Below are 576,716 nucleotides of genomic sequence, written 5' to 3'. Positions count from 1 at the left end.
GGAGGCCTAAATCCCGTAACCAGTGAGCATGTAATGCTTCCCAGTCTGCAGGAGCAGCTAAACATTGCAGATCTTTATACAATCCTGAAATTGTAAACCCATCAGCTAAGTAAGGCGCAATAAGGCCCCCGATCCTAGCATCAATATCAAAAACAAGGCCCGCAGGATCTAGAGTGCGTATGTAATGCTGCAATTGGTAAAATGCCAGAAAATCACCCATACCCAGCTGACCATCATGCTGAAGATCCACCCATGACCGCATGGAGCCATCATCACGCAAGACATGAGTAAGCAAAGTCAGCCCCCTAGATTGCATACGCTGAAAACTAGCACTATCGGACCCTGGCGGAAAGTGCAAATTACCAGAAAAAGGCAGAAATCTAGTAACCCTAGGGTTCCCATGCCAAGCAGTTATCAAAAACAACCAAATCCATCTCAAGCAGTCCAAAAGTAAACTATGTTTTAGAAAGGCTGGAAGATGCAGCCGAGACACCTAAATTAGTGAAAGAATATGCCATGGAGTGAACAAGGCCAATTCCAGTCGTTAGGGGTAAAGTCCTGTCTGTCAGAGAACCAATCTCCCAAGTAATGCATTAAGCAGGCCAAATTATAACAACAAAAGTCCGGCAACCCAAGGCCGTCCCATCCCCAGGGCCCCACCATATACAGCAAGGCCATCCGTGGCTTCTTCCCTTTCCAACAAAACCAAGAGAGTAAAGAATTGAGACGGTGAATATATTTTTTCAGAAGCCAGAGTTGCAAAAGCTGTTGCAACTCTGGCTTCTGAAAAAATATATAAAACCATTTGGGGAACAAAGTCATAACGATCAGTTGAACTCTCACATATAAAGATAAAGGAAGGGAAGACCACTGCATTAGACAATCCTCCGTTAGCCGAAACAGCTGGTCCACATTTGTACGATATAAAGTAGAGGTGGAGTCGGTAAAAAAAACACCAAGATAGCGAAAGGATGAGGAGGACCACTGCAGGGAAAAAGGACCCAGCCAGATCTTCTGCAGCTGCGGGGATGTAGGGAGTGATAAAGCCAGAGTAGTCCCCGTATTCCCAAAAAGTCTCCATCAAATTGGACCAAGACATAACTGGGTTGGAAAAATGGACCAGAAGATCATCCATGTAGGCCGAAATTTTAAACTTCTGCTCTCCCACTCTGAATAGCCGAATTATCAAGGATGTCTCTAAGCAAAGGGACTAAAGTCAACACAGATAGCAGCAGCGAAAGGGGACAGCCTTGGTGAGTGCCCCAAAAAATATCAAAAGAAGAATAATAATGCCTGTTAGCCCACACCATAGCTTTGGGTGAAGTATACAAAGTCTGAACGGCAGCTCGAAAAAAGCCACTCAAGCCATAGCGATCGAGCACCACAAAGAGAAATGACCAGAATGCCCGGTCAAATGCCTTTTCAGCGTGAAAGCTGATCAGCAGAGATGGAATATGAAGTCGTTCCACAAATTCCAAGGTAACAAGAATAGACCTGAGATTGCGAGCACTAGTGCAACCTCGCACAAAGCCCACCTGTGGAGAGGTTAACAGGGAAGGCAAGCACCGTGCCAGTCTGTTGGCAAAGACCTTAGCAAAGAGCTTTGCCTCCACATTTAAAAGGGAAATAGGGCGATAAGAAGAAGAATGGGTAGGATCTTTATTGGGCTTAAACAAGACCACAATGTGCACAGTAGTGAGGGAGTCTGGCAGATGCCCCCTGGTGTACAAAGTCATTAAAAGTAGCTGCCAAGATCGGGGACACAGACTCCCACAATAACTTATAAAATTCCATGTGGAACTCATCAATGCCGGGCACTTTCAACAAGGGGCCCACTTGTATGGCGACCATGATCTCATCGGCAGTTATGGGTGCATGAAGTGGACCAACTAAATGATCAAGCAGAATAGGCAAGTCAAGACTATCAAAGTATACAGAACTGTCCAACAAATCCTCTGGAGAGGCATAAAGGGTTTTGTAGTAATCAGTAAAAACTGCATTAATATCTTCATCTGTCCGGACCAGCCTACCATCCCGAGCACGCATTTGCAATATCTTAGACTGCCCCTTAGAAGAGTGCACCGCTTGAGCCAAAAATCTGCCCCTCTGGTTCCCAAAACGATGAAATTGGTACTTATAAAAGGCCAAAGATTTCTTAGTCCGGTCATGAAGCAATTCTTGTAAGGCATATTGGGCTGCTATCAACTGAGAGCGAGAATCGGGAGTGGGATGTTGTCCATATTGTTGGTGGCACCTACGGAACTGAGCTTCTCGGCGCAAGATTTCACGATCACGAGTTTTTTGCAAGTGACAATTATATGACATAATCTCCCCTCGAAGAACCGCCTTGGCTGCCTCCCAATACAAATAGGGGTAGACTGATGATCTGCATTATTAGCCTGATAGGCTTCCCATTTAGAGCTCAAATGCTCATAGAATTTGGGATCTTTATAAAGATAAAGTGGGAACTGCCAATGGAAGGAACGAGATGGCGACAAGGCAACCTGGAACATTAGCAAAATCATAACATGATCAGAGACATCAAAAGAGCCAATCTCCGCAGATTCCACCAGAGAGAAAAGAGAGTGAGACACCAACCAATAATCTATCCTAGACAATGAGGCATGCGCCCACGATAAATGCGTATAGTCCTGGTCGCCAGGATGTAAAATTCTCCAAACATCTAACACATCAAGGGTCTAGCAGAACAGTGGAACGCCTCTGGTAGACTGAACTCAAACATTAGGGGGAGGATGAGATTTATCAATCTGAGGATCATGAACATCATTAAAGTCCCCTCCAATCAACAGAGGGATATCCAAATGATGACTCAACTGCGCAAGAAGAGAGGAAACAAAGGGTTTGTCATAGGTGTTAGGAGTATATACATTACAAAAAATCAGGTCCCGTCCATCTACAGTCACATGGGCTACAATATAACTCCCCTTTGGGTCCACCCATTGATGCTGCACCGAAAACAGCAGCCCTTTACATATCAAAATTAAAATGCCCGCCTTGTGGTGATGGGCAGGGGCTCCCAACAGATGTCCTACCCACCATCTATGGAACTTGGCAGGCTCAGCATCGGAAAGGTGAGTCTCCTGCAAAAAGGCAACATCTGCCTTCTGACGGTTCAAAGCTCACAAAATTTTTGGGCGCTTCACAGGGGAAGTAACGCCATTCCATGAGATAAAATGCAAAGACATTAAAAGTGCAAGAATATTAAAATATGCTCATATTACATCTATCTCCAACAATTACACTGGCTGCCAGTTGCTTTCAGAGTTCAGTACAAAACAGTGATGATTTGTTACCAATTCCTGTATGGTACTATCCCTGAACTATATAAGAGTAAGATGACTATCTACTGAATAGATCATTGTGCTCTGAGAACTCAGTCCTATTAAAGGCAAATGTCAATCCAAAATATGTTGAGACCAGCGCAATGACCTTCTGTTGTGCAGGGGTTAAACTGTGGAACTCACATGTGGGTCAAATACGGAAATGTGGTCAAAAAGGCACATTTAGGAAATTACTTCAATATCTACATGGCATCATTGGGAAATATGTTATCTGATTTAAAACTAAAATCGAAAGTATATGCGGATGATATAACAATTATTATTCCCATAACCTCATTGACCCAAGAGACAGAATAACTCATCTCATCTGTCCTTTCCAAGGTTCAACATTGGACTATGCACTCCAAACTAAAACTAAATCTAAAAAAAACAAGATTTTATTCGCAAGTCCCAATAACAAGATTGTGAACACCTCCTTGAGACTAAACAGATCAGACTACCCAATTTATCCTACAACCAAAATCCTTTGCGTCACCCTGGACTGAAGCTTGACATCTGAAGATCACACTAATGCTCAAGTCACAAAATGCTTTCTCACTCTATGGAAACTTCATACCATTAAACAATACTTCGATTTCTTTTCTTTTTGACTGCTGGTTCAATCCCTGATCTTAAGCACCTTAGACTACTGCAATATTATAAGAACATAAGAACATAAGAAGTTGCCTCCGCTGAGGCAGACCATAGGTCCATCCTGCTCAGCGGTCCGCACCCGCGGCGGCCCATCAGGCCCATTGCCTGAGCAATGGTCTATACCTATCTATACCCCCCAATCCCTTTTTCTTCTAGGAATCTATCCAAACCTTCTTTGAAACCATTTAATGTTTTCTTGTCTACAACAGCCTCTGGAAGCGCGTTCCATGTATCCACCACCCTCTGAGTGAAAAAGAACTTCCTAGCGTTTGTTCTAAACCTGTCCCCTTTCAATTTCTCCGAGTGCCCCCTTGTACTTGTGGCGCCCCTTAATTTGAAAAATCTGCCCCTGTCTATTTTTTCTATGCCCTTCAGGATCTTGAAGGTTTCTATCATGTCTCCTCTAAGTCTTCGCTTTTCCAGGGAGAAAAGTCCCAACTGCTTCAATCTGTCGGTATATGGGAGATTTTCCATTCCCTTTATCAGTTTGGTTGCTCTTCTTTGTACTCCCTCAAGTACCGCCATGTCTTTCTTGAGGTACGGCGACCAGTACTGGACACAGTACTCCAGATGCGGCCGTACCATTGCACGATACAGCGGCATGATGACTTCCTTCGTCCTGGTCGTAATACCCTTCTTAATGATACCCAGCATTCTGTTTGCTTTCCTAGAGGTGTGGCGCATTGCGCCGATGCCTTCAGTGTTGCGTCTACCATCACTCCCAGGTCTCTCTCCAGGTTACTAACCCCTAGTGGTGTTCCCCCCATTTTGTATGTGAACATCGGGTTCTTTTTCCCCACGTGCATGACCTTGCATTTCCCCACGTTGAAGCTCATCTGCCACTTTTCGGCCCACTTTTCCAGCTGCGTTAGATCCTTTTGGAGATCCTCGCAGTCTTCCTTGGTTTGAGCCCTGCTGTATAGTTTGGTGTCATCTGCAAATTTAATGACTTCACACTTAGTTCCCGCCTCTAGATCATTTATGTAGATATTGAACAAGAGCGGTCCCAGCACCGACCCTTGCGGAACTCCGCTCGTGACCCCTTTCCAGTCTGAGTAGTGTCCCTTCATGCCAACCCTCTGCTTCCTGTTTGCCAGCCAGTTTTTGATCCATCGGTGGACCTCCCCTTGTACCCCGTGGTTCCATATCTTTTTAAGCAGTCTCTCGTGTGGCACCTTGTCGAAGGCTTTTTGGAAGTCAAGGTAAATGATGTCTATAGATTCCCCTTTATCCACCTGGCTGTTCACTCCCTCAAAGAAGTACAATAAGTTTGTGAGGCATGACCTACCCTTACAGAAGCCATGTTGACTCGGTTTTAGCTGCCCATTTTTTTCGATGTGTTCACAGATGCTGTCTTTAATCAGTGCCTCCATCATCTTTCCCGGGACTGAGGTCAGGCTCACCGGCCTGTAGTTTCCCGGGTCCCCCCTTGCGCCCTTCTTGAAGATGGGCGTGACATTTGCTATTTTCCAATCCTCCGGGATCTCTCCGGTTTTTAAGGATAGGTTGCATATCTGTCGAAGTGGCTCCGCTATTACGTCTTTTAGTTCCTTGAGTACCCTTGGGTGAATGCCATCCGGACCCGGCGATTTATCGCTCTTTAGTCTGTCAATCTGCTTGAGTACATCCTCTTGGCTTACCTCTAAATCGACCAGCTTATCGTCTTGGTCTCCTATTACGATCTCCTCGGGTTCTGGAATGGTGGTTATATTCTCCATCGTGAAGACTGACGTGAAGAACTCATTTAACCTGTCAGCTATCTCTTTCTCTTCTTTTACAACTCCCTTTCTGTCTCCATCGTCCAATGGTCCCACTTCTTCTCTCGCCGGTTGCTTCCCCTTGACGTATCTGAAGAACGACTTGAAGTTTGTTGCTTCCTTTGCCAGTCTCTCTTCGTATTCTCTTTTTGCTTTTCTAATCACTTGGTGACACTCTTTCTGGTGTTCTTTGTGCCCTTTTTGGTTCTCCTCTGTTTGGTCTTTTTTCCATTTTCTGAACGATGCTTTCTTGTCGCTTATCGCCTTCCTCACTGCACTTGTTATCCACACTGGGTTTTTTTGTTCTATTTTTTTTTGCACCCTTTTCTGAACTTGGGGATGCATATGCTTTGTGCTTCGTGCACAGTCTCCTTGAATAAGGTCCAGGCTTTTTCTACGGATTCCGTCTTCCCTATGTTGCCTTTGAGCTTCTTTCCCACCATTTTTCTCATGGCATCATAATTTCCTTTTTTGAAGTTGAGTGCCGTCGTTGTGGTTCTTTTCCCCTTTGATGATCCAATTTCAAGCCTGCACTGGATCATGTTGTGATCGCTGTTACCTAGTGGAGGTAATACCGCCACCTCCTTTGCTGTCCCCCCTAGTCCGTTGAAGATTAGGTCAAGAGTGGCATCGCCCCTTGTTGGTTCCGTGACCAGCTGCTCCATGAAACAGTCCCTCGTGACTTCTATGAATTTTGTCTCTCTTGCGCAGTTTGAGTGCCCAATACTCCAGTCTATCCCAGGATGGTTGAAGTCCCCCATCACCACCACATTTCCCCTTCTGCATACCTGCTTCAGTTCAGCCTCCATCTCCTGGTCGATTTCTTCCGGTTGTCCAGGTGGGCGGTAGTACAGACCCAGTTTAATGTCTGCTCCTGCTCCTCCCTGTAGCTTAACCCATAGTGATTCCAGGCCATCCGCCCGTACTGTTGTTTCAGTCCTGGCTGATGGTATGGAGTCTTTTATGTACAGCGCTATTCCTCCACCCTTTTTATGTGTCCTGTCTCTCCTGTATAGTTTGTACCCTGGTATGGCCACATCCCATTGATTGTCCTCGGTCCACCACGTTTCTGTGACTCCAATTATGTCTAGGTCCTTATTGCTGGCTGTGATTTCCAGTTCTCCCATTTTGGCCCTCAGGTTCCTAGCTCTCAAAAAAACATCAAACGACTGAGAGTCATCCAAAATGCTGCAGTCCATCTCATTTATGGCCTCAAGAAATCAGACCATGTAAGCCCATATTACAGAAAACTACACTGGCTGCCTGTGGAAGCAAGGGACTTTTTAAAGTTTGCTTGCATTTGCTTCAAAACCATGACAGGTTCATCCCCAACCTATCTGTCTCACCAATTTGAATTCCCAGGCACAACTAATACACGCAGTACCTACTTGTTCGCTTTTCCATCCCTAAAGGGCTGCACCTACAAGAGATACCTCAACAGAACACTATCATTCCAAGCAGGCAAATGGAACAAATGTTTAACCAACTTCATCTCAAACGCACTCTTGTTCTAAACCTATCTATTTGACAAATTTCTCTGACTTCAACCTGATGTACTCCAAACCTGATGACAAATTTCTCTGACCTCAACCTGATGCATTCCCAATACACTTCCAGATAAACCTGACTAAACTTAACAAGCCAATATAAATTTGAAAGTTCGCTGTAATGTCACTGTCTGAATAGTCTCTTCCCTTGTAAACCGCTTACAACTGTTTGTGGTATGGCAGTATATAAAAATAAAGTTATTATTATTATTACTTAAAACACAATTGTTTGTAAATGCCTTTTTTAAGATATTGTTTCCTCATGACTGCTGACTTCTGAGAACCTGTTCATAATTGTTTTATAGGCCTTTTTGGCATTGACTTTTCCTATTGCCGATTCTCCGAGGACTTGTTTACTTATGTTTATGTGGTCTTATTTTGTTTTACAAACCTATATATATAATACCATGTAAACCGTTTAGGTTTTAGACGGTATAGAAATTTTTTAAATAAAATAAATAAATAAATAGTAAAAGTATGACATCTTACAGCGCTTATAACACTCATTTTTTATGTGTGTTTGTGTTATTGGCTGCTGGTTCATGGATATCTTGCTTTTGTACATTTTATTAGAACTCAGCATTGACCAGAGCTGGTCATATTGTTCTGGTAAAGATAAGGGCCATGGATTTGATATACCACCTTTCTTTGGATACAGCCAAAATGGTTTATGTATGCAGGTACTTTTTCTGTCCCTAGTGGGTTCACATTCTAAGTTTTGTATCTTGGCTAGTGGAGGGTTAAGTGACTTGCCCATGGTCACAAGAAGCTGCAGTAGGAATTGAACCCAATTCACCAGGTTCTCAGCCTGCTGCACTAATCATGAAGCTACTCCTCTGTCTCTTTATTAATGGTAGGTGCTTTGAGCCAAAAGATGTACAAAAAGAGACTGGAAGACCTGAATATGTATGCTCTAGCGCAGTGTTTCTCATAGGTACGCGATCCACTTGTAGGGGGTACATGGTGCTGGCACTGTATGTCTCCCAACTTTCTTCTTCTGTTGCGTCTATGCAGCGCTGGCACCGTATGTCTCCCTTCCTCCTGCTATCGCGTATCTCCCGCCTTCCTCGTCTTCTCTCCCCAGCCTCTCTCCCTCCCTGAACAGCAGCAGCAGCTCACTGTGTGACCTTTGCTAGGCCAGCCCGTTCTGACATAAGAGGAAGTTGCATCATCAGAGGCCAGCCGGCCTAGCAAAGGCCAAGGCTACCTGATAGAACCATGGCTAAACTAACATTAGTGGCAGCTGCATGGGGAAATTAAAAGCATGCAGTGAGCTGCAGCTAGGGAAGGGAGAGGTACTGATGGACAGGGAGAAGAGGTACTGCTGGATATGGGGAAGGGAAAAGGGGTACTGCTGGACATGAGAAGGAGAGGTGCTGCTGGACAAGGGGGAGGGAAAGGGAAGGAAGAAGAGGTGCTGCTGGACCTGGCAGAAGGGGAGGGGAAGGGAAAGGTGCTGCTAGACTTGAAGGAGAAGGGGTGGGAAAGGAAGGGTGCTGCACGCTGGAGGGGAGTGTGAGATGGTGCATGGGAGAAAGCATATTAGTTGTGAGTGGGAATGGGAGGGAGGAAGGAAGGAAGGAAAATTGTTGCAGGATGAGTGAGAGTGATGAGGTATGGAGAAATGGTCATGGTGTAGAGGAGAGGGAGAAATGGGGCATGGGGAGAGAACATGTGAGTGGGATTGGGGAGAGATGGACTGGGGGGTGGGAAGGAAGGATGTCACACTTGGAAGGGGCAAGGAGAAAGAGAGGAAACATGCAGGAGGCAGAAAGTGTTGGACTCATGGAGAAAGGGAAAGATGGACAGGGAGGGCAGAAGGGAAGGAGAAATATCACACTCAGGGAAAGGGGAAGAGGGCAGAGAGTAAAAAGTTGGACTCATGGATGGGAGAAATGAAGACTGGAGGAGAAGAAGAGTGCAGGAGGCAGAGCGAAAGAAATGTTGGATGCACAGTCAGAAGGAAGTGCAACCAGAGACTCATGAAATCACTAGATAACAAATGTAGGAAAAATGATTTTATTTTCAATTTAGTGATCAAAATGTGTCCATTTTGAGAATTTATATCAGCTGTCTACATTTTGCACTATATTTGTCTATTTTTCTATAGTTTTTACTGAGGTGACATTGCATATTTTAAAGTCATCTGACTTGACCTCTTTGAACCCCCTGAATATAAATAATAAAGATTTTCTCTGCGTACAGTGTGCTTTGTGTTTTTAAAAATTTAGTGGTTACCATTTTGTATTAATAAGACTATATTGTGTGTATATGAAAAATGGATAGAAGAAACTGCATTACAATTAGTACTATTATTAGGGGGAGTCAGGGGTAGAGCTTGGGCGGATCTGGGGTGGAGCTTGAGTGGGTCTGGGATGGAGCCTGGGCAGGACTGGGGCGGAGCTTGGGTGGAGGTACTTGGTTGATATTTGTTAGACTTAGAGGGTACTTGGCTTGAAGAAGTTGAGACACACTGCTCTAGAGGAAAGATGTTTAAATACTTTTTGGGCTGTAAAAACCTGAAGGAACGGTACAGTTTAGGAGGTGAAGAACTTATGTGCACAATGGAAGAGCGTGATTTGGGTGTGATTGTATGTGATGATCTTAAGGTGGCCAAACAGGTTGAAAAGGTGACAGCGAAAGCTAGGATGCTAGATTCTATAGGGAAAGGTATGGCCAGTAGGAAAAAAGAGGTATTGATGCCCCTGTATAAGACTTTGGTGAGACCTCATTTAGGATATTGTGTACAATCCTGGAGGTCGCACCTTCAAAAAGATATAAAAAGGATGGAGTCAGTCCAGAGGAAGGCTACTAAAATGGTGCGTGGTCTTTGTCATAAGGTGTATGGGGGACAAGCTTAAAGATCTCAATCTGCATACTTTGGAGGAAAGGTGGGAGAGGGGAGATATGATAGAGACATTTAAATACCTATGCAATGTAAATTCGCAAGAGTCGAGTGTCTTTAATTTGAAAGGAAACTCTGCAATGAGAGGGTATAGGTTGAAGTTAAGAGGTGATAGGCTCTGGAGTAATCTGAGGAAATAATTTTTTACAGAAAGGGTGGTAGATTCATGGAACAGTCTCCCAGAAGAGATAGTGGAGACAGAGACTGTGTCTGAATTCAAAAGGGCCTGGGATAGGCACGTGGGATTTTTCGGGGAGAAAAAGACATAATGGTTACTGCGGATGGGCAGACTAGATGGGCCATTCAGCTTTTATCTGCCATCACGTTTCTATGTTTCTAGAATGAGAGGGATTAGTGGCTGCTGTTAAATGTGTAAGTCTACTATTCTTGGATTTTGAGTAGGATAGTGTAAAGTTAGGGCAGTATGAGAGCACTCAGCTCATTCATATGTATAGCAACACTATTCAGACATGAGGGCCATTTTCAATAGTACATCTAAGTACAATTTGAACGTCCTAAGTGCATCCAAAATTCGGATGCTGAAAACATCCATTTTTGAAAATACTAGATGTCTATCTTTTCTTTAAATTATTTTTATTACCTATTTAGACATCTTGACCATCAGGATGCTTAAATTTATGTCCATTTTTGAACACAAAAGTCTCCAAGTTTTAAAAGTCCAAATCCAAGCCATTTGAACATAGGCAAGTTACCATTTGGCCACATTGACATGCCACCAGAGCACCTTAAAGGGCACTGCTGTGAACTTCACATAAAGGGTGCCAAGTGTACATCTCACCATAAGTTTCAAGTTTATTAAAAGATTTTTTTTAAACTGCTTAATCAGGTTTCTAAGCAGTGTACAATATAAAATTTACAAAAAACATATTAAAACTGCGGATACTAGATAAAATCTATCGTGTCTTAGTAAGACGCTGATAAGACATATAGACCAACTTCAGACAATAGGAAAAAGAGGAAGAACTACAATCGTAAAAGAAAAGTGAAACAAAGAAGGGAAAACACAAAAGGTTAGGGTAAAAAGTAATAATTTTAATTTTAATTTAATTTTTGTCCTTAAGAGGACAGTTGTCCAAAGGGAACAATAATTTTGCTTTAAATTGTTTTATTTCGGATTCACTGCGCAAATGGTTAGGCAGCGAATTCCAGAGAGTAGGGGCAGTGACAGCAAAATTATTGGAGCGCAACGTATTGATTAATTTTAAAGAAGGTATGACGAGAAGATTTTGAGACATTGAAGGGAGAGATTTTAAAGTATTATAAGGAATTAAAAGTCTGTTAATGAACTCTGGTTGATTGTTTAATTTTGTTGTAAATGATAAACGTAAGATTTTATAACTAATTCTATGTTCGACCAGTAACTAATGTGCATTGATTAGAAGAGGAGAAACATGATCATATTTCTTTGCACCACAAATGATCTTAATGGCTGTATTTTGTACAATCTGAAGCCGTCTAATTTCCTTTTTTGTAATGCCTTTATACAGGGCATTACAGTAGTCTATGCAAGAAATTACTAGAGTGGATCAGTGTGTTCAAAGAGGCCTGTTCTAGTAACTTTGCAATGGAACATATCATCCTGAGTCAATAGAAGCATTTCTGAACGACCGTGCTAATGTGAAAATGATAAGAAAATTTACTGTCAAAAGTAACTCCTAACAATTTTAGAGTAGGGACAATTTTGATGGGGAGTGATTCAAGCTTCAGGGGGACCTGAAACGTTGTTCCTTCTTTAAAAGGAAAAATCATAAGTTTCAATTTGTTGATGTTAAGAGACAGTTTTTTAAAGTCTAACAATGATTTAATTTTTTTTAGTTTATGATTAATGGATGCCACCTCCTCTATATTGTTGAGAACGATGGGATGGATTAATTGCACATCGTCGGCGTACGTAAACATGGTAAAAGCCAATAGATTGGTCAGAAGGGGCGACATTAAGATATTGAAGAGCAATGGTGACAAAATGGAACCCTGTGGTTTTCCGTGTTTGGTGGTGAAAGGTTTGGAAGATGTGCCATTAAAAATGACCCTCTTATAATGTATGATGAGCCCTCCAAAACTCCCCAAATCCTACTATAACCATCTGTCTACCACCCCAATAGCCCTTATGGCTCCAGGTGACACTTATCTAGCATTATAGTAGGGTTTTAGCGAGCTCACACTTTCAACCATAAATGTAGTAGTTAAAGTGGGATATGGACTTAGGGCTCCCTCGTTATGGTTCACTACATTTCCATCAGTTTACTCCAGACACCTGCTTGCTGCTCTATTAGGCTTTCCCATACTAGGTGCTGTTCTAGATACAGATATGTACTCTTCCATTCAGATCTTTGGGGGGGGGGGGTAAGTGACCACTGGAAGAGTGTAGGGCGTCATTACTTAATCCATCTGGTCAGTTTGGGTACCTTGTTGGCATTTAGATGTTTTTAAAAGAAGTCGAGCTCCAGACATCTAAGTTGCGTCCTCGAAGTCTTGGGAAAGGTTCGATTATCACCGCAAGACATCCAAGTACTAAGCCTGTCCAAAACATGCCTCCAACATGTCCCCATGAACTTAGGACTCTCACTGGACATGCTTAGTAAGATGTTCAGAAAATCGGAACTTGGACATTTTGGTGAGAAAAATGTCCAAGTGCTGATTTATGCTGTATTTTGGTACAATTCTTTAAGTGGATGTTCCCTTTTAGATGCCTTGCTGCTGCATACTGAGAACCTATTCTATAACAGCATCTGGATGCCCAGGCATAACCTGGCATTGATGCCCCTAAAAATATGAACATCTGCAGTTCTATCAGCCATAGACCTCCCATAACGGCAGGTGCCTAATGCAACAGGGTGCATACAATTTACAATATTCTGTAAATTGTGTGTGTAAGTGGCAGCAGTGGCATCGTGAGAGTGAGCAGCATCATTGACAGTGGTGCCCCTCCCCTGCCCCCCTGCAGAATGCATGTGCCCCTTCCCCGTATCTTTTTAACTTCGATGCCAACAGCCACCAACTTACTGCCTGCGTAGGCTTCAGCACTATCTGTGATGTCACTTCCTGGGCGCGGGTCCCGGAAGTGAGATCAGAGAGAATGCCAAAGCTGATGTGGGCAATATGTTGATGGCTGCTGGCGCCAAAGTAAACAGGAACAGGGGAAGAAGGGGTGCGTGTGCGGCAGGTATGGGGGAAGAAGCGGCACACACATGGCAGGGGAAGGAGGGGGAGAGGAGGAGGGGTTGCCGGCGTCTCGAGAAAGATGATGCCTTGGGTGGACCGCCCCCTTTGCCCCCCCTTATTAAGCCACTGAGTGGCAGCCTCATCCACTCCCCTGCCATGCTCCTCTCGTGAATATCCTCTTGCAGTTACTCGCTATGTCACATACAGAATAGTGCTTAGTTGATTTGCTGCGCATTACTTTACACTTACCTGATGATATTCTATATATTTACTTGTGAAGAGGCACACAAATGCAAGTGACCAGTTATAGAATTTCCCTTTATCCATATACTTAAGTTGGTTGTGAGATGCTATTAAAATTCTGAATTAATGAACTATAGTGAGGCTCCTTAATTTGGAATCAAAGAAAAACTATTACTACTACTATTATTTATTATTTCTATAGTGCTGAAAGGCGTACGTAGCGCTATACAGAGTCACATACAGTAAGAAAATAGTCCCTGCTCGAAAGAGCATACAATCTAAACAGGCAAGACAGACAAACAAGATGTCTTGGATAAAGTTAAGGGGAACGGTTAATCAGCGGGATGGGTTGGAGGGTAGAGGGTTAAGGATTGAAGGCTATATCAAAAAGGTGGGGTTTCAGTCTGCTTTTAAACAAGGGAATGGAAGGGGCTTGATGGACAAATGGGTAATTTATTCCAGGCATAGGGGGCAACTAGATGAAAGGAACGAAGTCTGGAATTGGCAGTGGAGGAGAAGGGTAACACTAAGAGTGACTTATCTGAGGAACGGAGTTCTCTGGGAGGTGTATAAGGAGAGAGAAGCGAGGAGAGATACACACTTGTAGGTCAGCAATAAGATATTGAACTGTATGCGATGGCAAATAGGGAGCTAGTGAAGTGACTTAAGGATAGGGGTGACATGAGCGTAGATGGTTGGTAGAAGATGAGTCGCGCAGCAGAGTTTTACACAGATTGCAAGGGGGAGAGGCGACACTGAGGGATACCAGTTAGGAGTAGATTGCAGTAATCTAAGCGTGAGGTTACGAGAGCTTGGACAAGGATCCGGGTAGTGTGCTCAGAGAGGACGGGGCAAATTTTGGTGATATTGAAGAGATAGAAGCAACAGGTCTTAGCAACCTGTTGGATATACGTAGAAAATGAGAGGTCAGAATCGAAAACAACTCCAAGGCTGCAAGCAGAGGAGACTGGAACAATGACAGTATTATTTACAGAGATGGAGAAAGGAGGAAAGAGGAGCAGCTCAGTCTTGGACATATTTAGTTTCAGATGACGGCAGGACATCTAGGCAGCAATGTCAGCCAAACAAGCAGAGACTTTTTCTTGGACTTTAGGTGAAATTTCAGGTGTAGAGAGGCAGAGCTGGGAGTCATCAGCATAAAGGTGATACTGGAAGCCATGTGGACTTCTCAGATGACACTACAAGCTCATTATGAACTGGACTCATACTCTGCTCAATCCCAGGACCTATGGAAAACTTACTGTGGCTTGTGGGACAGTTTTTTGCATACTTCTGTTTAAGAATTTGCTGTTGCATACATGTATACTTGATTTGTTGATTGTTACTGTATTTGGTTTCTGTGTACTGCTATCTTGGCGTAAGCTATCCCATCCCTGCCCTCTCTTGTGTTCTCTTGTTGTGTGGAAGGGGGTGTAGATTTTAACTGGCCACCCTACACTCACAGTCATAATCATTGTCTATCTGGAGCTCTTAGGGCCTTGGTGCAGGTAACAGGTAGGCGTGGTGTGAATGTTGGTATGGGTGTGGGTCTGTATGGTTTGTGTGAATGGGATGCATGGGAGACAGCTTGTGTTGAATTGTTTGGTGATTCACTATGGTCTTTTATAGTTAAATGGGACAGAGGTGACTGGTTTTGTGATTTTCGGTTTCATTCCTGCTCAATACCTCTGATATTCACTATTTGCATTGTACCATATGGCCATTTGAATTACTTTCAAGTTATATTGTGTCTTTGTTTCGGTGCACTGTGATATTTTGCTTTGTATTTTGAATCTGGTTGCACTCTGTCTTAATAAACATGATTATTAAAAAAAAAAAGATCTATTATAAGCACTATAAGCAACATATTAGATTAAAGTGTTTTTAACAGGAAATATAACTATGACTATCTTAGCCAGTAGATGTCGCTATACACTAACTTTTCCAAGGATGCTGCCAATTGCATCCCTGCAGAGCTTGAATCCATGCACAAGAAAACTGCAGAATCCACAAAAGTTGCATCTTTAAGTAATCTCATATATAGCAGTAATGCTTGCTTTTACTGTCTGAAAAAGGCAATAGCTGAACTATCTGTAATGCAGTATATTAACTAAAATGCACATATGAAGTAAATTTTCAGAGGTTAGTTTGAAATACATGAGGGCTAAAACTAGAGTTACATGGATAGAATCCATGAATCCATGTAAGTGAATTTTCAGTAGAAACATGATGGCAGATAAAGGCCAAATGGCCCATCCACAGTAACCATTATCTCTTCCTCTCAAGAGATCCCATGTGACTATCTCAGGCTTTTTTGAAATCAGACACAGTCTCTGTTTCCACCACCTCTACCGGGAGACTGTTCCGTGCATCTACTATCCTTTCTGGCTAAAATTACACATATACAAGGTAATTCTATAAAATATACGCTCATGGGTATGTGTCAATTATGTATTAATGCTTATGTATTAGAAATCTACTTCCAATTACAATATATACCGGTAGTAGTACAATCTTTCACAGTCATGTAATCGTTAATTTCAACTCAATTTTATTTCAATACATTTCTATTTTTTACTTGGGATCTTCAGAATTGAGTAGGCGAAGGCGTGCGGTAAAGGCGCTCGCCTTAGCGAGAGCGCCTTTGCGAAGGGCCTTGCAAGGGACGAGCGCTACTCTCAAGAACACCAGAGGAGAACAGACCGGTAAGGAACCGACAAGCACAGAAGATAAGGAAGAGACAGACACAAAAGAAACCAACCCGCACATACAATCAAGGTGAGGTAGAGCAGAGACAGCACACACGAGAGAGACAACAAGGCAAGAAACACAAGGAAGCAGCAGGTAAGGAACACAAGCACACAAAGGCACAGGCACTGTAACACAAACAGACTCACTCAAATAGGAAGACTGCAGTCAGGAAGTCAGAAGGTAAGGGGGAGATAGGATCAGTAGGAAAAAGAGCAGCAGTAGGTCACAACAAATCACTCAGATAACCCACGAGTGAAGCACAAAATGGAAGCCCAAGGAAGTCAGAAGATGAGCTTTCCTGTCTTCTGTATCGACTGCAATATGTATGACTACCTCCCTTCGGGGATCCAGGCATACATTTGCGATCGATGCATGGAGATGGATAGCTTGAAATGTCAGGTAAGACTATTGGAGGGAACAGTGATGGAACTTGAAGACAGAATCCGAGCACAGGAGAAGATTCTAGTGGAGCACAGCCCAAACGACGAGGTCAAGGATCTAGAAATGTTCATAGAGGAAGCCCATCAGCACCACGTAGAGATCCCAGGGCTGGAAAACTGTACTCAGGAAACCCAAGTGAGGAGAGAAGACACCCATGCAAACACAGAAGAAAATGAAGACGAGGTAGGAGACAACCGCACACCAGGAGGAATAGTGAGAGCACAGGAAGATGTTCCCCCACCCAAAGAACAGGAAACAATTTCAAGAGTATCATTGGAGGAAGAAGACAGGCCCTACTCCAAGGACGTGGACCTACGCCCCCCAAGGAACTCCCGAATAAAGAAGATGGGGATCATCGTAGGCGACTCCATTATACGACACATGGACAGCCACACCGCAGGAGGAAGAGAGGACAGAGTAGTCACCTGTCTGCCTGGAGCAAGAGTAAAGGATGTGACCAACAGGATCTCCAGGATCATAGATGGCGCACGGGGAGTGGACACCGCTGTGCTTATCCACGTAGGAACAAATGATGTGAGCGGGCGGAAGTATGACAGGGAAGAGCTGAAGGGCCAGCTCCGCTCACTCGGAAGACAACTGAAGATCAGGGAGGTGAAGGTGGCCTTCTCTGAAATCCTCCCTGTACCAAGAGCAGATGGAAAGAGACAAGGGGAATTGCAAGTGATCAACGCCTGGATGAGACGATGGTGCGAAGACGAAGGCTTCGACTTCGTGCGCAACTGGACGGCGTTCTGGGGAAAAAGTAAATACTACAGAAGGGATGGACTACACCTCAACAAGGAAGGAGCAAGAGTTTTGGCAGGCAACATGAAGAAAGCAATAGAGAAGGCTTTAAACTGAAGGACAGGGGAAAGCCGACAGTCGACCACCGGTCGATGGCACGGACAACAGGATGCCCCGACGTAGGAACAAAGGACTACTACTCATACACAAGAGAGGTCGACCTCACAGCCAACAAAGGAGAACAAGCAGGAAGGGACAACTCAGACACAGGAGGGGATGACCACACAGCAAACATGGGAGATAACACAGGAGCAGTAAAGGATACCGTAAATGAAACTGTAAGGACAGCCAAGAGTAGAAGGTCCAAAAAGGTAACACGAAGGGAACTTAGATGTATGTATACAAATGCTGAATGGGAGAACTAGAGACGATAGCAAGACATGAGAACATGGATATCATTGGCATAACAGAAACATGGTGGAATGAAGAAAACAAATGGGACACAGTACTACAGGGATACAAACTATATAGAAGGGATCGAGAAGGGCAGAAAGGTGGAGGTATTGCCCTATATGTTAAGGAAGGAATAGATTCTGTTGGAATGATTACAACAGACAGGAAAGAGAAGCTGGAGTCCCTCTGGATCAAAATTCCTGGTCACAATGGCGCAGATACAAAAATTGGCCTTTACTATCGTCCCCCAGGACAGGCGGAGGTCACTGACTCAGAAATGATGGAGGAAATCAAACAAGTATGCAAGACAGGCAATGTAGTTATATTGGGAGACTTCAATTTCCCAGGAATAGACTGGAAACTAGGAGCCTCCAACTGCGGCAAGGAGGCCAAGTTCCTGGAGGTGCTAGGGGATTGCTTCCTGGAGCAAATGGTAAAAGAGCCGACAAGAGGCGACGCCACCTTGGACTTGGTCCTAAATGGTCTCACCGGACCAATAACAGAAGTAGAAGTCATGGTTCCACTGGGAACGAGTGATCACAATGTAATCAACTTTAAACTTGACATCGGGAAAGGGAAACATGCCAAAACCTTAACCACCACCTTAAACTTTAAAAAGGGTAAATACGATTGCATGAGAGCCATGGTAACAAAACGACTCGAGAAGATGGTGGACAAACTTGAAACAGTAGACCAGGCATGGTGCCTATTGAAAAATACTATTGCAGAAGCACAAGATCTCTACATTCCGAGGATTTCCAAAGATCGGAGAACTAAAGGCAAAGGAGAACCAGCATGGCTTACCATACAGGTGAAGGAAGCCATAAAAGAAAAGAAGGACTCTTTCAAAAAATGGAAATGCACGAAGACAACCGAAGCCTGGAACAAACATAAAGATGAACAGAAGAAATGTCACAAGGCGGTGAGGGATGCAAAACAGGACTATGAGGAAAAAATAGCCCGGGAGGCCAAAAACTTCAAGCCCTTCTTTAGACACGTGAAAGGGAAAAAACCTGCAAAAGAGGCAGTGGGACCCCTGGACGACATGGGAAGAAAAGGGTACATCAAGGAAGATAAACAAATCGCAGACAAACTAAATTCCTTCTTTGCGTCTGTCTTTACGAAGGAGGACACCTCAACAATACCTGAAGTGGAGAAACTGTTTACAGGAGAAATAAAGGACAGCCTCACCACAGTTGAAGTGAACTTAGATCAGATATACTACCAGACCGACAAACTTAAAAGTGACAAATCCCCTGGACCGGATGAAATTCACCCGAGAGTCTTGAAGGAATTGAAGGTCGAAATCGGAGAGTTACTGCAAAAACTTGCAAACCTGTCAATCAGAACTGGTCAGATACCAGACGACTGGAGGAAAGCGAACGTCACGCCAATTTTCAAAAAAGGATCGAGAGGAGAACCGGGCAACTATAGACCTGTGAGTCTTACATCTGTCCCCGGCAAGATGATTGAATCACTGATCAAGGATAGCATAGTTCAGCACTTGGACACACATGACTTGATGAAACCCAGTCAACATGGATTCAGGAAAGGGAAATCATGTTTGACGAATTTACTCCAATTCTTTGAGACCGTGAACGAGCAAATTGATAGTGGAAAGCCGGTGGACATAATATACTTGGACTTCCAGAAAGCATTTGACAAAGTTCCACACAAAAGACTTCTTAGGAAACTACAAAGCCATGGCATAGAGGGAGATATACAAAGATGGATAGGCAAATGGCTGGAAAACAGGAAGCAGAGAGTGGGCATAAATGGGAAGTTCTCCGACTGGGAGAAAGTGACTAGTGGTGTACCCCAAGGCTCGGTACTTGGGCCGATCCTTTTTAATATTTATATCAATGACCTGGAAAACGGAACATCCAGTGAGATCATCAAGTTTGCAGACGACACAAAACTCTGCCGGGCAATCAGATCGCAGGAGGACAGTGAGGAACTCCAGAGCGATTTGTGTCGGTTAGAAAAATGGGCGGAGAAATGGCAGATGAAGTTCAACGTGGAGAAATGCAAGGTAATGCATTTAGGCAGTAAAAATAAGGAATACGAGTACAGAATGTCAGGTGCAACTCTGGGAAAAAGTGAACAAGAAAGGGATCTGGGTGTACTGATAGATAGGACCCTGAAGCCGTCGGCACAATGCGCGGCAGCGGCAAATAAGGCAAATAGAATGTTGGGCATGATAAAGAAAGGAATCTCGAGTAGATCGGAGAAAGTTATAATGCCGCTTTATAGGGCAATGGTCAGACCCCACTTGGAATACTGCGTCCAACATTGGTCTCCCTACTTAAAGAAGGATATAAAACTGCTGGAGAGGGTGCAGAGACGAGCAACTAAACTAGTGAAGGGTATGGAGAAACTGGAATATGAGGATCGACTTAAAACACTGGGATTGTTCTCCCTTGAGAAAAGGAGACTGCGTGGGGATATGATCGAAACCTTCAAAATACTGAAAGGAATCGACAAAATAGAGCAGAAAAAACTATTTACATTGTCCAATTTGACACGGACAAGAGGACATGAAAGGAAGCTAAGGGGGGGGCAAGTTCAGGACTAATATCAGGAAGTTCTGCTTCACACAGAGAGTGGTTGACATCTGGAATACTCTCCCAGGGGAGATTATTGCGGAATCGACAGTCCTAGGCTTCAAAAGCAAACTAGATGCATATCTCCTTGAGAGAGGCATATAAAGATATGGTTGGCTATAAAATAAGCCAGGTGTATACCTAGCAGGGCCTCCGCGTGTGCGGATCGCCGGACTTGATGGACCGAAGGTCTGATCCGGAGATGGCGCTTCTTATGTTCTTATTAATTCTTAAGATACTGCTCAGATTGATCCTCTTTTTGTATTTTTATATTCCTTCTACAAACTGTATTTTTATATTTCTTCTACCAACTGTTTTCTTCCCTTGTATGTGTGTGCTTGATTCAGTGGGGTTTGAGGTCTCCAGCCGGTTTGTTGGGCTTGAGAGGCAGTCAGAAGACACAAGCAGTCTAGATTCCAGGCTTGTTGAGGCAGATGTTCTCCATGTTTGCAGCTTCCATTCTTGCAGCTCCCAGCACACAGCATGGCACAGTAACAGGCTGACAGCTTGACAAACCAAATGGGGGGTCCTTAAAATAGATTTTTGGAACTATTTTCTTATTGTATGTGACTCTGTATAGCGCTGTGTACGCCTTTCAGCACTATAGAAATAATAGTAGTAGTAGTAGTTTTTCTTTGATTCCCTCACTATAGTTCATTAATTCAGAATTTTAATAGCATCTCACAACCAACTTAAGTATATGGATAAAGGGAAATTCTATAACTGGTCACTTGCATTTGTGTGCCTCTTCACAAGTAAATATATAGAATATCATCAGGTAAGTGTAAAGTAATGCGCAGCAAATCAACTAAGCACTATTCTGTATGTGACATAGCGAGTAACTGCAAGAGGATATTCATGAGAGGAGCATGGCAGGGGAGTGGATGAGGCTGCCACTCAGTGGCTTAGTAAGAGGGGGGGGGAAGAGGGCGGTCCACCCAAGGCATCATCTTCCTCGAGACGCCGGCAACCCCTCCTCCTCTCCCCCCTTCCCCTGCCATGTGTGTGCTGCTTCTTCCCCCATACCTGCCGCACACGCACCCCTTCTTCCCCTGTACCTTTTTACTTTGGCGCCAGCAGCCATCAACTTACTGCCCACGTCAGCTTTGGCATTCTCTCTGATCTCACTTCCGGGACCCGCACCTGGGAAGTGACATCACAGATAGCGCTGAAGCCTACGCAGGCAGTAAGTTGGTGGCTGTTGGCATTGAAGTTAAAAAGATACGGGGAAGGGGCACGTGCATTCTGCAGGGGGGCAGGGGAGGGGCACTACTGTCCATGATGCTGCTTACTCTCGCGATGCCACTGCTGCCACTTACACACACAATTTACAGAATATTGTAAATTGTATGCACCCTGTTGCATTAGGCACCTGCAGTTATGGGAGGTCTATGGCTGATAGAACTGATGATGTTCATATTTTTTAGGGGCATCAATGCCAGGTTATGCCTGGGCATCCAGATGCTGTTATAGAATAGGTTCTCAGTATGCAGCAGCAAGGCATCTAAAAGGGAACATCCACTTAAAGGCATCTAAAAGGGAACATCCACCAAAATACAGCATAAATCAGCACTTGGATATTTTTCTCACCAAAATGTCCAAGTTCCGATTTTCTGAACATCTTACTAAGCTTGTCCAGTGAGAGTCCTAAGTTCATGGGGACATGTTGGAGGCATGTTATGGACAGGCTTAGTACTTGGATGTCTTGCGGTGATAATCGAACCTTTCCCAAGACTTCGAGGACGCAACTTAGATGTCTGGAGCTCGACTTCTTTTAAAAACATCTAAATGCCAACAAGGTACTCAAACTGCCCAGATGGATTAAGTAAAGACGCCCTACACTCTTCCAGTGGTCACTGACCCCCCCCCCCAAAGATCTGAATGGAAGAGCACATATCTGTATCTAGAACAGCACCTAGTATGGGAAAGCCTAATAGAGCAGCAAGCAGGTGTCTGGAGTAACCTGGTGGCAATGTAGTGAACCATAACGAGGGAGCCCTAAGTCCATATCCCACTTTAACCACTACATTTATGGTTGAAAGTGTGAGCTCGCTAAAATCCTACTATAATGCTAGATAAGTGTCACCTGGACCATAAGGGCTATTGGGGTGGTAGACAGGTGGGTATAGTAGGATTTGGGGAGTTTTGGAGGGCTCATCATACATTATATGATTCTAGAATGAGCAGATCTAAGATGGCAGTTTGAAGTCAGAGCTCTGCTGAAGAAATCTTTGAAAATACAAGTTTCTCTGTCTATAACGGAATGAGTTGGTAATTTTTTTCTGGTAATATATCTGGGATACCGGGTATAAAAAATATTTGGATAATGAATCGCCTAACAAGCAAAGGTTTCCTTTAAACCTGCCCACAGCACACTGCCCTGCCTGCTTAGATTGCCAGAAGGAAGGCAGGAGAGAGGCCCGATACTACAGGGGAGCTCGAGGCGGCCCGCCCCTCACCCGAAACCAGCGGGGTTTTCTGTTGAATTTAACCCTTCAATTGCATACAGCCTTGCCTGCTCCTCGATCTAGTAGGAAAGCAGAAAAAATAAAAAAAGAGGAGAGAGGAACCCGATCCTGCAGAAGAGCGTAAGGCGGTCCACCCCTCCCCCGAAACCAGCGGGGTCTCCTTTAAACCTGCCCCACGACACACTGCCTTGACTACTTAGAGAGCCAGCAGGAAACCAGGAGAGGAGCCTGATCCAACGGGGAAGCACGAAGCGGACCGCCCCTCCCTCTAAACCATCGCGGTTTTCTTTTGAATTTAATCCTGCAACTGCATGCAGCCTTGCCTACTCCTCGAGCTAGCAGGAAGGTGGGAAAAAAGAGGAGAGAGGAGCCCGGTCCAGCGGCGGAGCGAGAAGCGGTCCGCCCATCCCCCGAATCCAGCGGGGTTTTCTTTTGAATTTAACCCTACAACTGCATACAGCCTTGCCTGCTCCTCGATCTAGCAGGAAGGCAGAAAAAAAAAAAAAAGAAAAAGAAACCTGATCCTGCAGGGGAGCGCGAGGTGATCCGCCCCTTCCCCGAAAACAGCGGGGTCTCCATTGAACCTGCCCCACAACACATTGCCTTGCCTGCTTAAAGAACCAGCAGGAAGGCAGGAAAGGAGCCCGATTCTACGGGGAAACGCGAAGCGATCCTCCCCTACCCCGAAACCACCGGGTTTTCTTTTGAATTTAATCCGACAACTGCATACATCCTTGCCTGCTCCTCAAGTGAGCAGGAAAGAAGAAAAAAGAGGAGAGAGGAGCCCGATCCTGCGAGGGAGCGCATGGCATTCAACCACTACACCGAAACCAGATGGATCTCCTTAATTTTGAGCATTCCAACAGCGCACAGCCTTCTAACACCATAAACCAGCAGGAAGACTAAAACAACTTGTTATACATTGTTATATTTAACTGCTGGTTTACCATGTTTTATTATTACTGTTGACTTATAATTAATGGTTGATAATCAACATACTGATAGACTTCTTGCCCTTAACCTGTTTAAACACATACTAGCACAAAGATCAAATCTCATATCTAACTGCTAGTTTTTTACTTAACAGTAGGTTTACTTTGTTTTATTTAACTATAGAATCATACTTAATGGTTGATAGACAACTTGCTGATAGATAGCTTGCCCTAACTTATTTAAACACATATTAGTACCAAGAACAATTCTCAACACCCACTCACACATCTTCTCAAAACTCACTCATAAATCCTACTTACAGACATAGGCACTCCAAAAAGACAGGTAACACCAATAGAACAAAAAACACCAGAACTAACACCCCTATCCACACACAAAAAAAAAAAAAAAAAAATTGGCAACACTCACAACCAAACTCTACATAGTCATACTACTGCTCTCCATTCTCTTAGACAAATGGAAAACTGTCGGATATCACACTCACTCCATACCCATCCTCACAACAACACACAGAATGCTTCAATCCACTAGGAAACTGCAAACCCCCAGAACACTGATAACATGTTCATCATCCAATCTTGAAAACATTCACGCAACCTGGAGAAAAAGACCACCATCAAAAACCAAGGCCAACTCTCAAAAACCTCAATCTACATCCAGAACTATTACCAATACTCACACCACACAATCTCCCACTAAATTCAAATCAATTGCTTGCGCATATCTGAATATACGATCAATCAGCCCAAAGACAGAACTAATTAAAGACTGGCTGATGAAAGATAATTTAGGTTGCCTCTTCCTAACCGAAACCTGGCTCACTTCAGACTCAGATCCTCGCATTACTGAATTTTGCCCAAACGGTTACAAACTAGAGCTAGTTTGCAGAGTAAACAGAAGAGGTGGAGGTCTAGCAATCATTGTAAAAAATAACCTCAATATTAAAGTCCTTACCAAGCACTCCACCCCTCACCTAGACCTTCTTGCTTGCCAACTCTCGGACAAGTCTCTCACAGGAACTCTGAACTGCCTTCTATGCTATGTCACTCCAGGAAAATGGAACACTTCTAAACAAGAACTAGAAGAATTTATCTTCCAGAATTCCTTATCTTCCACACACAACCTGATCCTAGGAGACATCAACCTCCACTTAGAAAACCACACCTCCAATCAAGTAGCAGACATTCTTTCATTCCTCAACACCCTATCTTACCAATTACTCAATCCTGAACCCACACATGAAAAGGGTCATCAACTTGACATTGCCGCTTACACATCTCCCAACCTCAACACACAAAACATCCACATCACCAACGGCTATTGGAATCCAACCTTATGGTCCGACCACTACAAGTACACCTTCACCATCAATTGGATGTATAATAAAATCAAACCTATTCCAATCACAACCAGCTTCAAATCCAGACAGAAAATCGAACCCATTACTTTCTGAGACACAGTAGACCCATTACTAGACTTAAACAACCACAAGGAGTTCATAAACACATGGCGTTACATTAGTGAAACCACTTTGAACAAACTAGCACCACTAAAAACAAAAAACAAAATAAGCAGACCTTCAGACAAATGGTATGATACTGAACTCATACAACTAAAGAGGCAATGCAGACAACTAGAAAGATCATGGAAAAAACAGAAACAAGACCACATTAAAACAGAATGGAGATCCCAAATCAAACAATATAAAATCAAACTGAAGGTAAAACGTAAAGACTATTACTCCAAACTCATTGGCACTGAAAAACTAGACACCAAAAAATTTTCAGCATTGTAAAAAACCTCACAGATACCAAACCCTTCCTCACCACCCAAGGAATCCAGACTCCAACAGCTTCACAATTATCGGACTACTTCAAAAATAAAATCACCACAATCAGATCTACATTCAACAATTCCCAAAATATCATTGAAGAGATACCAATAAAACCCACAAATGATGAAGCCATCTCAGCAGATAGGACCTGGACCAACTTCCCAACGACACAATGGTCAGACCTGGACCTGCTGTACAAAAAATACAGCAAATCCTCCTGTGATTTGAACAACTGTCCTCCTTACCTATTAGCAACAGCATCTACCAAATTCATTACTTGTCTCACGCTATGGTTGCAAACCACTCTCAAGGAAGGCCAATTCCCTCCGGAACTTGGAGAAATAATAATCACCCCCATACTAAAAGATCCCAAAGGCCCAATAGACAACCCAACAAATTATAGACCAATTGCTTCTATCCCACTATACATCAAAATCATCGAGGGTCTAGTTGCACAATATCTATCCAATTACCTTGAAGACCACAACATTCTACATCCATCTCAATCTGGTTTCAGAGCCAATCACAGCACAGAAACATTACTGGTATCTTTACTTGATATAGCCCGACAGCACCTCAGCAAAGGAAACAAGTTACTAATCATCCAACTCGACCTTTCAGCAGCATTTGACTTAGTAGATCATCTAATACTTCTTCAGACACTAGATGCCATAGGAATAACTGGTAAAGTTCACAACTGGTTCCAAGGCTTCCTTCAAACAAGATCATATAGAGTTAAGTCAAAAGATATTTTATCTGACTCCTGGACAAACCCCTGCGGAGTACCACAAGGATCCCCACTATCGCCCATACTATTCAACCTCTTCATAGCTTCCTTAGGCACTGCCCTAGACGCCCTAAATATAACTTCTTTCAGTTACGCAGATGACATAACCATCATTCTCCCATTTGACATACAAGACCCCAGCTCCAATGAACGCCTGATAACAACACTGGAAACTGTAGAAAAATGGATGAAGAACCATAAACTGAAACTGAATGCAGAGAAAACCAAATTCCTACTACTAGAGAAGGAACAAAAGCAATCTTTAACAGAACTGGAAGTAAATACAATCAAATATCCCATACAGAGCACTCTAAAAATTCTAGGAATACAATTAGATAGACGCTGCACTATGCAGACACAGATACACAAAGTCATACAGAAGGCATTCTTCACCATGCGAAACCTAAGAAAAATAAGAAATTTCTTTACCAAAGAACACTACACTCACACTCAGTAACTTGGATTACTGCAACAGCCTCTACCTAACATGTCCTAACAATATGATAAAACAACTACAGACAGTTCAGAACACTGCCATCAGACTCATCTACTGTCTCAGTAAATTTGACCACATCACTCCCGCCTATATAGACTCTCACTGGCTTCCGATAAAAGCAAGAACTCAATTCAAGTTCTATTGTCTGCTGTTTAAGATAACCCATGGAACTGCCCCCTGTTACCTAAACAACCGCCTAAACCGCTACCTCTCATCCAGATCAAGAAGAACTCAAAACCTATTCACCTTCCCACCTAATAATGGAACCCGTCTTAAGAAACTATACGACAGCCTTCTAGCGACACAGGCAGCAAAAATTGACCCCACAATCACCAAACTAATAATCAATACAACAGACATCAAAGTATTTCGAAAAGAAATCAAAACATTTCTATTCAGAAAACACGTCATTACCAACTAATATCCTCCCTTTATGCACAAGCTCTCCCTCTATAGAATAACACATTAATCAATTCTTAGAACCTTTCCTATCATACATACTCTGATTCCTATATAAACATTTTCCACACTATCCAATAAACTTCTTATGTCATTATTAGGTAACTTCCAATCTGTAAACCGTATATACTGATATTCTCCACTATATTCTCTTATCACTTGATTCCCTGATATGTAATTTTCATAATTGAATCCTCTACCACACCATGTAATGTACATGAATCACTGTTATGTAATTTATCTAGATAATCTTTATTACAGAATTCTTTTGGTAATGTCCAAATCTCCTATAATTTGTATTCCGCCTTGAATAATATATAATGTATAATGTATTCAAAATTAATTTTCCTATGAACTGTTTTCCTACCTTCTTCTACTCTATGTTTATAACCTAACTAATTTATTTTTCTCAAGTACTTTAGCAAGAATGTGAGCCTTTGGGACAGTCAGGGAACTCTAAGTACTCTCTCTTCATCTTAATTAATCTTACTTATTGCATTTCTTCTGTTTCTACTGTAAACTGCTTAGAACTTCACGGTACAGCGGTATATAAGAAATAAAATTATTATTATTATTATAAGAGGGTCATTTTTAATGGCACATCTTAAAAACCTTTCACCACCAAACACGGAAAACCACAGGGTTTCATTTTGGCACCATTGCTCTTCAATATCTTAATGTCGCTCCTTCTGACAGTGGGCCAATCTATTGGCTTTACCACGTTTGCTTACGCCAACGATGTGCAATTAATCCATCCCATCGTTCTCAACAATATAGAGGAGGTGGCATCCATTAATCATAAACTAGGAAAAATTAAATCATGGTTAGACTTTAAAAAACTGTCTCTTAACATCAACAAATTGAAACTTATGATTTTTCCTTTTAACTTTCCGGATTTTTATCATTATTATATTGCTTCACTAGCTAAATATGGAGCTTACTGGCTCACTGACTCCTCTACACAAGATCCTCCTGTCTGAGTTGCAGACGTCAGAGGGTGGTGGCCAACGGCACCCTCTCTGAGACTTCGGAGGTGACCAGCGGAGTGCCGCAGGGCTTGGTCCTGGGTCCACTCCTTTTTAACATATTCATAGGGGACTTGACTCGAGGGCTTCAAGGTAAAGTAACATTATTCGCCGACGACGCCAAACTATGCAATATAGTAAGTGAAAGCAACTTGCAAGACAGTATGGCGCAGGACCTGCTTACATTGGAATGCTGGTCCTCGACCTGGCAGCTGGGCTTCAACGCTAAGAAATGTAAGGTCATGCACCTTGGTAGCGGTAATCCATGCAGAACTTACACCTTGAATGGAGAAACATTGGCTAGGACTTCAGTAGAACGAGATTTAGGAGTAATCATCAGTGCAGATATGAAGGCTGCCAAACAAGTGGAGAAGGCCTCATCCAAGGCAAGGCAGATGATGGGTTGTATCAAAAGAAGTTTCGTCAGCCGGAAACCTGAAGTCATAATGCCACTATACAGAGCCATGGTGAGACCTCATCTGGAATACTGTGTGCAATTCTGGAGGCCACATTACCATAAAGACGTGCTCAGAGTCGAGTCGGTTCAGCGGATGGCCACTAGGACGATCTCGGGGCTCAAGGGTCTCTCGTACGAAGAGAGACTGCACAAACTGCAGCTCTACACTCTTGAGGAACGTAGGGAGAGGGGGGACATGATTGAGACATTTAAGTACATCACAGGACGTGTCGAGGTGGAAGATGACATTTTCTTTCCCAAAGGACCCTCGGCCACAAGAGGACATCTGCTCAAACTCAGAGGAGGGAAATTTAATGGCGACACCAGGAAGTACTTCTTCACGGAAAGAGTGATAGATCGCTGGAACAAGCTTCCGGTGCAGGTGGTTGAGGCCACCAGCGTACCTGACTTTAAGAATAAATGGGACACCTACGTAGGATCACTACGAAGATCAAGTTAAAGAATTGGGTCAGTAGCACACAGACTAAATTGGGTGGGTCAGTAGAGTGGGCAGACTTGATGGGCTGTAGCCCTTTTCTGCCGTCATCTTTCTATGTTTCTATGGTTTGAAATGGAGTGCTTTTTATGCGCGCCTTTACACATCTCTTGTCTACTAACGGTGTCAGTACCCAGACACTTGAGAAGATACTCTTTGTTGGGTTCAACGCAGCATGCTCTTCATCTTCTAGATACATTGGCTGAAATCTGAGTTTATGATAGTCCAATCATGTCCCTTTGGAATAATTCCAAAATCCAAAACCATGGCAAATCCCTCTCATGGAAACGGTGGCAGCGGGCGGGTCTATGGTTTGCTCATCAAATGTCTACTCCCACTTCGTCTGTTCCTTTTGATGTACTTTGCTCTACATACTCGCTGCCTCCTTCTGTTTATTCACAGTGGCTCTCACTCACTGGAGTGCTATGTTCAGTGCATATACGTTTTGATTTTATGACTTCCATTCATACTATTCGCCATTGGTCTGTACTATCTCTGCTAAAAGGCAAGGCGATATCTCTTTTCTATAATATTTTAAGAGATCACTCCTTCACTTTTTCACCCCATTCTATGAAACACTGGGATACTATACTCACCACTCCGCTTTCTGACATTGATTGGGAACTTTTCTGGTCTTCAACAAACCGCCCGCTGTTATCCTCTAGAGTCTCACAATCAATGTTCTTTATTATGTGGCATGCAGTATGGACCCCATTTCGCATGTGGAAAGCCAACTTAAAACAAGACTGTTTGCTGGAACTGTTTGAAAGAGGTGGGAACTCTTGATCATATGCTTTTTCACTGTACTCTGGTCCGCTCCTTTTGGACTCGCATTTGGAACACCATACAATCTATTACTAACTGCTCGGAAGAGATCTCTATGGACATTGTAATCCTTCGCTCTCAACATCCTTGCTTCGCACAATCAAACTGTCCTCCTAAACTCATCGATACCATGTTTGTGACTGCCCTCATGCATATTCTGAAAAATTGGAAATCATCTTCGCTACTAGACTATACTTTTTGGTGGAACTCTCTGAGTATGTATCATAGATTTGAATCCTATGCATATGAGAAGAAAATTGCATCCCGAACCTCCATGAACTTGAAGCGCAACAAATCACCTTGGTCATTCCTGGATACCTATGTACGCTCTGCTTCATAGACACTCCTGTCTTCCTTTCCTTTTCTTTTTTCTCTCCTTCCTTTTTTCTTTCTTTTCTTGTTCTCTCTCATCTTTTTCTCATATATTCCTCACATGCAGTTCCAATACTTGGAACCTTTCTTACTGTTTTGATACTCTACAGTTGGAATATAGATCTACAGGTTCTTTATACAGAAAACTTTATTTTGATCTTATGTACTTGAACTGCTCCCTGTATTTTTCAAAATACTCAATAAAAATTATTGAACTAAAAAAAAAAAGAAGGAACAACGCTTCAGGCCCCCCCTGAAGCTTGAATCACTCCCCATCAAAATTGTCCTTTATTCACAAAATTCAACTGTAACCAGTCTGTGAGTGAATGCAGTACTTTCTCATGTAAAGACTTATGGACTCCACCCTCTGAAGGGACACCACCTTGTAAGTAGTGGAAGGGCTTGTGTATGTTAACGACTTGGATGGCTATGGTGTACATCCACCCATATCAGAAGTGCTGAGAGTCAGCTCCTGTGTTGACATCTGTTTTAAGCCATTTTCTCTCCATTTGTGCTGGTTAAAATGGGGAAGAAAGGACAGATTTGAACCTATCTATGAGTGCAAGATGCATTTTAGGACAGATCATCAATCACATATAGCAGTAATTTAAAAGTTTATACTAAAAAGTGATTGTGCTGCTTTATCTACCTGTGAATTTTTATATTTTGGTTTTGTCTAAGATATTATAATTATTATGAACAGACAAGGTTGTGTTAACCATCCTGATAATTTATGTTATGTCTGTGGACAATTTACTGCAGAAGATCAGCAAAAGAATCTGTCCATCAGACTTCAAACTGCATACAAGCATTATTTTGGCTGTAAAGTTGGCAACCAAGATAAAGCATGGGCACCTCATGTGTGCTACACTGTCTGCTATTCCGGATTAACACAGTGGCTGAATGGGAAACTGAAGAAGATGCCTTTTGCTGTACCCATGGTGTGACATGAACCAACAAATCATCACTCACTGTTATTTTTGCATGACAAAAAATTGCTGGATTCACAAAGAGGAATAAATCAAAAATTGTGTATCCTGATTGCTCATCAGCAATTAAACCTGTTCCTCACGACTCAGATAATCCAGTTCCAATACCTCCTTCCACATCTGCAGCACAATGTGCCATACATTCAGATGAAGAATGTGCCTCTGCTGCTGTGGAGGAGTTGAACCTGAAGTGGATGAAAAACAACTTCACCTGCTAACTTAAGAAGATCTTCATGATCTGGTTAAAGACTTGTCACTGTCAAAGGAGAAAGCAGAATTGTTAGGTTCAAGGCTGAAGCAATGGCATCTTTTAAGGCAGGACACCAAAATCTTTTTTTATGATCGTCACCATCCTGACTTCCTTTTACCAAATGGAAGAAAACATTTGTTTCTGTACTGATATGAATGGTCTCATGTGTGAACTGGGATATAAATATGTTTCTGACAAATGGAGACTCTTCATTGATTCAAGCAAAGAAAGCCTTAAAGTGGTACTTTTACACAATGGAAACCAGAAGCTATCTGTTCCTGTTGCTCATGCAGTTGGGTTGAAAGAAACGTACAAGTCAATGGAAACGCTTTTAAAACTCACATGCTATGCAGATCACCAGTGGAACCTCTGTTGTGATCTCAAAGTTGTGTGTCACTCCTTCTGGGTCTGCAACTGGGGTACACCAGATTAATGTGCTATTTGTGTCTTTGGAACAGTCATGATGATGCCAACCACTACAGGCAGAAACAATGGCCAAACTAAGATGAATCCATACCTGGCAGATACAATGTGAAGCACCTGCCGTTAGTACATTGTGAGAAATTCTATCTTCCAGCACTTCACATAAAACTGGGTCTGTTGAAAAATTTTGTCAAAGCGATGGATAGAAATAGTGATGCGTTTCAGCACCTAAGAAGTATGTTTGGTTTCGAGAAAAGTGAAGCCAAAATCAAAGGAGGTGTTTTTATTGGACCCGAAATCCGTGAACTGATCCTTGATGATGCATTCAAACAGAAGCTGAATCCAGCTGAATCAGCAGCATGGGAAGCATTTGTGCTGGCTGTTCAGAATTTTCTTGGTAATAACAGATCAGAGAATTATGCTGAGCTTGTGAACATGCTGACAGCATATCAGCTAATGGGTGCCAGAATGTCACTTAAAATGCACTTCTTACATTCTCACCCTAACTTCTTACCACCTAATCTTGGTGATGTCAGCGATAAGCATGGGGAAAGATTTCATCAAGATATCAAGGTAATGGAAAGCAGATATCAGGGAAAGTTCAATCCCAGTATGATGAGAGACAAATGTACAGTATAAACATAAAAGCAAGTGTCTCAATATTTCTAAACATGCTGACATCACTTTTGTGTGAGTTAAAAGAAGCATAAATATATGCTGTAACATGTCTCCTTATTGTCTTCATGTTTCTTTTCAGAGAAACTTCTTAATACAAGTTTGGTGGGACACAGTTCATACTCGCAATATTGTGCCGATATGGAAAACTCTAAAAAAATCAGTAACGTGTATCTCAGAATTTCTACCTGACATACTAGCTGAATTTCAATTACAGATCTGATGCCAGCATCATTAAATTAACTAAGAACACTTAAGTTCTCAGTAGCAAAGAAAAACTTTTTTTTTTTGTTGACCAGTGTATCAGAAGGCCATGGAGGCTCCACTGCTGTCAGAAGAACTTGGAGATGCTCTGTGAAGACCAAGTGAATTTTTTTTCATCGTTTGGTGACTGGAGATGAGACTTGGATCTATTACAGGTATCCTGAGTCCAAAATGGAGTCAATGCGGTGGAAGCACAAGTCATCCCCCACCTCCAAAAAGTTCAAGACAAAAAAAAAATCTGCATGCAAAGTCATGGCAATTGTCTTCTGGGATGATGAAGGACTTTTGCTTCTGGAGTTCATGCCACACAAAGATATCCATAACCAAGGAGAGTTATGCCAACACAATGATTGCTTTGTGGGAGTTGAGCACGATTACTGTATTGTGGTTCAGCATAGGGTACTTTTTGATGCCAATTAACTCACACACACACATATATTTTCATTAAAATAATATTTTATTCAATTTATATCAAAATTAAACTTAAGGTTAAAATTAGAATTAAAATGGCAATTAATTATATGCATTATATGCATTTCCATAAACCATAACCCCTATAATTATTCTGTATGTGAAGGGGGATTCTTTCCCAGGAACTAAGTGGTTCCTATGGAGAAAGGTTCTCCCTTGAACCAATTCTGGGGACTTGCTTATATACTATTACAATGACTGGTGACATGTCACTTCAGCCTCCAATACTTAGCTAACACATTCTCTTAGAAGGCGGGAATATCTCAGACAACAAAATTCTTTAGGTTTTGAATAGGTTTAAAGAAAAAATTTACAAGATATAGAAGTTAGGTACATTTCTGTTACAACAATTTGTAAAATATTCTAAATATGTATTTATTATTTATGTATTTTAAAAATTTCTACACCATTTAAGCCTTAGGATTACATAAAATCATATCATAATATGTACTCTTGGAAGACTCCTTAGCACCACTTATCTTACAATTTACCAAAGGAATGTACAATTTGCTTTTAGAAAGAAAGTATATATCTTATCTTTAACCAAAACCTTTTTTATAAGCTCCGCATGTCTTTCTAGTCTTAAAGAATGAAAAAAGCTCTTTCTGACTAAGCTAATTTTCTCTGGAAAACTGACAGTTTTTCACAGACACAAAACCAACTAATTTCTTCTTAAAAGTCAGGCGGGCTACACAAATTTTTCCTATACTAATAAGAGACAAGACCAGTTTGTGAACAAAAAATATTATTAAATTAGGAAATCTTAAATTTTAAATTTAGTTTTAAGTTATTTCACCTAAACCAGGCAGGGTCAAATAGTTGACCTATCTTCCATCTTGGGCCTCTTGGAATGTTCAGTGTCTGCAATAAAGCCTCAAGGGCCAAGAATCTCCATGGCAACAATCCAGATCAGATAGGTCAAACTACACATCTACTTTCTCTGGATTCCCAAAGTTTGAACCTCAAAGTATTTATAAGTGTTTTGGAACATTTTTCTGTTTGAATAGTCATGCAATTGGTCAACTTTCATTCTTTCTTGGATCCAAGACATACATACATACATTCATATTTCACATATTCAATAATTATTAAAGCACAGAAGAGATTTTAACATACAGGCTTCCCTTGCTTAGGAATGTGAAATCATTTATCTTCGTTATAACCAGACCAGAAGTCTAGAGGTCTCTTCTACCAGTCTCCAGTGTATACCATTTTAAACTAAGAACACATAAAACATGGGAATCTAAAGGTTTGTTCTAATCTAAACAAAGAGGAGAAAGAACTCCTATAATTTTAAGACTTTACCTCTACAGATGTCTATGCTATGTCTATCTTTCTTAAATTCTGCTTAACCAGCAAGTTACACAATTATATATATATATATATATATATATATTCCTATGATTTTCTTACTAATTCCCTTTTTTCCTCTCTCTATAATTTCCTAATCTTTTAATTATCCTTTTAAGGTTTTTATGTTTGCATATATAAATATACACACACACTGTCCAAGGAAAGGTCTCTGCCACACCCTGCTATTTGTGCTGTTCATGTCAGTGGCGCCACCTCAGAGTCAATCAAGGAGAAAAGAGGAAAAATCATATCAGGTGTGCTGCTTCTTCATGACAATGCGCCGGTGCACATGTTACGACAATCACAGGCTGCCATCTGAGAATGTGGGTTTCAGCAGCTGAACCATCCACCTGACCTGGCTACCTTGGATTATTTTCTGTTCTGAGTTTTCAAGAAAGCTCTCTATAGACAGTGGTTTTCAAGTGATAAAGACATCAAGGAAACTGCGACGTCCTGGTTTAAAGGTCAAATAGAAGAATTCTTTTCAAAGGGGTTAAAGTCATTGCAGGAAAAGTGGATGAAGTGTATGGAACTATCAGGGGACTATACTGAAAAATTTAAAAATTTTTTTTTGAAAACTCTTCTTTTCTACTAAGGTAGATAAATTATTGAACACCCCACAAATGTCCAATTGATATCAGATGTTGTTTAAAGGTAAATTAAATTTAAATATAAATGAATAGCAAAGCTAATTTACCCTTCATGTGTTGTCAAGTTTCGTGATAATATTAAAATCTCAAGCAACATGTCATGCCTTGCAACCTAATACCAACTACAGAAACCCTCAACCCAGCAGCTACCAACCATTCCTCACCAATAACTTGTGCTGCCTTAAGCTCTCTGCTTTCCTATAGCTCACAGCAATAGTTCTGGGGCTCTTAATGATAGAGCTGCTATTATGCGGTATCTCTTAGAGAGAGGAAGAGATAATGGTTACTGCGGATGGGCAGACTGGATGGGTCATATGGCCTTTATCTGTCATCATGTTTCTATGTTTCCCCCTAAGCTTTCTGCTGCAGTCTATCTCTCATCTCCCTGCAGCTCACAGGCTCTGTGCATGGGCCCATCCCCTGAGCAGTCCTCAGATTTCCTCATCAGTTTCTCTCCTTTAAATTTTATTATTTTTCCTGTTACATATTAATCAATACAGTTGGTGCTCCACCCTAACTCTGCCCCTAGCCCACCTTTGTGCTGGTTATTAGAAATATTCAGCAACACTGTTTGGTTTAAGTGTCACTGAATATCTCTGCTTATCAAAAGCTAGAAACCTTCGAAAATAGGCCCTACAGTAAACAAAGAACTCATTTTGCATTCAGGAATGTGCAGCATGTTTATTATGGGTTGTGCTTCACTACTCCTAGTACAGTTAAAATAAAGATGTTAAGATTGCACTATGTGGAACCAGGTTCTAGCAAACTGTACATTCTATTGTACGTTTAAACAGAAAGAACAGGAACCAAACAACTGAGCTAAGAAAAATAATTTTAATTGATTTTGGTTCAGTTTAAAGGATTCTTCATAATGAATGCACAACATTTACAAAATATGATTTATAAACTTACTTTGCTGGTGAATAAATCATTTCTTCTGCTGACGCAAACAAAAGGTTCTTTGAATTCCTGGGTTATATTGCTCATCAGGGAAGGCAGTAGGTTGTATAGTTATCACCTGACTGGGGCAAAATCACTACCCTGAAACCACACAACCTACTACCTCACTCTGCTAAAGCATTGTTGAATGAGAAGAGCGTACCCTGCAGTCTCAATGGAAAAAGCTGGTGAACTGGCACTGTGTGCTTTGACTTCTAGAATTTCTTATGCAGGGTTTCCCCTGAATAATGTTTTGACAGAACTCAAGCAAATATTTACACTTTAAAATCCACCAGTGCATTCTCTTCACCCACAACTCCACCATCAAAAATATTCCCTAAGCTTTTCCCCAATAATTTCTGAAACAGAACACAGTTTAATCTGGATGGCTAAAAGCCCCACAGCTTTATGTTAATTGCAAGGTTGCACAGCTTGCACAGAAGCTTACAGTATGTCCTGACTGTTTGAGAATGACACAATGACAGAATTCATCTGTGTTCCCTTCTCTGCAGGAAACCATCTTGTGTCATTCTTTAGGGCCAAATTATATAAACGGTGTCATGATTGTAGACAGCCAACTGCTGCCTAACCAGCCAATTGGGACAGCCGCCTACATTGTAGGTGCCTCTGGGAGCCTAGAGAGGCGTGTAGGCCTGCGTAAGCTCGCCTAAGGCTAGGCGTGGTCATGCCCTGGCCCAGAAGTAGCATACAGGAGGGGCCTTAAGCGCCTGGGCCAATCAGAACCTAAGACCCCTCCCCGGTGCATCCCATGATGCACCGGAAAAGGGCAGGCCCGCCATTCGTAAGAAGGTGAGCCAGCCGGCTGGAGGCAGGAAGGATTGCTCCGATGCCAACATTTTAAGGTGGGGGTTCCGGGAGGGGGCTGGGGGTATCCAGGTGGGGGGCTGATGGGTCTGGGGAGTATCCGGCGGGATGATGCCCATGGTGTTTGGGGGGTGAGGGTGGGTCCAGCAGAAGGGACTGGGCATCCCTCCTGCTGGAGATGTTCAGCGATTGGGGGGTTCCAGCAGGAGGGACTAGGCATCCTTCCTACTGGTAGTCTTCATGGGGGGGGGGTTTGACAGGTTGCTGCTATCGTGGCAAGGATAAGCTCAGCAGCAACCTGATTCTGTGAAATGGACACCAGTTAGAGAATCAGGTTATTAGGTGGGCTTAGGTGTCTGTCCATGAGGACATACGCAATTCTCTATAGGTTGCCCATGTGCGATTCTCAAAAGCCACTTAGATGGCTTCTGAGACTGGGCGTCCTATACAGAATCCGGCCCTTAGCGTCTATTTCAACCTCAGTCTTTCTACATCAGCTTTCTTTAATGCAAGGCTTGATGGTCAGTGGTTGTGCTCACTCATACGCTGATTCTTCCCTCTCTCCTTACAGAATGACATGGGGATGGTTCCCGCAGTTATCCATGAGGATGGGAACGGTGATGAATTCTGTCACTGTGCCACTGCATCAATGGCATTTAGGATATTAGTACATGCTCATTATCTGGACTACTGTAATTCATTACTCAAGGGAATTCGATTAATAAATATCTGGTGTAGGCAATTGATCCAAAATGTTGCTGTCAAACTCCTTTTTGGTGCTAAGAAATGGGATCATTTAACACCCATCTTGAAAAGAGAACATGGCAGTTCTCCAGAGTAATGGATCTTCTTCAGAAGGGTCAATATCTTTTAAGTTTATACTGTTAGTGAGTGGGAGCCAGTTTTTTCTTGATTGTGTTTTTGTTCACATTTGATATACTGCCCTATCTTTGAGAAGTTCAGGGAAGTGTACAATTTTTTTCTATCAGATACTGTATGTCCCAGTAGGCTCACAACCTAACTATGGTAGTTGGGGCAATGGAGGGTTAAATGACTTGCCCAGGGTCCCAGGGAGCAGTGCTAGGATCAAACTCACAACCTCAGGGTGCTAAGGCAGCAGCTCTAACCACTAAGTCACTCTTCCATTCCCTTTTCATCAACTAGGACACTATGATCTACTTATTTGAACCAATTAACAGTCCCTTCCTTTTCATATATTTTCTTGGACATCATTCATAATTCAATATTTAGTTTAGTAGGCCCTTCCTTTTGAAACTATTTGCCTTCCTATTTAAGATCCGAAACTATGTTTCAGACTTTCAAAAGTGGCCTAAAAACCTTTTTCTGTTCTAAGAGGCCTTGGAAGAGAAATTTAATATATTAAGGGCTGAATAGAGATGGCTAGCAATATTGGCTTGGAGCAGGAAATGTCTCCATCCCAAAGAATATAAACCTGGAGTTTTTTCTTCAGATTTTCTCCATTTTTACTTTGTAAGCCATTGCGAAGGCTATGTTGTGTTGCAATATATCAAATAAAAGATGAAACTTGAAACTTTAAGCATCTAATTCATTTGCAGTATGCTATCCTCAGTATAGTCACAGAGGGAATCGCAGGTTACAATTCAGCCACATTATTTTTATTATAGCAAGTTAATATAATTCACCTAATCCCATTGAAAAATAGAAAGGGGAAAGAGACTTATATACTACCTTTTTGTAGTTTTACAACCACATTCAAAGCGGTTGACATACAGACACTTCAAGCATTTTCCCTTTCTGTCCCAGTGGGCTCACAATCTGTCTAATGCAGTGATTCCCAACCCTGTCCTAGAGGAACACCAGGCCAATCGGGTTTTCAGGCTAGCCCTAATGAATATGCATGAGAGAGATTTGCATATGATGGAAGTGATAGGCATGCAAATTTGCTTCATGCATATTCATTAGGGCTAGCCTGAAAACCCAATTGGCCTGGTGTTCCTCCAGGACAGGGTTGGGAACCACTGGTCTAAAGTACCTGGGGCAGTGGAGGATTAAGTGACTTGCCCAGGGTCGCAAGAAACAGTATGGGATTTGAACCCACAACCTCAGGGTACTAAGGCTGTAGCTCTAACCACTACACCACACCCTCCTACAAACAGTGAACAATGGGAGCAAGTGGTCTTGGCTACAAAGTCCCTGTACTGAGGTATTATATTCTGTCTTTATTTCTAGTTATCAAGCAAACAATACTTTCCTCATCCTGGATCTGACTAAACTATTCGTGGGGCAATTTTAATTATAGGCTCACATAATTGAGAAATCTACAGATATCTTTACCTGCTACCTTTGTACCAGTAAAGGTCTTAATCTTAAAAGGGTACAATTCCTAAGTCACCTGATCCTATTACAAGTGATATAGATTTTAGTGGCAAATTTGATTTTAAAGTCCAATTTAAATGAGGTTCTTTATAAATTCATTCCTTAGTGTAAATATCCTCATTTATTTGTATATGAAGGAAATTAAGAAAACGTCTTCTAATATACCTCGATATTTCATAGTAGGTATTTTATCTTCATTTTAACAAACATTCGTCGTCTCATTCATTTCATTTCATTTATATATTATGGGATGAGACCTCAGCGGCTACTTCTGTACTTCTGTAATGGTACAGAATTTCCAGCATAGCTAGCCTCCTCATTGGTCTTATCCCCTACTCTTTCATCTAGGTAAACCTTTTAGATATTAGATATTTTCATGAGATAAATTAGTGAATAACTTAGTTTTCTTTGCTTGAGCGCTTAAACGGGACTCTGACGTGGAACCACGTTTCTCTAGGCTGTTTGAAGGAGATGCCCCTAAGCAAAAAGTATATCAAAAGATAAATATTTTAATAATAAAACATTCATCAATGCCATTACTTCTCTATCTTTTCTTACCGATAATCAGACCTGCTGTCAGTCTTAAATCTTTTACAACATGGCGGAAGTGTCTGTGTGACTATTTAAATATCTACTTGACATGTGACTTTATAAGCCAATCAGAACAGCGCATTCTACAGAACCCCGGGAAATTTAAAATCAGATCAGAGACGTCCATTCTACCTCACTATTCAGTCCCAAAGGGGTAACTGCATTTAAATCAAAGATCCATTTTTGCTCACGATAGTTCAAAAGACTGTCAATGTTACCTCCCTCCCACCCAACTTTTATAATATCTAGAACCCTCCATTTAATATTATCTGCAGTATGACCTGCCTCTAGCCAGTGAGCAACTAACGGGGCGTGGAGATTTTTAGTGTTAATACGGGATTTATGCTCTGTTAAACGTGTCTTTGATGACTACTCCTGCCTATATAGATCTTCCTAGCTTTGCTCAATTACAATCTCCCTTTACCCACACAAACACATGAAAAAGGCCATCAGTTAGATGTGGTAGCTATGTCCACAAAGGAGATCCTAGATCCTTCCATCTTTCTATCTGACGGTACCTGGTGTCATGATATCTGGTCCGATCATTTCATTTACTACTTTAACTTAATCTGGAATCATCTAAAATCTAAAACACACCCAAAGATTAAAAAAAAAAACATCTCACAAGGGGTCATATCAATCCAGAGGAATACTGGGCACATTACAAGTTATGAGAGGAAATAGGAGAAGGGGATGATTGTTGGGATCATTGGACGAAAACAAGCACATCCATTTTAGATAAAATTGCCCCTAAACAAAACAGTAAAAACTGCTCAAATAAATATAATAAATGGTTTGACTCTGAACTATTAAAAATGAAACAATTAGTAAGACGACTAGAAAGGATCTGGAAAAAAACGGGAGAAATATCAGACCAGAACAACTGGAGATCCAATATAAAGAGCTACAAACAATTGATAAAAGAAAAACGAAAAGCATTCTATTCATCTAAAATTAACACATCTAATACCAGGTGTAGCATCTTTCTAATCATTGTAAACTGCATAGAACTTCATGGTCCTGCGGTATATAAACTGTTATTATTATTATTAATACCAGACACCAAGAGGGACAGAAGAGAGAGAAGGAAGGATGGAAGAGTCGGCATGCTAGACTATGAATTCTTGGTTTATATTTGAGTTAACATTTTTCCCTAAAAAGGGGAGGATGTTCTCAGTTGGATGGGTCTATAGTCTTTATGTATGATGATTACCTGTTTTTGACTTTGAGTTCTCTGAATTTTATTTCAAATACTTCTCTATTGATTATGCACATATGAGCTGGTTGTTTATTACTTCAATGCTATTTTAGTCTTTAAACATTTGTAACATTAAAACTTTTAAAGAATTTATAACATAAAACAAAATCTCCTATATAATAATTGAATGGTAGATCCATCTAAGCACCAGTTGGGTTTGCTTTGTGTTTTGAATTTGTATATCCATCGTAGATTTCACAGTCACTTCAGGAAAGACAGTAGATTGTATAGTTATCTGAAGCCAGGGGGGAACCCCTAAAACTATACAACCTACTACCTCACCCCAAAGGACAGTCAAACTCTGCTTAGGTAAGTGCATCTAAATCTCACCCCGGTATCTGGAAAAAAAAATGCAGAAAGAAATGAAAAGTTAAATTTCACACTATATTCACTGTTAAAAAATAATGAATTAACTGTCAAGATCTGCTTACATAAATTCAAGATACACAGAAAGAGGCAGCAATGACAAGCACAGGGCCTTTATGGGGAGAGAGCAGTGGCCTCATCTTATAACACAATCAGAATTAAACAACCTGGTCAGGAATTTGGTTTGTCAAAAGCAAAAGCAGAATTGCAGGGAAGACTGCAGGGATGGTGTTTGCTCTCACCAGGTATGAAAATTTCTGTCTTTCAAAGCTGCCAAGACAATTTAACAAATTTCATTGCACAGGCTGAAAACCTCTGTATCTGCACTGAGATTGAAGGGTTTTTCATGCTAGATAATGACACGGGGACAAATTTGTCCTCGTCCCTGGAAGAACTCAATTTCCCAGTCCCATCCCCGCAAGTTTTGTTGCTGTCCCTGTCTCATTCTTGTAAGCTCTGCCTTAAACACACAAGCCTCGAACACTTATGATTTTAAAATGTCTGAGGCTTGTGCAGATGACAGAGCTTGCAGGAATGGGGCAGGGACAGCAACAAAACTTGTGGGGATGGGACTGGGAAATTGAGTTCCTGTGGGGACGGGGAAAAATTGTCCCCGTGCCATTCTCTATTCACATTCTCTATTCAGTTTTGGGTTGTACCTATGACTCACAGGAGTGGTGTACTTTTATTGATTCATCAGTATTAAGCATCGAGGCTGTTTTGTTCGACAACGGCAATATCTACCCATTGATACCTATTGGCTATACTGCACACATGAAAGACGATTTGAGGGATAAAGCCACCCACTATGAGTGAATACTGAGTGGGAGGATCGGGGATAAGACAGCCTATAAAACTTTTGTAGGAATAATGTATGCAATTTATATTCTACATACATAAGGTGTGACACACATGAAAGAAACATACAAAAACATGGAACTGCTGTTAAAGCATATCCAGTACACAAAAAGTACATCTGTGGTGATCTTAAAGTAGTAGCTCTGCTACTTGGAATGCAGCTTGGATATACCAAGTACTATTGTTTTATTTGTGAATGGAACAGCCATGCTAAGGAGTTGTATTACATTCAAAAGAACTGGCCACTCCGTAAGAATTTGGTTCCAGGACAGAAAAATATGGTACATGAACCGCTTGATGACCCGAGAAAGATATTTTGGCTCCATATAAAACTTGGACTGATAAAAAATTTTGTAAAAATGATGAACGATGAAGACAAAGATTTCCAAGACAGATGTTTCCAAGAATAGCTGATGTCAAATTAAGGAAGGCATTTTTGTCGGTCCACAGATCATATACGTCATAGTACAAAGTACATAGGTATTCAATCTACCTGATTTCTTTCACAAAGACAGATAGACCAACCCTCATCAATGAAGATCTACTGTAATTTTTGGACCATAAGATGCACTGGACCATAAGACGCACCCAGAATTTTTTTCTTCTTGGTTTTTCTTCCTCTACATATAGGTGCGTTTGGTAGTTTGGTGCCTACTTCTCCTGTTTTATTGAAAGCCCCAAATGCTTGTTGAAAAACGTGGGTCTTTAATAACTGCAGAGATTCTTCCATATGAATTTCACCAGGGAGTTGATTCCATAGTAATGTAATGTAATGTAATTTATTTCTTATATACCGCTACATCCGTTAGGTTCTAAGCGGTTTGAAGAAAATATACATTAAGATTATAAATGAGAAGTAAGAAGGTACTTAAAAAATTCCCTTACTGTCCCGAAGGCTCACAATCTAACTAAAGTACCTGGAAATTAATAAAGAAGAGAAAATAAAGATGGTTGAAAAAAGAAAAATTCTATGTGAATTTATAGGATGGAAATTAAACTGACTGTGAAGAACTGTATGAAAAATACATATGGAATGCAGTTAGAGAGGGTAGGTTACATAGTGTGGTATTCAGCCTATGCCTGCTAGGCTTGTCCCCAGAGCAGTGCAGAAACCTGGAGCAAAGACACTAGAAACAGCTCATTTTAAACCCCAAACTAACCATTTGGGGGATTTTTCTTCTTTGGCCTCTAGAGGGAGCAGGAGAGCAGATTTGCCTGTTCCACAACCCCCACACAGCTCTAGTTTAGATCCCAGCAGTCATGTGCAGGCTGGAAGCAGAACCAGCTGGAAAACCTTTTCACCTGAGATTTTGGGGCGTGGCTATAGGCTATTACATCAGAGAGCAGAACTGCTAGAGAGGCAGAAGGAAAAGCAGGAGCAACAAAGAAGGCAGGGAGGCTTAGGGTTGAGAGCAGTGAACAGCCTATGTGTATGGAGCTGGAGCCATCACCAAACTGCTGAATGGAGCCCTGCCAATGGAAGTTTGCTGGATTGAAGGCAAGTGAATTAAAATGCCTAAATGTTTGACCTGGATACCGTTTGGCTAAGCTTACTAAATGCCTTTTGTTGAATAACCCTGAAGAAGGTGTGATGCTTGGGGGCACCGGTAAGAACTTTAAAGCAGTGATTCCCAACCCTGTCCTGGAGGAACACCAGGCCAATCGGGTTTTCAGGCTAGCCCTAATGAATATGCATGAGAGAGATTTGCATACGATGGAAGTGATAGGCATGCAAATTTGCTTCATGCATATTCATTAGGGCTAGCCTGAAAACCCAATTGGCCTGGTGTTCCTCCAGGACAGGGTTGGGAACCACTGCTTTAAAGAACTGTTTTTGTATTTTGTGGTGTTGTTTTCTTTCCCTCTGGGTGGGGGAAGGGCTGTTACAAGTCCCAGGAAGTGGGGACTGCTCTGTGTCTTCTGTGGTGGGTTTAAGGGTATATCATTTGCAAATTGTGACCACACAGAGTACACTCCCTGACCAGCAAGTCAGATGCTGGGGCCTAGTGCCGTAGCACTAGCGCAGCTGAGGTAATGATATCAGTTTTTGAAATATTTGAATCATTAATCTGCAGGAGAACCAGCGGCAGCTTTGAAAAGCTTGAATTGTGAATTTTTGAATTTGATTATGTTCCCAATACTGAGGGTCCCAAGGAAAAGGGTTTCCAATAACTTTATTGGCTGGCACTAATCCAGGGACTGTTTGGAATTACAGTTTGTTTGCTTTGGACTATACTTCATATTTTTGAACATCCTGACAAGATTGATTTTCTTTCTTCCAATGTGGAACTGATGAACTCTAGGCAAGCTGGTTTTTTTTTTTTTTTTTTGTGAATAAACCCAACCCTTCCTTGAGGCTATACACTTACCTGGTGTTGTGGTGTTCTCTTTTGGTGACCTATTTCTTTCCTTCTGCAGCCCGTAGTGGCTCACAAGAGTTTTCTTTTGCTACTGGTGCCCTAGGACCCATTGCCCTGAGGCTGCCAGTGACAATAGGAAGGGCTTAAACAAAAAAAGGCACTCTTTACATGTACATTCCAGATCAGCTGAAGCTGGAGAGGGACAAATCAACCTATGATGCAATCTGCAATGTCTGAAGATAGGACAGGGCTGTATGAACAGCAAGGCCACAGTTAACGGAAATGAAAGATTGGTTGCTGACTACAGACTCCAGAGCTGATTTTCAGTGGTGCTTCAGGCATGCAGTGGCCATGTACCTCAGCAGTATTTGCTAAAATTATAGATCATGTGGCTGTTTCCTTCCTGCCTTAATGTCTCAGTGCTTCTGAAAAGAACTGATGGTAAAAAGCCTCTTGAGGTTCTACAGAATGAGGATACATAACATGACTTTATTCCCTATCTTATCATTGTCTTTTAGTCTTTTTAGTATATGCAGGTGAAATTGTCCTAAAAAGAGAGAGGACTGATCATTGCTAAAGCTTCGAGTTCTATTTTGAAGGAGTTGGTACAGGCTGGTAGTACCATGAATGGACCGAAAACACCATACGCCCCCCCAGGTACCTTTTTTAAGTGGCGGTAGTCCAGCGTGGTCTCCTGCTGGATGGCTGCCTTTCTCTGCAGAGCGATGCACAATGCAGTAACTGACAGCTGATCACAGAACAGTGCGATACCAGGCAGGAAGCGCATAGGTTGCACTCCTGAATGGCAGCCAATCACAGAGCGGCGCGAGACCAGGCAGGAAGCACAAAGGTCGCGCTCCTGTGTTGTGCGTTGCTCAGCAAAGAAGCAGCCATCCAGCAGGAGACTGTGCTGGACCACCGCCACTTAAAAAAGGTACGGGGGGAGGGGCACAGTGTATTCGGTCCATAAGATGCACCCCCCTTTTTGGGGGTGGAAAAAGTGCATCTTATGGTCCAAAAAAATATGGTATTAATCAGAGCAGAGAAAATCACCTGGAAAACATTTGTGGAGAATTTTCTTGGCAGTTACAAAGCACCAAACTATAGTCAACTGGTTGACAAACTTCTTAGAGCATACAAAACCATGAAGTGGAGCATGTAATTGAAGATGCACTTTCTACATTCACACTTGGACTTCTTCCCCGCAAATCTTGGTGCAGTCAGCGATGAACATAGCAAAAGGTTTCACCAGGACATTGCCACTATGGAAAAAAAATATATCAGGGCAACTGGAATTCATCAATGCTGGCTGACTAATTTTGGACACTGCAACGAGATGTACAAATGAAAATCAGCAGGAAAACACTTTTAGCCATGGCAAACTATCACAGCATATCAGAAACTGGGCTTTAACTAAACTAAACTAAACTAAACTAAACCTTGGGTTTATATACCGCACCATCTCAGTAAATGCAGAGCTCGGCACGGTTTACAGGAATTAGGATGAGAGAGGAACTCCAGTGGAGAGTTTAAGAGTTAGATGTAAAAGGGTGGGGAAGGTGGAGAGGCCTGAGAGGGGGGGAAATGTTACAGTTTTGAGAATAGCCAGGTTTTTAGGTGTTCACAGAAAAGTTGGAGGGAGCTTGAGGATCGGAGCGGGGAGGTAAGGTTATTCCAGATCTCAGTGATTTTAAAGGGGAGGGATGACCCAAGTTTGCCTGCATGAGAAATACCTTTTGTGGAAGGGAAGGAAAGTTTAAGAGTTTGGGAGGATCTGGAGGCGGTAGGGGTTGGGGAGTTCCAGGATAGAGGGATAACGGCAGGAAGGATGCCATGTAGGATCTTGTAGGCTAGGCATGCACATTTGAAGTGGATCCTGGAGATTACTGGGAGCCAATGGAGCTTAGACAGGAGTGGCGAGACATGATCAAATTAGCTTTTCGCTAAAATGAGCTTAGCCACGGCGTTCTGAATCCGCTGCAGTCTGTGGAGGCTTTTCTTGGTTAGGCTGAGGTAGATAGAATTGCAATAGTCCAATCTGGAGAGGATGATGGATTGTACTAGGACTGCAAAGTGTTTTTGGTGAAAATAGGGTCTGACTTTCCTTAGCATGTGAAGGCTGAAGAAGCATTTTTTTACCAAGGATTGGAGATGGTCGTTGGAGAAGAGTCTAAGGTGACACCCAGGACTTTGCTTGAGAGCTCGAGCTGTAATGAGGAGCCAGAGGACAATGGGATGGAGGAGGGTAGATGGTCTAATTTTGGGCCGAGCCAAAGGAGTTTTGTTTTGGACTCGTTCAGATTCATTTGTACTGTGAATGCCCAGGATTGGAGGTTCGTTATGCATGAGGATATGTTCGTAGAGAGGTTAATGAGGTTCGAGTCGGTCTCAAGGAGGACGAGGATGTCATCGGCGTAAGTGTAAAGAGTTTCAAGGGGGGATAATTGGAGTAGTTTCAGGGAGGACATGTAAATGTTAAAAAGGATTGGGGAGAGGGGTGAGCCTTGCGGGACACCACAAGTCGGGATCCAGGGGGAGGATGAGGTGCCGCTCATGTTAACCGTGTAAGAGCGGGAGCGCAAGAATTTGGAGAACCAGTCAAGAACTGTGGAGCGAATTGTAGAAGAACAGCAAACTTGTTACGAGAGTGCAGTTGCTGAACCTTAGAGATTAGAGAGGCCAATAGGGATTCGGTGCAGAAGATGGGTCTGAAGCCATATTGGTAAGGTAGGAGGACACCAACTACCACCAGATCTGCCCACAGACATAAACTATCCTTCCCCTCTCTACACGGCATCCTCCACGCAGGTAAACTGGGTAGATCCCTCCTCTCCAAAATCACCGGCCTCTGGAACGACCTCATTGTCCCGCTGCGGAACCTGGGCTCCCTCCAACTATTCCGAAAACAACTGAAAACCTGGCTTTTCTCTAGCATATAATAATCTCTTCTCCTGATTACATCCCCTCTTTTTATGCTTTGTAAACTCTTTCTCTTCTCTCTTCCCACCCATATTTTTTAAACTTTGTAAACCATGTCGAGCTCCACTTCAGTGGAGAAGATGCGGTATATAAACCTAAGGCTTAGTTTAGTTTAGTATAGTTTAGGAGGATAGAGAATCTTTCTAAGTAGGAAGAGAGCTGGGTAGATATGATAGACTCAAGCAGCTTGGTGAGGAGAGGGATATTAATTATTGGACGATAGCTGGATGGTATGGAGGGGTCCAGGTCAGCTTTTTTCAGTAGAGGGGAAAGTGCGATGTGTCCCATTTCAGTGGAGAATAGGCCGGATAATAGGGCAGAATTTATGAGTTCGGTGAGAGATGTGATGGCCTGGGTGGGGATTTTCTCAAATAGGTAGGAGGGGAATGGGTCCAGGATGCAGTTGCAAGATTTTAAATTGAGGCAGAGTTTAAGGATCTGAGAATCAGATATGAGCTCGAAGGCAGTCCAGGATCTGTCAGCAGGGATGGGGTTGAAAGGAGCTAAGGTAGGATTGGGTTCGGGGGGCAGCAGAGAGTTGTAGGAGACTGCGGGTGGGAAGGAGCGTCTTAAGGTAGTGATCTTATCATTGAAAAATTTTGCCAGGGCCTCGGCTGAAGGAGATGAGGGGAGAAGGGTGGGGTCGTTTTTTGTGGTTAGGGAGCGCCAGATATTGAACAGTGTGCTATTCTGTTTTTTGGATCTGGACATCTTGTCTCCATAGAAGTTCTTCCTTGCTTTTTTTTAGTATTGAGTTGTAGAGCTTGATATTGACTCTCCAGACCTGTCTGTCAGATGGGGATTTGGATTTTTTCCATTTTCGCTCTAAAGCTCGACATTTTTGTTTCAGGTCTCTGTGGAGTGGAAGGTACCAAGGGGCTTTTTGGGGGTAGGTAATGGATTTAGTGGTTTGAGGGGCGAGGGAGTGGTAGGTAGACTCGGAGAGGGCGATCCAGTTGTGCCAATTGTTTTCAGAGTCTGCAAGCTTGGGAATGGAGGGGAACTGATTGAGGAATTTGGTCCAGAACAGATCGCTCGAGATTTTTTTCCGGAAGGTAATGGAGTTAGGGGAGCGGGGTGGGGATCCAAGATGAGACATGAAGATGGGGAGGCAGAAGGCCCCTAGGAAATGGTCTGACCAGGGGACGTGTTCCCAACTGGTGTCTTCGGTAGAAGTTTAATAAGCGGTGAGGTTGAGGAACTGGATGAAGTCTAGGGCGTGCCCCTTTTCATGGGTAGGAGCGGATGTGGGGGGGAGAGACCTAGGGAGGTGAGGAAGTCAATGAGTTCAATTGTGTCCTTGCTGGTGGTGTCGTCAAGGTGGAGATTAAAACATGTTATAGTCAATTAAAGGTTGTTTCTCAAAATTCCTACGTGATACAGTCAGTGGGAAATTATATTTGTGTTTATTTTGAAGGGGTCTATCATAATCACCAGTTTGTTTTATGGAAGCAAAACTTTTGGAAAAATTTGTTGTCCAGTATTAGTGGTGAGTTGATTGTGAAGAAGCCATTTCAATTCCCAAGGAGTACATATAATCGTAGTGCTGCTTTGTAAAATGAGCTCTAAATTTGAAAATGATTAACAATAGTTCATTTGTATACATAAAATAGTCCCACTAAGCAACCATACTTTGTAAGGAGGGCGTTGGAAAAATATTCTACAAAAACAGAATGCAGCACTGAAAAAAGAAAAGAATACAGTAATATAATGTAGCTGATACTTTAAACATACCTTAAAATATCTTAACGATGAAGCACACACAAGGAGCTTTACCTTAAACACATCTCACATCCTCTCACCTACTCCCACCCCTACAGTGGGGTTCTTTTGAACACAGAAAGACCCTTTCATTCCATGACTGTACCAGTTGCCTCCTCCCAGTATCTCAGTTACTGAGGCATTATGTACATTATAAAGGCATATTTTGTGCAAAAATAAATCAAAACAACATATATGCAGTATTCTTGAAATACATACAGGTCCAACATCTTCCTGTTGGCCATGTGAACAGTGGTGGCATTGTTAACAGAAAGCTATTAGTTACTAGCAGACCATAAAATGATTTGTCTATTAAGCCTAATTTTGGAGGGTTTTCTGTAAGTTGCCAAATGGTCAATAGGCTTCAAAATTTTCTGGGCTTTAGTTTATTGTTGAGTTGCCAACCATGTTTGGAATATGCATCATTGGTACCAATGCTTATAAATGTAAACCATCTCCAATGCCAGGCATATTGTGAAATAATCCAAAACCCTAGAAAAGTCACTCAGGACTTACAGAGCAAAACTATCATAACAGTACTACCTTCCAGGAATCACAAAACAAGGGTCTCCCTAAGAAAAGGTAGCACTGTGTTGTATTGAGTACCAAAATATCAATACACTTATTTGAAACAAGTTGGATTACTACAGATTGATAGTACATAGGTATTCAATCTACCTGATTTCTTTCACAAAGACAGACAGACCAACCCTCACCAAGTATATAACAAGTAACCACAAAATACAAATAAAAACATGTAGAAAAAACTTAAAGTCTGAGAAGCCAGACTCTACATGTAGAATAACACCAGATAAATAGGAACAATGATACACTAAGAAACACCAGAAAAACAGAAACAGTGGGCTTTATATCCAAGGATTTATTCTCCTAACTTTTAGAGTTATGTTTATAAATTGGCTTCTGAAAATTTGCTAGAGCTAGGTACATAAAGTTTTACTCAAATTCACCCAATTCTTAAATTTAATCTAATCTTCCATTTGTGTGTCGCACAAACCTGTGCAGGCTCTAGGTGAAAGGAGAGAGAGGGGAAAAGGCAGGGGGGGACTGAAGAAAAGGCTTGAGAGAAGAGGGGGGATAGAGGGGCATAAAGATTTAATTGTCGAAGAGAAGAGTTTTCAGCTTCTTCCGAAATAAGGTATAGCTAGTTTCCAATTTGATTGCATCTGGGAGGTCATTCCAAGTCTTATTCCCAGAAAGTAAACATGGACTGGAAGATTCTCCTGTAGTGGAAATTTTTTGTGAATGGCATGTTTAGTTGCATTCTATTGAGGATTCTCCTAGAGTTTACCAAGCTGTTGAGAATAGTTGGATGAGGGGGGGGTGGCTGAGTTGCCGTGAAGTATGTTGTGTAGGATACTTTGAAGTTTATCCGCGATAGTATGGGTAGCCAGTGTAATTGCTTGATGTGGGCTAGAGAATGACACGGTGGCTGATACCCACAGCTAGCCATAGGGAGCCATGGGTATCCCATGAAACAGGGAGCGAGAAAATAGTAGTCGCCGCGGGGACAGGGACAAGGCCATTCACAGTTGGAGCAGTGAATGGTCTTGTCTCCACAATGAAGGGAACACGATGTGCAGTCACGGATCGTGCAGTCCAGGAGCCCCCCTCCTGCCCGATTGCTGCATCCTGCCATTTCCCTCTCTTCCCCTCACCTTATGTGGCGAATTTAATTGTTGTTCTCCCAGCTGCTTCAGCTGAATCCTCTTCTGATGCAACCGGAAACAGGAAGTTGCGTCAGAATAGACGATTCAAACGAAGCAGCCGTGTGCGTGCCACTGGGAGAAGAACAATTAAATTTGCCACATAAGGTGAGGGTGAAGGAGGGAGGGAAATGGCAGGACGCGGCGATCGGGTGGGAGGGGGCTGCTGGACCGTGCGATCTGCGACTGCGTGTCTTCCCTCACAGCAGGAAGGAGGGAGTGAAAGCAAAAGAGATGCTGGGCCAAGTGGATGAAGAGGGAGACAATATTGAGAAAGGGGAGGACAGGCAGGTGAGCCAGATGCTGGAAGCGGGAGGAGAAAGAGGGAAAGAAGCTAGATGGGATTGGAGAGAAGAGAGACACATTTATGAGGAAGAGAGGGGAAATCTGGACACAGGAAAGTAACAGAAACAGAGGGGAAATTATGTGCATGGGGGCATAGGGACAGAGACATAAAGGGGAGATACATAGGGATGGTATATGGGCAAGAGGGGGGGGCAATGCCAGACACAGGAGGAAGTATACAGATACAGTGGGAGATATTAGAAATGGGGAAAATAGGAACACAGAAGGGAGATGGTTTGTGCGGATGGGATCAGATGGTTTGTGGGGATGGTGACTGAGCTCGCGGGGACGGGGATGAGCTTGCAGAGATGGGGACAAATTTTTTCTCCGTGTCATTCTCTAATGTGGGCTGTGATCGACTCATATGTTTTTTAGGTTGAATATGAGAAAATGGGTGGCAACAGGAACAGATTTAGGGGGGGAGGGGTGTTAGGAGCTTAGCACTAATTTTCAGCACTAACATACGACATAGAAATCCATTTATATACTGCTATACCTTTCAGTTCTAAGTGGTTTACAAAAAAATTAAGAACTGTACAGACACAGTGAATTATAAGTACATTTGTAAAATTTATCAAAAGTGTTTAGTATCTTTCTAAAAACCTGATAGGACCTGGAACCTGGCCTGAACTCTTGGATGTGTTCTCTAATTGCCCAATCCTAATCTTACTATGAGTTCAGAAAATCGATGAAATCCTATTTGTTTGGTAAATTTATGCGATGATTTTTACATTGTATTGTACTGTATTATATTTCACTGAATTCTACTGTATTTTGTGTCTTCACTGATATGTCTCAGTTCTCTTGCTGTGAACCGCCAGGAATTTCTGGTTGGGCGGTATATAAAAAAATAAATTATTATTATTATTAAAAGACACCTATAGAGAATAGTAGACCTGTTTGGAGATTCAATAATACATTGCTTGCAGATTCAAACAAGTTTCAAGTTTCAAGTTTTATTGGATATTTGATGAATCGCCTATTACAAAATTTCTAGGCGATGTACATTAACAAAATAAAAGTATTCAAGAGGCTAAAATATAACAAATAATGACAAATTACACATTACACTTTATATAAAACCTACATGAGGGGTAAGGAGTAGCATAAAGTTACACTGTGGGTTCGGAAAAAAAGGGAAAAAACAAGAGGATAGGTTTAACTATATCAGAACACAAGCTAATCTGTCTTTAAAGGAAGTGAACGCTATGAAATTCAAAAGACTCTTTAAGTAAGTAATTTAAAAAAGATAAAACAATAAGTTTCAAGCCTATATTAAAAAGCATTTTTAGGTCAGTCAGAAGTAAAAGCGTCTTTAAATAAATAAGTTTTTAACAAATTTTTTAAAAGTTGTAATATCCTGTTCCATTCTGATATACTGGGGAATTGCATTCCACCATTGTGGCCCCATTACTGTAAACGTGTCAGCTCTTCGTGTACCTATGATTTTCAGTGACGGTACTGTTAACAGATTTTGTTCCGATGATCGTAATGGGCGTTGGGTTGTGTAAGGGATTAATGATTTTGAAATAAATTGTGGTTCATTGTATAATAAAGTCTTAAAGATGAGAAGCATTGTTTTGAATAGAGTTCTGTGACTTATAGGTAACCAGTGAGCGTCTTTAAGTAGTGGGGAGACATGATCATATTTTTTTGCATTATATATTATTTTTATAGCAGTATTTTGGATGGTCTGTAATCTCCTTTTTTCTTTTTGTGTAATATTAAGAAATAAGGCATTACAGTAATCAATTTTCGATATAACAAAAAACTTTCTTGAAGAATTTCAAATAAAAATGAATGAATATTTTCAACTCAATACCACAAAGGAAATCTCTCCAGAAACATTGTGGGATGTTTTTAAAGCTACAATGAGGGGGCAAATCATATCATATTCGGCACACGTTAGGAAACAACTTAAAATGGAGTTTTCTAATTTGGAACAAAATATTAAGGATTTGGAGTCACAATTGGTCTTGAAATGGGAACAAATTACTTTAGAGGTCCTCTTAAAAGCTAAATATAAATACATTGAGCTTTCCTCTCAATTGGCTAGGAAAGATTTGTTTTCTCAACAGGCTCTGTATTATGGAAACTCGAATAAAGTGGGAAGACTATTAGCTAATTACCTAAAAGCTAAAAAAAGAAAAGTAAAAATTGTGGCTATCACAGATGAGAAGGGTGGAACTCCATTCTCAAATTGGAAATATCTTAAAACAATTTTTGAACTATAACAAAGCTTTATATTCTTCTGGGCTTTATTCAAATAAAGAACTTGAGGGTTTAGAGTTTTTGAAGTTAATCAAGGGGCCTAAAATTTCTGAGTATATGAAAGGAACTCTTGATGCGCCTATATCAATGAAAGAACTTCAAGCAGCGTTGAAGTTCCTTAGAGTTGGATCCGCTCCAGGTGGTGATGGTTTCATTGTAGAGTTTTATAAATCATTCCAAATTACCCTATTACCTCATCTTTTAAATTTATATCAGGCTCAACTAAGTAAAGGTTGTATTACAGGTACTATGGCAAAATCTTTAACTATTGTTTTGCCGAAGCCAAATAAAGATCCTACGTTGGTTTCAAATTACAGGCCTATTTCTTTGATTAATGTAGATGGAAAACTTCTGGCTAAGTTATTGGCTTTACACTTGGACAAGGCTCTCCCTTATGTTATCGGTATGCACCAAATGGGGTTCGTTGCTCAAATACATTCTTCAAACAACACCAGACTGGCTTTTCGTATATTAAATTTAACAAGATCCGGCCTTCTCTGTATCCTTGGATGCAGAGAAGGCCTTTGATCGGGTAGAATGGACTTTCATGTATCAAGCAATGGATTGGTTTGGTATTGGTTCTGAATTCATACAAATGATTCAGACCTTGTATAGTTCCCCTTCTGCCAGATAATATATTAATAATACTTTTTCAGAACGTTTCTGTATGGAGAGGGGAGTTAGACAGGGGTCCATTATCTCCTTTACCTTTTGATATTGTTCTGGAACCCTTGCTATTGGCTATTCAACAGCAAAAGAGATTCAGGGTATTCCTTACGCAGGTCGGGAATATAAGGTCTCTGCTTATGCAGATGATATTTTGCTTCATTTGAGGAATCCTGAAATTACCATTCCACAGTTACTGGATTTGATTGACAGATTTGGGAAATTTTCTGGATATAAAATAAATTGGAGTAAATCAGAGGAGGTTCTTCGCTAAATATACACTGTCCAAAAGGACTATTTGACACATTCCCTTTTCTTTGGAAAGAAGGTATAAAATATTTAGGTATTTGGATTCAAAAAAAATGCTGGAAGAGATGATGAAAGTAAATGAAAATTCTTTTTTGCTGAAGGTTCACAGAAATGTGTGAGCAATTGAACCTTTTACATCTTTCTTGGTGGGGGAGAGTCTAAACTGTTAAGATGATGATTCTGCCTGTGGTTTGCTACCAAATGGGTATGTTGCCAGTTTATTTTCAGGGGTCCTTTTATAAGAAATTAAATAGTATTCTTACTAAATTTGTTTGGCTGGGTAAAACTGCGAGAATTGCTTTAGTATCTTTACATAAAACAATTGCAGAGGGTGGGGTAAATTTCCCAAACTTTTATAGGTATCATCAGGCCTATGTACTGCGTCAGGGTATGTACTGAATCCATCCTGAGCTCATGGAACATCTCCCTGATTGGCTTTACTTAGAATGGCAACTCATGTCTCCAATGCGTTTGTGTCATGTTTTAAGTATCAAGTTACCCAGATATGCTAAGGACAATAGAGAAGTCTATGTGTCAATCCTTGTGGCTAACTCCAAGATTCAAATTGGCGAGTCTAGGATCTTCTGGAAGCATTGGATGCAGGCAGGTATACGTACACTAGATGATGTTTTATCAAATGGGAAAATGCTTGATTTTTCAAGACTGCAACAATCATTCGGTATTTCAAAGTCTCAAAATTATAAGTGGTTGCAGTTGAAGCAAGCCATTCAGAAGGGGTTCCCTGATTGGCGAAATCTAAAAAATCAATATAGCTTGCCGGTCCTATGCTTCCAGACAGATTTCTTAGGACATCAGGCCACCCAGTGATATAAATTAATATCTGGTTATATGAATAAGAAACCAAAAACTAGTCTTAGAGACAACTGGAGCATTGAGCTAAAGCAGCAGATTTCTACGTCTCAATGGCCACGAACTTGGACTTGGAGGATGAGATGTACAGCGTCAGCATCTATGAGACAAACTTGTTTTTTTTGTTACATAGAAGTTTTTGTACCCCTGTTAGATTACAAAAAGTATATAGTTCTAAGTCAAATAGATGCTGGCACTGTCATCTCCATATAGGGACACTGGATCATCTGCTCTTCTTTTGTCCCTTGATACTTAAATTTTGGCAATCCATTTGGAGTCAAATCAATAGAATACTAGAAGCTCCAGTGGCATTGACATTTGATACAGTGCTGTTTGGCACGTTAATGAGGGCCAAGAGTCCAATAATTTCCCATAATAACAAATTACTTTTCATCATGACGGGAGTTGCCATACAACTTATTCTGAAAAATTGGAAAAAAAAAATGGTACAGTTTAAACTATAGTTTTGGGTGGGAATCCTTATGCCAAACTTAGAAATTTGAACGTATGAGAGCAATACAATTGGGACATTATAAGAAATGTAAGGATGTTTGGGACCCATTTACGAAATTTTGTAAAGATTGATTATTGGTTTTAGCCCTTTGATTATACACATCCAGGCTGGGTGGGGGGTGGTGGTATGTAATTAATTTATTATTTGATTGCAAGGTTGTTTATCTTGATCATTTGCATTATATTAAGTGTTTTTACACTTTTAGGAAGGGTGGGGATGGGGAGAGGGTTATGAATTTATTGTATCATTTAAAGGAATTGAGTGCTGTCTATTGTGTTAATTGATTGATAATATGTTGCACTTTGTGCTAGTTTTAAAATGAATAAAGATTTTTTTAAAAGACACCTACAGTTAGGTGCATAGATCAGTGCTTTGCTTAATTTTTTAATTAGCTTAATCAGCGATGATTAAGCATTACAAACCAATTAAAAAAACATTTAAAAAATTAATTAGTTGGTATCACTTTGAGGTGCCTACCGTCAAGAAGGCATAGTTAGGGGGAGATTCAGGGTGGAGTTTGAGCCTAGGTGCCCTCATTTAGGCCAAGAAAACCCTAAATGGCAATGCGCCTAAGGATTCAACACCTACTGTTGCCTCAGAATACTTAGGCGCTGTTAGGTGTAATTCTATAAATGGCGCCTAGCAGATAATTGACAACTGTGCCGAACCATGTCGTTTATAGAATCAGAGCGTAAACTTATAAATCTAAACAAATGAATGGCAAGTTTACATTTTTTGCGAGAGTATCTTTTAAGCTTCTAAATTAAGACAAATATACTATGCTCCTATTTTAAGCTGGAAATAGGACAAAAATTTAGAAGGTTAACTTGAGAGCACAAATTTAGAAGCTCAGCATATTCTGAATGTTAAATCCAATGATGAATTTCTCCCTATACTGTGCAAAACAAAGACAGAGGCCATCTGGACACCCAGTCTTCCAATTTCCTAAGGTCTGCTTGCAATTTTTCACTCATCATTCCAATTTCAAGATCATTTATGAATAAGTTAACTAGCACCGGTCCCAGGCACTCCCATATTTACCCTGCTCCTTAAATAACCTTGTCTTAAGTGAATGCTTAAAATCTTTTAAATTTGATAATAATCGCATCTCCTTTGGAAGATCATTTCATAATTGAGTGTATTGCAAACTGTGTACTTGATTGTAAAAACCGCTTAGATAACCTTGATAGGCGGTATATAAAATCCTAATAAACTTGAACTTGAAACTTGCGGCACATTAGTGTGCCTCCTGAGATTTCAAATGTGTCGCGGCACAAAGTTTGCGATACACTGCCTTAGGGCTTCAATTTCCTATTTATTGCTGTTCTGTATCAAGAGCGGATTCAGACTAAGGTGCGAACTCAGATTTGTTGCGGCACACTGGGCAGAAAGAGAGGCGCCGGCATCGGCTGACTTGCAACTTCCTGTCTTCTGCTGCCGATACGCTACCGGGACTCCTGCTTTCCTCTTCTTCTCTCCCCACCCTTGGACCAGCAGCGGCAGCTCACTTTGTGCTTTTAACTCAATCAGGTAGCCTCGGGGCCTTTGCTAGGCTGGTCCACTTCGATGATCCGAGGCAGGCCGACCTAACAAAAGCCCAGAAGCTGCCTGATGAAACCGCGGCTAAACTAATGCTAGCGGCAGCTGTGTGGCTAAGTTAAAAGCACACAGTGAGCTGCTACTAGGCTATAGAAAGGAGAGGTACTGCTGGTCAGGGGGAGCAGGGAAGGGAGAAGGGGTACTGCTGGACAAGGGGAGCAGGGAAGGAAGAAGGGGTACTGCTGGGCAGGGGGAGGAGATAAAATGAAGGGAGATGAGGTGCTATTGTACCCCCTTTGGAACGTATTACAATGTTTTTTTGGGATCACAGTTTTACTATCCCATTTGTATCTGGTTTTATTTTTGTATCATTGGGCTGCTCTTTCATTTACATTTCTGATTTTAGATGACAGAGCGCTTTTAATTTTTATTCTTTATCTCATTTACATTTGGTTTTATTGCTTTTAATTTTTGTATTGCTGAACTGCTTTTCCTTTAAATCTCAGATTTTAGATAGCACAGTGCTTCTAAGTTTTATCTTCCATTTTTTAAGAATAATTTTAAATGAATAATATATGTTGTGACCTGCTTAGGTTCTATATGTTTTTTTTGAGACACACTTGTACTGTCTTCCCTTAAAAAATAACATTTGACACTCAGAGGTTGGTCAGGTCTGATTGAGTAGCTTGTTTGCAACATTTATTCAAAGTAGGGAATGACACGAAGACAAATTTGTCCCCATTCCCGCAGGAACTCAATTTCCTCGTCCCCGTGAGTTTTGTCACTGTCCCTTTTTTGTAAGCTCTGACTTAACCGCACAAGCCTTGAACACTTAGGGCTCCTTTTACTAAGGTGCGGTAGCAGTTTTAACACACGCACAAAATTACTGTGCGCTGTAGCGCGCGTTAGCAAAATCATTACCGCCTGCTTTAAAGGAGGCAGTAGCGGCTAGCGCACAGGGCAATTTAGCACGCGCTATTCTGCGCGTTAAGGCCCTAGCACACCTTTGTAAAAGGAGCCCTTAAAATTTTAAAGTGTTTTGAATACAGAGCTTGTGGAAATGGGGAAGGGACAGGAAAATAACTCACAGGGATGGGACAGGAAAATGAATTCCTTTGGGGACGGGGAAAATTTGTCCCCGTGTCATTCTCTAATTCAAAGGCAGTTAACTCTGTATTGTGGAACATGCTGACTTGTTTGTTCCACCTGTTAAATAATTGCGCTTGAAAGTGTCTAGGGCAAGCATGTTCTCCTGCAAAGGCCCACAGGCACGGAATGAGATCTCTAAATATATATGTGAACAGGGAAATTTGTATAATTTTAAGAAATTGAGGAAGCCCCTCTTTTGTAAGATGAAATATGGGAATTAAGTTTTTATGACAACTGTAAGCGCTGATTGCTAATAGGTTCTGATTGTCTGATTTGTTTGTATTGTATGTGAAGTTGTTTTAATTATGTATGTACTAGTTGTAACCCGCTTTGTATAAAGCGGGATATAAGTCAATAAACCATAAACTCTAACTACTGAATTTTATGCTGCTTGCGAATACTTCAGATATTTCTTAGGAACACCAAAATGTAGCCTATTATAGAAATCAAAAAGAGGGATTACTGTACCATTCAAAATTTTGTAGTTATTCTTTTGGATGTCTAACTATTTTAAGTTCACATAAGAGTGCCCCAATCATTCTTTAATCTGTTTTTTTCATAGTCAAGGTCTAGTCTAATAACACCCAATTCATTTTTATTAATTGCAGAAGGATGAAATTAACATTCTTCAGCTCTGCTTTCTTCTCCAGTGCTAGAACCCCTTTCAGTCTGTACAAAAGCAATCGAACAGCACTAAAGCAGAGAAATAAGAAGGAGGGAGAATGCGGAATCTCTCTGCTAAAACATTTCTGTTCTACTCTGTAAGAAATAATTAACAAGGTTAAAACTAAAACATTTCTGTTCTACTCTGTAAGAAATAATTAACAAGGTTAAAACACTGTAAACAGCATAAATGGAATGGACAGCAACCACCCATCAAAATGCAACCAGCATTAATCTTATGGAGCTTGTACAGTCTCACTTATCACTTTATGCTCTTCCTCCCACCCACCCTCCCTCACTTTTTTTTTTACATATATCTGACTGACAGGAGATAATCTCCAACTCTGGACACACGTGTTTGTCTGAACAGTAGGAAGATGAACTCCAGACTGACAGGGCAGGGTGTCAGGACTCATATGTCCTTTTTCCAGAAAGAAGATTATCGAGGTAATCTTCTCTTCTGATACGAATGACATATGAATCCCGACAGTAGGTGACATACAAAACCAGTCTCCTGAGAATAGGGCGGGATAGATGAGCCTGCCCTTAACACCGAGGACCCAAAGATGGTATCCTCTTGCTGCCACATCCATCCTATAAAACTTTGTAAATGTATGGACAGTAGACCATGTAGCTGTTCTACAAATCTCTTCAGGAGGAAATGCCCTCATTTCCACCTACGAAGATGTCACACTTCTAGTAGTGTGCTCTCAAGGCAAATGGTGGCTGTTTTTCACAGCCAATGTACAACAATATGGCCATACGAATCCAACTGGAGATGGCTATCTTAGATGCAGGCCTGCCTAGTCTCGCTGCATTGGTTAAAAACAAAAAGATGATCTGAAAGAGAAAGTCTTTAGTACTTCCAAGTATCAAAGACTTCTCCATACATCCAGCAAGTTCAACACTTTGTCCTTCCTCTTGGAACCTGTGGTTTGAAAGGCGGGTAACCTGACTTCTTGATTGACATGGGAAGATGACACCACCTTTGGCAAAAATGAAGGGACCATATGGAAACTCCCACTTCTGTAAACTTGAAGAACTGTTCCCTGCATGAAAGTGCCTGTATCTCTGAGATTCTGCTTGATGAGGCTATGACTACCAGGAAAACTGTCTTCACTGTTAGATTCAGCAAGGACGCCTCTTGCAAAGGCTCAAAAGGTGTCTTGCTGAGGTCAGTAAGGGCAATGCTAAGGTTTCATGTGGGAAACAACTGCCTTACTGGAGGTCTCAACCTGGGCACCCCCTTCAAAAATCTGACTATATCTGGATGTGAAGCCAAGGAATCCTTTCCCACTTGGGCTCTGAAGTATGAGAGTACTGCAACTAGTACTTTGAGGGATCCTACTGCCAGCCCCTTTTCTAGACCGACTTGCAGAAAAAAACCCAAAACCACTGACACTGGAGCTCTCCAAGGATCTACCTAATCATTCATGCACCACTGTTGAAACAACCTCCACGCCTTAGTATAAGCTGTAACTGTTCCTGGTCTCTTTGCTCTAAGGAGGGTAGCAATAGCCTTTCTGCACTAGGGCTGTATGCTCAAGAGCCATGTTATAAGACCAAAGAGTTCTATATTCTCTAATGGAACTGGACCCCGAGACAAGAGAACCATTTTCATCGGTAGACTGAGACCTCTGTTTCTTTTCAGGTACAACAAATTCCCATATCACGGCGAATGTGGTCAATCTGGAGCCACTAGGATCACCCATCCAGGATGGTTTGCATGCTATTTGTGCTGAGTACTGTGCCTAGCGCCTGCGCTTAGCTCTTCTGCATAGGTCCAGTACAGCTCGGGAGGGGGGAGGGGGGTTGTTTAAACACCTGATATGGACACAGCTTTTGTGTATCCGTTATGTGAGCCTGAACGGCACCCCCTCCGAAATGACGGAGGTGATTAGTGGAGTACCACAGGGCTCAGTCTTGGGCCCAATCCTATTCAACATCTTTATAAGAGACTTGGCAGAAGGGCTTCGAGGTAAAATAACATTATTCGCCGATGATGCCAAACTGAGTAATGTAGTGGGTAAATGCACAACAGACGAAGATTCAGTGCCCGACAACATGATGCACGACCTACTCCTACTGGAGCGATGGTCTAGGACATGGCAACTCAACTTCAATGCCAAAAAATGCAAAGTTATGCACCTGGGCAGCCAGAATCCATGCAAGTCTTATACCCTTAATGGCGAGATCCTAGCAAAAACGGTAGCAGAACGAGACTTGGGGGTAATCGTCAGTGAGGACATGAAGTCTGCCAATCAAGTGGAGCAGGCTTCGTCCAAGGCAAGACAAATCATGGGCTGCATACAAAGGGGTTTCGTCAGTCGTAAGGCGGAAGTCATTATGCCATTGTATAGATCCATGGTGAGGCCCCACCTGGAATACTGTGTGCAATTCTGGAGGCCGCATTATCGCAAGGATGTGCTGAGACTGGAGTCGGTGCAAAGAATGGCCACCCGGATGGTCTCGGGACTCAAGGATCTACCATACGAAAAACGGCTTGACAAATTACAGCTATACTCGCTCGAGGAGCGCAGAGAGAGGGGGGACATGATCGAGACGTTCAAGTATCTTACGGGCCGCATCGAGGTGGAGGAAGATATCTTCTATTTCAAGGGTCCCACGACAACAAGAGGGCATCCGTTGAAAATCAGGGGCGGGAAACTACGAGGTGACACCAGGAAATTCTTTTTCACTGAAAGAGTGGTTGATCGCTGGAATAGTCTTCCACTACAGGTGATTGAGGCCAGCAGCGTGCCTGATTTTAAGGCCAAATGGGATCGGCACATGGGATCTATTCACAGGGCAAAGGTAGGGGAGGGACATTAAGGTGGGCAGACTAGATGGGCCGTGGGCCCTTATCTGCCGTCTATTTCTATGTTTCTATGTTTCTATGTGTCCCATACCTAACAGCTGCATTCTGATCTGCTGGAAAATTTGACCCAGTAAGAGGTGGGCATTCCCTTCTGAGCCTTACAAGGAATACTCATTTTAATACTAATGAGCTCCTTGTAATGCATTTACATAGGGTTCTCGGTGGTTGCTACCGTGAATGGTAAAAGCCTCCAAAAATCCTTTGGAGCATTGGAGGCTAAGCCACCTTGCAAGTAAGACTGGCTACAACCAGTCTTACCTGCATGGCAAAGTTTTGAGAATCTCCTACTCAGACTACTTATAGTTACTCCTATCACCAAAAACTTGCATTTTCTGTGGAAACTGATCTTGAAGAAATACATTTTCTTGTACTAGGTTTTATTATTCAAATTTCAAAGCTCCTTCAAAGCCACATTTGCATTTATTATACTTGGCTGCATTCCAGATTTAACATGGACACTTTTGCATTTTTCAAGTCAATACCATTCCCAATGGCGTAGCAAACACAAAGCAAACACATTCCAGACTTATACAGAAAACTTGTCATAGTAACAGGAATAGAAACTGAAATTCAAGATATCAAATTTTCTAAAGCTAACATATTACAATTAATAAATTCAGAAATTTTTTTTCTCTACCTTTGTTGTTTCTCTTTTCCACTTTTCTCTATTTTTTCTTAACTCTTTTTCCAGGGTCTCCTGTTGTATTCAGAATTACAAAAGGAAAATCAAAGAGAAAAGACACAGTTACCATTCTTCTAAAATTGGTACCAGTGTACTTAATACTAAAGAATTATTTAAGCTTGTTAATACAATATTTGATGTGAGCAATTTAAAACAGGCACCACAAGTTTCTGAACCTAAGTCAGATGAATTAGCTCAATATTTTTGCTCAAAATTGCAAAAACTGAGAAACTTTTGTTGGTACTGACATTTCAGATCCCAAGATAATGTTTTCTTTAGCAGCTGTTTGTCAGGCAGACAATGTGGAAAAAGTTTTAAAACTCCAGATTGGGAAGAATTTGACAAGTTATATAATAAATATGTAAAATCTAATTGTCCTTTAGACAATTGCCCCTCAGTTATTTTAAAATTAGCTCCTTTGAAATTCAGAAGAGATGTGTTTGATTGGATTAAAATATTACTGCAGAATGGTGAATTTCTGGCAAATTTATTAAAAAATTTTCTATACCGTTTAAAACTAAACGGTTTACATAATTTACATGCATAATTTTAAAACAAAAACATGATAAAATAAACATACAAACAATCCTCAGAAATCATGTCTAAAAAATAATACCATAACTTGCATAGTAAAGATCATGAATAATTCATCAACTTTGCCAGAGAGGAAAATTATTGGCTAGAGAAAGGCATCCACAAATAACTGCGTTTTAAGTAGTTTCTAAACATGCCCTTTTCACAACAGTTTTGTATCTGACCCACCAAGGAGTTCCATATCTTAACTCCTGCACAACAAAAAGTCATTTTACAAGTCTCAACAAGCCTTGGATTCACAGGCCATATTGTAATTACACCCATAACCAAGAATTCAAGTCTTTAGCCCTTGTTAGCAATTATCATCCAATTGCATCTATTCATTTCTTTATAAAAATAATCGGACTAGTGAGTATTGAATTGAGAAATTATCTAGATAGATTTTCATCTTACATTCATCCCAATCAGGATTTTGCTCTTTCCATAGCAAAGAGACTGTACTAATGTAACTGTTAGACCATCTTCACCAACTGTTCAGCATAGGTAAAAGTGCCTTAGTTCTTCAGTTTGATCTTAGCAGTTTGACCTTACTGAGATGTCTGGATGCCTTAGGAATATCAGGACATGTTTTCTTGTGGTCAAAGGTTTCCTAGAGAATCATACCTATCAGATTCATAAAGATGAAAACTATTTATTTAAATGGAAAAATACATGTGGAATGCCACGGGGATCACCTTTTCTCCAACACTGTTTAATCTTTATCTAGCTTCTTTAGGAACATGATTAGCTTCTTTTAAAATCATAAACTATAACTATGCGGACGATATAACAATTGTAGTTCTGATCCTATCTTTATCTGTACTCTACAATTTATCTCTTCTGTAATTCAGACAGTGGACTCCTGGATGAAGGACTTTAAACTCAAATTCAACCCAGACAAAACTAAGGGCTCCTTTTACTAAGCTGTGCTAGCGGTTTTAGCACGTGCTAGATGCTAACGCCAGCATTGAGCTGGTGTTAGTTCTTGGCGCGTAGCGCAGGGTTAGCGCGCATGGCAATGCAGCACACGCTAAAAATGCTAGCGCACCTTAGTAGAAGGAGCCCTAAAACCTTCCTGGCCTCATCATACAATAAGATCACAGAGAACACTATAAAGTTGAAAGGCATTACATACTCTATTATGCCAGTTATTAAAATTGTAGGGGTTTATTTAGACCAAAATCTATCACTCGATGCTCAAATTAATGCACTAGTTAGGAAAACTTATTTTATGCTATGGAAATTGTGATTGATTAGGAATATTTTGATCCTTCCTAATTTAGACTACTGGTACAATCATTGATTTTGAGTTCCCTGGAGTATTGTAACATCATTTATCTAACCTCCAGTAAAAAGAATATCAAAAGGCTGTAGATCATTCAGAACACGGCTGTTCGGTTGATTTTCTTTTTTCCCCAAAATATTTTATTGAATTTAAATAAATCATTACAATTGAATACTAATGCAATTTAACTGATTAAAAATACAAAACAAAACAAAATTATTACATAAATAAAATAAAATATAACTAAGCTAAATATCGGAATTGTCATAACATAACACAGAATATAATGGACGCATTGAGGGGAGTGTGTGGCGCAGTGGTTAACGCTACAGCCTCAGCACCCTGGGGTTGTGGGTTCAAACCCATGCTGCTCCTTGTGACCCTGGGCAAGTCACTTAATCCCCCCATTGCCCCAGGTACATTAGGTAGATTGTGAGCCCGCCGGGACAAACAGGGAAAAATGCTTGAGTACCTGAATAAATTTATGTAAAATCGTTCTGAACTCCCCTGGGAGAACGGTATAGAAAAATTGAAACAATAAAAATAAATAAATAAATAAAACGGCTAGCGCGCCTTAGTAAAAGGACCCCATAATGAAAACAGAAACATTTTACCAATCTCACTCCTTCATATTCAATAAGCAGTTCCAAATCTTTTTAAATTTCTTCATATTGTCACTTAGGGCTCCTTTTACAAAGGTGCGCTAGCGTTTTTAGCGCACGCATTGGATTAGCGCACACTATAGCATGCGCTACCCGAAAACTACCGCCTGCTTAAGAGGAGGTGGTAGTGGTGAGCGCGCGGGGCATTTTAGCGCACGCTATTCCGCACGTTAAGGCCCTAACGCACCTTTGTAAAAGGAGCCCTTAATTGCATATACTTTCTCATATTTGCTATATAAACAGACCATGTTCCACCATATGTTATATTCCAGTTTAGAGGAGTCTTTCCAATTAATTAAAATTGTTTTGATTGCAATCACTATTAAATTTGTAAGTAACTGTTTTTTTTTATAAGTGTTTTTAACGTAGATTTAAAACCATATTCTCCCAGAACTAGGCAAACTCATTAGTCAAAAGAGCCAAAGATCAGCAATACAATGATTAAGATTTCTTTTGAGAGCCATACCCTGCACCCACTTGCACTATGACGGCTACGTCAACCCAACTGACACCCCGCTCACCCGCATTTAGTCAAAATCGATTTGTGGCAGAGCCTAGAGAAAGACATGGGGAAAAATTTTGTCTCCGTCCCCATCCCCACAAACCATCTGATCCCATCCACACGAGCCTCAAATAGTTTTATACTGAACTTATTATATTAAAGTATAAAAATAAACAATATTCTGTACAATTGTCAATTTATAAATCAGCGTCTTCTCCCCACTCTCTGTTTCCCATGTCCCTTCAGCGTCCTCGACCCACTCTCTCTCCACTTCCCTTCAGAGCTCGCACATAAAAACAAGCAAGCAATTTTATATCATTTTCATTCTATTCATTCATAGAAATTAAAATCTAAATAATGCCAGTCACATAATAAAACATGATTTTACAAAAATAATTCCCTGCACAGTCAAGCCTGCAAGGATTATCCAGGCAGCGATTGGTTGGCCCAGAACTTTCTCTCCGACGTCAGAAAGAAGCCTCAAAACAGGCTGCTTGTGGCCAGCCCTGCCAGGGCCTTTCCTCTGATGCGTTGGAAGTGATGTGTCAGAGGAAAGGCCCTGCTGGGGCTGACCGTAAGCAGCCTGTTTTAAGGCTGCCTCCTGCTGACCAGCTGCATTTCAGATAAGGGAGGGAGGGAGTGAGGTGGTTTTGCAGCTCAGGACCGCAACCTTCTTCTGTCACTAAAGGGCTTGAGGGATGAGGGCTTTAAGGCTCAGGACTGCTGCTGCATTGGTGCTTCAAGATGGGAGGGAGGGGAGAGGGTCATCTCTCAGTTGCTTGGGAGCTTGAGGGAGGAAGGGGGGATTTGTGGCTCAGGATGCTGTCATGCTGGTGCTTCGGGTCCTTGGCTCAGGATTGCTGCCACTTGTAGTTCTTTGGGGCTTGATGGAGGAAGAGAGGGGGCTTTGCAGCTCAGGATTGCTGTCTCTGGTGCTTCAGGGGACATTCTTTTTTCCACTGGCAATTTTCTACTGAGATTCTACTGTAGCCTGACATTTGTTACTATCCTACCCCGAGTCCACTCAGCAACTGGTAATGCATTAGTTTTTACAGAATTCTGATAAGGGGAAGTATATCAGCATGCACTTTCTCAGCTGATGCAGGTTTCAAAATCAGTTCTCAGAAATTAAAGCTAGAAACAAGACAGACTTCACTTGATTAATTTATTCACTTGTTCTGTTAACCATATAAAACCAAAATTACTGCAATACAAATTACATGGGCAACCACTAGGTGTCGCAATATAGCCACAAAATACGTAGCAAGAAAGAATGTTTTCTTTTGTCTAACAATACAAAAAGCTGTTATTGTCTTTGAAAAGTGCAATATCTTATAAAGCCTGACTGCATGAGTTAATGCTACAGTGCACTGTATATAGCTGTGAAGGGTAAATTACACTGTGGTCAAGATGTTTATGATGTTATACAGAGCCACAAATAGATAGTTCAATCATGTTCCTGATTCCGAATCAGCCAGTAAACTGACAATAAATGAGGGTTCTGGATTATAACACCCACCGTTGCAAGGTTCAGAATCATCTTTGTTGGCATTGCCCACTGCACAGCTACTTTTCATGATATCCAGAAAGTTGTTCAACTCTTTTCCCTCCTTTATTAGCTCACCCACCTTTGCTCTTAACCATTATCACTATTCCTCCAGAATGCACTCCAGTATATGTTTTCTTAGTGACTCACAGTTATTTTGAAAACATGTATCAGCAGTTTCTGCAGAAGAGAAGCAGACTCAAAATGTGCCTGGATAACTGGTGAAAATATCACAACTTGATAAGCATTTCCAAAATTAATTATTTGCTGTAGCTTTTGAAAAAGCAAGCACATTGCACTGACTAAAATCAGTTTGTTTTATATTTCCTAAACAAAAGACGGGCTGAAAGTGTATGCAAGGAAGAGGTAGAATTTGATTATATTCTCCTGGACTAGGTTCAAAATAGTTACCAGGTTCTATAGACTTGCTTTCTAAAAAGTTGTTAAAAATGCATGTATTTTTCTAGCTCCATGTTTTGAATCCGCTAGGCAAGATTTTGGCACCCAAAGGCGAGATCAGAAAGTGGGTGATAGCAGAGCATAAGAGATTCCCTAGAGTGGAGATCAGAAAAGGAAGGCATAGTGCTACAGTAGCACCACTCAAACATCACACGAAAATGGTACCCCTCTGTCCAAAGCCGCGGCGGCAGCCTCCCTCAAGACACATTTCAAATCTGACATATTGTAATCACAAAACAGAAAATAAAATTATTTTTCTTACCTTTTGTTGTCTGGTCATTATTCATACCATGTAGGGGTCCCAGGCTATGGTTGGCTTTTGATAACTCGCTTGCCAGGGCCCCTTCTTTCTTCTTCCCTCCCTCCATCCCTGCAGCTGAAGATAGGCACCTCCCCCCAGTGGTCTGAGACAGGAGGGAGCAGTTAGGAGAGGGTCTGAGGGCAAAGAAGGGCTCAACAGCGCACAACCACCTTTCCTTCCCTCCCTCCATCAGGTGCAGTGCAGCTCCACCAATGTTAAAAGGAGCCGCGTCGAAATCGGAGCCCTGCCACTGCCGTAGCACTTTCCCCTCTGCCTTGGTCCCGCCCCTTCTCTGACATATGGGAACGTGTTACGGTGGCGGCAGGGCTCCAATTTCAAAGCAGCTGCTTTTAACATAGGCGGAGCTGAACTGACCTGATGGAGGAAGGGAAGGAACGGTGGGGCAAATTTCGGCAACGGCAGGAATTGTTTGGCGGGCCAAGCACGTGAAACTTTGTTTCTTTAGGCAGCCCCGGTTGTTTACTTGGATTCAATGTCAGCATTAGGGTTCGCCAGCCGTGAGAGTCGGGTGAGGAAGGCCCCCACAGCCTCGCGGCTAGGTAGGGGGACAAAAATGGCGCTTATGCTCAAGTCCCCGCTGCAGCTCCTCTCTCGATCCTGGTGCGGTTCGAGAGAGGAGTCGTGGCAGCGGCTTGAGCATAAGCACGATTGTTGTCCCCCTACCTAGCCGCGAGGCTGCGGCGGCCTTCCTCACCCGGCTCTCACGGCTGGCGAACCCTAATGCTGACATTGAATCCAAGTAAACAACTGGGGCTGCCTAAAGAAACATGGTAATCATATTCCGTCCTGAAAGCCCCCGCCACAGCTCCTCTCTCGATCCTGCTGCAGTTTGAGAGAGGAGCCGTGGCGGCAGCTTGAGCATAGTGCACAGGGGCCAGGGGCGCGCATGCGCAGTCGTGTTTTCGCGATGGGATCAGGGAACACGTTTTTTTAGTGCGCATGCGCGGCCTAGCATTTTATTATATTAGATATTCAGGCTCCAATTATGAAATTTAGGTCAGACACATTTGAAACAATAAACAATGATGTGATGAAAATATTATTCTACGAGTAGGTGAAATAGGAAAAGCCACTCTTTGGCCTTTGGACCTTTAGTATTGTCCTGCCTGTAAGTGCCTAAAGTCAACAGGAGAAGACTTCCCTTTTGCATAGATATTTGGTACCTTCAAAATTTGGTGTCCTAGGTAGTTAGTTATGCTTAAGTCTGGGCCTGGTGAAAGACATTGCTTTACAGATCTATTTTTTTAAAATAAATCTCTTTGATCTTCCTATGTAACAGCTCTGATCTTTAGTTCTACACCATTCCGTTTGGGAATCTCTCTTGTTTCCTGGGATCCAATAGGTTACAAGATCCAAGGCAATTTGGCTTTAACAAAGAAAAATCATGTGAAATGAATCTGATCAATTTCTTTGATTGAGTGATCAAAGGAATAAGATAGTGGACACGTGCTGGATGTAGGCTACTTGGATTTCAGTAAGGCTTTTGACTAAGTCCCTCATTGGTGACTTGTAAATAAACTTAGTAGGCTAAAGTTAGGACATAAAGTGTTAAACTGGATTGAGAATTGGTTGACAGATGGCAGAGGGTGGTAGTTAATGGATTTTTCTTGAAGGATAGCAATGTAAGTAGTGGAGTGCCTCAGGGACCAGTACTGGGGCTGATAAGAACATAACATAAGAACATAAGCAGTGCCTCCGCCGGGTCAGACCATAGGTCCATCCTGCCCAGCAGTCCGCTCCCGCGGCGGCCCAAACAGGTCTGAATCACCAGAAGGGGCTCCCTTGCCACCTTGGTTTCTCATTTGAAGTCCTATCTTCCCATCGGAGTCCTAACCCTCCGGTCTTACACATGCACGACCTGATTTGGTTTCTATACTTATTACCTGGTTAGCTTTCTATACTTGTATTACATCCCAGCACCTCTCTCAGTATCCCACGATCCCTTTATCCCTCATAAATCCGTCCATTCTCTGTTTGAATCCCTGTACCGTACTCTGCCTGATCACTTCCTCCGGTAGCGCATTCCAAGTGTCCACAACCCTTTGTGTGAAAAAAAACTTCCTTGCATTTGTTTTGAACCTATCTCCCTTCAGTTTCTCTGAATGCCCCCTCGTACCTGTTGTCCCCTTCAGCCTGAAGAATCTGTCCCTATCCACCCTCTCTATGCCCCTCATGATCTTGAAGGTCTCTATCATATCTCCCCTGAGCCTCCTTTTTTCCAGAGAGAAGAGTCCCAGCCTATCCAACCTCTCAGCGTATGGGCAGTGTTCCAGTCCTCTTACCAGTTTCGTTGCTCTCCTTTGGACTCTCTCAAGTACCGCCATGTCCTTCTTGAGGTACGGCGACCAATATTGAACGCAGTATTCCAGATGTGGACGCACCATCGCTCGATACAATGGCATGATGACTTCCCGCGTCCTGGTTGTTATGCTCCTCTTTATGATGCCCAGCATCCTGTTGGCTTTTTTCGAGGCTGCTGCGCACTGTGCAGATGGCTTCAGTGATGCATCCACCAGCACACCCAAGTCTCTCTCAAGACTGCTGTCTCCCAACAATGCCCCCCCCCAATTTGTAGTTGAACAACGGGTTATTTTTCCCTATATGCATGACCTTGCATTTTTCCACGTTAAAGCGCATTTGCCATTTGTTTGCCCAGTCTTCCAGTTTGTCCAGGTCCCTTTGTAGGTCCTCACACTCCTCCCTGGACCTAACTCTGCCGCACAGTTTGGTATCGTCTGCAAATTTTATAACCTCGCACTTTGCCTCCTTTTCCAGGTCATTGATAAATATGTTGAAGAGTAACGGCCCCAGCACCGATCACTGTGGCACACCGCTCGTGACTCCCCGCCAGTCAGAGTATTGTCCCTTTACTCCGACCCTCTGCAGTCTACCCGACAACCAGTGCTCGATCCATCTGTGCACATCCCCTCCCACCCCGTGGTTCCACAGCTTCCTAAGCAGCCTTTCATGTGGCACCTTGTCGAAAGCCTTTTGAAAATCGAGGTAAATGATGTCTATAGGTTCCCCATGGTCCACCCGACTGCTTATTCCCTCAAAGAAGTACAGAAGGTTCGTTAAGCATGACCTTCCCTTACAGAATCCATGCTGGCTTGTTCTCAGTAGGCCATTTCCCTCGATGTGCTCGCAAATACTGTCCTTGATCATAGCTTCCACCATCTTCCCTATAATTGAAGTCAGGCTCACCGGCCTGTAGTTCCCGGGGTCCCCCCTCGATCCCTTCTTGAAGATAGGTGTGACATTCGCCAATTTCCAGTCCTCTGGTACCTCTCCAGTTTTCAAGGATAGGTTGCAAACATGCTGGATTGTGCCCGCTATTTCTTGTCTTAGTTCCTTTAGAACCCTTGGGTGGATCCCGTCCGGGCCCGGCGATTTGCCGCATTTTAACCTGTCTATCTGTTTGAGGACATCCTCCTTACTTACCTCTATGTGTTCCAATTTTTCAGCCTGTTCCCCACTTATGAGCTCCTCTGAGTCCGGTATATTAGATGTGTCTTCTCTCGTGAAAACCGACGAGAAGAACGTGTTCAACCTCTCAGCTACCTCTTTATCCTCCTTAATCACTCCCTTCCTATCTCCATCGTCCAACGGCCCCACCTCCTCTCTCGCTGGTCGCTTCCCCTTTACTGAAGAATGCCTTGAAGTTTTTCGCCTCCCTGGCCAGCCCCTCTTCGTATTTCCCTTTTGCTTTTCTAACTTCTCGGTGGCATTCCTTTTGGCATTTCCTGTGCACCTGGTGATTTTCCTCCGTTGGGTCCTTTTTCCATCTCCGGAAGGATACTTTTTTGTCATTTATTGCCCTCTTTACTTCTGCTGAGATCCAAATCGGGTCCTTTGACCGCTTGTTCTTGCCGCCTTTCCTGAAACTGGGGACATACATTCTTTGTGCTTCCTGCAGGGTGTCCCTGAATAGGGTCCAGGCGCTTCCTACAGTCTCCATCCTAAGGATATTTCTGAGCTTCCTCTCCACCATTTCCCTCATAGCAACATAGTTCCCTTTCCTGAAGTTGAGCGCAGTTGTTGCGGTCCTCCTTACCATGGGTGTCCCCCTTTCAACATTTTTGTGAGTGACATTGCTGAAGGGCTGGAAGGAAAAATTTGCCTCTTTGCAGATGACACTAATATTTGTAACAGAGTGGACTCCCTGGTGGGTGTGGACAATATGAGAAGGGATCTACAAAAATTAGAAGATTTAATGTGAAGAAGTGCAAAGTGATGTACTTGGAATGCAGAAATCCAAGAGAACCTTGGGGTGATGGTGTCTGAAGGTCTCAATGCGATGAAACAATGTGACATGGCAGTGGCTATTGCCTGAAGAGTGCTAGGCTGCATAGAGAGAGGCATAACCAGCAGAAGAAAAGAGGTGTTGATGCCCCTGTACAAGTTGTTAGTGAGGCCCCACTTCGAGTACTGTGCCCAATTTTAGAGGCCATATCTCTATAAGGATATAAAGTCTTGAGGCGGTTCAAAGGAAAACGATGAAAATGGTACAGGGTTTGTGCTATAAGACGTATGAGAAGAGCCTGGAGGACCTGAATATGTATACACTGGAAAAAAGAAGGGAAAGAGGTGATATGATACAGACATTAAGTACTTGAAAGGTATTAATATTCAAACAAACCTCTTTCAGAGACAGGGGTGGTAGAACTAGAGGACATGAATGGAAGTTGCAGAGAGGCAGACTTAGAAGTAATGTCATGAAATACTTTTTTTACAGAGAAGGTGGTGGATGCATAGAACATTCTTCTGAGAGAGATGGTAGAGTCTAAAATTAAACAAATTAGAAAATGCATGGGATAGACACAGGAGATGGTTAAAAAGAAAGAGATGGAAATGCAACATGGTTGATGAGGTGTTATTTTGGGGAAGAATAGTAGGATCTGGGACTGATGCTGGACAGACTTGTATGGTCTGTGTCCCACATGTGGCCAAATCCAGCATAAGGGAATGGAGGCCGATTGCTGGACAGACTTGTACGGTCTGTGTCCTACCCATTGCGAGAGACAGGTGAAGGTTAGACAACTCTAGTGTGTTGATCACATACTGTGAATGGGGGGCTGTGCAGCCTAGGAGGGAGGGGAAGGCATCTTGACTGATATGTGGTATACTGCTGACAGTATTCAACTTATCATCTTCATAATTTGGCTGCCTAAATGGTTAACATGGTGGTGACTTCACAACCAGTATTTAAAAGTGCTGCACCAATTCAGGGAAAACTTTTTCAATTTGATTTGGCCTATTGAATCGATTTTTTCACTTCAATTTGATTCACTTTTCCTGCCTAAACAGGTGTTTTTCCCCAAATGTCCTGACGGGTTTATTTTGTAGCCTTTTCAAACATCACACCCCCCTTTGCCCTCTCCAATCCCACGCCGGCACTGTGGTGTAAACAAAATAAAAAAAGACTTTTTCTCTCTATTTTAGGTCCTAGCTTATGCTCGCTATCTAACACCAGCTCTAGCAGGATACACATTTCAAATATGACATTGTAATTACAAAATAGAAATAAAATTATTTTTTCTAACTTCCACTGCCATATCCAACATTTACCATACCATACCATATCAACTCTTGTATCCCGCAAATATCAGCTAGGAATCAATGTGGCTTACACAATATTAGAACTGCTATAGAGACATAGATATTACAAAGAAATTGCAAGGAAGATATCATGCAGAGGACTGCTTGGGAAAGGGTCAAGGTAGAAGAGGAGGACCTCTTGGGCCACCGTCCTGAAGTTTGTCAGGCTCAAGGCTGATTTAATGGTTCTGAGCTGTCTTAGATGGAAGAAGAACTTCTTGACCAGTGAACTGACCTGGTCTTTCATAGTTAGGTCTGAGTCAAGGATGACTCCAAGGACTTTAGACGATCTGCTTATGGCTATCTTATCTCCAGAAGCAAGGGTGAACTCTTGGTGTGGCATTGCCAAACCATAGTACCTTTGTCTTCTGTCTATTTAGTTTGAGGAAGCGCTAGTGAGACCATGTGCTCAGGTCCTCTATTAGTGTGGAGATGTACTGAATCATGTCTGAGAAGGTATCTTTTGCAACATATAGGAAGTAGATGTCATCTGCATAAGAGCAGGTGTGAACATGGGGAACAAGGTTTATCCTGCCAAGGGCACTCATGTATATGTTGAATAGTGATGGTGAGAGGGGAGAGCCTTGAGAGACACCATATGTCGTTTTCCATGGTTGAGATTTCCCTTGGCCTTTCCTAACTTCGTAAGTTCTCTTGGTCAGGAATTCGTTGAACCATTTTTTCACTTGCCCATCTACCCCAAGCTCATCCAAGCATAGGAGCAGTAGAGAGTGTTCAACAACATCAAAGGCAGCGGACACGACAAATTGCAGTAGAACTGTATGCTGGCCCTTGCTCAAATAGAGTTTCGCCTTGGAGGCGAGTTCAAAAAGGAACGATTCAGTGCATTTGTTTCTTTCCCTCTGTCTACCATCTCTCTCTCTTTCCATCTGCCTTGTGCCCTGGGTCAAACCTCTCTATTCCCCTCCATGTAGCATCTCTCCCTTCCTCCCCTTCATTTTCATGTGCAACATTTCTTTCTCTCTCCCCATGTACCATCTCTCCCTGCCCTCCACTATATATCCAACATTTCTCCCTCTCTCTTCTCCATGTATGTCTCCCTCCCCTCCACCATATGTAGGATTTCTCTCTCATCCCTTTTTACCTCTTTGTTTCATCTCTCCCTTCCTCTTCTCCAACCCAACAATTCTTTTCTTCCCCATATGAAGAATCTTTCCTCCCCTCCCACCTACTCTCCTGTGCAGCAGCTTTCCATCTCTCCCTCCCTCCCTGTGCAGTAGTTTTCCATTCCTCCTCCCTCCCACATCCCAGACCCTCTCACCGTGAGACCTGACATACCTCTGGATCTCCCAAAGCAACAGCAGCAGTGGCGATGGCTGGTCTTGAAGAGGCAGTCCTGTGAACAGGCTGTGACCTGCCCCACCAGAGCTTCCCTCTGCTGCATCATCAACTACCTTCTCACTTCTGCACCCGAAGCAATCATCACATAGATCACAAAATTCCTAAATACCATTCTAGATCAGGGTTAATTTCCAGAAGAAATGGGAAAAATAGCACTCACTCCAATATCTAAATCACAGAATGCAGATTTCTCCATTTCCTCAAATTACAGACTTAACACTGGCATATCCATACTCACCAAACTTCTGGAAACTCATGCAAGCAAACAACTTGCAATGTATATTGAACAACACTCCTGTTTACATCCCTCTCAGTTCAGATTCCAACTGCAGAACAGCACTGAACTACTACTCCTCCTGACTCTGAACACAAAAATCAAACAGATATTAAGCATAGGCCAGCAAGCAGCTCTTCTCTAATTTGACATCTCTGTAGCTTTTGACTCCATAGATCACCACCTCCTTGTAATGAAGCTTTCAGAAATAGGAGTCACAGGTACCACACTAAACTTGTTCAAAGACTTCCTCATGAAAAGGGAATGCCTTGTCAAGAAAGAGAAAGTCTTCTCCAACAACCGGCAGGCCTTTTGTGGAGTGCCTCAAGGTTCTCCACTCCCCCCAATTGTATTCAAACTCTTCATGAGCTCACTTGACAATATTAAATTCAACCAAAGCGAAAGCATACTCACGTATGCAGATGACATCCTTCTCCTCATCCCAATAACTAGCAACCGATCTGATACAACCCAAAAAATCTCGGACAACATCAACAAAATACAAACACAGGCAACAACCAACAAACTCAAATTAAACGCATCAAAAACCAAAATTTTCTGACAATCATTATCCTCCTCCCATCAGGGACCACCATAGTGGTAGAAAAATCCTCCAAAATGCTAGGTGTCATTTTGGAATCCATACTATCTTTTGAATCATAAATCTCCAACTTCTGGAAGAAAAGCTTCTTCACTATTAGGCATCTGAGACTCATCAGACAATACTTCCATCAACAACACTTTACCCTACTTGTGTAGATGCTAATTCTATCACAGCTGGACTACTGCAACTCCATCTATGTGGGTATCACCACCACCCTTATTGCAAACTGCAGCTCTTACAAAACACAGAAATATGACTCAATCTCTACCTCAAACAACTATACTGGCTACCCATCTATCACAAATAAATCTCAGAAATATCCTACATTATGTTCCACATACTCAATGGAAGCTCTGCTGCACCACTTATTCACTTATTCTCATCGGCTTGGTCTTCTTTGCCCAGAAATCTTGACAGGATACAGCTAAACCTCCCCGCAACAAAAAACATTAAGTATAAATACATATTCAACACAATGTTCACAAACGTCGTAGTGTGGTTTTAAGATGGGTGTCCTAACTGAGATTGAGGAAGGGAAGAGAGGATCATTGGAAGGGTAAGGGAAGGGAGGGTTTGGGGAGGGAAGGTAGAAGGTATTAAATATATTCAAACATGTAGTCCTATTGAGGTTTGATGGGGGATGAAGGAGAGTACCTTTGAATGGGGAAGGAAAGGAAGGGTTTGGGGAGGGAAAGTAGAGGGTATTAAATGATTTAAAACATGTAGTCATACATAGATTGAGTGGGGTTTGATGGGGGATGAAGGTATTTTCTAGGTTTATATGGGATGTATTTTACTCGATGTCTCATTATTATACTAAGTACCATGGTATTGCATGTAATATTGATCACATCAATATGTTCATCATATTATTATATTTGATGCATCATCATTGTTATACAAGTTTTAATGTTGTATTTGTTGTTGTTTGCATCAATAAAAATTGTTTGAACTTAATTGAAAGCATGGAACGATCTCCCAACAACCATCAGAACTGAACCAAACTACCTCATGTTTCACAAGAAACTGAAGACCTACCTCTTCGGCTCCATTTACTCTACCGACATCTAAATCCCACTATCAGAGCTGAACAAGATTTCGGCACAAAATACACCCAAGGAAACTGACCCACATATCGCCTTAACACTATGGCACGATGTATACAACTAGCCACCAGATGACTACTATAACAGACTCTATTTACTTCATAATATCATTCATCAAACTATATTAGCTAATTTTGCTATATTACACCTTCCCCAAATATTTATGTAATCTACTTTCTGTAGCACCCCTAAACCGTACCAAATTATTTCTCTAAGTTGAACTGTAATATAATCTCTACCTCATAGAATCTCCAACAGTTCTAAAATGTATCTCTATTACATCCTTCCATTGTACTAAAATGTATGTCCTAAACTGCACTGTAAGTCGCCTTGAACCTTCATAGGCATTCTTATAAATCTCAGATTAGATTAAAGCCTTCTGGGAAAGAATTTAACTCAATTTCAGGTATAACTATATGAGAACCTCACTGCAAGGAAACACTGAAAATATAATTATACTGAAAATATTATTGCATGATACACTAAATAAGCTGGCATCAAATGTGAAATCTCATCTTTGATTTAAACTGATTTATTCTGATGCATGTATGAATAACTGCTTAACACTAACCATATTTAAATAGCCAGATTCTGCAAGGAACTGGAAAGCCATTCTTTTATCATGCTATGGTGATAGGAAATGCAGTATATAGGCTGTGGTGAAACCCACAATTCACCTCAGGTTTCCATAAAGAAAGAGAACTCTGTTTTCAACTACATGTTTTAAATGAGAACGGTGACCCTTTGTGGTTAACCTTTCTCTTTTCTTCCTCCTTGCCCATTCTCTCAAAATGTATCTTCTAGACAATGATATGTATGTGGTACACCACAGAACTTGGCATTCCTGATGGAGGGATAACTATACCACCGAGGTGACGGGTTAGTGGTCTGTGACTCATGGAGAACAGACCACTTAAACCACAAGATCAGATGCTAAATTCAGAGATCTTTACAAGAAACTCACATTCCTAGATGACTGTTCTGTTTCCAATTCGAAGGAGACTTTTTAATCAATAGAAATATGTTAGTTAAATAAGCAACTGAAAACATGCAAGTGTAATAAGTCATGGAATCAAAGGAAATGTATAACAAGCAGTACTACTTTTGGAGAAGTCTCCAAAGGGAAACCGGAAACATTCAAAAGTTTTAAGACATTGCCAAGCTGGTCATGCACCGATAGGAAATAAACATAAAATTAAAAAAGAAGGAAAAAAATCCTACAGGCTGAAAATGATTGAGGGCCAATATTCAGCAGTTGGGAAGCATTTAAAAGAAAAAGTACATTCAGAACTGCTATATACACAGGTGACAGCACTGAAGATATTTAGACAGTAGCCATAACTAGTAGCTATCTGATGGGATGGGCGGGTTGAAAAGTTCTCAGCCCAACCAACTTCCTAAATTCTAAGTGTTATTTTGCCACTTTAGCTGAAAATAGTGTTATTTTGTTAAGTGCCAATTTGCAGAAACAAAATTCTATGTTTTGACATTGTTTCAGATCATTGATTAAACCATATCTGTGTCATTCTCATTTTGGTTGGGCTGAGAACTTTTCAGCACCCCTCATACACAGTTGTAATAGCCAGGAGCAATACAGTATATACAGTTGTGCAATTTAATTTAGGATAGCTTATTTATTTTTATTTTTTTTTACCTGCAAGGTAAGTCACTTAAGCTGAGCAAAATAGCCTCACTCTGCCCTGGCAGCGAGAACCACAAGTCCCGTGAGAACTTACGGCAGTGTTTCAGTCAGGGCGGGGCAGGAGTTCTAAAAGCTCGCTCCTGCGCGTGCCGGCCCGGGTGCGCTGCTGGCTTCCAACATCGGCAGGAGGGGCTCAGGCAGGATACACCGCTGGACCACCAGGGAAAAGGTACGCGGGGAGGGGTAAAAAATAGTTAGTACAGTACTGTATACAGTACTGTATTAACATAGGTCAACTTCCGACCTATCAGTCGGAACCGATTGCTGTCGTAAGTCGATGACTACCTGTAGTTGGAACAGGTACAGCCACTTCGGGAAAAGGACCATACCAAACAAATGAATCCGACTCTGCAAAGAGGTAGGCAGCATAGACCATCTGTCCAGACAGCCTCTAGTATGATCCATTAAGCGGGCGATATTGCTTTCATAAAGATCCGAGGTGTGCAGGGTAAGGATAATGCCCAGATACCGAAAGGATACCAACTCCCACTGTAACAGAAAGGGTCCCTCCCACTGTTCAGGAATCTTTGGGGAAGTGGGCATTGCTAAAGATTTCTCAAAGTTAAGTTTGAAGCCGGAGAAATCACCATACTCCCTGAAACTGGCCTTAAAGGCAAGCACAGAGATCCGGGGGTCCATAACATGGACCAATAGATCATCGACAGATGCCAAAAGTTTAAACTCAGGCCCATTCTGACCCCCACCCCGGATCTCCTGGTTTGCTAATAGCTCCCGTAATAAAGGATCAAGACTCAAAATAAATAACAAAGGGGACAAGGAGCAGCCCTGTGGGGTACCCCACCCTATCAAAAAAGGCGCAGAACAAACATTGTTCACCCAAAGGATCACCTGAGGGCTGGTATATAACGTGCATATGGCATCTTGAAAAAAAACCACACTATCCTATATCGTGTACGTACATCAAACAAAGTCCCAGGAGACCCAGTCAAAGGCCTTTTCGGCATCAAAACTAAAGTTGCACGGTGTCAGAAATCCCACCCGTCCCCACCAGTACCCCTCCGTCCCCGCAAAGAATCCCCTCCGTCCCCGTCCGACCCCGCAAGGAATCTCCTCTGTCCCTGCCCATTCCCCCATAAAAGTTACCTGTCCCCATAAAAAGCAGCAATTACTTCTGACAGTTTTGATTTTTTTTTTTTAAATCTTAGTTTACTTAAACCAACAATAAAATACAATATAAACAAATAACATTGAACAGAAATAAGAGATGCATACATCACCGGAAAGAATTAGAATAGACATTAGGTCATGTGACTGTGGGGTCGACCATTTCTTGTTAAAAGAAATAAAAGAGTTGGATTTTTTTGGAAATATAAAGCTCATATCTGTAGAGCAAACAAATCTGGTTCCACCATCTGGCATAGGTAACTTGTGAGAGTTCCTTCCAAGATCCACAAATGGTTTTTAATACAGCAATGAGTAAAGAATTAAACAACAGAGCGTCAAAATAATTTAAAGCAGAATTGAGAGAGGCAATTTTCAGGACAATGGTTGCATAAGAAAAATGTGTCAAATCTTAACTGGAAACCCCAAAACAAACTCAGCAAGTACTTCATTTTGTACTAAACACATTTGGTGACATAACCATGAGAGGAGGCTGGGCCTCCCAATTTGAGCTTAGCCCCCCTCTAAATGAACATTTCCCTTGCTGTAGGTAGGTGGTGGGATATTTTGTTTTTCCATCATCTTAGTCCCAGTTTCTGCTTTTGTCTTTCTTTCATTAATTCTCTTTCCAGGCCTCGGGAATCCTGGTTCCATCCCCCGTGGGAGTTCCATAGACCTGGGGGGGATCCCCACGGGAATCCCATAGACCTGAGGGGGATCCCTGCGGGAGTCCAATGGGACCCGCAGAATTCCTGCAATCCCTGTTCCCGTGCAGACCTCTAGTCAAAACTGATCAAAAGGGAGGGGAGCCTCTTGCATTCCAATTATGACATCATTTTTAGTTGCTGTATGGTCTCACACGAACTCCACCTGTGGCTCCACTATTAAGATGGGCAGAAGGTGAGCCAAGCGATTGGCCATTACTTTAGCAAGAAGTTTCGAATCTACATTAATTAGTGAGATAAGCCTATAAGATGATGGAGACTCCGGGTCCTTCCTTGGTTTCAAAAGCACTATAATGTGTGCCAGTTTAAGTGACTCCGGCAATTGACCTGTCTGAATGACCTGATTGAAAACCGTAGCCAAAAGGGGGACCACCTCAACCTTCAACAATTTGTAAAATTCCATCTGAAAACCATCCATGCTAGGTGCCTTGAACAATTCACCATTCTGAATTGTCAACAAAACCTATGTCTCTGGGGCATTGAGTTTGGCACAAGAAGCCTCTGAGAGAGAAGGCAGAGAAAGACAATCAAGATACACCTCCCCCATCAATAGGTCCCTCTGCTTGGTGTACAATTTCTTATAAAAGTCATGAAATAATTCACTAATCTTACCATCACCTCGTATTCTGTCTCCCAACCCTGACCACATAAGTAGAATTTTCGTGGGACCCCAAGATCTCTTCACCACCTGCGCCAACAGCTTCCCCTGCTTATTACCATGAAGAAATAATTGATATTTACATTAGGCAAGCGACTTCTGAGTTCGTTCATGAAGTAATTCATTGAGAGGCCATAAGGCGAGCTCGAAGGGGAGCTGTAGGATGTCTAGCATATTGCAACTGGAGGGGTCAAGTCTGTTTTTCTAAACAAATAAGTTCCCTATCTCTGGCTCTTTGTCCGGCTGCCGTATAAGAACATAAGAAAAGCCTTCACCGGATCAAATCTAGGTCCATCTAGTCCGTTGACCCGCACACGCGGAGGCCCAGTTAGGTGCTCCCTTATGGAGACCAGGGTATAAGGAATGATTTCCCCTCTAAGCACCGCCTTGGCCACCTCCCAAAACAACAATGGAGTATCCAGGTGAGAAACATTGTGAACCTTGTATTCCGCCCACCGAGCCTGCAGATGAGCATGAAATTTAGGATCCTTATACAAGAACAACGGGAAGTGCCAGGAATAGGGATGCTGCCAGGAGGCCGCATACTGCAAACTGATGGAGATCATAGTGTGGTCAAACACCCCAAAGTTCCCAATGTCCGCCCAAGTGACATAAGAAAAAAGTGAACTTCAAACCAGCCAGTAGTCAATCCGAGACTGGAATGCATGCGTTCTGGAAAGGTAGGTATAGTCACATTCCCCAGGGTGAAGCACCCTCCAAACGTCCAGTAAGTCCAGAACCGAACACAACATAGAAAGACCCTTCCCAGATTTCAACTGTTTCCCTGGTCTGGGGTGAGATTTGTCTACACTAGGGTCATAGACACTGTTGAAATCTCCTCCTATAAGGATTGGTGTGTCTTGATCAGCCACTTTGGCTATCAGCATACAGAAGAATTGTTTATTGTATACATTGGGGCCATAGATGTTACATAAAAACAAAAGGGCGCCCGTTTAGCTCCACGCGAGCAATAACATATCTGCTCCTGGGATCAAGCCACTGCTGCCTTACCTCCATCTGCAGTCCCCTATGGATCAAAATCAGAACTCCTGCCTTATGCTGCACTGCCGGAGCCCCCAAGATGTGACCCACCTACCATTTCTGAAATTTCTCATGTTCCTTCTGTGAAAGGTGCATCTCTTGAAGAAACGCTATATCGGCCCCTTGGCGGTTCAGCACTTGCAATATCTTTTGTTGTTTTATGGGGGGAAATAATCCCATAAACGTTCCAGGAGATACACCGTAATGTCATCCCAGAACCTTAAACCAAGGCTTTATAAACCAAAGGCTAGACAATATCAGGTTAAAGAAGCCTCATCCCAGCCTCCAGCCCCTCTCCAAGAATCTACCAAAATACTCCCTTCCAAGAAAAAGTGAGCTGCAGAATCCCACCACCAGCAGTGTACCAAGCAACAGAGTTCTCCCACCCAGCAACCAACTACCCCCACAACCCATAAAAAACCCATCACTCCCCCCACCCAACTCCCATCTCCCCCCACCAACCCTCCTTCCCCAGCTTACTATAACAAATTATATGGTCCAAGGGTCCTGTGAGGGCTCCCATACCCCCAAATAGAAGTTACATAGAAGCAAATAATATCTCCCCATCTAACACCAGAAACAAACCCCCACAATGGTCCAACTCTACAGAAGCAACCCAGGCATTTATACATTGCACCCCTTAAAATGCTTTAATGAAACAGAAACCAAAATATAAAAAACAAAAAACAACCACACAGCAAAGAATCTCAAGTAACCACCTTACACACCACATTCTCAAGTTCCATGCATTTCCGCAACTGTCACCAGCCCGTCTCTCACCACCCAAATTACCACAAAACAATTAAAAAAAAACAACAAACGAAAATCCCAGAGTTGCCATCTGAAACTCAAGCAAAGAGAAACAAAACAAATACTTCATGCAAACTTTATAGAGGCCACAGTTATCCAGGATTTCTAGTCCAGAGCAAAACTTAGTATTGTAGAGGCAGACCGGAGTTAGAAATCCCTTGGACCTGCCTACAGCTCAGAAAGCCACTAGACCAATCACAGCAGCAGCAGAGCAGGCTCAACAAACCAGGCCATCCGCAAAGAGAAAGGTCCCATCAGCTTCCACAATGTTATGGAGCTGCTTCCGCAAGCTGCTGGGCGAACCGATGGGCCTCATGGGCTTGTTGGAAAAAAGTCACCTTCCCCTCGTGGCGAACCCTCAGGCGTGCAGGATATAGGAAGGCAAACGGAATCTTCTTCTGATGGAGTAACAAGCAGGCCTGCGTATATTCCTTACACTTAGTGACCACTGCGGAGGAATAGTCCTGGAAGCACAAGACTGGATGATCTTCATATGTCACCTGCCCACCATGTTTGCAGAATCTCTTGTTTATGCACATAGTTCAGAATTTTAAGTATCACCATTCATGGTCTGCCTTTCACAGTCTGGACCCGAGGGGCCCAGCAGCTCCCATCCTATGTGCCCTTTCTATGCGCAATGGCCCCACCGAGGAGGATATCTGCATCACCGTTGGGATCCACGTCTCCAGGAATCCCCAAAGATCCACCTCTTTGATAGACTCTGGTACTCCAATTAGCCACTGGTTACACCGACGAGAGCTATTTTCAAGGTCATCAAATTTTTCTTCTAACAATGCAACTTTTGCTCACAGTTGTTGATTCAACTCCTCATGGTGCTGCATGCGGTCTTCCACAGTGGACAGTCTCTGCTGGTAAGTGTTAAGATCCGCATGTAGAGTTTCTAACCCGCTATCCATTGTATCCAAATATCTAGAATGCAATAGTTCCTCTGTCTCTCGCTTCCTTCTTTCTCCTGTATCATTCAGCATGGCCAATGTCTCTCTCTTCCCCAGGCCAGCACAGACCTGTGTCTCTTACCCCCATGCAATATTGCTCCTATCTTTCTCTCTCTTCTCCATCTAGGATTGTCCCATCTTTTTCTATCCCCTTGTGGTATTGCCCCATCCCTCTCTCTGTATTCTCCCATTTAGTATTGCCTTGTCTTTCTCCTCATGCCATCCCATCATCTGTCTATCTACTCCTTAACATTGTCCCATTTGTTTGTCTCTACACCTCACTTAGCATTTACCCTGCCATATTCACACTCCCCTTCACCAATATCGCTTCCCTCTCTCTTCCTGTCCTTCACCCCGTATTGCTTCTGTTCCTCTCCCTGCCCCTTGAGCACTACTCCTGTCCTCTGGCAATGCTCCACATTTTACAGCACTGCTATTTCTAGCCCCCTCCCCCAGGCTGCCCTGCTGGCATGCAACAGTTTTTGCTCTCTCCTTCTAGATACCATCTCTGTCGAGCCTGTGGTATTAATTATACAGCTAAGCCTTGCAGGACCATGGCTTTCTGCACACTGAATCTACATTCTACAGGCTGATCCTGCTTCCTCCAATATAATTTCCTCTTTGGGAAGAGACAGGGCCATCCTGAAGAAGCAGATGCAGGGTGCAGAGAACTGCGGTCCTGCCTGGCTTTGCTGTAGAATTAACACTGTGGGCCAGGCAGAGATGGTAACTTGAGCAAAAACTGCTGTATGCCAGCTGGGCGACTTAAGATGGAGAGATGGGGCAACACCAGAAAGGCAGTAGTTGGGGAACGTCACATTTTGGGCTGGGGGGGGGCCTTGCCAAGCTTCTTATACCAGGTGCCTATGCTTACATTAATTCTAAGGACAATAATGGAAGCCGTTGTAAGAAAGGATATTGGTGTATACATGGAGGGGTGAATTAACAAAAAGCAGCATGGGTTTAGGAGTAATGGGTTCAACCAGATCAACCTTATGATATTTTTCCTGAGAACATTAGCTGCAAGCTTCAATGAAACATCTGCTTCCACTGAAAGGAGCTTACAGATGAGGTAATTGGATCAGAATCAACTCTTTCATTCTAGCACTTCAGAGTCTTTCTTACCGTTTGCGACAGGCACATAAAAAGAAACTGCCAAGCAGACTAGATATACGTGCCATAATGTGCAGTGAGGTAGAATACAAGTTGGTATGTTTTGACAACAGAACATTAATGCTACAGAAAAGGGGAATAAAGAAGTCAGAAAAGAGAGTGAATATACTTTACGGACATTTAAAAAAAAAGCCTCTGCTTGGCTCCTTGATGACTTGTCATTACTTCCTTTTTCACGTTCTTAAAATATGTTATTTTATTTTTGGCCTGGCAATTTTGTTCTGGTCCTTTCTTTTGCAATTCTCTGGGCTCTGCCCCTAACCCCTACAATTACATTCTTCTCCCATTTCAGTTAACTTGCTGCATGGACAATCCTTGGCCAGATGCCACTGCTCTCTCTCGAGTCCAGCTGACATGACTCCCAAATTTGGCAACTAGAGGTCAATGCTGAGTGATCGGTTGCATTCTCTGTTCTAACTTGCCAGCTGGGAAAGGTCCCAGCACCAAAATTAAACCCAGATCTTCCATAAGGCAGTGTGAAATACCTGCCACTGAGCCACTGTGGTCAGAGCCAAGCAGCCATTTCTACTTCCAGCCCTTCAAAGGGCTTTGATTTGGCATGAGACCAGCTTCTTCCTGCACAGTGAGGGCAAGGGAGGACAGTTGTCCCCCTCACTGCTCCAAGAACAGCTTCTCTTCATTTTCTTTGGAGCCTGCCTTGCTTCATTTCAGCCCTTTAAAGGGCTCGGGACTCTAGCGGATCAAGTTCTCTCTTCAGCACAGTGAGACTCCATCTCTCGGCTTGATCTTCTTTGGTGGGATGCCCCACCCCTTCTTCCCCGGAGCTCACAGTGCTTTCCTCTTCAGCCATTAGAGGCACCTGTTCCAGCGTGCAGTCACTTTCTTCAGTACAGTGAGGGGAAGGGAGGCCACTGCACTGCACTGACAATCCATCTCTCTGACATCCATCTCTCTGTTCAATCTCTCTGCTTCTTCCTCAGAGTTCACATTGATACCTCTTCAGCCCTATAAAGGGCTGCCAAGCAAGTGAATCTCTCCCAAGGGCCATTTGTGCAGTCTTCTTGTGGCCCAAGGAGGACCAGCCCAAAACCATGCCCAGACTCGACCGTGACACTCACAATCAAGCCAACACACCATGCCCCCTTCTAGCCATTACACTCATACTTCCCGTGATGGCTTACAATATACCCATCATCACTGACTAGGGCCGATATTGAGACCTAAGAAGCTGCTACCACGCAAAGCCTAAGACAATCAATACCCACAACCTCATAAAGATCAAGACCAACACATACACCCCTATTTTACACAGCGTTGCAGCAGCCTTAGTTGCCAGATCCGTAAATGACAAAGACCCTGTCCTCACAGACACCATCACAAAGTACAACTGGGATGGAAATATGGCTCAAAGACAACAATGGAGCCACCTTGGGTGCGTTATGCCCTCAAGGCTACCAAGCACTGGCATGCTCCCGCCCCAACAAGAGAGGGGGGAGGTGTGGCAGTAATCGCCAAGTCCAAATTAAACCCATACCAAATACACTCCACAGCACTACCAGTCCTAGAATGCCTTGTTTTCTCAATAGGCCACTACAAAAACAATCATGATCATACTAGTCTACAGAGCATCCTCCTCCCCTATGTTTGCTCTCGATGACCTACTAACCATTAAAAGCAACCTGTCCGTAAACCATAAACAAATCATAGTCCTAGGAGACCTCAACTTTGCAGACTACCCAGAAGTCATGGGTGCCCCACGAGATTTCATCAAAACACTGTCAGATCTGGGACTCACTCAACAAGTCACCTCTCCCACTTACTCCTCTGGAAACACATTGGACCTAATCTTTCTCAAAGATGGTCCATAAATTGACCGAAAATCATCCTCGCCGACAAACATCATGGTCCCATGGACCCACCACCATATAATCATGTTCATCCTGCACACTAAAATCAAAGAGGCAGCAGACCGAACAAACTCCCGGGAAGCAATTACGTTCGATCCAAAGTCAGTAAACCCAACCACATTCTCCCACGGCATCTCCAAAACTACAACTAAGCACAAATTCTACATCATACTCCCTAGAAGAGAAGGCGCTGACCTTGCATTTAGGCATCAAAACACTTTACGAGAAACCTAGCAAAAGTCAAGGTGGCCAAACCTAACTCACGACCATTCTCTTCACCCTCGTTTACAGAAGACCTGAGAATACAAAAAAGGATAGTCAGAAAAGCAGAAAAAACTTGGCGCAAAACTCTCAGTGACAAAGACAAATCCTCCTGGAAAAACCTTCTGCAAAACTACAAATTAGCTAAACATGAAGCAAAGAAAGTACATTTCACCACTCTATTATCCAAGATCTCAAGCAGATCAAAGGCCATATTCTCAGTAACGAAAAACCTATTCTCCTCTTCCCAAGGTCCAATGCATTCCCAGCAAATGAACCTAGACAGTGAATCCCTCTTCACCTTCTTCCATAACAAAATATCAAAGATATGCACAAATCTGGACTCAGAGGCCAAAGCACTCCCAAATATCCCAGAGATCACCCAAGACGGCAATCTACTCAAGACGGAAACCCTGAACAATTTCAAACCGATCTCCCACAACGATCTCAAAACCATAATCAACTCTGGATGCCCCGCAACCTCGATCCTGTACCCATGTCTCTCCACTACACTCCTGGATGCAAACGAGGTATTCCTGGAATCCATCCTACCCCTAATAAACGAGTCCCTTACGACCGGTGTAGTTCCACAGAGCTGGAAAAAGCCATGGACCCAGACAATCCAAGCAGCTTCAGACCTGTCTCACACGTCCCATTCATCTCAAAAATATTGGAAGAGACAGTACTCACGCAACTTCATGGAGACAAATGTCACCCTCTCCAACTTCCAATCGGGCTTCAGGAAACACCACAGCACAGAAACAGTGCTTTTGGACATCTTAGATGACTGCTGGAAAATCCTAGACAAAGGAAATGATGCATTGCTGGTACTATTAGACCTCAGTGCCACCTTTGACTCCATCAACCACTCTCTCCTCTTGTCCAGGTGGCCAAACAGGTTGAAAAGATGATGGCAAAAGCTAGAAGGATGCTAAGTTCCATAGGGAGAGGTATAGCTAGTAGGAAAAGGAGGTATTGATGCCCCTGAATAAGACTTTGGTGAGACCTCATTTAGAAAATTGTATACAATTCTGGAGGCCACACCTTCAAAAGGATATAAAAAGGATGGAGTCAGTCCAGAGGAAGGCTACTAAAATGATATGTGGTCTTCATCATAAGGTGTATGGGGACAGACTTAAAGATCTCAATCTGTATACTTTGGAGGAAAGGCAGGAGCAGGGAGATATGATAGAGATGTTTAAATACCTATGTAATGTAAATGCGAATGAGTCGAATCTCTTTAATTTGAAAGGAAATTCTGCAATGAGAGGGCACAGGATAAAGTCAAGAAGTGATAGGCTCTGTAGTAATCTAAGGAAATACTTTTTTACAGAAAAAGTGGTAGTTGCATAGAACAGTCTCCCAGAAGAAGTGGTGGAGACTGAGACTGTGTCTGAATTCAAAAGGGCCTGGGATAGGCACGTGGGATCTCTTAGAGCAGTGGTCTCAAACTCAAACCCTTGCAGGGCCACATTTTGGATTTGTAGGTACTTGGAGGGCCTCAGAAAAAATAGATAATGTCTTATTAAAGAAATGACAATTTTGCATGAGGTAAAACTCTTCATAGTTTATAATGTCCAACGCTACTCGCGAGCTCTATAATGATCAACGCTACTCATGGGACCTAAACTGCCAACCACAAATCATGTACTCGCTTACAACATTAAAACTTTAGTACAATTATGTTCTGTTCTGTTAGAACAGTGACTGCTGTCCTAAATCTATACTATGCCATGTAATATCTTCTACGAATGCCACAAATTCTTCTAAGCTATGTCTGCCAAAAATGTCTTTCTTTTTTTTTTAATATATTTTTATTGAATGAACCAATCACGAGAGGTACAATCAGCAACCAAGCCAAAAAAGAATAACATCATAGAGACAATAATCAGGTATACAATACAGCTAGGCCAGAAATCAAGCACTCAAACAGAGCCTACTCATGAAAGTTCACAATTTTCATGTTTGAAACAGAACAACAGGAAAACAAACCTCCCTCCCTCCCCCCGCCCCAAATCCACCCGCCCCCCTCCCCTTGCATCCTGAGGAACCGACCCAACTTAGAACGAGTCCCAGCACTCCACATAAGCCACTGATTGCCAGCTAGTGGCATCTTTCTTGCGTTGCCTCTCCCAGACCGCCATCTGGGACATACTAGCTCTCCATTGTTGGAACGTAGGGCACACACTTCCCACCCAGTGCTGCAGAATCAGCTTCTTAACGAGCCCTAGGGCCACCAGCACAAAGCGTTGCAAAGGCGCAGAAATACCAGCCTCAGTCAGGGGATCCGTGACACCAAGCAGCAGAGTCTTGTACGACCATTCCAGGGAGCGCCCCAAAACATCCTCCACCTCTTGAAGTGCACGTACCCACAACGGTCCCACCAAAGAGCATTCCAAAAAATGATGCACCAGCGTCCCCTTGAGAGCAGGACACCGGGTGCAAAAGGCATCAGGCCACAGGCCCATAGTGTGTCCAACGCAGCGGGTTACATACGCCCTATGCACGATCTTAAGATGAATTTCATGTAAAGCAACGTTAGGAGTCGCCCCCGCACCATCCGCAAAGCATTGTGACAACTCATCAACCGTAACCTCTTCACCCAACTCAGAGCTCCAGCCATCTGCCATTCGGGACAGAAAAACCTCAGCAGGCCTCCAGTCTCTCCCCAGTTTGTACCAAGCCGATAGCGAGTTAAATTCAAGTGAGAGGGAAAGGAAAGCCCTGTCCAACGGGGAAAAGGTAGGCAACTTCCCGGACGGCAGCCGAAGCGAAGAGCAATAACTACGTAGTTGTAGATAGAACAGTACGGACCCTGCATTCCACGCCCAGTGCTCCTGACATGCAAAAAAATCCGGCAGTCGCCCCGAACCCAGCTCCACAAGCTGGCCAACAAATCGGCACCCGGATCGCCTAGCCCGCACAAAGAAAACATGTGTACCCGCAGGGAAAGCAGGGTTAGCCACGAACTCCAAGAAAGGGGAGGGGCCCGACGAGCCCCCCAATTCTCTACGCCACCAACCCCAAGCGGTCCGCAAAGGTCGTAACAAGGAAGCACAAGCGCCAGCCCCGGGTCTCAAGATATTGAACACTGATACCGGGTCCGTCAACATGGACCAAAATCCCCGCGGGGCAAACTTAGTCTCACCCGTGTAGATTTCGTGCACCCAACGAAGCAGAGCCGCCACATTATAGAGATGAAGATCCGGGAGATTTACCCCTCCCTGTGACCGCTCTCTAATAAGCTTTTGGTAACCAATTCGCGCCCTTCTAGAGCGCCATATGAAAGATGAAACAATACCTTTATATTTCCTAATATCTCTACATGTGACCCATAGAGGCACCATTTGCAGAGGGTAGAGCAACTTTGGCAAGAGGACCATCTTAAAAAGAGCAACGCGACCGAGAAAAGAAATCGGAAAGTCCATCCACCGCTTACAAAGCGCTCCAACCGCATCTAGTTTGTCTAGCACATTTTTCCTATATACCACCCGAGGGTCCGCATGCAAAAACACTCCCAGGTATTTAAGCGTGCCCCCAGACCATTTTAATGGGAAAGAAGGATCATGATGAGCCGCACATTGCGAGTGGACCGCCAAAGCTTCCGACTTCTCAAAATTAATACTCAGACCGGAAAACATGCCAAATTGTTGGATAATCTGAATTAGTGCAGGCACTCCCGTAATTACATCCCCCAGAAATATAAGCATATCATCAGCAAATAGATTGATTTTAAATTCTTGTGTCCCCAAATGTATACCCCGCAGTTTTGTAGTGTGCCTGATCTTAATCGCTAGAGGTTCAAGGGCCAATACGAACAGCATAGTAGAGAGCGGACATCCCTGATGTGTGCCTCGAGCTAGGGAAAAGGAGGAGGTGAGCGCCCCATTTACCAAGATCTGTGCAGTCGGCTGCTCATATAGTGAATGAACCCCGGCCAGAAAGCTCCCCATGATACCCATCTGTGGTAAAATCCAGAATAGATAATCCCAGAGAACTTTATCAAATGCCTTTTCCGCATCTAGGCTGACAATAAGGGCATTCTCCTGACCCGGGTGACTCCGTAGCAGTGCCGGGTTCTGTAGCACAGATAGGGCTCGCAAAACATTAGCAGAAGAATACCGCCCTGGGACAAACCCGGCCTGGTCCGGGTGAACCAGACCGGGCAAGACCTTGCCAAGACGTGCAGCCATAATGGCCGCGAAGAGCTTAATATCTTGATTCAACAGAGATATAGGCCGATATGACCCCAGCTGGTCTTCCGCCCTTCCAGGTTTCGGCAAAACAACAATATGAGCATGAGTAAGCCGATGTGAAGACAAACCCCCCTCACACATGGCCTGACATAAAGCCTGAAAGGGACCAATAATCTTCTCCCCCAGCAATTTGTAGTATTCGGGGCCCAGTCCATCCGGGCCAGGAGCTTTCGCAAGCTTTAAAGCCCGTATAGCTCTCTGGATCTCAATGCCCTGCACTGGAGCGTTAAGGGCATCTCTCTGGGCCGAGGATACCTCAGGAAGGGGAAGGCCACGAAAAAACTCTGCTCTCTGCTCAGTGTCACAGCTCCCCCGATCATATAGAGCCTGATAGAACTGTACAAAGCTCTGTTGAATAGCCTCGGGCGAAGTTGCCTCAGAGCCATCAGGAGCCCAGATTTTGGGAATATGTCGCCTGCGGGCCCTGTGGTTAACCAAGGAGGCCAACAATTTCCCCGCCTTGTTGCCCCACCTATGCAAACGGTATTTATACATCTGAATATCCCGTAGGGCTCTCTGCGCCAGTAAATCATTAATTTGACGACGCAGCTCCACGTATTGACTCTTGAGGGCTGTGGAACTCTTTCTATGCAGCTCCCCCCGCACCTGGCCCAACTGACGGGACAGATCCAACAGTGCCTTATCCTGTACCTTTCGCTTATGGGAGGTGTAAGCTATAATTTTACCCCTTAGAACAGCTTTACTAGCCTCCCAGTATACCACCTCGGAAACATCAGAAGAGGAGTTATCGGCTAGATAAGAATCCCATTGGTTTACCAGGAAAGTGCGGAAATCTTTATCCTCATACAAAGTGGGATTCATTCTCCAGCCCGACAAGGTCTTCTGGGGCGCCTGGTGATCAAGAAGCTCCATCCAGACCATGTGATGATCGGAGAGTACTCCGTCCTCAATCATCACTCTCCGGACTCCGGACAAAAGGGATGGGGCAACTAGCAAATAATCCAATCTACTGTGTGCTTTATGCACTAGTGAATAAAAAGTAAAATCAGATTCGTCTGGATGGAGCGTGCGCCAAAGGTCCACAAGGCCCAACTGCGAAGTAACAAAGTTGATCCCCTTGTGTTCCCCGTGATGTAAACGAGGCCTGGGAGGCTTACAGTCAATTAGGGGGTCAGCAGTAATATTGAAATCCCCACCAAGCACCAGTTGGTACTCGGAAAAGGGAGCAAGGGCAGCAACTAAAACAGAGAAAAAACGATGAGAATACACATTAGGGGCATATATAGAGCAAAAAACATATTTCGTTCCCTGAAACACCCCTACCCAAATTACATACCGGCCCTCAGAGTCCGAAATCATTTTGTGCATAGTACAAGTATGTTTCTTATGGAAAAGCACAGCTACACCCCTCTGTCTGTTATTAAAGGAAGCAAAGACAAGCTCACCCACCCAATCCCTGCGGAGCTTAGCATGCTCAGACGCGTTGAGATGTGTCTCTTGGAGAAGCAAGACATCCACCTGTAGTTTCCTACAGTACTGAAGTACCTTACTACGCTTAACAGGAGAGTGCAACCCATCTACAGCTAGCAATCTTAACCCCAGGCATAATAACCAGATATAACCAAAATACACAAAAAAGACCAAAGATCATACGGGACGGCCGCACCAGCCTCCCAGCCGAGCTGGCGCTCCGTCCACTCAAACAAAAACTCATGCTGAGCCAGAGTTCTAGGATGCAACCCATACCCCAAACTACCCACCAACTCAACTGTCAACTTCTTCAAACAAACCCCCCCCTACAGTCAAAATAAACCACCCCCCTCCCCTCCAGCAACCCCACCGCCTCTTCCCCCATCCACACTGGCGACCCCACCCCCATGCCACCAACACTCACCACAATCAAACACAGATGCTCACACTCCCCCCACACCCTCCCCCAACCCTCCCCCCCCCCACGCAGCCCCAGCCACAAGTACCGGTCGCAGCCATGACCAAACTAAAATAAAATAAAACAATGGAGAACAGAGGACAGGAAAACATCCCAGCCCCTGGACACAAAGGCCAAACACAGAGGGTCACAAAATAGTAAAAGAGATCCAAGACAGCCAGCCCCGCACAACAAAACAAGGCAGCTAGCTCTCCTGGTCAGGTCAAAGAGGGAGTCAGAAAATAGTTATCAAAAGTCCAATCCTGCTCAAAAGCCGGCTGAAAGGGGTAGGAGCATCCCCTCCCCAAGTATCTTGCCAGCAAACCGCCAAAGGCCCCCCAGCACGTATCCGGTGGCAGCGCAACTATGTCCAAACAAATAGGCTCCATCCAAAGGGCAGCAAAGTAGTCCAAACAGGCAAGAATAGTCCTCGTCCTAGATGAGTCCATGAGAGGGCATGGTAGGCCCGAAGGCTCATCCCCAAAGCAAAATTCTCCTAATCCTCTGGCAGGGATGCCCCCTGAAGAACAAGCTCATTACTGAGCAGGGAGACTCTCAATGAAGCGCTTCAGCTCCTCTGCCTTAGATACCGTAAAGGTGCGGTTCTCATAGGTCAAGCGCACCTTAGCCGGGTAGAGAAAGGCAAATCGAATTCCTCTGGAAACCAGTTGAGAGCAGTAAGGCGTGAAGGTTCTTCTCAGCTCCGCCACTTTAGTAGAGAAATCTTGAAATATCAATAGCTTAGCGCCCTCGTATAGCAGATGTCGCGCCTTCTTAAACAGATCAAGTAAGCGGGCCTTAACAGCATAGTTGTGAAAGCGGGCCAGCACAGCTCGAGGTCTGTTATTACCATCCGAGTCACGCCGGTGCCCCACACGGTGAACACGCTCCACCACCACAGGTCCCTCAGCGTCCGGGAAGCCGAGCTCCTTGGGCAGCCAATGTTCAATCAAGTGCTTAAGCTCGGAATCTTGTACAGTCTCTGGTATTTCAATAAATCTAAGATTCTTTCTGCGAGCCCGGTTCTCCTGATCTTCCACTTTCTCCTCCAGCTGGGAAACCCGGGCCTCCAGAGAAGCAAGCCTGCCATCAGCTATTCCAGCCCTGTCTTCTTGAGCCGATAGTCGCTCCTCTACTTGTTGCAGTTGTGCAGCCTGCCCCACCAGGGTATCTTTAAGGTCATCCATAGAGGCATGCAGCTTGGCCAGTTTTTCATCAAGCAGCTGCGAAAGGTGCCTCATGGAGACCTGCATCACCTCGTCTGGGGAGTGGGCCGTCACGGCGTCTGTTTGGGTCTCCGCCATCTTACTCGCCGGGCTCCCAGAGGTCTTCGTCGGCCGCGAAACCTTTGGCGGCATACTCCGCCGCTGAAGAATGCAAGTCGTGGTGGTGCTCAGCCCTCGGTCGGTCCCGGCGCCTAGCAACAACTGCGCCGTTAAGGGTCTATCAAGGGTCTATCAAGGGCCGATCAGAAGCACACCGGGAAAAGAGGAAGTTGGTGAAAGTCAAGGGAGGCAGAGCGGATCTCAGTTTTCAAGCTCACCAGCCAGCACATGGTCCCCCGCCATTTTGTGCGCCGGGCTCCCCAAGGACTATTTCGGCCGCGAAATCGCTGGCGGCTCACTTCGCCGCTGGGGCGTGCAAGCCGCGTGTTCAGCCCTCCGCCGGTTCCCTGTGCCTAGCAACGGCTGCGCCGCATATTTTAAAGCTTGTGCCGGTCTGGAGTGCGCCGGGAGGGGAGGAAGTCGGGGGAAGCAGAGCGGAGCTCAGTGTGCAGACGTCCGCTCAGGAACCAGCCATCACGTGACCCCCCAAAAATGTCTTTCAATAATTTTGTCCTTCTATACCGTGAATGTACCTTCATAACCTGTTCTGGGCTCCTTTGGGAGGACGGGCTAAATAAATAAATAAATGAATAAATAAAACTTTCCTTTTGGCTAAGTCTTAATAATAATATTATAATTTATAACTAAAGAGACATATGATCAAGAAAATGTTTTATTTTACTTTTGTGATTATGATAAACATATCGAGGGCCTCAAAATAGTACCTGGCGGGCCGCATGTGGCCCCTTGGCCGTGAGTTTGAGACCACTGTCTTAGAGAGAGAAAGAGCTAATGGTTACTGTGGATGGGCAGACTAGATGGGCCATTTGGCCTTTATCTGCTATTATGTTTCTATGTAATCCGTGACAACACACTTCAGTGGTGCTCTTCATTCCTGAACAACAGAGCACAGAGAGTTCTACTAGGAAAATGCTTATCTGAACCCAAACCACTCCACTATGGAGTGCCTCAGGGAGCCTTACTGTCACCTCTCTTCTTCAACCTCTATGTCAAACAAGTATTGGACATAGTGGAAAAACACCAAATCAGAATCCACTCTTTCGCAGATGATCTACAACTCTACCTCTCCCTAGGCCGACACTGAGACACACAAATCTATAACCTCCAGTCTTGTTTAACTGAAATAAAGACTTGGATGACTGGGAACAAGTTACAGTTAAATGAATCCAAGACAGAACTTCTCTGGATCCACAAAGATCATTGCGTATATCCCCATCCGTCCTTTTCCTGGGGCACAAATACCCTTGCACCCAAGGATTACGTCCGCAGCCTAGGAGTAACTCTCACCTCAAACTTATCAATGACAAATCACGTATCCAAACTAGTATCATCCTCCTTCTACTACCTCCGCCAGCTAAAAATCATACGTGCATACTTCTCAGAACCCGAATTTGCCCAACTACTGTATGCTTTTCTTACTATCCTGCATAGACTATTGCAACACACTACTAGTGGGCCTGCTTACCAAAACTCTCTCCCATCTCCAAGGGTGCAAAATGCTGCAATCCGCCTCCTGAAAAACCTTGCCATCTGCAACCACTTTACCCCTGCATTAGTTTCCATGTACTGCTCATTCAAAAGTGCTGCACCTTCAAGGCACTGGTCCTCGCTTTCAAAACCTTCCATTAAACTATTCCACAATACATGAAAACTAAACTACAAATCTACTTCCCAAAGCAACCACTGAGGTCCCAAGGAGAAAAACGACTAACCATACCTCCCGGTGCTCCCTCATAACTGAAACAGCCCGCAAATGCTCCTACTCACATTTCATACCCAGACTATGGCACACCATCCCCCCATCTATTAGGACACTAGATAGATTTTGGAGCTTCAGGAAGGCCGTGAAAACCTTCCTCTTTACAAACCCTGCACCTTAAGGACATGCACCCAGGAATGCCATTCAGAGTCAATGCACCTATGCCACCTAATCTCATCAGATGTTACTTAGTGTATATGTTTTATTGTCATATCTATATTGTAAATTATGTCATCTCTGTCCTGTCTCGATTATATTGTGGATGTACTTTGTAACCCATTCTGGGCTCCTTTGGGAGGACGGGCTAAATACATCAGCACTTAACTTTAATAAAGGAGACTATGATATCATGAGGAGAATGGTAAAAAAAGAAACTTAGAGGAGCAACAACAAAGGTCAGAAATATACCTCAGTAATGGATGTTATTTAAAAATACCATTCTAGAAGAAGAGCAAGATTTGAACCCACAATCTCAGGGTGCTAAGGCTGTAGCTCTAACCACTACACCACTCCTTCCAGGCACTCAGTATGCACTGCTTATGGAATCTGGGCCATTGTGTTTTTTCCTTGCATCTACAAACAGCTTAGATGTTGACAGGAATAATTTTCATCCTTTACTCTGCTCTCCCCTTAAAAGAATTCTGGTTTTCTTTCACTATTACTGAGATCTCTCTATTGGAAGTCTCTAAATATCCTGTTTCAACATTATCTTTCAAGGATACTCTATGTCTAACCATGCGCTCCTGGACAGCTGTTGGCTTTCCTTACCCCCTAATTTAGTTTAAAAACTGCTCTCTCTTTTTTTCATATGTTAATTCCAGCTGCCTGGTTTCATCCTTTTGGAAAAGGCTTCCCATTTTCTGGAATGTTGCCCAGTTCCTAACAAATCTAAATCCTCATCACTGCACTAACCTCTCAACCACTGCTAGCACAATGCACTTCCAAGGTGCTCCTTGCTCTCTTTTATCCTAAACTCCCAATTTAATAATAAGGGCAGCTAACAGCAAGCACATTGAACAGCAATTGAAAATGAAATCTTCAATCTATAGAATATTGTATGTTGCATTATCTTGCTAAAATTTTAGAGATGTGAAATTTTTTGTATCAAGACTGAAAAGCATAAACTCTGGAATGTTCAGATGGTACAAATTATTAATTAACTACACCCCTTCATTCCAAGTTCTGTTATTAACTCATCAAAACAGATTATAAATGACCAACTGATCTCAAAATACATTTCATTTTTCATTATATTCTACAGCTAAGTTTTTGCACAAACACCAAATAATATTGACATTATCTGAAAAATATGAAATACTTTCTTTTCTATCCTTACTAGTATACATCAAAATATGTACATCTGATCCATTCAGTGAACATAACATAAGATAGGGTGACCTAAAATGTGAAAAGCCATTATGACTACAGACTGTACATAAGGCTATGATTGTTCTTTAATACTCTTATTCTACTAGTTCCACACATTTATTCAGTGCTTTGCTCTAGATATACATTTAGATTTTAAAAAATGTATACCACTTTTTCTGCATTCAAATGTTAATTCGCCTTATTGTTTGACAATTTACATTTATGAATGTCATCTCAAAATAGTTTCTAAGATCTGAAATTACCATCAAATTGTGTCAATTATGAAAACCAATTGATTTTAATAGTTCAGTGCTGGGACAGATTTGAGAAACTATTGGGCATATTAACATAAATTGTGTTATTTTTTAAAAAATGGAGCTGCTTTAAATCAACTACAATACTTCTTACATTTTAAAAATTCTACTGTCTTCAGGTTCAGGCAATTTGGTAATCATTAACATAAAAGAACCATAAAGCATAGCTAATCTTCTTTAAGGATCCTGAATAAGTAGCAACAAAAAAACATGTGTGAAACTAGGGGAATACCTGATAAAACCCCTGATTAATGACAAGCCCCCTTATTACAGGCCACCATAGGAAAGTTCCCTTATAGGTAGAAATTCCATGTGTATGGAGAAAAAGGGTAGTGATAGGAGTGTACTACTCTCTGCCTGACCAGGATGAACAGACAGATGCTGAAATATTATCAAAAATTAGAGAAGCTAACAATCTGGGTAACAAATAATAATGAGTGATTTCAACTACCCCAATATTGACTGGGTAAATTTATCATCAGGGCATGCTAGAGAGATAAAATCAAGGACTGCTTTATGGAGTAGCTGGGTCAGGAACAGACAAGAGGTGAAGCAATTCTAATAATAATGGGTGATTTGAACTACCACTTAAACACATATAACTTTATCTCCTTCTGCAGAGGAGGGAGATTAACAACATACAGAAAAATATGATGGAGAAAAAGACCTCACTCGACACAAGAAATTTATCAAGCAGCAAAAGCTATAAGTTCATCATCAGTCAAAAAAACTCCACCAAACTGCATGTCAATTGTCAAATCTCCCATCCAACAGCAGCAACAGCCAAAGTAGAAAAAAAATTAAAATTAAATCAAATTGAGATGCAAAAATACTTCTTCGGGGAAGTAGTCAAGTAGATAGAAGTAAAACTCAAAAGGATGGGTGGGGAGAAAAAAAGGTTGATTATGAGCATGTTAAAATGTGCTTTTATTGTATCATTGTAAGTTGCATTTGTTGTATTGCATTGCATTGTTGAAGCTATGAAAATCAATAAAGATTTATATAAAAAAAGTAGATAGAAGTAACATTCAAACAAACTGCAACTGTTATAATAAAGCTTTTTACGAAGCATTGGTGATGAGTGGTGTTATATTTAAGGAGTGAGTCAATCGAGTTTGAAAGAAAACATCTTCTAGCCCTCTGAAAGGAGAGAGATGTTGGACTACTGGGGGGGAAGGAGAGATATGTCAGACCAGGGAAACGGGGACAGAAGGAGAGATAGGAAGGGAAGGGAAGACATGGAAAAGTAGATTTTGAGAAGAAAGCAGAACAATGGAAAAATTGAATGTTAAATTAATGCCAAAGATGGATGCAAGGCAGAAAATGAAGAAGGAGAGAAAAACAGTCAATGGATAAGAAGGCACTGGCAACATAGTTAAAAGCACAGAAAAATAAAGTCACTAGACAACAAAGGTATGGCAATGATTTTATTTTCAATATAGTGATTGAAATGTGTTAGTTTTGAGAATTTACATCTGCTGTGTATATTGTGGGTATATGAAAAATTAAATGAAAAATTTGCATTACAATTAGTAAGGGGTGAGATCTGGGGCAGAGCTTGGGTGGGCCTAGGGCGGAGCTTGGGAGGTCTGTGGTTGGGATACTCAGTTGATATTTGTTAGACTTAGGGGGTACTTAGCTTGTAGTAGCTGAGAAACACTGCTGTAGGCAATCAGCCGGGGCCAGCGCTTCTCCTTCTCTCCAGCCCTCTTCCTTGCTAGCACTCCCTACTAGTGTCTCAGGGCTCGTCTGGAGGGCCTCTGCGCATGCGCAAATGTTAATGTGATGATGTCACACATACACATGATGTCATCACAGCGACGTCCGTACACAGGGCAGGATTAATTCGTTGAGGGCCCCTAGACACACAAGTCCACTGGGCCCCCTGCCCCAAACCACCTGCCACGCCCCATCATGATCTGGAAGCCTTCTCTCTGACGTCATGATGTCAGAGGGAACGCTTCCGGGTCAGCTGCAGGAGGCACATAGGAGCCGCTGCCCGCGGCTTTGAGCGAACACTGCAGCAAGACTGAGGAGGGAGCTGGCAAGAAGCTTACCACCCGGGCGGCAGAGGAAAACGTTGCATCGCCCTCAAGCAAGGCCGTGGGTTGGATACTCCTGTATAGAGAGGAAATTGTGGCAGCAGTGATCAGGTAGCTAGCAACCTGCCAGTTGCGCCGATGTCGGGAGAGGGGCCCGGGGGAGCGACGATGCCAGGGGGGGCCCCTGCGTTGCTGCTGATGCCGTGGGGTAGGGCCCATTGCTGTTGCCCTCCCCCCCAAAATTGGAAAGCTGAGTTAGTGTGCCCTCCTTCAGCGGGCCTCCCTGACAGTTTTGGACCCTAGGCACGTGCCTACTGGGCCTATCCATTAATCTGATCCTGTCTGCACACTTCTGGGTGCCTCAAGCCATGGCCACTACCTTTACTGTGCCCCAGCTCGATAAAGTTTGAGAAACACTGCCCTAAAGGAAAGGAGGGACAGGGGAAATATGATTCAGACATTCAAATTCTTGAAAGGTATTAACGTAGAACAAAATCTATTCCAGAGAAAGGAAAATGGTAAAACCAGAAGGCATAATTTGAGGTTGAGGGGTGGTAAAATCAAGAGTAATGTTAGGAAATTCTTCTTTACGGAGAGAATGGTTGATGCGTGGAATGCGCTCCCGAGGGAGGTGGTGGAGAAGAAAATGGTGACAGAGTTCAAACAAGCATGGGATAAACACAGAGGATCTCTAATCAGAAAATAATGGGTATACGTTGAAGGAACTAAGGCCAGTACTGGGCAGGCTTGCACGGTCCTATATATGGACATTCAATTGAGGACGGTCTGGGGAGGGCTTCGATGGTTGGGATGGTTAAGATGGGCTGGAGTGAGCTTTGATGGAGACTCCAGTAGATAGAACCTAAGCACACTACTGGACAGGGCTCTGTTTTTTTGGCCCAGAAATATCTAAGAAAAAGGACCATTTAAACTAAATAAATTTATGGAGCATGTATGGTTGGGCAGAATGGATGGACCATTCAGGTCTTTATCTGCCATCATTTAGTATGTTACTATGTATAGGAAAATAGACAAATATAGAGCAGATATAAACTCTCAAAACTGACATTTTGATCACTAAAATAAAAATAAAATCATTTTCCCCATCTTTTTTGTCTGGTGATTTTATTTTCCTAATCATTCTTTCCAAGTCTTTGGTTGCACTTCCTTCTAATTATACAACGGATTGTTTTACTCTCCTTCTTCACTTTCTGCCCTGCATCCATCTTTGGCATTAACTTTTAATATTCAACTTTTTTTCATTTTTCTACTTTCTTTTCAAAATCTACTTTACCATGCCTTACCTTCCCTTCCTGTCTCTTTCTTCCGCGTTTCCATAGTCTGACATCTTTCCCCCTTCCCAGAGTCTGGCATCTCTCCTCTCCTTCCTGCAGTCTGGTATCGTTCTCTCCCCTCCTTCCCTTCCATTCCTTGATCTGACATTTCTCTCCTTCCTTCCCTCCTCCTAGTGGTCTGACATTTCTCTCCTTCCTTCCCTCCTCCTAGTAGTCCTCCCCCCCCTTCTCAGTCTGGAATCTCTCTCTCCTTCCCTCCCCCTTTCCCTGGTCTGACATATCCCTTTCCCTCCCTCGCCACTCCCCCCAACCCATGGCCAAGGTTCTTTCCCCTCTCCAGGCCCCAACCTTTTAGTTTCCCTCTCAACCCCACTATAACCCCTTGGGCCTACCAAAGTACCTGGTAGTCCAGCAGGAGTCTCTGTGGCAGGAGTGTGGTCCTTTTACTCTTGCCTCCTAACAGCTGCCTCAGCTCATGGTGCTACAGGAAATGCCATGAGACACTGCGAGGTCGTGGCAGCTATTTTAGAAGGCAGCCATGAGGAGGCAGGAGCGAGAGGGCTGCACACTTGCCACAAAGAACCCCTCTGGACCACCAAGTACCTCGGTAGGTCGAGGGGGGTGGGTCGTGGGGTTCGGAGATTTAAGAATTGGGTCCTGAAGAGTGATTCCATCAGGCAGCCTCGGGGCTTGCTGTCCGCCTCCAAGAAAAGAGAAAGTTGATTCATCGGAGGTGGGCCACTAGCAAAGGCTGCCTGATGGAATCTCTAAATCAACGCTAGCGGCCGCTGTGTGGGAAAGTTAAAAGTGCAGTGAACTGCTGCTGCTAGTCCAGGAAGGCTGAGGACAGAAGATGATGGTGATAAACTGTGCGATGGCAGAAGGGTGGGAGATTTACAGTGAAGCGCTGCGTATCCCCTGATAATGATGCACGTATATATCGTGTGTTGAGAATCTCTGTCCTATACAATTGTTCTAAATTTGAACATGTCACTCCTTTTTTAAAAACTACATATTCTTCCAGTCACCTATAAAATACTATTTAAATTCAATACACTTTCTTTTCAAATATCAGGACTCTCCTCATTCTTGGCAGCTCTATTAACCCTAAAGGTCACTTCAACTCTACACAACAGAATTTGTTGACTGTCCCATCAGTCAGACAGGTATTTCTGGATATACACAGAAATTCAGGTTTTTCCGTTATCATCCCAACAATATGAACTCTTTTCTGCTATATCTAAGGGCAGAACAATCTTACAAAACCTTTAGTTCTTAATTAAAAGTCTATTTTACATTGGCCTTCAACACTTCCCTAACAGATTTTTAATCTCTAATTTAAATAGATTTTAGAGCAGAACATTCCCCTTTCATCCCTACGCGTCTTCTTTCCCAAAGTACAATGCAACTCTCCCCTTTACCTTTTCCCTTATGTACCTGTAAGTCAAGTTCATCAATTTAACCAATAATCTTTGATTTTAATTGACTCCACCCATTTTTATTTGTAAACCACATAGATTTTACTTTTGTATATATTTGCAGTCTATCAAATAAACTAAACTAACCAACTAGGATGCGGTACTTAGACGTCATGGAGCAAGCCTAGAGGCAGATACACACCCATGGGTGCCCCACAAGAGGTACTTCCAACTCTGTGAGATCCCCATGACCTTCATGGTATCTCCACAGATTCCACCCATGAAACAGGTTCTGAATCTGAATCATCCAAGAGATCTGAATCTCATGTCGTTCAGGGTCGAGGAACTGGTACCAAAGGTTGAAGGTTTTTTTTAACTTCTGCAATACTTTTCCTGACCTCACCGGCGTCGAGTCAGGTGATGTCTGAGTTGAAAAAGACCGGTGTCGGTTCCTGGTCAAGCAAAGGTGGAACCGATGGAGATTCCATGGCCGGCTCAACCGGTGTTGATGGCACCGGTGGAGTCGATGTCGACATGGGAAAAACTTTAGTCGGGAGCAGAATCTGTAAATGGTTCCGCAACTCATCATCTGTTGCTTCAAAGTATGCACCGGTACCGCTGGTTTCTTTGCCAGTATCTCCGGTGTGGTTCTACGCTCCGGTGATAAGGAGGACAATGTCGAGGCACTCACCGAAATCAGAATGGAACGTGTTTTGGATTTCATCGAGGTCGGCAGGACTTGGCTCACTGCTGCTTTGACCTGAGGCCCAAAGGGGGTAGGGGAAGGCTTTCTAGCTGGCTTACCCACTGTGAGTTGAGGCACCGGAGTTAACGTTGGTGGATCCACCCTCGGTGTCATTTTGGTCGGTGCGGTCTTGAATGGCACGGACGGTGTCGGAGATGAACTGGGCTCCGTGTCCATTGCGGCACTGAACAGTAGCCTGTGCTGAAATAACCGTTTTTTTAAGGTGCGTTTCTGAAGGGATGAGCAGCAGGAGCAAGAGTTGGCATGGTGCTCGGGACCCAGACACTGCAAACACCAGCAGTGAGGGTCTGTTAAAGAAATGGCCTGAGCACAGCGACCACACTTTTTGAAATCTGTTGATGGGCGGGACATGAACGGGCAGAGTCCATAAGGCCCTAGTGGGCCAAAACCCGTGGCGGGAAAATAAAATAAAATAGACTGTCCTTGTTTTAAAAAAGAAAGAATGATATAAAAGGAAACAAATTATGACAAAAAAATCACAATCCGTGAGAGCGGGAAGGCAAGCAATGAAAAAGAAACTTCAACAGAAGCTGAAGCGCGTCTTACTAGCTCCGCGGAAACTAGAAAACTGAGGGTCCGTGCATCTTACATCGGGCGGGAAGGCACTCGCGAATGTGTGGTTCAGCTATCGCAAACTTTCTAAAGTCTTAAAGTGGCGATGCACTTTTAAAGTGGTCCGTATTAGGGCTCAATCGGTGACGTCACCCCTACATGAGAATATGCTGCCTGCTTGTCCTGGGATTAAACATATATTTAGTTCTGCAAGGTTACATCCAAATCAGCAACAAAGTGCAGCACATTAAACTGTACCTTTTTCCAACACAAAGTTCTCGCAAGTTTTATACTAAAACTTTCTTCAGTAAGCATTGTATTTGAGAATGTACCACACAAAGACTTATCTATCTGTCTATCAGATGCAGAAATTAAATTTAGAGGGAGTCAAATTGTTACAGGAATGAAAACTTAATAAGGTTAAGTCAGGGCCAGTCAATGAAACTTTCAAACTAGTCTACTTGAGAATTAGTGTTTGGCAAAGCATCCTGACATCTGCTTACTTTGGCTTTATTTAGCCCCTCTGCATTCTGTGGATCACGTTGAGTTGCCATGCACTACGGCAAATGCAGACATAAAGGAATGTAGACGGACACGCAAAGTGTTTAAAATAGGAAACAGAAGCTCTGTGCTAGGGGCTGATGTAACAGGTGTAAGAGTACGTTGGGAATTTATATTAACAAGTCTCTTAGACATGTAAATCTACAGTCTGTCTTGTCAGAGGGAATGGGTATTTTGGCGAAAGTCAGACAGAGTAACCTCACGGTAACCTCCAAACGGGCTCCCAGTCATAGAGAAGATTCTGAAAGATTGTCCTTTATTATTGCGCCGATTGCATTTCTTTCCGTATTGCAACCTGTGTCTTTTGCTCAGTAAGCAATGAAGATAGATAACTGAATAACCTATAAAAATGTGAAATCATAAGAGATACTCATATTTGAGGGAAAACTCATCATACAGAGTCTTTGCCACCGTGTAAGGTACTGTTAGCTATATAAAGTATAGCCACCAACAGATATTCTAAAATTATAGTGGTGGTTTTCAAGATCATGAAAGGCATAGAGAAGGTAGAAAGGGACGGATTCTTCAGACTATTGGGTACCACAAGTACAAGGGGGCACTCGGAGAAACTGAAAGGGGACAATTTTAGAACTAATGCTAGGAAGTTCTTTTTCACCCAGAGGGTGGTGGACACCTGGAATGTGCTTCTGGAGGTTGTGATAGGACAGAGTACACTACGGGGGTTCAAAGAAGGATTGGATAAATTCCTGAAGGATAGGGGGATTGAGATATGTTATAGAAAGAGTATAGACAGAAGATAGGAGGGATTAAAGGGCTTAGGAAAGGATCACAGTACAGGTCATGGGCCTGATGGGCTGTCGCGGGTGTTGACTGCTGGGCGCGATGGACCTCTGGTCTGACCCAGCGGAGGCAATTTCTTATGTTCTTATAGCCCCTTCCCAGAGACTCAGTTAGAGCAGGTAACAGAAATTACGGAGAAAAGACCTCAGTGTTTCCAGAGAACAAACTCCGGAAACTACTATGGCAAATGCAAACATCCCGCAAGATTCTGCTCTAGAAATTTTAGAAGAATGCCTGAAACAACGGATGCGTCCTCTCCAAGTACCCTCAGATTTTTTGATTAAATTATTATCTGTATCTTTGAAGAAAAATAACTTTATGTTTCAAGGGATTTTTTACAAACAGTTATCGGGTACGGCCATGGGAGCTACGTGTGCTCCATCTTTAGCCAATCTTTTTATGGCTAATTTTGAAGAACATTTTGTATATAATTCTATGTGGTTCCAGTGTACATCGTTCTGGTGTAGGTACATCGATGACATTTTTTTACTATGGGAAGACTCGATGTCTAATCTACAATTATTTGTGTCCTTTCTGAACAATTGTTTACCCACTATACATTTTGAAATGTTATCTAGTGCCCATCAAACTTCATTCTTAGATGTGTTAATTACTATCTAAGGAGAAAATTTTTTGACCTCTGTCTTTCGGAAAGATACAGATAGGAACACATTTCTAGATTTTTCAAGTTCCCATCCTCAGCATTTAAAAGACAGTTTACCTAACTCTCAATTTATTCGGTACCGCCGACTTTGTTCCACAAAGAATGATTTTAAAATTCAAGCAAACATCTTAGCTGGCAAGCTATTTGAAAGAGGGTATCCAGAGACGTGCATTAAGAAATCATATACAAGAGCACTATATAACCAAAGGGATCTATTATTACAGTATAGAGCAGTGTTCTTCAACCTTTTTACACCCGTGGACCGGCAGAAAAAAAAGAATTATTTTGTGGACCGGCAAAGTACTAGGACTAAAATTTAAAAACCCCGTTTCCGCCCCATCTCCGCAAGCTCAGTCCCCACAAATCATCTGATCTCATCCACAAAAGCCTCAGTTATGATTTTATATTGAATGTATTTTATTAAAGTATAAAAAGAAACAATATTCTGTACAATTGTCATTTTATAAATACAAATAATTCAGAGCAAGGATCAACAAAACCCCTGTCTCCCCTCCCCTTCACATATATCCCCTCTACTATCAAGAAAACTGAACAAGCCAAATTATTACAGAATGCTACACAGAAATATCATGCTAACAGAATACTGCAGTCACACATAATAGGAATAGATTTAGGGGAGTGCAACTAGGGCAACTGCCCCCTGGTCAGAGAGCGCCCTAAGCCAGCTGGAAGCTAAAGAAGCACTGCCTGGGTTTTGCAGTCCCCAGTTATGTCTAACACCAGCTCTAGCAGGATATATATTTCAAATCTGATATATTCTAATCACAAAATAGAAATAAAATTATTTTTTCTACCTTTTGTCGTCTCTGGTTTCTGCTTTCAATCTTCTTTTCACTCTCTTCCTTCCAGCATCTGCCCTCTCTGTCTTTTCTTTTTTTTTTAAGTTCAATCTGTTTATTAAGTATTTCAAATATGAAAAAAAAATACAACTATCAGAAAATGTCAAAACCACAATCAGTGTAACTCACACAGATCCTAAAAGTAAAGAACATCATGTTGTCAATGAGAAAGTTACAATTTTTGTGTAGCTATAAAATCATCAATGGGAGTCCACAACAGAAGCTGTGAATGATTGAGTAGAGGAAAACGTTTCTCCAGAGCAAATTGCTCAAAGCGTTTGAACAGACAAACCGAATTCCACCAGAAGGGATAGTTGAGTCTGGAGGCCGATTTCCAGTGTTGTAGCACTTGCTGAAGTCCAACGGAGATTAGCAAGTCAATCAATTTGGGTTTACACGGAGAGTTCTTAAAGCATGGATGTAGGGAGCGTAAAATTATAATGTCATAGGAGACATCAACAGTACACTTCGTGAGGACTTTAAACGTGGACCATATAGCTTCCCAGAAAGAGTGAACAGCTTCACATTGAAAAAGCATATGTTGTAAATCCCCTGTTGCTGAATGACAGTGCCAGCAGCAATCATTATCTGTGAGTGAAGCTTTTTTCATACGTGAAGGAGTCCAAGTGATAGTCCACATGAGGAAGTAAAGGGATTGGGATAAGCTAGCTGATAGGAGAGGTCTGTTCGTTTTAGTCCAGAATGTATTCCATTCAGAATGTGTTAAGGAAACATTAAGATTCTTAGACCAAATAGCTTCTGCCCCTATGAAATAGGAGTCTCGTAGGAGTTGATAGTATAATGAGATAGCTTTTCCTTTCTTTTTGACCAAAGTACACCAGTTAATCATACATGTAGTTATTGACAATTGCAATTGAGATAATATATTCGTTAACAATGTCCATTGTTGATGCTTGTTATGCAATATGGGAAAACATTCTATAAATTTAGAGAATGGCATAATATTATCACCATCATATAATTGGTTCACCGTCCACACTCCTTGTTTTTGCCACAATTTCCAGGAGAGAGATTTTTTTGCATGTTTAATAGCTATATTATTCCAGAGTGACATGTTTCGGTGACCATATATAGAGTTTGTGGCAAGTTTATCAAGAACACGAAGGGCAACTTGAGTAGCTTTCATAATAGGAAAATGTTTGAGAGTGGATGGATAGGACATTGTGGGTAAAGTTTGGATAGGTATGGGAGAACATATGTGGTGTTCTAATTCCAGCCAGGTTGGAGGTGGAGATGAAGTATATATAGCAGCTTGAAGCCATTGGGTGCCATATTGAAGTAATGAGGCTAGGTGATATCTATAGAAATCAGGAAGGTTAACACCTCCATTCAGCTTGGCAGCTTTTAGTTTTTTCAGAGACAATCTAGGTTTTTTGTTTTGCCATAAAAAGGAACTTATTTTTTGGTCTATCCACCTATATAAAGAGGATCTACATAATGATGGTAGCATAGCAAGTTGATAGTTTATTTTAGGGGCCAGAGTCATTTTAATGGAAGAAATCCTGCCCCACCAAGTGAGATAAAGTGGAGACCACTTGGCAAGTTGTGATGTGATCAAGGATTTGAGCTTAACTACATTAAATTCCATGCTACGATTATAGTCTTTATGTACATAAGTGCCCAGATATTTTATTTCTTTTGAGGTCCACGCAAAGTTGAAGTGACTGACATCACTCGCCGAGATATGATCGTTAAGCGGGAATATAACAGATTTATCCCAATTAACTTTATAACCCGATAATTGAGAATAAGTATAAACCAGTTGCTGGAAGGCCGGAATGGATGATTGAGGATTTCGCATAAATAGGAGAATATCATCAGCATAAGCCGCTAATTTAATTTCTCTAGACTGGGATAAAATGCCTTGAATTTGGGAGGATTGGCGTATACCTGACAGTAAGGGCTCTAGTGAAAGATCAAATAAGAGAGGAGAAAGAGGACAACCTTGCCTGGTGCCCCTATGCAAGTCAATTGGTTTAGTTAAGGAGTTGTTGATAAGAACTTTGGAGATAAGTTTCCAATACAAGGATTGTATCCAAGAGATAAAGGATTCACCAAAATTAAACCATCTTAAAACCTGCAGTAGGAAAGGCCATTCCACTCTATCAAAAGCTTTTTCCGCATCAATGGCCAATCCCACTGCAGGTTCCACGAGGTGTTTTGCACATCCATTTATATTATGGAATAGTCTAAGGTTATCCCCAATCACTCTATGTTTGATAAATCCCACTTGATCAGGTGAAATCAACAATTCAATAACTTTATTGAGACGATTAGCAAGAAGTTTTGTCAGAATTTTGTAATCTACATTAAGCAAGGACCTCGATCTGGTTTTGGAAATATTATTATCGTAGCTTCAGTAAAATGTCTTTGCTGATTAGGAAAGGTATGTATATGGTTAAAGTAAGTGAGTAAGTGAGGAGAAAGTTGTATAGCAAATTTCTGGTAAAACTCACAGGTTAATCCATCAGGGCCTGGGGACTTATGTGCAGCAAGAGAAAAAATAGCATCTTGAATTTCTTGAGTAGTTATTGGAAGATCCAGCTCTTGTTTAAGGTGTTGTGGTAGGGTTGGATGTTGAATAGTATCTAACATATGCATAATATCCTGCTGGGATGGGGAGACTTCCGATGTATAGAGTGTAGAGTAGAAAGACTCAAACTCACTTTTAATTTTCATGTTATCCGTTATTATACTATTATTTGAGTCTGTAATAGAGGATATACTGAATTTATCTTTCTTGCCTTTGAGAAATTGCGCTAAAGATTGTCCTATTTTATTATCTCCAATGTAATGTCCCGTTTTTTGTATAAATATATCTTGGTGAGCAAGACCGGAATATATAGAATTAAGTTCATATTTGAGTTTATGTAATTGTGTAAAAGTATTCTGATTTCTCATGGGATCATTACTATATCTGATTTCTGTATCTTTAATGGTATTTTCCAAAAATTTAATACGTGCGGTGGTCTGTTTCTTTTTCCAAGCTGCCATGCTAATAATCTCTCCTCTCAGTGTGGCTTTATATGCTTCCCAATTGGTATCAGAATTGGGAGTATTGTTATGAAAAAATTCAGCATTAAATTGAGTCAATCTTTCTACCAATTGCTCATCAGTGAGAATGCTGTTATTAAATCTCCATGTGCTGTGGGTTGGAGAGGTCGGAAGTATTTTTAAAAATAATGAAACAGGAGCATGATCTGATAATGAAATGGTATGAATGAGACTATTACTGAGGCAAGAGGCAAGGATGGAGGAAGTGAGAAAATAGTCAAGTCTGGCATAGGAATCATGTGGAGCAGAGTAATGAGTATAGTCTTTTTGAGTGGGATTCAATATCCGCCAAGGGTCTATAAGAGCAAAATTAGAAATCATAGATTGCAGTTCAGTTAAAGTTTTGGATTTGAATGAACGACAGCTGGAAGTTCTATCTAATATTAAATCCAAAGGTTGATTATAATCACCCCCTATAATTAAGGGAGAAGCAGAGTATGGAATTAATGCTGTTTGTATTGATCTAAAAAATTCTGGAGAATCTGAGACTGGTGCACATAAATTAAGTAGAGTGAAAGGTTTATCTTGAATCAAAACATGTAATAAACACCATCTACCCTCACTATCAGCTAGTTGATTTTGAATCTGGATTGGTAAGGATGTTTTAATGTATATGGAAACTCCGTTTTTTTTCCTGATGGCAGGAGAAAAAAAAGGCGGAGAATAACCCTTAAATACAGTTTTGGCATTGTCAGAGGCTGAAAGGTGGGTTTCTTGAAGCATTAAAATATCTGGAGCTAGAGGCTGAATGTAATGTGCAATTTTCTTACGTTTTATACAATTATTCATTCCATTGATATTAAATGATAAGAGATGTAAGTCTAGCATGTAAATCCTAAAAATAAAATATAATGCAGAGATACCTTTAAAAGACGCTGTGAAGAAAAAGATGAGGTTAGTTCACATGTAAATTGAACAACATAGGTAAATAAAGTGGTATGACATCCTGATATGAAAAGATAACAACAATGACACACATAAAGAAAACCCCTCCTAAAAGGGTAGCAATGTGCCATCAATATAACAATAAGAAAGATATGGGTGGGATTGAAAACCACAGTGGTCAGCCGGAGCAAAATGCGGCCTACTCCAGAACTGTGGGCATGTTAAAGAATTCAAGCTGCTTCATCTGTAACAGTGTCACGTGGGAAATAATGAAGTTTCCTCACTGCATTTTGATAGAATCTATGAATTTTTGCAGTTCCGCTGGATCCGAGTAAGTAGAAGTTTTGTTGTTATACGTGATTTTCATCCTGGCCGGATAAAGAAGGCCAAATCTTGCGCCGATATCTTTTAGCTCTTGTCGTTGTTGAAGAAATATTTTTCTTTTGGCAGCAGTCGTTTTCGCCAGATCTGGAACAAAAAGAATTTTCCTGCCTTGAAACAGAAGTTGTTTCTTAGATTTCATCTCATTGAGGATCGCCAGCGCATGTTGGTATCACAGAATCTTTGCGACAATGGGCCTCTACTTTCTCATGCCTGTGTCTTCCCTTCCCCTCCTCTAATCTCTCTGCCAGCTGTTTCCTTCCTTTTTTCATTCTCCCTCCCCTCCTCCTCCTGTCCAGCAGTAACTCTCTTCCCTTCCTCCCCTCCCAGCAGCATCTCTCCTTCTCCCTCTCCAGTAGCAGCTGTCCCTTTTTTTTCCCTTGCCCACAAGCTTCCTTCCAGGTCCAGTAGCAGCTGTCCCTTTTTTTCCTTTGCCCAGCAGCTTCCCAGACTCCTTTCCCTCCTCCCCTCCCAGCAGCATCTCTCCTTCTCCTTCCCTCCAGGTCCAGTAGCAGCTGTCCCTTTTTTTCCCTTGCCCAGCAGCTTCCCAGACTCCTTTCCCTCCTCCCCTCCCAGCAGCATCTCTCCTTCTCCCTCTCCATTAGCAGCTGTCCCTTTTTTTCCCTTGCCCAGCAGCTTCCCAGACTCCTTTCCCTCCTCCCCTCCCAGCAGCATCTCTCCTTCTCCCTCTCCAGTAGCAGCTGTCCCTTTTTTTTCCCTTGCCCACAAGCTTCCCTCCAGGTCCAGTAGCAGCTGTCCCTTTTTTTCCTTTGCCCAGCTGCTTTCCAGACTCATTTCCCTCCTCCCCTCCCAGCAGCATCTCTCCTTCTCCCTCTCCAGTAGCAGCTGTCCCTTTTTTTCCCTTGCCCAGCAGCTTCCCAGACTCTTTCCCTCCTCCCCTCCCAGCAGCATCTCTCCTTCTCCCTCTCCAGTAGCAGCTGTCCCTTTTTTCCCTTGCCCAGCAGCTTCCCAGACTCCTTTCCATCCTTCCCTCCCAGCAGCATCTCTCCTTCTCCTTCCCTCCAGGTCCAGTAGCAGCTGTCCCTTTTTTTCCCTTGTCCAGAAGCTTCCCAGACTCCTTTCCCTCCTGCCCTCCCAGCAGCATCTCTCCTTCTCCCTCTCCAGTAGCAGCTGTCCCTTTTTTTCCCTTGCCCACAAGCTTCCTTCCAGGTCCAGCAGCAGCTGTCCCTTTTTTTCCTTTGCCCAGCAGCTTCCCAGACTCCTTTCCCTCCTCCCCTCCCAGCAGCATCTCTCCTTCTCCTTCCCTCCAGGTCCAGTAGCAGCTGTCCCTTTTTTTTCCCTTGCCCAGCAGCTTCCCAGACGCCTTTTCCTCCTCCCCTCCCAGCAGCATCTCTCCTTCTCCCTCTCCATTAGCAGCTGTCCCTTTTTTTCCCTTGCCCAGCAGCTTCCCAGATTCCTTTCCCTCCTCCCCTCCCAGCAGCATCTCTCCTTCTCCCTCTCCAGTAGCAGCTGTCCCTTTTTTTTCCCTTGCCCACAAGCTTCCCTCCAGGTCCAGTAGCAGCTGTCCCTTTTTTTCCTTTGCCCAGCTGCTTTCCAGACTCATTTCCCTCCTCCCCTCCCAGCAGCATCTCTCCTTCTCCCTCTCCAGTAGCAGCTGTCCCTTTTTTTCCCTTGCCCAGCAGCTTCCCAGACTCTTTCCCTCCTCCCCTCCCAGCAGCATCTCTCCTTCTCCTTTCCTCCAGGTCCAGTAGCAGCTGTCCCTTTTTTTCCCTTGTCCAGAAGCTTCCAAAACTCCTTTCCCTCCTGCCCTCCCAGCAGCATCTCTCCTTCTCCCTCTCCAGTAGCAGCTGTCCCTGTTTCCCCTTGCCCAGCAGCTTCCCAGACTCTAATAGTGGCTTTCTCCCCTCCCAGCAGCTCTCCTTACTTCTCAGCACAGCGATTCAGGAAGGCAGCCTCGGGTCCTTTGTTGGATCGCGCCGCCTCTGAGGAAAGAGGAAGTTGCATCATCAGTGGCAGCCGCGACTCAGCAAAAGCCCCGAGGCTGCCTTCGTGAATCGCTGCACTGGGAAGTAAAGGAGAGCTGCAGAGAGGGGAGAAAGCCACTGTCGGAGGCTCCCCAAGATCTCTCCGGCACAGCGCAGACTTCAGCTGTTGATCTTGCCGGCCCTGCACGGACTGGCAGGAAATTGAAGGGAGTCAATCTTGCTGGCCCTGCACAGACCGGCAAAAATTTCCTGCGGACCGACACCGGTCCGCGGACTGGCGGTTGAAGAACTGTGGTATAACTCGAACCAGCGTCTGAGAAAATAGTGTGTGTATTGAGGTATTCACAGCGAGCACGCTTCTTTGAGAAAATTCTGAAAAAGTACTGGAACTGTTTGTCAATACATCCTTGTTTTAGAGATGTGCAGATGACTATAGCATACTTGAGGAACAAGAATTTACAAGAAATTATCTGCCCTACAAGTAGAGGTGCTGTGACAGCGGAAGTCGGGTAGAACACACAGAATGAGATGGTGGGACACTTTAAGTGTGGACACTGCTCAATTTGTTCTGTTACTAGAGAATGTATTTCATTTATAAATCCAGTGGATGACAAAGAATATATGTTAAGATCTTTTTCCTCCTGTAAGACCAGTGGAGTGATCTATGCAGTGCAATGTCCCTGCAATTTATTATATGTAGGACAGACGTCACGATCGTTTAAAACTAGATTGATAGAACATCGATCATGCTTGACATGTAATAGAGTAGAGGCACCTATGGTACAACATTGTGTAGATTTTCACCATTCATTTGAAGAATTGCGATGTTAGATTATCGAGAGATTTTTTCCATCCAGCAAAGGAGGGGACTTCAAGCTAGTGTTAAGACAAAGTGAACAAAAATGGATTTTTAAATTGCACTCTTGTACCCTGACTGGCTTGAATGCCAGAGTAAAATGGAGAGCTTTTTTCTAGTATTGGAATAGTTTAGTCCCTCCTAAGCATTGTCTTGGTTGAGTATTAAGGCCATATTTTTGAATTTGGAAATATGGTTGCTGATTGGCTTAGCCCTGTCCATGTGCTATGATTGGCTTGTCTATACGTCAAGCCATACCTCCTTTAAAGCCGAGTCAGATGCTGAGTCACCATTTTCTTGATGAAGATCTTTGAAGCAGGAGCTCGTTGTGTAAATGTAAATGCTTTTGAATCAGTTTTTTTAAGTTTGAATAACTTTGATGTTTTAAACAATTGATTATGAATGTTTTTTGTTCTTAGAAATTCCCCTGATGCAGCTTGACTGCGAAACAGGGCCTGTCAGGAATACTATGATTACTCCCAGTGCAAAGCTATATTGAAAGAAAGTAGCACTAGGAGCTCTTTCACTGCTCTGTGGTGATCTTGCCTTGCCTACACCAGAGGATCCCTAAGATAAGTGCAGGTTTTTGACTCTATTTAAACTATTTTGAAGACTTTGAAAATTTTGAAGTTTATGAATTACATTTACTAAATTTAAACGGAGTTTTTCTCTGACCGAGGATGTGTTACTAAGACAAATTTGCATTTGCCATAGTAGTTTCCGGAGTTTGTTATCTGGAAACACTGAGGTCTTTTCTCCGTAATTTCTGTTACCTGCTCTATCTAAATTTCTGGGAAGGGGCTATAATTTTAGAATATCTGTTGGTGGCTATACTTTATTTTTTGATATTCTGCTTGTATTTGAGTGGTTACTGTAGCTATATGCCAGAAAAGTAAAACCCTAGCTTGTGGTCCTTTTCAAATATCTGGGTTATGGGCAGACAGAAACAGTAAATTATTTCCAGCTGGTTTTGCTAGAGAAGGATCAATGGTCCAAGTCAAATCATTTTACATTGTGTCAATCATTTTTAAGGGTGCAAATATTTAAATTATCCAGGTGAACCTTATGTAGACATGAAGAGAAGACATTACATCTGAAAGAGTTCTCCTGACTACTGCAAATACCATTTTTAAAAGATCTATGGTTACCATGCACAATGGATACTGGTGTAATCATTCAAATAAAAAGTTTATATGTACCATATTTTTCACTCCATAAGACGCATACTTTTTCCGCCCCCCAAAAAGGGGGTGGAAAAGTGGGTGCATCTTATGGAGCGAATACACCTTCCCCTCCCCAGGTACCTTTTTAAAGTTGTGGTGGTTCAGCGCCGCTCAGGCAGGAAGCATAAAGGTCATGTTCCTGTGTCATGCCACTGGACCGGGGGGGATGTGGGCGGCTACAGGCTGTGGGCGGCTTTGGGAAATGGGTGGGCTGCTTCAGGCTGTGGGCTCCTTCAGCTGCGGGTGGGCAACTTCAGGCTGTGGGTGGACTGCTTTGGGCTTCCCAGCACCAGATGCACCCCCCCATTAGGAGGAGGAAATTTTTTTTCCTTGTTTTTCCTCCTCTACAGGGGGGGGGGGGTGTCTTATAGAACGAAAAATACAGTAGATATGATTAAAGGATCAAAGAAGCAGGAGTGGCCATGTGAGTCTGTATGTTCTTTCAGGCAGAGATCCCAACAAATGGGAACCAAAAACTAAGAGAAAAAAACACAAAAATAACAAAACTGCAGAACAGAGGAGAAACGCTTCTGAGCAACTTCCGTGCAGAAAAAACTGAGGAGGCAGGAGAAGCTCCTTGGGAAGGAGGCAGAGTTGAAAGATGATTGATAGCATTCTGAAAACAACTTGTAGGTTCAGATGCATAACTCTAGCGTTTAGGACTACTAGACAATATCAAGGCAGCACTGCACAATTAAAAAGTGTACAAAGGAATTAACTTGCTTCATCTAGCTGGTATTCAACATAGGATACCAAGACATTCAAATATCTGAAAGATGTTAATCTACAAACAAACCTTTTCCAGAGACAGGAAGGTGGTAGAACTAGAAGACATGAATTGAGGTTGCAGGGGGGCCAACTCAGGAATAATGTCGAGAAGTACTTTTTCACATAGAGGATGGTAAATACCTGGAAAACCCTCCCGCGAGAGGCGGTGGCGATAAAAACAGTAATTGAATTTAAAAATATGCAGGATAAATACAAAGGAATCATATATGGAAGGTATGGAACCAAATAAACTTAGTGGTGATTAGATGGCAACACCAGTTTTTGAGAAGCAAAGCCAGTGCTGGACAGACTTCTATAATCTGTGCCCTGATTGTGGCTAGACATATTTGGATGGAATGGAGTGGGGCTTTGATAACTTCAGTAGTGGTCCAGCGCGCTCTTCTGCTGGACGACTAGCTTTGGTTCTCTCTGCTACGGTCACACCCATCCTCTGATGTCAGGGTCAGGATCGCGACAGAGGAAACGTGCCACTGAGGATGACGGCAGCTACAGGGATCGTTATAGCACCAGCAATCCTGTAGGCTGCCATATTAGCTTAAGGTAAAAGCAGGGAAACTGGGGGAACATGCAGGCTTGTGGGGGGAGCAAGCCTTCGCGGCAGGGGAGCAGACCTTCGCGGGAAGAGCAGGCCTTCACGATGGAGAGGCAGACCTGTGCAGAGGGAGGAGGAGGAAGAGTTCCTTCATGGCAGGGAGGCAGGCCTGTGCAGAGGGAGGAGAAGGAAGGAGTAAGAGAGGGGAGGGGAGATGCCAGACCTGGGGTGAAGTGAAGGGAAGAGAGAGACCAAACCAAAAAGAGAGGGAGGAAAGCAGAGGAGAGGTGCTGGACTAATAGAGAGAGGGAGAAAGAAATGCAAGACCACAAGGGGAAGGGTACAAGAGGGACAGATACTGCTCCAAAGTAGGTGGGCAGGGTACAGGATGGCAGGAGAGATAGTAGGAGAAAGCCTGTACCTGGGGAAGGGGATACAGGAGGTGAGAAAGAAGAAGCTGGATATGGGGAGAGACATGAAACAGAGATAAGATGCTGGGCATGGAGGGAGCATAGGAACAGGGACACAAGGGGGACACTACTGGAGAGGAGAATAGGGAGAGAGATGCTGGATGAAAGGATAGTAGAGAAAAGGAGAGATGGTGGATCTGTGGATGATGGAGTCCATTGCTGCACTGCGGGGGGATGGAGATGAAAAAAAGGAAAGATGCCAGACCTCCGGGAGAGGAAAGGGAAACAGAAGGGGAGGACAGAGATGGAAGATGGATGGTTAGCACAAAGAAAGAAGAAAGAAGGAGAGCCTAATCAGAAGACAACCAGAGCCTGGGACCAACATGATCTGAAAAATGACCAGACAACAAAAGGTATGAAAAATAATTTTATTTTCTGTTTTGTGATTACAATATGTCAGATTTGAAATGTGTATCCTTCCAGAGCTGGTATCAGACCGCAAATGTAAGCTAGGATTTAACAGAGAGGAAAAGTATTTTTGGTTTATTTTGTTTATACCACAGGACCAGTGTGGGTAGGAGAGGGCAAAGGGGGTAAAGAGGCTATAAAAGGGGTGAAGACGCTATAAAACAAACCCACCAGGACGTTTGAACACCCCCCACACACAAAACCCACCCAGTTGAGCAGGAAAATCAAATCGAAAAATTGATTCAGTAGGCTGAATCGAATCAAAATATTTTTTCATGAATCAGGCAGCACTAGTCCTCATCCCTCTGTTCACTCATCTGATCCAACCCTACTCCCATTCCAACACCTTCTACCCAAGCCTTTTTAGTCCCAAGTCTGACAGAATTCACCAAGGGGGAATTCATCATTGTGTGCTACTGTTAAAACTGGTTATTTTACCACAAATAGTGCTATTTTAGAACAGGGACCTATTTTATCCTTTGAGAATGTATGCTAAAATAGTTTATCAAATCTATCACTTACCACCTGTTCTCTAGACATTTCTCTCTGGGGTGATGCTGACATGGCCTGATGGACTAATAAATAATAATAATAATAACTTTATTTTTGTATACTGCAATACTACAAACAGTTCAGAGTGGTTTACAATGTAAGAGACTGTATATATACAGCGAAGATACAATGCATGAGAAAGAACAGTGCAGTTGAGAGCAGTTTACAATGCAAGAGACTGTACATATACAGCGAGGATACAATGTCAGAGAATGTACCATGCAGTTGAGAGCAGGCACTAAAGAAATTTATCAAAGAGGTAAGATTTAAGAGATTTCCTGAAGGATGAGTAGGATGGAGCAGATGAGATGAGGGTAGTCAGGCAGTCAGTCCATCTGCCAGCTTGGAATGAGAGAGTTTTGTTAAGGAATCTTTTGTAGGTGCATCTCTTTGGGGATGGGTAGGTAAAATAGATAGGCATTGCGTGTGCGATTGGTACCTGGGAACGCAAAGTGCTGTGACAGGTATATTGGGGACGAGCCGGTTAAGGTTTTGAAGCAGAGGCAGGCGAATTTGAAAATGACTCTCGCTTCTATTGGTAACCAGTGAAGTTTTCTGTAGTAAGGGCTAATATGGTCTGACTTTTTGAGGCCATAGATGAGGCGGACGGCGGTGTTTTGAATGAGTCTCAGACGTTTAATGGTTTTCTTGTAGGAGCCCAAATATATGATGTTGCAGTAATCAAGGGTGCTTAAGACTAGGGATTGGATCAGCAGTCTGAAGGAGGGGAAGTCGAAGTAATGTTTGATGGTAAGGAGTTTCCAGAGGGTGTAAAAACATTTTTTGACCTGGGCATTGGTGTGGTCTTCAAAGGTCAAGCAGCGGTCCAGGATGACTCCAAAATTTTTGATGTTGGAATTGATAGGGTAAGTTAGACCGTTAAATTGCAGGGTGGTGGTTGTTAATTTGTGGTTGGGGCTTGCAAGGAAGAATTTGGTTTTTTCTGGATTTAGTTTTAGTTTGAACCGAGTGGTCCAATGTTCGACCATGGCGAGTACTGATGAGATGTGTTGTTCTGTTTCTTGTGACAATGAGGAGATGGGGATGACGATTGTAATGTCATCTGCATAAATATAGGATTTCAGCTTTCGGTCTGATAACATGTGTCCCAGCGATGCCATGTAGATATTGAATAGGGAGGGGGATAGGGGGGAGCCTTGAGGAACTCCACAGGGGTTGCACCAAGTATGGGAGAAGGTTCCCTCATAGTGGACTTGGTAGGTGCGGTTTTTTAGGAAGCCTGTGAGCCAAGTTAGTACCTGTCCCGAAATGCCTATAGAGTCTAGGCAACTAAGCAGGATGTCATGGTCTACAAGGTCGAAGGCACTGCTGAGGTCAAACTAGAGTAGCAGTGCGCTGTTTCCCTGGGAGAATAGTTGGAGGAGGTAGTCAGTTAGTGATGCTAGAATGGTTTCCGTGCTCTCTCACAATCAGTTTCTGGCATTTTCCATGTTTCAGAGCTGTGTACAGTTCTTACAGTATTATTACCAAAGCGGCTGTCTTTATAGATTTCGGGCATTAGACGAAAGAAATACTTTAGACCCGACAGTAGAGGGATTCCAGTCCTGGATGTGGCAACTCTATAACCCCATTATGCTGTTTGAGCTGTCCAGGCATGAGGCGTATAAGGAATGGCAGGTGTTTGTGTTGGCGCTAACTTTTCTGCTGCTTTTCCTTGGGAATTTTCTCTCGACTTTAAAAGTGGTACTTGCCAAGTTTCAGAAGAAGCATTGAAGTTGGATAGAGCAGCCTTGGACAGTGACATTTTAAGGAAGGTTTTTTTCAATACCTCTACTGCTGGACTCTGTGAACATACTCCAGAGGGACCATTTCCGAAACCTACCTTGGAACACCTGTGGTCCCCATATGAACCTATACAGTATTGTGAAATGCAGGCATCCTGGTGGCTGTTAACTTTCTGTGTCTATTTAAGATCTCAAACTGCTACCTTCATTTTAACGGATGCATGCAGCTGCATCTGGGTATATTTATTAGATGGATGATATCAGGGGGTGATAGAGAAGGAACATTGGACTGTAATGGCCCACAGGTTATATTACTCTTGGGGGGAATTCTGCACAACTGTGCAATGTAGAATTTGTTCAGAATTCTGCACTTACATAGTAACATAGTAACATAGTAGATGACGGCAGATAAAGACCCGAATGGTCCATCCAGTCTGCCCAACCTGATTCAATTTAAATTTTTTTTTTTTTTTCTTCTTAGCTATTTCTGGGCGAGAATCCAAAGCTTTACCCGGTACTGTGCTAATTCTATTTGGTTAGTTACAGTGGCTCAACCTTGCTGCCTGTCTCTCTCCCGCCCTCCATTCCATCATCATGAGTTTCCATCCCTCAACACTGCCTTACGCCTTTCCTCCTACAAATGGTTTCCAAAAGCCTCGCTACAGGAGAATTTCCAACTATTTGGAAACATGAAGTTATAAAACCAATTAAAAAAAAAAAAAGCTTAAACAGTGAATTGACTTCTAGCTATTTCCTCATTTCAAATCTAAAATCATCGAACACATTCCAACCAATATTCAAAATGATTAAAGTGTGCAGGAGAGGCTCCTGCTTGCTTAAATCGCTTGTTTGTGGCTAGCTGCCAATATTCAGTGGCCCTTAACCAGTTAGTGCCAGTGAATATTTGTGGCTAACACCTGCACCAAAACAGACTAACGTGAGCATTCCAAGGGCAGAGTTGGAACATATACAGTTAAATGCCAATATTTAGCCCTTGACTGCATAAGATAGCTGCATAAATTGTCTATATAAATAACAGCCCAATCTTTAAGTGGTTCAGTTTATACAGTCAAGGGCTGAATATAGAACTTAACTGCATAAGCTTTAGAGGCCAACCTAAAACTGGATATTCAATGCTGGTGCCCTGACATGGCCTGGCACTGAATATCCGGGACATAGCTGGCAGTGGACATAAAAACGATGACCACCACTCTCAAACAGCGTCTTAATCACATTGATGCTAGCTATATTTTACATTCACGACAATCTGGCTTTCACCCTGGTCTTAGCTATAAGATCATTCTCACATTATTAACTAACATCTATTAACCTGACATTCTGTCCAAGTATAACCTTCTATTACACTAACAATATCCTATTGCATCACAAGACAAACCCAATAAATCCAAACTTGAAAAATCTCAACACAGCATTAGGTTCTATTAAAGTATGACTTACCAAAACTTTCTTTGTATAACAGACATCCTGGATCACAGGTAGTCCCACTTCGCTATTGCTTTCTCCTAGATTCTCAGATTACATTATTTTCTAGTAACCTACTTCAGGTACCTCGGGATTATCTTGGACCAAGAACTCTCTTTTACCCAACTTCTCTCTGCCATGGCTCTGGCTTGATTAGAATGCCGAGTGCTGAAGTAAGAAGAATTACAAAAATCTTCAATTAGGTGTCTGCAAAAGAACAGTGAACAAAAAACAAGCAAGGGAAGCATGCAGAACATGGCTCATGGAATTCTTAATTAATCCTTTGTGTGTGTAGCTGTGCTGTCTAATATGTGTGCTACTGACTTAGAGGAGAGAGGGGAAGAGCAGTTTGTTCGTGGTAATAATGCAAGTCATATTTTAGGGAGCAAGGCTAGCTGGAGGTGGTGGGGGTAAGTAGGATATGGTGAGGCAGATAGGATATGGTGAGGCAGATAGGGGTCAATAGGTAGTTGTGGAGATAGTTTTGAGGTTGATGCAGTTTTGGGAGTTGAGATAGTTGGGATGGACAGGTATTTGAGGAAGTAGTTTTAAGGGGGGTTGTTGAAAGGGTATAGTTATATAGTTGAGTAGCAGAGGACGTAGTTGTGAAAGTAATTTGGGAATGGATGTAGTTGGGGGGTGGGTAGAGGTAGTTAGTGAATTGTGGAATAGTTGGGATAGTTTTGGGAAGGGTTAGTGGGAGATAAAATATCTGAACCAAAACTTGAAAATGTTCTTCATTGAAAAAGTGACAATTTGAATATAATTATTGCATTTGAAAAAATACTTTTAATGACAAGAGAAAAATGCTTGAGTTTCTGAATAAATTCATGTAAACCATTCTGAGCTTCCCTGGGAGGATGGTATAGAAAATTAAATAAATAAATAAATAGAATAAAATCATGTTGACCTGCAAGTCCATGCTTAGAGTAGTGTCAATTAAAACACCCAATACTTGAATAGATTTTTCAATAAGAAGAGAAATACTAGACAGTAATTGAAAAGAGTTGATAATTGTCAGGAAGCAAACTATTTATTATCAAACACCATGATATTTTCGTCAAGTTGTGATTCCCTATCAGCCAAATAGATCTTTGCAATCTGAAAACCAAAGATTACTGGACCCTATAGTGCAGGGTAGATATGCAGATACTAGGGCAAAGGCTTTCTATATTGCTGTTGTTAAGTTGTGGAATGCTTTAGCAGGACAGTTATGATTATGGTCCAACCGATTATAATTTAAGAAACAGCTAAAAACCCAGTTGTTTGTTAAAGCATTTCTGTGATGTGTTTGGTTGATTTTAGTATAGAACTTAATTATGAGTGAAGATTTTAATTTTTAATTTCTGATTTCTGTATGTTTGAATTTTGTAAACCGCCTTGAATTTAGGCAGTATATAAATTTATAAATAAATAAATTTCCTAATTCATTCAGGCCTTTCACAAGTCCAATTACCCAATATTTATGTAACTCATTCACTTAATTATTATGTGTGGTACCTTATAATGCATTCTGAACTCTCTGGGGAGGATGGGATATAAAACAAATAAAATACATAAATAACCCCCTCCTTTACAAAGCCGTGTCAGCATTTTAAAGAATTCTATGAGCGTTGGATCTGTTACCATGGCGGCCAGTGCTAAAAACACTAGCATGGCTTTGTAAAGGAGGGGATAAATAAATAAATTTACATAATTTCAGTAGATACTCCTAAATAGTAGGGATGTACATTTGTTAGTGCATATTTGTCAGTGGGCCCGAATTTTGTGCATATACATTAACTTATGAATTAACACTCATTATGTTAATTAACATGTTAAAAAGTTTTAATGTGAAGTTTTAATGTGCAATAAAATTAAAACTAATGTATGAAACAAGCCAAAACACAGTCTAAAAAATAGGGAATGAACTGAAAATGCATGAGTAAAAAGCAGAGGGAGAAAGCATACGTCATACAAGCAGAGAAACAGAAAAAGAACAGAAGGCCTTCAAGTACCGGGGAATATAACTTGGATTTATTGATGGACTTGACACGGGCCATGTTTCAGCATATCTGCTTGTGTCAGGGGTTAGTTTCTCTCAAAGGAAAGCAGCAGCACAGCATTCTAGCACAGATCATTCTGGCAACATGAAAATCCATGAAGAACTTTTTTTTCTCCTTGTTCACATCTCTACTACTGTATATAGTAGTAGCGAACAGGCAAGTGACAGACTTATTAAGGTCTAAATTTGAAGGACCGCAGATAACATTTTCAGAGACCACAATTAGACACACAGCAGCCAGGGCAGTAGGTGGCATAGGAAGGGGGAAGATGCTATAAAATTATAAATATATTCTAGTATCTTAGGGGTCCTTTTACTAAACTGTAGTAAAAATAGCCCTGGGTGTCCCCAGTACCCCAAAAGGTATAACTTTGGGTTCCACAGCACTCTATCACTGAAGATTCACCTGACTTTCTCCAATATCTGCCTCCACATCCTTTCATTCTCTTCCCTACATACCAACGAGTAAATTTTGTGTAGATGATTCAGTAACACCTTAATAAACTTTCCAACTATTTTCTTTTATCAGAACCAATGTATAGCTTTTATTGGCACTCTGAATGTTTTGGCCCCATACCTTCTGTGTCAAAGATTTACACAGATATGCTTCTCAATCTTCCATATATTTTGTTAAAATTTTTCTGACTACCCTCACCATATATGATTGAGATTAGCACTCTCTCTCACTTCCTTCTTCTCGACCCAGTTTCTCTAGACTGGACAAATAATTCTTACTCATCTTTCAATTTCCCTTCTGTTGCAAGTAATGCCTTTCTGCATGAATTGTATTGTAATGTAATGATGAATGTTGCTTTATTGCAAACTTCCTTGAATGCATTCCTCTCATTACTAAGAGACTAAGGGGCCTGTGGTACCTGGGTAAACAGCAGGCTTGAATTTCTCAGGAATGCAAGCAGACAAGGGGTAGGAGTAGCCAAAATAATTTATTTATTATTAACATAGCTTGCATTAAAACTAGCATCAATATTCCTTGTAAACCAATAGAAGGTAGTCCCTCTAGAGCTGGTCCCTGGCTACACCCCACAGAATTATAGTTCCACACAGAGTCCTGCACAGATTTGCCTTTAGTTAGTGCCTTAATATCTGGCTCTTCAAAATGATAAAGAGACTTTCTACCTTTATAGTCTCTCCCCACACAAAGGTACCTGAGCCACCTTAAAATAGCTAAGAAGAAAAAATTAAAATTGAATCAGGTTGGGTAGACTGGATGGACCATTCGGGTCTTTATCTGCCGTCATTTATGTTACTATGTTACTCCCTTGGTCCTCTCTTCAGGCACTATGACTTGTCCATTTGCATGGGTCCTCCTGAAAGCATCTACATTTGGAGCCTCTCTGCTTCTACAGTATATCCTGCTTTTAATTTTAAACCTCCTTTCCTCTGAGCCCCACCCCTCTGACTTGGGGCCTGTTCTAGCAGTTTAACACCATCGGCTGTCAGATAGCTAACCTGCATCCTCAGTGAGGAAGTGCTCCTTGTCATCTCATCCACTTCCTTACAAGGTCCTTTTACTAAAGCTTAGCATGCACTAACAGAATTAGTGTGTGCTAAATGCAAAGAGGCCCATTTTATACCTTTGAACTTCTTAGAATTTAGCACATGCTAATTCTGTTAGTGCATTAAGCTTTAGTAAAAAGGCCCCTAAAGCTACTTCTGTCATGACAATCAAGGAAAAGCAAAATCTTTTCTAAAACACTGCGACATAGATGGCTATACTTAGCCATTCAGTATGACATATTTTCAAACACAGTGATCTGGGCTACCTAAATACAGGCAGCTAATCTGTTTTGAAAACTGCCCTTCTCCCTTAAGTTATTTAAGAACATAAGAATTGTCGCTGCTGGGTCAGACCAGTGGTCCATCATGCCCAGCAGTCCACTCACGCGGTGGCCCTCTGGTCAAAGACCAGCACCCTAACCAAGACTAGTCCTACCAGCGCACATTCTTGTTCAGCAGGAACTTGTCTTAACTTTGTCTTGAATCCCTGGAGGGTGTTTTACCCTATAACAGCCTCCGGAAGAGTGTTCCAGCTTTCTACCACTCTCTGGGTGAAGAAGAATTTCCTTACGTTTGTACAGAATCTATCCCCTTTCAACTTTAGAGAGTGCCCTCTCATTCTCCCTACCTTGGAGAGGGTGAACAACCTGTCTTTATATACTAAGTCTATCCCCTTCAGTACCTTGAATGTTTCGATCATGTCCCCTCTCAATCTCCTATGTTCAAGGGAGAAGAGGCCCAGTTTCTCTAATCTTTCACTGTACGAAAGCTCCTCCAACCCCTTAACCATCTTAGTCGCTCTTCTCTGGACCCTTTCGAGTAGTACCGTGTCCTTCTTCATGTACAGCGACCAGTGCTGAACGCAGTAATTCAGGTGAGGGCATATCATGGCCCAGTACAGCGGAATGATAACCTTCTCTGATCTGTTCGTGATCCCCTTCTTTATCATTCCTAGCATTTTGTTTGCCCTTTTTGCCGCTGCCGCACATTGCGTGGATGGCTTCATCAACTTCAGAACTCCCAAGTCCCTTTCCTGGGAGGTCTCTGCTTGTACTGTTCCGGACTTCCTGTATTCATGCATGAGATTTTTGTTACCGACATGCATCACTTTACACTTATCCACGTTGAACCTCATCTGACATGTCGATGGACACCTGGAATGAGCTTCCAGAGGGCATGATAGGACAGAGTACGGTAATATGGTTCAAGAAGGGATTGGACAATTTTCTGAAGGAAAAGGGGATAGAGGAGTATAGATAGAGGACTACTACACAGGTCCTGGACCTGTTGGGCAGCCACGCAAGCGGACTGCTGGGTACGATGGACCTCTGGGCTGACCCAGCATAGGCACTTCTTATGTTCTTATATTATTTATTGAATTGTTCTGTGATGTAAAGCCCCCATAAGGGCTAATAGTATAGCATGAAGTGGCTGCTCAGACAGCAAAAAAGTCATAAATATATAAAAATCATATACATACATATATATATATACATATACATACACCTTTTAGGTAAAGAGAAAGGCACCTGTGGAAACAGTATGGCAACTTTTAGCCCTCCATTTTACCTAGGTGATTTTTTTGAAGATTATACTCACCCCCCCCCCATCCCATCAATAAAATGCATTAGCATTATTGGCATCACTGCAGGATAATTTTTATTCAAACCAAAACAAACACATGAATTACATAATAAAACGACATAAAGCTAGCCATTACAGAATATGGGTATTACAGAAAGTATTTCTATACATTTGGTGAAATCTGTTCATTTGGCAATTAAATGACACAAGCAATGAAAACAAGCCATGCCTAAGAATTTTAACAGTAGCACATAAAGCTCAAGGTAGCCATCTTCCAATCTCAGCTTGACCACAATCTGAATAGCAATCTTTTCCCAGTTTTCTTCCTTTTGTTATATTCCCACTCCATGATAACCCTATTTATTACCATGATATAAATACACTCATGGACTCTGGCAGATGGTGGTTCTTATAACTCCCAGACACACCACTTTTATACCCACTTCCCTTCCTCTTTCCCCTTGGTAATCCAATTCATTTCTCATCACTACATATTTAATATTTGATAGGGTGCACTGTAGCAGAGAATTCCACTACAACTCCCATACCACCTGACAGGAATTTTCACTTCACTTCCAATCAGGGAGGATTTGATTTAAATCACTAGTCAGAAAAAAACTTTATTTAAATCATGGTTTTCTATAGAAAGACTCATTCTTGCTGGAATAATCTTTATATTTACAAGCAGATGAAGGTTTTATTTTTTGAAAAATAATTTTTCAGAATTGTTTTACAGTTATATCAAAGACTTACTGATTTGCTTATAGAATTAGAAATATATAGGGCTCCTTTTACTAAGATGCGTTAAGGTCTAGCTCTCACGTTAATGCCCTAATGCACCTTAGTAAAAGGAGCATTAGGGCATTATGAAATAATTACAAGTGAACTATTATGAAATAATTACAAGTGAACTATTTCCAGTTTAATAGGTTAAAAAAATCCCATAATACTGTGGAAAAATGATTGTCATTTAAACTTGATCTTACAATAAACAACAGGTAGTAACATCCATGAGAGCAAAAAACACCCAATTGTTGGTAACGGGTAATAGGTTAATCATTCATATTTGGACAACTTTCTGCTGTACTTTATTGAAAGGAGAAAAATAATCATTACCTTAATGACAATTTAAATAGTTTTATTTCAACAAAACAATAACATAGCATATGTATTCTTGTATTTGCTTAAACATCAATGTTAATTGATGTGGTTAAACAAAATATCTTTAAAAACCTTAGGGCTCCTTTTATCAAAGCCACTGTAGAACGTTATAGCATGGACCAGCAAGGTAAATGCTCTGGCACTTATTCAAGACCTATGAGCGCTGGCACATTTACCTCACAAGCTCACACTAAAATGTTCTACTTAGCTTCATAAAAGGGGACCTTAGACTATCAGCCAGGTCCACTCATGAAAAACTTAAAGTACTGTCTTCTGTAGCTTAATCATCTTCATCTTGTTTGTTCATAAACTGGAAAAGAAAAACAAGCTTACCTGCTTTATCAGGTCCCAAATGATTTCTCAATTTGGAATGAATGAACCCAAAAGAAGATATTCTTTCTATGCCAGCAGAAGCAGCTACTGCTGTTAAAAATGAAATAATTACTTCAACAGTCTCTAAATCCAAGTGACCTCCACCAGTTCACTCACTGGTGTGACTTTTGTTTTTGAAAATATCATCATCAAACATATATTTCTTGGATGGTTCCCCCCTTTGCTCTGAAGTTTATTATAGTTGGCAGCTCTGAAGTTTATTATAATTGGCATTACAGATAGATGATTCCTGGATACACAGGTCATAGCTAATGCTTCTTCTTCAGCAATTTAAGGTTTGACCCTAGTACCAGATATTGACGATATTTATAAGAAAATGATCTGGACACAGTAATTCTTCCATTTGTTTTTTTTAATGCTTGTAATTTAATTCCGTCATTGTACAGTTCTTTTAAGTGCTTACTCAGTTCTTGCCAAATTTCAACAGCACAGCAATAAAATAGCTATTTTTCTGTATTTTGTTTAAATTCTGAAATGGGTTTCAGGATTCTCAGCATATCTTCAACATTTCTCTTAAGACCAATGTTAAGGACTTTTGCTGTAACAGTACCATCTATTTGTTCTCGATTTTGTTCCCATGAGAGTAGTCCAGTTCTTAATATACTGCTCAAAACAGTCCATTACAGAGTTCCATCTAACATCTTGTGGGAGCATTAGCTTGATTCCATCTATTCTTTTCAGAGCTGCTGCTACAAAACGATATTATGGAAGTATTTAGCAATTTCAACATTTGTCTTTATTTCTGGGACACTGAAGTTTGGGCTAAGAGGTGCAGCAAATGAGCATGACAACCATATGTTATTATCTTAGTATTCTCTTTCTGCCCGTCTAAATTTCTTCTCATTTTGGATAAACTTGCAGCATTGTCTGTGACTAAAGTGCACACTAGACATTTGAACTTTTGTTCACATTTTATTATAGCTTTTGCTGCTACTTCCTGTAAGTATTCTGCTGTGTGTTCTTTTCCTGAAATATCAATTGTTTCTGCAAGAAATACATTCTTTTCTTCTGTTGTTGTACAAGCACACAGAACAGAATCATTGTGGACATTACTTCACCCATCAAGACTTATTCACAATTTTAGCCTCTAGAACATAAGCAATGCCACTGCTGGGTCAGACCTGAGGTCCATCGTGCCCAGCAGTCCGCTCACGCGGCGGCCCAACAGATCCAGCACTTGTACAGTAATCCTCTATCTATACCCCTCTATCCCCTTTTCCAGCAGGAAATTGTCCAATCTTTTCTTGAACCCCAGTACTCTGCCCTATTACGCTCTCTGGAAGTGCATTCCAGGTGTCTACCATACGTTGGGTAAAGAACTTCCTAGCATATGTTTTGAATCTGTCCCCTTTCAACTTTTACGAATGCCCTCTTGTTCTTTTATTATTTGAAAGTTTGAAGAATCTGTCCCTCTCTACTCTCTCTATGCCCTTCATGATCTTGTAAGTCTCTATCATATCCCCTCTAAGTCTCCTCTTCTCCAGGGAAAAGAGACCCAGTTTCTCCAATCTCTCAGTGTATGAAAGGTTTTCCATCCCCTTTATCAGATGCGTCGCTCTCCTCTGAACCCTCGCGAGTAACGCCATGTCCTTCTTAAGGTACGGCGACCAATATTGGACGCAGTACTCCAGATACGGACGCACCATCGCCCGATACAATGGCAGGATAACTTCTTTCGTTCTGGTTGTAATACCTTTCTTGATTATGCCTAGCATTCTGTTTGCCTTCTTAGTGGCCACTGTGCCGTCGGCTTCATTGTCATGTCCACCATTACCCTCAAGTCCCTTTCTTGGGTACTCTCATTTAATAACATCTCTCCCATCATATAGTTGTACCTCGGGTTTCTGTTTCCCACATGTAATACTTTACATTTCTCAACGTTGAACTTCATCTGCCATCTCATCGCCCATTTCCCTAGTTTGTTCAAGTCCCTTTGCAATTCTTCGCAGTCCTCTTTAGTCCGAGCTCCACTAAATAGTTTGGTGTCGTCTGCAAATTTTATTATCTCACACTTCGTCCCTGTTTCTAGATCATTTATGAATATATTAAATAGCAGCGGCCCGAGCACCGAGCCCTGCGGGACCCCACTTGTGACCCTCCTCCAGTCCGAGTAGTGGCCCTTCACTCCTACCCTCTGTTTCCTACCCGCCAACCAGTTTCTGATCCATCTATGTACGTCTCCTTCCACCCCATAGTTCTTCAGTTTCCAGAGTGGGCGTTCATGGGGCATCTTGTCAAAGGCTTTATGGAAATCTAGATATATGATGTCTATGGGGTCTCCTTTGTCCATCCGTTTGTTAATTCCTTCGAAGAAGTGCAATAAGTTCATTAGACCTGTTGTACATTGCTCCATTTCTCTGTCATACCATTTATCCAGCAGTTTCTCTGTAACATCTGCTCTCCTGGGTGAACTGTACCTGGTCTCAGTGACTGAACCATATTAATGAAGTGTGGATTTTCAATCAGACAGAAAGAAGAGTTTGTCACAAATGAACTGGGCAATTTTTTCATCAATTACCTCTTTTTCTAATTTGCTGGTTTTTATCACAAACTTATCTATGGTGGTTCCTGGATGATTTGATTTTTTTCTCTCTTTTAAGTGATATACTCTGGATATGTGATGTGTATGATGTGACTGAAAAACTATCTTGGAAGATAACTCTGTGGAACATGAGGATGGTGACCTTGAAGGAGGATAGTGCCCAGAATCCTTTAGGTTGATGAGAGATTTTCCTAAACAAAAAAGTCATTGCTATTATTTTTGCTTATTCAGTATTACTAACTGTATTCACTGTCACTCAGTACTACCAAAAAAAAAATAAAATATATATATATATTTGCTTGTTTCAGCTCTTTAATTTCTTCATAACTATCAAAATGACGGTAACATGCAGTAATAACAATATATTATTGCTTAAATATGACAATTACTCAAGGTAGTCTAAGAAATATGATGAAATAAAAACATTTACCAACCTGAAGATCCTGCCTGTTCAAACATGTTTCTTTTGTCATCTTCATCAAAGCACTTCTCATGATGTTATTTCATATGTGACACCAGGTCTTGCATGTCGTTGTTGATGTTTGCATTTTGCACATATGCCTGCTTTACCCATAGGTAGAGGAACTTCATTAAAATATTACCAAATTGGGTCTCTTTTATGGCTTGCTACCATTATAGGTTTTCTCTTCCAAGGAGAAAATATGATAAACCTCAGGCTATACACTGTGAAGTTTCTAGAGACTCTGCTTTCAGTACTCATGAAATAAACAGCTCCATTTAAAAAATTACAAAGTGAAGGATGTCACTGATGTGGTAAGATGCACAGCAGTGAAGCTCCTTTGGGCGGTGAAATTAGTCAAAACTAAGTGACTGCGGCACACTTTTCACCCTCATTTCATCTCCCTCAAGTGCGGGAATATACCATGTCCATGCAACGCAAGCTAGACGCGTACCGGTTTGCTAACACCCAAACCAGAGCAGTGGCCGAGAAGCCCGGTGGCTACCCCAGCACTTCTAAAATGGCGGCAGTCCCAGCCACACACTGCAGCTGATGTGAGCTCGGGAAGTGGGGCAGCAAGCATACTGATGGCACCTGCTTTGTAGAACTTTTGGCTGGCCTGAAAGTGGATATGCTTGCAATACGCGCCAATATTTGGCAAGCGGTGGTTGACACAAAACAGGACATACAGGAGCTCACCAAGAGACAGGAAGAAGTGGAGGCCCGAGTTGATGAGATTGCAAAGGAGCTGGTGATATTGGGTGATATCACTCTGATATTGGGGTCCTTCAGGCTGCAAAGTTGGAACTCTGGGAGAAGATAAAGGACCTAGAAAACCGTTTCAGGAGGTGCAACTTGCACTTGCGAGGTGTTCCAGAAGAAGATAAATACAAAGATGTTTGGCAAGTGGCGAAGGACATTTGTGGAGAGCTGCTGCAGTTAGCACCTGGAGACTCTGCCACTCGCCTGGAGATAGGCAGAACATGCACAGAGGGCCGGAGTTGTTGCGGCCGGGGATGGATGGAGCATGCTGGATGGCAGCGGGAGGATGGAACATGACGGGTGGCAGGGAGGAATCGGCATCAGCAGTGGCTTCAGCAGGGGGGGGGCAGGCAGGGAGAGATCCCGGGTGGCTGCCAGCCTGCATACCCCCGAACAGCTGGCCCGTGTACCCCCCTAGGGTACACGTACCACAGGTTGAGAAACATTGCAATTGAGAGCCCCAACCATGCCCAGAAATTAAAGTGACATAGCCTATATCTCAAATTTCTGTTTTGGGCCCCTGCATCTCTAACATCGGCCCTGAGTGGGAGCTAAAGAAAGTATGGCTGGATGATTTGGAAAGATTACGAGCCTGAGTAGGCCTCTAATTCCTGCAGCACAAGCTTGTAAACTAGTGGAGCAGAAGGCAGAGGTAACCATCAGCATTCTGGCATATTTTACCTTTACTGCATATAAATATAAATCATGTTTTGAATTACATTTCAAAAAACAAAATATACAATCAACTTTTCCTGCCACTGAAAATCGAACTGTGAAAACTCTATTTTTTATGTAACAAAAGGCATACTTGCTAAATTTAAACTGAAAAAAACAACAACCAAACAAACACCCTACATTTTATAATGGGAAGACATATTGACAGAAATGGGCTGATTTTAATAGCAGGTTTCTGAAATTTTTTAAAAACCAAAACAAAAAACAGCTTAGCCAAGGCTGGCATTAGGATAATGGCAACAATTCTGGGCTCTGTAAAACCAGAAGTATCACAGGCATGATCACTTAGTTCAGATGCACCATGAGACCAGTACAGGTAATTTCTTGCTCTGGATCTCTTAGGTTTAGCTATGGCTGCAGATTGTCAAGGTCCAATGATAAAAGAAAACCAAACATGTTCTGGAGAAAGCTGTTTCTAAGGCACTGGTATCCTATCCAACCAGGTCTGCAAAAGTTATATAAGGACATATGTCTATTCTGTTGTAATATGATATCAGTTCTTTATACCATAAAGTTCTAAGTATGGCAAGCTGCCATTTAAAAAGCATCTACTGCAAAGTAACAGTCCATGCCAAAAACCTTTCAAGGAAGTTTCAGACTGTCCTGTATGAAAATACATTGTATATAGAATACAGCATTCTTTCTTTAATGATTAGTCACACAGAAAAAAAAAATATAGGAGGTAAAAAATACTAAGGAAACTCTTCTGGTTCTTTACCTATGATCTTTGCAAACCAGGAATTAGATTTACTAATGTGTGTTGCCAATTACAAAAACAAAATAACGCCAAACAAAAAAATCAGGCCCTGCAGTAAACAATGTGGTGCTCATAATCGAAAAGGAACTACGTCTAAAAACTGGCCTAAATCAGCACTTAGACAATCAGTGAGACAAGTCGTCCAAGTGCAGATAATCGAACTGGGTTTTAGACGGATCTAAAACACGACTTAGGCCTTCACAGTGCTGTAGTACGCCCAGAGCTAAAAAGGGCGTTTTAGAAGAAGTGGTGAAGGCAGGATTTGGGCGGGACATGGACCATCCTAGACTTAGTCATACTGCATGTATAACCGAAAGTTTAACAACACTGCCTAGACGGAACTTGGACGTTGTGACTTAGACCATCTAAAACCAAATCTAAGTAACAAGAAGGTATCTAAAGTGACAAGTTAACCACTGCAGGGACAAAGTAAAGACCCCTACACACTCCCCCAGTGATTACTGACCCCTTCCCCCCTACCGCCATAATTCATCATAAAAAGTCACATATCTGCCTCCAGAACATCAGCACCTGGCAGCCTGGCATAGGAAAGCCTAGTAGAGCTGCACAGAGGTGGCTTAAGAAGCCTGGGGGGGTGGGCTAGTGAACCATGGAGAGGAGGACCCAGGCCCATAAGTTACTCTAACCACTGCATGCATGGTGAAACATGTGCACCCCCCAAAACCCTTATGTACTGCCATATAAGTGGCACCTGCAGCCATAAGGGCTACTAGGGTGGTAGACAGGTGGGTCTAGTAGGTTCTGGGGGATGTTTGGGGGGGCTCACCATGACCTATAAGGTTGTTGTAGTGAGATGTGTATGTGGCACCCTTTTTGTGAAGTTCACAGCAGTGTCCTTTAAGGTACCCCACTGCTCTGGGACTGGTGTCCAGTCCATCACTTTGCTGACCCCGCCGCCCACGTCCAAAAGGTCTTTTTCTAGGTGTTTTTGATTTTGACTAATTTTTGGTTGAAAATGGGGTATAAAGATAGACGACTTGGCGGTCTGGACGTACAATTAGATGTATTTTTCGAAAATGGACTTTTCCATGTCTGACTTTGGGCGACTAGCGTCTTAGGCCCAAAACGGACTTAGAAGCATCTTTTGATTATGCACCTCCACATATTAATGTGTGTTAGTTTCTGGTAAAGCCTTTTACTATAGCTCTAGGTGCTCACAGGACAATTAATTTATACAATTATAAAACATGTTTAAATGAAATTAACAGAACAATTAAAAATGAAATCCGAATGTCTTGTACCATGTTGCTGCTGATGACAAGAATAAAAATGAAGATTCCTCCCTCCCCCTCCATTGAGAAAAAGCATGTTCTAAGCAGGAAAAGTGGCGTATTTTTAATGCCTCACCCAAACAGATGAATTTATTCTTGTGTGCTATCATCGAGCGCTTGTTATCATGAATCCTGTTATTGTTGAGCGCTACCTTCTAGTAGCAAGCCCTTACCTATCTCTCAGTTTTTTATGTTTATATAACTAGACAGCATGGACGCTAGATGGTGTTGCAGGTGGATGAAAATTGTATCCGCTGAAAAAAGCAAATAGGTAAATATAAACACTCCTTTCCAGAATGCACTAAGGGGACTGGAGATATGCAATACTGCTTTTGGGTTATATGGAAATACTGTATATTGTCCAATTAGTGTGGGGGAGGGCTGTTGAAATATAATCTGAATTTACATGCAACATCTGCTTCAATTTCCTGATAAACTCAAAGCAGATTCCTTGAAATCAGCAGATCTGCTTTCCCATTGAACTTTGCACTTAGCCATCTCAAAATTTCATCTGCCATTTAGATGCCCAGTATTCTAGCCTACAATTTTTCACAGTCTGCAATTGATTTTAAAGTTTTGAATAGTTTGGTTTTATCTTCAGATTTGATCACTTCATTCATCATTCCCTTTTCCAAATCAATTATATGTTAAAAAGCACCATTCTCACTACTACTCACCTTCCTCTATTTAGAGAACTGATCATTTTATGCTACTCATTATTTTATTTTACCCAATACCCAATCCACAACACAACATTGCCTCCTATTCCACATTTTTAAAAATTTTCTCAAGAGTCTCTCATGAGGGACCTTGCCAGAATCTTTCTGAAAATCTAGATACAAATTGACAGTCTCACTTTTAACCACTTGTTTATTCGTGTCCTCATACAACTGTAAAAAATTGCTGAGGCAAGATATGGTGACCAGATCTGTGTGCAATACTCAAGGTAAAGATGAACCATAGAGCGATACAGAAGCAGTATAATATTATTGGTCTTATTCACCATCGCTTTCCTAATAATTCCTACCATCCTGTTTGTTTGCTTGCTGTAGCCACACATTGGGCAGAAGATTTCAGCGTAGTGTCTACAATGACACCCATATCTTTTTCTTTTACCTAAGGTGGGCACTAGCACAAGGTAACCGTGATTTGGATTATTCTTCCTGATGTGCATTACTGTGCATTTGTCCACATGTCTACAATAAATTTCATCTACCATTTTGATGTCCACCTTCCAATTTCCTATGGTCTTCCTGCAATTTTTCATAGTCTTCATGTGTTTCGACAACTTTGAATGATTTTGTGTCATCTGCAAATTTATTCACCTCACTTTTCTTTCCAATCTCCAGATAATTTATAAATAAGTTAAATAGCATTGGTCCTATTACAGATCCATATGGCACTCACTACTTACCCTACTCTATTCAGAATATTGGCCATTTAACTCTACCCTTTGTTTTCTGTTCAATCACCAATTCCTAATCCACAATACAGCATAGCCTCCTATCCCATGACTTTTTAATTTTCTCAGGAGTTTCTCATGAAGAACTTTGTCAAAAGCTTTCTAAAAATCTAAATACATTACATTAACCGGCACATCTTTATTCACAGGTTTAAACAAACCTTCAAAGAAATCAAGCAAATTGATGAGGCAAGACCTCCCTCAGCTGTCCCATTAAACCATGTTTTTATACAAGTTCTGAAATTTTATTTTTTATAATAGTTTCCACTACTTTGCCAAGCACTAAGGTCAGGTTTACTGGTCTGTAATTTCTAGGATCACCGCTGGAATTCTTTTTAAAAATTGGCATAATGCTGGCCATCTTCCAATCATCAGTTCTCGCAGGACTCGTGAGAACTGGGCAGCCATTCAGAAAGCAGCGCGGCCCAGGCAGAAGCGCAGAGAGCTCGCTCCTGACGGCCGACACACCGCTGGACCACCAGGCTATTAGCTGCATTTTTAAAGGTATGGCGGGTGATCCACCAAAAAGACCACATGACGGACAGACAGGAGGATGGGTCCGTTTTAAAACGCAGTTTATAAAGGGACAGGGGGAGGGGGGAATCCATGGATCCGTTTTAAAAAGCTACAATGGGGGGAAGTTTTAAAAAGGTACAGGGGGGTGGCCAAAATTTTTATCTTCGGTCTATAAGAAGCACCGACATTTCCACCCACTTTTGGGTGGGAAAAAAGTGTGTCTTATGGAGCGAAAAATACAGTAATCAAGAGCCTAGGACATTGGAGAAGGAATTAATCCTGAGAGAGTTCAGTATATTTACTTTTGGGAGTTCATAGAACAGCAGCCTTCAGAACAAGGACTTATGTTGGCTGATTAAAGACAAGTGAAAAAGCTGTTCTTACTGTGGGAATTGCAATGGAAGATTTGCTATTATTTTTCTACTTATGCTGAGATCCAGAGTGCATAGTCCTAAGAAGAGGACTATTTTTCCTGTCAAACCTAAAGAACCACTTTGTGCTTAAAGAACTCACTGTTAGGTTTTACAGACGTTTGGTGTTTTTTTTCTGACTAAAGAGTGCAGGTGGGGGAAGGGCACTCATTAAGAGGCTGCCCCAGCACTCAGAAAAAGGAACCTGCTAAGCGCTGAACCTGTTAAGGCTGACATTATTTTAAGCCTGAAGGATTTACAAAGGAACTTAAAACCTGAAACAGAACTTATCTTTCTTTATGAATGCTGTATTTTGAACTTTTGTTTTTTCCTCTGTGCTGAGCACACACAGAGGCTTGGGCTGGAAGGCAAGCTCCAGGCTGAATTAGAGCTGACTGCCATTCTGACATACAAGGATTTACCACCATCTTGATCAGCTGTATAAAGCCATCTTGTCTTACTGTGTTTTGGGAAAGAAACCCTATGTTTTGAATTTTGCCTTTGTGAATGGTTTGTTTCTTTGATATTCTTTTTGCATTGTTTGAATGCTATTGGAAAAGCCACATGTTTTTCTGAAGTTTATTTGTTTCACAATAAACTTGATTTTTGTTTTACTTGAAGAACTCTTGTCATACTGGTGATTTTGCCTTTGAGCAAGCTTGGTATCCTAATAGCCAGTGCGCCCCTAGCGGTCACTGGAAGTACTGCCACTTGCACCCTCAAGACAGCCTTTGCCTCAGGGTGCCCGTGACAGTTCTGACATCTTTTCAGTTACCACCCCCTCTCTCTGGAATTCTACCCAAAATTATCTAAGAGAAGAGACAATCCTAAATCATTTTAAGTCCAAACTAAAAACATTCTTGTTCAATGATGCTTTTGGACTATAACTGTTCTTTTAAGGACGACTATATGATTTCCCTGCACTCTGTTTCTTCCTTTTTTGTCCTTTTCTTTCAAGATTATAGTTCTCTCTCTCTCCCCATTGTTCTATGTTTGTTTTTGTGGGTCCTACTAATTGCTCTCCAGTAATGTGTTTTTATTAAATTAGTCATTTTTTATATATTTTATGTTACACTTTTTTTTAGCTAATGTATACAGCCTAGATGTCTGATTAGGCAGTATAACAAATTTTTAATAAACTTGGAACTGGGTTCAATTCTCTTTGCAACTCCTTATGACCTTTGGCAAGTCACTTAACTCTCCATTGTCCACAAACAAAATAAGTACCTGCATATAATGTGTAAACCACTGATTGCAACTACAGAACATAAGTATATCAAGTCCAATCCCTTTTAATAACTTCTTTCAATTCTCCTTTTAACCACTCTGGCTGCTTTGTGGTCTTCCTTCTACTTTTTTTGATATGTAGAATAAATCTGATCTGAGCTTCTAGTTCTAAGGCTGCATTCTTTAAAAAAAAAAAAAAGTCCATGATTGATTTAAACCCCTAACCTTTGCAGCTGTTCCATTAAGTGTTTTAAAAACTATTTTCCTGATTTTATCACTTTCCATTTTGAAAGTTAAATGCTGAGGCAATTTTCTTAGTGTCTTTACTTTGTTATTACCTCAGGTTTGATCAAGTGATGATCACTATTGTCAGGGAACAATCATACCTGTTTGGCCATCTTAAAATCATCACATACTATCACATCCAAGTCCTGCTCTTTTTTTGTGCAAAAAATTTATTCACCCCTTGTACTGTATTATTCTCTAGGATTTGCAGCCCAAATGTATGACTTTGCATTTCTTAGCATTAAATAGTTGTCAAATTTCAGATCATTCCTCAAGCTTCATTAGGGCACTTCTTCATGTTTTCCACACCATCAGGGGTGTCTACTCTATTGCAGATTTTAGTATCATCCGCAAAGAGGCAAATCTTACCAGTCAGCCCTTCAGCAATATTGTTTACAAAAAAGAACAGGCCCAAGAACTGAACCTTGAGACGCACCACTGGTAGCATCCCTTTTCTTAGAGCAATCTCCATTGATCACTACCCTCTGTCACCTTCCACTCAACCAGTTCCTGTTCCAGTCCATTACTTTGGGGCCCATACAAAGGGCACTCAGTTTATTTATTAGATGTCTGTGTGGAACACTGTCAAAGGCTTTGTCAAAATCTAAATACATCACATCTAGTACATTCACTCTATCCAATTCTCTGGTCACCCAGTCATAGAAATTGATCAAATTTGTCTGACAAGACCTGCCTTTAGTGAATCCATGTTGCCTTGGGTCCTGTAATCCACTATATTCTAGAAACTGCACTATAGAAAGATTAGGTACTTACCTTGATAATCTTGTGGTCTTTGTGATAAGATGTATGGGGACAGACAAAGATCTCAATCTGTATACTTTGGAGGAAAGGCGGGAGAGGGGAGATATGATAGAACTGTTTAAATACCTGTGTAATATAAATGTGCATGAGTCGAGTCTCTTTCATTTGAAAGGAAACTCTGCAATGAGAAGGCATAGGATGAAGTTAAGAGGTGATAGGCTCCGGAGTAATCTGAGGAAATACTTTTTTACAGAAAGGGTAGTAGATGGGTGGAACAGTTTCCCAGAAAAGGTGGTGGAAACAGAGACTGTGTCTGAATTCAAGAGGGCCTAGGATAGGCACGTGGGATCTCTCGGAGAGAGAAAGAGATAATGGTTACTGTGAATGGCCTTTATCTGCCATCGTGTTTCTATTTTTCTTTCTAATAAATAGACACATCTTGGGTTATGAATCTCTGGTCGGAACATCCAGCGTAGAAAGCCTCATTTACATTTTTTCTGCTCCGCCTTCGATCCCTTTGGGCTGTTCTGTAATACCTCAGTTTGTATAAAAGCAGATGGTTAGCTCTAAAGGAGAAAAAATAACAGGGAGGGATATGGGGACTGTCCCCGAGAAACAAGTCTGTTCTGCTCATATCATAACATATAACATAACATGAAATAATCATGAAACATCTAAACATTTAACCCCATAACGTGGTGGAACGAACAGGTCACCTACTCATACCTGAGCACAACCTCCACTAACAGTCTTGGAGTTCTGAAAGATACTCCATGGTCTCTTCACAATAGTGGTAGATCCCTCTATCCTTGACTGTAATGGTCAGAGGAAAAAAACAAGGTATCTGATAATACAGATATGTCCGAGACAGCAAGCAGACTAATGAACATCTTCTGACAGAGTGGACTTCCAGAATGATATGTCTGTTTATTAGAAAGAAGATTATCGAGTTAAATACCTAATTTTTCCTTCTAGTGCAGTGGTCTCAAACTTGTGGCCCGCCAGGTACTATTTTGAGGCCCTCGGTATGTTTATCATAATCACAAAAGTAAAATAAAGTAGTTTCTTGATCATAAGTCTCTAGCTATAAATTACAATATTATTATTAAGACTTAGCCAAAAGGAAAAATTTAGAAAAACTATAAAGAGTTTTACCTCATGCAAAATTGTCATCTTTAATAAGACATTACCTATTTTTTCTGAGGCCCTCCAAGTACCTACAAATCCAAAATGTGGCCCTGCAAAGGGTTTGCGTTTGAGACCACTGTTCTACTGCACTAGGCATAATCCATAAGTAGCATATGCCTCTTCCTAGAAAACGATCTGCACCATGACGTATAGCAGATCACGCTCCCAAGCCAAAAGAGAGCATCAGGGATGATGACAACAGGCAGATAATGCATGTCACCCTAAGCATGTGGAGGAAGAGGAAACATGCCCCTAGCCATCATTAGCCTCAGAGACCTGTCCACTAGATAGGAGTGCTGCCTAGCACGCGCCAGGAAAAGATGGCGACCCTCACGCAATAAGCGTCAAAGACCTATAGACCCCGGAGACATCCATCCCACAGGAAGAAGTGAAGAGTCAACAGGCCCCAAGAGAGTCCCCTCACTGGGAAACCAGACAAAATACGTGGAAGAAGTAGGTCTATAGCGCTACCAGACACACGCAGAGCTGCACAGAGCAAGAAACATAGTTCCACCCTTCAGGGACCCCAAGAGAGACAGTGAACTACCTGTAGGAAACACAGGAACTCTCCGGGCCCATCATCATGCCTACTGATAACCCATGACAGTGAAAAAAAAATGAGCGTAGGCAGCCACACATGACAGAAACATCCTCTTGAAGTCCCCTGAGACATAACAGAACAGACCCAAGAAACTAACTGCCTCTCATTAAGTGAAGGTAGAGGAATACACCCACCCACCAAATTGGAACACCGCCACAATGGTCAAAGCTGACTAAACAGCCCCGATGTAGTAGACCCCGAAAGGGAGAAGCTGTGGCACACGCTGAGAAATTCAGCAGCATAAAATAGCCCCCTGAACGCTGCAGCGGTCCCGCTCGCGCAGGAAACCCAAGCGCGGGAAGGTTTGCGCCAAAACATGCCGGCTCCTAGAACAGCGCTGCAGAAACAGCTCCGGAGCTCCGTAAAGAAACATACACACACGCAGCCGCGGCCCCAAATCAGGAAAATGCAACATGGGGAGGACATGAACTAAAGCTGCTCGGTCTCAACAGTATCACAGAACAAGCATGCACCTCGAGCGCTCAGCAAAGACCCGGCTCCTGGTCAGTGACCAAAGAACACACCCGGAGCCAATCTCACCTCCCCACGGTCACACTGGGAGTCGTGCAATCATGCACCTCCCGAAGTCAACACCGGGAGCCGTTCACATAAGGCCTCCTCCACTGGCCGCGCCAACGTTGTGAAGGAACAGCTCCAGCCACAAACGATCCTGCTCCATTGTCCCGGGAAAAAAAAGAAGCTCATGCTTCTGCCGCGCGAGAGACTCCCTAAACCGAGTGTAGCCCTACACCGAAGCCACTCCGGAGAAAACTAAATTTCACTCCACAATAAAACAGTTTGAACCAAAGAAAAGAACCACTCAACGGTAAACCACCAGTGCTCACACCAGCACAAAACAGCACCCGCAGTTCAAATACAAAGAGAAGTAAACATATACTCACAACCTCAATAGTAGTGCCGGAAAATGCCGGTCGCTCAGCACAAGCAGGACAGAAATGGAACTGTGTTGTCCCTGTGTTTTTGGGGTTTTTTTTGTAAATAAGGGAAAGAAGAAATAAAACAGGGACTAAGTCAAACCCTCTATCACCGGAGGGAGGGTGAGGTAGGGACCTGGGGGGGCCCAGGTGTAACCTCTAAAGCTGGCACCGTCCAGCTGGACACCCCTGTCTCACTGAAGAGGAAACCTCAACAGGAGAAATAGTATTGATAACTCACTGAAGAGAAAATCTCAACAGGAGAAATAAGTTTCTAGTCACAGCCAGAATCCAGGAGCTAGGTGAATAGCAACTTTCCCCTGCTGGGAGATAGAGCATACTGGAGATACAGGAGGAGTCCCAGCCAATAGGACCACCTGTTAATCAGTTTCTCTATCACCGCCTGCTGGTAGATGTGGGCTATCCCATTGGTCTCTGGATTCATCTGCTGCTGTTGCTAAGGAAACATCATTCTGGAACATTTGAAGATCCAAACGTGGTATCCAATTTGGCCACTACATCCACCCTATAAAACTTTGTGAAAGTATGGAGAGAAGACCATGAAGTCTTAATCTTATTCTGCAGGCTAGAGCTCTGTAAGGCCTTTGGAGACAGCGTTATTGATGGACCTGACAGTCAAAACAGCATTTTTAGTAGTGGTCACATAAGCACGTCGTGTATCTGAACTATAGGTTTAATCCTGCAGAGAACCCTTTTTCAGGATTTTGGAGATGGGGGTTTCAATGAGAATAGTCCTCTCTTTCCTGCTTAATCTCCAGTTTCCACATCAACCAGGAAGCACGGTTGCCTGCCTTCACACCCTCGGGGTCCAAGTAGAGTGACAAAGTTCTAAAATTGCTGGATGCTTGCAGAATGTTGCTTCACTTTCTCTAGTGTTGAACTGTATGCAGAGTCTGGCTTATTGGAGGTTCAGTTTAATTTTTATTTCTATTTTGTGGTTAATTATTTTTTACTGGGTGAGGGTCTGTGTTCTGCATGTGTGAAAGAGACATGGTTTTCTGTCAGCACTGACTGCAAGATTGATCTGTACTAATCTGGCATGTTTACTTTTCTAATCGGTGTACTGATGTTCTAGGACCCACTGTGGTGCTATCTTTTCCTAAGCAGGCTATTGTTGTGTGTGAATCATGGAAGTTATGGTATGTTGGAATTGCTCTGTAGGTCCTTAGCGACATATGTAGTGTTGCATTATTTCACTTAGTGCCTGCTATTGGATTTACACCACACCTTTCCTAGTAATAGCTCAAGGCAATTAACATTCAGGTACAGTAGGTATTTTCCTGTCCCCGGAGGGCTTACAATTTAAAGTTTTGCATAAGAGACAATGGAGGCTTAAGTGACTCATTGGAGACCTCAAGGAGGATCAGTAGGATTTGAACCTTGGCTTCCCTGGCTCTCAGCCTGCTGCTCTAACATTTAGGTACAGCTAATAAAAATAATGCCTAATATATCTGTAATAGCTGAAGCTTGGTGGCCATTTGACAACCTACCTAAAACATTGCTAGGTAAATAATTTTATGGTTGCCAGTAACCTCAGAATTTCTGTTACAGTACTGCTAAACATTACTAGATGCTAGTCTGGGGAGCTAGGGCTGACTGAGCCAAATGTTAAAGTACCTCCATATATTTCCAAAATACTATATAGTATATAAATACTATTCTATTCAATATGCTGTATCATTTTGCCATGCATTATTTTGAATTTTTTCGTACATAATTCCCTGGAGTGCATATAGAGAATACAGTATAATATGTCAGTAAAAGAGGTACTGGGGGAGGCAGCTGGTAGATAGTTCTTCCCTGCTGTGTTCAAAAATGCACCTATTGTTTCCACCTCCCCTTCTTTTTTTGAGGGGGGGCAGTGTTTCATTTTAAGCTGTGCTAAATATCCAGTATCTGAGTCACATTCAGAGTACATATAAAGTACAGGTGAACAAGTACGGAAAGCATCAGAGTGTGTGAGTGTGAGTTTGAGTGTGTGTGAGTGTGAGTAAAAAGTGCTCACAAGGTAATGTAAAAGAAAAATTTTGTTCATGTCAACTCAGACTTTGCTCACAAAGAAAAATATTTGCTCACGTCAACTTAGTCGTCCTTAGACGGGAAATTGCCCCCGAGTTCAGAAACTGGTTTCAGAACCTGATCTTCATTCAGCATTTCCTAAAAGAGAAGTCCAAAAGCCATTATTAAGATGGCTTGGAAAAATCCACTTCTTATTCCTAGGATAAGCTGTATGAAATCTGTTTTACTACTTGGGACTTGGTAGGTAGCTAGGTAGTTGGAACTTGGGTTGGAAACAGCTGGAAACAGGATATTGGGCTTGATGGATTTTGTCTGATCCAGCATGGCAATTCTTATGCTCTTATATAGTAGTGCACTACTGTCTCTCATGCAAATGCCTTTTCTCAGGCTGGTGGTTTATGTTCAATTGTTTTGATGCTCTTTCTAAGCTCCTTTTGTCATCTATATGTTATTGTCAAATTGTTTATTTCTCTCTGTTCTTATATTCTGTTGATTTTATGTACATTGATTTCCAACAAAAGCAGTATATATAAAACAAACAAACAAAAATATACATATACACATAATCAAATATAAAATTGAAGACTTGCTATTGACAATGTTATAATGCCCCTGTATAGATAGCTCCATGGTGCGACCTCATATGGTATATTGCGTTCAATTCTGGCATCCTTATCTCAAGAAAGATATAGTGGCACTAGATAAGGTTCAAAGAAGAGCGACCAAGATGGTAAAGAGATGGAACTCCTCTTGTATGAGGAAAGACTAAAATGGTTAGGGCCCTTCAGCTTGGAAAAGAGACAGCTGAGGGGAGATATGATTGAAGTCTACAAAATCCTGAGTGGAGTAGAACGGTACAAGTGAATCCATTTTTCACTCAGTCAAAAATTACAAAGACTAGGGGACACTCAATAAAGTTACAGGGAAATACTTTTAAAACCAATAGGAGGAAATTTTTTTTTCTCTGGAACTCTGGAACGTGTTGCTAGAGGATGTGAGCGGATAGCATAGTTGGTTTTAAGAAGGGTTTGGACAAGTTCCTGGAGGAAAAGTCCATAGTCTGTTATTGAGAAAGACATGGGGGATGCCACTGTTTATCTTGTATCAGTAGCATGGAATGTTGCTACTCTTTGGATTTTGGCCAAGTACTAGTAACCTGGATTGGCCATGTGCTACTTGGCTTGATGGACCATTGGTCTGACCCAGTAAGGCTATTCTTATGTTCTTATAATATGGAATGTAATTTATTTCTAAGAACTTTATTTGCCTATATCAAAGTGGCTAATAATAAAATTTAACAAAATACATGGTGGCACATTTGTACTATAAATACAGACTAGAGGATAGAGAGGATATTTAAAAAGAACTCCATGGGTGATCCAGGAAATTACAGACCAGTTAGAACCAGATGCTGTGTCAACCAAAACAGTGGAAGTTATTAAACACAGAATTACTGGGCTTATGGACAGACAGTTTCATGGAAGAGATTCAAATGAATCTAGCAAAGGAAAAAGTCATTCCTTACTAATCTACTAGAATTATCCAAGAGTATAAATAAGCATGTGAATAAGAACAAGCTGAGTAATAGAGTGCATCTGGATTTTCAGAAAGCATCCGATTGAGTTCTTCATGAAAAACTCCAGAGGGCATTAAAAAAGGGGAGGTATATACTTGCTAGTGGTATTACTATGACAGGGACTGAGGAAGTACAAATGTGATTGAGTTGTAGTGATCATATGTATTGTTTAGATTTGGCTGTGTATGCCAAAATGTATTTTTTTTAAACCTGAACAATAGAATAGCCTGGGGTTCTGTACTAGGGTCACTATTGTTTAACATATTCATTAAAAATCTAGAATGAAAGATTAGGTTTCTTACCTCTGCTAATCTTCTTTCTTGTAAATCTCCTCTGGAGGGTAATGTAACTCCACTAGCTTTGAGCTGCAGGTAACTCCAAATCAAGTTCTAGTGGATATATCCTGCTACATACCCTGAAACTCCAGTCTGTAAACAAGCCAGGTAAACCTAATAAAACAGGAAACACAATAAATGAGAGAGGGAGAGGAGGCGTGGGGACTCCCCGCTACATATCAATTCTGCTCAAGAAAACAAATTCAAAACAAGAAATTTGAACAGTAACAAATTGAAAACAGCACAACTATTGCTAAAGGAGTCACAGCCTTAAGGTCAGAAGGGGCCACCACCCAGGGACCCCTCTAACCCCACAAACCGAATGTATAAGGAACAAGCACAGGATTCTCAGTGAGGCTGGTAAAAGACAGAAATCCATCTTACCAGTTACTGGTCAAGCGACCTGTGAATCGGACAGAAAAACAGGCGGGTTGTTCAGCCTCCAGAGGAGATTTACAAGAAAGTAGATTAGCAGAGGTAAGAAACCTAATCTTTCGTTCTTGTACAATTCCTCTGGAGGCTGAACGGTAGGGACGTATCAGAGCAGTCCCAAAACATCAGGGGGGGCCCAATGAGCCCGCCGCCAGGACTGAAGCCCCCAAAACTGCATCATGCTTAGCCAGCACATCAAGTTGGTAAAACTTGGTAAACATATGAAGAGAGGCCCAAGTGGCTACCCTACAATCTCTTCAGGCAAGATCGCAGTATATTCTGCTCACGAGGAAGCTATTCCTCCGGTAGAGGGTTCCTTCATCCCAGGGGGAGGCTTCTTCCCCGCCACCACATAAGCAGCAGAAATTGCAGTGTGGATCCATCTAAAGATAGCCTTAGAAGCAAGCCTATCCCGACGCGCAAGGCCTGCCAGGACAAACAGATGGTCCAAAAGATGGAAGTCATTCGTGGCTTCCAAGTATTTCAGAAGGAGATGCTACACATCCAGAGACCACAAAATACGGTCCTTGGACTTAGAGCCCCAACTGAACAAAGGCGGGCAGCCCAACTTCCCAATTAACAGAGAACATGGAAACCACTCTCGGAAGAAAAGAAGGAACTGTCCTCAAAAGGACACCAGTCTACTTGTTGTGGAGTAAAGACAGAGCTTGAAGCTCTGACATTCTGTGCAGAAGTGATCGCAAAGAGGAAAATGGTCTTAAAAGTAAGATCTTTCAGAGAGATACCATCCAGGGGCTCATAAGGTGGACGAGCCAGCGAGTGGAGAACCAAGTTCAAATCCTACATTGGACAAGGGAAACACAAGGAAGGCCTCAGTCTTCCTGCCCCCTGCAAGCAGACAACGTCCGGGTGAGACGCCAGGAAACCCCTGATAACATAGGGACCCAAGCACAAAAGTCTGAACACAGAAAGGAAATCGCAATACCCTTCCTGAGGCCAGCCTACAGGAAGTCCAGGATATGCGCCACTGAAGGGACCAAGGGATTCACTTGAACCCTCTCACCTCAAGACTGAAAGCCCCTCCAGGTAGATATCCTGCAAACAATGGGATGGTTGGATAGGCTGGAGTGAGCTTGGACGACAACTTCAGCATTTGGAACTTAGAACAATATCAGACTTTACAGTCTATGGCTCAGAAATATCAAAGAAGAGACAAGTTAATTTAATCATGTAATTTTTAATGGGTATAATAATAATAATAATTTTATTCTTATATACTGCCAAAGTCATAGTAGTTCGAGGTGGTTTATAATAAGAAGAGCTGGACAATCAGCAAGATAATTACAATGAAAGTCATCGAATACATGTAGGTAGGTTAAAGAGGTAATCAGAGAAAGGGAGGGAGAAAGTCAGAGTAATAGTCACAATGTAGGGACACTATTATAACTTATAGGCAGACTGGATGGACCGTTCAGATCTTTATCTGCTGTCATTTACTATGTCATTTACTATGAATAAGTTGAATCCTTACCCATGACACTAATAATGTCATAAAGAGCGGAACAGATATCATAATAATGTCACTATAAAGACACTAATAATGTCATAAAGAGGGAACAGGTGTCATCAGACCACTGGGTATAATCTACTCCAGATAAAAGGGTCTGAAGAACTGACTCATCTCCTTCATGGTCCTTAGTACGCAGCCTGGAAAGGCAGGCACGTGTTACAAAAGATGCCTCGGAGGTTGCTTTGATTCCCAAAGTCAACGCCTTGAAAAGTCTCTTGAGAACTACATTGACATGGTAGTCCGGCATGTCCTTGAGCACTACACAGCCCTCACTTGGAAGGGAGGTGCATTTGGTAACCTGTGCAACCAAAGAATCCACTTTTGGCTGCACATAAAGCTGCTGGCACTCCTGCACCATAGAATACAGCTGGGACATGGCTCTTGCTTCCTTGAGAGATCCCTGAGGTGAATCCCACTACTCCATGACTAAAACACTAATGTCCAGATGACAGGGAAACGCGACAGGACCCTCACTCTACTCATAAGGGAGGAGGAAGAAGAAGGACCTGGCTGGGAGTCTAAATATAGTTGATGCAAAGACCCAAAAATGAGATCTGGCAGAGCCATGGGTTTAAGAACAGGACCATGGGATCCTCCCCAGGATAAAATGCCATAACAGGATCCATATCGCCAGTCTGTGGAGCAGCCTTCCCTGATACAGGAGGAGCATCCGTGGACAATAACGGCACAGTGAGAGAGATCATCATCATCTGAATCCCCTGCAAAACAGGTCTCCCAAGGGCTTGGCAGTGCTAGATTGTGAAGCAGAAATCTCCAGAAGGACTGTGCCCCAACGTGCCGAGTCTGAAAAGCAGGTGGTCTGCTCTTTGGGACAACAGCTCTTCTGAAAGGTTTTCCACATTAAATTTATGAACTCTGCAAAAAAATCCAAACCAAGGAGCGAAGAGCCCTCGTCCTATTGTTTTTTTTACCATATATGTCTCTCCTCTGAACTTTAAAAACACTAAATTATAGTTCTGTTCCCTCTCACCTTTTGTATTAGTTGGTCTGTATGTCCAATTGTCTACCCCAATATTTTAAATTTGAAAGTGCGTAAATATTTGTTTATATTTTTATCAATTTTTGTATCTCGTTTAGTAAATTTAAATAAGCGATTTATCAGTCAAATAAAACTTGAAACTTGTGATGACACCAATTTGCGTTTCTTAGACTCTGCAGCTTCTGTGCATTTCCAAGACCTGAAAAGAGAAAAGCCTGCCCCAGTAGGCTAGCCACCCTTTCCTTGAGCCAAGAAAACAAAGGAGAGGCTAAGCCTGAAGCTCCCGCCTCTCCTTCCTGTATAGCATGGCATGAGGTACACTGGCGCTCCTGAGGTGCAGAATTTGAACAAACCTGACATGTATTAGTGGTAGGAAAGCCCAAGGACTCCATTCCAACAAGATATGAGGCAAAAAAGAATCAATTTGAAGCTTTAGGGAACTTATGAAAAAAAGATTGCTAAAAATCCAAGATGGCTGCCATCAGATTTTAGAGCCAAAAATCGCAAAAAAAATAGAAACATGATGGCAGATAAAGGCCAAATGGCCCATCTAGTCTGCTCTAGTAAAGCAAAGTTATCCCCCCCCCGAAAATTTAGGATATTTTAGGAGGGGGAATATGAAGAAACCACCCAAAACTGAAATTTCAGACACTCCCCCCCCTCATAGGCTGTAACAGCCTTACTCACTGTGACCTGTGCTGCAGCCTGCCTCAGATCTTTACAGTAGCTGGAAGAGGAGAAGAAATCACTACCTCAAGCCGAAAATTCACGATGATCTTTGGGCTGCCAGTCAGACCCGATATCTGACTGAACTCCCCACCCCCGCGGATCGGTGGATGGCACTAAAAGAAGGGGGGGAAGGCAAAAACACTGTCAGCAACCTGCAAGACACTACTGAGCCTCCTATAGATGTCTAACATCCTGTGCTCAAACCCATGCTAAGCAGTAGGTGAGGACAGAAAGCGGGGACGTCCCTGAGCTCCAAAAATACTTTCCTTTCATGTGTAGAGAGCTGACCTCAAGATGAGAAAGCTTCAAGCACTGAAACCATTGAAAATTCACTGAAAATCACCAAGTAAAATAAAGAAAATGGGAGAGCAGAACAGAAACACTCCTTCAGATTTGACTGCAGAAGGAAAAAAAACCTGTAGGTGGCAGTAGAGCTCTCAGTGAAGTAAGAGGTTACAGAAAAAATCCAGAGTGGATTCCTTCTGCAGAGTTCATGGAAATGGGGAAATTACCCTCTTGTCCAGAATGACAAACCACACCTATTGCACTGGAAAAAGTGAATTTTTACAGCCTTCCTGAAGGTCAGTTGTCCTAGAGAATAGATTAGCCACAATTTAGGCTAAAAAGTATAAGGCGTACAGCAAGTGTTTAATGGTGAATAGCTGAGAGAGGATATTTTTGACAGCCTTTTTTGTGCGGCTTCTTGAGGCCTGACCTGCAAAGCACGTGGCAAATCTAGACTGTGTTCCTGTTTCTAACAGAGATAAACATTTACACTCTTATTCAGCTCAAACAGGAAGAGGTAACACTAGGACGTGACCTTTAATTTCACCGAGACTATGAAAGAGTTGCCTCCACTGCAATGCAGTTAAACATCCATGAAAGAGGTCTATGCACACTGTTCCCCTTCTTTGTTATTACAGGTGTACTCCATTCTATATTCTATGATGAAGAAATTATTTGTTCAAGGACACAGACTTCAGGCAGCTTGTGAATAGATATCTAATGATAACAGATTGCTATTAGAAACACGTAAAGAGAAAGATAATATAATAAACAGATTATTGATGGGCTTGCGAAAAAGAAGTTAGGTAAATAGAAATGAACTATACTTAATACATATTGCAATTCTATAAACTGGTACCAGTTTAGTTTTCAAATCAGGAAAAACACTTTAAACTACCACCAAAAGCTTTGTATTCATAGCAATGAAGTGAGGATTTAAAAACCCTAGGACCTTAAATTTATATTTTCATATTTTTCCAGAAAAAGATACCGTATTACTTCTGTTTTTCCTAATTGCTCTGATGATTGTTACTTGGATAGCCATTTTCTATACAAGATTCTATTTTCTGATGCCTCTGCGCACAAACACAAAATGGCTGCTGCTAGAGGCAGAGAGAATCAAGACAGATAACTAAGGGCTCCTTTTACTAAATGGCAGTAGAGGTTTCTACTGCAGGCCAGCAAGGTTAATACTTTGATGCTTATAGGAATTCTTTGAGCATCAGCAATTACCTCGCTGACCCACTGTAGAAACCTCTACCACTGTTTAGTAAAACCCAGCGTAAATGATAAATGACAAAGTACTACAAATACTTGCTCTGGAATTTTTATGTTGGTAAAAACAGCAGTACAGAAATCTAAAACTAAAAAAAATGCCTTCCCTGCAGAGATATAATTAAACAGTAAATACTCTTGCCGGGCTTCGATTACCAACTTTCAGAACTCTTTGTGCTGAAGAAGATAGCATTTACCTGCCACGACCACACTACACCTATGCTTGGCCTACTACAAAAGTCCGAGATCAAAATTCTTGTCTCAGCATTGTCCGAGTACTTGAAGATTTCATCAAAAAGAAATCTAGTTAAGAATAAGTTAGCTTTTTTGGCAATAAATAAATGTAATTTCAGCAGGAGGAGCTACAACAGGACTACACTAACTGAACAGTTCAGGATCCTGGGGAGGAAACTGAAGCTGAGGACAAGGAGGATAGCCTTCTCAGAGATCCTGCCAGTACCAAGGGCAGATGCTAAGAGACAGACCGAGCTGCAAGCAGTAAACGGTTGGCTGAGGAGATGGTGCGAAGAGGAGGGTTTCCACTTTGTACGGAACTGGACAACTTTTTGGGGGAAGAACAAGCTCTACAGGAGGGACGGACTGCACCTGAGCACAGCTGGGACGAGATTGCTGGCACGCAACGTCCAGAGCAGCATAGACTTGACTTTAAACTGAGGAGAAGGGGAAAGCCGACAGTCGACCTGACCTCGACACATCGGACCAAAGTATCGAACAAGGATACTGAACCAGAAATTTGCAAAAGAGGGCTCGGGACTGAGAGGGAACTTTTGGGAAAAGGACACAAGGACGCAATGCAGGAAGCCAATGCACAAACGAACCTAGCAAACAGGATTAAGAGAGAACAGGAGCCAGAGGGTCATCCAAACATGGGGAAGCAGGCTGAGGACAACACAGACACACCGCAGGATGGGGATGAACACAACAGCTCGGGGGCTGGCAACCCATGAGGAGGTTGGCGGGGGCGCCAAACCACGAGGAGAACCAGCGGAAAAGGCAAACAACCAGGACTTAAATTGCCTATACACTAATGCTAGGAGCCTAAGAGCCAAAATGGGAGAACTAGAAGTCATAGCCAGTACAAAGGACCTGGACATAATAGGAGTCACAGAAACGTGGTGGACTGACGACAACAAATGGGATGTAGCCATACCAGGGTACAAACTCTACAGGAGGGACAGGACACACAAGAAGGATGGAGGAATAGCGCTTTATATAAAGGACTCAATACCTTCAACCAGGATGGAAACAACAGTAAGGGCAGATGACTTGGAATTACTATGGATTAAGCTACCTGGAGGAACTGGAGCAGACATAAAATTGGGCCTGTACTATCGCCCACCTGGACAACCGGAGGCACTCGACCAGGACCTGGAGGCTGAGCTGAGGCAGATATGCAAAAGCGGAAGCGTGATGGTGATGGTGATGGGAGACTTCAACTACCCTGGGATAGACTGGAGTATTGGACACTCAAACTGCATAAGGGAGACCAAATTCCTGGAAACCACGAGGGACTGTTTCATGGAGCAGCTGGTCACGGAACCAACACGGGGGGATGCCACTCTCGACCTAATCCTCAACGGGCTAGGGGGACCTGCAAAGGAGGTGGGGGTGCTAGAACCCCTAGGAAACAGCGATCACAACATGATCCAGTGCAAGCTGGAAATTGGATCATCAAAGGTGAAAAGAACCACAGCAACAGCACTCAACTTCAAAAAAGGGAATTATGATGGCATGAGGAAAATGGTGGGGAAGAAACTCAACGGTAGCGCAAGGAAGATGGAGTCTGTAGAAAAAGCCTGGTCCCTACTCAAGGGCACGGTGCAAGAGGCACAGAACCTGTACATCCCCAGATTCAGGAAGGGGTGCAAAAAAAACCGAACAAAAAACCCAGCGTGGATAACAACTGCAGTGAAAAAGGCGATAAGTGACAAGAAAGCATCGTTCAAAAAATGGAAAAAGGACCAAACAAAGGACAACCAAAAGGAGCACAAAGAACACCAAAGGGAGTGTCACCGTGTGGTTAGGAAAGCTAAAAGAGAATATGAGGAGAGACTAGCAGGGGAAGCAACAAACTTCAAATCGTTCTTCAGATATGTGAAGGGGAAGCAACCGGCAAAGGAAGAAGTGGGGCCATTGGATGATGGAGACAAAAAAGGAGTGGTAAAAGAGGAAAAAGAGATAGCAGACAGGTTAAATAAGTTCTTCACGTCAGTCTTCATGAGGGAGGACACATCCAATATTCCGGAACCGGAGGACATCTTAAATGGGGATCGGGATGAAAAGCTGGTCCAACTAGAGGTAAAATTCAAGTGAAAAAATAGAGAACTAGATTAACCAAAACTAAACAGATCCACAAAAAGGTTAATCAAAAAAGCCAAAAGGCTACAAGGTCATATTATTATTTGACCAATATGTTTTAGTCTACATGAAGGAAAATGATCTCAGATATGCCACTCCTGCGGATTATATTGTTATAGCCCACATATGGATTAGTGGCGTGGTTTTCTTTCATTGATCTATAAAACCTTCATGATAGACATATAACTAATTGTATCTAGATTGTTAGTTTTTAACCATTACTCTTGTTATGTGAATGTCTATCTTATACAATGATTTTATATTAATAAATAATATTTTTTTATAAAATTTTTCTTTTTCTTTGTGCAAATTTTTGCAAAAAATATTTAGGAAATGCAGCAAGCATAAATCTATTTGTGCAAATAAGCAATTTTCAAAACTGTGCAAACTTGCAAGAACAATAATGAGAAAACAGCTGATTTATAATCGCTGGAAAAAGTAAACCAGCGAAATACACTCTCGTGTGGATGAACAACACCGAGATTATGCAGGTATAAATATAAAGCACAGAAAATAGCAGCAAAATAGTGCAAATATGCAATTTAAAGCAAAGACACCATTTGTGCAAATAAGCAATTTGTGCAAATATGCAATTCTTTTGTAACTGTGCAGTCTTGCAAAAAACAGCTGATTTATACACTGGAAATAAATAAATAAACCAGTAAGAAGATCTCTTGTGCAAATAAGCAACACTGAGAATGTGCAAGTATATCTAGCACAGAAAATCGCAGCAAATAGTGCAAACACGCAAAACTTATTGCAGAGACATATCAAAAATAATTGAATTTATCAAATGGCACTTATCTTGTCTAGTGGTGTTACAAGATAAGAAGCTTTAATTCCCGAAGCTAGTAACCAACGGGAGCCCGTTTCGCCGTGACATACGGCTTCATCAGGGTTTGTATCAATGTACGGGGTAGAATATTAGTCTCTCAGGTTCCTAAATATTTTTTGCAAAAATTTGCACAAAGAAAAAGAAAAATTTTATAAAAAAATATTATTTATTAATATAAAATCATTGTATAAGATAGACATTCACATAACAAGAGTAATGGTTAAAAACTAACAATCTAGATACAATTAGTTATATGTCTATCATGAAGGTTTTATAGATCAATGAAAGAAAACCACGCCACTAATCCATATGTGGGCTATAACAATATAATCCGCAGGAGTGGCATATCTGAGATCATTTTCCTTCATGTAGACTAAAACATATTGGTCAAATAATAATATGACCTTGTAGTCTTTTGGCTTTTTTTGATTAACCTTTTTGTGGATCTATCCAACTAGAGGTAAGCCAGGAGGATGTCCTCAGGCAGATAGACAGACTAAAGAGCGACAAATCGCCAGGTCCAGACGGCATTCACCCAAGGGTACTCAAGGAACTAAGGAACGAAATAGCAGAGCCACTTCGCCAAATATGTAACCTATCCTTAAAAACTGGAGAGATCCCGGAGGATTGGAAAATTGCAAATGCCACGCCCATCTTCAAGAAGGGTTCAAGGGGGGACCCGGGAAACTACAGGCCGGTTAGCTTGACCTCGGTCCCGGGAAAGATGATGGAAGCGCTGATTAAGGACAGTATCTGTGAACACAAAGAAAACAATGGACAGATAAAGTCGAGCCAGCATGGCTTCTGCAAGGGTAGGTCATGCCTCACAAACTTATTGTACTTCTTTGAGGGGGTAAACAGACAGGTGGATAAAGGGGAATCCATTGACATCATTTACCTTGACTTTCAAAAAGCCTTCGACAAGGTACCGCACGAGACTGCTTAAAAAGCTGTGGAAACACGGGGTGCAAGGGGAGGTCCACCGATGGATCAAAAACTGGCTGGCAGACAGGAAAAAGAGGGTTGGAGTAAAGGGCCATTACTCAGACTGGCATTGGGTCACGAGCGGAGTTCCGCAGGGGTCGGTGCTGGGACCGCTCCTGTTCAATATATTTATTAATGACCTGGAGGCGGGAACAAATTGCGAAGTTATTAAATTTGCGGATGACACCAAACTCTACCGCAGGGTTGAAAACATGGAAGACTGCGAAGATCTCCAAAGGGACCTAACGACGCTAGAAGAACGGGCCAAAAAATGGCAAATGAACTTTAACGTAGGGAAATGCAAGGTAAAAAGAAACCCGATGTTCAGCTACAAAATGGGAGGATCACTGCTAGGGGTAAGTAACCTTGAAAGAGACCTGGGAGTGATGGTAGACACATCTTTGAAGGTGTCGGCACAGTGCGCCACAGCCTCAAGAAAAGCTAACAAAATGTTGGGTATCATTAAGAAGGGTATCACGACCAGGACGAAGGAGGTCATCCTGCCACTGTATCGTGCAATGGTGCAACCGCATCTGGAGTACTGTGTCCAGTACTGGTCGCCGTACCTCAAGAAGGACATGGCGGTACTTGAGGGAGTCCAGAGAAGAGCAACTAAACTGATAAGGGGTATGGAAAACCTCTCATATACTGACAGACTGAAAAATCTGGGGCTGTTCTCCCTGGAAAAGCGGAGACTTAGAGGAGACATGATAGAAACCTTCAAGATCCTGAAGGGTATAGAAAATGTAGACAGGGACAGATTTTTCAGATTATGGGGAACTACAAGTACAAGAGGGCACTCGGAGAAATTAAAAGGGGACAGGTTTAAAACAAATGCCAGAAAGTTCTTTTTCACCCAGAGGATGGTGGATACATGGAACGCGCTTCCGGAGGCTGTGATAGGCCGGAGCACGTTACAAGGCTTCAAAGAAGGTTTGGATAGGTTCCTAGAGGATAAAGGAATTGAAGGGTACAGATAGGAGTAGCGGTAGGTTATAGGGATAGTCTGGGACCATTGCTCAGGCAATGGGCCTGATGGGCTGCCGCGGGAGCGGACCGCTGGGCGAGATGGACCTCTGGTCTGCCTCAGCGGAGGCAACTTCTTATGTTCTTATGTGGATGAACTCATTCATTCTTCACAGATCTCATATACTCATCTGAGGGCTCTTCCCTCCTATTTATATTTTCTCTTGAACCAAATTGATCCAATCCTGAAACTACAATTCATATCTCCCCTCAACCCTGAAAAGTCCCCCAATCTTTTCCTCAACACTAGAAGATTTTAACCTTTAGAGCCATAAAGATTTAGCAATTCTAACCACACTTGATAAATTCTACCCAGATTGCCTTCCATAACCAATCTCTTTGAATCATAAAGAACAGAACCTTTTCTACCCAGATTGCCTTCCACAACCAATCTCTTAGAATCATAAAGAACAGAACCTTTTTGCTCATCAAAACAGCAATCTTTCATTGTTTAATTAAAAGAAGAATAAGCTATATTCTTGCACCACCTTCTGCAAAGCTTCTCATGCTCAATTAAAGTGAGTCACATTTCCTGCAGGAATACAAAATCCAGCTAAAGTTTATGCAGCCTGGATTGAAGCAGAACATTTGGGCATTTGGCACCACCATTCGGGCATCTATACACACTGGCACCAGCTTTGGCTCAAAACTCTGGACCTTCCTACTTCCTTTCAGAGGTGGAGTCTAAGCAGTGAGTAGAGCAGGAGCTCGATTGGCGATGGTGGGTGGCGACTGGGGATGGGGCCTGCAAGAGAAGGCAGAGCCCACCCTTGATCTGCACAGGCAAGAATGACCAGTGTCAAAAGCGGATATACAGTTAGGGCCTGCATGATTTTGAAACCCAGCCGTACAAGTCATCCCTCTCCCTCTGCAAGTGGCTTGAAGTCCAGTGTGGGCTAGAGTCTGGAAAAGCTAAACCCTCGCTGAAGGAGGGAGCTTCAGTCTGGCAGTGCTACAGGGTGTGGGAAGGGCAAAAGGCCATGAAACAGGACAGCATATAAGGCTACCATCTGGGAGTCCATAACTCGCAGATGCCCAAACAGCAGGGTCTAAAAATCACAGGTACTCAAACAGTCATGCCTAGAAGTCACACTCCCAACCTGGTTAGCACTCTTAAGCTAGATTGGGCAATTCAGACCCCTAACATTCCATGTAATGATCTTACCAGTCGACTATATGAAGTCATTACTTAACAAGAACTATCAAATTTTCATTGAATGTGATAGCATATACCAGTGTATCTCAAACTGTGTGTCGGGGCACACTAGTATGCCTCCTGAGATTCCAAGTGTGCCGTGGCACACTGAGGAGGCAGAGAGGCACCTGCCAGCTGACTTCCCTATGCGGTACAGTGCCAGTGCTGCCTGATTCGCCGAAGGCCTGAATGTTTCCCCCTTCTCTCTAGTGTCCTCTGGCTTCTCCCCTGGCCTCCCAGTCTCACCTTTAAAACTAATTACAGCAACCTGCAGAGGATCGTCGGTAGGTAAAATGATTTTATTTTCAATATAGTGATTGAAATGTGTCAGTTTTGAGAATTTATATCTGCTGTGTATATTGTGTGTATATGAAAAATGAATGGAAAAAAATTGCATTACAATTAGTAAAAGGGATGGGATCTAGGGCAGAGCTTGGGAGGGCCTAGGGAGGTCTATGGTTGGGGTACTCAGTTGATATTTGTTAGATTTAGGGGGTACTTAGCTTGAAATAGTTGAGAAACACTGCTGTAGGCAATCAGCTGACCCCAGAGCCTATCCTTCTCTCTGGCCCTCTTCCCTGCTGGTACCCCATACTGGTGTCTAACATAACAAAACACCAGATTTCTAGACCACAAAACCATTAGTTCAATCCGGTTTTAAAGTTTATAAAATTAATACAGTATCAATAATTAATTCAGGTACTTTGAAAAAAGGAAAGTTTTCAATTGTTTTCTGAACTGTTCATAAGAATAAGCTGTAAGTAGTAGATACCGAAAATCCGCGCTCTTCTGGGTGCCTCAATCCATGGTCACTACCTTTAGTGTGCCCCAGCTCGAGAAAGTCTGAGAGACACTGGCATATACCAACACTAACTACTCTGTAATTGTTCCTCTCCCTCCTCCTCTTACCTCTACAAGAGCTGTTCAACACATTGGATGGTCTGAAGGGTGGTCTTTAGGGGATTGAGGTAGGTGCTGTTCAGATGGATGGACAAATAAATTAAATTTTACAAATAAATTAAAATTAACAATGTATATGTGACTGAAAATTTCTTTATAAAATATAAGAGAATGTTCATCCATCTGAACAGCACCTACCTCAATCACCTTCAGACCATCCTTTCCACTCTAAGATCTCTACACCATTGGTAATCATATCTAATCTAATCTGGAATTTGTGAGTCGCACTATGTCTACAAAGGTTCAAGGTGATTTACAGTACAGTTTATGGAGAACAGTTTAGTACAATGCAAGGGTGCTATAGAGACCATGACCATATGACCATGTTACTCCCCTCCTCCGTAAAGCACATTTGTTACCCATCACTCACCGTCTCACCTATAAAATACTCCTCCTCACCTTCAAAACAAAAAACTCCAATCAACTAGCTTTCATTGACAAAACTTCTGATCCCATATTCATCCTCTAGGGCTCTCCAATCTAACAACCAAAACTTACTTTCCATTCCATTGACAAGAGAACTTTTCTATGACATCACTCGCAAATACACTTTCTATGGAATGCCCTTCCACTAGATCTTCGATTAGAGAACTCTCTTGAAAAATTTAAAGCTAAACTTGGAGAGGAGAGTCGGGAGGCGGCCGAACAGGAGCGGAGAGTCAGGAGAAGGAGAGCAGAAAGCCGGGAGCAGGAGCAGAGAGCGAGGCAGGCAGGAGACAGAGAGGCGAGAGATAGCTCCGCCCACCCCTCTGACATCACTAGCACTCGGAAGCCCAGCTCCACCTTAAAAGGGAAGGAGCCAACGGCGCACAGCCGTTCGGCACACGGCGAAGGCGAGCGGTAAAGGCGCTCGCCTTAGCGAGAGCGCCTTTGCGAAGGGCCTCAAGAAGGGCCAAGTCACCAAGGACACCAGGGCAGACCTGCAAGGTAAGGAAGCGGCAGGCACAGAAGGAGCACACACACACACAGGAAAGGTAAGGTAAAGCTAAGACAGCACACACAACCAAAAGGCAGCAAGGCAAGGAAGCGGCAGGCTCTAAAGGTAAGGGGGAGGCAGGCACAGAAGGAGCACACACACACAAGGAAGAAACAGGTACAGAAGAGAGCACACCCACACACGAGCAAAAGGCACCGGTACATTAATTAGAGAGTACTCCAAATACGCGGACAACAATGGAAGCAGAGGGAATCCAGAAGATGAGCTTCCCAGTGTACTGCACGGACTGCCACATGTACGATTATCTCCCCTCTGGGAGGCAGTCGTATGTATGCAGTCGATGTCAGGAACTGAGAAGCTTGAAGAAGGAGGTTAGTCGACTGAAGTACAGGATTCAAGAACTGGAGGGACTTTACATCACGGAAGACGCGTTCAGGAAAGAAGACCCGCTCAGGACAGCTGAAGACCCAGAGACAGAGAGGCACATCGAGGAACAAGTCAGGGAGCTCGAGGAGTTCATTGAAGAGGCCTACAGGAGGGTGGAAGAACAAGAACATCATAGGAAGGAATAGAGGACAAGAGAAATGTCCTTACTACAAATACCTTCCTTCAAAGACATCAAATACAAAAGCACCAGGGCAAGAATGTTATTGGTAATGGTCCCAACATGGCGGAATGCCCAACCAAAGGAATTAAAGCTAGAAAAGAACATCGGAAAATTCAAGAAAGGGATAAAGACTATTCTTTTCTCAAACTACTTCAACTGAAATTATGAAGTTTGACAGAAAGGAAACTAGAACTTTCAGGGATGCATATAAATAGATTATATTTAGTTGACATTGCCAACCTCCTTAAAAGGTGTGTAAAAAAATAGTGTATAGAGTATTTAGCTGCAATTGTAAAACTAGTATTATATGTGTATATACATAGGATGACTGATTTTGTATAAACATGTGTATATAAGTAGGATGATGGATTATGGCATAATCATGCTGGTATTAATAACTTTGTATTGTAACACCACCACAGAGCACCGTATATTTTCGTATAGAGCCCATGTATTTATAACACCCTACAGAAACTCTATGCAACTCTGTATGAAGCTCATGTAACACCTCAGAACTCCTTATGGCAACATCTCTACAGAAGCTCATGTATCATAACACTTTTACAGAAGCTCATGCATGGGGTGCTACCCAAATGTTCGGGGAATGTGAACAGTGCGCGCCAACTGGATATAGTATGCCCTTTCGCCACTATTAGTGTCTAGCACTATGCTTTGTGAATCAGTGTGCCAACAGGCGTGCAGCTGAGTGGTTGTGTTGTTTTGTTCAGTGTGATTTTGTAAGGTTGTGTTTTAGTGACTCGGCGGATTTCAATATGACAGATTTTACTGAGCAAAGAATCTGCATCAAATTTTATTTCAAACTTTAAAAAAACACTTCTGTAGAAACCCTTCGTATGCTCCAGGAAACTTTTGGAGATAATTCCATAATGCTTTAAGGACAGACGAACATCTGTCCATGACGATGACTATTCTGGACTACAGTCAACAAGCACAACACTGGAAACCATAGCAAAAGTTCGTGAGACTATCCTTGCAGATCGTAGGCAAACTATCCATGATGTTTGTGAAATAGTAGGATAGTCATACAGGACAGTTCAACAAGATTTATTGGACGAATTGAACATGAGACATATTTCTGCCCAAACAAGTGGAGAAACAAAAACTGGTTACTCCACCATGACAATGCGCCCGCTCACACATCACTCGTTCGACAATTCCCAACTTCCAGAAACGATACAGTGATTAGGCACCCTCCCTATTCACCTGACCTTGTCCCCTATTCCCCCAAATGAAATTACGACTGAAAGGGCGCCGTTTAACACGACTGAAGAGATCCAGGCAGAATCGCAGGAGGACCTCAAGGCACTCACCCAAGATGCATGGACTCATGTATACATTCTCAAGGGGACTACATCGAAGGAGATGGTGGAAACTAGGAGTTTCGGTAAGCAATTTTTTTTTTTTACAATTGAATTCCTCAAACATTTGTGTAGCACCTTGTATTGTAGCGCCTTTGCAGAGGCTCATGTAGACCACTCTGAATTGACTCCCCAGTCATTAGTAGCAGTATAGAAGCTCTCAAATAAACAATAAAACAATACTATCAGTTATTCTATAAATACCCACATATTGCGCATTTGCAAGAGGGGGACATATATGGGAATAGAAAATGGGTGGGACATAGGTAGAGTTCCCACTTACAGCTTCAGTTTATAGATTACTTAAGTTATGTGTATCCCTGATGCATTTAGGAGCCCTTATTTATGCCAGTTCTATCGTGTTTAAAGTGCAGGCACTTAAATGTTTGATGCACTGATACCAAGTTATTCTAGGGTTCTTTAACAGAATCTAGGTGCCTAGGTTTCTTTGAGGGACTGGCTGAGATCCTATAGATTCTCTCCCTCACTGAATCAGAGGGATGGGGCCCAGGCATGGATGTGGTTAAATTCCCTGAAGTACAACAGTCAGGGAAGCCCTAAGATAAGAGGTCTCCAAGGGAGTAGCAAGAGAGGCCCAAGTCAAGATTCCTTAAGGGAACAGCCCTCTCAGCAACTGAGAGAGAAAGAGAGGGCTACAGTACCTGAAGGATGTGCCACAGAAGAGAAGTAGCCAGAGGCCAGCAGTTTCCCTTGGGTGGGAAACAATGTTTAATTCTCAGCCTCCAGGAGTTGATTATTCCTAAAATATATGAGCTTGGTATGTGTTCAGAATAATCTCTTATACTGCCTGGCCTCAGAGCACCTAAATGAAGGTGCCCAGTAATACACTGGCCCCTTTAGGCTCCCCAAAATCACCAGAGAAGAGGAAAATTTAAAAAATTGTAACAAACAGATCTGCATCCACAGTTCCAAAGGATAACATTATATAACCAGCGACTAGCCTCGTTACCACATATGGTTCTGGAGTGAGATAAATACTTCTCTGTCGAAGATAATCCACTTGTATCCAGGGCTTGGGGCCTTAGCACAGTAGCATAGGGTTTTGTATACAGGATAAGGAGATTAGTTCTGCTGGAGAGAGGGACCTGAAAAAGTCAGTGTGTTTTTGCTCTGTTTGGATTTTGTGGTGCTGGGTGTGCTGCCATAGCAACAGAGAAAAAGCTGGCCTGGAGTGATCCTACTCAGTCAGTGGAGTGTGTACTTTGGACTTCAGTAAGTCACAGACACCTAGAGCAGCTGGCAAAATTTAAAAATTAAGGGGCAATTAAATCCTGGAGGCTTTTTCTAAATTAAAAGTACAGAGAGAGTGCATGCAGTGTCTTCAGTAAAAGCGAGAGAAAGTTCATATGATATAGTGTATATGTTTCAAAAACAAGGAAAAGGACCTCAAACGCCTGAACTTCACACTCCAGTGAATGTCTTACTAGGGTATGATTTTTATCACTGTATCATATGAACTTTCTCTCACTTCTTGAATTTAATTTGTTTTCTTAAGAAAGTTTTTTTCCCTTTTTTGGTGTTTTCTTCAGTAAAAACTATAGACCTCAGAGTGGTTGACATAGTGGGAGCTTGATTAAAGCACAGAGTGTGTACTGAAAAATTAAAGGAAGCAAAACTCCAAGATGCGAGTATAGGACCAGGTGTGAGAAGAAGCATGAGTAGCCCTGCTCCAGTGTCAAGTTTCAAGTTTATTAAAAATTTGATATACTGCTTATCAAATATCTAAATGGTGTACATAATTATAAAGTTAATATAAAAGGGGTTTACAATATAGTAACATAGCAACATAGTAGATGACGGCAGATAAAGACCTGAATGGTCCATCCAGTCTGCCCAACTTGATTCAATCTAAAAATTATTTATTTATTTTTTCTTCTTAGCTATTTCTGGGCAAGAATCCAAAACTCTGCCCGGTACTGTGCTTAGATTCCAACTACTGAAGTCTCCGTCAAAGCTCACTCCAGCCAGGGCAGGATTAATTCTTCAAGGGTCCCTAGGCACACAAGTACACTGGACCCCCCTGGCCCTGGCCCACCCCACCCATGCCCCGCCCCTGCCCTGCCAATGTCCCGCCTCCATTTATCTGTTTTCTTCTTTACTTCTTTATTTCCATTTGTATTTCTTTTTTTTTTTTTTAATTCAAAATAAAGATTAGTATACCAGTTGAGAGGAGGAGGGAGATGGAAAGAAGGGAAAAAGCATGGAAGCTCTAGAAGAATCCCTCTGGAAGAATCCCTATAAGTCCTGACGTTATTAAACCAGGTGAAGTGGGATGGGGGGAAAAAACCATAAGCTCACAGAAACTGTTCTCTCTACAAAAAACCCTTCTAGCAACTAGCATCTTATCTCTTCAGCTGATGGAAACAGTAGATTAACTGTAAAAAGGTATTTTACACAATTTACCAGAAGACATGCAAGAATAAAGAAATACCCAGTTTTTAAGCAAAGTTAACTACTGTGTCAGCGAAACTTGAGAGAAAATAACAGGTCCTGATGCTGCGGTCTGGCATCAGGCCCACCCAGCCAGATACCATGAAGAGATAAACAGACCATGGTCCGAAGATAGAATTCTCAAGAGATATCATCTAAAGTGTCAGAGATATTTACAGTTGGGAGGGGGGTCTTGTGCTCGGAAATACTAATATGGTGGGGAAACAGGCATTTCGGGGAATAGGTTAGGTCTTACGGTAAACAGAGTGAACATATAACGTGACGCAGGTCAACCAGCCAATAAAAGAATGTAACTAAGCAGTAATGTATAAGTAAATAACCAATAAGGATGTATCATGTGATGTAAACCAACGTGGTGTTGGCCACTAAGAAATGTATAAAAACCAGGCCTTTAGAAGGGAGAGGTCAGAACAGACATCAGAGGACCTCTAGGCCTAGAGATCACCTGTATCACTTTCTGTTACGCTATATGCTAAATGATTTATTCCTGTAAGCTGTTATTGATTAGCTAAATAAATATATACTTATTGAAACCAGTATATAGCGTTCGAGGTCTCATTACCGAGGTAGGCCTGGACAGCTGCCTACATCACAGTGCACAGTTTTTCTTCTAAGCAACCCCCAAACATCTCTGAACAAATCTTCCTTCTTTCCTTTCCCACCCAATTACCCAGGAATTTAACTCTGAACCCTTTCCATGCATATATGAAAGTTTTCAAATATTTATAAAGCAGTAATACTATCCGAACTATAAGTCTATATTAATAACTAAGTTTATAATGCCTCACTCTACATCAACCAACTGTAACCCATATGTATGTATAAACAACCAAATCTGTAACTCCTCTAGTAGTTCCACTCCATGTATGTTAATTTGCAACGAAACAACAAGGCAAGCAGTCCACCAAAGAATCCAACGTGAAACAAAAGAAGATTGGCAGAAAATAAGGAGATTCAAATCAGGTTAATTCAAGGTGCTCCCAAGAATCATGCCTGATGCATTTCGCCAAACAAGGCTAGTCAACACTAACAAAAAACCATGTCTTTCATATAAACAGAACACAGAAAACACCTTCACCTAGTATGGAATAAGTAATCACAAACTAACCTCTCCCACCTTTTACAAAACTGTAGTATGGCTTTTAGCCACAGCTAGCACTAAAAGAAATGCTCTACAGTTTTGTAAAAGGGGGGATGAAATAGAAATATGTAGACAAAGGTTAAATAAAACCAAGACGCTGGACTCTGCATACAATGCAACACCACAGAAACAGCAATGCATGTCCCCTAAAGCAAAAAAATAAATAAATATAAAAATGTTTTCTACCTTTGTCTTGTCTGGTTTCAGCTCTCCTCATCTTCTTGTCACTCTCTTCCTTTCATATTCTGTGCCACTTCCAGAAACCGTATGCCTCCCCCTTCCATCTTTCCCTTCACTCCCATTGGTCTGGAATCCATCTTCTTCCATTCCCTCCTCCAATGGTCTGGCATCTCTCTCCTCTCCTCTTCTTCCCTTCCCTCTCCCACACGGTCTGGAATTTCACTCTCTCCTCTCCCTTCCCCCCACTTCCATCAGCATCAGCCCCCTTTCTTTCCCTCTAACCCAATTCAATCTAGTATCCTTCCCCCTTTCCCTGAACACCAATTCCATCAGCATCTGCCCTTTCTCTCCTTCCACCATCCTTCCATACCACCCTGCCCCCTTTCTCTCCCTCCACCACCCTTCTAGGTCAGATGGGGTCCGCTGAAGAAACAGAGGACTCTGAGTTTTTTCTTTTCCTTGACAATGTGGGCCCCCCGATGACTGTGTCTGCCAGTCCAACCCCTCCGACATCTCTTAGCTCTTCCCTGAGCAGAGCCAGCAGACAGTCATCACGGGAACTTGCAGCAACTCTTTGCATCTGCTGGTCCACCCCTTCCGACGTCACTTATTCAGGTTGATTGATGGCGATGACAGGGGACAACTGTGTTGTCAATCTCCCAGGGGGGGGGGGGGGCCAGCACTGCCGATCTTTCCCGGGGGCCCGAGTTGCCAAGGGGAAAAAACCAAACAAACCGAGTCCTCTGTTTCATCGGGCCCTCCTGACAACTTCGGGCCCTAGGCACGTTGTGCATACTTAGCCTATTGGTTAATCCAGCCCTGACTCCAGCCCATCTACACCATCCCAGCCAATTGACGCTCTCCCCAGCCCATCCTAAACTAAACTAAACCTTAAGTTTATATACCGCATCATCTCCACGGATGTGGAGCTTGGCACGGTTTACAAGAACTTAAAATATAGGAAGAGAAGGGAAAAAACCTCAACCAAACAGCCATATACAGCCACAGACCGTGCAAGTTTGCCCAGTACTGGCCTTAGTTCTTCACTATTTACTATTATTTTCTGATTCTACATCCTCTGTGTTCATCCCACGCTTTTTTGAACTCCGTCACAGTTTTCCTCTCCATCACCTCTCTCGGGATCACATTCCAAGTATCCACCATCCTCTCCCTAAAGAAGAAATTCCTTCCATTGCTCTTGTGTCTACCACCCCTCAACCTCAAATTATGTCCTCTGGTTTTACCATTTTCCTTTCTCTGGAAAAGATTTTCTTCTACGTTAATACCCTTCAAGTATTTGAACGTCTGAATCATATCTCCCCTGTCCCTCCTTTCTTCTAGGGTATACATATTCAGGGCTTCCAGTCTCTCCTCGTACATCTTTTGGCACAAACCTCCTATCACTTTCATCGCCCTCCTCTGGACTGCTTCAAGTCTTCTTATGTCATTTGCCATATATGGTCTCCAAAACTGAACACAATATTCCAAGTGGGGGCCTCACCAATGACCTGTGCAGGGGCATCAACGCCTTCTTTCTTCTACTGGTTACGCCTCTCTTTATACAGCCTAGCATCCTTCTGGCAGCAGCCACTGCCTTGTCACACTGTTTTCTCGCCTTTAGATCTTCGGACACTATCACCCCAAGGTCCCTCTCCTCATCTATGCATATCAGCCTCTCACCTCCCAGCACATACAGTTCCTTCCAATTATTAATCCTCAAATGCATTACTCTGCATTTTTTTGCATTGAATTTTAGTTGCCAGATATTAGACCATTCCTCTAACTTTTGTAGATCCTTTTTTGTGTTTTCCACTCTCTCCTTGGTGTCTACTCTGTTAAAGATCTTGGTATCATCCGCAAAAAGGCAGACCTTTCCTTCTAACCCTTCAGCAATGTCACTCACAAACATATTGAACAGGATCGGCCCCAGCACCGAACCCTGAGGGACTCCACCACTCACCTTTCCTTCCTCCGAGCGACTTCCATTAACCACTACCCTCTGGTGTCTGTCTGACAACCAGCTTCTAATCCAGTTCACCAGTTTGGGTCCTAACTTCAGCCCTTCAAGTTTGTTCAAGAGCCTCCTATGAAGAACCGTGTCAAAGGCTTTGCTGAAATCTAAGTAATTACATCTAGCATATGTCCTTGATCCAGTTCTCTGGTCACCCAATCCAAAAATTCAATCAGGTTCATGTTGCCTCGGATCCTGTAACCCATTAGATTCTAGGAAGTTCACTATCCTTTATATACAGATAGACAACAGCCAAGACATAATAGCAAGATAAAGAACATAAGAATTGCCACTGCTGGGTCAGACCAGTGGTCCATTGTGCCCAGCAGTCCGCTCATGCGGCGGCCCTTAGGTCAAAGGCTAGTGCCCTGAGACTAGCCTTACCTGTGTATATTCTGGTTCAGCAGGAACTTGTCCAACTTTGTCTTGAATCCCTGGAGGGTGTTTTCCCTTATAACAGACTCCAGAAGAGCATTCCAGTTTTCTATCTACCACTATCTGGGTAAAGAAGAACTTCTTTACGTTTGTACGGAATCTATCCCCTTTTAACTTTAGAGAGTGCCCTTGGAATATGCCCTCCACGAGCCTGCCAAAAAAGATCTTGAACGTGCCTCTGGAACAAGTTATCTACTTACCTAAGGTCATTAGAAGGTCTACTGGGGGGGTCACGTGATGACGCTGAGCTGAGCGGCGGCTCCTTGCTCGTGCTCCGACCCTCTCGCGCTTGAAACCCCGCTATTAAAAGCCTTTCTGCCTGGATCCTCTCACTCCTTCGGTGCAGGTTAGAGCGGACCGCTGAGGGGAGCTAACGGCTGCATCGGCGGCTCCTTGCTACAATTCTTGGGCAAGTTATGCCCGTTAAGACCCCGCGGCCGATTCGGGCTCAACGTGCGCACGGAGCTCCCAAGATGGCGTCCGGAGATGCGACCCCGCCGCGAGTGTTCCTACAGGACGACACGGTTAAAGAACTGACCCGGACCATCTCAGCGGCGATAGACGAGCGGCTCACTAAGCTCCAGGCAACGGTGGAGGATGTGAGGGATTGCCTGGAGCATCATGGTCAACGACTCCAGAACGCGGAGTCCCGCATAACAGCCCAGGAGGACAGCTCTGGAGAGATGGAGACGCAGGTTAGGGCCCTGCAGGCCCAGTGCGCGACCCTCCATGAGCGGCTGGAAGACCAAGAGAACCGCGGCCGCCGCAACAACATCAGACTGGTGGGCCTGGCTGAAAATATCCGAGATGCTGAACTGCGCGAGTTAGTGGAGAGGTGGCTGCCTGGCGCGGTGGGTTTTACCCCTGAGGGATCGCGCACCTTGGTGGAGAGGGTGCATCGTCTGGGCCAGCGCCGTGAGGGCGCGGGCAGGCCCCGACCTGTCATCGCCAGGTATCTGAACTTTGCTGATAAGGCCCAGGTCATGGCTCTTACAGGAAAAAGGGCGCGCTGGAGCGCGAGAGCGCTAAGATTCTACTCTTCAATGACTACTCCGCGGAAGTGGCTGCCCGCCGGCGTGCCCTGGCGCCTCATTGCACCGAGCTCCGCAATAGAGGCCTACGCTTCGTGGTGCAATACCCTGCACGGGTCCGGGTGTTTGAAGCCGGGGGACCGAAGACTTGCGAGGATGTGGAGGCGTTACAGGCTTATATCAGATCTTTGGCGCCTGTACCTCCGGACCCATGAGCAGCACTGCTTTGCTTTGCTGCCCTAAGACTATCTGTGGCCTCTGCATATCTGGTACCTGAATCGGGGGCCTGACAGTCTTGAGCCTTTGCCTTGTGCTTCGCTTATGGAGGGGCTCCGGGGACTAAACTGGTTCCCCACTCTGCCGAGTTCCTGGCTGTCCTGCTGGATGCTTTAGGGGTGAGCTACCCTGCCGTACCTGACGCTACCTCAGCTTTACCACCTGCTTTGGACATGCCTATCCGGATGCCTGGACTAGGTTGCTGCATTCTTATTTTCCACGCAGGGATCCTGGACTCTGGACTTTGAGTGTCTGGTATTTTTCTATATGCCCCTTGTTTTCTTTCCTGTTTTGTTTGGCTTCTTTGTCGCCCTTGGACATGTTTGTGGGGGGTGGTTTTGTTACTGGGGGTGGGGTGGATTTTCGAGGTTCTATGGGTCTTTTTGCGTGAGGGGGTTGGGGGGGCTTTCAGAAATATGTTTTTAGTTTGGGGGGGATGGGCGGGATGTTGGATGGGCGGGGGTGGGAGTGGCGGGAGGAAGAATGGAAGGGGCTTGGTATGTATGGTGAGATGGGGACTGTTTGTGTGGGGTGCGCTTGGGTGTGTATGTTTGTGTGCTGTGGATACGGGGCAGGGAGACGGGGTTTGGTTGTGGGGGGGTGATTCCCTAGTTCAGTGGGGGGTTGGGGGCTTCATCGCTTGTACTTGGGGGTTTAGCTGGGAGACCCTCGGGGAATTTGGGCTGCTTCGCTGGGACGGTGCATTGGTGCTGGGTTCTTCCCACGGCTATGGCTGACTTGGTGTGTCTTACGCTGAATGTGGCAGGCATCAACTCGCCGGTAAAGCGCACGAAGGTCCTGTCGTTCTTGAAGAAGGAAAAGGTCTCTGTGGCTTTTCTACAAGAGACTCACCTCACGGCATGCGAACATCAGAAGTTGCAGCGTGATTGGGTGGGGGAAGTAGTGGCGTCCTCTTACTCATCTAGACAGAGGGGGGTGGCTATCCTCATACATAAGGCGGTGGTAGCGGTCACACACAGAGCTATCCGGGACCCTCAGGGCCGCTTTATCATCTGGGTGGGGACTTTGAATGGCAGGCCTGTGGTACTCTGTAATGTTTACGCTCCAAATGTCTACACTCCCTCTTTCTTCTCTACTCTAGTGGCCCACTTGATAGCATTACCGACTTACGAACTTCTGGTGGGAGGGGACTTCAATATCACCAGCGACCCTTCTATAGATTGTAAGCCTCCGAGACCAGTGGCGGCGGACAATGAGCGCCGGGGGGTGAATTTCCTGATGGGAGAACTGGACCTCCAGGATGTGTGGAGGGTGTACCACCCTGGGGAGGTGGATTTTACCTTTTTCTCAGGGGTTCACCACTGTCATTCTCGTCTGGACTATTTCTTACTTCCCTCTCGTACCATCGGACGGGTGGTGCGCACCCACATATTGGACGTTCCTTTTAGTGATCACGCTGCTGTGCAATTGACTTTTAAGTGGGGAAGTGGCTCTCAGGGTGATCGTGTTTGGCGTTTTAATCCCTCCCTGTACCTTGACGAGGAATTTCACACCTACCTCATCGAGGAATGGTCTAAGTATAAGCAGACAAATGAGGGGACTGAGGTCTCAGACACGATATTCTGGGAAGCGGCGAAGGCCTACCTCCGAGGCTGTATAATAGCCTACTCTATTCGTAAGCGTAAGCTCCGGGATGCTGAACTTACGTCGCTGGCAAAACAGATGAGGGAATGCCGGTTATATCATCTGCGGCACAGCTCCGAGGCAGCTCGACAATCTTATCTCCGACTGCGCAAACAAATTGACGCCATCCTTTCTGCGTGGGCTTTGACTCACCTTGACGTGTACAAGTTTCAACTTTATAGGTGGGGTAACCGGGCGGGGAAGCTCCTGGCCAACCTGGTTCGTCCACACCGTCGCGCTGCGTGTATTTCCCATATTCGGGACTCTTCGAATGTATCACATCGGACAGAGACGGCTATCCAGACTCAATTTGTACGTTTTTATAGCGATTTATATAGCGCGGATGCGTACGATACCGAGGTTCGTGATCTTTTCTTTAGAGGCCTGGATCTTCCGACTGCCTCGGAGACGCACCGCGACCTGCTCAATGCTCCTATTACTTGTCAAGAGATCTCCGTAGCTATTGGCCGTCTGAAACTTGCTAAGGCTGCCGGACCGGACGGTATGGGGCCCGAGTTCTATAAGATTTTACAACATCATGTGGGCCCTGCTTTATGCGCCATGTTTGGTGATATGCAGGCCTCGGATAGAATTCTCCCGGAGCAGAACCATGCCCATGTCGTAGTGCTTCCTAAACCAGGCAAGGATCCCACCTTGGTGGGTTCATATAGACCCATATCCTTGCTTAACCAGGATATGAAACTCCTTACGGCCATCTTAGCTAAGCGCCTAGCGCAGGTTGTCCCTATGCTTGTACACCCTAACCAGGTGGGTTTTGTGCCTGGTCGTTTCTCCTCAGCCAACATTCTTAAGGCTCTGGTGGCTTTGAGAGAGGGCAAGGAACGATCGGGAGACGACTTGCTGGCTAGTTTAGACGCCGAAAAAGCCTTCGATAAGGTTGTTTGGCCTTACCTTTTCTGGGTCCTGCGCCGCTTTGGCATTACAGGATCCTTTCTCGAATGGGTGGTCCGTTTGTATACGGCTCCTACCGCTCAGCTCCTTATTAACCGCCAGCGCACGGCTCCTTTTCCTTTACGGAGAGGGACCCGGCAGGGGTGCCCCTTGTCGCCGCTGTTGTTTATACTTTCGCTTGAACCGCTGGCGGCTAAGATACGAGATGCCACCGGGGTGGAGGGCATCCGAGTGGGGGCGGAGGTGTGCAAGATTACCATGTTTGCGGATGATATGTTACTCTTTGTCGGCAATGCCCGGACTTCTATCCCTTGCATTACTTCTTTCATTGATTCTTTTGGGGCCTTCTCCGGACTATGCATTAATTTCAGTAAGTCCGAGGCACTCCCGGTTACTTTGCCTTGCGCATCGCGAGCTTTGCCCTCTTTCCCTTTTAGGTGGGCGGTGGGAGAGCTTAAATATCTTGGGATCTTTCTCAGCGCTGATTGGGCTGTGGTCTATCGAAGCAACATTGTGAATCGTCTTGCCCAGCTTCGGGATGCTTGCCATCGATGGGGCGACCTCCCCCTGTCGCTCTTTGGTCGTATTGCCTTAGTAAAAATGGTTCTGTTGCCCAAGATCCTTTACCCTCTACAGATGATCCCCTTGTGGCTGCGAGCGACTGAGGAGAGGGCCTACAGGTCCTTTGTTGGCTCTTTTATCTAGCGGAACCGGAGGGCCCGTGTGGGGTTTTGGAGACTTACGCAGAGCAGAGCTCGGGGTGGTTTAGCGCTCCCGTACATCCGGCTATACAATGTCGCAGCCCTGATGCGCTGGGTGCATGAACTATACACGCTGGGTTCCCGATTTGCCCCCCCGAAATTGTTTGATTCTTGGGTGGCCCCGTACTGTGCACTGGCTTGTCTTGATATCCCTAGATGGCGACGCCCCAGGACGGGTTGTAATTCCCTTTGGCTAGATCCGCTGAGACGTGCGCTGCTCTGGTGGCGGCGCCGAATTGGGGGGGGATCGCGGGACAACTGGGCTTTTCAATTTGTGAGGGGCAACCCTGAGTTCCCACCGGGTGTCGGTGTAGCACGCGGCCTGGAGGCTAGTTTTGGCGCGTGCTTCTGCTTGGGGCATGTTGCGGCATTGACATCTGAGGCGGGGACATTCCCTCCCCTTGCTGACCTCCGCCGTCACTGGTCTCTCCCTGATATGCCTTTCTTTGCTTATTTGCAGTTACGGCATTTTTATGAGGCCTATAGAAAAGGCGCCCCTACTGGCCATGGTTTCCTGAAGGTTGATCACATTTTTCTCTCTCTTCCTACCTCTCTGAACTCTCTTTCTACTTGGTATGGGATGGCCCGGGAGGAACGACCGGATCCTCGGCTCCTTGGCTTGGCTTCTCAATGGGCTGAGGAGCTCGGGGAACCGGTCGGGGTTGAGATGTTGGTTGCATGTTTTTCCAGCATCCCTCGAGGGGCGCGGAATGTTTCCCTGCAGGAAATACAATTCAAAATACTACACCGCACATACTTTACTAGGGTGCGGGGCAGGAGGGCGGGCCTTTGGGAATCTGATCTATGTGTTAAATGTCAGCGTATGCGTGGCACCCTTGTACACATGTTATTGGAATGTCCGAAGCTGGAAACTTACTGGAATGGGGTGTTGGAATTTCTGGCTCGGGTTGTGCAGCTGCCTTTTCAGTGGTCCTACCTACTTATTCTACTGGGGTGTGAGGGAGAGGTGCTTGACCAGGGCCTTAGCTCGGAGCACTGGCGTTTTCTATACACCGCTCTTTGGTGGCTAAGCGTGGAGTGCTCCGTCTCTGGATGGATGTCAATGCCCCCGAGGTGCTGGTTTGGAAGCGTTCCTTACTCGAGGTGGCTCGCTGGGAACTCCGCGTTCATCCAGAGCCGCTTTCAGCGTCCCGGCGCCTGTACCGTTCTCTATGGGATGCCACTATATTGGAAGTTGGCTCTTTGTGAGTGACTGTGCATGTCTTGCCCACACTCATTTTCACTGAACTGGGGGGTGGGGGGGGTATATATCTGGTTACTTTGCTGGATTGGATGGTCGATGGTAGGTGATTGTGTGGATTGGTGCGGCTGGGGTGTGATTGGTGTATGGTGTGTATGAGCTGGATGACTATTGGGGTTTCTTTCTATGTACTTAATTTGGGGATTCTGTTCATTGTAAAACGTTGACTTGTACTGCTCGGCCTGTGTGTCTCATATGCCTCTTGCTTATGCGGACTGAGTTGGGGTGGCTTTTGTTTGTCTTGCCCTCTTCGGGGCCTGGCGGGGTTGACTTTCCCCCTCATTTATGGGGGGGCTCCCCTGTATGACTTGATTCGCTGTTTTGTACACTCCCAATCCTATCTGTAATGCAATGTTTTTTCTTGGCTGTGCAGTGCTTTTCTGTTTAATAAAAACTATTTCAAACAAAAAAAAGAAGGTCTACTGAACTTCAGGAAGGCAATAAAAATCCACCTCTTCCCTTGAGAATGCACCTGCCCAAATTCCCAAACCTTTCAAAGAAGAGTACCTTCGTCCTTTGCTGTCACGAGTCTCAAATGTTGATGCGCTTCACCCACCATACCATGAACTGTCCCATGATATAATGCTCTACCATACCAAGTCACCTCCTGTGGTATAATACGCAGCCTCCACTGTGCAAGATCCCACCATACTACTATATACTATACTATGTCCAACCACACTACGCTTTGTCAGACAATACTCTACATTTTGTCATACTGTCACCTTTCTCACTCTCTCTATATACTATACATCAGTGTTCTTCAACCTTTTTACACCCGTGGACCGGCAGGAAAAAAAGAATTATTTTGTGGACCGACAAACTACTAGGACTAAAATTTTAAAACCCCGTTTCCGCCCCATCTCCGCAAGCTCGGTCCCCACAAATCATCTGATCCCATCTACACAAGCCTCAGTTATGATTTTATATTGAATGTATTTTATTAAAGTATAAAAAGAAACAATATTCTGTACAATTGTCATTTTATAAATACAAATAATTCAGAGCAAGGATCAACAAAACCTCTGTCTCCCCTCCCCTTCACATATATCCCCTCTACTATCAAGAAAACTGAACAAGCCAAATTATTACAGAATGCTACACAGAAATATCATGCTAACAGAATACTGCAGTCACACATGACAGGAATAGTTTTAGGGGAGTACAACTAGGGCAACTGCCCCCTGGTCAGAGAGCGCCCTAAGCCAGCTGGAAGCTAAAGAAGCACTGCCTGGGTTTTGCAGTCCCCAGTTATGTCTAACACCAGCTCTAGCAGGATATATATTTCAAATCTGATATATTCTAATCACAAAATAGAAATCAAATTATTTTTTTCTACCTTTTGTCGTCTCTGGTTTCTGCTTTCAATCTTCTTTTCACTCTCTTCCTTCCAGCTTCTGCCCTTTCTGTCTCTTCATGCCAGCATCTGCCCCTTCCATCTACTGTCTGTCCTCTCCCCCTTCCATATGGTATCTATCTTCTTTCTATGCCCCTCTCCCCTTTCCATCCAGCTTGTGCCCCCTCTCTCCTTTTTTCATGATTCATTCCAGCTTCACTGCTCTCTTCATTTTTATCTCTCCTACACCAGATCTATCATCATTGTCCCTCTCTGCTTATTTTTTCTGCTGACCCCTTCCTATCATCAATCTCTCTACTTTCTCATGCCTTTGTCTCCCCTTCCCCTCCTCTAATCTCTCTGCCAGCTGTTTCCTTCCTTTTTTCATTCTCCCTTCCCTCCTCCTCCTCCTGTCCAGCAGTAACTCTCTTCCCTTCCTCCCCTCCCAGCAGCATCTCTCCTTTTCCCTCTCCAGTAGCAGCTGTCCCTTTTTTTCCCTTGCCCAGCAGCTTCCCAGATTCCTTTCCCTCCTCCCCTCCCAGCAGCATCTCTTCTTCTCCCTCTCCAGTAGCAGCTGTCCCTTTTTTCCTTGCCCAGCAGCTTCCCAGATTCCTTTCCCTCCTCTCCTCCCAGAAGCATCTCTCCTTCTCCCTCTCCAGTAGCAGCTGTCCCTTTTTTTCCCTTGCCCAGCAGCTTCCCAGACTCCTTTTCCTCCTCCCCTCCCAGCAGCATCTCTCCTTCTCCTTCCCTCCAGGCCCAGTAGCAGCTGTCCCTTTTTTTCCCTTGCCCAGCAGCTTCCCAGATTCATTTCCCTCCTCCCCTCCCAGCAGCATCTCTCCTTCTCCCTCTCCAGTAGCAGCTGTCCCTTTTTTTCCTTGCCCAGCAGCTTCCCAGATTCATTTCCCTCCTCCCCTCCCAGAAGCATCTCTCTTTCAACCTCTCCAGTAGCAGCTGTCCTTTTTTTTCCCTTGCCCAGCAGCTTCCCAGACTCTGATAGTGGTTTTCTCCCCTCCCAGCAGCTCTTCTTACTTCCCAGCGCAGCGATTCAGGAAGACAGCCTCGGGTCCTTTGTTGGGTCGTGCCGCCTCTGAGGAAAGAGGAAGTTGCATCATCAGAGGTAGCCGCGACTCAGCAAAAGCCCCGAGGCTGCCTTCGTGAATCGCTGCGCTGGGAAGTAAAGGAGAGCTTCAGAGAGGGGAGAAAGCCACTGTCGGAGGCTCCCCAAGATCTCTCCGGCCCAGCGCAGACTTCAGATGTTGATCTTGCTGGCCCTGCATGGACCGGCAGGAAGTTGAAGTGAGTCAATCTTGCCAACCCTGCGCGGACCAGCAAAAATTTCCTGCAGACCGACACCGGTCCGCGGACCGGCGGTTGAAGAACTGTACTATACATTGTATACATGCTATGATTACCACACAATGTTTACTGTGCTATATTCTCATGCTATGCCCACTACACAATGTTTGCCATCTCATGTCTACTGCCCTAGGTTCTACCTTATAACATACCAGGAAAAACAAATACATGGTGGAATACATTGTTGCCACAAACCCAGTCATACTATTCTTTTAGAAGGTTATTGAAAACTTATTTATTTGATAAATTTGATACTGGATAGATATTGTGAAATGTTAATTGACTGAAATGATCTGTCACTCGAATATCACAGCTGTACTATATGCTATGTAATGATCGCTGTTTTGTAACAGTCCTCTTGATGTAAACCACCTAGAACTAATATGGTGTTGGCAGTACACAAGAATAAAGTCATTATCATTATCATTTACCTTGGAGAGAGTGAACAACCTGTCCTTATCAACTGAGTCTATTCCCTTCAGTACCTTGAATGTTTCAATCATGTCCCCTCTCAATCTCCTCTGTTCGAGGGAGAAGAGGCCCAGTCTCTCTAATCTTTCACTGTACGGTAACTCCTCCAGCCCCTTAACCATTTTAGTCGCTCTTCTCTGAACCCTTTTGAGTAGTACTGTGTCCTTCTTCATGTACGGTGACCAGTGCTAGATGCAGTATTCCAGGTAATTTCGCATGATAGCTTTCTCTGATCTGTTTGTGATCCCCTTCTTAATCATTCCTAGCATTCTATTCGCCCTTTTTGCCACCGCTGCACATTGCGCAGACGGCTTCATTGACTTGTTGACCAGTACACCCGTCTCTTTCCATGGGGGGGCCTCTCCAAGTACTGCACCGGACATCCTGTATAAGATTTTTGTTACCGACATGCATCACCTTACACCTTAATGGGGAAGGGGGGGGGACAATAATCGAAAGGAGAGAAAAACATTAAGAGGGAAACACAATAGGAAGGATATTAAAATCTAATGAGATGGTAAAAAAGTTTGCAGACGATATTGATGATCAAATGCATCTTTAAATAGAATGTTTTTAAATTTGATATGAATTTGTTTGTTAAGAGAAGATTTTTCATGAAGGTACATTGGCATACTATTCCATAATGTTGGAGCAGTGATGAAGAAAATTGATTTTCTTGTCGTTATTTCTATCTTGTGATTCAAATATATCAGATTTGAAATATGTATCTTGCTAGACATAACTGGGGAGTGCAAAGCCCAGGCAGTGCTTCTTTAGCTTCCAGCTGGCTTAGGGCTCTCTCTGACCAGGGGGCAGTTGCCCTAGTTCCACTCCCCTAACGCCATTCCTGTCATGTGTGACTGTGGTATTCTGTTACATGATATTTGTGTAGCATTCTGTAATAATTTGGCTTATTCAGTTTTCTTGATAGTAGAGGGGATATATGTGAAGGGGAGGGGAGACAGGGGTTTTGTTGATCTTTGCCCTGTATTATTTGTATTTATAAAATGACAATTGTATAGAATATTGTTTCTTTTTATACTTTAATAAAATATGTTCAATATAAACTCATAACTATTTGAGGCTTGTGAGGATGGGATCAGATGGTTTGTGGGACCGACCTCGCAGGGACGGGGCGGCGATGGTTTTTTAAAAAAAATTTCAGTCTTAGTAGTTTGCCAGTCCACAAAATAATTATTTTATTTCCGCCAGTCCATAGGTGTAAAAAGGTTGAAGAACACTGGTCTAAATGATAGAGAATTGAAGATGTAAGGCCAATCAGAGTTAATCAGGAGAATTACCAGTGCTGAGAGGGGGGCACGGCTGAGGAAAAGAAAAGCTAGGCCAAAAAGAGGGCCATAAATCACACAAGGGGGTGACTGATAAGAAACCACCTAGGGTTGTCAAGAAGGCATCAGGAGGAAGACAGTCAAATGAGTCTCCAAGAGGGTGCAACTTAAGTCCCTTGACAAGGTCACACCACAAGTAGCAAGACAATTAGTTGTGCAACCAAAGACAATGAAAGTGCCTGAAGAAGGCATGACTGAGGGGCAACTCCAACCCAGAATCCCCAAGGGAGAAAAGGGGACACAGCCTCAGGTAGAGGTTTAGAACTGAGAGGACGGAAGACCTACTCAGGTTGGGAGACCTTTTCCTGCATTCAACAGAAGTCACGGGCTAGTACAAAGTGGTTTCAGTTCAGATGCTCAGATGCTATTGTGTGAACATGTAAATGTGTAAGTTTAAATTCCCTGCTGAACAAACTGTTTCCCAAGGACACTGGCCACTGGAAGTGTTGAAGGCAGAACAGCAACTAATCATGCCATGTCAGCACAGCACTCCATGTATGGGCACACTGGCTCCAGGAACCTAAGAACTGATAAGATATGCCAGGCCCCAAAGGTGGGGGCTGATGTACTGATGTACCCGTGTGAAGAATGGAAAAATTATTTTCTTACCTGTTAATTTTCTTTCCTCTAGATGCAGCAGATGAATCCAGAGACTAGTGGAATAGTACACATCTACTAGCAGGTGGAGATAGAGAACTGATTAACAGGTTGTCCTATTGATTGATACACTCCCTGTATCTTCAGTATTGCTCCTTGCCCAAGCAGTCAGAACCAGAAATATGGTCAACCTTTAAAAAACTTCTTTCCCAAAATAAATTGCAAAGGTAACAATCGAGAGCACACTACCAACAATAACAAAACCCTGAAAAACGCGAAACCAAAACAGAGAACCAACAACCAGAAAGGGTAAAGCTCTGGATTCATCTGCTGCGTCTAGAGCAAGGGTGTCCAATGTCGGTCCTCGAGGGCCGCAATCCAGTCGGGTTTTCAGGATTTCCCCAATGAATATGCATTGAAAGCAGTGCATGCACATAGATCTCATGCATATTCATTGGGGAAATCCTGAAAACCCGACTGGATTGCGGCCCTCGAGGACCGACATTGGACACCCCTGGTCTAGAGGAAAGAAAATTAACAGGTAAGAACATAATTTTTACCTTCCTCAGCAACAGTAGCAGATGAATCTAGAGACTAGTGAGATGTAGCAAAGCAATCCTCAATAAGGGTGGGAAGCAAATGCCACCTCTGCAATAACCAACGTACCAAAGGCAGCCTCCGCAAGCACCGCCACATCCAACTGGTAATGCTTAGAAAAAGTATTCTTAGAAGACCAAGTAGCCGCCCAACAAATCCATTCCAGTGCATCATGTACAAAATAGAAATCAGACAGTCAACAAGTGACTACAAGCTCTGGGCGTCAAAGTATGCCAAAATGTCTCAAAGCGAGTACAGAACGCTCACCCCAGCATAGTGTCCAGAGATAAAAGTTGTAAGCGTTCCATTGAGGCTTATTGTAGCATCAGCGTGCGCCAATGAGCAAGTGTAGGAGATTCCAAGGAGATCCAACAGTGAAGTATCACTTTCTTCCCTAACAGAACTGCTCAGTCCAAAAAATTCCGGAATCCCCTCGGAGAAGATCGAGGAAGGGACTCCAGGGTAAACAACATTACCGGGCTAAACACATATTTGTAGTGCCACATAGCCTTGATGTGTTGATGGACTTGCTGCCAAAACGCTTGCACCTTCACACAAGACCAAAACTGATGTCCAAGAGTGGCTGGAGAGTAGTGACACTTAAGGCATTGATCAGAGGCACACATTTTCACCCAATAGAAGTAAGAGGGAGACCTGTAGAAGCGTAACAGAAATTTGTAGTTCATTTCAATCAATAGCACTTTAGATGTCAGACGGACCGCTCTATGAAGCCCTCGCTTAATCATTTGATCAGTCGCCACATATGGAAGGTCCAAAGACCGTATGACTGCATAAGTTTCATAGTAACATAATAACACAGTAACATAGTAGATGACGGCAGATAAAGACCTGAATGGGCCATCCAGTCTGCCCAACCTGATTCAAGTTAAATTTTTTAAATTTTTTCTTCTTAGCTATTTCTGGGTAAGAATCCAAAGCTCTACCCAGTACTGTGCTTGGGTTCCAACTGCCGAAATCTCTGTCAAAACCTACTCCAGCCCATCTACACCCTCCTAGCCATTGAAGCCCTCTCCAGCCCATCCTCCCCCAAACGGCCATATACAGACACAGACCGTGCAAGTCTGCCCAGTATTGGCCTTAGTTCAATATTTAATATTATTTCCGATTCTAGATCCTCTGTGCTCATCCCATGCTTCTTTGAACTCAGTCACCGTTTTCCTCTCCACCACCTCTCACGGGAGCGCATTCCAGGCATCCACCACCCTCACCGTAAAGTAGAATTTCCTAACATTGCTCTTGAATCTACCACCCCTCAACCTCATATTATGTCCTCTGGTTGCGACGATTATGGAATCTCAAAGGAATTGGTACTTGTGCAGACAAACATAAGGTCTCAGAGAGAGACTCCATCCGCCTATCAGTGAGAAGAGTCCTGCGGCAAAGAACGAATGTAGCAGAGCCGAATATAAGAAAGCCAGTTTTGAGCAGTCCAACCTTGCTCCCGTTGAAGTTCTTCCAAAGATTTCAGGGATCCATTAGAATGTACAAGTTGAAAAATATACTGGGTAGCACTGTTCTTTCATACCATAGAGAATACCTGAGACATACCCAGAGCAAAGTCTACATTGCCCTGCAAAGGCAGGTAAAGTTTCACATGATAGGGAATATGAAGTTGCTGACACAGGAGCTTCCACAAAAGTCTCAGCAGTAACAGTAGTAGGTTCCATGCCGATGATGTCTTCGGAGGCAAGCGCTTATTATGGGGCAGGTAACTGAAGTGAAAAGGGGCACAAAGAGAGAGTTCCTGGCTAGTAGCTGAAAAATGTCTAGTCCCACGGAACCAATCATTAAGATAATAATAATAATTTAATAATAATAATTTTATTCTTGTATACCGCCATACCCAAAAAGTTCTAGGCGGTTCACATTCATTAATTACAGTCCGCGGTGATACACGGATTTACAATATATTGACAAAATTACAAATTTACACAAATTACGAAATATTGACAAAATTACAAATTTACAGAGTTGTAACGAAGTTACAGAACTGTCAAAACTACAAAATTACAGAATTGTAACAAAAAATTACAAGCGATGAAGAGGGGGGGGGCGAGAGGAAAAAACTATAGCTGAGATTTAGCAGGGGTAGTGGTAAGACAGAAGGAAGGGTTGGTACGCGCTAGCGAGTGTGAGATCAAGTGTGGAGGGGGGGGAGAGTGGGAAGGGGGAGAAGCCGGTGGCAAATGGGATTGAGATCCCTGTTCACGGAAGAGGTGCGTTTTGAGGAGTTTTCTAAAACTAAGGTAAGAGGGGGCCTCGAGTATTATTTGGGCAAGCCAAGGGTTCAGCTTAGCCGCCTGGTAAGCAAAGGTTTTGTTGAGAAATCTATTGAAGTGGCATAATTTTATGGGTGGGAAGGCGAACAGCTGGGTTCTACGTGATTTCTTGTTGGTGAGATTCAGCGTGAAATGGTGATTGAGGTAACTCGGTAATAAGCCAAAAACTGTTTTGTAGCAGAAGCAGGCGAATTTGAATATGACTCTGGATTCGAAAGGGAGCCAGTGCAGTTGGTGGTAGAAAGGCGTGATGTGGTCCCATTTGTTCAGGCCGAATATGAGGCGGACGGCAGTGTTCTGGATCAATTTTAGTCTCCTCATGGTTTTCTTTGTGGAGCACAAGTAAATGACATTGCAATAGTCTAGTACACTGAGCACGGAGGATTGTACCAATAAGCGGAAAGAGGAGTCTTCGAAGTATTTTTTTATGGTGCGCAGTTTCCAGAGCACTGAGAAGCATTTCTTGACAGTGAGATCGGTGTGATTTTCTAGCGATAGATGTTTGTCTAGAGTGACTCCCAGTATTTTTATTGTTTGTTCGAGGGGGAAGACCAGACCTTTCACCTGGATTGTGGAGTCTTTGATTTTGTCATTGGGGGAGGCTAGGAAGAATTTTGTTTTGTCCGGGTTTAGTTTTAATCTGTAGGATAGCATCCAGAGTTCTAACTGATTGAGTATGCTTGTGATGTAGGCTAGAAGTTCTGAGGAGAAAGTGGAGAGTGGGATGATTATTGTGATGTCATCTGCGTAGATGAAGAATTTGAGTTTGAGGTTGTGAAGGAGGTTACCCAGGGAGGCGAGGTAGATATTGAATAGGGTGGGGGATAGGGGGGAGCCTTGTGGCACCCCGGAGGAGTTGACCCAGCTAGGTGAGGAAGAGTCGTTTTTAAGTACTCTGTAGGATCTGTTTTGTAGGAATCCGCGAAACCAATTGAGGACTTGATCGGAGATGCCTATGTGGGACAGGCATTCGAGAAGAATGTTGTGGTCTACTAGGTCGAATGCACTGCTCAAGTCGAGTTGGAGTATCAAGGCGCTGGAGCCTCGACTGAAAAGGGTGTGCAAGTGGTCAATTAAGGCTGCTATGATGGTTTCGGTGCTGTGGTCTGTTCGAAAGCCCGATTGATTGTCACATAGTATGTTGAATTTATCCAGATAGGCGGAGAGCTCAGCTTTTACTACCCCTTCAGCTATTTTGGTGAAAAGAGGGATGCTAGCGATTGGTCGGTAATTAGAAGGGGTGTTTGGGGGGTCTTTCGTGTTTTTTATGATTGGGGTTAACATAATATGGCCTTGGTCTGGAGGAAAGTTTCCTGAGGATAGTAGGAGGTTCACCCAGGATAGCATGTTGGCTTTGAAGTGGATGGGCGCAGTTTTCATGATGTTTGGTGGGCAGGTGTCTAGTTTGCAGAAGGAGTTAGAATATTTGTTGTAGAGTTTATTGAAGGTTTCCCAGTCCAATGTTTTGAATTGGTTCCAGTTTAGATCTGTTCTGGATCCTTGTTCTAGTTTATGTATGTCTGTGTCAGGAAGAATGGGAAAAAGCTCAAGAGGATTAGTCGAGGCAGGTAAAGTAGATCTTAGTTTTTGAATCTTGGAGGTGAAAAAATCAGCTAGGGTGTTTGCGGTTAATGTGGAATCTTCGTGGGTGTTGGTGAATGTCTCGATGTTGTATAGGTCATTAACCAGCTTAAAGAGAGAGCTACTGTTATTTGTAGTGTCACCAATTTTGTGTGAATAGAATTTTTTCCTTTTATCGTTGGTAAGGTTTTTATAGGTTTTTAGTTTAAGTCTCCAGGCGTTTCTGTGTTCCTGGGATCCCGATTTTAGCCATACTCTTTCTGATTTTCTAAGGTCCCTCTTCAACTGAAGAAGCTCTGCATCGAACCATCTCTCCAGCTTTGTAGTTCTGATTTGTCGGGTTTTTATTGGGGCTATTTCGTTTAAGATATTTGTGCTGTCGTTGATCCAATCTGTCATAATTTGTTCTGTTTCTTCGCTTAGTTTTGTGTTCTTTTCGTAGAGGGCCCAGAATTCCTCTGGGTCAATCTTACCCCTGGAGGTGATAGTTTTGATATTTCTTGCTTTGTCGTTTTTAGAGGGTTTTTGTTGGCAGTCAATGTAAAAGTCGCAGATTCTGTGATCAGACCATAGGGAATCTGACCAATTGGATTTGGTCCAATTGAATTTTGGGCTGGACAGTACTTTGGAGGAGAAGGTCACCAGGTCTAGCTGATGACCTCGTTGATGAGTTTTGGTTGGTGGGGATTTGAAGAAGCCTAGTTGGGTGATGAGAGACCAGAAATCTGATACTTCTGGATGATCATGTTGCTCGAGGTGGATGTTGATGTCCCCGCACAGTAGGTTGTATTGGCTAGTTAAGGAGTTAGTAAGTAAGGCTTCCGCAAAGTCCTCTTTGGCTAGATTCCATTTTTTTGGTGGGATATAAAATAGGGTAATTGTTAGAGAGGCGGCCAGGGATTTTGACTTAAGTGAACAGGCTAGTATTTCAGCGTTAGGCGAGGACTTGGTGTTAAGTAGAGAGCAGTTGAGGTGGTCTCTGAAGATTATAGCTAGACCACCACCTCTTCCCCAGGTTCTGGCCAGGGAGAGAATCTTAAATCTTGGGGGTAGACAATCTTTGATTATGATGTCCTGGTCGGAGTGAAGCCAGGTTTCAGTGATTAGTACAAAGTCTGGGTTAGTTTCACTCAGCCAATCTTTGATCAGAATGGCTTTGTTCCTCAGTGATCTAATATTTAGGTAGAAACCTAGTAGGTTCTGTTGGTCGGGGTGGGCGACAGGATAGTCTTGGGAGTAGGCTAATTTTTTTAGAGACCTAGGTTTTTTTGGGTAGCGCTTATACGAATAGCGGGCGGGTGGTGGGTTTGTAGGTGGACTGGTATTTGGTTGGTTCTGAGGCGTGTGGGAAGAGACCGTAAAAACTTTTGGTTTTATTGGGCGGTATAAGGAGATGTGTACCGGTATGGGGGTTGAGGCATAAGGGTCTGCAGTGCATATCCTGAGGGTGAGGTGAAAAAGTAGGATCAGAATTGCACATTGATGGGGGTTAGGCCATGCCATGATTCTGCACACGGGGGGGGGGGGGGGAGAAGGCAAGGGGGGGTTCGAAACACAGGGAGGTAAAATTAAGTGGTAAGAGATTAGGAATTCAGAATATATCCAATTTTTTTTTTTTTTTTTAACAGACTAGACAGATTAAAGCAATATATCAATACAGTAGGAGAGCAATGCTCATTAATGTTCCATACAGTATAAGAAGTGGTTGTTGAACTATGATTAGTAAATTGTGGTCATGCTAATATTTCCGAGGAAAATGTAATCAGTAACTATAGAGCTGCCCTGAAGGAAGCGCAGGCAAGAGCTGAGTTGCAGGGGGTTTCGGGGGCGGAGCTGGACTCCCACGCGACCCGAAACCTCTTTCCCTGCAACGGGACGGTCCGGCTGAGGCGGGGCAGCTCCCGGTATCTATGGAGCTGCCCTGAAGTTGTGTGCAGGCCAAAAGAGCTGCAGGGGGATTCGGGTGGCGGAGCAAGGGCTCCCACGCTGCCCGAAGATCTCCCTCTGTGGCTGGAGTGAAGCGCAGGCAAGAGCTGGGTTGCAGGGGGTTTCGGGGGCGGAGCTGGACTCCCACGCGACCCGAAACCTCTGTCACATCTGGCTGGCTTGAGACAACATTCTGAGACTACACAATCCCAAACCACCTCTGTCTTTTGGCTTTGCCAACTGAGACAAAAATAACCATGATTTCTTTACGTTCCACAGGTATTGTTGTAAACTTTTACCAATTTCCTTATCATGTTTAGTAGATAACAGTACAGGTATCATTTGAAATACATAAAGCCACTGGGGCACCAACACCATATTTTACAATGGAATCTTCCCCATTAATGAGAGCAGATATACCCTCCAGTTCTGTAGTTTTTGTTTTGTTGTGGTCAAGAGGGGGATCAACATTTAAAGAGTATAATTTGGAAAGGTCAGGGGAAATAGAAATACCCAAGTAGGTTAGGTGCCCCGGGGCCCAAGTAAGGGGTAGATTGCCCCGTCAATCAGTCTGTACCTCTGGAGATAAGGGCAGAACCATTGATTTCTGTTTGTTTAATACCAGGCCCGAATACATACTATACACATCTAATAATTCCAAGGCTCGGGTAAGAGATCTCTATGGTTCCCCAAGAGTCAACAGGAGGTCATCTGCAAATGTCAGTACCCTCAGCTTCGAATCACCCTCCATCAGACCCTGCAGTTCATCATCAAATAATATTGTGCGCAGGAAGGGGTCCAAATAAAGAAGAAAGAGGAGAGGCGATAACGGACTCCCTTGTATAGTTCCTCTAGCAATCGAGAAGGCAAATGTACGTGTGCCATTTACCAGGATACAAGCTGTAGGGTCCGTGTATATCAAACGGATCATCTCAAAAAACCAGCCAGTAAAACCCATATAAGTGAGCACTGTGAAGAGATACTGCCAATTTACCTGGTCGAAAGCCTTGGTCGCGTCCAGACCAACCAAAACCCCCTTAAGGTCCGCATCCTGAGACCTTTACCTAGCTGTTAATAATCTACGTACTGTACATTCAGGACAGAGTGACGATATTGCATGAAGCCAACCTGTTCCAGTACAATCAATGTGGGCAATAACAACGCCAACCGATTGGCCAGAATTTTGTCCAGGATCTTAATGTCAACATTGATAAGGGATATTGGGCGGTAAGATTCTATATCCGTCTCTAACTTTCACGGTTTAGGTATTAAAGTTATATACTCTTGGTTAGCTCCCCGAGGGAACCCACCCGCTTCAAGGGCTGTTGTGTAGTATGCCTCCAAAGGAGAAGAGAAGAGAATAAGAATAAAAGAGAATAAGAGCTTATAGAACTCGGGAGAAACTCTGTCCGGGCCCAGAGAGGTGCAGTTTTTAAGTTGTTTAACCGCCACTTAAAGTTCTTTCCCCTGTATAGGACGGTTCAATTGTTGCCGATCTGGGGAGGACAATCGGGGTACCCCCATATCCACTAGGTAATCACTTACATCAGGTCACCCGGGATTTTCCACCGAGGAGTAGAAATCTGTTTAGTATTTATGAAAGCTATCTGCTATTTCGGATGTGGTTGTCAGCGCTACTCCAGTTTTAAGCAGGAGGCGAGGGAATAACGATTAGGCCGCCAGGGTCTAGTCAATGTTGCCAATAGCGTACCACGCTTATTCCCATATTTATAGTAATGAAATCTAGAATAATAAAGATATCTCTGTGTGTGCTCATGCAATAGAGTGTTCAGGGCGACCTGAGCTGCCACCAATGCAGGGAGAACGAGAGGGCACTCTCTAAAGTTGAAAGGGGATAGATTCCGTACAAACGTAAGGAAGTTCTTCTTCACACAGAGAGTGGTGGAGAGCTGGAACGCTCTTCCAGAGTCTGTTGTAGGGGAAAACACCCTCCAGGGTTTCAAGACTAAGCTGGACAAGTTCCTGCTAAATTGGGACGTACACAGGTGAGGCTGGACTCATTTTAGAGCACTGGTCTTTGACCCGGGGGCCACCACGTGAGTGGACTGCTGGGCATGTTGGACCACTGGTCTGATCCAGCAGCAGCAATTCTTATGTTCAAGGCCTCCTGAGATTGAGGAGATGGGTGAGCGATATGCGTATGTTTCAGCTTTTTATAGTCTCTCTCCAAGCGTAATATCCCCTGGAAGAGTCGTTTTCTCTGTGCTACAACATAAGAGATAATATCCCCCCAGAGGACTGACTTGGCCACCTCCCAGAATAATAACGGGGTGTCCTTATGCTGAGAGTTAAAGGTAACATAGTCCTCCCATTTCTTTGTAAGGTACTGGATAAAGTCAGGATTCTTAACTAAGTTTGAGGGAAATTTCCAATTTCCCACAGAAGAAAGGTATTCACTCCGTAAAATGTCAACCCATATGGGACAGTGATCTGACACAGAGAGGGGACCCACCTCAGAGGAATGAACCTGGGAGAAATATGTAGTCGAAGTCAGGATGTAGTCAATTCTAGAGAAGGTGTTATGTGCACGCGATGAGTAAAATCTCTCTCAGTGGGATGCAGAAGTCGCTATGGATCAATCATATCTAAGGTATCACAAAAATAGGGAAGGCTCCTAGTTAGACTGGGTAGCCGAGAAGAACACGGTTCTGTCCTATCCAAGTCTGGGTCAAGCACCTGATTGAAGACCCCTAGCAAGATCAATGGACTTGTTTGGTCCCTAAGACCAACTCGGGCCAAAGAGGAGAAGAATGTGTGATCATAGTGATTGAGCACATAAACTGCCAGTATATTGAAGGATTGCCCTGACATAGTAATTTTACACAATAAAATTCTCCCAGAGGCATCCCTATATAGTTGTTCCACCCTACCCGGGAACCCCTTGCGCACTAAGAGAACCACGCCCACCTTTTTATGTGGTTAGGAGGCATAGAACACTTGATTCACCCACCCTCTCTGTAATTTAGCATGCTCTGCATATGTCAATCGGGTTTCTTACAGGCATGCCAAATCAGCACTATGATGTTTAAGGCGTTGGAGGATTTTGGCACGTTTTACAGGGGAGGTGATTCCACACACATTCCAGGATAGTATTCAAAAGGTCTTACCACTCAATATATATCAGGGAGAGACACACAAGCTAAGCCCACAGAAAAATCCCCCTCGGGCTCCCAGCCCTCACCCAAGAGAGATAACATCAAGCTCCGCTCACTGAGTGCTTGAACTAAACAACAGTCTGACACCCATAGACACACTGGAATTAACAAATTGTAAGCCCACAATCCCTTTCCCACCACCCCACTCCCAAAACCATTCCATCCCCCTCCCAACAATCCCCCCTCCCCCACCCCCACCCAATCCATCCCCCAACAAAACACATGGCTTTCCCAAAGCCTGTTAGGCTATAGGAAAGCAGATCACGACACTGAAGCCTTCAGTGTCCTACCCTCTGAGATGAGTTAACAAACAGGTATAGAGAAGTACTGTAGCAGTAAACACACAAGAAAGAATTAACCACCAATACCATCAGCGCATGTAGAAAACAGACTTGGTAAAATTGTTCAAGTTAGAAGTGATGAGAAGGGCTCCAAATGATTAATAAACTCTCCCGCTAGGTCCGCAGAGTCAAAAACATGCCACTTCCCATTTTGCTGGATAGAGAAACATAAAGCAACGTTTCTGCTCCACTAGCTTAGCACAGAGAGGGTGAAAAACCCTCTGTTTGTCCGTTAAGGCAGCCGAATAGTCTTGCCCAATCCTCACCAGAGTAGTTGTCTTTATTTTTCTGTCGTTTTGTACACACATCCAGAGAAGGGTGGGAGGGAGGGAAGGGGGGAGAGTATCTCTTTTGTTTTGTTTTATTCCTCGATTGATTGATTTTATTCCTTGATTGGAAGGTATGGGGGGGGGGGGGGGTGTTATTCTTTCTGTATTGTTAATTGATTGATTATAAGTGCTTACTATTATTATTAATGTATATATAATGTTTTGCACTTTTTATTAGCCTTGAAAACTTAATAAAGATTAAAAAAATAAAAAAAAAAGACTTAAGCGACCTGGATCTTCTAGAGCAAATCGGCCAAAACCCGTTCGTTCACTAGTAGGCATACCAGATCTGCATACCAAAGATGTCTGGGCCAATCCAGGACCACGAGGATCACCCTCACTGTGTGAGATGCTATACGATTGACAACATGCCTATCAGGGGCCATAGAGGAAACACATATAGCAGTCTGGACTTCATCCATGGTTGCACCAGGATGTCCAGGACTTCTGATCTTGTATCTTTGGCTGAAAAAAACGAGGTGCTTTTTTGTTGCGTTCCATTCCCATCTGATCAAACTTTGGATGCCCCAACATCCTACAATGCCTTGGAAAACCCACAGGACCAACAACCACTCTCCCGGGTCCAATGTCTTCTGAGGCAATTGGCTTACACATTACCCACTTCAGCTACGTGTGCCGCCATGACAACCAGCAAGTGCTTTTTTTGCTCAAGCAAGCAATAGTTTCGCCTCTAGTTGGAGCAATGTGCTTCTGGTGCCTCCCTGCCTTCCAGCACTAACTGTAGGTTTCACATAACCAGGCAGACCACTCTTATTTAGCCTGTTTATTGACCACTTCTGCTGGGCTGGTGTCCATTTCCCTTGTACTGGGCAACTACTGCAGTTCGCCCCCCCCCCCCATCAGAACAGGATGGCATCTGTTGTCAGTGTGACCCAGAAATTGATCTGAAGTGGAATCCCTTTTACTGGTAGAGGGGCCTGTAGGGAGTTTCTCTGGGGAGACCAACAAGACAACAGCACATCCTGAAGTGGACACGTATGTGCCTTTGCCTAGGGCACTACTTCTATGGCAGCTGCCATCAAGCCTAGAAACTACAGATAATGCCATGCTGTAGGTGCTGGCTGTGTTAAGGAGATTTGTAGTTTGCCCTCTGAGCGTCTGTCTGCGTGCCTCTGGTAGAAAAACTCAGCCTTCCACCGTGCTGAAGAGAACTCTCAGGTATTCCAAAGACTGAGTTTACAATCCAACCCAGACTCAGAAAAGTTTACACAACTGCCGCCATTGCTCTCTATCTCCCTCTTCTTGAAAGAGGGCCCTGATGAGCCGCTTTCACCCCCATCACCTTGGTGAACATCTGGGTTTGAGATCCAGAATGGGGTTTGAGATCCAGAATGGGCCTCCAGTCGTTAGAATCTTTCTTGGGCACGACAAAGTATATAGAGTATCTGCCCAAGTGTTCTTCCAAAACTGGTTCTATGGCTTGAATATCCAGCATTATGTTTAACTTTGCCCGGATTTAGACCGCTCAATCCGGTTGGCCCCTGTAGAATCCACAAACCAGTCGGACAGAGGGTATGCAAACTCTCGTGACCTTCTCTGACAATATCCAAGACCCAACGATCTATCATTATGCTTTCCCAGACCTCCAGAAAGTCCGAGAGCCAACCTCCAATTTTCTGAGGGTGGTGATTGGCATCACTGTGGCTTCTTGGCTGCTGATGTGGCCCAGGAACCTACATTTTGGATTTTCCGTCTTCTGGAATATCTCTGTCTGAAACCTTGATAGGTTTTCCGAGACAAGCCTCCTGAGGCGTACTGATGAAAACATCAGGAGCTCAGAAAGGAGTTCCGGTTCTGGCTTCTAGCTGCTCCAGGTCTGCTGACTAGTAAGGACTTGGGATGACAATCTTGCATATTGGCCATAAGATCATCAAGGCCTTTGCCAAAAAGTATCTGTACCTTAAATGGGAGCCTGCTAAGTGTAGCCTTGGAGGTTGAATAGCCCACCCATTGTCAAATGCACAGCATGCATCGGGCAGAGATGGAATAAGAGAAGTCTCTCACCATGACACTAATTACATTATAAAGTGCATCAGCCACATAGTCCACCTCTGCCAGAACGAGCCGAGGTAATGGCTCAGCTGCTGTTATATCCAGGGTTCGCAGACATGAAAGGCAGGGGCATGCAATGAAAAAACAGCTGATGCCATCTTAACTCCTAGGGCCAGGGCCTCAAACTGCTTCCTGAGGACCATATTCACTTTGCGGTTCTGTGAATTAGAGAATGACACGGTGACTGTTACCTGTGGCTAGCCATGGGTAGCAGCAGGTAACCCACAGGAACAGGGAGGAAATAAAACTGGTTGTTGTGGGTACAGTAACAAGGCCATTCACCACCCTGTGGAGCAGTGAATAGCCTTGTCCCTGCAGTAAAGTATCTGCCACATTGCCTCCCTTCCCACCTCTCTCGGTCAACAGCCCTCCTCACAATCGCGTGTCCAGCATTCCCCTCTTGAAATCACTGGTGGCAAAAAAGAAAATAATAAACCTTTGACTCTCCTGGGCTGTTTCAGTCCCTTCTCGGCTCCTGGGGCAAGACTACCACCCTCTTCAAAGGTTCCTATAGGCAGGACTGTTCCGAACGGTTAGAGGAGCTCTGCCTGCAAGAAGTTTCAAAGAGGTTGCTAGGCTCACCCCAGGAGCCGCAAAGTGGCCGACACAGGAAGGGCCAGTGTTAGGGGAGGGCAGACAGCTGCCCTGGGGTGGTCCAGATTTGGTCAGTTTTTATGGGTTCATAGTATTCATTTGTGCTAGATGAGGGGCGGGTGCTAGGGGTAGTTGATTTTGCAACTTCTGATTGAACCGATTCGACTTTGTTGAGGAAGAAGTCAGCTAGGTCTTGTGCTGAAATTTTGTTGGTGCAGATTGCAGATTCAAGGTTTGGTGGTGATGTTAGTTGTCGTATTAGGAGAAACAATTTCCTGCTGTCAATTGTTTTGCTTCCTAGTTTGCTGGCATAATAGTTTCTCTTGGTTTCAAATATGTTGTCCTTGTATTTTTTTATTGCTGATCTCCACTGTGTTCTGTGCTCCAGCATTTTGTTCTTTCTCCATTTCCTCTCTAGACTTCTACAAAGTTGTTTGTCTTCTCTTAGAGAGTCCTTAAACCAGGGTGAGGACTGGTTTGGTTTTATTTTGCACAGATGTAAGGGGATTATAGTGTCTAGGGCAGGGCTGCCCAAGTCTGGTCCTCGAGATCTACTGGCAGACCAGGTTTCAGGATATCCACAATGAATATGCATGAGAGAGATTTGCCTGCACTGCCTTCTTGGTATGCAAATCTCTCTCTCATACATATTCATTGTGGATATCCTGAAAACCTGGCATGCCAGTAGATCTTGAGGACTGGACTTGGGCAGCTTTGGTCTAGGGTGTTGGTTATGGCTTTGTTCCAGCTGTTTATTATAATTGTGTTATTCATAGAGAGGGGGAGAGGCTCTGTAAGTGTTCCTGAAGAGATCTGGCCTTGCTTTTTTGCGTACTAGTCATATGTCCTTGGTGGCTTTGAAGTTCATGTCTCTATCATCTAGATTTAGGCTGAATTTTAGGAGATAGTGGTCTGTCCAGGGGACAGGGGACCAGTTGGCACTGATAGCAAGACTTAGGGGGAGTGATGCAAACAAATCTAGAGTATGATCTTTTTCATGGGTAGGGCCTGAGGGGGATGATTGTGATTTGGCAGTCTTCGAGCAGAGCCTTGAGTTTGGTGACATCTTTGCTGTTGATTCAAGGGGAAGGTTGATATCACCATGAATGAGAAGTTTGTCATGTTGGCAAGTGAGGTTAGTTATTATTTCCATCGTTTTAATGATGGAGTTAAATTGGGAGCTGGGGGGTCTGTAAAGTAGGAGAATTCCTACGTTCTTGTGTTTAGAGTTGTGTTTGCTTTCAAGCTTACAGCTGATGAATTAGGAGAGATCAGGTTGGGAGCTTGAGTCTGTTTCAGTGATGAGATATGTGTTTTGTAAATGATTGCTAGACCTCCTCCTCGTTTGACTTTTCTGGCAAGAAGTAGTATATTGTAGCCCTTTTTTGAATATGAGCCCCATAGTCTGACACAGCATTGTTAAGTCGATGATATGGTTATGGGCATTGTTCTCCTGACTCTCCATGTTGGCACATCACTACATATATATAGCATATAAATCTGAAATTTCTCTTCAGTGCTTTGAGTTCTGTTTCAGAGATGTCTTTCCAGTCTCTTCTGCAGACTTAGTTGTGTAGTAATCTAATGCATGAATATTTGGAGATGTTTGATAACATGATAATTTTTTTCCTTGTGCTAGAAAAAAGATCTTGGCTGGCCAGGGGAATATTCAACTCTTAGGAGCTTGCCATTGAACTTAATATATTGTGCACCCCTGCAATTCTCTGAGTGGAGACGTAGGTAAAAAATAAAGAAATTGGACTTAGAAATATTAATGCATGAATTGATACAGTTAATCAGAATCTTTCTGCAATGCTGGACTTTGTTCTACCTTTTATTTCATTGTAGTTTTTCTATACCTTATTGGCGGGAATGCATTAAGAATTATAGGGCATTTTGTGGCCTAAGAGCATCGATTTTTAAAAGGAACTATGCTATTGTTAATGTACCTTTCCAAAAGGCAATAGGAATGGTATGCGGAACCTTAGGGTACTCTGTCCATTCTCACAAGCATACTGCATGGGGGGGTGGTGGCAGTGGGAGAGAATGGGCATCTCTCTTACTGCTGGGAGGGGGGGGGTTCGCTTGGCAGTGGGAGAGAGTGGACATCTCTCTTGCTGTTGGGGGGGGGGGTTTCTTGGCAGCGGGAGAGAGTGGGCATCTCTCCCACTTCTGGGGGGGGGGGGTGTTGGTTGGCAGCAGGAGAGATTGAACATCTCTCTCGCTGTTGTGGTTTGTTTGTTTTTTTCTTTGTGTGTTTTTTCTGTGCATGTACCAATCACTATCACCAGCGATGGGCACATTCAAATTTAGCAAGTTTTTTGAAGAATGACTCACATTTTTAATTTGCTGCCAGAACGGCTGCGATAGCAGCCCTTAGTTTTTTAAACTTTTTTTTTTTTTGAGAATCTGGGCCTGAGTCTCTTTGTGAGCTCAGGAGTGATCTGCTTCAGCTCTAGTCATCTATGTTCTCTTTTGAGCAGGATCTGATCTCAGCCCATTTCCTTTCTGTGGCACTCAGACATGAAACTCCTAGTTTCAGAGCCCAGGAGGCTCCCTCAAAGGGGCAAAAACCATGACTAGGCTGTATCCTATGGATCAAGAGTTCCAGCAAATGTTTGTTATGCTAAAGGTAGACCCCTGATGGCACAGATGACTAAATGCACATCCTTACCTGTTGAGAGAGGCATTGTGCTGAAGAATTCACAGAGAATGACATGGGGGAAAATGTGTCCCTGTCTCTGCACCATCTCCATGAGCTTGGTCTCCGTCTCTGCCCCATCCCCACAAACCATCTGATCCCACTTTCATAAACTTCAAATGGTTTTATACTGAACTTATTTTATTACATAAGAACAGCCTTACTGGGTCAGAATAAAGGTCCATCAAGCCTAGTAGCCCGTTCTCACAGTGGCCAATCCAGGTCACTAGTACCCAGCCAAAACCCAAAGAGTAGCAACATTCCATGCTACCAATCCAGGGCAAGTAGTGGCTTGCTCCATGTCTTTCTCAATAACAGACTATGGACTTTTTCGTTATTGAGAAAGACATGGTTCAAGCTACTACTTGCCATGAATCGGTAGCATGGAATGTTGCTACTCTTTGGGTTTTAGCCAGGTACTAGTGACCTGGATTGGCCAGTATGAGAACGGGCTACTAGGCTTGATGGACCTCTGGTCTGACCCAAAAGTATAAAAAGAAACAATATTCTGTACAATTGTCATTTTATAAATCAGAGTTCTGGCTGCTGAACTAGAGGAAGAGATCTTCAGCTTGCAGGGCTTTATTTATAAACGTTTATCAACACAGCTACAGTTTATCCTAAAGCAAAGAAAAGAAATAGAAAATTTTTTTTCTACCTTTGTTTGGTTTCTGCTTTCCTCATCTTTTCATCATTCTCTTCCTTCCGTCCACTGTCTGCCTTCTCTCTGCCTCTTCCATATGGCATCTGCTCTGTTTCTATGCCTCTACCAGAAACTGTCTGCCTCTCCCTCCCCCAATTGGTCTGGCACCCATCTTCTTCCCTCTGCTCCCCCCATGGTCTGGCATCTCTGTCTTCTTCCCTTCCATCTCTCACTCACTTCTCAAAGTGGTTTTTAGCATCTCTCTCCTTCTTTCCTCCCTTCAGATCTGGTATCTGTCTCCTCCCTCTCCCCCAATGCTCTGGTATCTCTCGTTCTTCTCCCTTTACCTTCCTTTTCTTTTCTACTCTTCCTTTTCTTTTCTACCTCTTGTCTATTTTCTTACTTTGCAGTCCTCGATTTCCCTTTCATTGTGTCTACCTATAGCTTGCCACCTCTTTCCCTCTCCACTTCCAGTATCTCACCAACTCTATCCTCTTCCCCCAATCCAGCATGTGCCCTTTTTTCTTTATCCCCTCCTTCCAGTAGGTGCTCTCTCACCTCTCCACTTCTTCCAAAGTCTGCTCCCCTTTCTCTCCTCTCCCATCCAGCATCTGCTCCCCTTTCTCTCATCTCCATTTCTTTCTAGTGTCTGTTCCACTCTTACTCCTTCCATCCAGCATCTGCTCCCCTTCACTCCTCCCCACTTTCATCCAGCGTCTGATCCTCCCTTTCTCTCCACTTCCTTTCAGCATCTGCTCCCCTCTCTCTCCCCTCCTCACTTCCCTTCAGAACCATTCAACCTCTTCCCCTTGTTGGGCCATCTCCCTCCCTTTCCCTCATCTTCACAGGTGCTTTTCAGAGTTTCCTCTTTCGGAGGTGTCTGGACACGGCAACCATTCCCGCAAATCCTGCGTGACTTTCCCAAAGCTCCTCTGATGCGAGTCGTCCAGGCAGAAACAGGAAGGTGCGTCAGAGGAGAAGTTTCGGGACAGTAGCATGGGATTTGGATTGGTTGCCGCGTCTCTGTCCCCGACACCAAAAATCTGATATCTAAACTAGCCCCACGCAGCAGCCCCCTAGGCAACTGCCCAACATATCTCCTATCTGCTGCTCTCCACCAAATCAATCTTGGCTCACCAACCTTCTAAATAGCAACCTGATCCAGGGTCACCTACCCAAAGAAATGGGTAAAATAGCTTTAGTCCCTATACCGAAAACAGCTCAAGCAGATCTCTCCATAGCGTCAAACTACAGACCAATTGCTGGTATTCCTGCTCTTACTAAAATCCTTGAGACCCACATAAGCAAACAACTAACCTCAAACATCGAGCAACACTCCTGCCTTCATCCGTCCCAATATGGATTCAGAAAACAGCACAGCACTGAACTCCTCATCACATTAACCACTAAAATCAAACAGCTACTGAGCTTGGGCAAACAAGCAATACTACTTCAGTTTGATATCTCTGCAGCCTTTGACTCGGTGGACCACCAACTGCTCCTAACCAAACTTTCGGAAATTGGTTTAATAGGGACAATCCTGAAATGGTTCACCGACTTCCTTCAAAACCGCAAGTATGTGGTCAAAAAGGATGGAGAATATTCCACCCCTGGAAGGCATTCTGTGACGTCCCACAAGGCTCCCCGCTATCCCCAATCCTATTTAATATATTCATGAGCTCACTAGGGCACATCGAGCTAGAAGATAAAACCATACTATCCTATGCCGACGAAATTCTCCTTCTCATTCCCATAATCTACAACCAGCCAAATATCTCTGAAAAAATCTCAAACAATATAGCAAAAATCCAAACCTGGGCAACCATCAACAAACTAAAACTTAATGCTACTAAAACCAAAGCCATATGCTTCCATACCACGCAACAGCATACCATGTCAAACATCATCCTTCAATCTGGCACCACCCTCATAATAGAAAAATCTCTAAAGTGCTCAGCTGTATCCTAGATGATACCCTCACGATGGGGCCACAAATCTCTAATCTTCAGAAAAAGACCAACTACACAATGCGACAACTGCAACTCACTAGGCCTTACTTTCACCCATATCACTTTGCACTGATCGTCCAGATGATGGTTCTGCCTCAACTGGACTACTGCAACTCTGTTTACTCAAGCATCAACATCACTCTAATCCATAAACTTCAACTCATCCAGAACACAGCTGTAAGACTAATTTTCAACCTAAAGAAATGTGACTTAATCTCAACCTACGTCAAACAACTACACTGGCTTCCAATATCATACTGGACAAACTTCAAAATATCGTGCATCCTACACAACTTATTGCATGGAAACTCAGCTGCTCCCCTTATCTAGCTATTCTCAACGACTTGGTCTACATCCAGAAGAATCCTTAACAGAATTCAGCTGAACCTGCCATCCACAAGGAACCTTCACTACAGGCGAATCTTCAACTCCATGCTAACCAATCTGGGAGTAAAAACCTGGAACGGCCTCCCAGAATCAGTCAGGAAGGAGGCCGCTATCTGCCTTCACTCTCCTTCCTCCCCTTTCTTTCCCCTGTCCCTCCCTTACTTCCCTCCCCCTTTCCTTCCTGTTTTCTCCATCAGTCACCTAGAGATTATACAGGTTTGTGCGACTCACAAATAGAAGATTAGATCAAATCCTTCCTATTTGCTATTTTGAAAACCTATTTTCTAGACAGATATCTATGCTGATGATCAGTAGTTTGTCTAAATAGGAAGCAATGTGTTAAGAGGTGTGGTATGACCTGGACATTTTTCTATCATACTCAAACATTTTAGAATATGTCCAGGGCACAAGTTAGATGTCTGGAGCTAGGTCTGTTTTAATAATGAATATGTCCAAAAAGGTCACAATATTAATATATAATATATTCCCATATATCTGAAAAAGTGTATCCTGTTTTACTTAAAAGTATAACAAGGAGGAGGCCTCAGTAACAGAGCCCACGCTCAGTCGTATTCACAGACTGGAAATTTCGGCGTGGTTATACTGCTCTTTAGCTCTAATCATTGGCCAGCTCCTATATTTAACTTTAATATCTTCTATCAAAATTTAAATAAGAATTCAATATTCTAATTAATATCCTATTCTATAAATATTTTTTATCACGTTTTTTCTTTAAATTTTTCCCCAAATAACTTATTAATATCTACACTTCTTCATCTGGTTTGAGACTAAACTGACAAGGTTTAGAGAACATTTCAGTTCTATTTCAAAAAGGACCTTGCTAGCATTCAATTTCTTGCAAGTTTCACTTTGATATTGCTAAGCAGTCTAATACCACATTACTTAGCTTTTTAACAGCGCTTGCATGTCAAAGACAGCCAACGAGGCCAGCGTTTCGTGGACTTCCACTTCTGTCCACTGCTTCAGGGCTATAGATTTTATGCACCAAGCCATTTTCTGTAACTTATTGACAACAATCTCTACAGAAGTTACAGAAAATGGCTTGGTGCATATAATCTATAGCCCTGAAGCAGTGGACAGAAGTGGAAGTCCACGAAACGCTGGCCTCGTTGGCTGTCTTTGACATGCAAGCGCTGGTAGCCCTTTCAGGACCAAGGGACATATTTGTCCCATAACTTTAAAATCCTATAAATTTTGATTGGGATAGTCTACAGTTCTAAATTTGATATGTACGGATTCCATATGATACTGCCTTTATGTAAACAAACTGGTTCCGACATTCATTCATTAGCGTCGTTGCCAGATTGACGAGAAGATTCACTTGCCACACTGTCCATAAGCCAGAAGTTTGATTTTTTAAATAAAAATAATGATATTTCACAAAAAAAATCAATTTTTTGGCATCTGCAAGCCCTTTTTACCATAAAAATGTCGTCAAAACCACAAAAATTGGCCTACGATCCTTATGGTCCTGAAAGGGTTAAAAAGCTAAGTAATGTGGTATTAGACTGCTTAGCAATATCAAAGTGAAACTTGCAAGAAATTGAATGCTAGCAAGGTCCTTTTTGAAATAGAACTGAAATGTTCTCTAAACCTTGTCAGTTTAGTCTCAAACCAGATGAAGAAGTGTAGATATTAATAAGTTATTTGGGGAAAAATTTAAAGAAAAAACGTGATAAAAAAATATTTATAGAATAGGATATTAATTAGAATATTGAATTCTTATTTAAATTTTGATAGAAGATATTAAAGTTAAATATAGGAGCTGGCCAATGATTAGAGCTAAAGAGCAGTATAACCACGCCGAAATTTCCAGTCTGTGAATACGACTGAGCGTGGGCTCTGTTACTGAGGCCTCCTCCTTGTTATACTTTTAAGTAAAATAGGATACACTTTTTCAGATATATGGGAATATATTATATATTAATATTGTGACATAGTTTCCCATTAGGGGATTATATTGTTGTTGGTATGTCCAAAAAGGTGCCATAATTGACCAGATGACCACTGGAGGGATGTAAGCATGACCCCCACACACTCCCCCAGTGGTCACTGACCCCCCCTCCCACTCCTCAAAGATGTCAGTGAAACAGTACATACCTGCCTGTATGATAGCTTCAGATTTATGGCTAATCCTAGTACAGTAGAAAGCAGGTTACTTATTGGGTAGTATAGTGCCATGTTTCTCAAGTCAGTCCTGGAATACCCCCTTGCTAGTTTGGTTTTCAGGATATCCACAATGAATAGGCATGAAATTGGTTTGTATACATTGCCTCCATTGTATGCAAATCTTTTCCATGCATATTCATTATGGATATCCGAAAACCTGACTGGCAAAGGGATACTCCAGGACCAACATGAGAAACACTGGTGTAGTGCACCACAGAGATGGGGACTCATGTCCATACCCCACTCAACCCACTACCCTTGTAGTGGAACATGTGAGCCTTCCAAACCCCATCTTAATCCCAATGTACCCACATATAGGTGTCACTTGCAGGAATAAGGGCTAGTGATATGGTGTACAACATAAGGGGAGTATGAGATGTGTACCTGGGACCTTTTTTTGGTGCCCCAGTGCTCTGCTGAGATGTCTGTGTGGCTAGTCTAGTACAAATGATGACCCCTCCTACATTCTAATGGCTTGTTCTGTGCATTTTTCATTTGGATGTTTTTTTTTTTTTTAATAGTTCAAAAGAAAAGATAGACACACAGGGCACAAACTCATCCATTTTCAAAAAAACATGATAGACAATTTGAAGTTTGAAAATGGGCATGCTTGGTACCGTATTTTTGTGTCTTCCGCAAAATGTTTATGTAAACTCAATTTAGATGTTATATCGAAAATGCCCCTCTGTATCAGTTAAGTGTCTTCCAAAACACAGTTTTAGGAAGTGTATAATGTCTAAACTGGGCTAATTTTAAATTACTTTACATACATCTCATTTATGATGAGAGGAGAGTGAGAAAGAGAGAGAGTGTATATATATAGATAGAAAGATATGTGTGTAGTAGGCAAAGTGTGGGCGTACTCAGGTGTGGTGTGCCAAGTTTACACTTAAATTTCCGCCAGAAATTTATTTTATTTTCATTTTTATTTAAAGTATTACAGTATTTCTTAGAATTTTTTTCTGGTTGCTTGAAAATGCTGGTTAATTGAGTTCCAGTTAACAGAGAGTCTACTGTATCTCCTTTTGGCTTTGAAAGCATTACTTGGCGGAAAGAGATTTTTTTCCCACATAAATCAACCCTGTGCTCTTTATTGAAACAATATGGCTTGATTTGTTGTGGAAATTCTTTTTTTTTTTTTTTTTTTACAGTAAATTATAATGTAAAACTTTTCCCAGTTTTACATTCTTCTTAAAAAAAATCATAATCCCATTTAACTCAAGGCTATAATTAAATGGGAAATCAAGGCCTTGTTCCCAATAAGTCTCACTATTAATCAGTTGGGGTGTCTAGTAGCCCAAACAGTAAGTGGAGAACAGGCTTCACATTTTTCCTATCACAAGAACAATTTTAACCTATATACCAGTTATAAAGAAGGAGTTAAAATGAGTAAGTGGTGTGATTCTGCAGTGAAATATACACTTGCTTAGATTTTATAAGGTTGTGTATTCTGGTAGAGCTGGTTTAACACATATTCTGTATTTAGTGGGAAAATTATAAGTTACCAAAACTTTTAATAAGCTCTTTTTTTTAGGGGGGGGCAGGGGTATTCATTATTTTTTTTGTTTCTGTTGGGGAGGGGGATAAAATACCACTGTTTTTGTTGCATTTTATTTACAAATGAGTTTTCACTCATTTGAAAGTGAAAGGGAAAAAAAATCCCTAAATATTGCAAAATGGGCCTTTGTAAGAGTAATACAATGCCAAGACTGGTCTGCACATGTCTAAAATGACCCCAAATGATTTTTATTTATTTTTTTTTTTAATATGACAGTTTTTGCAAACACCTATGAGGTAGCAGCAGTTAAATCTATGCCAAAAATATTTACAAGAAAAGTGCTGAAAACATAAATCTCTTTTATCTGTGCCTCGTTTAAGCTATATTTCTGCATCATATCTGCAAGGAAAAACTAATCGTTTCTTGCAACTCAGCTTCGTGCATTCTCTCTCGACTATAAATGTAATATCCAGGAAAAGCCCAAATGTGCAGGACCATTTAACAAATCAATACAACAGCAGCAGCTAAAGATGGTTCATATCATGGGCTGCATTTTGGGGAATAGTTTATTTTATTCTTTAACTTGTCCTTTTGAAAACCTGGGAAAAAAGAATGAAATCAAAGACAGTGCAGGGATCAATGTTTCCCTGGTCTCATAGGAGGGTTATACTCGCAGATGAAACTTCAATTTATTCTGCAGTTTTTTTAAAACTGCACAGAGGAAAAAGTGCAAGTGAAGATCTTGCCTTAGTTCAAAAGGAAAAAAAAAATTACACATACTCCCAATGTATACATGTCAGTTAAAGTGACTAGATCACCAAATTTCTCAAAAGACATCTTTTACAACCAAATGAAAATTAACACAGCCTTACCATAAGCGTGAAGGTTTGGGCTATTTTTTTTTTTTTTTTTTAACCAGCCTCTCACAGAAAAAAATGGTTCGCTCAGAAGGCTTGAAAATTACCCATGAAGAATGCATTTCAAAGTCTGATTTCCTTCCAACCATCTCAAATCCCTATCCCAAATTCACCAGTAAGGCTGTTAGGAAGAGTTCCACTAAACTCAACCGCCAGGTCTCAACCACACCTGCTAACTGGGCTTTGTCTGTCTCTTCGAATGGACCACCCTCTCCATCCCATTTGCTTTTAGCTTCAGGCACGGACAAATGTTAGCTGCAGGTGTACAAACTGGAAGTTAATTATTCTAGGGCTCCTTTTACAAAGGTGCGCTAGCATTTTTAGTGCGCGCTAGCTGAAAAACTACCGTCATGCCTACTGAGCCTATTGGTTAATCCTGCCCTGGATGTGATTTCACATAGGTGCTGGTAGGTGCCTAACTTGAGTGCACTCATTTAGGCCAAGAAAACCCTGGTTTAAAAGGCAGTGCACCTAAGGATTCAATGCCTACCAGTGCCTAAGACCACTTAGGTGCCACTAGACACAATTTTACAAATGGCACCTAGCAGATGATTGATAGAAACACCTAACAGCATCTACAAGTTAGGCACTATTTATAAAATCAGGACAACATTTTTATTTTCTCATTCGCCTCTCTCTCTTCACAGAGTATCTAGGATTCTAGCTTCAAAAGTTTTTGTGGCATTCTTTGCCTACAGTAAATCAAACAATTGAGAATTCAGCATCCAGTTTATTCCTATGGAAAGGTAGGTTAACTAAATCTATGATATGATTGAAGTCTACAAAATCTTAAGTAGAATGGGTACAAGTGGATCGATATTTTACTGCATCAAGATTTACAAAGATTATGGGATACTCAAAGTTACAGAGTAATACTTTTAAAACCAATAGGAGTAAGCTGGAACACATCGCCAGGTACCGTATGTGGTAAGAGCAGTTAATGTAGCTAGTTTTAAAAATGGTTTGGACAAGTTCCTGGAGGAAAAGTCCATAGTCTACTGTTGAGACAGACATGAGATGGTAGCATGGAATGCTGCTACTATTTGGATTTTGCCAGGTACTTGTGACTTGCATTGGCCTCTGCAAAGACAGGACACTGGGCTACATGGACCAGAACTTTAATGGTGGCCTTTACATGTTCAGTCATTATGTGCAATGGGCTACCGACTGGGAGACAAGCCTGTCTTGTGGGAAGAAATGGCTGGAACTCATATTTTCTCCCAGAAAACAAAGGTTAAACATAAAGCTGATTTTCTGTCCCTGGTCTATTTCTAGATTCTGAAATGAAATTTAAAGAAAATAGATTTTTTTAAAAACCCCAAGTAGGATTAAATTCCCTCTGCCTCTTATCTTTTCACATCAACATTTATGGATTTCCCGATTTGATTTTGTACTGTAACACATTCAGATGTATTTTGTTAAATATCTAAATTGTGACAGAATATGAGAAACCACTATTATAATCATACTCTGCATCAATATATGGCAAGCTCCACCGATATTTAGGTACTACTATAGCCCTCTGTTGGATGCTCTATATAAAATTCTCCCTTACACTGCATTTGCTCCCCTTTTACTAAGGTAAAGTTTTTACCACAACCCAGAGCGCTAAATGCTCCAATGCTGCTCCGACGTTCATAGAATTCTTATTAGCATCGGAACAGCGTCGGAGCATTTAGTGCTCTGGGCCACGGTAGAAACCTCTACCACAGCTATGTGCTATTTTCGTGTCTGTTGCAGCAAGTCTCCAGTGTGGTTGCTCCTTCAATAAAAGGAAAATCCAGAGACAAAGCTGTTGCAAAAAGTATAATTATTTGAACTGACAGCGATTTGCTTTAAAAACTCAGAAATAAAGGTTAGCAAACAAACAAAATAACAACAAACAACAATATCAGGTGATTTCTTTTTCTTATATTAATGTTTCCTGACTAACTTTCTGGGGTTGACACTCCCTTCCTTTAGAAGCCAGACCTGAGGAACAGAGTGCCAGTTCTTAAAAGCAATTCCAGTAATGTACTTTGTCAGTCCAATAGAAAAAGGTATATTATCTTATTTTTTGTTTGTTAATGCTTATTTCTGTGTATTCAAGTGGACTAATAGTTGCAATCATACAATTTTATAAAAGTTCAGATATGCGGCATATAACCCTGTTCCATGAAACTTGTTGTTAAACAAGCATGATAAATAGCCTTCAGGCCTTCCAGTAGCATCCGCATAAGCTACAAACAACTGAAATAAGATTGATTTGAGAACTTTTTGCAGCAAGATAAATAAAAATAATAAATGAAGCGTGAAATAAATCAGAATGGATGAAAAAAAGAATTTGAGACATGGAGAATGTTCTATGATCATGATCTCGCTTTAAGAAAAATGTTCTAAAAAATTACAGATTAACAGAAGTGTGATATTGATTTTGTGTTACAGCGGGAAATTTAGTTATGTGACATACTATAAATTAAAGGTCCAATATTCAAAAGGGCTTAACCAGGAAGGAAAGGCTCCTGTCCAGTTAAACCCCATAGAGCTGGCCAACTGCCGATATTCAGCTGCACTTAAAGCCACCGTTAATTCTGGGCAGTCTGAGGCACAGGGACAGAGCTTGACCAGAGCTAGCAGTTAACTGGTTAATGGTCATATTCAGTCCACTAAAGGCCTGATTCCATAGTGCTAAAAAAAATAGGTGCCAACTAGAACGGCACTTAGTGCAATTCTATAAAGGGCACATGCATATATAGAATTGCATTTAGCGGCCATAAGCGTCAATAACATTTAGGAGCACCCATTTAGGCCAAGGAAACCCAGAACAAAATACCTGTGTCTAAGGGCTCCTTTTACTAAGGTGCGCAAGCATTTTTAGCGTGCGCTACACACCAAAAACTAATGCCAGCTCAATGGAAGCGTTAGCGTCTAGCACGTGCTAAAACCGCTAGCGCAGTTTAGTAAAAGGAGCCCTAAGTTGTAATCTCTCTTCCTCCATCCAACATTATCTGGGAATCATGGAAGTAAAGACTACTTTGTCTATGCTGCTCCACTCCCCCCCTTTCCTATTTAAATCTGTAGTTCTACCTTTCTACCCCCCCCCCCCTATTATCTTGTTTAGTCTGCACACTCCCTCCCCTATAAAACTAGATTGTAAACCGCTTAGATAATTCTGTTTAATAAGTGGGATGTTAAGTCCCAAATAAACTTGGATCAGGCATATTGCATATCAGTGCGCTAAACCTTTAGGAATGCCCATGATCTACCCATGCTCCTCCCCTGGCCATGTCCCATTTTGAGATTCATGCATTAAAACTGCTGTGCGCCACTTTATAGTATGCGTCAAGTTGTGTGTATAGCTTCTAATTAGTGCAAATTAGCATCAGTTATGAGGTGTTACTTGCCAATTATCAGCGTTGGTCTTGTTAAAAAATTAAGCTATACATGCAAATTAGCTGTGAGCACCAATTTATGTGCACAACTTATGGCGCTATACAAAGAATTTGGGGGTAAATGATTAAATAAGCGCATAAAGTTAGGACAGGAAGAAGGCTGTCCTAACTTTACCTGCCAAGCTTATTAGACACCAGTCTCAGTATCAGCGGGTTCCCAGTAACTTTCAGGTGACCATACTTACCTGGGTATTCATTGCTGGAGCCTGGACATGGCCCAGCATTGAATATCTGAACTTAATTCAGCCTGCAGCTGTCAACAGCTTAAAAACTGCTGACTGCCACAAGCTGAATATCAGGCCCTAATTTTCTATTTTGCTCTATGTCCACTTTTTTCAAAAGATACACCAAAATAAGGCCAGGCTACCCATCCAATGAAATCTAAAATTGACCGTTAATGTTTGTGGATGCCACTCCAGAATCTAAACGTCAAGAACAGATTTTATTTTGCAAGGATATTGCCGATCATTCTTTCTGACCGCAATGACGCATTTTCTTATTTCTGTCTACACACTAGCAGAAGCATGTGCAAGACATGTCATCTGAGGCACTGTGCTTCAGGGCTGCTGAAAAGTCCTTGAGAGGATTAAATGTTAATCAGAAACAAATACATGGGCTTCTCTTCCTTTGATTTATTGAATTCTAACTTTACCCTTCGAGTCTGTATTAATAACAAGTTCCTTTAACTCAAAGCATTTGGTAAGAATTTCATGGTTTTCAAAGCGCACAGCACATTTTAAGAGACCAAGGGAAAAATATATCCAGTAAAAGTGTTTGTGAATTTCTATTTTTTAAATAGCTTTTAGCAAATTACAGGCAGGTATAAAATATCAGAACTGTATTTAAAAAAAAAAAAAAAGAAGTTGCAGCTAATGTTGTATAGATGCAGATTGTCATAACATGAATCTGTCTACCTCCAAAAGGCTTTTAAAGTGGAAGCTAAGCCCATTTATTCCATGTCTTTTCGAAATCCGAGCTCAAAAGTTGTGTGCTAAGTTACTTCCCTACCCAAGCGAACTAATAATCTAAGTTGTGTACCTGAGGCAATAGAGGGTGAAGTGACTTGCCCAAGGTCACAAGAGTATCAGTGGTATCTGAGCCCTGGATCCCATAGATCTTAGCTTACCTGTTGCCCTAATCATGACACTACTCCTCCACTCAAGACAGCAGATCAAAATCTACAATATGGCAAAGTTTTAAATAAATACTTTATTTTTATTTAAGATTGTTATTAGATTATTTACACTGGCTTTTACAAAGCTGCAGTAGAGATTTCTACCACAGGCCGGTGAGGTAAATGCTCTGATGCTCAGAGAATTCCTATGAGTGTCAGGGCATTTACATCACTGGTCCATGGTAGAAATGTCTACTGCGGCTTTGTAAAAGAAGCTCTTAGGCATTTATATCAGTCAAACATAGGACACATGGGCCTGTTTTACAAAGCCGCACAGCAACAGCCCCGAAGCCCTTGAAATCTCTATGGGCTTCGGGGCCGTTACTGCGCAGCAGCCGCTAGTGTGGCTTTGTGAAACAGGCCCTATGACAAAACATTATCTAAAAAATTGTAAAGAAAAAGTCACATCAGTACTGTACATTTATGTGACTTATTACCCACTTTTTTAAAACTAATAATTCTCCCAATTTGCATATGATAAAATTTCTGAAATCAGAACCTCAAATCATATAGCATAATGCAAATAAATTACTTTCTTTTTAGGATAATTTATCCCATATTAGTGCATTTTCAAGAAACTAATTTTAAAATTAAAGTCAGGGTTTTCTATTTGTTCGTGATAGCATGCCCATTCAAGTGCACATGTAGTTTGGAAAAAAGAAGCTGGCTCACAAGCACCAGGATACAGCTATGATCCAAGATTCAGTTTAGCAAGACGACCCTACAGTACACTTGTTTTAATCAAGATTATAAATGGAATAGAACTATATCAGTAGAAAAGGCACAACCCAAGCAGAAACAGATAAAAACACAGAGGGAAGAGTGTGAAGTTGACAGAAGCCAGAAAAATTACTACAATAAAATGACTTCATGAATACAGAAGAATATTTAAAATTCAAAATGAATGTGTACCTTTTCTGGTGGTTTGGTATTACTATAAACATGGGTTTAAGGGTGATATGTCTGGCCCTTTAGCTCCTAATGGTGATCTGAAAATACATCTTTTCGTTTTGACTAAGAATATTTTCTCAGTAAATCATGATGTAATAGTATTAACTAGATTTTTAAAAAAGAAATTCTACCAAATGAAGTGAGATGCAGGCATAGAGGGAATTTACACACTTTCACCACCGAACAATCTGACAAGAAAATTAATTGCCGACTTCTTGTCTTTAAAATTGATATGATGGTAAGTAAGTTAATTCATATTATGATGACCAGTAGGAAAATCTGACCAACTTTCTGTAAGCTGAGCAGAAGGGAAAATGAGCTACTAAAAACATAAAACAGAAATCAAAGAATAAATTATACTAAAATTGTAATACCACTTGAAAATAAGCAAGCAGGGTTAAAATACATAAGTACTAATATACTCTGATAGTCTGTCCAATGAAAAGCTATGACTAACATAATTTTTTAAGTCTGAGGACAAAATGTATGTAGAAAATCCAGTGTTTGATGGGTAAATGGGCCACTCCTCTGAAATCATTTGTATGCTTTCTAAATATGTACTTTGTCAAACTTTCCATATTATTGTAGGGCTGGCACTATGCAGGGCAATGGGGCATTTCCCTGGGCTTCATATTTTTTATGGTGGTGACTTTTAGTATCTGGAACATGAAATGGAGCCTTTGCATTTAAAGTGGCATGTCCTAAGTGCCACAATACTAATTTCCAGTATGGAATTAGAATCTGAATGCTAAGCCTGGAATGCATTCTGTACACATATGAACAATATTTCACACTGTTATTGTTAAATCTTCATTGTCCCCATTACTTTTTAAACAGTATATAATTGTATTTGGCGCCAACATTTAAAAAGGAGATAGAGCAGCTTTTAAACTGAGATGTGGGGGAAAGCCGATAGTCACCCGGGAGCGGATGGAGGATACTATTGAAACAGGACATTTAGGGAGTCCCAGTAGAAAGGTTCCAATAATGGTGAAAGAAAGCCAGGAGGGTTTAAGAGGAAGGCAGAGTAAAAGACTCAAATTTTCCTGTAGTTGCAAGGAAAAAACACAACTTGAACTGTCTATATGCAAATGCTAGAAGCCTAAAAAAATAAAATAGGAGAGTTAAGAGTATATAGCACTGAATGATGAGATACATATAATAGGCATCTCGGAGACCTGGTGAAAGGAGGACAATCAATGGGACAATGTGCTACCTGGGTACAAATTATATCGCAAGCATAGAGTAGATCAAATTGGGGTGGGGAGGTTGCGCTATATGTTAAAGAGGGAATTAAATAAAATATAATAAACAAACATTCTGCATGGCATAGATAGCAGTGTGGAATCCTTATGGATAGAAATTAAATGTGTGAAGAGAAGAAATATAAAGGTTGAGCTATATTACCGTCCCCTGGGACAAAATGAGCAGGCAGATGAAGAAATGTTTTCAGAGATTAGGAAAGCTGGAGAAATAGGCAACACTATAATAATTGGTGATTTCAGCTACCCCAACACTGACTGGTTAAATGTTACATTGGGGAGTGCTAGGGAGGTAAAATTCCTAGATGTCATAAATGACTGCTTCTTGGAGCAACTGGTCCGGAAACTGACAAGAGGGGTGCTATTTTAGCTTTGGTCCTGGAATGCAAGACATAGTACAGGAGTTAACTGTATTGGGTCTGCTGGGAAACAGTGATCATAACGTGATCAAATTTGAGCTGATACTGGGAGTTACGCTGCAAAATAAATCTACTGTAGGGGCGTTTAATTTTCAAAAGGGCAATTATGAGGAAATGAGGAAAATGGTTAAAAAGAAGTTAAAAGGATCAGTTGCAAAGGTTAGGACTGTAAACTAGGCATGGATGTTATTTAAAAATACCATCATGGAAGCCCAGATCAGATGCATTCCACGTATCAGCAAAGGTGAAAAGAATAGGAAACGAGAGCCGGCGTGGTTAAAAGGTAAAGTGAAAGAGGCTATTAGAGCCAAAAAAAATCCTTTAAAGAATGGGAAAAAAGATCTGAATGAAGAAAATAGGAAGAAACACAAGCACTGGCAAGTTAGATACAAAGCATTGATAAAGACAGCTAAGAAAGAATATGAAAAGAAACTTGCAAAAGAGGCAAAAACTCATAGCATTTTTTTTAGGTACATCAGAAGCAGAAAACTTGTGAGGGAATCTGTGGGACCGTTGGATGATCAAGGAGTGAAAGGGGCGCTCAGGGAAGATAAGGCCATAGCGGAAAGACTGAATGAATTCTTTGCTTCGGTCTTTACGGAAGAAGATGCAAGAGATCTACCTGAACCAGAAATGGTTTTCAAGGGTGATGATGCGGAGGAACTGAAATAAATCTTGGTGAATCTGGAAGATTTACTGAGCTAAATCGACAAGTTAAAAAGTGATAAATCACCAGGGCCGGATGGTATACATCCCAGGGTATTATAAGAACTCAAAAATGAAATTGCTGACCTGATGTTAGTGATCTGTAACCTGTAGTACCTGAAGATTGGAGGGTGGCCAATGTTATACCGATTTTTAAAAGGGGCTCCAGGGGAGATCCGGGAAATTACAGACTGGTAAGCCTCACTTCAATGCCAGGCAAAATGGTAGAAACGATTATAAAAAATAAAATTGTGGAACAAGTAGACAAACAAGATTTAATGAAACGGAGTCAGCATGGGTTCAGCTGAGGGAGATCTTGCCTCCCAAATTTGCTTGACTAAACATGTGGATAAAGGTGAGCCGGTTGATATAGTATATCTAGATTTTCAGAAAGCTTTTGATAAAGTTCCTCACAAGAGATGGAACTCCTCTCGTATGAGGAAAGACTAAACGGTTGGGGCTTTTCAGCCTGGAAAAGAGACGGCTGAGGGGAGATATGTTTGAAGTCTACAAAATCCTGAGTAGAGTAGAATGGGTACAAGTGGATCGAATTTTCACTCCGTCAAAAATTACAAAGACTAGGGGACATGATGAAGTTAAAGGGAAATACTTTTAAAACCAATTGGAGGAAAATTTTTTTCATTCAGAGAATAGTTAAGTTCTGGAACACGTTGCCAGAGGATGTGGTAAGAGTGGATAGCATAGCTGGTTTTAAGAAAGGTTTGGACAAGTTTCTGGATGAAAAGTCCATAGTCTATTATTGAGAAAGACACCGGTGAAGCCACTGCTTGCCCTGTATCGGTAGCATGGAAAAGTACTACACCTTGGGTTTTGGCCAGGTACTAGTGACCTAGATTGGCCACTGTGAGAACGGGCTACTGGGCTTGATAGACCAATTGTCTGACCCAATAATTCTATTTTTATGTTCTTATTATATTTTGCTTCTAATTTCTGTATAATTTTTCATGGTTCATTTCCTGTTACTCTTCAACTTAATATTTTAACAAAAAAACAGGTTATCAATTGCACACACATGTAAATGGCAATTTCAGAAAGCTGTTTACACATGGAGATCACCAGGATGGAAAGATTGAGGGAGTGTGGCTTTAGTGAACCAAAGAAAATTTACATGTGTAGTTCCCATGTTACACAGAGAATACACATCTACGTTTAAAAAAAATCTCCCTATTGAGTTTTGATTCATTCAGCACACACCGATTTATATAAATGTTCTCTTTTTGCCCCCAGTTTACACAAGGGATTAAACGGGGTAATTTGTTTCTGCTTCCAACCCACCCACCCAAAAAATAAAAATAAAAAAATCCAATCACACAACACAAATTCAACATTACTATTTTAACTGGTAGCATTTAAGGATATAATTATCAATGAAAATTACTATTATGACATATTATTTTACTGTTAACCCTATATTATTAACTAGGTCTTATTCCATAAAATAGAACGAGTTAATAGTAAAATACTACATCTTAATGGTAGCCCACATTGAAAACTACACCGTTTAGATGTATAGGCTTGTAAAATGGGACCAGATACATATGTAACTCAGCAGCTGCACACGTAAGTTACAAAATAGATGGTACTTACATGCTGAAAATGCTGAGATGATGCCACGGTATTTGTACAAATATACATTTTGTAAAATGGCTCATCCTGCAATATATCCTGGCAAATTTACTCCTGTATTACATTATACTGTATGTATTTTACAAAAGCTTTTGCATTCAGCAGAACTGTTTGTAAAATACCTGCAGCACTGAACATGTCCCAAAAAGGACATGTCAATTCCCTTTTGAACATTATTGTTTGTTTGAGGACTTACTATACTGCCTTTAGTGTTACCACAGCAAAGTTATATACAGACTAAAACACCAGAAAAAGAATACCTATTAATTCTTTGCATTTTTTTAAAATATTGTTTTCACCTACTCCTTAGCAGAAATTAACTAAATGGCTGCAATGTTTTAAATATTATTGAACCGAGTACCTACTTGTATACATGCCAACATATCACACTACTATAATGAACCAACTGCTATATAGACAATTCCATCATTACAAAATATAAAAATAAGTAGAGGAAAGCAAAGTGCGAGGCCATGGAACAAATTCATAACAGGGGGGGTCTCAAAATATTTTTCAAGAAAATCTATGTTATACCTATTTTATAATGGTAAATACAAGTGTCTATGTTCTCTTATGATACATGGTCCCATTTCTTTCCCCAATACAAATGCCCTTACACAAATTTTTACTTGTTCTGAAAAGCCTTTGGATAGACTGCACATGAGCAGAGACATTATCTTTTGATATACCTATTTTTTATGCATGTTTCGTAACAACCATTTTGTGCATGTAAAACAGGCTTTACACAAGAAAAATGCTTTATATAATTGTTCCATAACCTGAGGCAGCCCTGAACTAGATATGCATCAGCTGTATTAGCAGGAAGTAGTTATGGTCCCGAATAAAAAAGGGGGATTGAGCATGAAGGGGCACTAGTAGGAAGAGGTAAGAAAGAGCAGAAATTGCCTCAAGCCAAAAAAATGTGTTAGCAGCTGAAGAGGGAGGAACTCTAGTAGCTCTGGAGCCAGACTGAAAGAGGCCTTGGGAGTCAGGATGGGAAGAAGCAATGGCCTCCATCCAGGCCAGGAACCAGTAGTGGCAGCTGAAGCAAGGATGAGAGTGATGTCCACAAGGCTGCAGCAGGGATGAAGTAAAGGAGAAAGGGAGGAGGAGAGCAGAGAGAAAAAGAAAAATAAGCTATAGTAACATAGTAGATGAGGGCAAATAAAGACTTGAGTGGTCCATCCAGTCTGCCCAACCTTATCCTCTCTTTAAAATTACTGATTTAATTTAAATTTTCCTTCTTTTTAGCTATATCTGGGCCAGAACACAAAGCTCTGTCCGATACTGTGCTTAGGTTCCATCTACTGAATTCTCCGTCAAAGCTCACTCCGACCCATCTAAATCATCCCAGCTGTCAAAGCTCTCCCCAGCCCATCCTCAACCAAATGGCCATATACGGACACAGACCAAGTAATTATTTTTATTTACGATGTATTTGTGATTTAAGAAATCCAATTTTATTTCTTTGTAAAACGCTTTGTATCCTGAAAAGCGTTTAATCAAATAATATAATAAACTTGAAACCATGTAAGTCTGTCCAGTACAGGCCCTAGTTCTTCAATATATATTACATTACATTGATGACTTCTATTCCGCCTGTACCTTGCAGTTCTAAGCGGATTACATCAAAAAGATAACTGGACATTTCCAGGAAGAGGATTACAATTAAAGGCGTTGTGGACTAATTCAATTTTGAGGGTAGGTTACTAGGTGGAAGAATGAGGGGAAAAGAAGGGGGGTTAGGACATCTGGATGAATTTTTTGAATAGTAGGGTTTTGATTTTTTTTCAGAAAGCTTTGAGTTCTGTTGTTGCTGTCAGCAGGTTGGTGATGGAGGGGTCCAATTTTGCTGCATGTGTTGCTAGTAGGTTGTCATACATCTTTTTGCGCTTAGTTCCTTTGAAAGGGGGGTAGGAGAAAAGGGACCGTGTTCTCCTCTGTCTGGATGAGAGGTTCCTGTTTAGGCAGTTGTTTAAGTGGGAGGGTGCCGTTCCATTTAATGTTTTGAATAATAGGCAATATAGTTTGAATTGGATGCGGGCTTGTATAGGAAGCCAGTGTGAATCTAGGTAGGCGTTGGTGATGTGGTCAAATTTTCCAAGAGAATAGATCAGTCTGAGGGCTGTGTTCTGCACGGTCTGTAGTTGTTTTATTAAATAGATGGTGCAAGGAAGATAGAGGATATTGCAATAGTCCTTTAGACTTAGGACTAGGGATTGGACTATGAGTCTGTATTGTTCTTTGTCGAAGAATTTTCTAATTTTGCGTAGGTTGCGCATAGTAAAAAATGCTTTTTGTATGATTTTGTTGATTTGCACCTGAAGAGTGCAGCATCTGTCTACTGTTACTCCTAGGAGTTTGAGAGCGGGCTGTATGGGGTATTTGGTGGTTTTTATTTTTAGTTCGGTGATAGAAGGGGTTTTGTCCTTTTCGAGCAGTAGAAATTTTGTTTTGTCTGGGTTGAGCTTTAGTTTGTGTTCAGTCATCCATTTTTCCACGGCTTCTAGTGTTTTTTCCAGGTTATCTGTTGTGGTGGGGTCTTTTCTGATTTGAGAACCTCTGTGTTCATCTCACCCTTTTTAAAACTCTGTCACCATTTTCCTCTCCACCACCTCCCTCGAGCGCATTGCAGACATCAACCACCCTCTCCATAAAGAAGAATTTCCTTACATTACTCAAGTCTACCTCCCCTCAACCTCAAATCATGTCCTCTGGTTTTACCATTTTCATTACATTACATTATTGACTTCTATTCCGCCTGTACCTTGCAGTTCAAGGCGGATTACATCAAAAGATGACTGGACATTTCCAGGAAAAATTACAATTTAAGGAGCTGGTTACATAATAGAGTCGTGAGGAGGGATTAAAAGATAGGTAGAAGAATAAGGATTGCGTTTCAGAGGGGTTACGTAGTGGATGCTGGAAGCTTTGATGTGTTAATACCTTTCAAACATTTGAACATCTGAATCATATCTCCCCTGTCCCTCCTTTCCTCTAGGGTATACATATTCAGGGTTTCCAGTCTCTCATCATATGTCTTTTGGTGCAAACTTCCTACCATTTTCGTTGCCCTCCTCTGGACTGCTTCAAGTCTTCTTATGTCCTTTGCCAGATACGGTCTCCAAAACTGAACACAATACTCCAAAAGGGGCCTCACCAATGACCTGTACAGAGGCATCAACTTCTTCTTTCTTCTACTGGTTACGCCTCTCTTTATACAGCCTAGCATTCTTCTTGCAACAGCCACACTGTTTCTTTGCCTTTAGATCTTTGGACACTATCGTCCCAAGGTCCCTCTCCCCATTCATGCCTCTCACCTTCCAGTACATAAGGCTCCTTCCGATTACTAATCCCCAAAAGCATTACTCCGCATTTCTTTAATTGAATTTTAGTTGCCAGATATTAGACCATTCCCCTAACTTTTGCAGGTCCTTTTTCATGTTTTCCACTCCCTCCTCGATGTCTATTCTGTTACAAATCTTGGTATCATCTGCAAAAAGGTAAACCTTTCCTTCTAACCCTTCAGCAATGTCACTCACAAACATATTGAACAGGATCAGCCCCAGCACTGAACCCTGAGGGACTGCACTACTTACCTTTCCTTCCTCCAAGCGAATACCATTAACCACCACCCTCTAGCATAGTAACATAGTAACATAGTAGATGACGGCAGATAAAGACCCGAATGGTCCATCCAGCCTGCCCAACCTGATTCAATTTAAATTTTTTTTTTTTTTTCTTCTTAGCTATTTCTGGGCAAGAATCCAAAGCTTTACCCGGTACTATGCTTGGGTTCCAACTGCCGAAATCTCTGTTAAGACTTACTCCAGCCCATCTACACCCTCCCAGCCATTGAAGCCCTCCCCTGCCCATCCTCCACCAAACGGCCATACACAGACACAGACCGTGCAAGTCTGCCCAGTAACTGGCCTAGTTCAATCTTTAATATTATTTTCTGATTCTAAATCTTCTGTGTTCATCCCACGCTACTTTGAACTCAGTCACAGTTTTACTCTCCACCACCTCTCTCGGGAGCGCATTCCAGGCATCCACCACCCTCTCCATAAAGTAGAATTTCCTAACATTGCCCCTGAATCTACCACCCCTCAACCTCAAATTATATCCTCTGGTTTAACCATTTTCCTATCTCTGGAAAAGATTTTGTTCTACGTTAATACCCTTTAAGTATTTGAACTTCTGAATCATATCTCCCCTGTCTCTCCTTTCCTCTAGGGTATACATATTCAGGGCTTCCAGTCTCTCCTCATACGTCTTCTGGCGCAAGCCTCCTATCATTTTCGTCGCCCTTCTCTGGACCGCCTCAAGTCTTCTTACGTCTTTCGCCAGATACGGTCTCCAAAACTGAACACAATACTCCAAGTGGGGCCTCACCAATGACCTGTACAGGGGCATCAACACCTTCTTCCTTCTACTGACTACGCCTCTCTTTATACAGCCCAGAATCCTTCTGGCAGCAGCCACTGCCTTGTCACACTGTTTTTTCGCCTTTAGATCTTCGGACACTATCACCCCAAGGTCCCTCTCCCCGTCCGTGCATATCAGCTTCTCTCCTCCCAGCATATACGGTTCCTTCCTATTATTAATCCCCAAATGCATTACTCTGCATTTCTTTGCATTGAATTTTAGTTGCCAGGCATTAGACCATTCCTCTAACTTTTGCAGATCCTTTTTCATATTCTCCACTCCTTCTTCGGTGTCTACTCTGTTACAAATCTTGGTATCATCTGCAAAAAGGCACACTTTTCCTTCTAACCCTTCAGCAATGTCACTTACATACATATTGAACAGGATTGGCCCCAGCACCGAACCCTGAGGGACTCCACTAGTCACCTTTCCTTCCTTCGAGCAACTTCCATTAACCACCACCCTCTGGCGTCTGTCCGACAGCCAGTTTCTGACCCAGTTCACCACTTTGGGTCCTAACTTCAGCCCTTCAAGTTTGTTCAACAGCCTCCTATGAGGAACTGTATCAATGGCTTTGCTGAAATCCAAGTAAATTACATCTAGCATATATCCTCGATCCAGCTCTCTGGTCACCCAATCAAAAAATTCAATCAGGTTCGTTTGGCACGATTTACCTTTTGTAAAGCCATGTTGCCTCGGATCCTGTAACCCATTAAATTCAAGGAAATACACTATCCTTTCTTTCAGCAACACTTCCATTATTTTTCCAACAACTGAAGTGAGGCTCACCGGCCTGTAGTTTCCTGCTTCATCCCTGTGACCACTTTTATGAATAGGGACCACATCCGCTCTCCTCCAATCCCCAGGAATCACTCCCGTCTCCAGAGATTTGTTGAACAAGTCTTTAATAGGACTCGCCAGAACCTCTCTGAGCTCCCTTAGTATCCTGGGATGGATCCCGTCTGGTCCCATCGCTTTGTCCACCTTCAGTTTTTCAAGTTGCTCATAAACACCCTCCTCCGTGAACGGCGCAGAATCTACTCCATTTTCTCGTGTAACTTTGCCAGACAATCTCGGTCCTTCTCCAGGATTTTCTTCTGTGAACACAGAACAGAAGTATTTGTTTAGCACATTTGCTTTCTCCTCATCACTCTCCACATATTTGTTCCCAGCATCTTTTAGCCTAGCAATTCCATTTTTTATCTTCCTCCTTTCACTAATATATCTGAAAAAATTTTTATCTCCCTTTTTTACATTTTTAGCCATTTGTTCTTCCGCCTGTGCCTTCGCCAAATGTATCTCTCTCTTGGCTTCTTTCAGTTTCACCCTGTAGTCCTTTCTGCTCTCCTCTTCTTGGGTTTTTTTATATTTCATAGCATCTGTCCATCAACCAGTTTCTAATTCAGTTCACCACTTTGGGTCCTACAGCCCTTCAAGTTTGTTCAAAAGCCTCCTTTGAGGAACTTGTCAAAGATTTTGCTGAAATCTAAGTAAATTATATCTAGCATTTATCCTTGATCCAATTCTCTGGTCACCCAATCAAAAAATTAAATCGGGTTCGTTGCCTCAGATCCTGGATTACTGTAATATTATATACCTAGGAGCTTATAAAAAGACACTTAACAAGCTGAGACTATTTCAGAACACTGTGGTCCGTCTAATAAAATGGGAACACATCACCCCTTATTTTCAGAAACTTCACTGGCTGCCTGTGGAATCTAGAGTTCTCTTCAAGTTTGCCTGCATTAGCTACAAAGCTGTTTTCAGGATGCTATCAGCTTACCTTGCCTCTCAGTTCACTCTAAACTGTTCTAATAAGAACACCCGCAGAATAAATCTATTTAATTATCCCTCGCTGAAATCATGTCAATACAAGAAGTTTTTTGATAGAATGTTATCATTCCAGGCAGCTAAATCAAACATATGACTTGGAAAACCCATACTTGAGGCTACTTCTTACCTTGACTTTAGAAAATTACTGAAGACACGTTTGTTTGACAAGTTCTAATCTCTAATCATGTTCCTCCTATCTCATTATCAATTCCCAACAGCCGTCCACTTCCTACTTACGCCACTGTTCCAACTTTTAGATTAACTGATGCCCTTCCAACTGTAATTGTATTCTGGACTGAATGTTTTTTACCTTGTTTCAGATTGAACGTTTCTACCTTGTATCAGATTACCAGTTCTTACCTTATAACTCAATCACTGACTGTATGTATCCCTGTTGTAAACCGCTTAGAACTTCTGGTATAGCGGTATATAAGAAATAAAATTTATTATTATCCTGCAACCCATTAGATTCTAGGAAGTTCATCATCCTTTCTTTCAGCAACACTTACATTATTTTTCCAACAACTGAAGTTAGGCCTGTAGTTTCCCGCTTCATCTCTGCGACCACTTTTGTGAATAGGGATCACATTTGCTCTTCTCCAATCCCCAGGAACCACTTCAGTCTCCAAAGATTTGTTGAACAAGTCTTTAATAGGACCCACCAGAACCTCTCTGAGCTCCCTTAGTATCCTGGGATGGATCCCATCTGGTTCTATCGCTTTGTCCACTTTCAATTTTTCAAGTTATTCATAAATACTTTCCTCCGTGAACAGCGCAGAATCTACTCCGTTTTCATGTGTAACTATGCCAAACAATCTCGGTCCTTCTCCAGGATTTTCTTTCGTGAACACAAAACAGAAGTATTTATTTAGCATGTTTGCTTTTTCCTCATCACTCTCCACATATCGATTCATAGCATGTTTTAGTTTTGAAATTCCATTTTTCACCTTCCTCCTTTCACTAATATATTTGAAAAAAAAATTTGTCCCCTTTTTAACATTTGCTCTTCCGCCTGTGCTTTTGCCAGGCGCATCTCTCTCTTGGATTCTTTCAGTTTCACCTGGTAATCCTTTCTATCCTCCACTTCTTTGGTTTTTTTTTATATTTAAGGAACGCCAACTCTTTTGCCTTTATTTTCTCCATTACTAGTTTGGAGAACCATATCAGTTTCTTTTTTCTCTTGTTTTTATTTATTTTCTTCACATAAAAGTCTGTAGCCATTTTTATTGCTCCTTTCAACTTAGACCACTGTTTTACCATAAGAACATAAGGAGTGCCTCTGCTGGGTCAGACCAGAGGTCTATCGTGCCTAGCAGTCCGCTCGCGCGGCGGCCCATCAGGTCTATGACTTGTGTAGTAGTCCTCTATCTGTACCCCTCTATTCCTGCAATCCTTTTTTTTTTTTATCCAACTTATCTATATCCTTCTAACTGTACCCTTCTTCATCCTATATCTTCCCTATCTATATCCTTCAATAACTTCTTTCAAGAATTTATCCAATTTCTCTTTGAAACCCTGTAAAGTACTCTGTCCTATCACACCCTCCGGAAGCGCATTCCAGGTATCCACCACCCTCTGAGTGAAGAAGTACTTCCTGGCATTGGTTCTAAACCTGTCCCCTTTTAGTTTCTCCGAGTGCCCCCTTGTTCTTGTAGTTCCCCGTAGGCTGAAGAATCTGTCCCTCTCCACATTCTCAATGCCCTTCAAGATCTTATATGTCTCTATCATGTCTCCTCTGAGTCTCCGCTTTTCCAGGGAGAAGAGCCCCAGTTTCTCTAGCCTGTCTGCGTATGAAAGGTTTTCCATACCCTTTATCATACGTGTAGCTTTTCTCTGGACCCTCTCAAGTATCGCCATATCCTTCTTCAGGTACAGCAACCAGTACTGAACACAGTACTCCAGATGCGGTCGCACCATCGCTCAATACAGCTGCAGGATAACTTTCTTCGCTCTGGTTGTAATACCACTTCTCTTATGCCGCATACTAAGGCCACTTTTACCAGAGATGTAAAAATAGCCATTACAAAAAATTAGAGTGTGTGCCCTTACCACTACCCATTTTGTAGGTGTAAGGACTCACATGCTATTCCTAAGCTAATCAGTTAGCACATGGAAATGTAGCATCATTAACTGATTAGGGAAAGAATACCCACTCTTTGCCTCCAGAGACACTCCCTCAAAAAAAAAAAAAAGAATGTAGTGTATGGTTAGCATACGCATATTTGGCTCTCAGTACATTAGGCATGCCTTAACGTGGTTTAGTAAAAGGTTCCCTTAGAGCCAAATCATGGATTACATTTTAAACTTGTGCTTAAGAGACAAGGATAGCCTATGAAGCTCACTCTCTTTGTATTAGGTAAACTTTGGATTCACATGCACAATTTATATATTATATTATAGCTAGACTGCATATATTCAACTTGACCACGGGGAGAGCGGGAGCCAGAAGGCCTTGAGCATGCGCAGATGCTCAAGGCCCAGCCCAGCGGCAAGAGATAGGATCTTCAGGCACCGGCACGTCCTGTTGGTTGGTGCTGAGTGCCAGATCGGGGTAAGGATTTGGGTTTACGTCATTTACGTAACTGACGTAAGTGAGCAATTTCTTATGAATGTACAAACGTATTTTTTTTGTACGTTCATTGGATACGTTTGTCCATTCATAAGAAATTGCTCACTTACGTCAGTTACATAAATGACGTAAATACTAGCAGGCCCGCATTGGGTACTATAAATAGCTTGGCGTCCTTCAGTGCGTCGCCATTTCTTTAGAGAATTTCATGCAGAGGAATTAAGGTTTTTCCTGTTCTGTAAGTTGCTCATTTAAACTTTGAAGATCTAATGTGTTTTCTCTTTTAAGAAATATACAGTGTAATCTCATTAATCGTTTTGTGTTTCAGGCACTGTCAAGTATTTCCCCTGAAGAAGCCATACAGGGTGAAACGGGTGGCCCCGTTGGGCTTTAAACAGTGCTAACAGACAATTCAGATAAGTGCTTTTTGAATTTATGCACTATCGTATTAAATGGTCAAGTTCTTTGAATATTTATAACATTTTAATTCATAAATACAACAGAAACTAATCAAAACGATTTATAAAAAGAAAAAAGTATTAAAAAAAGGAAAGAGATAAAAAATAATCTAGTGTAGTCAGCACATGCCAGATGCCTATGATCGAGATCTCGACTGAAGATGAGCACCTAAGTGTCTTGTCCAAGGTCACAATGAGCTAGAATGGGATTTGAACTGGGCTTCCCTGGTTCTCGTTCTGCTTCTCCAACTATTAAGCTACTCTTTCACTGGCCAGTAATTAATACATACCTTAGTTTATTTAATCCATTTGTTATAGCACAGGAAATTACAGCAAATCCTCAACAGAATAGTACTTTGGAAGACAGAACTGTCTTAAGAAGGAGTTGAAAGAGACTACCATATCTACCAACAATACATTTTTAAATAAGATTACAATATGGCTTTTCTCACTAAATATCTTCCTATAGAAATAATACAAAGCTATCTTTCCGGGAAACTAATACAATTATTTTGTAATTCTAGTTCCAGTTATTCTACAATTAATGAAATATATATTAGAAAGTAATTCTACACTACCATCACATTGGGCACCTTTTACTAAGCTGCATTAAGAAGTGGCCTTAATGCACCTTTCTCGGGTGAATTAATGGCCATGCACTAACATGTTACCATTAGCCATTAACAAAACCTAGTGTGTGAACACTCTGACAACTATTTTGTAAGTGGTAACGGCTCACACGCTAATATTGAACTAATCAGTTAGTACAGGGGTAGGCAATTCGGGTCCTCGAGAGCCGGAGCCAGGTCAGGTTTTCAGGATATCCACAATAAATATGCATGAAATAGATTTGCATCCCAAGGAGGCAGTGCATGCAAATCCATCTCATACATATTCATTGTGGATATCCTGAAAACCTGACCTGGCTCCGGCTCTTGAGGACCGGAATTACCACGGACACATCAGCACATCCTGTAGTAAGCCCTATTAAATTGTAGTAAGTACACACTAATGCTTACCGCACCTTAGTAATAGGAGCCTATTGTGATTTGTAGGGATATTTTTACCACGAAATTGTTATAAGTAAAAAGCAAAGTTGTATTTGTGGATCACTGTTACATAGTAAGGACATATAAGAACATAAGAACATAAGAAGTTGCCTCCGCTGAGGCAGACCATAGGTCCATCCTGCTCAGCGGTCCGCTCCCGCGGCGGCCCATCAGGCCCATTGCCTGAGCAATGGTCTATACCTATCTATACCCCCCAATCCCTTTTTCTTCTAGGAATCTATCCAAACCTTCTTTGAAACCATTTAGTGTTTTCTTGTCTACAACAGCATCTGGAAGCGCGTTCCATGTATCCACCACCCTCTGAGTGAAAAAGTACTTCCTAGCGTTTGTTCTAAACCTGTCCCCTTTCAATTTCCCCCAATGCCCCCTTGTGCTTGTGGTGCCCCTTAATTTGAAAAATCTGTCCCTGTCTACTTTTTCTTTGCCCTTCAGGATCTTGAAGGTTTCTATCATGTCTCCTCTAAGTCTTCGCTTCTCCAGGGAGAAAAGTCCCAACTGCTTCAATCTGTCGGTATATGGGAGATTTTCCATTCCCTTTATCAGTTTGGTTGCTCTTCTTTGTACTCCCTCAAGTACCGCCATGTCTTTCTTGAGGTACGGCGACCAGTACTGGACACAGTACTCCAGATGCGGCCGTACCATTGCACGATACAGCGGCATGATAACTTCCTTCGTCCTGGTCGTAATACCCTTCTTAATGATACCCAGCATTCTGTTTGCTTTCCTAGAGGCTGTGGCGCATTGCGCCGATGCCTTCAGTGTTGCGTCTACCATCACTCCCAGGTCTCTCTCCAGGTTACTAACCCCTAGTGGTGTTCCCCCCATTTTGTATGTGAACATCGGGTTCTTTTTCCCCACGTGCATGACCTTGCATTTCCCCACGTTGAAGCTCATCTGCCATTTTTCGGCCCACTTTTCCAGCTGCGTTAGATCCTTTTGGAGATCCTCGCAGTCTTCCTTGGTTTGAGCCCTGCTGTATAGTTTGGTGTCATCTGCAAATTTAATGACTTCACACTTAGTTCCCGCCTCTAGGTCATTTATGTAGATATTGAACAAGAGCGGTCCCAGCACCGACCCCTGCGGAACTCCGCTCGTGACCCCTTTCCAGTCTGAGTAGTGGCCCTTTACGCCAACCCTCTGCTTCCTGTTTGACAGCCAGTTTTTGATCCATCGGTGGACCTCCCCTTGTACCCCGTGGTTCCATATCTTTTTAAGCAGTCTCTCGTGTGGCACCTTGTCGAAGGCTTTTTGGAAGTCAAGGTAAATGATGTCTATAGATTCCCCTTTATCCACCTGGCTGTTCACTCCCTCAAAGAAGTACAATAAGTTTGTGAGGCATGACCTACCCTTACAGAAGCCATGTTGACTCGGTTTTAGCTGCCCATTTTTTTCGATGTGCTCACAGATGCTGTCTTTAATCAGTGCCTCCATCATCTTTCCCGGGACTGAGGTCAGGCTCACCGGCCTGTAGTTTCCCGGGTCCCCCCTTGCGCCCTTCTTGAAGATGGGCGTGACATTTGCTATTTTCCAATCCTCCGGGATCTCTATGCTGTAGCAATCACCAGATTCCTCAAAATATGCATTTTGTTTCTAAAATCAGTCATTCTCTTTGGTATTTATTATCATAAGAACATAAGAAATGCCTGCACTGGATCAGACCTTGGCTCCATCTAGTCCGGCGATCCGCACACGCGGAGGCCCAGCCAGGCCTACCCTGGTGAATACCTTAGTTACTCATATCCCTCAATGTGTCTTTCAAGAAGATGTGCATCCAACTTGCCCTTAAATCCTTGAATGGTGGTTTCCTCCACAACCTCTTCCGGGAGAGCGTTCCAGGCGTCCACTACTCGCTGTGTGAAGCAGAACTTTCTGACATTTGTCCTGGCCCTGTCCCCCCACAGCTCTTGTCCGAGTCACCTTTGACAATGTGAATAAAGTTGTTTCCTGCTCTATTTTGTCGAATCCTTTCAGTATTTTAAAGCCTCTATCTGATCCCCTCGCAGTCTCCTCTTCGAGATACTTTTCCTGGTTGTCCTAGCATGTATGATTTCATACTACTTTGATCATATCCTGTTTCTTTCATATCATACCATATTGTTTCTTATACCCCGCAAATGTAATTCCTCCATCTCTGAACCTACTTTTCATTTGTTAATGCTGTATTCACAGTTTCCTTGTAGACTGTGAACCCTGATAATGGTCAGTACAGCAGCTTCCCAATTTTACTTACATGGATAATTTTCAGGTAAGTCTGCTTTAAAAACTTTATACCAGTTTCCTCAGGATTTAAATCTGAATTGTAATGAAAGTTTATTTATTTATTTGTACTGGCAGCTGATTTATTATGAGGGGCCTCTGGAAAGTTCTCAGCCCAACCAAGAAGAGAATGACGAGGAGCCATGAAACTTACAAGTTATTCCACACTTTTCTTGACACTTTTTGTTTCATTTCATATCATTGAAATGAAAAGCGTCAAAAAAAAGTGTAGAACACCTTGTAAGTTTCATGGCTCCTCATCATTCTTTTCTTGGTTGGGCTGAGAACTTTTCAGAGGTCCCTCATATAGATGACAGAGCTGCTGCTTTAATGCAGACTTTTAGGGGAGAAATGACAGAGCTGCTGCTTTAATGCAGACTTTTAGGGGAGAAAAAGTATGTTTAGGGAAAACTAAACAAAGATATTTGGTGAAAATGGAATTCGTGTCTCTAATACCCCCTTGCCAGTAGTCTCAGGTATCTTCATTTCTTTCAGTTCTATGTGCTATCTACCGTATTTTCACGCATATAACGCGCACCCGTGTAAAACGCGCACACGGGTATAGCGCGCGGGGAACACAAATTTATGTTTAAAAAATTTAATATAGCGCGCACACGCGTATACCGCGCATGCTAAAACCTCCTCCCGCTTACTCCGAACCAGCATCCTCCCCCTCCGCTCGCTTACCCGCGTTTTACAACTTTTTTTTTCAATCCGATCCGGCATCCCCCCTGCGAACCGGCATCCTCCCCCCTCGCTCGCATCACCCCCCTCCCCCGCGATCCTACATCCCCCCAGCACCAAACATCTCTTACCCGATTGGACACCGGCACCAGCACCAATGCACAGGACGTGCCAGTGCCCGAAGATCCTCCCTCGTTGGTTTGGGCTGGGCTGGGCTGGGCTGGGCGGTGCGATGCAGGAGAGATAATCCTTCTTCCTGTGCCGGGCTGGACTAGGCTTTGAGCATTTGCGCATGCTCCAAGCCTTCTGGTCTCGCTCTCTCCGACAATCTCCGAGAATCTCGGAGAGAGCGAGACCAGAAGGCTTTGAGCATGCGCAAATGCTCAAAGCCTAGTCCAGCCCGGCGCAGGAAGAAGGAGGATCTCTCCTGCACCGCACCGCCCAGCCCAGCACAGCCCAGCCCAAACCAACGAGGGAGGATCTTCGGGCACTGGCACGTCCTGTGCATTGGTGCTGGTGCCGGTGCCCAATCGGGTAAGAGATGTTTGGTGCTGGGGGGATGTAGGATCGCGGGGGAGGGGGGGTTGATGCGAGCGGGGGGGGGGGAGGATGCCGGTTCGCAGGGGGGATGCCGATCGGATTGAAAAAAAAAAGTTGTAAAACGCGCTCACGCGTATAACGCACAAGGTTATGCACGGTTTGTAAAATCGTGTATAACGCGCGCGTTATATGCGTGAAAATACGGTAAATGGTCTTGCCATGTTTTTTCTCTTTGAACATCCTCTGTAATAACCAATACAAATGCAGGATCCACTCTCAACCTTTTATTGGGGTTTAGAGATAAGTGTTATGCATGCCCAAGCTATTGATTCACATTTTTCTAGCCATCTTTGAATTTGCTCAAGCATTTAAAGCACAATCCCTTAACAGAATATCTGTATGAACAAAAAATTTAGTAATATTTTATACAGATTTATAAAGAATTATATACAAAATATACCATTTTTATGTTAGACTGCAAAGTTAGATAGGGAAGTTCTAAGTACCTGTATTTTATTGTAAATTGCTTAGATCTGTAATATGCTTAAGTGGTATAGCAAATATTAATAAAACAATCACCTACTAGCTACATGTAAGTATATTTTGCCGAATAGAATTATGAATAAAAAGGCTATGTGTTTTATTAATTATAAACAAAAGTAACCCTCCCCCTTTTTTTTTTTTTTTTTTAATCAAGCTTTGCTAGACGTTTTTAGCACTGGCTGGCGAGGTAAGTGCTCTGACACTCAGAGGAATTCTATGAGCATCAGAGCATTTACCGTACCAGTTCGTGCTAAAAACCTCTAGCACAGCCTGATAAAAGGGGCCCTAAGGAAAAAAGTAGGTAGCTTCTTATGATTTCTCTTTATCATTATAGTACATTAGTTAGTTCCACTCATTTTTTTAAAGCTTGTATATAACTAATTACAAATTGGCCCATGATTTTGATATCAAGTGGCCTCTCTAATCTACATGACAAACAGAAAAATGTATTATAGATATAAAATGAATTCTATGATAATATGAATACTAGCTAAGCAATATAATTAACTACCTGATTACCCGGCGTTGCCTGGGTATATATTTATCCCAATCTTCTATTAGACAGGAATTTACATGTCGCCCCCTTCCCACCCCCACAGCATTTTTTTTCCAGACAGTAAGTCATGTCATATGTATACCAAGTTTGGTTGAAATCTCTCCATGCGTTTCATTGTTATGCTGGTACATACATACACACACACACACACACACAGATAGATAGATATTCTCATTATACAATAAACCCAACAGATGCTGTAAGCATTGCCTGATTAATACTGATATTAACCACATTGTTTTTAATTGTATATATAGGCATTTATAGGTGCATATAAAACAAATGTATATACAGTATATATTTCTGTTGTATATACTCACATACAAAGGCTTAAATAAACTTAGGGCCCCTTTTATCAAGCTATGCTAGAGATTTTAGTGCAAGCTGGCGTGATAAATGCTCCAACACTCAGAATTCCTAAGAGCATAGGAGCACTTACCTCACCAGCCTGCGCTAAAAATCTCTAGCGCAGCTTGATTAAGGGGGGGGGGGGGTAGAAAGTGAGAAATGGCCTCCATTCTTTTCAATGGCAAGGCAAACACTATCACATTTTAGTTTATTACAGTACTTCAAATATATGGGCACACTTTTAAACCAAAAGAATAAACATAGAACTATTTAAATTTATACATTCTACCAATTAGGTCTTCCCCATGTACATAGGTTTATATGCTACAATGGCACTTTGAAACATCTTAATTGAAAATTTTCATTTTTACGACAGCTGCAAAATTGTACAAAGCAAAATTAAAACTTGCATGATAATAAATTGTTCTAGCACCATCATAACATTAAAAAATGAGGGATGATTATATGTGCACCTGGCCATGTGATACACTGAAGAGGAAAATATTTCAATTTATTTCAGTGTTCTGTTTTAGGGAAGTTCCTGCAATTCCAGGTCCCAAGCTTCTCCACCCCATCTGATAAACGTTTCTAAACTATAACAACCTGGAATCTCCTGAGCCTTGCTAATCAATCTGGTAGGCCCAGTAGCAGATTTTTAGCAAATCAGAAACACTTAAGTTTACTGGTCTTTATGCCTGTGAAAAAAGAAGCTCTGAAAAATAAAATGGATACCGACCTACTATTTGCTAAATATGGCTTAACGTGTGTGTATAAAACTAGTTATGAACTATCTGACTCAATCTTTCATTCATCTTTGAATCAATGATAATGTCTGATAGTTTGTTTTACATAAAACGCAAAAACTCAAAAGATGGGGGGCCCTTAGACTTCACAATATATACGAGTGTACAAAAAACAAGCTGCACAGAAAGGGCAAACAGCAAGATATCACCTTAATATGAGAAGGCTGCCTTATTTATATATTTTAAGAAAGTACAGCAGAGAGCAATTTGGTATTTTGAGAGAACAATGTATACAATATATTTAGAGATTAAAAGAAAATCCAACTCAGAGAAACAGAGAAGTTTCCAGCAGAAGCTTGTAGGGCCCATCTATTCTGTATATATTTATTCCTCCCAACCGCAAATGATGTAGTTGCACATATTACATACAGAGTATTTTCATTTTTCACTGCTTCTTTTCCTGTTCTGGCAATGTGTGCTAAGCATTGCATGGTCTAATAGCCTTTTTTGACAAATGCTTTAAGTTGCTACTAAAATACAAAACCCCCAAATATATTTCTGGAAAAAAGTACAAATCACCAAAGTGACCAGAAAGAAAGCTACAAATGCAATAAACATTTGCATTTACCTTTTCTTAAAGAGAAAAAAAGGATTATAGAATAAAGATGATGAATTCTGAATCTACTAGCAATACTTACATTTTTTATGCAATTAGAAAACAAAATTGCTACCATTATCAAAAACTACAAACAAATATAGACTTTTCAAATATATTCTAAAAATATATTCAGCATCATATCAAGTTCCTATTTAGCCAGTACCAAGGGGAAAGATATGATCTGTGCGGATACATGCAGAAGAATATGCCTCTGGTACTCCTTACTCAACATAGCATTTTTCCTTGCATAAAGAGAAACTGAAATGGATTAAATATAAAATTCCATCTCCACCCATAATATGCCAGCAGCTGTGCATTACAAAGGTGCAAAGTTGCTCTCTTCAAATTACAATTCCTAATTTCTGTACTATAATGAAAGGCTATTTGATTACTTTAAAAACAGAAGGAAAAAAAGCCAGATAAAAAATTGATCTGCTTAGAGCCAGGTTATTCTATTTTCTTCTAAAAGCAATTTTAAAAAAAATGCTTTCATGATTAAAAATAACCCAGCATTCCCCTATGTAAACTATACAAAAACAGAACCTTCTTTATTAAGATACTTCCCAAAAGCCAAATGGAATTACGGTAAATGTTTACTGATCAGAGCCCACAGGAATGCTGTATAAAGTACAACAGCATCAATGTCACAGTTCTGGATCATGTGTGCCTGCTATATTTCCAATATATGTTATTTACTAAAGAATAACCAGAAACATTAAATAACTGGACAGTTTGCTATTTTCAGCCATTATGAAGGAAGCAGTTGTTATAAAGCCTTCAAGCCAATAATTTCCAGTAAATAATGAATTGTGCAAATCACTGCTGCCTGTGGCATGGCCTGGTAGGTGAAGCAGCTAGCAAGACTCTACAGTCCTAAAATCCAGGAGCTCATCGCTCCCTACTTTGAAGGCAAAACGCCAGTTTCAAAGGCAGCATCACAGCCAGCACTTAGAAACACAACTGCCCTGGTCCCGAATGAATGAACGAGCTGCACATTCAGAAGATTTCAGAACCAATCGCTTAGTCATGCTTTAGTAAAAATAAAAACTTCGTAGATATATTTTGCTATTGTGCATTTAAATATGTTAAACATCATCATTTGGCAATAAAAAAAAATCCAATATTTATTTCACACATCTGAATAGGTTTTCCTTCTAAAGCAACACCTGCGGACGCTATACGTGACAACTTCATACAGGCTCACGGGATCGGCATTTTCAACATGCTAATAATATCCAATAAGTTTTTGTTGCAAGTAATTTGAGCAGAAGAGCAGTCAAAAAAAAAAAACTTTAAGGATAGCTCACAGAAATCAAATCAGTACACTATAGACTCTGTGCAACAAGTCCAAGGCCACACGCTTTCTTTTATGCAGACTTCTCCATTTGTGCAAATGAAGATAAAACCACTTTAAGGTAGGCTAAAGGATTTCATTTACCTTTGACGGTTTACATTTATTAACGCTTAATCTGTGAACCTGACGTTTAAGAAGCAAACAAAACGCCATAAAAATACGATGCACCGAATACCTACATTACTTTCCATAGAACAGTAATTGCATTTTTTTTTTAACTGCATATACAAAGTGGTGGGTTGTTGCTTGTTTGGGTTGTTGTTTTTTTTTTTTTTATCATGGCAACTGCTGCATTACTAGGAATGCAATTACCGAAGGCCTCTACTCAGTTCATGATCAGAACTCTAAACCCTGCTGAAGAAATGGATGCACCGTTAAGGAGCTTCATTTATTCACGTTTCTTTTAGCCTATCACCGATCATTTCGATTATTTAATCGGGAACCAGCTCTTGCCCTGCGTCCAGCTTCGATTTGGCTCATTTTAACGCGCTCTTATTTTCCTTCTCTCTCCACACCAACGCTGAAAAAAACGCAATCGAATTTAAAGCGGGTACCTGAAAAGCGAGCTGACCTAAAGGGACGCTGGGAGAGATCCTGCGCTCTAAGAAAAACTGCCCTCTGCCTTTGCCTGCTACAAAATGAATGTTTGCTGACGTTTCGCAGATTGGAGGCGGTGGGGGGGGATGAAGAAAACCCACAATTTGGTTTTAATCTATAATTTTCACACAGACCTAAAACGAGGGGAAGCCCAGTTGGCATGTTACAGAACGATTACATTGATTAGACAACGTAGTTTAGCACTTTTGAAAACCAACTTAAGACGCCCTGTGCCGACCGGCCACCTTTTTTTTTTTGGGGGGGGGGGGGGAGATCTGTCCGAGTCCTCTTGGAAAAGTTGCAACATGTCAGTTGGAAGCATGGAACGATAGGAAGCATCTTACCCTTCAGGTGGTGATGAGGTGAGGGAGGGAGGGGGAGGGGGCGAGCAGCCTTAAAGCCCAAACACGGCGAGAGAGTCGTCCTTGCACCTTGCAGTCCCGCAGTCTCCTGTGGAAGCAGACGAGAAGACACTCGGCGTTGTTTTCTGGAGTCGGCAAGTGCATGCAGGCCTGGCACTATGGGGAGGCGTTCCCTTACCTAGCGACTGGCTTCCAGTTTCTCGGCAGCATGCGTCCCCCCCCCCAACCACCCCTTGGCTACCAGTGCCCAGAAACAATAGGGGACCGAGAGGGGTACCGTGAAAAGGAATGGGGGGGGGGGGGAAGAGAGGGAGAGAAGCGTGTTAAGCTTGTCTGCCAGTTAACAAGTCTTGAATGAAGAATGTTAGCAAACAGACAACAGCATGTCTGATGCATGCTAATACCGCTGCTTCACTACCCGCAGAATGAATAATTCAGCAAGCAACAGGGAATAAAAATTAACCCAACCCCCCCCCACCACCACACCACACCATCAAATACCTGCAGGGAAGAGGGGGGGGGAGTATGCTAAAACTTTCCTTCGGTATGGACTAAAAAATATATTTTACCAAATAAAGAAACCAAGTTGGCCTTTCAGTAGTGCCAGTTTTTAAAATTGTGATTTTTACATTTTTCTTTCTACTGCCATATTTTCCCCTTGCCGCTTATTTTTTTTTTTTTTTTTTACGTCTTTTGTCTTAAGAGCTGGCACCTGTCCCAGACAGCGTTTTATTATACGCCCCTCTCCCCTCCCCATCAGGGAAACAAGAAGCCAAGGTGCAGGGGCCAGGGGGCGTTGCAGTCCCATTCCAAGCACGGCCGTATCATAAAGAGGAGAGAAAAAGAATCCACCGTTTTCTTGCCCAGACAGCACAAATTATTAACTAAATAAATAACACTGTGTCTTTGCAACGGCGTGCCAACCTTCAGGAAACCCGCCGAGAAAGAAAAGCCCTCGTCCTCACACCCTGTACACTGGCAGAGCCCAGATTCGCCTTCTCATTGCATAGTCTTATTCATATGTTTGCACTCCCCACCACACACACACACAAAAAAAGCTTTGCTAATGAAGCTTCAGCACTGCAATGCATAAGGAAGCAAAGCGCGAGCAACCACAAGCCAGGTGGAACTCCCCCCCCCAAATTGGAAAAGTTATGCTCTGGCAAAGGCTGTCTGAAGGGGAGGCCCTTGCAGCAGTAACGTAAGAAGAGCAGCAGCAGCCCTTTTTTACAGGGCGCAGTCCCCACCTCTTGCGCGGCCTCGGCGCAGCTGCTTAAGCTGGAGGAGGAGTGCACGAGCTCGCCACGGACTGGGGAGGCCAGAACTGATGCTTACGAAAGAAAGCGCAGGCTCGGCCTGGCGTGAGAGAGCTCCTGTTCTTCCTTCCGCACTCGCTCGCGCACGTATGCGTGGGGCATTGGTGGAACAGGTCCGCTGGTACTCTTCTGTCTCGAGACGAACTGCTGGTTCCTATTCAGAACCCGAAATCCAGTATCAGATGTATTTATGTTTTCGAAGGGGGTGGAATAAGAAAATATGGAGAATGGAAATAATTTTTTTTTTTTTATTTTTAGTTCCATGCACTGCATACTTTCAAATTGATCTATGTGAGGTTATATTTTTTTTCTGTGACAAAATAAATCATTACCTCCCCCACCCCCTTCACTCTGGTAAAACCGAGAGGGTTGAGTATACGAAGAAAATGCTTCCATTCAATGTAGGGCATGGGGAAATAGGAGAGGCAGATACTGTACTGAAAGGAACTTAGCGATTTGTGTTTTCTCATGCCCCTTGTTTCCAGACCAGCTGCACAGCCTAACCCAGGCTGCTTGGCCCATATAACTATCTTGGCACAGAGTCAAAACCTGATAAGCATTTGGGCGAGACAGTTCAACTGCTGTGCTGGAAGAAAAACAGCTGCCATGATTGCTGTTTGATTGAGAGCGCTTACAGAAAAGGAGAGAAAAGAAACAGAAGAAAAAAAAACCCATCAGATTGCAAAAGGCAGGCCACAAATGCTTGAGGATCCTCCACGCACATTGCTATCAAAGAAATAGGCATTTCTGAGCTTCCCTCCATTTTTTTTTTTTTTTCGTGAAAACTTGCAAGGCAGAGTTGCTTTTGCTTTCTTCCCTCTCTCCCATCCCCCCTCATAACCTCAAGCAAACTCGAGGAATCGTGCCAAAAGTCACGTTGCCAGTTACTGAATACATTTCCCCCCTAATATCCATCATCCTTTCCATACTTTTCTTCCTTTTAGCTTGCCAGATGCAAGCAAGATATTTTCCATACTTTAGGAAACAGCCAACCAGAGGCCTGTCGCTTGAATTAAAATTTTTATTTTGGGGTTTTTTTTTTAGGGGGATGGATTTTAGATCAAGATTTTGGTTTTTTCCATTTGTAGCAGATCGCTGTAACGCTGCCTCTTTTGGCTCAGGTTCCAAAGCAGAAGTTAAATTCACTGCATAAACTTTAATTTTTCTTGTTTTCCCCGAAGAAACAGGAGGGGGGGGGGGGGAAATCCTGCTAGTCCCTCTTCTTCCCTCCTGTTTTTCTGTCGAGGATTTCTAAGAGGCAAAAAGGGTTCTTTGCAACACTGGTAAAGAACATTCTCCAAAGAGAAGTCGGACCCTCAGTAGGATAAAGAATGCATTTTTAAAAGGTGGGGTATTTCTATTTTAATAATTCCCAAGATCCGTAACAGTAAAAGCTAAAATATAGTCGTTTCCTCTGTTCTATTTATCTGTTATCAGGAAATCGGGGCCAAGACCAATACATGCTCCCATCTGACTCTTCAGCCCAGGTCTGTGCTTCTGTTCATAAAATTAACCTGTAGTACTCTCCTCTTATAACATTTTCATATGTAGCCTAATAAAAACGTCGGTGTACTGTAAAGCATTTCTCCTTGCTTAAAAAAGGAAGCGCTTTAAAACCTCGCTGGAGTAAGCCAAAAGGGGAAAAAAAGGCCTCATGATCTCTCTCTTTCTCATAGCAACAGCATTTCTTGGTACGCCTGCTTTGGCACACATCAGCATCTCTCTCCAGCCAAGTGTCCTTTTGCACCACATCTCGCCATTTCCAGCAACCAATTGAAAGCTTTCTGCTGCAATCAAAATTATATACTTTTAACTCTATTGGTACATCTTCAAATAGTGTGTTAGAAATAGCAGTTTTCTAACACAGGAAAGAATGGCCAGCTTTCTGTAGTACCTCCCACTTTACCTTCAACGTTTGTTGTATAGGTAAACCTGTGAAATTTGTTTTAAAGACAGCCCTATTTCCTCCTGTCCATGCCTTTGTCCCTAATCCCTTTCGTCGTTTGCTGTTAGTAAATGTCAAAGAAAGTCACATTGGGTTACATATACAGTACTGTACTTGCTCTTAGTTCAGTGCTGTTCTTATGGGATATGCCTGATAAATATCTTCACTCAGACAAAAATATAGAATAAGAAAGAAGATAATAAACCAGAGATGAAGAGAAGTTTTGGAGACCCAGGCCAGAATGGTACTACCACAGTTTTTTTGCTTTCTATTGAACCTGATCTCCAAGCTCCAGTTTAATCCTATTTACATTTAAAGTAATTGCTTTGTGATCAGTTTGTCAAGAGTGGTGAAATAATGAAGAATAAAAAGCCTGAGCGTTGTAATATTATAACCATTCCTCATTCTATTACTATCTTTATTCCATAATGCATATTAAAATTAATTATTTTTAATTTGTTTTAAGAACTTTTCTTTCTTTTAACAAACCTGCATCCTTTCTCTCCTAAGAGGGCCTAACTGCAACATGCTGCCTGGTTATGAGTACACTAATGCAGTCATTCTGCCACTATACAGGGTGCCCACAAAAACACTCCTTGATTTTAAATGGTTACAAAATCAAAACTTGTTGGAATATGTTTATAAATAAGATGACAGTAAATACAAGTCCCAAAAAGCATGGTTAGCAAGATCTTATACAATCACTTGCACTTTCACCCTTATAAACCTCAATTGGTGTAGAAGTAACAACCTTCAGACAATGCAAGGTCGCAAAATGACAAGGTGTTCCTCAAGTGGTCCCTGAGATCACCAGACATTATCATTTGTGACTTTTTCCTTTGGGAGTACGTGAAAGAGAGTGTACATACCTCCACTACCTGCAATTATGGATGATCTGTAGGAACGCATCACTGAAGCTATAAACGCAATCACGCCAGAGAGTCTGGTCCAAACTCGATTATCGCATCGATGTTTGCCAAGTAACAGGTGGGGGTGCACATCGAGTGTATGTAATCAACAGATACCATATGAAATTTTATGAGTTGATGAAACTGTAGCCTCAAAGGTGAAAGAATATTCCAATAAATTTTGGCTTTGTAACCATTTAAAATCAAGGAGTGTTTTTGTGGGCACCCTGTATATATGGGATTTTTCACCCCACAAAATAAACTTTACTGTCAGAATAAGGAGCAGTGCATCCCAAGTCTGTTCAGAAAACTTTAACACTCCCTACAATCTGACATCAGAAAAAAAAATATAAATGTTTAATAGAATGACTAGACTGTTCTATTAAAGAAACAAGTATGGTGGTTTATACTTTTTTATTTTTTGCATGAAACACCATACCTTCAGTTTATGTACATGTATGTGTCTGTTTTGCATTCTGTATCACAAAAAACTTCAGTAAGCCTATTTTGATATATGGGTGTTTAGATTTAAAATACATTATCTACCTGCACTTTAGCAAAACCTTTTTTTTAGTTCAAAAATTTTTATTGAGTTTAATAGAAGAAGTACAATAAATGTTAACAAGGCAAGAAACATGCATGCCGTACGAATGCAAAGATTCACAAAATATTATCTACATAATGTAATACAGCAGGCAGACCTATGCCTATCTATAAGGAGGAAAGTAGCAGCACGACATGCAGCCAAAAGTACATGTAATATCCAAAAACACAGAGCACAGAGAGACACCGGAGCCATACACCTATAGGAACATTCAGGAATAATCAAAATTGGCAGAAATTATGGAATCAGCTGTCCAAATTGTGTTCACCAGTAGCTGTGTATGTTCTCTAAATGTGAATGTACAGTTAATCATTCCTGTATCAGAAATCCGACAAACTGCACTTTCATTTTCAAGGTGTCAGATGTTCGATGCCAATAAATAGTGAAAAAGGTAGCTTGAAAGTTGTTGTGGTCAGGTAGAGAATTTGTCCCCATCACCGCAGGATCTATTTTCATCCCCATCCCATCCCCGCGAGACCTGTGCCTGTCCATGCCCTTTCCCTGCAAGCTCTTCAAGGCTTGTGCAGATGAGGACAGAGCTTGCAGGGATGGGACAGGGACAGAACTTGCGGGGACAAGACAGGGATGGAGATAGATCCTGTGGGGTGAGGACGGGAACAAATTTGTTCCCGTATAATTCTCTAGAGTGCAGCTTGAAAATATGAAAAGCAAGATAAACAACTGCTCAGAAAGAAAGGGTGAAATTTGATTAAAATAAGTGGAAATGGAAATATACTGCAGACTTGTGATTGGACAGAATGAGCACCTTCTTAATTCTATCCCACTGAATAGATTGACTGTATTTATGCTTCCTTATTTAGGGGTCCTTTTACTAAGGCATGCTAACCGATTTAGCGCGTGCTAAATGCTAAGGCGCCCATTATATTATATGGGCGCCTTAGTATTTAGCGCGCTAGTAAAAGGACCCCTTAGTTTTTTGAAACACTTTCTTATTAAATCTAGTTTCAGCACAGAACATTTGTCAAGCTTAACTTTGGATCTTGAAAAAGGAAAAGTACCCTGCTGCCCACCATTATTTTTAAAAGTATTGGATTTTCTGGGTTTTGCCATTCAAAGCAAATACTGGAAATTATTAACTTCCAAATTAATCATTGACCAAATGTATAATAGTATTAATTACTTCCATTATGGGAAATGCTTCACTTGCATATTCGAGACACAGATGGGCAGGTATTTTTAAATTGGCAAACTATACTGCCCTTAATATTTCAATGTTATATCAAAGTTATGTAGGCAACACGTGAAATCAGTGTTAAATGTTATCCTATGAATGCCAAGATCTTTAAGTCTGGTTTGCATGTTCCTTAGAACAAACAGAAAACCTACAAACACAAATGGAATACATTAAATCAAAGAAAAGTTACCAAAATAATAAATTAAAGCCATTTCTTTCAACAGTGCATTTCAATGGCAGCGTTTTATAGGAAACTTGGCATGCAAATTAAATTGGCAGGAGCACACACTTTAACAGGAGGAATGCATGTTTTTAATACTGTTGTACGTAAGCAATTAGTCTTTTGAAATTAGTTGGATTTTTTTTTTTTTTGCATTTTCCTTTAATTTTTAATAGTTTATTACAGTGAGTATTACATGTCTAAGTGGTCTACAACATAAAAAGATCAAATAAAATAATAGAACAGTGCAGGGTACCTAAAATATTCAGTTCTCTCTGCCTGCTAATGGATGTTAATCTGTCCAGGTACAAAGGAGTAGATACTGTATATGGTGACAATATGGCTCTAGTTGGTTACCTTAAAATATATTACAATGTTTTTAGTGTTTAAGGGAAATGGTGCACATTCTTGGAACAAAAAATGGTAATGGACATAGAAGAAATTCAGAGCTGCCTGAAGCAAATGAAGCATATAACAGAGTATATGAAGTTACTGACTTAGGGCTCCTTTTACAAAGGTGCGCTAGCGTTTTTAGCACATGTGCTAGCCAAAAAACTACTGCCTGCTCAAGAGGAGGCGGTAGCGGCTAGCGCGCGCTATTCCACGCATTAAGACCCTAACGCACCTTTGTAAAAGGAGCCATTAGTTAGCTCTTCAATAAGGGCACCATGGAATATTTTTTTTAAGGCATTGCAGATAAAAAGTTATGATCTGCTTTAGAGTGCAGATCAGATAATGTACATTTCTGTGCGATTTTCTACTTTTTGTAACATATTTAATTTGTATGCATGTGCAAGGATAAGAAATTATAAATGTACTCCCGTCATGTTTAGCATTAATTTTTATATACCATGCTCTTGTCACAAAACTGTTAGCATTATAGCTGTCAATATAAAATGAGAACAAGGAGACCAAGTTAGATTGCATTTTACATAGTAACATAGTAACATAGTAGATGACGGCAGATAAAGACCCGAATGGTCCATCCAGTCTGCCCAACCTGATTCAATTTAAATTTTTTTTTTTTTTTTTTCATCTTAGCTATTTCTGGGCAAGAATCCAAAGCTTTACCCGGTACTATGCTTGGGTTCCAACTGCCGAAATCTCTGTTAAGACTTACTCCAGCCCATCTACCCCCTCCCAGCCATTGAAGCCCTCCCCTGCCCATCCTCCACCAAACGGCCATACACAGACACAGACCGTGCAAGTCTGCCCAGTAACTGGCCTAATTCAATATTTAATATGATTTTCTGATTCTAAATCTTCTGTGTTCATCCCACGCTACTTTGAACTCAGTCACAGTTTTACTCTCCACCACCTCTCTCGGGAGCGCATTCCAGGCATCCACCACCCTCTCCGTAAAGTAGAATTTCCTAACATTGCCCCTGAATCTACCACCCCTCAACCTCAAATTATGTCCTCTGGTTTTACCATTTTCCTTTCTCTGGAAAAGATTTTGTTCTACGTTAATACCCTTTAAGTATTTGAACATTTGAATCATATCTCCCCTGTCTCTCCTTTCCTCTAGGGTATACATATTCAGGGCTTCCAGTCTCTCCTCATACGCAGTGGCGTACCTAGGGGGGGGGCGGGGGGGGGGGCGGGCCGCCCCAGGTACCAGCCCTGAGGGGGTGTTCCCGGCCTTGCCGCTCAGTCCCCCCCCACGCCCGAAGGACCGCTCGCCCCACTGACCTTCCAGCACACCTATGAAGCAGCCCGCAGCAGGATCGCGACGTCAGCAATCCCTCAGCTGCTTGGGCGCTGCTTCCTGCGCCGCGGTCCCGTCCCTCCTCTGACGTCAGAGGAGGGAGCGGGACCACGGCGCAGGAAGCAGCTCCTATGCAGCGCAAAGATAGCTGACGTCGCGATCCTGCTGCGGCTGCTTCATAGGTAGTGCGGGGAGGCCAGGGGGGCGAATGGTCCTTCGGGGTGGGTCGGGGCATCAGGCCTTCAGGGTGGGGCGGGCGGGCGGGCAGGCAGACTTTCAAGGGGGAGGGGGGTGACAGGCAGGCAGGCAGGCCTTCAAGGGGGGGTGCAGGTCTTCGGGGGGGGGTGCAGACCTTCAAGGGGGTGCAGGCCTTCAAGGGGGGGACAGGCAGGCAGGCCTTCAAGGGGGGGACAGGCCTACAAGGGGGGGGGGACAGGCCTACAAGGGGGTGCAGGCCTACAAGGGGGGGGGGGGCAGGCCTTCAAGGGGGACAGGCCTTCAGGGGGTGTGCATGCCTTCAGGGGGGGTGCCGACCTTCAAGGGGGTGCAGGCCTTCAAGGGGGGGACAGGCAGGCAGGCCTTCAAGTGGGGGGACAGGCCTTCGGGGGGGTGCAGGCCTTCGGGGGGGTGCAGACCTTCAAGGGGGTGCAGGCCTTCAAGGGAGGGGACAGGCCTTCAAGGGGGGGACAGGCAGGCAGGCCTTCAAGGGGGGGACAGGCCTTCAAGGGGGTGCAGGCCTTTGGGGGGGTGCCAACCTTCAAGGGGGGGTGCAGGCCTTCAAGGGGGGGGACAGGCCTTCAAGGGGGGACAAGCAGGCAGGCCTTCAAGGGGGGGTCAGGCCTTCAAGGGGGGGACAGGCCTTCGGGGGTGCAGGCCTTCGGGGTGGGTGCAGGCCTTCGGGGTGGGTGCAGGCCTTCGGGGTGGGTGCAGGCATTCGGGGTGGGTGCAGGCCTTCGGGGTGGGTGCAGGCCTTCAGGGGAGGACAGACCTTCGGGTGGGGGGTACAATCCTTCGGGGAGGGTGCAGGCCTTCAGGGGTGGGGTTTAGGCCTTCAGAGGGGGACAGACCTTCGGGTGGGAGGTAAAGTCCTTCGGGGGGGTGCAGGTCTTCAGGGGTGGGGTGTAGCCCTTCGGAGAGGGGACAGACCTTCGGGGGAGGGGGTCCTGGTGTAAAAGTACACAGAGGGAGAGAGGGAAGGGGGGGTTCAAAGATACGTGCATATGCCAGACTTTGGGGGTTAGAAATAATGGGTCTAAAAACAGAGGAGTGGGAGAGAGATGGTGCATAATGGGATTTAGGGAGGGAAGGAACAGAAAGGGAGAGAACTTGGAAACAGGGGATGGTGTGGAGGGGGGATAGAGATACTGGATAGGAGGATAGTTGGGAACAGAAAGGGAGAGATGGTGGATCCTGGGGTGGTGGGGAGTTGAGAAAAGGTGAATCTGTGGATGGAGACAAAAAAAAGGAAAGATGCCAGATCTCCGGGAGAGGGAAGGGAAACGGAAGGGGAGAACAGAGATGGCAGACGGATGGTTAGCACGGAGAAAGGAGACCCTGGCAAGCAAGACAACAAGAGCCTGGGACCAACAAGATTTGAATATTGATCAGAGAACAAAAGGTAGAAAAAATAATTTTATTTTCTGTTTTGTGATTACAATATGTTAGATTTGAAAAGTGTTATACCACTAATAATTTGTTTTGAGGCATAAACGTGAGACTAATAGTAAATATATTGAAAATACGTTTTGTCAAATTCAGTTATGAGCAGGGATTCATCCAGACCAAAAAACATATAGATAAAGCTGACATACTGAAAATCAAAAAGATGAAAAGGAGAAAAATAAACCTCAATTGAGGGTCGTTGGGACTACACAAGTACCCAACCATCCACTCATCATCACGGGTTTATAAAAAACTCCAAAACATGTATAAATAATCAATTCTCACATCTTTCATTCACACGAAATCTTCTTTTTGTTATTTTTCACAGTCTTTTTTTATATATAATTTCAGTTTAAATGTCAAGCAATGAAAAAGGCCCGAATCCCAAGCTTAACCACATTAATTGGCGAGGACTACAGCTGAATGTAATCAGTATAAGCAGTTTTTAGAGATATGCAGCATATATCTGAAATCGTGAAAAAATACACTCATCTGAAATCGAGGATTTTCACCAAGAGGCTTCCAATTCAAGATCCCGACAGAAAAGACTTTCTGTTTCGCCCGACGAGGGCTACTTCAGGGGAACAATGTCAACTCCAATATCTCTCTGCTTCTAATTATCTGCTGGAAATAGAGCCGACTCCTCTCAAGACGGTACAGGGACTGAAAGACGCGCCCGGCTCGAATAAAACACGAACCGGGCGTCTTGACGTCATCAACTACGTGATGCACGATAGGCCAAACACCCTTCCTTCCCACTAGCTGCCAAACAGACCCCAAGAAGGAACTTTTGAAATGAATTTCAAAGGAACGGCTGCCATTCATAAGCTGTATTTAAGCCCACTGGCTCTAAGGTTTGTAACCGGCTAATCCATTGTTGTTCCTTCTGCCATAGCATTCTTCTACTGTCCCCTCTTCTCTGAGTAGGGCGTAATTTCTCGATGACCCAACATTTTAAGTTCTCAAATCTATGGCCAAATTGGGTACAATGAGCCACTATCGGGGCTGTTAATTTCCGAGTGTTCAAACAGCTTTTATGTTCCGTAATTCTAGTGGTTAAGGTCCTTGATGTTTGCCCTATATATAAACGGTCACATGGACATTGAATCGCATATATTGTATTCATAGATTGGCATGAGGACGTCTGATGTAAAGCAATGCTCTTGCCATCACTGGGATTAATAAAGCTGGAAATATTCAGCATTATGTCACAATTTGAACAATGTCCACAAGGTTTGTGACCCTGGATGTTATCTGGATTTTCTCCTATAAAATCTTCCTTAGATGTATGACATAGTAAATCACTAAGATTTTTATTTCTTGATTGTGAAAAAATAAATCTTTTGTTTTCAAAACAAGGTAGCGTTTTTAATAGGGGAAGATGTTTTTTATATTTCTTGATCACCTGTGATGACATACGAGTTTGTTTAATCACACATGGAATTATAACATCATCTGAATGAGGTCTTTTGTAATCTAGCAATGTTTCTCTAGGATTGTATAACGCACGTTTTTTAGCTCGTTTAACTATATTTTTGGGATAATCTCGTAACAATAATTTGTGTTCCAATATCTTTGCTTCTTGTGTAAATTTATCCTTAGTATTACAAATACGACGGTACCTGAGAAACTGCGCAAAAGGAATGCTGTTTTTAAGATGAATTGGATGCATGCTGTTAAATTTAAGCAACGTGTTTCTGTCAGTTTTTTTGCGATGGACTGAAGTTTCAATGTGCTGATCTTTCATATGGATTTCCACATCTAAAAAACTGATGTTCTCAACACTATATGTCATGGTAAATTTAATGGAGTGATGACACTGATTCATTTTATCATTAAATTCTATAAGTTGTTGCCTAGTCCCCAACCAGATGATAAAAATATAATCGATAAATCTCCACCACTTAAAAACATGGTGAAATTCTGGCATGGTATAAATCAGTGTTTCTTCAAACCATGACATATACAAATTCGCAATTGTTGGAGCGAATGAAGCACCCATTGCTATTCCAGACAGCTGCTTAAAGAATTCACCATTGAAAATAAAATAATTATTTTTCAATGCAATTTCACAAAGGTCCTTCAAAAACTTCGTATGTATATTATCTTGAACAAATTGTGAATTCCATAAAGCTTCCAATACTACCAGAGCTTCTTCTTGTGGGATGCACGTGTATAATGAACACACATCAAATGTCACCATGATGCACTCCGTGGGTAATGTGGATTCCAACTCATTAAGTAGTTTCAAAAAATGTGTAGTGTCTTGTAAATATGATTTAATGGTTTTCAAAAAAACTTGTAATTGTTTATCTATATATTTACTTGTCCTTTCCAATAGTGAATCACGAGCTGATACTATTGGTCTGCCTGGCGGACACTGAGTGTTTTTATGGATTTTTGGTAGCAAATAAAATATAGGTACTTTGAAATGCTGAGGAGTGAGAAATTGGTATTCTTTTTTAGTAAGAAAACCGCTTTTCAGTGCATCTGCACAGATGTTAAAATCTTTTCAAAGATTTCCATCGAAGGATCTTGGTCTAATTTCAGATATACATCGTGATTGCACAATTGAGAATTAGCTTCCGAAATATAGAGATCACAACCCCAAACCACCACTGCTCCCCCCTTATCAGCCCTTCTAATCACAATAGTTGGATCATTTCTCAATTTTTGAAGGGCTCCATATTCTACTGAAGATAAATTATGAACCCCTCTTTGAACTTTAGCTGTTTCATTTATACTATAAAGTTCTTGAATCATAAGGGTTTTAAAAGCCGCGATAACAGGGTTCAATGAATACAATATATGCGATTCAATGTCCATGTGACCGTTTATATATAGGGCAAACATCAAGGACCTTAACCACTAGAATTACGGAACATAAAAGCTGTTTGAACACTCGGAAATTAACAGCCCCGATAGTGGCTCATTGTACCCAATTTGGCCATAGATTTGAGAACTTAAAATGTTGGGTCATCGAGAAATTACGCCCTACTCAGAGAAGAGGGGACAGTAGAAGAATGCTATGGCAGAAGGAACAACAATGGATTAGCCGGTTACAAACCTTAGAGCCAGTGGGCTTAAATACAGCTTATGAATGGCAGCCGTTCCTTTGAAATTCATTTCAAAAGTTCCTTCTTGGGGTCTGTTTGGCAGCTAGTGGGAAGGAAGGGTGTTTGGCCTATCGTGCATCACGTAGTTGATGACGTCAAGACGCCCGGTTCGTGTTTTATTCGAGCCGGGCGCGTCTTTCAGTCCCTGTACCGTCTTGAGAGGAGTCGGCTCTATTTCCAGCAGATAATTAGAAGCAGAGAGATATTGGAGTTGACATTGTTCCCCTGAAGTAGCCCTCGTCGGGCGAAACAGAAAGTCTTTTCTGTCGGGATCTTGAATTGGAAGCCTCTTGGTGAAAATCCTCGATTTCAGATGAGTGTATTTTTTCACGATTTCAGATATATGCTGCATATCTCTAAAAACTGCTTATACTGATTACATTCAGCTGTAGTCCTCGCCAATTAATGTGGTTAAGCTTGGGATTCGGGCCTTTTTCATTGCTTGACATTTAAACTGAAATTATATATAAAAAAAGACTGTGAAAAATAACAAAAAGAAGATTTCGTGTGAATGAAAGATGTGAGAATTGATTATTTATACATGTTTTGGAGTTTTTTATAAACCCGTGATGATGAGTGGATGGTTGGGTACTTGTGTAGTCCCAACGACCCTCAATTGAGGTTTATTTTTCTCCTTTTCATCTTTTTGATTTTCAGTATGTCAGCTTTATCTATATGTTTTTTGGTCTGGATGAATCCCTGCTCATAACTGAATTTGACAAAACGTATTTTCAATAGATTTGAAAAGTGTACATGAGACAGCTTGAAATGGGAACTTTTCTATTTTTGTGAATGGCAAGGCTGAGTTCAGTTAAAATATATGCTTTATAAGAAAATATAATAATGTGTTTTATAAAGTTTATAAGCATTGCTGGCATACTCGGTGAGGTGTTCCTAGTGTTGGTGGTGGTGGTAGCATGTCAGTGTGTTGAGAGGAAGAGGTAGTCTGGGAAATTCTGCTGAGCAAACTCTGGGCCCATTTCCACCCCCAGTTAGTCCACTCCACTCAACTGGTTCACACACTGAGTGGGTCTTTGGGTGTTATTTCTGGGTAGTTGTTTTAGAATCTCTTCCAGTGGTTTGTCAGTATCTCCTTCTGGTCCAAGGAAGGAAACTTTGTCAACTTTAGCATTGACCTTCAGAATATGTTTGTAACAGCGCTGCTTGTGTGGCATTAGGCTATGTAGTGATCGAAAGAAAAAAACAGACCTTTGCACATTTTTGCACTATATGGTGGGTGTATGAAGAGATTCATTTCCTGCACAGTTAAGTCCATGTGAAGTTACCTTGTGCTGTATTTGACATCTAGCAAGGTCTCTGTTTGGAAGGAAAGATCTAAGCTTAAAAATGAAGTGGCCAGAAGTTATGTTAAAAGTAGATAGCGTAGCTGGTTTTAAGAAAGGTTTGGACAAATTCCTGGAGGAAAAGTCCTTTGTCTGTTATTAAGACATGGGGGAAGCGTCTGCTTGCCCTGGATTGGTGCACTCAGCAGCAACAAATACTAGTTTTGGCTGGCTCTTTCCCCGCATTTCTCCTCTCTTCCCCACGATTTAATATCCAGTTCAGGCAGTAAGTAAATGCATCGGCAGGGGGGATCTGGTAAGTCTTGGGGGCTGGGGATGGAAGGTGAGAATCAGTTCTGTAGGCTATCAGAAATTTGCTTAATTATCTACTCACACAGAAAAGCAGTAAAGTCAATAGGTTCTCTGAGTGGGAACAACCTGTTTGATCTTGCACTCTTGTGATTGACCAATTGTTTATCACTGTTTAATTTATCACATTGATTAATTTGAGCACACCTGAGGTGTCCTATGATGGTGTGCACTGCAGGCAGAGGAGCCTTATTGTGTAAAGCACTGGAGAATTCTCTCCTCTCGCTTACCTCTCACGCTGAGGACACCCTGCTTCAGTATAATCATTTATATGATTTATCTTATAAACATTATTACGTGGTCTTTTCCTCAAGTGCTGAGACATCAGGTTGTTCCCACTTGGAGAACCTATTGACTTTTACTGCTTTTCTGTGTGGCTTTAACATTTTTGCTATTCAGTATACCTAAACTATTATTCAGTAGAAAAAATTTGGTTTGTTCAATCAAATCCTGTGTGGACATTGGACTTCTATGAGTGAATGTTCTGCTTGATTGAACAAACTAAATTTTTTCTACTGAATAATAGTCTAGGTACAATGAAAGTAAATAGCAAAAATGTTTGAGTAGATAATTAAGGAAATCTTTTTCATATTGCTTGCTTATGGACTGGGAAAAAAGACTGTTCAAGCAAATGTCTCCAGAACTGCTTTAATGGAAAAATGTGATTTTTTTTTTTTTAAGTACTTTGTGAAATTTATTGTTGTTGTGAAATTTTTTGTTATACTTTTTTTAAACTTAAAAAGCGGTGTCATTAACAGTGAATCTAATCGAAAAAATCGATTCAACAGGGTGAATCGAATCGAATGAAATATTTTTCTCTGAATCGGGCAGCACTATTGGCTACCATGAGAATGGGCTACTGGGCATGATGGACCATTGGTGTGACCCAGTTAGGCTATTCTTATGTTATGTTCTCATCTGTAGGGGCCTTTGTTTTCACTTCTTATTTTAATGTATTTTTTTCCTGGGAACTTATCAGTGTTTTTTTATAATGGGAACAAAAATGGAAGAGAATTAATGTGTGTGGAATGGGGGGGGTAACTAATTTCTTCAGCTAAATAATTCAATCCACTTCAAACAGACATAGGAGAACTCACGCACCATTCACACACCCTCCAACCAAAAACGTCAAAAGAAAAAAACTGTTCGACAACCTCCTAGCCATTCGAGCTGCAACACTTGACCCCCAACTCTACAACCTATTGACCTCGACCACAAACTACAAAACCTTAAAAAAAGAAATAAAAACCCTTCTATTCAAAAAACACATAAAACCAAACTAACATAATCAGAACTGTCCCAAGCATCACCTGCAACTACTCCATATGTACTTCTGATGTCATGACAATTCAGACATAATTTATGTTATGTTATGTTTGGAATAATGGTTACATAAATGAGGTTCAATAAAAGAAAATTTTCACTGCCTGTTTCTATTCTGACCATTTATTCCATTTCATGGTTATTGCAAAAAAAAAAAAAAAAATTTTACATGGGGGGGGGGGGGGGTGTCAAAAAATGATGGGCCCCGGGTGCCACATACCCTAGGTACGCCACTGCTCATACGTCTTCTGGTGCAAGCCTCCTATCATTTTCGTCGCCCTCCTCTGGACCGCCTCAAGTCTTCTTACATCTTTCGCCAGATACGGTCTCCAAAATTGAACACAATACTCCAAGTGGGGCCTCACCAATGACCTGTACAGGGGCATCAACACCCTCTTCCTTCTACTGACTACGCCTCTCTTTATACAGCCCAGAATCCTTCTGGCAGCAGCCACTGCCTTGTCACACTGTTTTTTCGCCTTTAGATCTTCGGACACTATCACCCCAAGGTCCCTCTCCCCGTCCGTGCATATCAGCTTCTCTCCTCCCAGCATATACGGTTCCTTCCTATTATTAATCCCCAAATGCATTACTCTGCATTTCTTTGCATTGAATTTTAGTTGCCAGGCATTAGACCATTCCTCTAACTTTTGCAGATCCTTTTTCATATTCTCCACTCCCTCTTCGGTGTCTACTCGTTACAAATCTTGGTATCATCTGCAAAAAGGCACACTTTTCCTTCTAACCCTTCAGCAATGTCACTTACATACATATTGAACAGGATTGGCCCCAGCACCGAACCCTGAGGGACTCTACTAGTCACCTTTCCTTCCTTCGAGCGACTTCCATTAACCACCACCCTCTGGCGTCTGTCCGACAGCCAGTTTCTGACCCAGTTCATCACTTTGGGTCCTAACTTCAGCCCTTCAAGTTTGTTCAACAGCCTCCTATGAGGAACTGTGTCAAAGGCTTTGCTGAAATCCAAGTAAATTACATCTAGCATATGTCCTCGATCCAGCTCTCTGGTCATCCAATCAAAAAATTCAATCAGGTTCGTTTGGCACGATTTACCTTTTGTAAAGCCATGTTGCCTCGGATCCTGTAACCCATTAGATTCAAGGAAATACACTATCCTTTCTTTCAGCAACACTTCCATTATTTTTCCAACAACTGAAGTGAGGCTCACCGGCCTGTAGTTTCCTGCTTCATCCCTGTGACCACTTTTATGAATAGGGACCACATCCGCTCTCCTCCAATCCCCAGGAATCACTCCCGTCTCCAGAGATTTGTTGAACAAGTCTTTAATAGGACTCGCCAGAACCTCTCTGAGCTCCCTTAGTATCCTGGGATGGATCCCGTCTGGTCCCATCGCTTTGTCCACCTTCAGTTTTTCAAGTTGCTCATAAACACCCTCCTCCGTGAACGGCGCAGAATCTACTCCATTTTCTCGTGTAACTTTGCCAGACAATCTCGGTCCTTCTCCAGGATTTTCTTCTGTGAACACAGAACAGAAGTATTTGTTTAGCACATTTGCTTTCTCCTCATCACTCTCCACATATTTGTTCCCAGCATCTTTTAGCCTAGCAATTCCATTTTTTATCTTCCTCCTTTCACTAATATATCTGAAAAATTTTTTATCTCCCTTTTTTACATTTTTAGCCATTTGTTCTTCCGCCTGTGCCTTCGCCAAACGTATCTCTCTCTTGGCTTCTTTCAGTTTCACCCTGTAGTCCTTTCTACTCTCCTCTTCTTGGGTTTTTTTATATTTCATGAACGCCAACTCTTTCGCCTTTATTTTCTCAGCCACTTGGTTGGAGAACCATATCGGCTTCCTTTTTCTCTTGTTTTTATTGATTTTCTTCACATAAAGGTCTGTAGCCATTTTTATCGCTCCTTTCAGCTTAGACCACTGTCTTTCCACTTCTCTTATGTCCTCCCATCCTAACAGCTCTTTCTTCAGGTACGTTCCCATTGCATTAAAGTCCGTACGTTTGAAATCTAGGACTTTAAGTATCGTGCGGTCGCTCTCCACTTTAGCCGTTATATCAAACCAAACCGTTTGATGATCGCTACTACCCAGGTGAGCACCCACTCGAACATTAGAGATACTCTCTCCATTTGTGAGGACCAGATCCAATATCGCTTTTTCCCTTGTGGGTTCCGTCACTATTTGTCTGAGCAGAGCCTCTTGAAAGGCATCCACAATCTCCCTACTTCTTTCCGATTCTGCAGACGGAACATTCCAGTCCGCATCCGGCAGGTTGAAATCTCCCAACAGCAGAACCTCCTCTTTCCTTCCAAACTTTTGGATATCCACAATCAGATCCTTATCAATTTGCTGCGATTGAGTCGGAGGTCTGTAGACTACACACACATAGATAGAAGTTCCATCTTCTCTTTTCAGAGCAATCCATATCGCTTCTTCCTTTCCCCAGGTCCCTTGCTTTTCGGTCGCTTGGATATTGATCTTTACATAGAGAGCTACTCCTCCACCTTTATGACCATCTCTGTCCTTCCTAAAAAGATTATATCCCGGTATGTTTGCATCCCATCCATGTGATTCACTGAACCATGTCTCTGTGATAGCAACAATATCTAGATCTGCCTCTAATATCAGGGCTTGCAGATCATGAACTTTGTTGCTTAGACTGCGAGCATTTGTGGTCATCGCTTTCCAGCTATTTTTCAGCGATAATCTCCTTTTTCGTATGGATTTTTGTGTCATTTCACTTTCCGTTGCAATACTAAGAAATGAGTTGCTGATATTGCTTATGTTGCAGCCTTTACTACTATCACATCTTTTCTTTTGCCGGGGGTGGTCTCTATAATTGTCCTTCGTACATACACCACCCCCACCTTCTAGTTTAAATGCCTAGAAAAATATTGTCTAAATTTCTCTGCAAGGTTTCTTTTTCCTGCTGTAGTAATATGTAGCCCATCAGTGCAATATAGCTTCTTGTCCTTCCATATATTTCCCCATCCTCCTATGTACCTGAAGCCTTCTTGATGACACCAGGCTCTGAGCCATCTATTAAAGTCCTCTGTGTTTTTCACTCTTTGCTCTCCTTTTCCATATGCAGGCAGTATTTCAGAAAAAGCTAAAGTCTTTACAAAAGGTTTCATGCCCTCATCAAGCTCCCGAAAAGCTTTCTGTGCTGCAAGTGTGGAGTTGTTGGCCAGGTCATTTGTTCCCCGATGGATAACAACATCAGTGTTAAAATCCTTAGTTTCTTCCTTAATTATAGTCAGTATTTGCCTGGAACTCCTGGTAGCTGAGGATCCTGGAAGACAATTCACTATTTTGGTCTCCTCGTCTTGTGTTCCAAGGTTAATGCCTCTGATGATGGAATCCCCCAACAGTAATAGTTTTCTGTTTTTGGCTTTTTTATTTGTACTTAGGGTGCACTTGTTCTCTTGAGTTACTTTCATTGGTTCCAGTCCCACCTCCCTTCTGTTTTCCTGAGTATCGCAGTGCACTAGTGGAGCGAAGGAATTCTGTAGAGGTAATATTAGTGAAGGTGGATGTTTCTGTGTTACATGTCGCAGTCTTCCTGAGCCTACTGTGACCCATTTATTCCTGGGCTGTTTTATTCTTTGAGGTAGAGGTGGTAAGTTGGTATGATTTTGTGGAGTGATGGAAGCTGCTTTAATTGTATTCAATTCCTGTTTAAGTTTGCAGAGCTCCTCCTTAATACTGGCAAGATAAGAACACTATCTGGCGTTCGCTACATGTAAACATGTATTTTGGTATAGAAGAGATTTTAAAATATTTGGGCCTACCCTTTATGATGATGATGATATCCTTTGACAAATGTCCCCGGCTGCAAGAAAGACATTGTTAAAAATACTTTTACATCTTAAAATTCTGTCCCCATCCTCTACTACAGTGTAAATTATAAAACCTTCACTGATATATTCATGCACAAAAAAGCAACAATAGCAAAAAATTATTCTCTCTATGCTTAATGGAACTTCAATTTCTAAGCCCTCCCACCCAAACACAATATTAAAATGGAGGTATGGTATTTTGGAAAGAATGCACATAATTATATGCCATTACATAATAATTATAATGTGCAGAAAAGCTATTTAAAAAGGCGATGAAACATTTCTATTTTTAAAAGATAATGCTGGCTGAAACCTGTTTATTCATATACATGCGGAGACATACCCCAGTACAGCTAGCTAAATGCAAGTTCTCAGGCAAAAAGCTCTGTAATGTACAAAAGCAGAAAAGTAGTGCATGATTCAAGCACCTTAGTTACCTAAAACATTCACTGAAAAGGTCTCAGCCCAACTACCAAAGTTGGGGCAGTCTCCATCGAAGGCTATACACTTACCCCCTCTTCTACAAAGCCACGCGGCAACAGCCCCAAAGCCCATAGGATTTCCTCCATGAATATGCATGAGATCTATTAGCATACAATGAAATCAGTGTATGCAAATAGATCTCATGCATATTCATTGGGGAAATCCTGAAAATCCAACTGGATTGCGGCCCTCAAGGAGGGACTTTTGACACCCCTGCCATAGAGATTTATAGGGCTTCAGGGCTGTTGCCGCATGGCTTTGTAGAAGAGGGGGTTAGTCCTGCAATTTTCTGCATTTTTCATTCCGACAGAATGAAAAAAAGTGGAAAATCACTGAACTAAGGGCTCCTTTTACTAAACTGCGATAGTGTTTTTAGCGTGTGCTGAATTGCTGTGCGCGCTAAACCCACGCTACATGGCTAGAACTAACGCCAGCTCAATGCTGGCGATAGCGTCTAGCATGCGCTAAAATTGCTATCGCAGTTTAGTAAAAGGAGCCCTAAGTGTAAAGTCCTCATTGGAAAGTACCCCAACTTTGTTGGTTGGTCTGAGAACTTTTCAGAGGCCTCTGGTACATGTTAAGACCTTATTCACTACAAAATCTCTAAATCTATTTGGAGGAAATTTCCAGAAAACTCAAAACTGACTTCTAAATTTGCTTAACTGTGATAATTAGTGACTGCTATCCAACTCATTCATATACAAGCTCAGCCTCTGATCTACAATAATCTGTAATGCACACCCAGCCTGCCCAGAGGGTAACATGTCAGACTAAGGGGCAGGCTTCAAGAACAAATAATGGCAGATTTGCCATCAGATTGACTCAACACTGAACCACAATTTATTTATGTGGATCTGGACATCTTTGGATCCTGGTCAATCGTAATATGATGCACAAGAGGTGAAGCACCCAGGAACAAATGTTTGGCTTTAATCTACACATGCATGAGTATTTGAACAGTGCCAATTGAAATCATTGAGTCAATGGACACTTCAAGTTTTATTAACGCTTTGTGGAGATTTCTTGCCCTAAGAGGCATAGTCAAGCAAATGCATTCCAATTGTGGAACCAACTTTGTAGGGACCTGCAGAAAATTAGATTTCCATCTGTCAAGTTGGACTAATCTGCAATAGAAGGGTATCTATACGACCAAAAATACTCATAATGCACATAGGTCTTCAACCCTCCTCACTCTTCCCATATGAGAGCACATGCTCAGAATAGCTCAGCAGATACTGTTAGAGACTTATTTAATTACATTCCTTGCAGAAGTTGCAGTTATTATGAATGCCAGTACAAGTATTGTCAGATCCAGAGTCACCATTGATCTTGACTCCAGCTATGCTTTTTATGCAGAAAACCTGCACCATTTCTGCTTCACCTGGAAATATCAAGGATGGCAACATCTACAAACATCAATGGAAGCAAGTGCAACATGTCAGACATTTTCTGGAAGCGTTGGAGGAGAGAATATCGTCCTACTATTGGATATCGAAGCAAGTGGCAGGACAACTGGCTGAACTTACAGGAAGATCTTATACTGCTGAAGGACAGCCAAGTTTAGTGTAAAAGTTGACCTATGGAGCTTCTCAGTAGATCCTTCCTAAGTGAGGATGGGAAAGTTTACAAGCTAGAAATTAAGACTGTGAATCAAGGAACAGCAAAGACTCATCCAACCAGTCACTGAAGTGATCTTTCTATATCATGAAGACCATGATGAGGACGTCATGGACTGTTGTCCAGAAACTCAGACTCTTTTAATATTGTTTGTCTTTCTCATCAGTCTCTTGTTTCAGCTCCTTTGAGGCTGCCAGAGAGAATTTATCTGCATGTCAGAGATGTCAAGACAAACCGGAAGTCACCAAGTCTTCAAGCTCCAGTTACTTATGGACTTTACATGGACTATGTGGTATTAAGTTTAGTAGTAATAATAGTATCTACAGCTACCAGGCGGGAAGTGTTCTGCTACCAGGCGGGAAGTGTTCTGCTCCCACTTTCATGGAGGCAGAGTGTCTATGTGTTGAATGTATAATAGAGTGTGTTTAATTGATTCAGGCTTCCAGTGTGCTTTGCTGCAGCCCTGTGACTGGATCCCACCCTTCTCTCCTGCTGTGTTCAGAGAGCACTCCATGTTAGAAAGCATTGAACAGACATTGTTGCCCCATTAGGTTTTTATCTTTAATTCTGCTAGCCCAGATACAACTTGGTAAGAGAGTTGGAGCACGGTGTCATTCTACATAGAGAGTCTGTGAAAATATACTCCTGGCTTTCCCTTTATCTATGATGTGCCAGTAGCAGTGTGGATTCTGTGAGAAGTAATCCATTGAGAACAATTGAATTGTGAGTCTGTTAATTTCTTTATTTTAAATTATATTAAAGAAACTTGTTCAAGGAAACACAGAGTTCAGTTTAACTGTCTAGGATCTTCTAAGAAAAAGCCAGTCACAGTAAAAACCTATCACAACAGTGCCTGACTAGTTGGTTGCTGATCTGCCTAGCTATAAGGATTACAAGCTAGGACAAAACTCTTTTTACCCACTGTTCCTGATTAACAGTCTGATTACCTATTGTAAAACAGTATTATACATACAAGCTTCTTTTAAAGAAGCTTGTGTGTATAATACTGTTTTACAATAGAAATTAGGGGGGGGGATATTTATTTACAGGAGAAAGAAATAAATTTCATCATGGGTATCTGCATCGCTACACTTCACACAAACCAAAGGGAAGCCCGTTAACAACGATCAAGTTGGGAGATCCACAGGAAAGGTTTCTGGACAGTGAGCACCTTAACTCTGGAACTGAGTTTCACTTACCATCATTGAAGGGCTTCCTTTTATAATTTACTTTCCAAACACACACAGGATGGCAGATGATGGTGCATGTTCCCAAAATATGAAAATACATGTAAAATATGAGGTTACATCTAGGTTAGACAGAATGAATAAGCATCCGAGAAAACAAGTCATATCTGCACGTGAAAGTTCCCAGGCAGTGACAGCAGATGTTCTGTCAGAATCTTAGTAAAGAATTTGGCTTCTCACAGACAGTAGGCTCTTAATAATAAAAGCTCCCTGGCAACCAGCAAGTCAGTTGGAGCACCGGGCAACTAGGACTGCTTGTAAAAACTATAGGTGTATGCATCACTTAATACAGCTAGGTTTTCAGGTGATGCTCTACAGATGCTTCCCTCCCTGTCACAAGTTTTCACCCAATTCCTTAAGTACAGATAGTCTTGTGTTAAGGATTATATCCAGAGTGTGGGGGCTACCCTGGTGAAGGCTCGCTGGCAGGTATCACATTATATGATGTCCTTTGGAGAGGGTGTGGTTAGGTTAGTGTCCTTGGTGGTGTGTAGAGCAGTGGTTCTTAAACCTGTCCTGGGAGACCCCCAGCCAGTCAGGTTTTCAAGATACCCCTGATGAAATATGCACAAGGCACATTTGCATGCCTGTCACCTCTATTATATGCAAATCTGTCTCGTGCATATTCATCAGGGGTATCTTGTAAACCCAACTTGTACCCCTATAGATATCATCCTGGATATCCGACAACAGATGCCAAACTTTACGACTCAGGTGGCCATTGCAATGGGCATTCAGTGCAAAGCTGATGGTCGCTTGTTCAGATTGCTCCTTTATGACTGGAGACCCAGATGTTTCGTTGGGCAGAAGCTTACCACCTGGCTCTCTCAGCAGCTCATGTAGCTGGAATGGAGAATGTACAAGCTGACTGGAGAATGTACAATCTGACTATCTCAGCCAGCTGACGTTGGACCCATGGGAATGGTCATTGTCTGAAAAAGTGCTCCACTGTATTGTTCAGCATTGGGGGTTAGCTGGCCATAGATCTCATGGCTTCAACAACAAAGAAGGAAGAGCACTTCTACAGCAGATGATGTGAGGCCGGAAGTGCCGTGATGGACGCCTTGGTTCAACCATAGCCAAAGGAGGGGCTGTTATACATGCTCACTCTGTGGCTCAGGGTAGGTTGAGTCATCCACTGAATAGCGAATTACCCAGAATCTGTGGTTCTCATGGCCCTGGATTGGCTGCGTCATCCATGGTACAAGGATCTGGTTTACCTCTAGAAGGATAAGTGTTTCAAGTTACCAATTCCTTTGTATCTCCTTAGTCAGGGTCCAGTTCCCATGGAGAATCCAGAATGCTTTGGGCTTATGGCATGGCTCTTGAACGTGAAGCCCTAACAAAGAAAGGATTCATGACAATAGTTATTTCTACGCTTCTTAGAGCAAAGAGGTTAGCTATGGTGGTGGCCTATGCTAAGGCTTGGAGAATGTTTCATTAATGGAGCACGTGAAAGGACATAGAACCCTTCAGAGCCCTTGCTTTCATGGTTCTGGATTTTTTCACAGGTTGGGCTAGACAAGAGGTTGTCAGTTAGCTTCATAAAAGTACAGTCACAGGTATTTCATGTTTAGAGCTTGAATGGGAAAGAGTTCATTGGCAGCTCATCCAGATGTAGCTAGATTCCTGGAGGGGGCACTCGAGACTGCATCCTCTGGTTTATATGCATTTTCCATCATGGAATCTTAACATCAGCACACAACAACAAGCCCACTACACTTGAGCCAAAATCACCTGCTGGGAATTCCCTCATTCAGCGACAAATACAAAAGCTTCAGGAAAGAATGTTCTCAGTGATGGCTCCAAGGTGGTGGAACTCCCAAAGGAACTAAAACTAGAAAAGGATACCAGAAAGTTCAAGAAATGGATAAAGACCATCCTCTTCACAGACTACTTTAGCCAATAAAACAATGTAGAGGAGACAGTTAGTTAGCCCCCCCCCCTCCATCAGGAACACGAGAAGATGAACACAATAGGGATATAAATAGACGAAGCCCAGAAAACTAGACTCTGAGGAAGATAATATTTCAAAGATAAACATAAAACATGAGACAGATATGGGTATATAGATTATACTTAGTTGAATTGGCCAACCTCCTTAGGCGCTGTGTAAATATTGTATACTTAGCTGCAATACTAAACCTAGTATTATATGTGAATATACGTAAGATGATCAATGTGCCAATAACATAAGTAGGATGATTGATTATGGCATAATTATACTGGTATTAATAACTCTGTATTGCAACACTGCCACAGAAGCCCCTATAATTCTGTATAGAGCCCATGTATTGCAACACCTCTACAGAAGCTCATGTAAACCGCTCTAAATTGACTCCCCAGTCATTAATAGCGGTATAGAAGTAGAGAATGACACGGGGCCAAATTTGTCCCTGTCCCCTCAGGAACTCAATTTCCCCATTCCATCCCCATGAGTTTTATCACTGTCATAAGACCATAAGAAGTGCCTCTGCTGGGTATTACAACCAGAGGTCCATCGTGCCCAACAGGTCCAGGACCTGTGTAGTAGTCCTCTATCTATACCCCTCTATCCCCTTTTCCTTCAGAAAATTGTCCAGTCCCTTCTTGAACCCTAATACCGTACTCTGTCCTATCACGCCCTCTAGAAGCTCATTCCAGGTGTCCACCACCCGCTGGGTGAAGAAAAACTTCTTAGCACCGGTTTTGAATCTGTCCCCTTTCAGCTTTTCGAAATGCCCTCTTGTTCTTGTAGTTTTCGAAAGTTTGAAGAATCTGTTCCTCTCCACTTTTCTATGCCCTTCATGATCTTGTAAGTCTCTCTCATATCCCCTCTAATCCTCCTCTTCTCCAGGGAAAAGAGCCCCAGTTTCTCCAGTCTCTCAGTGTATGAAAGGTTTTCCATACCTTTTATCAAACGCGCCGCTCTCCTCTGAACCCTCTCGAGTATCGCTATATCCTTCTTAAGGTATGGCAACCAATATTGGATGCAGTACTCCAGATGTGGACGCACCATCACCCGATACGGCAGTATAACTTCTTTCGTTCTGGTTGTAATACCCTTCTTGATTATACTTAGCATTCTATTCGCATTCTTAGCGGCCGCTGCATACTGTGCCGACAGCTTCATTGTCTTGTCCACTATTAACCCCAAGACCCTTTCTTGGGTACTCTTAGTCAATAACATCCCTCCCATCGTATAGCTGTACCTCAGGTTTCTGCTTCCCACAAGCAATACTTTACATTTTAAAGTGTTTGGAGGCTTGTGCAGATGAGGATGGAGCTTGTAGAAATGGGGCAGGGATAGGAAAGGAACTCGCTGGGATGGGACAGCAAAATGAGTTCCCACGGGGATGGGGAAAAATTTGTCCCCATATATAGAAGCTCACATAAATAATATAAACAACCATTGTGCTGAAGGGCCTCAGTAAGGCCTATGAGCCTTTGTGAGAAGCATCGCTGCTAGATCTTACTGTTAAGACAGTGTGTTACTGGTAGCTATAATTTCTGCAAGAAGAGTCACAGAATTACAAGCACTCATGTAGGAAGCCATTTCTCAAGATCAGAGGCTGGAATTGTTTTACACACGGTTCCGTCATTCTTACCAAAGGTTGTTTTGACCTTCCATATTAATCAGGAGGTTCATCTACCAGTTTTTCAACCCATGAGCTCAAAGGCACAGGATAAGCTTTTGAAACTACTGGATGTGCAGAGAGTCTTTTACTACCCGGAAGAAACCAATGAGTTTTGACTATCTGATCATTTTTTTGTTTTGACTAGTCAGGCCAGACAAGGCAGGCCATCTTTTAAAGTGACCATTTCTAGAAGAATTTGAAAGGCGATTTCTTCAACCTACATTGGCTGCGGAAAGCAGCTACCTTTCTCAAAGCACACTCCACAAAATGTGTATCTTCCTCATGGCGGAGGTCCGGGTGATCTCACCCAAAGAGATTTGTAGAGTGGCTATGTGATCTATTCTCCATACCTCTACAAAGTTTTACAGAGTAGATGTAGTAGCATAGAAGGACTCTGCTTTTGGATCCTCAATTTTATGGGCAGGCTCAGTTGTCCCACCCTAGATGCAAGGGACTGCTTTGGTACATTACCTATCATCCATAATTCTTTGCCTTTTGCATTATAATGGAAAATTAGGTTCTTACCTTGATAATTTTCTTTGTACTAGAAGGAAAAGGATTTCAGATGACCCACCCTGTCAGTTGCTTCATCTGTTTTTTTTCTGCCTTGAATAGATATGCATATTGTAACAAACCCACTGCCAGCAGAGGCTTTGTTCCTATGAAACGTGTAAAGTTGAGACAGCCTCAGTGCAGAAGAGCTGACCAGGTCAGTGCCCTGGAACATGCAGGTGATGACTATCACTGGTATAGCCAGCCTGAGATAGGGAAAGTTATGCAGGAAAGCTTGCACTCTTGTATACAGCCAAGCTTGCACTCTTGTATACAGCCTTTAAAAGCTGTCAGGAGATTATACCCTAAAATACCAGTTGTCTCATTAAGAAAAGAGCAGTGAAATCTGACCTCTAGAGAACTGATACCTATTTCCTTAGCCAGGCAGAGGGGGTGTGATTTTGAACTCCTAAATTGATGCCGGTGAGAGAGTCAGAAGGTGCCCAGCAGGAGACGGAAAGAGGCAGAGAAAAATGTTTGCTTTTTTCCCAGCCAGACTGAGAGGCTGGAAGACAGAGATGCAGGAAGACGGACAATTTGTTAACTGTTTTTTTTGTTTTGAGTGTTTTTGCTTGGAAGAAAGTGACTTGTGCTGGCAGGAGCATACCCGCTTATAAACTGTAACATTTGTGAGCTATTGGGTTTTTGTTCCTTCAAAAACTAGCTCAGAGAACTACTTTTGTTATTTTTCTTGCTGGCTGGGTTTTGGCACCGAGATACATTTTAAACAGAGGCAGCTAATTAGTGCAGTGCAACAGCTATGCCTGGAAGCCATTCTGAATGCTGGAACAGCCTGTGCCTAAGAACTGTTCTTTCTACGATTACAGGTTGCTGGACTAAGATTGTAAAGTTTACATTTGACCCTTTTGTTTCACTCACCCAGAGAGGGTTATTTGCAGAAAAGCTACCTGGTTTAAAGATGACAGGGGCAAAGATATTGCTAAAACTAAGCATTGCCATTAGTTACTTTAAGAACCTGCCTGAAAGTATTGCTGTACTGTACCTCTTGGTATCCAATGTCTTTACCTGGCATAGTGCTGGCAAAGAAGAGGAAGAGGATAAGCACTGTAAATAAGCTAGAGCAAGCATGGTCCCTTTTTAAGGACAGTGTCAGCGAGGTGCAAAATCTATATATACTGCGTATCAACAAGTTTCCAAGAGGAAGAAGAACAAGGAACCGGCATGGCTCACTGTAGCAATGAAGGAAGCGATCAGAGACAAAAAGACTTAGTTTAAGGAATGGAAAAGGATAAAAACTGGAAAAAGCATAAACAAAGCAAGTGCCATAAGGCGGTAAAAGGAGCCAAAAGAGACTACGAGGAAAAAATAGCCAAGCAGGTGAAAAATTTGAAGCCTTTCAAGTTTATTAAAAATTTGATGTACATACAATGTCAGATACTTCAATGCATATGACAATTTAAAACAGGTGTGTCCAACCTTTTGGTTTTCCTGGGCCACATTGGCCGAAAAAAATGTTTCTGGGGCCGCACAAACGCTGCAGCAAGACAGAGGAGGGAGCCAGCAAGATGGTAAACACCCGGGGGCAGCAGAGGAAAACACTGTCGCCCTCGACCGGGGCCGCACAAAATACTTCACGAGGCCAAGTGCGGCCCTCGGGCCACAGGTTGGACACCCCTGATTTAAAATTAGGAGACAAACAATAAAACAACTTTATACAAATAAACATACTTACAAATATTTACCAGTACAAAAGGGAAGGAAGGTGAACTACAATCTGTATAAAAAATAGAGATACATTTAGGGAAAAAATAACTGGAGGGTAATAAAAATAATCTTGAAAGCGTGGCTAAGCCTGGAGGAGAAGGTAAAGAAGATTGCGACCTATATGTAAAGCCTGATTAAAATTAGGTATTGTTCCAGATCTGGGGTGCTTAACCAAAAAATAGTAGATCTTCTAGTATCTATTACTTTTAAAGAGGGGATAGTCAGCAGATGCTGTTCGGTTGATCTAAGTGTCCTAACTGGAGAATATGGTATTAGAAGACGATCCAGAAATATTGGTGCGTTAGTTTGTTGGATTTTAAAGGTTATCAGTGCAATTTTATAAATTATTCTATGCGAGATTGGTAACCAGTATGCTTTTTGTAACAGAGATGTGACATGATCATAGTTTTTTGAATTGGTAATAATTTTTATTGCTGTATTTTGTATAATTTGTAGTTTTATTTCTTTCTGAGTTATACCATGATACAATGTATTCTAATAATCAAGCCTAGAAATGACCAAAGAATGAACAAGAATGTTAAGAGATTCTGGTTTTAAGACTTTTGATAAGGATCTGATAAGACATAACTTAAAGAAACAGTTTTTAACTACTGAAAAAATCTGATCGTGAAAGGAGAGTTCTTGATCTAGTATCACTCCCAGTATTTTTGTTGTTGTTACTCTTTGGAGTGGGAGTTATCTAAGAGTATTTGCGATGAGAATTTAAGATCATTTTTCCATGGAAAAAAACATTACAGAAGATTTAGTTACATTCAGGGCCAACATATTATCTTTAAGCCATTGACTTATTTGTTTTAATTTATTATTTATATTTATTATCTCATTGGAATCAGCTGTATGTCATCTGCATAGGCAAAAGAAGAGAATCCGATAGATTGACTAAGGGTAAGTAGTGGTGACAAAAAGATTGTTAAATAAAAGTGGAGACAAAATTGAGCCTCGAGGTATACCATAAGAATGTGTAATTGTTTGATGACGAATTGTTAAAGACGACTTTGGCTGACTGCTCTTGAAAATATGATTTAAACCAGTTAAGTACTTGGTCAGAGATGTCAATAGAGGACAGTCTCTTAATGAGTAAATGATGATTAACAATGTCAAATGATGCAGATAAGTCAAGTGAAATCAAAAGGACAGATTTATGATGATCCAGGTGGTATTGGATATTGGAGTGGAGTGTTCTGTTGAATGATATGAGGAAAAGGCTGGGTAAGTTGCAGCTATATTCACTCAAGGAGCGTAGAGAGAGGGGAGACATGATTGAGATGTTCAAATATGTCACGGGCCGTATTGAGGTAGAAGAGGATATCTTTTTTTTTAAAGAACTTACGGTGACAAGAGGACATCTGTTGAAACTCAGGGGGTGGGAGATTTCATAGTGACACCAAGAAGAACTTCTCCGAAAGGGTGATTGATCATTGAAATAGTCTTCCACTGCAGGTAATTCAGGCCAGCAGCATGCTGGACTTTAAGAGAAAATGGGATAAGCATGTGGGATCACTTCAGGGAAGAATTTAGGGGATGGGTCATTACAGTGGGCAGACTTGTTGGGCCGTGGCTCTTTTCAGCCGTCATCTTCTATGTAAGGGGAAATGACCCGCAAAGGAAGCAGTGGGGCCGCTACATGACCATGGAATAAAAGGAGTACTAAAAGAGGACAAAGCCATCGCCGACAAACTGAACATATTTTTTGTGTCTGTATTTACCGAAGAGGATATATCAAATATACCAGAAGCCAACAGGCTATATGCAGGAAATGAAGACGGGAAACCGATAGGGTCGACGGTCAGTCTAGAAGAGGTATTCAGACAGATTGAAAGGCTTAAAAGCAATAAATCCCCAGGACCGGACGGCATCCACCCAAGGGGTGAAAAGGAGTTATAGCTGAACTGCTTCAACTAATAGCCAATCTGTCGATCAAATCAGGAAAGATTCCGGAAGACTGGAAAGTGGCGAATGTTACGCCGATCTTCAAGAAACGTTTGAGGGGAGATCCAGGAAACTACAGACCAGTGAGTCTGACTTCGGTACCGGGAAAGATGGTAGAGGTGCTGATAAAGGACCGCATCATCGATCACCTTGACGGACACAAACTAATGAGGACCAGCCAGCACGGCTTCAGAAAAGAAGATCTTGCTTGACAAACTTACTGCATTTCTTTAAAGGAGTAAATAGGCCAATGGACAAGGGTGACCCAGTCGACATTGTGTATCTAGATTTTCAGAAGGCGTTTGACAAGGTCCCACATGAACGCCTACTTCGAAAAATTGCGAGCCATGGAATAGAGGGTAATATTCATGTGGATTAAAAACAGTTGGTGGATAGGAAACAGACTGTGGGGGTAAGTGGACAATACTTGGACTGGAAAAGCTTCACATGTGGAGTGCTGCAGGGTTCGGTGCTCGGGCCTGTGCTCTTCAACATATTTATAATTGACCTAGAAATTGGTATGACGAGTGAGGTGATTAAATTTGCGGACGATACAAAGTTATTCAGAGTAGTGAGGACACAGAAGGATTGCGAAGACCTACAACGAGACATAAGAACACTCAATGAATGGGCTGTGACATGGCAAATGAAGTTCAGCGTGGATAAGTGCAAGGTGATGCATGTCGCTAACAAAATCATATGCACGAATACAAGATGTCCGATGCTATACTTGGAGAGAACCCCCAGGAAAGAGACAAGTACTTGTAGACAAGTTAATGAAACAATCCACACAATGTGCAGCAGCGGTGAAGAGTGCAAACAGAATGCTAGGAATGATTAAGAAGGGGAATCAAACAGATCTGAAAAGGTTATCATGCCATTGTACTGAGCCATGGTATACCCCCACCTGGAATACTGCATCCAACACTGGTCGCTGTAGATGAAAAAGGGCATGGACTCGAAAGGGTCCAAAGAACAGCAACAAAAATGGTTAAGGGGCTGGAGGAGTTGCCATACAATGAGAGGCTAGAGAAACTGGGCATCTTCTCCCTTGAAAAGATGAGACAAGAGGGGACATGATTGAAACATTCAAGATACTGAAGGGACTTGACTTAGTAGAGAAAGATTGTTCACCCTCTCCAAGGTGAAGAGAACGAGAGGGCACTCGTTAAAAGTTAAGGGAATAGATTCCGTACAAACAAAAGGAAGTTCTTCTTCACTTAGAGCGGGGGTCGGCAACCCGCGGCTCCAGAGCCGCATGCGGCTCTTTTCCACCTTTGCTGCGGCTCCGGTAGTGGCAGGCATGCTGCTTACAAGTCCGGCGTCGCGGCGGGAAATAGCCATGCTGAGTGAGCTCAGCATGTACACAGATGAAAGCCTTGCTTGCTGATTGGTCCGGCGGCCGTGCCGCCGGACCAATCAGCAAGCAAGGCTTTCATCTGTGTAGTGCTGAGCTCACTGCTCAGCATGGCTATTTCCCGCCGCGACGCCTTGTAAGATGCACGCCTGAAAAAGAAATCATCCTGGCCGGGGTCGGTGTCATGCTCCGGAGATCTACAGCCTTCCTATCTCCCTCTCCCTTCTACCTGCTTCCGGCCACATCCCCTGCTCCGCGGCTCTCTTCGGCAACTCAGCAGGCAGCTTCTGACGTCGGGGCCTACCCTCTGCGAGTCCCGCTTGTTTCAACTTCCTTTTTCCACAAAGGCGGGACTCGTAGAGGGAAGGCCTCGATGTCGGTAGCTTGTCTTGATCACCGCTGCTGACAAGTTGCTGAAGAGAGCCGCGGAGCAGGGGGGTGTTGCCAGGTGCAGGTAGAAGGGAGAGGGCCAGATGCAGGACTCGTGGGTGAGGGAGCAGAAGAGAGAGAGAAAGAGAGAGGGGAGGGAAACAAAAGGAAATATTTCATACTGGGCTGGGCCGAAGTGGAGGGAGGGTGGAAAGATTCTGGCTACAGGGTGCATTAACAAAGGAAAATGGGGGAAAGCTGAAAATGGAGATAGTGACACAAAGAAGAGAAAGAGTAAGCAGGACCTACTGAATAAGGATAGAGATACAGAGGGGACATGAAGAGGAGGTGAAATAGAGACATAGAAGTAATGCTGAAAAAGTGTGTGGGGGGAGATAAAGACATTGAAAGGGCAAATGGTGAACATGGCGTAAAGATAAGGACAGAGACAAATGAAGATTCTGAAAAAGTGGTGAGATAGGGATATAGGTGAGATGGACACAAAGAAGGGTGATGCTGGAAAATAGGTGGAATGGTAATTCTGACAGACACAGAAGGGAAATGCTGGATCAAGGAGAGATGGGGCTCAGGCTGGATGGAATGAGGAGAAATGCCTTGTTGGCCCGGAACTTCCTCTCCTACGTCAGAATTGACGTCAGGGAGCGGAATGCTGGTCAGCGCAACACTTCTGCAGGGAAAGCTTGGGACGGTGGTGGCTTGGGGGCTGTTCCCCGATTGCGGTGGCAGCAAACCGAGTGGCTTGGGGGGCGGGCACGGAGACAGAAAGAAGGGGGAACAGGGAGACAGAAAGAAAAAGTTGGGGGAGAGAATGAGGTCTGGAGGAGAGGAAACATACAGGAGGCTGAAAGAAAGGAAGAAAGATTGGATGCACAGTCAGAAGAAGAAAGTGCAACCAGAGACTCATGAAATCACCAAATAGCAAAGGTAGGAAAAATGATTTTATTTTCAATTTAGTGATCCTGTATATAGCATTAAGATAAGAAACAATATATGCAGTGTTAGATTTGTTTTATAATGGTTTTGCGGCTCCAAGTTTTTTTTTCTTTTCGAAAACGGGTCCAAGTGGCTCTTTATGTCTTAAAGGTTGCAGACCCCTGACCTAGAGAGTGGTAGAAATCTGGAATGCTCTTCCAGAGGCTGTTATAGGGGAAAGCACCCTTCAGGGATTCAAGAAAAGGTTGGATAAGTTCCTGCTGGAACAGAACATACGCAGGTAAGGCTAGACTCAAATAGGGCACTGGTCTTTGACCTAAGGGCTGCTGCGTGAGCGGATTGCTGGGCATGATGGACCACTGGTCTGATCCAGCAGCGGCAAATCTTATGTTCTAAGTTAAGATTTTTGGAAAGTTTAGCTAATTGCAACAGCTGAGGTGGCTGTTGGCCAGTTGCTGGAGGAAAAGCTGTATTTTTGTTTACTGCTGATATTCTTTGTTTTTGATGCAAATGAAACAGTTTAATTGTTTTATGAGAAACAGGGTGCTTTGAACCCAAACACAAAGTCCGGCCAATGGCCAAAAATAATAAATCTTCCTAAGAACTTGAACCTTGGTAGAAGTTGCATTCTTTTGCTGGAAAAGGGCAAATACTTACCTGAAATACTAGAGCTTGACTACCATATAGCTATTGCCAGGCCTGAAGGGTACCCCAAGCTAAAGGGGACACACCGGACCAGTATTTTGTCACAGCCCGGGTGGTCTGTTGCGCTCAAAGATCCCAGGTTGTGACATAAGTGGTGTAAGTGGGGAACCTACTGCAAAGCTTAAAAGTAAAATTTTATATCTATGCTGATGACATTACCATAGTTCTTCCCATAACAAGCCTGACTTATGAGACCAAGAATCACCTGGCATCAACTTTAAAGCAAATCGAATCATGGATGGCCTTATTCAAACTTAAACTCAACTTGGAAAAACCAAATTCTTCCTGGCGAGTCTGAACGACAAAATAAGACGCTTCAATTTCCTATTGCTGACACCATAAAAATTCTGGAAGTAACACTGGACCACTATCTCACTCTAGATGTTCACACTGAGTTTTCTAACCAGTAAGGCTTCTCGACATTGTGGATACTTTGATGCAGCATCATTCCGCTTACTGGTGCAATCTCCATTTTAAGCCTGCTCGACTATTGCAACATCATTTATCTAGGGTCCTTTAAGAAAACCATCCAAAGACTCCGAATCATACAAAATTCAGCAGTTTGACTGATTTTTGGCATTAAAAAAATGGGAACATAACCCCCACCTACCAAAAACTCCACTGGCTGCCCCTGGAAGCAAGAGTGTTGTTCAAATTTGCCTGTCTATGTTTCAAATCCATTCAAGGTGGCCCCCATATATCTGGTTCCCCACTTCAACTTGGACTGTTCCACCAGGCCTACTCGCAGGGTACATATGTTTAGCCACCCAACATTGAAGGCCTGCCGATTCAAGAGATATCTGGGCAGAACCCTAGCTTTCCAGGCAGGCCAACAGAATGGTTGGCTGGGTAACATCATTAAGCACGCCTCATCCTATCTCAACTTTAGAAAACTAGTTAAAACAAACCTGTTCAACCGATTTGTAACCAAGAACTCTTAATACCTTACCAAGTATGCTTCCAACATGTACTCATTGCCTCTACTCTGTGTCTATCACTCTGTCTTATTCCCACTCAACTTGTATCCATCCTTCTCCAATTGTACTCAACAACGTCATTGTAATTATCTGATTGTCCAGTTCTTCTTGTTGTAAGAACATAACATAAGCATTGCCTCTGCCGGGTCAGACCAGGGGTCCATCGTGCCCAGCAGTCCACTCCTGTGGCAGCCCCCCAGGTCCATGACCTGTAAGTGATCCTTTACCTAAATCTTTTATTCCCTAATCATTTAATATCCTGTATAGTAACCCTCTATCTATACTCTTCAATCCCCTTCTCCTTCAGGAAATCATCCAATCCCTTTTTGAAACCCAATAGTGTACTCTGTCCTATCACCTCTTCTGGAAGCGCATTCCAGGTGTCTACCACCCTCTGAGTGAAGAAGAACTTCCTAGCATTTGTTCTGAATCTGTCTCCTTTCAATTTTTCTGAATGCCCTTTTGTTTTTGTTGTCCCCGCTAGTCTAAAGAATCTTTCCCTCTCCACCTTCTCTATGCCTTTCATGATCTTATAAGTCTATCATGTCCCCTCTAAGTCTCCGCTTTTCCAGGGAAAAGAGCCCCAGCTTCTCTAGCCTTTCAGCATATGAAAGGTTTTCCATGCCTTTTATCATCCTTGTTGCTCTTCTCTGGACCCTCTCAAGTATCGCCGATGCAGTACTCCAGATGCGGGCGCACCATCGTCCGATAATGGCAGGATAACTTCCTTCGTTCTGGTCACGATACCTTTTTTGATAATGCCCAACATTCTATTCGCCTTCTTTGAGGCTGTTGCGCATTGTGCCGCCGGCTTCATTGTTATATCCACCAATACCTCCAAGTCCTTTTCTAGGTTGCCTTCCCCCAGTACCATCCCTCCCATCGGGTTCCCTTTCCCTATGTGCAAGACTTTACATTTCTCTACATTGAAGCTCATCTGCCATTTTTTGCCCACTCACTCAGTTTGTGCAGGTCTTTGTAGTTCTTTATATTCCTCAACAGTTCTAACCCTACTGGAGAGTTGTGTCGTCTGCAAATTTTATAACTTCGCACTTCGTCCCTGTTTCCAGGTCATTAATGAATATATTGAACAGCAGCGGTCCTAGTACTGACCCATGTGGGACACCACTCGTGACTCCTTTCCAGTCAGAGTAGTGTCCCTTTACTCCTACCCTCGGTTTCCTGTCAACCAGCCAATTTTTGATCCATCTGTGCACGTCCCCTTCTACCCCGTGGCTCCACAGTTTCCTTAGTAGGCGCTCATGGGATACCTTGTCGAAGGCTTTTTGGAAATCCAGATATACGATGTCTGTGGGGTCACCTTTGTCCAATTGTTCGCTTATCCCCTCAAAAAGGTGCAGTAGGTTCGTTGGCATGATCTTCCTTTACAAAAACCATGCTGGCTTGTTCTCATCAGTTTATTTTTTTCTATATGCTCATTGATACTGTCTTTGATCAATGATTCGGCCATCTTCCCCAGAGCTGAGGTCAAGCTCACCGGTCTGTAGTTCCCTGGGTCACCTCTCAATCCTTTTTTGAAGCCTCGAATTACCATGGCTTTGGCGGTATATAAAAATAAAATAATATTATTATTATTAAGGCGCGAGATCTGGCGCCCACTTCAGGCCGCCGGAGAATTGATAGCAGCACAAAAAATTTGGGGGTTTTTGAATTTTGGGCTTCCGCTTGAATATTGTAGCTAACACTTTCCTGGATGCACAACAACACCGGAGTCATCTGGAGGACCAGCATGGACCAGCACAGATGACACCGTGGTGGTGCAACCAAAGGGAGTTTCCAACAAGGAGCATCTGGATTTCGGTGGGATCAAGGAACCAAGAAGAAGGAACGAGGGCGTTCCAGAAGAAGGGCAGTGCACCCTGAAAAGAGCATGTCTGCAAAGACTCACCAGCATACTAGGCACAAGGACTGGTAAGGGTGGTAAAAGGGTTACCTTAGTTGGGAAAAAGTTACCGCATTTGGATCTTGTTTCTTTTTTGATCCCTTTACAGGTCAAGATGGAACCATCGGTTTTGGCAGTCCTGGCTGGGGAGTGTCAGCGCCAAAAATGAAGAGCTGAAGAAAATGCTAGAGACTAGCATGAACTGTGGCAGGCTAGCCAAGATACCTCACAGTGGACTCAAGTCAAGTTCATTAAAGCTATGGAGGTTATGGCACAATTGCTACAGTCGAGGACTGAAGGTCCTGTTGCAGCATCAGTACTGGGCATTGCAGCTACCCCACCCACGGTAGGACAGAACTCGTTAAATGTATTAAATCTGTGTAAAATTATACCAGCGGATGTCCCAGATGATTTTCTTGATTCCTTTGAAAGGATCGCCACAAGGGCTGGGTGGCCACCTGAACAATAGGCTGTTCGCCTTTTGCCTTGTCTGGCTGGGGAATCATTGGTGGCATTTCAGACCATTGCTCCTGATCAGGCAATTACTCCACCATTAAGGCACACATTTTGGATTTCTTGGGCTATATATATATAGGCAGGCTTTCTGAGGGACTCCGTTACAGGGTAAGGAAAGGCCCAAAGCTCTTGTGCAGCACCTCACGAAACTTGCTGAGAGGTGGTTGCAATCCTTTCTCACTGACCCCCGAGCTCTACTTACAGAGATTGTGCAACAGTTTTTTGAAGCATTGCCCCAAAAGCTAAAAGGGTGGATTCGTAGACAGGGTTGTCAGAATCTGATACAATGTTTGACAGTAGCTGAGGCATATCTAGGTGCTCAGGACCTATCCGAACCTATAAAACTTGTAGGTAAACCTCAGATTTACACTCCTAGAGATATGGTTCCCATCCCAAATAGTGCACCCAGAACATACACTACCAGTTCAAGAAAGCCCTCTACCTCTGCACCCATACAATATTTTTGTTGTGGGAAGAAGGGGCATCGTCAGAGGGAATATAGAGAAAGAAGAGACTTTACAATAACCTATGGTAAAAGGAAAGAATCCAAAGGCAAATATCTTCAGAAAGTCCGAGTAGCCAATAGAGCAGTATCTGCCCTGTTAGATACTGGTGCAGAGCGTCATGGACTCCAACTTGTGGTAACAAGTAAGGAATACAAAAGTAGAGCATTTGGGGGCAGATGAAGTGGAGATCAGGTGTGTACAATGTGACCGGGCATGGCCCTAGCTAGGGCCTCACCTAGAGCACACGGGCCTCAGCCGAGCGGTAAGGCAAGGCCTGGAATAGGTGGAGAGAAGTAAAGGCAGCCAACACACAGGTGTTTAAAGTGGAAAAAGAAATAGGTGCTTTACTGATTTACAAAGTTCAGCATTTATTACAATTTTATAAGTTTTTCAAGAATGGTGCACAAAAACATATCGTACAAAATTCCATACAGTCCTTTTTTCTGCTTCTTCTGGCTTTGACCCACAGTAGGAAAACCAGGTAAACCATGAACAAGGAAGAAAAACAAAGCAAAACATAAATGACTTGTAATTCAGCTGTTGTGCCCAGTGTCCAATTAGCAGTGCTTGGGGGAAAAACATGAACAGAAAAGAAACTCTTCCCCAAGCCTGATATTTACCAACAGACGCCTGGATGAGACGATGGTGCGAAGAAGAAGGCTTCGACTTCGTGCGCAACTGGACGGCGTTCTGGGGAAAAAGCAAGTACTACAGAAGGGACGGACTACACCTCAACAAAGAAGGAGCAAGAGTTTTGGCAGGCAACATGAAGAAGGCAATCGAGAAGGCTTTAAACTGAAAGATAGGGGAAAGCCGACAGTCGACCACCGGTCGATGGCACGGATAGCAGGATGCCCCGACGAAGAAGCCAAGGAAAACTACTCCTACACAAGAGAAGACGACCTCACGGCAAATAAGGGAGAAAAAGCAGGAAGGGACAATTCAGACACAGGAGGGGACGACCACACAGCAAACAAGGGTGATAACACAGGAGCAGTTAAGGATATCGTAATTGAAACTACAGGGACGGTCAAGAGTAGAAGGTCCAAAAAGGTAACACGTAGGGAACTTAGATGTATGTATACGAATGCTAGAAGTTTAGGTAACAAAATGGGGGAACTAGAGACAATAGCAAGACATGACATATTGGATATCATTGGCATAACAGAAACATGGTGGAATGAAGAAAACAAATGGGACACAGTACTACAGGGATACAAGCTGTATAGAAGAGATTGAGTAGGGCAGAAAGGTGGAGGTATTGCTCTATATATTAAGGAGGGAATAGATTCTGTTGAAATGGTTACAACAGAAATGAAAGAGAAGCTTGAGTCACTATGGATCAAGATTCCTGGTCAATTTGGAGCAGATACGAAAATTGGCCTTTACTATCGTCCCCCAGGACAGGCGGAGGAAACTGACTCAGAAATGATGGAGGAAATCAAACAAGAATGCAAGACAGGCAATGTAATTATATTGGGAGACTTCAATTTCCCAGGGATAGACTGGAAACTAGCAACCTCCAACTGCGGCAAGGAGGCCAAGTTCCTGGAGGTGCTAGGGGATTGCTTCCTGGAACAAATGGTAAAAGAGCCGACAAGAGGCAACGCCACCTTGGACTTGGTCCTAAATGGCCTCACGGGACCGATAACAGTAGTGGAAGTCATGGTTCCACTGGGAACGAGTGATCACAATGTAATTAACTTTAAACTTGACATCGGGAAAGGGAAACATGCCAAAACCTTAACCACCACATTGAACTTTAAAAAGGGTAAATACGATAGCATGAGAGCCATGGTAGAAAAACGACTCGAAAAGAAGGTGGACAAACTTGAAACGGTAGATCAGGCATGGTCCCTACTGAAAAATACTATCACAGAAGCACAAGATCTCTACATTCCGAGGATTTCCAAAGATCGGAGATCAAAGAGCAAAAGAGAACCGGCATGGCTTACCAAACAGGTGAAGGAAGCCATAAAAGAAAAGAAGGACTCTTTCAAAAAATGGAAATACATAAAGACAACCGAAGCCTGGAACAAACATAAAGATGATCAGAAGAAATGTCACAAGGCGGTGAGGGATGCAAAACAGGAATATGAGGAAAAAATAGCCCAGGAGGCCAAAAACTTCAAGCCCTGAAAGGGAAAGGGAAAAAACCTGCAAAAGAGGCAGTCGGACCCTTGGACGACCAGGGAAGAAAAGGGTACATCAAGGAAGATAAACAAATCGCAGACAAACTAAATTCCTTCTTTGCGTCCGTCTTTACGAAGGAGGACACCTCAACAATACCTGAAGCGGAGAAAGTGTTTGCAGGAGAAATAGAAGACAGCCTCACCATAGTTGAAGTGGACTTAGACCAGATATACTATCAGATCGACAAACTTAAAAGTGACAAATCCCCTGGACCGGATGGAATTCACCCGAGAGTCTTAAAGGAATTGAAGGTTGAAATCGGAGAGTTATTGCAAAAACTTGCAAACCTGACAATCAGAACTGGACAGATACCGGACGACTGGAGGATAGCGAATGTCACCCCAATTTTCAAAAAAGGATCGAGAGGGGAACCGGGCAACTATAGACCTGTGAGTCTTACGTCTGTCCCCGGCAAGATGGTTGAAGTACTGATCAAGGATAGCATGGTCCGGCACTTGGACGCACACGACTTGATGAAACCCAGTCAACACGGATTCAGGAAAGGGAAATCATGTTTGACGAATTTACTCCAATTTTTTGAGACCGTGAACGAGCAAATTGATAGTGGGAAGCCGGTGGACATAATATACTTGGACTTCCAGAAAGCGTTCGACAAAGTTCCACACGAAAGACTTCTCAGGAAACTACAAAGCCATGGCATAGAGGGGGATATACAAAGATGGATAGGCAAATGGCTGGAAAACCGAAAGCAGAGAGTGGGCATAAATGGGAAGTTCTCCGACTGGGAGAAAGTGACTAGTGGTGTACCCCAGGGCTCGGTACTTGGGCCGATCCTTTTTAATATTTATATCAATGATCTGGAGGAAGGAACATCCAGTGAGATCATCAAGTTTGCAGACGATACAAAACTATGCCGGGCGATCAGATCGCATGAGGATAGAGAGAAACTCCAGAGCGACTTGTGTCGGTTAGAAACATGGGCGGAGAAATGGCAGATGAAGTTCAATGTGGAGAAATGCAAGGTAATGCATTTAGGCAATAAGAATAAGGAATACGAGTATACAATGTCAGGTGCAACTCTGGGGAAGAGTGAACAAGAAAAGGACCTGGGTGTACTGATAGATAGGACCCTGAAGCCGTCGGCACAATGCGCGGCAGCAGCAAAGAAGGCAAATAGAATGTTGGGCATGATAAAGAAAGGAATCTCGAGTAGATCGGAGAAAGTTATAATGCCGCTTTATAGGGCAATGGTCAGACCACACTTGGAATACTGCGTCCAACATTGGTCTCCCTACCTAAAGAAGGATATAAAACTGCTGGAGAAGGTGCAGAGACAAGCAACAAAACTGGTGAAGGGTATGGAAAAACTGGAATACGAGGACAGACTTATAACACTAGGATTATTCTCCCTTGAGAAAAGGAGACTGCGTGGGGATATGATCGAGACCTTCAAAATACTGAAAGGAATCGACAAAATAGAGCAGAGAAGATTATTTACATTGTCCAATTTGACACGGACTAGAGGACATGTAATGAAGCTAAGGGGGGACAGGTTCAGGACTAATGTCAGGAAGTTCTGCTTCACTCAGAGAGTGGTTGACACCTGGAATGCCCTCCCAGATGAGATTATTGCGGAATCGACCGTCCTAGGCTTCAAGAGCAAACTAGATGCATATCTCCTTAAGAGAGGCATGTAAGGATATGGTGGACTATAAATTACGACAGGTGTACACCTGGCAGGGCCTCCGCGTGTGCGGATCGCCGGACTTGATGGACCGAAGGTCTGATCCGGAGATGGCATTTCTTATGTTCTTATGTTCTAACAGAAGAAAAATCACAGTTCAAAACCAAAACCAATATCTGGGTCTCAATCAGTTCCACAAGCAATTTCGCACAGAAAACAATCCTAACTTATTTCTCTATTCAGAGAGCATGGTTCCAGCACTGGCAGCATTTATTTGACCTTCATATCTTCTAGGTTCACCCCTCCCCCATACTCTGCAAACTCCATGCTGCAGGTTTCTGGGGGATTCCCCAACTTCTGGCTCCATTATAACATCCTCATAACAAAATCCAGGATCAAAATTAGAGGGACTGTACTTGAGCCTTTGGTGGGGTGACCGCTTGCTGCTTTCCAGCCCTGTTCTGGAGTAAATTTCCTTCAGGATCCTTCAATCTGTATTTGGGAGCTGGGATGAGCTTCACTTGATGAGCTCCCTGCTTCTTCCTAACCAGTCCCTTTTCAGTTCCCTGTGATTGATTAGCATTCCCCTCACCTGAGCTCCCCTGGCTTAGGCTATTCAATCTCAGGGTTGTTTTGGGCTGATTGCAACTGCTTGCATCTGAGCTGATTGAGCTAACCATTCCAGCCCTGGTTTGCCTTGCTCCAACCCTGAGACATGCTGGGACTGGTAGTTCCTGCCTTTTCCCTTTTGTTGCTTAGGGAAAACACTTGGGCTAATTAGCCTACTCACTCCATCCCTGGTTTGCCTTGCTCTAACCCTTGGGGATTCTGGGACTGGTAGTCTATGCTCTTTCCCTTTTAGGGAGATTAAAACAGAATTTGACTGACTTAACAGTTTTAGAACTGGTGGATAAAGGATTCAGATGGTACTGCAGTGCTCTGGACCTAATTCTGGGGACAGATACACTTCTCCCTCCATATCCGCGGTTCCAGTATCCACGAATTCGGTTATTTGCAATTTTTTTTGTCTACGTTTTCCTCTATTTTTCTTCTATTTTTAGGCTGTCCGAGCCTCCCGGATCTTACCTGGTGGTCTAGCAGTGACATGGGGCAGGGGTGATCTTCCTATGCTCCTGCCCTGTGCAGAGCCGTCATCAAAATGGCTGCCGTGAGTTCCTGTTGTAGTCCCGAGACTACTACCCATGTTTTATAATAACAGCTGGTCATGTTTTATACCCTGATCTAGCACACTACCAGAAACAGGTCTCAACACAGCATTCAAATCCCCCATACATAGATATACAACCTGTTTTGTATTCTGATCTAAACTCCCATAAAAGTGGGCCTTTAATTGAAAAGCCAGCACCTCAGTGCTTATATACTGAAAACCGCATGCATTTTAAAATATGCTATTCTGGAATGAGAAACCCACCAATGTACTTATAGCCCAAATCATACAAATTGCTACATAAAACTTCCATAAAAAGATAAATTTGCCTCCATGAGGAGACACATCTAGCCTGGACAGTACTTCTCGTACTTCTCCACAGAAGTGTCCACTCTTTAGATTGCAGTGGGACCTAGGGGGCAAATTCTGTAAACAGCGTCCTGATTGAAGATGGCAGTAGGTGTCCTACTGCTGTCTAACAAGCCAATTGGGACGCATGTTTAAAAAAACCAAAAAACCTCGAGGCAGGTGCCTAGACTGTAGGCGTCTGTAGTGGTTAAGGAAGATGCATCGGGACACTTAAGCTCACTCAAGACTGGGTGTGGTTTCACCTGAAAGTGGCCTTGGGCCAGCTTAAGCGGCCCTAGGCATCTCCCTAGGGCCGTGATAGATGCCTGAGATGAACGCCAGCAAAATGCTGGTCTACATTTCAAATAGATGTGGCCGCTGAGCTGATCATGGCAAAGAAATCTCAGCTGATTGGAGCAGAGAACCCCTCCCCGCAAAGCTCCCCAGCAGGAAGTATGCTTATTCCCTCCTGCCCCAAAACCCCCGTCCCCCTGTTGAAGCAGCAGGGCAGATGGGATGCCCATTCCCTCCTGCCCCCAAACCTATACCCTCCTCCACTGAGGACTGGCAAGAGGGCTGCCCACTCCCTCCTGCTGCCACCATCCAAACCCCCAATACCCAATGAACAAGAAACCCCCTGACACTCCCACAGGCTAAAGGTCTCCCACCCTACATCCCTAACTCTATCCCCACCCCCAACTGCCAAACCTTGTATTTGAAAAGCTAGAGGAAGGTTCACACCCTCCAGTTGTCAGGCCAGCCACTCCAAAATGGCGGGCCTTCCCCTTCCCAGGCATTCTGGAATTCACCAGGGCCTTAGGCACCTGGGCCAACCAGAGTCTTAGGCCTTCTTCCCATTGCATCTGAGCCAATCAGAACCTTAGGCCCCTCCCCAGTGCATCCCAGAAGGGGGAGGCCTGCCATTTTGGAGTGGTGAACCTGACAGTTGGAGGGTGTGATCCTCCCTCTGGCCAGACTTTCAAACACAAGGTACCGGGGGGTGTAGAGTGGAATAACTTGTAAGTTTCATGGCTCCATAGCATTTTCTTCTTGTTTGGGCAGAGAACTTTTCAGCTGCCCCTTTTATGTTCCTTTACTTGCCTAATATATATTTGAGCTTCAAATTATGTTCTTTTACTTGCCTAGTAAATACTATTTGTTTCTAAATCCACTCATCCACACAAATGCTTTCTTCACACAAGGCTCCTTCCCTGAGCAGACAGATCTCTTTGCTAGGCCTTTCATTGGCTACGTGTTCCCTTAACAAAATCAGCACATACAATATAGATCTATAGTTTCAAATCTCAGATCACAGGCAAGACAGATCGAAAGGGACACAAGAGGGAAGGAAATGCAAGAAAGGAACAGGCCACAAACTCAAGTGTATGTACATGAACGCAAGGAGCGTAAGAAATAAGATGGGTGAATTAGAAGCTGTGGCACAAAAAGATAACGTACAAACTATACCGCAGAGACAGAGTGGCTCAAAAAGGTGGGGGCATTGCCATATACGTCAAAGATAGAATTGAATCTACTGGAGAGAACACGCCACAACCGACGGATAAGTTAGAATCTCTATGGGTCAAAATTCTGGGAACAAATGGACTGGAAACTCTACTACCGGCCCCCAGGGCAGTCTGAAGAAATTGATGGAGAAATGACGGACGAGATTAAATGAAACTGCAAAGGAGGCAACGCAGTTATCATGGGTGACTTCAACTATCCGGGGATAGACTGGAACCTAGGCAACTCCGCCTGCAGTAGGGAGACCAAGTTCTTGGATGCTGTAGGCGACTGCTTCCTGGAACAACTTGTCAAGAAAAATACAAGAGGAAATGCAACTCTAGACATAATTTTAAATGGACTGCGAGGACTGGCACAAGGTGTAGAAGTAGAAGGGACGCTGGGACCTGGACACAGGGAAGAAACATAGGTTCAAAACGACGGCCACGACGCTGAACTTCCAAAAGGGAAATTATGAAGGGATGAGACTCATGGTGGGGAAGAAGATTAAGAAGAGGATAGGCACTGTAAAAATACTAGAGCAAGCTTGGTCCCTTTTCAAGGACACAGTCACCGAGGCACAAAATCTGCTTATACCGTGTATCAACAAAGGATCCAAGAGGAAAAAGAACAAAGAACCGGCATGGCTCACTGTAGAGGTAAAGAAAGCGATTAAAGACAAGAAAACTTCGTTTAAAGAATGGAAAAGGTCAAAAACGGATGAAAACTGGAACAAGCACAAACAACATCAACGCAGGTGCCATAAGGCGGTAAAAGGGGCCAAAAGAGACTACGAGGAAAAAAGAGCAAAGGAGGCGAAGAACTTCAAGCCATTATTTCGTAGTAAGGGGAAACGACCCACGAAGGAAGCGGTGGGACCGTTGGATGACCATGGAATAAAGGGAGCGCTATAGGAGGATAAAGAAATCGCCGACAAACTGAACACATTTTTTTGCATCTGTATTTACCAAAGAAGATTTACACAGCTTACCAGAACCCATCAGGCTATATGCTGGAAACGAAGACGGAAAGCTGACAGGATTGACAGTCAGTCTAGAGGAGGTGTGTAGACAGATTGATAGGCTTAAGAGTGACAAATCTCCGGGACCAGATGGCATCCATCTGAGGGTCATCAAGGAACTAAAAGGGACCATAGCTGAACTGCTTCAACTAATAGCTGATCTGTAAAATCAAATCGGGAAAGATTCTGGAAGACTGGAAGGTGGCGAATATTATGCCGATCTTCAAGAAAGGTTCGAGGGGAGATCCGGGAAATTACAGACTGGTGAGTCTGACCTCGGTACCGGGAAAGATGGTAGAGTCACTGATAAAGGACCACATCATTGATCACCTTGACAGACATGGGCTGATGAGGACCAGTCAGCATGGCTTTAGCAAAGGCAGATCGTGTTTGACGAACTTGCTGCACTTCTTTGATGGAGTAAGCAGACAGGTAGACAAGGGCGACCCGGTCAACATTGTATATTTGGATTTTCAGAAGGCGTTTGACAAAATTCCGCATGAACGACTACTTCGGAAAATTGCAAGCCATAGGATTGACTGTGAAATACTCATGTGGATTAAAATCTGGCTGGAGCATAGGAAACAGAGAGTGGGGGTAAATGGACAATAATCGGACTGGAAGAGCATCACCAGTGGGGTGCCGCAGGGCTCGGTGCTTGGATCCATGCTCTTCAACATCTTTATAAACGATCTGGAAATTGGTACGACGAGCGAGGTGATTAAATTTGCAGACGATACGAAGTTATTCAGAGTAGTGAAGACGCAGGGGGATTGCGAAGACTTGCAACGTGACATAATCAGGCTTGAGGAATGGGCATCAACATGGCAGATGAGGTTCAGCATGGATAAGTGTAAAGTGATGCATGTAGGTAACAAAAATCTCATGCATGAATACAGGATGTCTGGGGCGGTACTTGGAGAGACCTCCCAGGAAAGAGACTTGGGAGTTATGATCGACAAGTCGATGAAGCCGTCTGCGCAATATGCAGTGGCGGCAAAAAGGGCGAACAGAATGCTAGGAATGATAAAGAAGGGGATCACGAACAGATCAGAGAAGGTTATCATGCCGCTGTACCGGGCCAAGGTGCGCTCTCACCTGGAGTACTGCACCCAGCACTGGTTGCCGTACATGAAAAGGACACGGTACTACTTGAAAGGGTCCAGAGAAGAACGACTAAGATGGTTAAAAGACTGGAGGAGTTACTGTACAGTGAAAGATTAGAGAGACTTGGCCTCTTCTCCCTCGAACAGAGGAGATTGAGAGGGGACATGATTGAAACATTCAAGGTACTGAAAGGAATAGACTCAGTTGATAAGGACAGGTTGTTCACCCTCTCCAAGGTAGGGAGAACAAGATGGCACTCTCTAAAGTTAAAAAGGGATAGATTTCGTACGAACATAAGGAAGTTCTTCTTCACCCAGAGAGTGGTAGAGAACTGGAACGCTCTTCCGGTGTCTGTCATAGGGGAAATCATCCTCCAGGGATTCAAGACAAAGTTAGACAAGTTCCTGCTGAACCGGAATGTACTTAGGTAGGGCTGGTCTCAGTTAGGGTACTGGTCTTTGACCAGAGGGCCGCTGCGGGAGCAGACTGCTGGGCTCGATGGACCACTGGTCTGACCTAGCAGCGGCAATTCTTATGTTCTTATGTTAGATGCCTTTACTGATTAGATTTCCAAAATACAGTGTTCCCCCACGAATTTGCAGTTCACGAACTCGCTCATTTGTGGTCTGCTCCGACCGCCTCTTCCTGTAGTAAAGTCAGGCTACACCAATCAGGAGCTGTGTGTCAAAGCAGCTCCTGATTGGTGCAGCCCGACTTTACTACAGGAAGAGGTAGTCGGAGCAGACCGCGAGTGATTTTCTTCACTCACTGGCGCTCCAGATGCCCTCTCTCCTGCCTCCCCTGCCTTTGACAGGCGAGAAACCGCATTTGTGGTTGGAGTACTGTATAGTACTGTATAGCATTACATTTTAGTAATGATTCATAACATTGAAGAAATTCAATATTAAATATTCTTTCCTCTACTTTTAAGAAATGTTTCTATGTGCTTGAAATGCAGGAGCAGTTGTGGAACAGGAAATGCTTCATGGACTTTCTCACTATTCTTTTACTTATCTCTTAGCATTCCCCTTAGGAAAGTATGTTAGTTGAAACTGCAGGTATGATATAGCCACACTGTAGTTCGATTCATGATGTATATTATTGAAAAGAAGGATTGACGAGTGTATAACAATTTTGTTTTTTATGATATTGTTTTTTATGATTGCATAGAATTTTTTTCTTGTTTTACAATAGTATTTTTATGTAGTAAGTCAACTTTATTGTGTGTATTTTACTGTACTCCACTTTGATATAAGCGGATTATAAACAAACAAATCCCAGTATTAGGATTACTCGTTATTTCTGAGAATTGGTATGCTTCATCATTCTCTCTTAGAAACTCCTAACTCCTCCCTCCCGATATACCTATAGACTTTTTATATTCTTAGTGCTTTCCCATCTGCTGGCTGAACTCAGTCATAGTCTCTACTCACATTAATACTCTAGCATCTATTTTATTTTATTTTTTCTTTTTTTTACAAACTTCAGTTATGGAAAGCTTTCATACAATAGTGTCAATTTGGTAGAGTTCAAAGTCCAGGAAACCAAAGCAGCAAATTAATTTCCCCAATAGTCACTGTATCCTCTCTAAATTTTCCCAGGTTTACAGAAAAATGCTTCCACAAAAATAAAATCCAGCTGTCATACCATCACTACCACTAGCCTGTGTGTGGTGTTGGATCACATTCCAGACACCATCTCGCTTTGTTGCAGGGCTGAGGTCTTCCAGCCAGGCAAAGGGTCCGACTCCTGCCACCAGCGCACAATCCAATGCTCCTTAGAGAGTTATCAATAATAATAACTTAATTTTTCTATACCGCCATAATTTTGCGACTTCTAGGCGATTCACAGAGAAGAATAGCTGTACAGTCAGCGAATTACAACATACAGATATAGAAGGGGTCTCAGAGCGATCAGTGATTACATGGTGTAAATTGGCAAGAAGAATGATATACATAGGTTACATATAATTTTAACATGTTACATTGAAATGGTTGGAAAAACCGGCGAATAGCAGAATACAAATGAGAAGAAGACATTGAAGATTCAGAGAATACGGAATACCAAGTACCGTTAATGGGGAAAAAGTAGAATCAGTATGATGAGCGGTAGCTTTCAAAGGGGGAGAGGAAGTCTGGCTATGGAATAAATTTATTGAACAGAGTGGTCTTTAATTCTTTTCGAAAAGCGCAATATGTCAACCTGGCGCCATCAATGAGGTGGCCTAGCCAGGTTTGATACCTACCAGCTTGAAACTTGAATGCTCTATCTAGAAAGGTTCGGTATTTGCAGCCTGTAATCTTTGGGTAGGCAAAGAGGTTGTGATTTCTGGTTATTCTTGCGGGGGAGTAAAGTTCGAAATGTGGTAGAAAATAGTTGGGCACCATTCCCCACACCAGTTTATAGCAAAAGCAAGATTTGAATAAAATGTGAGCCTCAATTGATAACCAATGCAGCACTTTGTAGTAGGGACTAACGTGATCACTTTTCTTTAGTCCGAATATTAAGCGGATGGCAGTGTTTTGAACTATTCTTAATTTTCTAATGGTTTTTTTAGGTATACCCACATAAATGATGTTGCAGTAGTCCAGGTTGGATAGAATCAGTGACTGTACCAGTAGTCTGAAAAATAGGAGGTCGAAGTATTTTTTTATGGTTTTTTATTACCAAAGTGTGGAGAAGCACTTTTTTGTCACCGAATTTGTGTGTTCGATCAAGGTCAGGTGGGTATCTAGGGTGACTCCTAGTATTTTTATAGTTTTAGATATTGGGTGATTGTGGCCGTTTAGATGTATTGATGTTGTAGTGATCTTGTCCTTTGGGCTTGCCAAGAAAATTTTTGTCTTTTCTGAGTTGAGTTTCAGTTTAAAGTTGATAGTCCATTGTTCAATTTCCGTCATGATGTGGGAGATGTGTTTTGAGGTGGCATTGGTCACATTGGTCACTGGAATTAGAATAGAGATGTCATCTGCATATATATAATAAATTAGGTTTAGCTTTTGTAGTAGGTGACCTAAGGAAGAGATACAGATATTAAACAAGGTGGGAGATAGAGTTAGAGTAGTTCCCTTCGTAGACCACTTGATAAGATCGTTTTGTAAGAAAGCCTTTGAACCAGGCCCAAACTCTTCCCGAGAGACCCATTGCGTCTAGGCAGTTCAGCATTATTTCATGGTCCACAAGGTCAAAAGCACTACTAAAGTCTAATTGTAAGATCATAGCGCTGGTACCTTTACTGAAGAGATCGTATAGGTGGTTGAGGATAGAGCCTAGGACTGTCTCGGTGCTGTATCCTTTTCTAAAATCCGATTGATGATCGTTGAGGAGATTGAATTTATCTAGGTGGTTTATTAGTGCCAGGTTGACCAGCCCTTCCTGTAATTTGGTGAACAGGAGGGTGCTCTCTATGGGTCTAAAATTGGACGCTAATGTGATAGAGTTCTTCTATTAAAAAAGCTGTGGAACCACGGGGTGCAAGGAGATATCTACCGATGGATCAAACACTGGTTGGCAGGCAGGAAACAGAGGGTTGGAGTAAAGGGCCAATATTCAGACTGGCAATGGGTCACGAGCGGAGTTCCACAGGGGTCGGTGCTGGGACCTCTATTGTTTAATATATTTATTGACGATCTGGAGACCGGGACAAAATGTGAGGTTATCAAATTTGCTGATGACACCAAACTCTGCAGCAGGGTTAGGAACACGGAAGACTGTGAAAACCTGCAAAGGGACCTAACGAGACTGGTAGACTGGGCAAATAAGTGGCAAATGAGTTTTAACGTAGAGAAATGCAAAGTCATGCATGTAGGGAAAAAGAACCCGATGTTCAGCTACAAAATGGGGGGAACACGGCTAGGGGTGAGTAACCTTGAAAGGGATCTGGGAGTGATGGTTGACACATCACTGAAACCATCGGCACATTGTGCGACAGCCTCAAAGAAAGCAAACAGAATGCTGGGCATCATCAAAAAAGGTATCACAGCCAGGACAAAGGAAGTCATCATGCCGCTGTATCGCGCAATGGTGCGCCCGCACCTGGAGTACTGTGTTCAATACTGGTCGCCGTACCTCAAAAAGGATATGGCGGTACTCGAGGGAGTGCAGAGGAGGGCGACTAAACTGATAAAAGGTATGGAAAATTTCTCATACGCTGACAGGTTAAAAAAGCTGGGGCTGTTCTCCCTGGAGAAGAGGAGACTTAGAGGGGACATGATAGAAACCTTCAAAATCCTAAAGGGCATAGAGAAAGTGAATAAGAACAGATTCTTCAAACTGTGGGGAGCCACAAGCACTAGGGGTCACTCGGAGAAATTGAAAGGGGACAGGTTTAGAACAAATGCTAGGAAGTTCTTTTTTACCCAGAGGGTGGTGGACACATGGAACAAGCTTCCAGAGGAGGTGATAAGCCAGAACTCTGTACAGGGGTTTAAGAAAGGTTTGGATAGGTTCCTGGAGGATAAGGGGATAGAGGGGTACAGATAGAACTTGAGGTAGGTTATAGAAATGGTCAGTAACCACTTCACAGGTCGCGGACCTGATGGGCCGCCGCGGGAGCGGACCGCTGGGCAGGATGGACCTCTGGTCTGACCCAGTGGAGGCAACTTCTTATGTTCTTATGTCTTTAGGGATGGGTGTGATCAATATGTGTCCCATATGCTCATGGTATGTCCCACTTTTAAGAGTGGAAGTAGCCCAGTTAAATAGGTCCCTTTTAAACTCAGGTGCTGCAACTTGCATGATCTTAGATGGGCATACGTCTAGTAGGCAATTCGATTTAGCGCATATGTTGAATAAGGTAAGGAATTGATTCCAATTAGGGGGCTCAAATTGGTTCCAGATCATATCCACAGTGGACTCTGTTTCCTGCGGTCTGAAGTGGAGTTCGGAATCGGGTGAGGGAGTAGGTATAGTGGTTCTTAAGTCTGTGATTTTTTTGTTGAAGTAGATGGCGGAGTTGACTGATGTTATCTGTTTGTTGTCATTTTTTTGGACCTGTGAAGTGTCTGTTAGTCTGTTCACTCTGCTATTTGTTTTGACTGCTCCTATTTTCTGAGCGTAATATTTAGAACGCTTTTCTTTTATCAGGTTTTTGTAGTTTTTCATTTTTTGTTTCCAGTTTCCAGTCTTCCTCTTTGTCAGTTTTGAGCCAAGTTCTTTCTAGTTTTCTAAGTTTTTGTTTGTGGGTTAGTAATTCAGCGTCGAACTACTCTTTTGATACCCTGTTATTCAGTCAGACTCTGAGTCCAATATCAGTTCCAACAAAAATATCTTTCTCAGTTTCCAGCCCACGGGCTTGACTGCTCAATAAGTTTGGTAATCCTTATTTCAGACAGCTACTTTAGCAACACAGTTCATAACTGAAAACTTTTAAAATGTTCATCACATTAATCCACCTTATGTCAGAATACCAGCTTTGCATATAGTCTGGCTGCTCTCTTTAACTCAGTTCATGCAGCCTTTTGTGCATAGACCTCGTGTCCATGCTCATTAGCCACCAGGAGGAGCCAGGCAGCCCCTCTGCCTTTACTGTTCCTTCTTCAATGCTATTACAGGAACTATACTGTACTTGTTAGGTACTATTTTAGAAGACCCTCTCCTGACCTCCTACCACTTTCCCACTACTAATCTGTCTCTAAACTCACTCCTCAGGCATACTTTCTTCAGCTCCAGAGGTCCACTCCATATCATATTCCTCCTGATTCATATCTGGGATACTTTTTTTCCATTTCCATGAAGCTTTCCTCTCCAGACAGTTGTTCCCTTACCCCTACACATGGGGACAACGTTGCCCTGGGACAACTTCTGGATAAGCCTAAGGAACCCTCCTTCTAAGTAAGCCTTTGTCTTGGAGCTCTATTTCTGTCGACTCTGTCACTTTCTGGCACAGTACCTTTAAGAGGCAGAGGTAAAGGAGCTAGTTCCTTTCCACAGCGTTCTAGCATGGCTCTGAAGTTTTCCTCCCTTGACGCTCACAGCTGTGTCTAATTTATTCCTGTAGGGTTCCTGTGCTGCTCTGTCTCCCATGGCAACAGAATGCTGTGCACTGAGCACTCTGGCTGTCCCTGTCACGCTCCTTTTTTATACCCTTTTCATGTCAGGTACTACTTGTGGGTTAATGGTAGAGTTTGCAGACTGCTTTAAAAAGGAATGATAAGGAATCATGGCAGGACCTTTAGACCTTTCTGTGTTATCCCCTATCAGCTGTACTTCTGGTCTGTTTCTAACATTCATAACTAGTTTCAGGGATCTGTTCCTTTCCCTAGGAATTAACATAAGAACATAAGAATTGCCGCTGCTGGGTCAGACCGGTGGTCCATCCTGCCCAGCACGCAGGTCAAAGACCAGTGATCTAAATGAGTCCAGCCTCACCTGCATACGTTCCAGTTTAGCAGGAATTTGTCCAACTTTTTCTTGAATCCCTGGAGGGTGTTTTCCCCTATAACAAACTCCAGAAGAGCGTTCCAGTTGTCTACCACTCTCTGGGTGAAGAAGAACTTCCTTACGTTTGTACAGAATCTATCCCTTTTCAGCTTTAGAGAGTGCCCTCTCGTTCTTCCTACCTTGGAGAGGGTGAACAGATTGTCTTTATCTACTAATCTACTAAGTCTATTCCCTTCAGTATCTTGAACGTTTTGATCATGTCCTCTCTCAGTCTCCTCTTTTCAAGGGAGAAGAGGCCCAGTTTCTCCAATCTCTCACTGTACGGCAACTCCTCCAGCCCCTTAACCATTTTAGTCACTCTTCTCTGGATCCTTTCGATTTAGCAGATTTAGCCAGAGCTGGCTTGCTTCAGCGTTTACACTAGTGACAGGCTCTTCCCTGTCACAATACACTGTATGGGATCTTCTGGTGTGATATGGCTAAGCTGACTGTCCCTGTGGCTTCTTCAAGGGACTTGGCTTCTGCCTTGATAGCAGCTACTTCTTTCTCTTGTTGGAGCAGCTCCAAGGCAATGTCAATTTCTGCGTTTTTGCACTCCTCTACACTCCTGTGCACAATAGACTCAACTTCTTCTGTGGCTCTGTGTGCAGCAGCCTCTGCCTCTTCCATGGCTCTATGTGCAGAAGCCTCGGCCTCTTTTTTCTGATGTTCCTCTTCAATTCTAAGCCTTTCCTTTTTCAGGCATGCTTCTTTTTGGCTAAAGAGAACCTTTGCTTGTTCAGCTGCTGCTTTGGCTTTAGCTCGGTCTGCTGCTAAACTAGCTGAATGTTCTGTTCTCTTTGTTCTGGATGTTCTGCTGGTTCTGGAGCTCCTGGTGGAGTGTTTAGAACTGCCTGAGTATTGAGATTCAGTGTCTTTATCTGGGGCTTCTGCTGATTACTCTGTTTCTTCAAAAGCATCCTTTTCCATGGCCTGCCGTACCTGATCCATGGCCCTTTGGCTCTTGGACTGGGTCATACTATCTTGAGTGGGCTTTCTAGCCAAGTAAGCACAAAACGCTGTTGATGTCCTTTCATATTTCTGATAAGCAGCCTCTATTTGACTGATTGGGGCCTTCCCACTTATCTGCTGTGGTACTCTTGCCCATAGGCTTTCTAATTCATCGTAGTTCTCCCCCCTTCACTTTTGTTTAGGTATGTCTTTGTCTAAGTCTTTGGTCATTAAAAATGTTGTTTTTTCCCTTTTTTTAAACTTGTACATTGCTTAGACATTTGGATAATGTGATTTTATTAAATTTTTATTAAACTTGAAATTTAATGTCATGAGGTATTTTTGCACTTCTATCTCATAATTTTCCTGAGCCTTCTCAAAGTGTGTACCCTTATTTCTGTGGCAGTGCCCTCTTCACTGGCAAGGTGGGTTGTCTGCCAGGCTGGCATCTGTTGATTTTTGGGGCCATAATGCAGGAATAATAAACTCCTTTTTTTTTGTTTTACAAACAGTTCTAAAGTTCAGTTGAGTAGGGCAGGGATCGACATAAAGTTGTTTTGTTCTGCTATGGGATGGGCAACTCTCTCCTTGCCTTATGAATTATTCATGCAAGTTTAGTTATGGTGTTTATAGTCTGTATAAAAATCTACAAATTTTTGCCTCTAACAGCTAATGGCAGCTTCAAATACAGTTGAAATGCAAGCAGCAACTCCCTTATACTTTCACACAATACAGATGATTTTAATTGCTTCCTGATTTAATGAGTGACCTCACTGTGAAGATTATCAATAGTTAACTTCTGATTTTTACTGAGAGGCTGATTTTACTGATTTCTCCACAGACCTCTGGTTCAAATGTTCAGCTATGCCACTCTTGACATCAATGAAACATTGCCTGTTGCAGGTTTTCACTGAGAAGTCTTTACCACAGGTTTTCCCTGAAACATCCTCAGGTTTTTCACTGAAACCTCTGCAGGTTTTCACTGTAATGTAGGGACTCCTCAAAATTGCCACTGAGTTATGTTAGCACTTCTCTGAGGCTCCGATTCAGATAATGCTAAGGTTACAGAAGTAAGGGTTATCAGCCAGACTCTGTAGTTTTTTTGAATAACTTTGTTTAATAACTTGAAGTAAAGAATAAACACTCACAATTTGATGATTTCAAGGCAGTCCAACTTTGTTAAAGAATCTTCTCACTCTAGCACAACCTATCCAAGGGGAAGTTGGGAATGTGTCCTCATACCTTGTGGGGAATAACATTGTGCTCCAGACTTAGATACCGAACCTAAGCTGTATTAGGCTAGCGGAAATAAAGGATGAAAACCTGGTGAGAGGACAATGTTAAACCCAAGTTTTCATGCAGCCATGTGGTCTCACAAAATAGATACTGATCTCTCCTAGAAGCTAAAGAAAGGCAGGCAATAGCTCTCTGTTTGCAGCCTGTCTCTCTGGGAGAAGCAAAGCATTCTAGGGATTTAAGTCCACAGAACACACACTGATTTCACATCTTAGAACAAACACATACTTATTTTATACAAGAAACTGAGAAACTGCCTGCATGAAATGGCAGAAAACATACCCATTGAACCTGATTTATCAACAGCTCTGAATAAACTGACTACTTAACATCAATTTAAGAATAGGCTAAAAACAACAAACTCTGCCTGAACCCAAATAAAACCAAACTTCTGTGGGTCCCTAACACAAGTGGGCACATACCAGACACCAAAGTCTCTTGGGAAATAGGAACTCACCCTCATATCATAAGTCTGGAACCTTGGAATACAGCTAGATTCAAGTCTTACTCTAATCCCCCAAATCCAAGCAACCTTGAAGAGCTGTTTCTATAATTAAAAAGGAAAGTCTTGTCTCAATTGTGCATGCCATAACATCAAGATTGAATTACTGTAATACACTTTACACTAGTCTGAGTGCAAAGGGTCTACACCAGCTCCAATTGATTCCAAATGCTACAGCAAGACTAATAGAAGGCTGTAAGTGACGTGTCCATTTCACACCACTTTTGCAAAAACTTCACTGGCTACCAGTACAATATATGGCAACATTGTCCTGTTGTTTTCTTGATTGCTCAATAAAAATATATTTGACAATAAAACTCTTTGTCTGATCTTCAGGATCCTCAAAGAAAATGGTCCAGAGTACTTGAAGAACAGAATCTCCCCCTATACCATAGGAGCCAACTTTTCAACTTGGCACAAATTACCATGTCCATATAAAAGAAATTAAAGCATGGTTGGTTGTGAACACAACTGATCAGGCTATCCTTTAAGGAAGAACATAGGAGATGGTGCCACAAAGAGAGGACTTGTGACTAAAATAATGATAGGTGTAGCAAGTCCCACCAGTCTCTCCCCCTCCTCAAACCGATTGCAACAAGTTACCATCTTACTCCCAGACCATCTGCAGCACGCTCAGTAAATGCCTTCAGTCCACCCTGCTCTATATGCAACACATATTCTCCCCTCCCAGCCAGTCCTCAATAGTCCCTTCTTCCCAACCCAACCTGTGCACTCAATGCACTTTATTTTCTCTCATACAATCCCCACTTCTTTCTCGGTCTTTCTCTACCTTAAAGTCTTCCTTCTCCTCTCATCTACTTGTTCTGTTTTCCCCTCACTTCATTCTCCCATATATACTCCACTCCCCCATTTTTACATCTCTACTTTCTACTTCCTGTTGACCTGAACTATCTTGCTTTACCCCCTACTAATTCCTCCCACCATTAGGTTTCTTCTCATTCTACTTTCATCAGTCTCTCCCCTGCAGGCTAGGCTCACCCATCCCTCAAACCTTCTAAGCAGATTCATAACACATTCATATTATCACCACCCTTCCTGGCAAGAATTATATTCCTATTCTCCCTTCCCAAAGCCCCAAACACCATTCATATCTGGAATTCACAGACTGAAATACAATAGTTCCATATCTAGAAAGGCCCTATGAGCTGCTCCACCACTTGCATGAACAAACTTTGGAAGCTCAGCAGATCACATGCTGAGCAGGGAATCAGTGATCCCAAAAGCATGCATTCATATCAATCCACTGTATACCAGTCCATCTACTAAGGCTCTAGCGGTCACAGAGTAAGTGATTGGCTTGGGGAGCTGAGTTAGCACTGATTCTAGTGCCTTCTGCAAAATTGAAAACTGGCATTATTTGGGGATAACAACTTTGACACAATGCTCCCTCTTTTATTAGTGGAGACTCCAGCACAACATCCCTCTTATCATATATACTTGAATATAACCCAACCTAAATATTTTGATTCTTTCAAAATTTTGGTACAGTCCCTAATTCTGTCTGTTCTCGACTATTGTAACATCGTTTATCTTGCATTATTTAAGAAAAATTTACAATGCATTCGATTAGTACAAAATACGGCAGTTTGCTTAATTTTTGGTCTGAAGAAATATGATCACATCAGCCCATTTTATCGGCAATTTTGAGGCACGTACTCTTTTTAAATTTGGTTGCCTTTGTTTTAAATCTCTTTTTGGTTTGGCTCTGGGATATCTAGCTTCTCAAGTTAATTTTTATACCTCATCGAAAAACACTCGTAATAAGTTAATGTTTATGTATCCTTCAGTTAAGAACTGTCGTTACAAGAAATTTTTGAATAGGAAATTTGCCTTTCAGCTAAGCAAACTGAAGTCTTGGTTAAGCCCGCTTATTTGTCAAACGGATTCTTATAATGTTTTTAGAAAATTTTTAAACACACACTTGTTTGATAAGTTTGTTAAATAACTGGAATTTTCTTGTTATTCATTTTTAACTTGATGTACCTTTTCACTGATTGTACAGTTCTTCTTTGTTGTTAACCGCCTGGAACTTTGTGGTGGGGTGGTATACAAGAATAAATTTATTATTTTATTATTATGAAATATAAACCAAGGTTACCTTTTTCCCCCCAAAAAAAGAAGGAAAAAAGGTTGACTCGAACATAAACCGGGAGGGGGGGGTTATATTCAAGTGCCCTGCCCTGCATCCAACCCCCATCCCTGCCAGGCTCTTCACCCTGTTCTCTCTCTCTTGATGCCTTGCAGGCCTCCACCAGTCCTGCCATAAGTCCTGGTGGTCCAGCAGTGGACTGGGACAGGAGGGATCCCTTCCACCTCCTGTCCGAGCTGACTAACAACTCTTACCTCCCTCCAGCCGCCACGATTAGTAAAAAGCATACCTTTAAAATTCCTGGTGGTCCAGCGGTGAACTGTAGCAGGAGTGATCTTCCTAAGTTCCTGCCCGGTACAGAGCTGATATTTGAATGGCTGCTGCGAGTTCTTGCGGCAACCTCATGAGACCTCAGAAACTTATAAGGTTACCGCGAGAACTTGTGGCAGCCATTCAGATAGCAGCTCTGCATGGGGCAGGAGTATAGTAAGATCACTCCGACCCCAGTTCACTGCTGGTATACCAGGGATATTAAAGGTACTTTTTTTCTAATCAAGGAAGCAGGAGAGAGGTGTTAAGAGTTGGTTAAGACAGGAGGCAGAAGAGATCCCTCTTGTCATGGACCATCGCTGGACTTCCCGGTCTTACAGCAGGCACACTGGAGGCCTGCAACAGGTCTGGGACGGGGCGGAAGGGCACTGACCAGATTATAAACCAAGACCCCCATTTTTGGGTCATTTTGTTGATCTAAAAATCTTAGTTTGTATTTGAGTATATACGGTACTCTCTCTCCTTTTACTAAACATTCCCTCATTCTCTTCAATTCTGTGCTCAATACCATTATTACATTACATTAGTGACTTATTCCGCCATTACCTTGCAGTTCAAGGCAGATTACATAAGAGGTTATCTGGACATTTTCAGAAGAGTTACAGAGTTGAACGGGGGACTGAAGAGCTTCCTGTGGTGTTAGTTTGTTTTGATGGATTTCTTGAATAGCAGGGTTTTTATTTCTTTTCTGAAAGTTTTGTAGTCTGGAGTCATGGTCAGTAGATTGGATAGTTGGCGGTCTAGTTTCACTGCCTGCGTGGCCAGTAGGCTACACACACGCACTTCTTTTCCTGGCATATAGGTCACAAACCCCAAAAGCTAGCCTGTATCAGAGCTGTGCTGAGAGTGAGAATGGAAAGCCATGGCTTAGTAGCTGAGTCAAGCTTAAAAACAAACTAAGAACCCCTTACCCCCTTCCATACTCCACCCATCTCTCCGGTAACCTCTTCCTGCTACTGCCATGCTATTTCTTTGGACTGATACAGCATAATAAGCCCATTTAGTCCAACACCATTGTCTCCCATTAGATTTGACAAGAAAGATTATGTTACTCTATTTCCCTTTTGAGACTCAATCATAGATCTCTGAATATCAGAGCTGCCAAAAAGAAGTAATTTAAAGATATTTTTCAGACTATGGCATCAAATATTGGCACAATCTCCTCCTGCTCCCCCATGTTTTTGCAGTAAAATAACATTCTGGTGACTACAGGGCTGGAGAATGGCAAAATATGACTGTTACCTATCCTTTATCCAGCCCAGCTGACACAAAAATCATTTCATAAAAACTTAAACAATTTTCCAACTTTTGTGTCTGTAGTTTAAATTCACTCCTTTGTCTCTGCTTCATCTCAGTTTTCTCTCTGTCTTCAAGTTTCTTCTTTTAAGGATTCTCTTCCAGTCTTCCTTCCATATCATCATCATTTCTCTTTCTTCCATATATATTTGTCTCTCCATGGTTTCTCTCTTCTCACTTCCTCCTCTACTTCTCACCCTTTTTTCACCCTCATATCTTTCCACCATGACTCCCTTTCCCTCAGCCCCTTTTTCCAATGCCACACAGCTACTCTCCATCTCTTTCAGTTCCCCTTCTATCTGCAGTTTGTGTCCCCTCTGCCTAAGGTGACCATACGTCCCATTTAGAACGGGACTGTCCCGTTATGGGATTCATAAGAACATAAGAACATAAGCAGTGCCTCCGCCGGGTCAGACCATAGGTCCATCCTGCCCAGCAGTCCGCTCCCGCGGCGGCCCAAACAGGTCACGACCTGTCTGAATCACCAGAAGGGGCCCCCTTGCCACCTTGGTTTCCTATTGAGTCCTATCTTCCCATCGAAGTCCTAACCCTCAGGTCTTGCACATGCACGACCTGGTTGGGTTTCTATACTTATTTTCTGGTTAGCTTTCTCAGTATCCCACGATCCCTTTATCCCTCAGGAATCCGTCCAGTCTCTGTTTGAATCCTTGTACCGTACTCTGCCTGATCACTTCCTCCGGTAGCGCATTCCAAGTGTCCACGACCCTTTGGGTGAAACACAACTTCCTTGCATTTGTTTTGAACCTATCTCCCTTCAGTTTCTCCGAATGCCCCCTCGTACCTGTTGTCCCCTTCAGCCTGAAGAATCTGTCCCTATCTACCCTCTCTATGCCCCTCATGATCTTGAAGGTCTCTATCATATCTCCCCTGAGCCTCCTTTTTTCCAGAGAGAAGAGCCCCAGCCTATCCAACCTCTCGGCGTATGGGCAGTGTTCCAGCCCTCTTACCAGTTTCTTTGCTCTCCTTTGGACTCTCTCAAGTACTGCCATGTCCTTCTTAAGGTACGGCGACCAATATTGAACGCAGTATTCCAGATGTGGACGCACCATCGCTCGATACAATGGCATGATAACTTCCCGCGTCCTGGTTGTTATGCCCCACTTTATGATGCCAAGCATCCTGTTGGCTTTTTTCGAGGCTGCTGCGCACTGTGCAGATGGCTTCAGTGATGCATCCACCAACACACCCAAGTCTCTCTCAAGACTGCTGTCTCCCAAAAATGCCCCCCCCAATTTGTAGTTGAACAACGGGTTCTTTTTCCCTATATGCATGACCTTGCATTTTTCCACGTTGAAGCGCATTTGCCATTTGTTTGCCCAGTCTTCCAGCTTGTCTAGGTCCTTTTGCAGGTCCTCACACTCCTCCCTGGAGCTAACTCTGCCGCACAGTTTGGTATCGTCTGCAAATTTTATAACCTCGCACTTTGCCTCCTTTTCCAGGTCATTGATAAATATGTTGAAGAGTAACGGCCCCAGCACCGATCCCTGTGGCACACCGCTCGTGACTCCCCGCCAGTCAGAATATTGGCCCTTTACTCCGACCCTCTGCAGTCTACCCGACAACCAGTGCTCGACCCATCTGTGCACATCCCCTCCCACCCCGTGGTTCCACAGCTTCCTAAGCAGCCTTTCATGTGGCACCTTGTTGAAAGCCTTTTGAAAATCGAGGTAAATGATGTCTATGGGTTCCCCATTGTCAACCCGACTGCTTATTCCCTCAAAGAAGTACAGAAGGTTCGTTAAGCACGACCTTCCCTTACAGAATCCGTGCTGGCTTGTTCTCAGTAGGCCATTTCTCTCGATGTGCTCGCAAATGCCGTCCTTGATCATAGCTTCTACCATCTTCCCTATAATTGAAGTCAGGCTCACCGGCCTGTAGTTCCCGGGGTCACCCCTTGATCCCTTCTTGAAGATAGGTGTGACATTCGCCAATTTCCAGTCCTCTGGTACCTTTCCAGTTTTCAAGGATAGGTTGCAAACATGCTGGATTGTGCCCGCTATTTCTTGTCTTAGTTCCTTCAGAACCTTTGGGTGGATCCCATCCGGGCCCGGTGATTTGCCGCATTTTAACCTGTCTATCTGTTTGAGGACATCCTCCTTACTTACCTCTATGTGCTCCAATTTTTCAGCCTGTTCCCCACTCATGAGCTCCTCTGAGTCTGGTATATTAGATGTGTCTTCTCTCGTGAAGACCGACGAGAAGAACGTGTTCAACCTCTCAGCTACCTCTTTATCCTCCTTAATCACTCCCTTCCTATCCCCATCGTCCAACGGCCCCACCTCCTCTCTCGCTGGTCGCTTCCCCTTTACGTAACTGAAGAATGCCTTGAAGTTTTTCGCCTCCCTGGCCAGCCCCTCTTCGTATTTCCCTTTTGCTTTTCTAACCTCTCGGTGGCATTCCTTTTGGCATTTCCTGTGCGCCTGGTGATTTTCCTCCGTTGGGTCCTTTTTCCATCTCCGGAAGGATACTTTTTTGTCATTTATTGCCCTCTTTACTTCTGTTGAGATCCAAACCGGGTCCTTTGACCGCTTGTTCTTGCAGCCTTTCCTGAAACTGGGGACGTACATTCTCTATGCTTCCTGCAGGGTGTCCCTGAATAGGGTCCAGGCGCTTCCTACAGTCTCCATCCTAAAAATGTTTCTGAGCCTCCTCCCCACCATTTCCCTCATAGCAACATAGTTCCCTTTCCTGAAGTTGAGCGCAGTTGTTGCAGTCCTCTTTACTATGGCTGTCCCCCTTTCTAATGTGAATCTGATTGCATTGTGGTCACTGTTGCCTAGTGGTCCTCCCACTTCTACCCCTCTTGCAGGCCCCCCTAATCCGTTCAGGATGAGGTCAAGAGTAGCACTCCCTCGCGTCGGTTCCCTGACTAGTTGCTCCATGAAGCAGTCCCTCACAGCTTCTACAAATCCTGTTTCCCTGTCCCGTTGTCCCCACACACAACTTCGGGGCGCCAAAAAAGTCCCGTTTTCAGGGACAGCGTCCCGAAGCTGTGCGCGGGGACAACGGGACAGGTGATCGCTTCCTGTCCCTCCCTGCCGCGCAAAAGAAAATAAAAAAAAGCCTTCCTCAGGGCTGGATTAAAGGGTCCTAGAGGTCCAGCCATTTCTCCCCTAACTAGCCCATCTCCCTCACCTTCGCGACCGACTCCATCGCTGGAATTGCCGGCAGCAGCACTCCTTACTCTCCCCGCGCAGCTGACCCTCCCACCGCGAGACGCCTGACATACCTCCCTCAATAGCAGCGTCGGCAGCGCTCTAAACAGGCTGTTTTGCAGCCTTCTCCTTCCGGGGTCTTCCCTGTGTCGCGTTGCTGATTACATCATCAGTGATGTGGCAGAGGAAATCGGTGGCTGGAGAAGGCTGCAAAGCAGCCTGTTTAGAGCGCTGCCGACGCTGCTGTTGAGGGAGATATGTCAGTCATTCCAGTCAGAGGGTCGGCTGCGTGGGGAGAGTGGGGCGTGCTGCTGCCAGCAAATCCATCCAGTACTCTGTACAACTGCAGGCAGGATCTTTGAAGACACATTTAAATGGCTTCCAGAGCAATCTCTGATGGACAGACTGAGGTTTCCAAACTTTTTCTTGCCGGCACTAGACCCAAAGGTGTAGCCTGTGATGAATTACCTCCCATAGAAACTTCTGCACTCAGCCTATTCACTCCTACTGGGAATAATACACAAGGCAATGCCCTAGAGGGTTCTGGCAAAGGTTCAATTCTAGGATGTAGGGGAGAACTAGGGCCTGCTTGGCTAAGTGTACTTGTGTGCCTAGGGGCCCTCAAAGAATTAATCCTGCCCTGGCCTCCCTCCAGCGCCTGATTTAACCCCCCTCCCCCCGCCGGTCCACCGCCGCTGCTTACCTCCCTGCTGCTGCTGCTGCTAATCGCAGCCTAGAAGCCTTATTCCCGACGTCAATTCTGACGTCGGAGAGGTCGTTCCGGGCCAACATCAGAATTGACATCGGGAATAAGGCTTCTGGGCCGTGAATAGAAGCAGCAGGGAGGTAAGCAGTGGCGGCAGACCGGGGGTTTTAAATCGGGCGCTGGAGGGAGGCTTTTTTTGTGTGCGGCAGGGAGGAAAGGAGGTAGGCAGGCAAGCAGGCTGGCTTTGGCGCGGGAGGTAGGTAGGTAGGCAGGTAAGTAGGCAGGCAGGCTGGCTTTGGGGGTGGTGGTGGGACAAAGTCTGGAAGGCAGTGAGGAGGACATGGGAATGAGGCACTGGGGGCACTAAGGACATAGGAAGGAAGGAGGGAGGGAATAGAAAGGGACAATTGTTGGGCCTGAGTGCAGAAAGAAAGAAAGAAATGAAAGTATGCACAGTCAGAAGGAAACGCAACCAGAGACTCATGAAATCACCAGACAGCAAAGGTAGGAAAAATGATTTTATTTTCAATTTAGTGATAAAAATGTGTCAGTTTTGAGAATTTATATCTGCTGTCTATATTTTGCCCTATATTTGTCTATTTTTCTATAGTTACTGAGGTGACATCATTGAAAACCCCCCAAATATAAATAATTAACATTTTCTCTGCGTATAGGGTGCTTTGTGTTTTTTTTTTAATTTTATGGTTACCATTATGAAATAATAAGATATTGTGTGTACATGAAAAATGAGTGGAAGAAATTGGGGGTGGGGCTAGGGTGGGATTGGTGGCGGGGCTAGGGCGGGATTGGGGTGGGGCTAGGGCAGGATTGGGGGCGGGACTGAATATTAATAGATGTCCCATTTTGATGAAAAAAATAAATGGTCACGTTATCTCTGCCTGATCTCCCAGCAACTCTCCCCCACATAGCCCATGCTCTCCCTGAATTCTTCTCACCCTTACATCCTGTTTCTCCTACTCGCCCAGAGCTCCACTTTCAGTCCCTATCCCCATCACCCAGCCTTTCTTCCCTTTACTGTTCCTGTCTGCCTCTTCCAACATTTTAGAGCAACATTGTCTCTCCTAATCAGTGACTTTTTTCCATTCCCTTCACTCCTTCCTTGCTGCTTTTCCTCTCTCAATAACTCACTCTTTTTTTTAAACCTTAACTGCTATAGGTTTTACTTTGGCAACATACAGTAGGTAAAACTGTCATACCAATAAAGCTTTCTGAATCTGTCTGTTCCTTTATTTATTGTCAGTCTGCTGCACTTTCTTTCTCCATTGGCAGCTGCTAGGCTACAGCAACTCCTTCCTCCCCTGTATTCTATTGGACAGGCTGCATTAACTAGGATACAAAAGCACTTCCTTTGGTTTCCTGTAGCTCTGAAGAATGGAGCTTGCTGCTACAGTTTTCTAGACTTACAGGGAAAATTTGGGGGGTTCTCCTGGCACTCACAGCGCCTTATGCTCTACATCAGTGGTTCTTAAACCTAGGCTGGGCTTGAATCAACCAGTAGTCCATATATGGGTGCATTTGGATCCTTGCCTTCTGAAGATGTACTGCTATTATCACCATTACCTTGGTGAAGGTTCATGGTACCGTGACCAGATCAAATGGCAGTGCTGAGAATTGGTAGTGCCTCTTCAGGACATGGAATCTCAAGTACAGTATTTCTTTTGCTCTGGAAATATAGGAATATGTAGATAGGCCTCTATCAAATCCAGGTAAGCCAGGTAATCCCCCGGCGTCACTGCCACAATGACTGATCATACTGTTTTTATACAGAAATAAGAATTTCTGAGCGCTGCATTCACCGACTTCAGATCCAGAATTGGATTCCAGTTGTCTGAGCCTTTCTTGGGCACTATGAAGTATATTGAGTATCTACCTAAGCCCAATTCTTCACTAAGCACAGGCTCTAAGGCTTGAATATCAAGGAGCCTTTTCATTATCACACGGACCCTGGCCACTTTTTCTGGTCTTCCAGTTGGAGAGTTCACAAAGAGGTCTGGTAGCGATCGATATGACTTTATCTTGTAACCGTCTTGAATAACATCCAGGACCCAGTGGTTTAAGGAAATCTAAGCCCAAACCTCCCAGAAAGTCAACAGCCAAGGACCTGACATCTTTGGGCTTTTCTGGGTGCTACTGCTGCACAAGATCCTGAGGCTTGAGGTTTCCTGGTTCCACCAAACCTCTGCCTAGATTCCTGCCTAGATCTTTGAGAAGAGGTTGATCCGTAGTACTGGCGAGATCTCTGTGAGCCCTGAAAATTACTTCAACTACACCCTCTAGGCCAGGGTTGTCCAACGTTGGTCTTTGAGGGCCACAATCCAGTCAGGTTTTCAGGATTTCCCCAATGACAATAAATTTGCATGAGATCTATTTGCATGTACCACTTCCACTGTATGCAAATAGATCTCATGCATATTCATTTGGGAAATCCTGAAAATAGAGGTTGGGCACCCCTGCTTTAGGCCTTCGAGGTCATCCAGCCTCTTACCAAAAAGCATTTGGCCCTTAAAAGGAAGCCTGCTCAAAGTGGCTTTAGAAGCTGAGTTTCCCCCATTGCCTAATCCAGAGCATCCTGTGGGCAGAAACTGAATAAGCAGAAACTTTGCTTAGGACTCTAATAATATCATAGACAGCATCAGCCACATAATCCACTCCTGCCAGAACCAACTGTTTCTGGTATGGTGTGCACATGCCACAAAGGAGGCCACTGCTGTGGCTTTAATTCCCAATGATAGTGTTTTAAATTGCCATTTAAAAACAACATGCACCCTGTGGTCCTGCACATCTTTAAAATTAACCCTCCTGGGGTCACGTAATGTCGAGCTGGTAAGCAGATGTCAAAGTGAGCTCCTGCATCTCCTCTCAAATTTTTCATTTTTTTCCCTAGTATCTCACACCTCATTTGGTGCAATCTTTTTCTACATCATATCTGGAACTCGGGCATAACTTTGTGGCCAGTTTGGTGCGCTCCATGACTTCTAAATTGCTGCAACACAAGAGGGACCAGACCTGGGCTGGGGAACTCAAGATGGACTCAACACAGGCGCTCTCAGTTAGCTTGGCGTGGGTGTCCAAAGTAGTTAATGAAGTCAAGATATTGCTGGAAAGCTCTCTAACCATTAAATTGCAGCCTATCATGGTAAATTGGACACCCAATTGGAAACCCTGCATGGCATATTTTCATCTTACCAGCAACATCTATCGACTTTGGAAGACCAAGTACACCATTGAGAGGAAGACCATCGCTAACTCCAGGCCATAATTGCGGATCTGGAGGCCAAGATAGACGACCTGGCGAACCGTTTGCATTGTAGAAACCTACATTTGGTGGATCTGCCAGAAACTGTCAAGGACAGTGAGCTTCATAATTTCTGGAATCTTGGCTGCTGCATGGTCCGATGCAAATTGAGAGGGCCTACCACTTAGGACCACTAGATGCGCCGGGCTCAAGATTGAGAATGGTTATATTCAAACTGCTGAATTCAGCCCATAAACCAGCCATTTTGAAGGCACTGTGGATCTCTGGACCGTTGCTGTACAAGAATTCCAAAGTTCTATGCTGTAAAGATTATTCTGCAGTGCTCCAGGCTAAGTGGAAAGAGTTTGCAGCTTCCTGCTCTTTATTGCATCAAAAGAAAGTACAATTTGTGCTCTTGTACCCGGTGCAGCTTCAAGTTCGTCATGATGGAAAGATGCTATTCTACATCAAGGCCCTGGAGGCTTTACAGTTTGCACAAACACTTTCGATGCAGGACTCACCGAACAGATGAAAATTAACACTGGATTGGCCTGTTTTTATTATTTGGTTAACCAGTCTATTGATCTGACCAGGAGGTGACCTTAATTATGTCTTGTTTGATTATGTCTCAGACATGGTCCCTGTGGGCTGTTCAGTTGGTTTTCTGTTGCCCGTGTTGGAGGTGATTGTTTTTCTTTTTCTTTTTTGTAAGGGCTTTTACCATTTCTCCCAGATACATGACAGATGAATGTCTTTTGGAGGTCTTAGATCTGATTATCGCCCTGGGAGTTGGGGCAACAAGCCTGCAATGGCTTGATCAGACAAAGTTTATTGGAACTAGGTAGGATGTAAACTAAGCAATTTGGGCTGCCTGCAAGGACTATCTAATGGGAACCCCAACTGCAGTTCTCTAGCTATTCATTTTATTGGTTACAGATTGGTTCCTTGGGAGATCTAATTCCATAGTGCTCCTGCTTTAGGGGTTCAGGACATTACAGACTATGAGCTCCCTGACATTGGGATATCCGCTCCAACAGCTATAGCTGCTTCTATAAGTCTTAGTGTGTGGAGCGTTCAGGCACTTTCATTCTGGCTGCTAACCATCAGACTTCCTTTATTATCAAAGAATCCATCACCGAGGGCCTTTCTAGTTGTTTGTCTGCAAATCTATTCTGTTGGATGTCTCTCACATGTGAATAGGTGGAAGACCTTTCTCAATAATATGTTTCGCCTGAGGCCTTGGTTGCAGCAGGCCCCTTTGGTGTGGTATAAGTTACATGTAGACTGTGTTTTTAAAATTTATATTGTTTTTATATAGCCTCGACCTATAGACTGTAAGCCTAAAAGAAAGTCCATTAATCCTTTTAGTCCTGGACCCTAACACGGTCTGTGTTTCGGCTAGAACAGCCTTGGATGTTGGGGAGGGGGATCTGGCTAGTTAAGATTGTATTTTGGTTTTCTGTTGTTTTATCTTGTAGTGCGAGTCTATGTACCTATGAAAACTTTCAAAAAAACTGTTTAACCATAAAATTATCCCTCCTTCATTGGGTAGTGAAGTACGCTTAGTAATCTGATCCACTATGAATCCACCTTAGGCTGCACAAAAGCTGCTGAAATTCAGGCACCATAGGGTAAAGCTACCCATATGGAACCCTCTGGAGTGTCCCAATGCTCTGTGATTAATAGTATGTTAATCAGGTTTTCTATGCTGCCTTTACCTATTCAGTTCAAGGTTGGATTATATTACAAGAGATTGGGTCAATTACCCCGAAAGTTAGAATGGACAGTTTGACACGGACATTCAATAGAGTTACTAGTACAGGTTGATCAGTACAGTTATTAATACAGTTAGGTCATAGTTATAAATACATAGTGTGGCGGGGAATAAGGACAGCAGGTTGCTGGACCTTAATCCTCAGCATTGCACCAGCTGAGTGGATTACCGGAGTGACCAAAGTATGAATAGCAAGCTGCTTCAAAACTCACAGTTTATAACACAGTCACGTGGGCACACTTTCCTTCTGGATTCCTCCAAAATATAGCAGCTGAATATAGTCCCCCCCCCACACACACACTCATCATTATGTCCCAGGCGCTACATTAGACAGTTTAGAAATGGGCTTTTGCAATTACCATTTCAGTTACTTCAGAGTTGGCTTCCTGTCTTGGTACAGAAATGCTTTTACAAGTTTTCTGAACCTAAGATTATACAAGATTATAAAGTAAGTGGTAGTTGGTTTCAGGGAATTCCTTAGACTCCTTCCTAAGGAAGTTCCTCAGGCTCCTCACAAGGGAGGAGCCTGAGGTGCCTTAGCCAATCAGGGCCTTAGGCCCCTCCCTGTGCATCACATGATGCACCGGGGCAGGGCCTAAGGCCTGCATTGCTGACGGGCGGCTGGCAGAGGAGCAGGAGGGACTGAGCACCCTTCCTGCTCCCAACTAAAGGGAGGGGGCGGCAGCAACAAGACATTACATTACATTGGTGTCTTCTAGCCTGCCAATACCTTTCAGTTCTAGGTGGTTAAGACCTACCAGCAGGAGGGAGTGGAGGTGGGCATCCTTCCTGCCATTCTGGTGCGGTAAGGGGGTGTTCGACTGGTGGGCGGGGGCAAAGGGGCCGATGGCGCCGATGGCAGGAGGAGTGGGCATCCCTCCTGCTATATTTTTCAGTGTGGTGGGGGAAGCATCAGGTGGCAGGAGGGAGTGAGCATCCCTTCTGCCATTTTATTCCCTCCTGTCATTTTTTTGGTTCGGGAGAGAGGGGGGCTTTTTTCATTTTTTTTGGGCAGAAGCCCTGACAGCAGTGACAGGAGGCTGCTTCTCCAGTCACTACTGTCAGGGTTCTGCATTAGTGCTGCCCAATTCACAATTCGAATCGATTCACTGACGTCAGAGAAGGGGTGGGACCGCGGCAGAGAGAAGACAACTCGGACAACCTAGGGCAGCTTACAAAGATCGCTAGAGCCAGCGATCTTCTTCTGCAGGGAAAGGCTGTTAAATTTCTATAAATTAAACACACAGGCCTTCCGGGGGGAGGGGGGTTGTAGTCCTTCGTGGGGGGGTGCAGGCCTTCCGGGGGGAGGGGGGTGTAGTCCTTCGTGGGGGGGTGCAGGCCTTCTGGGGGGGATGCAGCCTTCCAGGGGGGGTTCAGGCTGGTCTTCAGGGGTGGGGTGTAGGCCTTCAGGAGGGGTGGTACATGCCTTCTGGGGGGGGGTTCAGGCCTTCAGGGGGGACAGGCTGGTCTTCAAGGGTGGGGTGTAGGCCTTCAGGGGGGTGCAGATGTTCAGAGGAGGGGGCCCTGGTGTAGAAGTACACGAAGGGAGGGAGGGAGGGAATAGGGGGTTCAAAGAGACATGCATATGCTGGACTTTGGGGGGAAGAATAATGGGTCTAAAACAGAGGAGAGGGAGATAGATGGTGGACAATGGGATTTAGGGATGAAAGGAACAGAAAGGGAGAGATGGTGGACCCTGGGGTGGTGGGGTGGTGGGGAAGAAGGGAGCGATGCTGGATGAAAGGGTAGTTGAGAGAAGGTGGATCTGTTGATGGAGACGAAAAAAAGGAAAGATGCCAAACCTCTGGGAGAGGGAAGGGAAACGGAAGGGGAGGACAGAGATGGAAGATTGATGGTTAGCACGGAGAAAGAAGGAAGAAGGAGATCCTGGCAAGCAAGTTATCAGAAGGCAACCAGAGCCTGGGACCAACAAGATTTGAATAATGACCAGACAACAAAAGGTAGAAAAACTAATTTTATTTTCTGTTTTGTGATTACAATATGTCAGATTTGAAACGTGTATCCTGCCAGAGCTGGTGTTAGACTGTGAACATGAGTTAGGATTTAACAGAGGAAAAAAAATCTTTTTTTTGTTTGTTTATTTTGTTTACACCACAGCACCAGTGTGGTTAGGAGAGGGCAAAGGGGGGTGAAGAGGCTATAAAAGAGGTGAAGAGGCTATAAAATAAATCCACCAGGATGTTTTAAAAAAACACCCAATTGGGCAGGAAAATCGAATCGAATCAAATTTTTTTTTCCTGAATCGGGCAGCACTACTCTGCACTGACTCAATCGCTCACTGAGCGATTGAGTCGGTGAGTTTGCATGAAATGTTTTGCACCTCCGTGCAAATCATTTGCATGCAATCAATGCTGTTTAAAAATCTTCCAGAGAATCTACCAACAGCAATTGAGTCGCTATCTTTAGTGAATCTGGGCCTTTATTCTTTCTGCACAAAAATAGTTTCCAGAGTTTAAAAACAGGAAGAGAAAGAAGCACAGAATGGAATAAAAGGGAGGAAAGGAGTACTAGAAAAAGGATTTTGTATTTTGCTCACACCTTTGTCAAAAGTTCAAACTGAGTTACATTAAGGTACAGTACAGTACATATTTTCTTTTCACCAAGAAGGCTTACTTTCTATTTTTATCTGAGACAATGGAGAGCTACTAACTATCCAAGCTAACAAGAAGCTGAAGCAGGGGCTTCCTTAGTTCCCAGCCTGTTGCTTTAACCATTAGGCTACTCTTCCACTCCAAATTAGCACTAGTATCCAAATTAGCACTAGTAAAGAGAGATGAAGTTTGCTGAGAGCAGTATTTTCCATTCCATTTCTGTGTGCTGAGCAAACAAAACAACAGAAAGTCACAAATACATATTAAAAAGATTTTGAGAACATGTTTAGTACCTGTGAGCAGAATATATATATTTTTGCTTGTATGAAAGTGTTTGTCCAGTCCAGTTTCATGAAACAAGAAGAGCTAGAAAAATAGATTAGCCAAGGTTTCGTGTAGGAAAAAGAAAAATTTTCTAAAAAAATATACAGTAATTATTTAATGCTCCTTTCAATAAATGGCGCTAGAGGGTTTTAGCACAGGCCAGCTAGGTAAATGCTCTGACAAGTGGGATATCTTAGAGCAATGTTCTTCAACCTTTTGACACCTATGGACCAGCGGAAATAAAATAATTATTTTATGGACCGGCAGTTGAAAAACACTGGACTAAGTTGTGCCCATCTCCACCCAATCTCCGCCCCAGACCCCGCCCCCATAATAGTACTAATTGTAACACCATTTTTTCCATTCATTTTTCATATATACATACACACAATATAATCGTATTAACAACACATAATGGTTAACCACAAAATTAAAATACACAAAGCACACTGTATGCTTTTCAACATTCATTCCTACCAGAAAACAGATAACCCCATGCAAATGCAGGACCAAAAACTAAAAGTACTAATATTTACAAACAAAACCCTAAGATAGAACAAGCTCCGATCCCTTATAGGGAGGAGCGAGGCCAAATCGGCCGAAGCCGGAGCGATAGGATAGGAGGGGGGAGGGGGAAGGGAGGGGCCAAGCAACAGGAAGCAGGGGGGGTGGGTTAGGGGATAGGGGTGAGCGGAAGGGAGGTCGCCCTTTCGTTACGGCGATCCCAAAGAGAGAGGCGGCTTCCCTTCCTCCCACCCTCGACCGCAGTCTGTTCCCTCACCTGGGGCGCCTCCGGCTCCCGCGGCGATCGGGTCCGGTGTCCTCTCCGGCGGCTGCACGCTGGTGTGTGGGACCGCCGCCCGCGGGATGCCTGCATGGGGGAGTTGGGCCGCTGCCGGGTGGGAAGTCGCCGGCCGGTGCAGGCTGTGCCGTGGGCCGCTGGCCCCGACGTGGTCGGGGGGTGGGTTGCGCCTGCGGGGAGATTGTCTTTTGCGGCCCATCTCCATGGGCTTCGCGGTGCCGCCACCGTCTCCGGCAGCGCGGCGCGCTGGGAGGGGGGGTGGCTGGGTTTGGGCCGCTCTGCACGCGGCCACTGAGAGGACTGCGGTCGATGGGACACATCCGGGGACCGCGGTTGGCGGCCGGCTGCGGCAGGCCGCGAGCTCCCCCGATTGCTGTGCTGTGAAGCCATGCTGCAGCCGGCCGCTCGACTCTAACCGCCCGATTTGCGCTGAGGAAGGGGAGGCGGCCCGCCCCACCCCGGTTTTGTCCAGGGCGGCGTGCCTTCGCCTCTACAAAAACAAAACTTTTTGAATGGAGGATTCGGCTCTGGCGGCTGGACCTTGCCCCTCTCGTTCCGCTCGGATTCGGCTCTGGCGGCTGGACCTTGCCCCTCTCGTTCCGCTCGACCGCTGTGGGGAGGGGAGCCGATCCTGTTAGGGGGGGGCGCTGCTCGCTCGCTCGGAGAGTTTGGCGCCCCTCCCCCACATGGCCAGGCGGGACCGTGGCAGCTTGGGGGCTGTGGGTGGGTTCTGGTCCTCCCTGTGGATCCTGCCGGATCTGGCCACCCACGTGGCCCCTCTCGGCAGGAGCGCTCTGTTGGTAGAGTGGGTGGGCCCTGGTCCTCCCGTTAGATCCGGCACAGAACAGGCCACTCGCGTGGCCCCTCTGTGCTTGGACCTGGCTGGGGAGTGCTCCATCAGTGGAGGTGCTGTGCCGGTGGCCCGACTAGGGAGTGCTCCATAGGTAGAGGTGCTGTGCCGGGGGCCCGACTGGACTGTGATTTTGTGTGGCGGTTGTGCTATTCATAATACTATTAAATGCTATGCTATTAGGCAATTATATGCTATCTACAGCTATATATGCTATTTAATTAAATGCTATGCTATTAGGCAATTATATGCTATTTAATAAAATGCTATTTAATGCTATGCTATTAGGCTATTATATGCTATTTAATAAAACTCTATTTAATGCTCTGCTTTTACGCTATTATATGCTAGTTAATAAAATGCTATTTAATGCTATGCTATTAGGCTATTATATGCTAGTTAATAAAATGCTATTTGCTGCTATGCTATTAGGCAATTATTTGCTACGCTATTAGGCTATTATATGCTATTTAATAAAATGCGATTTAATGCTATGCTATTAAGCTATTATATGCTAGTTAATTAAATGCTATTTGATGCTATGCTATTAGGCAATGATTTGCTATGCTATTAGGCTATTATATGCTAGTTAATAAAATGCTATTTAATGCTATGCTATGGCGCTATTATATGCTAGTTAATAAAATGCTATTTGATGCTATGCTATTAGGCTATTATATGCTAGTTAAAGGCTCTTATATGCTATGTAACGGCTCTTATCTGCTATTAGCTGCCATTATATGCTATTCAGATCCCATCATATGCGATACCTACAACTTAGCAGCAATGCGCTCCTTCTCCAACTGGAGTTTCTGATGGCTTGAGTCCTATATTGTATTTTATGCATGATCCCAGAAGGAGGGCTTTACTAATATTAGGGCCTGTCTCGGGTTCCAATCCACGTATGCCTGTACTGACTGTCTTTATTCTTTAGTACTTATTATAGCCACGCCTGCTCAACGTAAGCCACGATCAAAACCAGCACTGCAGAAAAAGCCCACGGCTAAGAGTCAAAGAAAGACTAGGACCACAAGCATCACAACAACAGCGGTGGCTTCTACAGCGGCTTCTGCGGCCTTCTGCGGCCTCAACAGCGGCACCGGCTTCTGCGTTTCTACGGCTGCACAGCCTCAACAAGAACTGGCCGACTTAATGGCTTTGTTCCAGAGGCAGATAGAGCAACACGGGGTTCGACGTTTGTCCCAGGTGAGCCACCACAAGCTACTCCAACACCGACACATCCATTCACATAATATGCCCTCGCCTCTCACGGGGAAAACCATGCCCTCTGCTAGCGGTCAACCAAGGGACCATGTTACACTAGCACGAACTATACGGGAGGCACTGTCGCTCTTTGAACAGTCTAGGGCAAAACCTCCTTCTGAAGCAAGTAACACATGGCCCTACCCCCAGATAAAAGGGTATTATCACAGGGATATGTTGACCTCACTTTATGTGTATTTCATATATTAACTGTTTTCTTGCCTCACTTACTCGCTTCATCAGGACACGGCCATGATATCATCATTTCCCACCTTGCTTATGACCCTATTACCTGGAGTATGTTTCCATCCTTAGCATGTTGCCAGTGCAGAATGGGACGTAAAACGTAGGCCTTGAGTCCTCATTTGACTTCCTTGAATTTCTCCTCGACCATACCAGACCCTTATACGGGGATGCTACTGACAACAGATGTGGGCGCACCTCTTGTATTAATTATGTTCTTGCCTCACTCATTCTTCATGACCTACACGGCCAGGCTATCATTTATGGACCACCTTGCTGACGACCTTATTACCAGAGACCTTAGCAGGGCGACCAGCTAACATCACTCACAAGCATCAAGGAGATAGGAATGTGAATAATCCCTTACTCGGAAGGAGAGTCACCATCTGGGAGGAGAACGAACGCCACGTAAGCAGCTCAACACATAGCGCGTGTCTATAATCGGGGAGCGACATAAGGGTTGTTATCGGGGTTTACACCGGATTTAAGTATACATACCGATACAGAATGGAGTTATATCACAGGAGGTATGTACAGTACGATTCGGTGGGAATAGGCCTTGAGTTGTAGCGGAGAGACATTTGGTCACGAGGCTGTTTTTGTTGCTTTTGTGATTGTGATGGGACATGCCGCGGGTCTCAAAATAGTACCTGAGGTCGAGACCACTGCTCAAGATCTTGCTCACCCTAGAGTGGTAGCAAACTCAGTGATCTACATTCAGTTATTCGGGCAAAACCAGGGATCTACATTCCGTTTATACATCAGTGTTCGGGATGGAGGCTGCCTCGATTTTGTGTCGACAGGACCACATGGAATGCTGAAGGCCCTTCATACTTCCGTTTTACATTCCGGAGTTTACCTTTGGGTGTACAACACTTCAAGAAATGCTGAAGGACCTTCACAATTAGGGTTTACATTTCTTCAAGTACCTGATGGCTTGCGACATTAGGTCCCAGTATTTACTGGTCCCATATTCCTGTATTATTGGGTTGATGGGATAATGAGGGTTAAAGGTACAGGGCATAGGTACATGAGTACAAGGCACCTTGGGTATGAGTTCAACAGTCCATTATGTTCTTCGGTACATTGCCTGTGGAGGTTCCTCAGTACACTGCTGGGGATATGCTCATCAGTACGTTGGATATGTTCATCAGAATGTTTGGTTTGGGGAAGTTCATCACTATATGTTTATCAGTATATTATGCTATTTCGTACATTACTTGCGGAAGTTCCATATGTTTCATCAGAAGGCTTATCAATGCATTGGCTTGGGGAAGTACAACTGTATATGCTTATCATTGCTTTGGAGGCTCATCAGTACACTGGGCTGGCGAAGTTCAACAGGATATGCTCATCAGTACATTGGATATGCTCATCCATCCACCCCAGCGACCATTGTACAGTTAGGCAATAAAAGTAGATCCGATTCTTTATCCTCAGCCTGCAGGCTTTCCCATGCTACCTTATTGTTTGTCCTCATCCAGCAGGCTTCCCCACACTACCTTATCTGGTCCGATTGTTTATCCTCAGCCAGCAGGCTTCCCTGCACGACCTTATGTACCCACGCTACCTTAATAATAACTTTATTTCGGCATACCGCATTGTGGTCCGATGGTTTATCCTCTGCCAGCAGGCGTCCCCACACTACCTTAATAATAATAATAACTTTATTTCGGTATACCGCATTGTTGTCCGTTGGTTTATCCTCGGCCAGCATTCGTCCCCACACTACCTTAATAATAATAATAATAATAACTTTAAGTCAGTATACCGCATTGTTGTCCGTTGGTTTATCCTCTGCCAGCAGGCGTCCCCACACTACCTTAATAATAATAATAATAATAAGGTTTATCCTCTTCCAGCAGGCGTCCCCACACTACCTTAATAATAATAATAATAATAATAACTTTATTTCGGTATACCGCATTGTTGTCCGTTGGTTTATCCTCTGCCCACACTACCTTAATAATAATAATAACTTTATTTCGGCATACCGCATTGTGGTCCGATGGTTTATCCTCTGCCAGCAGGCGTCCCCACACTACCTTAATAATAATAATAATAACTTTATTTCGGTATACCGCATTGTGGTCCGTTGGTTTATCCTCTGCCAGCAGGCTTCCCCACACTACTTTATTGTTATCCTCAGCCAGCAGGGTTCCCAACACTACCTTATACGGATGGCTTCCCAACACTACCTTATACGGATGGCTTCCCAACACTACCTTATACGGATGGCTTCCCAACACTACCTTATACGGATGGCTTCCCAACACTACCTTATACGGATGGCTTCCCAACACTACCTTATCTGGTCCGATTGTTTTACTCAGCCAGCAGGTTCCTACACTACCTTATCCTCAGCCATCAGGTTCCCACACTACCTTATCTGATCCGATTCTTTATCCTCAGCCAGCAGGCTTCCCCACGCTACCTTACCTGGTCACATCTTATACAATTTATACCCAGTTAGTAGGCAAAGCTCCGAGCTCTCACACAGCCGTGGAGATAACTCGCAATAGACCGATTGTTTATCCTGAGCCAGCAGGCTCCCCCACAGTTCCTTATTGTAGTCCCTTATATACTCTGCTTAGATCTCACACAGCCGTGGAGATAACTCGCAATAGACCGATTGTTTATACTGAGCCAGCAGGCTCCCCCACAGTACCTTATTGTAGTCCCTTATATACCCTGCTTAGATCTCACACAGCCGTGGAGATAACTCGCAAGAAATGCAATACGTACTGGGCAAAATTTATGCCCGCCTGCAATAGGACAGCTGTCTACGTCGGTACCGCCTATTCGCCAGTTCAATACAGGATGTTGTCATTGAGGCTATGTGAACCTGCGGGGCCGCAGCCATGACACTTGGGGGGAACCCGCGATTAGCGAGGTTTCGCTATCACGGGTAGTGGCAGGTAAGCACAGCATATGGATAGAAGGCATACATCTTTACTGTGGTTAAGACATGGGGCACGTCGCCTTGCTTGGACGGCAGGGAGGCCAGGCCATGATCTTCACACCTACGTACCGCTGACGAGGGGACACCTCCTTGAATGGGAAGGGTCCGGTGAGCCGGGGTTGCTTGTACGGCACCCCACATTGTGCGGGGATAAGGAGGCATATGCTGTGCGCCTGATCATCGGTTGGTTATATGTTGCCTGGTGATGTACCTTGTGTGTTATGCCATTGTCAGAAGTGCGGTTACAGTGTACAGGTCATCACCGTTCATGCTTGATTATTATGTTCAGTTGATAACAGTTGGATGTAATTGTGCTGTTATGGCTGCGGCCAAATAAATTCCACATGAGTCGATAAATGCCTGAGTGTCATCATTGTTCCATGTTAGTCCATGAGGGGTAAGAGCTACAGTGCTGAGTGCACGATTTGAGAACAAGCTCCGATCCCTTATAGGGAGGAGCGAGGCCAAATCGGCCGAAGCCGGAGCGATAGGATAGGAGGGGGGAGGGGGAAGGGAGGGGCCAAGCAACAGGAAGCAGGGGGGGTGGGTTAGGGGATAGGGGTGAGCGGAAGGGAGGTCGCCCTTTCGTTACGGCGATCCCAAAGAGAGAGGCGGCTTCCCTCCCGCCCACCCTTCACTACTGTCGCAGCCAGGCTGGCAGGTAAGCACAGCATATGGATAGAAGGCATACATCTTTACTGTGGTTAAGACATGGGGCACGTCGCCTTGCTTGGACGGCAGGGAGGCCAGGCCATGATCGTCACACCTACGTACCGCTGACGAGGGGACACCTCCTTGAACGGGAAGGGTCCGGTGAGCCGGGGTTGCTTGTACGGCACCCCACATTGTGCGGGGATAAGGAGGCATATGCTGTGCGCCTGATCATCGGTTGGTTATATGTTGCCTGGTGATGTACCTTGTGTGTTATGCCATTGTCAGAAGTGCGGTTACAGTGTACAGGTCATCACCGTTCATGCTTGATTATTATGTTCAGTTGATAACAGTTGGATGTAATTGTGCTGTTATGGCTGCGGCCAAATAAATTCCACATGAGTCGATAAATGCCTGAGTGTCATCATTGTTCCATGTTAGTCCATGAGGGGTAAGAGCTACAGTGCTGAGTGCACGATTTGAGAACAAGCTCCGATCCCTTATAGGGAGGAGCGAGGCCAAATCGGCCGAAGCCGGAGCGATAGGATAGGAGGGGGGAGGGGGGAAGGGAGGGGCCAAGCAACAGGAAGCAGGGGGGGTGGGTTAGGGGATAGGGGTGAGCGGAAGGGAGGTCGCCCTTTCGTTACGGCGATCCCAAAGAGAGAGGCGGCTTCCCTCCCGCCCACCCTTCACTACTGTCGCAGCCAGGCTGGCAGGTAAGCACAGCATATGGATAGAAGGCATACATCTTTACTGTGGTTAAGACATGGGGCACGTCGCCTTGCTTGGACGGCAGGGAGGCCAGGCCATGATCGTCACACCTACGTACCGCTGACGAGGGGACACCTCCTTGAACGGGAAGGGTCCGGTGAGCCGGGGTTGCTTGTACGGCACCCCACATTGTGCGGGGATAAGGAGGCATATGCTGTGCGCCTGATCATCGGTTGGTTATATGTTGCCTGGTGATGTACCTTGTGTGTTATGCCATTGTCAGAAGTGCGGTTACAGTGTACAGGTCATCACCGTTCATGCTTGATTATTATGTTCAGTTGATAACAGTTGGATGTAATTGTGCTGTTATGGCTGCGGCCAAATAAATTCCACATGAGTCGATAAATGCCTGAGTGTCATCATTGTTCCATGTTAGTCCATGAGGGGTAAGAGCTACAGTGCTGAGTGCACGATTTGGCAAGACTCTGCAAGCAGTACAACCCCAGAGGTAAAGAAACAAATGCACCACTGTTTACTGTCCTGAACAGACAGCAGATGTAAATCAATCACTAAATAAAAAAATTAAAGCATTCCCCCTACCACTGTTGTCTCTCTCCCTCCATGCTGTATCTTGCCTTCTGGCCTTCCCCCTGGTGTTATCTTCGGGCCGGTCCATGGTGCGATCAACGCGGCATCTTCAGGCCGGCTCCCTGAGTGCATAAAGCTGTGGGCAGCAGCGCGTCTCGTGCCTCATCTGGAAGCCTTCCCTCTGACGTTGCGACATCAGAGAGAAGGCTTCCGGTTCAGGTGCAGGATGCATGTAGGAGCCTTTTCCCATGGCTTTGTGCACTGCAGCACTCAGGGAGCTGGCCTGAAGACACTGCGTTGATCGCACCATGGACCGGTGGCTGAAGAACACTGTCTTCTGCCCGATGGACGTGTCGGCCCTATGGACTGGCAGAAAATTTCTGTGGACCAGCGGTTGAAGAACACTGTCTTAGACAGAGGAAGAGATAATGGTTACTGCGGATGGGCAGACTGAATGGGCCATTTGGCCTTTATCTGCCATCATGTTTCTCTGTTTCTATGACACTCATAGAATTCCTATGAGCATCAGTGCATTTACCTCACTGGCCGCGCTAAAAACCTCTAGCGCCATTTAGTAAAACCCAGTGTTAATACCTACAACCTGGTTATGGGGTTTTTTTGTTTTTTATAGAGGGCCTGACTAATTGAAAAGTGTGGCACATTAGGAAGCCAAATACATGAAACAAGGTATCTTCAAAGTGAAATGTTTCTTCAAGGTCTCTTTCTGCATGCAACATGAGACAAAATCAAATAAACATTTTCTCCCATATGGTCTTTGTGTTCTAAATTTTCTGTTCTTATATTCTCATCCATTCCAATATTTATAGGATACAAATATATAAAAACATTCACAGAGGCCATTAGCCTTGAAAGCTTTTAAGGTTTTTTTGACTTGAAAATAAGAACAAATCTTTCCAAGCAACATATCTAGTATCACATCATATAAAAATATAAATGCAAAATTAGCAGAGTATGGGCTTCTTTTACAAAGCCGCAGTAGAGGTAGTAGAGGTTTCTATGAGCGTCAGAGCATTTGTCTCACCAGCTCGCAATAAACTCCTTCCACAGCTTTGTGAAAAAAACAGCGTATATCTATTAGCCAGTTAAAGCATAGCTCAAAACATATTTCTGCTAAATTGCCTCTTATATTTTTCAGCTATATTAAAATACAAAATTTCAAGAAAAAAAAAAGAAATACATTTTACTCACTATTTCAGGTATGATAATAAAGCATAAAATATCAACATGTTGATTAAAAGAGTGAAAAAAACATTAGCGGAAGAGAGAGAAAGGTTAGCACATTTTTGTGATCACTGACAAAAAGATTTAGGTGTTTCAGTTGAAGCATATTTGATAGTCTGCTATTCTATCCCAGCACGTGCCTAAATTAGTTCTCCATTTTGTGATAGCCCCCTCAGAGCAGCTCCTATTGAGAAGTGAACAAAGGCCACAACCCTAGGTCAGAGTGTAATGCAGAAAGCATGACCTCTCCTTTGTTCAGAACACCACTGTTTACTTTGCCTAAGTAAAGATCACCAATACATTAAGAGGATTAAAGAGGTTATACCCCTAGGGACATAGTTCAGACAAGTGGCAACTCTCTTTAGACCAGTAAGCTGGTGGACTTAATTCTTAGTATAGTTGTAGAGCTACTTTCACTTAAAATGTCTGTTTAAGAAACTCCTAAATGCTTCTATAACTAACCACTTGAACCTACATCTCTGAGAATTCTGAGGTTTTATTTTAAGAAGGTTAATTGGATAGATTTTAATATTGAACTGTAATATTTTCAATAATTGTTTAGATCCGAGTACATACATATGCATGTTTTTTATAAGTTTTCTAGCAACGGATGAACATACACACATTAACAAAATAGGAAATATTTATGCAATAATTAATACTAGCCCCCCGCCCCTTTTTATTAAACTGCAATAGCGGTTATTAGCTCAGGGAGTCGCACTGAATGCTCTACGTTGCTTCCGACGGGGAAGGGGTAAAACGCAGATCTCACGGACCTGACGGACCTCGCGGATCTAAAACCGCACGTCCTTAAAAATCTGAGGTCTGTGCCACTTGTAGTTAGTTTCTGGCTCTGACAGACCTCGATGACAATTTAGCGCTGATGGATCCGTCTCAGCATAGGGAGGGAAAAGTATTAGAATCCGTCAGCGCTAAAATGTCATAGAGGCCTGTCAGAGCCAGATACTAGTGCTGGAGCGGCTCTAAAACAAATCCATTAAACCGATTTCCTGCAGCCCCAGTAAATTTAAAAATCTGAGGTCCGTGGCTCTGACAGACCTCTATGACATTTTAGCGCTGACGGATCCTAATACTTTTCCCTCCCTTTGCTGAGACGGATCCATCAGCGCTGAATTGTCATCGAGGTCTGTCAGAGCCAGAAACTAACTACAAGTGGCACAGACCTCAGATTTTTAAGGACATGTGGTTTTAGATCCGCGAGGTCCGTCAGGTCCGTGAGGTCCGCGTTTTACCCCTTCCCCATATTGACAGAGAGTTGTAAGAGAGACCCCTCTTACAAGAGGTCGCTGAAAAGTTCTCAGCCCAACCAACAAAGTTGGTTATACATCGAGGGTTATACACATAGTCCAGTGATTTTCCACTTTTTTCATTCTTTTGGAAAAATACAGAGTCAATTTGTCAGTTGTAGGTTGGGTAATTAGTGACTTATGAATAAGGTATTTATCTGTCTACTGACTTGTCTTTATTTCTAAATTAAAATCTTCTGAACTAATTTTTAAAGGTTGTAAGCAGACAATGGAAGTGTATTCACTGTTTCCAATGAAATAATATCAGTACTTTCACACACAATGTGCTAATTCCTATAGGAGCTAAATTATAGGAAGTATCTCTTATTGAAAGCATTTTATTCAGTACTGGTGGTATATGAGTTTAATATGTATTCACTAGTCCAAGTTGTGTAACAATAAACAAATAAATAGTGGAGTGGAGATACCAGGAGGTGCTGAAATGTTCTTAGTCCAACCAAGAAGAGAATGACATGGATATAGTTCAATGATCTGAAACAATAGCAAAACAGAATTTTGTTTCCGCAAAAGGGCATTTAATGAAATAAGATAACACTTTTTTTCAGCTACAGTGGCAAAATAACACCCAGAATTTAAGAAGTTGGTTGGTTGGGCTGAGAACCTTTTAGCACTCCCTCATATAGCTTAGTGGTTAGAGCAGTTGGCTGAGAAACAGGGAAGTCAGCATTGAAATCTTGCTTCTCCTTCCGATGGTTCTTATAATCTTGTGCAAGCCATTTCACCCTCTAATGCCATAGGTACAAACTCAAATTATAAGTTCTATGGGGACAGGGAAATACCTACTGTATGTGAATAGAACTTGTTTTAAGATGCCTATGAAAGTGCATGAACTAAATAAAAATATTTGAATTCAAACAAAAAAAAAAAAAAAAGGTCTTTAAATTATAGAGATTATTATTGAACTTTAAGTGTTGACATGAGACTAGGGGCCTCTTCTATCAAACTGCGCTGAATGGCCAGCACTGCTCCCGATGCTCATAGAGTTCCTATGAGCGTCGGGAGCAGCGCAGGCCATTCAGCATGGCTCACCGCGTTACAAACTGCTAGCGCAGTTTGATACAAGAGGCCCTAGATTTTAACCAAGATCATATTTTGCCTTAAAATCTTAGGGCATCAATGCCCTTTTAATTGGTCCAAGAAAGCAACATGTACTGATGAAATCACCTGTCAATTGAGTTTTGGACATTAAGGGCTCCTTTTACTAAGGTGCGCTAGCGGTTTTAGCATGCGCTGAAGATTAGCACGCGTAAACCTCACGCTACACAGAAAATACTAATGCAAGCTCTATGAAGGCATTAGCATCTAGTGCGCACGCTAAAACCCATAGGGCACCTTAGTAAAAGGAGCCCTAAGTGAAATAATATGTTTTTTGATGTTAAAATAATAGGAAACTCAGTATTAGTAGATAACCAGTATATTTACTATTAGATTTGTAGGGGTCTCAAAGTCCCTCCTTGAGGTCCGCAATCCAGTCGGGTTTTCAGGATTTCCCCAATGAATATGCATGAGATCTATGTGCATGCACTGCTTTCAATGCATATTCATTGGGGAAATCCTGAAAACCTGACTGGATTGCGGCCCTCAAGGAGGGACTTTGAGATCCCTGGATTAATGCAAATAACACAATCTTTCACTGTTGGAGAATATTCAATGAATTTTTGTAATTCTCTTAAAACCAAATTTTATGACATCAAAATTGTGTCAGGTAACAGGTTAACAGGTAATAAATTGTTGTTTTCTCTGTTCATTTTCATTAAAATTGTTCATCCTACTTCATTTCATAAACAACATGCAACTATCAAAAATGCTGGTTTTTAACACAGGGGAAGAAGGTAATTTTTTGAAGGATTAATACTTTTTTTCAATCAGAAAAGCTGGCATGTAAAAATATTAATATATTAACAATTTATTAATTTGAATATTGAAACCAATAGACAATGGTATTTTCCCCATCCTTCATGATGAGTTCATACACACCAAATTACACTAAATTACCCTACTTGCTAGTTTAAACCCATTCACTAAAAGATGATATGAATTTATTTATTTATTTATTTTTAAAAAAACCTTAGAATGATAAAAAAAAATATAGCTGCTACATTGTTGAAACAACAGCAACTGTAATTTTAGCACTGAGGAAATATGAAAAAGCAGTGCATCCAGGTCCACAGTTCTCAGCCATTACAGTTATTTGTATATTGAGAAAATTATCTTCAACCATTTCTTGTAATCTTCAATAAAAATACAGGTTATGAGAATTGCCAGCTGTCCATGTAAGAAGAAAATATATACAGTAACCAATATAGGATATAGAATATAGGAGACATCTCTGAGGAATGAAAGAATTATGTTTAAGATGAGAATGTAGCCCACAAACAGCATAAAAATCAGAGGTTCTAGTGCTGAATGTAAATCTGTGTGCATATAATTATATGTATTTCTATAAAGAGATGTACAGACAAATGTGAAGTAGAAATTATTCCAGCCATTACCAGCTAGTACAAATCCCAAATGTTGTAGAAGAAACAGAACTATTTACATCTCATTGTAGTATTATATCCAGTAATTGGCTTGACTATGATGTATAGATTTTTATTTTGGTAAGGAAGCTATGCATTATGAAAATAGTAAGAAAAAGCATTAAAACACAAAACAAAAACATTTTTCCAGCTTTAACAGTTCAGCAAACTGAAAAGACCTGGTGTTTTTTTTTTGTTGTTGTTGAATATCAAGTTTCATGCAAGTAATAATTAAAACAATTCTGATATAAAAGTAAGCCAGCCAAAGTATTCCACCTGCATGCTTTAAAAAACAACAACCCCCAAACACTTTTACTTCTGTCCAGTTTATAAATGGCACCCTAACAGGCAGTTTAGAACAAACTAAGGCAAATATAAATATATAAATGTAAATACAGATATACATGTATGTGTGTGTGGTAAAGCAATGGAATTTGTACTGTTTATGTCTATGCAAAAGTAAAAATGGCTATCCATATTCCTGCTGCAATATATGTCTGTTAGTTGAATTCTGGATTCTCCATGTTAGCAGTTTTTGCTTAGTCCTAACTTGGTTCTCTGTATCACTTTTTTAAACCCCAGTTCAGAGATACATTACCAAAATATTATAAAACTAAAAGGAAAATGAAGATAGCATTTGCCAAGCCTGTAGCATAGAAATTTGAATCTGTACGATATGCTCTTTTGATTCCCAAATAGAGCAGCTTTTGGAAAGAGAAATAAAATAAAGACACAAAGTGAAACTGAAATGTATGTACCGGTACCTCATCTCTGTATTTTATTTCATCCAAAAGAAGTTCCTTATTTGTCAGTTACAGGCTTCTAAAACAACTGAGCCATAGTATTTAAGCAATGAATGATCAATGGCAAACACTGCTCACATCAAATATTTCCACTTCTAGTGACTCTACTTTTAAGGAAACTCAGATCGGAAAACTGCATTGCAGGCCCACTGCAATAGGAAACTCTTTTCAAATCATTGATTGCCTTGGATATGTTGAAAATGACAAACCAGGTTGTATTTCTCTTTATTACAAAATAAAAGCATATACTAGCCTTTTACCAAGATATTACATTGCATTCAGTAGCTAATAGTTGAAATGAAATAAGAACTAATATATTTAATAATCAGAATTTTGTAAACTATATGCCAATACAAAGAAGTCATGATCAAAAAGTCTTTGAAACTTCAAGAATTTTTAAATAAAATTCTGTTCAAAATGTTTTTTTTCTAAATGTGTCAGTAATTGTAATCAATAATATTTGATTAGTTCCACTTTCATAGTTTCAGGTAATACAGAGTGTTACTTTATGTGGGAAACAAAAAAAAAAATCAACAAACCTAGAAAACTGGTAATAGCATTTTATTTCCCAAATCCATTAATACTGTCCTTCAAAGCAGAAAAAATAATGACTTTGCTTATCACTTAAAAACAATGAAAATGTCTCCTTTTGACTCTTTTATTTGGCTCACACTTTTTATAGTTGTACCTCAAGGTGAGCTATATTCAGGTAAGTAAGTATGGTATTTCTGTTCCAGCTACTATCTATGCAGACATAGTATCATGATATGTGCTATCTACTTACCACATTCTTTTCTTGTACGATACTTCTGATGCTTCTGGGTTGAGATTTTAGTTTTACTTGTTTGAAGACAAACTAAGACATGACAAGCACAAGGGATCATTAAAAGAAAGGAGTTCAAACTAAGCACCTTGAAAAACACATTCCACAAATACAGTAACAAATTACAAGGGGGGGGGAGGGACACGACAGATGAGACACAGACTTCAGTGTTTAAAGACTGTCTGGGATGCCAGTTAGGGGTTTGGCTGCCTTGGGTGACAAGGAGTAACCCTCAACAACATAACCTCTGGTTCTTGCGTTATTTTCTCCCAGGACTGTGACTAACTGCCTCATTATGCTATTCCTGGCATGCTCTGAAGCAAACTTATAGAGAAGTCAACAAAGAACCTGAAAACGAGAGGAGAAATTGTTTCTTCTGTCATAGAAAATTGGCCCAAGGACAAGTGTGTCCAAGATGGGTGACGGGTGAAAACTGTTTTATTGGGGGGGGGGGGGAGTACAGAATGATAAAACTAATAGGTGTATGTGCCCACTGGAAAACCTGCAGAATGCCCTGAAGTGAAAGCAGAACAATACATCTAGAGAAAATAAAACTTAAGCGGCTTATTTAGCAAAGACAGTTTGTAAGATATTCTCAAGGTTTATGTTTCAAATGTGCAATGAACAATATAACCGTTGTTTATGAAAGAAACAAATGTGCTGAAATATTAAAGATGACAACATTGATGACATGACAGATTCAAATTTATCATTATCTTTTTAAAGCCTGAATATTTTTTTTCATGCATTCTTTTTTTCTACCTTCTTCACTCATTTTACAACTGTTTTTGATCGTATACACACCATTTGCTTTTAGTGAAGAGTTCTTCTGTTGTAATATTGATGTTGGTAATGCTGCAGTTTTATCTGACTAGTGCAAAAATGAATACACCACCCGAGGAAGCACACGCACTCCCAGGACAGTATGGGGATTTTGGAATGGGCCCGATTTCTCTCCAAGCAAGCTGCACTTTGTAATAATATGGTAAGATCATTTTTCTTTCTTTCTTTCTTGATTTTTAAATAATAACAGTGCACTACAATGAATTATCAAGAGCAAATCAGAAAAAGCACTTTACAAGTACAAACATTTTAAAACAAATCATTTCTCCCCCCTTCCCTTAACTAGCAATAATTAGAAATATATACTTATAACTATAGTTTCCATAAACTATATACCATCCATAATATTACTATCCTCCCTCCCTCCCACCCTGGATGGGCAAGGAAGTAATCTAATAAGAAAAAGTACATGTCAGCTAATGTGACTCCACACCTTATTGAATGCATTCTTTTTCAATTTATAAGCCCTTAGACCTTAATGTGAGAGAAGTTTTCTGTTTGTCTGCCTTTTATATATCACCGATGCTGCTCAAGTGTGAGTGGTTAATATAAGTGGTGGTCAGTAGCTGCATCTCAGATTCTTCCATTTGATGTTGTGAAAAGCATATACAGAGAAACATTTTTGATGGAACAATTCTGTCATTTGTCAGAGCAGACATTCTTGATCGTCTACTCAGCATGATTTTCCCCAGTAAGGACAATTCTCTGGTTACAGTTTTGTTATGATATTTAATGGAAGCCTATACATTTTCTTTGATTATAGACATCTTGAAATTGATCCACCTTAAACGAGATCATTTCCAGATATGGCTCTCCAGAAAGGCTTTTTAGTGTTCAGTTCAGGAATGCACACTCTTTTCTCCAATGCAATACTAGAAATTTGAATTAAAAATTCCCAACTTAATAAGGGTTTGTGTATGATCATATTTAAATGGAATTAGTACCATTTGGTTTACTTATATATAAAATAATTCTATCTAATGTACTTTTAGTTCATTTTCTTTCATTTATACCATTTAACTACATGAATTTTTTTTTTTTTTTAAACTGGCATATTTAATATTGTACTCGAATCCCAGATATAGAGTGATATGACTATTTTTCACTACAGAGGCCTTTCATGTCTTTTTTTCTGAAAGTAGCCACTTATGAATTTAAATTGTATCTTCTTTAAATGCAGTGTGTCATGACTGTGCTTTGAAATATTCTTTAAAAAAAAAAAAAAATCTGATTATAATATTTGGGAAGCCAAGAGGGTGGATGGTTAAAATTTCTTCATTTTGAATAGCCTCCAGAGGAAGCACTGCCTTTTTTTCCCAAAGAGAAAAAAGAAAAGCTGAGAACAGCAATTTGCAGAGCTTTTTCCTTGACAGCACTTTGCCACGCCTCAGTCTGGCCCTTCCTTCAACTAAAAAAAACACACACACAAACACCCCCCCTCCCAGCACAGCCTGGCAGCATGCCAGGCATTCAAAACTAAACACGCTTCACCTACTATTTTTCAGTACTATTTAGCATAGCACCATCATCCTGCCTATTTGTTGCAAAGAGCCAACATCATATTTTTAGCTGTCAAATAGTTTAATTTAGAAATGTAACTATGAAGCACAGAAGGAACTCACCTCCACCACAACCATCGAAGAACAGCTTATAGAAACCCTGAATTGTATTTCCCATCCTCTCCAACCCCTTTGCACAAGCAAACCCACACAGTGTTTAAAGGAAAAATTACAAGTGAAACCATATCGATCGTCTCCCAAAAAAGACGATTGTTTCCTGCACTGTTTGTTTCTTATTTTCTATAGAGGAATGCCCTTCAAAACCTGCGGCCAGGTTAATTACCATTTTTCAGCTGGTATAATCATCCTAGACAATATAACTCTACTGTATGCTCTGCAACCACTGAAAGAAACATTAAAATTCAAAGCACTAATGAATACATGACATATCTACTGCAACTTGCACTCCCTCCTCCCCACTGGTTATACAGTTCTTTGAACTGCATTTGGAAGAAAAAAAAAACACCAACAGTTATGCACACATTTTTTTCTGATCATATAGTCAGGATTTAATATGCAAGGAGAAAGACACAGAAGCTACAGTATTGATGCTAAAAACCCATCACCTTTTTTTTTGCTTTCCACTGCAGCAGATGCGCACTGGCAAGGCCTCTATGACACTGGAGAATTGCTCCATCCTATGCAGGTTCTAAGAGTGCAGACTAAACAACGGCCATATTGTCAGGGCTTCTCCCTCTGCCCTCCTGCCCTGTGCTATCGCTGGGAAACTGGCAGCGCGCCAAACGAGCCCTCCTGTCGCAATCTCGGTGTCAGTCAAGGGCAAAGCTGAAAAGGTTCCAAACATCAGTCGCAGTCAGATCGAAACAAAGATTCCTTTCAGCTCCAATAGATGTAGGTATCTGGGCTCATAGTATTACTATCATTATTATTTATAAGCACAGCAAAATATAAACACAGACAAACAAATTTTTCCCCCCTGTTTGTTTAGTGTCTGCACAGATAAGGGGTGGTTGTGCTCCTAATTTCACAGCATCAGAAAAGACACGCAGCGCTGCTTTCTGCAAACTGACACAGCTCGTCCTGCAACAATGTGGGGCTGTTTGGAGGCTCATTAATAATTGCAGATAGCTTTCTAGTTCCACATTTAAATTGTGAAGCACTATATGATTAATCAAGAAAAATAAGCAAAAGAAAGGCCTGTACATTTTGTCCAATCTGACTTTTCTGTAGCGTCTGTGTATTTTAACCACTTGCTCACCACAGACTGACATCACTTAGACATGCCAAAACTCTTCTCATTGGTTGGCTTAAAGAAAAACTTGAATTGAATGTTAAGTATGCTACAGTGTGTCCGTGCACTTAAACTTTAGAGCTGTTTTGCACTATAATTGCCATTCGTTATGAAGAATGCAGGTTGCTTGAATGTACCCAGGATGCTGTATACTTTTAAAATAAATAAAAACAAAAAAACAGGATTGAATATAGATTTAGCAGTGCTTTAAACCAACACATTTGTATTTAATAATGTTAAAATTGTATTTATACATAGAAGGGTTGTCATTAATACAAAGAAAGCTTGCATTTCAAACAGCTCTTGCTTAGCTCAGAAAGTAGCAATGCTGAAAGATCTCATTAACAGAAAGATAGAAACGTATAGACTTCTAAAATATAGGCTGACACAACATAATGAGAATATAACACTATATTGTGAATATTCTACAATGCTGTTGAAAGTATTAAACTTCACAATATTTTTTGTTTAGAAGTCAATGTACCAGGAATAGAGAGATTTGACTTTCTCAATAATACCGAACCATTTGAAATCTTAAGTATTATGGATGAATTAAAAGGAAAAATGCTTCTGTGAGGGAAATGAGTCTAAAGAAAACCTGAGAAATTCTCATTTTTTGGGCCAGAGGAGAAAGATATATATGAGGGGGCCGCTGAAAAGTTCTCAGCTCAACCAGCAAGAAAATGATGTGGAGCCATGAAACTTATGAGTTATTCCACACTTTTCTTGACACTTTTCATTTTGCTTCATATCATTGAAACAAAAAGAATGACTCGACTCTTCAGTTCAGGGATACACAGCAAAAGTCAAGTCGAATCATTCTTTTGCTTTGTATCATTGAACTGAAGAGTCGAGTCATTTTTTTTTTTTTTTACTTTGTATGACTGTATTGAATTACATTTTTGTCCTATATGGTTGCTATTAAATATTCTTCAGTTTGAAGACCAAGACTACTCTGCTCTTTTTATTTTTGAATAACTTGTAAGTTTCATGACTTCATAGCATTCTCTTCTTGGTTGGGCTGAAAATTTTTCAGTGGCCTCTCGCAGTGTTAAGAAAGAACTACACTAACCTTTGGGTCAGTATACTAGAGGGCAGTGGTCCTCAGGGTTCTTTTGCACATTTGATATAACCTTGGATATCTATTCTATATCAAATGTTAGCCTTCTGTGAGAGACGGCTTCTGTTCTCCATGGTTCCATCATAAGCCTGAATATTCAGACATGTGGATAGCTCATTGAGAGTTTGTTGATGGAAAACCTTGTCTTCTGAGAGTTAAGCATTGGGGGGGAGGGGGGAGGGCAGGGCGGCAGACTGCCCTGGGCACTGTGTTAGTGGGGGCTTCGGCACCTCTTCTCCTTTCCCTTTCCATGCTCCCCATACCTCCTCGTCCCCCATACTTCCTCCTAGCGGAATCAGGAAGTGATGTCAGAGAGAAAGCCAAGGCCAGTTCGAGCAGCAAATTGGAGCTACTGCTTGCACCAGTGAAGAGTTAAAGAGGTACCGAGGGGGGAAGGGGGGGAGGTGCGCATGCAGTGGGTGGGTGGAGGTGTTTGCCACCCCCATCCCGGACACCTGCTACCCTCACTACGCCACTGATCTGTCCCGTCTTGTATATATATTGAGAGGGATGCTGATATAGTCTGAAGATCTACTTCTGAATGAGTATACACATCAGCATCAAACAAAATATGGGACTGAAATTGAGTTTGTCTTTGTTCTAAATCATAGTTGGTTGAGATTAAGCAGATTTTTGATCATTTACCCCCTTCTGACTGGAAACTTGCTGGTGGTCCTGTGTAGCAGCATCATGGTGACAAGCACTGTGATGAGGTTTGGGGTGTTAACCTCAGTGGGATATGTGACTGGTCTGTCAGAAATCCATCGTTCATATGGAGGGCCATTTTCAAAAATAATGTCTAAGTTTGACTTGGATGTTTCCTGCTAAACGTCCAAAGTCAGAAGGTGGCAAGTCAAATGCGCGCAGTCAAATATGCGCAGACAATACCGCACAACACAATTGTGTGACAGCACAATTATGCGCAATAAAAATGTGAGCAACACAAATGCGTGCCAATCACACGCAGGATAAATGAGCGCGAGACAACATCGTGCAAGACAATAGAGCGAGAGACAATCGCGTGCAATATCAAGTTTCAAGTTTTATTGATTTTGATATACCAACCATCAAATTAATATCTGGCCGGTTAGTTATAAATGTTCTCTACGCCGCAGAAATCTACGCATTACATATGCACTTCATACGTAAATTGTGAGACACAATGGCACGCAAGATGTTATATGTGCCTCAGAAATCTATGCATGGTCTAAGCACAACGTAAAGGGACATGACTTTTATATCGCTGGGTCACGTGAGTGCATTTTCGTTACTATAGTTACGTAGGCTCTTTTTATATGAGCTGAGAACATGGGTCACGTGAGTGCATTTTCGTTACTATAGTTACATAGACTCTTTTTATATATGCTGAGAACAGCATGTCCTTCTTTCTCTGCATGACTTTGTTGCAGGTATTGGACTTGATGAGTGTTATCTCGCCAGAACTTTGTCTGTAGCAGGTATTGTTGGTGAGAATGATACTACTTCAACATTTCTACATTTCCAAGTATATTCATTTTATAATATCCTTAATTTAGAATGGGGATTAATATTTTTAAAGTTATGTAATATGCGCGCTAGAGAAGTGCAAGATAAGCATGTATAGCAACATCGTGCTGTGTAAAAGCATGAGTGGAGGTATATTTATGTTCAAATGTTTTTATTATTTCAACAAATAACAAATATAACAAATAGCATAGTCAGGAAATAATCATAATACTTTTAATTTAGGTAGTACGTAGAGGGGCTTGCTGGGTTACAGCTCTATACCTTTGCGGTCTGCTTCCCCTACACTGGGCCTGCCGCATACAAGCCTCTCCACCCCCCAAAGTCAATTGCTGCATGGCTGGACTGGAACGTCCTCTCCGACATTGGGGGGGGGGAGGAGAAAGGCTTTTGTACGTGTTGGGGAAGCAGGGAGAAATCATCAGCAGTCGCTTGGTGGGGGGAGGGGGCAGTGAGAGAGACAGAATGGTTGAAGCAGGGAGAAATCCGCACAGTTGCTTGGTTGTGGGGGGCAAGGAGAGATAAAGAAAGACAGAAAGAAACAAGTAAAGGGGGGCAGGGAGAGAGAAAGAATGGTTGAAGCATGGAGAAATTGGCACGTTTGCTAAGGGGAAAGGAGGGAAAAAGAAAGACAGAAAGAAAGGGGGACAGGGAGAGAGAAAGAAAGAAAGAGGAGGGGGCAGTGAGAGAGGAATGCTATGGCTGCTGCTCAGAGAGGGGCTTTCTGATTTAAAGTTCTGTTCCAGCTATAGCTTCTGCTCGTTATATATATTTACAAGATGCATGTTTTATGCGCAGAAACCAATAATATATTTATATTTTGTACATCTATTGGTATTTATCTACGTACGAGAAAATTGCGTGCTACCGTTTAACTTGCTCGCATTTCACGGTACACTTGGCATTTGACTATGAACCCACTCTCATAGGAAATCAGAATGTGCGCAAGTTAAATAATTCTTTTATGAAAGCTAAAGCTAGAAAATAGTTTCCGTGCAAATGCACTATTAGGAAAATTGTGACGCACACCTTATGTCCTCCAGGCCGAATCACAGCCGAGTCAGAAAGAGTAGAAAAATAGTCCCTGCTCGAAATATCTTACAATATAAACAAGTAATACATACAAACAGGATGTCATGACTGTAGTTAAGGGAAACTGTTAATCTGCTGGCTGTGTAGGTAGGCAATGGGTTGTAGTGTAATATATCAGCAATTATATCTTGAATTATATGCAACAGCAGATAGGGAGGCAGTAGAGTGACTAAAGGAGAGGGGCATGTCCCTGTATGTATTTTCTGTCAGTTTAGTATTATCTTCAATGTGAAGATCTCAAGAAAAAAGCAAGGAAACTAAGGCTCCACCACACGGACTGGGTTCGCTCAGTCCATGACAATCTGGATAACACTCCCAGGTATGTTACAGTAACCTAAAGGTGGGGTGTAAGGTGTGCAGTCATAACTAATATCTCTATAGAGTAATATTTTTTCAGCATTAACAGTTCGTGCATAAATATATTTCACACAATACATGCATTTATTTGTTTCTCCCCAATATGTTTTCTCTTCAGGTGAGAGTGAGGAGAAGGAGCAAGAGGAGGCAGCAGCTGTTGCTCCTAGCCCTGCCCGTGTGTTCCATCTCCCATGTAGGCACCCCCCTTCCCAACCCCCTTTTCTCTCCACCCACCTTCCCTCGTTCTATTCCTTCTGCCCAACCCCACCACCCATCCTAACATCCTAGTCCCATCAACTGACACCCACCCCCACCCAAGATCCCACTCCCCAAACGCCCAAAACCCAACCCTGCACCTTCATTCCCAATGCCCGGTTCACCCTCCTTCCCACGTCCTATTCCCCGGTTTACCATCCAGATTTTCCACCACAGCCCTCCTTTTGCCCTCCATGGAACCATCCCCATAATGGAGCGGTTCAAGGACCTGTGAGTGGAGAGTGGTAAGTGTTCCCAATTCATATTTTTAAATATCCAATTGTCTTTTCCATTCAAACTGTTTGTAATACTCTTTTTCATTGCAGAAGATAGTGATATACTTCAAACTCCCTCCCCCCACCCTCATCTGTTTCAACCCACCCCTCCCCCATTCAACCCCCCAGCCTGTTTCCCACATATTCCACACTCCTGTCCCGCCTCACCCATGACTTTGGCACCTCCCCCCATCACCACCCACCCTCTCTTGAATGTCTCTCTTGGGGGTCTCAGGAGGGTCTTTACCCTCATTCTCATGAGAGTCTTCTCCCTCACCACCCCAACCAACATTCTCCCTCCCTGAGTCCAACTTTTCACTCTCTGCCCTCTCCTCCTTCCCCAGTGTAACATTTCTCCTTCCCTCCTTTCTGTCCTCCCCATCCATCTTCCCCTCTCCATGAGTCCAACACTTTTTGCTTTCTGCACGCTTTCTCTCTCTGTTCTTGCCTCTTGCCTCTTCCCTCTGTTCTTGCCTCTTCCCTCCTTTCCACCCCCAAACCAACATGCTCTCTCCACATGCACCATCTCACCCTCCCCTCCAGTGTGTAGCACCTTTCCTTTCCCTCACTTCAGGTCCAAAAGCACCTCTTCTCCCTTCCTTTTACCTCCCCCTTGTTCAGCAGTACCCCTTCCCTCCTCCCCATATCCAGCAGTACCCCTTCTTCCTTCCCTCCTCCCCCTGTCCAGCAGTACCCCTTTTCTCTTCCCAGCATACCTCTCCTCTATCTAGGCTAATGGCAGCTCACTGTGTGGTTTTAACTTCAGCACACAGGTGCTGAAGTTAAAACCATACAGAACTGCTGCTGCTGTTCCGGGGGTGCAGAAAGAAGTCGAAGGCAGATGGCAGGAGTCCTGGAAGACATACGTCAGAAGGCAGGAATCCTGGAAGACACGCGTCAAAGGCAGGAGTCCCATGTCGAAGGTAGGAGGCAGGAGTCTCAGAAGACACACATCGAAGGCAGGAGTCCTGGAAGACATGCATCCAAAAGTCAGTCCCGGTAGAAGTCAGCTGACATAGGCACTGGAGCCACGGAATACTTAAAATCTCAGAAGGCACAGTAATGTGCAGCGGCACACAGTTTGCGATTCACTGCCTTAGAGGGTGCTGCTGTGAACACATGTGCCAGAAGTACATCTCACCATATACCTCTTAAAATTTATGGTGAGCCCTCCAAAACCTACTAGACCAACCTGTCTATCACCCCAATAACCCTCATGGCTGCAGGAGGCACCTTTATGGCAGTAGAGCAAAGTTTTAGTGGGTTCACACTTTCTATCATAAATGTGATTAGACTGGATTATGGGCCTGGGTCCTCCTTCTATGGTTCACTAGCCCAGAGGTAGGCAATTCCGGTCCTCGCGAGCCACAGGCAGGTCAGGTTTTCAGGATATCCACAATAAATATGCATGAGATAGATTTGCTTCTCAACGAGGCAGTGCATGCAAATCCATCTCATATATATTCATTGTGGATATCCTGAAAACCTGACCTGCCTGTGGCTCACGAAGACTGGAATTGTCTACCCCTGCAGTGGCTCGCGAGGACCGGAATTGTCTACCCCTGCACTAGCCCATCCACCAGGTTACTTAAGACACCTGTGTGATGCTCTACTAGGCTTTCCCATACCAAGTGCTGCTGTTCTAGAGACAGGTTTGTACTCTTTTATTCAGATTTTTTTGGGGGAGGGAGTTAGTGAACAGTGGGGAACTGTGTGGAGTCATACCTTAATGTATCTAATAGTCATCTGGTCAGTTTGGGTACATTTGTGACACTTCACTTCTAAAACAGGTCTAACTCTGAACGTCTAAGTTCTTTTCAGGACATTTTGGGAAAGGTTCAATTATTGCAGCAAGATGTCCAAGTTAAGCATGCCGAAAGCCCACATAAAACATGTCCAAAACATGCCTTCCAACATATCCTCTAGAATGACATGTCCACATAGAATGACATATCCACAGCGGATGACATGTCTCACTAAATGTCCAGGAAAATGATTTCAATTATCTTCACTTGGACATCCTAGCGATTAGAACGTCCAAGTGCCAACTTAAGCGGTATTTTGGATGGTTTAGTTTTTTGTTTTTTTATTATGAGCCCCATATTATCAAGGAACAGGAATACAATGATAATGAATTATGGTTGGCATGCTTTCTTCAGGATCATCTACAGCACTCGTAGAAGAATCCAAATGAAAATAAAATTGCATGGCCTCTGGTTAACAGTATGTATGTATACCACAAATAACAGACTTATAAACACATCAGTCTTCTTAGGCTATTGCACCATGCTGTACCTTCTTCTGTGTCAGAAGGTTTAGCACTGAGAGCTAGATTCTCAAAAATTTGTGTTAAAAAGCAATGGGCCACTGTTGCAGCCGTTGTTGTAGCAATTTTTAAAAAAAGCAAGTCATTCTCCAAAAAACGCTCATGCAAATGAGGTTGGCAGAGAGTGGCAAAGATTTGCTAAATTTGCATGTGCCCATTGCTAGTGATAGTGATGGCACATGAGCAGAATAAATGCAAAAAACCCCTAAAAAACCCAACAAATCGAACCATCAAAGTCAAGCAACTCCTCACCTGACACCCCCATGGCAACACGAAAGATTCCCACTCCCTCCCGCCACCATGCAACCCACGTGCCACCCACCCTATGCCTCTGATTACCCCCACCACTCCCCCTTACCTTGCTTAGGATGGCTGGCTAGAGGGATGCCTACTCCCTCTAGCCATCAGTCTCGCCTCTTCATAATGGCAGGCTTTCCCCTCCCCGGTGCATCCTGGCATCTCTCCTGCAGTCAGGGGGGTGGGAGTCGGGGGGTGCATTGCTTGGCAGTGGGAGGGAGTGAGCATCTCTCCTGCTGCTAGGGGGGGAGGTCAGTGGGGGGTCACTTGATGGTGGGGGCAGAAGGGAGTGGGCATCTCTCCTGCTGCTGGGGGAGTGTCAGGAGGGCATTACTTGGTGGTGGGAGGGAATGGGCTTCTCTCCCATTGCAGTGTCAAGTGATTGTGCGACATGGCAGGAGAAAGTGGGCATCTCTCCTGATGATCTTCAATTTTTTAAAAAATTTCTTTAAAATTATTTTAATTTGCATGTTGGAGGGGGTTTGAGTTGCCAAGCCAGTACCTGAGCCAATCAGCACTCAGGCACTGATCAGAAAGTAAGGCAATGACAGCTCTAGAGATCATTTTAATATTAATGACCTCATTGTACTACATTTGCATGGCAGTATCGGAGAGTGCTAGAAAACTTGGAAAAGACCTCGAAAAGCCTTTTTGATAATCTGCCATTAAAATACATGCACGCTAAACCAGCTGCATTTTTAGTGAGCACATTAAAGGCAGATTTTAGTTTTAAGAATCTGCACTTGAGTCCATAATGGCTGCATATTTCCATAACTGTGTTGTACTAAGAGGTATCTTTAATAGCCTCCTTTTTAAAATCACTCTCTTAATTTGTTCTCCAGGTTATCACTGACAATGAGGTGATAGGCTCAGGAATAATCTAAGAGAAAATACTTTTTTACTTTACAGAAAGGGTGGTAGATGCTTGGAATAGTCTCCCTGTAGAGATGGTGGAGATAAAAACTGTGTCTGATTTCAAGAAAGCATGGGAAAGGCAATGGGATTTCATAGGGAGAGGAGATACTGGATGCAGCGGATGATCAGACTGGATGGGTTATTTGGCGGAGAGAGTTAGAAGGGAGAGAGAAGCCAAAGGGGAGACAGCGAGCAGGAGAGAGAACTAGAGGCAAAAGACAAAGAGGGGAATCAGCGAGAGTTAGCTCCACCTCCCCACGTCGACCACCAAAGCTCTCCCTTAAAAGGGGAGGGGCCAATGGCACTCTGCCGTTTGGCGCGCATCAAAGGCATTCACCTTAGCAAGAGCACCTTTGCAAAGGGCCTTGAAAAGGGACAAGTTACCGCTAAAGGAAAGCAGAAGGAGACCACAGCAGGCACAGAGGACACACAACCAGGCAGACACAGCAGGTACAGAGGACACACAACCACACACCACTAAAGGAGAGCAGAAGGAGACCACAGCAGGCGCAGAGGACACACAACCAAGCAGGCACAGAGGACACACAAACAGGCAAACACAGAGGACACAGCAGGCGCTGAGGACAGCCAGGCAGGCACAGAGGACAGCCACAGCAGACTGGCAAGCAGGCAGCAATGGAAGCAGCAGACAGAAGCAAGATGTTGAGCTACCCAGTTTTCTGCACCATCTGCCATATGTATGACTACCTCCCCTCTGGGAGGCGGTCTTACGTATGCACTGGAGGCGGAGAACTAGAGAGCCTGAAGAAACAAGTCAGACTCCTGGAGGGTAGAATACTTGAACTGGAGGCACTTCAGTCAGCTGAAGAGGGAGACTGAGATACAGAGAACATCAAAACAGAGGAAGCAGAGAACAAGACAAAGGACACCATTGAGGAAGAAGTCCGAGAGCTGGAGAAGTTCAAAGAGGAGGCATACAGGGAGGCTGTGGAAATTCACCAGCAACAGTGGAACTGCCGAAATACACCTACAGAGAGTGTGGACCACCCGACCACAAAGAAATGGGTGACACTACAGCGAGAACGAAGGATATAGACCTGCGGCTGGAGAGATGGACATACACCAGGGGCACGGACCTGCAGCTTGAGAATCAAGAGAATTTAGAGAGGACAACAATCATTGTGGGGGACTCCATCATCAGACAAGTTGACAGCCACTTAGTGGGAGGAATTCTGGATCGGCTGGTGACCTGCCTACCGGAAGCCATGGTAGAAGACATAGTGAGCCGCATCAATAGGATCATCGACAGTGTAGAAGAAGATGATATGGCGGTGGTGATCCATGTGGGGACGAACAACGTGAGCAACAGGAACTACAACAGGGAAGTACTGAAGGATCAGTTCCGGATGCTAGGAAGGAAGCTGAAGACCAGAACGCAGAGAATAGCATTCTCAAAGATCCTGCCGATACCCAGGGCTGATGAGAAGAAGCAGATGGAGCTGCAAGCAGTCAACGTGTGGATGCGGCGCTGGTATGAAGTAGAAGGATTCCACTTCATGTGCAACTGAACTGCGTTCTGGGGGAAGAGCAAGCTATACAGGAAGGGCAGACTCCACCTCAGCAGAGATGGAACGAGGCTACTTGCAAGCAACATCAAGAAAGAAGTTGAGACGTTTTTAAACTAGGAAGAAGGAAAAAGCAGACAGTCGACCGAGAGAGAGAGTCGTTGGTTCAGGAACCGGTATACCCGGAGGATACCGTGTATGAAGATAGAGGGAAAGACTCACCAGATCACAGGCAAGACAGATCGAAAAGGACACAAGAGGGAAGGAAATGCAAGAAAGGAACAGGCCGCAAACTCAAGTGTATGCACACGAACGCAAGGAGCCTTAGGAATAAAATGGGTGAATTAGAAGCTATGGCGCAAAAAGATAACATTGACATCGAGGCATCACAGAAACATGGTGGACTGAGGAAAACAGCTTGGACACTGTGCTACCAGGATACAAACTATACCGCAGAGACAGAGTGGCCCAAAAAAGTGGGGAGATTACCATATATATCAAAGAGGGAATTGAATCTACTGGAGAGAACACGCCACAACTGAGGGATAAGTTAGAGTCTCTATGGGTCAAAAGTCCAGGAACAAATGGCCTGGAAACGAAGATCGGCATCTACCACCGACCCCCAGGACAGTCCGAAGAAATTGACAGAGAAATGATGGACGAAATTAAGCGCAACTGCAAGGGAGGCAACGCAGTTATCATGGGTGACTTCAACTATCCGGGAATAGACTGGAACCTAGGCACCTCCGGCTGCATTAGGGAAACCAAGTTCTTGTATGCTGTAGGCGATTGCTTCCAGGAACAACTTGTCAAGGAAAATACTAGAGGAAGTGCAATTCTGGACTTAATTCTAAATGGCCTACGAGGACCGGCACAAGATGTAGAAGTAGAAGGGATGCTGGGAAACAGCGATCACAATATGATCCGCTTCGATCTGGATGCAGGGGAGAAACATCGGTCTAAAACGACAGCCACGGCACAGAACTTCTGAAAATGGAATTACAAAGGGATGAGACTCATGATAGGGAAGATTAAGAAAAGGATAAGCAGTATAAAAAAACTAGAGCAAGCTTGGTCCCTTTTTAAGGACACAGTCACCGAGGCACAAAATCTATATAAATCGTGTATCAACAAAGGATCCAAGAGGAAAAAGAACAAAGAACCGGCGTGGCTCACTGTAGAGGTGAAAGAAGTGATCAGAGATAAGAAAACTTAATTTAATAAATGGAAAAGGTCAAAAACGGATGAAAACTGGAAAAAGCACAAACAACATCAACGCATGTGTCATAAGGCGGTAAAAGGGGCCAAAATGGACTATGAGGAAAAAATAGCCAAGGAGGCAAAGAACTTCAAGCCATTCTTTCGATATATTAAGGGGAAATGACCTGCGAAGGAAGCGGTGGGACCGTTGGATAACCATGGAATAAAGGGAGCGCTAAAGGAGGACAAAGCAATCGCCAATAAACTGAACACATTTTTTTTGCATCTGCATTTACCGAAGATTTACATAGCATACCGGAACCCATTAGGCTATATGCTACAGCCTCACCACAGTTGAAGTGGAGTTGGACCAGATATACTACCAGATTGACAAACTTAAAAGTGACAAATCCCCTGGACCGGATGGAATTCACCCGAGAGTTTTAAAGGAATTGAAGGTTGAAATCGGAGAGCTATTGCAGAAACTTGCCAATCTGACAATCAGAACTGGACAGATACCAGAGGACTGGAAGATAGCGAATGTCACGCCAATTTTCAAAAAAGGATCGAGAGGGGAACCGGGCAACTACAGACCTGTGAGTCTTACGTCTGTCCCTGGAAAGATGGTTGAAGCACTGATCAAGGATAGCATAGTCCGGCACCTAGATACACACGACTTGATGAAACCCAGTCAACATGGGTTCAGGAAAGGGAAATCATGTTTAACGAATTTACTTCAATTTTTCGAGACCGTGAACAAGCAAATTGATAGTGGAATGCCGGTGGACATAATATATTTGGACTTCCAAAAAGCATTCGACAAAGTTCCACATGAAAGGCTTCTCAGGAAACTACAAAGCCATGGAATAGAGGGAGATATACAAAGGTGGATAGGCAAATGGTTGGAAAACAGAAAGCAGAGAGTGGGCATAAATGGAAAGTTCTCAGACTGGGAGAAAGTGACTAGTGGTGTGCCCCAGGGCTCAGTACTTGGGCCGATCCTATTTAATATTTATATCAATGACCTGGAAGACGGAATATCCAGTGAGATCATTAAGTTTGCAGACGACACAAAGCTATGCCGGGCAATCAGATCGCAGGAGGATAGCGAGGAACTCCAGAGCAACTTGTATCAGTTAGAGAAATGGGCAGATCAATGGCAGATGAAGTTCAACGTGGAGAAATGCAAAGTAATGCATTTAGGTAGTAAGAATAAGGAATACGAGTATAGAATGTCAGGCGCAACTCTGGGTAAGAGCGAACAAGAAAAGGACCTGGGTGTACTGATAGATAGGACTCTGAAGCCGTCGGCACAATGCGCGGCAGCGGCAAAGAAAGCAAACAGAATGTTAGGCATGATAAAGAAAGGAATCACGAGTAGATCGGAGAAAGTCATAATACCGCTTTATAGAGCAATGGTCAGACCACACTTGGAATACTGTGTCCAACATTGGTCTCCCAACCTAAAGAAGGATATAAAACTGTTGGAGAGGGTGCAGAGACGAGCAACGAAGTTAATAAGAGGTATGGAGAACTTGGAATATGAGGAACGACTCAAGAAACTGGGACTGTTCTCCCTTGAGAAGAGAAGGCTGCGAGGGGACATGATCGAGACGTTCAAAATGCTGAAAGGCATCGATAAAATAGAGCAGGAAAATAAATTATTTACATTGTCCAACGCGACACGGACAAGAGGACATGGTTTGAAGCTAAGGGGGGACAAGTCCAGGACAAATGTCAGGAAGTTCTGTTTTACGCAGCGAGTGGTAGACGCCTGGAATGCTCTCCCAAAGGAGGTTATTAAAGAATCCACTGTGCTGGGATTCAAAGGCAAATTAGATGCACATCTCCTTATGAGAGGCATAGAGGGATATGGGTGACTAAAACTACATCAGGTGTATACCTGACTGGGCCTCTGCGTGTGCGGATCGCCGGACTCGATGGACCATGGGTCTGATCCGGAGATGGCAGTTCTTATGTTCTTATGTTCTATAAACGAAGATGGAAAGCTGACACGATTGACGGTCAGTCTAGAGAAGGTGTGTAGACAGATTGATAGGCTTAAGAGCGAAAAATCCCTGGGACCGGATGGCATCCATTCGAGAGTCATCAAGGAACTGAAAGGGACCATAGTTGAACTGCTTCAATTAATAGCCAATCTGTCGATTGAATTGGGAAAGATTCTGTAAGACTGGAAAGTGGCGAATGTTACGTTGATCATCAAGAAAGGTTCGAGGGGAGATCCGTAAAACTACAGTCTAACCTCGGTTCTGGGAAAGATGGTAGAGTCGCTGATAAAGGACCGCATCATTGATCACCTTGACGGACATGGGCTGATGAGGACCAGTCAGCACGGTTTGACAAACTTGCTGCACTTCTTTGAAGGAGTAAACAGACAGATAGGCAAGGGCGACCCGGTAGACATTGTATATCTGGATTTTCAGAAGGCATTTGACAAGGTTCCTCGTGAATGACTACTTTGGAAAACAGAGAGGATTGCGGTGCTGTAGTGATCTTTGCAGGCTGCCTTAGTCCTCAACACATAAGAACATAAGAAATGCCTGCACCGGATCAGACCTGGGGTCCATCTAGTCCGGTGATCCGCACACAGGCATACCCTGGCGAATAGCTTAGTCACTCGTATCCCTCAATGCGTCCTGCAAGAAGATGTGCGTCCAATTTTTCCTTAAATCCTAGAATGGTGGTTTCCTCCACCACCTCTTCTGGGAGAGAGTTCCAGGCGTTCACCACTCGCTGTGTGAAGCAGAACTTTCCGACATTTGTCCTGGCCTTGTCCCCTCTCAGCTTCAGTCCATGACCTCTAGTCCGAGTCTGAGTCACATTTGACAATGTGAATAACGCTGTTTCTTGCTCACCATCCTTTCCCCCTGCTGGTGAGTGAGCTTGCTCCATTTTGTTGATTCCTTTTAGTATTTTAAAAGTCTTTATCAGATCCCCTCTCAGTCTTCTTTTCTCAAGGGTGAATAATCCCAGTTTTCTGAGGCAATCTTTGTAGCTCAAGTTCTCCATACCTTTTACTAGCTTCGTCGCTCGCCTCTTCACCCTATCCAGCAATGTTATATCCTTCTTCAGGTATGGAGACCAGTGTTGGACACAGTATTGCAAGTGTGGTCTGACCATTGCTCTATAAAATGGCATTATGACCTCTCTTGATCTACTCGTGATTCCCTTCTTTATCATGCCTAACATCCTGTTAGCTTTCTTTGCTGCTGCTGCGCATTGAGCCGACGGCTTCAGGGTCCTGTCTATCAGTACCCCCAGGTCCTTTTCTTGTTCGCTCTTCCCCAATGTTATACCTAACAGTTTATACTCATGCTCCTTGTTTTTCCTGCCCAGGTGCATCACTTTGCATTTTTTTACATTAAAACTCATCTGCCAATTCTCTGCTCATCTCTCAAGTTGTTTCAAATCTCTCTGGAGTTCCTCGCTGTCTTTTTGTGACCTGATTGCCCGGCATAGCTTTGTGTCATCTGCAAACTTGATGATAACACTGGTCGTTTCTTCTTCCAGGTCATTTACGAAGATATTGAATAAGATAGGCCCAAGAACCGAGCCCTGAGGCACACTGCTAGTTACTTTCTTCCAGTCCGAGTACTTCCCATTTATGCCCACTCTCTTCTATTTTCCAGCCATTTTCCTATCCATCTTAGTATATCCCCTTTTATTCCATGACTTTTTAGTTTTTTGAGAAGTCTCTCGTGTGGTACTTTGTCAAACGCTTTCTGGAAGTCCAAGTATATTATGTACACCGGTTCTTCGCTATCGACTTGTTTGTTCACTGTCTCGAAAAACTGAAGTAAGTTCGTCAAGCACAACTTCCCTTTCCTGAAGCCATGCTGACTACCTCTCAGCAGGTCATGGGTATCCAGATGCTGGACTATGCTGTCTTTAATCAAAGCCTCGACCATTTTCCCAGGGACCGATGTGAGACTCACAGGTCTATAGTTTCCCGGTTCTCCTCTTGATCCTTTTTTGAAGATTGGGATGACGTTCGCTATTTTCCAGTCTTCTGGTATCCGTCCGGTTCTAATTGACATGTTAGCAAGGGATTGCAGTAGTTCTCCGATTTCTACCTTTAGCTCCTTTAATACTCTCGGATGAATTCCATCTGGGCAAGGGGATATGTCACTTTTTAGTTTGTCAATCTGATAGTATATCTGGTCCAGATCCACCTTCACTGTGGTGAGGCTCTCCTCTATTTCTCCCTTTAATACTTTCACTTTTTCGGGTATTGTGGCGTCTTCTTTGGTAAAGACAGATGCAAAGAAGGAATTTAATCTGTCTGCAGTCTGTTTGTCCTCTTTGATGTATCCTTTTCTTTCTTGGTCGTCGAGAGGGCCCACTGTCTCCTTTGCAGGTTTCTATCTTTTAACGTATCTAAAAAAGGGTTTGAAGTTTTTGGCCTCTTGGGCTATCTTTTCCTCTTAGGCCCTTTTGGCTTCTCTCACCACCTTGTGGCACTTCTTCTGGTCGTCTTTGTGACTGTTCCAAGCCTCGGTTGTTTTCTCGTGTTTCCATTTTTTAAATGAGTCCTTCTTTTCCCTTACTTCATCCTTCACCTCTTTGGTTAGCCAAGCTGGTTCTCTTTTGGCTTTATTTTTCCTTCCTTTGGCTATCTGCGGAATGTATAGATTCTGTGCTTCAGTGATAGTATTTTTTAGTAGGGACCATGCTTGCTCTACCGTTTTGATTTCGTCTATCCTTTTCTTGATCCGTTTTCTTACCATGGCTCTCATGTTATCATATCTTCCTTTTTTAAAGTTAAAGGTCATGGTTAGGGTCTTGGTTCGCTTCCCCTTCCCGATGTCGAGTTTAAAGTTGATCATGCTGTGATCGCTCGTCCCCAGCAGGACCGTGACTTCTACTTCTTTTGTTTGCCCAGTTATGCCATTTAGGACCAAGTCCAAGGTGGCATTTCCTCTTGTCGGTTCTCCTACCATTTGTTCTAGGAAGCAGTCTCCCATCATTTCCAGGAACTTTATTTCTTTGCCGCAGCTTGAGGTTACTAGGTTCCAGTCTATCCCTGGGAAGTTGAAGTCTCCCATGATCGTTACATTGCCCGTCCTACATTCATGTCTTATTTCTTCTATCATTTCAGAGTCTGTTTCCTCCATCTGTCCTGGGGGTCGATAGTAGAGACCTATTTTTGTGTCTGCTCCGTTCTGTCTGGGGATCTTTACCCAGAGGGACTCCAGTTTCTTTTTCCCCTCCGCCTTCCCTTCTCCAGTAGATTCTACTCCTTCCTGGACATATAGGGCAATACATCCCCCTTTCTGCCCTATTCTGTCTATTCTGTAAAGCTTGTATCCCTGCAGTACTGTGTCCCATTCATTTTCCTCGTTCCACCATGTTTCTGTTATGCCAATGATGTCTATTTATTCGTGTCTTGCTAGTGTCTCTAACTCCCCCATTTTATTTCTTAGGCTTCTGGCATTCGTGTACATACATTTAAGCTCCCATGTTGGTTCTGTTGAGATTCTGCCCCTATCAGAGGAGGGGCAGGACCGAGGTAGAGTGAACGTGGTGTTGAGAACAACAGCAGCCTGCAAAGATCGCTACAGCACCACGATCCTCTCTACAGGGTAATCAACTTCTACAAGAATCACCTAGAGCCAACGCAGAATTTGAAATACCCTGGGGATTCACTTTGTCATGGGTTAGTACAAGGTGTTCCTGCCCATTTTCTGCCAGGACAAGCTTTGCCATTTAATCTGAGTCTTTCTGGAAACTTCAGTCCCTACTGCCTAGCAGTACCTTCAGGTTCAGGATCAATGTGGTTCTGTGAGCCAGGGACCAACTGTGCCCATGGCAGGGTGCGCTGATTTCCTGCTGGAGTCTGCAGTGGGATCCATTGCATGCCCGGCTCCCCTGTACAGCAGAGGCTCAGAACAGTCCAGCCTGGTGGTTACGTCTTCTTTCCTTGTCCATTTTCCCTGGTGGTTGCATCCTCTTTCCCTGTCCAGGGGTCCTCCCTTCCAGATTTCTGATTGTTCATTCCTAACAATGGATGCCAGCCTCTTTTGTTGGGGTGCTCTTTGCTTGGACGGTCCGGTTCAGAGCCGGTGGTCCCCCTCTGAGAGGAAGTAGTCAGTCTATCGCCTGGAGCTTTGGGCGATCCGGTTGGCTCTCCTCTACTTTAGGTTTCCTTTGGTTTGGTTTATTTATAATCTGCCTTATACAAGGCAAAGTACATCAACATATTCATAAATATATATAAATAACATTTCAATTATTTTACAAAAATAAAAATTGACAACACCAAATTACATAATCAGACTGACATATCAACATTAATATCAAACAACCCTGCCATCCAAAAAGGATCAATTCTATGAGCAAACATGTAGTAAGTCATAAGAAAGCTGATGGAGTCATACTATGTATTTAATACAACAGAACAAATGATGTTTAACAATTTCTTGAAAGCCTGCAAACATTTTTCTGCTTAATGAAAGAAGGAAGCTTATTCCACTCATCTGGACCACTACATGGAAAAACATTTTTTCTCACTGTCTGCAAACTTAATTCCTGTCTAGACAGTACGTGTCTTCTCCGGAATCAGGCTAAGTGTGTCTTCTCGGACACTGCCATGGCAGTGGCTTATGTCAATTGCCGGAGGGGGCACCAGGAGCACTTCTCTACACATGGAGGCCCAGCTTCTCTTTTGGTGGCCTCTTGGCAATTTCCGCTGCGCACATGGTAGTCAATATTCAGGTGGATTATCTCAACCGTCAGACTCTAGGTCCTGGGGAATGGTTCCTATCCCAGTGAGCATTCGGCTGCATAATGGTCTAGTGGAGTCATCTGACATTCGATTTCATGGCATCAGTGGTCAACAAGACAGTGGATCGGTTCCTCAGCTATCGTCATGAACCAGGCAGTGAAGGCTTAAATGCGCTGGTGCAGCCTTGGCCAATGGAGGGTCTCCTTTATGTCTTCCCTCCATGGTCTATTGAGCTGGATCGCAATGCACAGAGGTCCAGTGATTTTTGTGCCTGCCTGGCTGAGGTGTCCATGGTACACCGACCTGGTTCGTCTGCAACTGGATCAGGGACTCAGACTTCCATGTCATTCTTATCTTCTCATGCAGGGCTCGATTTCACTTCAGGATATGGACCGCTATTGATCATGCGGCCTTAGTCCGCAGAGGCTATTTCTTGGGTGTGATTGTTAGTCTCCTGCGCAGCAAAAAGAAGTCAACTGTGGTGATCTATGCGAAAACTTGGAGATGTTATCATTCGTGGTACATTCAGAAGCACGAAGATCCATCTGTAAGCTTACTCAGTCCCACTCTGTCTGCTTTGTTACATCCCACTTATCCAGGAATAGAGCAGCATTGTACAAGAACAAAAGATTATGTTCTTACCTTTGCTAATCTTCTTTCTTGTAAATCTACGCTCTATTCCTGAACCTGCTCTGGAAGTTGCTGATAAGCCAACTGGTGTGCTGGACTTCTAGTTTCCTGACTAGCCATCCTAAGAGTACCATCAGGATATGTTTGCACTTTGCCTAGGAACAAAGCTAGGTATAAGCCCCCTTTAGTTAATGCAGGCTGTGTCTCCTTATAGCATGGTTTATTTCAGGTTTATACTGCTTCATAACCTGTTTCACTTGTCTAATTGTTATGATATTTTATGTTATGAGCAGATTAGACTGATTTGTTGGGGAGTTTTCCCATAACTCTCTCTTTTGTCTGTGTCCTCTACATGTGATAGTCTGCTTTTATATAAACTGGCTTCCTGAGGGCAGTCCTTGAGGTAAGAGGGAGGGGCAAAAAGGATGTAAATGAAGCTTCCTACAAGCAGTCTAGTGATATGAGATGCTTTGGAATAATAATAATAATGGCATGGTTTTGAAATTATCTTCCCTCGCACCTTTGAGCAGAAACATCTATGAAACAAATTAAGACTGACTAAAGATTTATTTATTCACACATTTATCTCACATTAATTATCCAGGAGGAAAGTAAGGGAAAAAGGATAGGGAAGGAAAGCTGCTTTTTTTTTTAATATGCTTGATCTTGAGATGTTTGGAATCTGCACTATTTTTATGGCTTTCTTTTATTAATTAATTTTTAAAAAATTATTTGTAAATCACTGAGATTTGGCTGTGGTCAAATTACAGGAGATGACTAATACAGAAGAGGAGGTTAGAAGTATTGTAGCACAAGAGAATAAATTAAAGACTGAAGCACAGGGAAAGGAAATGAAGACAAGAAAATACCAGGATCTAAATTGCATATATACTAATGCAAGGAGCCTAAGAAACAAAATGGGGGAATTGGAATCCATGGCCAATGCAGAAGACATAGACATCATTGGAGTCTCTGAAACGTGGTGGAATGAAGAAAACAAATGGGATACAGCCTGCCAGGGTACAAGCTCTATCGCCAGGACAGGTCAGGACAGAAAGGAGGTGGAATATCCCTATACATAAAAGAAAGCATACAATCGACAAAAATGGACAAAGCAGAGACGACCAACAACCTGGAATCGCTATGGGTTAAAATACTGGGAAGGAAAGGGCCAGAAATAAAGATGGGTCTATACTATCCCATCCACCCGGGCAAACCAGAGATATAGATGAAGAAATGGAAGACGAGATGAAGCGTGAATGCAAAAACGGTAACACGGTTATTATGGGAGACTTCAACTATCCTGGGATAGACTGGAGTCTTGGAAGCTCAAAATGCGGTAGGGAGACAGAATTCCTAGAGGCTATACAAGATTGCTTCATGGAGCAGCTTGTAAGAGAACCGACAAGAGGAAATGCCACTCTGGATCTAATCCTAAATGGGTTAAAGGGACCTGCAAAGGAAGTGGAAATAGTAGGACCGTTGGGAAACAGCGATCATAATATGATTAAGTTCAAGGTCGAAGTAGGAATACCAAAAGGAAATAGAACCATAGTGACAACTTTCAACTTCAGGAAAGGAAACTATGAAGCAATGAGGAAAATGGTAAGGAAGAAACTTAGGAACACTTCCAGAAAATGGCAAATGGTAGAACATGCCTGGTCTTTTTTCAAGGACACTGTGAGCGAGGCGCAAAATCTGTATATCCCCAGATTCAGAAAGGGGTGCAAAAAGAGTTGAAGAAAAGACCCGGCGTGGATAACTAAAATAGTGAAGGAAGCGATAGGCAATAAGAAATATTCATTCAGGAAATGGAAAAAGGACAAAACTGAGGACAACTGGAAAGAGCACAGGAAGTATCAAAAAGAATGTCACCGTGTAGTTCGAAAAGCCAAAAGAGAGTATGAAGAGAGGCTAGCCAGGGAAGCTCGAAATTTCAAACCGTTATATAGATATGTTAAAGGGAAGCAACCAGCCAGGGAGGAGGTGGGACCGCTGGACGATGGAGACAGGAAGGGAGTGGTGAAGGAAGAGAAAGAAGTAGTAGAAAGACTTAACATGTTCTTTTTGTCTGTATTTACAAATGAAGACACATCCAACATACCGGAACCTGAGCAAATCTTCAAGGGAGATCAAGCAGAAAAATTAACATCCATGGAAGTGAACCTGGAAGACGTACGCAGGCAGCTAGAAAAACTAAAAACTGACAAATCCCCGGGTCCGGACGGAATCCATCCAAGGGTTCTGAAGGAACTAAAGGAGGAGATAGTGGAATTACTGCAGCAAATTTGCAATCTATCCCTGAAAACAGGCGTGATCCCAGAGGACTGGAAGATAGCCAATGTTACGCCCATCTTTAAAAAGGGATCAAGAGGTGACCCGGGCAACCACAGACCGGTGAGTCTGACCTCGGTTCCAGGGAAAATGGTGGAAGCACTTATAAAAGACAACATTGACGAACATTTTGAAAGAAACAAACTTCTGACAACCAGTCAACATGGTTTCAGCAAGGGGAGATCGTGCCTAACTAACTTATTGCACTTCGAAGGAATTAACAAACGGATGGACAGAGGTGACCCCATAGACATCATATATCTAGACTTCCAAAAAGCCTTTGACAAAGTACCCCACGAACGCCTACTTCGGAAACTGAAGAACCATGGGGTGGAGGGAAATGTACATAGATGGATCAGAAACTGGTTGGCGGGTAGGAAACAGAGGGTGGGAGTGAAGGGCCACTACTCGGACTGGAGGAGGGTCACGAGTGGTGTCCCGCAGGGCTCGGTGCTTGGGCCGTTGTTATTTAATATATTCATAAATGATCTAAAAACAGGGACGAAGTGTGAGATAATAAAATTTGCGGACGACACCAAACTATTTAGTGGAGCTCGCACTAAAGAGGACTGCGAAGAATTGCAAAGAGACTTGAACAAACTAGGGGAATGGGCGACGAGATGGCAGATGAAGTTCAACGTTGAGAAATGTAAAGTACTACATGTTGGAAGCAGAAACCCGAGGTGCAGCTATACGATGGGAGGGATATTACTGAAGGAGAGTACCCAAGAAAGGGACTTGGGGGTAATGGTGGACATGACAATGAAGCCGACGGCACAGTGCGCAGCGGCCGCTAAGAAGGCAAATAGAATGCTTGGCATAATCAAGAAGGGTATTACAACCAGAACGAAAGAAGTTATCCTGCCTTTGTATCGGGCGATGGTGCGTCCTCATCTGGAGTACTGCGTCCAATATTGGTCGCCGTACCTTAAGAAAGATATGGCGTTACTCGAGAGGGTTCAGAGAAGAGCGACACGTCTGATAAAAGGGATAGAAAACCTTTCATACGCTGAGAGATTAGAAAAACTGGGACTCTTTTCCCTGGAGAAGAGGAGACTTAGAGGGGATATGATAGAGACTTACAAGATCATGAAAGGCATAGAGAGAGTAGAGAGGGACAGATTCTTCAAACTTTCGAATAATAAAAGAACAAGAGGGCACTCGGAAAAGTTGAAAGGGGACAGATTCAGAACGAATGCTAGGAAGTTCTTCTTTACCCAACATGTGGTGGACACCTGGAATGCGCTTCCAGAGGACGTAAGAGGGCAGAGTACGGTACTGGGGTTCAAGAAAGGATTGGACAATTTCCTGCTGGAAAAGGGGATAGAGGGGTATAGATAAAGGATTACAGTCCAGGTCCTGGACCTGTTGGGCCACCGCGTGTGCAGACTGCTGGGCACAATGGACCTCTGGTCTGACCCAGCGGAGGCACTGCTTATGTTCTTATGTTCACAGTTTGGCGAAGCATCAAATTTGGAATAAAGATAAAGCTTAAAAATTGATTCATTTTTACCCATACTTCATACTCAGGATTTTTTGGGCGTCAATCATATCCCCCTTCACCTATCTCTTTTACAAGCTGAAGAGCCCTAACTTCTTTAACCTTTTCTCATATGAGAGGAGTTCCATCCCCTTTATCATTTTGGTTGCTTTTCTTTAAACCTTTTCAAACTCCACTATCTCCAGTCTTGGTTACATGGGCTTGACGTGCCACTGGGACTTGTGTACATCTGAGAAGCTGAAAGCTATGCTGTCGGTAGTTTCACTACCAGCAGGGTCTCCCAAGGCGGACAGGTTTCACCGGAGATGTCAGACTAACAATGTACCACCCATCTAGGCAGCAGCAGATGGGTAATGTTGGAGGTGGAATATCATGTTTGATGCAACAACAGCGACAACATTGAATTTATATTGGACAGAATAAAGGCCCGGGAATCTACTTCTGTATTCTGCCAAGAGATGGATGATGAGACAAAAAGAATTGACATATAGTGCTGGAAGATGGTCCCATGGGTCAGAAGGCACTCACCATACTACTATGGAAGAGCTGACCATCTTCCAGAGTATGCCCAGTGTTTATGAAGCTGATGGATCAAAGCTGCCAGGACGCGTCCTAATGCTGATATTGCTGGACAGAAAAGGAAGATCAGAAGCTGTAAAGATATTCTCAACATAGGAATATGGAACATACAAAGCATGAATTAAGGAAACCTGGAAATTGTTAAAGATCAAATGGAAAAAAACAAAATAAATTTGTTAGGGATCAGTGAGTTCAAATGGCCATTTTCAATCAAACAAGGACAGGGCCATTTTCAATCAAACAAGATTTGGATCTGCTACTCTGGTCATGAAAACACTGGTAAAATGGTGTGATATTCATCCTCAATAATAAGCTTTCAAAGACAATATTATCAGTAATAGAGTTGTGTCAATTCTCAGATCTGCTCGACTTCAACCTCATGCTGTTATTACTCTTATTAACCAACGTTAACTCTTTGTGTTTCTCTTATTATACTGGTTTGCATATATTACTTATGCTATTAATCTAATGCTGCTCCCGCTGTAGCATGGTTCTCACAGGATAACTATTGATAGATTGAGTATGTAATGGCTATTCTCCATTTTCTCATGCACACAGGAGCTTCACTATCACTCTGCACTTTGCATGTGCCTCGCTTGCTCAATGATGTGTATTGTGATGAATCTGGGCTTTGTTTCATCTTTTTATGCGCTGATTGTTCTGATGTTCCTCTCAGGTCTATCCTTGGTTTCGCTATTATATTATACTATGGTTATTGGGGAGGGGGGTGTGTCTCTTGCTCTCCTCTCTGTACACTCTGATTGTTCCAATATTATTAGCAGGTCAGGATTCGATATGTTTCATGTGTATAATCTCACACTTTTTTCTGATATATTTTTGTATTATTTCTACTTGAAATCGCAAAGATATTTAATAGTACTTTACTATATAGTATCATTCATATAGTTTTCTGATACAGATTTTTTCTCCACATCATGTCTGTTTTCTCCCCGCTTTCTTTTTTCCCACCTTCTACAGGACTACTCAACTTTAAAACTCGCACATATCTGGAAGACAAATATCTTACTGTTTTAATATCTCATTATGTATATGCCTGGTGTTGCTTACCTTACAGAGTTAAGTTATATTCTCTGATACTCTCTGATCTTTAAGACTATGTAATCTCAATTGAACCTCCTTAGATCTGCTCTATCCCACCCTCATGCTACTATTATTCTCATTAGTTAAAACTAATAATAATTTTTCTATTATATTAGTATTATTGTATTATTTATGTTATTAATATCATGCTAATCTTGCAACAGCCTGACTCCCATGCGATTGCTACTGATAGATCAATTATGTAATGGTTATTCTATATTTTCTCACCCATGCTGGAGCTTCACTATTGTACAGCGCATTTATTTTGCCTCGCTTACTCTCTAATGTATGCCAAGGTGATTTTAAGCTATATTCATCTCTTTTTACTCTGATATTCCTCTTATATTGCTATTCTATTCTATTATAAATATTTTTAGGGGGCTCTTATCCTCATCTCTGTCATAGTGCTAGGCATAAACTTGTTTCTTTATGAGTATGTCACATGCCTTCACTGATTATGCTGTACTGCGTATGTTATGGTTGTGACATATCATAAAAGCAGTGACGAACTGGTTTTCCTTATTACCTCTTCAACTGCTCTCACCAGTATTGAATTATTATTATATAGGATACTATCTTCTCACCATAATTACCTAATATTTCTATCTATATATTGATAAAGTTGTAGTTTCCTCATAGTTCTTTGGAATAATTATTTGTTCCTGTTGGTCTCTGACCTTCTATAATTCTGCACCTCTATATTTAACTATGACATCTCTTTTTGCTCTCTGACACGACTTGGAAGAGGAATTGAGACAGGAGTGCAGGACTGGAAGTGTAACAGTGATGGGGGACTTCAACTACCCAGGGATAGACTGGAGTACGGGTCACTCCAACTGCACTAGGGAGACAGGATTTGTAGAAGCTGTGAAGGACTGCTTTATGGAGCAACTAGTCAAAGAACCGACGCGAGGGGGTACTACTCTTGACCTCATCCTAAACGGATTAGGGGGGCCAGCAAGAGGGGCAGAAGTGGGAGGACCACTAGGCAACAGTGACCACAACACGATCAGATTCACATTAGAAAGAGGGACACCCATAGTTAGGAGGACCGCAACAACTGCACTGAACTTCAAGAAAGGGAACTATGTTGCTATGAGGGAAATGGTGGGGAGAAAGCTCAGAAACATCTTTAGGATGGAGACTGTGGAAAGCACCTGGACCCTATTCAGGGACACCCTGCAAGAAGCACAGAGAATGTACGTCCCCAATTTCAGGAAAGGCTGCAAGAACAAGCGATCAAAAGACCCGGTTTGGATGTCAATAGAAGTAAAGAGGGCGATAAAGGACAAAAAAGTATCCTTCCGGAGATGGAAAAAGGATCCAACAGAGGAAAATCACCAGGCGCACAGGAAATGCCAAAAGGAATGCCACCGGGAGGTTAGAAAAGCAAAGGGGAAATACGAAGAGGGGCTGGCCAGGGAGGCGAAAAACTTCAAGGCATTCTTCAGTTACGTAAAGGGGAAGCGACCAGCGAGAGAGGAAGTGGGGCCGTTGGACGATGGGGACAGGAAGGGAGTGATTAAGGAGGATAAAGAGGTAGCTGAGAGGTTGAACACGTTCTTCTCGTCGGTTTTCACGAGCGAAGACACATCTAATATACCGGACTCAGAGGAGCTCATGAGTGGGGAACAGGCTGAGAAACTAGAGCACATAGAGGTAAGTAAGGAGGATGCCCTCAAACAGATAGACAGGTTAAAATGCGGCAAATCACCGGGCCCGGACGGGATCCACCCAAGGGTTCTGAAGGAACTAAGACAGGAAATAGCGGGCACAATCCAGCATGTTTGCAACCTATCCTTGAAAACTGGTGAGGTACCAGAGGACTGGAAATTGGCAAATGTCACACCCATCTTCAAGAAGGGATCGAGGGGTGACCCCGGGAACTACAGGCCGGTGAGCCTAACTTCAATTATAGGGAAGATGGTGGAAGCTATGATCAAGGACGCCATTTGTGAGCACATCGAGAGGAATGGCCTACTGAGAACAAGCCAGCATGGATTCTGCAAGGGAAGGTCGTGCCTAACGAACCTTCTGTACTTCTTTGAGGGAATAAGCAGTCGGGTGGACAATGGGGAGCCCATAGACATCATTTACCTCGATTTTCAGAAGGCTTTCGACAAGGTGCCACATGAAAGGCTACTTAAGAAGCTGTGGAACCACGGGGTGGGAGGGGATGTGCACAGATGGATCAAGCACTGGTTGTCGGGTAGACTGCAGAGGGTTGGAGTAAAGGGTCAATTTTCTGACTGGCGGGGAGTCACGAGCGGTGTGCCACAGGGATCGGTGCTGGGGCCGTTGCTTTTTAACATATTCATAAATGACCTGGAAAAGGAGGCAAAGTGTGAGGTTATAAAATTCGCAGACGATACCAAACTGTGCGGCAGAGTTAGGACCAGGGAGGAGTGTGAGGACCTACAAAGGGACCTGGACAAGCTGGAAGACTGGGCAAACAAATGGCAAATGCGCTTCAATGTGGACAAATGCAAGGTCATGCATATAGGGAAAAAGAACCCGTTGTTCAGCTACAAATTGGGGGGGGTATTGTTGGGAGACAGCAGACTCGAGAGAGACTTGGGTGTGTTGGTGGATGCATCACTGAAGCCATCTGCACAGTGCGCAGCAGCCTCGAAAAAAGCCAACAGGATGCTGGGCATCATAAAGAAGGGCATAACAACCAGAACACGGGAAGTCATCATGCCATTGTATCGAGCGATGGTGCGTCCGCATCTGGAATACTGCGTTCAGTATTGGTCGCCACACCTCAAGAAGGACATGGCGGTACTTGAGAGAGTCCAAAGGAGAGCAACGAGAATGGTAAGAGGGCTGGAACACTGCTCATACGCCGAGAGGCTGGAAAGGCTGGGGCTCTTCTCTCTGGAGAAAAGGAGGCTCAGGGGAGATATGATAGAGACCTTCAAGATCATGAGGGGCATAGAGAGGGTGGATAGGGACAGATTCTTCAGACTAAAGGGGACAGCAAATACAAGGGGGCATTCTGAGAAACTGAAGGGAGATAGGTTCAAAACAAATGCAAGGAAGTTTTTTTTCACCCAGAGGGTCGTGGACACTTGGAATGCACTACCGGAGGAAGTGATCAAGCAGAGTACGGTCCAAGGATTCAAACAGGGATTGGACAGATTCCTGACGGATAAAGGGATCGTGGGATACTGAGGGAGGAGCTGGGATGTAACACAAGTATAGAATGTTAACCAGGTAATGAGTATAAACCAACCAGGTCGTGCATGTGCAAGACTGGAGGGCTAGGACTTCGATAGGAAGGCAGGACTTAAACGAGATACCAAGGTGGCAAGGGAGCCCCTTCTGGTGATTCAGACAGGTCGTGACCTGTTTGGGCCGCCGCGGGAGCGGACTGCTGGGCAGGATGGCACTGCTTATGTTCTTATGTTCTTATATATATGTATCCAATGCTCTTTTAAAAGTCTTTTTGATCTCATTGTTTATAAGGGTACATATAAACATGTCTGAATCGTGTTTCATAATCCCTTCATGCTAGTTTATTGAATACTCCTCATTTCAGTTCAGATTATTACATTGCATATTCTCACACATTCAGTGTATGGGTTTTTTTTTTTCTCTTTTCAATTATCCCCAATATTTTACCATCAGTATCAAATATTGCTCATTACTGTTTACTTTGAGTAAATTTACTTATACGACTGATTCCTTTTTGTACTGGTATAATGTTTACAATGGCGGGGTACTGATGTTTCTCTTATTGCCAGTGTCAGACCCCCAGTTGTCATACCTAAGGTTCCTTTCATATATGAAGCCATATTTTTCTTGCATTGTTGTTTCTCATTTCGATTCCTGGAGACCCTTATCTCTCATTTATTGCTTCACCTGGTACAGTATTATATACTGACATTTATGCTTTTACATGAATATGGTTAAACTTGCTAGTTGGAATGTAATGGTTTAAATCATCCTATAAAATGTAAAAAGATTTCTGATTATGTATCACAAACAAATATTGATATCCTACTTCTCCAAGAAACTAAATAGTAATGTTTGTGCTAAGCTTTATTTTCCATGGGCTAATGTTTACCTGCATTCTCCTGCCCTCTCCAAAAAGAGAGAGGTGTCCATTATTTGTAAAAAAAATCATTGTCTCACTCTATATTACAACAAACGGCTGATGTGGAAAGGAGATTGAGTCATAGTTAAGTTCCAGATTGATTCCTTCATCTTCTCAGTGTTAAATCTATATGCTCCTAGTATAGAATGTTGTGACTTTATGGCTGATATCAGGTGTACTGTATTAGAATATAGTTGTCATCCCTTGATAATTGAAGGGGATTTTAATCTTTCGTTGGCTATAATCCTGGATAGACAATCTACCTCAACCTTTTGTCCATTCAAGACGTGGTCTGAACTACATGCTATTATCACTGATTTGGATCTCTCTGATCCATGGAGAATCTTCAACCCTACCAGTAAAGAATTTACTTTCTATTCGGCCAACCACCAAACATTTCCTTACCTCCAAGGATTGACTATTTCCTTACCTCCAAGATGTTTATCCCCAACATTACACAAGCCAAGATCTTTCCCATAGTGATTCCCATATATTAATTTCAATGGAAGTTTTGTTATTCACCCAACCACAACAAAAAATATGGAGATTTAACTCCTCTTATTTCTCTGACCAACAATTTATAGACAAAATCAACACTTTTATTACAGATCTCAACTCAGCTCCCTGAGCTAGATAATTGTTGCTTGGCCACTGGAGCAATATCATATAGGCAGCCCAAACACAATGGCTTAGTATGAGTGCATACTTCTATGCCCTAGGCTGCTGGAATATGTTTTCCCACTCAACATGTAATCTCTGAGGTTTCAGACTGTGATCCTTGTTGGGCTTCCAGAGCTCAGGGTGAGCATGTGGCAAAGAATCTCATGTAGACTCTACAGACAAAGGGTAGTCATTGGCCTGGAATCTGTGAGTACCAGGGGAAGTGCTGCAGTGCAAAAGGGGGTAGGAAAGCAGTCCCAAAAAACATGAATATTCCTGGAGCCAGGGAGAGCAAAGCAGGGAAGTAATCCATGCCTGTGGTCAATAGAGAGTCATAAATTGAAGATGAATTAAACCTACCAAGAAAAGGAAGCCTTACCTGTAGAGGAGAGTGAGAAATGGAAAGCAGTGAAGGGATAGGTGAGCTAAACCTACACCTGATGGCAATAATAATATTAGGCAGGATATAAGGGGGAGCATAACCCAATATCTATGAGACACCCCTTGCCTAGGAAACATGAAAAAACACCAGTATATATAAAAATAAAATATAAAGTTGAAGGATATAGAAATGCTTCAAAGTTACAGTAAAAAGAGTAATGCTTGGTTAGATGTTTAACCCAGCTATTTCCTGTTCCATTAACAGAATAGAGGAAGTGCCTATGTCTTAGAACAGGGAAAAAAGGTAATTGTGCCCTAAGCTAAGCCGACAGGAGCGAAACCAATAGCATGTGATAGCTAAGTCATTATTGTTGCAAGGGAACATTACTATGAAATAAGATTGGAAAAAAATCATGTTATCATAACTAAACAAAAGAACATTGCTAGAGTATGCAATTTATCACTGGACCTTAATGAAGCAATTGTAATTCAATTGGAAGATATACCAACTATATATGTTTATTTCCTTAAGTGAATTCATAAACCTAATAAAATGGCCAGTAACTTGTACTTCAGGGAGATTCTTGGTTGGTATCCTACCAGTTAGTTGGACACTAAGAACTCCCAAAGCTTTGAATGTTGAAACTATAATTTTTGTGTCTGATAATTATTTCCTTGGTCTCCTCCAAAGATGGAGAAAAGGGCTAAGGGGTTTGAAACCTGTTCATGCAGTTATTTAGAACAAAGATTTCAAATAACAACTGGTTAGGGAAAAATGCTCTGGAGCTTGCTGACAAATATAGGTAATAGAAGTATGGGTCAAGGGAAAATTAGAAACAGACAGGTTAAAAAAGATTTAGAGAGTGTAGCAAGAAGAGAGCTATTAAACTCCCTGCTTCCAAATATAAAATATCAAATTATGCATGTGCAAAAGGAGAAATGTAAAAGGAGTAAGGAGGGAGGGAAAGAGAACAAGGAGGACATAAGAACATAAGAATTACCATACTAGGAGAGACAGAAGGTCCATCAAGCCCAGATCTGGCGCCTAGTGATTATCACATATTTGACCCAATGAAGGAGAAGCTACGATGTTAAGAATACTGTATAAGAATAGCCTTACTGGGTCAGACCAATGGTCCATCAAGCCCAGTAGCCCGTTCTCACGGTGACCAATCCAGGTCACTAGTACCTGGCCAAAACCTCTGATGATGAAGTAAAGGAAGCGGAGCTCACCAGGCCTTGGGAGCAGCCAAAAATCTCCTTTGCAGGAAGGCAGAAGCTAGCTGAATGATACATCAAATGTGTCGTCTTGCATGGGGACTAAGTGGAAAAGTGATATGTTCAAATTGCTCACAGCCATTAAATGTATTATGCCTTTACTTTTTGATTTACCCTCGTACAACAATGCATGTTTTGGTTCTCCGAATATTACAAAATATAAAATGTGGTTCCCGATAGAAAAAAGTTGGACAATCTGTTCTGCAGTAAAGAGACAGTGTTATAGTTTGAAAAGATGGAGAATCATTTCTGCTTTCAAGAAAAGATCCTTTTCAAAACAACTTAAAGTTTTAATCTGTAGATTTGGAGGAATCAATTAGTTCTGTGGTGAAACGCTCAAGCTTCAAAGAAGAGACATCTTTTCCTTTAAAGAGCAAAAAATTCCTTTAATTAAGAGAGCAAAAGACATACATTCTGAAAGTACTTAAGATAATTCAGTGAGTTATGCCGGTGGTGATGTGTCTGTTGGAGCACGTAGATAATACTGGAAAGCTCAGACCTTGCTCTTCTGATGGCTTTATTAAATAAATTTATAAGCCAAAACTCGGATTTTGAATTAGCTGTATTATTTTCCTATATATGTTTCTACGAGAATTACTTTCCTTTTCAATGAAAAAAAAAAGAAAAAGAGAAATGCAGAGAAAATAAAGTTACAGCTCTATAGTACATTGATGAGCACTGCCTCCTCTTTGCCTCCAGATATACTGACATTCAAATCAGAACAGATTAGTATGGGCAACATAAAAAAAAAAAGTTGGCATCAAATCATATCCTCCATCAGCCCCAGCTGGTATCAAGTTCTTGAGAAACAAAGCAACTTCAGACTGTGCTATCATATATTCATGACCAAAAAGAAATATAAAAACCAGCATGTTTAAATTCCTGACAACCAAAGAATAGCACATTGGCATGTAGGATTTTTCCAGCCAGCATCTATTGACCTATAAACCTTTGTGACTGGAACAAATGCAAATGGAGCGGACTTGCCCAACAAATGACTGAGGGGTATTCAATCGGAATTGTGTCTAACAGGCTAACAATAAACCCACTGTCCCACCCATGCAAAACACACAGTCTGGGAAAAAACAGCAGAAGAAAAGCACTCAGCTGAGACAAAAAAATGCAGACCTCAGGCAACAACCATCTTTCAGTTATGTTTCTTTTTCTGAAATAACACATGAAAATGAAGGGCATGTGTACAAACAAGCAAAAATATTTGCTAAAATACCCCCCCCCCCCCCACCTTTTTTAAAAAAATTAACCTGGGCTAGAGGTTTCTAGCACTGGCTGGGAAGTAAGAGCTTCATCGCTCATAGGAATTCTATGAGCATCGGAGCATTTACTGCACTGGCTCATGCTAAAAAAAACTCTAGTGCAGCTTGATAAAAAGGGGCCCTAAGTTATTTTAAAGATGCTCTAATTTAGAAGCAAGTAAGCAAAAATAGGACAAAATTATCCATGTATAACATTGAACATCACTTGCTAATGTGCAACAAGTTCTGCAGCATTGCTAGGAGACTAATTTTATACTTGTTCCAAAAACTATTTATATCACATTAGATAAATGTTACATTTACACATTATTCTCTACTTAAACACCTGAAAGATTTTTTTGAATTTTCAATTGTAAAACCCCATTTTCAAAAATTAGATTCTGACAATAATAAAATCTCCATAGCTTAAGGCAAATGAAAAGAATACATAGCAGTTGAAGTGCAAGCATGTGTGTGTGCAACTGAGTGGAACCAGAAATTATCTGTCATTTTACACAAATTGCCAAATTCCAAGAAGATAAAAGGGCTATTTATTGCAAAGAAAGGATTTTAAGTTGTGTCATGGACAATTATCCCTTGCACAGAGAGCTCATATCTAATAGATTTGGCCTCAGTATTTTAAAATCTACTTTTAATACAATGATATCCAGAGCAAGACATTTCATCTAATAAAATTTAATTGTGTTCTTACTGGAGAAGAGCATAACACCAAATATCAATCATATATATAAGGTATCTTCATAAACTGTGGGCTGTTAGGAAAATTTTGGCAAATCAGCTCTTCATACCCTTGTGCATGTTTTGTTTGTGTCCCAATTGAATTACGAAAATGTGGTTTTAGCAGGGTTAACAAAAACAAACAAAAAGAAATTGCAAATGTTGAAAAATACTGCCATATGGTTTTTGGGAAGATCGTATGAGTTATATCATAACACTCCTTTAAATATACGTTTTCACTGGTTACGGAAAATTTTAGAATTTTATTTAAGATACTGGTCTTGACCTACAGGGCTTTGTTTGAAAAGAATCCCTGGTCCCTTTCTGCCTTGATATTTCCCAATGTTCCTGGGTGTCCATTACAGCCAGGGTTTGAGTGCTGATTGGTATTTTGGTGTTGCCTGCTTTGTCTAGGACTCATTGGGCTGCCATAAGGTCAGGCACCTTTTTCTATCTCAACATAAGAACATAAAAATAACCTTACTGGGCCAGATCAATGGCCTATCAAGCCCAGTAGCCTGTTCTCATGGTGGCCAATCCAGGTCCCAAGTACCTGGTCAAAACCCAAGGAGTAGCAAAATTCTATGCTATTGATCCAGGGCAAGCAGTCTTTCTCAATAACAGACTATGGACTTTTCCTCCAGGAAATTGTCCAAAGCTTTCTTAAAACCAACTATGCTATCCGCTCTTACCACAACCCCTGGCAATGTGTTCCAGAGCTTAACTATTCTCTGAGTGAAAAAATATTTCCTCCTATTGGTTTTAAAAGTATTTCCCTGTAACTTCATCGAGTGTTCCCCTAGTCTTTGTAATTTTTGAAAGAGTGAAAAATCATTCCACTTGTACCCGTTCTATTCCACTCAGGATTTTGTAGACTTCAATCATATCTCCCCTCAGCCGTCTCTTTTCCAAGCTGAAGAGCCCTAACCATTTTAGTCTTTTCTCATATGAGAGGAGTTCCATCCTCTTTATCATCTTGGTCGCTTTTCTTTGAACCTTTTCTAGTGCTGCTATATCTTTCTTGAGATAAGGAGACCAGAATTGAACACAATACTCCAGGTGAGGTCGCACCATGAAGTGATACAGGGGCATTATAACATTCTTAGTCTTGTTAACCATCACTTTTTTAACAATTCCTAGCATCCTGTTTGCTTTTTTGGCCACTGCCGCACATTAGGCAGAAGGTTTCATTGTATTGTCTACAATGAAACCCAGATTTGTTTTCTTGGATGCTAACCCCCAAGGTGGACCCTAGCATTCCGCTCAAAAATATAATTAAAACTAGCAATAAAAATGGGGTTAAAAGCAAATATAAAGCACCTCTACAACGAAAGAATGACTTGAGGATTCCAAATAGCACAGTTACTTACTGTAACAGTTGTTATCCAGGGACAGCAGGCAGCTATTCTCACAAGTGGGTGACATCATCCAAGTAGCCCGGATGTGGACAGCCTTGCAAGCATACTTGCTTGTAGAAAACTTAGAAGTTTCAAATCTGCCACACCACGCATGTTTGAGTGCCTTCCCACCCAGCACAGGGTATGTCTCCTCAGCTCAGATAGCTAGCAGAGAAGCCAACCAGGGGAGGTGGGTGGGTTGTGAGAATAGCTGCCTGCTGTCCCTAGATAACAACTGTTACGGTAAATAACTGTGCTTTATCCCAGGACAAGCAGGCAGCCTATTCTCACATGTGGGTGACCTCCAAGCTAACCAGAATGGGATGGTGGGAGTGTTGGCATCTTAGGAGAATAAATTTTGTAATACTCTCTGGCCAAAATGGCCATCCCGTCTGGAGAAAACATCCAGACAATAATGAGAGTTGAAAGTATGAACCGAGGACCAGGTGGCAGCTTTGCAAATTTCCTCAATAGGAGTGGATCTGAGGAAAGCTACTGAAGCCGCCATGGTTCTGACTTTGTGGGCTGTGACTCGACTCTGTAAATGCAGTCCAGCCTGGGCATAGCAGAAAGAGATACAAGCAGCTATCCAGTTGGAGATGGTATGCTTAGAAATGGGATGTCCCAACTTGTTCGGATCGAAAGAGACAATAAGTTGAAGAGCAGATCTGAGTGGTTTGGTGCGTTCCAGGTAGAAGGCTAAAGCACGTTTACAGACCAGGGTATGAAGAGTTGATTCTACAGGATGAGAATGAGGCCTTGGAAAAAAACACTGGAAGTACAATGGATTGATTGAGATGAAATTCTGAAACCACTTTAAGTAAGAATTTCGGATGAGTACGGAGGACCATCTTGTCATGATGGAAAACTGTGAAAGGTGGATCAGCAATTAAAGCTTGCAGCTCACTGACTCTTTGAGCAGATGTGAGGACAATGAAAAACACCACTTTCTAAGTGAGATATTTCAGATGAGCCAAAGCCATTGGTTCAAAAAGAGGCTTCATCAATTGAGCAAGAACAACACTGAGATCCCAAACCACTGGAGGCAGTTTGAGAGGAGGTTTGACATTGAAAAGTCCTTTCATAAATTTGGAAACCACCAAATGAGTGTAGAAGGGTTTCCCTTCAGTAGGCTGATGGAAAGCCACAATTGTACTGAGATGGACTCAAATAGATGTAGACTTGAGGCCAGAAGTAGATAAGTGCAAAAGATAATCCAAGAGGTCAAGGAGGTATCTCGAGGCTCTTTGTTATGAGAGATGCACCAGGTAGAAAATCTAGTCCATTTTTGATGGTAGCATTGTCTAGTGGCAGGCTTTCTATAAGCCTCTAAAATGTCTCTAACAGGTTGAGAAAACTGAAGAGTTATTTTGAGAGGTACTAAGCTGTCAGGTAGAGAGGCTGCAGATTGGGATGAAGTAGAGATCCTTGACTCTGTAAGCAGAGACGGAAAAACTGGTAGAAGGTATGGCTCCCTGCTGCTGAGTTGAAATAGAAGGGAGTATCAATGTTTCCTGAGCCAATAAGGAGCTATCAGAATCATGATGGCATGATCATTCTTGAGCTTGACAAGAGTCTTGAGAATGAGAGGGAATGGAGGAAATGCATTTAGGAAGAGATTCGTCCATTCCAACAGAAAAGCATCTGCCTCGAGGCGATGAGAGTATATCCTAGAGCAGAATTGAGGCAGTTTGTGGTTGTGGGGAGATGCAAAGAGATCTATCTGAAGAGTTCCCCACTGAAAAAAAATGTGTTGTGAGGTTGCAGAAGATGGCTCAACTTGTCCGCCAGACAGTTTTTCTCTCCTTGAATGTAGACAGCTTTGAGGAAGTCGTTGTGAAGGATTGCCGAGTCCCAAACCTTTAGAGCTTCTTGGCAAAGAGGGAGATATTCTGTTTCTCCATGTTTGTTGACATAGTACATGGCGATTTGGTTGTCCATCCAAATGAGGACTACCTGGTCATGAAGGAGATGTTGAAAAGCTTTGAGAACATTGAAGATCGCTCTGAGTTCCAACAGATTGATATGACACTGATGATCCATGCTGGACCAATGGCCTTGAGTACGAAGACCGTCGAGATGAGCCCCCCAAGTGTAGGTCAAGGAATCTGTTTTGAGGACCTTCTGATGAGGTGGCGTCTGAAACAGTAAACCTCTGGAGAGATTGGAAGAGAGCATCCACCAGTGGAGAGACTGTCTCACTGAAGGAGTGACTGTGATATGTCAAGAAAGTGGTTTGCAAGCCTGTGTCGGCTGAGATGCCAGGGTCCACTGAGGAATTTTGAGGTGAAGTCTGGCAAAAGGAGTCACGTGAACATTCGAGGCCATGTGGCCGAGTAATACCATCATGTGTTTTGCTGAGAGTGAAGAAAGGGAAGACACTTTGGGACACAGCTGAAGGAGAGCATCCAGACGTTGCTAAGGAAGGAATGCTCTAAGCTGAATAGTGTCCAGGATAGCTCCGATGAACTGTAGATTCTGAGAGGGCTGAAGATGAGATTTGGGGAAGTTGATTTCTAAACTAAACTAAACTAAACCTTAGGTTTGTATACCGCATCATCTCCACGTTCGTAGAGCTTGGCACGGTTTACAGGAGATGGGGTAGAAAGGATCTACAATAGAAGGTAGAGGTTTACAGGAGGAGGAGAGAAAGGAACTAAAATGAAGGTTAGAGGACCAAGTATTAAGAATTTTTTGAGGGCTTGGATGCCAGAGATGGAAGAGTGTCAGATTTTAGAGAATAGCCAGGTCTTCAGATGTTTGCGGAAAAGTTGGAGAGAGCTCATGTTTTGTAGAGGGGAGGAAAGGTTGTTCCAGAGCTCGGTGATTCTGAAGGGAAGGGAGGTCCCTAGTTTTCCTTTATGAGAGATGCCTCTTAATGAGGGGAAGGATAGTTTTAATTTTTAGGTGGATCTGGTGGTATTAGGGTTTGAGGAGCTCCAAGAGAGAGGGATACATGGAGGGAGGATCCCATGTAGGATTTTGAAGGCTAGGCAGGCGCATTTGAAATGGACCCTGACGATTATTGGTAGCCAGTGGAGCTTGGATAGAAGTGGAGAGACATGGTCAAATTTACTTTTTGCGAAAATCAGCTTGGCCGCGGCATTCTGAATCCGCTGGAGTCTATGAAGGTTTTTCTTAGTTAGGCTTAGATATATGGAGTTGCAATAGTCCAATCTGGAAAGAATGATGGATTGGACCAGGACGGTAAAGTGATTTTGATGGAAATAGGATCTAACTTTCCTCAGCATGTGAAGGCTGAAAAAGCATTTTTTTTTACCAAAGAATTGAGATGGTCGTTGATGGCGCCCAGCCGTTCGGCGCGCGGTAAAGGCGCTCGCCTTAGCGAGAGCGCCTTTGCGAAGGGCCTTGCAAGGGACGAGCGCTACTCTCAAGAACACCAGAGGAGAACAGACCGGTAAGGAACCGACAAGCACAGAAGATAAGGAAGAGACAGACACAAAAGAAACCAACCCGCACATATAATCAAGGTGAGGTAGAGCAGAGACAGCACACACGAGAGAGACAACAAGGCAAGCAACACAAGGAAGCAGCAGGCAAGGGACACAAGCACACAAAGGCATAGGCACTGTAACACAAACAGACTCACTCAAATAGGAAGACTGCAGTCAGGAAGTCAGAAGGTAAGGGGGAGGTAGGATCAGTAGGAAAAAGAGCAGCAGTAGGTCACAACAAATCACTCAGACAACCCACGAGTGAAGCACGAAATGGAAGCCCAAGGAAGTCAGAAGATGAGCTTTCCTGTCTTCTGTATCGACTGCAATATGTATGACTACCTCCCTTCGGGGATCCAGGCATACATTTGCGATCGATGCATGGAGATGGATAGCTTGAAATGTCAGGTAAGACTATTGGAGGGAACAGTGATGGAACTCGAAGACAGAACCCGAGCACAGGAGAAGATTCTAGTGGAGTACAGCCCAAACAACGAGGTCAAGGATCTAGAAATGTTCATAGAGGAAGCCCATCAGCACCATGTAGAGATCCCAGGGCTGGAAAACTGTACTCAGGAAACCCAAGTGAGGAGAGAAGACACCCATGCAAACACAGAAGAAAACGAAGACGAGGTAGGAGACAACCGCACACCAGGAGGAATAGTGAGAGCACAGGAAGATGTCCCCCCACCCAAAGAACAGGAAACAATTTCAAGAGTATCATTGGAGGAAGATGACTGGCCCTACTCCAAGGACGTGGACCTACGCCCCCCAAGGAACTCCCAAATAAAGAAGATGGGGATCATCGTAGGCGACTCCATTATACAACATTTGGACAGCCACACCGCAGGAGGAAGAGAGGACAGAGTCGTCACCTGTCTGCCTGGAGCAAGAGTAAAGGATGTGACCAACAGGATCTCCAGGATCATAGATGGCGCACGGGGAGTGGACACCGCTGTGCTTATCCACGTAGGAACAAATGATGTGAGCGGGCGGAAGTATGACAGGGAAGAGATGAAGGGCCAGCTCTGCTCACTCGGAAGACAACTGAAGATCAGGGAGGTGAAGGTGGCCTTCTCTGAAATCCTCCCTGTACCAAGAGCAGATGGAAAGAGACAAGGGGAATTGCAAGTGATCAACGCCTGGATGAGACGATGGTGCGAAGACGAAGGCTTCGACTTCGTGCGCAACTGGACGGCGTTCTGGGGAAAAAGCAAGTACTACAGAAGGGATGGACTACACCTCAACAAGGAAGGAGCAATAGTTTTGGCAGGCAACATGAAGAAAGCAATAGAGAAGGCTTTAAACTGAAGGACAGGGGAAAGCCGACAGTCGACCACCGGTCGATGGCACGAACAACAGGATGCCCCGACGTAGGAACAAAGGACTACTACTCATACACAAGAGAGGTCGACCTCACAGCCAACAAAGGAGAACAAGCAGGAAGGGACAACTCAGACACAGGAGGGGATGACCACACAGCAAACATGGGAGATAACACAGGAGCAGTAAAGGATACTGTAAATGAAACTGTAAGGACAGCCAAGAGTAGAAGGTCCAAAAAGGTAACACGAAGGGAACTTAGATGTATGTATACAAATGCTAGAAGTCTAGGAAACAAAATGGGAGAACTAGAGACGATAGCAAGACATGAGAACATGGATATCATTGGCATAACAGAAACATGGTGGAATGAAGAAAACAAATGGGACACAGTACTACAGGGATACAAACTATATAGAAGGGATCGAGAAGGGCAGAAAGGTGGAGGTATTGCCCTATATGTTAAGGAAGGAATAGATTCTGTTGGAATGATTACAACAGACAGGAAAGAGAAACTGGAGTCCCTCTGGATCAAAATTCCTGGTCACAATGGCGCAGATACAAAAATTGGACAGGCGGAGGTCACTGACTCAGAAATGATGGAGGAAATCAAACAAGTATGCAAGAAAGGCAATGTAGTTATATTGGGAGACTTCAATTTCCCAGGAATAGACTGGAAACTAGGAGCCTCCAACTGCGGCAAGGAGGCCAAGTTCCTGGAGGTGCTAGGGGATTGCTTTCTGGAGCAAATGGTAAAAGAGCCGACAAGAGGCGACGCCACCTTGGACTTGGTCCTAAATGGTCTCACCGGACCGATAACAGAAGTAGAAGTCATGGTTCCACTGGGAACGAGTGATCACAATGTAATCAACTTTAAACTTGACATCAGGAAAGGGAAACATGCCAAAACCTTATCCACCACCTTAAACTTTAAAAAGGGTAAATATGATTGCATGAGAGCCATGGTAACAAAACGACTCGAGAAGATGGTGGACAAACTTGAAACAGTAGATCAGGCATGGTGACTATTGAAAAATACTATTGCAGAAGCACAAGATCTCTACATTCCAAGGATTTCCAAAGATCGGAGAACTAAAGGCAAAGGAGAACCGGCATGGCTTACCATACAGGTGAAGGAAGCCATAAAAGAAAAGAAGGACTCTTTCAAAAAATGGAAATGCACGAAGACAACCGAAACCTGGAACAAACATAAAGATGAACAGAAGAAATGTCACAAGGCGGTGAGGGATGCAAAACAGGACTATGAGGAAAAAATAGCCCAGGAGGCCAAAAACTTCAAGCCCTTCTTTAGATACGTGAAAGGGAAAAAACCTTCAAAAGAGGCAGTGGGACCCCTGGACGACAAGGGAAGAAAAGGGTACATCAAGGAAGATAAACAAATCGCAGACAAACTAAATTCCTTCTTTGCGTCCGTCTTTACGAAGGAGGTCACCTCAACAATACCTGAAGCGGAGAAACTGTTTACAGGAGAAATAGAGGACAGCCTCACCACAGTTGAAGTGAACTTAGATCAGATATACTACCAGATCGACAAACTTAAATGTGACAAATTCCCTGGACCGGATGAAATTCACCCGAGAGTCTTGAAGGAATTGAAGGTTGAAATCGGAGAGTTATTGCAAAAACTTGCAAACCTGTCAATCAGAACTGGTCAGATACCAGACGACTGGAGGAAAGCGAACGTCACACCAATTTTCAAAAAAGGATCGAGAGGAGAACCGGGCAACTATAGACCTGTGAGTCTTACGTCTGTCCCCGGCAAGATGATTGAATCACTGATCAAGGATAGCATAGTTCAGCACTTGGACACACACGACTTGATGAAACCCAGTCAACATGGATTCAGGAAAGGGAAATCGTGTTTGACGAATTTACTCCAATTCTTTGAGACCGTGAACAAGCAAATTGATAGTGGAAAGCCGGTGGACATAATATACTTGGACTTCCAGAAAGCATTTGACAAAGTTCCACACGAAAGACTTCTCAGGAAACTACAAAGCCATGGCATAGAGGGAGATATACAAAGATGGATAGGCAAATGGCTGGATAACAGGAAGCAGAGAGTGGGCATAAATGGGAAGTTCTCCGAATGGGAGAAAGTGACTAGTGGTGTACCCCAGGGCTCGGTACTTGGGCCGATCCTTTTTAATATTTATATCAATGACCTGGAAAACGGAACATCCAGTGAGATCATCAAGTTTGCAGACGACACAAAACTCTGCCGGGCAATCAGATCGCAGGAGGACAGTGAGGAACTCCAGAGCGATTTGTGTCAGTTAGAAAAATGGGCGGAGAAATGGCAGATGAAGTTCAACGTGGAGAAATGCAAGGTAATGCATTTAGGCAGTAAAAATAAGGAATACGAGTATACAATGTCAGATGCAACTCTGGGGAAGAGTGAACAAGAAAAGGACCTGGGTGTACTGATGGATAGGACCCTGAAGCCGTCGGCACAATGCGCGGCAGCGGCAAAGAAGGCAAATAGAATGTTGGGCATGATAAAGAAAGGAATCTCGAGTAGATCGGAGAAAGTTATAATGCCGCTTTATAGGGCAATGGTCAGACCCCACTTGGAATACTGCATCCAACATTGGTCTCCCTACCTAAAGAAGGATATAAAACTGCTGGAGAGGGTGCAGAGACGAGCAACTAAACTAGTGAAGGGTATGGAGAAACTGGAATATGAGGATCGACTTAAAACACTGGGATTATTTTCCCTTGAGAAAAGGAGACTGCGTGGGGATATGATCGAGACCTTCAAAATACTGAAAGGAATCGACAAAATAGAGCAGAGAAGATTATTTACATTGTCCAATTTGACACGGACAAGAGGACATGAAATGAAGCTAAGGGGGGGGGGGGGGGCAAGTCCAGGACTAATATCAGGAAGTTCTGCTTCACACAGAGAGTGGTTGACATCTGGAATACTCTCCCAGAGGAGATTATTGCGGAATCGACAGTCCTAGGCTTCAAAAGCAAACTAGATGCATATCTCCTTGAGAGAGGCATATAAAGATATGGTTGGCTATAAAATAAGCCAGGTGTATACCTAGCAGGGCCTCCACATGTGCGGATCGCCGGACTTGATGGACCGAAGGTCTGATCCGGAGATGGCGCTTCTTATGTTCTTATGAAGGACAGAGTAGAATCAATAATGATGCCCAGAACATTGCTTGAGAATTCAAGCTGCAGAGTGAAGCCAGAGGGCAGAGAGAAGGAAGAGGGTAGTTGTTTAAGTTTTGGACCAAGCCAAAGGAGTCTTGTTTTGGACTCGTTTAGTTTCATTTGAACAGTACGGGCCCAGGATTGGAGGTTCGTTATACTGGAGGCTATGTTCTCAGAAAGGTTGGTGAGGTTCGAATCAGTCTCCAGGAGGATGAGGATGTCGTCAGCGTAAGTGTAAATAGTTTCAAGGGGGGATAGGTGGAGGAGTTTTAGAGAGGTCATATAAATGTTGAAAAGGATGGGAGATAGAAGTGAACCTTGTGGGACTCCGCATAACGGTTTCCAGGGGGAGGATGAGGTGCCATTCATGTTGACAGCGTAAGAACGAGAGCATAGGAATTTTGAGAACCAGTCGAGGACTGTGGAGTTAATACCTATTTCAGAGAGTTGGTATACGAGGATGTCATGATGGACAACGTCGAAAGCGGCGGAAAGGTCGAATTGTAAGAGAACGGCAAACTTATTTTGAGAGTGAAGTTGTTGAACCTTTGAGATCTAGGAGGTCAATAGGGATTCAGTGCTGAAGTTGGGATGAAAGCCACATAGTCCATTGGGTCACTACAATAACCACCTGAGATGTTGAATCTTTGATGAGCCAGTCGTCCAGGTAGGGGAATACCTGAAGACCATGGTTCCTTAGAGCTGCTGCTACCACTACTAGGCACATGGTGAAGACACTGGGAGATGATGCCAAGCTGAAGGGTAGCACTCTGTATTGAAAATGCAGATTCCCCACCTGAAATATGAGGTACTGACGGGAGGCAGGATGAATGGGAATGTGAGTGTAAGCCTGCTTGAGATCTAGAGAACATAACCAATCGTTCTGATCTAGAAGGGGATAAAGGGATGCCAGGGACAACATGCAAAATTTTTCTTTGACCAATAATTAGTTGAGAGCCCTGAGATCCAGTATGGGTTGCAGATTGCCCGTTTTCTTCAGAACTAGGAAGTAACGGGAATAAAACCCCCTGCTCTGCCATTCCAGAGGAACTTCCTCGATGGCACAGAGATGAAGCAGAGCTTGAGCTTCCTGAAGAAGAAGGGCGGTCTGGGATGGATTGGAAGGATACTCTCTTGGAGGAAGCTCTGGTGGAATCTGAGTGAGATGAAAAGAGTATCCTTCCCTGATTGACAGCACCCAGAGGTCGGATGTAATGGTCTCCTATCAATGGTAAAAATGATGGAGACGACCTCCGATGGGAAGAGGAGAGGACAGAGGCAGAATGATGGAGGTTATGCTCTGTTTGAGACAGTCGAAAAGGCTGCACAGCCTTAGGTGCAGCAGAAGGCTGAGGTTTTGTTGCTTCTGCTGCTGTTGTTTCTTGGGAGGTGCTTGAGTGTAAGGAGCTGCCTTTGGAGGATAATGCCTCTGGTAGGATGGAAGAGGTCGAGAAGGCTTTGCAGGAGCTGGCTTAGTGTAACCCCTCCCTCTTTTAAAACTCCCTATTTTCAGTCTTTTAAGAGGGAAAAGTTAAACATAAAATCTAAAATTACCTTTTAAAAAGAATTACAAGAAGTAAGAGTTTTTGTTATTTTATTATTACAATTCTAAAAGATATATATCCAAATAACTTTAACATAAAATCCCAAATAAACTTTTCATCATAGAATTTAGTCCTTTCAAAAGATTTTTCTCACAGATTTCAAATGTAAATTTTCTTACAGGACTCCGTTGTTTATTTTACAGAGCCGTTGGGTACCAGCGCTTCTTTTTTCTTCTTTTGAGATTCAGTTTTGATCAACAGCAAACCTACTTCCTAACTTAAAGAAATCAAAGGGAGCAAAACCCTAACACCCTGAAAAATATGTTTGTTGCTTTAATTTTCTCTAACTACCCATAGAAAAGAAAAAATAATTGAAATTCCCTAACTTTTCCAACCCTGATGTATTTTAAACTATTCTCAAACAAACCCCAGATCAACCTGTCTTTCAAACTGAACTCTTCCCAACTCTTTTTTTTCCTCTCTCAGTGTCAGTTATAGAATCCTGCCCTGCCCTGCCCTGCTCACTGCTACGTGATCTCATCAGACCTGATGCAGACATAAACATTCCAGAATTCTCACTCTCAGGCAGGCAAATACAGCATTAAATTACCCAGCTAACAAACAAAACTTTTCACTTCAAAATAAAAATTTATATCAGATCTTCTGCCCTATCCTATATAATAAAACGCTAGCTGCGCATGCGCACTCCTACTTGCGTGCTTTCGTTTTCCCTGATCTGTGAGATGTAGGTCTGTGGCCGCAGGAGTGCGCAGGCGCGCCTAGGGTTCTTTTCAGTTCGTCTTCGTCGTCATCTTCGCCCCCCCCACACCCGAACCCCCGTTGAGCCTCCCACCCCGGTCTGACCCTCCCATCCAACTTTCCCTTCTCGTGGTCTGGCCAGCTCCCTTAGTCCCTTGCCGCCGCCGCCGCCACCCCCTTCCCTTCCCGCGGTCGACAAACCTCCTGGCTCCAGCAGCGGCCGCAGCACTGTAAACACGCTGCTTCGCGGCCTCTACTGCCCTGATTTGCTCTGCCGCGTCTCTGATGATGTCATCAGGGACACGGAAGAGCAAATCAGGGTAGAAGGCCGCGAAGCACTGTGTTTACAGTACTGCGGCCGCTGCTGGAGCCAGGAGGTTTGTCCGGACCACAGGAAGGGAGGGGGGGGACGGCAAGGGACTAGGGAAGCTGGCCAGACTGCGAGGATGGCACGCATCTTCAACAGTGTGTAGGCGGAAGGCGCGTGAAGGAGTTTCAGCTTAGAGGAACGGCTGGAGGGTACTGCAGGTGGCCCTTGCAGGTAAAAATTCTCACAGGAGGGGAAAGGGGGCTGCTTCAGGGGGAGGGGTGTGCTGGGAGGCAGATCGTTTTGCTTAGGGGGGAAGACAGAAGGGGGGCCACGGAGAGACAGGGAGGAACTGGAGGGGGAGAGGGAAAGGGGGCTGCTTTCTAGCACCTGTTAATGTAACAGGCTTAAACACTAGTAAACTATAACATAATTCAAACTTATTTTTGTAACCCATGGTTACACTAGGCTTTGGTCTGTCAATAGAAGCAAAAGTTTTTTCATGTTCAGACAACTTCTTGGTGGCAGTCTTTATGGATTCATCAAAGAGGTCATTGCCCTCACAAGGAATATTAGTCAGATGATCCTGAAGATTGGGATCCATATTGATGATATGAAGCCAGGCCAGGCGGCACATCGCTACCGAGAATGCAGTGACCCTAGAGGAAAGTTCAAGTTTCAAGTTTATTAAGTATTCGATTAATCGCTTACTCAAATATCTAAGCGATGAACAAATCTTTCAATTTACAGATAATACAGGGGTTATAAAAGACAGATGGACACTGAACAAAACATATTAAATTAACGACTAACAGAATAAACAGAAAAGGAAAACAAAAGGAAAGGCGGGGCAATGAAATACAATAATAATGATAGAAAGAAGGACGATTATGGTAAAAAACAATAGGAGGGAAATAAAAGAAGTAGCCTTATGAAAATAAGCAAAAATAGGCTGGGACTCCTAAATATCATAAGCGTCTTTGTAAAGAAAGCTCTTAAGTTTACTTTTAAATTTATCTAAGATCTCTTCTTCTCTGAGATAAATAGGGAGGGAGTTCCAAGTTTGAGGAGCTGTAACAGAGAAGATAAAGTGCCGCTGTGTATTAATAACTTTAAGTGAGGGCGTAACTAATAGATGTTGGTCAATAGATCTCAGTGATCTGATTGGGGTATAAGGGAACAATAACTTGTAGATAAAAGCTGGGGTTTTATATAACTGGGATTTGAAAGTAAGTAGATTTAGTTTATATTGAATTCGATGCGCTACTGGAAGCCAGGGTGCTTTCTTAAGAAGAGGAATGACATGATTAAATTTCCTTGCTTTCATTCTGAATTTAATTGAGGTATTTTGAATGACCTGCAAACGTCTAATTTCTTTTTGAGCTATTCCCATAAGTAAAGCATTACAATAATCAATTTTCGAAAAAACCAGTGAACGAATTTGGCGAAGTCTGTAAAAGGAAAATTTAACAATATTACTAATATGATTATGGTAAGTCGTTTTTTCATCAAAGACTACCCCTAAGATTTTGATATTACTTATTAGTTGTAAGGCAGTACCTTTAATCGAAATTGGAAAAGAAATTTTAGAACTATCTTTCCAAGGGAAAAACATGATGTTTGATTTATTAACATTGAGGGCTAATCTTTTTGTGTCAAGCCATTGATGAATCTCATCAAGTTTCCTGTTAATTTCTAATGATTCTGCAGGGTTAGTGGGGTCAAGTGGATGCAAAAGCTGAATATCATCTGCATAAGCAGTAAAGCCAATATCTTGGCAGAGGGTCATAAGCGGTGCAAGAAAAATATTAAACAAAAGTGGTGAAAGAATGGACCCCTGTGGAATATCATATGTTACTGAAAAACTTTCTGAAGTTGAGTTATTGAAAGATACAATTGAAGTGCGATTTTCAAAATAAGATTTGAACCAGAGGAGAACCTGATCTGTAATGCCAATGGATTGTAATCTATCTATGAGAAGGTTATGGTCAATCGTATCAAATGCAGATGAAAGATCAAGGGAGATCCGAAGGACTGATGTATGGTGATCTAAGAAGTAAGTATGGAAGTTCAAAGGCATCATAAGATGACTGGAGAATATGCAACCTGAGTTGTGCCAAAGTAGCAATAAGTTGCTGAAACTCCAAATGTCTATGTTGACCAAGGTATTTAGAAAAACCAGGAAGTATATCAATCAAGTACTTGAAATAAGTAGTGAAAATAAAATTATAATTTAGGACCCTGGAGGCCAACATCGAATTTTGATAAAGATGACGGCCAAGCTTATCCATGGTCCTACCCTCTCTTCCAGGAGGTATTGTGGCATAGACCCTGGAGGGATGGGTCCTCTTCAGTGAAGATTCCACAAGAAGGGATTGCCCTTGCAATGCAGAGTTCTATACCTCAATTCCAACTTGCCTGGAACAGCAGGAATAGCATAAGGAGTCTCGAGGTTTCGTTTGAAAGTTTGAGACAAAAATCTGTTAAGAGGAAGCTTGAGAGACTCTGCAGGAGGCCGAGGCATACTCATTTCCTCTAAATACTCCTTAGAGTACTTAGAACCAGCATCCAATTTAAGATCCAGATCCTCAGCCATTTGCCGGAAAAAAGAGGACAAGGAGAATTGAACCGCCAAAGCATGGACTCAAAGACCTCGAGGCGCCTCAAGTAGAATATGAAGGAGAAGCCTCTCTGGAGTATTGGTATCCCAGTGAATAGACAGACGAGGCATTGGAATCAGCTGAGTCCTCAGGTTCTGGTATTGGTGTCCTCAATCAAGGGGTTGGAGGCCTCGAAGAGCTGGAAAGCCTGGACGAGGAAGGCTTCTTCCTAGAAAAGGACCTGCACCTCGATGAGGGCCTCAACCGGCGAGGAGAGTGCTGCCTAGAAGCAGGTCTCATGTGAGGTTGAGGAGACGGGGTTGCCTCAAAATGGGCAATGCCTTTGGTGAGGGTATAGGGCTGGAAGCTGTAGATCGAAACCCCATAGACTCAGTGGTTTGGATTGAGGAATCTCGAAACACTCCCAAAGACTTGGCTCCTTGTATGGAGTGTGAGGATTCCAGTCGAGACACTCGCAAAGACTCGACTCCTTGCATAGAGTGTGAAGATTCCATTTGAGACACTCACAAAGACTCGACTCCTTGCATAGTGTGAAGATTCCATTCGAGGCACTCACAAAGACTCAACTCCTTGCATAGAGTGTGAAGATTCCATTTGAGACACTCACAAAGACTTGACTCCTTGCATAGTGTGAAGATTCCATTCGAGACACTCACAAAGACTCGACTCCTTGCATAGAGTGTGTAGATTCAGCTTGAGGCACAGGCAAGAACTCTTGTGAGACTGCTGAGTGCCCAGACTGGACTGCAGGAAGCAGAGTCGAGGCAGGACTGTATTTGCTCAGTAACTGAACAAATTCCCGCTCTAAAATGGTCTGTGGATCCGAGTCTGAAATTGGACCACTTGCTGAGGCTAAAGGCTCCAAGGTGGCAGAGGAAGCATGTTTCTGAGCAGAGTTTTGGTTCTACCCTGTTCTACCCTGCTCATGGATTCACTGAAATAATGATAATTGTACAAATATTTCCGATAAAATATTGTTTATTAGAATTTAACATACATCTTGTTTCATAAGGCATTATTTGTACAATGGAGGAACATTACAAGTCAGCGAGTGTAAATGCAACTTCCCTGACGTTTGAGGGCATTGACGCCCTCAAAATTCCATTCTGCTAGGATCACTTATATATACCTAATATATGATGACATTTTACTGCCTGCATATAATTGGTCAAAAAAAGTTATATTTTAATACTATCTTATCTAATAAAGAAAAGGTACAGAAGAAACCAAGAAAAAGTATTACAATATACTTACAGAGGAAAAATTATCCATACACACAGCTTTAAATAATTTCTCCTTAAAAGGCAAACTGCTGCTCCCATGTTACTGAGTCACTTAAGAGCATGCACTGAAAATCCTGTGTCTCAGTGAAAAAGAAGGGGAGTGGCCAATCCACTCCCACAAAACCTACATTTTCCTATATGAATCCTCCAGTACAATTTTTAGAGGTATTATATTTTAACCTGAACCCTTAAATATGAAAATTCCTACATTAATAGTTTACTAAAATTTAATTTATCATATATGCATTTTGTATAACCAATTAGCATTTCTAACTTTACCCTGCAAAAAAGGAGAGGGAACCCCTTCCCCTGGAATGTAATCTCTCTAATAAGAAGAAAGTCCATCTCTATAGCAACCAGGTCAAAAGCTAAACCTTATCTGCCACAGGTCTCTGAAGACCAGACTGGGCACACATTGAAACAATGGAACTTCATAAAACTAAGCTACAGCCTGGGTTTATCTTCTCTGGGCTTCAACAGAGCTTATATATTAATTCTAGTGACCTGAGAGAAGGCCCACTCCTGTTTCCAGTGACCTCAGCACAAAACACTTATTTAGATCAATATATTATCCCATATTTGTCTTATCTGGTTTATGTTCTAGCTTATCCAATTGTAATTTTATATAACCACTCAAAACCTTCTCCTCTGCTCTTGGATTAAGTCCTTATCTTATCAATCAAACCCTAACTAGTAAATCCAGAGCAATGGGAGGAAAATATAATGGCTATTTTATTTTTTATGCTTGCCCATTCCACCACATATCGGTCCAGTTTTAATAGGCTGCCACACCCAGGTTCAAGAGGGCCACATCAGTTTTGGCTTGGAGTAATGCTTGGATAGCTTGAGGACCACCGCCGGAATTGTCTGCTTAGGTGTTTGACCTGAGGGAAGCTCAGGAGAAGACTTGGCAGATTTACTCGAGGTTAAGGATGATCCAAATGAGGAAGGTATGATGAGACTCGAGGTCGGAGTTGTGGAGGCAGGAGTACACCCTGCAGAAGAGTTGACCGAGTCGGAGGTCGAGGGTATAGCAAAAGAGTCCTTTCTGAAAATCTTCTCCACTTGAACCCGATGATGTTTGAGGGCTCGAGGTTAAAGAATAGCACAGCGAACGCACAATGGTCAGGCCTTAGGCACTGAAGACACCAGTGGTGTGGGTCAGTGAGGGAGATTGCATACTGGCACTGGCCACACTTCTTGAAGCCAGTGACTGGCTGGGACATAGAAGGGAACATAGCCATTGCAAAGTCGAAACCCGCAGGCTGCGGGCGTGTGGCAGGCCCCGCCAGTCTGTTGACGAAAAAATAAAACTCTCTTTTTTTTTTTTACAGAAACGAAAAGAAAAGCACAGCAATCCGGTAATAAAGAAAATAAAACATGAACTGCGGTGAAGAGAAGGCACGAAGCGAACTAAGTTCAGCGCAGAGCGTCAAAGACGGACTTCTCAGCTCCGCGGAAAACTGAGAACTGAGGAGACGCACCCTGTGCTGGGTGGGAAGGCACTTGCGTATTTGCGGTGCGGCAGACTCGAAACTTCTAAGTTTTCTACAAGCAAGTCTGCATGCGAGGCTGTCTACATCTGGGCTCCTTGGATGATGTCACTCACATGTGAGAATAGGCTGCCTGCTTATCCTGGGATAAATAGAATTATTATTTGAAATGGATTGCAAAAACATTTTAAAAATGTTAATAACAGGAAGTGTAGAAAACTGAAACATCACCTCATTAGCATATCAAATCTCATAAAGTCTTAAAAGGATCTAAAATGACTTTTAAAAAATCATATTTCCATCAGAATGCCTTCAGAAATAGCAATAGGTGTTTTGAAATGCAAAAAAACTATATCATTCTTATGTCGGTTGCAATTGTTGGTTTTTGTTTTATAGTTAACCCCTGATGCAGCCCTTGTTGTGGGTGAAACACAGCCTGTGCCGTTTTTTGTACATGTATTTTATGTCTGCACAGCAATAAATCCTTCTTGACCTCACATTTTCTGGCTGAACTGCTGTAAGGAATGTTGCTACTATTTGTCTTTCTGTCAGGTATTTTTGTGACCTGGATTGGTCACTGTTGGAAACAGGATATCAGGCTAGATGGACCATTTGCATGATCCAGTATGGCTTTTTTTTTTTTTAATCTTTATTGATTTTCAAAACTTATAAAAGTGCAACAATTATACATTCAATATCATATAACAGCACTTATATTCTTGCAAATAACTGAAATACATTAACCTTTCCCCTCCCTCCCCCTCCCCACCCTCCCTACCTGGATGTGTGTAGAAATCTAAGAAAATCCAGGAACTAAGGGCTCCTTTTATCAAGGCGCGCTACGGGGGTTAGCGTGTCAGACATTTCAACACGCGCTAACCCCCGCGGCAGCCTAAAATCCTAACGCCTCGTCAATGGAGGCGTTAGGTAATAGCACGGCAGGCGATTTAATGCATGGTATTCCGCGCGTTAAATCGCTACCGCGCCTTTGTAGAAGGAGCCCTAAGGATTTAATAATTCTGTTTGACAAATGCCTCCATTGGACTCCAAATCTCTTTGAACCTCTTACTATTTCCAGATTGTTCTGCTATTATTCTTTCATATCTATAGTATAAACAAAGTGTTTCCCACCAAAAAGAAAAATTCAACCTGTCCCAATTTTTCCAATTCCTACTTATTAATTGCATGGCCACCCCAGTCATAATCAGAAGAAGTCTATTTTGATATTTGTCAATTGGAATATTAAGTTTCAACAATGTCTCAAATAAAACCACATCATACGCCAATGGCATCGAGATACCTAACACCATATTAATTTTGCCCCAAATTGACTTCCAAAAATTGAGTATCAATGGACAATAAAATAGTTGACAGTGCCAGCATCTATTAGACTTTAAATTATCCAACTTTTGTAAACGAACTGGGGTCCAAAATATTCTATATAACAAAAAAAACCAAGTTTGTCTCATAGATGCTGATGCTGTACATTTTATTCTCCAAGTCCAAATCTGTGGCTATTGCGTAGCAGAAATATATTGCTTTGTTTCTATACTCTAAATTAGAGAGTTGCGTGGGGAAAGAAATCCCACCCGTCCCTGCCAAAATCCCACCCGTCCCCACCCGTCCTCACGAGGAATCCCACCCATACCCACCTGTCCCCGCGAGGAATCCCTTCGTCCCCACGAGGAATCCCCTCCGTCCCTGCCTATAAACTTCAGAAATAGTAGAGAGTTTTTTTCAAAAGGTACAAGTATTTTCATTGCTACCCGTTTCTGTCACAGTCACATGATCAAACATACGTCATTGACTGACGTCAGCAGGGATTTGATTGGTTAAATTCTATTAGCATCCATTTTAAATACGGGCGCCATTTTATTCACGAGTTTTTGAAAGCTAAATCGCAGGCAAGTTTATTTGATAATAAATTTCAGCATTGGCTAAATTGTTATTTGTGTAGGTTTTTGCCGTTATTGGCTTAATGCAACATCTTTTAGGTAAGATATTAGCTTTGTCTAGTCTTTTGGTCAGTCAAAGCATTCATGGAAAGTTATAAAACAGGCAAATGACTTTAAAATCACACATTAAAGGGTAACCTCATAATAGACAATTGCCTTTTAAAATTATTTTCTGCTTAATTTTAACATCGTGTTTTCAAATAAACATATATGAAAGGGTAGTTTCATAATAGACAATTGTCTCTTAAAATTATATTCTGCTTGATTTTGACATTTCATGTCCACACTGAATCAGTATTAAACTGTGGTACAACGATTCTTTATATACAAACAACATTTTCCGGATATAACAGGATGTTATATTATTAGTTCGGGAACTTAGCAGTCATTGCTTTACCATGTCATTTAAAAGTAGTAGGTCTTGATTTGTTGTTTAAACATTGATATAATGTTTTCGTTTTTTCTCTCTTTTTTAGAATTTTTGAGCACAATAAGATTTTGTCCAGCAATATAACAAGCCTTATCAATACCCCCGAAGAAGCCCGTTGGAGCGAAATGGATGGGGCCTCCGTCGGGTTATTAAGATAAGTGCTTGATATTATAAAGCCATATATAATACCATTTGAGAGTTCTAGCACAAAGCAGCTGGTTTTTTGATGCTCAATTGAAAATAAGAGAGATTTTGATAATTAATCTTTATCTCAATTTATCGTCAAATATATTTTATTGAGCACCAAGAAAAATAACAATCTGGAGCAAGAACAGAGAACAACAAGGTAACTCTAATTTGCACACAAAATCCAGCAAACCCACCCCACCAACCCAACCCATCCCATCCCATCCCCTACCCTCCCCCACTCCTACTGATGCCAAATAAAGTGAGACAAAGAAAGGGATAATACCAAGACCCTAGCAGTTCAGAAGGCGGCTACGAGCCACCGGAGTTAGTGTCGACCAAAAGGGCTCCCAAACTCGTTGGAATGCCCGTCCAGGCAAGGAAGAAATGTCTTGAACTCCTCTCCGTTCCCAGAAAGCAACGTAACCATGTGACTACGCCAAAGGGAATAGTCAGGAGCCTCCCGGTTCCATCCACTTAAGCAAAATGCATTTGATAGCAATCACTGCTGTCCAACGAAGGAACGCGGAGGCCCCAGGCCTACGAGGATAAATGTGTAAAGAGGCTCCAAATAACACCAAGGCTGATCTCCGAACTGTAATGTTCCAGATGTCAGCTACAAAAAGAAAAACAGCGTCCCAAAAAGTCTGGATGGATGGACATGACCAAAACATATGGCCGAGACCAGCGTCCGGAGCGCCACATCGCCGGCAGTCCGCAGTCGGGCAGAGCCCCGCCAGGAAAGCTCTCCGAGGAGAAATATACAGGCGGAGAATCAATTTGAAGTGTTGTTCCCAAAAGATAGCATATTTACTATACAAAGGCAGCTTTCTCTCCTGCAACGATCATTGCTGTAGGGGGTAGGCAGGTTGCTGGGGCCGCTGAGCTGTTCGCAGCAGCCACCATCAGCTCAGCGGCCCCTTTTTCGGCACTTAGACTTCGTCTATGTCAAAAACGTATAAGTGCCGACTAGGCAACCTGCCTAAGGTTTTGGTTATATCTGCTGCACGCCTAGGTGTAGGTCGGCCCTTTCCCCTCCTCTAAACACGCCTCTTTTCTCTCTGTGCATTTAGTGGCAGGGGAAAGGCCTAAGCTGGTTTTAGATATGTCTAAAACCAGCTTTGGTTATGGGTACTTGGATGATCAGGCTTTTTGATCATCCAAGTTGCCATTTGGGACACTTTTTAGACCTTTTTTTTTATTATTATGAACCCCATAGTGTTCAGCCTTCACATCCATAATTGACCACTGAGAAAATGAGTGCATGGACAAGTCTGATCTTTGTTTGGAGTGTTATTTCCTTGCCTTTGAATACTTTGACAAGAGCCTTCATTGAAGAGCAATCCAGTGCTATTTTGCAGAGTATTTCTTCCCTGCTAATTGCTTCTTTGTTTACAAAAGAGCCCAGGAGATAGAATAGAAGTTGTAAAGGATTTCAATCACCTTCAAACTCAAAATCTTCATCATTTTCTGTGTTCATGATCTTTATCTTGTTTATGTTCAGTTCTAATCCCATGTTACGACTTTCAGCTTTGACTTTTCTCAGTAGATATAGCATGTCTTTACTGCTGGTGATGAGAGTTGTATCATCTGCATAGTGCAGGTTGTTTATATTTTGGCCACCAACTTTGAAACCAATGCTCTCTTCATTTAAATTTGCTTTTCTGAAGATGGCTTCACCGTAAAGGCTGAACATACAAGGTGACAAGATGCATCCTTGCTGATGCCACTTTTTATTGGAAACTAATCAGTGTTGTCATATTCTGTTCTCATTGCAGCTTCTTGATTTTTGTAGAGGCTCTATTATCAGCTGAGCTATGTGTTTGGTTATTCTCATTTGTGCTAGAGTTTTCCATAGTTTATCGTGATCCACACAGTCAAAAGCTTTGCTCTTCTCTAATATCTATCTAACATTGGCAATAAAGTCTCTTGTTCCTCGACCTTTTCTGAAACCAGCCTGAACGTCGGGTAGTTCTTGCTCAATATATTATTGTAGCCTTTGTTGTATTATTTTCAACAATATTTTGCTGGCATGTGGAATTAATGCAATTGTTCTGTAGTTGTTACAGTCCTTGGCATCACCTTTCTTTGGTATAAGTATGAACAGTGATCTTCTCAAATCGGTTGGCCATGTTTTTCTTTCCAAATGTTGACACAGTTGAGTGAGGGCCATAATAGCACCTTCTGAGCCTTTGATTAATTCAATTAGAATACCATTGATACCAGGTGACTTGTTTTATGATAAAGCTTTAATTTAATTGCTGTTATGACTTTTTCTTTTAAAATATCGGGTTCTTCTTCATAAGAACATAAGAATTGCCGCTGCTGGGTTAGACCAGTGGTCCATCGTGCCCAGCAATCCGCTCACGCGGCAGCCCTTAGGTCAAAGACCAGTGCCCTAACTGAGACTAGCCTTACCTGTGTACGTTCTGTCTTGAATCCCTGGAGGGTGTTTTCCCCTCCGGAAGAGCGTTCCAGTTTTCTACCACTCTCAGGGGGAAGAAGAATTTCCTTATGTTTGTACAGAATCTATCCCCTTTTAACTTTAGAGAGTGCCGTCTTGTTCTCTCTACCTTGGAGAGGGTGAACAACCTGTTTTTATCTACTAAGTCTATTCCCTTCATTATTTTGAATGTTTCGATCATGTCACCTCTCAGTCTCCTCTTTTCAAGGGAGAAGAGGCCCAGTTTCTCTAATCTCTCACTGTAATGCAAATCCTCCAGCCCCTTAACCATTTTAGTCACTCTTCTCTGGACTCTTATGAGTAGTACTGTGTCCTTCTTCATGTACGGTGACCAGTGCTGGATGCAGTATTCTAGGTGAGGGCATACCATGGTCTGTTATAGTGGCATGATAACCTTCTCCGATCTGTTCGTGATCCCCTTCTTAATCAGCGTCAGTTTCCTGTTCAATTTCCCCAATGTTACCCTCATTGCTTTTTTGTATAGATGTTCCATATATTCTTTCAATCTCTTTTTAATACTTTCTGGATCATTCAATATCATTCCATCGAAGTCATTAAGCATCCACAATCAAGGCTGGAATTTCTGCCACAATCTCTTAACCTCCTGATACACTAATCTAGTTTTTCTGTTTACCTGTTCTGATTCAATTTTCTGACAAATATCGTTCTTTGTCTTGCCGAACTTGACATTGAAACACTCATTTCATTTGTGATACTTTTTCTCTGTCACCAGAAAGTTTTGTCTTCTTTGTTCTGCTACTTGTCTGGTTTCTTCTGAGATTCAAGGCGATTTCATGGCTTTCTTTCTCTTCTGGATTTTTTAGCTTCATCACTAATTATGGCTTTGATGTCATTCCAGAACTCTTCGGGCTATCAAGACAGGCAAATCAGTTATCTAGTTTATTCAGTAGTCTTTTGGAATATTTTCAATGTCATATTTTGGGAGGTCTCTAATCTTCTTATGAAGCTTTACTTTGTTCTTGCATGTCAAAAGTTCATGGTCACTTCCACAATCAGAAATGATATTCCAGGTTGATGATGCAGAGAAACTGAAAGAAATCTTAGTAAACCTGAAAGACATACTGAACCAGATTGACGGGTTTAAGAGGGTGGCCAATGTTATGCTGATTTTAAAAAGGGTTCAGGGATGATCTGGGAAATTACAGAGCAGTAAGCCTAACTTCAGTGCTGGCAAAACATTAGAAACTATTATAAAAAAATAAAATTATGGAACATGTAGACAAATGGAACAGAATCAGCGTGGGTTCAGCCAAGGAAAGTGTTGCCTCACCAATTTGCTTGATTTATATGAAGGTGTGAATAAATCTGTGAATATAGGTGAGCTGGTTAATGTCTAGAGGTCAGAAAGCTTTTGATAAAGTTCCTCATGAGAGACTCTTGAGAAAATTAGTCATGGGCTAGGAGGTAATGTTCTGTTGTGTATTAAAAATTGGTTATTGGGCAGAAAACAGAAGATAGTGTTAACTGGCCATTTTTCTTAATGTAGGAGAGTAAATAGTAGAGAGCCAGAGAGATATGTACTGGAGCCAGTGCTATTTAACATACTGATAAATGATCTAGAAATTGGAATGACAAGTGAGGTAATTAAATTTGCAGATGACACAAAACTATTCAAAGTTGTCAAAACGCATGAGGGCTGTGAAAAATTGCAGGAAGACCTTAGAAAATTGGAAGACTAGGCATCCAAATGGCAGATGAAATTTAATGTGGACACATGCAAAGTGATGCTTATTGAAAAGAATAATTCATATCATAGTTACCTTATGCTAGGATCCACCATAGGAATCAGCACCCAAGAAAAAGATCTGGGTGTCATTGTAGACACTACGCTGAAATCTTCTACCCAGTGCACAGCTGTGCCAAAGAAAAGCACACAGGATGCTAGGAATTATTAGGAAAGGAATAGTAAATAAAACTGAGACTATTATAATGCATCCTCACCTTGAGTATTGTGCACAATTCTGGCTGCCGTATCTAAAAAAAATATATAGCAAAATTAGAAAAGATTCAAAGAAGAGCAACCAAAATGATAATAGGGATGGAACTCCTTTTTTATGAGGAAAGATTAAAGAGGCTTGAAGGAGCATAATCAAAAAAACCGCCCAGACATCCACTATGTCTGTGCTCAAAAAAATAATCGCCCAAGTCCCAAACACCCAAAACAAGACATTTTAGGCGCGAGAGGGACCAGTTCTTCACCTAAATCCATGATTCTCTAACCAGCATCTGTCATAAGCGCTGGTTAGAGAATCATGGAACCGTACCCCCTCTCCTGCAATGATCGTAGCAGGAAGGATGCCCAATCTCTCCTGACACCCCCAAAGCCTCCCGCAATCTTCCCTGGCAGGAGAGATGCCCAATCCCTCTTGCAGTGATTCCCTAAAACCCTTCCCTCCCCCCTGTAATCTTCCCCAGCAGGAGAGATGCCCAATCCCTCCTGCCGCGATCCACCGAACCATCCCGCAATCTTCCTTGGCAAGAGGGATGCCTAATCCCTTCTGCTGTGATCCCCTGTGAACCCCCCCCCCAAGCATCACAGCAGAAGGGATGCCCAGTCCCTCCTGCCAACACCCCCTTCCCCCTGCATGTTTACCAGCAGGAGGGATGCCCAGCCCCCCACCTGAAAGTTCACCTCCACCTCCAACTCCCTAACCCCCTCCCCGGATCCCCCACACCCACCAGGACCCCCCATCCCCACCAGGATTCCCCTAACCCCACCTGGAGCCCCCAACCTGGTTTAGTTGGCCAGCCGCATGGCTCCTGCCTGCATCCAGCCAGCAGGCCTGCCTTCACTGGAATGGTGGGCCTGTCCCTTCCTGGTGCATTTTGGGATGCACCAGGGAAAGGCCTAAGGGCTTTATTGGCACAGGCGTTTAAGGCTTCTCCTGTAGGAGGTGCCTTAGACACCTGGGCCAACTTGAATCATAGGCCCATCTCCTAGTGCATTCTGGGATGCAATGGGAGTGGCCTAAGATTCTGATTGGCCAGATCCCCTAAGCCCCTCCTATGGTGGGGGTGGGGGGTCCTGTGGGGTTAAGTGGAGTCCTGTGAGGGTGTCGGCAGGAGGGATTGGGCATCCCTCCTGCCGTGATGCTTGCGGGGGTTCACGGGGGATTGTGGCAGGAGAGATTGGGCATCCCTCCTGCCAGGGAAGATTGTGGGAGGTTCCGTGGATCACGGCAAGAGGGAAAGGCATCCTTCCTGCCCAGAAAGATTGTGGGAGGGTTCAGGGGAATCACAGCAGGAGAGCTTGGGCATTTCTCCTGCTGGCGATCATTTGGGGGGGGGTCGCAGCGGCTTCGGGCAGGAGGGACTGGACATCCCTCCTGCCGCGATCATAACAGGAGCAGGCACCAGGTTGTCTCGGTTCAGCAGCCCGATCTGGAACTTTTACCTGTTTTGATTTGGTCTAAGTCAAAATGTATAAGTTCCGTCCAGGCAACCTGTCAGACTTTTCGATTATGGTTGCTGGACGACTAAGTGTAGGTCAGCCCGCATCCCGCACACCTTCCGCTGTACCCACTCCTCCAAAATTGCCCCTTTTCGCTCTGAGCGCAAAGGCAGTGAAAAGGCCTAAGCTGGTTTTACATACCCTATTTGATTTGGACGACCTGTCTTTTTGATCGTCCAAGTGCCGATTTAGGTGGGTTTTTAGATTTATTTTTTTTTTTTTAAATTATGTACCTCTAAGGTTCTTCAGCTTCAAAAAGAGATGGTTGAAAGGTGAAATGACTGAAGTCTATAAATTTCTGAGTGGTATAGAATGAGTACGAGTGAATTGCTTTTTCACCCTTTTAAAAAAGTATAAAGATCAGGGGACACTCATTGAAATTACATGGGAATATTTTTAAAATAAATAGGAGGACATATTTTGTCACTCAAAGAATAGTTAAGCTCTGGAACTCACTGCCAGAAGCTATGGTTATAGCAGTTAGAGTAGCTGGTTTTAAGAAAGGTTTGGATAAGTTCCTAGAGAAAAAGTCTATAGTCTGCTATTGAGACAGATATGGGGGAGGCCACTACTTGCCCTGGATCGGTAGCATGGAATTTTGCTACTATTTGGGTTTCTACCAGGTAGTGTGATCTAGACTGGCCACTGCTGGAAACAGGAAACTGGACTAGATGGACCATTGGTCTGATTTAGTATGGCTGTTCTTATGTTCCAAAGCAGGGGTAGGCAATTCCGGTCCTTGAGAGCCACAGGCAGGTCAGGTTTTCAGGATATCCACAATAAGTATGCATCAGATAGATTTGCATCTCAAGGAGACAGTGCATGCAAATCCATCTCATATATATTCATTGTGGATATCCTGAAAAATTTGACCTGCCTGTGGCTCTCGAGGACCAGAATTGCCTACCCCTATTCTAAGGGAATATATATGGATGGAGAAAATTTCCAGTTTGGGTTTTATACCAGCTGAAAAATATGCTTGTTTCAGGCAGGGGTTTACATGAGGAATAAAGGGAGTAATGCTCCTTAATCTCATGTAGTTTATGTCCACCTCCAAAATGAAACCAAATTAACATTTTAGCCTCACAACTTCATGTGTGGCACTTCGACATGTAGTTTTGTAAAATGGAGGTTGCTGATATCTTCATATGGAAGGTGCAGGGATTGTGCAGTTAATTTTTTCATTCATTTTTCTCACATGTATATTTGTACAGGCCGGTAGACACGTGTACTCCTGCAGGAATTTTTGAAAATAGAGAGCATTTTCTAAGAATTACTAGCACTGATCACATCCTGATTCCTGACCTGGATGTTTCAATTCTGATCTCCATGTTCTATGTAAAATACGCTGGCTTTTACTAAACCATGGTAGAGCTTTTTACCGTGAGCCGCAGAGGTAAATGCCCCAGTGTTCATAGAAATTAAATGAGTGTCAGAGCATTTACCTCACCCCCTGCAGTAAAAAGCTCTACCACAGTCTAATAAAAGGATGCCATAGGCTCCATGCATACTAGAAAATTTATTTTTGATTTTATAAAAATATTTTTATAAGAAAATAGCAGTCAATATATTGTAAGGTAATTATTTATGGATTTAGTTATTCTCACAGCACCTATCAAATGCTGCACTGTGCCTCTCGTATTACTGCTCCACAAAGTCAATGCTAAATAACACAAACTGAGATATAACTGTAGAACTATGAAAAACACAACTGGTATGAAAAAGATGCTACTATATAATTAGTATTGCAGTCTTAATAGTAATAAGGAAACATCAGTTGTATGGCACTATTTCTGTTTGTTTTTATTTGGAATCAATCACAGTCTGTAAAATTGGGAAGGAGGTATACTGTGCTGTGGCACTGAATCTCTAATTAGGCATTTGCAAAACAAACAGCAGCTGCACTTGAAAAAGATCCAAGGTAAGTCAAGCACAGAAAAGTCAGTAGGTAGTATGGGCAGCCTGGGGTGCAATTTAAGATAAATTTATTTTCACTTTATTACATGGAAAATACAAATGTAAAATCAAGTATCTCCCACTCGTGACAAATTTCAAATTTAGAGCATGGTCAGTACTTACTGATTATTAACGGCAAAAAAATCAAGAGAACAATCACAATTCTGAAGAAAATGGTCCCTTTAATATTACCTTGGGACTGTGTTGAGTTACCAGATATCTCTAGATCTTCAGGGAGATGCTAAGCCGGTTCTAGTTTCATCACTATCTTGTAAAAATATTCAGAGACCTATTAACTAAATAGCAGTAAAATGACACTGGAATTGCCTTTTACTGCAGATAAAAGCGCTGCAGGATTTGCTAAGCTGTGCTACCTGCGTTTTCATTTACTGCTCCTATCCCAAGGATACCACCTTTCAAAAGCTGTACAAACTATAATATATAAAAAGTAATGGGTTAATCTTTAAAGGCATTTTTCTGGATAATGGCAGCTGTTATCCAGAGAAATATCTTGGCAGGTGATGACTGTGCTATTCAGTTGAACTGTCTGGATAAAGCTGTGTAGTGTGTGGGTGGTGCAAAGGCAAGGCTGATGGTACTCCAAAAAGCCTGATGGTTATTGTAGTGATGGACCTATAGATAGAGTAGGTTTTTCTCTGTTCCTGGAGGGCTCACCATACAATATGAAGGGGAAAACAGGAGGTAGGGTTAAATGGTAATTTTTCTCAATGGAGGACAGTAAACAGTGGAGTGCCGCACGGGTCTGTACTGGGACCGATGCTATTTAACTTATTTATAAATGATCTGAAAATTGGAACAACGAGTGAGGTGATTAAATTTGCAGATGACACTAAACTGTTCAAAGTCGTTAAAATATATGCGGATTGTGAAACATTGCAGGCAGACTTTAGGAAATTGGAAGACTGGGTGTCCAAGTGGCAGATGAAATTTAATGTGGACAAATGCAAAGTGATGCACATTGGAAAGAATAACCTGAATCACAGTTACCGGATGCTAGGGTCCACCTTGGGGGTTAGTGCCCAAGAAAAGGATCTGGGTATCATCGTAGACAATATAATGAAACCTTCTGCCCAATGTGCGGCGGCATCCAAAAAGGCAAATAGGATGCTAGGAATGATTAAGAAAGGGATAGTTAACAAGACTAAGAATGTTATAATGCCCCTGTATCACTCCATGGTATGACTTCATCTGGGGTGTTGTATTCAAATCTGGTATCCTTATTTCAAGAAAGATATAGTGGCACTAGAAAAGGTTCAAAGAAGAGCGACCAAGATGATAAAGGGGATGGAACTCCTCTCGTATGAGGAAAGACAAAAAATGTTAGGGCTCTTCAGCTTGGAAAAGAGACGGCTGAGAGGAGATATGATTAAAATCTACAAAATCCTGAGTAGAGTAGAACAGGTACAAGTGGATTGATTTTTTACTCCATCAAAAATTACAAAGACTAGAGGACACTCAAAGTTACAGGGAAATACTTTTAAACCTATAGGAGGAACGCATTGCCAGAGGTTGTGGTAAGAGTGGATAGCGTAGCTGGTTTTAAGAAAGGTTTGGACAATTTCCTGGAGGAAAAGTCCATAGTCTGTTATTGAGAAAGACACGGGGGAAGCTATTGCTTGCCCTGGATCGGTACCATGGAATATTGCTACTCTTTGGGTTTTGGCCAGGTACTAGGGATCTGAATTGGCCACCGTGAGAATGGGCTACTGGGCTTGATGGACCGTTGATCTGACTCAGTAAGGCCTATTCTTATGTTCTTTCTCTACCCCTTCCAACCAGCATCTTTCTGTCCACTTCTATCCAGTGTCTGCCCCCTCTCTCCTCTTCCATTTAGTGTCTGCTCCTCTCTTTCTCTCCTCCCCACTTCCATTCAGCATCTGCTCCCTTCTCTCTCCCATCCGCACTTCCATCCAGCATAGGCTCCACCTCTACCCTCCCCACTAACATCCAATGTCTGCCCTTTCTCTCTCTCTATCCACCCCTCTTCCATCAGCATCTGTCCCTAGTCTCTCCTTTCCCCCCACTTCCATCAGCATCTGCCCCCTTTCTTTCCCTCCAACCCAATTCCAACCAGTATCCTTCCCCCTTATGTCTCTCTTCCCTTTCCTTGCACACTAATTCTATCAGCATCTGCCTCCTTTCTCACCCTCTACTAGCCTTCTATACCAGCATCCTGCTCCCTTCTCTCTCCCTCCATCTCACTTCCCTCTCCCTCTACCATCTTTCCAATGCAGTATCTTGCTCCCTTCTCACTTTCTTCACCACCCTTCCATACAAGTATCTTGCTCCTTTCTCTCGCCCTCCATCCTAATGCCAAGTAGCAAGGTCCCGTGATGACTGGGGCTGCTGGCTCTGCTCCGGAACAAGTGAAGTCATAGGGGGTGGACCGGAAGCCGTGCAGAGGTACAGCAAGGTCTCACAATGACTGCGGCTGCCGGTCCACCCCCTCCAACATCACTTGTTCCAGAGCAGATCCAGAAGCCACAGCCGTCACGGGACCTTGCTGCACCTCCCTACGGCTGCTGACTCTGCTCCGGAACAAGTAAGTGACGTTGGAGGAGGTGGACCAGCAGCCATGGGAAGGAGCAGGAAGGTCCCGCGACAGAGTAGGGTGGGAGGTTCCGGACCCAGTGTGCTGGCTGTACACACCCTTAGGGCGTGCACCCGGGGCGGACCTTCCCACCCTTGGTACTTCATTGTATACATTGCCTGTTTGATAGTTCATCCATGTACAGTGCAGTGCTTGGCCTTTAGTCATATGGCAGCTGCGAGGTCAGAAACATGGATGCTCCATTGTAAGATTGCACCATCAAAGAACAATGTGCAGTAGTGTGCTTTCTTTGGGCCGAGGGAGTGAAACCTGTGGAAATTCACCATTGGATATTGATTCAGTATGGACATAGCACCATAAATCAACAAAAGGTTTATGAGTGGGTAAAAAGCTTTAAAGTGGAAACAACAGATGTAACCGCCAAAGGTTGTTCTGGTCACCTATCAACATCACACAAACAAGAGCACATCGACAGGGCAGATGCTCTGATTAGAGAAGACCAACGGATAATGGTGTCTCAATTGGCTGCAAATTTGGATATCAGCTATGAATCTGCATTTTCCATAATGCATGATGACTTGGGATATAGGAAAGTCTGTGCACGATGGATTCCCAGCGTACTGATCTACACAAGCAACAGCATGTGAAGGTTGCGACCCAGTTCCTGAGACAGTAAGAAGAAGATCCAAGTATTCTGGAAAGAATTGTCACCGGTGACGAGACATGGGTACATCACTGTGACCCGGAGAGCACAAGACAAAACATGATGAAGTAAAGGAAGTGGTGCTCACCTGGCTTCGGGAACAGCTGAAAAACTTCTTCTCTGCAGGAATACAGAAGCTAGTTAAACAATACAAATGCATCATTTTGCATGGGGACTATGTGGAAAAGTGATATGTTCAATTGCTCATAGTTACTTCCATTAAAGCAGTTAAATGTATTTTGCCTTTACTTTTTGATTTATCCTCATAGATGTTCATGCTGGATGTAACCAGTACATGAACATCCATTTCTCATGTATTTTAGAACAGGATTTGCCAACATACAGTCTGATCTGAAATATATGAAATGGATGTCTGCATGCGATGAACCAACTTGGATGTCCTTATTCTGATTTTGATGCCCTAGTTCTAAAATGACATTCTATATGTCCCATGACAGTGGTATTCACTGATGGTCCAAAGAGGTTGAGTTTTCCTAAGTGTACCTAATGCAGGGCCAGTAGCCTATGATGCAGCTGCCCTTCTGAATGGCAAAAGCACTATAAAATAATTAAGTAGAAAGCAGCTTTTACTGGTGCAGAACTTGCTCCATTACCTTGTATTCCCCAAAGAACAATCAGTCTTCACTTATGTGGTAGTTAGTTGAAAAGTCAAGCTAAAACGATAATAGTGAGATAAGGATAGATAAAGTGTTATCTTCTGGATCCCATCACATTCCATTAAAAGTAATTCAGGATTATTTAATGGATGAAACCCAATCCAAATTAGTTTAACGCTCACTGAGATAACTATCAGAAATATTACAGATGTCCAAAGCTGATCATTTGAGAAGTGTTTTGCCAGATGTCACTCCCTCTGCTAGTGTGTAAAAATATATATCGAACACCCGGATATTACCACCTAATGACATGTCAAAATATTAACATCAAATGCTATAAAATATCCTGAAATGTATTACAATCCTGAAATTAGTTTGGCCATCTAGAAACTCTTTATAAAACTTAATAACTTTTGAGAAGGGTCCATAGGCATCTGGACATAGTAAAAAGCAGTACATTGGTAGATATGATGTAAGCCAGCATAGTATTAAATCATTTATTATTTTAAAAAGTTCCAGATTGTACTGTAGAAATGGATTATCATGGTAGACCATGAAAAGTCTATTTAGTTAAAGTAAGAACTAACAAAAGATTTAGGCAGAAATTATAGGTTTATAAAAGTGATGTTTCAATTTGCATGAATTTTGGGTGTACTAGAGTTCTTTCCTCAGGCCATGGGCTGTGAGTTATACTCAAGTTTCTATTAAAAAAAAAAAAAAAAGAAGGAAGAATATATTGCCACATAATTTAAAGTTTTTGTTTGAAATAAAATGTAAAACAATAATTTCAAATCTATTATTCAAAAGCACATATTTTTGTGTTAAGCTAGAACACTAATGCACATACAATTTGTGCATATTAAAAAGTTCTAATGAAGACTAAAACATTTCTATTAGACCAAATGTGTTCAACAGACCATAAACACCCTAAAATTAACATTACTAAAAATAAAAAGGTTTTGGCCATGTACATCCGTACCTAACAGTTTCCTCTTGCTCTTTTTTTTTCCTTCAAATGGGTTCCTAGTGCAATGACCCTTCATCCACAACTAAAGGAGTTTTTTATTCCCCATGTTACTATGTTATTTGACAACTTCCTTCCCCCAAATTACTATACTTAGCCATGTCATAGAAGTGACTGTCTTGGGTTGATAGGAGACAAGAAGAATTCATTCCGGAAATGGTAAAAGGACAAAACCGAGGAGAACTGGAAAGAACACAGGAAGATTCAAAAAGAATGTCACCGCATGGTTAGAAGAGCAAAAAGAGAATATGAAGAGAGGCTAGCCAGGGAAGCACGAAATTTCAAACCGTTCTTCAAATATGTTAAAGGGAAGCAGCTGGCAAGGGACGAAGTGGGACCGCTGGATGATGGAGATAGGAAAGGAGTGGTGAAGGAGGAAAAAGAAGTGGCGGATAGACTAAACATGTTCTTTTCGTCAGTATTTGCAAAAGAGGACACATCCAACGTGCCGGAACCTGAAAAAATCTTCATAGGAGATCAAGCAGATAAATTAACATCCATGGAGGTAAGCCTTTGAAGACATACACAAGCACAGTGTGCAGCGGCCTCTAAGAAGGCGAACAGAATGCTAGGTATTATCAAGAAAAGTATTACAACCAGAATGAAAGAAGTTATCCTGCCGTTGTATCAGGTGATGGTGTGCCCGCATCTGGAGTACCGCATCCAATATTGGTCGCCATACCTTAAGAAGGATATGGCGATACACAAGAGGGTCCAGAAAAGAGCAACACGATTGATAAAGGGTATGGAAAACCTTTCATATGCTGAGAGATTAGAGAAACTGGGGCTCTTTTCCCTGGAAAAGCAGAGACTTAGAGGGGACATGATAGAGACTTATAAGATCACGAAAGGCATAGAGAAAGTGGAGAGAGACAGATTCTTCAAACTTTCGAAAACTACAAGAACGAGAGGGCATTCGGAAAAATTAAAAGGGGACAGTTTCAGAACCAAAGCTAGGAAGTTCTTCACTCAAAGGATGGTGGACACCTGGAATGCGCTTCCAGAGGGTGTGATAGGACAGAGCATGGTATTGGGGTTCAAGAAGGGATTAGATAATTTCCTGAAGGAAAAAGGGATAGAAGGGTATAGATAGAGGAATGCTATACAGGTCCTGGACCTGATGGGCCCTGCGTGAGTGGACTGCTGGGCATGATGGACCTCTGGTCTGACCCAACAGAGGCAACGCTTATGTTCTTATGTAAGATGGGAGAATAAAAATAGTAAAAACTGATTGTTAAGGAGTGGAGGAAACTCAACACAAATAACTAGAACCTCCCAACTAAAATGCTTAATTCAACTAGTGTGAACACTACTTTATAGCAGAGAAGGAAAAAGCCTCAGATATCAGTGAGCCAACACAGTGGCGTACCTAGCATATGTGAAAACAACTCTTTCAATTGGAGACTGGTATAGTCGAACAATGTTATAGTAGTAAAATTCTGCAGAGGTAATGAGAAGCCAGTAAAACTCTAAGTTTGCTCAAAAGGAAGGAAAAAGCCTCAGAAAGGGCCCTCCCACCACCACAAAGGTGGATATAAAGGTGGTTGAGCGGTAACCTCACAGGCAAAACCTTCATTTAGAAGTGAGCATTATGAACATTTTAGCAAAAACTATGCTTCACATATACAAAATTTCTGATAGAGGAAAAAATCCCATTTATCTTGGGGCTGATCGGCACACCAACGGAGGCCAGCGTTTCACCGACAGGCTACATCAGGGTGTGACCCGACCAATCAGTCTGCTGCGTGGGTTAAATCCTGATAAGACCTTTCTGCAAAGCTAAGTCAGCTCTAGTTCTCCCAGTAGATAGACCTCCTGAGGGCAATAGGCTTCTACCCTGTAACTTCTGTGCTAGGCAGGAATGATGCTTTGGTTGGGAATGGTTGCAGAAAGGAAAAAAAACCTTCTCTCACAGAACTAGAAGTAAACACAATCAAGTACCCAATGCAAAGCACACTCAAAATCCTGGGAATCCTACTAGACAGAAATTGCACAATGCAGTCTCAAATCCACAAAATCATCCAAAGAGCATTCTTCACAATACGTAACCTAAGAAAAATAAGAAAATTCTTCAACAAAGATCAATACAAGATATTAGTACAATCCCTAGTACTGAGTATTGTAGACTACTGTAACAGCCTATACCTACCATGCCCAAATTACATGATAAAACAACTGCAGACAGTTCAGAACACGGCCCTCAGAATCATCTACTCACTGGGCAAATACGACCACATCACCAAAGCATACTTAGACTCACACTGGCTACCAATAAAAGCAAGATCTCAGTTCAAATTCTACTGTCTACTATACAAGGTAATACATGGAACAGCACCCAGCTACCTAAACAACAGACTACACCGTAACCTCTCACACAGATCAAGGAGAACCCAGAGCCTATTCACTCACCCCCCTCTCAAAGGAACACGACGAAAGAAACTATATGACAGCCTTTTAGCGACACAGGCAGCAAAGATCGATACTACCATCACCAATCTACTGACCAAATCAATAGACATTAAAGCATTCCGAAAAGAAATCAAAACTCATCTCTTCAAAAAACACTTCCCATCATCATAACCTCACAAAAGTTTAAGATAATGCTCTCATGACTACCCAAACACCACCACCAGCAACACCCAAATCCGAACAGTATTATCTCTACTCGTCTAAACAACAGAATCCGGACAATATTATCTCTATTCGTCTAAACAACCTATCACTATCTACTATCTACTACCAATTTATCCTGGAAAAGTCCAGAACAACAATTGTAACTTAACGCATTCTTGTTTATATGTACTGCAATGCTACTGGAAATGTCCAGTCTTCTAACATGTAATCCGCTTAGAACCGCAAGGCACAAGCGGAATAGAAATCACTTATGTAATGTAATGTAATTTAACCCACGCAGCAGACTGATCGGTCGGGTCACACCTTGATGTAGCCTGTCGGTGAAACGCTGGCCTCTGTTGGTGTGCCGATCAGCCCCAAGATAAGTGGGATTTTTTCCTCTATCAGAAATTTTGTATATGTGAAGCATAGTTTTTGCTAAAATGTTCATAATGCTCACTTCTAAATGAAGGTTTTGCCTGTGAGGTTACCGCTCAACCACCTTTATATCCACCTTTGTGGTGGTGGGAGGGCCCTTTCTGAGGCTTTTTCCTTCCTTTTGAGCAAACTTAGAGTTTTACTGGCTTCTCATTACCTCTGCAGAATTGTACTACTATAACATTGTTCGACTATACCAGTCTCCAATTGAAAGAGTTGTTTTCATATACATTGGTTTTCAATACATCTGAGTTGTTCACAGCTAGTACCTAGCATATGTGACACTCGGGTTCATCATTTTGACAACCCCTCAGCTACATGAAGAACATTATTTTTAGTAACAATCCACACGTCGCACAACATTTAGAATATTGTGTACCATTCCGGAGGCCGCATCTTCAAAAAGATATAAAAAGGATGGAGTCGGTCCAAAGGAAGGCTACTAAAATGGTATGTGGTCTTCATCATAAGGCGTATGGGGACCGACTTAAAGATATCAATCTATATACTTTGGAGTAAAGGCAGGAGAGGATAGATATGATAGAGACGTTTAAATACCTACATAATGTAAATGTGCATGAGTTGAGTCTCTTTCATTTGAAAGGAAACTCTGCAATGAGAGGGCATAGGATGAAGTTAAGAGGTGATAGGCTCAGCTCTGGAGTAATCTAAGGAAATACTTTTTTACAGAAAGGGTAGTAGACACATGGAACAATCTCCTGGAAGAGGTGGTGGAGACAGAGACTGTCTGAATTCAAGAGGGCCTGGGATAGGCATGTGGGATCTCTCGGAGAGAGAAAGATAATGGTTACTGTGGATGGGCAGACTATGTTTCTAAGCGTGTACCTAGGAAAAGGCAGCATTTTATATACTCACCCACTGTAAAACTAAACAGGCCAGTCAATGCTAATACTAAACTAAACTAAGCCTTAGGTTTATATACTGCATCTTCTCCACGGAAGTGGAGCTCGACACGGTTTACAAAGTTTAAAAAATATGGGAAGAGAGAAGAGAAAGAGTTTACAAAGCATAAAAAGAGGTGATGTAATCAGGAGAAGAGATGTTATATGCTAGAGAAAAGCCAGATTTTCAGTTGTTTTCGGAATAGTTGGAGGGAACCCAGGTTCCGCAGTGGGACAGTGAGATCGTTCCAGAGGCCCGTGATTTTGGAGAGGAGGGATCTACCCAGTTTACCTGCATGGAGGATGCCGTGTAGAGAGGGGAAGGATAGTTTATGTCTGTGGGCTGATCTGGTGGTAGTTGGTGTCGGGGCGAGGAAGGATAGAGGGATTAGGGGCGGAAGGATGCCATGAATGATCTTGAAAGCCAGGCAGGAGCATTTGAAATGAATTCTGGAAAGTACTGGGAGCTAGTGAAGATTGGTAAGTAGAGGGGAGACGTGGTCATATTTGCGTTTAGCAAAAATCAGCTTGGCCGCAGTGTTCTGGATAAGCTGGAGTCTGCGAAGACTTTTTTTCGTTAGGCCTAAGTAGATGGCATTACAATAATCGAGTTTGGATAGGATGATGGATTGAACAAGGACGGTGAAATGCTTTTGGTGAAAATAGGATCTAACTTTCCTCAGCATGTGGAGACTGAAAAAACAAGATTTTGCCAGGGAATTCAGGTGATCGGTGAGAGAAAGGGAGGAGTTGATAGTGATGCCAAGGACCTTGCTAGAGAACTCAAGGTGTAGAGCAGGGCCTGTGGGTAGGGTGAAGAGGGCGGGCAAGTGAGCTAATTTTGGGCTGAGCCAGAGTAATTTTGTTTTTGATTCATTTAATTTCATCTGTACTGAGAGGGACCAGGCGTGAAGTCTCATTATGCATGATGTGATGTTCTCTTGGAGGTTTGTAAGGTTTGGATCTGTTTCGAGGAGGATGAGGATATCGTCTGCATGTGTGTAAATTATTTCAAGGGGGGATAGTTTAAGGAGCTTCAGGGAGGTCATATATATGTTGAAGAGAATAGGGGATAGGGGAGAGCCCTGTGGAACCATGTCTTTCGTACACACGGAATACAGAAAACACCTTCTCCCAGTATTGAATATGTAATCACAAACTAACCCCCCCCCCTTTTTACAAAACCGTAGTACGGTTTACTGTGCTGTAACAGCTATGACACTCATAGAATTCCTACGAGCATCAGAGCTGTTACCACTGCGACGGGCATTAAAAACCGCACTACGGTTTTGTAATAAGGAGAGTTTTGTAAAAAGGGAGTTTAAAATAAAAATATGTAGACAAAAGTTAAACTGGACTCTGCATACAATGCAACACCTCAGAAATTGTGATGCATGTCCCCCAATATTGTTCAAAATATAAAGATAGCAGATGTAAATTTGAAAAAAAAACAGAGAAATAGCAATCATCACTTTACAAATTAATAAATAACACCTCCCCCCTTTTTATGAAACTGTGTTAGGGTTTTTCTTATTGTAGGCCGCAGTGGTAAAAGCTCTGACACTCATATGAATTCTATGAGCATCAGAGCTTTTACCACCACGGCCGACGATAAAAAACCCTAACATGGCTTCATAAACCCTCCCTTTTATGAAACCGCATTAGCCTTTTTTATCGCCAGCCTTAGCAGTAAAAGCTCTGGCGCTCATAGAATTCCTATGAGCGTTGGAGCTAATATTATCACGGCTTCATAAAAGGGGAAAAAATAAAACAAAAATGGAAAATAAGAGAATACCATTTTATTGGACTACCATAATACATTTTTTAATTAGCTTTCAGAGGCCAAAACCTCTTTTCTCAGGTCAGTAATGTACTGTATACTGCTTTTACGATATCCTGTCCTGACCTGAGGAATGAGGTTTTGGTCTCTGAATTAGTCAAAAATGTATTACAATTAGTCCAATAAAAGGATAACCTTTATTCTATTTTCTATTTATAAATATTTATCAACACAGTTACAATACTACTTTATCCCAAAGCAAAAAAAAAAAAAGTAATTTTTTTTTCTACCTTTGTCTTCTCTAGTTTCTGCTTTCCTCATCTTCTCTTCCTTCCATCTACTGTCTGCCCTCTCTCTGCCCTTTCTATATGGCATCTTCTCTCCTTCTATGTCCCTTCAGAAACTGTCTGCCTCCTCCTTCCATCTCTCCCTCCGCCTTCATTGGTCTGGCATCCATCTTCTTCCCTCCCCAATGGTCTGGCATCTCTCTCCTTCCCTTCCTTCTCCCACAACCCCATGGTCTGGCATTTCACTCTCTCTTTTCTTTCCCTTTTCTTCCCTCATCTTCCTTCTCAATTTATTTTCTGAATCTGTCTAGATTAAATTCTTACTACCCAATTCTCAATTTCCCTTTTAACTATGTTTATCTACAGTTTGCCACCTCTTTCCCGCTCCCCCTCCAGTATTTCATTAACTTTATCCTCTTCCCCTAGTCCAGCATGTGCCCCTTTTTATTTATCCCTCCTTCTATCACGTACTGAGCACCCTTCCATCCAGCATCTTCTCCTCTGTCCACTTCCATCCAGCATTTGCCCTTTCTCTCTCCACTTCCATTGTCTGCTCGCCTCTTTCTCTCTTCTCCGCTTCCTTCCTGCATCTGCAACCCTCTTTCTCTCTCTCCTCCCCACTTCCATCCAGAATAGGCTCCCCCTCCCCACTAACATCCAATGTCTGTCTTTTCTCTTTCTCCATCCACCCCTCTTCCATCAGCATCTGCCCCCTTTCTCTCCCTTCAACCCAATTCCATCCAGTATCCTTCCCCCTTCTGTCTCTATCCCTCTCCCTGCATACCAATTCCATCAGCATCTGCCCCCTTTCTCTCCCTCCACCACCCTTCCATACCAGTGTCCTGACCACTTCTCCCTCCCTCCACCTCAGTGCCATCCTGTGTCTTGTCCCCTCACCTCCCCACTGCTGCTGTATGCTTCTCGAACCAGCAGCAGTGGCTGTAAACTTAAATTAAGACTTCGTGGGACCTTCCTGCATCTTCTTGTGACTGCTGGCTCTGCTCTGGAACATGGATGTGACATCGGAGGGGATGGATCGGCAGCTATGGGGAGGTGCAGGAAAGTCCTGCGATGACTGAATTTAAAGTTTACTGCTGCTACTGCTGGTTCAGGAAAGCAGCAGCAGAGTAGGGTGGGAGGTTCTGTGCACCCAAGCAGCAGTGGCTGTAAACAAATTCAGTCATCATGGGACCTTCCTGCACCTGCTGGCTCTGCTCCAGAACAAGGAAGTGATGTCAGAGGGGAAGCTGCGGGGAGGTGCAGGAAGGTCCTATGATTTTAAAGGTTCCTACCACTGCTGCTGGCTCAGGAAAGCAGCAGCAACAGAGTAGGGCGGGCCTATATTCTCAAAACAAAATTGGCATTTAATGCAGTCACTAAACTGTTTCCAGCTGGTTTAGCCTGCATGCATTTTAGCGGCTGATTATCAAAACGGCTTATGGCGGTCTTTTGCGAGCTTTCTAGTAGTCTCTGACACTGCCATGCAAATGGACTTTTCAGTATTCAAATGAGAACTCTGGTGGATTCTTAAACATTGCCAAGCCATTCTCTTTGAGCAGCGTTGGCTTTTAGCAATAAAAATCAGCAACTGGTTCGGGGATGCCTGTACACTGCCAGCCCTGTTAAAAGTGTGCATTTTGACTGTGGCTAATGCAAAAAATAAAAATTACAGGTTGTTTTTAATTATTATTAGTGAGAGTAGTAAAAGCACTCTTGAGCGCATGTATTATAGCCCCCTTGGCAGCGGGAGAGATGCCCACTCTTTCCTGCTGCCAAGTGACACAATCCCCAACCCCTCCTCAGCTCACGGTCTCCCACCGCCACGCTACCCCCCTCCCCTTCCCGTGCCTCTGACAGCGCCATTGAAAGAATATATCTTTTGAGCAAGTCCTAATTATTTCAGTCCTTTGTACATCCCCGAAAGAAGCTGACTCAGGTCTGGCGAAACAGGCATTGTCGGGATTGGACTGATGAAACTATTTTAAGATAAATTTGGAGGCTTGTTTTTCAAGTCAGCTGTTATTTTGAATCATTTAATATTAAATGTGCATTTGATCAAACTCCAGAAAAACTTCATTCACTATACACAAATGAATGTATAGCAGTATCTGAAGACAGTTAAACAAATTTTATGTACTGCTATACATTAATGAATGTATAGCAGTATCTGAAGACAGTTAAACAAATTTTTGATATTTTTGAAATTATTTAAAAAATTATTACAAAATTATTAATATACAGAAAATAGGGTGTTTTGATAATATGAGAGGTTTTTTTGCAGGATCCATGACTGAAATCTGGAACTGATAAGTTTCAGGCTTAAATCTTTTAGTATTTCATCCGTTTCTAGCAGGTTTCTGAGATCCTTTTTCCTCTCATACCTTATATGACTAAACACTTTTATTTGTTATTGGAAGTCACATTTTCATTTGAGCTGGTGCCTGTACAGTGCCAGCATTGTTAAAAGTATGTATTTTGACTGTGGCTAATGACAAAAGTAAAAAATTACAGGTTTTTATTTTTTAGTGAGAGTAATAAAAGCACACTTCTTGAGTGCATACATTATAGCCCCCTCGACAGGGGAAAGAGATGCCCACTCTCTCCTGCCACCAACCGACAGAGCCCCACGGCAGCGAGAGAGATGCTCACTCTCTCCTGTGCATATGCCCATCACTATCACAAGTGATGGGCACATGCAAATTTAGCGAATCTTCACTACTGTCTGCCAACCTCATTTGCATGAGCAATTTTTTGAATGACTCGCGTTTTTTAAATTGCTACAAGAACGCTTGTGACAGTGCCCCATCCGTATGTATGTATTTAATTCATTTTCTAGCCTGTTGTCCCCAAAGAGCTCAGAACGGGTTACAGGTTTAACATACATAATTTCTGTACAAGTTTACGATACAAGTTTTTATCCTAACTTGATACATGCTAGGGGCTAATGATAAAGCACAGTTACTTACTATAACAGGCAGATATTCTCACTTATGGGTGACGTCAAAGATGGAGCCCCAGTACGGACCAATTTAAAAGTGCATCGCCACTTTAAGTCTTTAGAAAGTTCGTGATAGCCCGAACCGCGCATGTACAAGTGCCTTCCCGCCCGATGTAGGTCGCAAGGTTCCTCAATTAAGATAAGCCAGCTAAGAAGCCAACCTGGGGAGATGGGTCGGTTGTGAGAATATCTGCCTGCTGTCCCTGGATAACACCTGTTATGGTAAGTAACTGCTTTATCCCAGGACAAGCAGGCAGTATATTCTCACGTATGGGTGACCTCCAAGCTAACAGAAATGGGATGGTGGGAGTGTTGGCCTTAGGAAAATGAATTTTTTAATACAGATTGGCCAAAGTGCCCATCCCGTCTGGAAAAGGATTCCAGCCAGTAGTGAGAAGTGAATGTATGAACTGAGGACCAGGTGGCAGCTTTATATTTTTTCTTAATGGAAGTAGATCTGAGGAAAGCCACAGAAGCTGCCATAGCTCTAATTTTGTGGGCTGTGACATAACTCTCCAGTGCCAGTCCAGTCTGAGCATAGCAGAACGAGATGCAGGCAGTCAGCCAGTTGGAAATTGTTCTCTTGGAAACAGGATGCCCCAACCTGTTTGGATCAAACGAGATGAAGAGTTGGGGAGATGTTTGATGTGGCTTTGTCCGGTCAATGTAGTAGGCCAAGGCCCGTTTACAGTCCAAAGTATGTAAAGTGGTTTCTCCAGCATGAGAATGAGGCTTAGGAAAAAACACTGGCAGAACAATTGACTGATTAAGATGAAAATCAGTGACAAGCTTCAGAAGAAACTTTGGATGTGTGCGCAGAACCACCTTGTCATGATGAAAAACTGTGAAGGGTGGATCTGCTACTAATGCTTGTAACTCACTGACCCTCCTGGCAGAGGTGAGAGCAATAAGGAAAACCACTTTCCAGGTGAGAAACTTGAGATGAGATGTGGCCATTGGTTCAAATGGTGGCTTCATCAAGCTGAAAAGTACATTAAGGTCCCAGACTACAGAAGGAGGCTTGAGAGGTGGTTTAACATTGAAAAGTCCCTTCATGAATCTAGATAACAAAGGATGAGCCATGAGAGGTTTGCCCTCTACTGGTAGATGAAAAGCAGTAATAGCACTGAGATAAACTCTGATAGATGTAGATTTGAGACCACAGTCAGACAGAGAAAGTAGATAATCCAACACCAATTCCACTGTCAAGGAGGTTGGATCATGATGATGAAGAAGACACCAGGAAGAAAACCTAGTCCACATTTGCTGGTAACATTGTTGAGTGGCTGGTTTCCTGGATGCTGCAAGGATTTGTCTAACAGGTTGAGAAAGATACAAAAGAGATGGACTCATCCCGAGAGAAACCAAGCTGTCAGGTACAGTGATTGCAGATTGGGATGCAGAAGAGACTCCTGATTCTGTGTAAGCAGAGTAGGAAATATTGGAAGAGGTATGGGCTCCCTGGAGCAGAGCTGAAGTAGAAGGGAGAACCATGTTGCCTGGGCCAGTGTGGAGCAATGAGAATCATGGTGGCTGCTTCTCTCTTGAGCTTGAAGAGAGTTCTTAACATGAGAGGAATTGGAGGGAATGCATATAGAAACAGGCCCGCCAATCCATGAGAAAAGCATCTGCTTCCAGCCGGAGAAGAGAGTAAAGCCTGGAGCAAAACTGGGGCAACTGGTGATTGTGAGGAGCCGCAAACAAGTCCACTTGAGGAGTGCCCCATTGAGCAAAGATGGACTGGAGGGTTGCAGAGTTGAGAGTCTATTTGTGAGGCTGAAGAATTCTGCTGAGGTTGTCTGCTAGGGAATTCTCCCCTTGAATGTAGATAGTCCTCAAGAACAGATTGCGAGCTATCACTCAAGTCCAGATTTTTTGGGCTTCCTGACACAACAGGAGAGAGCCCGTGCCTCCTTGCTTGTTGATGTAGTACATTGCTACTTGATTGTTTGTGTGAAGGAGGAGGACTTGAGGGCAGAGGAGATGATGAAAAACCTTGAGGGCATAAAACATCACTCTGAGTTCCAGGAAATTGATGTGAAATTTCCCTTCCCTGGCGGTCCAAAAACCCTGAGTCTGAAAATTGTCCATATGAGCCCCCAGGCATAAGGGGATGCGTCTGTCATGATGACCTTGTGATGAGGGGGCAAATGAAAAAGGAGACCTCTGGTTAGATTGGAGGAGGTCATCCACCATTGAAGTGACTGCAGAAGAGATGATATCACAGATATATGTTGTGATAGACGATCCGTCGCTTGAGACCACTGGGAAGCAAGGGTCCACTGAGGAGTGCGAAGATGTAGTTTTGCCAGTGGTATTACATGGACATTGGAAGCCATGTGGCCTAGAAGAACCATCATGTGTTTCATCCCTCCTCACCTAATGTTAAGAATATGTTAAATTGAGTGTAATTTAGTCCTTTTAAGTATTTTATGTATTGTATTGTCACCTAACAAATGTAAATTTTAATATGTACATCGCTTAGAAGTCTGATTAAGCGATTAATCAAGAAACCTAATAAACTTGAAACTTGAAACTAGAGATGGTTTGAAAAGGAAGGAGTTGCTGACACAGACGTAGGAGAGCCTGAAGGCGATCTGGAGGGAAAAACGCTCTCATAAGAATAGTGTCTAGGATTGCCCTGATGAACTGCAGATGTTGAGTCGGAAGGAGATGTGATTTGGGGAAGTTGACTTCGAATCCTAGTAGCTGAAGAAAATAAATGGTCTGAGATTTTGCTTGGATCACTTCCTGAGAGGATACAGCCTTGATCAACCAGTCGTCCAGGTAAGGAAAGACTTGGAAGTTGTGAGAGCGGAGAAATGCGGCCACTACAATCAGGAACTTCGTGAATACTCTGGGAGAAGATGCCAGGCCGAATGGAAGTACCTTGTACTGGTAATGACGGTGCTGAATTTGAAAACGAAGGTATTTCCTGGAAGCTGGATGAATTGGAATATGTGTGCAAGCTTCCTTGAGATCCAGAAAGCATAGACAGTTGTTCTGATGGAGGAGAGGATAAAGCAGAGTGAGGGATAGCATGCTGAATTTTTCCTTGACTAGAAATTTGTTGAGAGATTTGAGGTCCAGGATGGGTCTCAGTCCTCTGGTCTTCTTGGGAACTAAGAAGTAACGGGAGTAGAATCCCTGCTGCTGCTGAGAGAGAGGAACTTCCTCAAGAAGGGATTGAACCTCCTGCAGAAGAAGGGAGGACTGTGCAGGGTCCAAAACAGACTCTTTTGGAGGATGGTCTGGATGCAGGGTTTGAAAATTTAGAGTATAACCCTGAAAAATGATGTTATGAGCTCCCAGCGAGTTATGAAGAACTGAAGACGATCTCCGATGGGCTGAGGCAAAGTGTGTAGAATGGTGACATTGGCTATGCTCTGAATGAACATGACAAAAAGGCTGGGATGGTTTCTGAGGGGCAGCCTATTGTTTTTGAGGTTGTTGCTGTTGTCGCTGTTGCCTGGGCTGAGACTGAGGCTGGGCCATAGGCTTTGCAGCAAAACGTCACTAATATGACGATTGTGGCCTAAAGGGATGAGAAGGCGGAGGCTTTTTCTTGGACTTGACCAGAGTGTCCCACCTGATCTCATAGGCAGACAACTTCTGGGTAGCCGTATCCATTGAGGCACCAAAAAGCTCATCCCCCAGACAAGGTGCATTTGCTAGTCGGTCTTGATGATTGATGTCTAGCTCTGACACCCGAAGCCAAGCTAGACGCTGCATAGCAACTGCTATTGCTACCGCATGTGAGGTGAGCTTGAAAGTGTCATAAGTGGATCTAACTATATACTTGCAGAGCTGAAGCAAGTTGGTGATGAAGTGCTGAAAAACAGGAAGTTTACGTTCTGGGAGATATTTTTGAAATGTAGCCACTTGTTTCACAAGATGTTTCATGTAAAATGAAAAATGAAAATTATAATTGCCAGATTGGTTAGCTAACATGCATTTTGATAGAGACATTTGCCAAACTGGTCCATAGCTTTGCCCTCTCTACCAGGAGGTACAGAGGCATAAACACTTGACCCCGAAGATTTCTTTAATGTTGACTCCACTAGGAGAGATTCTTGTGGTAACTGCGGTTTATCAAAGCCTATGATAGGAACCACTCTATAAAGAGAGTCCAATTTGCGAGGAGCCACCGGGATGGTCAGAGTTGTTTCCAAGTTATTATAGAAGGTTTCCCTCAGGATATCATGGAGGGGAAGTTTGAGGAGTTCCTTGGGTGGCTGATCATAGTCCAAGGTATCCAGGAATTGCTTTGATTTTTTAGAATCAGCCTCTAAAGGGATGGATAGAGTCTCAGACATCTCCCTGAGAAATTTGGCAAAAGTTGACTTCTCAGATGGCAGAGGAGCCTCTTGAGAAGAATGCCGAGTAGAATTATCTTCTGAGGAATCCTCATCCTCAGAGAAGAGCTCCTGCTCAGAATCCCCCAGAGATCCAAATCTCTAGTAGTTCGGGGTTGGTGTCAAGCAGATGGTACCGAAGGCTCCAGTTGTTTTGACTTCTGCAGTACCTTTCCAGACCGCACCGACACCGTCTCAAGTGACGTATGTGCAGAAGATTATCAGCGTCGAGAAATCTTCAAAGTTGGTTCTTGCACCAGAATCGACGCCGGCACTGAAGACTCTTGAACAGGTGCCACTGGTGTCGATGGCTCAAACCGTACCGGCACTGGAGGAGTCAATATCGACATGGGAGTCAGCATAAGCAGCTGAAATTGCTCTTTTAATTCCTGCTGTATCAATTCCCTGATTTGCTGCTGAAGAGTGAGCACCGGTACCGCTGGCGTTTTAGCCGGTACCTTTGGTGCTGTTCTACGCTCTGCCAATGAGAAGGCTGATGTCGAGGCACTCACCGTAATCGGAGCGGAGCATTTTTTGGGGTACCTTGAGGTCGGCAGGACTTGACTCACTGCTGCAGTGACCTGAAGGGGTGGGGGAAGGCTTCTTATCTGGCTTACCCACTGCATGCGACACCGAACAGTGCTCTCCTGATGTCGAGAGTTGCGGGACTCATATGGAATATGCCGCTGACTGATGTCGAGTCTCCTTCCATGTCTGCACTGAAAAGAAGTCTCTGCTAGATGAGGCGATTTTTAAGTGTCCGCTTCTGAAGCGATGAGCAGCGGGAACAAGTCTCTGGACGATGCTCAGGCTCCAGACACTGAAGACACCAGTGATGTGGATCAGTTATTTAAATAGGGCAAGCACAACATCCACACTTTTTAAAACCCATTTACATTACATTACATTACATTACATTAGGGATTTCTTTTTTTTTAATTATTTATTTATTCAATTTTCAAAATACAAATCAAGATTTACTTGTACAGAAAGCTTTAAGTCAAGAAAATAAAAACCACAACATTATAAATTCGGGGATACCAATTAACTTAAATCAGCTCAAGTCCACAAAAGATCCAAAATGTAATTTATAAACGGAGAAAAGCAAAGAAATATTATTAAAGAAAACAATGCAAGTCAGCTGGTAAGGACATCTTAAATATTCTATACACCTCCATTCTTTTCCCTCTCTAGCCGAGAAAGAGAAAGGAAAGTTGTCAATTGGTAAGGCTCAAAGAAAACATATTTTTGGGAATTATATTGTATAACGCATTTACATGGATATCGCAGGAAAAAAGTTGCTCCAAGAGCTATAATTCCCGGTTTTGACATAAGAAACTCTTTTCTTCGCCGTTGTGTGTCCCTGGCTAAATCTGGGAATATTTGTATTTTGAGTCCCATAAATTCTTTTGCTTTATTTTTAAAGAAAAGTCTCAAAATCCAATTCTTATCCATTGTTAAAGCTAAAGTTGCCACTAATGTTGCAGGAGTAGCCATTTCTTTTTCTGATAATTCCAGTAATGCCGATACATCTATTGGTCCATGGCTATCTTCCTGTTGCTGAATTTGATTTTTCCTGGGAAGGTAGTACACCTGTGTAAATGGAGGTAATGAACCCTCAGGAACTTCTAATATTTCCATCAGGTATCGTTTTAACATCTCTCGCGGAGTAATTGTTGTAATTCGTGGAAAATTGATCAGTCTGATATTGTTGACTCTTGAAAAATTTTCAAATGTTTCAATCTTCCTTCTTAAGTTTACATTGTCCTTAATTAAAGTCTCTTGAAGCTGTTTGGAGGATTTTAATTCATTTTTGATACTGTCCAAAGATGTATTTGAGTCAGCAATATCTTGTTTTATTAAGGAAATTTCTTTTTCTTGGTCTTTCATTTTCCCCTCCACTTGCACTTGTTGGACATTAATTGTTTTCGCCATATTTGCCACCAGGTCCCACAAGGCATCTAAGGTAACTTCTTGGGGCTTAACTATGGTAGGAATTTGTAAATGAGTATTCAAAAGTTTGTGCTCACCATTCGACCGCTCTCCTCCACTTCCCTCTGCTTGAGTAGGTCCAGTTTCAGCTGTTACAGCACTCCCAACCATATTCAGGCTCTCCTGCAGAACCTGTGTGCCTGAATCGGCTCCCTCAACACAGCTCCGCGCAGCCTCTAGGGGAGAGCTCATCCCGACTTCCGGTGAGCTCTCAACCCCTGGGGAGCTGGTTGCACGGGGGTGCAGAGGAGGAGGTCTTACGTCGGGGCTCAGAGTGGTCTCAAGACTTCGGTGAGACACCTCCGTTCCGTTCCCACGGGGTGTCTCTAACTGCAGTCCCGACGTCATCATGGTGCCCTGGAATCGCCGAAACAGCGCTTCTATGTTGCCGGAGGTAGGTGTTCCGGAGCGCTGGGAGGCTCCACCAGAGCTCTTTCCCCTTCTTTTCGGCATTTTGAGGGAAAGAAAAACTAAACAAAACAGCTCAAAAGAGCTCAGAATCTTTAACAGTTGCGTCTGTTCGGCGACCTGCTTCAGCGGCTTGCATCCGCGGCCATCTTGGATCACATTAGGGATTTCTATTCCGCCTGTGCCTTGCGGTTCTAGGCGGACGGGACATTGATGGGAACACGGCCTTGGCAAAATCAAAGTCTGTTGCCAAGGTGGAAACGTAGGCCCTGCCGGGCCGAACCCGCAAAAGGGAAAGTAAAAATTTTTACTTACTTTTTTTTTTTTTAAACATAAAACAATAAAGAATATCGAAATAAACAAAAACTGACTAAAAAGTCAGAGAACAGCGAGAGCGGGAAGCCAGTGGAAAAAAGATTCCAACGATAGTTGAAAAGACGTGTCTCAGCTCTGTGGAAACTAAGAAACTGAAGGACCTCTTGACCTAAGTCAGGTAGAAAGGCACTCACGCATGCTCAGATTGGGCTATCGCAAACTTTCTAAAGACTTAAAGTGGCATTGCACTTTTAAAGTGGTCCATACCGGGGCTTCATCGGTGACGTCACCCATACATGAGAATGTATTGTCCTGGGATAATACAGTATACAGTTTATTGTTTACAATTTGCTATGATTGTCATTATGATACAAAGTTTCCAGTACAAGTTATACCTAATTTCACACACAAAAAGTTACAAATACTGATCCTGGTACAAATATACATCTCTTTGTAGTCTATTGGTCAAAGGTAGGGGTTTAGGTAAAGAGATATGTTTTTATTGCTTTTCTAAAGCTGAGAAGTCCTTCAAGGGATCTGATCTTCAGGGGCAGTCGATTCCAGTGACTCAGTATGAAGTGGGAGTAAGACCATTTCTTTGTGGTTTGCATTTGAAGGGCACGACCAAGGGGCGTTTTGAGGTGTATTTCGTCCTGGGAGCAGAGGGACTAGTTTGGTACATATGGAGGAAGCTTAGTCATTATGGAGGCCGGTGCCATGTCATGCAAGGATTTGAACGCTAGCATCAGGCCCTTGAAGACACAACATTTGTCTTCAGGCAGCCAGTGAGCTGACACTAGAGCTTGGGAGACAGGGTTGCAGTCATGGAGGGTTTTCGGATGCCTGATTACCACATTTTGAACATGCTGGAGATGTCGTACGTTCTTCACTATGAGACCGTTGAATAGTGCATTGCAGTAATCCATGCGGGAGAGTACTAAGGCATAGAGTAGTTGGACAAAGTCAGACTCTGAAAAGTAGTTCCTTATTTTTTGGAGTTGTCGCAGGTAGTAAAATGAGGAAGATACCACCTGAGCAATATGGTCGGAAAGCAACAGGTTGCAATCAAGGATTATTCCTAAGCTACGTACTTGGTCTTTCGCAGTTATAGTAGTCGAGTCCCAGCACAGTGAGGGACGGTCACGGTCACAAAGTTCTTTGTGGATCCAATTTTTGAGAATCTGGCCCTCAGTGTGCCGGCTGTGCACCCCCTTAGAGCGTGCACCCGGGGTGGACTGCCCCTCCTGCCCTTGGTACGCCACTGAGCCAACAACAATGGCTCTACCCCACACATCACTGGCATAAAAATCCTTCATTGTTCTCTATGAGCTACTGCAAAAACCTTATGCTTTTATGTTTAACATTTACAACCCCCAATGAGGTCCCCTATGAGGACTGTGTTATATATTAAGTTACATAAAAGCATATGGTTGTTTAGCATGAGGTTTAAACATAAAAGCATAAGGTTGTTACAGCAGTTTATAAAGAACATTGAAGGTTTTATATGCCGTTGATATGTGGGATAGAGCAGTTGGCTCACCAAATCACTGAGGTTTTTTCCTTTTCTGCTATAAGGTAATGTTCACACTGGTTGGATTAAACATTTTAATAGAGTGTGCAAATAGTGATAGAATTCAAAAATGTATGGAATAAACACAATTGAATTCTGTATGAAATAAGAATGGAATCAAAACAAACTTAATGGTACTTACGAGTAGATGGCAACTCCATTAATTGAGTGATAAAGCCAGTGTCAGGCAAACTATTATGGTCCGTGTCCCAATCATGGCTGGAAAGATCTGGTTGGGCCGGATTGGGCCTTTGACAGAAACTCCAGTCATTGGGGACTTCTATCGTCTGTGCCCTGAAAATGACAAAGATAGATCAAGATTAAGTATACATATGTAATACCACATAATATTATAGTATATGCTATGAGTTTATCTTGATGGGCAGACTGGAAGGATGTACAGTACAAGTCTTTATCTGCTACATAAATTTTAGCTGACCTCATAAAATTGAATATTTAGGGCCTGTTTTACAAAGCCACGCTAGCGGATGCAGTGCGATAATGGCCCTGAAGCCCATAGAGATTTAAAGGGCTTCGGGGCTGTTGTCGCGTGGCTTTGTAAAACAGGCTCTTAATGTCAGTACCTAGATATAGCTTGGCATTTAATTTCAGGGCATAAAGCTGGCGACGGACATAAAATCACTGACCTTCATTTACTCCTAAGACTTTGGTGAAATGTTGAGTAAAGATGTACTAAACCCTGGTAAATTTTCAAATATGACTACATATGAGCATAACTTTCAAAGTTAAGAGCATGAATCCTTTGATGTTGGCTTCAATAATATTTTAGAAAAAAATATTGTAATAAATAGAAATAAAACAAAATGAAAGAAAGTGATATTTTTGATTGGACTAATTAAATTAATTTTTTGATAGACTTGAATATAGAACCTTCTTCTTTAGGTCAGATTTTGCAAATCATTCAAAATAAATTTTTTTTTTAAATTAATCTTTATTGATTTTTAATCTAAAACAGTGTCATACAAATAACAAACAGTAGGTATTACATACATTACACTAATATCTATACAGGTAGCATATATATCATTCAAAATTTTCAGTTTTCTTACATATAACAATAACATAATATAACATAGTATATAGTATAAATGAAGAATAAAGTTATCCAAATGTCACCATCAATATTTATTCCCCTCCCTCCAACCCCCACCCCCCATGGATGTGTAAAGGTGAATGACCAAAAGGAAAGATAAGATAAATATACATTATTATAATTTTACAAATTTAGTTAATGGGCTCCAAACTTTATTAAATACACCACTAAATCCCCTACACTCCGCATTAATTCTTTCATATCTGTAAGTGGTGCACATGTTCACCCACCAAAAAGTATAACTTATTCTGTCATGGTTCTTCCAGTTACTCGTTATTAATTGAATGGCTATACCTGTCATGATCATAAATAGACGACTCTTATATTTATCTAGTGGGTTTCACGTGTAATATCGTTCCACAAATTATAGCCTCATATGATAGTGGAACGTTTGAATCCAAAACTAAATTTATTTGTCCCCAAATTGACTTCCAAAATATAAATATAAGAGGACAAAAATATAGCAGATGATCCAAAGTTCCTATATCAATATGACAATGCCAGCATCTATTAGACTTAGAACTATCTATTTTATTTAATCGAACCAGGGTCCAAAAAATCCTATGCAACAAAAATAACCATGTTTGCCTCATAGATGCTGACGCAGTACATTTCAATCTCCAAGTCCAAATTCGTGGCCAACGAGACACAGAAATATACTGTTTTATCTTGATGCTCCAGATGTCTCTAAGACTGTTTTTTGGTTTTTTGGTTTAAAAATCCAGAATTCAATTTGTACCACTGGGCAGCCTGATGTCCTACTAGATCAGTTTGGTAGCAAAGGATCTGCAGGCTAAAATAAGTTTTTAAATTTTTCCTTTCAGGGAACCCACACTGAATAGCCTGCTTCAACTGCAACCACCTATACTGTTCAGATTTTAAAATTCCAAATGATTGTTGCAGTTGTGAAAATTCAAGCAGATTTCCATTAGATATAACATCATCTAATGTCCGAATTCCTACCTGCATCCAGTTCTTCCAAGCGATCCCAGCACCGCCTATTTGAATCTTGGAGTTTAACCATAAGGACTGCAAAGTAGATTTCATTATAGGGACATCTGTTAATTTATCAATAAATTTAATTGTTTTCCAGGTGTCCAATAAAATCACATTTGTCCTTAGCATAACTAGGTATTTTAATATTTAATATATGAGACAATCACATCGGGGACATGATTTTCCACTCAAGATATAGCCAGTCTGGGTAATGTTCTAAGAGCTCAGGGAGGATCCAATACAAACCCTGACGCATTATATAGGCTTGATGATACCTACAAAAATTGGGAAAATTTACCCCACCCTCTGCAATTGATTTTTGTAGAGATACTAAAGCAATTCTTGATTTTTTCCCTAGCCAAAGGACCCTTGAAAATAAATTGGCAAGATACCCATTTGGTAGCAAATTACCGGCAAGATCATCATTTTGACTGTTTGAACTCTCCCCCACCAAGACAAGTGTAAAGGGTTCCATTGCTCACACATCTCCGTGACCTTTAGTAATAATGATCTTTCATTTATTTTCATTGTGTCTTCCAATTTAATCCATATCCCTAGATATTTAATACCATCATCCTTCCAAATAAAAGTAAACTCACCAAATAAACCTTTTGCACAATGTACATTCAATGGAAGAACCTCTGATTTACTCCAGTTTATTTTGTAACTAGAGAATTTTCCAAATCTGTTAATCAGATCCAGCAAATATGAGATGATAGATTCAGGATCCTCAAATGAAGCAAAATATCATCTGCATAAGCAGTAACTTTGTATTCGTGACATGCATAAGGAATACCATGTATCTCCTTCGCTTGTTTAATAGCCAACAATAAAGGTTCCAAAACAATATCAAACAGCAAAGGAAATAATGGACACCCTTGTCTAACTCCCCTCTCCAAACAAAACCGTTCTGAAAAAGTATTATTTATATATAATCTGGCAGAAGGGGAACTATACAAGGTTTGAATCATTTGTATAAATCCAGAACCAATACTAAACCAATCCATTGCCTGATACATAAAGGTCCATTCTACTCGATCAAAGGCCTTCTCTGCATCTAAGGACACAGAGAAGGCCGGATCCTCTATGTCTTTAGTCAAATTTAGCATATGAAAGGCCAATCTAGTATTATTTGAAGAATGTCTATGAGCAACGAACCCCGTTTGGTGAATACCAATAATATAAGGGAGAGCTTTGGCCAAATGTAAAGCTATTAACTTCGCTAATAATTTCCCATCTACATTAATCAATGAAATTGGCATGTAATTAGAAACCAACATGGGATCTTTATTTGGCTTTGGCAAAACAATAGTTATTGATTCTGCCATAGTACCTGTTATACAACCATTTTTCAGTTGATCTTGATATAAATTTAGCAAATGAGGTAACAAAATGTTTTGAAATGATGTATAAAATTCTACCGTATATCCATCACCACCTGGAGCAGATTCAACTCTACGGGACTTCAATGCAATTTGTATTTCTTTTTGTGAGATTGGTGCATCAAGATTTCCTTTCACATGCTCGGGAATTTTAGGTCCCTCAATCAACTTCAAAAATTCTTTGAGTTCAATCATTTTTATTAATATTTTAATGTATACATACATCTAAAGCATGAATGACAGTATCTTTGACAGTGATAACAAAAAGCATATACATTGACATTCATGCTACAGTATAATATCAAGTAATAGTGATATAACAGGAACAACTAACAAAACCAGAACTAAAAGTACTGGTCAGACGTAGTGGTGAATGTATAATAATATTTTACATAGAATGCTGTATATATCATCACAGTGTCTATTGTGCAGAGTAATATTCAGCATATTAACCTCATAATCCTAGTATCACAGTGGTCACAGCAGTATTATCGTTACCTTCAATATAATCATTAGTGTCAGTAGCATGGTTAGGGTCTCTAGGTCCACAGGGGCCACGACAGCTCGTAATTCACAACCCATACTCCGTTAATGTAAGTAACGATGACCACATTGATTCAAATCTGGATATATAGCCCTTCCGAGTGGCAGCCACTCTCTCATATTTTGCATATAGACATACAGTGTTCCACCATTCAATGTGGGATACATTAGAAAAGTCTTTCCAGTTAGATAGAGAAACTGGAGCAATGGAACTTTATCTATTGGTATCATCATGTGTGAGCTAGTTAAACTAATAAGTAATTTTGGGTATGACAACTGTTCTTTAATCCCTAGGAAAGAGCAAATTTGTGACCAGACTGAATGCCAATAATCATGTAATAAGGGGCAGTCATAAATCATATGTTGTAACGTCCCTATTGAAAGTTTACAGGACCAACATATTCCATCCATCTTCTCTGTTTGTAGTTTTGAAAGTTTACTTGGTGTCCAAAAAGCACGATATATCAAAAAGAAAAAGGACTGATACAGTGCTGCCGAACTAGTCATTTTATAAATCACAGTCCACATTTGAGTCCAATCTACCTCCTCTATGGGTATCCCTAATTCTTCACTCCATTTTGATTGTGTAGTATGTTGGGAAGTGGACCTATACGATTGGATCAATTTATACCAGTTTGAAGCTTCTTTTTTTTTGAAAGCAAATAATGTGCAATATTTCAAAAGATCAGGGTCTTTCCATTGTTCTGATTTATTACGTATAAGGTCACGAAAAGCGTGTTTGAGTTGCAGCCACTGAAAAAATGTAGACGGGGGAAGACAATATCGAGTTCTTAGGATATCATAAGGTATCCAATTGCTGCCATCATATAAATGACCTAAAGATTGTATGCCCGCAGACTTCCAACGTTTCCAATTTACTGTGTTGTTCTGAATTTGTACAAAGGGATTGTTCCAAATCAGAATATGTAATGAACTGTCCCATTTATGAGGTAAAAGTTTGTTCATTGTGTTTATAGCAGCCGTGGTGGCCTCTAGCACAAAATCCTTATGAGTCAAAAATCCCGAAGATGAGACAAAGGCCAGTGATGGAAGTGAAGTCCACTTATATTTTTCTATATCAAAAGTTATCCAAATATTATCATCCCTCACATTAGTATCATGCAAAATCCATTTAGCCCCTTGTCTAAGTAGGAAGGCATAGTGGTAATCCAAAAAATTAGGAAAATTAGTACCACCCTCGCATTTGGGCAATTTTAATCTGTTTAGTGCAATTCTAGGAGTCTTATTATTCCACAGAAATTTGGTTAGCAATTGATCTACTCTTTTGTAGAATGATGGGGGAAATAAAACTGGTAACATATTTAGGGGATATAGGATTTTTGGAGCTATCATCATCTTAATCGTTTCCATTCGACCCCACCAAGACAGATTTATGGGACTCCACCTAGCAGTGAGCGTAGTAATCATATGTATTATATCTTCCATTGCAAACTTAATAGTGTCCTCAATCGTAGGTCTGAAATGTATTCCTAAATATTTAAGTTTTACTTGAGACCACTGAAAATTATGATCTGTAATAGTATTTTGTAATACATGTTTATTTAGTGGGAGCAATTCTGTCTTAGAAGTGTTGAGTTTGTAACCTGAGTTTTGGGAATAAGAACTTATTAAGCGTAACAAACTTGACAGCGAGTTAGGATCAGTATAGATTAGCACATCATCCGCATACGCAGAAAGTTAACACCCATTATTTTAGGAGATTGACGAATACTAATAAGTAAAGGCTCTAGCGCTAAATTAAATAGTAATGGGGATAATGGACATCCTTGTCGGGTACCACGTGTGGGGTAAAACAATTCCGAATTTAATCCATTAATTCTGACATTGGTAGAAGGTTTAGTGTATAACATCCGTACCATTGATATAAATTTATTAGAAAACCCAAACCAAGACATTGTTTGAAATAGAAAATCCCATTCAACCCGGTCAAATGCTTTTTCAGCATCAAGCGCCAAAGCCAGGAAGGGATGGGATGAATGCTGGGCAATTTGAATAATTGAAGTGAACAGTCTGGTGTTATCACTGGCAAGTCTACCTTGCATGAATCCATTCTGTTCTTTACCTATCAATGCAGGTAATACTTTTTGAATTCTATTAGCTAAAATTTTTGCATATATTTTTACGTCTACATTAATTAGGGAGAGTGGTCTATAATTCTGTATTTTCAACGGATCCTTCCCTGGCTTGGGTAACACTATTATGGACGCTTCAGTAAAAGTTCCCCTAATATCTTCTGTGTCATAGTAATAATTAAACAGCTGGCATAACTGAGGTGCTAATATATCTTGAAATGTAGAATAAAATTCGCCTGTGTACCCATTTGGTCCCGGGGATTTTTTCTTAGCCATCAAAGACAGAGATGCTATAATGTCGTGCCCGGTAATCTGAGCTTCTAAGTGATCGTTATGTTCTGAGTTTAATTGTGGTCTTTGAAGAGACGATGTCAAAAATACTTTCGGGTCAGAGTGAGACATTTCTGTAGCGTATAAAGCTTCATAAAATAATTTAAAGTGTTGGATGATTAGTTTGGGGTCTGTATGTTTAGTGCCTTTGTCATCTAAAATAGCATAAATATAGGATTTCTCCTCACGCATCTTTAAATATTGAGCTAATAAATGTCCGCTTCTATTGTTTGAACTATGATAAGACGCGGATTGCATGAATAACGTGTTCCCAGCCTGAGAACTTAACGTTAAATTATATTTTAATCTACATTCTCTCAGTTGCTGCAACAGCTGCATATTTGTTGGATTCAGTTTTCTAATCTCAGATGTTTGATCAATAAGGGATTTTTGGGTGCTTTTTTTTATTCTTGCTTGATAAGCAATTATACAGCCTCTAATATATGCTTTACATGTGTCCCATAATGTTACTCTGTCAACTTGTACAGTATCATTCACCTCAAAGTATTCAATTAAAGCATTCCTTATGTGAGTAGTGAACTGTGGATCTTCTAGCAATGCATTGTTAAATCTCCATGTAGATGAAGTCTGTCTAGGTAATAGATTGTCCAAGTGTATTTCTATAGCAGCGTGATCTGAAATCGATATCTCATTAATCATTGCACTTATTAAACATGGAGTTAAACACTTGCTTATGAGAAAATAATCTATTCGAGAGTAGGAGTTATGGGGTGGAGAATAGAAAGAGTACTGCATCTCCATCTGATGTAGAAATCTCCAAGAATCTATTAAATTTAACTGAGACAACATATTGTGTAAGCTAACATAGTAACATAGTAGATGACGGCAGATAAAGACCCGAATGGTCCATCCAGTCTGCCCAACCTGATTCAATTTAAATTATTATTTTATTTTATTTTATTTTATTTTTTCTTCTTAGCTATTTCTGGGCGAGAATCCAAAGCTTTACCCGGTACTGTGCTTGGGTTCCAACTGCCGAAATCTCTGTTAAGCTATGCCAGGCCTTCGTGATTCTATAAGGTACAGTGGATTTCCGATCAAGTGATGGTTCTAAAACTAAATTAAAATCCCCAGCTATAACGTAAGCTTGGGCATGCTCTGCCAGGGCTAGTGAAGCGAGGGTATCAAAGAATAACGGATCATCAATGTTCGGGGCATAAATATTGAATATTACTATAATGTATTGTACCACTTGAATCTTTACCATATTCCATCTTCCCTCTAAATCATTTTTATGTGCGAGCATATTTAGATTTTGACATGACTTAATCAACATTGCAGTACCATTTTTCTTGTTTACCGCTGGCGAATAATAAACATCTTTTGCCCAAGGAACTTTTAATTTTTGACTTTCAACATCTGTTAAATGTGTTTCTTGAAATAATAATATATCCGGAGATTTGCGAGAAGCATATGTTAGTATCTTCTTTCTCTTAATTGGATTGTTAAAACCCTTTACATTTAGAGAAAGTAATCTCAATGGCATAAGAGTGGAAGTATCTGTTGTTTTAAGCTGCCGTAGCCCCTGTGAACCAGATCATGTCTCAGCCCTATGCAATGTATATTACCAATGTACCATACGTCTGTACCAAAATACCACATCTGCGTCAACCTAACAACATAATGGACGCAAATATGATAGAAATATCTATGGGAAGCGAACAGGTGAGAAGCAGCACAACTCTTCCCAGCCACTAAATGTAACCAATAAAATCCTATCGCTAACCTCTATGGGAAAGCCTATTACAAAGACAATGGTGATATCAACAAGACAAATGGTAGAGGATAAACTCCATCATGTACCCTCTAATCAGTAACATGTTTTAAAGTCCTTCAAGTATATATTTATAGAGCATGAAACAAAACAGGGCAGTATGAATAAGACAAACCCATATTGTCAGTACAATGCCAGAGTCTATATTGCAATACATATTGTAGAATATAGTTACTAGCAGGGATTCATTCAGGCCACGTACATAAAAAAAGTTGACATAACATAAACTATATATGAAATAATAAAAGTATTAAATCGGAGAAAAATAAACCTCAATTGTGAGAGGTTGGGACTACACAAGTACCCAGCCCTCAACACATCATCACGGGTTTATAAAAAAACACCGCATACATAGAAATAAATCGGGCTTCCATTCATATCAAGTCACATTTTTTTCAAGAACTTTTTTTGTATAATTACAGCTGTAAACACCCAATTCTATGTGTTATATGTGTCAACAATTAGTGACCAGAACCCCAAGCTTGACTATAGTAGTAATGAAGGCTACAGCTCCGTTTCAATTGTGTAAGGCGTTTTGGAGGCACAGAATACAAAAATCATAATTAAGGAAAAGTACACTCATCTGAAAGTATGAAATTTCAACAGAGGCTTTCAACTCGTAGTCCCGACAGAAAAGACTTTCTGTTTCGCCCAAAACAGGCTACTTCAGGGGATATATGCCATCTTCGAATGTCTCCTTGCTTCTTACAATCCGATGGAAATGAAGCCGGCTCCTCTCCATTTTGAGAGGAGCCGGCTTCATTTCCATCGGATTGTAAGAAGCAAGGAGACATTCGAAGATGGCATATATCCCCTGAAGTAGCCTGTTTTGGGCGAAACAGAAAGTCTTTTCTGTCGGGACTATGAGTTGAAAGCCTCTGTTGAAATTTCATACTTTCAGATGAGTGTACTTTTTCCTTAATTATGATTTTTGTATTCTGTGCCTCCAAAACGCCTTACACAATTGAAACGGAGCTGTAGCCTTCATTACTACTATAGTCAAGCTTGGGGTTCTGGTCACTAATTGTTGACACATATAACACATAGAATTGGGTGTTTACAGCTGTACTTATACAAAAAAAGTTCTTGAAAAAAATGTGACTTGATATGAATGGAAGCCCGATTTATTTCTATGTATGCGGTGTTTTTTTATAAACCCGTGATGATGTGTTGAGGGCTGGGTACTTGTGTAGTCCCAACCTCTCACAATTGAGGTTTATTTTTCTCCGATTTAATACTTTTATTATTTCATATATAGTTTATGTTATGTCAACTTTTTTTATGTACGTGGCCTGAATGAATCCCTGCTAGTAACTATATTCTACAATACGTATTCAATATATATTTATTAGTCATTACGATTGTATCCCAGAAATTTGTTAGAGTCTATAGTGCCACATATAACAATGATTTAACTAATAGAGCACTAGATAATGTTATATGTAATGGCGTGAGAAGTCAAGATCTATTACTCTATAATAACCCTTAAAAATCCAGGGATATTAATCCAGACCAGTAAAGTATAATGTTTGTAATTCCCTAATAGCAGTTCAGTATACTCTTAAGTGGTTAATTATAATGGAATGATTTAGTTAATGCAGTTACATGCAATATGAAGAGTGAACCGTATAGGATTGTAACAACATTTCACTATATGTATATAAGATAGTGTGTACAGTATTATTTTAAACAAGGAAGTAATGAATTGTAATATGGGAAATTGTCAATTTGTATAACAGCAGGTCATGAACTGAATAAACTTATAACATCAGTTTACTGCAGGTGTATGTGGCGCTATGAATTACAATGACTTAACTAAGGGAGTGGTAATATTAGATAATAAATCCTGTGCCAATTTACTTAGCATCCAAGTATGAACTAAATATACTTATGTCAGCAGTTCAATGCAAGTGGGTATAGTGATGTGAATAAAAACAATTTAACCAAGGAAATGACAATAGTTACTGGTAAGAACCAATTACAGGTTTGTGAAGTAGAAACCGGATAACCAATATGACATCAGATCACTATAAGTGCATAAGATAAGATGCATGGTACTGATTAGTCAAGCAGATAATGCCTAGCATAGGATAGACCAGTTTACAGAACCATATAGCATTAAACCGATAAATTCATAGCACCAGTACACTGCAAGTGTATGTGGTATTATAAATAGATTAATGAGCAAAAACCAAACAAAGCTGTGTCAATGTGCATGTCTATATGAATGTCAATAATTTAACCACTGGAGTGATAATAATTACTGGGGAAAACAAATTATAAAATAGTGAAGCAGAGCATGAGCCGAATAAACTTATGACATCAGTTCAATGATAATGTATGTGATAGAATGAATAACAATGTCTTAAGCAATGAAGTGGTGATATTTACCATCAAGAACAGATTTGCAGATTAGTGATCGAAAATCAAGAAGGAAAAGAAAAGAAAAAAAGGAAACTTATAATATCAATTCAACATCAATGTATTTGTTGATATATCTGTCAATAAGTCATCCAGAGAAATGATGATAAAATCTGGAGGGAACAAATTATAGGTTATTGAAGCAGGGACCAAATAAACCAAGTAACACCAGTCCACTGTAAATGTATAAGATGGGGTGTGTGATATTGATTAATCTAGCGGTCGATGGTTAGCTTATAGTATGCCAATTTATCAACAGGAAAGCATTGACCGAATAAACATATGACATCAGTCCAATGCTAGTGTGTATGGGAGTATGAATGACCTTGATTTAACCAGGAGAGTGCTGATACATCTAGTAGGGACAAATTTGCTAAGTAGTGATCAGAAATCAAATAAAACTTACGATAACAGAACTATGACAGTGTATTTGTATGCATGTATGTTAATAATTTAGCCAAAGGAATATTGATGCTTATTGCTTAAAACAGGTTACAAATTAATGAAGTAGGAACCGAATAAACCAAATAACATCAGTTCACTATAGATATGTAAAATGAAATATGTAGTGTTAATTTATCAAGCAGATAGTGGTTGATATAAATATGGTAAATTACAAAGGTAAAGCATGAGCTGAATAAACCTATAACATCAGCTCAATGCAATTGCATATGGTGTGTGATATTGATTAATCAAGCGGGCAATGGATAGCTTATAGTATGCCAATTTACTATCAGTAAAGCATTGACCGAATAAACATATGACATCAGTCCAATGCTAGTGTGTGTGGGAGTATGAATGACCTTGATTTAACCAGGAAAGTGCTGATACCAGCAAGTAGGGACAAATTTGCAGAGTAATGAACAGAAACCAAATAAAACTTACAATAACAGAAATATGACAGTGTGTTTGTATGCATGTGTGTTAATAATTTAGCCAAGGGAATATTGATGCTTATTAATTAAAACAGGTTATAGGTTAATGAAGTAGGTACCGAATAAACCAAATAACATCAGTTCACTATAAATATGTAAAATGAAATATACAGTATTAATTAATCAAGCAGGTAGTGGTTGATATAAAATATAGTAAATTACAAAAGTAAAGCATGAGCTGAATAAACCTATAACATCAGCTCAATGCAATTGTATATGGTAGTATGAATGACATTAAGTTAACCAGGGGGATATTGTTAATTATCAGTAAGAGCTAAAGTGCATATTGATGAGCAGAAACCAAAAGCAGATGTCTAGCTATTTCTATCATCTTGTCAAACCAAATGTGAATATCCAAGAATACACAAAAGCATATTGACGCTTTCTGTCTGATAAAGCTTGCAAACAGTATCAAAGAAATACCATAAGCTCTTCGCATATCCTCATAATAACAGTTTGTCATTAAATGAGTTGTCCTGGTATTGATTGTGCAATTCGTCTGGCTGCTGTAATCGAAGGCCCAAAGAAATATAGGCAGTAATACAAGGTGGTAAAGGCATTAAACACTTTTTGAGATCTTATCAGTATTTTCTTAAGCCACTAGCTTTTGTGATCGTAGACTTAGGCAGCAAAAATTATGGCGTTGTACTGCAGATACTCATGACGTAATGACGTTGTTATCTTTGTATGGCGTGAAAATTTTGCGCCAATAACCACATGGCTCGTCTTCAGGAAGAAGGAGATAGCGCCATATTTGTTAAGTTAAAAACTTGAAATGACTTTAAGGAAAATTCTTTTTTGATGAAATTGAGAGGTTACTTCTTCATTGCAAAAGGCCTTGCTGTGTCTTTATTCGGTTGTTGTCACATTTATTAATCATAGCAAGCAGGATAACATGTTTCACCATTGTCTTTAACCGAACTCTTATTCTTTGAATAGCAGAAAACATATTAATCATATCAAGGGAAAACAACTTCAATTGTTACGATCATACTACGTCGATAGATGAAGGGCTCATTTCTTCAATGTAATCCGCTAGTGCAGCCGGTTCTGTAAAATCTTTGGTATTATTATTAAGAGTTACACGCATCCTCGCTGGGTACATCATCCCATATTTTGCGTTTAACTCTTTTAGTTTAGGACGGTAAGCTAACAGTTGTTTCCGGAGCTGTGCCGTTTTCTTACTTAAATCCGGGACAAATAATATGGTGTATCCATCAAGTTTCAAAGGCGATTTTACTCTTGCTCTTGCCAATATTTCTGGTATTTGGCTGTATCTTAGTAGACGAAACACAATCGGGTGCGGGTAGCGGGCATTGGTTAGCTTGTGCGAAGGGACCCGGTGTGCCCTGTCTATTTCTAGCGGTTTATCAAATTTAATATCTAGTATTTTCGGAATGAAACTTTCCAGATATTTAACCATATCTGTTGATTCAGACCCTTCTGGTATTCCCAAAATTCTAAGGTTATTACGCCGAGAGCGGAGATTTGCGTCCTCCAGTTCTCGTTCTAAATTAGCAATTTTTAAAACTTGTACCTGGAGTTCTTTAATGGCTGTTTGATGATTTGATTGCTTGTCCTCAACAGCAGTTAATCGTTGTTGGAATTGAGTAACATCCTCTCTCATGTCGGCTAGCTCAGATTTTATTTCAGCAACATCAATGCCCACATCAGCAAGCATGGTTCTCAGTGCTTTAAGCTCAGCCATGATGTTCTGGGAGCTATCTTCATCCTTGGTTTCTTCTGCCGACTTTTTGGGAGATGGTGGATCAGGCTTATGCCGTTTTCCCACTTTGGAAGTTGCCATATCTTTATAAAGGGTTCTTACAATAAGAGGTCCTCAATATTGTTAGTAGAAATTGGATTAAATCTCGATTCTGTAATGATGTGGCTGGAGCTCAAAAGTTATGCTGCCATCTCTTCACCGGCTCGCTAGCGCCCCCCAACTTCAAAAATTCTAACCCATCTTCTTTTTTAGTTAAATAATGCTCAGAAGAATGCAAGCTGGTATAGAATTTCAAAAACTGTTTTAGTATATTATTATTTTTATAGTGAAGTTAATTATTTTCATCTATAATTGTAGTAATATTTATTTTCCTCTTTTTTGCTTTTAAATAATTAGCTAGTAATCTTCCCGCCTTATTCGAATTTCCATAATACAAAGCCTTATGAGTCACCAACTGTTTTCTAGCCGAGATAAAATTTCATTATACCTAAATTTTGCTTTTAAAAAAGCCTGAAAAGTATTTAGATCACAATTTGATTTCAATTGTAGTTCTAAATTTTTAATATTTTTTTCTAAAATAAGAAAGTCTTTATTTAGTTGTTTTCTAATATATGAAGAATACGGTATTATATTTCCTCTCATAGTAGCTTTAAAAACTTTTGATCTTTGAAGATCTGGATATATGATATAATGCAACCTCCTCAACTGTAAATTTTTCAAACTGTTCATTGTTTTCCAGGAATATTATATACATTTAAACATGGGGGTCCTTTTATCAAGCTGTGGTAGGGTTTAACGCGGGTAATACCGCGTATTAAACTGCCTGCTATGCTAGCCGCTAACACCTGCATTGAGCAGGCGTAAGTTTTTTAGCCGGCTGCGGGGGTTAGCGCGTGATAAAAGTCCGACGCGCTAACCCCGCTAGCGCGGCTTGATAAAAGGACCCCATGATGGCAGATAAATGCCAAATGGCTTATCCAGTCTGCCCATCTGCAGTATATATTCATATATACATCTTTGATAATGTGTGTATGCTGAAGAAAGACCATGAAACTAGGGCTACCCTATGGCTCCAGAAAAAGGAGGACAGACTGAGACATCTGGATTTTACTTCCACTGAAAGCAATGGAAGTAATGAGGACAGACAGATACATCTGGGTTTTACTTTCATTGAAAGCAATGGTAGTAAGACTCAGATGTTTCAATCTGTCCTCTTTTTTCTGGAGCTACTGTATATAGTAACCCCACATGAAACCAAGCAGTTCCCAAAAATCATTCTACTAAATTCTGCAGTTTTACAGAGGGAGCTTAACTGTCTTTGCACAACTAACTTCAAAACCATAGGCAAGATTACAGATGCTGCCTGCCTGCAATAAATAAAAAAAGCCAATTACTAGTACGACCTGAAAGAAAAGGAATTCATTCAGGCTATGTGACTGAAAAGCAATTCAGACTTTTTAGATTACGCCACTTGCAGTAGAATTTAATTTGAACCAGTTGATCTCATTTGCTCACATAAAGCCATTATTTGACAGGGCACTTCAACACATTTGTACTCTTTTCCCATCTTTACTCTTCAACCCCTCCCATTAGTAGCCCAGTCCCTGACATCTCAAAAAGACTTATAATAATTCAACACTGTTACACAGCTTGACAGTTATATTTAAATTAAATAAAGCATCAGACTTCTGGAATAAATTGCTAAATCATATAAAAATGAGAGGTTTCTTCATCAGGGAAAATGTGGCTTTTGTTGTCCTTAAGCTCATGCAATGACCCTGGATAGCTCAAATCTGAGCTTGTGGGATTTAACAGCTCTTTCTCTGAATGGATGCAAGATGAGGTAATGCTATTCAAAGAGGCACTGCAACATTACATGGAGAACTCGCATATCCCAGCCCGGGTTCTAACCTCTGTAATTATATTTACTGGATCGATGCAATTTCTGAACTTCAGGTACTTGCTTCTCTGCTGAAAGATAAAGTGCCAGTGTTCCCAGGCTTAAGTGGATTTTAAATTGACATTAGGAAATGCATATGGAGCTAAAAGGGACTTCAAGCAGTGAATAAACCAGTGTTACATGATCATGTACTAAAGTTTTTCAGTCTGCAGACTTCCAAGTAAACTTTTTCTTCTTCAACTTCCCTATGGCATGGCATACAGCTGAAAAATGAAACCATAAATTGCAATTCACTTTATAAGTAACTCAGAAGAAAGAGCAGCCTAAGAGATTCAGCAAATTTCTCTTTATCAAAGAATTTTAAAATGAATGTACAGCAATGTTGAAAAAAAGCATCTTTTTAAATTGATTTTAATCATCCTTTGTTATGCCCATATGTTATCAGGGCATTTGCTCAGTTAATGTTTGTTTAAATGTGTATTAATATAATGGGTGCTCTGTGGACTCAACTACCCAGAAAGCTTTGCTTCCAGTGGTTTGGGCTGCTTCCACAGAGAATGGGCCTGCCTCCTTCTTCAGTCTGGAGAGAGCAGTGGCCATATTTGCTGAGTACATGCTAGAGTGAGAGCATGAGAGTTGTGTTCTCCCAACAGGTTTTTCACCCTTTAATTCTGACAATCAAATACAGCTTAGATTACACTTCTAAGTCTGGAGAACGGTGTCATCAGGAAAAAATATTTTGATTATATTCAGCCTATTTAATCGATTATTCCTGCTCAATTGGGTGGTTTTTCACCCCAAACATCCTGGTGGGTTTATTTTATAACCTCTTCACCCACTACCCACTTTGCCCTCTCCTACCCATACTGGTGCTATGATGTAAACATAAACAAACAAAAAAGACTTTTCCTCTCTCTGTTAAATCCTAGCTCATGTTCGGGGTCTAACACCAGCTCTGGCAGGATACACATTTCAAATCTGAACTATTGCAATCACAAAACAAAATAAAATTATTTTTTCTACCTTTTGTTGTCTGGTCATTATTCAAATCATGTTGGTCCCAGGCTCTGCAACAAATGTCTTCTGATAACTTGCTTGCCAGGGTCTCTTGCCCATTTGTTGTTTTCTTCTTTCTCCGTGGTAACCATCCATTTTCCATCTCTGTCCTCCCTTTCCATTTCCCTTCCCTCCCCCGGAGGTCTGGCATCTTTCCTTTCTTTCCCGTAGCTGCAGCGATGGACCCCACCATCTCATAACATAACATAAAACTCACTTGTATACCACAAATACCATCAAGTTCTATGCGGTTCACAAAGACTAGTAATACAAATTAATAAACATCCAATATCTAACTTCCGAAAGATTCCCTAAAAAGATACGTTTTTAAGGCACGTTGAAATTGTTGATGCGAATTTGGGAATATGAATATGAGTTAAATCCTTAGTCCATAAGGCTGCCTGAAAAGATAGCAATCGTTCCTGAAATTTCTTATATTTACATCCCTTTACAGAAGGGAATGAAAATAATGAGTGAGATTTTCTAGAATGTTTAGAGTTTGTAATGATAAAAGATTCTATAAAATACTCAGGAATTAAGCCTGTTAGTGCCTTAAAACAAATACAGCCAAGCATAAATTTAACCCGTGCCTCAACTGGAAGCCAGTGCAGTCAACGATAAAAATCAGTGACATGCTCATACTTCTTTAAGTTGAAAATCAATCTGACTGCTGCATTCTGAATTATGTGCAGTCTATGAAGATTTTTCTGAGTACCAGCAAGATGAACAATGTTACAATAGTAATAGTCCAACTGACTAAGGACAAGTGATTGAACCAACAATCGAAAGGAGCTAATATCAAAGTATGCTCTAATAGTTCTGAGTGTCCATAAAGTATAGAAACCCTTTCGAACCAACAAGTCAACCTGATTTTTCATAGTAAGGGTATGATCTAAAATTATACCATCTCTACTTTTCTCAACTACCCTTTCATCCAGCATCTCTCCCTTCTTCCCCACCACCCCAGGTTCCACCAGCTCTCCCTTTCTCTTCCCAACTACCCTCCTATCCAGTATCTCTATCCCCCCACACCATCCCTTGTGTGCAACTTCTCTCCCTTTTTGTTCCTTCCGTCCCTAAATTCCATTGTCCACCATCTCTCTCCCTCTCCTGTTTTTAGATCCATTATTTCTTCTATCCCTCCCCATCTCCCCTCTCCATGATCTCCCCCAAGTCCATCTCCCCTCTCCATGATCTCCCCCAAGTCCATCTCCCCATTCCACCATCCATCTTCCCCCCTCCACCAAGTTCATCTCTCCCATTCATCTTCTCCCCCATCTCTCCTTCTCTAGTCCACCAACTCCAACAAGTCCTTCTCCCCCCAGCTCTGACTCTCAATACAGAAGCCCAGTATTTGGCTGGCACAAGGCAACACTCATGCATTGTGGCACCTACCAAGAGCTCTGGGCACTTCGCACAGTGGACAAATGCTTTTCCTGTGAGCTGCAGAAGACGCGACCTTGCAAAAGCTGAGTGAGAAGCGTCTCCACAGCACTTCCAATGTGCTCGCGCTGCTCCTCACGAGCCCCCGCATACCACCACGTCACCCGGCGCTCGCAGGTGCGCGGGTCTCTGACCATCATGTGGCGGCCAATGAAAGGCCAGCTGCTGGCAGGGCCTGGGAGAGCAGGTGTGTGCCACTGAGGAGCAGCAGCAGCAACAGCAGTGCATGCAGGTGGAGGATTGGGGGCTCCAGGGGAAGCATGAGCCTGCATGCAAGAAGATGAGGCATGGGCATCTGCTGCCAGCCAATCAATTAAAAATCACTTTGCTGCCACTGATCTGCACGCAGAGGTCTGCTCAGCTTTCCCTCTGCCACTGCAGTTTTGCTTCTGATGTAACTTCTAGTTTCGCAACACCGAAAGTTACATTAGATGGAAGGATTCCGGTGGCAGAGGGAAAGCCTGAATTGGTCTCTAGCAAGGGGGCCGACGAATCAGTGAATTCGATTTTTTGCATAAACAAATCGATTCAAATCGCGAATTGGGCAGCACTAGTGGACACTCCTAGCACAGTCCTGATATGTTAGTGGAGTGAGAAGAAATGTACAGGCTTGAACTATCATCTGACTGTACGTTGTTTGCTTTGTTATTAAAGAACTGTTCAATTGATTCAGAGTCTGACTAGTGACATCAAGATTAAGGAATTAGGGGTTGGCTGAACAAGAAACTCTTACAGTGGCCAGTAACTTAGAGAAATCTTTGCTTCAGCACAAAAATTGAAGACTATGCAGAGAGCTATATCTGTATAGTAGGAGTTAGACAGCACATCCTTGGAGATTAATTTAAAATAAGGGCCTTTCATGCCTTAAAGAAAAGCCTTAAAAAGTTTCCTTGTATGCTAATAAAATTTTACTGAAAGCATTTGCTTGGGACAAGCAGGTTGAGGAGCCTGAGCAAAAAGGTACCCTGGAAAAAATGCCAGTGAAATGACAATATCAGATATAGAGGGGCATTAAAAAAAAACCCCAAAACATCTAAGTCCAGCACTACAGCTTGGGGTTTCCAGCTGTACATCCAAAGTTAGAGGAACAGAAATAGCCATTTTTGAATGGCAAAACGGCTGGATGTCCAAATATAATTATTTTTTGAAAATCATCTACTTAGATATCTGTGTTGAAAATGTCCACATGCAGACCATTTGGACATGGGAGGAGCCAGCATGGTAATGGACTGGCCACATAGACATCCCAACAGAGCAAGACACAAGAAAAATCTCTGAGCACAGTGTTGAAATGCCATTGCAGTTGTTCAAAGTTTTACATGTAAGTGATTAGTTTGCCACTGGTTTTGTTTTCAGTTTTATTTCTTTGGAGTTGGCATTTGATATTTTTCCTACTTCCCTTAGTGTTTGGATACACTGTATATTCCAAACAGTAGCGCAGATAGATTTTATGCTGCTTATTCTGGAAATAAGCAGTGGTTTTTCCATAGTCCATCTTAATAATGGGTATGGACTTTTCTTTTAGGAAATTATCCAAACCTTTTTTATACCTAACTGCTTTCACCACATTCTTTGGCAATGAATTTGAGTTTAATTACACATTAATAAATTTTCTACAGTTGGTTTTAAACTTATTAGCTTCATTGCATGCCCTTTAGACCTAGTATTTATGGAAAGAGTAAACAAGTGATTTACATCTACCCATTCCACTATACAGTAAGACCTTGGTTTGCGAGCATAATTCATTCCAGAAGTATGCTTGTAATCCAAAACACTCGTATATCAAAGTGAATTTCCCCATAGGAAATAATGGAACCTCAGATAATTCGTTCCACAACCCAAAGCTTTAATACAAAATACTATAAGTACTTGTATTGCAAGACCTCGCTCATTTAGAACAGTCACTACACTCTTGCAGCGTAAGCGAGAGAAGAACCATTGGCTCAATTGTGATGATGTGACGTGTGTATACTGTATGTACTCATATGACAGTATTTAAGGATAAAATTATTATTATATTGCAAAACTTTGCTTGTTTAGAACAGTCACTACTACACTCTTGCCATGTCAGAGAGAGAACGATCAGCTCGGTTGTGATGTGTGTATACTGTATGAACTTGTATTGCAAGACATTGCTTGTATATCAAGTTAAAATTTAATAAAATGTTTTGTTCGTCTTGTAAAACACTTGCAAACCAAGTTACTTGCAATCCAAGGTTTTACTGTATTTGGTATTTTATAGAAATGTATCATATTTCCCTCTCAGCTGTCTCTTGTCCAAGCTGAAGAGCCCTAGCTTCTTTAGCCTTTCTTCATAGGGATATCATCCCATCCCCTTTATCATTTTCATCACCTTTCTCTGTTCCTTTTCTGATTCCGCTATAGCTTTTTTGAGATGAGGTAACCAGAATTGCACACAGTATTCAAGGTATGGTCACACCATGGAGCCATAACATAAAGACATTATGATATTCTCGCTTTTGTTTTTCAGTATGAATTGGTCCCCTTGGTGCACGTGTGCATGCATGTAACCACCCACCCACTCCCCCTCTATTATCCATGTGTTAACCCCTCTGGTGCTCACACACATGTAACCCCTCTCTTCTATAATAGGTCAACTAAAATTAGATGGCAATTGCACAGGTGAATGAAAGAATACTAGCACTTTGTGTAAACGTTACAGATATGGGTTATAAGAACATAATAGCCTTACTGGATCAGACCAATGGTCCATCTAGCCTAGTATCCAGTTCACAGAGACCAAGCCAAGTCAGAAGTGCCTGGCAAAAACCCAAATAGTAGCAGCATTTCATGCCACTGATCTAGGGCAAACATTGGCTTCTCCCATGTCTGTCTCAACAGCAGTTTATGGACTTTTTCTCCAGGAAGTTGTACAAACCTTTTTTAAAACCAGCTATATTAAGTGCTCTTACCGCATCTTTTAGCAAAATGGTGCAGGGTCTTCATTATAAAATGTATGGGGACAGACTTAAAGATCTCAATATGTATACTTTGGAGAAAAGGTAGGAGAGGGGAGATATGATAGAGAGGTTTAAATACCTACATGGCATAAATGCGCATGAGTCATGTCTCTTTCATTTGAAACAAAGCTCTGGAATGAGAGGGCATAGGATGAAGTTAAGAGATCATAAGCTCAAGAGTAATCTAAGGAAATGCTTTTTCACTGAAAGGGTGGTAGATGTGTGGAATAGTCTCATGGAAACGGAGATTGTCTGACTTCAAGAGAGCATAGGATATGCATGCAGGATCTTATAGAAGAGATAATGGCCACTGTGGATGGCCAGACTAAATGGGTCATATGGCTTTTATCTGCCATCATGTCTATGTTTCTGGCAATGCATTCCCGAGTTTAACTAGTCTCTGAGTGAAAAAATATTTCCTCCTATTGGTTTTAAAAGTATTAATTTGCAACTTCGAGTGTCCCCTAGTCTTTGTAAATCTTGATTCAGTAAACAATCAATCCACTTGTACCTGTTCTACACCACTCAGGATGTTGTAGACTTCGATCATATCTCCCCTCAGTTGTCTCTTTTCCAAGCTGAAGAGCCCTAACCTCTTTAGTCTTTCTCATACGAGAGGAGTTCTATCCCCTTTATCATCTTGGTTGCTCTTCTTTGAACCTTTTCTAGTGTGACTATTGGTATTAGATCCCTAGTAAGACTTGGTATTCGATCCCTAGTTAGAATAAAAACTTGTATCAGAACCCCCCCCCCAAAAAAAAACAAACAAACAAACTTGTACTGTAACTATGGCAAATTGTAACCTAACTGTATATTATGTATGTTAACCTGTAATCCATCCTGAGCTCTTTGGGGAGGACAAGATAGAAAACAAATTAAATAAATAAAGTGTGCTATGTGGACGTAAATCCTCAGAAAGCTTTGCTTCTACCAGAGAGCTAGGCTGCAACCATAGAGCTTATGCCAGACCTTCTTCTTCAGTTTGAGTGAGAACAGTTACCATATTTGTAGACCACATGGCTGCATGAGAACCTGAGTCTATTATTGTTCTCCCACCAGGTTTTTTTGTTAAATAATTTATATTCCACATATCCTACAATTCTATGCAGATTACAAATTATTTAGGTACTCAAGCATTATTCCCTAACTGTCCTGGCGGGCTCCCATTCTATCTAATGTACCTGGGGCAATGGGGATTAAGTGACTTGCCCCGAGTCACAAGGAGCAGTGTGGGATTCAAACCCAGAACCTCAGGGTGCAGAGGCCGTAGCTCTAACCAGTGCACCACACACACTCCTTTATTTCTAACAGTCTAACACAGCTTAGGTTCTATCTAATCTGGAGCACAGTGTTATTTTCCATAAGGTATGTGGACATGCTCCCAGCTTCCCTTTGAACAGAATCAGCTGGCAGAGTGAAAAGATTCTGTGAAAGTTGAACTGCCTTGAAATCAACAATTATAAGTGTTTATTCTTTACTTCATGTTATTAAAGAAAGTTGTTCAAGAACTACGGAATCTGGCTGATAACATAAAGATTACAGAAGTAAGGGTTAATTGAATAGGAGCCTCATACAATTGCTAGCATAACTCAGAGTGAGATCAACAGTGCTTGGCCATTCAAAGGAGTCCTTGTTTTCAGTACCAATCTGAGGAGATATATGGTAAAGACTGTTCAGTGAAGCTTCAAACTATCCAGTAAAAGCTATAGTCAGCACAGTGTAAACCTGGTAACTTGGAGTGAAAACCTGAGTGAAAAACTTGCAACAGGCAGTGTTTAATTGATGACAAAATTGTCATAACTGAACTTTGAAGCAGAGGGCTATAGCAAGATTAGTGAATCCAACCTCTCAGTAAAATTCAGAAATAAAACCAATCTTCAGAGTGAGGTCACTCAATAAATCAAGAAGCAAGTAAAATTCATCTGTGTTGTGTGAAAAGGATAAGGGAGTTCTGCTTGTATTTCAACTGTGTAAAACTGCCTTTTGAATGCTGAAAAGTTCTTATAAGCACCATAGCTAAAACCTGCATGAATAATTCAAAAGGCAAGTAGGGTAGGGATCTGCCTTGTGACATTTCCAGCCCTAATGATGAACCTGTCACGATTAAGTTCTCTGCTAAAGCAGTTTCCAAAAGCAGAAAGATAGCTGAAGTCAGAGCCTCAGAGGCTGCAGAAACCAGAGCTGCCTATCCTAGACAGTGACATAGAACACACTTTTGATCAGGAGATAGGAGTCTCCTATATATAAAAAAAAGGTCAGTTCCCAACCTGTGATTTACCCAGTGAACTGAGAGGGAGCCAGAGAGCTCACAAACCTGTTCCTCAGCCACACAGATTTGGGTGTGGTCTCTCTAAACTTAAGCAGCTCACAAATACATACATACACAGAGGTAGGCAGCATAGGAGGAACTAGCAGAAAGAACTCTCCATACCAGGCAAGGGCATTAATAGTACCAGGAGCCTATGGAATGGCAAGAAACCAAACCACTGAGTGCAGCAGAGCTTGGAGCCCCAGAGAAGTACATGGAAGTTTCAGAGGTTTTTGTGCCTGAAGCTGGAATCACTGAACCAATGGATGAGAGTCTTGCCAGTGATTTATTTCCTCCTTATTTTTTGCTCTGTGACAATGTGCTGAATTATAAGGTACTGATGTTGAAACCTAAAGCCTGAACAGAGTTGTTATAAGGAATTGTATTTTGAATTTTTTTTCTTTTGAGCACTGCAATTGGAACTATGCGAGAAGCAGTACAGGGAGCTGTGCACAGGTGTTAATTACCTGGCTGTGCACAAGCTGTTTCAGCATAGCTAGCTGGGTGAATGGAAGTGTGTGGGGAATAAATTGTTTGCTTTTGAGTTGGATTATGGCACTACCAGTCATTATGTGAACTCAGAATTGTTGGGGCAGAGTTCAATGAAGATCCTGTGTGTGGGATTATTGTGGGAGCTTGTTAAAAGCCATTAAAAAAAAAAAATTTAGTGAACTCAGCAGTTCTCTGTCCTAATTCCTTGGAATTGGGAAGTTGCCTAGCCACAACCAGGCAGCACTTGTGGACTATTATGAACTTTATTTTCATCTGTGATACTGGTTTTTGGTGTGTATTGTTGGTTTTTGGAAGTTTTGCAAAAGGACCCGGTGAAAAGGACTGTGCTGTTTCTAAACCCAGGTACCTGGATAAAGAGTGGTCCTGTCTTTCCTGAACATACTATAGCCCTGTATAACTATATGCCAGTCATGATTCACCATGATCCACATTTCTGTGATAGCCACTAAATCCAACTCAGCCTCTTCCATCACAGCCTCTAGATCTAAAACCTTGTTTCCCATACTTTGAGCATTTCACTTTTCTTTTGTGGTACTTTACAGAAGGACCTTATAGGCTCAGTGAAGGAGCTAGAGGGACTTACCTGGAAAAAGTGTCTGACTTTAGTGAGGGCTGGATTGTGAACCTTATACTAAAGTGAAAGCCAGAGTACTATATCGTTTGCCAACCAGGGAATGAATCCTTTAAATGTTTGTTTTTCTTGAGCTTGGAATAAAGAACTGTGTTTGTTTTTTGAAGAAATGCAATGCACTTAACTTTTTCTTTGAAGTGAGCTAATGAATGGAGTGCTGACTGCATTGTAGGGTCTTCCGCTGTCTGGGAGACATGCCAGGGTCTGTACTGCCACCTGCTGAGTGCCCTGAGGAGTCCCATGACCCCAGTAGGCGACAGCCTCTGCTATCATAAATTGTAAAAAGTGGTTGCCATAGAGACTGTGCCAGCTTAAGAAAAGATGGAGCTGTTATGACTAATTTGTAAGGCAAGGAGTTGTCCATACCTCAGTAAAAAGTACATTTATAGCAGGGGTCTCAAAGTCCCTCCTTGAGGGCCGCAATCCAGTCGGGTTTTAAGGATTTCCCCAATGAATATGCATGAGATTTGTGTGCATGCACTGCTTTCAATGCATTTTCATTGGGGAAATCCTGAAAACCCAACTGGATTGCGGCCTTCAAGGAGGGACTTTGAGATCCCTGATTTATAGCAAGTTCAGTTCAAGCCAGCTAAAAGCATCTTACAGAACTGTTTGCAAAAAAAAAAAAATGGGTTTATTGTCCCAACATTATGGCACAAAAAAAACAGATGCCAGCCTTGCAGACACCCTCCTTGCCAGGGAAGAAGGCACAGAAATAAGAGTACACACTTTAACTGAAAAGGCTCAGCCAAACTATAAGTCAGAAGTGCAAAAACCCCTCTGGTGACAATAGAAATCCTCTGGAGCAGAGTGACACAGCAGATAAGTGGGAAAGCTCTAGTCAGTCACATAGAGGCTGCTTATCAGAAATATGAAAATACAGCAGCAGCGTTTTATGCTTACTTGGTCAGAAAACATACTCAAAATAATATGGCCCAGTCTGAGAGCCAAAAGGCCATGGATCAGGTATGGTGGGTCATAGTAAAGGATACTCTCAAAGAGACAGAGCATCCAACAAAGGTCCCAGATAAAGACACTGAATCCCAGTACTCAGGCAGTTCTAAACATTCCATGAGAAGCTCCAGAACCAGTAGAACTTCTAGAATGCACAGAACAGAAAACTCAGGACACTCCAGCAAATCATTCATAATCTCCATGTCTGTTAAACTGAGAATGGAGGCAGAAGCTCCAAAAAGCACAGTTACTTACCGTAACAGGTGTTATCCAGGGACAGCAGGCAGATATTCTTGACTGATGGGTGACGGCACCGACGGAGCCCCGGTACGGACACTTTTAGAGTGATTGCACTCTAAGAACTTGGAAAGTTCTAGAGGCCGCACCATGCATGCGCGAGTGCCTTCCCGCCCGACACAGGCGCGCGGTCCCCAGTTATGATAAGCCAGCTAAGAAGCCAACCCGGGGAGGTGGGTGGGACGCAAGAATATCTGCCTGCTGTCCCTGGATAACACCTGTTACGGTAAGTAACTGTGCTTTATCCCAGGACAAGCAGGCAGCATATTCTTGACTGATGGGTGACCTCCAAGCTAACAAAAAGAGGGATGGAGGGAAGGTTGGCCATTAGGAAAACAAATTTTGCAAAACAGATTGGCCGAAGTGTCCATCTCGTCTGGAGAATGCATCCAGACAATAATGAGATGTAAAAGTATGAACTGAGGACCAAGTGGCAGCTTTGCAGATTTCTTCAATAGGAGTGGAACGGAGGAAAGCTACAGATGCTGCCATAGCTCGGACCCTATGGGCCATGACAGAACCTTCCAGTGTCAGTCCGGTCTGAGCATAACAGAAAGAAATGCACGCTGCCAGCCAATTAGACAACGTACGTTTAGAAACAGGATGTCCCAATTTATTCGGATCAAAGGACAGAAAGAGTTGGGGAGATGATCTGTGGGGCTTAGTACGGTCTAAATAGTAAGCTAAAGCCCGCTTACAGTCCAAAGTATGCAGAGCCTGTTCTCCAGAATGCGAGTGAAGTTTCGGAAAGAAGACAGGCAGAACAATGGATTGGTTGAGATGGAATTCAGAGACAACCTTAGGGAGAAACTTTGGATGTGTACGCAGAACCACTTTGTCATGATGGAAGACTGTAAAAGGTGGATCCGCAACTAGTGCATGTAGCTCACTGACCCTCCTGGCAGAGGTGAGAGCAATAAGGAAAAGTACCTTCCAAGTGAGAAACTTAAAAGAAGTGGTAGCCAAAGGTTCAAATGGAGGCTTCATTAAGGCGGACAGAACCACATTGAGATCCCAGATAACAGAAGGGGCTTTAAGAGGTGGTTTCATATTAAAAAGACCCCGCATGAACCTGGATACCAAGGGATGAGCTGAGAGGAGTTTTCCATGGACTGGCTCATGAAACGCCGCAATAGCACTTAGGTGGACTCTGACTGAAGAAGACTTGAGACCAGAGTCAGACAAAGAAAGAAGATAATCCAACAAGGTCTCCACTGCAAGGGAAGTGGGATCATGATGATGGAGAAGACACCAGGAAGAAAACCGTGTCCACTTCTGATGGTAACATAGCAGAGTGGCCGGTTTCCTGGAGGCATCCAGAATTGAACGAACAGGCTGAGACAAAAGCGTATCATGAGAAGTCAGCCCGAGAGATACCAAGCTGTCAGGTGCAGAGACTGGAGGTTGGGATGTAGAAGGGTCTCCTGATGCTGTGTAAGCAGAGAAGGAAACAGTGGAAGAAGAAAAGGTTCCCTGGAACTGAGTTGAAGTAGAAGGGAGAACCAATGCTGCCTGGCCACCTCGGAGCAATCAGAATCACAGTGGCTCGTTCCCTCTTGAGCTTGAACAAGGTTCTCAACATGAGAGGCAGAGGAGGGAAAGCATACAGGAATAGATTGGACCAGTCGAGGAGAAATGCATCCGCTGCCAGACGGTGAGGAGAGTAGAGTCTGGAGCAGAATAGGGGCAGCTGGTGATTGTGAGGAGCTGCAAAGAGGTCTATCTGAGGAGTGCCCCACTGAGCGAAGATGGACTGCAGAGTGAAAGGATCGAGTGTCCACTCGTGAGGCTGGAGAACTCTGCTGAGCTTGTCCGCTAAGGAATTTTGTTCTCCCTGAATGTAGATAGCTTTCAGGAAGAGATGGTGATCCGTGGCCCATGCCCAAATCTTCTGGGCTTCCTGACATAAGCTGCGAGAGCCCGTCCCTCCCTGCTTGTTGATGTAGTACATCGCAACTTGATTGTCTGTGCATAGCAGTAGGACTTGAGGAAAGAGAAGATGTTGGAAGGCCTTGAGGGCATAAAACATCGCTCTGAGTTCGAGGAAATTGATATGATGTTTCATTTCCTGGGTCGTCCAAAGTCCTTGAGTTTGGAACTCGTTCAAATGAGCTCCCCAGGCATAAGGGGAGGCGTCGGTGGTAATGACAAGTTGATGAGGAGGTAGATGGAACAGAAGACCTCTGGATAGATTTGAGGATGTCAACCACCATTGCAGAGACTGACGAAGAGATGATGTTACAGATATGTGACGTGAGCAAGGATCCATCGCTTGGGACCATTGGGTAGCCAGGGTCCATTGAGGAGTGCGTAGGTGCAGACGGGCAAGTGGTGTGACATGAACTGTGGAGGCCATGTGACCCAAGAGTATCATCATTTGCTTGGCAGAGATGGAACGTTGTGGCAGCACCTGCTGACACAGAGATTGAAGCGTTTGAAGACGATTGGATGGCAGAAACGCTCTCATGAGGACTGTGTCTAAGACGGCTCCAATGAATTGAAGTCTCTGCGTGGGGATGAGATGAGATTTGGGTAGATTGATCTCGAACCCCAGCAAACGTAGAAATAGGATGGTCTGGTTGGTGGCCTGAAGAACTGTTTGAGATGAATTGGCCTTTATCAACCAATCGTCCAGGTAAGGAAACACCTGAAGGTGGTGAGAACGCAGAAAAGCAGCCACCACAATCAGACATTTGGTGAACACTCTTGGAGAGGAGGCTAGGCTGAAGGGTAGCACCTTGTACTGGTAATGACAATGATTGATCATGAATCGTAGGTACTGTCTGGAGGCCAGATTGATTGGTATGTGAGTGTATGCTTCTTTGAGATCGAGGGAACATAGCCAGTCGTCTTGATTGAGGAGAGGGTAAAGAGTGGCTAAAGAGAGCATCCTGAACTTCTCTTTGACCAAGCATTTGTTGAGATCGCGAAGATCTAGGATAGGTCTGAGATCTCCTGTTTTTTTGGGGACTAGGAAATAACGGGAGTAGAAACCCTGCCCCTTTTGCTCCGGAGGAACTTCCTCTATGGCGTTCAGAAGGAGGAGGGATTGAACTTCCTGAAGGAGGAGGGAAGACTGGGGAGTGTGCAAAGCAGACTCTTTTGGTAGACTTACGCCTGGGAGGGTTTGAAAGTTGAGAGAGTAACCGTGGTGGATGATGTTGAGGACCCATTGGTCCGAAGTGATAACTTCCCACCGGCTGAGAAAAAGAGATAGACGCCCTCCAATAGGTTGAGGCAGGAGTGGTGAAGGTTGGATGCTGGCTATGCCCTGGAGAATCAAGTCAAAAGGGCTGAGTCGGTTTTTGTTGAGGAGGCTGCTTGACAGGTTGCTGCTGCTGCTGTCTAGGTGTTTGCCTCTGCTGTTGACGTTGTCTCCTAGGTTGTTGAGGGGCAGACTGTAAGGGACGAGCCACATAACGGCGTTGGTAAGTGGATTGCTGTCTAAAAGGACGTGCTGGAGGAAGCTTCTTCTTGGTTTTAAGAAGGGTATCCCAGCGTGTTTCATGAGCGGAGAGCTTTTGGGTAGTTGAGTCCATGGATTCCCCAAACAGCTCATCCCCTAAGCATGGTGCATTTGCTAACCGGTCTTGATGGTTAACATCAAGTTCGGATACCCTCAACCAGGCTAAGCGGCGCATGGCCACAGACATAGCCGTTGCTCTAGAGGTAAGCTCAAAGGTGTCATATATAGATCTTACCATAAATTTTCTGAGCTGAAAAAGAGAAGAAGAGCATTGGCGAAAGGCCGAACGTTTCCTCTCAGGCAGGTACTGCTCAAAGGAAGCCATGGTGGTAAGGAGATGCTTTAAATAAAAAGAAAAATGAAAAGCATAGTTGCCAGATCGATTAGCTAACATCGCATTCTGATAGAGACGCTTACCAAATTTGTCCGTGGCTTTACCTTCTCTACCAGGAGGGACAGAAGCATACACACTAGCTCCTGAGGATTTTTTCAGTGTGGATTCCACCAGGAGAGACTCATGTGGAAGCTGGGGTTTATCGAAACCTGGAATGGGGATAACCTTATACAGGGAATCCAATTTACGGGGAGCTCCCGGGACAGTGAGAGGAGTCTCTAAATTTTTGTAAAAAGTCTCCCTCAAGATGTCATGAAGAGGGAGTTTCAGAAATTCCTTTGGAGGCTGGTCAAAATCAAGAGCATCTAAAAAGGCCTTAGACTTTTTAGACTCAGCCTCCAAAGGAATGGACAGAGATTCACACATGTCTTTTAAAAATGACGAAAAAGATGTGGAATCATGTTTGGAGGAAGGATCAGGAATATCAGGCTCATCCTCCCCCGAAGAACACTCACCTTCTGAAAGAAAAGGCTCTTCGGAATCACCCCACAGATCAGGGTCTCGAATATGGGAACTACGGTCCCGAGACTCAGGGGTGGATGGTTCCAGGTGTCGGGACTTGCGTACCGACTTACCCGACCTCATCGAAGCGGTACCGGGAGATGTTACCGGTTGCATCGGAGCCGAGGTCTGTACCGACTGGTGTTGAGTTGTCGGCTCCGGTGCAAGGATTGGCTTCGACACCGATGAGGCCGAGTGTAGCGGCACCGAAAGAGAGGAAGTAGATAGAATAGGTCGTTCCACTCTCGGCACCGGCGGCTCAGACGAGACCGGCACCGGAAGGTTCGGTGTCAGGATAGCTGGAAGGAGTTGTTGGAGCTGCTCCTTCAGCTGTACCTGTAAGATGGCTGCAATGCGATCATCAAGGGAGGGCACCGGTACCGCCTTTTTCTTCTGCGGTACCTGCGGTGCCGCTCTACACCCCGGAGATGAGGAGCCCGATGTCGAGGGACTCACCTCGATAGGGGCGGAGCGCTTCCGCTGGCGCCTCACGGTCGGCAGGATTGGGCTCGCTGCACTCGAGACCGGAGGACGCTCTAGCGGGGAAGGCTTCTTAGCCGGCTTACTTGAGTGCTGGGACGTCGGTGCGGTGTCGCGCGGCGTCGAAGAGGAAGGTGCCGAAGTCGGTGTCGATGGAACGGGGTCGGACATCTCGGCACCGAACAGTAATCGCTGTTGTATCTGGCGATTTTTTAGAGTACGTTTTTTTAAGGTAGCACAGCGGGTGCAAGTAGAAGCCTGATGCTCAGGACCCAAACACTGTAGGCACCAGTTGTGTGGGTCCATGAGAGATATAGGCCGAGCACACTGCTGGCACTTTTTAAACCCTGGCTGAGGGGGCATGAAAGTAAAAACGGCTTCAGCCAAATCGAAGGCCGAGGCCTCGATGGTGGCAGAAGGCCCCGCCGGGGAAAAACTAAAAATGAAGAAAAAAAATAAAAGATTTTTTTTTTTTTTACAAAAATGAATCAAAGGAAAAAGGCAATAGAGCCAAAAAGGCGAGCGGGAAGGCAAGTAGAAAAAATTTCAACAGCCGTTGAAAAATGCGTCTTCTTAGCTCTGCGGAAACTAAGAAACTGGGGACCGCACGCCTGTGTCGGGCGGGAAGGCACTCGCGCATGCGCGGTGCGGCCTCTAGAACTTTCCAAGTTCTTAGAGTGCAATCACTCTAAAAGTGTCCGTACCGGGGCTCTGTCGGTGCCGTCACCCATCAGTCAAGAATATGCTGCCTGCTTGTCCTGGGATAAAACAAGGTTTTTTATATCTAGAAAGAGGCAGCTATAGAGACACAGAATTGAAAACTAGATGAACAGGAGAAAGTAGTAGCAACGGAAGCAGAGGTCACTGCACGCAGGGCCACGGAAGAGGTGGAGGCTGCTACACGCAGGGCAGCCACTGAGGCTGCTGTGTGCAGGAAAGTTGAAGAAGCCATCACAGTGTGTAAAAGGTGGAGCTAGATATTGCCTTGAAAGTGCTGCAACAAGAAAAGGAGATGGCTGCCATTGAGATGCTGGAGGAAGCCTTAGGGGCTGACAGCGGGGAGAGCCAGCTGAGCCATATCAAATGGGAAGATCCTATACAGCATACATTAGAATACATGAAGGCCCAAGCCTCACAGCAATAGAGGAAACAATCAGTCTGACTCAGAACAGTCAGTTGATGAAGGGAAAGTGCATTCAAGATCGCCTGAGAGAAATAAGCTTAAGGTGGAGCACACCATGAAGACAAAATGCCATTACAGTGGTCCATACACAAGCACATACATGGATGCACTGCTACTGGCTCTCGCTCCAGAAAGGCTCCCCGAAAAGAAGGCTTCATCTCAAGCAGACTCTGGTGCTATACAGGAACCTGGCGCTAGTGAAGGCTGAGCAGCACATCCCCCTCAGCACACTGTGATTAAGCACGAGAAACCCGACATGCCTTACTCTGTACCTGTCTACAGGCGAATAGCAGCAAGTAGTCAATCACAATTACCCACCGCAAGCACTCTAGGGATCTCAGAAAGAAAAGATCTAGCAACATACATGGTACACAAAAAAATAGTGAAAATTCAGTGACTGCCCAGAAAGGTATCATGGGTGGAAAACTGACTTTAGAGATGCCACAGCAGTCAAAGTCAACCTCCAAGCAAGAAATGAACCAGATGATATGATGGTTGTGGCCTGAATGATCAAAAAAGATAAAAAGACTGAAAGATGCATTCCAGTATGATGATACTTGGGGCCTGAAAGAGATATGGGAGAGGCTCAAGAAGCAGTAATGGCAACCCAGAAGCCATCCAGCAAGCATTAATAAAGAGAATATATAACTTTCCAAAACTCACCAGCAAAGACAAATTGCTGGATTTGGGAAACCTCCTCTACGACCTGGAAGCACTCAAAGCTTATCCGAGTCTTCCTGGCCTGAGCTACCTATATACATCCTGTGGCATAAAGACGTTTACAGCCAAGTTGCCATATGATATCAATGAGAAATGGTCAGCTCCAGGTATGCAATATAAGGAGGATAATCAAGGGAGGTTCTCTCCATTCACAGTATACACTGAGTTTATTAGAAAACTGGCAAAAAGAAGAAATATTCCCAGTTTAGGAATGATACGCCTAATAAGGGGAAGACAGGCTATTTCCAGAATTAGAAGCCAGTCAAGAGGTATGGCAGCTCTGCTAGAAAGTCTGTGGCAGTACACAAAACAAGACGGACATGCTACCCACAGCAGCTCAACCAACATGACTGTCCTCCTACTGAAGAAAAAATAAAGGACCCAGAAAGCCAATGTCCAATACATAAGAAACCAAATGCTCTTCTGAAATGTTGAGGGTTCAAGGAGAAAACCTTGAGAGAGTGAAAAGAGCTTCAGAGAAAATACTGAATCTGCTATGTGTTGCTCTTCAAGCAAACATATAACTAAAGACTGTAAAGCAGCCATTAAGTGCAGAGTATGTGATAGTGACTTATCCAAAGACCCCTGCCCCAGAGTCAGGCCATAGTGGGGAGAAGGGGACAGAGCAAGCAATATCAGAGAACGTCACTGCAAACTACACAGAGGAATGCAGAGAAGGCCTCAGTGGAAGGTCATGCACGAAGATGTGTGGCAAAAGTATGCCCTAAAGAGCAACCAGAAAAGGCAGTGAAATGTACATTGTCATCGATGAACAAAGCAACCAGTCCCTGGCAAGGACAGAGTTCTTTGATGTGTTTAACATCCAGGGAAAGCGTTACCTCTATCACCTTAGAACTGTTCAGGGAGGACCAGGAAGACAAGGAGAAAAGTGAGTGGTTACATTATAGAAGCAATGGATGGTTGCATTGAGATTTACCAACTATAATTGAGTGCAACCAGATACCAGATATCAGAGAAGAAATCCCTACACCTGAAGTTGCATGACAGTACTCTCATCTGCAACCAATAGCAGAACACCTACAGCCAGTGGATACAAAAGCCAATCCTGCTCTTACTAGGAAGAGACACCAACCCTGGTCAGAACTCTCAAGCTGAAGGTGGGACAAGCTGATGCTCCATATGCTTACTGACTCATCCTCGGATGGGTAATAATAGGAGATGTTTACCTCAATGGGCTGAGAAGACCAAGTGTAGATGTGTACAAGATGTGTGTCTTGGCCAATGGGTACATCACCTTATTCAATCTGGGCGATACAATGGTCCAAGTCACCAAGAATGATGACAAACTAACTCTTTCTGTAGAAGACAGAGTTCCTCAAGATCATGGACCAGGAATTCTCTAAAGATGAGTCCAACAGTTGGGTGGCTCCTCTACCTTTTGGACACCCAGAAAAAACGTCCAAACAATAGAGGACAAGCTCTATCGTGACTTGCTTCACTGCAGAGAACCATGCGAAAGAAATCAGAGACAAAACAGCACTTTATAACATTAACGCAGAACATACTGGACAATTACAATGCAGAACCATCTCTACCACTGAAAGATAGCGAGAAGTGCTGGTTTACCTATTTTTGGCGTATACCATCCACAAAAGCCAGGCCAGATCAGGATTGTGTTTGACTCCAGTGTCTTGCCTCCCCCTGCTTTACCATGTCGGCTATTTTTTCTTCCATTTGTATCTTTGCTTTCCTGACTACTCGACCAGCTTCTCTTAATTTTTCCAAATATTTTTGCATATTTTCCTCTTTCTGTGATCTTTTGTAGTTTATGAAAGCTAACCTATTTTTACTTACCTTTTGAGCTACTACTTTTGAGAACCAAAGTGGCCTTCTTTTCCTCTTACTTATACTTACTTTCCTTACAAAATGGTTTGTTGTCCTTACAACAGCTCCCTTCAGTTTGGCCCACTACTTTCCTACTTCTAGATGAACCCATCCAGACAATAATTCCTTGACATAATCCCTCATCTGAACAAAGTTAGTTTTTTAAAGTATAGAACCTTTACTTTACTTTTGAATGAGCCCTCTCTACACCTGTCTTAATATTAAACTATAAACAAAGAAAATAGCTGGACTGGACAATGAGAAATCCACCAGAGCCAGCAGAATGAAATGATGTTTATTTCAGTCCAGGATATACAGTAACAAAGACCCACCAAACAGTGATCACTGGATGCTAGATGATCACCCACTGTAACATCAGAAACACTTTCTATGTTTGTTTGTAAGCACTATGTCCAGTAGGCCTGTATCCTGTATGGGTTCCATTATCAACTGCTGGAACAGTTCTCCTTGTAGAGAATCCAGGATCTCACTACTTCTAGAAGACCACACAATAGGGATACGCCAATCAACATCTGGCATGTTACAATCACCTATTAGTAATACTTCCCCTTTTACATTCAGAATATAAAAGGAGAAGTGAAGGAGGCCTGTATGTCACACCAATGTAAATACATTTTCCGTTCCCTTTTTCCAGATTGACCCATAATGCCTCTTCCTTACCTTACATATCCTGCAATGCCATTCCCCCTCACTTGTAGAGAGCTTGGGATCACCCTCTGTGTTGGCATCAGATGGTTCAGATGGTTCTGATGTCTTCATTCCACTCCTTTTTATGCTCTTTGCCAAGGTACCACTTGTAGAGGGCTTGGGATCACCTTCTGTGTTGGATCAGGTGGATCAGGTGGTTCTAGTGTCTATAATGCCATTCCCGGTCCTTTTCTTCCTACCCTGTCTTTCCTGAACAGATTATAGCCCTGTATAACTATATCCCAGTCATGGTTCTCGGTGAACAACGTTTCTGTGATAGCCACTAAATCCAACTCAGCCTCTAGATCCAGAACCTTGTATCTCATACTTCGAGCATTGGTATATACAGCTTTCCAGACATTGCCCCTTTTTCTTTTTTGTGTAGAGGTATTTAGTGATTCATTTACCTGAAGGCTTATGTTCACCTGGGGGCTTTGATCACTCTGCCCCAACAAATCTAGTTTAAAGCCCTCCTTAGCAGGTTAGCCAGTCTGCTACTGAAGACACTTCTCTTCTTTGATAGATGCACACCATCCCTGCTCAGCAGTCCTTGGAAAATTATCCCATGATCCAGAAAGCTGAAACGCTCTTGATGACACCATCAATGCAGCCACACATTTTATCTCCAGGATGCGAGCTTCTCTGCCCAGGCCTTTACCCTCAACAGGGAGTATCAAAGAGAATACTACCTACACACCTGACTGCTTCAACTTATCTCCCAGAGCCACAAAGTCACTTTTGATACGTTCAGAGGGGTACCTAGCAGTATCATTAGTGCCAACAAGGATGAGCAGCATTGGATAATAGTTATTAGGCTTGAGTCTCAGCAAGCTCCCATAACATCTTGGATTTTGGCACCAGGCAGACAGCATACTTCCCTAGACATCATATCTCGTCTGCAGGTGGACACCTCCGTACCCCTCAAAAGGGAATCCCCAACCACCAGTACCTTATGCCTCCTATGTCTCAGATTCAGCAACTTTGAGGATTCCGAGCTTTGGTCCTTCTCCCTGATATGGTCTCATCTCTTCCACTTCCAGGGCTGCATACCAGTTCTTCAGTTCAATGGCAGATGGGGCTTTCCTTTCTCAGCACAGCCCCACTACTAGAAATCTTTGACACATCATGGAGCACAGCCTCTTCTTCCCTACTACTGGACATTTTTGATGCCTCATGAAACATTTCATTGATGTACCTCATTCTTATGGATGCTTCTCAATCTTGCCACCTCTTCTCTCAGTTCATTTACTTCCTCCATGAGAGATTCAAGCTGAAGACAGCTTGCACATGGAACCACTCCCTCTGCTTGGGTAACATTTTCTGTCTGTAACCTGAGCAACAGCTTTGATCACAGATGCTTCCCAGCCATATTGTGGTTGAAGAAGTACTTGCGCCTTTTCCCAAGTTTGAACTCCAGCAGGTAAGATAGTCCTGAATGAATCACCCTGCACTGATCCCAACCTTTTGACTTTTCTCTTTAGTTTAAATCATTTTTATTAAGTACATATAAATGTTAAGGCAGAAGAGGGGGAGGATAGCAGTGATTATTAAGGAAGGATTTGAATTTGAACTATTGGATACCAAAATGACCATCAGTTAGAAATGTTAGCCTGTAAAATTAGCCATAAGGAACTAGAAGAATCCCTTTCTTGCATATTATTTTATATCCCACCAAAAAGCTTGACAAAAGCTAAAGAGGACTTCGGCAAATTTGTTCTACATAATTCAATTACTCCTTCATATAACATCATTGCAGGAGACATAAACTTACACTTAGACAAAGAGGATAATCCAGAAGCGATAGATTTTTAAAACTTTCTATCTTTGCTTAATTATAATCTCCCTCTAACCACACAAACACATGAAAAAGGCCATCATCTAGATGTGGTAGCTATGTCCACAAAGGAGATTCTAGAACCTTCCATCTCTATATCTGACGGTACTTGGTGTCATGATATCTGGTCTGATCACTTTACGTATTGTTTTACTTTAATCTAGACTCGTCTAAAATCTAAAATACACCCAAGGATAAAAAAAGAACATCTCATAAGGGGCAATATCATTCCAGAGGAATATTGGTCACAATATGAATTACAAGAGGAGATAGAAGAAGGGGTTGGCTTCTGGGATCACTGGATGAAAACAAGCGAATCCATTTTAGACGAAATTGCCCCTAAACGAAATAACAAAAGCTGCTCAAATAAATACAATAAATGGTTTGACACTGAACTTCTAAAAATGAAACAAGTAGTAAGATAATTGGAAAGGATCTGGAAAAAAATGTGAAAATTGTAAGACCAGAACAACTGGAGATCCAACATAAAAATCTACAAACAATTGATAAAAGAAAAATGCAAAGTTTTTTACTCATCCAAAATTGACTCAACCAACACTAGCTCGAAAGGAATCAATACAAAAGAACTGTTCAACCTAGTTACGAACTTATTCGACACCACAAGCTACACTCAATCCATGCATAACAGTAAGCTACCTTCAGCAAACGATCTAGCACAGCATTTTGATTCAAAAATTAAAAACCTAAGAAATAACTGCTCGACAAATGATATACATGAACATCAAATAGTTAACGTACAAAGAAATGAAATACCAGCGGATATGATGTGGAACTCCTTTCAAAATTTAGAATGGAATAATTATATCAAATTATATAACAAGTACACTAAATCATACTGCGTCTTGGACTTCTGTCCCCCAGAAATTATGAAAGCAGCCCCATCAAGCTTTAAACTAGCTTTGTTGAATTATTTGACCGATAATTTAAAAAATGGAAATTTCCTTACTAATAATGGTCACATTATAATAACCCCAATTCCCAAAAATCATAAAGAATCACTAGCAGTCGCAACCAACTATAGACCAGTAGCATCCATTCCACTTTTTGTAAAAATTGTGGAAGGATTGGTACACACCCAATTGATGGAATATCTTGATCAGTTCTCTCTTTTACATGAAACTGAATCTGGTTTCAGACCTCTAGCACTGAGACAGTAATCGTGGCCATCTTGGATAATTTATGCTCCTTGTTCAGTAGGGGCCTTAACGCACTGATTATGCAATTTGATATGAGCTCTGCCTTTGACCTAGTGGACCATGGGAAACTGTTACAATGCTTAGACGCAATTGGTATCAGAAGCGAGGTGCTAAACTGGTTCCGAGGTTTCCTTACATCCCGCAATTATCAAGTACGCTTTAACTACAATCTATCTGAAACCTGGAGTAATCCATCCGGCGTTCCGCAGGGGTCTCCACTTTCCCCACTGCTTTTCAATGTTTACATGTCATCACTAGGTGCGCAATTGTCCCAACTGGGGATAAAATTATTCAGTTATGCAGATGACTTCACGATCATTATCCCATTCACGACCTCTTTCTCTGAAGTCATTCCTATGGCAACAGAAGTACTAAATATGATGGAACAATGGATGACCGATTTTAGATTGAAACTGAACTCAGAAAAAACAAAATTCTTTGTAGCCTTGCCACACCCACTTGACACCAAAACATCGCTGTGCATCAACAAACTCAGTTAACCTATCCAATCTACTATGAAGGTACTGGGTGTAATACTATTGCAGGGCCTAACCATGAAAGACCAGGTGGACTCTTTGGTCAGAAAGGAGTTTTTTTACTCTCTGGAAGCTTCGGTCCATTAGAGCATATTTTGATGCTTCATCATTCAGAATTCTAGTACAATCCCTTATACTGAGCCAACTTGACTATTGTAATATAGCCTATCTGGCAATTTCCCAGAAGAATTTCCAACGATTACAACTGGTGCAAAATGCATCAATCAGGCTGATTTTGGGTCTGCAGAAGTTCGACCATGTAACCCTTTCCTACCGACTCATGCATTGGCTGCCGATGGAGGCACGTATGAAGTTTCTGCTTCAAGGTACTTTTCAGCCTAGCCCCCAGATATATAACTGACCTTTTCTCTTTCTCAACCAATCTACTTAAGAGAAGCTCAAACTTGAATTTTGTTTCTCCACCAGTTAAAGGATGTAAATTTAAAAGACACCATCAACATCTCTTCTCTTATCAGGCAGCAGCATTATGGGGTAAAGACCTGAAACAATTACTTATGCTTGCAAATACTTATGGGGAATTTAGGAGACACCTAAAAACAAATTTATTCCTAAAGTACTTAGGCAGCTACACTGAACAATCTTTCCCCACAATAACTGACCGTTAAATCTTAACTCTGTTAGTACTACTCAATATGTAACTTTTAATCATTGTAAACCGCATAGAACTTAAAGGTCCTGCAGTATATAAACTGTTATTATTATTATTAGTATATAGTATTAACAATATGAAACATATGAAATTTAACAATACATGTATAATATGAATATCAAATATAAGCTCAATCAATTTTCAATAACAATACCACCCTACCAACCCCTCCCCCACTCATCTAATTGCCATTCAATATCCCCTCCCAGAACTGCTGTTCAATGTATTTATTAATGAACTGGAAACGGGGACGAAGTGTGAAGTTATAAAATTTGCGGATGACACTAAACTCTGAAGCAGGGTTAGAACTGCGGAAGAGTGTGAGGACCTACAAAGGGACCTAAACAAACTGGAGGAGTGGGCGAATAAATGGCAGATGAGCTTCAATGTAGGGAAATGCAAGGTCATTCATATAGAGAAAAAGAATCCAATGTTCAGCTACCAAATGGGGGGATTAGTATTAGAGGGAAGTAACCTTGAAAGAGACTTGGGTGTACTGGTGGACACAACAATGAAGTCAACGGCACAATGCGCAGCAGCCTCAAAGAAGACAAACAGAATGTTGGGTATTATTAAGAAGGGTATTACGACCAGAATGAAGGAAGTCATCATGCCGCTGTACCGCGCGATGGTACAACCACAACTGGAGTACTGTGTCCAATATTGGTCGCCGTACCTAAAGAAGGACATGGAGATACTTGAGAGGGTTCAGAGAAGAGCAACAAAAATGATAAAAGGTATGGAAAACCTTTCATACACAGAGAGGCTAGAAAGGCTGGAGCTCTTCACCCTAGAAAAGCGAAGACTCAGAGGAGACATGATAGAGACATACAAGATCATGAAAGGCATAGAGAAGGTGGAAAGGGACAGATTCTTCATCCTATTGGGAACTAAAAGAACGAGGGGCACTCGGAGAAAATGAAAGGGGACAGGTTTAGAACCAATGCTAGGAAATTTTTCTTCACTCAGATACCTGGAATGCGCTTCCTGAGGATGTGATAGGACAGAGTACATTAAGGGGATTCAAAGAGGGATTGGACAAGTTCCTGAAGGATATGGGGATTGAGGGATATAGATAGAGGTAGAGATAGGATCATGAAGGATATAGACAGAAGAAACAAGGGGATTAAAGGGTCTTAGACAAAGGATCACTTACAGGTCATGGACCTGATGGGCCGCCGCGGGAGCGGACTGCTGGGCGCGATGGATCCCTGGTCTGACCCAGCGGAGGCAACTTCTTATGTTCTTAAATAAATATAGTACATGTTAAGTTATGGTTTTCCTAATGAAACACGACTGAGCAGTAGGGGTCAAGGTTTCTAAAAACGATTACCAAGTAATAAGTAATAATTTGCCCTCTCTCATATCCCAATCAGAGACAGACAGCTTCCATTAGCACCAATTGTAACATGAGAGCTCTCCAATGACCATAAGTTGGGCCATTAGGTCCTATCCATAAATAAAAAATAACTTTCAGCCCTGAAAGAATCACCCTTTTCAAAAAATCCTTATAACCCTTAGGTATTGGGTGTTGAATATCAAAAAGTTGTTGTAATGCCATTTAACATGCCACATATAACTAACTTTAGAAAAACTTCTATCCAAGAATTACAAATTAAAGGGCATTCCCAAAACATATGGGATAATGTTGCTTTAGGATGACCACATTTTAGACAAGAACCCACAGAAACAATTGTTGCTCTGTATGCTCACCAAGGTGCTATATACAAGCAACATAGAAATTTATACCCCATCTCGAAGTATGAAAGATCAGGCAAGAGACCATGAAGTAAAGATAAAAATTGTTTGATATGAGTACCTTGTAAATTTATCTTCAATTCAGTATTCCAATCATTGGCCACTATCATAATCCATGACTGGAGAAAATTCCAACATTGAATATCTAAATTATTTTCAATGAATCAAGACAATATCCTTTCATATTTTTTAACGTATATATATGTATCTTCAGGGTCTTCAGAAATGTCAGTATTAGCCAAGTGTTTTCAATGGCTAAAGTATTCCTTTTGCACTGGCCTCGTCATCAGGCCAATTTTTTTTTTAATTTATAGAGTGCTATTTGCTCATTTAATTCTTTACTTTATATTTATAAGTTAAACTTATCTTATCTTTAAAGTTGCTCAGCAGACATTAAACTCAGGAGAGCCTTTAGCTTAGCTCCATACATTCTGCACTAGGCATTTCAGACACCTCATACTCCATTTCAAAGGGGTTTAATTCCTCCCCCAGCTCAAACTGATCCATATCAATATCTTCATAAGCATTATCAGGTTCAACATAGAAAGTTTCTACCTGTTTGTCCAGAGGGTCTGATGTCTGCTGCTTTCCTGCTTTATGCTGGAGAATTCTGCCTTCCACCGTATTCAAAGAAGGTCTGGGAGATGATGTGTGTCCCTGCTGTTTGGAAACCACTCCCTTTTCTCCTATCTTGGCTTGATTAGTCCTAACTGTAATATCTTCTGGTCTATCAGAATTTGGATGTGTTTCTTGAACTCCTTATAGATGTGGGGCAACACTCTCTAGTAGGGTTGCTTGATGGGGGCCACATTCTCGGTATTGATATGATGCTTCACAAGGGTGATGTAGTACATCTTGGTGTCTTTACTGCAGAGAGGGGGCTGTCCTCTTCCGAGTCTTCTTCATCACAGGGGGTCACTAAGATTTCAGATTCATCCTCATGGAATTTTACCTTCATCTGCGGTATAGCCTTGATCTTCTGTGGGGTGGCTATTTCTGCTATCCATGCTGTCAGGCAGAGTTGAATGGTCTTGTTACTCAGATTCAATACTATAACAGGTATCCTTCCTTCTTCAGCAATAGCCAATAGCTTTGCCACAAGCAACCCCTCTAGGGGGGTAATGGTTGCTGTGGGTTCTACCAGCACTGAGCAGGAAGATAGGACCTTGATCTGGTGAGAGATGCCCTGGGCTATCTTCTCCATCAAAGGGGAGGATGGTCACTCTTTTGCTCCCCAACAGCTTCACAAAGCTAATTGGTCCATTTTGATCCAGCTGCCAATAGCCTTGTTGGACTTGGGCAACAATCCAGCAGATGTGCTTCGTGTTGTGGGTGTTAGCATTGTCTAGTGGTAAGCTTTCTAGAAGCTTCTAAAACGTCTCTTACAGATTGAGAAAACTGAAGAGGGGTTATGTTGAGAGGTACCAGGCTGTCAGGTGTAGAGACTGCAGGTTGGGATGAAGCAGAGATCCTTGACTCTGTGTAAGCAGAGAAGGAAAAACTGGAAGAAGGTATGGCTCCCTGCTGCTGAGTTGAAGTAGAAGGGAGTACCATGGTTTTTTTTGGCCACCGAGGAGCGATTAGAATTATGGTGGCATGATCGTTCTTCAATTTGACTAGAGTCTTGAGAATGAGAGGGAATGGAAGAAATGCATAGAGGAAAAGATTCGTCCATTCCAGAAGAAAAGCATCTGCCTCGAGGCGATGAGGAGTTTCAAGTTTCAAGTTTTATTCAATATTTGATTAATCGCCTATCGTAACTACTAAGCGATTTACATTTACAAAAATTACATAATAAAAAGTTAACAATAATATAATAAACTCTAAAAATCAATTTAAAACAAACTAGACAAATTAGACTGGAAACATTGGGAAAGAGGGGGAAGAAATACAATTTATAATAGGAAAGGAGGGATCAATAAGGGTAGATCCTGGAGCAGAACTGAGGCAGTTTGTAGTTGTGGGGAGCTGCAAAGAGGTCTATCTGAGGCATTCCCCACTGTGAGAAAATGTGATGAAGAGACGAGGAATGGAGAGTCCATTCGTGAGGTTGCAGGAGACGACTCAAGTTGTCCGCCAAACAATTCTGAGCCCCTTGAATATAGACAGCTTTGAGGAAGGTGTTGTGACAGATTGCCCAGTCCCAAACTTCCAGAGCTTCTTGACAAAGGGAGGCAGACCCTGTCTCTCCCTGTTTGTTGACATAATACATGGCGACTTGGTTGTCCGTGTGGACGAGGACTACTGTGTCGTGAAGGAGATGTTGAAAAGCATGGAGAGCTTTGAGGATTGCTCTGAGTTCCAACTGACTGATATGACACTGATGATCCGTACTGGTCCAGAGGCCTTGAGTACGGACACCATTGAGATGAGCGCCACAAGTGTAGGTCGACGAGTCTGTCGTGAGGACCTTCTGATGAGGGGGCGTTTGAAAAAGCAAGCCTCTGGAAAGATTGGAAGAGAGCATCCACCAACGGAGAAACTTCTTCAAAGAAGGAGTGACTGTGATTTGTCGAGAAAGAAGATCGCAAACCTGCGTCCATTGAGATGCCAGGGTCCACTGAGGAATTCTGAGGTGAAGTCTGGTAAAAGGAGTCACGTGTACTGTGGAGGCCATGTGACCCAGAAGCACCATCATGTGTCTTGCAGAGATGGAAAAGCGAGAAGACACTGTGTGACAGAGGTGAAGCAGAGCATCCAGACGTTGTTGTGGAAGGAATGCTCTGAGTTGGACAGTGTCCAGAACAGCTCCAATGAATTGTAGATTCTGAGAGGGTTGAAGATGAGATTTGGGAAAGTTGATTTCGAATCCCAAACTTTGTAGGAACCAGGTAGTCCGTTGGGTCGCTACAATAACCCCTTGAGATGTAGAATCTTTGATGAGCCAGTCGTCTAGGTAGGGAAATACCTGAAAACCATGATTCCGTAGAGCTGCGGCTACCACTACCAGGCACTTGGTGAACACTCTGGGAGACGAGGCCAGGCCGAAGGGTAGAACTCTGTATTGGTAATGCAGATTCCCCACCCGAAATCTGAGATATTGACGGGAGGCCGGATGGATGGGAATATGAGTGTAGGCCTCCTTGAGATCCAGAGAGCATAACCAGTCGTTCTGCTCGAGGAGGGGATAAAGGGATGCCAGGGACAACATTTGAAACTTTTCCCTGACTAGAAATTTGTTGAGAGCCCTGAGATCCAGAATGGGTCGCAGATTGCCCGTCTTCTTCGGAACAAGGAAGTAACGGGAGTAAAAACCCCTGTTCTGCTGGTCCAAAGGAACTGGTTCAATGGCAAGGAGACGAAGCAGAGCTTGAGCTTCCTGAAGAAGGGCGGTCTGGGATGGATTGGAAGGATACTCTCTTGGAGGAAGTTCTGGAGGAACCTGAGTGAAATGAAGAGAGTATCCCTCCCTGATGATGGTAAGCACCCAGAGGTCGGATGTAATTATCGTCCATCTGTTGTAAGAATGATGGAGATGACCTCCTATAGGGGGAAAAGGAGACAGAGACAGAACGGTGGAGGTTATGCTCTGGTGTAAACAGTCAAAAAGGCTGAGAAGCCTTAGGTGCGGCAGAAGGTTGGGATTTCTGTTGTTTCTGAGGTGGCTGTTTTTTCAAAGGAGGGCGAGTATAAGGAGCCGGCTTTGGAGCAAAACACCTTTGATAGATGACAGCAGGGTGTGCAGGCTTTGCAGGAGCTGGCTTTGGTTTAGGTCTGATGATTGAAGCAAACGATTTCTCATGGTCAGATAATTTCTTAGTGGCCGCCTCGATTGACTCGTCAAAGATGTCGTTGCCTTGACAAGGAATGTTAGCCAAGCGGTCTTGAAGGTTAGGGTCCATGTCAATAGTACGAAGCCATGCAAGACGACGCATAGCCACAGAGCAAGCAGCCGCTTGGGCAGATAACTCAAAGGCATCGTAAGATGATTGTAGGAGATGGAGACGTAACTGAGAGAAACTTCTTGAAACTTCTTGAAACTCAAAATGCATGTGGTTATCCATATAAGTCAAAAACTTCGGCAGAAGGGAAAGAAGAAATTCAAAATAAGAAATGAAATAAAAATTATAATTGAGGACTTTAGAGGACATCATAGCATTCTGGTAGATGCGACGTCCAAATGTGTCCATAGTTTTTCCCTCCCGTCCAGGAGGGACTGTAGCATAGACCTTGGAAGGATGGGATCTCTTCAAGAACGATTCAACTGTGAGTTGTCAAACCCCTTGTGATGCACAGTCTTATACCTCGAGTCCAATTTTCCTGGAACTGCTGGTATGGAAAAGGGAGTCTCCATAAATAAAACAAAATAAAACAGTGATTCGTGAAGAAAAAAACACCAACTGCGGTTGTAGAGAAGGCAAAAGAGAACAAGTTGAATGCAGAGAGTCAAAGACGGACTTCTCGGCTCTGCGGAAAACTAAGAACTGAGGAGACGCGCCTTGTGCTGGGCGGGAAGGCACTCGCGCATGCGCGGTGTGGGCGACTCAAAACTTCTAGTTTCTTCAAGCAAGTCTGCTTGTGAGGTGTCCGCATCAGGGCTCCGTCGGATGACGTCACCCATATGTGAGAATACCTACCTGCTTGTCCTGGGATAATCTCTATTTCCCCAAAAAGGCAAGAATAGTGTCACTATAGAAGGAACATGAGGATACTTGCACAAAATCTTCCACAGCCGTCGCAGTGGCAATAACAAAAGGTTCCTGGATGATGATATTTAAGGAGGCAGATATTTAGTGTGTATCAAATAGCTGAATTGATAAGGAGCATGCAAAGTCAATTCTTGAGGGGTTGCTGGTATTCCAGAACCAATTATTTAAATGTCTCATTTGACAGGCCTGGTACAATAACTTCAAACTCTGCAGTCCCAATCCACCCCTATCCTTTGGTCGAATCAAGGCAGACATGGACAATCTTGCCCTCTTACCATTCCACAAATACTGCCGTAAACTTTTATTAAGTTCCCTATCATGTTTAGCTGACAGTAAAACAGTAATCATTTGATATACATAAAGCCACTGTGGCAGCAAAACCATATTATACAATGCAATCTTCCCCGGTAAAAACAATGGAAAAGACAATGGAAAAATTCACCAATTTTGCAGTTTCTGTTTAGTAAGAGTCAGGAGTGGTCTAACATTCAGAGTTTCAGTGGTCAGACATTCAGAGCTGTGTAAGATTGGGAGAAATTTGAATGCCCAAATAAGTCAAGTAATCCAGGGCCCAAATCCAATTTCCCGGAATATCCGAGGATAAGGGATAAGGGCATAACCTTTGATTTCTGTTTGTTCAGTACCACACCTGAATACATGCTATATTTGTCCAGTAATTCCAAGCCAGCACCTGCAATTGTGAGGGACCCTCAGGAAACCCTGTAATTCATCATCCAACATAATAGTACACAGAAAAGGGTCCAAATAAAGGAGAAACAAAAGTGGAGACAAAGGACTCCCCTGTCTAGTCCCTTTAGCTATAGGAACGCGTTCCGTTAACCAATATGCACGCTGTGGGCTCTGTGTAAAGTAACTGAACCACATCATGAAACCAACCCGTCATACCCAGGTAGGTGAAAACATTAAATAAATAGGCCCATTCAACCTGGTCGAAGGCCTTGGCCGTGTCCAAGCTGGCCAAGATACCCTCCACCTCAGCATCCTGGGTGCGCTGCATTGCAGTTAATCTACAGACATTAAGAACCGAGTGTCGCTGTTTAACAAAACCCACTTGTTCTGGGACTATCAATTTGGGCAATAGCAATGCCAACTGGTTAGCCAAGATTTTATCCAGAATCTTAATGTCCACATTAATAAGTGAAATTGGTTGATAAGATTCAACATCTGTGTCGGGCTTACCTGGTTTCGGTATTAATGTAATGTACGCCTGGTTAGCACCCGATGGAAAAGAGCCCGCTGCTAATGCTGCTGTAGAGTAAGCCTCCAACGGGCCGCATAACAATGGAAAAGCATTTTATAAAACTTTTGGCATGCCTGCTTTGTCCCCTGATTGGCCAGCTCCTCTTTCAGCATTGCCTTTTTCTTCTGCTGGGCCTCTGATTGGCCCAACACTCTCAGCCCTCCCCCTAGGCTCCTGGGTTTCCTTATTTACACTACCATAACATTTTACCGAGTATGACACCAGAATTGTCTTATGAGAGCTATGTTGATAAATGGAATATGGATCTTGTACCAATTTCATAGATGTATCCATTCTATATGATCCTTTGGGAAATACAATATAAATTCCTGCTCTGGCTACACATTTCTCCTCATACAGCCTTCTGGCTAAACTGAGACCGGATGATAAATGCCCCAAATGTCAGCAACTGGGGGCTTCCTGTCCATTGGTTTTGGCCTTCTGGACATCAGCAACCACTGCAGTGTCATCTTACTGGCACTCCTACTGTCAACCTAGATCCCTGATGCTCTTTGGGATGTACAAACTACCTCTACCCTCACCAGCTTTCTTATGCGTTTCATCATTACTACTACTATTAATTATTTCTATAGCGCTACCAGACGCACGCAGCACTGCACAGTCACAAAGAATAAGAAAACAGTCCCTGCTCAAAAGAACTTACAATCTAAACAGGCAAGACAGACAAACAGGATGTCATTGATACAGTTAAGGGGAATGGTTAATCAGCAGGCTGAGATGGAGGGCAAAGGAGTAGGGTTAAAGATTGAAAGTTATATCAAAAAGGTGGGTTTTCAGTCTGCTTTTAAACAAATGAAGGGAGGGGCTTGATGGACAAATGGGTAATTTATTCCAGGCATAGGGGGCAGCTAGATAAAAGGAATGAAGTCTGGAACTGGCAGTGGAGGAGAAGGCTAACACTAAGAGTGACTTATCTGAGGAACGGAGTTCTCTGGGAGGTATATAAGGAGAGAGAAGCAAGGAGAGATATTGAGGGGCAGCAGAATGAACACACTTGTAGGTCAGCAATAAGATCTTGAACTGTATGCGATGGCAGATAGGGAGCCAGTGAAGTGACTTAAGGAGAGGGGTGACATGAGTATAGCGAGGTTGGTAGAAGATGAGTCGTGCAGCAGAGTTTTGCACAGTTTGCAAGGGGGAGAGGCAACACTGCGAGATACCTGTTAGGAGTAGACTGCAGTAATCTAAGCGTGAGGTTACGAGAGCTTAGACAAGGGTCCGGGTGGTGTGCTCAGAGAGGAAGGGGCACATTTTGGTGATATTGAAGAGATAGAAGCGACAGGTCTTAGCAGCTTGTTGAATATGCGTAGAAAATGAAAGGTCAGAGTCAAAGACCACTCCAAGGTTGCGAGCAGAGGAGACAGGAACAATGACAGTATTATTTACCAAGATGGAGAAAGGAGGAGAAGCAGCAGAGGGTTTAGGAGGAAAGAGGAGCAGCTCAGTCTTGGACATATTTACTCCCTCTTTTACACAGGCGCGCTAAACGTTTTAGCGCACACTAATCAATTTAGTGTGCGCTAAATGCCAACGTGTCCATAGGATATAATGGATGCATTAACGTTTAGCGCACACTAAATCTATTAGCACACGTTAAATTGGCTAACGCAACTTAGTAAAAGGACCAGGACATCCAGGCAGCAATGTCAGCCAAACAAGCAGAGACTCTTTCTTGGACTTTAGGTGAAATTTCAGGTGTAGAGAGGTAGATGTGGGAGTCATCAGCATATAGGTGTTACAGGAAGCTATGGGAGGAGATCAGGGCACCGAGGGAAGAGGTGTAGAGAGAGAAGAGAAGAGGTCCTAAGACAGAACTCTGGGGCACACCAACCGCTAGCGGGGTAGCAGCAGAAGAGGACCAACCAACACATATACTAAAGGTGCGTTGGGAAAGGTAGGAGACAAACCAGGAGAGGACAGATTCATGGAATCCAAACGAGGACAGCATATCAATGAGTAAACTGTGATTTACAGTATCAAAGGCAGCAGACCGGTCAAGAAGGATAAGGATAGAGTAAAGGCACTTAGATCTGGCCATGAACAAGTCACTGCAGACCTTAGTGAGGGCAGTCTCTGTGGAGTGTTAGGGGTGAGAACCAGATTGTAGAGGATCAAAAATCTGCCAAGTTGAAAGGAAGTCCAGGCAGTGATGGAGAATAGCATGCTCAGTATTATAGTGGGCACATAATAGTTACCTAATTCTAAAAAAATCAGAAAGAATTCATCACATCAGTATCAAATTACAGACCAATTGCTTCCATTCCTTTTTTTGTCAAACTTCTTGAGGGTTTAGTCTGCTTACAACTACAGGACTACTTAGATAAATTTTCCCTTTTGCACGATTCCCAATCTAGTTTTTGTATCCAGCATAGTACGGAGACAGTCCTGGCATCTCTGCTAGATTATTTGCTTTCTTTATTCTCTATTGGCTCAAAAGCCATCATAATACAACTTGATTTAAGTAGTGCCTTTGATTTGGAAGATCATCAAAAGCTGCTTGATTGCCTAGATGACATGGGTATCTCTGGAAGGGTGCTTCAGTGGTTTATGGGAATCCTCTGCTTTCGGACTTAACAAGTCCATTTTAGAGATGCTCTATCAGGAACATGGACTAACTCTTGTGGAGCTCCCCAGGGCTCTCCACTGTCTTCTTCACTTTTTAATATCTACTTAGCATCACTGGGAAAATAAACCTGAGTAATCATGGAATAAAACTATATAACTACGTAGATGACATAATTATTGTAATTCCATTTTATTCTCAGATTTCCAATGTTCATCAAATATCATTTATAATTGCAACAGTTGATGAGTGGATGATGGATTTCAAACTAAAATTAAATACAGACAGTAGTGCCTTTGATTTGGAAGATCATCAAAAGCTGCTTGATTGCCTAGATGACATGGGTATCTCTGGAAGGGTGCTTCAGTGGTTTATGGGATTCCTCTGCTTTCGGACTTAACAAGTCCATTTTAGAGATGCTCTATCAGGAACATGGACTAACTCTTGTGGAGCTCCCCAGGGCTCTCCACTGTCTTCTTCACTTTTTAATATCTACTTAGCATCATTGGGAAAATAAACCTGAGTAATCATGGAATAAAACTATATAACTACGTAGATGACATAATTATTGTAATTCCATTTTATTCTCAGATTTCCAATGTTCATCAAATATCATTTATAATTGCAACAGTTGATGAGTGGATGATGGATTTCAAACTAAAATTAAATACAGACAAGACCAAATTCTTTTTGGCAACCCCATCAAAATGTGACAAGGACAAATTGATTTTAAATGGAATCATCTTCCCTATTGCATCAACTATTAGGATATTAGGCATTCATTTGCATGGAAATTTATCAATGATCTCTAATGTTAATATTCAGATTTGGAAATGCTATTTTACATTATGGAAGCTTCGTACAATCAGACCTTATTTTAACGATAGTACATTTTGATTATTAGTTCAGTATTGGGAATACTAGACTATTACAATATTGTATATTTGGGAAGTCTCCTACAAATTTTTTTACCGAGTCAGACTGATACAAAACACTGCAGATCGTCTAATTTTTAGACTACAAAAGACAGATCACATAACCTTTTATTATAGACAGTTACACTGGTTACCTTTTTGAAGTGAGGATGCTGTTTAAATTTGGATGTCTATGTATAAGTCAGTGTATGGTATTGCCCCAGGATATCTAGTTGAGCATTTTAATTTCTCTAGTTCCCGACGTTCCTTACGAATACAAACAATATTTGATTTTCTATCAGTTAGGGGATGCCGTTACAAAAGATTCCATAACAGATTACTCTCATATCAGGCAGCCACTTGGGATTATGTTTTTTGTTGATTATTTTCCACTTCTTAAACGAATTTTAGAAAACTTTTTATAATTGGTAACTTATGATATGTCAAATTATAATTCGCTGATTGATGTTCAGCTTTTCTTGCTTTTTGTAAACCACAAGGATCCATATGGTTTTGCGGTATACAAGTGACATGTAATGTAACAAATGCATCTTACAGTTTTGGCTATCTGCTTCCCCTCCCATCCTGGCACAGTGGTGCTCGCTTATGATTACTCAAGCCTCCATGGAATGATGGGACTTTTTGGATTACAAATCTAAAGTAGGGAGACAGTTTGTTACCACCTGGGAATCTTTCTGGAACACATTATCCCCCACGGCCCGCAGCCGTCTGCTAAATGGATGATTGACTTTTATTACTTTACTCCCAGATTGTATGACAGATCTTTTGGGTGGGTTAAGAATGGGTGGGATCCTGCTTCTGATATCAGAGGAGAGGCGGGTCCGCAGCAGAGGGAATGACAGCTGTGGAGGCTGATGGCAGCCTGCATGGATCGCTACAGTACTGGCGATCCTCTCTACAGGCTGCTCCGCTTCTGTAATTAGGTAAATGTAAGAGTGGGAAGCCAGGGGGAATATGCAGGCCTTCAGGGAGGGTGCAGGCCTTCAAAGGGGACAGGCCTTCAGGGGGGTTCAGGCCTTCAAGGGAGGGGGGCCCTGGCATAGAAGTACACGGTGGGAAGGAAGGAGGTTAAAAAAAGACGTACATTTGCTGGACTGGACAGGGGGGAGAGAAATAATAGGTCTAAAAACAGAGGATAGGGAGAGAGATGGTGGACAATGGGATTTGAGGGAAGGAACAGAAAGGGAGAGAAGTTTAACACAAGAGATGGTGTGGAGGGGGGTGGGGGATAGAGATACTGGATAGAAGGGTAGTTGGGAAGAGAAAGGGAGAACTCGTAGACCCTGGGGTGGCAGGGAAGGAGGGAGAGATGTTGGATGAAAGGGTAGTTGAGAAAAGGAGATATGGTTGTTCTGGGGATGGTGGGGTACATCGCTGCAGCTGCGGGGATGGAGATGGAAAAAAAAGAAAGATGCCAGAACTCCGGGGGAGGAAAGGGAAACGGAAGGGGAGGACTGAAATGGAAGCTGGATGGTTAGCATGGAAAAAGAAGAAAGAAGGAGACCCTGGCAAGTGAGTTATCAGAAGACAACCAGAGCCTGGGATCAACATGATTTGAATAATGGCCAGACAACAAAAGGTAGAAAAAATAATTTTATTTTCTGTTTTGTGATTACAATATGTCAGATTTGAAATGTGTATCCTGCCAGAGCTGGTGTTAGACCGCGAACGTGAGCTAGGATTTAAAAGAGAGAGAGGAAAAGTCTTTTTTGTTAATTTTGTTTACACCACAGCGCCAGTGTGAGTAGGAGAGGGTAAAGGGGTTGAAGTGGCTATAAAAGGAATGAAGAGGCTATAAAATAAACCCACCAGGATGTTAGAAAAACACACCCAATTGGGCAGGAAAATCAAATTAAAATTTTTTTTTTGCCTAGATCAGGCAGCACTACATGGCAAAGCCCTAACAATAGTAACAGGGGAAGCAGCCTCCTGTCACTGCTGTAACGGCTTCTGCTTTTTTAAAAAATGGAACAGATGTTCTGCACGACTTAAACATGCACCATCTGTCCCATTAAAAAAGCCCTACTCCCTCCTGCCAGGAAATACCTCCCCTCTCCTCTTCAACCCCTATAGAAAAAGGCAGGAGGGATGCTCACTCTTTCCTGCCATGAAGGTGCCCACTCATTATTCCCTCCCCCCCCAGAAAAAAAACGGCAGGAGGGATGCCCACTTCCTCCTGCCCGGAAGGGAGGAGTCTGAGATGTCTGAGCCAATTAGGTCCTTAGGTCCCTCTTTGTGCATCACATGATGCACCGGAGAGGGGCCTATGGTCCAGATATTTTGCTTGAATAATACATGCAAAAATCTGTGCCATTGAAAAAAATGAAAAAAGAAAAAAACCCAGTTACTGACACCCACCGCGTGTTTCTCCCCTTGATCACCCATTTCTAATCATGCAAATTAGTAAAACCCTAAGCAAAATAGCCAAGCGATTGATTCACTTACATTTAGCAATGATCGATGATTGCTGACTTTAGTGAATCTAGCCCAAAGTGAGGGATCAGCTTAGAATTTCTTCTACTAACTTTCTGTGTCTTTTGTTCTCCAGAAAACAACTCTTTCAGGGATATCTCACCTTTTATTTAAATGTCATCTACGGGGCTTGTTTACTAAAGTGCACTAAGTAGTTAACACCCAAAGTATTGTGTGCTGGTAGAGTATAAGTATGATAACTGTTACTATGCTGGCATGACAGCCTATGCCAACCATATGGCATGTTATGTCACAGTTCTTCAACCGCCGGTCCGTGGACCGGTGCCGGTCCGCAAAAAAATCTTGCCGGTCCGCAAAGGATTCGGTCCCCGCCGCAACAAAAGGCCGGCGTCAGCTGACTTGCAACTTCCTGTTGCAGTCGCTGTGCCGGGACTCCTGCCTTCCACCGCGTTTGCCTCCTGCCTTGTCTCTGCACCTCCAGACCAGCAGCGGCAGCTCTGTGTACTTTTAACTTCGGCACAGAGCTGCCCCTAATCAATAGTTTAGCGCGGTTTCATAAGGCAGCCTCGGGGCCTTTGCTAGGCCGGCCCACATCGCATCATCGAAGCGGGCCGTCTATCAAAGGCCCCGAGGCTGCCTCATGAAACCGCACTAAACTATTAATTAGGGGCAGCTCTGTGCCGAAGTTAAAAGTACACAGAGCTGCCGCTGTTGGTCTGGACTCTTGGGCCGCTGAAGGAGGGCAAAGAGCAGCTGTCCTGGAGATTTCCCTTCCTCTCGCCTTTGCAGGTCCCTTTTTTTTCCTTCAAACGGCAACGGGCCCCAGCATCGACATCAATCAAGTAAGTTCAACTGTTCCTTGCAAGCGGTTCTGCTCGGCCAAAGCTTCCCCTCTGACATGAGCCACCCTCAGGGGAAAGAAAGTGACCCGCAAAGGTGAGGGGAAGGGGGGGCAGATGATGGAAGTTGGGGGTGGGAGGGGAGAGAGAGAGAAGGGGCAGGTGATGGAATGGAGGAGATGAGAGAGAGAAGGGGACAGATGATGGAAGTGAGAAGAAGGGAGAGAGAGCAGAAGGCAGATGGATGTCGAGAGGGGAGAGCAGATGCTGAATGGAAGTGGGGAAAGAACACATACTGGATGGAAGGAGGAGATAAATAAAGGGGGAAGAAAATAGTAAGATAATGGAGGGGTGAGGGAAAGGGGTGACAAGCTGTGTGTAGACACAGTGAAAAGAGGGAAACGGGACTAAATAGTAAGAAAGAATTTAATTTAGATGGAGGCAGAAAATAGAGAAGGAAGACCAGAGAAGAAAAGGGAAGAGAGAGTAGAGAATGATCAGATCTGAGTGGAGGAAATGAAAAGAGAGATATGCTAAAAACCACAGGGGGGAGGGAAGGATAGAGATGCCAGACCATGAGGGGAACAGAAGGAAGATGATGGATGCCAGACCAAATTGGGGGAGGGGGCAGGAGGAGAGATGGCAGGGAAAGACAGACAGTGAATGGAAGGGGCAGATGCTGGACTGAAGAGACAGAGAAGGTTATCATGCCGCTGTAATGGGCCATGGTACGCCCTCACCTGGAGTACTGCGTCCAGCACTGGTCACCGTACATGAAGAAGGACACGGTACTACTCGAAAGGGTCCAGAGAAGAGCGACTAAAATGGTTAAGGGGCTGGAGGAGTTGCCGTACAGCAAAAGATTAGAAAAACTGGGCCTCTTCTCCCTTGAGCAGAGGAGATTGAGAGGGGACATGATAGAAACATTCAAGGTACTGAAGGGAATAGACTTAGTAGCTAAGGACAGGTTGTTCACCCTCTGCAAGGCAGGGAAAACGAGAGGGCACTCTCTAAAGTAGAAAGGGGATAGATTCTGTACAAACGTAAGGAAGTTCTGTGGTAGAAAGCTGAAACACTCTTCCAGAGGCTGTTATAGGGGAAAACACCCTCCAAGGATTCAAGACAAAGTTAGACAAGTTCCTGCTGAACAAGAACGTGCGCTGGTAGGGCTAGTCTCAGTTAGGGTGCTGGTCTTAGACCAGAGGGCCGCCGCGTGAGCGGACTGCTGGTCATGATGGACCTCTGGTCTGACCCAGCAGTGGCAATTCTTATGTTCTTATGTTCTTAGGGCAGACACTGGCTGGAAGAAAGTGAAAAGGCAATGAAAGCAGAAACCAGAGACGACAAAAGGTAGAAAAAAATAATTTTATTTCTATCTTGTGATTCAAATATATCAGATTTGAAATATGTATCTTGCTAGACATAACTGGGGAGTGCTTCTTTAGCTTCCAGCTGGCTTAGGGCTCTCTCTGACCAGGGGGCAGTTGCCCTAGTTCCACTCCCCTAACACCATTCCTGTCATGTGTGACTGTGGTATTCTGGTACATGATATTTGTGTAGCATTCTGTAATAATTTGGCTTATTCAGTTTTCTTGATAGTAGAAGGGATATATGTGAAGGGGAGGGGAGACAGGGGTTTTGTTGATCTTTGCTCTGTATTATTTGTATTTATAAAATGACAATTGTATAGAATATTGGTTCTTTTTATACTTTAATAAAATATGTTCAATATAAAATCATAACTATTTGAGGCTTGTGCGTATGGGATCAGATGGTTTGGGGGACCGAGCTCGCGGGGACGGGGCAGCGATGGTTTTTTAAAAAAAATTTCAGTCTTAGTAGTTTGCCGGTCCACGAAATAATTATTTTATTTTTGCCGGTCCATAGGTGTAAAAAGGTTGAAGAACACTGTGTTATGTGGTGGAAAACTTGAAACTTCAAATACACTTAAGCAGTAAATTGCTTTTCTGTGCACCTGCAACAATTAGACCACAGTCTTTGACTTTACAGCTTGTTTATTTTTGGATTTCAACATGCAGTAAATGCAAAACATTACTGTTCAAGTACTTTAGTAAATAGATTCCTAAGGTCCTATTAGCTATGCCCAGAGCATTTACTTCCTCCCAAATTTTCATTTATAAATAATGTTTTGAACCACATTCAATAGTCCAAAACTGTTGACAACTTCAATTTGTCTGAGAACTGCATCTGTTAAAACATCTGCCTTAAACCCACTGCATCTGCCTTAAACCCACCCCCCAAAAAACAACAAACTTTTTCTGGTCAAATATATTGTCCTCTGAGTTAATTCTCATCAAAAGCACAACAAGCAGTGCAATAAGTTCACATCTGAAACACTGTACCAACCTGCTTAACAAAAGCTAGGCATCATTCTATAGTCCTGTATAAAACATAGATGTACGATATTTACAAATATAGCAAGAAAAATTCATGAAAATATCTTGAAGCTATTTGCCAAAAGCATGCACCCCCCCCCTCTTTTTTATTTCATTCATTTTTTATTTATTTTTTTTAATAATGGAAAGTGGTATAATTTCTTGGCAGCCTGGAGGTTTGCCTATTTTTTTACATTTTCATTTCATTTTTCAGATTTATAACTTGCTTATTTCCTGAATGTTACTTCACCAGTCCACACTAGAAACCTCTAGTGCAGCTTGATAAAAAGTGTGTGTGTGTAAGTGAATTACATTATATTATATACAGTTCTTATATACCACACATGCCTTTTACAACTCAGAGCGATTAACAATAAAAAATAGGTCAGGTACACACACCTGGGAATTACAATCAAGTTTCTAATTTGACGATAGTACTTATTTCTGAAAGAGATAAGTCTTAAGTGATTTTCTAAATCTAATAAAATAAAATGCTAGGCCGCGCATGCGCACTAAAAAAAACGTGTTCCCTGATCCGTCCCGAAAACACGAGTGCGCATGCGCACGTTTTACGTCATCACCTACTCTCCACCTCGCGCCACCTATCACTGTCATCACCTGCTCTCCACCGATCACTGTTCCTCCTGCACCATGCCACGCCAGGCATGTCCGCAGTCGGCCTCGAGCTCCTGGGGGCCGGCGGCGCTGTGCTGAGGTCCCGCCTCCTGCTTCCGCACTACATGGCGCCGCCAGACCCGGCCCTACACTGAGATCCGCGATCGGGTTGCCATGGAAACCCCGCCACAGCCTCGCAGCTAGGTAGGGGGACAACAATTGCGCTTATGTTCAAACCACCGCCACGACTCCCCTCTCGAACCGCACCAGGATCGAAAGAGGAGTTGCGGCGGGGGCTTGAGCATAAGCGCCATTGTTGTCCCCCTACCTAGCCGCGAGGCTGCGGCGGCCTTCCTCACCCGGCTCACATTGAATCCAAGTAAACAACCGGGGCTGCCTAAAGAAACAAAGTTTCACGGTGCTTGGCCCGCAAAACAATTCCTGCCGTTGCCGAAATTTGGCCCACCGTTCCTTCCCTTCCTCCATCAGGTACAGTTCACCTCCGCCTATGTTAAAAGGAGCTGCTTTGAAATTGGAGCCCTGCCGCTACCGTAACACATTCCCTCTGCCGCGGTCCCATATGTCAGAGAAGGGGCGGGACCAAGGCAGAGGGGAACGTGCTACAGCAGTGGCAGGCCTCCGATTTCGACGCGGCTCCTTTTAACATTGGTGGATTCACTGCACCTGATGGAGGGAGGGAAGGAAAGGTGGTTGGGCGCTGTTGAGCCCCTCTTTAGCCTTAGACCCTCTCCTAACTGCTCCCTCCTGTCTCAGACCACTGGAGCACCTGATGGAGGGAGGGAAGGAAAGGTGGTTGTGTGCTGTTGAGCCCCTCTTTGCCCTCAGACCCTGTCCTAACTGCTCCCTCCTGTCTCAGACCACTGGGGGGAGGTGCCTGTCTTCAGCTGCAGGGATGGAGGGGGGAAGAAGAAAGAAGGGGCCCTGGCAAGCGAGTTATCAAAAGCCAACCATAGCCTGGGACCCCTACATGATATGAATAATGACCAGACAACAAAAGGTAAGAAAAATAATTTTATTTTCTGTTTTGTGATTACAATATGTCAGATTTGAAATGTGTCTTGAGGGAGGCTTCCGCCGCGGCTTTGGACAGAGGGGTACCATTTTCGTGGGAGCCGGCCTTCGGAGAGGCTTGGGACGCGGGGACGGATGCGGGAGGGGCTGCCGCTGCGAAGGGCTTTGGTGGGGGAGCCAGCCAGACCACAAGTGTGGGGACGTTGTAAGCGCGGATTGGTCAAGGAGCCGCCGCTGCTGAAGCTTTGAAATTGCTCTCCCACCGTCACTCCCTCCCGCCCCTGCCCTGCCTCTGCCCAGGTTCAAAAGCAGGAGACATCTAGCACCCGTTAATCTAACGGGCTTAAACACTAGTTGTTTATAATCTAATAAAACTCTTTTATATTTAGTGGGAGCGAATTCCATCCCTTTGCTGCTTGATAACCCATCATCTGAACCCAACTAGATCTATATCTGATCTCCACAAATAAAATATAAAACTTAAATATAACAAAACAAATATAGAATTCAATATACAAATAAACACATTTCTTTCCAGGTACACTGGCTAAAATCTTTAATTAGCTCTGTCAAATCCTTGCAGAGGGGATTTTATTTCATCTATGAACGTTTGGTTGTACTAACCAAAATCTAAAATGAACTGTACATCAGCAATTCTGCATTTCATCTAAGGATGGGAAAACCAGCTGTGACTTGGCTTTTTTGTTGCCTTAGATCATGACTCCTTGACATGGTCTTGATCTTTCTCTTCTGGCCAACTGTGATTTGGCTTGCATCATGAAGATTTTGCTTCTCACGGAATTTTCATTCTAAGCTTAGCTAAAAAAGGAAAAAGATACAAGTATATAAGATGGACCTCTGCCTGATTACAGGCTAATAACTAGGGGTGAGAGAGAGAGATCAGCTCCCAGGGACACAGATCTTCTTGGGGAGCAGAAACTGTCCGCAATTAAAACACGAATTGGTGGTGGCTGAAAAATCAGAACTATGCAATACCTCCACCTACATTTAGTCTTGAAGTGTGGGAGAAGGGAAAGAGGAGTGAGAATCAGAGTGGAGAGATAAAGGATCAGGGTGAGAGCATAGGAGACAAATATAGTTGCCTGCCTCAGGCACCAAATTGTCTGTTTATGGCTCTCTTGGCTGACAAACCCTTTCATAATGTATTCTAATTTTTGCTATCTTACCTTTCTTTTTGCAGTTATATTCTTTGTAAAACACATGAGGCAAAAAGAAGCCAGTTTACTGCAGGAGTAGAAGCATGTGGACATTTTTACAGTAAAAATTTTAGAACTGAGGTTTTCATTAATGTACAGTATATGTCTTTATAAAATAGGCCCCCAATAGATGCCTACTTGCCCTCCTAGGCTACCTTTATAAAATTACTTTTTACACATGTAAAATCAGTTTTACAAAATTGTATGGCTACAAATGTGCACACAAACTGCATGCACAAATAGAGGGTAATTTTATAAGGAGGTAAAGGTACCTGCTTTAAGCTTGGCATTGATACTATAATATAAAGAAAAATAGGCACCTACTTGTTTCGTGCATGTTGCAGGTTTAAATTAAAAAAATTCTTGGACTTTACAAATTGAAATTCACTGACAAACTGAAGCTCAGCGGCTTCTTTGACTGGCTCCCGTGAATTCTCGAGATTTGTGAGAGCCAGTCAAAGGAGCCGCTGAGCGCCGAGCAGAAATGCCAAAGCACGTTCCTGCTCATTGCCACTCACACTCAGCAGCAGAAGAAACCCGTCGCGACCGAAAGGAAAGCTCGCTCCTGCCCACTGCACCTCTGGACCACAGGCCAGAGGAGGTAGGAGGATGCAGAGCGAGCGAGGAAGGGAAGGGGGATGGGTGCAGAGCCTGACCCCGGGGGGGGGGGGGGGAGGAGCTGGGTGCAGAGTCTGGCAGAGGAGGGAGGGAAGTGCGAAGTAATAAAATTTGCAGACGACACCAAACTATTTAGTGGAGTTGGGACTAAAGAGGACTGTGAAGATTTACAAAGGGACCTGAACAAACTAGAAGAGTGGGCAACGAGATGGCAGATGAAGTTTAATCAAGTTTCAAGTTTCAAGTTTCAAGTTTTATTTCACATTTGATGGATCGCCTATTTCGAAATTCTAGGCGATGTACATAATAATATAATATAGAAACTTTAACCAAATTACAAAATCAATTAAGACTCACATGAAAGATAGGGAAGGAGGGTAAAGTTACAATGTGGGAGAAGAAAAAAACAAAAAACCAGGAAAGAACGAAAGGTAGGGTAAAATTTATGAATAAAAATTTATGCGTAAAAAATTTATGCATTAAAATTGTTTAAGGGCGTCCTTTAGTCATATTATAAATCAAAGGCGTCCTTAAATAAATAAGATTTTAAAAGCTTTTTAAATGTTATGATATCACTTTCAATTCTAATGTAGAGAAATGTAAAGTCTTGCATGTAGGAACAGAAACCTGAAGTACAGCTATACGATAGAGGCTGGTAATGGGTGAAAGTCCCAAGAAAAGGACTTGGGGGTAATAGTGGACAACACAATGAAGCCGTCGACACAGTGCGTAGCGGCCTCTATGAAGGCGAATAGAATGCTGGGTACTATCAAGAAAGGTATTACAACCAGAACGAAAGAAGTTATTCTGCCGTTGTATCGGGCGATGGTGCACCCGCATCTGGAGTACTGTGTCCAATATTGGTTGCCGTACCTTAAGAAGGATATGGCGATACTCAAGCGGGTTCAGAAAACAGCGACACAATTGATAAAAGGTATGGAAAACCTTTCATATGCTGAAAGATTAGAGAAACTGAGGCTCTTTTCCCTGGAAAAGCGGAGACTTAGAGGGGATATGATAGAGACTTATAAGATCATGAAAGGCATGGAGAAAGTGGAAAGAGACAGATTCTTCAAACTTTCAAAAACTACAAGAACGAGAGGGCATTCAGAAAAATTAAGAGGGGACAGATTCAGAACCAATGCTAGGAAGTTCTTCTTCACCCAAAGGATGGTGGACACCTAGAATGTGCTTCCGGAGGGTGTGATAGGACAGAGTACGGTTTTGGGGTTCAAGAAGGGATTAGCTAATTTCCTGAAGGAAAAGGGGATAGAAGGGTACAGATAGAGGATTACTATACAGGTCCTGGACCTAATGGGCCGCCGCATGAGCGGACTGCTGGGCATGATGGACCTCTGGTCTGACCCAGCAGAGGCACTGCTTATGTTCTTATGGTTGCAGAGTCTGGGAGAGGAGGGGGCTGGGTGCAGGGAATAATGAGTTAGAAAGGCAGGGAGGACAGATGCTCAGGGGGTTGAAAAAGACAGATACTACATGTACTGGGAGAAGGTTGGGAAGGACAAATGCACAGGTGTAGGGATGGAGATCTGATAAGTTCTGATCCAGGGCATCAGAACACAGGCAGGGTCAACACACAGGCGGTTCTGAACGCAGGCCAGGTCGGCACACCGACCTAGGCCCTGTGTGCGGATCTAGGCCTATGTTTGGATCTGAGGCCCTGTTTCTCATTCCCTTTCCCTTCTTGCCATGCAGCCATTCTAAGTAAAGGAAAAATACTAGCATCTTGTCACAAGACTTTTGTCACATATTAACCTGACATACATCTACCCTTTTTCTCTTATCTTGTTTAAGCATCCCTTATATGGGCAACAACCAGACTTTGCCTACAGCTTAAGACTAAGGAGCATGCATTATAACCTTTGGACTGTCACATGCTTATCTTATTTGAGCTGTCATTATTTGGTAAGGACATTAGCGCACAGGCATTGCATATGTGCATAGACTCAGGCCCTGTCCATGTGTTAATCAGGCCCTTGTCTAAGTGCTGAGTTGGAGGATGACCACGAGGTAATCACGAGGTAAAAAGCATGTACCTATCTTTGTATCCCCAATGTAAAACCATGTACCTTTGTACCCACCAATCATGAGATGTGTAAATGAGGGAGTTACTATGATGTCATTAGCTTAGAGGCATAATAAATAGGGACTCAGAGCTAGTACTTACTAGCACCTCCTCCCGATTCTAAGATTGCATGTGTGTCTTTTGTGGAATTCCTACACACAGGCTAGGGGGTGGGGGCTAGGAAAGGAGGAAAAGAGAGATGCACAGGTGGAGTAATGGGAAGGAAGAGAAAGAAATGCTGCCAGTGGGGGAGGGAAAAGGAACGGAGAATTGTTGAACATAGGTGTGTGGTGTGAGAGGGAAAGAGGGATGATATGGGGAAAGGAAGAAAGAGGGAGAATTGTTGGGACATGATATTGGTGGAGAGGCGGGACAGAGAAATGTTACACTGGGATGGAGGAGAGATGACTCAACAAAGGGAGAGATGTCAGACCACTGGAATGGGAAGGAAAGAGAGAGAGATGCCAGACAATAGAATGGAAGGGAAGGAGGGGAGAGAGAGATGCCAGACCGCAGAAAGGAGAGGAGAGAGATGCCAGACCTCATGAAGAAGGAGGGAAGCAGAGAGAGATGCTAGACCATAGGAGAGGAGAGAGATTCTGGGCTATGGGAAGGAGAGGAGCAAGATGTCAGACCATATGAGGGGGGGAAGGCAGAGATGTCTGGCCATGGAAGAGGGATGAGATGGTGCACAGCAATGGTTGCGGCATGGAAGAGATAAGAAGAAATGCTTCTTATGGATAGATGGGAGCAGGGTAGAAGAAAGAGGGAGGAGATGGTACATATGGATAGATGGGAAGGGAAGACATGGGAAAGTAGATTTTGAGAAGAAAGCAGAAAAATGGAAGAAAGTTGAATGTTAAAAGTTAATGCTAAAGATGGATGTAAGATCCAAACAGATTTTGAATTACAGTCCACTCGAGGTGGGCAATACTTTCAAAATAAAACAAAACACAAAAGACCCCCTCTCATCAATACTGGGCAAGTTTCTCAAATAATATCATATAACAATTAAAGGCTTTTAAATATTTAAATACGCTCATAAGCTCTTCTGCAAGGCACCACAGCAGTGGTATAACGTCGCTGGAAAGGTGCTTGAATTTTAATCATAACACATTGCATGGAGCAAGGATTCTTGGTTCTACTGGAGTGGCAAATGTTATGGCTCTACCAAAGCTGTTTAACAGTAGACCACTTATCTGAAAAGGTCAGTTCACAGCCCCATCACAGTCTGTGTTTCGCTAAGCTACATTAGGAAGTGGAAGGATAAGCCTTTTATATTGATTTTATTTGCAGTGTGCAGTGCCCGAGTCCAAAGGACTCCAAAGGTGCCCGAAGATCTGCCTTCTTCTTCGCGCTGGGCCTTGAGCATCTGCGCATGCTCACGGCCTTCGGGTCCCAGCATTGTATAGACACTGAGGAGGCAAGTAATTGAAGTAGGCTATTGTTTATTATGCTAGGATTATTACTAGTTTAAATTTGTCATATATATATATATATATATATATATATATATATATACACACACACACACACACACACATACACTGTATATCAATTTGACATCAGTATGGAAACGTCTCAATAATAGGTTAAACAGAACAAAAGCATGCATGAAGAGGTGCACTTTCAGTTTTCTACATTAAATTGCAGAAACAATTATTCCATATGGCACCTTCAACATAGAATATAGAAGAGCAATATTCACTTAGTTTTATCTGGTGGAAAGAAAGTTTATCAAGCAAAAATTTATCTGCAGAGCACAGGGCATGCACAGTCCTACAAATCTCCAATGAGTTAGCTGTAGCTAAAGACACCTTTTAGTTCAATGTCTTATGAATTAGGGACCAGTGGCATGCCCCTCCTCTCTCTCTCTATATATATTAAAAAAATATTTTTAGTAATAATGAGTCACACAACAAGAGTGCAACCTAGGAAAACGCATGATGAGAATGAGCTGCTTTGGTCCCAGTAAGGTGGCTGGACTATATACACCAGGGATGAGGTTAAGTCTCCTTTTCTACGACAGGACTCCTCATACTTGTGCCAACAAATTGGGCCTGATTCTGTATAGGATGCCTGGTCTCAGCAGCCGCCTAAGTGGCTTTTGAGGATTGCACACGGGCGTCCTATACAGAATCGCATCTGTCCTAATGGACAGACGCCTATCCTCGTCTAACCACCCCCTGGGCCAATCAAAATCTTAGCCCCTCCCCGGTGCATCCCAGAATGCACCGGAAGGGGAAGGCCCATTATTTTGGAAGAGGTGGGTCTGCCGGCAGAAGGAAGTGGGCATCCCTCTTGCCGGTCATTTCCTAAAGGTATGGGAGGTGTTGAGGGGAATATTGGGGTGTGAGGGAGTGTTGGTGTATATTGAGGAGTTTTGGAGAATGCCGGGTGAGTGTCAGATGGGTGTTGGGGAATGTCGGATGCTCAGGGGATCGTCAGGATCTGCATCAGGAGGGAGTGGGCATCCCTCCTGCCACGGGCATTGTCAGATGGGGGTTCAGGGGTGGTAGTGGGAGGAGTGATCATCCCTTCTGCTGGCCGACTTCGCAGGAGGAGGAGTGGGTTTCCTGCTGCGACCACTCAGCTGATCACAGCAGGGAGAATTCTTTGCCGTGTTCAGCTCAGTGACTTGAAATATAGACCAGCTTTTTATTGGTTTACATTTCAGGCATCTATTGTAGTCCAAGGGAGATGCCTAGGTCCGCTTAAGCTCACCCATGACCACTTCTAGTTGAAACCATGCCCACGTCCAGCCTTGATTGAGCTTAAGCATCCTTAGGCGCCTGCCTGTGACAGATGTCTATAGTGTAGGCGGCCTGCCTCAGGGTTTTAAAAAAACAAAACCCCAAAAAAACACACATGCGTCCCAATTGGCTGGTTAGACATCGGTAAGATGTCTACTGCTGCCTACAATCGGGACACTGTTTATAGAATTTGCCCTATTGCAAATAAACAATAGGAGAATAGGAGAAGAAAGTACAAAGGCTGAAAAACATTTTTCAATGATGGAACTTTTCATTAGGTAATTGTACTTGGAGGGTTGTGAGCATGAGGTACCACACGCCCTTGTTATTCTCTTACACACTGATTTTTATAGCCATTTTGAAGTTATATTTGCTTAATTACATAATTCAGGTGTCCATGATTAAAATCACAGCACATAATTTCCTCTTGAGCTACAGCCTAAAGTCACTTCCCTTTTTCTTCTCCCTCAGCACAAGTTTTATACTTACACATTCTTTACAGATAATGAGTTTACAGAATATAGAGTATTCGATGTAAAGCATCCTACATATGTTATACTTAACGTGACCATTTATTTTTACCTCAAAACGGGACAGAACCCCCCCAGACCCTCCCCCCATTCAAAAAGGGACGTATGGTCAAGTTAAATATAGTATGAAATATAGACAGAAGATATAAATTCTCAAAACTGACACATTTTGATCACTAAATTGAAAATAAAATTATTTTTCCTACCTTTGTTGTTCGGTGATCTCATCAGTCTCTGGGTTGCACTTCCTTCTGACTGTGCATCCTTTCTTTCTCTTTCTTTCTCTCTCCCTGCCCACCCCCAAACTGCTGCCACAGATTTCTCCAAGCCACCGCTGCCGACGCAGCAACAGGCCAGGTGTGTGCAACAACCATACATGCCTTCCCCCCGACGTCAATTCTGACATCAGAGAGGAAGTTCTGTGCCAGTGATTGGCTGGCCCGGAACTTCCTCTCTGATTCAGAATTGATGTCGGGGGGGGGGGGGGGGGAAGAGGAAGGCCTGTGTAGTCACTGCACGCACCTGATCTGTTGCTGCGTTGGCACTGGGGAAGCAGGGAGAAATCCTGGGCTCCGCGATCGACTCGCATTGAACGTTTTGGGCACAGCTTCGGGATGCTCTTTCTTAAGACGGGACATTTAGGCGTCCCGAAGCTGTGCTTGAGGACAATGGGACAGGCTATGCAAAAGTGGGATGGTCTCATTCAAAACGGGACATATGGTCATGTTAGTTATACTCTAAAAACTATGTTCCCTTTGCTCCCTTTTTCTATGTGTTAATATTGCTGGCTATATTATTTATTAAACACTAGGTGACAGTAATAATCTCTTACAAAGTTTATCCTTTACATAACCTCTTGTCTATGTAGGTAATTTTTTCTCTAATAACATAACATAGTAAATGACGGCAGATAAAGACTCATGTGGTCCATCCAGACTGCCCAACAGTAGAGAATAACACAGGGAAAAAATTTGTGCCCATCACCGCCCCGTCCCCACGACCACCGTCGCCGTCCCCATCCCTGCAACCACTGTCCCCGCCATGTCTCCGTGACTACTATCCCTGCAGCATCCATACAAGCCTCAGTACTGCAATATTTAGCTTATTCCTTCCTTATAAATCAAAGTTCTAGCTGCTAAACTAGAGAAAGATGTTCAGCTGGAAGGGCTTTGTTTATAAATTTTTATAAACACAACTAATATACTAAACCCACACTTTTATCAACACAACTAATATACTAAACCCACACTTCTGAGCCTAAGGTAAGTACCCATAGTATACACAAAAAAACAAGAGTCACACTAACGGGGATAGGCATCTCATCACAAATTTGGAGAGCAATGTATGTTAATGCACACAGCTTGGGCAACAAAATCCTGGAACTAGAAAAAGAGATAAGGAATGCTGACCTTGACATAGTAGCTATATCCGAGGCCTGGTTCACAGACTCGCATGGGTGGGATATGGTTATACCAGGCTACAATCTACTTCGTCGGGACAGAGAGGGCAAATTAGGAGGGGGGGGGGGGTAGCACTATACACTAAGGATAATATCAAAACTACCAGGATCACAGAGGTTAGATACACAGGGGAATCACTTTGGGTAAACCTGGCCAGAGGGAATGAAAAATGCCTTTACCTCGGTGTGGTATACAGGCCTCCAAGACAACAGGAAGACAAAGACAAAGAATTGATTGAGGACATAGAGAACATCACTTTGCGTGGTGACACAGTACTGTTAGGCGACTTCAACATGCCAGATGCAGACTGGAACACCCTCTCAGCAACTACGAGTGGTAGCAGAAGAATATTAACCTCCATTAAGGGTACACAACTCAAACAAATGGTATTAGAGCCCACCAGGGAAAAAGCAATACTGGACCTGGTACTCACAAATGGAGACAGTGTCTCGGAAGTATCAGTGGGAGACACGCTGGCCTCCAGTGACCACAACATGGTATGGCTTAACCTCAGGAAAGGCTTCTCTAAATCAAACACAGCAACGAGGGTCCTCAACTTTAGGGGCGCAGATTTCGACCACATGAGAGACTTTGTCCATCAGGAGCTGCAAAACCATGCAGAAACTGACAATCCGGAAACTGTGTGGTCAAATCTAAAATCCATCCTGAATGAAGCATCTAGCCGCTACATAAGCAAACGCCAGAGAAACAAAAAACCACAATGGTTCAACAAGGAAATTTCGGACATCATTAAAAAGAAAAAAGAAGCATTTGCCCCGTACCCGCATTTTTCCCCCCTCACCGTTTTGGTGGGTTACCTTCAGCTACCTGTGGGTAACAGCCAACGTGTCATTCTCTACCCAACAGTCTATTTTTTTCTTTGATATTTCTGCCATGGAAGTCTGCCTGGCACTGTTATCAGGTTCAAACTACTGGAGTTGCTATCCAAGTTCACTCCAGCCTTTCTAAACCATCCTAAAGTGTAGTTCCTGTCAAAGCCCTCCCCAGCCCATCCCAACCATATAGTCATACACTGATCATGCAAGTCTGCTCAGTTCCAGCCCTAGTTCTTCACTTTCTGATTAGACATCCTCTGTGTTTGTCCCATGTTTTTTAAAAATTCCATCACAGTTTTGCTCTCCACCACCTCCCTCGGGAGGGCATTCCAAGCATCTACCACCCTCTCTGTGAAAAATAATTTCCTAACATTACTCTTAAGTCTACCACCCCGTAACCTCAATTTATGCCTTCTAGTTTTATCATATTCTTTTCTCTGGAAAAGATTTGGTTCTGTATTAATACCTTGTAAGTATTTAAATGTCTGTATCATCTATCCCTCCTCTCCTCTAGAGTATACATATTCAGATATTCCAGAATCTCCTTATATGTCTTTTGATCAAACCCCTTACCATTTTTTGTTGCCTTTTCTGGACCGCTTCAAGTCTTCTTATATCCTTTGTCATATACAGTCTCTAAAAATGAACACAATACTCTAAGTGGGGCCCCACCAATGACCTGTACAGGGGCATCAACACCTCCTTTCTTCTGCTGATTATGCCTCTCTCTATACAACCTAGAATCCTTCTGGCTATAGCCACTGCCTTGTTTCAAGTTTATTGAAAGATTTTTTTAAACCGCTTAATCAGGTTGCTAAGCGGTGTACAATATAAAATTACGTAAAAGCATTAAAACTGGGGATACTGGATAAAATCCAAGTGTCATAATAAAACACTGATAAGACATATAGACCTACTTCAAACAATGGGAAAATGGGGAAGAACTATAATCGTTAAAGAAAAGTGCAACAAAAAAGGGAAAAATACAATAGGTTAGAGTAAAAAGTAATAATTTTAATTTAATTTTTTGTCCTTAAGAGGACAGTTGTTGTCCAAAGGCATCCTGGAACAAGAATATTTTTAGTTTTGCTTTAAATTGTTTTATATAGGATTCACTGCGCAAATGATTAGACAGCGAATTTCAGAGAGTAGGGGCAGTGACGGCAAAATTATTGGAGCGCAACGTATTAATCAATTTTAAAGAAGGTATAACGAGAAGATTCTGAGATGTTGAACGAAGAGATTTTAAAGTATTATAGGGAATTAAAAGTCTGTTAATGAACTCTGGTTGGTTGTTTAATTTTGTTGTAAATGTTAAAAGTAGGATTTTATAACTGATTCTATTTTCAACTGGTAACCAATGTGCAATAATCAGAAGGGGTGAGACGTGATTGTATTTCTTTGCACCACAAATGATCTGTTTCTTCGCTTTCAGATCCTCAGGTACTTTCACCCCTAGATCCCTTTCCCCATTCGTGCATATCAGCCTCTCACTTCCCAATATATATAGAATATGGATTTCTACTACCCAGATGCACCTCTCTGCATTTCTTTGCAATGACATGACATAACATAATTCTTTATTAATATACCTCGCATTTGCCTTTTGGTTCATGGCGGTTCAAAAAAGAATACAACGGAGAAATTGTTAACATTAAAATTGGTTAAACCATGAGGAAGTAAGGCATACAAAAACTCCCTGTCCCAGATAGGGATCACAATCTGTGCTAAGGAGTCTGGAGAGAAATAATGAGAACTTTGAACAAAACAGAGAGAGAGAGAGAAAAAAAAACAACAAAACAGACAATATTAAGTTCTTATTATAAGAAGGAAATATAAATATAAATAAATAAACAGTAAGCAATAATTAATAAAAAAAGCAAATGTAAGAATATTAATAAATAAATAAATAACAGTGAATAGTTTGATGTCCTTATGACTGTTATGGAGAAAAAATCTGAACAGGCCATCTGCTGAAAACCCTTACCACATCCCCATAAAATCTTCCTTGTTCTCCTTGCTAGTTCTGCTAAAGTTGTTTGTATAAAGTTGCTTGTGAACCACACAGAAATCATGGCCAGAATTCTCAAAAACCTGCGTTAAAAAGTGAAGGTCTGCTAATGCAACTGTTTTGATAGCAAATTGAAAAAAGCAAGACATTCTTTAAAAATCACGCATGCAAATGAGGTCAGCGGACAGCAAGGAAGATTCTCTAAATTTGCATGTGCCCCATTGCGGGTGATAGCGATGGGCACATGCACAGAAAAAACTTGTTAAGAAGAAAAAAAACAACACAACAACAGCGGAAGAGATGTTCTCCCCTGCCCTGAAATCCTGGCTGCACACCACACCCCCACCTGCAGCAGCAGAGATGCCCATGCTCTCCCGCTGCCCTGAAATCCTGGCCACATGTCACACACCCCCTGCAGTGAGAGAGATACCCACGCTCTCCCACTGTCCTGAAATCCGGGCTGCGCGCCACACCTCCCACCTTCCTTGCAGTGGGAGAGATGCTCACTCTGGTAAGTGACCCCCCTGTCAAAGAATGCCTCCAATGCCCCCCTGCCCCCTCCCCCTTACTTCAAAATAGATGCCCAGAGGGATGTGGACTCCCTCCTCCCAGCTGGCCTGCATCATTTAAAATGGGTCTTCCCCACCCCAGTGCATCTTGGTAGGGGCCTGAGGCTCTGACTGACCCAAGTTGTTTAAGGTCCCTCCCATGGGATGCACTGGGGAGGGCCTAAAGCCCTGATTGGGCCAAGTGTCTAAGGCCCCTCCCATAGGAGGGGCTTTAGGCATCTGGGCCAACCGGAGTCTTAGGTCTTGAATTCTCAAGCACACACAGAATCTTAGTTCCTTCTTAGCAGATTCAACATAACAACACAGTGTTTAAAGCAAAAGAAATCTTATACATGGTTATATCTAAACACAATATTCAGAATTCTGACTTGTAATCCTGTAGAATTAGATATTTTTCCAGTTCATTAGACATAATTTTAATAAAAGCTAGATGCAGATTGCATTCTGTTCAAAAAAAACGCATCGACCAGGAAGTATCTATGTTGTCACAATCCGTCCCCAGTGGCTCCGCTCATTCCAGAGCTGCCGGTGGCTAAACCTTATACAGCCATTCAGCGAGCTAACCACGGGGATAGGATTGTGACTAGTCCCAGGAAAAAAGGTACATTTCCCTTTAACTGGAAGCAGGCTGAACTGCAGGGAGTAGAGGAAGGAGAGCAGAACAGCTCAGAAGAGCCTGAGAGGGACCTCCCTCCTCCTGTTCACTCCCAGCTGAGGCCCATGGTGAGAAATGTAAAACAAGCTAAGCAATCAAGGCAGGTAACTCCTCCCCCTCAGAGAGCAGGGTGTGTTCGTTTGAACAATATAGAGGCTGCTCTGAGGAGAGGAAAGTTAGTTGGCCCTGAGCCAGCTCAGGGAAGGGTCTCTCCTGACTATATTCCTGACTGTGAGGATGTGACCATGATGGAAACTGACACTGACCTTGTTGCCAACCAGCCAGCCCCACCTGAACCCATGGAATGGGTAGAGAGCCTTGGACTGCCTGAAGATACGCTCATGCAATAAAGATAAGTGGCAGGTCTGAAGGTTTGGAGCCGTTCTCTGTTTATTAGAACCCTGTTGTGCAGTTGTGCTGTGTGTGAGAAAGTGCAGGGACTTGTGCTGAGGAAAAAAAAAAAAACGTTTTTTTTTATTGTTGTTTTGTAACTCAAGTGGCCTGAATTGGGGATGCATTTCTGTGACTGTGAGGGAAGTAAATGTCATAACTTTTGGGGAGAATTCACTTAAGATCCAGGTCGGGATAGTGGGGCCATTATTGGCATTCTGATACTTCAGAAAAGTAATAAGTGAATTCCTTTACTCCCCTCCCCCACCAACAGTTTCTCTGTTGGATTCAGCCCAGCTTTAAACTTGCTGAGCTTAGAGGCCCAGAACTTGAGTGAGAGTGTGTAAGGTTGCTTTATCTTCCCTAAGGTAAAGACAAGCCCACTACAGTTCTGTTTGCTATTTTTGGATGTAAATGATACTTACCTTAATTGCCTGATTGAAGGTAGCAGTGGCAACCCATTCCAGTGGGTCCACTCCAGACTTTATTTTTGGTTATCCGTGTGCAGCATTCTATTTGGACTTTGGGGTTTTTATGAATGCTTAAGGGAGACGTTGCTCCCAACTTCGGTTCAAGGAATAAAGGAACTTTGAACAAGTGAACTGATTTGTTTATTTTTGCTATTTTGCTTCCTGACAAGAAAAGATATTCCAGCAGGACTTCCTTCCTTCATCGGAAGCACGTCGGAGTTGCGCTCAGGTGAGCAGAGGCCGGGTTACGGCAAATACAGGTACCGGCTTCTGTCACATATGGTATCAGGAGTGGGATCTTTTTCTGCCCTTAGTTTTGTTTGCCGCGCGTGAGAGAGTGCAAGATTCCTTAGGGGTAAGCCCTTTTGAGATGATGTTTGGGAGAGTCCCTAGGGGAATATTGGATGTGGTTAAGGATCAGTGGGGCTCCCAAGGAAGCGAGGATATGAATGTAGTGTCCTACTTAGCCCAGCTAAGAAAAAAATTAGAACAGGTGGCCCAGGTGGGCAAACATAATTTGGAGTGGAGTCAAGAAAAACAAAGAAAGTATTACGATAAGGGGACTCGGGTTCGTCACTTGAACATAGGGGATAAGGTCCTGGTTCTGATACCCACAGACCCTCATAAATTCCTAGCAGAATGGAAGGGACCCTCCACGGTGATAGAGAGAGTGAATGAAGTGGACTATAAGGTCAGGGATGAGGCAAACCGCGTTCAGACTTTCCACATAAATCTCTTAAAGCCCTGGAGGGATAGGGAAATATTAACCATGATGGCGGAGCAGAAACCCGACGACGACCTGGGCCCACAAATAGCGGACATGGACCAGAATGAAGGGGTCAATATTGGGACTGAATTGTCCACCAGTCAGGCCAGACAGTTGGAGGCTTTGGTGCAGGCTTTTGGGGATGTATTCTCGCCAATCCCGGGGCGGACTGAAGTGGTCACTCATGAGATAATCACCACACCAGGGAAGGTCATCCGGGTGAAGCCTTATAGACTCACAGAGGGAAAGAAAGAACTGGTTCACAAGCTGGTGGAGGAGATGCTAACACTGGGGGTGATCGAACCATCCCAAAGTCCTTGGAGCAGCCCGATTGTTATTGTTCCAAAGGCTGATGGCACCCCCAGGTTTTGCATCGACTTCCGTCAGTTAAACGAGGTCTCGCAATTTGATGCCTTCCCCATGCCCCGGGTGGATGACCTCTTGGATCGGTTGGGTCAGGCCCAATTTCTCTCCACGTTAGACCTAACGAAAGGGTATTGGCAAATCCCGCTATCCCCATCGGCCAGACCAAAGACAGCCTTTAGTACACCCCACGGGCTGTACCAATTCAGGCGCATGCCCTTCGGCCTTCATGGGGCAGCCGCAACTTGCCAAAGAGGAATCACGGAGGTCCTAAGGGGGCATCATAGTTACGCAGAGGCGTACCTTGACGACATTGTGATTTTCTCTAAGGATTGGGCCCAACATCTGGTGCATGTGCAAGCGATACTGGAGGCCCTAAGAAAGGCAGGGTTTACAATCAACCCAAAAAAATGCTATCTAGGGCAAAAGGAGGTAAAATACCTAGGGTACGTGGTAGGCCGAGGGCAAATTAAGCCTTTAGTGGACAAGGTACACTGCATAAAGGAATACCCCATCCCTAGCTCCAAAAAACAGTTGAGGGGGTTTTTGGGTCTCCTCGGGTACTACCGCAGGTTTATTCCAGCATTCTCTACCAAGGCCGCAGTCCTCACGGACATGCTAAAAAAAAATAGTCCGGACACCTTACGTTGGAAGGAGGAGGGAAGGCAGGCCTTAACCGAGTTAAAGGAAGCTTTGTGCACTAACCCGGTGCTCATAGCAATTGACTTTAAGCGACCGTTAATTTTACAAACCGATGCGTCGGGAACAGGGTTGGGGGCGATATTAAGCCAAGAGGTTCAAGGGGTAGAACATCCAGTCCTCTTCCTCAGCCGCAAGTTACATCCTAACGAAAGGAGTTATGCCACGGTGGAGTTGGAATGTCTGGCAGCCAAATGGGCTATGCAAACCCTTGAACACTACTTGCAGGAAAGAGAATTTACCTTAGTGACCGACCACGCAGCCCTGAAGTGGCTGAACACTATGCGAAATAACAACGCAAGGCTAACACGATGGTACTTGGCACTGCAAACGTTTAGGTTCAAGGTTTTGCATCGCCCTGGCAAGTTAAGTGTGAATGTGGACACTCTGTCTCGTATGCAAGAGGATAGTGAGTTGCCCCGGGAAAATAGGGACAATCACTCCTTAAGGGTGAGGGTATGTCACAATCCGTCCCCAGTGGCTCCGCTCATTCCAGAGCTGCCGGTGGCTAAACCTTATACAGCCATTCAGCGAGCTAACCACGGGGATAGGATTGTGACTAGTCCCAGGAAAAAAGGTACATTTCCCTTTAACTGGAAGCAGGCTGAACTGCAGGGAGTAGAGGAAGGAGAGCAGAACAGCTCAGAAGAGCCTGAGAGGGACCTCCCTCCTCCTGTTCACTCCCAGCTGAGGCCCATGGTGAGAAATGTAAAACAAGCTAAGCAATCAAGGCAGGTAACTCCTCCCCCTCAGAGAGCAGGGTGTGTTCGTTTGAACAATATAGAGGCTGCTCTGAGGAGAGGAAAGTTAGTTGGCCCTGAGCCAGCTCAGGGAAGGGTCTCTCCTGACTATATTCCTGACTGTGAGGATGTGACCATGATGGAAACTGACACTGACCTTGTTGCCAACCAGCCAGCCCCACCTGAACCCATGGAATGGGTAGAGAGCCTTGGACTGCCTGAAGATACGCTCATGCAATAAAGATAAGTGGCAGGTCTGAAGGTTTGGAGCCGTTCTCTGTTTATTAGAACCCTGTTGTGCAGTTGTGCTGTGTGTGAGAAAGTGCAGGGACTTGTGCTGAGGAAAAAAAAAAAACGTTTTTTTTTTATTGTTGTTTTGTAACTCAAGTGGCCTGAATTGGGGATGCATTTCTGTGACTGTGAGGGAAGTAAATGTCATAACTTTTGGGGAGAATTCACTTAAGATCCAGGTCGGGATAGTGGGGCCATTATTGGCATTCTGATACTTCAGAAAAGTAATAAGTGAATTCCTTTACTCCCCTCCCCCACCAACAGTTTCTCTGTTGGATTCAGCCCAGCTTTAAACTTGCTGAGCTTAGAGGCCCAGAACTTGAGTGAGAGTGTGTAAGGTTGCTTTATCTTCCCTAAGGTAAAGACAAGCCCACTACAGTTCTGTTTGCTATTTTTGGATGTAAATGATACTTACCTTAATTGCCTGATTGAAGGTAGCAGTGGCAACCCATTCCAGTGGGTCCACTCCAGACTTTATTTTTGGTTATCCGTGTGCAGCATTCTATTTGGACTTTGGGGTTTTTATGAATGCTTAAGGGAGACGTTGCTCCCAACTTCGGTTCAAGGAATAAAGGAACTTTGAACAAGTGAACTGATTTGTTTATTTTTGCTATTTTGCTTCCTGACAAGAAAAGATATTCCAGCAGGACTTCCTTCCTTCATCGGAAGCACGTCGGAGTTGCGCTCAGGTGAGCAGAGGCCGGGTTACGGCAAATACAGGTACCGGCTTCTGTCACAATGTGTTAGCAGAAAAAGGGGAACTAAAAAGGTTACCTTGCTCTGAATCAGAGACTGAGAAGAGAATTTCTAGGAACTGAAACCACTATGATAAGTAATAAAATTAACAGTTTAAATTGCTAACAACATTTTTTAGTACTCATAAATAGGAATACACTCGTATTCCTAAGTGCACTGAATTTAAAGTTAAAAAGTGCATGTTTCAAGTATTCATGGTTGTGATAAGGAAGCAAGAACAGATTCACTGTACGCTGAGAGGCTTGCAGCATTGGAAAGGAAACAAATACTTATTAATAGGGAAAAAGACGATGGGAGAACGCCCATGTCAGAAGTTCTGCCAGGAAATCTGCCAAAAGTTATATCTGTTGGACCTGTAGAAGCAAAAAGCTTATCTTTCAAAAACAGGTTAACATAAAACACCGCTCATGTTAACAATAACTGATTGCCAGTTTTTACTGTCATTCATAACCCAGGAAAACAGTCATGCAAGGACGTCCTACTAACTTTCATACGGAAGAAGTCTTAACTAAACATGGTATATGTACAACTTATTTCTATTTTTTCCTGTACTTAAATATCCCGCATATATATTTGGTTTATATATATATATATATATATATATATATATATATATATATATATATATATATATATATATTTCTTATAAGCATTGTAGTGCATTAGGCCAAGTCCTACACAATATATTTATTATGCAATCACTGTTTCCATTAAGAAGGGTATCACAACCAGGACGAAGGAAGTCATCCTGCCACTTTATCGTGCAATGGTGCGCCCGCATCTGGAGTACTGTGTCCAGAACTGGTCGCCGCACCTCAAGAAGGACATGGCAGTACTTGAGGGAGTACAGAGAAGAGCAACTAAGCTAGTAAAGGGTCTGGAAAACCTCTCATATACTGACAGACTGAAAAAGTTGGGGCTGTTCTCCCTAGAGAAGCGGAGACTTAGAGGAGACATGATAGAAACCTTCAAGATCCTGAAGGGCATAGAAAAAGTAGACAGGGACAGATTTTTCAAATTATGGGGAACCACAAGTACAAGGGGGCACTCGGAGAAACTGAAAGAGGACAGGTTTAGAACAAACACTAGGAAGTTCTTTTTTACCCAGAGGGTGGTGGATACATGGAACATGCTTCCGGAGGCTGTGATAGGCAGGAGCACGTTACAGGGCTTCAAAGAAGGTTTGGATAGGTTCCCAGAGGACAAAGGGATTGAGGGGTACAGATAGGAGTAGAGGTAGGTTATAGGGATAGGAGCAAGAGGTAGTTATAGAAATAGTCAGGGACCACTGCTCAGGCAATAGGCCTGATGGGCCGCTGCGGGAGCAGACCGCTGGGCGAGATGGACCTCTGGTCTGCCTCAGTGGAGGTAACTTCTTATGTTCTTACACTTAACACCAACTCAAATTATTTTCCTTTCTCCCTTGTTAATTTCTTAACACCACCAATTTCTTTTTATACCCTCTTGTGTATAATTCTCCATCTTGCTCACCTCTGGTATGTTTGCCAAAATATATAAGAAAAAAACCAGCATGACTTTCCAAAGCCTGTAACCATATCACTAACCTGGATACTTTCAGGCAAAAAGAATTGCAATCCCTAAAACAATAAACTAAAAACAATGTGTCCGGCTCCTATGAAGATATTGGGTGTAACATTGGATCAGAGCCTAACCATGAAAGACCAGGTTGACTCCTTAATCAGAAAGAGTCTTTTCACACTATGGAAACTTCGGTCCATTAGAGCATATTTTGACATGTCAGCTTTTAGAATTCTGGTACAATCCCTCGTATTAAGTCAACTTGATTACTGTAATATCGCCTATTTGGCAATTGCACAAAAGAATATGTGATGATTACAACTGGTGCAAAATGCAGCGATTAAACTGATCTTTGGACTGAAGAAGTCCGATCATGTAACATCTTACTACCGACTACTTCATTGGCTGCCAATGGAGGCGCGTGTGAAGTTTAAGTTCGGTAGTTTTTGCTTTAAGGCACTATTCGGACTAGCCCCTAAATATATAACTGATCTTTTCTCTTTCTCAGCCAACAGACATAAGAGAAGCTCACACTTGAACTTTGTTTCTCATCCAGTTAGAGGATGTAAACTTAAGACATCATCAACACCTTCTCTCACATCAGACAGCATTATGGGGTAAAGATCTAGATCAATTGCTTACGCCTACTACGTATGGGGAATTTAGGAAACGCCTAAAAACATATCTGTTCCTGAAGTATTTAGGCAGCTGACCTGTACAATTCTTACTCCAAAATAACTGTTAATCAATACCTGTTAATCATTAGCTCTTAACTCTGTTTATTCCACTCAAGTTATACCATCTCTTAGTCATTGTAAACCGCACAGAACTGTGGTATATAAACTGTTATTATTATTATTTCTCTCCAAGCTTCAAAAATTTTAAATTTTATTCCATTGTTTTTACCCCTATTGTTTTTATTTTATTAACTGAATTCTATTGTTTAACGGTTCCTCCCTTCAATTCCTTTACATATTCCTTTAATTCATTTAGTTATCATTTACACAGATGGTGCTCCTATCTGTAAAGTTAGGAATTTCTATGAAATATTCTACATACTTCTCTCCTCTCCAATCCTTCCTGCCCTCCATAGTCCTCCCTACCCTCTTCTAATCCCTTCCTCTGTAATGTCGCCTAGAGCTTGTATAGGTATGTGCGACGCACAAATGGAAGAAATAAAAATAAAATAAAAAATGTGCACACTGCTGTATTTTCCATTAACATTCTGCTTGTATTCTTACTTATAAAAATCAGTCTCGCGGCACATAAAACTCTTACCTTCACAGCTACACAACTATTATGCTTATAAACCATCAATCTCATTAGGGATGACTAACCCAAATTATTATCAATATTTATTATTAACATAACCTCTTTATTTTTTATTTTTTTTAATTTTTCAGCTTTTATTCATCTGTAATCAACTTATTTAGTTCCCCTTTCCATTCAGCTATTATATTTCCTTATTCTATCCCACCCCCTCCTGTTTCTCTGTTTAAACTACAAAAGTGTAGGAAAGGAAACCTATACTAATAGAATTTACTCTGGCTTTATGAAATACATTCATTTTAAAAAATCTTCCTGTGCCTCTCTCCTAACAATCATAGGCAACAGCTCAGGGCTGTAATGATGGGAATAGACATGCTGGCTGCACAGCCTGAAAAGCACAAGAAATGGGGAGTGGGTCCATTAAGATGTTTCAGGTATCAGGCTTTCTATGGCTTGGCAGTCTGCAGCCTGCCTTAAGTTAGGGGAATCAGCTGTGCTTGCTTCTACGTGTTTGATGGGCTCTGTTTATATCATTAGGGCATATTAGTCTAGTCATTGCTCAGTGAAAGGATTGTTTGGACGGCGCGTGGGGCTCCCCGCTGTTCCCTGCCATTGTTGAGGGGGCCTCGGGGATACTCATTAGTATTTGTTGGGGGCAGGCCTTAGCCACGTCCTCCTACCCTGCCACCCCTTCGTCTATTCCCCACCCTACACTGGGAGGCATAATATCCGAAACCTAGGCAAGCGAAACATTGAATTTGTGCTTTATCTCGGTAACCACCATAGCCTCTATATCTCGGACTTCCTCTCATTCATCTACTACCTCGCCCAAATCCTCTATTATTTTGTGCCCATTGGATCTGTACAAGTTGTACAGCTTCTTTCACTTGTTTGGCAATGTCAATAGGCTTTCCTTTTTCCCCCTTCCCTTTTCCTGTATTGCCATGGCTAAAACCTTTTTATGTAACTGTATTATCTCCTTTGGATAATGTGTGAAATTATTTCTGGCCAAGGTTTCCCTTCCATCCCAACAATATGTTCAAGCTTGCTCTGTATGCTTTTTGTCATAGTCCCCTTAAGAATCTGGAAAGCTAAACTCTTCATATTATCCTGTGTACAGGTGTCACCCAATTGAGACTCCCATTTTTCTTCAAAATTCTGAATAAAAGAGTATGTCTGTCCCAATTTTGTATTTTAATGAAGTAAGCTTGGACATATCTTTAACATCTAGGTATCTCCTAAGTAGGGCAGCCCAGACATTTGGTGTGTAATTGTTAAATCGGTCCCCATCAAATTGTTTGATATCATAGGTATAAGCTGGAATACCTGCATCATCAAATATGTCTGTGGTCACTTGTCCTACACAGTCTACCAACATGGCTCTGGCATCCCCTACTGCTAGTTTCCTCTGTGCAGTGACTTGCTCGAACTTGGAGATCCAGGGGGAAGCACCATCCAATAAGGGAGGGAGTTGTGCTTTGATAGAAAATTTGTCTGTGAAGTTCCAGGGGATGTAATCAGTTCTAATGCTTGCAGGTGTTTGTCTGGAGATAAGCGGGGCTTGGATGATAGGGGTAGATTTGTTTCAGTACTCAGCGGGCTGGCTGCCAAATTTGTCTTCGTACTTTTCCCATATTTTCAGTCCTGCTCTTATGTACTTCAGATCCCATCTGGGTTCTGTCACTCCCTGCCGTATGCACAAGCAAGCAGTGTGCATATATCTGGTTTCAAAGGACCCCTCTCGTGGGAAGGGTAACATTTGTGGGGCTAGGGCTTCTGTCCAGCTGGCTAGGTTATCTACCCAGGGATTCACATAAACAAAAGAGCCTTCCTGCTAGCCCACAACTTGGGCTGAGTCAGACTAGTATGAAAATATGATTGGGTTCTGGGAAGACGGAAGGCATACCGATGGCCTAGGTTAACGGGGAAAGGAACAACTATTTTTTTTTTTTTTTGTTAGAGAGATTGGTGTGGGAGGCAAGTTCAATCATTTCTAAAGGCAATACAATAATCCCCCAATATTTACGGGAACCCCCACAAATAGGCAGGGGAGAAAGGAGAGGTCAGCCGGAGCATTGGCGAGTGAAGGAAATCACTCGCTGTATGCTCCGACCGCCTCTTCCTGTACTAAAGTCAGGCCTCACCAATCAGGAGCTGCTTTGACACGCAGCTCAAGATTGGCCCAACTTTAGTACAGGAAGAGTCGGTTGGAGCATACTGCGAGTGATTTCCTTCACTCGCCGACACTCCGGCTGCCCTCTCATGCCTCCCCTTCATGGTCGTAAAATACCGCGAATGACTGGGACCACGAATTTGCAGGGGAGCACTGTATTCTAAAAGCATGCTAGCTATATTCCTACAGCTAAAACAGTAAATCTTAACATAAACTAACTAGATACAAAGTTCAAAACAATTATGTTATCTACTTACAGCATTTGTATTTCCGTGTGGTCATTGCCAGCTCCAGAGTTTTGTCAGGATACAGAATACTCCCTGTATTCCCTTTGGCACCACAGTTCTAGTCTCAATGCTTAGTACTGTATTACTGGCTCCTTAGTCTCAGCAGGATTCAAGTGCACTGTAAAAATAAAGTATTTCTTTCTCTCTCAAAAAAGGGGGGCATATCTCACCCCCCTCCTCACGTCAGGGTTACAATTGAAAGGCCGGCTGCTTAGCCCTTCACGAAATGACCTCGATGCCAACACAGTTGCTGTTTCATATAATTATTTAGTTTAATGAATAATAAAGCAAAGGCAGCTTACAGGAAATGCATCACAAGAATATACAGCAATTGTGGGGAGCAGAGACGACACCCTCAGAAGCATGCTTGTCTGAGAGCTCCAAATCTGCTCTAAGGACTTCCTCATTTTTGTAGTTACTATTATACATTCATATCTTTGCATTGAAGACTTACTAAACTTAATTCTATTGGCAGAAATCCTTGGCATTTTAATTGATTGGCTTGCAGTTACATATTTACTCTCTAATTAGCCACGTCCCCTATTGACGTATGTCATTACCAGGCTTAGTGTTGCTGAGAGACAGCTATCTTATCTACCCATGACAGCTTTTTTCATGAAGCTGACCACAAGACCCTCTTGGACATGTACTTGACCCTTCCCCATGGCCCACCTCCCTCCTGTGTACATGCAGAACATCTTGTACTCGGGCCAACTTCTGCTTTTTAGTGCTGTTCTTAGCCCTTATCTGATATCCAGCTTTCTGAAATGTCCCCAGCCTTCTTGGAAAGCTTCCCCATAAGCTGTTCAGCAGTCAGCAGAGATGTGCAAAAAAGCAGTTTTTAGAACTGTCATTTTTGTTCTTAGAAGAATCCATCTTGTGCTTGATCTGTTTTTGCTTGCTAGGCCATATCTGTTAGCCCTATACCCAGGGCCTGATGAAGGTCTCCTTGGGGTATCTCAGTCTCTTTTCCAGTGCATTCTGGGATGCACTGGGAGTGGCCTAAGACTCCCATTGACCAGATCCATATGGCCCCTCCCAGAAATTGGGCGCCAGTTATAGAATCGTGGCGTTAGGGAGAGGGAAATCCCCCTGCCGTGATCGGCTGCTGCGGTTTAGTGGCAAAGATAAGTGGCTGAAATGTAGCCCTGGCCTACATTTTAGCCACCTATCTAGGAGCGATTCTATAACTGGCGCCCTGGACTGATTGACTGGTAATCAGTGGCTGCTTTTAAGGCGGCCACCGACTTGGGCGCCGGTTACAGAATCAGGGCTCATGTTTAGAACTGGTGTAAATAGTGGTGCCTAATTACAACTGTTGGGCATGTAAATGCGCTTAGTCTATCCAGGGTGTGCAGGTAATCAGAATACCCCTGACAAATCATACTCTCCCACACTAACACTCCTTTTTATTTGAGAGAAGTTACACATGCTATAGGGGCTTAAGTCTGTTATGCATATCAAATTAGCGTAATTTGGCACTTGCTAACCCCATCCAAATTATGCACAGATTATATAAAACTAGGTACTAGGTATTGTGTGCTTGTATTTTTAACCTATATATCTATATCTATATCTATGTGGTTGCACAATTTTAAAAAAAGCAATTTTCTGTGTTCTCTTAGGTTTCTGCTGCTGGCATTATACTTGTTGCAGTTTTACAAGTCTTGCTGTGTCTGGTCATGTAGAAAAGACATTTCAGCCTTCATACTGTGGCTTTCTTCAGGGTATGCTATGGAGTCTGCAGCTTGTCTTTTGTATATAATAATTCCTCAAACCCAATTGGTTGGAGCTTGAGATGAATGAGGCAGGAAAGTCTATTGGTCACCAATTTGAATTTTGGTGGGAAAGTCTATTGGTCTCTTTTTCCCATTGAATGGAAAATTCTCTGGTGAGTTTAAAAATGCTCTCCCTGTGAAGCTGATTTTATATGTTCTCTTAGGCTTCTGCAGCTGGTATCATAGTTGTTGTAGTTTTCTTGGTCTCGCTGCATCCAGTCAAGTAGAACCTCATTCACAATCAGGTGTGTTGAGTCCTTAGTATATCCACTTATCTGGATCCTGTTCCCCCGGAGTGTCTCTCCCGATACTGCAGTGCCTATTGCCAACAGGCACTGAAACTGGACACCTACAACATCGGGTCCTGCAGCCCGGGAGATAAGAAGTGCCTTCTCCTGTGGCATATCGGGGAAGCATTTCCTGGAGGGCGCAGTGACTGGAGACCAGGGATTTCTTTGTGAGTTGTTTGCCTTCCTGTTCCCCCGGAGTATCTCTCCCGATACTGAAGTGCCTATTGCCAACAGGCACTGAAACTGGACACCTACAACATCGGGTCCTGAGGCCTGGGAGATAAGAAGTGCCTCCTCCTGTGGCCGGAGAGCCCCTAGAGAGCCACTGGAGCCTCTGGAGTAGGAACAGCTTTAAGTTAAGTTGAATTTATTTACCTAATTGTGTGACATGTTTGTTCCCTGACTGATATGGGGAAATGTAAAGGGAAACCTCGTGTCTCAACACCAGTTAGTGTTGGACCTATGGATAAGCATTTGTTGTTACCAGGTTCTCTGAGGTCAACAGATAAACCTGACTCATTTTCAGGAGCTTCCCTGAGTTCTCCAGAGCGTACCCCTCCCCTCCCTCCTGATCTTCCCAGGAGCTTGGAACCTACAGGTTCACAAGGGGCTTCTTTTGAAGCCTCCGACCTCCAACAAACTGCGGAGATTATTTTTTTGCAGATGCCTCAAGTTTTTCCTGGAATAATTAATCAGTCAGGGGGGTTGGAAGAAAAGCTAGAGGAAGTTACCTTAAAAGACTTGTGGACTTTAAATACGAGGATGGAGGTGATGTTAAGGAAAGTTACTACTCATGTTCAAGTTTTATCCAACAAAGTTGTTGATAAATTGGGAAATGTAGATGCTAACATCGGGAAATTAGATGAACGTACGCTTTCTCTTGGAAAGCAGATAAAATTTACAGTCATCTATGGTGGCAGTTACAAAAGATTCCTTGAATATTCACTATAAGCTGGAAATGAGTGAGAATCCGGTTAGATCAAGGAATCTGAGATTAGTTAATTTCCCAGTGACTCACTTATTATCTCCTGAGATACTATTGAGAAAGTATCTCAAGGAGATATTAGGGGTCACTAATTCTAACTTCTTTTATATACCTCAAAAGAAAAAATTTCCAGTAGAATGGGGAATGGATCAATTGAGTAATGTAGAAGTAGATTTAACAAATTTTCTTGAAGATTCTCAAGATTTGATCCAAACCCAGGCTACTCTGTTAATTACCTGTGTTAATGAGCTAGATAAAACTTTAATGCTGAAGCTATATTTCCAGAATAGAGAGGCAAAATTCTGTGGAGAAAAGGTCTTAATGTTTCCCGATGTGGCAAGGGCTACTCAATATAGGAGGAAAGCCTTTTTGGCTTTACGTTCTAAAGTTCTTGAAATGGGTACAACGTTTTTTCTTAAATTTCCCTGTAAATGTATCCTGCATGTTCAAGACAAAGATTGTGTTTTGGGAACCTTCCCAATTAGAACTTTTTCTTAAAGGAAGGAAACAAGACTAGTTATTAGCTTCCCTTAGTGGGGGTTTTTATATAATAGCGTCCTAAAAGATATATAGGTTATTGAAGGGGGGTAAGTTTGTTTTTTCTTCCTCCCTCTACACCTATTTTTGTTTTCCTGTTAAGTTTATATGAACAATGAGATGTCTTCCTTCATTTGTGGGCTAGATGGATATTTGCCTGAGGGCGTAAAAATTTGGTTTTTGGATAGTGTATAATTTCTTTATAATCCATATCTTATTATGTTTGAATGAATGTAATAATGTTGAAAATACTTCAAAAAAAAAAAAATGCTCTCCCTGTGAAGCTGATTTTATATGTTCTCTTAGGCTTCTGCAGCTGGTATCATAGTTGTTGTAGTTTTCTGGGTCTCGCTGATCCAGTCAAGTAGAACCTCATTCACAATCAGGTATGTTGAGTCCTTAGTATATCCACTCATCTGGATTTTGCTACTTTATTTTTTTATAGTATTTTTAATAAAGTGATTTTATTTTGTACTCCTACTCTCATCCTGGTAATTTGTGGCTTTTCCACTCTTTGCATTTTTGATGAGATATGCTACAACATTTCTCTTGTAGTTTCAAATCATTTTTAACTGGGGATGATTTCATAAATATAGCACTCTTTGGAAAGCATATTGCTGTTTGATATATAGGAAGATTAGGCTCTTACCTCGATAATCTTCTTTTTGGTAACAAGGCATACGAGTCCTGACAAGTGGTTGCTTTCCCCACATCGTGAATTTTTGCAAAAGGATGTCATCTACATTTTTTTTCAGCTCCTCCTTCTTCCCCAGTAGGCTGTATTACATCCCTTCAGTTTTTACCAAAGCAGTTAATAACCACTATAGTAGGAAATGTAAGAAGAGAAGGTATGGGGAACTTCCCCGACAAGACACTTCTATTCTGCTCTGTAACAAGTATAATGAACAATGTTAATCAAAACACATCACAGAAAACAAAGTAAAATAATCAATCCACCTATTTGAGTGCAACCAGAACTAACATTTATGGAGCTTGTATACTCTCAATTGCATTTGTAACAAAAATATTGCATTGTACTAATATCTGACTGGCATGAGAAGATCTCAAGTTTTGGACAAACATACTTGTTTGACACATTAAGATGGCAAATAATTACACTGATAGGGCAGGATGTCAGGACCTTTATGCCCTTCTGGTGCATAAGGCATATGAGTCCTGATAAGTGGACATATCAAAAAAGTCCCTTGAATCTAGAGCTGGACAAATGAGCCTGCCCTTAACACTGAGGACCCAAAAGCATGGTTTTGTGCTACTACATCCACTCTGTAAAACTTTGTAAAAGGCATGAAGTGTGGACCATGTAGCCACTCTACAAATCTCCTCGGGTGGGATTGCCCATGCCTCCCCCACCTCCATGAAGAAGCTACACTTCTTGTGGAATGTGCTTTCAAAGATATTGGTGGCCGTTTACCACAACCAATGCACACTGACAAAATTATCATGTGAATCCATCTGGAAATAGATGCCTTAGCCCAGGGGTGGGCAACTCCAGTCCTCAAGGGCCAGAATCCAGTCAGGTTTTCAGGATTTCCCCAATGAATATGCATGAGATCTATTTGCATGCACTGCTTTCAATGCATATTCATTGGGAAATCATGAAAACCCAACTGGATTCTGGCTCGAGGACTGGAGTTGCCCACCCCTGCCTTAGACACTGACCTGCCCAGCCTGGCCATACTAGTTAGGATAAAAAGACGATCAGATAGTCAAAAGTCATTAATCACTTCTAAATAATGGAGGAGAACTCTCTGCACATCTAGAAACTTCAACCTTTTGTCTTGTTTCTTCAAACCTGAGGACTGGAATGAGGGTAGTCAGACCTCTTGATTGACATGAAAAACTGAAACTACATTTGGCAAAACGGAAGGAACCATGTGCAGAAAGACCTCAACTTCTGTAGCCTTGAAGAATGGTTCTCTGCATGAAAATGCCTGCAACTCAGACTCATGTTGCCAATGAAATAGCCATAAAACAAAAAAGAAAATCCAACACAATCTGCAGTGAGGAAGAAACAGCACAAACGAAAACAAAGAAAAACTGCAGACAAGCGTACAAGATGCAGACTATGTTTATTATATCAATTATTGATTATGGTTAATATTACTACCTTTTAACAAACCAAGGGACCCGACACAGTCTGTGTTTCGGTTAACACGCCAAGGAAATAGCCACCAGAAAGACTGTCATTTGTGAGATGCCTCCTGCAAAGGCTCATAAAGAGCCTTACTGAGTTAATGTTAAGGTTCCATGACAGAAAAGGCTGTCTTACAGACTAGTACCAGAAGACTTGAGGGTAGCCAATGTGACACCAATTTTTAAAAAGGATTCCAGAGATGATCTGGGAAATGATAGACTGATGAGTCTGACGGAGCCTATTATAAAGAACTATTATAAAGAACAAAATGACAGAACATATATATAAGCATGGATTAATGAGAAAAAACCAACATGGTTTTAGTTAAGGGAAATCTTGCCTCATCAATCTACTGCATTTCTTTGAAGGGGTGAATGAACATGTGGAAAAAGGTGAAGCGGTTGATATTGTATATTTGGATTTTCAAAAGGCATCTGACAAAGTACCTCATGAAGATTTCTGAGGAAATTAGAAAGTCATGGGATGGGAGGTAATGTCCTATTATGGATTGAGAACTGGTTGAAAGACAGAAAACAGAGTGAATTTAAATGGTCAATATTCTTAATGGAGAAGGGTAAATAGTGGGATTCAACCTAAGCAAAAAAAACTGTGGAACCTAAGCAAAAAAACATTGCCGCTAGTGAGAACGAAGTTAGTTTGCCAACTGTTCTGGATCCCTTGTCCTGATGCAGTGTGAAGCGAAACGTGGGCATGCCTTCGTCAGCAGTGGACCATTAGTCTGGAAGAACGTTTACTAACAGAGATAAGTGAAGATTTTGGAATCAATGGATCCATGTTTTATTTTCCTCAGTTTGTAATATGTGGCAAAGTCTCTTTTTTCATATATATAAATTGTTTGAGAGATATATATATATAAATGTAATAACTAAAGAAATAAAAAAAGAGATAAGTGAAATTTGTTCTTGGACACTGGGGTTTGAAATGATTTGAATAATAACAGTACAGTATTGCTAATTTGAAGAGGAATAAGGGGACTAACTGATGTGTATGGGGAACTTTATGAGGTGGTTTCCCTTTCTAGTATTGCCTGTAAGATAAGCTCTGGCGGCATATGGGTTGAGGCTTTTTTGAACGTGTTTGAATTATGTCATTCCCCTTACAGGCAGAAGCTATTTAAAGAAGAATTTATAAGTGTTGGATTATACATTGAGGAATTTATTTTTTGATGATAAATAGTGGGGTTCCCCAGGGGGTCTGTGCTGCTTTTTTACAAATTTATCAATGATCTAGAGATGGGAATAACTAGTGAGATAATTAAATTTGCTGATGACACAAAATTGTTAAATCACAAGAGGATTGTGAAAAATTGCAAGAGGACCTTGGTGAGACTGGGTGTCAAAATAGAAGATGACGTTTAATGTGAGCAAGTGGAAAGTGTTGCATGTGGGAAAGAGGAACCCGTACTATAGCTATGTGATGCTGGGTTCTGTGTTAGGAGTCACTGCCTAAGTGTCATTGTTGAGGATACATTGAAACTCTCAGCTCAATATGCAGCGGCTGCTAAGAAAGCAAATAGAATGTTAGAAATTATCAGGAAAGGAATGGAAAACAAAGATGAAAATGTTATGTCTTTGTATTGTTCTATGGTATGGCTGCACCTCAAATACTGTGTGCAATTCTGGTCACCATATTTCATTTATTTTAAATTCTTTATTGATTTTATAAAGCATATAAAAAGTGCAACATTTAAACATTCAAAATTTCAATAAACAGCACTTATATACTTACATTAAACATGAATCAATTAACTATAGATAGTGTATTTCCTTGAATCTAATGGGTTACAGGATCCGAGGCAACATGGCTTTACAAAAGGTAAATTGTGCCAAACGAACCTGATTGAATTTTTTGATTGGGTGACCAGAGAGCTGGATCGAGGACATATGCTAGATGTAATTTACTTGGATTTCAGCAAAGCCTTTGATACAGTTCCTCATAAGAGGCTGTTGAACAAACTTGAAGGGCTGAAGTTAGGACCCAAAGTGGTGAACTGGGTCAGAAACTGGCTGTCGGACAGACGCCAGAGGGTGGTGGTTAATGGAAGTTGCTCGAAGGAAGGAAAGGTGACTAGTGGAGTCCCTCAGGGTTCGGTGCTGGGGCCAATCCTGTTCAATATGTATGTAAGTGACATTGCTGAAGGGTTAGAAGGAAAAGTGTGCCTTTTTGCAGATAATACCAAGATTTGTAACAGAGTAGACACTGAAGAGGGAGTGGAAAATATGAAAAAGGATCTGCAAAAGTTAGAGGAATGGTCTAATGCCTGGCAACTAAAATTCAATGCAAAGAAATGCAGAGTAATGCATTTGGGGATTAATAATAGGAAGGAACCATATATGCTGGGAGGAGAGAAGCTGATATGCACGGACGGGGAGAGGGACCTTGGGGTGATAGTGTCCGAAGATCTAAAGGCGAAAAAACAGTGTGACAAGGCAGTGGCTGCTGCCAGAAGGATTCTGGGCTGTATAAAGAGAGGCGTAGTCAGTAGAAGGAAGAAGGTGTTGATGTCCCTGTACAGGTCATTGGTGAGGCCCCACTTGGAGTATTGTGTTCAGTTTTGGAGACCGTATCTGGCGAAAGACGTAAGAAGACTTGAGGCGGTCCAGAGGAGGGCGACGAAAATGATAGGAGGCTTGCGCCAGAAGACGTATGAGGAGAGACTGGAAGCCCTGAATATGTATACCCTAGAGGAAAGGAGAGACAGGGGAGATATGATTCAGACGTTCAAATACTTAAAGGGTATTAACGTAGAACAAAATCTTTTCCAGAGAAAGGAAAATGGTAAAACCAGAGGACATAATTTGAGGTTGAGGGGTGGTAGATTCAGGGGCAATGTTAGGAAATTCTACTTTACGGAGAGGGTGGTGGATGCCTGGAATGAGCTCCCGAGAGAGGTGGTGGAGAGTAAAACTGTGACTGAGTTCAAAGAAGCGTGGGATGAACACAGAAGATTTAGAATCAGAAAATAATATTAAAGATTGAACTAGGCCAGTTACTGGGCAGACTTGTACGGTCTGTGTCTGTGCATGGCTGTTTGGAGGAGGATGGGCAGGGGAGGACTTCAATGGCTGGGAGGGTGTAGATGGGCTGGAGTAAGTCTTAACAGAGATTTCGGCAGTTGGAACCCAAGCACAGTACCGGGTAAAGCTTTGGATTCTCGCCCAGAAATAGCTAAGAAGAAAAAAAAAAAAAAAATAATAATTTAAATTGAATCAGGTTGGGCAGACTGGATGGACCATTCGGGTCTTTATCTGCCGTCATCTACTATGTTACTATGTTACTATACCCTCCCTCCCTCCCCGTCCTGGATGTGTGTGCATAAGAATTAAAATAACTAAAATCCGGCAGGTAAATTATTAATCTTTAAGATATTTAACAAATGTATCCAAAGGACTCCAAATTTCTTTAAAATTTTTGATCATTCCTGATTGCTCTGCTAACATTCTTTCAAATTGGTAATATAAACAGAGCGTTTCCCACCAAAAAGTAAAATTTAGATGATCCCAGTTTTTCTAATTTCTAGTAATTAATTGTATGGCCACACCTGTCATAATAATAAGAAGCCTATCTTTATTGCTATCAATTGGACAAAAACTGGAAAAATCACAAACAGTATCAACACAGGTGTCCTAAAGGGGTCAAAAGAGACTACGAGGAAAAAATAGCCAAGGAGGTAAAAAACTTCAAGCCGTTCTTTCGATATATTAAGGGGAAACACCCGCAAAGGAAGCGGTGGGACTGTTGGATGCCATGGAACAAAGGGAGTGCTAAAGGAGGACAAAGCCATTGCCGATAAACTGAATACATTTTTTGAGTCTGTGTTTATCAAAGAGGATATACACAACATACCGGACCCCAACAGATTATATGCTGAAGGTGTAGATGGGAAACTGAAAAGGTTGACGGTCAGGCAGATCGACAGACTTAAGAGCGACAAATTCCCGGGGCCGGATGGCATCCATCCGAGGGTCATTAAGGAACTGAATGGGACTATAGCTGAACTGCTTCAACTAATAGCCAATCTGTCGACCAAATCGGGAAAGATTCCAGAAGACTGGAAGGTGGTGAATGTTACGCCGATCTTCAAAAAAGATTCTAGGAGAGATCCAGGAAACTACAGACCAGTGAGTCTGACCTCAGTAATGGGAAAGATGGTAGAGGCGCTGATAAGACCGCATCATTGATCACCTTGACAGACACAATTTGATGAGGACCGGTCAGCACGGCTTCAGCAAACGACGATCTTGCTTGACGAACTTGCTGCACTTCTTCGAGGGAGTCAACAGGCAGATAGACAAGGGTGACACGGCAGACATTATATATCTGGATTTTCAGAAGGCGTTCGACAAGGTTCCGCATGAACGACTTCTTCAGAAAATTAAGAGCCTTGGAATAGAAATACTCACTTGGATTAAAAACTGGCTAGTGGATAGGAAACAGAGTTGGGGTAAATGGACAGTACTTGGACTGGAAGAATGTCACCAGTGGGGTGCCGCAGGGCTCGATGCTTGGACCCATGCTCTTCAACATATTCATAAATGATCTGGAAATGGGTACGACGAGTGAGGTGATTAAATTTGCGGACGATACGAAGTTATTCAGAGTAGTGAAGACGCAGGGGGATTGTGAAGATCTGCAACGTGACATAACCATGCTCAAGAAATGGGCAGCAACATGGCAAATGAGGTTCAACGTGGATAAGTGTAAGGTAATGCCTGTTGGTATCAAAAATCCCATACATGAATACAAGATGTTCGGGGCAGTACTTGGAGAGACCCCCCCCAGGAAAGGGACTTGGGAGTAATGGTTGACGAAGCCATCTGCACAATGTGTGGTGGTGGTGAAAAGGGCGAACAGAATGCTAGGAATGATTAAGAAGGGAATCACGAACAGATCGGAGTTGGTTATCATGTCGCTGTACGCCCTCACCTGGAATACTGTGTCCAGCACTGGTCGCCGTACATGATGAAGGACATGGTACTACTCAAAAGGGTCCAGAGAAGAGTGACTAAAATGGTTAAGGGGTTGGAGGAGTTGCCGTACAGTGAGAGATTAGAGAAGCTGGGCCTATTCTCCCTTGAAAAGAGGAAACTGAGAGGGGACATGATCGAAACATTCAAAATAATGAAGGGAATAGACTCATTAGATAAAGACAGATTGTTCACCCTCTCCAAGGTAGAAAGAATGAGAGGGCACTCTCTAGTTAAAAGGGGATAGATTCCGTACAAATGTAAGGAAGTTCTTCTTCACCTAGAGAGTGGTAGAGAACTGGAATGCTCTTCTGGAGTCTGTTATAAGGGAAAACACCCTCCAGGGATTCAAGACAAGATTGGACACGTTCCTGCTGAACCCGAACGAACGCAGGTAGGGCTGGTCTCGGTTAGGGCACAGGTCTTTGACCTGGGGTCCGCTGCATGAACGGAGTGCTGGGCGCGATGGACCACTGGTCTGACCCAGCAGCGGCAATTCTTATTTTCTTATGTAAAATTATAACAATACAATAAAGAAAGAAAACAATAACATTGCATACTGACAAACAACCAATGCTAACAATCAAGAAACTCAGCAGCCATAGATACAATATATGTAATGAAACACCCACCTCCCTCCAAAAAACCCCCCAAAAACAACCTCCCAGGGCTCCACTAACAAAGAGAAAGAAAATACACAAAAAACAATAAACAAATCCCCCAAAAAGCAATATACAAGCAAGTAGAAGCTGCACGCCAAGTCAAATAAGGCTCCCAAGCTTTAGAAAAAGCTACAAGGAATCCTGATTTAAGTGCAGTCAATTTAGACATCAAGCATAGATAAAGCACAGTTACTTACCATAACAGTTGTTATCCAGGGACAGCAGGCAGCTATTCTCACATATGGGTGATGTCATCCATGGAGCCCAGATGCGGACAGCCTCACAAGCAGACTTGCTTGAAGAAACTCAGTTTTGAGTCTGCCACACCGCGCATGCATGAGTGCCTTCCTGCCCAGCACAGGGCGAGTCTCCTCAGTTCAGATAGCTAGCAGAGAAGCCAACCAGGGGAAGTGGGTGGGTTGTGAGAATAGCTGCCTGCTGTCCTTGGATAACAACTGTTATGGTAAGTAACTGTGCTTTATCCCAGGACAAGCAGGCAACCTGTTCTCACGTATGGGTGACCTCCAAGCTAACCAGAATGGGATGGTGAGAGCGTTGGCAACTTAGGAGAATAAATTTTATAATACTCTCTGGCCAAAATGGCCATCCCGTCTGTAGAAAACATCCAGACAATAATGAGAGGTGAAAGTATGAACCAAGGACCAGGTGGCAGCTTTGCAAATTTCCTCAATAGGAGTGGATCTAAGGAAAGCTACTGAAGCCACCATGGCTCTGACTTTGTGGGCTGTGACTCGACTCTATAAATGCAGTCCAGCCTGGGCATAGCAGAAAGAGATACAAGCAGCCATCCAGTTGGAGATAGTACGCTTAGAAATTGGACGTCCCAACTTGTTTGGATCAAAGGAGACAAAAAGTTGAGGAGCAGATCTGTGTGGTTTGGTGCGTTCCAAGTAGAAGGCCAAAGCACGTTTACAGTCCAGAGTATGAAGAGCCGATTCTCCAGGATGAGAATGAGGCCTTGGAAAAAACACTGGAAGTACAATAGATTGGTTGACCTGAAATTCTGAAACAACTTTAGGTAAGAATTTTGGATGAGTACGGAGGACCACCTTATCATGATGGAAAACTGTGAAAGGTGGATCAGCAACTAAAGCTTGCAGCTCACCAAATGTTCGAGCAGATGTGAGGGCAATGAGAAACACCACTGTCCAAGTGAGATACTTAAGATGAGCCGTAGACATTGGTTCAAATGGAGGCTTGATTAACTGAGCAAGAACAACATTGAGATCCCAAACCACTGGAGGCGGTTTGAGAGCAGGTTTGACATTGAAAAGTCTTTCATAAATTTGGAAACCACCGGATGAGCAGAGAGGGGTTTCCCTTCAATAGGCTGATGGAAAGCAGCAATTGCACTGAGATGGATTCGGATAGATGTAGACTTGAGGCCAGAGGTAGATAAGTACAAAAGATAATCCAGAACAGAAGGAAGCATCTTGAGGCTCCTTGTCATGAGAGATGCACCACATAGAAAATCTAGTCCATTTTTGGTGAAAGCATTGTCTAGTGGCAGGCTTTCTAGAAGCCTCTAAAATGTCTCGTACAGGGTGAGAAAACTGAAGAGGAGTTATGTTGAGAGGTACCAAGCTAACAAGAACAAGGAAGAACCAACAAGGTCTGCAGTGAGGGATACAAAAGCAAAACAAGAAGAACTGCATACACACGTACAATGATGCAGGCTAAATTTATTATATCAAATTAAAAGCAGTCAAACACAGCACCTTATAGCAAACCAGGGGACCTGACACGGTCCGTGTTTCGGTAAACACACCTTCATCAGGTTGAAGGCAGATCATATGTAACTGCAACCAAATTGTAGCCTGTGCACCGATGAATGCCAGAGAGCGGTCTGTGAGTTGGGTACTACACAGCGGGTAAGATCGAGGAGACTTCGCCCAATGCCTGGAAACGGGTAGAGCAGCTGGTGAAAGAATAGGGCTAGAAGCTGTAGATTGAAACCCCATAGACTCAGTGGTTTGGATTAAGAAATCTCGAAGCACTCCCAAAGATTCGACTCCTTGCATAGAGTGTGTAGATTCCAATACAGACACTCGCAAAGAGTCGACTCCTTGCATAGAGTGTGTAGATTCCAATACAGACACTCGCAAAGAGTCGACTCCTTGCATGGAGTGTGTAGATTCCAGACCAGACACTCGCAAAGAGTCGACTCCTTGCATAGTGTGTGTAGATTCCAGACCAGACACTCGCAAAGACTCGACTCTTGCATAGAGTGTGTAGATTCCAGACCAGACACTCGCAAAGACTCGACTCCTTGCATAGAGTGTGTAGATTCCAGACCAGACACTCGCAAAGACTCGACTCTTGCATAGAGTGTGTAGATTCCAGACCAGACACTCGCAAAGACTCGACTCCTTGCATGGAGTGTGTAGATTCCAGACCAGACACTCGCAAAGAGTCGACTCCTTGCTTAGAGTGTGTAGATTCCAGACCAGACACTCGCAAAGACTCGACTCTTGCATAGAGTGTGTAGATTCCAGACCAGACACTCGCAAAGACTCGACTCCTTGCATAGAGTGTGTAGATTCCAGACCAGACACTCGCAAAGACTCGACTCTTGCATAGAGTGTGTAGATTCCAGACCAGACACTCGCAAAGACTCGACTCCTTGCATAGAGTGTGTAGATTCCAGATCAGACACTCGCAAAGACTCGACTCCTTGCATAGAGTGTGTAGACTCAGCTCGAGGCACAGGCAGGGACTCGACCTCATGTGAGACTGCTGACTGCCCAGGCTGGACTGCAGGAGGCAGAGTTGAGGCAGGACTGTATTTGTTCAATAATTGAACAAATTGCTGCTCTAACATGGTCTGGAGAGAAGCCTGCAATTGTGGATCCGAGACTGAAACTGGACCACTTGCAGAGGCTCCGAGGTGGCTTCAACTTAGAGGATTGATGCTTGGATAGCTTGAGGACCACCACAGGAACCTTCTGCTTAGGTATTTGACTTGAGAGAAGCTAAGGGGAAGATAAGGGAGGTGTACTCGAGGCCAAAGACGATCCAAATGAGGAAGGTCTGATGAGACTCGAGGTCGGAGTTGTAGAAACAGGAGGACCCCCTGTTGAAGCCTTGACCGAGTCAGAAATCGAGGTTGAGGGTGTAGCTGAAGAGTCCATCCTGAACAGCTTTTCCACTTGAACCTGACGACATTTAAGGGTTCAAGGTTGAAGAGTAGCACAGTGCGCGTACAACTTCAGACTATGGTCAGGCCTGAGACAGTGAAGACACCAGCTGTGTGGATCCGTGAGGGAAATCACACGCTGGCACTGGCTACACTTCTTGAAGCCCATGACTGGCCGGGACACAGGAGGAAAGATAGCTACTGCCAAGAAACCTGCAAGCTACGGGCACACGACCTGTCCCACCAGTCAGCCAAATTTTTTTTTTTAAATTAACAGAAATAAAAAGGCACAGCGATTCGACTAAAAGAAAATAAACACAAACTGCGGTGAAGAGAAGGTACAAAGCAAACGAAGTTCAGCGCAGAGCGTCAAAGACAGACTTCTTGGCTTCGTGGAAAACTGAGAACTGAGGAGACTTGCCCTGTGCATGCGCGGTGCGGCAGACTCAAAACTTCTGAGTTTCTACAAGCAAGTCTGCTTGCGAGGCTGTCCGCATCTGGGCTCCATGGATGACGTCACCCATATGTGAGAATAGGCTGCCTGCTTGTCCTGGGATAATCTAGTTCACGTAAAACATGCTCAAGGGGAGGCAAAGTAGACTTCTTCCACCACCAGGCCAATAAAAGTTTTGTTGCCACAAACAAAAGCTTAGCAAAAGAATGGGCAGGTGGAGAAAAGCCTGGAGGGCGAACATATAACAAACAATAATCCATACGGAGGGAGCATGTCACAGGTAGCATGTTTCTCAAAACAGAAAGCAAAGAGGACCAAAAGGTCTTTACCTTAGGACAATCCCACCAGATATGAAGGAACGTACCCCTGAAGCCACAGTTACACCAACATAGATCAGAACAAGCAGGAAACAATTTAGATAGATGAGCTGGAGTATAATACCAATGAAAAAAAATTTTGTACCCGTTCTCCATAATGTTTAAAGACCAATGGCCAGGAGTACACCCCAACCCCGTCACTGAGCTGAGTCTCCCATCGGGAGATAAGACTCTGGGCAGGATCAGACTCTGGATCAACAAAGCCTGATATAATCTACTAACACCACCCCTACCCGATCCCTTATGCAAAGATTGCTCTATCAAAGTTTCTGAAAGTTCCAATTCCTCCCTCCCCTTTTTCCTCAGAAATGCTCGCAATTGATGATATTGAAACAAATCTTGGGAAGCAACACCAAACTCTTCAACAAGAGCTTCAAACGGACGAACTGAATCCTCCTCCCAAACCTGACCAAGTGTACACAAAGAAAATTTAGCCCAATTAAGAAATGTTGGATAACATTGGTTGGGGGGGAAGGGAAATCCGGTAAGAAATAGCAGAATGAAGGAAATACCTGTGTCCCGGAAACAACCTGGCCAAAGGTACTTGCAGAAGAACCGGGAGTTCAAGCAGGAGCTGGCAAAGCCTATCTAGAGGAAGCCAAGGTAAAGCCCAGAGAGGTATACTCTCCACCCTCCGTTGTTCCATGCGAAACCAAAGAGCCTTCACCCTCCCACCCAGGCCTTTATAATGCGAAGGAGGGAAGCCCGATGATATAAAGCAAAATGAGGGATCTCCATACTACCCCGCATCCGAAATTGATAAAGAATGGACCTACTCACCCTCAGGGGTTTCTTTTTCCAAATATACCGAAAAGCAATGTTACTTACCGTAACAGTTGTTATCCAGGGACAGCAGGCAGCTATTCTCACTAGTGGGTGATGTCATCCGACAGAGCCCCGATACGGACATCTTGCAAGCATGTCTTGCTTGAAGAAACTCAGAAGTTTCGAGATGCCCGCACCGCGCATGCACCAGTGCCTTCCCGCCCGATGCTCCGGGCGTGTCTCCTCAGTTCAGGTAGCTAGCAGAGAAGCCAACCCAGGGGAGGTGGGTGGGACGTGAGAATAGCTGCCTGCTGTCCCTGGATAACAACTGTTACGGTAAGTAACATTGCTTTATCCCAGGACAAGCAGGCAGGTATCCTCACTAGTGGGTGACCTCCAAGCTAACCTCAATGGGATGGTGGGAGTGTTGGCAACTTAGGAGAATAAATTTTGTAACACTGTTTGGCCAAACTGTCCATCCCGTCTGGAGAAGTATCCAGACAATAATGAGAGGTGAATGTATGAACCGAGGACCAAGTGGCAGCCTTACAAATCTCCTCAATCGGTGTCGATCTGAGGAAGGCTACAGAGGCTGCCATTGCTCTGACCTTATGGGCTGTGACCTTACAGGGAAGGGGTAATCCAGCCTGGGCATAGCAGAAAGAGATACAAGCCGCCATCCAGTTGGAGATGGTGCGCTTCGATACAGGTCGTCCCAACTTGTTTGGATCAAAGGAGACGAAAAGTTGAGGAGCAGTTCTGTGTGGTTTGGTGCGATCCAAGTAGAAAGCCAAAGCACGTTTACAGTCCAGAGTGTGAAGAGCTGATTCTCCAGGATGAGAATGAGGCTTTGGAAAGAACACTGGAAGCACAATGGATTGGTTGAGGTGAAATTCAGAGACCACTTTAGGCAGGAATTTCGGGTGAGTGCGGAGGACCACCTTGTCATGATGGAATACTGTGAAAGGTGGGTCCGCCACCAAGGCCTGAAGCTCACTGACCCTGCGAGCAGAAGTGAGGACCACCAGAAAAACCACTTTCCAAGTGAAAAACCTTAGCGGAGCCTTGCTCAGAGGCTCAAAAGGAGGTTTCATAAGCTGAGAAAGGACAACATTGAGATCCCAAACCACTGGAGGCGGTTTGAGAGGAGGATTGACATGAAAAAGTCCTTTCATAAATCTGGAAACCACAGGATGAGAAGAGAGAGGTTTCCCATGTAGAGGCTGATGGAAAGCCGCAATAGCACTCAGGTGGACTCGTATAGATGTCGACTTGAGACCAGACTGAGACAGGTGTAGAATATAGTCCAACACAGAAGATAGGGAAGCACGCTGAGGCTCTTTGGAATTGGAAATACACCAGGAAGAAAATCTAGTCCACTTTTGGGAGTAGCATTGTCGAGTAGCAGGTTTCCTGGAAGCCTCTAAGACATCCCTCACCGCTTGAGAAAACTGGTGAGGGGTTACGTTGAGAGGAACAAAGCTGTCAGGTGGAGAGACTGCAGGTTGGGATGAAGCAGTGATCCTTGATGTTGAGTAAGCAGAGAAGGAAACACTGGGAGAAGGACCGGGTCCCTGCTGCTGAGTTGAAGTAGAAGGGAGAACCAAGGTTGCCTGGGCCACCGAGGAGCTATCAGAATCATGGTGGCTTGGTCTGATTTCAACTTGGCCAGAGTCTTTTGAATGAGAGGAAATGGAGGAAACGCATACAGAAATCGATTCCCCCAATCCAGCAGAAAGGCATCTGCCTCGAGGCGATGAGGAGTGTATATCCTGGAGCAAAACTGAGGCAGCTTGAAGTTGTGGGGAGCCGCAAAGAGGTCTATCTGAGGCGTCCCCCATTGTGCAAAGACCTGATGAAGGGAGTTGGAATGGAGAGTCCATTCGTGAGGCTGGAGGAGACGACTCAAGTTGTCTGCCAAGACATTGTCCTTCCCCTGAATGTAGACGGCTTTGAGGAATGCATTGTGGCGAACTGCCCAATCCCAGACTCTGAGAGCTTCCTGGCAGAGGGAGGCCGATCCCGTGCCCCCCTGCTTGTTCACATAATACATGGCGACCTGGTTGTCTGTACGGATGAGGACCACCATGTCGTGAAGCAGATGTTGAAAAGCTTGAAGAGCATAGAAGATGGCTCTGAGCTCCAGAAGATTGATCTGATGGAGGCGGTCCGCACTGGTCCAGAATCCCTGAGTGCGAAGCCCATCCAGATGAGCCCCCCAGGCATAGGTCGAGGAATCGGTTGTGAGAACCTTCTGATGAGGAGGAGTGTGAAACAGCAAACCTCTGGATAGATTCGAAGAGGTCATCCACCAAAGTAGAGACTGCCGAAGAGCAGGAGTGACTATGATGTGTCGAGTCAACGGGTCTGACACTTGAGTCCATTGAGAAGCTAGGGTCCACTGAGGAATTCTGAGATGGAGCCTGGCAAAGGGTGTCACATGAACTGTAGAGGCCATGTGGCCCAGGAGGACCATCATGTGTCTCGCTGAGATGGACTGGCGAGAAGATACAGACTGGCAGAGACGAAGAAGAGCATCCATGCGCTGAGGAGGAAGGAATGCTCGAAGCTGAATGGTGTCCAGTACCGCCCCGATGAAGGGAAGGGACTGGGTAGGCTGCAGATGAGATTTGGGAAAATTGATCTCGAAGCCTAGGCTCTGCAGGAAGCAGATCGTGGTCAAGGTCGCCGAAATGACCTTTGGAGCTGACGGGGCCTTGATGAGCCAGTCATCGAGGTATGGAAATACCTGAAGACCCCTGTTCCGGAGTGCAGCGGCCACCACCACCAGACACTTCGTGAAGACTCTGGGAGACGAGGACAGGCCGAATGGAAGCACTCGATACTGCAGATGTAGATGTCCCACCCGAAATCTGAGGAACTTGCGGGAGGCCGGATGAATGGGAATGTGAGTGTAGGCCTCCTTGAGATCCAGAGAGCATAACCAGTCGTTCTGCTCGAGGAGAGGGTAGAGAGAAGCAAGAGTCAGCATGCAAAACCTCTCCTTGACTAGGAATTTGTTGAGGGCCCTGAGGTCCAAAATGGGTTGCAGGTCGCCTGTCTTCTTCGGAACAAGGAAGTACCGGGAGTAAAACCCCTGGTTCAGTTGGTCCGTCGGGACCGGCTCCACGGCACGAAGCCGGAGCAAAGCCTGAGCTTCCTGGAGAAGAAGGGCAGTCTGAGTCAAGTTGGAAGGATACTCTCTTGGAGGGTGGTCCGGAGGGACCCGATGGAAATGAAGAGAGTATCCTTCCTTGATGATAGTAAGGACCCAGAGGTCGGTTGTTATGGCCTCCCAGCGATGATAAAAATGATGGAGGCGCCCTCCGATGGGAAAAACAGGGGAAGGCAGAACGAGGTTGGTTATGCCCTCGACGAGACAGTCAAAAATGATGAGTGGTCTTAGGGACAGCAGGCGACTGAGACTTAGGCTGACCCTTCTGGGGAGGCTGGCGCTTCGCCGGTTGCCTCGCAGGTGGAGTTTGCCTCGGCTGATAACGCCGCTGATAAATCAACGGCGGACGAGAAGGTCGAGACTGCTGAGGCTTAGGCTTCAGCCTAAGGATAGATTGGAAGGACTTTTCGTGGTCAGACAACTTCTTCGTAACAGTCTCGATGGATTCGTCAAAAAGATCCGCCCCAGCACACGGGACATTCGCCAGGCGGTCCTGAAGATTCGGGTCCATATCAATGGTCCGCAACCAGGCCAACCGACGCATCGCACTGAGCAGGCCGCTGCTCGGGCTGAGAGCTCGAACGCATCATAGGCAGATTGCATTAACTGAAGCCGAAGTTGGGACAGCGAAGCAACCACTTCCTCAAACTCAAACCTAGCCTGGGACTCGATGTACGGTGTGAACTTCCGAAGCACAGGTAGAAAAAATTCCAAGTAGGCTGCAAAGTGGAAATTGTAATTCAGGACTCGAGACGCCATCATCGAATTCTGATAGATGCGTCGACCAAACTTATCCATGGTTCTGCCCTCGCGGCCCGGAGGCACTGAAGCATAGACCTGGCCAGGATGAGACCGCTTGAGCGAGGATTCGACCAGGAGGGACTGGTGAGAAAGCTGAGGACCCTCGAAGCCTTTATGATGCACCGTGCGGTACCGCGCATCCAATTTGCCAGGGACCGCAGGGATAGAGTAAGGAGACTCGAAGCATCGCATGAAGGTCTGGTCGAGGAGCTTGTGCAGGGGAAGCCGCAAGGACTCCGCCGGAGGACGAGGCAAGTGCATGGTATCGAGGTACTCCTTGGAGTATCGAGACCCAGCATCGAGAGTAATATCCATGTCATCTGCCATCTGCCTGAGGAACGATGAAAAGGACAGTTGGTCCGCTGTCGCCGGTCTGCGAGACGGACTAGAAGAAGAAGAGGCTTCAGGCTCCAGAGAGGCCTGCAAGCAACAGGACGAGTAGAAAACCTCAGGGTCCTCGAACTCCGGGTCCGGAGGAGGAGACCCAGTCGAAGCAGCATACCCCAACCGAGGCAATTTCTTCTGAGGCGAGACGGTCGAGTGCCGAGAGGAATGCTTCGAAGAATGTCTGGATCGATGCCCCTCCCGATGCCTGGAAGGGGATCGAGCCCGTCTGTGAGAAACTGGTTCAGACGCCTCCAAGGAGCAGATCGGACTCGATGCCGTCGATCGCAGAGGCGGAAGAGTCGGCGCCTCCCCCGACGCCGCCCAGGTTTGATAGGGGGTTCGGAAGAACTCGTCCTGCTTCCTGCTATGCCCAGGACTGGGTGGCCCCGAAGGTGGACGCCACACTGAGTCATGGGGCGGAGTAATCGGTTCCAAGGGAGGCAGGTCACTAAACGAGGCTTTCCTCGAGGGGATGGGCTCCAAGGGAGGCATATCACTAAGGGAGGCCCTCCTCGAGGGAATCGGTTCCAAAGGAGGCATAGCACTAACGGAGGACCTCCTCGAGGACCCGGACACCGCTCGCCGCTCCTCCTCGCCGAGCAACGAGGTCGTGCGGCGAGGAGGAGGAGGAGGGGGCGGTCTGCCCCTCGAAGCCGAAGCTGGGAGGTCACCCTGAATGGTGGCAATCAGCCGAGGCCCCATGGTCTGCATGAGCTCCACGAACTGAGCCTCCAGAAGGGACCGCAACGAAGCCGATATGGAGGGATCCGCACCAAAAGGGGGCCCTTCCGCACGGTCTCCGCGCTCCTTCGGTGCTGCGTGCTTCTGCTTGCCAGTCTTTGGCACCTTGAGCACCACCGGTGGAACTGTCGGGGTCGATACCTGCTCCGAGGAGACGGAGGAAGGCACCGGCGCCGAAGCCCGGGCCGAAACCGGTGTGAACGATGCCGGTTTCATGAGGCCCGAAGCAGCCGGGGAGGCAGAGGGCTTCGCGGAAGGAGTCGAAGCACCCGTCGATGTCGATGTCGAAGCTGCAGGATCCGATGAAGCTTCCATCTTGAACATGGACTCCCACAGTAGACAGCGGCGCTTAAACGCTCTCGCCGTCAGAGTGGAGCAAAGCCGGCACGATTTCGGGAAGTGATCCGGTCCCAGACACTGTAAGCAGCGTCGATGAGGGTCCGTGAGCGAAATCGTGCGCTGGCACTTGCTACACTTTTTAAAACCGGTAATCGGCCGGGACATAGGCCGGAAAAGCTCCGCCGCAAGGTCGAAGGCGCGGGGCCCCAGCCACGCGGCTGACCCGGTATCGGAAGGAAAAATTTTTTTTTTTTTTTGAAAAAAGAAATCAAAGAAATAAATAAATGCACAGGAGAGCCAAAAGAACTCAACCCACGGCAAAATAGAAGGCAAAAAAGAGATTCAATGGGCGCAAATTGAAGATAGACTTCTCAGTTCCGCGGAAGAAAAAGAACTGAGGAGACACGCCCGGAGCATCGGGCGGGAAGGCACTGGCGCATGTGCGGTGCGGGCATCTCGAAACTTCTGAGTTTCTTCAAGCAAGACATGCTTGCAAGATGTCCGTATCGGGGCTCTGTCGGATGACATCACCCACTAGTGAGAATACCTGCCTGCTTGTCCTGGGATAAAAGATTTCTATCCAGCAAATTAAAAAAAAAACAAAAACGCTCAGGAATAGAAATAGGTAAAGCCATAAATAAATAAAGAAACTTGGGAAAAATCACCATTTTAACTGCATTCACCCTCCCTACCCAGGAAGTACTCAAACTCTCTCACCGATCAAAATCACCCATAATCTCCTTTAGCTTGCTAGGGAAATTATGCTCATAAAGGTCTTTAACATAAAGGTCAGATTAACTCCCAAATAGTGAATGAAAACAGCTGCCCACTGATAAGGAAAAAGTTGTTTCAAAGTGCACACCTCAGAATCCAAAAGATTAATATTCAAAATCTCCGATTTGCTAAAATTGGTCCTGAAACCAGACACTGAGCCAGAAGCCGACAAAAGAGAAGATAGACTAGCCAACGAACGCTGGGGGGATCACTCAAAGTCAATAAAATATCATCAGCAAATAATAGCACACAATGTTCTGTACCACCAATTTCCATAATACCCGTTATCATAGAGGATGTCCGGAGGAGATGAGCCAAAGGCTCCACTGAATGAGCAAATAAAAGCGGAAAGAGGGGGCAACCCTGTCGCGTTCCCCAATATAATTCAAAAGGCATAGTAGGACCACTGAACCCTATCAAAGGCCTTCTCTGAGAAAGGACCAATGAGGGAATATTAGTAGCTTGAGCCAGCTCAATCACATGCAGGGCTTTTCTAAATCCCGTCTGATCTGGATTCACAACAGGCAACATGTGCTGGAGTCTAGCTGCCAAAATTTTAGTATAGATTTTATAATCAATGCCCAATAGGGAGATAGGGCGATAAGAACCACAAAATTTAGAGTCCCTGCCATTGATGCAGGGGGGGCTTTACCATCAGCTTTTCTAATTCTGCTTTCGGGCTGCCATTTGCAAAGGAGCTCAGAGGGCAGAGCCGGCAGCTGCAATGTTTGGAGGGGAAGAGAGAAAGGAGCATGGAAGGGTGGTGGAAGGAGAGAAAGGGGGCAGGGTGGTATGGAAGGTTTGTGAGAAGGATGGTATGGAAGGGTGGTGGTGAAAGAGAAAGGGGGCAGGGTGGTATGGAAGGGTGGTGAGAAGGATGGTATGGAAGGGTGGTGGAGGAAGAGAAAAGGGGGCAGGGTGGTATGGAAGGATGTGGACAGGGAGAAAGGGGGCAGGGTGGTATGGAAGGATGTGGACAGGGAGAAAGGGGGCAGGGTGGTATGGAAGGGTGGTAAAGGGGGGAGAAAGGGGGCAGGGTAATATGGAAGGATGGTATGCAAGGATGGTGGGGCAGCATGGTATGGAAGGGTGGTGGTGGGAGAGAAAGGGGGCAGATGCTGATGGAATTGGTGTGCAAGGAAAGGGAAGAGAGACATAAAGGGGAAGGATACTGGATGGAATTGGGTTGGCGGGAAAGAAAGGGGGCAGATGCTGATGGAAGTGGGGGGAAGGGAGAGGAGGGAGTGAAATGCCAGACCATGGGGGTGTGGGAGAGGGAAGGAGAGGAGAGAGATGACAGACCATTGGAGGAGGGAAGCTAATGGGGACAAGTTTCCCAGGGGCTTCATGTCTCTGAGCATATGGTAAAGATCAACATAAGACCAATATAAAGCATAATATATGAGTTAAATTCATGAGGGATTAATTGACATTTTTGAAAGATGGATGTAGGTCAGAAAGTAAAGAAGAAGAGAAAAACAGTAAATAGATGATAAGGCCCTGGAAACACAGTAGCACAGACAGAAGGAAATGCAACCAGAGACTGGGAAAAGATGATTAGAAAAATAATATCACCAAACAAAGGTAGGGAGTATGATTTTATTTTCAATTTGGTGATTGAAATGTGTCAGTTATGAGAATTTATATCTGCTGTCTCTATTTTGCACTGTTCAGGAAGAAATTAATTTATTTCTATTTCTCTGGTGTTGTACTGTATGTAGAGTCTAGCATCTTAGGGTTTTGTTTGTGTATATTAGTATTTTTATTTTGTGGTCCTGTATTTGCATAGGGGTTATCTATATTCTGCATCTGTGACCTAAGGCTAGGTGTTCTGGTAGGAATTAATATTGAGAAGCATATAGTGTGTTTTATATAGTTTAATTTTGTGGTTAAACATTATAGGACTCATAATCGAAATGGAAATATGTCTAAAAACCGGCCTAAATCGGCACTTAGGCGATCAATGAGACAGGTCGTCCAAGTGCCAAAAATTGAACCGGGTTTTAAATGTATTTAAAAACGACCTAGGCCTTCACAATGCTGCTGAACAACCAGAGCTAAAAGAAGCATGACAGGAGGAGTGTCGAGGGCGGGAATTGGGCAGGACGTGGGCAGTCCTAGACTTGGTCGTACTGCTTGTATAACCAAAAGTTTTACAACACTGCCTAGACGGAACCTGGACGTTGTGACTTAGGCCATCTAAAACCAGGTCTAAATCACAAGAAGGTATCTAAAGTGACCAGATAAGCACTGCAGACACAAAGGGCTCGATTCACTAAGCAAACCGATCGGTTTGTGAGCCCTTTGTGACCAACTTTCCCTCCAACCCCATTCACTAAAGCCTGTAGTAATCCGATCCCGACCCTCCCATGCAAATTAGCAAAACCCCATGCAAAATAGCCAAGCGATTGATTCACTAAAAATTGCTTGGCTATTTCGAATTGGGTTTTACTATTGGCAAACCCAACTGCTGAGTTACTGACAGATCTGCAGGATTTTTGACAGGCCTGCCTGTCTTTTTTATTCATTTTTTTCCATGGCACAGATATTTTGCGTGTTACACACAAAAAATATCTGCCCTACAAAAAAAATTTAATAAAAGACAGGCCTGTCCAAAAAATGTGCCCCCCCAAACAAATGCGCCCCCCCAGAAGAAAAAAGCAGGAGGGATGCCAACTCCCTCCTGCTATCGGCGATTAAAAAAAACCAAACAAAATTATGCTGCCCCCATCCCACGTGAATATGGCAGGAGGGATGCCGACTCACCCCCCACCACCACCACCACCGACCAGCACAGCCCCAAAAAGTTGGGAGCAGGAGAGGTGCTCAGTCCCTCCTGCTCCATAGGCCTCCCACCCCACCCGCTACCTGGCCTGGCCCACCCATGGCCTGGCCGGGCCCCCCAGTACCTCTATGTTGGGAGCAGGAGGGGTGCTCAGTCCCTCCTGCTCCGGGTCTAGCGACGCATCTGCTGGGCCTTAGGCCCCGCCCCGATGCATCATGTGATTCACAAGGAGAAGCCTAAGGCCCCGATTGGCTCAGGCGCCTTGGGTTCCTCCTTCCCCTCTCCTATGGTCTGGCATTTTTCTCTTCTCCTTCCCACAGCCTGGCCTCTCCCATGATCTGGCATCTCTCTCTCCTTCTTTCCCTCTTTCCATGGTCCAACATCTCTCTCCTTCTCTTCCCCCATTCCTGCAGTCTGGCATCTCTCTCCTCTTCTTCCCACAGTCTGGCATATCTTTCCCCTCCTTCCCTTTCATTCCCTAGTCAGGAATATCTTTCTCCTTCCCCTTCCAGTGGTCTGACATATCTCTCTCCTTCTATCACCCTTCTCCGGAATGTAACATCTCTCCCTTGAGTCATCTCTCCTTCCTCCTAGTGTAACATTTCTCCCTCCTCTCCAATCCCCCCAGCCCATGGGCATCTGTTCTTCCCTGCCTTCCCAACACCTCCAGCCCATGCATCTGTCCTTCTCTTCCTTCCCAACTCCCTCCCAGCCCATGCATCTGTCCTTCCCTCCCTTCCCAATGGTCCATCAAGCCCAGGAAAGCTGAGGTCCCAAAACAACTTGTCTGAATTGCTATAGTGCTATCTGCGTAGGATTACCATATGGCGCCAGAGAAAGGAGGACGGATTGAGACATCTGGGTTTTACTTCCATTGAAAGCAATAGAAGTAAAACCCGCATGTCTCAATCTGTCCTCCTTTTTCGGGACACAACAGAAGACCAAAATCCACTGTAAATAAAGTCTAACACAAGGAAACAGCGATGGAGATGCACAGAACTAGATGGCAAGAATCAAGTTCATATACATTTCTTTATCAATCGGTCATGGGAGGGGGAGTTAGGTGAACAGGTATATTTTTATTGCTTTTCTAAAGTTGAGAAGTCCTTCAAGGGATCTATTCTGCGGGGGCAGTTGATTCCAGTGGCTCGGTATGCAGCAAACTGCTCAGTAGTGCTCACAATGAAAAGAAGCCATATGGCAACCCTATCTGTGTTGTCAAGGGAGAAGGAGAGATGTCAATATCTGGCTTGACACTGTGAGGGACAGCACCACTTATACTGCTGAGTTGCTGTAATGGGCTTTTTCCTGTGTGCTGCCAGTTTTTGTTTACTAGAAGTCGTCCATGTGGCTGGGGAGGTATAGCTTCCCCAAGTGTCTTATACCAGGTGCCTATGGTTAAAATGGCCATGCAATAACGGGAGAAATTCTAAAACTGGCACCTAAACATAGATGCCAATAGGCGCTTGTTTGAAATGGCAAAAAACGGTGATGTTGAAGTGCTTACCAGCGCCTAAAAAAAGGCACCAGAATCATGTCTATGTAGGTGCTTTAGGTCACCAAATGCCAAAGTGGAGTAAGGCAGCCTAAAGCATCTCCATAGGCACAATTCATGCAAAGATAGGTGCTGGGAATATAGGCCCAGAAAACCCTGGACTACATTTCACTAGTGGTTCTGCCCGGGGCAGGAATGTGAAAGACAGCTCTTGCTCTGGTTCACCACTGGACCACCAGGGATTTTAAAGGCATGATGGGGAGGGAGGTAAAAGTTATAACAGTTGGCTGAGACAGGATGTGGGAGGGATTCCTCCTGCTCCAGCCCACTGCTTGACCACCAGGTTTTACGACAGGCTCAGTGGAGGCCTGCAAGGCATTGGGAGGGAGAGAAAGAGAAGGGGCAGGGAGGGAGTTGGGAAAGGGTACAGAAACTGGTAGGGCAGGGAGGGATGGGGGCTGGATGCAGAGCCTGGTGGGGAAGGAAGTGAGGGGGGACAGGGTGTAGAGCCTGGCAGGGCAGGGCACTTGAATATTAACCCCCCTTTATATTCAATTTAACCTTTTTTCCTCCTTTTCAGGGAAATAGATTACCTTGGTTTATATTCAAGTCGGCTTATATTCGAATATATACAATCCTCAAATTACTACCCTGTGGAAAGATGCCCGGCCAAAGTATTCCACCAGCAGCAGTGAGCATTTTTCTAAATACTAATCACTGCAGGCCAACACCCTCCCCCCCTCCCCCCCAAATTCAGTGTCGTGCCTTGTCTAGAACCTGGCATTGAATTTCCAGGTTTGCAGCATACAACAGTTATATGATCTAGTAAGGTTTGCCTCTTTGTAGATGATACCAAAATCTGCAATAGGGTAGAAACCCCTCATGTTGTGGACAACATAAAGAGGGACCTAGCAAAGGTTTAAAAATGGTCCAGAATTTGAGAGCTAAGCTTTAATGCTATAAAAAACAAAAATGCATGATCCTGCATTTCAGCTGCAAAAACCTGAGGGAGCGATAGGGTTTATGGGGTGAAGTATTTTGTTTATGAAAGAGAAGCTGGACTTGATATTGATCAAATATGATATCTTAAGGTGGCCAAACAGGTAGAAAAGGTAATGACAAAGCTAGAAAAATGCTTGTGTGTAGAGAATGACACGGGGAAAAAATTTGTCCCCGTCACCGCCCCGTCCCCAGCCGACTATCCTCTGCACCGCCCCGTCACCGCCATTCCCTTCACCGCCCCGTCACCGTCACCGCCATCCCTTTCACCGCCCCGTCACCGCCACTGCCATCCCATTCACCGCCCCGTCACCGTCACCGCATCATGCATAAAAGCCTCAAACAGGTATGATTTTATATACTTATCTTTATTAACGTATAAAGGAAACATACTTTACAACTTAGTTAACTATACAAAAACAAAACACAACCTGTACTTTTAATTGTCCTTATTTTTTAACCCGTGGATGAACAACAAATCATCCACAATCTCTGGATTCAATCTAGTTCTCCTTTCTTCCACAGTCCTTCCTGCAATAGAGAATGCCCTCTCTGAAGATGTGCTGGTAGCTGGAATGCACACCCCTGACCCCCATCCCCATCATAATAGTAAATAGTACTAATTGTAATGCAATTTCTTCCATTCATTTTTCATGTACACTACTGTATATAATATTAATTCATTATGGTAACCACAAAATTAAAAGAAACACAAAGCACACTGTATGCAGAAAAAATATTAATTAATATTTGTTTCATTTTTCAAAGAGGTCAAGACAGATGACTAAAATATGCAATGTCACTTCAGAAACAACTATAGAAAAATAGACAAATATAATGCAAAATATAGATAACTGATATAAATTCTCAAAACTGACACATTTTGATCACTAAATTGAAAATAGTCATTTTTCATACAATTTTTCTATCACTAATCTTCCCCCACCCCATATATATTCCGCAGGTTTTCAAAGAGGTCAAGGCAGATGATTTTATGCAATGTCACCTCAGGAACAACTATACAAAAATAGACAAATATACCCCCTCCCCTTTTACTAAATTGCAATAGCGGTTTTTAGCGCAGGGAGATGCGCTGAATGCCCTGCACTGCTTTCGATGCTCATAGGCTCACTGTGCTAAAAACCGCTATTGTGATTTAGTAAAAGGGGGCCATCGTGCAAAATATAGACAGCAGATATAAATTCTCAAAACAGACACATTTTGATCACTAAACTGAAAATAAAATCATTTCTCCCACAAGTGGACATGCTTAGTTACGTCAGCTCTATGGCTGCTTTAACTGTAAGGTGCCTGAATCTAAGGCTATATGCTACCATTCTGTAAAGGAACCTGGGAGCCCATTCACTGCTATAAAATAGCGTTCCCTATACAGTCTCAGGGTGCCTACGAGGAAGAACCCACTTGGAGAATTGCCCCTTATTTTTTTTAAGGATTATAAAAACAGAAGCAATAATGTGAAAAACAAAACCCAGCCTTAAAACAGGCTGAATTAATTTGTGAACCATTATTTAAAGGATACTCAGAAAAAATATTGTTTTCCCTTAACTTAAATGAAATAAACATATTCCTATCCATCATTTGACTATAGCTAAGGGCAAAGAACCTCATAGAGCTGCAGTGAAATAGAAAAGTGATTTTGTTTTACTGTAATCTCTGCATTAAGTAGATTTGCACACCCCAAGCTCCTTAAATCCTGATGCACTTCTAGCTTTTCCTGTAGCAGACTTTGCAAGATTAATAAATGGAGCATTCTTCTGCCTGCCAGTTAAAGAATGAAAAAAAAAAAAAAGCTTATAAAGTTCAAATCACAGCTTGACTAAACTCGAACTTTTTTGATTTCATTCTTCCTGGCTGACCACAATAAGCACCAAGGTTGGGGAAGGGGTAAAACGCAGATCTCACGGACCTGGCGGATCTAAACCCGTACCGCCTTAAAAATCTGAGGTCCGTGTCGGTCCGTGTCCGTGGCGAGAGCAAGCAGAATCAGGTCCAATGTCCGTGCGTTTTTTTTTTCCTCAAATTGTATACCACTACACTTGCTGCCAGTGGCGTACCTAGGGTATGTGGCACCCGGGGCCCATCATTTTTTGACACCCCCCCCCCCCCCCCTCATGTAAAATTTTTTTTTTTTTTTTTTTGCAATAACCATGAAATGGAATAAATGGTCAGAATAGAAACAGGCAGTGAAAATTTTCTTTTTTTTTTTTTTTTTTTTTTCCAAAGTATTTTTATTGAGAATGGCAAAAGGTCCAGACAAGCAACCATGGTCTGTACAGAAACTTATACATTATCAAAAAGAACACAGAATGAGAGTAACAGCAACAACAAGCATGAACAAGCCTCTCCCAAGAGAAAATTGCCAATGAGAGGCATAGCAATACACAACAAAAGGCCAAAACTTGGGGCAAGCAAACAAATCCCACCCCAGAACCCACAAGAATAATAAGCCGGACTAGACCCTCAGCCATATTTTATAATGAAAAAAACCCCCACAAGCAACAACACCCAGACCGCTCACCAGACACACCAATCCGCACAACAAGCACCCAAGAAACACCCAGCCACCACCCAGACAAAACTACCAGACACACCTACCCCACCAAGCCCAGACCCAACCCCCCCTCCCCAGAGAGTGCAAGCGCAAAGTGGACCGTGAAAAGGGCAGCTGCAGAAGTGGAAAGCCCCAGATAAGTAGGTTAGCTAAAGAAAGCCCACAGATAGAAGAAATCAGGATAACAAAAGTTCCAACAAATGCTCCCACAGAAAATTTTCTTTTATTGAACCTCATTTATGTAACCATTATTCCAAACATAACATAACATAAATTATGTCTGAATTGTCATGACATCAGAAGTACATATGGAGTAGTTGCAGGTGATGCTTGGGACAGTTCTGATTATGTTAGTTTGGTTTTATGTGTTTTTTTAATAGAAGGGTTTTTATTTCTTTTTTTAAGGTTTTGTAGTTTGTGGTCGAGGTCAATAGGTTGTAGAGTTGGGGGTCAAGTGTTGCAGCTCGAATGGCTAGGAGGTTGTCGAACAGTTTTTTTCTTTTGACGTTTTTGGTTGGAGGGTGTGTGAATGGTGCGTGAGTTCTCCTATGTCTGTTTGAAGTGGATTGAATTATTTAGCTGAAGAAATTAGTTACCCCCCCCCCATTCCACACACATTAATTCTCTTCCATTTTTTTTCCCATTATAAAAAAACACTGATAAGTTCCCAGGAAAAAAATACATTAAAATAAGAAGTGAAAACAAAGGCCCCTACAGATGAGAACATAACATAAGAATAGCCTAACTGGGTCACACCAATGGTCCATCATGCCCAGTAGCCCATTCTCATGGTAGCCAATAGTGCTGCCCGATTCAGAGAAAAATATTTCATTCGATCCGATTCACCCTGTTGAATCGATTTTTCGATTAGATTCACTGTTAATGACACCGCTTTTTAAGTTTAAACAAAGTATAACAATAAATTTCACAACAACAATAAATTTCACAAAGTACTTAAAAAAAAAAAAAATCACATTTTTCCATTAAAGCAGTTCTGGAGACATTTGCTTGAACAGTCTTTTTTCCCAGTCCATAAGCAAGCAATATGAAAAAGATTTCCTTAATTATCTACTCAAACATTTTTGCTATTTACTTTCATTGTACCTATACTATTATTCAGTAGAAAAAATGGACTTAACTGTGCAGGAAATGAATCTCCTCATACACCCACCATATAGTGCAAAAATGTGCAAAGGTCTGTTTTTTTCTTTCGATCACTACATAGCCTAATGCCACACAAGCAGCGCTGTTACAAACATATTCTGAAGGTCAATGCTAAGGTTGACAAAGTTTCCTTCCTTGGACCAGAAGGAGATACTGACAAACCATTGGAAGAGATTCTAAAACAACTACCCAGAAATAACACCCAAAGACCCACTCAGTGTGTGAACCAGTTGAGTGGAGTGGACTAACTGGGGGTGGAAATGGGCCCAGAGTTTGCTCAGCAGAATTTCCCAGACTACCTCTTCCTCTCAACACACTGACATGCTACCACCACCACCAACACTAGGAACACCTCACCGAGTATGCCAGCAATGCTTATAAACTTTATAAAACACATTATTATATTTTCTTATAAAGCATATATTTTAACTGAACTCAGCCTTGCCATTCACAAAAATAGAAAAGTTCCCATTTCAAGCTGTCTCATGTACACTTTTCAAATCTAACATATTGTAATCACAAAACAGAAAATAAAATTATTTTTTCTACCTTTTGTTCTCTGATCAATATTCAAATCTTGTTGGTCCCAGGCTCTTGTTGTCTTGCTTGCCAGGGTCTCCTTTCTCCGTGCTAACCATCCGTCTGCCATCTCTGTTCTCCCCTTCCGTTTCCCTTCCCTCTCCCGGAGATCTGGCATCTTTCCTTTTTTTTGTCTCCATCCACAGATTCACCTTTTCTCAACTCCCCACCACCCCAGGATCCACCATCTCTCCCTTTCTGTTCCCAACTATCCTCCTATCCAGTATCTCTATCCCCCCTCCACACCATCCCCTGTTTCCAAGTTCTCTCCCTTTCTGTTCCTTCCCTCCCTAAATCCCATTATGCACCATCTCTCTCCCACTCCTCTGTTTTTAGACCCATTATTTCTAACCCCCAAAGTCTGGCATATGCATGTATCTTTGAACCCCCCCTTCCCTCTCTCCCTCTGTGTACTTTTACACCAGGACCCCCCCTCCCCCGAAGGTCTGTCCCCCCTCCGAAGGGCTACACCCCACCCCTGAAGACCTGCACCCCCCGAAGGACTTTACCTCCCACCCGAAGGTCTGTCCCCCTCTGAAGGCCTAAACCCCACCCCTGAAGGACTGCACCCCCCCCCGAAGGCCTGCACTCCCTTGAAGGTCTGCACCCCCCCGAAGGCCTGTCCCCCCCTTGAAGGCCTGTCCCACCCCCTTGTAGGCCTGTCCCCCCTTTAAGGCCTGCCTGCCTGCCTTTCCCCCCCTTGAAGGCCTGTCTCCCCCTTGAAGGCCTGCACCCCCCTTGAAGGCCTGCACCCCCCCTTGAAGGCCCGCCCCCCCCCCTTGAAGGCCTGTCCCCCCCCTTGTAGGCCTGTCCCCCCCCCTTGTAGGCCTGTCCCCCCCCTTGTAGGCCTGTCCCCCCCTTGAAGGCCTGCCTGCCTTTCCCCCCTTGAAGGCCTGCACCCCCCTTGAAGGCCTGCACCCCCCCTTGAAGGCCTGCACCCCCCCTTGAAGGCCTGTCCCCCCCCTTGTAGGCCTGTCCCCCCCCTTGTAGGCCTGTCCCCCCCCCTTGTAGGCCTGTCCCCCCCTTGAAGGCCTGCCTGCCTTTCCCCCCTTGAAGGCCTGCACCCCCTTGAAGGTCTGCACCCCCCCAAAGGCCTACACCCCCCCCCGAAGGTCTGCACCCCCCTGAAGGCCTGCCTGCCCCCCTTGAAGGCCTGCACCCCTTGAAGGTCTGCACCCCCCCAAAGGCCTACACCCCCCCCCGAAGGTCTGCACCCCCCTGAAGGCCTGCCTGCCCCCCTTGAAGGCCTGCACCCCTTGAATGTCTGCACCCCCCCCCCCCGAAGGCCTGTCCCCCCTTGAAGGCCTGCCTGCCTGTCACCCCCTCCCCCTTGAAAGCCTGCTTGCCTGCCCGCCCGCCCCACCCTGAAGGCCTGATGCCCCGACCCACCCCGAAGGACCGCTCGCCCCCCTGGCCTCCCCGCACCACCTATGAACAGCCGCAGCAGGATCGCGAAGTCAGCGTCGGGTACCAGCCCTAAGGGGGTGTTCCCGGCCTTGCCGTTCAGTCCCCCGCCACCCCCGAAGGACCGCTCGCCCCCCTGGCCTCCCCGCACCACCTATGAACAGCCGCAGCAGGATCGCGAAGTCAGCGTCAGCGATCCCTGCTGCTTCCTGCGCCACGGTCCCGCCCCTCCTCTGACGTCAGAGGAGGGGCGGGATCGCGTCGTAGGAAGCAGCGCAGGGATGCTGACGCTGACTTCGCGATCCTGCTGCGGCTGTTCATAGGTGGTGCGGGGAGGCCAGGGGGGCGAGCGGGCCTTCGGGGGTGGCGGGGGACTGAACGTCAAGGCCGGGAACACCCCCTTAGGGCTGGTACCCGGGGCGGCCCGCCCCCCCCGCCCCCCCCTAGGTACGCCACTGCTTGCTGCTTTTGCTTGCTTCGGGCCTTCCTCGTTGCTGGGACCTCGTTGCTCCGAAACCAGAAGTAGCGTCCCGGGGGGGGGGGGGAAGAGAAGGGAAGCCGGCACGCACACGATAGAGCCCCGGAGGGAAGCTTACAACTTGCTGCTTTTACTTGCTTCGGGCCTTCCTCGCTGCCGGGTCCTGCCTTCGCGGAAACAGAAAGTAGGCAGGTCCCGGCAATGAGGAAGGCCTGAAGCAAGTAAAAGCATGCAAGGCAGGCGTCAAAATTTTCGGCGCGAGTCAGCCCGGAAATGAGCAGGATTAGCTGGGCGGTCATCTAAATCAGCCGGGGAGAACACTTACTTGTACCTGACGAAGTTTTCAGGCTTTCAGCTCCTCCCAGTGAAATGAGTGAAAAGTGAATCCAATCGAGCAAAAACAACTGACCAATGAAGAGCCTGTATATTAGGGGGCGGAGTCAATGCGGCAACGTGCAAGTCGGGTAGAGAGTTGGAGGAGACAGACCACATGGCGGAGACAAACATGGCCGCTGGAAAAAATCTGACACCCGGTCCCGAACCAAAGACACACGGTGAAGACAAGGTAAATAGCGGTACATAGAAGGGGGGACATTTGCCTGCGGGGACAAATCTTTTCACCGTTTTTGTGGGCGGTGAAAACTTTTGTCCCCGTGTCTGCGGCGATTTGGCTATGGAGTCTCCATAACCCGCAGCCAAACCGCAGCCACGCCGCGGTTCCTTGTGGGGATCGCTCCCCGTGTCATTCTCTACTTGCGTGCATAGGGAGAAGAATAGCCATCAGGAAAAAAAGAGGTGATAGATAATGCTAGGAATTATTTTAAAAAGGGATGGCTAACAAGACTAAACATATTACGAATGCCTCTGTATCGCTCCATGGTGCGACCTCACCTGGAATATTGTATTCAATTTTGGTCTCCTTATCTCATGAAAGATATAGCACAGCAGAACTAGAAAAGATTCAAAGAAAAGCAACCAAGATGATAAAGAGGATAGAACTCCTCTTGTATGAGGAAAGACTACAAAACTTAGGGCTCTTCAGTTTGGAAGAGAAGGCTGAGAGGAGATATGATTGATGTCTACAAAATCCTGAGTGGAATAGAACAGGTACAAGTGGATTGATTTTTCACTCCATCAAAAATTACAAAGACTAGGGGACACGATGAAATTGCAAGGAAATACTTTTAAAACCAATAGGAGGAAATATTTTTTTGTTCAGAGAATAGTTAAGCTCTGGAAGTTTCAAGTTTATTAGGATTTTATATACCGCCTATCAAGGTTATCTAAGCGGTTTTTACAATCAGGTACTCAAGCATCAGGTACTCTCTGTCCCGGTGGGCTCACAATCTATTTAACGTACCTGGGGCTATGGAGGATTGAGTGACTTGCCCAGGGTCACAAGGAGCAGCGCGGGGTTTGAACCCACAACCCCAGGGTGCTGAGGCTGTAGATCCAACCACTTCGCCACACACTCCAGAGGTTGTGGTAAAAGCAGATGTCGTACCTGGTTTTAAGAAAGGTTTGGACAAATTCCTGGAAGAAAAATCTATAGTCTGTTAAGACATGGGGAAGCCTCTGCTTGCCCTGGATCAGTAGCATGGAATATTGCTACTCTTTGGGTTTTGGCCAGGTACTATTGATCTGGATTGGCCATGGTGAGAACAGGCTACTGGGCTTGATGAACCAAGTAAGGCTATTCTTATGCTCTAATGCCTTCATTCCTTTTGGAAGTTGCAAACCACTTCCAGTCCATATTTTGCTACCTAAGCCTCTGGTCTGGTGAGATTTGTATGCAATTCTGGATATCATACCTTCAAAAAGAAATGAATAGGATAGATGTGGTTCTAAGGGTAGCTACTAAAATGGTCAATGATCTTTGTCATAGAGTGTGTGGGGACAGACTTAAAGATCTCAATATATAGCAGTGGTCTCAAACTCAAACCCTTTGCAGGGCCACATTTTGGATTTGTAGGTACATGGAGGGCCTCAGAAAAAGTAATGTCTTATTAAAGAAATGACAATTTTGCATGAGGTAAAACTCTTTATAGTATACTAGTCTTATAGTCCGTTACATTAAGGGTTCTAGAATATATGTGTGTGCGTCTGTCTTTATTTCTTTCTCTCTCTCTCCTTAGCCGCTTTCTTTCTTTTTCCTTGGCTGTCCATCACCACCCCTTGCCTGCTCCCCCTGTCCATTCTCCCTTCCTTTTACCTCCCCTGTGTCCACCACCACCCCTTCACTGCTCTCCTTATGCAGCAGCAGCCCTTCTCCCTTTGTTTTACCTCCCCCCTGTCCATCAGCACCTCTTTCCTTCTCCCCCTGTCCAGCAGTAGGCGTCCCTTCCTTTTTCTCCCACCCTCCTCCTTCTTATCCCTATGATACACTTACCTTGCTCTGCCCCTGATCAGAGGTTCCCGACAGTCGCCCAGTTGCACCCATTGGAAAAGTTCCTTCTGCCGCATCCTGCACCCCTCCTGACACGACTCCCGCTGTCTTTCTTTCTGTCTGTCTCTGTCCCTGGCCCCCTTTGTCTGTTTGTCTTTCTGTATATCTCCCTGCCCCTGTGTCTTTCTTCTTTTCTTTCTGTCTCCCTTCCTCCCTCTGTCTGTCTGTCTGTCCGAAGCAGCATTCCCTCCCCCTCCATTTCCCTTCCCCCACACCAGTTCCCTGTGTCTTTCTTCTTTTCTTTCTGTCTCCCTTCCTCCCTCTGTCTGTCCAAAGCAGCATTCCCTCCCCCTCCATTTTTCTCCCCCCACACCAGTTCCCTGTGTACCTGCCCCTGTGTCTTTCTTCTTTCTGTCTCCCTTCCTCCCTCTGTCTGTCTGTCCAAAGCAGCATTCCCTCCCCCTTCCATTTCCCTCCCCCCCACACCAGTTCCCTGTGCCTGCATTAGCGTTTCCTCTACCCCCTTTCCTTTCCCACAGTCGCGACTACAAACGCGGGGCCCGAAGCAACGTGTGAAGACTGCTGGACACGCTGCTTAAATCGCCAGTCGGGCCCACGGTAAGGGAAGAGGGGGGGGGCGGCAAATAAGTCGAGTCCCGGGCAGCGGAAAGTTGCTGGGCTCCTCGGTGGGGGCGCTGAGTGGCCGCGATCCCTCTCCTCCCAGACACCCCCCCCCCCTTCCGCTGGAGGAACGGATATCGGCGGTTACAGCCGCTGGCTTCGGCGTCTTCTATCCACTGCGGCCAACCCTAGCGGAAAGAGGAAGTAGTCAGAGAGGGCGGCCCGCAATGGACAGAAGACAGAAAAGCCAGCGTTCTCTTCATTTAAAAGCGGGTGAGCCGGCAAGGAGGAGGTGGTGGTTTTGGCAGTGAGTGAGGAGGGAGTCGCCGGCTGTGCTGTGCTTTCCCGATCGCAGTGGCGCTGCTGTTGGTGTCAGAGCTCGCCGCCTTCTCCGACCTTCACCGGGCCCTTTGAAAGCAGCGCTAGGTGGAGAGTAGGGAGGCTGTTGTGAGGTAATACGCGCACATGCGCACTCGTGCGGCCACATCCCGACAGAAAAGGGATCAGGGAACACGCTTGTCGCGGGTGCGCATGCGCGGGCTAGCATTTTATTATATAGATAAATTATTCCTTTTGACTAAGTCTTAATAATAATATTGTAATTTGTAGCTAAAGAGACAGATGATCAAGAAACTGTTTAATTTTACTTTTGTGATTATAATAAACATACCGAGGGCCTCAAAATAGTACCTGGCGTGCCACATGTGGTTCCCCCGGGCCGCGACTTTGAGATCACTGATATATAGTATATACTTTGGAAGATAAGTGGGAGAGGGGAGATATGATAGAGATATTTAAATACTTCCATGGCATAAATGCACAGTAGGCAAATCTCTTTCAATTGAAAGGAAATTCTGGAATGAGGGGGCATAGGATGAAAGTGAACAGACTCATGAGCAACCTGAGGAAATACTCTTCATGGAAAGGGTAGTGAATTCATGGTAGAGGTGGTGGATATGAAGACTGTTTGAATTCAAGCAAGCTTGGGATAAGTACATAGGATCTCTAAGGCAGAGGAAGGGATAGTAGATGGCATGAATGAGAAGACTAGAAGGCTACAGGGTCTTTATCTGCCTTCATTTTTCTATATTTCTGTTTTTATTCAGAGCTGAGCTCATACATCTAACTAGGCAAAGTTAGAACTAATATTTACACATATATGGACATGGCACTGAATATTGCCAGTGCTTGCATAACTTTCAGGATTACCCAGACTCTTCCTCAGGACTGTCCCAGGCACTACTTGAACAGTGTTACAGCAGTCACTCGATATTCAACAGCACAGTTCAGTTAAGTGCTGCTGAATATTGGCAGCTGGCCAAGTGAGTGTGGAGTACGTGGGCAGGAATCTCATTCAGCAAAGCATGACAAATTAATAAATGAGAAAACGATAAAAAAGAAAAGAAAAGGAATTCACCTTCTAGAATGATTTTTTTTAAAAATGTTACTTCTGAATATTCTAGCCCTTATTTGTATGCAGTATGAAATTACAGTACTTGAAATTTGAAGGAGAAAAAGACAGAATGTCTTGAGCTCCAGAGAAAGTTGAGCCTCACTTACAGGACATGTTCGGTTCAAAAGCAGGCTTCACTTTGCAGTAAACTTGAAGGACCCAATTTTTTTTTTTTTTTGGCAGACAACTTGGAACTTTAAGTTCAGCCAAAACAGAAAGTAAAACAGTTCAGAAACAATATGCCAGAAACATACAGCATCAACATTATTTTTTTTTTTTAATTTACTTTTCCAAAACAATTCACACAGGAAGATGTTAAAAGGAAAGAGCATGTATTTGACCTAAAATGAACTCCACAATTGAAACAATATAAGGCAACATCCAACTGTTTAGAAAAAAAGCTTCAGGAATTTTATTGTTGAACTTCAGCTGTAACAAAAAAACGAAACTGGAAAATTTTAAATAACTCATCCTTGTGGTATGTTATTACACCCTTTTAGATATTCTCATTCTTCAAGATCACTCACACAGTTAAAAAAAAATCTAGTTTAAGCTGAACAGAACCTACATTGAATATATACACACTTATGAAGCATCTTGTATAGATCAAGTTTGCTGATCAGACCAGGGCTTTTGATGTTTTAAAACCTGTTGAGATCTAACTATTTAACCACCACTAAACTATTTAGCCCCACACTAACATGAGATAATCATTTTGGTAATGAAACAATGTGGTTCTTAAATCAGGAATATTGTTGGCACACAAGAAATTCTTGGCCCATCCTGCCCACTTGCTCCTGCCCAAAACTGCATCTTCCCTATCTTGCCACCACATGCTGTATGAGTCACATTTCTGCTAGTATTGGGTACAACTGCATTTGCTAGCAGACTATGCTAGGCATCCGTTATCCTCCCCATAGGTAGCAGTCCCAAGTTTACCGTTTACCTCCACAGTATCTAAAGGAAAATCATGAGAAGAATCATTTAAAGTTCTGCCGGACTGTCACTTTCTTTTGTCACCTTATTTTCAGCACAACTATGCCTTTTTTTTTAGCTATATAGAGTCAAAAGGAGCATGTCTATAACTGGGTGCCAGAAGTTAGGCACCTAGATGGAGCATACTGAGCACTAGCCTCTTGATTCTCTAACCGGCATCCATGTTGACGGCCACCTTAAAAGCAGTTGCCGATCGTGCGTCAATCACGTGACAGCACCGGTTATAGAATAGCGCCTGATTCTTGCCAAGATAGGTGGCCAAAATGTAGGCCCAGAAAATTCTGACCTACATTTTGCTGTACAATTGTAAAACCAGAGCACAGCTTCCATGTAAGTTGATCGCAGGTGAAATTATCCCTGATCAGGTGAGCCAGCAGGACTCCCCGAAGCCATGGCTTCGGGGAGTCCTGCTGGCTTAACTGATCAGGGGGAATTCCCATGCTGCAAACAGCTCAGCTGGCTGCAGCAGACCCCCCCCAATTGGCAGGAGGGATGCCTACTCCCTCCTGCCTGAGAACATCGCCAACACCCCATCCTGACAACCCTAACCCCCCACTCTGACACCCCACAAATCTCTAACACCCCATCATGACACCTCACCCCAACACCCCCTAAACCCTTCATACCCTACTCTGACACCCCTGATACCCCCCCCTCAAACCTGTACCTTAAATGACAATCTGGCAGGAGGAAGTGATGTCAGAGAGAGCACTGAAGCCAACGTGGGCAGCAAGTTCTTTGCTGTTCGTGCTACATTTAAAAAGGTGGGGGAAGGGGCATGGGCGCATGGTAAGTGGAGCAGAAAAGAGGGCAGGAGAGGGGCACCACTTCCCCAGGTGCTGGTTACCCTCACTATGCCACTGACTGTTGGTGTACATTCAGGTACAATAGGTATTTTTCTGTTCCGGTGGTTTATCTAATTAGATGCCCTTGTGATATGATTTATATAGGACAAACACCATGGGCATTTAGTACTAAGATCTTTGAACATCGTTCGTATCTGTAAAATGGTAGATTGGAAAAACCATTAGTAAGGCATTGTTCACAGCAGAATCATACATTTGATGATTTTCGATGTACAATTATCCTCCAACTACAAATTTCATCAAGAGGGGTAGATGTAAAGAAATGGCTGTGGCATCAAGAGCAGAGACTGATATTCAAGTAGGATACCGTTGAACCTAATGGCTTGAATTCTACCATTGAATGGAAAATATTTTTTTAAGTAAGTACTTTCTAAGTGAGCCTTTCAGTGGCAGCTATAGAAGTGAGACATGGTTCATTGAAGATTTGGGCGACCTGTTCCTTTAATGTTTTTTTCTGAATTTTTGCACCTTTAGTGATGTCATCTTGGCATCTTTTTCAGCACTGGAGCCATGTTAGCTCTATTGAGTGGTCTTACTGATGTTGGAGAGGGTTGCTTCCTGACGCAGCATCCCCACAAAACAAAACCCAGCAGGATCTCTTGTTGAGATTATTTTTTGATTGCTTGGAGTTGGTCAAGTTGAAGTCCAGCCTTTTTTCAACCTTGGTGAATGGACTATATGGCTAGCCAGCTAATTAACTCTCTCTCTATATATATTTTGCAACCCTTTTTTTTATTTAAGCCTTGTTCTGGATAAACTACTTTGATTTGTGATTTAAAATGTTTTTTTGGTATGAATGTTTTTTTCTCTCCTTTATGATTTTAGGTGAATTTTTTACTTCATGTCTTTTGCCTTATAGCCAATGATATGAGAAAGGCTCTAACTTGAGTTTATGGCTCATTGTGGAATGTTATCTTTGGGATTTTGAGGCCATCTGTGTTAGTTTGTGAGTTCACCAATGGTCTATCAAACACAAGACTTTAGACCAGTGGTCTCAAACTCAAACCCTTTGCAGGGCCACATTTTGCATTTGTAGGTACTTGGAGGGCCTCAGAAAAAATAGTTAATGTCTTATTAAAGAAATGATAATTTTGCATGAGGTAAAACTCTTTATAGTTTATAAATCTTTCCTTTTGGCTAAGTCTTAATAATAATATTGTAATTTATAGCTAATGAGACATATGATCAAGAAACTGTTTTATTTTACTTTTGTGATTATGATTAACATACCGAGGGCCTCAAAATAGTACCTGGCGGGCCGAATGTGCCCCCCGGGCTGCGAGTTTGAGACCACTGCTTTAGACGCATATTTTAATTATTATTTTGTGATGGCAACAAGGTATCTAACCTTTTCATATTTTGATACTAAAATAAATGCAGCCTACCAGTCAGAGCTCTGGGTTTCTGGCCCAGAAATATCTCAGAAAAAGGACCATTTAAATTAAAGTATTAATTTAAATGTGAGATGGATATTTGTGATGTTCTGACTTTAACGTCTTTAAATCGCTTTATGGGCCTCTTTTACAAAACTGCAGTAGCAATTCTCATCTAGCAAATACAATGTAGCCCATTCAATTTCTTTAGGCTGTGTAGCATTTGCTGCACTGGAACTTGCTACCACAACTTTCTAAAATGGGCTTCATGTTGTCATATATCCAGTTGTGCCCATTCATAAGGTTACCATATGGCTCCAGAAAAGGAGGATGGATACAGGGTTTTACTTCTATTGAAAATAATGGAAGTTAAACCCGGATATCTCAGTCTTCCTTTTCCTGGAGCCATATGGTAACCCTATCCATTCACACTGTTGTGTAGCGCTACAGATATTGCTAAAGTAAACACAAATATTTATTTATATATTTTTGGATTTATCTCACAAACTTTTCATTAGTAGCATACTTTTCATTCAGGTAGACTATCTTACATTGTATTTAAGACAATGGAGAGTTAAAGTGATTTGCCCAAGATCATAAGGCGGCTGTCAACTTCAGTAGGCTAACTCCTCCATTCCCACATGTCATGAGAAGGGTGTGTTTTTGTTTTATACTCCTATTTATTTACAGATAACTTGCATTGAAGATGTAAAATAGAATAGGTTAAAAAGAACCTACACCTCCTTTGAGCATGAGAAAATCATCTTTATTGGTATTTAGTTAATGCCTTTTTGTTGGTGAAGCATTTTTACATTTACAAACAAAAACAAGTTACTGTGGTGATATTTAGGGGTTAAGATGCAGACAAGGCAGGTTCATTATAAATTCTTGAACGTAAGGTTCCCTGAGACAAAAGATGTCTAGCCTAGACTATCAAACCCTGCAATGCTTTTTCCTCCTCCCTTTCCCTCCCTTCAACTTTGTTGCTCCAGACTTCTTCTTCTTCTCTTCTTTTTTTTTTTTAGTCCCTATTGAGAGAGAGTAATTAAGCAGTAAAAGTAGAGGCTCTCAGTTTCGGCAGCACTACAGGGGAACTCCTCCCTGTAATAAACTCCAATTACTGGCCGCCACTACAGCTGATGAAGGATTATGCTCTCACCGAGCTATGATAAACTCCAAAGTATAATCTTCAATTAGTTTAATTCATAGAGTATGCTGGCAGGCAAGTCACTATGTTTCCCACGACTTGCACAAACAACCTTTCTTTGACACCCCCCCTCTCCTCCTCCTTCCTCAACACTGCACAGATGGTCCTGGGACTGTCTGTTACAAAGTTCAGTGCATCTGCCCCCTTTAACCCATCTAATGCAGGCAGCAAAACAAAGAAAGGGATTCAAGTCTCTATACTACCTACTGTTTCAGTAATAGTAGGCTATTTTAAAGAGAAAAATTATTGCAAAAGTCAGAAAACAAGTGACTAAACAATACAAAAAAAAAAAAGGGGGGGGGGGGTTCATTACAACTACATTAAAATTAACTAGTTGTTATCATGCCTTAAATATATCCAGCACCTTGGATCCATAACCACATACTGTAACTGTCATGCAATCATAGCTGACCTATCTGACCTATTAGTTCATGCTTTCATGTGAAACTTGACAAAAGTTAGGGATTTCTGCCAGGTACTTCTGACCTGGATAACTCACTTTGGAACATAAGAGCTGCCGCTGCTGGGTCAGACTAGTGGACCATCGTGCCCAGCAGTCCGCTCACGCGTTGGCCCTTAGGTCAAACACCAGTGCCCAGTCTAACCTTACCTGCGTACGTTCTGGTTCAGCAGGAACTTGTCTAACTTTGTCTTGAATCCCTGGAGGGTGTTTTCCCCTATAACAGCCTCTGGAAGAGCGTTCCAGATTTCTACCACTCTCTGGGTGAAGAAGAACTTCCTTATGTTTGTACAGAATCTATCCCCTTTTAACTTTAGAGAGTGCCCTCTCATTCTCTCTACCTTGGAGAGGATGAACAACCTGTCTTTATCTAACAAGTCTATTCTCTTCATTACTTACTGCCCTGTCTCGCTCCCACTGAGACAGACGCATGGCCCCGAGAATGACTCCAAACAGAGCTCCTGACCGCTTCTTTCTACTGGGCGGGTTGTGTGAGCCTGCTCTGCCCCCCCATTTAAGTATTTAAGTACCTGCCGGGAACACTTAAATTAAACTGAACTCATCTGTAGCAGGAGCCATCTTCAATCCTCACTGCCCTGCCTCTCTCCCACCGAGACCAACGACCCGCACCGAGAACTTCTCCAAACAGAGCTCCCGACTGCCTCTTTCTACTGGGCCGGGCGTGTGAGCAAGCTCTGCCCCCCAGTATCTACCGGGAATCACTTAAATTGCAACAGCTGAACGGTGCATTGCTGTTCAGCGCACCGGCTAAGGCAAGTGCCTTTGCGAAGTGACTAAGCAGAGCGTAAATAAGCCTCCCAATATCAGGCCACCCCCCATCCAGCTACTAGACCCAGCCCGTTGTGGCCCATCAGTGGGCGTGGGAGCCTGCTATCGACGACCTGCCTCAAACACCCTACCTCCTGCTCTGGAAGATCCCTGCCGCAGCTCTGACTAACCAAGCAGCTATGTATTTGCATGCCCGGCTAACTCAAATTCTGGCATGTATAGATAATATTCTAATCACTTGCATGACTCCAGATAATAAGTTTGCATGCCTCTTGTTAGTCTGGTCAACTTCAATGATTACTCCATTAGCTGGTTAATTCCAATAATCACTGGTTATTCCAACAAGTACTTGCTAACCACCAGTTTCCACATCTCCTTAGCTGGATACCCTGACACCTTCTTCCGGCCCTGACCCTTCACGTGGTCTTCACTCCTGTCAGCTCAGCGAGGGGTAGGGCAGCCAACCTGCCCCCTATCCTCCCAGACTACAGCCTGCTCCTCTTCCTTTTGATCAGCGGGTTACCTAGCCCCTTTCTCTTTAATTCCTCCGTTTACTCCCAGGGCCATCATGACCGACTTCACAGGAAATCCCTCCTCCTTCTCTACCTACTTGGCATGAGAAACTGGATCTTAAGAGCTTTAGAATTTGAACCTATCCCAACCTACTTCACATGGGATAGAATCACTGGGCCTGAAAAATCACTTTGCCCCCCCACCCCCACCCCCGTATCCTCCATGACTACATGGAAGCAGGTCCCTTCCCAATCTCCGTGGTCAATGCCACCCGACACTCCTCTAGACTAGAGAGTTGGGCGGGGACAGAAATCCCACCCGTCCCCGTGAGGAATCCCACCCGTCCCCGCGATGAATCCCTCCGTTCCCACCCATCCATGTGAGGAATCCCCTCCATCCCCACCCGTCCCCGCAAGGAATCCCCTTCGTCCCCGCCCGTCCCTATAAACTTCAGAAATAGTTATTTCATTTAATTATGCTACTGAATTAAAGGCTCTGGTAGAGACCCATTTACAAATAAGCAAACACACTTTATTAATTTGGAAATATTAATTGGGAAGAATACATACTTTGTAAACGGGTTTCTACCAGAGCCTCTAATGTAAACATAAAATATAAATACTCAGCTGATGAGAACCCCCAAGCTTCAGCTGAGGACTTCCTTTGCAGTTGGCTGGGGGCCCCTTTTGCCAAGCTTGGCAGGCAGCAGTAGCGTCCCTGAGTCACAGATGCTGGCACCTCAGTGGCTCATGGATGTTTCCAGCGACTGCTGTGCTTGGTGGAGGGAGTTCTGGCCGTCCCTAGAGGAGGTCCTCTGCTGGCGGTTCTTGGGGATTCCCACCAGCCACAGCAAGGGTCAGCAAGTACTTCAACACTGTAGAAATAAAACCAGAAATGCATTTCCTTTTCTTTTGAACACAATACAAAGACATCTGCTATATACATTTCCCAAAGCTAACATATTTTAGTCAGTAAATTCAGTTTAAGTTAAGTGGACAGGTTGTTTAAGGTAAGTGGAATTAAAATGTTTTTGCACAAATGAATTAAGTACTACTTTTGTCATGTTCTGGATTGTATTTATTGCACATCTATGACAGAGGTGCCTTTGCCATTATTTCATGCTTTGAAGAAAGGAAAATAGCCATCAAATTCAACCCTTCTCCCATATTTGATAAGCTAGGAACATCTTGCAATGTATTAAAAGTCTGCTCTAGCTTAGATACCCTGGACTACTTACTCCTTGTGACCCCAGGCACGTCACTTAGGGCTAGATTCACTAAGGACATCTGGCCTTAATCCTTCACTGCCCCAGGTATATTAGATAGTGAGCCTGCCAGGACAGATATGGAAAAATTATTTAAGTACCTGAATCTAAACCATTTAAGCTATAGGTGGCATATAAATACTAAAAATAAATAAATATGTAAAAAATGGTCATTAGTGCAATAGCGGCTTTGTTGCATATGATTTTTATTTATCCGATTGCATTTTCATGCCTTTGTGCATTACTACTATATTAATTAATAACATTAAAAAAAATACTTAAAAGGACTGTAAGATAAGCAACTTATCTTGAACAACATCAGAGCCTGATCTGAACAAACTGTCAACATGAGAAACGTTCGTCCTAGAGTCTCCTGCTCCCCACCCAGTTATAGCAGGTCCAAAGAGCTGTGAGGGAGTTCGGATCGCAAATTCTTCCTTCTCTCTAGTAACTTTTTTTAAGTGTGTGTGTGTGTGTGTGGGGGGGGGTAACAACACGTGAGCCAGATCAAAACTTCTAGGAAACCTACTACCCGGGATCCCACCTCCGATCAAGATTAACTTTTTCACCAGACAATACAGCAGAAGAGAAAATAAAACCATGAGTGAATACTTTAAACATACCGAGGAACAGACTGGGATCATGTGCCACGAAGCTCATCTTCTATTTCCTGCCTGCCCTGCCCCAGCACACATAGCCGACAGGAAATCTTCCCTGAAGTTAGCACTGACGTCGGAGGGAGGGCTTTGCTTAAGCCCTCCCTCCAACGTCAGCGCTGACATCGGGGATGATTTCCGGTCGGCTGCGTGCTATGGCAGGACAGGTAGGAAAAAGATGACGAGCCTCGCGGCTCGATTTGAATCGAACCCCGCAGGATCCCCATGACCATAGGAGGCGTCCCCACGGGATCCCCACGACCCTAGGGGGCATCCCCACAGGATCCCTGCGACCCTAAGGGGTGTCCCCACGGGATCCCCATGACCCAAAGGGGGAACCCGAGGGTCCCACGGGATTCCCATCGTCCCCGTTCAGCTCTCTACTCTAGACCATCGCACAAATGAAAACGACTCCTAAAAAACTTACAATGTGCTGAACCCTCAATACCCTCAGAACATCACACTATTTCTGGTGCATATCTGAACATTCGCTCGGTCAGGAACAAAGCTCAATTGGTCAAAGATTGGCTAGAAGAAACCCACCTAGATATCCTACTTTTAACTGAAACATGGCTAATCTCCGATCAGGATGCTATCATAGGTGATTTACTACCTTCAAATTACAAAATCATTCCTCTATCGAGAAACTCTAAAAGAGGAGGTGCTTTAGCAATAATCCTCAGAGCTCACTTTCAATTTCAAACACTCGACTAAACCTACCAATAAACTGGAAATTCTCACCTGCAAAATATCCAAAGAGGACTGTAAAGATAATTTGATCCTTACAATATTCTACACACACCCTAACAAATGGAACCTAGCAAAAGAAGATCTCTACAAATTCCTCCTCACTAACTCGGTAGCCGGCACCTACAATCTCCTCACCGGCAATGTCAATCTACACCTCGAGCAGGAAGAGAATTCCAACGTCGCAGATCTACTTTCCTTTCTCACATTTCTAGGCTTCTCCAAATCACCTCCGACAAAAACTCACAGGAAAGGTCACCACTTAGATCTGATCATGTTTCTTTCCAATGCTCCAGCGTAAGTCTTAAAGGTGAAACCTGGGCTAACACCTCCTGGTCAGACCACCTTCTATGTAATTTTAAATTACATTGACTCAAAAAACAAACAAAAAGGAAACCAAGGAACAATCACAAAGACAAAACGATATGCACAAGAGGACAACTAAACCCAGTAGAATTTTGGGCACACTAAAGCTTAATATCCATTCCTGACTTAAACCCAAATTTCATCCTAGGATGGACAAATTTCAGCAATCAGGTACTAGACGACATTGTACCATTAAAAGTATGTAATAAAAGCCACCGATCATCAGCCAGTTGGTATGATGCCGACCTATCAGCATTAAAACGAGAAATACATAAATTAGAAAGAATATGGTGCAAATCAGGTAAAGATAAAGACCGATATATTTGGCGATTAAAAGTTAGAGTACAAAAGAATGATTAAAGAAAAGCGTTGCAGCCATTATTCCCAAACAATCAACTCTTCTTCGCTGAATAGTAAAGAACTCTTCCGAAGTCATTTCCCTATTTGACATTGATCTACATAAATGTTCCCACACAGATCTCCCATCCTCTGCTGCAAATCTAGCCGACTACTTCGCTGAAAAAATGTAATTTGAAAACGTCTCTGTTTGCTCCAAGCACTGTCCCATCAATCAACCTATCTGCTCTAGAAAATGAAGGCTCAACTGCCGACATGATATGGAATCATTTTGAAAACCCAAATTGTAACCAATTCCTCATACTCTACTTTAAATATGCAAAATCCAACTGCCTACTAGATAACTGTCTTCCGACTATCGTGAAAACAGCCCCCTTCCCATTCAAAGCTGAACTTTTCAACTGGGTCTCTCTTTGCTTGTCCACTGGCTACTTCCCGTCGGAACTCGGCCACATTCTAGCGACTCCTATTATCAAAAATCCCAAAGAACCAATCTCCTCAGCCACCAACTACAGACCCATTGCCAATATACCTCTCTTCCTCAAACTAATGGAAGGTCTAGTTAATCTTGACCTCATGAAATACCTAGAGAAGTTTAACATCCTACATGACTCTCAGTCAGGATTTCGCACAAACTACAGTACGGAAACTGTCTTAACATCGTTGATAGACCATCTCTTCCATCTGTTCTCTCTAGGAAAAAGCGCACTGGTTCTTCAGTTTGACTTAAGTAGTGCCTTTGACCTTGTCGACCATGACATCCTAATCAAATGCCTTGATTCCATTGGCATTTCAGGACAGATACTAATCTGGTTCACAGGTTTCTTAAAAAAATGACACCTACCAGGTCCACAGCGATGGATCCTTTTCCCAACCTTGGTATAACCCCTGCGGAGTTCTGCAGGGCTCCCCTCTCTCTCCTTCCCTGTTCAACATCTACATGGCATCACTGGGACATATGCTATCCAACTTAAAACTGACATCATACATATATGCAGATGACATCACAATTATCATCCCCACAATCTCACTAACACAAGAGACCAAACAACTCACCTCATCTGTTCTCATTAAGGTAGAACAATGGACCACACAATTCAAACTAAAATTAAACCCAGAAAAAACTAAGCTTTTCCTGGCAAGTCCCAACCACAAACTAATGAACACCTCTCTGAAATTAAACAGGCTAACTTACCCAATCAATTCCACTATCAAAATCCTTGGAGTCATCCTGGACTGATGCCTGACTTTCGAAGACCATACCAATGCACAGGTTAAAAAATGCTTTTGCACCCTCTGGAAACTCCGTACCATCAAACACTATTTTGACTTCCTCTCCTTCCGATTACTGGTTCATTCTCTAACCTTAAGCACCTTAGATTACTGCAATATCATATACTTGGGATCCTTCAAGAAAACCATCAAACGTCTGAGAATCATCCAGAATACTGCTGTCCGTCTCATTTATGGTCTCAAAAAGTCAGACCATGTCAGCCCATACTACAGAAAACTTCACTGGTTGCCAATGGAGGATAGAGTCATCTTCAAATTTGCCTGCCTTTGCTTGAAAACCTTAACAGGTTCAACCCTGATATACCTGTCACACCATTTTGTATTTCCAGGCACCACTCGCAATACCTATCTATTTGCCTTCCCCTCCCTGAAGGGCTGTATCTACAAGAGATTTCTTGATAGAACACTGTCATTCCAAGCAGGCAAATGGAATAAATGTCTATCCACCCTCATTTCAAATACTCCCTCCTACCAATCCTTCAGGAAATCAATTAAAACCTATCACTGATAAATTTCTCTAACCTCCTTCCTGCCTTGTTGTATCACTGAATTACTTGTGGTATCTGACATATTCCCAACTTTACCTAACCACTCTTGACTTCCAATGTAATTGAAATATTTTACTAATGTATCTGCCAATATTTACTGTAACATCACTGTATATGTACAGTCTCTTCCTCTGTAAACCATTCTGAGCTGCTTGTGGTATTGCGGTATACAAATAAAATTTCGATCATGTCCCCTCTCAGTCTCTTCTTTTCAAGGGTACAGTGGTATGATAACTGAAAGGAAAGGATAGGTTTTCTGTCTCTGTCTATGAAAGGACACATTTTAAGTTTTCTGTCTCTGTCCATGCTGGAAGTAATCAAATGTAGAATGTTGGGTGTTTACTCTCTTAATGGTTTGGGAAGAGGTCATTTAATTTATGTTAACTAGGTTAGTTGTCTGAGACATGAAGGCTCAACCCCCCACAGCTCTTAACACCTTTAAGATTTAAACAATGAAGTACATATCCTGCTCACGCACCCCCTCCCCTCTCTTGTCCATCCCCCTTTTCCTGTGATGGTTACCACTGACCCATGTGAAAGGATATATAACTGAATGTATTCTGGAAATAAAACAGGTAATTTCTTTGGGCCTTCTGTGAATCCTTCTTACCTAAGGAAATTGCCTCCGGACGTCTGTAATAGGGTTTTTGGTAAACCCGCTGCGGTTACTGTCCTTTTGGCAAGGACAAATATTAATGTGGAGTTTTCGGTAAATTCCCGCCGCGAATAATAAGCAGCTGCCATTCTTTCGGGAAGAATGAAATTAAGTGAAGACTTTTGGAAAGTCTCTATTGTGGATTTATAGAAACGTCTGCACATTCTGTCATCTGTACCATTCTTTGCATGCGCTTTTCTCTTCTATCGCTTAGATAAGATTTTATAGAGTATAGATTATATTGTATATTATTAATGTACCTCGCTTATAAGGTAAGGTAAGCGAAAATTTCTGCATTGTTATATTGTTTTTTATTGAAAAAATTCCTGCATTGTGATATTGTTTTCTAATGGGTCATAAAGGCACTTAGGATTCTCCACCTCCTAGACAGATGAGACTTTGTTCGCTTCAGTAATAATAATAATAATGGTAATAACTTTATTCTTCTATACCGCCACAATCTTGCGACTTCTAGGCGGTTTACATTTAAGAGAGCTGGACATTCAGCGATGTACAATATGTGGAGGGAGTACAGAGTACAGAGACTATTAGGAATCAAAATGACAAAATATAATGTTTGCTAAGAATTTCGGAGCTGACCTGTAAAGAAAAATCACAGCTTTCCTGAAAAAAAAAAAGGGAAAAAATTACAATGCACAGTTTGTTTAGAGATTCAGAAACAGCACGAATTAGGATTTCAGAGAGCATTGTGAAGAGAAAGAGTACTTGGTGAGGTTCTGTTTAGGTGATGTATCTGTCGAATAGGGTAGTTTTTATGAGTTTTCTAAAAGGCATTGTAGGTCAGTTTGGCTTTATTAATGCGACTGTCTAGCCAATGTTGTTGTTTATCTGCTTGGAGCATGAAGGTTCTGTCCAGAAAGGTTTTGTATTTACAATTGGTTATGCTTGGGTATGCAAAAAAAAAAAAAAAAAAAAAAGATAGCTGTTTCTGGTTTGTCTTGTTGGGTTGTGGATTGCAAAGTGGGTTTGTAGATACATAGATGCTAGTCCCCAAACTAGCTTGAAACATATGCAGGATAACTTGAATAATATTCTTGCCTCAACTGACAGCCAGTGCAGTGGTTTGTGGTGGGGGTGACATGGTCATTCTTTTTTAATCCATATATCAAGCAGACAGCTGAGTTCTGAATGATACCCAAATAAACGATATTACAATAGTCCAGGGTAGAAAGCACTAGTGATTGCACTAGTAATCTAAACGATAGTGGGTCGAAGTATTTTTTGATGGTCTTTAATCTCCATAGCATCGTGAAACATTTTGTTGCCACAATATTCGTGTGTTCAATCATAGTGAGGTGTGTGTGTCCAATGTGACTCCCAATATTTTTATTGTGTTGGTAATTGGGTAATCATGGTCTTTTATATGTAGCGTTGAATTGGTAATTTTATCCGTTGGGCTTGCAAGGAAGATTTTTGTTTTTTCTGTGTTAAGTTTCAGTTTGAAGTTGCTTGTCCAATGTTCTATTTCGGTCATTATATGAGTAATGTATTTTGAGGTTTCATTTGTTATGCTATTCACTGGGATTAGGATGGAGATGTCGTCTGCATATATGTAATAGATCAGGTTTGGTTTTTGCAGTGGGTGTCCTAGAAAGGATATGTAAATGTTGAATAGGTGAAAGTGGTGAACCCTGTAGGGCTTAACCAGGTTGTGGATGTGTGGTATGGGTGAAGTGGTTGAGTTGGAGTCGGAGATCTGATTCTGATTCTGTGGCAGTCTTTGGCGGGAAGAGGAGGAGGACAGCCCCTCCTTCTCTCTTTGTTGTAGTGACAAGCAGGCTGACTAGTTCTCAGCACTGTTTGTAGGCCGGCTGAGAACTTTTCAGCAGCTTGTCTTTCCCGTATGTGTTTGCACTGCTTATAGCAGGGGTGTCAAAGTCCCTCCTCGAGGGCCTTAATCCAGTCGGGTTTTCAGGATTTCCCCAATGAATATGCATTGAAAGCAGTGCATGCACATAGATCTCATGCATATTCATTGGGGAAATCCTGAAAACCCGACTGGATTTCGGCCCTCAAGGACCGACTGACACCTGTGGCTTATAGGTTTAAATTTCTGCCGTTTCTTGTGCTGTGTCGCCGGAAAGAAAAGAAAAAAAATAAAAAATAAAATAAAAAATAAATTCCGTTTTAGGTTTCAGGTTTGTTTGGGGAACTTACCGAAACAAAATGAAAAAGGGTAGAAATACATTTGTGTAATTATTAAAACAGACAGTCAGAAAGGCATATATGACTATTATACTCCAAATGCGTCTTTAAAAAGAAAGGCCTTCAAGCTAGTTTTAAATTTATCAAGTGATGAACTTTATTAGTATACACGGTGCCAAAGTGTCTTAAAGAGGGAATGGATAACAGGTTTTGATAAGAAGAATGTAATGTGCGATGCAGGTTGTGGGAGATTAATAACCTGTTGATGAAATCAGGTAGACCGGAAGCTATGGTTTTATGTATCAAGTTTCAAGTTTATTAGGTGACTTGATCAATCGCTTAATCAAACATTCTAAGCGATGTACACTTTAAAATTTACAATTATTAGAGAACAATACAATACGTACAAATACTGAAATAATGGTAAATTACTCTTAATTTTAACATTACTAAACATAGGGTAAGGAGGGATGAAATACAATTCCTAAAGTAAAGAAGAAACATTGAGGGAAAATACAAAAGGGAAATAGGTAACACAGGTATAACAAAGTAAAATATGATACTCCAATAATAAAATTATGTTGTAAAAGCATCTTTAAAAAGGAAGGTTTTTAACTCAGTTTTAAATTTTCCAAACTCTTTCTCCTCCCGTAAAAAAATAGGGAGGGCATTCCATGTCTGCGGTGCTGTAAATGAAAAAATAAATTGTCTCCTCGTATTAATAATTTTTAATGAAGGAATAGATAGCAGATTTTGTTCGCTAGATCGTAGAGTTCTCTTTGCAGAATATGGAATAAGTAACCTAAATAAAAATGCAGGGGTCTTATTGTTCAGAGTTTTAAAAATAATTATGCATAACTTATAAGTGATTCTATGAATAACAGGGAGCCAATGAGCCTTTTTGAGGAGAGGTGTTACATGATCAAATTTTTTAGACTTAGTTATTAATTTTATAGCTGTATTTTGTATAATTTGTAGTCGTTTTATTTCATATAATGCAATTCCTTTGAATAAAGAATTGCAATAATCAATTTTAGACATCACCAAAGAGTGAATCAATATAGTAAGTGCTTTGGGACAAAGAAATTTAGAGATGGAACGAATTTTACGTAACCTATAAAAGGTAGTTTTCACTATGTTACTGATATGATCATGATAATTAAGTTTATTATCAAAGATTATCCCTAAAATTTTTGTATTTTTAACTAATTGTAGGGGAGCGTTATGAATTGAAATTGGAGAAACAAGAGGAAAACTATCCTTCCAAGGAAATAGCATAAAATTGGTTTTTTTGATATTGAGGGCCAGTAACATTATTTTATAAGTAAATCAATGATCTATGGGAAGCCAATGGGAGTTAATTAAAAGTGGTGTGACATGATCAAATTTTTGAGCTTTTAAGGTGAAATGATTTTAATGGCAGTATTTTGAATAATTTGGAGGCAATTGTCTTAAAGAGGGTCAGGATAAATTAACTTTAATTAATACAGGGGCCAGAATTAGTTTTACAGATAGAGCAAGAAAAATATGGAAATTTGTGAGATTCAGGTTTCAAGTTTATTTTTAACTTATTGAATAGCTTAATTTAATTTGCTAAGCGATTTACAAATAAAAAAACAAAAGGTGTACACATATGCTTATTTATAGTAAATTACATGAGCCTGACATATTGACATACAAACTAACAGATGCATAAGGAAGAAAGGGCAGAACTACAATTGTATTAATAGAGCACAAGGGAAGACGTGAATGGTGAGGGCAATAGGAATAGGGAATAAATAAATTAAAGGCGTCTTTAAAAAGGAAGCTCTTCAGATTGCTTTTAAAATGGTTTAGGTCATTTTCTTCTCTTACATGCTGAGGTAAGGTGTTCCATAATTGTGGGGCCATTACAGAGAAGATATCATGATGACAAGTTCCGATAACTTTCAGTGATGGAATTGTTAAGAGTTTTTGATTAATGGATCTTAAAGAAAGTGATATACTATGGGGAGTAAATAGTTATTAATGAATTGGGGTTCGTTCAGAGACAGTGTTTTAAAAACTAAAAGTAGGATTTTAAAGGTAATGTGATGAGTAACAGGAATCCAATGTGATTCGATTAGGATTGCAGACAGAGCTTGATAGGTGTGGAAGAGGTTTAATGAAACCTGGACCCAAGAGGCAGGACTTAGTGCCCCTGCGAATATGGATTCCCTACTTCAGACTTTCCTTTCTAACCTCCGTTCTCCTTTGCAGATTCTGGTCAAACAAATGATTTCAGAATGGCCCACTAGTTCTCGTGCATAATTTCAGATTGAAAAAAGGAGCAGTGCGGGGTTTGAACCCCCAAGCCTCAGGTTCCTTAGGCTGTAGCGCTAACCACTACACAACACTCTCCTACGCTTTGAGATCTCTAAGCCTCGGGAAATCCTGCATTATTAGGGCCAGCTACCTACCTGGGGACCGCGCCTGTCCGCTCCTCGCGGAAGAAGGGGTCACGGGTTTCGTAGCGGGCGGGCCCCTGTCTCCGATTGAGATGGTAATAATCCATCTAGAAGTACTGGATGTTTTAATTGCGGAGACCCTGGTCACTGGCTTAATCAATGCCCATCTGGCCGGTGCCCAAAGCCGCCCTTCGGACGGACTTTGGTGCAAAGAGGGGAAACCCTGTATACCAGCTGCCCTTGTTATTGTTGACATGTTCTCCCGATAACCTGAAGTTTTTTCCCACTACAAATGAAACTGCTCAGACTATGGTGAACATTTTACTTCACGAAATCATCCCTAGGTGGGGATGTCCCACACACATCAACTCAGATAATGGTCCTGCTTTCACTGCCAGAGTATGCAAAGATTTAGCTATCGCATTCCGCATTGAGTGGAAATTTCATCTCCCATATCACCCACAGAGTTCCGGTATTGTCGAACGCATGAACAGGACTATTAAAGATAAAATCTGGAAAGCCACAGCTGGCACATTTGTGATTTGGAAAAAAATTCCTTCCTATTGTTTTAGCTGAAATTAGGATGTTGCAAAATTAAAATGTGTTTTTCTTTTCTTTTTCTTAGCAGCGATTCGGATATATGCATGCCCATCCCAGTTTTGGCACTAGGATATTTCTGGTGTTTTCCAGGGATCCTCTTTGTCACTGCAGAGATAAAGACGATCCAAAGAGACATTAGCTTTTCTAAATATGAGATGGTTATGATATGCATTATTTGTCCATATACTTTACTCATGTGTTCATCTCTGTTTTGTTTTTCTATAACAATGTGTTTATTTCCAGAGATAAGTTCAGCTCCGAACACTTAACCGATGGAAGAATAGTTTGAAGCCTAGAGCTATGTGTTTTGTGTCTTGTCTGTGCCATGTGGTCTGTGTTTTGTCTACTTGTTTTGGTTTGAGGGGTACCCCAGGATATATAATATTGGCCATTTCTAGAGCTAGCTCTTTTCCCACTTTTTACTAGCCCAAATGCCAATGTTCTTTTTTCCCTATAATTTGCATATGCTAAATGTAGCTTAGTTAGGGGTTATATTTTTAAGAAAAGGTTTTATTCTATATCTATACAGTGTTTATTCTATGGTGCTCACTTGATATGAACCATTCAGTACACATTTCTGACTGACATAATTTTTTTTAAATACATTCAGTACAGAATTATGGTCTCTCTGAATTGCCATAATAGTTAGCGTTTTTGTTTTTGTTTTCTTCTCTTTCAGGAGCGGAGAGGCAGAGGGGAAGGCAGGAGGAAACAGCCAGAGCAGGCTGTTAGACCGGGGTCGCGGCGAGAGTTAGCTCCACCCACCCCCACCCGCGTCAGAGGTTACATCGGGCCCGGGCTCCCCCTATAAGAAGAAGGGAGCCAGGGCACGAGGTAAACTTCGGCAGCGTTTTTGTTTTTTTCTCTTTCAGGAGCGGAGAGGCAGAGGGGAAGGCAGGAGGAAACAGCCAGAGCAGGCTGTTAGACCGGGGTCGCGGCGAGAGTTAGCTCCGCCCACCCCCACCCGCGTCAGAGGTTACATCGGGCCCGGGCTCCCCCTATAAGAAGAAGGGAGCCAACGGCGCCCAGTCGTTCGGCGCACGGCGAAGGCGAGCGGCAAAGGCGCTCGCCTTAGCGAGAGCGCCTTTGCGAAGGAGCCTTGAGAAGGAGCCCAGACAGCAGCAGCAGCAAAAATCTTTTTTTCTCTCTCATTACTCTCTTCTCGCTCTACCCTTTCAGCTAGCTGCACGCCGGACACCACTCATACACACCGAGGAACCAAAGGAGCAGGGAAAAAGAAATGGAGGCTGCAGGAACCCAGCGGAGCTACCCAGTGTACTGCATCGAGTGTCATATGTATGACTACCTCCCCTCCGGGAGGCAGGCGTACATATGCGGTCGATGTCAGGAACTGGATAGCCTGAGGAAGGAGGTCGGGAGACTGCAGGCCAGGGTCCAGGAGCTGGAAGGACTGTGCACCTTAGAGGAACCATGCTGGACAACGGAGGATACCACCGGAGAGAGTCACGTCACGGAGCAAGTAAGAGAGCTCGAGAAATTCATCGAGGAGGCCTGCAGGATGGTGGCGGCTCAGGACAAACAGCACATCGGAATGGAACCAACAATTGGACAGAATCCACCAGACGCCATGAGAGTAGGACCTTGCGGAGGAGCTGGACAGACAGAGGAGATAGTGACCCAACCGAACCCAGAGGAAATTCTAACGGATCGCAACACGGACCTGAGACCAGAGAGACAACCAAGGAAGGGGAAGTCTGCAATTGTAGTGGGAGACTCAATCCTGAGAGAAGTGGACAGTCACATAGCAGGAGGGAGAGAGGACCGACTAGTGACATGTCTCCCGGGGGCGAGAACGAAGGACGTCATTGACAGAATAGAGAGAATCCTGGACGGAGCTGAAACAGAGGAGACAGCGGTGATAATCCACGTTGGAACCAACGACATCAGCAGGAGGAACTACAACAGGACTACACTAACTGAGCAGTTCAGGATCCTGGGGAGGAAACTGAAGCTGAGGACAAGGAGGATAGCCTTCTCGGAGATCCTGCCAGTACCAAGGGCAGATGCTAAGAGACAGACCGAGCTGCAAGCAGTAAACGGTTGGCTGAGGAGATGGTGTGAAGAGGAGGGTTTCCACTTTGTACGGAACTGGACAACTTTTTGGGGGAAGAACTCTACAGGAGGGACGGACTGCACCCGAGCACGGCTGGGACGAGGTTGCTGGCACGCAACGTCCAGAGCAGCATTGACTTGGCTTTAAACTGAGGAGAAGGGGAAAGCCGACAGTCGACCTGACCTCGACACATCGGACCAAAGTATCAAACAAGGATACTGAACCAGAAATTTGTAAAAGAGGGCTCGGGACTGAGAGGGAACTTTTGGGAAAAGGACACAAGGACGCAATGCAGGGAGCCAATGCACAAACGAAACTAGCAAGCAGAATTAAGAGAGAGCAGCAGGAGCCAGAGGGTCATCCAAACATGGGGGAGCAGGCTGAGGACAACATAGACGCACCGCAGGATGGGGATGAACACAACAAAGCTCCGGGGCTGGCAACCCATGAGGAGGTTGGCAGGGGCGCCAAACCACGAGGAAAACCAGCGGAAAAGGCAAACAACCAGGACTTAAATTGCCTATACACTAATGCTAGGAGCCTAAGAGCCAAAATGGGAGAACTAGAAGTCATAGCCAGTACAAAGGACCTGGACATAATAGGAGTCACAGAAACGTGGTGGACTGACGACAACAAATGGGATGTGGCCATACCAGGGTACAAACTCTACAGGAGGGACAGGACACACAAGAAGGGTGGAGGAATAGCGCTTTATATAAAGGACTCCATACCTTCAACCAGGATAGAAACAACAGTAAAGGCGGACGACTTGGAATCACTATGGATTAAGCTACCTGGAGGAGCCGGAGCAGACATAAAATTGGGCCTGTACTATCGCCCACCTGGACAACCGGAAGCACTCGACCAGGACCTGGAGGCTGAGCTGAGGCAGATATGCAAAAGCGGAAGCGTGATGGTGATGGGAGACTTCAACTACCCTGGGATAGACTGGAGTATTGGACACTCAAACTGCACAAGGGAGACCAAATTCCTGGAAACCACGAGGGACTGTTTCATGGAACAGCTGGTCACGGAACCAACACAGGGGGATGCAACTCTCGACCTAATCCTCAATGGGCTAGGGGGACCTGCAAAGGAGGTGGCGGTGCTAGAACCCCTAGGAAACAGCGATCACAACATGATCCAGTGCAAGCTGGAAATTGGACCATCAAAGGTGAAAAGATCCACAGCGACAGCACTCAACTTCAAAAAAGGGAATTATGATGGCATGAGGAAATTGGTGGGAAAGAAACTCAACGGTAGCGAAAGGAAGATGGAGTCTGTAGAAAAAGCCTGGTCCCTACTCAAGGGCACGGTGCAAGAGGCACAGAACCTGTACATCCCCAGATTCAGGAAGGGGTGCAAAAAAAACCGAACAAAAAACCCAGCGTGGACAACAACTGCAGTAAAAAAGGCGCTAAGTGACAAGAAAGCATCGTTCAAAAAATGGAAAAAGGACCAAACAATGGACAACCAAAAGGAACACAAAGAACACCAAAGGGAGTGTCACCATGTGGTTAAAAAAGCTAAAAGGGAATATGAGGAGAGACTGGCGGGGGAAACAACAAACTTCAAATCGTTCTTCAGATATGTGAAGGGGAAGCAACCGGCAAGGGAAGAAGTGGGGCCATTGGATGATGGAGACAAAAAAGGAGTGGTAAAAGAGGAAAAAGAGATAGCAGACAGGTTAAATAAGTTCTTCACGTCAGTCTTCACGAGGGAGGACACATCCAATATTCCGGAACCGGAGGACATCGTAAATGGGGATCAGGATGAAAAGCTGGTCCAACTAGAGGTAAGCCAAGAGGATGTCCTCAGACAGATAGACAGACTAAAGAGCGACAAATCGCCAGGTCCGGACGGCATTCACCCAAGGGTACTCAAGGAACTAAGGAACGTAATAGCAGAGCCACTTCGCCAAATATGTAACCTATCCTTAAAAACTGGAGAAATCCCGGAGGATTGGAAAATTGCGAATGTCACACCCATCTTCAAGAAGGGTTCAAGGGGGGACCCGGGGAACTACAGGCCGGTGAGCTTGACCTCGGTCCCGGGAAAAATGATGGAAGCACTGATTAAGGACAGTATCTGTGAACACATAGAAAACAATGGACAGCTAAAGTCGAGCCAGCACGGCTTCTGCAAGGGTAGGTCATGCCTCACAAACTTATTGTACTTCTTTGAGGGGGTAAACAGACAGGTGGATAAAGGGGAATCCATTGACATCATTTACCTTGACTTTCAAAAAGCCTTTGACAAGGTACCGCACGAAAGACTGCTTAAAAAGCTGTGGAGACACGGGGTGCAAGGGGAGGTCCACCGATGGATCAAAAACTGGCTGGCGGACAGGAAACAGAGGGTTGGAGTGAAGGGCCATTACTCGGACTGGCATGGGGTCACGAGCGGAGTTCCGCAGGGGTCGGTGCTGGGACCGCTCCTGTTCAATATATTTATTAATGACCTGGAGGCAGGAACAAATTGCGAAGTTATTAAATTTGCGGATGACACCAAACTCTACCGCAGGGTTGATACCATGGAAGACTGCGAAGATCTGCAAAGGGACCTAACGACGCTAGAAGAATGGGCCAAAAAATGGCAAATGAACTTTAATGTAGGGAAATGCAAGGTCATGCATGTAGGGAAAAAGAACCCGATGTTCAGCTACAAAATGGGAGGATCACTGCTAGGGGTAAGTAACCTTGAAAGAGACCTGGGAGTGATGGTGGACACGTCTTTGAAGGCGTCGGCACAGTGCGCCACAGCCTCAAGAAAAGCAAACAAAATGTTGGGTATCATTAAGAAGGGTATCACGACCAGGACAAAGGAGGTCATCCTGCCACTGTATCGTGCAATGGTGCGACCGCATCTGGAGTACTGTGTCCAATATTGGTCGCCGTACCTCAAAAAGGACATGGCGGTACTTGAGGGAGTCCAGAGAAGAGCAACTAAACTGATAAGAGGTATGGAAAACCTCTCATATACTGACAGACTGAAAAAGCTGGGGCTGTTCTCCCTGGAAAAGCAGAGACTTAGAGGAGACATGATAGAAACCTTCAAGATCCTGAAGGGTATAGAAAAAGTAGACAGGGACAGATTTTTCAGATTACGGGGAACCACAAGTACAAGGGGGCACTCGGAAAAATTAAAAGGAGACAGGTTTAAAACAAATGCCAGAAAGTTCTTTTTCACCCAGAGGGTGGTGGACACATGGAACGCGCTTCCGGAGGCTGTGATAGGCCGGAGCACGTTACAAGGCTTCAAAGAAGGTTTGGATAGGTTCCTAGAGGATAAAGGAATTGAGGGGTACAGATAAGAGTAGCGGTAGGTTATAGGGATAGTCTGGGACCATTGCTCAGGCAATGGGCCTGATGGGCCGCCGCGGGAGCGGACTGCTGGGCGAGATGGACCTCTGGTCTGCCTCAGCGGAGGCAACTTCTTATGTTCTTATATGCAGCACACAAAAACATATCTTTTTGGAATGTCTGATTAAGAACCTTAAGTACTTGAATATTGTCTCTCTTTTGCCATAACTATAACAAGTAAATGTATTAATATTGTCACATGTTGCCACATTCAGTACAGGCAACCTGGTCTCTCTCTCTCTCTCTCTCTACATTCAGTACAGGCAACATGGTTTCTCCTCCATTTTCTATCTCTTATTTGGATCACACTGGAGTACAGCTGCTGAATGATATCGGGACTCTTTTCAAATCCCTCCCTGTATGCACAAACATCATTCCATCTCAAGGGTGAATACCACTAATTTGCAGTGACTGAAAGATCCTGTGCAAACATCAGATCCTGTGCAAACATCATTTCATCCCATCTCACCAGTTTAAAGAGACTGCCGGTTCCTGCTGGACTAATTCATCTCCCTGCACCCTGACTGCAAAGACTTTTCCACACATGCTGTACACAATGTTTCCTGTTCATCGGAGATAGCCACCTTCCTAAGAACGCTTTGCTGTACAATTCCTCCTATTTAACCTATTCTATGGACATTTCAGACTTTATTTCATATGCTGTACATCCACTACCTCTTGGAATGGGGAATGAGACATTCCAAAAGCTGCTGAACTTTACTGAACTCCATACTTACATTGAACAACTTAAGAAAACCTCCAAAGAAGTGAATCATACTATCACTTTTGAAAATGGACAGATTGCACAAACTATAGAAAATTTGCTACGAGACGCTCATGTCTCAGTTTGGGAACTTTTCTTTGGGTATTCGCCCACTGCAAACCATGTATTTAATGTTTTAATTCATCCTATCTTAACTATTCTACAAATTTTGCTATGTATTGTTATGATTCTCCTTTGCTGTAGAGTGAAACACGTGTACATTTCTTTTCTCACAAAGTTCCCTCTAGCTTTTAAGGCAGTTATACATGAATTTCCAGTATCTTCTCTGACAACTTGCTAATTTGGTTCTAATTTGGTTTTAATTTGGCATGGCCTATTGCATTACCATTACCAGGGTCAGAGATAATATTATCCCATATCCCATACTTACATACTCTCTTATGACATCCTTGTACCTTTTTGCCTGGGCCTCCTGAGAAAGTTTCCTACACCCCTTATGTACCGTTCATTCGCTCAACGATGGGTAAGATATAGATACGACCTATGCAACCTAAGACAGAGGTTTGAACTCATAATGGGAACTGTTCATCTTCATAGCTTGGAGGACAGCTATGATATACTGTTAGAGATTGGCAAGGCATAAGCGAGGCAAGCTGGCTAAGGGTACCACAAGTTTGCTTTCATTTCAAAGAATATGGAAGATGTCAGCATAGCTGTTGCAGGCGTTCAGCATTTTCGGTTGGCATAGCTGGTGTCACCAAAGGCCTATGGGAAATTGTATCAATCTGACTCTGGCATGGGGATGCAGATAGACCCTGAGGGCAGGAAGACGGTTTCAAGTAGTCCTGATTAAATCATGATTAGCTAAAATGTGTTAATGTATTAATCAGAAACTATTGTCCGAGGCATACTGGAAATTTAACTACAGCCTAGTAATTTTTTTTGGAAATTATAGGTATGCTTCACTGTTGCAGCATCAGATTTTGCTTTAGGTGATATTTACTGGCTCTGTGGAGACCTTCGACTCCGTGTTAAACTACCCAGCCAGTGGATAGGCCAGTGTGCTTTAGCTAAGGTTATTATACCCTTGCATATTCTTTCTGAAGGACACCCTTCCTATTCGCATGCTTCCTGCGCTGTTTGACTCATATTGCAGCCCCTAAAACCCCTCCTCAAGAGACATATCTAGAATATCTCTCCCTCCACGCTCATGCTGTGCATTTATGACGTCATTTTCATGACGTAAGAGGGGATTGAAAGGAAAGGATAGGTTTTCTGTCTCTGTCTATGAAAGGACACATTTTAAGTTTTCTGTCTCTGTCCATGCTGGAAGTAATCAAATGTAGAATGTTGGGTGTTTACTCTCTTAATGGTTTGGGAAGAGGTCATTTAATTTATGTTAACTAGGTTAGTTGTCTGAGACATGAAGGCTCAACCCCCCACAGCTCTTAACACCTTTAAGATTTAAACAATGAAGTACATATCCTGCTCACGCACCCCCTCCCCTCTCTTGTCCATCCCCCTTTTCCTGTGATGGTTACCACTGACCCATGTGAAAGGATATATAACTGAATGTATTCTGGAAATAAAACAGGTAATTTCTTTGGGCCTTCTGTGAATCCTTCTTACCTAAGGAAATTGCCTCCGGACGTCTGTAATAGATGATAGAATGTTTTGCAGAACGATTTCGGGACCAAAAAACGGATCTTGTTCGTTTCAATAACCTTCTCCGATCTGTTTGCGATCTCCTTCTTAATCATTCCTATCATTCTGTTTGCCCTTTTCGCCACCGCCGCACATTGCATGGACAGCTTCATTGATTTGTCTATCAGTACTTCCAAGTCTCTTTCCTGCGGGGTCTCTCCGAGTACTTCACTGGACATCCTGTATAAGATTTTTGTTACTGACATGCATCACCTTACACTTATTCACGTTAAACCTTATTTGCCATGTCGCAGCCCATTTCTCAAGCGTATTTATGTCACGTTGCAGGTCTTCACAATCCTCCTGTGTCTTCACTACTCTGAATAACTTTGTATCATCTCCAAATTTAATCACCTCGCAATTTCCAGGTTGTTTATAAATATATTGATGAGCACTCCAATCGTGACGCTTTTCAAGTCTGAGTATTGTCCATTTACCCCCACTCTCTGTTTTCTATCCGCCAATCAGTTTTTAATCTATGTGAGTATTTCACCCTCGATTCCATGGCTCGCAATTTTTTGAAGTAGTCGTTCATGTGGGACCTTGTCAAACGCATTCTGAAAATCCAGATTTACAATGTCGTCCGGGTCACCCTTGTCTATCTGCCTGTTTACTCCCTCGAAGAAGTGCAGTAAGCTCGTCAAGTAAGATCTTCCTTTGCTGAAGCTGTGCTGGTAGGTCCTCATCAGATCGTGTCTGTCAAGGTGATCAATGATGCGGTCCTTTATCAGCGCCTCTACCATCTTTCCCGGTGCCAAAGTCTGACTCACTGGTCTGTAGTTTCCCGGATCTCCGCTCGAACCTTTCTTGAAGATCAGCATAACATTTGCCACTTTCCTTCCTGATTTGATCAACAGATTGGCTATTAGTTGGAGCAGTTCAACTATAACCCCTTTCAGTTCCTTGATTACCCTCTGATGGATGCCATCCGGTCCCGGGGATTTATCATTTTTAAGCTTATCAATCTGCCTGCATACCTCTTCTAGACTGACCATCAATCCTGTCAGTTTCCCGTCTTCGTTTCCTGTGTATAGCCTGTTGGCTTCCGGTATATTGTATATATCCTCTTCGGTAAATACAACACAAAAAATGTGTTCAGTTTGTTGGCGACGGCTTTGTCCTCCTTTAGTACTCCCTTTATTTCATGGTCATCCAACTGCCCCACCGCTTTCTTTGCGGGTCGTTTCCCCTTGAAATTTTTTGCCTTCTTGGCTATTTTTTCTCTTTTTGCCCCTTTTACCGCCTTATGACATCTGCTTTGATGATGTTTGTGTTTTTTCCAGTTTTTGATCTTTTCTATTCCTTAAATGAAGTCTTCTCGTCTCTGATCGATTCCTTCACCGCTAGTGAGCCACACTGGTTCCTTGTTCTTTTTCCTCTTTTTCCTCCTTGTTGATACGCGGTATATATAGATTTTGCGCCTCAGTGACTGAGTCCTTAGAAAGGGACCATGCTTGCTCTAGTGTTTATACAGAGGATACTGGGCTAGATGGACCACTGGTCTGACCTAGTATGTCTGTTCTTATGATTTCAGAAGTTTATCATAGTAGATAATGGCAGATAAAGACCTGTATGGTCCATCCAGTCTTCACAAAAAAGAAACAAGAGACTTGTGGAGAGTCGATGTCCAAGATGATGGCTTTATTAAAACAAATAAATAATCCAAATAAAAACATCTAGGACCTGAACCATTAGAGACATTTGGACACAACACTGTCTGTGTTTCGACACAATTGTCTTCTTCAGGGGTCCTATGGAGAGAATGTATAATTACAGGAAAATATGTGCTATAGCGTATACTGTATAAAAGTGAAAAAATAAACAAAATGCGTGATTAAGATATGTATTTATATTTTGGTTAAGTAAATGACTAGTGCTGTGTCATGGATAAAAGTAAACCTCTAAAGAGAAAGTAGGGGTATAATTTAAAATAAGTTTTGAAAGATCATAAATGCAAAAAACGTTAGCCTAATTCCTTGTGAGAACACCAAACTTTGGGCATGCGACTATGTGCACAACACACTAGCCGGGTAACAGAGTAATAAGTGAAGGTGCTCAGCAGGAGAATATGGAAAATGTAAGTTTAAGGGATTACATACCCTATTAGTCCTATATAGACAAACGTGAGGACAGAAATAAACACATAATAAAATAACCATGATAAAAGAAGGTAAAGTAAAATGTAGTAAATAAAAATGTCACTAATCAAATTACACCTTGGGAAGATAATACATCATGAACTAAAAACTTAACGGCCACATGAGAATATTCAGAGATGTTTCTGATGAAAATCCTGATGAAGCTTCTCTAAATAGAGATTACAACATGAAATATACCTTTAAAAATTAAAAATACAGAGGGTACAATAAGAAAACCACTATAAAAAATTAAATATATGAAAAATGTATATATACGATATATGGAATCACAAATGATCAGGTATGGGTAAATTGAAATAAACATCGGAAGTCTAACACTGCGTAGCATATGTTGTACAGTTTGGGAGAGAGAGAGGCAACTTAGTGGCCAACGGTGAACACCTAATGAATAGTTATACTGGATATATAAAACCTGGGTTCAATATCAAGCGTATAGTCTAAAAGATTAGAGATTAACTGGCCAAAATTTAAATCAAATGACATTACAACTCGAAAATTTTAAAACTAAATGAAAGCTTAGAGCCAGAATAGTAAGACGTGAACCCAGTAGTAAATCACAAACATAACCAAACGCTGGACATTAATGAAATGGCATGGATATCAAATAGACACTTGACAAAAGTTAGAGGTTTCTGCCAGATACTCCTGACCTGGATTGTTCACTTTGGAAAGAGGATATTGGGCTAGTTGGACCACTGGTCTGACCCTGTATGTCTGTTCTTATGATTTCAGCAGTTTATCATAGTAGATAATGGCAGATAAAGACCTGTATGGTCCATCCAGTCTTCACAAGATAATTCATAGAGGGTGAAGTGGGGACAAAGATTCATCCCCATTCCTGCTCCGCAATCAAAGATTTTTTTCCTATTTCCACCCCATCCCAGCAATGAAGCACATTTTTCATCCCCATTCCTTAACTGTTCCCGCAGTCTTAATTTTCTTTCCCGCATCATCCCTTCGCTCAAAGCAGAAAGATTTTATGCAATTTTATGGGTCTAAGGCATTGCTAGTTGGTTTTTTTTTTCTAACTCATTTGATTGAAAGAACATTGGCCAACAGCAATTCAGTTAGTATTAGCGATTATGTTTAGTGCATCCAGACTACTGCTGCCTGATTCACGATTCAAATAGATTTAAATCGATTAAATTTTTACAAAAAATTCGGCCTCCCGATTCAAGGGGGGAGGGTCGGTCAGAAAGGCCTCCCCCAGCTTCCCCGCTCTTACCTCCTATAGGCTAATAGGGCAGTTTGCAGGCTCGCTGGTGTTATATAGCGATCCCTGCAGCTGCCCGTGGTCCTCAGCGGCACGTTCTTTCTGCTGCAATCCTGCCCCTGCTCTGACGTCAGGGGCAGGATCGCGGCAGAGAGAACGTGCCGCTGAGATACACGGGTAGCTGCAGGGATCGCTATAACACAGGGCAGAGCGTTATAGCGGGGGAGCATCCTCTCTGCTGGGCTTGAGCCCTGGAAAGCTACTCCCGCTGAAAGAAGACCCGGGAGGCAGGTTCAGGCCCGGAGGATGAGCTGCTCGTCTCCCAGTACCGCCGACTCTCTGGCCAGGAGCCGGAGGTCACAGGAGCCGGCACTGGAGAGTGCCGCGGACATGCAGGTGAAGGGCGGGAGCTCCTCCGGGAACCTGCCGCCGCCGCCACGGACCGAGGAGGAGCTGCAGCGCAGGCGGGGAACAGTCAGCTCCGAAGACGTGCTGAGACTGCAGAGTACTAGGCTCTATAGCCGTGCCGCTGCCTTATTACGGGAGCCTGGGCCTTAGGCTGGGGTTAACTAGATGCCTTGGGCCTTATAGGTGCATTATTGCCTTACTGTCTCCACAGTCTCCTGGAAGAGGTGGTGGAGACAAAGACTGTGTCTGAATTCAAAAGGGCCTGGAATAGGCACATGGGATAGGCATGGGCAGACTAGATGGGCCATTATCTGCCATCATGTTTCTAAGACTTCTGAGGAAATTTAAAAAAAAGTTATGGGATAGGAGGTAATGTTCTATTATGGATTAAGATCTGTTTAAAAGATACGAGGCAAACATAGAGTAGGGTTAAATGGTCAGTTAGGGCGCTGGTCTTTGACCGGAGGGTCGCCGCGTGAGCAGACTGCTGGGCATGATGGACCACTGGTCTGACCCAGCAGCGGCAATTCTTATCTTACGAACGAGCCTGCAGACTGCCCTATTAACGTAAGGAGGTAAGAGCGGGGAAGGAGCAGGCGTTCGTTCGCGGTGGGGGGGGGAGCAAGCCTTCGTGGTGGGGAGGAGAAAATGTGCCTTAGCGGCAGGGGGGAATAGGCCTTCGTGGAGGGATCAGGCCTTCGCGCGGGAAGGAAGAAAGACAGTGCCTTCCCTGGGGGAAACAGGCCTTCGTGGGGGGAACAGGCCTTTGTGGTGGGGAGCAGGCCTTCAGGGAGGCATGCCTGTGCAGAGGGAGGAGGAGGAAGGAGTAAGAGATGGGAGGGGAGATGCCAGACCTGGGGTGAAGTGAAGGGAAGAGAGAGACCAAACCAAAAAAAGGGGGAGGAAAGCAGAGGAAAGGTGCTGGACTAATGGGGAGAAGGAGAGAAAAATGCAAGACCACAAGGGGAAGGGTACAAATGGGACAGATACTGCTTCAAAGTAGCCACCAGGGTGCAAGATGGCAGGAGCGATAGTAGGAGAAAGCCTGTACCTGGGGAAGGGGATACAAGAGGTAAGAAAGAGAGAAAGAAGCTGGATATGGGGAGAGATAAGATGCTGGGCATGGAGGAAGCATAAGAACGGGGACAGTATTGGAGAGGAAAATAGGGACAGGAAAAGGGACACAGAAGAGAGATGCTGGATGAAAGGGTAGTTGAGAAAAGGAGAGATGGTGGATGTGTGGATGGTAGGGGTCCATCGCTGCAGCTGTGAGGGGGGGGGGAAATGAAAAAAAGGAAAGATGCCAGACCTCTGGGGGAGGAAAGGGAAACAGAAGGGGAGGACAGAGATGGAAGATGGATGGTTAGCCCGGAGAAAGAAGAAAGGAGAGCCTGATCAGAAGACAACCATTTGAAAAATGACCAGACAACAAAAGGTAGGAGAAATAATTTTATTTTCTGTTTTGTGATTACAATATGTCAGATTTGAAATGTGTATCCTTCCAGAGCTGGTGTTGGACCGCAAATGTGAGCTAGGATTTAATAGAGAGGAAAAGTATTTTTTGTTTGTTTATTTTGTTTACACCACAGTGCCAGCATGGTTCGGAGAAGGCAAAGGGGGTGAAGAAGCTATAAAATAAACCCACCAGGATGTTAAAAAAACCCACCCAATTGGGCAGGAAAATCAAATCGAATAATCGATTCAATAGGCTGAATCGAATCGAAATTTTTGTTTCCCGAATCGGGCAGCACTAATCCAGACCTTTCTCCTTCCCCAGTAATATCACTCTCCAGATTCAACCCTCCCTAACTTTTTTCTCACCCACTACACTTTGAACTCTTTCTCTTCCTACAGCTTACTCTGTCCCTAGTTCTCGCTCTCAGGGGTGGGCAACCTCAGTCTTCAAGTATCTATTCATTTCAATTTCAAAATGCCTTATACTGAATGCACTAAACATAATCACCAATACCGATTGGATCATTGTAGGCTGATTCCTTGGCCGATTGTAGAAGAGAGATTGATGTACCAAAAAGACTGCATGCAAATGATTCATGCAGAGGTTTGTTGTAATCTGAGCATCTGGTGGCAAGAGGAAGTGGGCATCCCTCCTATTTTTTCTGGAGGAAGGGGGGCTCCTTTGGCAGGAGGGAGTGAGCATCCCTCCTGACAATTTTCTCTGGTGGGGGGGAGGGGGAGTCTTGTGGACCTGTTTTTTTCCGATTGCTAAAACCCCTGGGATTTTTTGCATAGTCAAGTGATGTAAGAACATCAATCACTTGGCTACTTTATATGGGTTTTAGTTAATTCGCATGGCTGGATCAGAAAATGGGCGATTGAGGGGAAAAACACATAGTAAGCCATTTTGTGAATCGGGTCAGTAAAAGCAATCATCGCTAAACCTGACTTTAGTGCATTAGTAGTTTAATAGATTCATTTTTATCGCAGCACAGAAAAAGAGGGGAAGAGAGAGGGATTTGTTTACCACCTTTTGGTAGTTAAACAACCACACCCAGTCGTTTACATAAGCACACATTGGCATAGTAAGGGGGGGGTTGGTCCGCCCCAGGCGCCATCTGGTGAGGGCACCAGCACCTCTCCAACCCCTTGCCACACGTGCATCTTCCCTCTGACAGTGCAGACAAGTGCACCCCCACCCTGACCCCTCCCACAAAATCCTGGTCTAGTGTGATGAGGGGTTCAGATCAGATCCCCCTAGCTTAGGACCCCTCCACCCCCCGACACCGTCCCCCCATACCTTTCATCAAATCAGGCAGGAGAGATGCTCTCTCCCTCCTGTCTTGAAGGACCGCCTCTTCATAATGGCGGCCCTTCCCTCTCCTAGTGCATCCTGGATGCACTGGAAGGGGGCCCAAGGTCCAGATTAGCTCAAGCACTTAAGGCCTCTCCCCTAGGCCTAAGGTCTCTCCACTGAAAGCCTTCCCTCCGACATCAGAGCTGACGTCAGAGGGAAAGCTTGCAGGTCAGCCCCATGCAGTGTGCAAGAGCTGGTGCCCGCATCCATGCAAAAAAGTGCAGCTAAAGACAGGAAGGAGCATCCCAGCTGGACAGCCCTGAAGGGAGCGAGTGCGGCCCTGGAGCGAGCAAGTAAGGGAGAGGAGGGATATCAATGTGGGACAAAGGGAGAATGGACGGGGGAAGGAGCACGTTTGGAATGGGAGGGGCACACATTTGGTACAATGGCAGGAAGGAAGGGACGGGGCATGAAATTAGAACACAAGGAAGGGAAGAAGGGGCACTAACTTGGGACATAGGAGGGAGGGAAGGAATAGAAAGGGAGAATTGTTGGGCAAGGGTGTATGAGTGAGAGAAAGATGGTGCACATGGGGTAAGGAAGAAAGGAAAACTGGCCATAGAGAGAGAAATGAGGAAGAGAAGCATGGGGAAGAGAAGGATGAGAGGGAGAACTATTGTATATGGTGGTGGAGAGGGAATAGAGGGACAGATTGAAGGGGATGCAAGGGGGAGAGATGGACATAATGATGGAGGAAGAGAAGTAGCATGGTGCTGGAGAGAGGTGATAGAAGAAGAAATATTGGGCATGGGACTAGTGGGTAGTGGTGAAAATGGTGCGCATGATCTGGGGGATGAGAGAGTGAAGGATGTTAGATGTGGCAGAGAGGGAGTGTTCCTTCGGAACAAGGAAGTAACGGGAATAAAAAACCCTGTTCTGCTGTTCCAAGGGAACTAGTTCGATGGCATGGAGACGAAGCAGAGCTTGAGCTTCCTGAAGGGCAGTCTGGGAAGGATTGGAAGGATACTACTCTCTTGGAGGAAGGTCTGATGGAACCTGAGTGAAATGAAGAGTATCCTTCTCTGATGATGGTTAGCACCCAGAGGTCGGATGTAATAGTCATCCATCGGTGATAAAAAAGATGGAGACGACCTCCTATAGGGGGAAAAGAAGACAGAGTCAGAACGGTGGAGGTTATGCTCTGTTGTAAACAGTCAAAAAGGCTGAGTAGCTTTAGGTGCAGCAGAAGGTTGGAGGTTTTTGTTGCTTTGGAGGCTGCTGCTTTTTAAGAGGAGGGCGAGTGTTAGGAGACGTCCTTGGAGCAAAACGCCGTTGATAGATAGGAGCAGGGCGTGCCGGTTTGGCAGGAGCTGGTTTTGGCTTAGGTCTGACAATAGAAGCAAAGGATTTTCATGGTCAGACAATTTCTTGGTGGCTGCCTCGATAGATTCAACAGAGAGGTCATTGCCCTCACAAGGAATATTAGCTAATCGGTTCTGAAGATTAGGGTCCATGTCAATGGTACGAAGCCAGGCAAGGTGACGCATAGTTACAGAGCAAGCAGCTGCCCGGGCAGACAACTTGAAGGCATCATAAGATGACTGGAGGAGATGCAATCGGAGTTGAGATAAAGAAGCAAGGACTTCTTGAAATTCAAAGTGCTTTTGAGTATCCAAATAAGTCGAGAACTTTGATAATAGAGAAATGAGGAACTCAAAATAAGTAATAAAATGAAAATTATAATTGAGGACTTTAGAGGACATCATGGCATTTTGATAGATGCGACGTCCGAATTTGTCCATAGTTTTCCCTTCTCTTCCAGGAGGAACGGTGGCATAAACCTTAGAAGGATGGGGCCTCTTCAAGGCGGACTCGACAAGCATAGATTGATGAGATAACTGCGAGTTGTTAAACCTTTTGCGATGCACAGTTTTATACCTAGAGTCCAATTTTCCTGGAACAGCTGGTATGGTATAAGGTGTCTCCAGGCATCGACCAATAGTCTGATTCAAAAGTTTGTGAAGAGGAAGCTTAAGAGATTCTGCCAGAGGTTGAGGAAGATGCATGACTTCGAGGTACTCCTTAGAGTATTTGGAGCCAGTATCTAATTGAAGATCAAGTCCACAGCCATTTGACGAAGAAAAGATGAAAAAGATAGCTGATCCATCAATGCTTTGCCTCGAGAAGGACTCAAGGACGTCGAGGCAGCCTGGGTCGAAGAAGAAGCTTTGGCAGGAAAAAAGGCATCAAAAGAATATGGAGACTTGGACGAGGCAATCGAAACTGCTGCATCCTCGAGGTTCGGCATTGGAGACCTCGAACGAGGAGTCAGTGGTCTAGTCGAAGTAGGGGTAGATCGTGGCTTAGTTGAAGAGGGTCGTTCTTTAGAAGAACCATGCCTGGAAGTATGCCTCGATGAAGGCCTCGATCGTCGGTTAGAATTGTGCCTGGAAGCAGATCTCAAAGATCGAGGAGACTTCGCTTCAGAGACAGAAGCAGCCGATGGTACCAAAGAATGGATAGGACTTGATGCTGTAGAGCGAAGCTCCAGAGGCTTGGTGGAGGAACCTCGATGCACTCCCAAAGACTCTACTCCTTGTATAGAGTGTGAGGATTCCTGCCGAGGCACTCGCAAAGAATCTGCTCCTTGCTTCACATGCTTGGATACCAAATCTGACACTTGCAGAGACTCTGCTCCCTGCCAAGAGTGTATAAACTCAGACTGAAGCAAAGGAAGAGGCTCGACCTCGCGGGAGTCTGCTGAATGCCCAGGCTGGATAAGAGGTAGCAGTTTGGGTCCCATATTTGTAAGGAACTGAATAAACTGCTTCTCTAACATGGTCTGAAAAGAAGCCGGCAAGAATGGATCCGCGTCTGAAACTAGACCACCTGCTTTGGCTGGAGGTTCCTTCGAGGTAGTGTGAGTGTGCTTCGACCTGGGAGTCTTAGGCACTTTAATCACTACCGGTGGAACCGACTACTGAGCTATCTGACCTGAGGAAACAGGGGAAGATACAGCAGAAGTCGTCGAAGAAAGAGCCGCTGCAAATGACGAAAGTCTGATGAGGCTCGAGGTGGAAGCAGTAGAAGCAGGAGGAACCTCGGTAGGAGTCGAGGCGGAGGACGTCTTTGAAGTCGAGGGATCATTAGAAGATTCCATCTCGAACAGCTTGTCCACCAAAATACAATGATGATTGAAAGCACGAGGCTGAAGCGTTTGGCATGGCAGGCACGACCTAGGATGATGATTCGGCCCAAGGCACTTAAGGCAGCGACGGTGTGGGTCCGTAAGAGAGATCACGTGCTGGTACTTGCTACACTTCTTGAAGCAGGCCGGGACATAGAAGGAAAACAGGGCAGATACCAGACGACTGGAAGATAGCGAACGTCACGCCGATATTCAAAAAAGGATCAAGAGGAGTACCGGGCAACTATAGACCTGTGAGTCTCACGTCAGTCCCTGGGAAGATGGTTGAGGCACTGATCAAGGATAGAAAACCCGGCACCTAGACACACACGACCTGATGAAAGCCAGCCAACATGGATTCAGGAAAGGGAAGTCATGCTTGACGAACCTACTTCAATTTTTTGAGACCGTGAACAGACAAATTGATACTGGAGAACCGGTGGATATTATATACTTGGATTTTCAGAAAGCGTTCGACAAAGTTCCACATGTAAGACTCCTCAGGAAACTGCAGGGCCATGGAATAGAAGGAGATATACTAAGATGGATAGGCAAATGGCTGGAGAACAGAAGGCAGAGAGTGGGCATAAATGGGAAGTTCTCGGACTGGGAAAATGTGACTAGCGGTGTGCCCCAGGGCTCGGTACTTGGGCCCATCTTATTAAATATCTTCATCAATGACCTAGAGGATGGAACATCCAGTGAGATCATCAAGTTTGCAGATGACACAAAGCTATGCCGGGCCATCAAATCGCAGAAGGACAGTGAAGAACTCCAGAGTGACTTGAGCCGATTAGAGAACTGGGCAGATAAATGGCAGATGAAGTTTAATGTGGAAAAATGCAAAGTGATGCACTTAGGCAGAAAAAATAAGGAACACAAGTATAGTATGTCAGGTGCAACTCTGGGAAAATCTGAACAGGAATCTGAACAGGAAAAGGACCTGGGAGTATTAATCGATAGGACACTGAAGCCGTCGGTGCAATGTGCGGCGGCAGCGAAGAACGCGAATAGAATGCTAGGCATGATAAAGAAGGGAATCTCGAGTAGATCGGAGAAAGTCATAATGCCGCTTTATAGAGCGATGGTCAGACCACACTTGGAATACTGCGTCCAGCATTGGTCTCCATACCTAAAGAAGGATATCATACTGCTAGAGAGGGTGCAGAGACGAGCAACAAAGCTGGTGAAAGGTATGGAGAACATGGATTACGAGGAAAGACTTAAGAGACTGGGGTTGTTCTCCCTTGAGAAAAGGAGACTACGAGGGGATATGATCGAGACATTCAAAATACTGAAAGGAATCGACAAAATAGAGCAGGAAAAAACGTTATTTACAATGTCCAATGTGGCACGGACAAGAGGACATGGGCTGAAGCTAAGGGGGGACAAGTTCAAGACAAATATCAGGAAGTTCTGCTTCACGCAACGAGTGGTGGACACCTGGAATGCTCTCCCAGAGGAGGTAATTGCGGAATCCACTATTCTAGGATTTAAGGGTAAGTTAGATGTACATCTCCTTATGAGTGGCATGAAGTGACATGGGTAGGGGTAGGCTAGATGCACTTCTCTTTACGAGAAGCTTGGAGCGATATGGGGACCAAAACTATGCCAGGGTACACCTGGCGGGGCCTCCGCGTGTGCGGATCGCCGGACTTGATGGACCTAGGGTCTGTTCCGGAGATGGCGCTTCTTATGTTCTTATGAAAAATAGCCGCCGCAAGATCGAAGCCCTCGGGCTGCAGCCGAGCGGCCTGTCCCGAGAAACGGATGGAAGAGGAAACATTTTTTTTTTAACTGAAAATGAAAGAAATAAAATAAGAACAGCGATTCGTAAGGAAAAAAATACAAACCGGTTCAGAGAAGGCACAAAGTAACAAAGTTAAATGCAGAGAGTCAAAGACGGACTTCTCGGCTCCGCGGAAAACTGAGAACTGAGGAGATGCGCCCTGCGCTGGGCGGGAAGGCACTCGCGTATGCACGGTGTGGGCGATTCGAAACTTTGAGTTTCTTCAAGCAAGTCTGCTTGTGAGGCGTCCGCATCCGGGCTCCGTCGATGACATCACCCTTATGTGAGAATACCTGCCTGCATGTCCTGGGATAAAAACTATTACGCCTCCAAACTAGGCACCAAAACGTTAGACACAAAAAATTTATTCCTCCTGGTGCGACAGCTCACTACCTCACCGAAACAAGACTCCACGGGTCACCCCAACAAAATCACTGCACAAGAACTAGTAGACTTCTTTCTAAATAAAATCGTCAGTTCAATCCAAAGTGACCATCACGGAGCATCGTTCTCTTGACACTCCGTGGCATTCCACAGAACCCACTAAAGCAGACCAAATCTGGACTTCATTCTCTGGCCTGTCCATTTCGGATACAACAAAATTATTATCCAAACTGTTCGCACATCTCAGTCCCCTGGACAACTGCCCCACCTACTGCTTTGCAACCGTGCCTGAGCAAATCATCATCTAGATCATCAACCTTCTCAATAAACCAAGGCCAATTACCAGAAACTATGGAAAAAAATAGCACTTACTCCCATACCACAAAAACCTAAGGCAGATCTCTCCATGACCTCCAACTACAGACCCATCGCTGGCATACCTATCGCAACCTACATCGAGCAACATTCGGATTCCGTCAACAACACAGCACTGAACTTCTCATCCTCACTTTAATCACAAAAACCAAACAACTACTCAGTACGGGACGTCGAGCAATACTCCTGCAATTTGACATTTCAGCTACCTTTGACTCCATGGATTATCACCTTCTATTAACAAAACTGTCAGAAATTGGTATAACTGGAACAGTGCTAAAATGGTTCTCTGACTTCCTACAAAACAAAGAATACATTGTTAAAAAGAATGAAGAGATCTCCAAACCCTGGAAGGCCTTCTGTGGGTTGCCTTAAGGCTTTCCACTTTCCCCCATCCTGTTTAACATTTTCATGAGTTCCCTCGGAAACATCATATTCGATGATGAAAGAATATTGTCCTACGCAGATGACATTCTGCTCCTCATCCCCACAACCAACAACCAGTCAGATGTCACCAACAAAGTCTCAACTAATATTGAAAGAATACAAAATTGGGCAACAATCAACAAGCTAAAACTAAACCAAACCCAAAATCCTATACTTCCACACAGCCCAACAGACAGCACCGACAAGCATCACTCTCCGATATCGATAAAACATCTAAAATCCTAGGCTGCATTCTTGATTTCACGCTAATCATGGAAGCTCAAATCTTTAATATCCGGAAAAAGTCCCTCTTCACCATGAGGCAACTAAGATTCATCAGACCATATTTTCATCAGCATCACTTTGTTCTGATTGTACAGTCGATGATCCTACCACAGCTGGACTACTGTAACGCTGCCTACATGAGAATCAACACCATACTGATCCATAAAATGCAACTCATACAAAGCACAGCTGTAAGACTAATTTTTCCAATACAAGCAAATTTTTCACTCCATGCTTACCTTCTTAGGGGTGAAAACCTGGAATGACCTCACTGAAACAACCAGAACGGAACCCAACTACACCACATTCCGGAAAAAAACTAAAAACCTACCTCTTTGACACTTGAACATCTCAAATCTTCCCCTGCCCAAATGTTCCCCCATGTCTCCTCCCCTTCTCTCCCTGCCTCTCTCCGCTTCCTCTTACTTTTCTTTGTAAGTCGCCTTGAGCCTGCGACACAGAAATAGAAGATTAGATGAGATCCCAGTCATGGTTCTCCGTGAACCACATCTCCATGATCGCCACCAAATCCAAGTCTTCTTCTTCCATCACAGCTTTTAGATTCAGAATCCTGTTTCCCATACTTCAAGCGTTAGTATATCTACCATCTAGAAAAGTCTCAAGATGGCACATGGGGTTGTTTTTTCCTTTTTTGTGGGATATCAGGATGACAATATGCCACACTGGTCATATGGTCATAAGATTGACTAGCCCCTTGCTAAAGAGCATTTGTACTTTAAAAGTAGCTTAAGAAGCAGAATCTCCCACCCATTGTCTGATCCACAGTATTCTTCTGGCAAGAGACAGAAGAAGCAGACACCTTGCTCATGACCCTAAAAACGTCATTTAGGGCATCTACTACATAATCCACCTGCGACAGTAAAACTTGGGGGTATGCGCTCTCCTTCGCAGAGTCTGATGCAGCATATTATGGCAGGTGCGCACCATGAAAGATGCTGCAGCCACCAATTTCTGAACCAGAACTAAGGCCTCAAACTGTCTTTAGAGGACTAAGTCCACCCTGCAATAGAGAATGACATGGGGACACATTTTTTTCCGTCTCTGCCGTGACCCCGCCTTGAATAGTTTTATAATGAACTTATTTTAATAAAGTATAAAAAGAAACATTCTGTACAAGGGAAAATTATGTTCTTACCTGTTAATTTTCTTTCCTTTAGACGCAGCAGATGAATCCAGAGACCAATGGGATAGCACACATCTACCAGCAGGTGGAGATAGAGAAACTGACTAACAGGTGGTTCTATTGGCTGGCACTCCTCCTGTATCTTCAGTATAGCTCCTTGCCCAAGCATCCGTAACTATCAATAGGCATAGCATGTAAAAAACTTCTTTCCCATAACAAATCTCAAAAGGCAATAATACAGAATACAACCATCAATAATAACAAACTTCGAAAGTTGCAAAAGAAAAAACCGACAGTTGATATCCAGAAAGGGTGGTGCTCTGGATTCATCTGCTGCGTCTAAAGGAAAGAAAATTAACAGGTAAGAACATAATTTTTCCTTCCTTAGCAACAGCAGCAGATGAATCCAGAGACCAATGGGATGTAGCAAAGCAATCCTCAATCTGGGTGGGAAGCAAACGCCGCCTCTGCAACAACCGAAGCATTAAATGCATCCACCGCATGCGCCCCCACATCCAACCGGTAATGCTGAGATAAAGCACTCTCGGAAGACCAAGTAGCCATGAGACAAAACTCCTCCAAGGAAAAAAACCTCTGGACCGAATCCAAGAAGTAGCCATCGCTCTGGCGGAATGGTCATGAAGTTCTTTCGCCAACCACTTCTCTGCCATCAAGCAAACATAAAGAATATCCTCCTGGACCCATCGAGCGATGGAGGCTTTGGACGTCCTCATACGTTTGAGGCGTCCCTTGAAGAATACAAAAAGGTGATCTAAACAACTAAAAGTCGTTAGAAACCTAGCTTGCGGAGAACGCTACGCACTTTCAAAAAAATGCAGTGAATAAAAGCACGTCTCTCCATTTCTCCTCCCAGGAAGAAGGAAGGAAAAGTGAGAGTGGCATAAAAGAAAGGATGACACCTCCTTAGAAAGAAATTGTGGTACCATCCGAATGACACACCAGATTTTGTAAATCAGAAATAGGAATCCCCGCCAAACAAGGCCTGCAACTCAGAAAACCTCCGAGCTGAAGCCATGGCCATAAGAAACCCCGTGTTCAATGGCACAGCTCTTTAGAGTCTCAAAAGACAAGGATGAAATGAAGCCTTCGGTAACCTGCAAAGAAGTACCTTAAGACTGTACTCCGGACAGGGCTTTCTAAGAGGTGTACGAATATACTGTACTCCGTTTAGGAACTGAACTACATGAAGCTGAGAAGTAAGCGAAGAGCAATATACCTAGCCCTTGTAACAAGCTAAGAATGGCACTTGAAGCTGAAGGGAATTGAATGCTAAGCCCTTGGCAATACACTTGTGCCAAAAAAGAACTCTGGAAGGGTGCAAATGTTAAGAAGAATCCAAGAAAGAAAAAAACCTCCAAAAGGAAGCAGAAGCCACAGGTGAAGACGCCTGTATCACCTGGATAAGAGAAGAAACAACCTGCTTCGCATAACCCTTACACATCAGCCATGACTTTTCAAAAGCTAGGTTGTAATACTAAAGTAGTACGAATATCCATGTTGATCGGACCCTAGGTGAGCAAATCCGGAGATACCAGGAAACTCAACAGTCCGGCTGTCAAAAGACTCATCAGGTTCGCATAGCAAGGATGGCGCAGCCAATCCAGAAATTCTACAAATACTGTGCCCTGAAAGCGAGCTTGAGATGGCAAATCCAAGCCATCATCAACCAGGGGAAAACACTGAAAAAAGAGAAACCAGAAGCGAGAAAGAAGCCATGCTGCTACCCCCTCTGACTCCCACTACCTGTGCCCGCCGAAGAAGCTAGGAAGCTTAGAATTTCGAGACGAGGCCATGAGGTCTAATTCCAGGAGATCTCACTTTCATAAAAAGAGCTGGAATGCCTGACCCAAAATTCTCAATATCCAGGATGTAGAAGATTTCATTATTACTAACATTTATACTTTCTAGAGCGTACAAAGTGCTGTACACTGTAACATACAACAAATGGGCCATGCTCAGATTTCGCGGAGAGAAAGTCTATCCAAACTCTTTTCCTGACCCATAAAATGATCTGCCAATAGAAGAGGCAGATGAGGGTCCACCCATTGAAGTAGAACCACAACTTTACCCGCCAACTGAGTACATCACCTACTGTAGAGAAATACCCCCATCATAATAATGACTGAAAAGACCTTCAGCATCATTCCGGAAGAATGGTCTGAAGCTCCAGAAATGGTAGCCTGACCATGCTCCAGAGTAGAAGAATGAACAAGTACTGAGTCACCTCTTAAGACCAGACTCCTGGAGCTGAGGATGGAAGGCACCAAGCCCCCCCAACCCAACAGCCCGGGATGTTTGGTGACCATGAGCTAGTCCAGCAAAGACTGAGGCATGCCTTTGAAAAGAGAAATCTCGCTGAGCCACCAAATCATACAGAGCGATGCTTGAGGAGCCTACCAAATAACTGGAGCCCTGAGATACCGGGAACCACCGGAACAAAAGCGACTGCTATAGCGTTATAATGGGAAAGCAAGCCGAAGTTCCCAGTGGAGTCAGCAGCATGGATTCTAGAACCTGTACAGAATCCCATACTCTTGGTCATGGTGACCGAAGAAGAATGCAAACCTGAGACCCATCGCCTGTGACACACTTATCCCTTACTCTAACCAGCAGAGGGACTAAGTGTGTTGAGTTCTGGCCTGTCGGCGTGGCCTCCTCAGGTTGGAGGAAGGCTTTTCAGGGTAGAACAGACCTAGGCACCTGCTTAGTCTTCCAGGCCACACTGAGAGTAACTTATAAAGAGAAGACCACACAGGTAAGTCTTGTTACAAAAGAATGTTCTTGAGCTTTATTGAACCCGGGGGTCTGAATACCATCAGCCACCCTTATGTCTTGGCAAAAATTATAAAATACAAAATAACTTGCAGTTGTCAGAATGGCTTGCTATAAATGCCACATACAGTTCAATACCCTGGACTTTCCAGTTTAACTACAGTCCTCTTCACCAGGGAAAAAGGCAAATGAAAAATATCAGGAAAATAAAACTTTCCAACCTGGCACACCTTGTGACTACAGCCAGAGTAATTACAGTTTCAAAACTTAGTACTGAATTTCTTAAAAGTTTCAGCTTACCTAGCTGAGACACGGACAGGCTTGCAGAGCAGGCTTCACAGCTCGTTATAATCAGCTGGGCTTCCTGGCCGACGGAACACAATAAGGCATTATATAAGCTGTGAACTTTACTTGGGTTTTTCCCACGGAGCTTTCACACCCATACAGATAAGGTTCCTTGAATAAACAAAGCTCTCCGGGCAGTCATACCGAGCAGCGGAGAGATTTTCCTGCTCTTCTCCTAATCTCTGTCAGCTGGGCTTGGGTTACGGGAGACAGCACAAGCACAGCCTTGCTTCCTTCCCCTTAGTAACTAACCTCCATGTCAGTGGGGAAATGGCTAGCTTCCAGCAATGGCTCAGCGATGTCCATAGCCTCTGTCTGCTCAGCAGCCTCTGGGGTGGAGTTGAGGTAGTCCTCTGTCATCTCCACGTCCTCACTGCTGCGGGCTGGAGGAGAGAGCCTTCTCCCCTCATCTGCCTCCAAGCTCTGCTGTCTCTCCTGCCGCTGCCTGAGCTCGTTAGCCCTAGCTCCATCCCGGCTTTCCCTGCCCCCAACTGATATTCCATACTCTGTTTTTATGTTGGTTAAAGCCCCACCCCTCTCTCCTCAGAGCAGCTATGTTAGGCAGGAAATCCCTAGGGAAATAACTCAGGTTTCTCCTAGGCTGGTAATGAGCATACCTCCCAGCCCTAGGACTCCACTTCTCCATAAGAGTCCTCTCAGGCTTTCTAGGGTACCTGTCCTAAGATGGCGCCCTCTGCTGGATGTATCTACGTTCCTGCCTCTCCTGCTCTACCTCACTGTCTGAGGGATAGTCAGCCAAAACCAAACTTTTACTTTTAACCTGGTCAGCCCTTTATTTTGTATACCGCAATACCACAAGCAGTTCAGAGCGGTTTACAGAGGAAGAGACTGCACATATACAGCGATGTTACAGGAAGTATTGTCAAGTACATTTGAGATAAATATCGATTACATTAGTGGGCCGAGCGAGGTTGGGTATAACCGGAAATATGTCAGAGATATAGGAGGTATATCAGTGATGTAACAAGGTAGAAGGAACATGATAGAGACTTACAAGATCATGAAGGGCATAGAGAAAGTGGAGAGGGACAGATTCTTCAAACTTTTGATAAATACAAGAACGAGAGGTCATTCGGAAAAATTAAGAGGGGACAGATTCAGAACCAATGCTAGGAAGTTATTCTTCACCCAAAGGGTGGACACCTGGAATGAGCTTCCAGAGGATGTCATAGGACAGAGCAGTGTTCCCGCTAAGCTGCGCTAGCGTGCGCTGGCGCACAAAATATTACATCGCAGCGCACAAGTTTCTCGTCACAGCGCACACACGTGCTTGCAGGCAGGCGAGCTGGCAGTCCATGTAACGCGTCGCAAAGGTAAGGGGAGGCTGGGGGAGGAATCGGACGTCGGGGTGGGGGTGCGAGCAGGGAGGGGGGGCGATCGGAAGAGGCGTACGGCAGATGGCAGGGCGGCGAGAGGAGAGTCGGGTGGGGGGGGGGGGAGTAACACCGGGAGAGAGCGGCAAATCCGGGCAAGGCAAGACTTGCAGAGGCGTACCTAGGGGGTGCGGGGGGTCGATCCCGACGGTCCGCTCAGCTCGCCAACAAGGAGAGGCAGCCGGACTCGCGTACGCTCCGACCGCCTCTTCTTGGGGATGATGATGAAGATATTGATGATATCTAACTTGAGTGAAGAATTGATTCCATTCCAGTTTCACAACAATTATTCTACAACATATTGAGTGAACTCTTCTCACTGAAGGCAAACTTTGTGCCCAATAAAATGGTTTTCAATATTTTGTTTTAATGTATTTATACTTTTGTGTAGAAGCTGGAATTGATAGATTGTCTAGAAATTGAAAGCATCAAACGTATTGTCTTCTGGACTGTTTTTAATTTACAGTTTACACATATGGATGTAACAGACATAACTACATTTGTTGTAAAACATTTATTAAGATATCATTTCATCCCTACAATTTCTGTAGACTGTTTTAAAATAAATTTGAGTTTTTCTGGTAAAAAAAAAAAATAAATAAAGAATTTTGTACTTTCAAGAATTAATGCGTTGTTTTGTGTTCTTAAAAATATTATTTAACGTTATTTAATTTAGCGTGTAGGCCTAAAATTCCTTTGAATACCTCGTCCTCATGTATCAGCAACTTTGACAACATATTTATTTGGCTCATAACTTGCTGGCGCCCGATATTTTTAGCTCACAGTGAAAAAAGTTTGCTCACAACACCCGCCCGCTTAGAGGGAATACTGGGACAGAGTACTGTATTGGGGTTCAAGAAGGGATTAGATAACTTCCTGAAGGAAAAGGAGATAGAGGGGTATAGATAGAGGATCACTATACAGGTCCTGGATCCGATGGGCCGCCGCGTGAACGGACTACTGGGCACGATGGACCTATGGTCTGATCCAGCAGAGGCACTGCTTATGTTCTTATGTTCAGAGTGAAAAATCCTGAGTGAATTCCTTCTGTAGCAGCATGCGGCTATGGGAAAATAACCCTATTGTCTAGATAGAATATCTCACCTATTGCACTGGAAATATTGTATAAACAAGCAAACTTGCTTGAGTGACAGGTTCTTCATAATAATTTTTTTTTTTTTTAAATCAGAAACGTTGAGGTGCAGATTTTGTAAAAGACATCTAACTTTAGACATCCACAATGTGGACATCCATCGACTTAAGTATCCAAATAAAGTGGATAATAAGCCCAATTAACGAGTTTAACAAGCACTAATTGGAAGCTAGACATCCAAAGGCTGCTCACGATTCTTAAAATAGGCGTCCACAATTCTGTGGATGCCCATCGGATAGGCGTGGGCATGACTTTGAAATAGATGTCCATTTACAGAATCACATGCCGCTGAGTGTGCTGACGCGTCTACCTAACACCTAAAATGTAGGCGTTGCAAAAGCAGGTCTACTTTTGAGCGCAAGTTAGGCGTTAGTTGGGCGCAAGTTAGGTGGACGCAACTTAGGTTTAGTATGTAATATATTTTTTTATGTGCTTTGCTTAGGTAATGAATTATTAAACATCTTTTGACCGTAATTATCAAAATAGAGTCCTCTATACCCTGCAAAATAAAGCCCCGTTCATCTATATGTGGACACCTCAAGCATGCCTAAGTCGTGTCCACCCAGTTCAAGCCTATCTAGCGCCCAACTCACGCTCAAAAGTAGACTTGCTTTTGCAAGGAGTCTTCTTTCCACCCAAAAATACAAGATTTAGTATGCAATATATATCTATATACTGTATATAAAATCTGATGTCTGTATGTATGTATATTCCAGCATAACTCCGAATCGCATGGACAGATTTCAACCAAACTTGGTATACATATCAATTACTATCTGGGAAAATATATACTGTGGGGGTGGGAAGGGGGTGACATGTAAAGAATCATCGAAAAAGACAGATATTGCTTTGACCAATTGTGTGAAGCTTGGGGAATAATGTCACACTGTGCTGTGATTGATGTAACAATGCCTCCAAGGAAATGTAAGAGTCCAGCAGTGTGAGGCTAGACTACAGGATATGAAAGAGAGCATAACTCTGAAACGCATGGAAACATTTCAACCAAACTTGGTATACATACCACTTACTATCTGGGGTAAAATACTGCGAGGGTGGGAAGGAGATGTCTTCACTAAAGAACAAGGAAGCATAAGAGATATAGGAACTAACACTGACCTTCAGATATTTACACGCAGTGCCATAGAGAGAGCCATTCTTGCTGCTGAGATTGGGATATCTGGGCAACGCCGGGTGATCAGCTAGTGTGTATATATGAAAAATTTATATATATATATATATATATACACACTATATATATATATATATATATATATATAAATTTTTCAGCTAGTGTGTATATATGAAAAATTTATATATATATATAAATTTTTCATGTGCTTTGATTGAGAAACAGGCCAAAAGAGGAACTGGACAAGTGTTGAAGGTACATGTTTGATATTTATCCTAGAGAAATGACTGCTTGTAAATCAAGAGGATATAAGCTTGGCTTTGGAATTAACATGTAGTTTGCTATCCGAGTGTGTGGTGCAGTGGTTAGAGCTACAGCCTTAGCATCGTGACGTTGTTGGTTCAAATCCCCCACTGCTCCTTGTGACCCTAGGCAACCGGAACAGAAGGAGCGAAATTTAAATACCACATAGGATATAAGTGGTATATAAATAAATAAAATATAATAGTGGTGCCAGCATTTTACTGCACATAAATTTTAATGTAAAAAAACAGCATAAAATCGCTGTTCTAGTGACATCATAACGCTAACACACAATAACATTATAGACCAGGGGTGGGCAACTCCGGTCCTCGAGGGCCGGAATCCAGTTGGGTTTTCAGGATTTCCCCAATGAAGATGCATGAGATCTATTTGCATGCACTGCTTTCAATGCATATTCATTGGGGAAATCCTGAAAACCCAACTGGATTCCAGCCCTTGAGGACAGGAGTTGCCCATCCCTGTTATAGACATTACTAGGATATCTATGCAATGCTTAAAAGGCGATTCTGCAAAGGACGTCTAACAATACAGACACACTTAGGGCTCCTTTTATCAAGCCACACTAGCGGGGTTAACGCACGTGACATTTTATCACGCACTAACCCCCATGCTGGCCAAAAACTTCCACCTGCTCAAGAGGAGGCAGTAGCGGCTAGCGTGGCCGGCGGTTTAACGTGCGCTATTATGCGCGTTAAAACGCTAGCGCGGCTTGATAAAAGGAGCCCTTAGACTCACTCAGCACTGTTGAGTGTGATTCTCCAAAGTGCATTTGTGCATGATAGAATCGCATTCTGCTACTGGACATCTAAATGACGCCTAACTTTTAGACATCCTTTACAGAATATGCCCCTAAGTATCTATTATGGCAGACTGGATGGGCCATTTGGCCTTTATCTGTCATCAAGTTTCTATACTATAGCTATTATAAGAACTAACTCTTCACAGACGATTTGAGAAACTAGGACTGAAAGAGTAGTCATTTACTTATTTAATTATGTCTTGGAATTTCCAGCTTTGTCTCTCCCCTTTGCAGGATGAATCACTAATTCAGCCATTTAAAAATAAATATGCAATGACTGGCTTGAACGAAATATTTATTTTAGACAATTTTGCAATCTGGGAAACTATTATAGGACATCTAGGAGTTAATATGCAGCAACAATTCTCTTCATGCATGCAACCAAAAGACTACAGAGCACATGCACAGAGAACCATGCGTCCTCTAGTGGTCATACATACATTAGCAAGTAGAAATTTCCTTTGATATGTTTAAGTAGTGTACATCATGTGAAATGTTATTTATCAAACTTTACCTCATAAAACCAGTTGCTAGATTTCTATATAATCCTGTAAATAGTACCATAATTTGTTCATATCAGTGAGGATATTAACTTTGTTATGAGTTATTAAACAGTTCCCAGCAACACATCCTAGTTCAATAAATTCCAACATAAGTGAAAATAACGTTATTAGGCTAATGACATTATTTATTAAGCAGATAAACAAAAATACTGGATTTTAATCATCTCTGCTGTACATCATCATTTGGTATTTCCAAATGTCCAAAATATTGTGTTTCTTTCAAATTGAGTTGCAAATCTAGCATGATTTTTAATTTATAAATCACTAAAAGACTCACTTATTTTCAATTTCATGTGGAAGAAAAAGGTCTATTCTAAGGAAGGCAGCTGTAGCTTGTGAAAAAAATATTTTGTTCCAATTTAGAGCCCTCATTTAAAATCCTTGAACTGAAGGAAGAATTTTTTCCCCATAACATTTAACTTTAAATAATCTATAAGAACAATTTAAAAATAAGCAGATAAACATTTCAGGTTCTATAAAAGTACAATAAAATTATAAATCCTTTTAATAGAAAAGACAACAAAAATAAATTTTAAAAGTAAAGAAATCTAAGATAAGACATGACAAAACAAATCACCACACACTTTAAAATAGGTTTGAATAAACCTGCATATTCGAATAATGCAAAAATTATATTAAAAGCTAAGTAAAATGCACATTAAAGTACAAGTGCTGCAGATATATGCAGACCAAGACTGACAATATTGATAGTTAAACTATAAAATATAAATGTGCATACACACTCACGGGAACATACACAGTAGAAATACATATCAAATACACTTAGACATATTTGTATTTAGAAATTTTTTTACTTCAAAATTCCTTTCACATTTGTATATAATTTAAAAATGGAAAATAGTCACAAATCTAAAATATTAATGTTGGAGACAATTACCAGTTTTTCTTGTCAGTCTTCCACATTTTTAATTATTTAGTAAAATTATGTATACATTAAGTTCCAAATTCTCCACCTTAATGGATTTTCTATTTCCTCCAATTATTTAAATACATCTTTATGAACACTTGGCTTCTTCATTTTTACTTCATTTTGTACTTCAGCATATAGTATGGGAGTAGGAAATAGTCATATCCCAACATACTATAATGACTTTTCCGGACAGTAACTGAACTCTGCCACATTTTTCCGAGCCCTGTCTGTTAAAAGCTGTTCTCCAGTATACTACTAAAACTCTTGTCTGCATATATTTGCTATTTTGAACATAAAAAGAGAACTCATAAACTATCTTCAAAGATATGAATTATATTAATCTGTTGCCTGAGCTAGGGCCTGCCATTTTTTTGCCCCATGGGAGAATATCTTGCTCAGTGGGGTTGTGGTTGAAATGTAATGGATAAAAACTGTTCCTAAAAAAATATATTAGTAATATCCAAGAAAACGAAGAACCTGCATTTTGCAGCATATAAAAAGGACAGTATTTTGGAAGCTGTAAAAAAAATATTCAGACTGGGTTTTCGATCATACCTTATAGTTAGACACTAAATTATTATTTTGGTATACAAGTTATAATGTAACTTAAATGTAATGTATATTAAATAGAAGTTATGGCACAATGCAGAATGAATGTTGCCTAAAATTATGGATCAGGAACAAGGGGCAAAGGCTGAGTGAATACAAATGCAATGTGAACAGTTGTAAATTTGTGAATCATTAACAGTCATTTATGGTTTCAACAAAAGATATTTATATAACCAAATTAGATGTACACAAGTAAATAAATGTAAGTAACATTTGAAATCTGGAAGTATTTAATTCATCTTTTGATAGTTCCACCAGACAGATGGACAGCCAAGATTTACACCTGGAAAATATCCTTGATTTCTAACACCATGTATTTATCAGTATGAAATAAAAACTTTAAAAAATGTAGAGCAGAAAAACTCAATCCTGGTAGGCAGTGTATGGGCAATCTTTCAAAGAAGCACAAACTTAACATTAAAATAAATATAAAAACCCACTTCTGTAAGGATTTCCCATTTGATTTTTTCCCCCTCTTTTCTTTGTTTCAGTTTTCTCAGTCAGGTACATTTCAAAAGCTTTCATATGCATAGCCCTTTCATTGCTTTTCACCTTTTCTAACTAGGATCAAAAGTAAGGGATTAGAGCCCTACCACAAAGAATTTCCCTAATTTTGTGCCTTAAACCTACATTCTGAAAACTTAAAATCCTAATAAAGACTATCAGAGATGCCAAACTAAAGACAAAACATAGGAAAATATTAGAGATATCAATTTAAAAGAGAGTATTTACCAAACAACCAATTAACAATAATGCCTTTTAAAATCGGGACTTTATTGTCATTATGCGTTTCAAATGTTAAGGCTCCTTACCTTTGTAATGCAAATATAGAACATAATTTACCACTTTTGATCACAGCGTACATCAAGAAGGGAGAAATAACTTGTTGCCAATTATATGGCAACAGTTCGGTAATGGACTGTGCTGTGAAAAGATAGCAGCCTAACACTGTTTTCTCTCTGTTATGTTCTAAGATTTCAATGATGAAGTGTAAAGACTGAGAGCATATAAATTTAATAAAAAATGTCTCACATACTCCTAGATTCTATTGAGCATTTTTCAAAATTAATGCTCGATTCGCTTAAAAGTTTGCCATTACCACTATCTGCAACCGTGTTCAGTGTAAAGACAGATTTTTCATTTTTATTATAAGTCTTTAAAATATATACCGGCAATATGAATATTAAATTTGAAGAAAAAAATAAAAGCTGTTCCTTTGACTATAAAATTAGTCCCTTCCCTGTAAGTCTATGACACAGCTTAGTATTCTTTAGAACATTAAGGCAGGATTCTTACACCAGTTCAAATTAAACTCCAGTTTGCTATAATCAGTAAAAATGATAATGATCAGCCTACCTTGGAAGCTTAATCTAAAGGAGGATATCAATGAGATACTTCCGGGGGGGGGGAGAAGATATGCCCTTTGCATGTACTCAAATTAGGTTTAGACTCGCTTTTAGAAATGGAAAGTTAAAAACTTTAGTGATAAGAACACATTCTGTATCATTTTCCCTTTCCCTAGTGAATAATCAAAGCACAGTTTATCTTTTAAATATAACCCTTGAAGATCAGTAATCTGTGATTTCCTAAGTTTATTTGTCCAACGAGAAAGGAGGGGGTGTGTGGAGTGCATTGAAATATTTGATCCAGATATATTTTTCTCACAGACGTGCAGTTATGGTGTACGAAGTCTGATGAGTTTTCTCCAGCTGCATTGGCTTGTTGTTTCTCTCTTCCCCCCCAAAAAAAAAAAATCCCAACGAAATAAAATACAACGCCAAACTGTTGGATGTTTAAGAGAACAGCTGTAAATGAACTCGCTTGTTGGGTTGTGGTGGTTGTTTTTGTAATCGCGATTCTCACCTACACTGTAGTTGTATCATTCCCTTAACAAGAGAAAAAGCGGGAGAGAGGGTTCTCAGATTGTTTATAAGTTAAAAAACTATGAAGGGATAAAAATTAGAAAAAAGACAAAAGGCTGTTTGAATGGGTTAAAAATCAGAAAATGCACGCCATTATATAGAGTTTTAGTTACGACCCGACTCGCTGGCAGTCAGTTCACTTCTGTAATAGGGTTTCGCCTTTAATAATATTCTTCTCCTTCCCCCATGTTTCAAAATGTTAGGTTCTTCCTGTACAAGGTCATGAAATGAACTTGGAACAGCAAAAAAATTTGATTCGACATACAGTTTGAGAAGTGAAAAGAAACGATGCGTCCTCGCGTCTGTCACCTGACTTTAATAAAATACAACGAATGAAAGTCTTTTTTAAAACTATTTTACCCAAAATTCTAAAGTCGACTGCGCTCTACGGGCGCGGTTACCTCATGCTATTGTCTGTGTTTCAGTTTGAGAGAAAGACTAGGGAACAGTGGCGGCGAGATCTTATGGAGTTTTATTAGTTATTATTCAATGTCGTTTCGCTTCATCTGGAAAATTCGCTCTTGAACTTGAACTTTCGGCCGCACAAGATGGCGGCTCTGGGGATCGGAAAAGAGGACGCAGAAGGGGGAGGGGGAGAAGAAGCGGCGCTTCTAAAGCTAGAGTCAGGCCGCACGCGCGACCTTCTCTTCTCCCCCCCCCCCCCCCCCCCGGCTTCCTTTCTCTCTCTCTCTCCCGCCAAAGAATCGGACCTGTAGAAACCACGGATGTGCTCTGCTTAGACACAGAAAAACAGAAAGCGACACAAAGGAAGAGAAGCCTTGTTCTAAAACTTATCTGCAAATGCCAGTCTGTAGAAGAAAACTTATATACAAGTCTTGTTATGCTGTTACAGAAAATTAGACAGTTTCCACACTGAGAGCAAACGAATAGGCAGAAGATTACAAAATAAAAGGGGGGTAGAGATTGCAATGTGTACCTAACCAGTGCTTGACACACATGTCAGAAATCCTATACAGTATATGCCACACCCAGGAGGCCTCCCTGTGGACCGGCATGTCTTCCCCCTTCTATCCGCACCGGTCTGATCCTATTCTTACCTTCTGTCCCTGACAAATCTATTTTTGCTGCAGGAGGTCATTCGCGGCAACCAATCTTAACAGCTATTTTCCTTTGCCCTGGCTCTCCCAGGCGGAAACCGGAAGTTGCGTCATTCCCAAAGAACCGCAGGGAGCGGAGTTGAAAGCAGCGCTTCAGATTAGCTGCCGCGGCTGAAAGTTCCCTGCAGCAAAAATGGATTTTTTCAGGGATGGAAGGTAAGAGCAACATCAGATCGGCATGGATAGAGGGAGGAAGATATACAAGTGAGGAAATCCCCATTACCAGTTGTGATTTTTTTAAGTAGAAAGGGGGACTGGGGAAGGGAGTTAAAAGAAGTGCCAGACTGAATGTGGGAGTAGGTAAAGAGAAAGAGCTTATGGGACTGGAAACAAAGGAGGAGGGAGGGATGGTGGGCAGTGATCTGAAAGAAGAGAAGAGAAACAGAGAAGTTGGATATGGGGTGGAGTGAAGGAAGGGGAAAGATACTTGGAGAGAGGACTGTTGGGAAGAAAAAGGGAGAGATGGTGGACCTGGGGATGGAAAGAAGGGAGAGAGGGAGAAATGTTAGGTCTGGGAATGGAAGGGAGAGAGAGAGAGATGCAACATCTATCTTCCCCTCTGACCCATTATTCAGCCTTAAGGGGGAAGGGAAGAACACAATAGAAAAGAAAGGGAGCAAAATGTTGGACCATGGGGAAAGAGGAATAGAATTGAACCCATGGGAAAGGGAAAAAATCAATAGTTGGAGACAGGAATAGTGAGGGAAATGGAACAATAGAGGAGAAAAAAATGAACAACAGACACTGGAAAGAGAATTAGTAAAAGATAGACAAAAAGCGGAAAGAGAAACTGGGACCAAGATGATGGAAAAACAAAATGTCCAGACACCAAGGTAGAAAAAAGTGTTTTATTTTGAATGTATTAACTGTAATATATTATCTTTGAGATATGTCACTCGTTTACTTGGCAAATAGTTTTTCTTTATAACTTATAAGTGAAGCAGTACTATATAATACTTATTCATACATACTCCACTTCACTGTTTCAGCAATTCTTTTATAAACCTCTTCCTTATCATCAACAGCAGATGAATCCAGAAACTAGTGAGATTATGTCCATCAACCAGCAGGTGGAGATAGAGAGCACTGAGTTGTCCTCAGATATATTGGATGCACAGCCTCCTGGCCAACCAGTATATTCTATCTCCAGCAGGCTGATGGATGTGTTCCTCACAGCTCCTTGCTTCTGCTTCTGGATGTCGCTCTGGATCCTGGATGTCTGCAGGGGAGAGGTGTCTGGCAGAATACTGCCATCTTTGGAGGTTACACCTGGGCCCTCCCAGCTCCCTACCTCATACTCTTGGGGGTAAACCTGCTCACCGCAGGTCCATACCCCTAGCTGCCTTTGTGCCTTTTCCCAAGAAAAAAAAAAAAGAACTTGAAGAGAGTGCTGTCTTTCTCCAGCGGTTTGCTCTCTCAGGGGCTTTGGCTCCCTTGGTCCCGGAGACAAGTTTCGGGCTCCTGAACCATTCCGTCGGAGCTGGCGGGTAAGTGCACTTTCTTTTTGTTCAGGATCCTCGGGTGATTGCAGTTTCCACTACAGCTGGCCTGTTCGAGCATTGGGGATCAGCGGTAG

The 576,716-nt window shown here is 42.9% G+C and overlaps 1 protein-coding gene and 1 long non-coding RNA gene across 5 annotated transcripts; both read right to left on the bottom strand.

Annotated features, from left to right (window-relative positions):
* Positions 1-108,269: 108,269 nt before the first annotated feature.
* Positions 108,270-147,304, bottom strand: LOC117363388. Its single transcript, XR_004540044.1, has 4 exons — positions 147,171-147,304; positions 145,350-145,430; positions 122,595-122,786; positions 108,270-108,325 (listed from the first exon to the last, which is right to left on the bottom strand). It is a non-coding gene; the product is annotated as an uncharacterized LOC117363388 (long non-coding RNA).
* Positions 147,305-327,252: 179,948 nt separating this feature from the next.
* On the bottom strand, positions 327,253-575,236 carry LOC117363387. 4 transcript variants are annotated; one of them, XM_033950999.1, is made up of 5 exons: positions 575,081-575,236; positions 404,685-404,836; positions 378,503-378,535; positions 378,322-378,415; positions 366,211-366,767 (listed from the first exon to the last, which is right to left on the bottom strand). In XM_033950999.1, exons 1-5 carry the CDS (start codon positions 575,119-575,121, stop codon positions 366,416-366,418), a joined length of 672 nt encoding a protein of 223 aa, XP_033806890.1. In that variant the 5' UTR covers positions 575,122-575,236; the 3' UTR covers positions 366,211-366,415. The 4 variants fall into 4 exon arrangements, 3 of the variants coding, with proteins under 3 accessions (XP_033806890.1, XP_033806891.1, XP_033806892.1); XM_033951000.1 differs by lacking the exon at positions 575,081-575,236 and adding an exon at positions 574,424-574,523; XM_033951001.1 differs by lacking the exon at positions 575,081-575,236 and adding an exon at positions 484,462-484,572.
* Positions 575,237-576,716: the final 1,480 nt, after the last annotated feature.

This window comes from Geotrypetes seraphini, chromosome 7, assembly GCF_902459505.1.
Source record: "Geotrypetes seraphini chromosome 7, aGeoSer1.1, whole genome shotgun sequence".
In the NCBI taxonomy this organism is placed as follows: Eukaryota; Metazoa; Chordata; class Amphibia; order Gymnophiona; family Dermophiidae; genus Geotrypetes; species Geotrypetes seraphini.
Note: the sequence above shows the minus strand (reverse complement) of the source record. Positions and strands in the feature narration are given on the sequence as shown.

Bases quoted from the DNA above. Each gene is read 5' to 3' on its own strand.
- LOC117363387 (XM_033950999.1), bottom strand. From the start codon at position 575,121: ATGACCTCCTGCAGCAAAAATAGATTTGTCAGGGACAGAAG. The intron at 378,536-404,684 runs GTAAGTACCATT...TATTTTTTTTAG, and splicing joins AATGGAGTTGCCATCTACTC to ATACGGCAGCCAGAATTGTG. The intron at 366,768-378,321 runs GTAACTATGATA...ACTTTCCTCTAG, and splicing joins ATGGTGGATCCTAGCATAAG to GGTCACTGCATTCTCGGTAG.